This window comes from Pelophylax lessonae, assembly GCF_965119305.1.
Source record: "Pelophylax lessonae genome assembly, chromosome: 1".
In the NCBI taxonomy this organism is placed as follows: Eukaryota; Metazoa; Chordata; class Amphibia; order Anura; family Ranidae; genus Pelophylax; species Pelophylax lessonae.
This window is the reverse complement of record NC_138768.1, coordinates 770,802,516-771,344,635: the sequence shown is the minus strand read 5'-3', so window position 1 is coordinate 771,344,635 and position 542,120 is coordinate 770,802,516. Positions and strand designations below refer to the sequence as shown.

At 43.8% G+C, this 542,120-nt stretch overlaps 1 protein-coding gene across 2 annotated transcripts; it reads left to right on the top strand.

Moving 5' to 3' along the window:
* Positions 1 to 57,398: 57,398 nt before the first annotated feature.
* TBC1D19 (TBC1 domain family member 19) lies at positions 57,399 to 384,598 on the top strand. 2 transcript variants are annotated; one of them, XM_082267942.1, is made up of 21 exons: positions 57,399 to 57,584; positions 104,402 to 104,474; positions 110,819 to 110,864; positions 116,110 to 116,185; positions 123,106 to 123,180; positions 156,990 to 157,053; positions 157,844 to 157,890; positions 162,534 to 162,641; positions 164,365 to 164,437; positions 173,304 to 173,342; positions 202,940 to 203,052; positions 232,745 to 232,819; positions 240,445 to 240,507; positions 281,934 to 282,018; positions 291,182 to 291,226; positions 294,884 to 294,916; positions 298,473 to 298,582; positions 304,203 to 304,294; positions 306,704 to 306,819; positions 324,530 to 324,600; positions 384,101 to 384,598. In XM_082267942.1, the coding sequence occupies exons 1-21, from the start codon at positions 57,486 to 57,488 to the stop codon at positions 384,173 to 384,175; spliced, it is 1,578 nt and encodes a 525-aa protein (XP_082124068.1). In that variant the 5' UTR covers positions 57,399 to 57,485; the 3' UTR covers positions 384,176 to 384,598. The 2 variants fall into 2 exon arrangements, with proteins under 2 accessions (XP_082124068.1, XP_082124069.1); XM_082267943.1 differs by lacking the exons at positions 156,990 to 157,053; positions 157,844 to 157,890.
* Positions 384,599 to 542,120: the final 157,522 nt, after the last annotated feature.

Genomic DNA, 542,120 nt, shown 5'->3' with positions numbered 1-542,120 from the left:
CCCTAAATTTGGCGTGGCAATTATATCAGGCGTTCTTATGTGCATTTTGGCTGGCGTTTTCACAGGCGTTTTGACATGCATTTTTTGGGCAGGCATTGTTATATGAAATCACCTACAAAAGCCCCAAAAACAGACCACAAACACGTACATGTGAACGTAGCCCGTTTGGGGGCGTTTGAGGGGGATTTGTCCAGCTCAAGGATCAGCTCCCAAAACAGGCAAAAAATCCAATCCTATTCAGTTCAATGGCCCCTGTTCCCATGTGAGCATTTTGACGGCATGAGGAAAACACCCAACGCTCACTGAGAAATAGCACAATGATTAGGGAGTCTGCCTTCCTGCTGTAGGTTTGTAAGTTCGAATCCGGAAGGTGCCCTCTGTATGGGCAACACTTGGATATCTCCAATCCTCCAAATGTTGACATCATTAATTTTGTTCATGTTTGAAAAAGGCATGTGTATCAGCAAACTTTTAATCCAAAGACATGAACAAAATACAAAAGATGCCCCATAAAGTCAATATGTAGCAATATTGTGAGCTAAAGCTCTATTTGTTTGTTGGGCATACTTTGCTAATTAGCCAAGTATAAGGGATATATATATATATACCTTCAGTTAAATGTGTAGTAAAATGGTAACACTTGGCCATACCCATATGGAAGAAAAGGTAGTATTTGCAATATATTTCTAAAAACATTCTTTGGAAACACATAAAATATTGTCAAAATTGTGACATTTCCTTGATATGTGTGAAATGCTAATAATCTTTCTTTGAAATATGTTTTACATCTATTTTTTTTCTATCTGACGACCAATTCCCCAATGTAATATTTTGTGGGTTTTTTCAGAGAATGTGGAGGTTCTATATAAACACTGTAGATTTGACTGCTATGATTTCGGAGTTAGCAGGAAAGGTGTATGGAATGTGATGGTGTTTACTAAAGGATCCCTTGTTGGAAGTGTGCATGTTTTTCCAATTCCGCCGGTTTTTGCCATTTTCTATGGGCGAGACAGCGGATTTGCAAGCGGTATTCAAAAAAAAATTGACCCAAAATCGCGCTGGTGAAATTTTTTGAGCCAATTTGGCGTTGCGCATGCGCACATTCGCGAGTTCGCAGCTCGCGGCTGGAGGAGCTGTTTAACCTTTCCACACTTTCGCAGATATCTCTCTTTCTAAGTCAGTTTTTGAGATTTTTTAAACGCAAGTCATCTCCAAATTGACTTCCACACCTTCCACAGTGATTTGGGATTTTTGGGGGTACAGGGGAAAATTTGGCTAAACTTTAGTCGAGCTTTTAGCTGGCGTGGTTTTAAGTCGCGCTCTGACCATATTGCATCTTAATGAATCTCACACTAGGCGCTATTTTCCGCCCGCCGTTCTTTGAATGCCAATTTCAGACTTAAATAATCGCCGCTTCGCAAAATCACGCCGAAACGCCAATTCGCCGTACTATGAATCAGGCCCTATATGTCCTCAGTATTGTCGTCAAATTTGATACAGATAATTTTATAAGAAAAAGCAATTCCACATACATGAGTGTAGCTGGTAGTGACTGCATTGGGCTCCCCTGTCCTTATTGTAGTCACAGCGAGATCAAGTTCTGCGTGTAGCCTGGGGTGGTGATGACAAAAGAGGTTTTAATGAGATGGATCTTTGGATATTGTTGTGTCCAATATATATATGTATATATATATGGTGACCACTTACAGTTTTGTTGGCTGACGGGGGTTAAAAAACGCTTCCTCCAAGGGGGGGGGTTTTTGTGGTTTTTCTCCCTCTATTGGTGCCAGAGTCTTGGTCTGTTGTGATATAGTGTATAGTAGATGTATAGTAGAATATATAGTATAGTATGACATATTTGGAAGTCTGCCAAAGTAGCTGGTATCACTTGTAAATATTTCCATATATATAATAATATGGTGCAATGTGCTTGGAACAGTAAAACGATGTGACTTTGTTTGTGCCAAGGTTTTATTGGTAATATGTGGGGAGTTCCCTTTAAGACTTACATTTAGTAGATGGTCAGTTGTAGAAAAAATGGTCCATCCGGCTAGGCGCAGGTTACGTCTCTGCTCGAGAGAAGTGAAGACTGACCGTAGATCCCCGGCCTTTTAAAGCCCTCCGCACATGCGCAGTACTTCTGCATGTGGGACGGCTTTAGCTTCGAGCGTGATGAGGCATCAGTACGTGCTCCTGCGCTTGTCGGATGCGCGCGCAGGTTGCTACGGCTCGTAGTAAAGGACGCTTTCTGGCCGCCAGCACGAAAGGAGGAGCCCACCTTTCCCCGAAGGTGATTGGTGGATCCCATGCAGCCCCTACGTAGGTACGTAGGGGCTACCCGTGCTGGGTGTGACTATCGGGATCAAGGCAAGCTGATCTGCAGAACTGACAGCTATAGTTCATGTGTGTGGATTATCTTAGTACAGTCAATTAACATGTAAACACGGGATTGTGCTTGTGCCGTTACCAAGAGTAAAAGAACATATTAACAGAGCAAAAATTCATAAAGGTAAGAATAAATTGGTTATGCAATAAACAAGTAGTACGTGAATAAATGGGTAAATAGAGATTTTTTAAGCAAAAACATATTAGTCCCACTTCAGGGTATTAATGGATCGACAAGGAGCAGTCCCGATACCCGGGCACTCCAGGGTTATTGTGGGGCCATGCTCAGCAGGGTCGGACATGAGCAATCAGCACATATGGAATATTATCTTGGAGGGGTTGAGACCTCCTATATGTGGGAAGATGTTGGAATCCCACATAGGATTATTTCTAAACATAGAACGAGAATGTGGGGATAAGGGATGGATGGTAAATGGATCATCTGAGTCGATCATCATAAGACCTATAGAGTTTATCGGAGGTATGGGAATAGGAACATGTTATATAGAGATATGTTTTTATGCATGTCTGTACAGAAGTTTATTTTTATAGGGTGAAAGAAGGGTTGATGTTGATTTTTTAATCCGTCTTTTCCGATGCAAAGCCCTCCAAAAAAGGGCAAAAACTCTCGTTTTCATTAAGTCCAGGTGGTTTTGTGGCTTGGAGGCGTCTTATCCACCTCATTTCCATTTGTAACAGACGTTTGTTCCAATCCCCCCCTCTACATGGTATATGAATCCTTTCAAGGGCTGTAAATGTGACTTTTGGCATGATATTCTTATGGTGATGTGCTACGTGTCTGCCCAGAGGTACATAAAAATTGCACATCTGCATACTGTTAATATGCTGATTGACACGTTTGCCAAATTCCTGTTTGGTCTTACCTACGTAGTAGGATTACATTGGCATCTCATAAGGTAGACCACCCCTCTTGTACGACAGTTCACAAAATGCCAGGGTGTAAAAAGGTCTCCATTGGGGAGTATTAGGTTTATACATTTTTTAATAACATTACATTGCCCACAGTTACCGCAGGGGAATGTGCCCTTCTGCTTGCAGGGATCCCTTCTTGTTTCCTTATACTCACTATGAGTGAGCGACTGTTTTATGGATCCTGCTTTTCTGTATGTGATCTGAGGATTTTCCGGTATAAACGGTTTTATAGTAAAATTCTCCCTTAGGATTTGCCAATGTTTGGCTATGGTATCCCTTATTTTGGGGTGGTCATTCGTGAATCTCATAATAACCCTTGTCTGATTTTCTGGTTCATCTGTTGTCTGTTTCTTTTTCTTTTTGAACAGGATGTCATGTCTTTCTTGTTTCTTAACCCTGTTAAACGCTTTTCGTAGGGTTGTCTTAGTGTATCCCCTCTTCATAAGTCTAGCTGTCAGGGAATCAGCTTCCTTCTGAAAATCCTGTTCGGTGGTACAGTTTCTCCTTAACCTAAGGAATTGGCTGTATGGGATAGCACTTTTGAGTGAAGATGGATGGAAACTGGATGCATGTAATATGGAATTACCTGCTGTTTCCTTCCGGAATAAGGTCGTTTTAAGGAGTCCATCTTTGTCCTTGATGATCCACGTATCTAGGAAGGGTATTTTTTCTTTATCATAACTCATAGTGAAAAACATGTTATATGTATTCTTATGCATAGCTTGGAGACATTCTTTTATCATACTCTCTGTGCCTGTCCAGATAATAAAGATGTCATCAATAAATCTTTGCCAGACGATGATATTGTTTGCAAAGATGCTGTTTTCCTCTTACATAGAAACATAGAATGTGTCGGCAGATAAGAACCATTTGGCCCATCTAGTCTGCCCAATATATCTGAATTCTATGAATAGTCCCTGGCCCTATCTTATATGAAGGATAGCCTTATGCCTATCCCATGCATGCTTAAACTCCTTCACTGTATTTGCAGCTACCACTTCTGCAGGAAGGTTATTCCATGCATCCACTACTCTCTCAGTAAAGTAATACTTCCTCATATTACTTTTAAACCTTTGCCCCTCTAATTTAAAACGGTGTCCTCTTGTGGTAGTTTTTCTTCTTTTAAATATGCTCTCCTCCTTTACCGAGTTGATTCCCTTTATGTATTTAAAAGTTTCTATCATATCCCCTCTGTCTCTTCTTTCTTCCAAGCTATACATGTTAAGGTCCTTTAACCTTTCCTGGTAAGTTTTTTCCTGCAATCCATGTACTAGTTTAGTAGCTCTTCTCTGAACTCTCTCTAGAGTATCTATATCCTTCTGGAGATATGGCCTCCAGTACTGCGCACAATACTCCAAGTGAGGTCTCACCAGTGTTCTGTACAGCGGCATAAGCACTTCTCTCTTTCTACTGCTTATACCTCTCCCTATACATCCAAGCATTCTGCTGGCATTTCGTGCTGCTCTATTACATTGTCTTCCCACCTTTAAGTCTTCTGAAATAATTACTCCTAAATCCCTTTCCTCAGATACTGAGGTCAGGACTGTGTCAAATATTCTATATTCTGCCCTTGGGTTTTTACGTCCCAGGTGCATTATCTTGCACTTATCCACATTAAATTTCAGTTCTGACCATTCTTCTAGTTTTCCTAAATCCTTTTCCATTTGGCATTTCCCTCCAGGAACATCAACCCTGTTACATATCTTTGTGTCATCAGCAAAAAGACAAACCTTACCATCGAGGCCTTTTGCAATATCACTTATGAAGATATTAAACAAAATTGGTCCCAGTACAGATCCCTGAGGTACCCCACTGGTAACATGACCTTGTTCTGAATGTTCTCCATTGACTACAACCCTCTGTTGTCTGTCACTCAGCCACTGCCTAATCCACTGAACAATATGGGAGTCCATGCTCAATGATTGCAGTTCATTGATAAGTCTTCTATGTGGGACAGTGTCAAAAGCCTTACTAAAATCTAGATATGCAATGTCTACTGCACCTCCACCGTCTATTATTTTAGTCACCCAGTCAAAAAAAATTTATAAGATTTGTTTGACATGATCTCCCTGAAGTAAACCCATGTTGTTTTTCATCTTGCAATCCATGGCATGGCATCTTGCAAGCCATTGCAATCTTGGGCTAGAAATTCCTGTTCCCATGCTCCAAGGTATGTGTTCGCATAGGACGGGGCACAACTTGTGCCCATTGCGACACCACATATCTGCAAGTAATATGTGCCATTGAACACAAAAAAATTGTTGTTGAGAATGTAGTCCAACATCATAATGATAAAGGCATTAAATTTTTGATCATGTCCACTCTGTTCTTCAAGGGTTCGTCTGATGACTTCCATTCCTTTCTTATGCGGGATATTGTTATAGAGTGCTTCGACGTCAATGGTGACAAGAAATGCATCGTCTGGTATGGTGATACCCTCCAGGATTTGAAGGAGGTGTCCTGTATCTCTGGTATATGAAGGGAGTTTGGTTACATGCAGTCTTAAATATGCATCAATAACCTTGCTGGTATTTTCCGTTAAATTTCCATTCCCCGAAATGATGGGTCTGCCTGGGGGGTTGTCTTTATCCTTATGGATTTTGGGTAGAGCGTAGAAAGTCGGGGTTCTCGCATGTTTTGTCCTAACATACTGCCAGAGTGTGTCTGAGATCATCCCTTGGTTTCGTGCTCCATCTACTTTTTTGTAAAAGTCTTCTTTATACGTCTCTACCATGATTGGCTGCTGTTAAGCTGGTTTGGGGTGTTTCAGCAGTTGTTGTTATTTATTGTATTTTACTTTGAGAAGTAAGTTCCTCGCAAATAGATTAACATCTTTAATAATTTCAAACGTGTCAGTCCCCCTGTTGGGGCAGAAAGAAAGTCCTAGGGATAGTACTTCCCTTTCTGCTTTGGTTAGAATATGTGTTGACAAGTTGATAATTTATTATTTTTTCTTACCATTATTTGTGTATCAATTTTGTAAATTTATATACATATACCTCTATCTACCTGCCCGCAAAGTCCCACCCACTCTTGGTTTGAGGCACCAGAAAACCCCAATATACTTTATCAGGGACGGTGGCAACATCTACTTATCTTGTGTGCAAAAGAAAAAAACCCCTTCATTTATTTATGTATATTATTCATATATATGTATTTCATTGTTAATATTCCTTTACATAGGATTATAATATATCCGTACATCTTATTTTTACATAGGTCTAAGCATAAAAAATACTAACTAAGGTTTTATGATTCCACACACAGATAAGATTACCTTGGAATAGCGTCTTAGACTTTATCTTAAAGAAAGTCAACAGACTATTTATTTATTACCTTAGGTCAACGCAGCATGTCTGGGGTAAACCTGTTTAAGAATTTCCTGAACAGGTACTTTTTGTTAAAAGGAGGTTTGAACTTTTAACAACCTTTAACAAAATGGACGCCACCGCTTCATATTTCTATGTAGAACAATATATGACATTTCATTTCTTCTTAATAAATTTAACCTCCCCAAATAACCCTGACAATGTTATAAATAGCAAATATTTTGTTAATGACTGAAGACAATGAAGAGCTATAATATTTGTGGAATTATGAAGATGTGGTGCTCAGTATACCTAATGCTGCCCCAAAGTGGTTGTACTGAGTTTCACACTCTTTTTGCATTGATCGTGAAACTCTTGTACTAAAAGCCTTCAAATCAAAAAAAATGTCTGTTACATACCAGACATTGGGGTGAATTCACTAAAGATAACCACATGCGATAACACAGTCACATGACTCATTTGCATACATTTTTGCATGCAGTAAAAAAATGTTTGATTCACCGAAAAAAAAATTATGGAAAAAAAAACAAAAACTAAAGATTCTGCGGTATTAAATGCAAAAATTAAAAATTTGTCTGTAAATATCGCTAAAAAATATATGGTAAGTCATACGGGCATACTAAAGCTAATTTATATTGGTTTGCCCTCAGCACTCCTATCAAAGGAGTCTTTCTACAACAAAGCATTACAATTTTTCATACCTTGAGAGCTGAAATGAATCCTGCTATGGCAATTTTCAAGAGCTAAGATTTTATCACGGGTGCAATGTCAGGCTTCTCTGAATACTGTGCTCTTGTTCACATTGAATGTGGCTTTAAAATCGTGTGACTTCATCTGAACTCGCACAGTTTCAAAGCCGTATTTCAGTCCGACTTCAGGGGCGACTTGAAAGACATCTGTGCGGATTGAAGTCACCCCCAAAGTCACCAAAAGTAGTGCAGGAACTACTTTTAGAAATCAGTGTGGGGCCGCAAAGTTGGCACCACACCGATTGGGACAGTCCCATTGCCCCGCAATAGGCTGCCATTTGACATGTGATTTGACCTGTCAAATCAAGCCGATGTGAATGGGAGCTGTCAGTGTAGCTGTCTGCCCATACATCGTGCAGGTAGGCAGTTACTGAATGACAGGAAGCTCAATGGACTAGAGAGAGCTCATTAGTTCATTGACAAGCTGTCAGCAGCAAAGGATGATAGAACTTGTAGGCATTTATTCACAGAAGTCACACAGCCACGCTCTTTTCAAATTTTCAAATTGTGGCAAATGTGGAGAGAAGATCCCCAGTCAATTGTCACAGTGAGTGGGGGGGGGGGGGGTCAAGGAGAGGCTGCAGGAGTGGGAAAATGTTTCATGTCCCACCCTAAAAATGGGTGGAACATGTTAAATGTTCCTTAAGGTGAACTTATTCTTTAAGGTTATATTTTGTAGCCATTTGGGTTTCTTTCTAAAATATAAATTTGGGCATTGTGACCAGTAGACAAAACATCAATGTCAGTCTGCCTAATTAGGCATGACCTTGCAAAACTACTTAGCTAACCACTACCCACCAACAGGGATAGATCAATGAGGAGGCTCCAGAGTACAAACAAAAGGAAAAGAGAAAAAATTCAGACAACAGGAATGAAAATGAGAAAACTGCAAGACAATTTACATATATATTTAACATTATGCAATACAACTGTTCTCAGCGCCAAATGTCAAGTGCTGCTAAATTTCAATGCAGGCCTCCTGGTGTAATGAACAGTTCATACTGTATTTGCTAAGTGTTTTACTAATAAGAAAGTGCCTCTACAATAAAGTCCCGTCTGCTACATGATTACATTACACTTCACCCAACCCCCTATAACCAGCCCTGAACATTTAACTTCCCTCCAAGACTAAATGTAACCTTAAACCTATCTCTAGCACTTAAGGCTGACAACCATAGCACCTAACAAAACACTCGGCTTTGGCATGGAAGCCAGCTCTGCATGCCCCAAAGCTTGAGAAACGGCATCTTTCAGACTTTGCTCACTCTTAAAATCTGTCTTATAACTCCACTGAATAAACTGCTCTATTATCTTGCTTGACAATAGATTGACTGTATTGTAACGAATCTATAAGCAGAGAGCAATCTTGTTCACCCCAAAGTCTGCCCACACATCCCTAATACTTGTTGGCAACACCAATTGCAACCAGGCATACTTTTTCATATCGCCTAGATCTGCTCTTTGTTCTGCCCATTCTGGTCTGCACTGCAGTCTGGAAGTTAAAGTGATACTAAACACACATTGTTTAATTTATACTGTCCCATCTATTTCTGTATATGGATGATGGCACTGTAATTAGTTTAATAAAAAAAAAAAAAGAAAATCTAAGTACCATTTTTATAATGGATACACAGCTGTCACATAATCCAGATCTTTCCCAACTTGTCTGCAGGGAAACTTAAGCAGGAGGAGCTTCTAGTCCTCTGCTGCTGGTCTCATGTTAAAAAAGAAAAACAGCAAACGAATTACAGAGTAAAAATAAATAATTACTATCAATAAACTGTTTTAATTTGTCATACAAATATACTGTATATTTAAAATAAAATCTTTATTATTTTTTGTCAATAACATGGTGTGGGCGGATTTCTGCCAGTGTCACGCCCCTCCAGCCTGTGTCTTAAAATAACAGGAGGTGAAGCTTTCATCAATCAAGATGTTGAAGCTGGTTGGTGGGCATGGAGGAGAGAGAGAGTGGGCTGTCATTTACCACTGTGTATACACCCACATGTGTGACTATATAGTCACATGGGCTGCTCAGATTTGATAGGGAGGAAGTGCTCAGCATAGATACTCACTGAAAACTGAGCATGTGCAGAATTACAACAACAGCTGCAAAATCCCTAGCTGAATTAGGGACATGAACAGAAGGTGGAGATAGAGAGCAGCAGGATCAACCAGGTTTTTCTCAGAATACAGAAAATGACTCTTATAGGGACTGAGTGAGTATGAACAGCATGTAATACACCATTTATTGTTTTTTATGATGAGGGTACTTTCATTCTCCAACTAACTTTGGTAGACCAAAGTCAGAACCCAGTTGCATATCTGCTTAATGTTAACCAGATTCCAATGAAATGTTAAAAATACCGCTACTGTCCACTTATCAAATGCAGCACATGCCTGCATTCACACTATGTGGAAACTTACCGAAAGAACACCTATATCCTTGTTATTCTGCAAAATTAGGAAAGCAAATAGAGGACCCTATAGCCTCACTACTAAATTCTAAAATATGTGATACATGGATGGCCTTTTTTTTTTCATTCACGTACAAGAATATGCTGACTCCAAAAGGCCTAGACTAGGTCAGGTAATAGAAGTCAGCCACACTACTTGCTTATTCTAACCTAATGTTAGGTCGACTTCCATATTGATGGCACAGCCTACACCTCAGAAGAAACACTAGATCTTATGTTAGATCCCAAAATGACTCCTGTTTGTTTACAAACCTGTTGCACCCATTTCTTCCCCATTTCCTTCTAAATACTCTCCTTTAATCCTTTCCTCATTTTTCATCCCTCAAGCCATTTTCAACTCCCTGTTCTCACATAGGGTCACTCTCTCCCCATGTCCTCCTCCCATACACTTAAGTGTGCCAACTATCTCATTCCACTTCTGTGCTTTAGTTTTACAGGAAAAAAAGGAATAAACACATATTTACAAATATCAACAACTGAACCTTGAAGCAAGTCATCCGAAGTGCTTATTCATAAGTCCTTTTAATTAAGCACTCTGCCAAACACATCAAGGCCCCCATAATGTCTTTATATCTGTGCACTTAACCTAACTCCATTAACACTTATCCCCCTTCCCCCCTCCCCCTACAAACATTTGTCCTCCAAAGTGCCCACTATACATTTTCCCCTCACCCAACAATTCATTTTCCCTGAAAAAAAATCCTATTGGTCTTATATACTATATATTATAAATACATTCATCCACAAACACATATGTACAATAATTCTGCTAACCAATGAATGCATAATAACAAGTATAAATCTGAGTAAATACTAATATCAATTAATTGTTCTAGTTTTTCCAGTGGTGCCGAAGTTATGGTACATAAATCCATTTAATATCAAAAAATATCCCCTTAAAAGGAAACATATTTGAAAACAAGAAAATCTCTTAGATTTTAGAGTGCCCATTAAAGTCCATCAACTGATTGCAGAATTCCCGCATGTTACTCTATGATTAATGATGAGTGGAATAGCGTAATTCTCTGCACAAACTATGATAAATATCCAAGACAAAATGACCAACTTAACTGTTTCAGTATTTAATTCAAATTGACATGATTATCAAAAATCTATTCACAAAAATCTTCAGACTGCTTTCTAACCTTAGTAGTTAGATCAGGATAATGCCAATTAAATATGTATAAACTCTAATTATATTCATTTCAGTTTGTGTGTAGACAATATTTTCTTATCCCAGAGTTTGGATTTACATTTTTAAAGTTTAACTAAAGGCAAACTTTAGAAATAGTGTTGGTGCCATTCTCCATAATGCCTGTAAGTCAAGGGAACTCTCACCACATCCCTAGTACATATAAGGTAAAGAAAAAAAAAATGACTATGGTGACGTTGCCTGCTGGACTGCAACTACGTATGCTTTGACACTGCGACATGAGGCAGCAATTTGGATTGCCCTTATTGCTGGCCATATTATCAAACTACCACTGTCCGGCAATTTTTGGTCCAGCTTCTGCTACATTAGGAGGACATATTTAGCTGGATTAGTCCAGGAGTGTGAGCACTCCCTAGATGAACGCATACATCATGCCACTGTTTGTTGATTTACCTATCATGCCCTGGATTTTATAGTTGAACCTATTCGGAGGTCACCAGTTTCTATGGTCCCTGAGGAAGCCCACAAAATGGCGGCGAAACATGTCGGACCTGTGTGACCCTGCGACTATAGGATATGGTTCTTAAATCCATGTTTTTTTATCATATTACCCTGCATATTTGCATTGATGCTTTGCATCTTATTTGGATGAAAAATCCTATTGTGTCATTTATGTATCAATAAAATTACTGTATTTTACTATTTTTTGTTTTTTTGATATCATTATTTATCTTTTGCCAAGTGAACCTTACCTTGAAAGTCCCACTTTTGGTGTATCCTATGCATATATACAGACATTATGGGGCTAATATAGAGTCCGTTATATTGGGAACACCCGTTTTTTCTTTACCTTACAGGCAAACTTTGTTTTCGATTTGGATACATTTGTGGGGGGATTACAACCGTTGTCAGATTTTTATTGCAGTCTGTGTCTGTGTTAGGGAGATGAATTCTCTGTAACTGTCCTGATCCCCAATGTCACTGGGGATGAAAAATTACCCTTCAAAATGGACAGCCTATTGGCCTCTAGCAAAATCAACCTCATAGTGTTCATTGGTGTGTGCAGGCCTAGCTTCTGCACAGGCACCTTTTTTATTTTGCATATTTATTTATTCTCCTCACGTGTGTGTCGCCTTGCACTTACATATGTGTTCCTTTTCACTCGGATGGTAGGATGTTGGTCTTCAGGCCTACCCTAAAGTCTAGGAGGAGGATATGTGGCCATTAGGTTCCTTCCTCCCCATACCTTGGGGGGGATAATGGCAGGGGCTCTCTTCAGGAGAGGCCCCCACCTAGTACTTGTTGGCCAACTTCAGCAAATCATGAGGAGCAGGGTCCACTAGCCATTTGGCTAGATGGACCTGAACGTGCCTTACCCCGGGTTAGGAATCATGCGCCTCAAGGACTGAGAGAATGGTTCTTTCACTTCGGGGGGGAGGGGGGGGGGGAGCAATGCACACCCTAAGGGAAATATATTGTGTATGTTCACATGCAGTTTTTGATATTTCGTTTTTGTGCATTGTGTACTGTACCACCCCCTATTAATTGCATGTGTTTTTGGTAGGTGCTGCCAAAACATTGGCTGCCTCAAGTCTCTGTGGAATGACATTATCCCATAACTATACAGGCTGGATATTACTTTACCCAGTGCTGCTTGCGTACAGCAGAGCATGTCACTCTAACAGTCATAATGATATGCTCATTCAGAGGTCTTGCTGGAGCACTGGGCAGGAGACCTGGGAAACCTATCTATTGGGGAGGGGCTTTAAAAAGAAAATAACTTATGCATGTGTTCAGAGGCAGGGGTTATACCCTAAGATAAGGTTGCAGGCCCTTAAATATCCTCACACTTTCAGGCTAATGCTGTTATAAAGCATGGCAGGATCAAAAAAATCAATGACTGGCTTCAGAAACAGAGGAGATTTTACATGAAGGCAGTGGCCTCTCTAATTGCAAGAATTTTTTTTTTTTTTTTTTACTAGAGCTTGTGTACTGGTAACAAGCTTTTAGAACATTCTGTAATGCAGGATGTGCACAACAAATTACTGTTCAACACTTGTCTGCTTTTTGGTTGAAAGGCGTTATGCAACACTAATCACAGAATGTCCAATGCTGATGAATACATGTGGTGACAAAATAGAAGAATGCCGCTAGGACAGCATGCAGTAATATAGTTTCTATTAGAGCATATTTTTAAATATTAAGGTTTTAGGGGAGAAAGCACATACTGTTATCTATTGTTGAATGAATAATAGTAGTAATAGAACTTGATTACTGTAAATGAACAAAGTCCTTTTTACTAACAGAGATGTGCCAAAACATGGTGTGGACATCTGCTCATTACTTTGGCTTTTCCTTACAAAAAATTGGATAACAGTGGTACGTTTCATGTTGCATAAACTTTTACTGATTTGGTAAACTAATCATTTAATAGAACATTTGGGAAATAAGTTTAAATGTCTTTTGATGAGAAATGTTCTTTTCCAACACTTTAAAGCATTTAACAAAGCTTATTATGTAATTCATTCGATAAAATGGTAAATTGTACCAGCGGAGGAGCCTATAGCACAAATAAAATGTTATCTTTCATTTTCCTGTTTTCACTAGAAAATGAACATTGGTGAATATTTTGTGTCACCATTCGTTGACATATAGTAGAAAACTGGGCACAAAATAGAGACAGAAAAAAGTTAGACAGGCAAGCAAATAAGAGCGTGTCAATGTTAAAATAAAATAAGCCAATGAACAATTTTAAAACGAGCAGCCTAGAAGACTTCAGACCATATAGACAGTAGTGTTGGGCGAATGGTTCAACCTTGGCATGAGTTCGGGCCAAACGTTGGCTGTTCGCCCCTTCGGCGAACATCCGAATTGTCGAGGCGTTCAACCGTTTGTTCAGCCTGCCAAATGCCCCACAATGCACTGCGCCTTCACACAGTGCATTGGAAGCCCTGATTGGCTGAAGCAATGAAAGCTTTGCCCAGTCAGGGCACATAGCACTGTCAGAGCCATGATTTGACACTGTCATGTTGACTCTATTCCATCATGGCTCAATGCTCTTAGTCCTCCCCCACACTATAAAAATATTCTTCCCATAGCGGCCATTTGCAGTGTGATATTGACGTGGAGAGAGATAGAACAGGGCTCTGTTCAATGCTACTAGAGAGTTAGTGTGCTATAGTGGGCTATTGTGATTCAATTGTGAGTGTAAAGTATCAGTTTAGTGTGAACCGAGTGATAGTGAAGCGTGAGTATAGTACGATCATTCATTTTTACTTTAGTGTGACTTCAGTGTGAATCTAGTGATAGTGACTGTAGAGCAACTGTTAATTTTTACTTTAGTGTTGTTTTATTTTGTCAGGGCAGGCTTCCTGCAGTATATTTCAGTGCAATACTGCACATTTAACGCAGTTTATTGCAGTGTGTTACTGGACGTTTTATGCAGTATATGTCGGTGCATTGGTGCATGTTTACGCAATATACTTCAGTGCATTGGTGCACGTTTAACGCAGTATATTGCAGTGCGTTGGTGCACATTTACCACAGTATATTGCAGTGCATTGCTGCATGTTTAACGCAGTATATTTCAGTGCGTTGGTGCATGTTTAACACAGTATATTGCAGTGCATTCGTGCAGGTTTAACACAGTATATTTCAGTGCGTTAGTGCACGTTTAACGCAGTATATTTCAGTGCAGTATATTTCAATGCATTAGTGCACATTTACTGCAGTATATTGCAGTTCAGTAGTGCACATTTAACGCAGTATATTTCAGTGCGCTGGTGCACGTTTACCACAGTATATTGCAGTGAGTTAGTGCACATTTAACGTAGTATATTTCAGTATGTTGGTGCACGTTTAAAGCAGTATATTGCAGTGCATTAGTGCACGTTTAACGCAGTATATTTCAGTGCAGTATATTTCAGTGTATTAGTGCATGTTTACTGCAGTATCTTGCAGTGCATCAGTGCAGTTTTGCTGCAGTATATTGTAGTATATCAGTGGAGTGTGTCTGTGTAGTGAATACTCAAATTAAAATTTACCAAACACCTTTTTTCATTGATTAAAGTGCATCCTCATACACATTTACCTATCCTTCTTACATTTTGTTAATAAGCCCACCATCATGTCTGGGGGGCCAACAAGGAGAGGCAGACATTCCCATGACACTTTGAAGGGGCAAGCATCATCTGTGACCACAGGCAAAGGTGGACATGGTCAGTCCAACGCAGATGCCAGAATTCCTCTTTCTGCCTCCTTTTCCACAGCTACTTCTGCCATAGCCCCAGCATCAGGCATGGAGGAGTCAGCTGAGTTATTTGAACACAGCCTCAGCCACTTGCTTCTTGACAATGCACAGGCATTACTTGATTTATTAACTGTACCTCTATAGGGTTACAGTGTGAAGGCACTACCAACACCCAAAGCCCAATTTTTCTGCACATGTTAATTCTATACAAAGTCTGTGAAAGAGACACCAGAATTTATCTGAAAAATATCCAAACTTGTTTCAAGTACACTAAATTGTGGCCTCATCATACAGACTGGCTCCCCAAGCTGTTGTTTATAAAATAAAGAAAGCTTGCTTTTTTGGCTTAAAAATGTCATTGTTGCTGCAGAAGGTTCTATACACGGTGTAGATGTGCCAACTTACAGGTAGACTAAGGGGACCCCCAGGCACTATATTTAAAATATTTTTTTCATTTTTATTGTTATTTCTTATGTTTATGGTTTTACTTTAGGCATCAGTAAATCACAGCTCATTTAAAAAAGATGATTTTTACTAACTTTTTTTCATTGATATATGTCTCAAAGGGAAATACCTGGACCCCCATAATCATTGTATGCCCAATTACTTTCTTATAAGCTTTCAAAATGGGCACTTTTGATTTTACCAGTGTGGGTCCCATAGACTTCAATAGGGTTTGTTGTTCAGCCCTGAACTTTTGCAAAGTTCTGGTACAAACCAAACAGGGGTTCGTTCGGCCCATCTCTAATAGACAGCATGATTTTATATGTTTCCCCATTCAGCCAAAGAAAGGTAAGGAATTTAAGACATTGGCTTGAAGAGCAGTTGTCTAGAAGTCTAGTTGAGTGGTTGGCGGGATCCACCAGTTTGGTGTGTCCTTTTACATATCCATTCTCTCTTCTAATCCCAAACAATTCCTATCTAATCTAGGGAGAGTACATCTAAAATGGATGGCAGGAATGTCTTATTTCATTTAACTCCATATAAAGACAGAATCATGACTTTAGACAACTTTATTGGCACATAGAATAAAACGTGAATTGACAGGACCTTTGCTGACCCAGTACGACTCTCAATAGACAGACAGACAAGAACAAAAAATGAAAAGCTGTATTTACAATTTTTTTGTTCAGATCAGAGCAGTACACACAAGCCGGGTATGAGGTGGTTCAATAGAAACCGGCCGATGCTGCCTGACAATCAGCCTGTTTGTACTAGGCTTTAGGAAGCGTTATAATACCTATCAGTTTGTTTTTTGTCATCTGTGTCCCATTGGGGAGATTTCCTTTAATTTCCCTGGTTTCCACCAGGGTCACCAAAACTAAAAAAAACTGGTGACAACCGAAAAAGTTTTTCTTTCACTTCCCCTCTCCGTGATAATGGTGAAAACAGGACAAATAGAGAGGATAAACAGTAATAAAAACTGAGAGGGACAGTAATAAAAACCTTTGATAAAGACGCCATCACTAAAAAGCAGAGTCAATAACAAATACCACCGATTTCACACTACAAAGGATCCCTTTCTCAAGGTCTGTCTCTGTTTCTGCTGTCTGTCTCTGTCACCTTGGGAAAAGGGTCCTTCCTGGCCCCTGAAATGTCAGTGGTATTTGTTACTGACTCTGCCTTGTGTAAATGGCTTCTGCAATTTGACCTAATTTAAATGTGAGTTGTATTGACTGAGTCCTGGAGTCTTTATTGAATGGTTGTTGACTGTGTCATCGTGGGCCCTGTACTTCTGACTAAAGAAGAAAACATATGGATCTGATGCTGGATGGATTTATAACAAAGCAATTAAAAACCTGGCCGGTGTTCTAATCCCTCCCCACTCTATCCAAAAAAAGTTTTGGCTTTACTTTATTAGTGTAGAAGTATTGTGTTTTTCAGAAGACTGAAATTTTCACATAGGAATTTTCTATTCAACTTACTTCTGTCTAGCTACTGCAGGCGGCAGGAAAATATTTCCTGGGACCGAAAGGGCTATCAGTGTCACAATAAACACAATATGGCAGGAAAATTGCATGAGTTGGGGTGTGCAGAACATCCAAAAAATGCAAGTACCTGCCTTTCACAATGTAGTTGAATCACTATGAAGGCTATCTTGCACAATCCTTTCATCCTTAGGTAATTTATGGACAAGGTGCTTTCTCTTTCTGTAGCCCACTTTTGCCAGGGAACACTAAAAACAGCAGCAAACAAAGGAATTGGATAAAATCTTCCAAACTGGCCGACTTTCTTTTCAGAAAACCACCCTGGTTTAGCCACCGGACACGTGTTTGTAAGAATCCCTGGAATGTTGTAGACATTTTTTTGTGTGTGAAAGCAACTTTATAAACTACATTAAGAAGCTAAGGGAACCAATTACAGTTATAAAGAACAAGAAGAAAAATGTAGCCATAATGGTCAGTAAAAGCCCCATTCCTCCACACTCTATATAGTTAGTGTATATTACATAAGGACCAATGATCTTAAAGCGGAGTTCCACCCTGGATTTTTTTTTTTTTAATACCCCCGGGACAGTCAGGGCTAGTGCATTCCACAATGGCTAGCCTCTGATCTGTCCCGGGTTGCACTTACCTGTTAGGACAAATACTTACCTTGCAAACGTCTTGTCCAGCGCTGCCATCTCAGATGTGGGCAGCTTGAAGCCAGCGAGATCCTCTTCGGCATCTTCTTCCGCCTTCTTTGGTCCCACGATGCTCTGCGCCGGCCCCGACGTCACTTCCGGGTCGCGCGCGTCATCCCTCTACAGCTTCTGGGCATGCCCAGAAGCTGTTTAGAAGGGGATGACGCGCGCGACCCGGAACTGACGTCGGGGCCGGTGCAGGCGCAATGATTCCTGGGAGCTATGACGTCCAGCTCCCAGGAATCATTGCAGAGCCAGGAAGTGACGACGGGCCGCGGCCGAGGAAGGAGGAAGAAGGAAGTAAGGTAAGTATTTTTTCTTCGCTACGAGGTAAGTAAAAAAAAAAAAATATGCGATTATCCATTTCTTTTTCAGGTGACCCGGAGCGAGAAGATGGAGGTAAGTATAAAAATAGGGTGGAACTCCACTTTAATATACTGGATATGTTATTAATACATCATTCAATACATTAGGATTGTAGCAAAAGTGCAACAGCTTACAGGCACCTTGAAAAAAAATTTTCAATAGAGCTTGAAACTTTCCACAGAGTTATTGACAAATCACTCCATTTGGATCATTTGACTAATTGAAATGAATATCCTATAGTATGATTTAATTTACAGTAAAAATAAAAAATTATATCAATTGTTTCAGAAAATACTAATTGTACAGTAGACTTTTACACTATATATATATGACATAATACTTGTCAAATAACTTTATGCAATTTTTTTTTTTTTTAAATGCCATATTTATGCACACAGAGTAACATTTCTTGTGCATGATAAAAGCCAGGCTGTTACTATATTTGGCAATCCATTTAAAGCGGTTGTAACCCTAGCCAAAAAATGATCCTGTTCCTTTGACGATGGGTTCACACTGGTGCAATGCAGGAAAATCTGCAAATCCAGTGTGGGTTCCCTGAATTGCAGATGGTTCACACTGACATAAACGAACCGCTGCGGGTGTCATTGTAAAGTTAATGACACCCCCATGAGGTTGGGTTCACACTGGTGCAATGCAGGAAACCCCGCAAATCCTTAGTGGGTTCCCTGAATTGCAGATGGTTCACACTGACATCCACAAACCGCTGCTGGTGTCATTGTAAAGTTAATGACACCCCATGAGGCCGGGTTCACACTGGTGCAATGCAGAAAACCCTGCGAATCCTGTGTGGGTTCCCTGAATTGCAGAATTTGCTGCGGGTGTCATTGTAAAGTTAATGACACCCCCAGATCAGTTCGTAGATCGTAGTGCGAACTGTAAAATGGTACAAGAATCCGATTCCTGTGCAGACCAAAAAAAGGGTTCTGTACCATTTTGGTCCAAATGCGATGTTAATTCAGCCATACAAACTGTATAGTTGAATTTGCATCGCACAGACAGACAGCGCATGTGATCTGCACAGCAATGTGGTGTGAATCACATGCGATTTCTGTGTTTGCACCAGCGTGAACCCAGCCTAAAGCATGATAAACCGCATAGTGCTTCTGCAGTGTAATTTATCCCTCTCTGTGCTGTAAAATACCTGGTTGATCCTGCATTTTCCTGTGTCCCCCTAGGTGTGCTGACCAAAGTAATCATGGCTGCTAATCCATGATACCGTTGTCAGTTTACGTACCTCCATCATCCCACAGTCTCTTCCTCTCCCCATTCCCCTCTCCCCCTCCCTGCCTGTCAGCTCAGTAGTCTGTGTGAGCCATCTCCTCCCCGCTCGACCCCTCTTGCCGCTATTCTACTGTGGCTGTAAAGTCAATATACAGTGCAATGTCTGTGTTTCTTTAAAAATTATGCAGCTAAATACCTTATTTCACAGCTCCGCTGTGTGATCACGTGACCTACCGGCTGCCGTCAGAGGGAAATTTTGGTCTCTCCCTCTGTAGTCCTTAGATCAGGGAAAAAGAGTGGCAGGAGGTCACGTGACTGCTCAGCAGAGCTGTAAAAAAAGGTATTTAGCTGCATAATTTTTTTAAAAACACAGATGCTGTATCTTGCTATAACAGAGGGGATACCAGTAATTATGCTCAGTGACTTCACAACCACCTGAGATGCATGTTTTTTTTTAATGTGTATGGCTTATAATGTTCAGCTTTGTACTTTAACCAGCTGCAGACTTTGTGTGTACACTTTATTCAAGGATCTTGGGCATACCTCGTATTCCCATAGATTTCTCAACCCCTACTTCCACTTCATTTAGTTTAAATCTCCTCCCCGGCCCTCCTCTCATACCGCTATTCCCCTGCAATATCTAAACACAATGACTTGTATCCCCTCTGGTTAATAAAGACATAAACTACAGTGTGTGTGTTTTTTGAAAATGATAATGCTAAATATCTTCTCTCACATCAACACTGTGCAGTTACGTGATCTCCCTCTGCTGGCTGACGTCAGAGGAGAATCTCAGCTCCTCCCGCTGCTCTTCTTAGATCAGGGAAAGAGATCGGAGGGGGATCACATGACCGCACAACAGTAGTGTGAGAAAATATATTTTTCATTATCTTTTTAAAAAAACACACACACTGTATGTAGCACTGTCCCCATAGGGCTTGATGTGTGTTTCTGGGCCTCCCTCTGATTACCTGCAGACAGTCACTAGGGGATCACACATCCATCCTTACCCCAGTTGGTCATTATTCAATAAATAGTCCAGGGGATTTGGTTTTATATTCATTGTGGAACTTTGATGCGAGAAGGGAATAGTGGGATACTCCAACTGAACCATTCACAGTAGATGAGGACAACTCTCACCCGGACTGGTTATTTGTGGAAGCAGACACACTAATTTAACCATACTGCCACTTGTATGGAAGATATAAGTCTTCTTGCTCTCTTCAGCAGCAGATTTGATGCAACTATTTTATCTTCAGGACACTCTCTAGCATCCCCTTTACTGACACCTGTCCACTGACTCCTTGTAAGGTTCTGGCACTCTCAGTGCCTCCTATCACATTATTTCCGGGTGCTTTCCATCTACCTAGATAGATGAAGCACATATAGGTGTGTTTCCCTTTAAGACTGATGCTGTCATCACTGAGCGCCGGACTGGATGGCTATTTAGATCGCCGGCTCTCACTCACATGTGTTCGTTCAAACTGCTTTGTGCCTTGATGCTAACCTGTCTTGAAGCTCTCATGCTTGCAAGCATACCTCGCTGTCGGAACCACGCTGCGCTGATCCCTGTATCCCGCTACCGGATCATCCGCTCTTGCCGAACCTCTCCTCTGCTACATTGCTATTAGTGATAAGTACCCCACAGGGGAAACCTCTATAACCTTTATACTAAAGCTTACACTATCTAGCTCTGCATACTAAGGACTATTACTAAATCTGCATTATCTAAGATTGCTAGCTCTTGAGCCTGCTGCCACCTGTTCTTGCACTGGGTTGATCTCTCTTGTATGTCCACCTGCTACTCTGTCATCTGCTACCATACATGATTGCTAAACCTATCTGCATCCCATCTGCTACTATCTTACTTTCAAGAACATTTCCTTTCAAGTGTCTGTCATCTACCATCTCTACCCAACCTGTCTCTTCAGCCTATCATCACTGTGTTACTATATACATAAGTCACTCTAGGAAACATCTTATTGAGTGTGTGTATTTACTTGCTGAATTGAGATCCTCCACACATGATGAGTCATTGAGAGTTGGGAATGGTGTCTCAGCGTTTCTCTTACATGACTACTGAAGTGGAATATTTCTGCAGCTGAAAATCCACATCATACATAAAACGCAGGAGCGTTACAGATTGAACGAACCAGATCAAATGGATTCAGCAGAAATAACCACTCAGGTGACACAATTAAAACAGCAAGTAACTGCGTTAATACACGCACTTGCTGAATTAAAAGAAGACAATCAGGCTCTGTCGCAGCAGGTAATTAGACTGACACAACTTACCACTGCTCAGTCCCCTGAACCCAAAATAAATCCTCCTTTGGTATTTACAGGCGATCGCAAAAAATTTCGCGAATTTAAAAATGCATGTGAGTTACTTTTCTTGCTAAAACCCCGTACCTACCTTACTGATCACATTAAGGTTTGTACTATTATTTCTTACCTAACAGGCGATCCTCGGGCCTGGGCAGACTCTCTTTTTGAGAAAAGCGATCAGCTTCTCAACTCCTATGCCTTGTTTCTAGCAGAACTTACTAGCCTATATGATGATCCCAATAGGCAGAGTACTGCCGATTTTCAATTAAGATCCTTGAAACAAGGTGGGAGACCTGTGGAAGACTTTGTCGCAGAATTCAAGAGATGGACCCTTGATTCAGAATGGAATGATGCATCTCTGAAAACCCAATTTAGGCTTGGCCTATCAGAGGCCGTTAAAGACGAGCTCGCCCGAGCGGATCTGCCAAAAACCCTGGATGCATTGATACAACTCAGTATCACCATAGATAGAAGACTACGAGAAAGAAAGTCTGAAAAAATGGGAATGCCATTATCCAGTTCTTCTCGGATTTCGGCCTTTGACCCCACTCCTAAACCTGCTCCAGGTAACCGCATACCCCGGCTACCTAGGGAAAAAAGGAAACCAAATAAATATGGTGATCCTGCCTGGTCATGGTCCAAGCCTGCCTTAAACAGTCAGCCTTGTCACTCTGACACATCTCATTTGAACCCTGATCCTACAGAGATGGATGAGGAGCCTATGGAGATTGGTGCCGTACATACTAAGTTGTCCTTACAAAAAAAAAGAGATCACAGGAGAATCTGTGGCCTTTGTTTTTATTGTGGTGAAGGGGGACATTTCATTACATCCTGCCCAACCAGACCCCATAGGCCTAAGGCTCTCCCAATGGAGGCCAGGCGAATCCGAACGGTCTTCCCTGAAAAACAGCCTGGAAATTACCAAGGCTGTTGCCAGCCCTGTCCCCGTTCTATATCAGAAAAGGACACCCAGAAATTGGCAGATGTTGGTATAGATACTCCTATTTTTGCAAGCACATTTCTAGCTTCCAATGAAAACATTGAGATTCTTGCACCTGACTGCGTACGCGCTTCTAATGGCACGGTGGTATGTAGGAAGGATCTGAGGATGTTTGAAGAAGCATTGGTTGCTAGGACTACTAGGATTACTTCGGATGGTTATGCGTCCGATTCTAGTGAGGGGTTCATGTAGCAGACACCCTAACAACAAGTGATCCGATTCTCATATCGGCAACAAGTGATCCGATTTTCATATCGGCAACAAGTGATCCGATTCTCAGATCGGTTACCAACCTGATCCGATTCTCATATCAGCAACAAGTGATCCGATTCTCACAACGGTTACCAACCTGATCCGATTCTCATATCGGCAACAAGTGATCCGATTCTCACATCGGTTACCAACCTGATCCGATTTTCATATCGACAACATGTGATCCGATTCTCACATCGGTTACCAACCTGATCCGATTCTCATATCGGCAACAAGTGATCCGATTCTCATATCGGCAACAAGTGATCCGATTCTCACATCGGTTACCAACCTGATCCGATTCTCATATCGGCAACAAGTGATCCGATTCTCAGATCGGTTACCAACCTGTTTCGATTCTCATATCGGCAACAAGTGATCCAATTCTCACATCGGTTACCAACCTGATCCGATTCTCATATCGGCAACAAGTGATCCGATTCTCAGATCGGTTACCAACCTGATCCGATTCTCATATCGGCAACCATTTTTTTTTTTTTCTTCCCGATTTTCATATCGGCAACCAGTCTTATCCGATTCTCGCATCGGCAACCAGTCTCATCCGATTCTCGCATCGGCAACCAGTCTTATCCGATTCTCGTATCGGCAACCAGTCTTATCCGATTCTCGTATCGGCAACCAGTCTTATCCGATTCTCGTATCGGCAACCAGCCTTATCCGATTCTCGTATCGGCAACCAGTCTTATCCGATTCTCGTATCGGCAACCAGTATTATCCGATTCTCGTATCGGCAACCAGTGTTATCCGATTCTCGTATCGGCAACCAGTCTTTTCCGATTCTTATATCGACAACCAGCCTTAGAGGCCTTCCGGAGCCGGCCTTACGGGGGGGGGGGGGGTACTGTAAGGTTCTGGCACTCTCAGTGCCTCCTATCACATTATTTCCGGGTGCTTTCCATCTACCTAGATAGATGAAGCACATATAGGTGTGTTTCCCTTTAAGACTGATGCTGTCATCACTGAGCGCCGGACTGGATGGCTATTTAGATCGCCGGCTCTCACTCACATGTGTTCGTTCAAACTGCTTTGTGCCTTGATGCTAACCTGTCTTGAAGCTCTCATGCTTGCAAGCATACCTCGCTGTCGGAACCACGCTGCGCTGATCCCTGTATCCCGCTACCGGATCATCCGCTCTTGCCGAACCTCTCCTCTGCTACATTGCTATTAGTGATAAGTACCCCACAGGGGAAACCTCTATAACCTTTATACTAAAGCTTACACTATCTAGCTCTGCATACTAAGGACTATTACTACATCTGCATTATCTAAGATTGCTAGCTCTTGAGCCTGCTGCCACCTGTTCTTGCACTGGGTTGATCTCTCTTGTATGTCCACCTGCTACTCTGTCATCTGCTACCATACATGATTGCTAAACCTATCTGCATCCCATCTGCTACTATCTTACTTTCAAGAACATTTCCTTTCAAGTGTCTGTCATCTACCATCTCTACCCAACCTGTCTCTTCAGCCTATCATCACTGTGTTACTATATACATAAGTCACTCTAGGAAACATCTTATTGAGTGTGTGTATTTACTTGCTGAATTGAGATCCTCCACACATGATGAGTCATTGAGAGTTGGGAATGGTGTCTCAGCGTTTCTCTTACATGACTACTGAAGTGGAATATTTCTGCAGCTGAAAATCCACATCATACATAAAACGCAGGAGCGTTACACTCCTCTAGCTGAAGGGGTGGCCCTTTCAGGACAGGCCCCATCTCACAGATCTGTACTCACTGTAGGCAGATTCAGATCCTTTCCATTTTTGGGTTTAGATCTTCAGGCCCTCAGGTCGACCACCTGAGGCCACATGACAACTCCTACAATGGAGGGACAGCTGCCCCCTACCTCCAGGACCCCACTCTCCAGCTAAAAGAGCGCGAGCACATGTGCCCTTGGCTTTATACAGTAGTATCCCAGCATGCACCAAGGTACTTTCCTCTACAAATCACCGGGGCTGTAACAATGTAATAATGCCTGTGCCCTCACTTGTCAGATTTCTTCCCACTGTTCAATATGCCTCTCTATTGGACCAGTGTGAAACATTTCAGACAAGCTGAGCTGCATTTGAGCACCATGAGCAGACCCTACTCCCTGGTATTCAGAGAGCAATATAAATTTATTTGGCAGACATTGGCAGACCCATAATGGCTCTAGGGGTGGCCAGATGTAAGTGTATTTGCATCTGTTTACTTCAGGCAACCTTTGATTCCTTACATTCAGGTCCAGAAAAATTGAAAAGAATGCAGTTCTTTAATCCTTTTCTATTGTTTTTTCCAGACTTGAACCTTATATCTGAATAGTGCAGCACAACCCCAAATAAAAACAATAGTAAGTCCAATGTCCAAACCTGTGGATCCCACTGCCATGAGAGGGGACACACAGATGTATACAGGCATAAATGTACACATGTAAATGGTGGTTTTCTGCACTTGATCATAATCAGTCATTCCCAATTGTTCACACTGCAAAGCTGTCTTTAGGTGGCCCACAGAGTGTTGCAGAAAAATACAGGCATGCTGCATTTTTTTTATACCCAACCGGAGCTCACCTGAAGTCACCAACCATTTTCACAATGCATAGGATGTCACATTAATGTTTAAATATAGTTTTGTTATGGATGTAATTAATAAAAAAAATATAGAAAAACAAAGGTAAACAGTGCTTTGCATTGTACCAAGCAGGACAACACGCACCATCGCCGACACACAACTTACATTTACTGTTAAACTAAAAGGACTACAGTTAACGTGAAGGAGCCCTTGGTGTCCTTTGTGATCAATGTTTATTTTATTATTATATTTTTGGATACTAATGTAGCACTGTCCCTGTAGGGCTTGCTGTGTAATGACTTTGTGGGCCTCCTCTGATTACCTGCAAACAGTCACGGGTAGGGACAGTTCACTCATCCATCCTTACTCCCAATGGCTCGTTACTCAATAAACTGTCAAGGAGTTTTGGTTTTTGGCATTTATTGTGGAACTTGGATGGTAGAAGGGAATAGTGGAATACTCTAACTTGAACTATTTACAGTTGATAAGGACAACTCTCACTTGGCCTCACCAAGTTACTTGCGGAAACAGTCACACCATTTAATGCACGCTTTAACCAAACTGCCACGTGTATGGAAGGGGTTAAGTCTTCTTGCTCTCTTTCCAGCAACAGACTTGATGAACTACATTATCTTCAGGACACTTTCTAGCATTACCTTGACTGACACCCATCCACTGACTCTTCTAGGTGAAGGGATGGCCCTCTCAGGACAGGCACCATGACACAGATCTGTACTTACTGTATGCAGAATCAGATCCTTTCCAGTGTCTCCCTTCTAGTCAGCACTGCAGGACCTCCAGGTTCAGTTCCTATCTAACTCTCAGGCCCTCAAGTCGACTACCTGAGGCTGCATGGCAGCTTCTACAGAGGAGGGGCAGCTGCCCCCTCCCTCCGGGACCCCACTCTCCAGCTGAAAGACCCCGAGCACATGTGCCCTTGGCATTTTTACAGTATCCCAGCATGCACCGGGGGGACTTTCCTCTGCCAATCACCAGGGCTGTACTAAATGCCTGAGCACTCATTTGTCAGGTTTCCTACCACTGTCCAATATGCCTCCCTATTGGACCAGTGTGAAACACTTTAGACAAACTGAGATGCACCTGAGCACCATGAGCAAACCTCACTAGCAGATCCTTCTCTCTGGTAGGCAGAGAACAATATAGATTTAGCTGGCAATTTATCTGGTAGGCAGAAAGATCCAAAACTATACTATCTCTAGAGCACCTACCTAGGAGGGTGCTACGCTTAATATCTCAAATACCTAATACCTAAATTGATCACTGAGCCGGTCTCATCAGCCTCTGCACCAGAGTGGTTGTGTGCGCTGCAGCTCTCCATATCCAGACACTAGAGGGCCAGGTGAGATACATGGCCTCAGTGAGGATGGGAGACACTGGGGATGACCCGTGTGATGATCCCCCTGCGGGATCTGATCTGTGATCCCAAACCACCTCTTTACCTGAAGACTTTGGCTATGGCTCTAAAAACGGGAAATCGTGCCCTGCTTTCAGACCATGGCTTGCTGATTATTTAAAGAGGAGAAAAGCGGGTGAATCTGAAAGCTGGCTACTGGAAAAAGAAAGCCGTGCATGATAAAACATGGAGCAAGAAGCATCAGAGTATGAAATCAGAGGTTAACGTTTTGGTCACATCAGATGGGCAGCTCAGAAGGGAGTTTTGCTGCAGGTCTGCCATCTGCACCCCTGTCTTTCAGGAGGAGGAATGTAGTGCTGCTCATGTGGGAAGGTGGGTGTGCCCGCCTATAAGGAGGTTTGTTGTGGAGAAGATTTTGGTGATGGGTTTCAAGGCAGACGACATCTTTGCTCTGATCAGTCCGGTAGGCTCCTAGAAGTATGATCTCTCCTTTGTTCGCCCCGAGTCACTCGATTTGTTCTGGGAGAAGTATGAGCGTGTGTATAGGGGTCTACCAAAGTGGGAGGGACTCGTCCCAAAACTTGTCTCAACCTCTTGTGAAGAATGTCACCATCCTGGTAAGGAATAAATACATTCCTTCTGCTGACCTATCTGTCTGTCTAAAATGTGGGGAGTTTCTGACCACTCTGAAGAAGATTGTGGATGAGAGGGGCATATGGACAGGTGGGTGGTCAGTGCAGATGAGGATGCATGTATGTGAGAATGTGGGCCAGCATCTTCCCTCCTCAGCCTTCATTGGGAAGGATAGGATTGTTGTGTTTTACCCTGGGCAGCCAAGCTCTGTAATAAGTGCAGTTCTTGGGGTCATTTTGGAACCTCATATCCAGAGATGAAGTGCTCTCTGTGTCAGGGCCTGGGGGATCTGGCTAAGGATTGCAATAAGATCAAATGCAATCTTTGTGATATGTTTGGGCATGCATACAGCCAGTGCCCTGAGGCCTTGCATAACCAGTCTGCTTTGGTGGAAGAGTTTTTTTGCCTGGAAATGGAGGAAGCAGATGAGAGGGGGGCTGTTCCAGGGGTCCCCAATGTCTCTGCCCTTGTTGTCTCAGTGTAATCAGTGTCTGATGGTCCATCCAATGTTGTGTCATCTCCTTAGTTGGTGTCAGTGGATGTTGTGTCTGATCCTCCTGTGTCAGTCTCCCCAGAGGTAGTAGGGACTGTGGACCGGTGTGCAAGGTTGCACCGACCCCCCACTCCCTGGCGTCTGAGGGCTGGAGGGCGCGAGGCACCGGTGGATGGAGTGAATGATGGTGGGGGTGCTGGGGTAAAGGATGGGGGGACTGTTGTGGCGAGTGGAGTAAGTGGGGTGGATGATTTTGTGGGTGATGGTGGAATGGAAGGGGAGGGGGAAGGGGCCTTGCAGTCAGAGTTGTCTCATGAAGATATGGTGTGGTTGGAGGCAAAAAGAAAGTCTGGAAAGAGGAAGTGGGATGTGCCTGTACCTGAACCTGGGAGGTAGGAGGTGTCCAATACGTTTGAAGTGTTTTCTGAGGTAGAGGATGAGGGTTCATTGGGCGATGAGTGTGTTTTCCATGGAAGAGGAATCATAGAGAACATTAAAGTGTGTAGGGTCTGCGAGTAGTGATGGGGGTAAGCAGGCTAAGAAACGTGTACCTCAATCATCCTGATGGTGGTTCACACTCCTTTGAAAGTGGAGGTGAATAATGTTGCCAGCTTAAAATCAGTAAGTGCTCGTAACATGGCCTTATTTTTGCTCAGCAGGTTTGATGCTGATATTTTTTTTTTTTTGCAAGAGACCCCTTTGTCTAGTTTGGCCGATATTCATCTGGCAAAGAGGGGGTGGTGGCATGGGCCCTCCTTCTGGTCTCTTGTGGCTGAGCCTTACACTGGAGTTGCTGTACTTTTTTCTGGCATGGTAACCTGTCTGCGGATTATTGAGGTAGAAATGGGGAGATGCATGGTCTTAGACATCTCCATGGGGCGGCAGGACCTGCACCAGATGAACATCTATGGGCCCCAGACAAAAATGGGACAGGAAATGCCTCTTCATGAAGATTAAGCTTTTTCTTTTTACAGCCCAGCAAGTTGTCTTTGGTAGTGATTTCAACACTGTCACTAGGACTAAGGACAGGAAAGTTACAGGAGCCAGGCTGGACTGTGAGGGTTTTTTTTTTTTTAAACAAAATAGCTAGAGAGGCAGGTTTAGTTGATGTGCACATTCATTGCTGCCCAGACGACACTGGATTCACTTTTCAGCGAGGTAGTAGTCAGAGTAGAATAGAAAGTTTTTTTTAAAGGGGAACTCTGCCTTCCCTGCACCAGTGTGTCAGTCTGTGGAGTTTTCCGATTACTGTATTCTGTCTGTGACTCCGAATAGTCCCGATACACCACCTAGGAGGAGGGGTACGTGGAAGCTGAATTCGGCACTCCTGGACTCATGGACAATGAGAAGGTGAGTCAATCGTTTGAGGATTGTTTTCAGGCACAGGTATCGATCATGGATTTTTGCAGCAGTAAGTCAGAGTGGTGGGAACAAAGGATCGTTGGAATTCAAAGGCCATGGGAAGTAATAAAGCTTGATAAGTATGTCACCTACCAGTGTTTGCGGAGGAAGCCTGATAGGCTTGTCTCGAATAATGGAGTTTCAGAGAGGATCTCTGAAGTTAAACTGTTGCTCAAGGAGAGTCAATATGACAGGCATGCCTCTTTGGTTCTGGAAATGGATTTTGGGTAATATCACTCGCCCGAACCTTACCCAAATTGCAAACAAGGTAGAGCAGTTAAGTCAGTTGTAGGCCTGGTTGACAGTATGGGTTCCTTGACTAAGTCCAAGTCGGGGATCCTGGAAACCACCAGGTCATATTATGCTGACCTCCTGGGCAGGAGGGACCTTGATGGGGCAGGCATGTCAGGTTTTCTGGATTCTGTTCCAGGACTAGAAAATGGCAGTTCTCTGGTGAGTTTGACAGAGGACATCACTGCAAATGAGGTGGTTATGCCTATTGATAAGCTTGCCATTAAGAAGTCACCTGGGTGAGATGGATTGACAGCTGAGTTTTACAAGCATTTTAAGGTTTCTCTGGCCCCGTATTTGGTGGAGGTTTGTAATGGCTGTTTATGAGAGGGTTTACTCTCTCCCTCCATGCAACAATCTGCAGTGATTCTTCTGTCAAAGAGTAAAGATTATTCAAAAATTGAGAACTAGCGGCCCATTAGCTTTGTCAATGTTGATAAGAAGATACTGGCAAAAATAATTTTCTGCCGTTTATCGTCTGTAGTTGGCAATCTACTTTCTCGCCACCAGCACTGTTCGGTTTAGGGTAGAAGCACGTTTTCAGTGGTGTTAGCTATTCTGGGAGGCCCTGGAACAGTGCAGGGCTGCAGGCTGGGGAAAGTACCTGCTGGCATTGGATCAGGCAAAAGCTTTTGATCGGGTCAATCATGAGTACCTATGGCTGCTTCTTGACAAGTATGGCCTGGAGGGGGGCTTTTTCGATTGGCTAAAGACTTTGAACAGAGGGGCTGAAAACATAATGTTTGTGAATGGTTGGATTGGACAGCCCATTGAGGTTGGCTGGGTTGTGCATCAGGGGTGTCCTTTGAGTCCTCTGCTATACGCGTTCGCAATCTATCCTTTCATCGGGAGGTTTAAGAGCGGACCGTTGTGCGGAGTGCCTTTGGGCATTCCTGATGAGCCTCCTTTGAGGGTTGTGGCCCATGCTGATGAGGTATCTGTTTAATCTCTGGGACAGAGGAGATGGAGGTGGTCTCGGTGATGGAGCAGTATGCTGAGGCATCTGGCTCAAAAATCAAATCCGGATAAGAGTGATGTTTTCTGGATGGGAGCGGAAGGCGATAGCTTCGATCTTCCGGACACCTTCCCAGAGCCCAGGCAGGAAATTAACATTTTAGGCATCAAATTTGGTCCCCGCGATTACGATCTTTTAAATTGGGAAAGCAGGCTACAAGATGCCGATGCCAAGGTTGCCAGCTGGAAGGAATGTAAACTCTTACAGGGAAAGGATTGACCCTATTAAACTTACCTATTGCTGGTATTTCTGTATGTCCACTTTGTCTGTGCTTTGCCAGTGTCTCTCTATACAAATATTTACACCGGTTTCGTCCAGGTGTTATGGGGGAACAAACTGAACCCAATTAAGAGATCTGTAACCTACCTTCCCAGGCAGATGGGTGGCCTAGGTATGCTCAACCCTATGGTATAATGCTGGCAGAGGAACCGCCTGGGTGGGTTGGTGTTTTTCAGTCCTGGTTTAGGCCTTTTCTGTGAAGCTGGGAGAATAGTGAGCCTGAGGGTCTGACATGGTAGGCTCCCGACTTACGTTGCCCCTTTCCTGAAAATGCTTTGGCAGTGGTGAGTGACAGCGGAGGAAATTAAGTCTCTTCTTAGGAAGGCCCTGGAGAGAAGGGTTGTTGAATCTGCCTTTATCAAGCCACTGGCTTTGAGGGATTGCCCAGGCCCTGTTATGGAGGGAGGGTCTGCGTTTGATTATTCTGGAGAAAATCCCTTTGAAGTTTCGGTATTTGGCCTGGCTCTCGTTCCATGGCAGACGCTATGTGAAGGGCAACTTGAAGCATCGCTCTGTGGAAGCCGTGGTTATCCAAGAGTGGAGTGTGGCAGCGTGGAGGAGACGATGGACCATTTCTTGCTTCAGTGCCCCTTCAATATAGAAGTCTCTAAGCTGGTGGGTGGGGTTCTAGGATTCCCTTTCCTGTCCCGCTTGAGTTATGCAGAGTGGTCATACCGGTCTTTTGAGACACATCGGGATTTTGTTTTTGAGACACTTTTTCTAGTTAGCTTAGTAGTCCGTTACTTCATGTAAAATGCACGGTGTCAGGTTTCCACTTTGAAAAAAGTCCTTCCTGTCGAGGTGGTGGTGCACAACTGTCAAGGTCTTATCTTGCCCTCCTGTTGGCAGCCATCTTGGACATGTGCAGACTGCTGCCTCTTATAGACTTATTGCATCATCCCTTGCCTGCTGCCTGGGTGTCGTACAGTGATGATGCTGCACACCTGACTATATCTATCACCTGATGGGTTGCAGTCCTTGCCCTTGCGTTTGTGCTCCAAGGTGCATCTCTGCTATCAGTTTTCTGTTCTCCGTTTTCCTCCATGTATGACCTGGCTTGGCTGATGACTCTCCTGGCTCTCGACCCCGCATTGGCAGACAATCTTGCATCGGCAGATGACCCGGCATCAGTAGACTACCTGCTTCTGGACTCGACCCCGGATTGGAGGACTACCCGCTTCTGGGCTTGACCCCGGCTTGTTCCTGCTCTCACTTCCTCACTCTTGCTGTGCGATTATTGTTGTTTGCTCCAGTAAATGTATTTATTTTACCTGCATCCCCGTGTGGTCTGGTTTCCTGGCACCCTGACAACAACATTCTGGGTGAGGTTGAGAATATTCTGGGTCTTGAGAAGGACAGGTGGTGGCCAGGAGCCTGGACGAAGGCTTGGAGGAATGTCAGGTCCCCGTAGCTGCTGTCTGTCAGTCTCTGGGTGTGCAAGATCGAATTTTTGGAAAAAGGCTGCATGCATGGGATAAATGTGTAATCGCTTCTTAACCTGAGGGGGTGTTTAGGTGGAGGTTAGGGCTTTGTTGAGTTGAATCATGCTAACAATAATATGAAAATATGTCTTGGTTGGTATATTTAGTTTTCTTTATGTTTTTTTTTCTGCCAAAAAGCAATTTTCTGTTTCTATGCTGATGTAAGCTATTTTTGTTTATATATTTTTTATTTATTTTGTAAATATGTAAATATTTTATTGTGTTTGTAAGATTTTTAATAAACATAAATTTAAACTAAGTGCCGGTTCACATTTCTGCAATGCGGGAACGCTGCGAATATACAATGTGTTCCCGCATCGCATCCGTACCCCTGACAGTTCACACTGCCATATGTGATATGCTGGGGGTGTCAATTAAAAGTTAGCGACACCCCCAGATCAGATTGCATATCGCACAGAATCGGATCACACTAACCACCATGCGATCCGATTCTGCTGCGCACCAAAAAAAAGGTCCTGTGCGAGTTTGGGGCGATTGCGGCGCGAATTCAGCCATACAAACTGTATGGCTGAATTTGCACCGCACAGAAATCGCATGTAATTTTAGGAGCATTGCGCTCTGAATTACATGCGATCTCTGTGATCGCACAAATGTGAACCGGCACTAAATACTTGGTTGATCATGTAATTTTCTTCTACTTCTTTATCAGGAGTGGCAACACCATATCAGCCAATCCTCCTCCTTCAGCGCATGCTCCAGTTTTCTCATGAGAATCTACGCACACATCCTTGGCATCCCTTATTCCCTTAAACTTTGCACCACCCAGTTACCAGCAGGGAGGGGGGATGTGTTCCTCTAAATAAGACTCAGAGCTTTGTTATCTGCTGAAATTAATCTTTGCCCCACAGAGGCACAGCAGAGAGACGGTTACTGACAGTCACTGCTCTCTGCTCATGGAGCTCTGAGAAACAAGCAATCAGCGGTCTTTAAGAGCTCAGTTCTCAGTTTTAGAGATGGCAGGGCACAGATGCAGCATCGTATTGATGTTGCATCCACCTTAATGAGTATGATTTCCTAATAAAAAAAAAAAAACCACCCCTTATGCAATTTATGGCCAATTATTGTTAGGATCTGGTCACTGAAATAAACACTGAAGTGCTAAATGCAGCTAGCGTTTAGGCACGTTTTTGCCACGTTTGCTGTTTTTCTGTCAAAACATTCCTACCTTGAACATGATTCTTCTGTGTTCAGCAGAGGAGCGTTTTATTGCCTCTAAACTCTGTTGCTCCTAAACCCTGGTTAAAAACCTATGTGTGCATGGACACATTGGCTTCTATTGAATTAAGTTCAGGGGCTTTGGCAAAAAAAAAAAAAAAAATGCAAAAGCGCCTAAACTTCTGCTGGGATGTGTACCTGGCAATAAGGCTGGATTATGAATATTTATGTCCCCCTGGCCAACCGCTGAGGTGTGTGGTGCAGGCTGGGAGAGGATATAAATATTTGAGTGTGAACTTGTGAAGGTCTCCTCCCCCATCTGTTTGAAAACCTACTACAATTCAAGGACTCTCCTCCAAGTTGAAATGTCACCCACCTGACCACTGGGGTCCCTATTAGGGGTTGGGGGTACTACACGTAGTACTAATGGGTTAACGTACACTGAATGAGTTTACATACAGCTGAAGTTTAACCAGTTTATATTTTTGTCTTACCTGGTCCCACCCAGTCAACATGCTAATTTAATTTCTTTATAATTTTCATTTAGGTCTCTGTGCTTCTGTATGCAATGTAGGGCGGAGGTCAAGTCTGTCTAAAGGAGTGGGTGTTTCTCTTAGGCATACTGCATTTGCCTGGAGACTCCCCTAAATAATACCTATATGTGAAATGTGATGATGTGATATTTGTTCTGCAATAAAATTGCCCAGCAGCCTTGTCACCTTGTGGACAGCGTAGTCTTAGATGGACATAATATAGTTTGAAATCTACTTGAAATGTTTACCAGGGTCACTTATTTCCTTTTGATGCCTATGAGCATTAAAAAATGTGTCCGGATGGATAGCAAAGGGGTCATAATTTTCTCATTCTCCCCTATAAGTACTGTATTTTTCCTGAAAATAAGACCCACCCAGAAAATAAGACCTATCTCTGTTTTCTAGGATGGCTGCTATATAAGCCCTATCCTGAAAATAAGCCCTCGTTAAAATTCTTGTAAAATAATGTTATCCACGCTGTAAAGGGATCAGGAACGATCCGAGGCGGGTGCGGGGGGTGCACTGCGCCCAGGCGCCGCGTGAGGGGGGCGCATGCCGCACATAACTTTAATCTTCCGCAAGTCGCGGGAGTCTCACTGCAGCCGCTACGATTTTTTTTTTTTTTTGTAATTTCGGTACACAGCCAGAGTCAGGGCTCAAGTCCTGCAGGAGAAGCCAGAGAAGTTATGTTACCTCGTAGCTTTTGTGGGTGGTTTGATGTCCCACACGCTACGATCTCTGGCTGCTCTGTACGGCACCCAGCATCTGCCTCCCCCAGCCGCCTTTTACAGAGCGGCTCTGTCTGATCTGTATACAGAGGAGCTTGGGGGGAGGAGGAGATCGCTGTGCAGTGTGCATCTTCCGGACCGTGCGGATCTCAGGTCTGTGATCATTACATAGCAGAGACACAGTCACACACTATCTCTTGCAGGGGGGAGGGGGGGTCAGAGGGACTTGGAGAAGATAAAACTCAAGGAAGGAGAGTGAGGGAGACAAGCTAAAAGTTATTACTTGCAGGGAATGAGGTGTGTGTGTGTGTGTGTGTGTGTGTGTGTGTGGGGGGGGGGGGGTTCTAAGTTCTAACAGAATACTGTATGTCCTAGAGGGGCTTTGGAAGAAGGGATGACTTATGCTGGGGGAGGGGGGTTGGATATGAAATCAGTCCACCCCCATCCCCCCCACTCCCAGCACAAGTCATCTCTCCTTCCAAAGCCCCCCTAGGACATACAGTATCCTGTTGTTAACCCCCCCACCCAAAATCAATGAGATGCTGGCTGCTAAACAACTGATAGAGATGTAGGGCAATCGCCCAGGTGCCCACATTAGTGCCCCCCCCCTCCCAGGCAAGTCAGTGGAGCCAGGTAGGGTGCACTGATATAAAGGTCCCCCCATATATCAGGACCCACCCCTTCTTTAGTGCATTCACTCTGCTGAAGGTGGTCTCTGGTGATCAGAGTCCCCCCTATATCAGAGTTATCGGCATTCCCCTTTACATTAGTCTGCAGGATTCCCCTTATAGTGCAAGGGGGAACTCTGTGGATGCTGACGTGAAGAGGAACTCTGATGTAAAGGGCAACGCTGCGGACCTTAAATAAGTGAGAACTCTGATGCAGAGGTGAACGCTGTGGACTCTGATATAAGGTGGTCTCTGGTCACCAGAGCTCCCCCTCCCTTATATTAGAGTTCTCCTTTAGAGCATGATCTGCAGAATTCCCCGTCAGAGTTCAGTTGCACTGTAAGGGGAAATTCTGCAGACTCTGATGTAAGGAGGGACTCCGTGCTGGCTGGGTTACATTAATCGGACCTTCGTGCACTGCCACCACAGAGCCCACACCACAGAGCCAGCACTGCCACCACAGAGCCAGCACTGCCACCACAGAGCCCAGCACCACAGAGCCAGCACTGCCACCACAGAGCCCACACCACAGAGCCAGCACTGCCACCACAGAGCCAGCACTGCCACCACAGAGCCCACACCACAGAGCCAGCACTGCCACCACAGAGCCAGCACTGCCACCACAGAGCCCACACCACAGAGCCAGCACTGCCACTACAGAGCCCAGCGCCACAGAGCCCACAGAACACAGCACTGCCACTACAGAGCCCAGCGCCACAGAGCCCACAGAACACAGCACTGCCACTACAGAGCCCAGCGCCACAGAGCCCACAGAGCACAGCACTGCCACTACAGAGCCCAGGACCACAGAGCCAGCGCCATAGAGTCCAGCGCCACAGAGGCCGGCACCACAGAGGCCGGCACCACAGAGGCCACAGAGCCCGGCACCACAGAGGCCACAGAGCTCGGGAACCACAGAGCCAAGCACCACAGAGGCCACAGAGCCCAGCACCACAGAGACCACAGAGGCCGGCACCACAGAGACCAGCATACCACAGAGACCAGCATACCACAGAGACTGGTACCACAGCCCAGCACACCACAGAGACCGGCACACCACAGAGGAGCCAGGAATCAGGACCAGCAGCCAAGAATCAACGACCAGCAGCCAGCCCACAGGCCCCAGGACCAGCAGCCAAGAACCAGGGCCAGAAGCCAGCCCCAAGGCCCCAGCAGCCAGACCCCAGGAGGACCAGCAGCCAGACCCCAGGACCAGCAATCGGAAAACAGGACCAGCAGCTCAGCCCCAAAAACCAGGACCAGCAGCCGGGAATCAGGACCAGCAGCCGGGAATCAGGACCAGCAGCCAGGAATCAGGACCAGCAGCCAGGAATCAGGACCAGCAGCCAGACCTCAGGACCAGCAGCAAAGCCCCAGAAGCCAGGACCCAGTCCCAGAAGCCAGGACCCGGGACCAGCAGCCAGCCTTAGTACCCATTGTTTATTTTTCTATTGTTCTGTGACACTCTAATGTAGTTTCTCATGGGGGCTGGAGGGGACTCTTTATATCAGAGACTCTCCAATCGTTGTAGTCTCTAATGGGGCCTGGTGGGGGGTCTTTCTAACATAGACTTTAAAATGCACACAGAGATGACCTCTGCTTGAGAGACCCCCCCTCCAGGTCCTATGATACAACCCCATTGTAGTCTCTAATGGGTCCTGGTAGGGGGGGGGGGGTCTTTCTAACAGACAGTCTAACAGAGGCCCTCTCTGTGTTCCTTGGAGAGACCCCCCTCCAGGTCCCATTAGGAAAAGGGGAGGAGTTAGTAAGATGACCACGCCCACGTGGGGGCGCCATAAATATTTCTGCACCCAGGTGTCTGTTACCCTAGGATCGGCCCTGAAAGGGATTATATAATGTTCAGACTGTCTTTATGTAACATGATTGTAGAAAATACCTTATTTACAGTGCCACTGGGCCTTCTGACCCGCCGGAGCTCTCCTCCTCCTCCCGGCTGTCAACAGCCTCTCCTTCTGCAGAGCTCTGAGCAGGGCTGACATCAGCGGGGATCTCGGCATCTCCCTCGGCAGTGCTCGGAGCAGGAAAGAAGAGCTTTGGCGGGTCATGTGACCGCCTAGCAACGCTGTAAATAAGGTATTTTCCACAATGTTATTGTACATATAGACACACACTGGACATTATAAAATCCATTTACAAAGCAGATTAAATGATTTTACAAGGACTCTAACTAGGGTTTATTTTGGGGATTACAGAAATGCTGACTCCTGAGCTGACAGGGAGGGAGAAAGGGAGGGAAGACAGGGGACAAATAAGACATCCTCTGAAAAATGCCCTAATGCATTTTTTGTAGCCAAAATTAATATACTAGACCCGGGCTTATTTTCAGGGAAACATGGGTAATGAACCTGGAACTGCTCAGCTCTAAGCACTTTGAGGGTTCAAAGCTGTAAATCCCTGGTAAATAGCACATTAAGGGAAGGGAAGCATAGGGGTATCATTGATCTTGATGTCGCCATAATGAGTACCTCTCATCTGCATATTACTGTAGCTCATGGCAACTTCTACAGAGGAGTAGGCAGCCGCCCCCTCCCTCCAGGACTCCACTTTCCAGCTGAAAGACTCCAGCACATGTGCCCTTGGCATTTATACAGTAACCCAGCATGTACCGAGGCACTTTCCTCTTCCAATCACCAGGGCTGTACTAAATGCCTGTGCACTCATTTGTAAGGTTTCTTCCCACTGTCCAATATGCCTCCCTATTGGACCAGTGTGAAACACTTCAGACAAACTGAGCTGCACCTGAGCACAATGAGCAGGCATCACTAGCAGATCCTGCTCTCTGGTAGGCAGAGAGCAATATAGATTTACCTGGCAAGCCTTCTGATAGGAAGAAAAGATCCAAAACTATACTCTCTCTCTAGCACCTACCTAGGAGGAGTAGGTACATTACTATTATGCTGGGGGTTTCTCAGCCCCCCTTGTAATAGTGATAAAGTTAAGTAAATTCCAGTTTAAATGTGTTAAAAATATTAAAATATAATTAAAAAAAGGGGAAAAATTGAATCTCCCCCATTGCTCCACATGCACACACATAGGATGCATTTCAGTGTTTCGCGGCTGCATGCTAGATTGAGCTCTGATATATTTGGAATTTATTAAGACTCTGTTCAGATCTGTGCAACCTGTTTTCTGTGTGTAGGCAGCCTATTCATTTTAAAGAGCTGCCCTACCCGCAAAAATGCAGGGAAAGATGTCCCCTTCTAGCCTTTGGGTTGGGAACACGCACAATTTTGCATGGGATCCCAACCTGCAATAATATGAATCTAGTCAAACTCAACACATTCTCAGATTTTTATATTTAACATTAACACAAACTTTCACGATTATATGGTATGTATGTGCTATAATTAAAGTGCTATTATACCCAAAAACAAAATTGTAACATATTGCAGTTTGCCAAGTCTTAGTGGTTGCTGCATTAGTTTCCACTTTTTAGGCTTTTTCCTTTATTTTCAGTTGGTGACCTGGCCAATAAGTCTGTTATTCCTAAACATCCTGTTAAGCAGAACTAAATCCTCCTATCATTTAAAGCCAAGGAAGTTTCCATCCTAGCGCCTGTTTGATCTGCAGTTACCAGTGTGCTGCACAGGTGATCAGTTATAACACCAGCCATTTGATGGCTTGACAGTTGATAAGAAAATCAGCTGAGACAGTTATCATTCATGGCATGCTTTGATAGTAATTGTTTTGGGAAACAGTTAAATCAATGTGTTTAACCACTTCAATACTGGACAACTGAGGGGAGGCACAGCATGGTGTGGCAACAGTAAACACCAAGGGCTTGTTCACACCATACGAGCATGAAAACTGATGGGAAAACCGTACATATTTCATTTGCAGAGATATAAGTTTCTATCAGTTTCACATCAGTTTTCATGCTCATTTTAGTAAGTTTTTAAGCAAGTCGATATCAGTTTTCATGCACGTCAATTATGTGCCCTGTTCACTAGGGATGATCGAACTTTTGAAAAGTTCGATTCGACTAGAACACCCGAATTTCCAGAAAGTTTGGCCTAAAAAGTGCCTCCTACACACGCATCGATTATTGGCCAGGAATTTTCGGCCAACGTCCGATCGGCCGATTTTCGGCTAGTTAGTATGATGCTTCCGACAACTGACTCCGACTTTTCGGCCGAAAAAAATCTGGTGTGCAGGCTATAAAATTTTTGTTGGCCGTCAACACAACGCCCGATTTTCCGTCAGTCAGTACAGATTTCGGCAGACAAAAATCTGATGAGCAAGACTGGGCATGCTCAGAGAAGAAAAAACACACGGAAAGTAAACCAGCACATGACATCACTTCTGAAGTAGATTTTTGTTGGCCGTGAAAATTCGTGTGCAGTCTAGGCACATTCCAACCAACAAAACACCACTCTGGACAAAAGTCGGACGATCGGTTGGCCGATAATTGTTGCGTGTGTACGAGGCATTACAAGCCAAAAAATGGGCCGATCGGACGTTGGCCGAAAATTCCCGGCCAATAATCTATGCGTGTGTACAAGGCATTAGCCTCTTCCTCAGAGCCTCAATATATATATATATATATATTTATATATATATGTATATATATATATATATATATATATATATATATATATGCAGATTGGTTTATATAACGGTCACAATATCTGCAATCTCAAGATGGATTCGATGTATTCAGCATCCACTGGAGATCTCTAATCCCAGCAAGTATGTCATCTTATAATAGCCACATGAATCGAGTATATCATCCTGATAAGCTCAAGAAAAGAGAAGACTCAAGGACGTCTTATGAGACGAAACTCTGCCCCGGGTCTGCTACAAGTGTTGCTGTGACTTGGTTCTATTTTTTCTGGATACATGTAAGTGCTTCTACTTTAAATTAGATTCCCTTTACACGGGTACACACTATGTCGAGTCTTCTCTTTTCTTGAGCTTATGAGGATGATATACTCGATTCCTGTGGCTATTATAAGATGACATACTTGCTGGGATTAGAGATGTCCAGTGGATGCTGAATACATCAAATCCATCCCAAGATTGCAGATATTGTGACCGTTATATAAACCAAAAAGAGTATATGCTCATATTAGTACCCATCTGTCTGGTAAACCCCTCATCTATGGTTCATCTATGGGTGGAGGTGCACATAGCGATTAATGGGGAGAAGAATTTCCTGCACTCTTTCTGCACTTTGGGAGTTTCTTCCTTTTAAGCACAGAGACTGTTTCTATAAAATTGTTTACATAAAATATATGCACTGTTTATGTATTTATTGGTGTTGTTAATTTCAATTATTTATAACACTGGATTCATATGCACTTTTATTATTGCACTTTGTCACTTTAATATTATAGTTATAACACAGATTCAAATGCACTTTAATTGCTGCATTTGTCACTTTAAATACCATTGAAGCGCCACAATAATTGTTTGTTGTAAGCAGTGCTGTATTTTGGCCTAGGCCAACAAGGCCCAGGCCTAGGGCAGCACCTTGCAGGGGGGCAGCAAAAAAGCTGCACCACGCACGAGAAAAAAACAGCCCCCTCCCGCCTTCCCCAATAAAAAGGGTCCCTGCGGGCTTGCGCTACACACTTTTAGTATAGTGCCAGTCTTATTGGGTGAATTGGGCTGGAGGGCAGGGTCCAGGAGGCAAATCAGTCTGGCACCCCCTTAAAGCCATCACACTGCTACCTCCTGGTATGATATGATGGTATAATGATGGGCACTGCTTAAGCTGACCTTACGGGAACTGTTGAGGCTACACTGATGGGCACTGATAGACTATGGTTGTGGTCTGTGGTTTACAGATGACAGGGTGAGTCATAAACAGGAAGAGGTGTGGCCTTTACAGGAAGGGGTGGGTCATATTTAAATTAGGGGGTGCCCAAGTTTAGTCAGGCTTAGGGCAGCACAAAACCTAAATACACCACTGGTTGTAAGATCAACCAAAGTCAGGATCAGATATATACGGGAAGAACAATTCTCCCCTCTGTATTATTCACTGGGGTGTCTAAAAGCATATTGAGAAACATATATGTTAGATATTATTTGTTTATGTGTTCTCAGCAACTATATTCCAGTTATATTAAACCTTATATATTTATTTGGCAACAATAAATAATATATTATATTTAGTATAAAACAAGGGAGGATTGCTGTATATATGTATAACTCGTAAAAGCACAATTTGGTCACATGTACATAATACGTATTTTTCCACATACCAAAGGCAAGGGGGGTATATAATTAGGCTGGGCGGCTTTTATTTATTGATATAAAACTTTTATCCCAAAAGGAAAAATCTGTTTGCTGTAACTGATTATAAGTGTAAGCTTGAGTTAAGCCCCGTACACACGTACCGATCGTCGGCCGACAGATCGGCCGTCAAATGTTCGCGGCTGTCATGTTTGTTGTTTGTCTGTTGAAAAGAGCTCAAAACTTGCCGAGGACTTTTGTCTGCCGACAGAAAATGACGTCACTACGTTCCACGCACGTTCGCCGCTACAAAAGAGGAAGTGAGTGTTTGGCCGTGACCCTTCTGGGCATCTCGCGCTGATTTCGGTAGCATTTGTTTGGTTGACGACATTTCGCTATTTTCCGAGACATCATTCGAGAATTTATTATGGCGACCGTGAATTCGACCGTTGCTGTGGTTAGTGTTGGAGTTTTGGCTCTGAGACGACGTACGAGCAATAGGAAGAAGAAGCGGACCTCCTGGACGAAAAATTGGTTGCTTAACCGTGATCAATTTTCTCATATGTCCTTGCTGAGGGAGCTCCAGGAAAATAATCCTGATGACTTCAGGAATTATTTGAGGATGACGGATCCCATCTTTTACCGTCTTCTTGCCCTGGTGTCCCCCTATATTCTGAAGCAGGATACTTGTATGCGGCTTGCAATTACTCCTGAGCAAAGGTTAATTGCGACTTTGAGGTATCTTGCAACAGGGAGAAGCCTGCAGGATCTGAAGTTCACCACAGGCATCTCCCCCCAAGCACTTGGAGTCATCATCCCTGAGACCTGCTCTGCCATCATCAAGGTCTTGCAGAAGGACTATATCAAGGTATGTTTTATTTTTTACATTACATGTATTAGTCGTTTCACCCGAATTATGATGTTTTTGGATGTACAGCAATTGACACAGGCCATTATTTTTGAACTACCCTCTGTCCGCATGCACATAGTAGTAAAGATGTAGATTATCTTAACCATTTATAAAATTACCCACTAACCACCCCACCATTCTCTCCTATGTGTCCCTAAACGCATTGCCTGTTAACAGTATTTTGAATTGGGGTCATTTTATTACTTTCCCTCAAACAATTATTCCTTGTCCAATGTTTTATTACCTAGTTTATGATTTATCTTAAATACATCAGTCCATCCATTCCCACCTATGATTGTGTATGTTTATGTAATGATGTTAAAACCTTCACTGACCACAAGCCCTTATTGATGTATAAATGCATAGTTTTACTTACCCATCCCCCACCCACATGCTAAATCTCAAAGTCAGCATATACCAAAGCTCAAGCTCAGAGGTCTTCAAACTATGGCCCTCCAGTTGTTCAGGAACTACAATTTCCATCATGCCTAGTCATGTCTGTGAATGTCAGAGAATTACAAGGCCTCATGGGATGTGTAGTTCTGCAACAGCTGGAGGGCCGTAGTTTGTAAATTTCAACTCTAGCTGGTGAGTATAATGGGCCATACACACTATAAGATTGTCAGAACAATTTATCCTTCCGATTTACCAAAACCAAATAATATGAGGTCAAACAAACACTTTCAAATCCTATGCAATCTGGCAGGCACTTGCACTACATAGAAAAGGTAAATCTGCACGAAAAAGTCTTCAGAGAATCTTATAGTGTGTATGGCCCTTTACAATATAAGAACAATAGGAGGCTGAAAATAAATGTATGTAGATGTTACATCCCCAAATCCAAACGTTTGCCTTCCTGTTGTTTATATTTTTTAGAAGTTGCATAAGCATTTAACAGACAACTGTGTGTGTAATTAATAATGTGATGTGCTCAAGCACTAATTTTATTTATTTGTTTTGTTTTTCGCCCACAGTTCCCTTCAAACGCAGAGCAATGGCTGGAGATTGCTGCTCAATTTCTGGAGAAGTGGAATTTTCCCAATTGTGGGGGTGCTATTGATGGGAAGCACGTCCGCATTGTCCCCCCTCCGAATTCCGGCACATTTTATTATAATTATAAAGGATTTTTTAGTATAGTTATGCTAGCCATAGTTAATGCAAACTATGAGTTTATTTATTTGGATATTGGCAAAAATGGCCGCAATTCGGATGGGGGAGTTATTGAGCAGACGGAGTTCGCTCGTCGTCTTCATAACGGCACTCTGAACCTGCCATCCAGGGAGCAAACTGTTGAGGGTATGAGCTTTGTTTTTATCGCAGATGATGCTTTTGCGCTTGGGGAGCATCTCATGAAGCCCTACCCTCAGAGGAACCTCACCCCCGACCAAAGGATTTACAACTACCGGTTGTCCAGAGCTCGCAGAGTTGTGGAGAATGCCTTCGGGATAATGGCCAACCGGTTCCGGATATTCCTGACGTCCATACACCTGGCACTGTACAAAGTGGATAATGTGGTCTTGTGTTGCTGCATTTTGCACAACTTCTTACGCAGGAATGTACACAATTATGTTTTGCAGCAACTGGATACTGACCCTGCTATGCCAGGTACAAGTGGAGAGGCCCAACCTCCTGACCAAGTGGAGTCCATGACGTCAATGCAAGTTGGACGGTCAGGATTGGCATCACACAGGGCCCGTCAGATCCGCCAGGAATATCTGGACTATTTCGTGGGGAGAGGAGCTGTGTCCTGGCAGCAATCACTGTCACACAACCAATAAACTTCAAAAATAATTTCCAAACAAGATAAATGTCATCGATCTAAGATTTTTGAACACATTAAACAAAAATTGCAATGATTCTGTATTGTGGATTCTAATCATTTGGGCACATATGCCAAACATAATTTTTTGGGTTAATCATGTGTTATATATGTGTGACTTTGGAAGGGTTAATACATTCATCAGTGTGTTTCTTTACTGTAGTCTCTCACCAGCTGATCCAAAGTGATGATGGCCATGTGTTATTTTTGAGCCAGTGGTGTAAATACAAGGGCCTTCTGCACCCCACAAAATTTCCACAAACCCTGTCACATTGAGAACTAGGTCACACCCAAGGTTCATCTAATGTCACCTTACATTGGTGGTCATTGTCCAGAAGTTGCCCATACTATATATTTCATATAATACATTAGAGTATTAACAACATACCTACACCGGTTATGTTGTGTTCATTTCTGACATTGTTCTCAATGCCCACCAATGTTAGGATATGTCAGTGTTATGTGAAACTTGATCATTGTTCATCTCAAAGTGTTATATATATAGGTAATGGAAAGTGAACTAGAGCAACGAACAAGCAATACACTATAGATTACACTGATCTCCCTACACTGATTGCTACTGGCAATATCAATGCCATATTGAATCCTAGGACTGCTAGTACCTTGAGTGTTGAGTCACACTTATGCGATGCGGGAAGTCTGCGACTTTGCATCCTTCCTGCATCGCATAAGGTTGACCCGCCACTAACTTTTTCCACAGGATTGTATTACACAAGTGTGAAGCACTGTGTGATCCAATCCTGATACATCAGAAATAAAGGGTCATGTGCGACTTGTGTGCGTGTTCAGTGCGAATGTAGCCATACAAAGTGTATGTCTCAATTCGCACTGCACTCGCACAAAAGTCGCACATGATGCATTTATTCAGCTGCATCAGGATAGGATCGCACAGTCGTTCCCACTTGTATGATCCGATCCTGTATGAAATGTCAGATCGCACTGTGATATGCGTTAAAACTGTTGGGATCTTTAACATTTCATTGACACCTCCAGCAACTCGCATATGGCAGTGTCCAAAATGCTTTCATTAACATGTAAATATGTGAATAGGACAGCCATCATACATTTAGTGCTTCTTTACACAGCTTTAGACCTGGTCCCCCCAACGAAAGTCAAATAAAGAATTGAACACACATTGTTGAATGTAAAAATATTTTTGTAAGAAACATTCACAGGGTTAGGGTTAGGGTGTTTTAAAGTGTTTTTCCCAAACGTGGGTACACTCTTAACAACTGAGTGTCATCAACATATCATAAAATATTACAAAACATTTGTAATAAAAGGAACCAATAAAAACATTAAAAACGTTGTTAAAATTTTTTAAAATTTGGCAATCATGTCCACAAAATCGCGCATTTTGGATTGCAATGCCGTTGCTGTTTCCTTTATTTGCTCGAGGTCTGAGCAACATTGGAGAGCCTCACGGGTTAGTTTTGCTAAAGTGCAACTAGGTAAATCATGATCTGTAAAAAAATATACAACTGAGTCAATGTGAATCACCTACATGAGGTCATAATAGAGAAACATTTGGTGTCCAGGTTATATTAAATTACTCTCGAGTTAATACCTACCCTGTTCTTATGCTCTTTTGCCCTAGGCTCTTCTTCTTCCTCCTGTCCTCCTCTGATCCTGTTGCTGATGATTCTGCCGGTCTCCTGAGCTTACTATCTATTCATTAGGGGTGTGAACGCATGATGATGTCATTGTGAGGGCATGGTCGTAATGTATATATATTAAGCTGCAGAGACCAGAGACGGGCAGAATGCACGGCAACAGCATCAGATGAGGACAGGAGGAAGAAAAAGAGCATAGGGCAAAAGAGCAGACAACATAAGAGCAGAAGATTGGACAGCAGAAGAGTGGAGAGGCGAAGATCCAAAGAGCAGAGTGGAGAAGACCGGATGAAGATATTTAAGAACATTTCATAAACGTCTCCTGTCGTTATTCACATACACTTCCATTTATGTGGTTAATGTGTAGGGGTACTATGTACCCCATACCCATTCACATAGTGATTGGGGTCTGGGATCTGGGGGCCACCCTTTGTTAATGGTTGTTTCCAAAGTTCTAGGAACCCCCTGGCTGCATGACCCCCCAAAACCACCAGACAGGGTTGTGGGGATGAGGCCCTTGTCCTCCTCTACATGGAAGCAAGGTGCTTTTGGGTGTGCGGTGCACAGCCCCCCTGGCCCAAAGCAACAAAACCCCCCCATGTTGAGGGCATGTGTCCTGCTGTGGTCCAGGGGGTGTGCTTGCTCGTTCTCTTTCCTGGCCTGACAAGCTGCATGCTTGGATAAGGGTCTGGTATGGGTTTTGGGGGTAACCCACGCTGTCTTTTTGTTGTGGGCCTACCCTCAAACTCAATACCACACACAAAAGGCCTGGTTGTGAACTTGGGGGGGACACCCACGGTGGGTTATTCAATTTTTCTGTGTAGTTCCCCCTCAAAAATCTGCACAGCGCAAGTGGCCCCGCAAGTCAGAGCATCCTGATCCGACTTATGATGCGACTTCCATTCAAATAAAGAGGCTCCCATAGGGAACTAGTGTTGACAATTGGAGGCTAAAAATAACACTGATAAAAATCATTATGAAAAAACCTACGTGGGCACACAATTGGCTCTCCGACACTTGGTCCTGGATCCTCCACATTTTCTGATGTGGCTTCCACGCTGCTTGGCAAGTTGCCAGGAGATGTTGGTTCTGACCTGGCTGGGGATGCCACATCCTCGCATGACGCAACATCTGCAATGTAAATTTGTAAGGGAATACAAGAATATAAGGTTAAACAATCATTGCAAATACACATATTTCTATGATCCCACTACCCAAAAATCTGTGCCTACCAACGTTCTTGTTGCTCTGGTGTCTGGTCACTTGTTGGCTCCACCAGGATTATTTCCGGAATAATGTCTTCATCTACATAATACAAAAAAGTTGCCATATCATAAAAGTCACAAGAGGTACATTTGTTAGGACATGGTGCCCTGCTTGATAGCTCTTTTAGTAACAAATATGAAGACATGTACATGGTTATCTACGAAAAATATGGTACATTAATGTTTGACAGTGCATAGGAACCAATTACCTTTAGTAGAATCTGTGCCACCATCTGGGCCCATGTCCTCATCTTCTCTTGCAACTGCCGATGGAGCTGCCAAACCTCTCCTCCTCCTTTCCCATTGTTTGGCACAGAGTTTTCTTTTTTCTCCTATTTAAAGGTTTGAATAATAATCTGTGATTAATAGGAATGTTTGCAGAGAAGATTCGTGCAGGAAAGAACGTTCGTTGCAACACAATACATATATTTTTAACTATGGCTTCCTGACTTTTAATGTCATATACTAAAAAATCAACAATAGATCGATCAAATCACGACATGACAACTAAAATGAGTAATCTAACTTTTTACATAGACATTATAATCTAGACATGTTAATACAACATACACAAAATTATAAAAAACATATTGCATGTTTAAAAAAAAAAAAAAAAAAAATAAAACTTACTTTTTTTCAGAATCCGATGGATTTGGGAAAGCTGATCCTGCTCACGGTGTTTCAGGTCGGACCATCGTTTCCTAATCTGATCTTTCGATCGGTCCACACCAAATTTTTTGTTCAAACAGGCCACCACCTTATCCATGATGCCATCTTTCCTGGCATTGGGCTGCTCGTAATTTGCCAACTTCCCATCATAGTCCATTTTTTCTAAAATGGAGACCATCTCCACCATTTCCCCCTTGGTCATGGGTGTAGCCCTTGATTTTCTGGTGGCCCAACCACTTCGGCCCACACTAGTTGAACTCTCAGATCTTTCAGACATTATTCTTGATTAAAGATTGTTCCACTGCCTCAGGTGTGTGAGTGTCGCATGTAGGCCTGATCTTCAGCACGTACACACCCCTGCACAAGCCCGCCACTGGAGGAGGAGTTGACGCATGCGCTGTATTTAAAGGACGCTAGATATTTCGGCCGACGATTCGCTAGCGGACATATCGATGGTTGGAGCACGATCGAACGGCGAATCACGACTCTTCCCCACAAACAAAGGTATGACTATTTGATTAGAAAGTGTGTGTTTTGGGCCCTATACAGCTTTTCTTAGGAATATCTTTATTATGTCCCAAAATACATGCTATTTTAATATGTTTTGTGTTGTGTTGTGTCTTGCAGGCATATACTGTCCTGCAAAATGGTGGACAATTTCACCAGCCATAATTTCCTCATCAGCTTCATTGATGAATTCAGGCAACTGCCCTGTTTGTGGAAAGTAAAGTCTGCTGAATACAAAAACAAGCACCTAAAAAAACAGGCTATTGAACATTTAGTGGCCTTCTACAAGCCCGTCTGTCCTGCGGCAAATGCAGAGTATATCCGCAAAAAAATTAATAGCATTCGCAGTGCCTACAGGCGAGAGGTGAAAAAAATTGAGGAGGCCACAAGGTCAGGAGCAGCTGCCGAAGAGATACCTGTACCACGGCTGTGGTATTTTGACAACCTCAGGTTCCTGGCAGACACATTGGAATCGAGGCCATCAATTTCCACGCTGCCTTCGACTTCGGCAGAGGGCTCAGTGTCTGTTGATCCCAGCCAGGATGAAGATATTCTAGAGGGGAATTTGACTCAGGTATGGCATTTCACTATATATTGTCTGCTAAAAATGTAATCATGTAACAAAATTATAAGCTAAACCATAATTGACCCTTTATGTAAACTGGCATAGCAAGGGGTTGGCATGACAGGCAACCGCCAGGGGCGCAGGCCAAGGGGGGTGGGTCGCAAAAACATTGGCATTGTTTTAGTGATTTTTTTAACAATCCACTCAGCCTGCACAACCCAGAACCCCCAGTTTGCAGGTGGATTCGTGCAGGTGTAAAACATTGAGAGCTGCTTCATGCAGGTGTAAAACATTGAGAGCTGCTTCATGCAGGTGTAAAACATTGAGAGCGGCTGAGCCAAAAGACCAGGAGACTGAGACTGCCTCTCACTGCATCCCCAGCACACCTCCGGTCTTACAAACACTGCTGCATCCCCAGCACACCTCTGGTCCTAACAAACACTGCTGGAGCATCAGCATTCCTCCGGCTCAACCTTTTTTTAAACAAAACTAACAGCTCCTGCAAATTATCCATCCATCCTTGCTTCCATGTCTCTGGTCTCTCACTCTGGGTCAGCAAGGCAGGTGGCTTCCTTATTCCTGTTTCCCTGCACTGCTTCACCCTCAATGCCCTACATCAAGCCCTCTGCAAGTTCAGGCCCCTCTCTCTCTGCAATCTCTCACCCCTCACAATGATTGCCCACTAGAGAGCTCTACACTGGGCAAACAAGGGACAAATGAGAAACATTTAATGCCCTTTTAGATTTTTTGGGGGGGGGGGGTTACATTTTTACATTGATCTTGGGGGGGGGTTGTTGCCAAATACAGCTCCTCAACAAGGGCACTGGAGACCCTAGATACGCCACTGTATGTAAAGTCTGCTATTTGTTCACAATAATATAACAAACATGCATTTTTATATACACTATAACATTCTAATCAATTGTTCATTTCATCAACAGGGAAGTGTCACTGAGGAGGAGCCAGGTTGCAGCCACGAGCCTGGGGAGCCTGGGGAGCCCTTGGAACTCTTTCCAGCACCACCTCCTCCTGCCAAACGGAGGCAAAAGAGGAAGCACGTGGATGATATCACAGACGAATTCATACATGAGGCCACCATAGCCCTACGTAGGAAACCGGAGGCAAATGAGTCCTTCGGGAATATGACGGGCAAAATTTTAGGGCAGGTGGACCTCATGCAGTGTCACTATGCCCGAAAAATTATTCTGGATGTGCTGCAAAAGGCGGAAAAGGGCTTCCTTACAGAGCACAGCCACGCATGCGAGGAGCACCCATGCCCTCCACCTCCACCTCCACCTGCACCTCCACCTCCACAACACCCACCACCTCGCCAAATGCCACATGGCCAGTGGCAATATGGCCAGCATGATACCAACATGCCCTTATGGCAGCCTGATTATAGCTATCAGCAGTTATAATTTTTGTAACCCCCTTTTATTTATTTTACCCCTGTTTGTCATTTTCTAATTTAATTTAGTCCAAATGGACCTTTTTTATGTTTATTTTTTAAATACGGAGAGTATTAATATTTTCATTTGTTTTTTCTGAGATCCAAAAATAAAGAAAATTGGAAATAAAAAATGGCCTATCTGAATTTGTTAACATGTTTAATATTGTGCATAACCAGAAATATATGTTTTATACATTAATTCATAAAATAATAAAGGGTCATATCAATAGTTAGATCTTTGCTAAGAAAATACAAAAATAATGGTGAAGAGTTAAAATTATTTAATTATAAAATTTGATAGAACAGATAGAATAGACAAACATTATCTTCATCATAACAGAACACATGCCTTTTTATTAGAAAAGTATGGCATTATGAGCAGCATCTTCCTTCTTCTCACATTTATCAAGATGAGCATGTGCTCCGCATTTCACATATTTTTTGGACTGCCGCGAGCCGAAAGTTCTTTCTGGATAAAATGTTGAGTTTACTTGAGAAAATTCTTCCGGGACCTTATTTGGTTTGATCATGCGTGTTGGGATTTGTAGCTGTGTGTCGGCCGAATTCTGTACTGACTGGCGAACAATCGGCCGCTCTGGTGTCGGCATACTAAAATTTTAATGCTTGCATGACAGATTCTTGTCGGCAGAATGTGCGCTGACGGCTGTCGGAGGCATCATACTAACAAGCCTACAATCGGCAGATCGGTCGTCGGCCGACGCTTTTCGGCCGACGATCGGTACGTGTGTACGGGACTTTAAGCTTTAATTTGTTGTCAAGTACATCTAAAACTGCTAATGTATCTAACACTACCCTCTCCCCAGACTGACAATGCTGTCCAAAGGTGTCTCTGTTGCTCCTTCATCCAGAATGGAGACACACTACAGCTTAGTATACAGATGTGGATGGGGGAGGTAAGAGCACATGGTTGAGTCTCGCTTTTGAGACCAACCCTACAACTACCAATTAAAGAAGAACTGAACCCTCTTTTCCTTTACAGCCAAGGAAGCTGTTATCTTAGCCTCTGTTTGTCCTGCCCATATGATCAGTTATGACATCAGACCTTTGATGGCATAACAGTTCGCTTATGAGCTAACACAAGCACACTAGTACCTGTAACAGTTATTATTCACAGTATGCATTGAATGTAAATGTTTTTGGAAACAGTTAAAGCGGAACTAAACCTATCGCTTTAACCACTTTACCACCGGAGGATTTTGCTGTCTTACTTCTGGGCCACTTTTTGCAATTCGGCACTGTGCGCCTTTAACTGACAATTGAGCGGTCATGCAACGCCATACCCAAACGAAATTTACGTCCTTTCTTTTCCCACAAATAGGGCTTTCTTTTGGTGGAATTTGATCACCTGTGCGATTTTTACTTTTTGCGCTATAAACAAAAAAAAGCGACAATTTTGAAAAAAGAACAATATTTTTCACATTTTTTTATATGAAATTCCCCCCAAAAAAATGTAAAAATCAAATTTTTTTATCATTTTAGGCCAATTTGTTTTCTGCTACATATTTTTGGTAAAAAAAAATCGCAATAAGCGTATTTTGATTGGTTTGCGCAAATGTTATTGCGTTTACTAACTAAGGGAAAGATTTCTGTCATTTTTGGTGTTTTTTTTTTTAATAAGTAATGGCGGCGATCTGCGATTTTTTTTGGTAGCCTGCGACATTGCGGCGGACAGATCGGACCCCTGACTGACATTTTTGACACTTTTGGGGGTACCAGTGGCATTACTACAGTAATCAGTGCTATAAATATGCACTGTTACTGTAAAAATTACACTGGCAGGGAAGGGGTTAATTTTATTGGAGAGGGAGGGGTTAATGTATGCCTGGTGCTTACTGACATGTGTGGGGGGAGGTGACTGAGTGAAACAGGGACAGATCGCATGTTCAGCTATGCTGAATCCTGTAATCTGTCCCTGCCTGTCACTTAGGAGATCCGCCTGCTTTGTTTACACAAGCGGGCGGATTTCCAGACTCGATTCCCCGACGATCGGGGAAGAGCAGCGGCGATCACCGCTGCCCCTCCCTTGGCCCGATGGCCCGCACGCGCCGCCGAGAAGGGGGAGTGTCTGCCGACGTAAGTCTACGTCGTCAGACCTACAAGAGCCACTTTGCCGCAGTAGAGCTCTAGTGAGCAGCGGCAAAGTGGTTAATGGTTTCATAACAACATTTGCTTGTGCACTGAAGCAAACTGTCAAACCATCAAATGGCTGGTGTCATAACTGATCACATGTGCAGCACTATGGCAGTTGCAGATCAAACAGAAAATAGGATGGCAGCTTCCTTGGCTGAAGAGGATGGGTTTAGTTCCACTTCAATAGGCGTTGGGCTCTTTCACACTAGGAGTCCGTCAAACGGACTCCGTTTATCTCAGCGGGGGATCGATCCGCCGATCCCCTGCTGAGCAGGAGGATGACAGCTGTGTCTCTGCGCTCTGTGTGGAGACACAGCTGTCAGGTCCCCATGCATCTCTATGGGGGAATCGGATGGGAACGGACCGTCGGTCCGTTCTCATCCAATCCCATCCGCTGGACGGATGGAAAATAGGGTTTCCATCCGTCCAGATTTGACGGATCGGATCGGGTGTCAGTGTCTTCGCTGGCATCCGATGCCCCATAGAGAGGCATTGGGGGGGGACCGTTCAGATCCGCCAAAAAAACTGACAGGCGGATCTGAACGGTCCGCCTGTGTGAAAGGGGCCTTAGTTTTGTTTTAAAGTGGAACTTTATGGAAAAATTAAAAATGAGTGAACAGGCAGGATTTTAATGCAGAACAGACATGCTTTGACTCTTCTGCAATAACGTCACCTACCTGCCTGTCCACCCATGTACAAGGAGATTGCACGCGTAGCTCATTGTACAGGTTCGGAAATGTCGAACTGACTGCACTGCGCGATAGTGATATAATCTTAGCAAGTCCAATTAACGTTGCCGGCGATCAATACCTGAAAGCTGGCTGCTCAAAGATGTCAGTGTCCAATAGTGAGCTCTGAAATGTCACATCGCTGGACTGAAGGTGAACGTAGTTCGGCTTTAAAGCGGATTTCCACCCAAAAGTGGAACTTCCACTCTTTTGTTTCCTCCTCCCCCCCCCCTCCAGGGCACCTTTCAGGAGGGAGGGGGGAACGGGTACCTGTTTTTGACAGGTACCCTCCCCCACTTCCGGGATACGGCACCACGGCGAAGTCCCTCAGAAGCTCCCCCCCTCCTCCCTCCTCCGCCGCCGAGCCAGTAGGAATGCGGAGCACGCTTCGCGCATGCGCAGTAGGGACCCGCCAGTAAAGCTGCAAAGCTTTGCTGCCAGGTTCCCTTACCGGAAATGGCGGCGGCAGCACCCGACAGCCGATGGAAACATCGGCAGAGTTGTATAAAGTACTCGAAACCCATACTTGAGTAAAAGTACAAGTGCTCGATCAAAAAGTGACTTGAGTAGAAGTGGAAATGCTCGATCAAAAAGTGACTTGAGTAGAAGTAATAAAATATTCAACATTTTTTGTACTTAAGTATTGCAAGTATTTTTTTAAAAAATTTTGCTACTCAAGTACTGAAAGTAAAAGTACCAGTAGTTTTTGAAAAAAAAAATTGCTACCCAAGTACTGAAAGGAAAAGTACAAGTACTGTGTTATGTAGTTATTAAAGAAAGAAGTCAAAAGTTTGAACATCATATTGTTTTTTATTATTTCAAATGCAGCTTTTATTTATACATACAGTAGCTTTTATTTTCGTATGCGCTGATAATACACATGTTTTGAGCTTTGTGAAACCTGCCATCTACTGTTCTGGCAGTGGTAATTTTTATAATAGTAACGAGTGACTATGCAGCACAAAAAAAAAATATCAGAGTAGAAGTATTGAAATCATCGAAAAAATGTAGTGAAGTAAAAGTGGAAGTAGGAGAAAGAAATTCTACTCTAGGAAAGTACAGATACCGCCTTTCCGTACTTAAGTACAGTAGTGAAGTAGTTCTACTTAGTTACTATACATCTCTGAACATCGGCTGCGGTGCCGACATCGCTGAACTCCAGGACAGGTAAGTGTCCTAATATTAAAAGTCAGCAGCTACAATGTGTAGCTGCTGACTTTTAATTTTGGAGGGGGAGGCATTACACCGCTTTAAGTAGCAATGGCAGAAGACAGGAGTATACACCCTCCCCATCCCCGTTGCATTCAATTGAATGGGACTTGGGACTGCATCTCAGCTGACCTGTGGGTTTTTGGGGGCCAAAATAAACACTAAAGAGGTGATGTAGTACCTACTCACAGGGTGAATAACCTTTCAGAGGGCAATGCTTGTGCAAACAAGCCCTAAGACGGGAAGTGTGTTACGAATGAGGTAGAAAATGCCTAAAAAAAGAAAATGCAACTGTCACATTTAAATCCTTCCCGCATGGCCAAAAGCAAATTGAAGGCCGAGCCGCGCTCCAGTTATCCTGACTGGGTGCCATATGACGTCCTGTCAGGATGAGCTGATCATGTGCCTGCAGTGGCGCGATATGTCACCGGCTGCGTCCATGGTTGCTGCTGGTACCATACGATTGTTGTGACGTATCACAGCAGGTCACATGACAGTTGTAAACAATAGATGGCTTGCTTTCATGCCATCCGTTGAATACAACTGTGTTGCTAGTTGTGATTGGTCAGTGTGATTACATGGTACAGACAGGGCCAATCACAGCCCATCTGTACCATATGATTATCTCTGGCCAATCACAGCTAGTCAAAATGAAACAAACTGAATGAATCAGTTTAATTTAGTAAAATTCTTGCATATAGCAATGTAACGCTATACTATATGCAAATATAATGTGTGTAAAAAGAAAAAAATCCTGATCACTTCCCTAGCCACTTTAAGACCGCTCACAGTAATATTACTGCGGCAAAGTGGCTCGTTATCGCCTGACGACGTAGTACTACGTCGTCAGACACTCCCCCTTCTGGGCGGCGCTTGCGCGCCGCCGGAGGCTCGCTCCCGCTGTTTTCATTCACAGCGGGAGTAGGGCCAGGGGAGGAGCAGCGGCGATCGCCGCTGCTCTTACCCGATCGTCGGGGATCGAGTCTGGAGATCCGCCCGCTGTGTGTAAACACAGCGGGCGGATCTCCATAGTGACAGGGAGTGACAGATCGGACTGTTCAGCATAGCTGGACATCCGATCTGTCCATGACTCACTCAGTCACCTCCCCCCCTACACGTCAGTAAGCACCAGGCATACATTAACCCCTCCCTCTCCAATAAAATTAACCCCTTCCCTGCCAGTGTCATTTTTACAGTAACAGTGCATATATATAGCACTGATTACTGCAGTAATGTCACTGGTACCCCCAAAAGTGTCAAAAATGTCAGTCAAGGGTCCGATCTGTCCGCCGCAATGTCGCAGTCCCGCAAAAAAAAAATCGCAGATTGCCGCCATTACGCGTTAAAAAAAAAAAACACCAAAAATGACAGAAATCTTTCCCTTTGTTAGTAAACGCAATAACTTTTGCGCAAACCAATCAAAATACACTTATTGCGATTTTTTTTACCAAACATAGGTAGCAGAAAACAAATTGGCCAAAAATTTTTTAAAAAATTGGTTTTTACATCTTTTTTGGGGGGAATTTCATATAAAAAAATGTTAAAAATATTGTTATTTTTTCAAAATAAACGCTCTTTTTTTGTTTATAGCGCAAAAAGTAAAAATCGCACAGGTGATCAAATACCACCAAAAGAAAGCTCTGTTTGTGGGAAAAAAAGGACGTAAATTTCGTTTGGGTACGGCGTCGCACGACCGCGCAATTGTCAGTTGAAGTTGCACAGCGCCGAATCGCAAAAAGTGGCCTGGACGGAAGACAGCAAAATCCTCCGGTGGTAAAGTGGTTAAAGTAGTACAATGTTACTATGGTGACATTATTTTGCTCTGGTCACTGTGTGTTAAAAAACAATTGTGAAAAATTGAAAAAAAAAAATTAATATCAAAAGGCTTAAAAAAAAGATATGTATACTGATTTCTTCTTTACAGGGCTAGATAGGTTAGCGCTAAATTGTGAATGTTTATAGATGCAGGGATTTTGGTTTTAAAGTGGACTTTTTTTTAACTGTCACCAGTCAGTGTCCCTGATTACCGCCACACCCGTTACACAATGACGTTGTACTGGTGACAATATTTAAAAAAAATTTTATTTAGCAAAAAAAAAAAAACAAAAAAAACCCAGTGGTGATTAAACACCACCAAAAGAAAGCTCTAGTTGTGTGAACAAACTGCTTAAAATGTAGTTATGAGTACAGAGTTGCATGACTGCGCAATTGTCTTTCAAAGTGCAACAGAGCCGAAAGCTGAAAATTGGCCTGGGCAGGAAGGGGTTAAAAGTGCCCTGTATTGAAGTGGTTAAGGATGCAATATAATACATTTTTGTTTTTAATTCCACTGTATACTACTATCTACTGAACTGCTTAAAATGTATGTAGTTTACAGTTAGGACGCATTTGTCTGCTACTTATAATGCTACAATTGTGATTTTATCAGTACTCCTGGGATGTGATTTCCAGTGCTCATCTGTAAATCTTCCCCATGCAATAAGCAGCCAGCACAGGCAAACCAACGGACAAAAGGACTCCCGGAACTAAAAGACATTGGATATGTGCGCCGAGGAAGCTTATATGTGCAACGCAGACACTGGTTGCTAGGGAACCATTGGTCCTTTTCTCCGGCCTTTGCAGACAACAGGGAGCCGGTGGGACACCATGCTGGGAGAAGAAGAGGAGCTGTCAGTGAGCATCGCACATATCGTACAGAAACTAAAAGGCAGCACGCTGCATTGCCGGCTGGAGAAGGAGGCTCGGGTGAGTCACAGCGGAGGATGCATGAGGCCGAGAGACAATGCGGGTATCACACCTCCGGCTGTCAGTGTTGGCTTCAGCATGTCATGTCAGCCTGTGGCCGCTAGAGGCGCTCTATAGAAGTAGCGCTCTCATCTACAGTGAGCTGTCAGCGTTAACTGTTCCACTGCTGGACCAGTTGTCTTTCTTTTTTGCAGCTAAAATGAGCATTGTAGGACTTCAACGTCTACCCAAATCAATATATATTTCCTGAAAGTAGGGGACCTGGAGAATAAATTGATGGTAGTTGCAGTTTTTTTTTTTTTTTGTGTTGCATCATATTTGCGCAAATATCTGAAGAATCTATATATATATATATATATATATATATATATATATATATATATTTTTTTTTAAAGTGAGATTTAATTTTAGCACAAAAATGCAATATAATCACAAATTTCTGGTAAGTATTAATAAACAGCAAGTTAGGCCCCATTTACACTTGTGGCCTGGTGGGTGGTAAAAATAGGAGGTTGAGCTGTGGTTTTACCCCTCTGACTGCCGACCCTAATATGTTTCTAAAGGTGACATTTTTTCATTTTTTTAAATAATAAAAATTAACAAACATATCATACTTACCTCCTCTGTGTAATGGTTGTGCACAGAGCGCCCCCGATCCTCCGCTTCTCGGGTACGCCTCCGGTGCTCCTGGCTCCCCCTCTTCATAACATACCCATACAGGAAGCAGCCTTCTATGGGGCCACTCCTGCAGGCTTGCTCCTGAGCCCCGCTGCCTGCATCCATAGACAGACAGCGGGGTATGGCCCCTCCCCCTGATCCCTTGTCACAGTTTGATTGACAGCAGCGGGAGCCAATGGCTCTGCCCTGTGAGGAGGGAAGAGCAGCATTGGATCGCGATGGGGCTCAAGTATAAGAGGGCGGCTTTAGGGGGGAGCTGGATACATACAGCTTTGCTTTATGTCTGCGGCATTTTTAACTAAAGCCCCGTACACACGTACCGAATGTCGGCCGAACGATCGGCCGTCTTTTGTCCAGGGCTGTCCTGTCGGCTGAAAAGTGCTAAAGACTGCACACGAATTTTGTCGGCCAACAACAGCCGACTGCAGAAGTGATGTCATGTGATGGTTAACTTTCCGTGTGTTTTTTCTTTTCTGAGCATGCCCAGTCTTGCTAATCTGCTGTTTGTCGGCTGAATTCTGTACTGACTGGCGAACAATCGGCGGTTCTGGTGACGGCAACAAAAATTTTAAAGTCTGCACGACAGATTCTGTTCGGCCGAAAATGCGCTGTCGGCTGTTGGAAGCATCATACTAACAAGCCGACAATCGGCCGATCGTTCGGCGGCCGAATATTTACGGCCGACAATCGCTACGTGTGTACGGGGCTTAAGGATGCAGAGTTTGACCAGCAACACCGCCCATCAAACCCACCACCGCAACTGCGAACCAAATGCTTTTCTCACAGTAGAATTGCATTGCCCCCCCATTTAGGAGGCAACACTAGCATCACTTGGACACCTGTCATCCACTGCTATACTGTGTCATCCACTGCAGATCGTGTTTTAGAGGGCGCTAATTAGTACAGCTAATGTGAAAGAAGCCTACAGTAAATGTGCATGTGGTGGTTTAAAACCACATCAATGTTTTTGGATTTCAGGGGGAAAAAAGCAGGAAGGCAAAACCTGTCTATGGAAAGTTTATTTTTGCCTATTGAAACATTGCAGGACGGAGTAAATTTCCTTGAAAAATTTTAGGGCTGTGATATTAGGGAGATAATACTCATGTGGCCGGTGCTTTTCCAATCAGTTGCGCCAGATCAAACTGTATTTTAGGGCATGTCAGCCCACTTTTATGTAATAAAACGGAAAGCTCACATAGATTTCACACATCAATTGCCCACGCAGGGGGGGGGGGTTCTTCCACATCAATATGAACAGTCAAACAAAAATACCAAGGCACTTGGCTCCCTTGTTGGCAGCACCACTGCTCTTCTTACCAGGCCCTCTGACTGTGTTGTCCAGCTCTATCTGTTCACTTGGCTTTCTTAGAGCCGGTTCACACTGGGGCGACACGACTCTGTACTACTTCGGGGGCGACTTGTGCATTCCCATGCACCACGACTTCGGAGCGACTTGCATGGACTTCACATAATGGAAGTCTATGCAAGTCGCTCCGCGGTCGCCCCGAAGTAGTACAGGACCCTTTTTCTAAGTCGGAGCGACTTGTGTCACTCCTATTAGATCGGGTCCTGTAGCAGTCAATGGACTGCGAGGGAGCGAGACTTGTAAGGCTGACAAGTCCCCTGACAAGTCGCGCTAGTGTGGACCGGGTCTCAGCCTTTAGTCCCAGCGCCTTGCTTAACAGCCCACTCCTGGCTGGATAGGGGTTCTCCTGACCCCCTGATAGGAGCCCACTTAACTCCTGGAATGAGACCTCCTGGCTGGGGCACCTCTGACCCTTAAGTGAGCCTCCCTGTCTCTTAACTTCTGGTTGAGGGTCCTCTGACCCCCCTGGGTGAGACCATGTTCACATGTGGGCATAGCGGATCTCGGGCAGAATCACCGCGATTCTGCCCGCGATCCGGAAATCATTGCAAATCGTGGGACGCCTGTGCGATGCCCGTGATTTGCAATGGCACCCCAAACGCTGTGCGATGTTGCCGCGATTTCTGCCTGCCGAATCGCAGTAACATCGTGCAAACAGAATCGCGGGACGCATGGCGCCCAAATAAGGTACAAGAGCTTCTTTTGTGCATCATGCGTCCCGCGATTCTGTTTACGCGATGTTACCGCGATTCGGAAGGCGGAAATCGTGGCAACCTCGCACAGCGTTTGGGGTGCCATTGCAAATCACGGGCATCGCACAGGCGTCCCGCGATTTGCAATGATTTCCGGATTGCGGGCAGAATCGCAGTGATTCTGCTCGCGATCCGCTACGCCCACATGTGAACGGAGCCTAAACTGGGAGCCCTGAGCTATCCTCAGGTTGGAGTATATAACGACCCTGCACACCTGTGTACTCAGACAGGCTACAGGCACCTGGTAAAATTGAGATACTGAATTAAAGGCTCCGACTCAGAACTACAGAATCCATAGGAAATCAAAAATGCAGCTTTTTTCACTTACCGTAAATACAATAGTCTGCAACTTTACATTAACCCTCAATGCGAATCCTGTGCCATATTCTCCACAGTGATAGGGTCTCACGCTATAACAGAGCCATTTTACAGTTTTATGTGTACTTTACTACATCCCTAAAAAAAAAAAAAGTGAGATTTGTTTGGAAATTTTACCAAAGATGCAGCAGACAGGAATTTTTATCCACTTGCCGACCGCCCACCACAGATATACTGCGGCAGGCTGGCTTGGCTGTGCGAATCGCCGTACCTGTACGGCATTCCGCAGGAGCAATCCTGGGGGCGTGCGCACACCCCATTAGCCAGCAGGGAAGCTGATTCACGGGCCGGCGCCCGCGATTGCTGCCAGGCACCCACGATCACTCCCCGTGGAGAGCGAACAGCGGTCTGCTGTTGTAAGCAGACCGTTGTTCTCACAGGAGTCAGCACAGAGCGCCTGTGATCCTCCTATTTAGGATCACAGGTCTCTGTGTTTATTTCATCAAGCCCATCCCCTTCACAGTTAGAAGACACCCCCTAGGCATGCACTTAACCCTTTGATCGCCCCTGAGTTAACACCTTCCCTGCCAGTGTCATTATTACAGTAACAGTGCATATTTTTAGCACTGATTACTGTGGTAATGTCACTGGTACCCCCAAAAAATGTCAAAAGTGTCAGTTAGGGGTCTTATCCGTCCGCCGCAATGTCGCAGTCCCGCTAAAAATCGCTGATCGCCACCATTACTGGTAAAATAATTAAAATAAATAAAAATTATATAAATCTTTCCTCTAGTTTTGTAGACACGATAAATTTTATTGGGATTTTTTTATATGGATTGGGAATTATTGGGATTATTGGGAATTTCTTTTTACCAAAAATATGTAGCAGAATACAAATTGGCCTAAAATGATGAAAAAATTAGATTTTTACATTTTTTTTATTGGGAATGTTATATAGCAGAATGTGAAAAATATTGTTTTTTTTTTTCAGAATTGTCGCTCTTTTTTTTATTTATAGTGCAAAAAATTAAAATCGCAGAGGTGATCAAATACCACCAAAAGAAAACTCTATTTGTGGGAATAAAAAGGACATCAGTTTTATTTGGAGACAGTGTCGCATGACCGTGCAATTGTCCGTTAAATTAACACAGTGCCGAATCGCAAAAAAATGGCCTGGTCATTAAGGGGGTAAAACCTTTCCGGTCCAGAACTGGTTAATGCACCAAAACACAAAAGTGTAAAACTCCTCTGTAGATGGACAGAATCAGTATATGCCAAGTTAAAGCTTTGACCATGGATACATAGACCTCTGTAATAACTAGACCTCTATATGTTTTTATAAAGGAACATCTAAAGAGACGTTTCAGATGAAATAATTAGTATTCTTCACAAAACTTCACAGGCTGGGTACAGTGCTTGTTGAAAGAACTTATCCATCTTCTTAATTAACCACCTACGTTGAAAATTCACAATGATCTTTCTAGCCTCCTTACACCTTAATTATTAAAAATGCTTTCTAATTTATGCAAGATAAGGAAATACATTATTTTTCTTGGTCTACATAGTGAATCTTTTGGATTGCAATAACCTAGAGACTTGTATTAAAAAAAACAAAAAAACAAAAAAAAGCAACGTTTACGTGTTCAGCATTAGGATGTACAGTTTTATTGATGTTTCTGTAGTTTGAAAGCAGCCGTAGCATCCTGGAACATTTTGGATTTTCTAATCCATTTAAAGAAAACCTGTCAGCTGTTATACAGTGCAGTCCTGTTATACGGTGGGGTAAATAATTATTAGATCCCCTCAGGGCTGGGACAAGGGATGGGCAGGAGGGGAGGCTGCCCTGGGCACTGTGGTATCATGTGAGATGGGGGGGGGGGGGTGCAACAAGAAGTCTGTGGGGAGGATATTTGTGTTGGGGTCAGGGGGTAAGTATTGTTTTAGTTTGGGTAATTTTGGGGGGGGGGGGTAATAATAAGAGTGGTGATTTAGGGTGATTTAGGATTTCTGTTGGGATGGTGGGAAGAAGATTCATGCTAGGAGGGGTGATCTGGATGGGATTTGTGCTGGGAGGGGGAATTTGAAGTGGGGGGGGGGGGGGAGATGTGTACTAGGAGGGGAAATTTTAGCGGTATAGGATTTGTGCTACGAGTGAGTTATTTTTTTGGGGGGGGGGGTCATTTGGGGCATTGTATTTGAGGTGAAGTATTGAGCTGAGTGGGGGAATCTCCGCAGGGGGACAGATTTGTACTTGGGGAGGGGGAATGTATTCTTAGGGAGTAAGCTTGCAGATTAGTGCTCAGTGTTATTATGGGAGCGGGTTTGCGGACACGTAATGCTCATACATCTGCTGGGGGCGCAATTTTGCACGTTCACCCTGGGCTCTAGAGGACCTTATCCCACCACTGGATCCCCTGCAGATTTTGTAAGTTTGCCCACTTACATAGAAATGAAGGGTCTATAATTTTTTTTTTTTTTTTTTATCATAGGTGTATTTTAACCACTTTACAACCGGAGGATTTTGCTGTCTTCCGTCCAGACCACTTTTTGTGCTTCGGCACTGTGCGACTTTAACTGACAATTGTGCGGTCATGCAATGTGGTACCCAAACGAAATTTACATCCTTTTTTTCCCACAAACAGAGCTTTCTTTTGGTGGTATTTGATCACCTCTGCGCTTTTTATTTTTTGCGATATTAATAAAAAAAGAGCGAAAATTTTGCAAAAAAATGACATTTTCAACTTTGTCTTTTAAAAAATATCCAATATACTCAATTTATGTCATTTTTTTTGGCCAAAATATATTTAGCTACATGTCTTTGACAAAAAAAAATTCAATGAGCGTATTTTTATTGGTTTGCGCAAAAGTTATAGCGTCTACAAACTATGGTGTAAATACTGAAATTTTACGCAGCTTTAATTTCTGACTGCCTATCTCAATTCATGAAGTGCTAAAATGGCAGGGCAGTACAAGACCCCCCCAAATTACCACTTTTTGGAAAGTAGACATCCTAAGGAATGTTCTGAGAGGCATGTTGAGCTCATTGAATATTTAATTTTTTTGTCACAGGTGTTTGAAAAATGAATAAAAAAAAAACATTTTTTTTTTTTAACACAAAGTTGTCACTAAAAGATAAATTTCTCACACATGCCATGGGTATATGTGTAATTACACCCCAAAATATATTCTGCTGCTTCTCCTGAGTACAGGGATACCACATATGTGAGACTTTTTGGGAGCCTAGCTGTGTACGGGACCCCGAAAATCAATCTCCATCTTTAGGTTTTCTAATGGCGTAAATTGCTGATTTTACTCCTCACTACCCATCACAGTTTCGGAGGCCCTGAAATTTCAAGATAGCACAAAACCCCCCAAATGACCCCATTTTGCAAAGTAGACACCCCAAGCTATTTGCTGAGAGGCATGGTGAGTCCATGGAATATTTTATATTTTGCCACAAGTTTTGGGAAAATTACAATTTATTTATTTATTTTTTTTAACACAAAGTTGTCACTAAAAGATAAATTTCTCACACATGACATGGGTATATGTGGAATGACACCCCAAAATACATTCTGCCGCTTCTCCTCAGTATGGGGATACCCCATGTGTGAGACTTTTTGGGAGCCTAGCTGTGTACGGGACCCCGAAAATGAATCTCCATCTTTAGGTTTTCTAATGGCGTAAATTGTTGATTTCACTCCTGACTACCCATCACAGTTTCGGAGGCCCTGAAATTTCAACATAGCACAAAACCCCCCCAAATGACCCCATTTTGCAAAGTAGACACCCCAAGCTATTTGCTGAGAGGCATGGTGAGTCCATGGAATATTTTATATTTTGCCACAAGTTCCGGGAAATATATTATTATTATTTTTTTTTTTGTTTTTTTACACAAAGTTGTCACTAAATGATATATTGCTCACACATGCCATGGGTATATGTGAAATGACACCCCAAAATACATTCTGCTGCTTCTCCTGAGTACAGGGATACCACATGTGTGAGACTTTTTTGCAGTCTAGCCGAGTACAGGTCCTCGAAAGCCAACCCCCACTTTCAGGCTTTCCAAGGGCGTAAATTGTTGATTTCACTCCTGACTACCTATCACAGTTTCGGAGGCCATGAAATGCCAAGACAGCACAACCCCCCCTCCAAATGACCCCTTTTCGGAAAGTAGACACCCTAAGCTATTTGCAGAGAGGCATGTTGGGTGTTTTGCAGATCTCACTTTTTGTCACAAAGTTTTGGAAATTGAAAAAAGAGGAAAAAAAATGCATTTTCCTGTTTTTTCTTCATTTTCCAAAAAAAATGAGAGATGCAAAATACTCACCATGCCTCTCAGCAAATAGATTAGAGTGTCTACTTTGCAAAATGGGGTCATTTTGGGGGGTTTTGTGCCATCTTGGCGTTTCATGGCCTTCAAAAGTGTGATAGGTAGTAAGGAGTGAGATCAACAATTTACGCCCTTAGAAAGCCTGAAGGTGGGGAGTGGTTTTCCGGGTCCTGTACGCGGCTAGACTGCAAAAAAGTCTCACACATGGGGTATCCTTGTACTCAGGAGAAGCAGCAGAATGTATTTTGGGGTGTCATTTCACATATACCCATGGCATGTGTGAGCATTATATCATTTACTGACAACTTTGTGTAAAAAAAAAAAAAAAATAATAATTTTCCTGAAACTTGTGGCAAAATATAAAATATTCCATGGACTCATCATGCCTCTCATCTAATAGCTTGGAGTGTCTACTTTGCAAAATGGGGTCATTTGGGGGGGGTTTGTGCCATTTTGGCATTTCATGGCCTTCAAAAGTGTGATAGGTAGTAAGGAGTGAGATCAACAATTTACGCCCTTAGAAAGCCAGAAGGTGCGGATTGGTTTTCCGGGTCCTGTATGCGGCTAGACTGACAAAAAGTCTCACACATGGGGTATCCCTGTACTCCGGAGAAGCAGCAGAATGTATTTTGGGGTGTCATTTCACATATACCCATGGCATGCGTGAGCAATATATTATTTAGTGACAACTTTGTGTAAAAAAAAAAAAAAAACAAATTGTCATTTTCCTGAAACTTAGGGCAAAATATAAAATACTCCATGGACTCAATATGCCTCTCAGCAAATAGCTTTGGGTGTCTACTTTCCAAAAAGGGGTAATTTGGGGGGTGTTTGAACAGTCCTGGCATTTTATGCTCAATTTTAGCAACACATCACCCACTCTTCTAACCACTTGAAAACCAAGCCTTTTCTGTGAGTTTTTGTTTACATGAAAAAATATTTTTTTTTCACAAGAAAATTACTTTGAACCCCCAAACATTATATATTTTTTTAAAGCAGAGGCCCTACAGAACAAAATGGTGGATGTTGCAATTTTTTTTGTTACACGGTATTTGCGCACACATTTTCCAAACGCAATTTTTGCGTAAAAAAAACTCTTTTTTTATTTTTAATGCAGAAATACACTATATAATTCCAAATTGTTTGGTAAAATTTAAAAGATGATCTTATGCCGAGTTCATAGACACCTAACATGACATGCTTTAAAAATTGCGCACGCCCGTGCCGCGGCAACAAACTACGTACGGTTTTAAAAGCCTTTAAAAGTCTTTACAGGTTACCACTTTGGACTTACAGAGGAGGTCTACCACAACAATTACTGCCCTCGACCTGGCGTTCACGGCGATACCTCACATGCATGCTGAAATTGCGGTTTACATATGACACTAGACCAACGCTTGTGCGCGCATTTGCGCGCAAGCACGGGGGGACAGGGGGGCTTGATTTTTTTTTTTTGTTTTTTTTTTTTTTTTTAATTTGCTTTCTTATGTTATTTTGACACCTTTTCTTTCATTTTTTTTTCTTTAATCATTTTTATTGTTATCACGGTGAATTTAAATTTCCTCTATGATAGCAATCTGTAGTGACAGGTACTCTTTTTAAAAAAAATTGGGGTCTTTTATACTCTAGATCTTTCCTCTGACCTTAACGCATCTGACCATACCAAAATTGGTGTGATAAAATACTTTCCCAATTTCCCAATGGCGCTGTTTATTTCTGGCGAAACAGAAGTCATGAAATGCTCGTAGCCTCCGGCATCTTAGGCCATAGAGATGATTGGAGCCATTCTCATCTCCAATCAGCTCTATGGTTAGATAATTGAACCACCGGCTGCACTCTCGGGTTAACCGGTGGGACAGGAGAGCCCGAGAAAAACCGTGGAAGGCAGCGGAAGGCGGCAGGAGGGGGGGGGGAGTCCCCTCCCACTGCATGTAAAAGCAGTCTAGCGGCCAATTATCCGCTAGGATTGCTTTTACATGTAAGCCGACCGCTTGCTGTAAAAAACGATACCAAGATGATGCCTAAATCTGCAGGCATCATCCTGGTATAACCACTCAAAGTCCAGCAACGTACCAGTACATTGCTGGTCTTTGTTTGGCATATAGGTTTTTTTTTTCATGCAGCCTGTGGGCTGAACGAAAAAAAAGAGAACCTATCAGAAATCAGCACAGGAATAATGCGTAGTATTACTCATCATTAACCGCCCAAACAACCACCCACTGAATTTAATGATGGGTATACACGACACTATCCACGTATACCAAAATAGGATTTTAACTGCAGTGCTGAAATCAGAAAATCACCACAGCTGCTATCAGCAAAGGTATCCATGTATGCTGAGCGCAAACACTGTTTGTGTCAGAATATATGAAATCAATGCGTGGTAGCCGACGAGTACCTGCAAGAGAAACAGGTCACAAAAGAATGAAAAACAAACAAAGTACATTAAAAGTACATAGGAAGTGTAGAAGAACATAAAAAATGACTGAGACGACAACTATTTTTGGCTTTATGTATTTTTTTTTTTTCTTCAAACGTCGAGTTCCAGGTTCCAGGTTCGGGTCTCTCAAAATGACGATAGCCATCGAACATCTTTTGAGACCCTGTGTAAATGTGCCCTAAACTGTGCCGTGCTGTACCCTATGCTAATAATCCACTAGTGTGTGGTAGCGACGGAAACAGTCACCGTGGCAAAGACCAGGTCGGTCAGGACAGTCGGGACAATAATTCCGGGTGTCACGCCTAAATCCGCGCTTGCTGCAGACACGGCATCTTTTTTGGGGGTATCGTTTGGTAGGGGTACTCGGGAGGTATTGCGGAAAATGCCTCTCATGCAGCCGGCTCACTGCATCTGGTTGGGGAAGTTGGGCAGGAGCACCAGCTGAATACAGAAGGGCTCTGATTATCTCTTCTTGGAATTGAAAGAAGGATAATGTTCCAGCAGACGCTTTGTATAAGACAAAAGCGTTGTAAACAGCCAATTGAAATAGGTATACAGACACTTTTTTGTACCAGCGTCTGGCCTTACGGGCAATTAAGTACGGTCCCATCATCTGGTCGTTGAAGTCCACCCCTCCCATTTTACGGTTATAGTCGTGGACACAGAGGGGTTTCTCAACAACAACACCGGTGACCGTAGTAATTTGGACTGCCGTGTCTGGGTGAATGGAGGACAGCACGTAAACGTTTCGTTTGTCCCTCCACTTCACTGCAAGCAATTCCTCGCACCTCAAGCAGGCTCTCTCCCCCGAGCTCAGTGGGGCATTCACTAGCCGTTGGGGGAAGCCCCGGCGATTAGATCGCACGGTGCCACAAGCGCCAATTTGCAATTGATAGAGGTGTCTAAAAAGTGGCACGCTTGAATAGAAATTGTCCACGTACAAGTGGTACCCCTTTCCGAATAAGGGTGACACCAAGTCCCAAACTATCTTGCCGCTGCTCCCTATGTAGCCTGGGCAGTCGGGGGGCTCCACAGTGCTATCTTTTCCCTCATAGACACGGAAATTAACTGTATAGCCTGTGGCCCTGTCACAAAGCTTATACAACTTGACCCCGTATCTGGCACGCTTGCTGGGGAGGTACTGTTTGATAGCAAGGCGACCAGTAAACTTAATCAGGGACTCGTCAACGCAGACATCTTGTTGGGGGGTAAACAAGGCTGCGAACCGCTGATTGAAGTGGTCTATGAGGGGCCGAATTTTGTGGAGCCGATCATATTCAGGGTCTCCCCGAGGACGACAGAGTTCATTGTCGTTGAAATGCATGAACCGAAATATTTGTTGGTATCGAGCCCTGGACATAACAGCAGAGAACACGTACATTTGATGAATTGGGTCAGTGGACCAATATAACCGCAATTCATTCTTTCTTGTAATGCCCGTGTTGAAGGAAAGGCCCAGATAGGTTTTAAACTCCTGAATCGTAATAGGATTCCAGGCAAATGGTCTGGCAAGGGGTGAATTTGGGTTGGCGGCGATGAATTGTTGAGCGTACAAATTTGATTGGTCCACAATAGATCTGAAAAGATCTTCAGTGAAAAACAGCTCAAAAAAGTTTATGGGATTAAAACCAGCTGTTTCCACTTGGATTCCGAGTTGGGCGGTGAATGGGGGAAGTACTGGCGCTGTGGAATCTGTGGGCTGCCAATTAGGATATGCCAGCGCTTCAGGGAGGACACTATGGGCTCTACGGGCCTGTCTTCGGATACGCGGTGGCTGCGGGCCACTACTCGTGCTAGCCACCGCACCAGCTTCAACTGCACTCAGGTGACTCGCCACGTCACCAGGTGATACTGCAGTGCTGGTTGAAGGTCCAGGGTGTACTAGGCCGCTCGTGCTTGCCAGTTCACGAGAAGTGTGAGCGGCACTAGTACTGGCACTCTGCTGCATACCAGAAACCTCCAGTTCTTGCAAGTCAACAACTCCAGAATAGGGTCGGGTACGCCTGACCCTAGCAGGGACCCCTCTGTCGGAGCTATCTGTCAGGGAGCCGCTGCTGTCATCTGGTTCGTATACTGACCCTGATTCTGACAGTGAGGCTTCCCCATCGCTCTCACGTGCCGCGGTCAGCATTTCGTAGACCTCTTCACCACTGTACCAACGTTTTGTCATTTTAGTAACTAAATTTACCGGTACAGTAGTGCGACTACTAGGTAATAAAAGCACCTGGTTGTCGAGGACTATTTGGTCGCTACAAAGAAAAACTGCTAGTGCTAACAGAGATCAGGCCTGACTCTGCTAACGCAGCGGTTTTGTGTGATGTGTTTTTTGGAAGTGTCAGTAATCTATTGATTACTACACTTGCCTGGGTAAGGTGGGCTGGGCAGGGGGGCTAAACGCAGGTGCTAGCAGGAATCAGTGCTGATTGTGCAAACACTGCGTTTGGGGAACACTAAATTATGAGGACGCTAGTATAGTTCTGATCAGATCAGATATTGATCTGTTCAAACACTATACTAGTAACGGTGGTGTGTGTGTGTTAGTGTACTTGACTCTAACTGACGCTAAGTAACGGTGGTGTAGTGGGACCCTGACGCTAACTAGCTAGCCTAAGTTGTGTCACCCGTGACGCTAATACAGTGATCGGTAATCACTGTATATAGTGAACACTGTGACAGGGAAGTGAAGGGGTTAAACTGGGGGAGATCAAGGGGTTAAACCTTTATAGAGGATAGATGGCGGGTGGCCTAAACCTATTCGGGCCTAGCGCAAGCGCAAATTAGGGTCACCAGTGACACTAAATACAGTGATCAGTAGTTATCTGATATACTGTATATATTAGTGCACTGTTTTATATGGAGTGAAGGGGTTAACTGGGGAAGATCAAGCGGTTAAAAGTTTATTAGGGAATAGGTGGCGGGTGCCCTAACCCTATATGGGCTTAGCGCAAGCGCAAATTAGGGTCACTAGTGACACTAAATACAGTGATCAGTATTTACCTATATACTGTATTTAGTGCACAGAGTAATGGGTAGTGAAGGGGTTAACTGGGGCTGATCAAGGGGTAAAAACTTTATTAGGGGATAGGTGGCGGGTACCCTAACCCTATTTGGGCCTAACGCAGGCGCAAACTACGCTCACAAGTGACACTTATACAGTGATCAGTAAAATATCTGTATACCACTGTATATAGTGTTCACTGTGAGGGGTTTGGAGGTGATCAGGGGGTGATCAGAGGTGATGAAGGGGTTAAATGTGCCTATGTGAGGTGTGTCAGTGTAGTGTTGGTGGAAACTCACATTTTTGGTGTGTCTCTGTCTCTCTCCTGGAACCGAAAGGACTTCAGGAGGGACAGTGACATCACTTCCCCTGTCTGTGTTTACATTACACAGACAGGGGACAGATTGTCATTGGTGGGGACCGATCTACAGACACTGACCAAAAATCATTGGTCAGTATCTGATGATTGATCGGTTCCCTACCGAATGACATCGGGATCGGGACCCGCGGCGCGCGGGAGCGCGCTCTGGAGCCGTGATCGCGCATCACGTTAATACTACGTGGCTGAGCGGTATCGTGCCGCTCTGCCGCAGTAGTATTACCGCGCGCGGTCCTAAAGTGGTTAATTGATTGAGACAGAATATCAATCAAAAATCCAGAAAAAACACACGATACAAATGTTATAAATTGAGTTACAGTTCAGTGAGTAAAATTCGTTTTTGATCCCCTACCAACCAACAATAATTCTGGCCCTCCCAGACTGGCGACAGTATGTGCTCATGTGGTACACAGATTAGTCCTGTCAATTTTGAGAAGCTGCTCCTAATGACAACTCGTTATGTGTATAAAAGACAACTGTCCACAGGATCTTTCTTCCATTCAGCCCATGTTCACATCGGACCGATTTGACATGTCAAATGGGAGCCAATTGCTGGCAATGGCACAGTTCGAATCGGTGTGACACCACCACGATTCCCAAAAGTAGTTTCTGCACCACTTTTGGCAACTTCGGGGGTGATTTCCATAGACATCTGTGCAAGAACCCACACAGATGTCTGTAAAATTGCCCCCCCTGAAGTCAGACTAAAAATGCCTGATTTCAAACCAGTCTCCGTGTGAACCTACACTCAAAAGACGTCAGGGACAATATTGTAGACCTGCACAAGGATGGAGAAAATCAGCAAGAATAAGCCTGGTAAGAAGGAGACAACTGTTGGAGCGATTATTCGCAAATGGAAGAGTAGTTATGCAGGACTCGCAAACTACTAAACAACTAGCAGGTGCCAGCGGCTCTCAGGCCGAAGATCCGGAAAATCGCATGAGATGAAATAACGTTCGTACCAAAGGTCTCCCAGAAAAAACAGAAGGTCGTGACCCTACAGAATTTATCGAACGCTGGTTCCTTGGTATATTTGGCAAAGATGCCCTTACACCTCACTTCTCAGTGGAACGTGCTCATCGAACACCCACTAGACTGTTGCCACCGGGTAACCCACCTAGGCCCATGCTGGCTCGCTTACTCAACTATCGTGACAGAGAGACCATTCTACATATAGCCCGTGAGCGCAGAAATCTTCAATATAATGGTGCAAGGGTCTCCTTCTACCCAGACTTTTCGGCTGAGGTACAGAGGAGTAGGATGAAATTTACAGAAGTTTGTAAGCGCTTTCAATCCACTTATGCCATGATGTATCCAGCCAGACTCTACGTCACTGCAGGCGGACAAGCATATTTCTTCGAATCTGCAGCCTCGGCTTCTGACTGGATTGACACCTACAAAGCGAATTTGCGACAGCGACCTAATGGTGATTGAATGTTACCTACTTTCTGTTCTGATTTCTACAGAGAGCCTATGTTTACTACCGAGTATACTCTCTTCACTGTTCTGATTTGGAGGACCTCTGTGGGGTAAGCCAGGGAGAGGCAGTTCTACTTTCCTTGTTGGATCACATAGGAGTGTTGCTATGCTATTGTTATATTCCACTGAAAGCATTATTGCTCTGTGCTGTGATGCACAGATCTTACATGCAGGTTCACATGGACACTGTCAGGCAGCGGATTTGCCTGTTGCTCTCTGCCTGACCATGATCCCTGTCTGCTGCCCAGACCTTGAGTTTAGTGTGCGGGACAGTAGACCGCACTGGAGGGTACAGTTGCGCCAATATTGTTTGTTTTACTATAGTTATTTGATGATCCAAGATGGCTACTGGAGGAAACTGAACTGTGTCATGTACTGGCCGAACCTCACTACTACTGCACCTTATCTATTTCAATCTGCCTCACCACCTCTGGCAGGCCCCACCATGTCTTGTCTAAGTGGTCCACCCTGATCCTGGTCATTTACCATTTAGCCATGTGTGTCATGGCATCAAAACCTATGCTGTCCTGGAATGTGCGGGGCTTAGGGGACCCACTAAAGTGGGCAATGGTCTCCTCCAATCTCCGTAAATTCTATCTGGGCATTTACGGCCTTCAAGAGACACATCTTATCATGAACGATTTGTCTTGTTTACAATACGCATGGGTGGGATGGTCCAATCACTCCACTCACTCCTCCTATTCTAGGGGTGTGAGTGTTTTGATACAACGTTTCTTAAAATTCCTGGAAAGGAGATGTTCTAGTAGACCCGGAGGGGAGATCTGTCTTTTTGCATTGTCAACTGTATATGTACCGCTATGTAATAGCTGTGGTGTATGACCCCCCCCTTCCCTTCTGGAGCGAAGTCCTGCAGACTCTCTTGGCCTATTTGATAGATAAGCCTGACTCACCCTTACTATTAATGGAGAACTTTAATTGCTATCTCCACCCAAGGCTAAATAAACACCCACCACCCACCAGGGGGACTGGGGAGAGAGGCACAGTATTGTATAACTTTTTCCAGGAGGTGGGTTGGATTGACTTCTGGCGAGCCAGACACCCCGTTTTTCTAAATCCCACATGTCCCTGTCACAAATTGATCTAGGGTTTGGCTCCCCCTCACTTTTACCATAACTGTCAGACGACAGCGCGCTCCCGAGAGGGATATCAGACCAATCCCCCTTAGTTATGTGTCTAAATGTGGGCTCCCTTGCCTTGCTTCTGCCGGCTCCATGGAAACTCAATGCCTTGTGGATCAATTTGTTCCCTTCCCATGCGGTAGTACACCCCTCGATTACAGAATTTCTGGTGGCCCACCCAGGCCAGGAGGACTTACTGCACACATGAGATGCATTTAAAGCGTTTCTACGGGGTATATTTATTGGAGAAGTGAACGCCGTTAAACTGAACTCTCTGGGCTTGCTGGTGGAACTGGAGCAGCAGGTGCGTCGTTTGGAACAGTCATACATTGATGATCCCACAGATTCCAACAGAGGTGTCTGGTTGTCTGCACAGGATGCATTGGAATGTGTAGTGACATCCTCGGCAGATAGGAAACTGCATTTTATGAGGAGGGTGAACAAACAGGGAGACTACTGGCAAGGATAGCTAAATTGCAGACTCTGGGGGGATCCATTGGTGCCTTGTAAAAGGGAGGCGGGGGACTTGCTACTACTACTGATTCTATTATGACCAAATTAGTTTCCTTCTACCATACCCTTTATCAATCGAAACATATCTGCACATTTGAGGATATCCAGTCCTATCTGAGCAGCATTCAACTACCGACGTTAACAGCTTGAAATGAAGCATGCTTGACTTTCCAATTACACTGGAGGAGATGCAACTGACGGCTGCTGCATTTCCCAATTGCAAGGCACCGGGGGATGTTGGTCCGCCTATAGAGGTATATAAACAGTATAGAGAGAAAATATTTCCCAACCTGCTAAAGGTGTTTAATAAGGCTAGGGAATGTGGCACTTTACCATTTTCTATGACAAAAGCTAATATTCTGTTACTGAAACTGGGCAAGGATCTCACTGACCCAGGCTCTTAGAAGCCGATCTTGCTACTTCAAGGTGATATAAAAATCTTAGCTAAGGTACTTGCTATCCGGCTTAACAAGGCCATTGCCTCAATAATACACCCAAGTCAATCCGGTTTCATGCTTTTAGAAGTCCACGGCTGTTAACTTGAGGAGGTTATTTCTTAACATCCAGGTGAGGGCAGATAATATGGGCAACAGGGTTTTGCTGTCCTTAGTTACGGCCAAGGCCTTTGACAGTGTGAAGTGCCCTTCCTTTGGGCAGTCCTTGCAAAGCTTGGCTTTGGACCCATATTTACACCATGGGTTCAATTATTGTACAGTCACCCACTGGCAGCCATAAGAGAAGCAGGATGCAGTAAATGCCTTAGGGACAATGGGGACTTATTTCACTTAATCTGGAGATGTCCGAAATGTCATCCGCTGACATCCGCAATCCCATTGACATGCATTATGTCCGTATATCACCCGCAAACGGATGGGGCGATATACGGAACACCCGTGTGAAAGAGGCCAAAATCTTTTTCTGATTTAAAAAAACATTTACCTGTCAACACAAACATAGATTTTAGTACCTTTTTAAAAGGAAAACGGCAAAATAAAATTTGCTGTTATTATACAGGATTCATATAGCACCTATAGTTTGCACAGCGCTTTAAAACATGAGGGCAGACAACACAGTTACAATACAATTCAATACAGAAGGAATCTGAGGACTCTGCTCATTAGAGCTTACGATCGAAAAGGAAGGGATAACTGTGGGAGATGAGCTGATGGAGATGTTAGGTGGAGGCAGGATAGGCTTCTTTAAAGTGGTAGTAAATCACACCTTTTAAAAAAAAAAAAAAAACCTGCAAGACAATGGCATAATGTGCTAGCATGCATCGCATACTAGCACATTATTAAAAAATACTTTCTTAGAACGAAGCCCTCCAGCAGTGTGCTGTCACCACTGGCAGGGCTTCCATCTTCACCTGGTCTTTCTTCCGGGTTGGAGTGCTCCGCCTGTTTGACCATGCCGCAATAACATCACTCCTGCACATGCGTGTGGGAGTCATGGCCATGCTACGGAGCTCTGAACGGATGGCACGGGTATGTCGTCCCTTCAGAGCGTATGCCCGGTGACGCGAGCAGCTGCTTGCAGTGCGGTGGAGTTTTTTGAGGGAGTGGTCAACTGTATCAAAGGCAGCAGAGAGGTCCAAGTGTAGTATGTGGAGTATAGAATATTATCCATTGGTATTAGCTGTTAGTAAATCGTTTGTGAGTTTTAGGAAAGCAGTTTCTATGGAGAGTTTGATCTTGAAATCCAGACTTTGGATACGTTTATAATCTATATTTTTTTTTACCAAAATGTTAAAGTGGAACTTTAGTCAGAGAATGAAGTCCTGCTAGATCACTTCAGACTGGCCCCTTTTGCAGGTATAGTTATGTAAAATGTTGAACATAAGTGCCTATACTGTTTCACTATGCTCTGCACATGCTCAGTCAGTTGCTCTCTATTTTTTTACACTGTGCTAAAATTATAGAAGCCCATCTGCTGACAGTGTAAAGATTTACTGCTTCTCAGGGGCTCTGGGCTTCAGCAAAATAGCAGCCCCCAGCAAGAAGAGACAAGAAATGCTGGGGGGCATTTACAGCACACACTAATTTTAGTAGCATAATTATTAATGTGAAATGTATGCTCCTTGCTAAGAACATTATTTGTATCATGTTGTTAAGAGGGTAAAGTTCCAATTTAATGAAATCCTGGCTCTAGTTACAATGCTTATTAATAAATCACACTTATTTGGCCATGTCACAACACCCACTTTCCTATTTTGGGTTTCCATAGACCAAAATTTGGTGAACCTAGGGCTGGTGGACAGCGGCATCCTATGACAGCGTGACCTTTTTAATGTGTGGATGTTCAACCACATTCTGTCTCTGCTGGGTGGGGGAAGGTCTATTATCATGCATGTTTGTTTACCTTGGGTGCCAGAGGACCTTAACAAGGCCTATTTTACACTAGCAGTCAGGAGCCAAAAAAAACAGACCGTTAAACCATGTATTTAACGCCCTCCACAAGCTGTAAAGGCAGCCATACGGTGGTATACACCTTTTGTGGAGGTTGAGACTTTGGACAGTGATTGTATGTGGGGCTGAAAGGAGAGATCAGAGTACCGGATTATGCCTAGCACATTGGCATGCAGGGACGGGTTGATGGTTGTGCCATTTATCTTGACAGAGAAATCAGGGGAAGAGGTACGTGGAGGAGGAAATATTATGAGCTCAGTTTTGGATAGATAGTTTAACCACTTGCACACCACCCTATAGCAGATTGATGACTACAACGTGGTCGTCTAGTTCTGGGAGGTCGTTACATGACAGCTTCCCGTGATTGCGCCCGTGGGTGGTATGCTCTGTGTTCTCCGGACACTGCAGAACACAGATCGAGATAAAGAGCCAATCAGCGGCTCTTTACCATGTGATCAGCTGTGTCCAACCACAGCTGATCATGATGTCAACAGAAAGCTGGTTACCAGCGCTCTACATTGCTCCTTCTCGCACTGTCAGTGTGTGGAGGAGAGGAGAAAAGAGCCGATAATCGACTTCTGCAAAAGTACTACCAATTAGTACCCACCACTGCTTCCAATTAGTGCCCACCAGTGCCTCCTCATCAATTTCACCTAACAGTGTTGTCTACCAGTGCCTATCAGTGCCACATATCAGTGCAGGCTCATCAGTGCCTTTTCATCCATGCCCATCAGTGCAGCCTATGAGGGCCAAGCAGTGCCGCCTCTGTGTCCATCAGTGCAGCCTATCAGTGCCCATCAGGGCAGCCTCATTAGTGCACATCCGTGAAGGAAAGAAAATACCTGTTTGCAAAATTTTAAAACAAGCCATGAAAAAGTTTTTTTTTTTTTTAAATTGTCGGTCTTTAATTGTTTACTTAGCAAAAAATAAGAAACCCAGCGTTGAATAAATACCACCAAAAGAAAGCTCTATTTATGTGAAAAAAAATGGTAAAAGTTTCATATGGGTACAGTGTTGCATGACCGCGCAATTGTCCTTCAAAATGCGACAGCGCTGAAAATTGGTCCGTTCAGGAAGGGTAAGTAGAAAATCTGCCGAAAACTCTCGTCCGAGGTAAAATCGTACGATTTTCGCCTAGTGTGTACACAACTTTCAGCAGCCGATGCCGACATTTTCAACTAAATAAAAACGGAAGGACAAACACCAAAATTTTTATTGTCCGTCCCCAGACGACCGATTTTCGTTTAATGTGTATGCAGTACGTCCACGAAAAATCGGATACTAAAGACCACGCATGATCTGACGACCAAAGTTGCTGACGACCCGGAAGTCTAGGAACAAATGTCCCAAAAAAAAAATATAAAAATCAGACGAGAAATTTTGTGAACATTTATGCACTGTCAACTAAAAATGGTAATGAACGCTGATCAAGAGAGAGAAAAATCGGAGGATATTTCGTCCGATTTCGATCAAGTGTGTACAGGCCGTTAGCAAGTGGCTAAGGAAGTGGTGTGACATCCAGACTGATATACTGAACGATCTACTGATATGTAGACCAATTTTCAGCTTTCACTAATTAGTAAATTAGTGATACGTAAAGAGACTGATGGAGTAAGCATTTCCACTTGTCTTCAATACATCTTGGAATGTTTTTCTCTTAATTTTAATGCGTTTTTCTTTTTTTCTTTTTTTTTGTGAATACGAACACAAAATAATCATTACAAACACACAAAAGTTCTCGTCTAGGCAAAGGCGTGTTAAAATCTACGAGTGTGAATAGAACCTTAAACTGGGGAATCTGATGTAGCCCCCTGTGCTGGCAGTAATTGCTCTGCAGGCCAATCTACAATATAGTTCATTGTATGTTCTTGTTCTGCTACTGCAGTACAGAGTAATTGCGACAGTCAAATTGTTACATTTTGTAAACTATGCGTTATAAATAATGGATAAGAGTTACACTTTGACCATCTAAACTTGGCTAGAATGTGTCAGTTATTTCCAGCGGTATGTTTAGAAAGTCTAATAGCCCTCCATATAGGGATCAGCAATCCGTTCCTATGTACAGAGACGCAGACAAACTGGACGATAATGAATCTACATGTCTGTATGAATAACACATTTTTCTCAGTTTCCTCTTATCTGTGCAAATAGGTATTTGTAGATGCTGGAATATTTATACCACAAAAGGACAGGACTGAAGTAGAGGCCTCCTAGTTCCAGCAGTTCTTATCTTATTTCCGTGACAATATTTAGAAATTGTTGGGGAATGCTTTACACTATATAGGGAGATACCACAAGATTGTATACTTTTGCTAGTTTTTTTTTTTTTTTTTCGATGAACATATATTCAGGGATGGTGATAACCACCCAGTTTCTGATCAAATGTCAGTTTTAACTCTTTCCACGGCAGGCAACAGTTTAACCACTTAAGCCCCGGAGGATTTGGCTGCTAAACGACCAGAGGGCATTTTGCGATTCGGCACTGCGTGACTTTAACGGACAATTGCGCGGTCGTGCGACGCTGTACCGAAACGAATTTGGCGTCCTTTTTTTCCCACAAACAGAGCTTTCTTTTGGTGGTATTTGATCACCTGTGCGATTTTTTGATCACGCGCTATAAACAAAAAAAGAGCGTAAATTTTGCAAAAATAGCAATATTTTTCCCTTTTTTTTATATGAAATTCCCCCAAAAAAAAATGTAAAAATCAAAATTTTTTAATATTTTCGGCCAATTTGTTTTATGCTACCTATGTTTGGTAAAAAAAATCGCAAAAAGCGTATTTTGATTGGTTTGCGCAAAAGTTATTGCGTTTACTAACAAAGGGAAAGATTTTTGTCATTTTTGTTGTTTTTTTTTTTAACGCGTAATGGCGGCGATCTGCGATTTTTTTTTTGCGGTACTGCGACATTGCGGCGGACAGATCGGACCCTTGACTGACATTTTTGACACTTTTGGGGTTACCAGTGACATTTCTACAGTAATCAGTGCTATACATATGCACTGTTACTGTAAAAATGCACTGGTAGTGAAGGGGTTAACTTTATTTGAGAGGGAGGGGCTGTGTGTGTCCCTAGGGGCGTGATTCTAACTGTGATTGGCTGTGGCTTCAACTGTATGCAGAGTGATCAATGGATCTACATAGTAGATCCATGTGATCAGCTCTCATACAGAGAGGAGAATGACAGGCAGCTTGTTTACACAAGCTGCCTGACTATCTCCCTCTCCCCCGCCGATCACAGAGTGGCCGGCGGCGATCGGGTCCGCCGGTCACGCGCGCGGGGGGGTCCGTGACCACGCGGGAGCGGGAGCGCGCCTCCGGCGGCGCGCGCTCGCTCCCTAAACCCTCACAGGCGAGCGACGTAGACCTACGTCACTTTGCCTGTGAGGGGCTGACCGCCCACGTAGATAGTCGTGCGGCGGTCGGCAAGTGGTTAACACAGTTTCTAGGATCATTGCTGCTTAGCTAATGTGCCTAAGGCTACATTCACACCTGAGCGTAGCGTTTTCGCGCGTTTTTTTACCGCGATTTTTACCGCGATTTACAGGCGTTTTTACAGGCGTTTTTTGTGCAGGCAATTTTAGATTGAATAGAGACCAATGGAAAACGCCTGTAATCTGCCCAAAAAGAAGCTCATGTACTTTTTTGAGCGTTGGGCGTTTTGCTCACAGCGTCAAAACGCTCAGATGTGAACAGGGGCCATTGAAATGAATAGGATTTGTCTTGTTGGGCATTTTGAGAGCTGATCCTAGAGCAGAAAAGCTCCCCAAATACGCCCCAAAACGCCTACATGTGAACAGAGCCTAAATTCTGCTAAAAAACACAATGTATTACAAAATAAGTGTATCAAAATTAAATCTACCATGTGCAAAAAATAAGTCCAAATGACTACATAAAAGTCCATCATCCAATGTGAAGTTGATATACAGGTGCATCTCAAAAAAATTGAATTTGATCAAAAAGTTAATTTATTTCAGTAATTCAATTTAAAAAGTTAAACTCATATTATATACAGTGGGTACGGAAAGTATTCAGACCCCCTTAAATTTTTCACTCTTTGTTATATTGCAGCCATTTGCTAAAATCATTTAAGTTCATTCTTCTTCCTCATGAATGTACACATAGCACCCCATACTGACAGAAAAACACAGAATTGTTGACATTGTTGCAGATTTATTAAAAAAGAAAAACTGAAATATCACATGGTCCGAAGTATTCAGACCCTTTGCTCAGTATTTAGTAGAAGCCCCCTTTTGATCTAATACAGCCAAGAGTCTTTTTGGGAAAGATGCAACAAGTCTTTCACACCTGGATTTGGGGATCCTCTGCCATTTCTCCTTGCAGATCCTCTCCAGTTCTGTCAGGTTGGATGGTAAACGTTGGTGGACAGCCATTTTTAGGTCTCTCCAGAGATGCTCAATTGGGTTTAAGTCAGGGCTCTGGCTGGGCCATTCAAGAACAGTCACTGAGTTGTTGTGAAGCCACTCCTTCGTTATTTTAGCTGTGTGCTTAGGGTCATTGTCTTGTTGGAAGGTAAACCTTCGGCCCAGTCTGAGGTCCAGAGCACTCTGGAGAAGGTTTTTGTCCAGGATATCCCTGTACTTGGCCGCATTCATTATTCCCTCGATTGCAACCAGTCGTCCTGTCCCTGCAGCTGAAAAACACCCCCACAGCATGATGCTGCCACCACCATGCTTCACTGTTGGGACTGTATTGGACAGGTGATGAGCAGTGCCTGGTTTTCTCCACACATACCGCTTAGAATTAAGGCCAAAAAGTTCTATTTTGGTCTCATCAGACCAGAGAATCTTATTTCTCACCATCTTGGAGTCCTTCAGGTGTTTTTTAGCAAACTCCATGCGGGCTTTCATGTGTCTTACACTGAGGAGAGGCTTCCGTCGGGCCACTCTGCCATAAAGCCCCGACTGGTGGTAGACTGCAGTGATGGTTGACTTTCTACAACTTTCTCCCATCTCCTGACTGCATCTCTGGAGCTCAGCCACAGTGATCTTTGGGTTCTTCTTTACCTCTCTCACCAAGGCTCTTCTCCCCCGATAGCTCAGTTTGGCCAGACTGCCAGCTCTAGGAAGGGTTCTGGTCGTCCCAAACGTCTTCCATTTGAGGATTATGGAGGCCACTGTGCTCTTAGGAACCTTAAGTGCAGCAGAAATCTTTTTGTAACCTTGGCCAGATCTGTGCCTTGCCACAATTCTGTCTCTGAGCTCTTCAGGCAGTTCCTTTGACCTCATGATTCTCATTTGCTCTGACATGCATTGTGATCTGGAAGGTCTAAAGGCCCGTACACACGTACCGATCGTCGGCATACAAACGTCGGCGGGCGAAAGATCTGCCGATTGTACGCTTGTTAGTATGGTGCCTCCGACAGCTGTCAGCGCACATTCTGCCGACAAGAGTCTTTCTTGCAAGCATTAAAATTTTTGTATGCCGACACCAGAACGGACGATTGTTCGCCAGTCAGTACAGAATTCGGCCGACAGACCGCAGATTTGCAAGACTGGGCATGCTCAGAAAAGAAAAAACACAGGGAAAGTTAACCATTACATGACATCACTTCTGCAGTCGGCTGTAGTCGGCGGACAAAATTCTTGGGCAGTCTTTGCACTTTTCAACAGACACCGACATCCCGGGGAGAAAAGACGAACGTTTGTATGCCGACGATCGGTACGTGTGTACGGGGCTTTATATAGACAGGTGTGTGGCTTTCCTAATCAAGTCCAATCAGTATAATCAAACACAGCTGGACTCAAATGAAGGTGTAGAACCATCTCAAGAATGATCAGAAGAAATGGAAAGCACCTGAGTTAAATATATGAGTGTCACAGCAAAGGGTCTGAATACTTAGGACCATGTGATATTTCAGTTTTTCTTTTTTAATAAATCTGCAACAATGTCAACAATTCTGTGTTTTTCTGTCAGTATGGGGTGCTTTGTGTACATTCATGAGGAAGAAGAATGAACTTAAATGATTTAGGCAAATGGCTGCAATATAACAAAGAGTGAAAAATTTAAGGGGGTCTGAATACTTTCCGTACCCACTGTAGATGTGTTACACAAAGAGTGATATATTTCAAGCATTTCTTTCTTTTAATTTTGATGATTATGGCTTACATCTAGTGAAAACCCTAAATCCAGTATCTCAGAAAATTAGAATATTACATAAGACCAATAAAAAAAGGATTTTTAATACAGAAATGTTGACTTACTGAAAAGTATGTCCATGTACATTATAGTATGCCCTCAATACTTAGTCAGGGCTCCTTTTGCATTAATTACTGCATCAATGCGGTGGGTGTTAAGAAAGCCCAGGTTGCTTTGATAGTGGCTTTCAGCTCATCTGCATTATTGGGTCTGGTGTTCCTCATCTTCCTCTTGACCATACCCCACAGATTCTCTATGGGGTTTAGGTCAGACGAGTTTTCTGGCCAATCAAGCACAGTTATACCATGATCATTAAACCAGGTATTGGTAGTTTGGCAGTGTGGGCAGGTGCCAAATTCTGCTGGAAAGTGAAATCAGCATCTCCATAAAGCTGGTCAGCAGAGGGATGCATGAGGTGTTATAGAATATCCTGGTAGAGGGCTGTGCTGACATTGGACTTGATAAAACACAGTGGATGACATGGCTCCCCAAATCATCACTGACTGTGGAAACTTTACACTAAACATCATGCAACTTGGATTTTGTGCCTCTCCACTCCTTCCTCCAGACTCTGGGATCTTGATCTCCAAAGAAATGCAAAATTGACTTTTATCCAAAAAGAGGACCTTTTTCTCCTTCTGTCGTTGTCTCTGGTTCAGGAGTGGCTTGAGACAAGGAATGCAACAGTTGTAGCCAGTGGCGGCCCGTGCATAGGGGGCGCCAGGGCGCCGCCCCCCTTAAAAAAAAAAAGGAAAAAAAAAATGACAAAAAAAGAAGAACAATAAAGTTATAAAAAAAAAAAAATCGGTTCGCCGGCCTATGTGGGGGGTGGGGTTTACGACCCAGAAAGGCACCGATTGGCTGCCTTCTGGGGGCGTAACCTGGGTGCAGGAAAGAGCGATTGGCCACCCCCACCTTCGTGATATCCTGGCTGTGATTGGTCCAGTCTCCAGCCTGGACCAATCATCATCCAGGACATCCGATCGCTGAAGTCGCAATGGGGGCGGTGCCGGTGCGTGCATCAGTCACTCACCGTCACCACCGCTCACTTTCCCGCCTGTTCCCGCAGCAGAAGAGGACGAGGGAGAAGCCGCTCACCTTCCTGCCGCCGCAGAAGAGGATGAAGGATCGAGGAGGGGAGAAGCTGCCGCCGATAGCCGAGCCGCCACCAGGTAAGTGCATTGGGTTGAAGGGAGCACGCACGCTGGTCTCTGCATTGATTGGGGGACAATGCTGTGGGCACTCTGCAATCATTGGGAGACAATGCTGTGGCACTCTGCAATCATTGGGGTACAATGCTGTGGGCACTCTGCAATCATTGGGGTACAATGCTGTGGGCACTCTGCAATCATTGGGGTACAATGCTGTGGCACTCTGCAATCATTGGGGTACAATGCTGTGGGCACTCTGCAATCATTGGGGTACAATGCTGTGGGCACTCTGCAATCATTGGGGGACAATGCTGTGGCACTCTGCAATCATTGGGGGACAATGCTGTGGGCACTCTGCAGTGATTGGGGACAATGCTGTGGTGCTCTGTAGTGATTGTGGACAATGCTGTGGTGCTCTGCAGTGATTGGGGACAATGCTGTGGTGCTCTGCATTGAAAGGGGCTCGCGCGCTGAACTCTGCATTGATGGGGGCACGGAACAGTTGAATTGAAGGGGGCACGCACGCTGAACTCTGCATTGTGGGGGCACAGCACAGTGTTCATTGCATTGAAGGGGGCACAGAACAGTGTTTATTGCATTGAAGGGGGCACAGCACAGTGTTTATTGCATTGAAGGGGGCACAGCACATTGTTCTCTGCATTGAAGGGGGCACAGCACAGTTGCATTGAAGGGGGCATGCACGCTGAACTCTGCATTGTGGGGGCACAGCACAGTGTTAATTGCATTGAAGGGGTCACAGCACAGTGTTTATTGCATTGAAGGGGGCACAGCACATTGTTCATTGCATTGAAGGGGGCACAGCACAGTTGCATTGAAGGGGGCATGCACGCTGAACTCTGCATTGTGGGGGCACAGCACAGTGTTCATTGCATTGAAGGGGGAACAGTGTTTATTGCATTGAAGGGGGCACAGCACAGTGTTTTTTGCATTGAAGGGTGCACAGCACAGTGTTTTTTGCATTGAAGCGGGGAATAGCACAGTGTTCATGGCATTGAAGGGGGCACAGCACAATATTCATTGCATTGAAGGGGGCACGCACGCTGGTCTCTGCATTGAAAGGGGGCACGCACGCTGGTCTCTGCATTGAAAGGGGGCATGTACGCTGGTCTCTGCATTGAAAGGGGGCATGTACGCTGGTCTCTGCATTGAAAGGGGGCATGTACGCTGGTCACTGCATTGAAAGGGGGCATGTACGCTGGTCACTGCATTGAAAGGGGGCATATACCATCTCCTGTACCTTGACCTGTGCCATGCCTATACCATATCTGTGCCATGCCTATACCATCACCTGTGCCATGCCTGTACCATCACCTATGCCATGCCTATACCATCACCTGTGCCATGCCTGTACCATGACTTCAAAGTCACGCAATTTTTTACTGGGTTTTTTAACGCAAAGCAATACCTATTACATTTTTCTTTTTGCGCCCCCCCCCCAAAAATTTTGAGCACCGGCCGCCACTGGTTGTAGCTCATGTCTTGGATACGTCTGTGTGTGTGTGGTGGCTCTTGAAGCACTGACACCAGCCGTAGTCCACTCCTTGTCAATCTCCCCCAAATTCTTGAATTCTTTGCTTCATAATCCTCTCAAGGCTGTGGTATTCCCTGTTGCTTATGCACCTTTTTCTACCACACTTTGTCCTTCCACTCAACTTGCCATTAATATGCTTGGATACAGCACTCTGTGAACAGCCAGCTTCTTTAGCAATGACCTTTTGTGACTTACCCTCCTTGTAAATGGTGTCAATGACTGTCTTCTGGACAACTATCAAGTCAGCAATCTTCCCCATGATTGTGTAACCTACTGAACCAGACTGAGAGACCATTTAAAGGCTCAGGAAACCTAACCGGTATTTTGAGTTAATTAACTTATTAGAGTCAGACACCATGAGTTTACAATATTGAACTTTTTCACAATATTCTATTTTTCTGATATACTGAAAAATAGCTGTAAGCCATATTCATTAAAAATTCAAAGAAAAAAAATGCTTGAATTATATAATGAATCTAATGCCTCGTACACATGCAACGATTATCGGCCGACCGATCGGTCGTCTTTTGTCCAGTGTTGTTGTGTTGGTTGGAATGTGCTCTAGACTGCACACAAATTTTCTCGGCCAACAAAAATCAACTTCAGAAGTGATGTCATGTGATGGTTTATTTTCCGTGTGTTTTTTCTTCTCTGAGCATGCCCAGTCTTGCTCATCAGATTTTTGTCTGCCGAAATCTGTACTGACTGACGGAAAATCAGCCGTTCTGTTGACGGCCAACAAAAATTTTATAGCCTGCACACCAGATTTTGTTCGGCCGAAAAGTCGGAGTTGGTTGTCGATAGCATCATACTAACAAGCTGAAAATTCGGCCGATCGGACGTTGGCCGAAAATTCACGGCCAACTATCGATGCGTGTGTACGAGGCATAAGTAATATAGGAGTTTCACTTTTAGAATTGAATTACTGAAATAAACCACCTTTTTGATGATATTCTAATTTTCTGAGATGCACCTGTATATAACTTGCGATATATCTCCCTTTGATAGTAATAAAGTACATCTCTTCACACTTATAGACATCACACCCTATTCCTTCAGCTCAAGCTCATTAAAACTTGCTTAACAGAACCATTTGACACTTTACCTAAGGAAAGTCAACATGCGTTTTGTATATGGAGGATCCTCTGGGATAAAATGTAGGACTGCAGTCAACTACAATTCCATTATGGTATATCTACCTAATTATTTATGTGATTAAAAAAAAAAGTCCAGGATCGATATCTACAGAAATCAAGACGGGGGTAGATGGTGGCCTACCTGTAAAAAATGCTTTTTAGTGTAGTTACTATTTAAAATGACTTCTAGCTCTGAGAACAGACCCTGGCTCTACATTTTTGTGTTTATTTGTTCTGCCTTATATATAATATTACAGGAAACATTTATTCAGTATACTAAGATCATTTAGACTCCATTCACACTACCGCGACTTGTCAGGCGACTGGTCAGCCTGACAAGTCGCGGTCCATTGTGTGCTACAGGAACCATTCTAATAGGAGCGACTCAAGTCGCTCCGACTTAGAAAAAGGTTCCTGTACTACTTCGGAGTGACATCGGAGCGATTTGCATAGACATTCATTATATGAAGTCCGTGCAAGTTGCGGTGCACGCGACTTCACAGGTTGCCCGCAAAGTCGCGCCACGTTAGTGTGAACCGGCACTTAAAGCAGTACCCAGGCAGAAAAAAAAAAAAATGTGGGCATGTATTCATTTTACAATGTGACTAGTGTAAAAACAGAAATTGTCCTGCTATCAGCCTTTTGTAATCCCCTGTACAGCAGAGCTTAGACTAGGAGAGCGAGAAGCAGAGCAAGGAACAAATCATGTGTGATGCAGTAGATATGTGTTAACAAGGAAAATGCTGATAGGAGGTGAGAGCAAAGAGATGAGTTCATCAGTCTACCACTTTTTATTCAGTCCAGTCACTACTTAAAGCAGAACTAAAGTCTAAAAAGAAAAAACTAAAGGCAGGTTGGCAGATTATTGCAGAGAAGACATGCAAATGCCTCTTCTGCAGTAATTAAACCTACCTGCCTGCTTACAGTCTGTGTGCCGGGGTGCCTGTACTCTTGTGCATGCATGGAAATGACATTATCCAGCAGCAACCAATCAAGATGGCCGAAGACCAGCATGCAGAAGAAGCTGGGGAGAAAAAGCTGTCAGGACGTTGGAGCAGAGGTAAGTATTTTGGACTTTAGTTCCGCTTTAACTGCAACAGGAAAAAGTCTAGTCTGCTGCTGGCTGTGCCGTCTTACAGGGGTATGTAGATCTCAGGAATGAATGGACAGAAATCCAAAATCCAAATTGGATCTGTCCAGCTGAAATTTCCTGAAAAAGTATCTAGATACATTGACAGTGCAGGAGAATAGCACATTTATGATCTCTTACTTGTGGTATGATTCTAATTTGGCGCAAACACTAGTAGAAAAAGCTGTTCTTGGCAGTCGGCCGCAGATAAAGACCACTGTGCTCTCTGGAAAAGTACCAGGCCATTTGAAGCAAATGCCCCTCAGACACAGATGACCTTAAGAGACTGTAAAAATCAGTGATCTCTAGTGGTCTCATGTAACCTTACTTCAATCAATGACTGGAAGCAGGACCCCAGTCTCCAACAACTCCCATGGTTTGTAGTCTCTGACATCAGCAGCATGTCTGCGGTCTCTGACTTTTGTAACATACTCCCAATCTCCGGCAATCTCCTGTTGCATGTCTGCTGTTTGACAATCTCTTGTAGCATACCTGTAGTCTGCGATACCTTTCTGTAGCATTACCTCCTCTGAATATTCCAAGAAACCCTTGTACATTATATTTTATTCAAAATTTGAGCTGATCCCCAGCCATAACCCACATTTACCGCTTAACCTCCCTCTCCCCCTCTAGATCAAGTCCCAACCTTTCTTCTTTTTTTTTTTGTACTTTGTTCCTGTATCGAGAATCTGCTTTCATTACTTCCTGTGACATCATCACCAAGTTTGCATAATTCTTACAGGAAGGACAGTTTTCTAATGATATAGGCATACCTCCCATAACTGCTAAAGTGGGAGTAAACCCTTTTTTGGCACTTGTACCTATAATACGGCTTACCTGTAGGTACAGTCAATATCTCCTAAAGAGTTATTCACACTGCCTGCAGCTGGTGATGTCACCGGCGCATGCACTCTGCACTGTGCCACGGTTCATGACTCCCGTGCACATGCGCAGGAGCGATGTCATCGTGGTGTGGCCAATCAGATGGCCGGAGGAGGTAAACCTGAAAGGAAGACCAGGTGAAGATGGAAGCGCCTGTCAGTGGTGACAGTGTGGCGCAGGAGGGCTGCGTTCTAAGGCAAGTATTTTATAATGTGCTTGTTTGCAATGCATACTACCACATTTTGCCTTTACCCTGCAGGGTTTAAAAAAAAAATGGTGCAGTTTACTACCACTTTAATTGGAAGAAATCGCACTACCAGGTACAATCCAGTATCAGCTGCTAGCATGCCAACAGATGTATATCAGTAACTAAAATCGTGAAATATGTGCTGCTTCAAAAAAACAATATATTACAAAAATTTGTATCAAAACTACAGTAAATCCGCCATGTCCAAAAAAGAAGTCCAAATGACTACATACTGTAAAGTCTACCATCCAGTGCAAAGTTAAAGAGGAAGTAAACTTTCATCTGTAACTTTTGATAAGACTTACCTATAGATGCTGTAAATATCTCCTAAACATGCACCGTTTAGGAGATATTTACCTTACATGCAGCCAGTGACATCACTGGTGCATGCGCTCTGAAGGAACGGCTGCCCATGCATATCCTTCAGAGCCCTGTGCCCTATACGGAGGCTTCCGTGCGCATGCGCGGGAGTGATGTCATCAGGGCTCCGGCCAATCAGACTGCCGGAGGACGTGAACCCGAAAGGAAGAGGGGTGAACATGTCAGCCGTCTCAGTGATGAGCGGGCGCCGCTGGAAGGGCTTCATTCTAAGGTAAGTATTCCATAATTAGCTAGTATGTGATGCATAATAGCTCATTATGTCATTGTGTAACAGGTTTTTATTGTTATTTTTTATTTTTTTTTAGGAGGTTTGCAACCTCTTTATTAGATTTAACTTGTGATATATCTTCCCTTGATAGTAATAAAGTACAGCTCTTCACACTTCTCTTCCTGCCTGCCTCTAAACACCTCTGTTAACTTGTGTTCATGCACACATAGGGGTAGATTTACTAAAACTGGTGCATACAGAATCTGATACAGCTGTGCATAGTAACCAATCAGCTTCTAACTTCAGCTTGTTCAATTAGGCTTTGACAATAAAACCTGGAAGCTGATTGGTTACTATGCACAGCAGCACCAGATTCCGTGTGCACCAGTTTAGTAAATTTCCCCCTAAGGCCCCTTTCGCACATAGGAGTCCGTCGGCAGACTCCATTTTTCTCAGCGGGGGATCGATCCGCAAAACATCAGAGAAATGGATTTTACGGTAAGTCAAAAATCCCATTTTCACTTTTGTTCATTGACGCACACAGGTCCTGATCTTCTTAACCATTGGGACATTCCAAAGCTGTGTTAAACACGAGGGGTGGGAACAACGAAAAATAAATTCCCAAGGCTAAGCTATAGCCAACCAATATGGGGAGGCTTTTTGTCTTTTTCCTTTGGTTAACCCATTCATTGAGCTTAACTGGAGAGGATTGTATCCGTGCCTAACTATGATTCTGCGAATGCCCTATTGAGCTGATTCCATTGAGTGTGGATGTGTAGCATTCCGGTGTGTGGAGAGCGGAGTGGAATGTGGTGGGAGAGATTTCAACTACCTTCTGCCCTTCCCTACTAGGTGTATATACACCAAGGCCTCTGTTGAACCAATAAGCGTATGCTAAACCGGGTTCACTGGTTTCGGTAAGCCTCCTTGAAGTTGGTGGTGGTTGATTTATTCACAGTGTTATTCAGCATTCACTTGGATCACAAATTTAAGATTCACGTTTATACACTGGCTTGGACTTTTTAAATCATGGACTTTTTTATTCTTTCTTTTTTATACACGTACTTCAAAAATAGTGTCACGGTACATTCAAAATGTACAATTGCACTGTTTAGTTCACTTTATTATATGCACTATATTTTATGGCTTGTATAGTTACACTATATTTTTGTGGCAATACCAGTCGTTAATTTGAGATTTTTGCACATTTATTTTTCAAACACTAGTGTTATATTAGCGCCGCACATATTGCTTTCTTTTTTGTATACAGACTGTCCTCGCTGTGCTGGCTGCTCATTTATGATTTTTCTGTTAGGCCCCTTTCACACACTGAGTCCGTTAGATCCGATCCGCCGATCCCCCGCTGAGCAGGCAGATGACAGCTGTGTCTCTGCGCTGTGTGCCGAGACACAGCTGTCAGGTCCCGCTGTCCTCTATGGGGGAATCGGATGGGAACAGACTGTCTGTCCGTTCTCATCCGATCCCATCCGATCCGCTGGACGGATGGAAAATAGGGTTTCCATCCATCCAGCTTTGACGGATCGGAGGTCAGCGGACATGTCTCCAGTGACATCCGATGCCCGATAGAGATGCATGGGACATCCGTTCAGATCCGCCTGAAAAACTGACAGGTGGATCTAAACTGTCCGCCTGTGTGAAAGGGGCCTTAGGCCTCTTGCACACTGCAGCTTGTAAAAGCTCGATACAGTTGTTTTTTTTTTTTTTTACTGAGCTAAAATACAGCCCATTAATTGTAATGTGCCTATTCACACAGGCGCGTAAACAAGCGCCGTGCATTCTTCAGTAAAAACAAAATAGAAAAATCTGCATTTTTGGTCAGTAATTTACCCCTCATGCGCGCAAATGCGTGCGATTGCGTACAAATGTGCGCAGATGGGCATTTACAAAATGAGCAGAACAAGAACATGGGAATAAGTTGCTGCACATTTGCGCAAAAATTGCGGGCACGTGCGTGCAAATGCACGAACCCATGTGCGCGAAAATACACGCAAATACATAAATCAAAAAAAAAAAACAGATGAAAAAGTAGATGCTCAAACAGGAGTATTGTGTGCAAGAGGCCTTGGACCTTTAGCAGCATTTAGGGGCAAGGATAAAAAAAAAAAAAAAAAACCCTCTGACAGTGTGCCCAAGAACAGCAGAGTTTAGGCAGGAAAATGTCTAAACATTTTTCAACACTAAATTATTTATTCCGGCCAATGAAATGAATTAACGCCCAAGCACTTAATGCCTGTAAACGTACCTAAATGCTTGTAAAAGCGCTAGACACATTCATACCTCCCAACTTTCCCAACTTTAGTCTGAACTGAGCCTTAATAAAATATTTTGGCTGTAGATGGGCTTTAACCACTTTACCACCGGAGGATTTTGCTGTCTTAAGTCTGGGCCACTTTTTGCGATTCAGCACTGTGCGAATTTAACTGACAATTGCGCGGTCGTGCGACGCCGTACCCAAGCGAAATTTACGTCTTTTTTTTCCCCACAAACAGAGCTTTCTTTTGGTGGTATTTGATCACCTGTGCGATTTTTACTTTTTGCGCTATAAACAAAAAAATAGCATAAATTTTGAAAAAATAACAATATTTTTCACATTTTTTTTATATGAAATTCCCCCCCAAAAAATGTAAAAATTTTTGGCCAATTTGTTTTCTGCTACCTATGTTTGGTAAAAAAAAATCACAATAAGCGTATTTTGATTGGTTTGCGCAAAAGTTATTGTGTTTACTAAGGGGAAGATTTCTGCCATTTTTGGTGTTTTTTTTTTTTAACGAGTAATGGCGGCGATCTGCGATTTTTTTTTTTTTTTTTTTTTTTTTTTTTTTTTTTTTTTGCGGGACTGCGACATTGCGGCGGACAGATCAGACCCTTGACTGACATTTTTGACACTTTTGGGGGTACCAGTGACATTACTGCAGTAATCAGTGCTATATATATGCACTGTTACTGTAAAAAATGACACTGGCAGGGAAGGGGTTAATTGTATTGGAGAGGGAGGGGTTAATGTATGCCTGGTGCTTACTAACGTGTGTGGGGGGAGGTGACTGAGTGACACAGGGACAGATCGCATGTTCAGCTATGCTGAACCCTGCAATCTGACCCTGCCTGTCACTTAGGAGATCCGGCCGCTTGTGTTTACACAATCGGGCGGATCTCCACACCCGATTCCCCAACGATCGGGGAAGAGCAGCGGCGATCGACGCCGCTCCTCCCCTGGCCCGACTCCCGCTGTGACTGAAAACAGCGGGAGCGAGCCTCCGGCGGCGCGTGCGTGCCGCCGAAAGAGGGGAGTGCCTGGCGACGTAGGTCTACGTCGCCAGACGATAACGAACCACTTTGCCGCAGTAGAGCTCTAGTGAGCAGACGGCAAGTGGTTAAAGAGGAACTTCACTCCCCTTTTTTTTTTTTTTCAAAATTGTCTGTCTTTTTTTTTTTTTTTTTTTTTTTTTTTTTTATAGAGCAAAAAATAAAAAACGCAGAGGTGGTCAAATATTATCAAATAAAAGCTCTATTTGTGGGGGAAAATATGACATAAATTATATGTGGGTATAATGTCGCACGACTGCTCACTTGTCATTTAAAATAATGCAGTGCTGTATTGCAAAAAATTGCCTGGTCATGAAGGGGGTAAATCTTTCAGAGCTGAAGTTGTTAAAAAAAAGCAAAAAAAAAAACCCCATTTTTGAAATGATTGCTAGTGAATCAGTTGAGTGATGTTTTTTCGATCATGTTTTTTTTTGTTTAATTAATATAGAAAATAGTACTTGTACTGGTTGCTGTGACTCTATTTTATTTGGTTGTATTTGCATTCACCTAATGAATGTGTTTCCTTTTGAATGGATTCCAGACAACAAATGAAGCTTTGTTTCCATCACCTTGCGTGTACTAAACCATCCTAAAAATAACTATTAATGATCGCCCTCCTCATAATATCTCAGTCATTTCTTCTTCTAATTGGTAACAGCATAGTTAGCCAATTTCCATTTCATTACACTGTTTGTTTAATGATTCAACATTTCCTGAGCCTTTTGCACTTGCTGGCAGTGAAGGATGAAGTAATGTGTTGTGTCCATGGGAAGCATATGTGATAAAGAGGTGTCAAAACACATTTCAGGACACTACTTGTTAAGTATTGGGAGCAATATTTCTTTTGCCTTCATGTTAATTAGGCCCCCTTCACATGGGCGATCCGATCGGACCTGGCGGTCATCAGGTGTAAACACACATAAGTCAGTTTACATGTGACTGTCTATAGGGATGCATGGACCATCTGATCAGGCCCACCTGAAAAACTGACAGGCGGACCTGATTGGGTGACCCATGCATCCCTATAGACAGCCAAGTGTAAATGGACTTGTGTCCATTTACAGCTGCTTTCCGCCAAGCCCAATCCAGTCTGCTGAAAAAAAAAATGGAAGGGGATCTATTCTGTTTAGGCAAATCGAATCGCAGGTTAGTCATATGTAAACGGACAGACGGAGTACGTTTACTACCGGCCCCCCAAAGAGCAGAGCGGGCTACGTTTGTTCTGCAGAAACTGAACAGACACGGAAGCTTCTCTTCCACATTTTTGAGATGGGAACGAGGGACACCTATTAGCAAAGGTATGTAGGCAGAGAACACACCCCTGCCACGCCTCCTTAAAGGAGAATCCTCAAAAAATGATTTGTTAAACCCACAAGTGCTTTTTTTTTTTAACTACTTCTATTCCTTTATACTGGCTTTTGAAATGTACAAAAGCAACCATTTAGAAAATGGATGAAATGTTTAGTACTGGGAAATACTTTTTGAAAGATAAAAAGTGCATTTTACATGCAACTCTATAGATCAGACCAAAATGAGGGACAAATGAGAAGAAAAGAGGGACAGATTCAGGGACAGTTGAGAGCTATACACGAATACCTCATTTGAACTATGTGACCTACTCGAAATATTGTTAAACCCATCCGTATTCACACCCTTTTGAATATTAAAAACACTTGACAATCTGAATGAACGTGCATTTTAAAGTGCTTGTGCACCGTCATACACTTGTTCTGTAGAACACAACACATGAAAATGAGAGATAAAATGACGTGATGATGCATATCAAAGCACACATTAAAGCCCAACTTCGAGCAGCAGTAAAAACAGTGCCTCAGTCTTGATGGTCAGTGGGAGTAACAAAAGTACAAGAGAAGGAATAGTGCCTATTGTTGTCAATGGGAGGAATACTGACCCATTGTTGTCAATGGGAGGAATACTGACCCATTGTTGTCAATGGGAGGAATACTGACCCATTGTTGTCAATGGGAGGAATACTGACCCATTGTTGTCAATGGGAGGAATACTGACCCATTGTTGTCAATGGGAGGAATACTGACCCATTGTTGTCAATGGGAGGAATACTGACCCATTGTTGTCAATGGGAGGAACACTGACCCATTGTTGTCAGTGAAGGAATAGAGCCTTATCGTTGGTGTCATTGGAAGGAATAGTGCTCCATTATTGGTGCAGATTAGTGCCACATCTTAGTTGAAGGAATAGTGCACCATTTTTGGTGTTGGTGGAAGAAATTGTGCCCCATCGTTGGTGTTAGTAGGAGGAGTAGTACCCCACTGTTTGTGTTAGTGGAAATAATAGTGCCTCGTTGTTGTCAGTAAAAGGGTTAGTGCTTCAAATTAGTGGGAGGAATATTGCCCCAGGGACCAGATAAAAGAAGGCACCTGCCCCATAGGCTGCAGTTTGGAGACCACTGGTCTGGGGAAAAGGAACCCACAGGAATACTTACCTTAATCCTCACTTCCACAGACTTCCTTATGCTTAGAAGCAAAGAAAAAGGTACGTATTACTACAAATTCCTCTGATCCTAGACTAAACCAGCAATTCACCCTTGCAAAGCGGGGTGGGGGGAGGGGCTTCTCTGCAACAAAACTTTACTGGACATCAAAATACATAAAGCTTCTTACACATAAAAGTTACCATAAACATTAAACAAAATACCATGACTTAAACATACACTCCTATTCCCAATATTCCAAAATAACAAGTAATACTTTAGCTCTGGTAGTTGAATGTCAACAGCTTACACTGGATATCTGGAGGAACAGGACAATAAGAAATCCTGGCTGCATGCTTGGTCTTTCCACAGCTCCGAAAAACAGACTATTCCTCATGCTATGGACTCTATTTATAGTACTGTATACCAGAGACCACCCACAGGATGTAATCATTCCTCTTGACCACTTTCAGGTCATTTTGTGAGTGAGGTCATCAACACATGATTTTACTTCCCCCCCCACAACCACATGATCAATTGGATATGTGGCGGCCATCTTTAAATACACAAAAGCTCACTAAACCATCTGTGGGTGAGAAATATTATTAAACATGTGTAGGAAAATTTGTCACGAATCAGTTAAAAAAATAAAACACAACTGATACAGCACCAAAGATGCAGCATGGAGGAGTTTTGGTGCGCTTTTTAAATCCGCACCAAAACCGCAGTACCTCATAGAAGTCTATGGGAAAGCCCAGTTAACTCACACAAAAACTGCGGGTTAGCTGCTATTTAGCAAAAGCGCAGTGGGGCAGTGTGGAGCCGTCCTAACTGCTGGTTTATTTAGCATATAGATTTGATAATGTAATAGCTTATTTAGCTTCCATTCTTATTGCCATCATTTTGTTCTACTGGAATACAGATTCATTTAAAGCATACAGAAAACAGCAGTAACCTTCTGTGTGCTTAATTTTATTTGATTAGGTCTCTCACGCAAACACTGAAGGGGACAGCTAATTATGATTAATTATTCTTTTAAAATAAATTGAATTTTCTATGTGGAATCAGTTTTACCTTCTTTACTTCTACACAACTTACTTCTTAAAGGCCCACTGTGTTTTACATCATTTTCATAAACTAGTTTAAATTCTGAGGATTTATGCCATCTAAAGATGCATAAATTTGTGTGAAATCCGAGACCGTACATGAAAAAGATGTTATTCAATTTTTCTAATAAACAAGTTTTGCAGAGCATTTTATATCGCTACTAATCATATGTTTCAAACAATCAGGAATAAGAAAGTATGTAAATCTCAATTATAGTGATATAAAGGAAAATGTAACTGGAAGCAGGTATTTCAAGCAATGATCATGGTGTTCCTATCATCTCTGGTATGGGCATGATTTTGAATAGCTGAAAATAAGAAGCAGAATAGTCAAAGTTTATAAGAATGAAAATGGTTGTAAAAGATTTCTAGAAATGTGCTCTTTTCTCCACTGTTAGGCAGATAGTTTACAAATGGAAGAATTCAGAACCATTGCTGTTTTCCTTAGGTGTAGAGGTCCTACAAAGGCCAGTGCAATGGAATTTATACAGTATAGTCTACTAGTGGCCCACAAAGAACCTTTTGAATGACAGCGTATTGCTATGCAGGCAATTCCTGCACTTGAAAACACATGTTTTTATATTAGATCATAATTCCTATAGTAGGTTAGCACAGAAGAACCTATTAACTTGCCTACTGGGCACTTAAACCCATTTCCTGCCCAGGCCAAGGCCATTCTTTCAGCGCTGTCGCATTTTGAAGGACAATTGCGCAGTCATGCAACGCTGTACCCAAATGAAATTTGTTATTTGTATTATATAGAATTATTTTTCCAATAACTTTAATCTGAAAACTATTTGTTTAGGATTATGATTTGGAGAAATTAGATTATGTTTTAAGGATCTATTTATAAAGAAATCCAGATAATCTCTAGGGTCTCCTTCACACAGGCATTTACTGGCATATACTGGATTTCAGCAGTAAGAATCATCGGATTCTTACTTACATGCGAATAGCAGTCAGATGCATCCAAGCTCAGACATCCACCCCTAACCGTAAGGTAACCCTTTGGTGTTCGGCTACACTTGAACAGCGATGGCCGCTGTCAGCCTGTCATTACTTTATATAGGCAGAGCGTCCACTGTTATTCCCATACACCTGTCATTGCAGCTACAAGAATCCACTGAATCTTGCAGCTGGAATCCAGTGTATGCGGGTAAACACCCGTGTGAAGGAAGCCTATGAGTTTACAAATTTAGAACTGTATGTGTCACTAGATTATCAGAAAAGATAATCCCTGGAATTCATAAAGACTGGCGCAGGCAGATTTTGCGAAAATGTCTTTTATGCATTATAAAAATGGGGGGAAAATTCGCCAAATTTATGCAACCATCTAGAACTCGTACTTTTAGAATGCACGTTAGACACTTTTGCAAAATCTGTCTGAGCCAGTTTTCTCTCCATACACCAAAAGAGAGTTGGTCTTAATTAGCTCCACTTTTATGTTTCACATATTGAATGTGACGCAATGTAAAGGTGGCACATTTTATAACTATCTGAATTTGGTGCACGAGTGGCTCTCAGAACCAAAAGTGTTGCAAACCCTTCATGAATTTGGCGCTATTCATTACCAAGATTGGTTAACCTCAGAAAAGTGGCGCAGCAACTTCACTGAATTACCCCCCTAAAATATGTAACCAGTTGTGGCGCATGTTTTCCTTAACCGGCAGGTGGAGCTTTAGTCTCCTTTTTACATGTTTTCCAGAGGCTGTTTAGCAGTCTGTTGTATATTATTTATAGGATTTATTGCTTAAAGCGGTAGTATCCCGCTTTTTGACACTTTTACCTACAGGTAAGCCTATAATAAGGCTTACCTGTAGGTACAAATAATATCTCCTAAACCGGCATGGTTTAGGAGATATTTACAGTGCATGCAGCCGCTCTCGCGAGCGGCGCATGCGCTCTGAAGGTCCGGGGGGACCTTCAATTAACTTGCCGGGAGCTTGCCGGAAAATCACTCCCGCGCGCATGTGCGGGAGTGACGTCATCGCGGCTCCGGCCAATCATCGCGCCGGAGCCGTCTCTTCCGGCCAATCACCGCGCCGGAGCCGCCGAACCCGGAAGAGACGGCGAGGGATCATGGCAGCGCCCGCAGCGATGTCCGGGGGTCCGTGTCGGGGCTTCGTTCTAAGGTAAGTTACACATAATGGGCTAGTATGCATACCAGCCCATTATGCCTTTGTCTTGCAGGTTTTTTTTTTTTTTTTTTTACAAGGGTTTACAACCGCTTTAAAGTGATAGTAAACCCAAGACCCTGCATTCACTACAGTGCCTTGAAAAAGTATTCATACCCCTTTAAATGTTTCCACATTTTTTTCATGTTATACTAAACTAACACCCCTCACATTTTTGTAAATATTTTATTCTATCTTTTCATGTGACAACACTGAAGAAATGACACTTTGCTACAATGTAAAGTAGTGAGTGTACAGCTTGTATAACAGTGTAAATTTACTGTCCCCTCAAAATAACTCAACACACAGCCATTCATGTCTAAACCGCTGGCAACAAAAGTGAGTACACCCCTAAGTGAAAATGCCCAAATTGGGCCCAATTAGCAATTTTCCCTTCTGGGTGTCATGTGACTCGTTGTTACAAGGTTTCAGGTGTGTTAAATTTGGTGTTATCTCTCTCACTCTCTCATACTGGTAGCTGGAAGTTCAACATGGCAACTCATGTCAAAGAACTCCCTGAGGATCTGAAAAAAAGAATTGTTGCTCTACTTAAAGATGGCCTAGGCTATAAGAAGATTGCCAAGACCCCGAAACTGAGCTGCAGCATGGTGGCCAGGACCGTACAGCAGTTTAACACTACCGGTTACACTCAGAACAGGCCTCACCATGGTCCACCAATAAAAGTTTGAGTGCACGTGCTCAGCGTCCTATCCAGAGGTTGTCTTTGGGAAATAGATGTGTAAGTGCTGCCAGCATTGCTGCAGAGGTTGAAGGGGTGGGGGCTCAGCCTGTCAGTGCTCAGACCATACACTGCATCAAATTAGTCTGCATAGCCGTCGTCCCAGAAGGAAGCCTCTTTTAAAGATGAAGCACAAGAAAGCCCGCAAACCGTTTTCTGAAGACAAGCAGACTAAGGACACTGATTACTGGAATCATGTCCTGTGGTCTGATGAGACCTAGATAAACTTGTTTGGTTCAGATGGTGTCAAGCGTGTGTGGTGGCAACCAAGTGAGGAGTACAAAGACAAGTGTGTCTTGCCTACAGTCAAGCATGGTGGTGGGAGTGTCATGGTCTGGGGCTGCATGAATGCTGCCGGCAATGGGGGGCTACAGTTCATTGAGGGAACCATGAATGCCAACATGTAATGTGACATACTAAAGCAGAGTATGATCCCATACTTTCAGAGACTGGGCCGCAAAGCAGTATTCCAACATAACGACCCCAAACATGCCTCCAAGACCACCACTGCCTTGCTAAAGAAGCTGAGGGTAAAAGTGATGGCCTTGGCCAAGCATGTCTCCACACCTAAACCCTATTGAGCATCTGTGGGGCATCCTGAAACAGAAGTGTAATGGTTTGCGAACCTCAATCAGGCTCAAAATAGATTTCTGCTACTGGGTCTAATTAAATAGGTAATTAGAGTGCATGCACGAGGATATCACACTGACACACATTGTTCAGGTAAATGATACTTCCTGTTTATTCCTAATGTACAGCGAGTTAAATAGTTAGTAGGCGGTGTCATATCGTAATAAGCATAATATTAGCATAATACTGTTTATTTGCAGCTTTCTGATTAGTCATGTCCATTATAAGGTAGTCCCCTTCGAGTTTATGAATGTTATCTTCTCTTGAAGGCACCGTGCCAAGGCTCCATCTTTTTCTCACATTCCATTGTCGGTGGTGGGGGTATCTAGTAACGGACATTTTAAGTAAGGAAGACAGAAAAAAGATATGTACATGTACAGAAAAATAGACATAGAAAAATAGACATTTTGCTTAATTCACAAGTGTTCATCACATTCCTTCACAGAAGGTGGAGGAGCGTAAGGTCTTTAACATCCACCAGCTCCATGATGTCCTCAGGGAGGAGTGGAAGAGGACTCCAGTGGCAACCTGCGAAGCTCTGGTGAACTCCATGCCCAAGAGAGTTAGGGCAGTGCTGGAAAATAATGGTGGCCACACAAAATATTGACACTTTGGGCCCAATTTAGACATTTTAACTTAGGGATGTACTCCCTTTTGTTTCCAGCAGTTTAGTCATTAATGGCTGTACGTTGAGTTATTTTGAGGGGACAGCAAATTTACACTGTTATACAAGCTGTACACTCACTACTTTACATTGTAGCAAAGTGTAATTTCTTCAGTGTGGTCACATGAAAAGATATAATAAAATATTTACAAAAATGTGAGAAGTGTACTCTTTTTGGTGAGATACTGTAAATATCTGAAAAGTGTGGCGTGCATTTGTATTCAGCCCCCCTACTACTTTGTAGAACCACCTTTCGCTGCAATTACAGCTGCAAGACATTTTGGGGATGTCTCTACCAGCTTTGCACATCTGGAAAGTTAAATTTTTCCCATTAGAACTGTACGTGTCACTAGATTTCAGAAAAGATAATCCCTGGAATTCATAAAGATTGGCGCAGTCTCTACCAGTCTCTCTTTTGGGTATGTCTCTACCAGTTTTGCACATCTAGAAAGTAAAATGTTTGCCCATTCTTCTTTGCAAAATAGCTCAAGCTCTGTCAGATTGGATGGAGAACGTCTCTGAACATCAATATTGAAGTCTCGCCACAGATTCCTAATTGGATTTAGGTCTGGACTTTGAGTGGGCCATTCTAACACATGAATATGCTTTGCAGCTGATCTAATGATCTAAACAATTCCATTGTAGCGCTTTCTGTATGTTTAGGGTCATTCTCCTGCTGGAAGTTGAACCTCTGCCCCAGTCTCAAGTCTTTAGCAGACTCTTAACAGTTTTTTTTCTAAGATTGCCCTGTAGTTGGCTCCATCCATCTTCCTGTCAACTCTGACCAGCTTCACTGTCCCTGCTGAAGAAAAGTATCCCTACAACATGATGCTGCCACCACCATGTTTCACGGTGGGGTTGGTGTGTTCAGGGTGATGTGCAGTATTAGTTATCCGCCACACAAAGCATTTTGCTTTTAGGCCAAAAAGTTAAATTTTGGTCTTATCTGATCAGAGCACCTTCTTCCACGTGTTTGCTGTGTCCCCCACATGGCAAATTGGACTTCTTATGGCTTTCTTTCAACAATGGCTTTCTTCTTGCTATTCTTCCATAAAGGCCAGATTTGTGAAGTGCACGATTAATAGTTGTCCTGTGGACAGATTCTCCCACCTGAGCTGAGGATCTCTACAGCTCCTCCAGAGTTTACCATGGGCCTCTTGGCTGCTTCTCTGATTAATGCTCTCCTTGCTTGCCCGGCCTGTCAGTTTAGGTGGACGGCCATGTCTTGGTAGGTTTGCAGTTGTGCCATACTCTTTCCATTTTCGGAGGATGGATTAAACATTGCTCCGTAAGATGTTCAAGGCTTGGAATTTTTTTTTATAACCTAACCCTACTTTAAACTTCTCCACAACTTTATCCCTAACCTGTCTGTTGTGTTCCTTGGCCTTCATCATGCGGTTTGTTCACTAACTTTTTCTAACAAACCTCTGAAGGCTTCACAGAACAGCTGTATTGATACTGTGAATGAATTAAACACATGTAGACTCCATTTACTAATTAGGTGACTTCTGAAGGCAATTGGTTCCACTAGATTTTAGTTGGGGGTATCAGAGTAAAGGAGGCTGAATACAAATTAGGGGTGCACCGATCCGACTTTTCTAGTCCCGATACCGATACTTGGCTTTGTGTATCTGCCGATACCGATCCAGAACTACACACATACACAATATATACAGTGCCTTGCCAAAGTATTCGGCCCCCTTGAACTTTGCGACCTTTTGCCACATTTCAGGCTTCAAACCTAAAGATATAAAACTGTAATTTTTTGTGAAGAATCAACAACAAGTGGGACACAATCATGAAGTGGAATGAAATTAATTGGATATTTCAAACTTTTTTAACAAATAAAAAACTGAAAAATTGGGCGTGCAAAATTATTCAGCCCCTTTACTTTCAGTGCAGCAAACTCTCTCCAGAAGTTGAGTGAAGATCTCTGAATGATCCAATGTTGACCTAAATGACTAATGATGATAAATAGAATCCACCTGTGTGTAATCAAGTTTCCGTATAAATGCACCTGCACTGTGATAGTCTCAGGAGGTCCGTTTAAAGCGCAGAGAGCATCATGAAGAACAAGGAACACACCAGGCAGGTCCGAGATACTGTTGTGGAGAAGTTCAAAACAGCAGATGCTGCTGGGACTTGTATGCTGGAATCAGAACTGGAAAAGTATAACGTTTAGCTGAGATAAAACTACAAAGCCAGGGAACCAGGGGAAGGAGAGAGACTTTGCTGCTGTAAGTAAGTGTGTGGGAGAACTGTGTGGTGTCCGGATCGGGTTGAGCCAGAAAAGGTTTATTTGGAGAAAAAAGACTGCATACTGTGAGACACTGGCTGGAATGATTGTAGAACGTGTACATGTGTCACCTAAGTTACTTATTTACTTATCGTGAAGAATTTCAGGATGTGTCTGTTTTCTCGGATCCTAATAAGTTCTGGACAGACCACATTAGTTTTATGTTATAGAATTACTGAACAAAGAGCCTTTTCACAGAACTGTTCATATAGTGCCTTGTTAAATAAAAGTGCAGGACAAACCTGATGGAATTGTTCCTGGGTGTCCCTATCTCGTGCTTTACCACAACAGGGATGTTAAATTCAATTCTGGGCGCCAGGCAAGAAGTTTTCTTTTTACATTTAGCCCGTGGGCAAGCAGAAAGGTTTAGAGCTGACAGCTCTCTTTTAAAAAGCAACCCGAGCAGATAACTAGCCGATGGATCACATTTACAAGCAGGAGTAAGGGACATCCCCTACTGCCTTCCACCAGGACACTCAATTGACCAGCCGGCGCTTCTGCCGGGTGATTGTAGAGGTGGAACTGATCTGTCTGCCTCTATGATAAAAGCAACTGAAAGCGATGAGCATACATCACTTCCAGTTTCCTCAGCTCCATTTTTAAAAATGGAAAGCATTTCATCACATCGATCTTGGTGTGATCAAAGTCTTTTAAGGGCAGAGGAGGGCTCTGGGGTCTTATTAACCCCAGATCTCTCCATAAAGAGTACCTGTCACTGCCTTTTGCTGTAAAAATTGATATTTATATTCCTTGTAACAGCAATAAAAGTTTTTAAAAAAATTTAAAGCGACAGTGTAAAAAATTAAAGCACCCCTGTCCCCCCCGCAAACAGTGATAGTTTGCAAACAGCGATCGTCCCACACATGTGAGGTATCACTGCGAACGTCAGATCATGGGCAGTAATTCTAGTCCCATAACTTCTGTTTAAATCTACAGTGGTAACCTGTAAAGGCTTTTAAAGCGTTGCTTATGGATAGTAACCTTTACATCGTTTGTTGCCGGTGCACAGGCTTGTTTGGTATCTGTTTATTCAGCGTAATATTATCTTTTATATTTTACCAAAAAAAAAATGGGTTATGTGTTGTGTCCTTTTTTTGCATAAAAACTTAAAAAAAAAGGTCGTTTTTCCAAAAAAACTACATTTGAAAATCCGCTGCACAAATGCTGTGTGACATAAAACATTGCAATTCCAACTTATTCCCTAGGACCTCTGCTTTAAAAAAAATATATAGCATGTTTGGGGGTTTTAAGAACTTTTCTAGTAAAAAATAAAAAACATTAAATGTTTAAGTCACCATAAAGCCCCTTCTGTTTTTAAAAGCCCCAGACATTCCTAAAAGCACCTCTGCCTAATAAAAAACATCAACCCTTCATATTTTCCATCCTGGGAAAAAATATTATTATTTTTTTTTTTTTTTTTTTTAGGACAAGTAGATTGTCAGGAGTGACAAGTAGATTGTGACCCCAATTTAGTCCCTTGGACAAGTGGTTTTGTTAGAAAAAAATATCCATACCGCTGTACTACCAGTTCAGCCTTTCACCATTATAACAAAGAAACAAACACCTAAAACATAAGGTCAAAGATGTAACATACAAAAAATTACCTAAAACCATAATAGTTTCACTTTAACAAGTTTTTTAGTTGTTTGAGATAACTTTATAAGGTATATATCCAAGTAAACGTTTAGTATAACCTATGCTCATTCTATACTATTCCAAAGCATGTATACATTTGTTAACAAATTTGAAAGTGTTTCTTCAGTTTGTCATTTCTTTAATTTACAGAGATGTCTGCTCAGCCCAGATATTAAACTTGAAACCCTGAAAGAAGATATAAGAGATTTTTTGAAGTCCTCTGGTATGTTATCCTTTAATTTCTCTGTGTATAACATTGAAGACAGAATGTTTAGGTAGGTTGTAGATTCAAAGGGGATAACATTAATGCCAGGATGAGGCATTTTGCCCTTTCCTTTGAATGAATCAAAGATTAAGTAACCTTTATCAGTCTGCTATTTGGTTTTCATTTGCATTGTGAAATAGTATTGTTGCTGGAACCATGGTTGGTATCCTTTAAAACATGGCAAGTACAGAAAAATATCTAATGATCCTGCCAGAAATGCACTCAGCTCTAATGGTGGCAATGCACTATACGAAAAATTGGCCGAAATTCGGTCATTTGGACAGTTCGTTTGTTTTTCAGCCAGTTAATGGGCACAAATCGGTAATCATTTGTGACGTTTTTGAGCCAAAAAAAACAAAGGGCAAGTTTGGAAATTTTCTCCCGAATGAACGATAAATTGAAAGGTTAATGTGTTTCTCGTCCAAACTGTTTACACTCAGTATATGTGAAAAACGAACAAAAAACTGATTTGTTTATGTCCATTGAACGATTTATTGGTCATTACTAGATGGCACAATCGTCTGCTCTCACGGCCGAGTGTTCGTTTTTTGAAAATTAGTTCAAACGATTTTTCGTATAGTGTATGGCCAGCATTAAGGGCTCTTTCACATGGTCCGCCTCTGTAGGCGGATCCATGCTGCTCAACAGGGGATTGTAAACGCAGACCCCCGCTGAGTAGGAAGGTGACAGCTCCCTCTCCGCTCTGTGTGCGGAGAGGGAGGTGTCAGAGCCCCATGCATCTCTATGGGGGAATCAGATGAGAGCGGACTGCCTGTTCGCTCTCATCCGATGCGGATGGCAGCGGGTGTCAGCGGACATGTCTCCGCTGACATCCGCTGCCCCATAGGGATGCACTGAGGATCCGATCAGATTCGCCTAGAAAACTGACAGGCGGATTTGATCGGCGCGCTCTTGTGAAAGGACCCTAAATTGGTAGTAAACCGCTACAGTTAAAAAAAAAAACACCTGTAAGGCAATTGCAAAATGTGCTACCCTGTTTCCCTGAAAATAAGCTCTACCCTGAAAATAAGACCTAGCATGATTTTCAGGGATGGCTGCAAAATAAGCCCTACCCCAAAAATAAGCCCTAGTAAAATTCTTGATCTCAGCCCCTCCCTCTGCAGTATTCGGAGAGGGAAAGTAGAACTCCGGAGGGTCACAAAAGTGCCCAGTGGTGCGGTAAATAAGGTATTTTCCACAATAAAGTTACAAAAGGAGACACACTGCACATTACATAATCTTTTTTTCAAAATCGATTACATAATTTTACAATGACTTTATCCAAGGTTTATTTTTGGGCTTACAGAATGTCATAATGCTGACTCCTGAAATGACAGGGAGAGGGGGGGGAAAGAACTTTTTTTTAACATTTTAGTCTTTTATTCCAGGTTTTTTAGAACATAGAGAGGGCTAAATGACACAGCACAAGCACTCTGCTGTCTATCATGCTTTAAAGAATCATAATATTTATTTATTTATTTTAGGGTTACAATCCCTTTTAAGATCATCATTGTACATACCGTAAATAAATAAGACATACCCTGAAAATAAGCCCTAGTGTGTTTTTTGTAGCCAAAATTAATATAAGACCCGGTCTTATTTTTGGGGAAATACGGTAGTATGCATCGCATATTAGAACATTATAAAAGAAACTTGCCTTAGAACAAAGCCCTCCAGTGGCGCTCTGTCATCACTGACAGGGCTTCCATCTTGCCCTGGTCTTTCTTCTGGGTTCACGGGCTCTGACTGTATGAGTGGCCTGAGCTGCAATAACATCACTCCCTCGCATGCACATGGGAGCCCTTGGCTGTGGCACGAAGCTCTGAAGGTCTGGCACGGTATGCTGGACCTTCAGACCGCATGCGCCGGTGACCTCACTGGCTGAATCCAGGGTGAATATCTCCCAATCAGTGCACGTTTAGGAGATAATATTTTACCTACTGGTACGCCTTATTACCTGTTGGTAAAAATCACAAAGCTGACTTTGCTACCGCTTTAAAGTGGAGCTAAACCTATCAATTTAACGGTTTCCCTAAACTGTTACATTTAAGGCATGCAGTGAATGATAAGTGTCAAAGTTCCTTGTGCTGTCAGCCAGACTGTCAAGCCATCAAATGTCTGGTGTGATAATTGATCACATGTGCAGCACCATGGCAACTGCAGATCAAGCAGAGGCTAAAATGACAGCTTCCTTGGCTTTAAAGAATCGGAAGGTTTAGTTTTACTTTAACTTTTTACTGGGCTGACAACACATTGCCTGTGTTGCACTAAAAACCAAAACAGTGTTGTCAGCTCTGCCCATTTCTCCTTTACTTGATTACAGAACACCCCCATTTTCTCATCTCTATAACATAGGGAGATGTGTTCAGTAGCCAGCAGGAGAGAACTGGGCAGGGCTGGCACTGGGCATTTTGGTGCTGCAGAATCAGTGCTATCAGCTCCTGAACGGAAATTGAGAGCGCATTCGATTTCTGACAGAATTTACTGTTTTTTGTTTTTCTGTACTTGCAGTGGTTTAAATAAGAAAATTGCAGTAACGGGTGCATGTGCTGAAGAGATTTACTGCAGGTTTTGTTTTTTTTTCTTTTGCCAAAGACATAAACTTTACAGATGAACTCGAGTCAAACTGTTAAATATACAGTTTTATACAGAAATGCATTTAACGGTTTTACCTGCCGAAGAGTTTGTACAGATTTTAAACCATTCTTATAATTCAGATATCCTTGATAAGACAGCAAAGGCAAATCTGTGACCTCAGTTGTCTCCAATATAACTTGCAGTGCCGCTCTAAGCTGAGATAAAGATCTCCCTGACAGTTGCAGTGAAGGGAGCAGGCACCTATGCACCATTCAGGGTTGTAGAGGTATCACCAGAGAAGGAGCAGCGATCACTGATCCAATGCATGAATATATGAATGAGTGTGGTCTCAGCCAGTGCAGCTCCAAGCTCCGGCGTGCCGGGCGAAACCTGTCGGAGGGCGAGACTGGAGTGGCTCTGGCCAAGGTCACACTCATTTACATATTCATGCACTGGGCCGGTGAGCGGTGCTCCTTCCTTTCTCAATTGTCTCTGCTGCAGTTACTAAATACAGATTAAATACTAATTTGTCTCCAGACTGTGAAGGTGCAAAAGCAATGGCACTATCAGTGACTTGGTGGTCTATTTATAAACATTCACTTTGACAAATGTCACACACATTTCTGCATGCTCAATGAATTTTGACCATACTTTCTGTAAGATCACTTCTAATATTGCGAGCTCCATCTATCAATATCGTTTTCTGAACAATTTAATGAAAAAAAATACCACATTTTGGACACTAGATGGAGCTGATGATCATTGAAATGAATCTATTAGAGAAATTAAAAGGAAAGTATGGCCAATGTTTTTGGCCATTCTTCTCATGTGGTTCACAGGAGTGCAGCTTGCAGAATTGGACCGAACAGTAGGTAGGTAAGTATGTATGTTCGGTTTTTCAGATTCCCGCACTTCTTCAAGGCCACAATTCTTTAAGCATGCCCTAATTTGTGTGAGATATATATGCGAGTGCATCTCATAAAATTTGAATATCATCAAAAAGTTAATTTATTTCAGTAATTCAATTCAAAAAGTGAAACACTTATATTTTATATAGATGCCTTATACACACAGTGATATATTTCAAGCATTTCTTTCTTTTAATTTTGACGAATATGGCTTACAGCTAGTAAAAACCCAAAACTCTGTATCTCAAAAAGCTAGAATATTACATAAGACCAATCAAAAAAAAAAAAAAAAGGATTTTTACTATAGAAATGTTGGCTTACTGAAAGGTATGTCCATTTACAGTATAGTATGCCCCCAATACTTGGTCGGGGTTCCTTTTGCATGAATTACTGCATCAATGCAACGTGGCATGGAGGTGATCAGCCTGTGGCACTGCTGAGGTGTTATGAAAGCCCAGATTGCTTTGATAGTGGCCTTCAGCTCGTCTGCATTTTTGGGTCTGGTATCTCATCTTCCTCTTGACAATACCCCACAGATTCTCAATGGGGTTTAGATCAGGTTAGTTTGCTAGCCAATCAAGCACAGTGCACATGATCATTAAACCAGGTATTGGTACTTTTGGCAGTTTAGGCAGGTGCCAAGTCCAGCTGGAAAATTAAATCTCCATAAAGCTGGTCAGCAGAGGGAAGCTTGATGTGCTCTAGAATTCCCTGGTAGAGGGCTGCGCTGACTTTAGACTTGATAAAACACAGTGGACCAACACTCGCAGATGACATGGCTCCCCAAATCATCACGAACTGTGGAAACTTCACACTGGACCTCATGCAACTTGGATTCTGGGCCTCTCCAATCTTCCTCTAGACTGCGACCTTGATTTCCAAATTAAATGCAAAATTCCTGTCTGCAGCTCATCTCCCCTCTGTCCTTGCTCTCACAGGCTTCACTGAAAGTAGCAGGAGCCATTGGGTCCTGCTGCTGTCAGTGAAATCCTGTAAGGAGGGAATGGGTGGTGGGGGCCAAGCTGTGCTGAGTGTCTGTGGACACGCACAGCCCCGCTTGGGAGCACTCCCGCACATGTGCCCCCATAGCATACCACTTGCTATGAGAGCACACTAAGAAGAGGAGGAGAAGAAAGCACGACATGGGATCCCAGAAGAAGAGGTAAAGAGCCGCTTTGTGCAATATCATTGCACAGAGCAGATAAGTATAAATCTCTTTATTGTTTAATTTTTTTTAGTGACTGCAGGTACACAATCAAAAGAAATAAGGAATTTGCTGCAACACTTCACTTTTATTGATCCTTCATACAAAAAACCTCACATACAGTGCGGGGCACTGTAAAAGTTGACGAATTTCATGAGGTGACTAGCGCTTACTCATAACCTTATGAGGTTATGAGTAAGCGCTATTCACAGTGCGAAACACTGCCATGTTTACTGTACCCTGCATTGTCTGTGATGTCTTTTGCATTAAGGATCAATAAAGGTGAAGTGTTGCAGCAAATTTTGGATTTCTTTTGATTGCGTATCTGCAGACCTTCCCCTAAACCCTGGCTATGCTGTGGATGGGTGGCTAATGTGCTCACGTGGAGCGGCTTTCTCTTCAGTGCTTTTATTGTCTGTTGACATGGAGTCTACCTGATGGGAATTTTCAGTGTGTGTGGTCACTTTAAACCTTATTGTACTCTTTACTCAGTTTTAGAGTGTTGAAACTGCTTGAGGATGTATTAATGAGTAGTTAGCAGAGACTCTTTAGTGTTGAAGATGTGGATTTATTGTGAATTGCTACTGATTATACTAAGTATACTGCAGGCAATTTCACATGAGTACATTGAGGCAAGAAACCAAAGTAATCCAAAAATAGATGAATGAAAATTAAAAACAACATAAGTGTTATACACATGTTCTCACACAGACATTTTATGAAGGTTATTTAGTCAATGCTTCTAAATTGTTGATGATGTCTGATGTGCATTTACACTTTAGAAAACACAGAATATTGTAACAATGCGAAAAGTGCTTCACAGGTATAAATGGTATAACACAACTTACTTCAAAGCACGTAAGGAAAAATAATGTGTTTTTTCTTTTTTTCTTGTACAGCTGCAATACTAAATCAAAGAATAAAAATGAATAGCACGAAAGATTGTAAATAAATAAGCCAGAATATGAAAAAAACAAACAAAACCGAGGTATCAAGTCCCAAAATTAGCACAAAGATTAGGTCCATACATGATAACTTTAAGTATTGTTAATACAAAAAACAATTACATGAGTGGACGTCCAGGGACGCCCTTCTAGAACTAGGAAACAGCGTGAAATCGTACATTGAATATATAGCGTGGGCGGGAAGTGGTTGACATATAATGTTAAAAAAATGCTAAGAAAATAAGGGACTGACATTACTAACCTCCTTCTGACAATGCTAGTTATCTGGCTGTTTCTGGTTTCATTACTTTATGGAACTGATCCAGAACATGCATATATATGGGACAAATCTGAGTAAAATCACAATTCTTGGTCTGCATACTTTTTTAAGGACAGTGACTGAGAAAGTACTGAATCCATGGAGTCACTATTACAACTAGGGTAATAAATGAAGGCCTTAAATAAATAACTTGCTGCTAGAGAAGTTTTTCACATTTATGAATTGCACAAAAATGTGAAAGCCTCCTGCAAATAATAAATTTCAATGACTGTACTATTGTGCAAAAACAGCTTCTAAAATACTAAATACTCTTAAACAAAAAGTTGCATAGGTTATAATGGAGAGTATATTTGGTATAGCTAATGCCTTCTTTCATACATTTTTTTTAGGTTGGGAGAAAAAACTTCAAAATGCTGTTTACCGTGAACTTACTGTGTGAGTAAAGCTTGTTGGGAAACAATGTTAACTGATGTGCTGCAAGTGTTATATGTATATGATACACTGCTTAAAAAAATTAAAAGGAACACTTTAAAAACACATCAGATCTCCATGGGGAAAAATATCAAGCTGGATATCTATACTGATATGGACTGGGTAATGTGTTAGGAATGAAAGGATGCCACATCGTTTGATGGAAATGAAAATCATCAACCTACAGAGGGCTGAACTCAAAGACCTCACCAAAAATCAAAGTGAAAAAATGATGCAGCAGGCTAGTCCATTTTGCTAAAATTTTATTGTAGCAATTCAAAATGGTACTCAGTAGTTTGTATGACCCCCACGTGCTTGTATGCATGCCTGACAACTTCAGGGCATGCTCCTAATGAGATGACAGATGGTGTCCTGGGGTGTTTCCTCTAAGGTTTGGACCAGGAGATCACTGAGCTCCTAAACAGACTGAGGTGCAACCTGGCGGCGTCGGATGGATTGAAATATAATGTCCCAGAGGTTTTCTATTGGATTTAGGTCAGGCGAGCGTGGAGGCCATTCAATGGTATCAATTCCTTGGCTGCATACTCTCGCCACACTTATTTATGTGCCATCCTGGAGGAGTTGGAACGCCTGTGCAACCTCTATAGGGTCCTGGTAAAGCCTTATGCTATCATTAGTGACACTGACCCTAGCCAATGCAAAACTAGTGAAAAACAAATGAGTAGGGGATAAAAAAAAAAAATTCAGTGGCCTTGATTCCTATTTTAAGGGTTGTTTCATTATTGCCTATCTAGTGCAACTGTTGTTAATTTCATGAACACCAAAGCAGCTGAAACTGATTAACAACCCCCTCTGCTACTTAACTGACCAGATCAGTATTCCAGGAGTTTAATTGACTTGATGCTACTCTCTAATTAAAAAGCGTTCCTTTAATTTTTTGAGCAGTGTTTATGTATTACTCTATATGACAATTCTCTGGCGGGGGGTGGTGTTCACGGCTCTCTGTCTATGCACAACTGTGTTTGCAAAAAGGTACTCTCCAAAGGAATACCACAAATGCTACAGAGAGTCACATGGGTATCAATTATCAAGTTGATCTTGTAGCAAATGTTTATGTACCATTCAGGCACAAGATCAGTGAATGGTAAATTAAAATGGTCCTCTAGCAAAGTGAAAGAAAAGGCTGCTGCACACAAGATAGGTCACAAGCATCCCTGTTTATTGTAGAAATGGTCTACAGACATGGCAGTGGCACCTCCCGCCTTAGGACCACCCCTTTAGAGCTTTAAAATGTGATGCTTGTGATCTAGCTAGTGTGTGTGGCAGCCTTTTCTTTTACTTTCAGTTAGGACTCATTCACTTGTGCATCAATACCCTGTGTTTAAGTGGTGTTTAAGCAGTCTTCTAAAGCCTCCTAAACACCCTTCATTGCCTGCTTTTAATATTACAGTGTGCACCACACAGTGCAGTACACACAGGTGCTGTAGTATTGTGTTAAAAATGAAGCAATAAAAGAAACATAAGACAGAGGTCAGCACTAAAAAAAGAAAAAAATAAGCAGCTTGCAGTTGGTAAATATAAAGTACCCAAACAAACTGATCAGAAAAATAGTGTAGCATCTCCAAAACAGAATATTGCAAGCCACCACACATGAGCAACAGAACTAAAAACTGCATTCACCGACATTAAAGCTGCCAGAGGAAAAGCAGCAACATTTGCGTTTGTATCAACAGGATTCTTCACACATGGTCAACCAGCACCTTATTTACAATTAGGACACCCAGCAGTATTGAGGGCCACCAGTTCCAAGCATGGAACTGGGGCAGGAGCTACACGCTGACATCTTGCTGCCACATTCATGCTGTGGCGTATGGCGGTTGTTGGGGGGGGCGTCGGGGACACTATCAGTTGCCACTATAGCCTGCCACTGCCGTCACCAGATGCAGCTTGTCCTTGTAGCCTGCCACTGCAGCCATCAGATGCAGCTTGTCAACCCCAGCCATCAGATGCAGCTTGTCAGCCCCAGCCATCACATGCAGCTGGTCAGCCCCAGCCATCAGATCAGCAAGGAATCCAACAGTTCAAGTTCAGGAGCAGGAAAATGAAAACTGGCACATGCGCCATTAATACTGGGATCCCTGCTATGACAATCTGGAGGTGGACCCTACAGTGGTGATGTTGGCTAGCCGAGTCTGTACTCAGCTTCCGCTCACCTCCTTCAGCGCTACCCATGTAGCCTGGTCTCAAGCAGGCCACGGATCAGCACTGGCCCAAGGGTTGGGGTCCCCTGCTCTATGTGTATCCCTATTTGTAAATAAATCAAGCCCTTAATTTTATGTTCCAGTTGTCCTTCATAAAAATCAAGGTACCCTAAATCAGGCACATTCTACTTGACCTGTAAACCTCCCCTTCAGCTAAGATCTGAGTGCTTTTTTGTGTCTAAGCTGTGTTCTCAGTCAACATGATATGATGGCCTGATTATTACCTGCCCTCAGATTACAGGAGCTGTACATTTTAAAACTTTATTTTGCTTTCTCAAAAAGTGCTCACATTAGTTTCAGAGTGAATTGTTTGAAATCCATTTGGTTCACCATTCGAATTGTATTCCTGGCAACAGCTTGTTCGCAGGAGTGCAGTTTGCTCTGTACTCCTGTGACCCGTTTTCAGCCCGTCAGCTGACATCACAAAGCTGGTCCAGGCTCTAAAAAGAGCCTTACCATTTGGTCAGGATCCAGCCAGAAGCATGGGCTGGCAGAGAACTCAGCCTGTCATTGTGCCACTAATAGCCTGAGCCTGCTGCTCCCTCCCAGTTAACGCTGGAGGGGCAGAGCAGAGATCTGGTGACTGAGTCACCTGCTCTCTGAAGTCTGAAGACTGAGAGCTGAGCGATCAGTGGCATTTTTAATCCTGAACTTCTCTTTTAAGTTCATGAAAAAAATGTGTCCAAATTAGATCACCATACTGGTAACAGTCTAATGTGTAACACACTCAGCAGCGCTTAATCCTCCTATGACAATACAATGAAGGTTCATAATACAAAACTGTCTCTTTCACATCAAGAGGTGAAACGATGGTGTCCAATCTTTAAGCAAGGAAAAAAACTTTAAGGTTGAAATGCTCCTGGCTAAAAAAACACCCGTGTTCCTTAGCTTGAAATCAGCAGCCTTCACCACACCTTTTCGTGCTCCCTTTAGCAGTGGACACTCACCACATCTCACACTGATAACAGCCTGTATGCATCAGCTGCATGAGCCCTTGCCCCCGGATAGCAGTCGTCTGCAAACTTCCACACCTCCTTTGTCCTCCTGCTTCTAATCAGGGTCAGGTTCCAAGGCTCAGCTCACCAATCCCAATGAAAGCAAACAAGGAACAGAGGATAGTGTAATACTGATATGACTTTATTAAGCACAATCAATCCCCTTACTTCCCTTCACTCAATCTGCTTACATTTGGTAAAACTTGTACAGGCATATAAATAATAGGACCGCGTGTACCATTGCTCGCTGGCCGCAAGCTGACATTAATTAATTAATTGTGATTAATTGTGCTTAATAAAGTCATATAAGTATTACACTATCCTCTGTTCCTCCTTGTTTGCTTTCATTGGGATTGGTGAGCTGAGCCTTGGAACCTGACCCTGATTAGAAGCAGGAGGACAAAGGAGGTGTGGAAGTTTGCAGACGACCGCTATCCGGGGGCAAGGGCTCATGCAGCTGATGCATACAGGCTGTTATCAGTGTGAGATGTGATGAGTGTCCACTGCTAAGGGGAGCACGAAAAGGTGTGGTGAAGGCTGCTGATTTCAAGCTAAGGAACACGGGTGTTTTTTTAGCCAGGAGCATTTCAACCTTAAAGTTTTTTCCTTGCTTAAAGATTGGACACCATCGTTTCACCTCTTGATGTGAAAGAGACAGTTTTGTATTATGAACCTTCATTGTATTGTCATAGGAGGATTAAGCGCTGCTGATTGTGTTACACATTAGACTGTTACCAGTATGGTGATCTGATTTGGACACATTTTTTTCATGAAGTGATCTGTTTACAGTGGCTGCTATTGCATGTTTGCACATCATAATTTGAGTATACTATATTTTGACCATCTATTTATTCATTTATATATTTATATATAAGAGCGCCGGGCGGGTGCATGTAGTTTTTTCTTCAGACACCTTTTTTTAAAATATTCTCTTTTAAGTTACTTTCTCTTAAGTTACTTTACAGTCAGAGGAAAAGACAGTTCAGGGGAGTGAAGTGAAGTTAAGAAAAAAAAAAACAGTTGCTGAAGCAAGAACCTAATCTTCTTTTGTTTAATGCATGGATTGAACCAGGTCCTCCATGTGATGGCGAGGTCCTACAGGACCATAGTATAGCAGTGTCCTCCTAGAGCATCTGAGATAGACCAATCTGAAGGAAATTAAAGGAGATGTACAATACATCCAGCTCCTTAGTGAGTCACACTGAGCTATACTAGGAAAGCGCATCTGGCTGCAGTGCCTGCCACGTCTGAAGGTCTATGTATGTACCAACTCCAAGAAAAATGTCTTGTTGCTGTAAGAGATCAATTTCATTGTGTTGTTGAGTATTGCATAATGTTTGTATATTTTACTCCATCACACCACTGAAGAACTTGGGCATAACAGAGCGGGTGGCAGTAGCAAAGGAGGGAAACAAATGTATTGTGGAAACCAGAAAGTGGTGGCAGAGTGAAAAAGTGCAGATCCATTGCCTTTGTAGCCACACCTGAAGAGTATGAGTTTGATTCCCTTTCCTGTGAGTTCAACTAAGGTAAAGTAAAACTGGTGTGGCAACATGTTAGGAGTTGTATGGTATCAAAGATGAGCACTGGCTGCCTCTCTCACATGGACCCAGTCTCTGGGTGAGTGCATTCCAGGAGGACAGTTATATTTTCTGTCTGTTTTTATTCATATCTGTGACTTAAATGGGGAGATATTTCCGAATGTCTTAAATGTCCCTGTGATGCCCAAACAGGAAATGGTGGGTATGATTATCACTGGAACAGGAAGGCATGTACAGCAATAGACAGCAATACAATCTTTGTCAGAAGTTCTAAGCTTTCCTCACACAACTAAAATGTTCTGTTGAAGAGGTATCCCATCACATCCTGTCCTGACATCAAAGTTTATTGAATTGTGGCATGAACATATATTCGCTTAACTGTGTACTGAAAAGCTTTTTTTAACACAAAAGAATTGAGCCAATGTGAACCAGTGTTGTTTGTCTTTCGCAGACTTCCAGCTCCTTGCCACCCCGCAGCACCAGCTGAACACATTAAGGAACCTCTGGCCTACATGAGAAGGGCTCAGGTAGGTAGTAAACACCTGAATGCATAAATATGCATCCCTATCCATTTATATCAATCTGTTCCATTGTTAGTCATGCATATTGTGTCTCCTTAATGCGACCTTTAATGCAATGTCTGGGTGTTGCCAATCCTCTATAAATTGTTCCTTTTATTAGGTTTTGTTGAGCGTAAAAAAAAAATGGAGCCAACTTGTAATTATCTGCTAACTTGCACAGAAAACAATACTTGATTATCAGGTAGAAGGTACAATTTTCTGCTCAATATGGCTGTGTTAAAGGACTCTATTACCTCACTGAGTGACCCTGGAGCTTTTCTTTTTGTGCCAATATATAGCTTTATTTGATTGTTGCTGAGCAGACTTTATTTTAATTTCTTATCAGGATCTCAGTTTTTATTATGTTACTTACTGATAAAATAAATCACTGGTAAGAATAATTGGTATTTTAATAGTAGTAGTATTGATTTAAAGAGTTTAAAGAATGTATTATTGACATATTTTTTGCATTGCTAATCTAAAAAAAACATCTTCAGTGCATCCAGAAAGTATTCACATCACTTCACTTTGTTCACATTTTGTTATGTTACAGCCTTATTCCAAAATGGACTAAATTCATTATTTTCCTCAACATTTTACAAACAATACCCCATAATGACAACGGGAAAGAAGTTTGTTTTGAAATCTTTGCAAATGTATTAAAAATAAAAAAAAAATCATATGTACATAAGTCTTCACAGCCTTTGCTCAATACTTTATTGAAGCACCTTTGGCACCAATTACAGCCTCAAGTCTTTGCTACAAGCTTGGCTCGTCTATTTTTGGGCAGTTTCTACCATTCTTCTTTGCAAGACCTCTCAAGCCCCATCAGGTTGGATGGTGAGCTTCGTTTCACAGCATTTTCAGATCTCTTCAGAAATGTTCAAGTCTGGGCCACTCAAGGACATTCACAGAGTTGTCCGGTAGCCACTCCTTTGTTATCCTGCCTGTGTGCTTAGGGTCGTTGATCTGTGTGAAAATGAATCTTCACCCCAGTCTGAGCTCCAGAGCGCTCTGGAGCAGGTTTTCATCAAGAATGCCTCTGTACATTGTTGCATTTATCTTTCCCTTGATCCTAACTAGTCTCCCAGTTCCTGCAGCTGAAAAACTTCCCCACAGCATGATGCTGCCACCACCATGCTTCATTGTAGGGATAGTATTGGCTAGGTAATGAGCAGTGCCTAGTTTTCCTCCAGACATGACGCTTGCCATTCAGGCCAAAGAGTTCAATCCTTGTTTCATCAGACCATTGAATTTTGTTTCTCATGGTCTTCTCGGGAACGCTTTTTAGGGTTTTATTCAAACCTGTTAACTGTTCCCAGAAAAGAAGGGAAATTGCATCCAATTCTGGACCTCAAGGCCCTGAATCGCTTTGTATAGAGGTTTCGAATGGAGTCCATTCACACTGTAGTGGCATTCTACACCAAGGGGACTTTTTGGCCTCAATCGATAGCAATGACACATATCTGCACATCCCTATTTACGCTAGACACCAGCGATTTCTTCCCTTTCGTTGTAAAAGAGGAACTTTATCAATTTGTGGCTTTACCCTTTGGTCTCATCTCCGCCCCCAGGGTCTTAACCAACGTGTTGGCTCCGGTATTGACATTACTGTGACAGCGGGGGATTGCGGTACTAGGGTACCTGGATGATCTCCTCTTAAGGGCAGACTCCCACTCAGTTCTGGTGGGCGATCTGTCAATCACTATACGGACTCTGCAAGAGTTTGGTTGGACCATCAATTTCAGAAACTCTGCTCTGGTCCCAGCCTCCAAAATGGTTTAACTGGGACTGACTCTGGACTCAGCCTCTGCAAAGGTGTTTTTTTTTCCCGGAAAAGCTGCAAAAGTTGCAGAGGGCGAATCGGTTCCTGTTATCCAGCACTCTGTCCTCATTGCAGACTTGCATGCGAGTTCTAGGTCTGATGGTGTCTACCTTCGGGGCGGTTCCATTTGCTCAGTTCCATTTGCTCAGTTCCACATGAGACCTCTGCAAAGGGGTATTCTTGTCAAGTGGAACAAGAATTCAAAATCTTTGGACAATCTGATTCGGTTGAGTCAAAACGCAAGAAGTGCTCTTCTGTGGTGGCTCCATTCCTTGTCCCTGCATAAGGGCAAGCCCTTCCTTCCATTGTATTGGACCGTGGTATCCACGGATGCCAGCCTGTCTGGCTGGGGGGGGGGGGGGAGAGTACATGTAAAGCTGTGTGTCCAGGGGACCTGGACTCTAAAAGAGTCCAGATTTCCGATCAATATTCTGGAACTCAGCGATAAAGCTTTGCTTGAGTCAATGGAAAAATCATATGCAGGGTTGTCCAGTTTGGATTCAATCAGACAATGCCACGGCTGTGGTTTACGTCAATCATCAAGGGGGCACCAAGAGTGTCCTGCTGGCCCAAGAGGAGGCCAAGATCTTAATATGGGCAGAAAATTTTCTTTCCAGCCCTCTCCACCATGCATATACCCGGAGTGGAGAACTGGCAGGTGGATTACTTCAGTTGCATTAGGTGTTGGATCAGGGGGAATGGTCCCTGCACCCGGATGTGTTTCACCTGTTGTGTGTCCGGTGGGGGGCACCCGATGTAGACGTGTTAGTTTCTCGGCTCAATGAGAAGGTACAGAGGTTTGTAGCCAGGTCTTGGGATCCTCTGGCCGATACCACAGATGCACTTGTGGCTCATTGGGTTCAGTATCGGCTGATCTATGCATTTCCTCCTCTGAAACTTCTGCTGAGGCTTCTGCACTGAATAGAGGTGGAAGGGATTTCGGTCATTCTGGTGGCCCCAGACTGGCCTCGCCTGTCTTGTTATGCAGATCTGGTACTGTTGGTTGCCGATGCTCCTTGGAGAATTCCTCACAGGGAAGATCTGTTGTCTCAAGGGCCGATCTTCCATCCTGCTTTACAATCGCTGGCTTTAACGGCGTGGCCGTTGAAAGCCAGGTAGTGAAGGATAGGGGTCTTTCTGACTCAGTGATTCCTACACTGTTGAAGACTAGAAAATCTACCTCCCAGGAAGATTTATCATCGTACGTGGAAATCGTACATCTCATGGTGTGAATCGATTAAGGTGCATCCACGCTCCTTTTCAGATGCTAGGATATTGGCTTTCCTCCAAAGAGGGGTTGAGCAGCGGTTGGCCTTGGGTACTATTAAAGGGCAGGTGTCGGCTTTGGCGGGGTTTTTTTCAATGCCCTTTAGCTACGCATTCTTTGATTCGCACTTTTTTCCAAGGAGTTTGTCATGTGGCTCCTCCAATACGGTCCCCCTGATGACGACAAACGTGTGACCAAACCGGTCGGGTGATACAGACGTGACGTGACCACGACCCCAACAGCCGGCTACTATTGATACCAACAGCGTGGGAGATGTTCGTTCGCTCCCGGAGTTGATACCTGTAAAACCGCTACATGCCTTGAAAATACAACAAATATGTGAGTGTTTTATCTGTCTTTTATTTGAAATAAACGTCTTTTAAATGCGGAGTTACGCTATGTCCCTGCTATATGTCTTTTCCCTACCATGTGGATATCGCTTTCTAAGCCTGTAAGAAAACATCCTGTGGCCATTGCTGGTATTGCATACAAGCTGTGTTAGGTCTTCTCATTAGCTTGAGAGACCAAATCTTTTTGGTAAGCAGCCATTTGATTTCTTTGGGTGATTTGCACATCAGTGTTTTTCCCTTATCTTCACAAGGAGTTGTGTGAATACATCTCCTGGGACTTTGTGGCTGATTTCCCTGAAACTTCCTCTGTGCTTCAAATACATGGACTTTATTGGGATCTAACTGAGATTTAAAATATACTCTTGTCTCTACATTTCTTCTTTGTATTTTGCACTATATGTCTTATGACACACTGGATTATTGTTTTTTTATGCACTGTGTATTGATAATATATTAGGATCTACTGATTAATTTCAGGTTTTCACATAAACACTACGTCATTTATCATCACTATATTATAGCGCAGCACATTTTTTATTATATATATATATATATATATATATATATATATATATATATATATATATATATATATGTTTATATAGAGAACACATCTATCAGCCCCTCGTATATTTACTCAAGGGATAGAGACAGAAGAGAAGAGAGATAGGAATAATGGAGGGGGGGGGGATATTGAGAGGAGAGAGAGAGAGGAGGGGTAGAGACAGAGGAGGGGTGAAAGAGAGAGAGGGAAAAAAGGGAAGGGGTGTGAAAGAGAGGTATGATGAGAGAGAGAGGTGGGACATGGGTACTTACAGTGGTGGAGCACTTACTGTGGATTGCAGCACTCAGTCGGTGAGCTGCTGTCAGTATTGAGCAGTGCTGTGTGGCCCTAGGGGTTACACTGGGCCCCGAGGTTGTTCCCCAGCTCAGGCATAGCAGAGGCTTTCCCAAGCCATATAGAGAAAGAAAAAGACAGATGGGGGAAGCGGAGCTCAGACTGGGCTGACAGTGTGATCAGATCCAGCCTGGAGAGGAGGGGACATAAGCGGAGCTGTCCCCGGAAAAAGCATTGGACAGTGGACGGGCTTCCTCATCTTTACAGGACCCCTCACCTGTGGAGGAGCCCTGCGCTCCGAGTATGTACACTGTGCCCTCCATGTACACACCATCCACATCTTATGTCAGCCCGCTCCTCCACACCTTGACCCTTTCTCTACAAAGTAGGAGTGCGTAAAGTCTAGGACAGGAGCCTCTCATGGGGCCCCTGAGCAGTGCCCGGGTGCACGAATGGATATCTGTAAACTGGGTGCTATTCCCTATATATAACACTGATATCTGTATACTGAGTGGCAGATGTACAGATGTCAGGGTTATATATAGGGAACAGCACTCACTATATGCTATTCCCTATATATAATACTGATCTCTGTAAACTTAGTGCTAGTACCTATGACACTAATATCTGTACTACACTAAGTGCTACTCCCTATATATAACACTGATATCTGTACACTTAGCGGTACACTGTGTACAGATATAAGTGTGCACTCATTGTATATATAAATCAGGGTTATTAGCTATAGGGTAGAGAATAACACCTGGTGGATGGGCACTGGGCAGAAACACCCAGCCTGGCTGGTATAGATTAAAGCAGTGTGACATACTAAACTGCTGGCCTGGCAATCACACACTGACCTGCTGCTGTGCTTGAAACAGGTTGCTTGCTCCTAGACCAGTTCATTTTGCATTGCACTCTGCTGCCTCCAGCTCTCTAAGTTCAGCACCAGCTGTCCCCTGCGGTGGTGATGTGGACTGTGGTCAAGTCCCTCCATTGAATTAACCAGGGGAAGAGGTGGCCGGAGCGGCTTCCACTGCTATCATCCCCATGGCTCCACGATCGTTCTCTCACCAAGGCCAGTGCCTGAGTTCTCTCCCAGTGCTGCATCAACTGCTGGCAGAAGGAGCAGACTGAGCCTCTCATGGGGCTCCCTACTGACCCGTGCCTTCAGGCAGTGCCCTAGTGCCTGAATGATTAGTCCGCCCCTACTTTCTATAGGTAATGGGCAGTGAGTGAGCTTTGTCACTTCATGGTGGGAAGAATTGGCGAATTATTGGCTAAAAATAAAGGAAAAAAGGAAACTAATGCTACAATATATACAATGTTTGCTTTTGAATTTAGATATGCTTTAATGCACAATATTTTTCAGAGCTTTAATAACCTACTAAAGGGGAGCCCACCCCAAAGGGAAAGCATTGTTTGTTCACTCCCTCCCTGCTGACATATTTGGCACGTTTCGGGGGGGAGCGAATACCGTTTTTTGACAGGTAACCGTCCCCACTTCTGGGAGACCTCGCCATGGATCTCGCCGCAGGAAGTTCGGCCTCCCCCCGCTGCCAGGCCATTCAGAAAGCGCAGCGCGCTTGGCGCATGCTCAGTAGGGAACCGGCTGTGAAGCCAGTTAAATAATCAAGAGCTGCACCACTGTAACATGCACTGTAAATATTTTGGCAGTCTCAGGCCTCTGTTCCATGTTTAGCAAGGTATCAACGAGACCCCAAACATAAACTAAAACTTTATCTCTACAAGAATAATGAAATTAAATACTTGTTTGGTTTTGTTTTAGCCCAGACACTGCCTCAAGAGCAGAATGGTAAACAGTTCACAGTTGCTGAATTTAAAGGAGCTCTGTGGTCACAGCATACATATTTTTTTTTTAAAACCAGCATTGTAAGAACAATGCAAACAATAGTTATTTTTGACAATTCAATATAATCCTACTTGAAAACTCTCCTTTCATCTTGTGAGTTCTGCCTGTCTGATTAATCTTTTTCCTCAAATTCCTGAATTCTCTGCATTCCTCTATTTACTTTCAATTTCTAATGATTACATATCCCATGGTACCTTGCTGCCTGCAATCAGTGATTCCCGTATTGGCTCTGCCTCCCAAAACTCTTCCTCTCAGCACCTCTGTAGTTCAGAAGGCAGGCTCTGTTAAATGTTTGACAGCAATGCCTACTCAAATTTTACAGTGAATATGCGTCACAGAATTCAAGGTAATAAATGTGTGGAATTCTCCGCAAAGTAAGTTTACAAACTCCAAGATTGTTCAGAATAATAAAAGTAGGCTAGAAATAATTGAAATATTTGATATACAACGTGAAAATGAATGAATATATATATATATATATATATATTTATATATATATATATATATAATTTTACATTTTGACCATAGATATGCTTTAATTTGGTGAGCCTTTAAAAAAACACAAAGTCTCAAGTATCTTTTAGCTTCATCTTTAAATCTAACCTGCCATTTGCTGGTGTTCTAGCCTTTACAAGCATCCTGGTAGCACACAGCAAGACACCTGGTAAGAGTAAGGACCAACTAGAGCAAGAAGGTTTTTATCTGCAGATGTTCTGAACAGTTTATCGTTTCAGGCAAGCTGGGAGAAAAGAGTACTGAAAAGTTTGAACAGTATGTGCACAGAGCTCAATATGCCCCTTTCACGTAAGGTATGTTTCTTCATAAAGTTTTCTAACATGAAGTGTGTGTGAGTATATAGGTGTGTATGTGTGTGTGTGTAAATATGTATGTGTGTATGTATGTGTGTGTGTGTGTGTATATATGTGTGTGTGTGTGTATATATATATATATATATATATATATATATATATATATATCTATATATATATATATCTCAAAAAAATTAAAGGAACATTTTTAATCAGAGTATAGCATCAAGTCAATTAAACTCCTGGGATATTGATCTGCTCAGTTAAGTAGCAGAGGAGGTTGTTAATTAGTTTCAGCTACTTTGGTGTTAATGAAATTAACAGGGGCACTAGATGGGCAACAATTGGACAAACAGGTGAAGGCCACTGAAATTTTCCCTACTCATCATTTTTTTTTATTTATTTATTTTTTTTTTACTAGTTTTGCATAGGGTCAGTATTACTACTGGTAACACTAGGAAATACCTGAACCTTATAGAGGTTGCACAGGCATTCAAGCTCCTCCAGGATGGAACATCGATACGTGCCATTGCAAGAAGGTTTGCTGTGTCTCCCACCGCAGTCTCAAGAGCATGGAGGAGATTCCAAGAGACAGACAGTTACTCTAGGAGAACTGGAAGGGGCCGTAGAAGGTCCTTAACCCATCAGCAAGACTGGTATCTGCTCATTTGTGCAAGGAGGAACAGGATGAGCTCTGCCAGAGTCCTACAAAATGACCTCCAGCAGGCCACTGGTATGAATGTCTCTGACCAAACAATCAGAAACAGACTTTATGAGGGTGGCCTGGGGCCCAACATCCTCTAGTGGGCCCTGTGCTCAAAGCTCGGCACCATAAAGCTCAATTAGCATTTGCTATTAAAAACCAGAATTGTCTGCTCCATCACTGGCACCCTAGGCTTTTTAACGATGAGAGCAGGTTCACCCTGAGCACATGTGACAGATGTGAAAGGGCCTGGCGAAGCCATGGAGAACGTTATGCTGCCTGTAACATTGTTCAGCATGACCGGTTTGGTGGTGGGTCAGTGATAGTCTGGGGAGGCATATCCATGGAGGGATGCACAGACCTCTACAGGCTAGACAATGTCTCCCTGACTGCCATTACTTATCAGGATGAAATCTTTGGACCCATTGTCAGACCCTACGCTGGTGCAATAGGTCCTAGGTTCCTCCTGGTGCGCGACAATGCCCGGCCTCATGTGGCGAGAGTATGCAGCCAGTTCTTAGAGGATGAAGGAATTGATGCCATTAAATGGCCCCCACGCTCACCTGACCTAAATCCAATAGAACACCTCTGGGACATTATGTTTCGGTCCATCTGATGCCACCAGGTTGCACCTCAGTTTGTTCTGGAACTTGGTGATGCCCTGATCCAGATCTGGGAGGAAATACCCCAGGACACCATCTGCCGTCTCAGAAGGAGCATGCCCTGACATTGTCAGGCATGCATACAAGCACGTGGGGGCCATACAAAGTACTGAGTACCATTTTATATTGCTGTAATGAAATTTCAGCAAAATGGACTACTCTGTTGCATAATTTCTTCACTTTGATTTTTGGAGTGTCTTTGAATTCAGCCCTCTGTAGGTTGATAATTTTCATTTCCATTAAACGATTTGACATTTAGTTCAAAACACATTACCCAGTCCATATAAGTAGATTTTCTGAATTATATTTTGCCCATGGAAATCTGATGTGTTTTCAAAGTGTTCCTTTTATTTTTTTGAGCAGTGTACATATAGTTGGAAAAAAAATATTTTATGATCCCCTGCAGATTTTGTAAGTTTACACACTAACAAAGAAATTAAGGGTCTAAAATTTTTTATCATTGGTGTATTTTAAATGTTAGAGACAGAATATCAACCAAAAATACACGATACAGATGTTTTAAATTGAGTTGCAGTTCAGTGAGTAAAATAAGGTGCTATTTGGATGTTGCGATTATCTATGTGGCCAGGCTGTGAAAAAGTCTCACATGTGTGGTATTGCCATATTCAGGAGGAGTAGCAGAATGTGTTTTGGAGTGTAGTTGCAAGTATGGCAATGCCGTGTGTGGGAAATAACTTGTTAATATGACATTTTTGTGGGAGAAAAAAAAAATTCTCTTTCGTTCATTGACTGACACAGCGACATATCTTCATTAATCGAATGGGTTATGCTGCGCTTCCTAGGAGTAGGACACTAAGCGGAAAAGGGTTAACAAAGTTAACAGGACTTTTAACTATGCCCATGGGGCAGTCCCAGGTGGTATACTCCCACTTCCTGCTCTAGGATTCAGTTTTTTTTCTGCCTAGTCAGGAGTAAGGACCTGCTGGGATCTCTGGTCCTGGCATTTTTTGTCATTTTTTTTTAAACAAGATTTTTTTTCTCTTTTGTTATTTTTCTAGTCGGACTGGGCAACGCACTGGATATTCTAGATCCTGATGGTCACCCCAGCCCGACCAGCGAGCTCGTGCAGACCTCCGCTCCTTGCTAGGTCGGCCGCGACATTCTCCCACTGGAGGGACTGGTTTGCGAGTGGGACCCCTCGCACGGACGCACACAACCTGGTCGCGACTGGAGTTGCAGCGTTCTTTGGGCCAGCAGCACCCCTTGTTCCAAGATGAGGAGGTGACCTGCATGGAGTGAATCCCACAGAGTATCCAATGGTATGGTGAGTAAACCCCCCTTTTTTTCTCCCTCGGGAAGTTAGCGGCTGGTGGTCTTACAGTATGCTGCACTCCCCTACCTCTTTCATTACCCTCACTGGGGTTTTTTTTTTCCATCTTTTTCTAACTCCCTCCCCCCCCTCATCCTTCTCCCCTCGCATTCTCCCCCAGGGGTGCATCCGGGGGAGTTTTGTTTGGTGATGGGGTGCAGGGTTTCCTAAGGCTAGTCGCCGTGGTTTGTTTTGGGGGCCAGGAGTGCATACTGTATGGGGTGGGGGGGGGGGGGTCCCGGGTGGGTTGTTTGGATGTTTTTTGGCAGGCTTTTCTCCCGCCTGCAGGTGCCGCCATTTCTGGAATGTGCGGCCGCTCGGCAGGCCATTTTCTTGTAGGCCAGGGCTACTGCACATGCGCGGTGGGCATTTTCCCGAAATCCTGCATTGGCCGGAGCGTGGCCATTTTCTAGTAGCTGCATTTCGTTACAGACGGAGGCGGCCTCTGGTGGCAGCACGGACGCTCCTCAGTCAGAGCGGCGTTCTGCAAAAGAATTGGCACCTCTTCTCCTCGCTCCTCAGACGGCAGAGACGCAGGTGGTGGTGAGTCCTGGGGCGGTATCTCCCTGCCTGGTCAGGCCAGTAGCAGTGTTCTGGGACCTGTAGTCCCACGGGCATCAATATTGCTGGGGTTTTAATATTAATAAGGCTCTGTTGAAACTTTTCACTGTGTTCCCATTGCAGCACCAGGATGGAGCCGGATGAACATTTCTCACCACCAGACCCACTCTCAGAGGGAGGATCTTCTGGGTCCCACTCTGCTATGGAGGCCATGACGGCGGTCCTACAATCTTTAGTGTCAAAAGTGGGCATGGTTTTGTAAAAGAGACCTGCCAAAAAGCACCCGCTGTCCTCTCCTATTTCATCTGCCTCCTCAGAATCTGAGGCGGATGTGCCCATCATGGACGCAAGTCTCCCCACGGGGTCCGTGTCCACGAATCTGGAGTATTTTGACAGCGAGGATGATTCCTCTTCTTCCACCTCAGCACAGGAAAAAGCGCTGGTAGAGGCACTGATTGTGTCAGTGCTGGAAACTTTAAAAATGGAGGACGCAGTGGATGCTGCGTCGGCCACACCGGTGCAATTTGGCACCCGTAGACCTTCCAAAGTGACTAAAGTGTTTCCGTTCCCTGCCTATTTCAACGATATTGTCACTAGTCAATTGGGTTCCCCGAAATGTAGGCTGGGATACCTAAGTGTTTCGCTATGAGATATCCCTTTGAAGAGCCCCTGGTAAAGAAACTGACCGCACCACCGGTGGTGGACTCCCAGGTTCTAGATTGAATAAAGCCACATTATTGCCTGTGGAGGACTCTCTGTCCTTTTTAAGGATCCTGCAGATATGAAAGCTGAAGCTTTAGTACGCCATCTTTTCACAATGGTCAGCTCAGTTTTGAGACCGATGTTTGCCGTTACTTTGGTCTCCCAGACCCCTGACGGAGTGGGCGAAGCTTTTACGCCAAGATTTGAGGGAGGGTCTGTACCCCCAGGAAATGGCGGAGCTGGTGGAGCAAATAATTCAGGGATTGCAATTTATCTGCGATGCCTCCCTTGATGTAGCTCCGTTAGCCTGTAGGGCATCGGTGACGGCGGTGATTTTACGCCGCATGATCTGGTTGAACTGCAGGTCTGCAGACCAGGCTTCCCTTTGTGCCGAACCTTCCCTTTGTGGGTTACCGTCTGTTTGGAGCCTCCATGGAGGAGATCATTAAGGGTCCCACGGGAGGAAAGAGTACCTTGCTTCCTCAGGTTGCTAAGAATAAAGAGTTTCACCGCAAACGGGGTCTGGTCTTTTTGGCTCACAAGTGACCCTTTTGTCCTATGGGGTCACAGGACAAAGGATCTAAACCCTCTCAATCTTTCTTGGGAGTTCCAAGTGACTCAGGGGTGGTTAGTCCAAGCCGGGTTCCTCTGGCCTCACGGAGAACCCTCCTCTGCCTGAAGGGTCTGCCTCACTCGTTCTAGGGGTGGGGGGACGTCTTTGTTTCTTGCCGGATCCATGGTTCTTGTTCATCCAAGACAAATTAGTTCTTCAGTTGGTTCGGTCCGGTTACAAGATCAAGTTTCGGTCCTTGCTCCCACCAAGGGTCTTCCCCTCCAATTTGGGTCTCCCCACGGATCGAATTCAAGGTCTTTTTGGAGCAGTTCAGGACTTATCACAAAGGGTGCTAGTTCCTGTTCTGGAGTCGGAACGCTTTCAGGGGTTTTATTCCAACCTCTTCACGGTCCCCAGGAAGGAAGGAAGGGAAGGTTTGGCCTATCCTGGATTTCAAGGCCCTGAACTATTTTGTGCGGGTTCGAAAATTCAGAAATGAATCCGATCGATCAGTCGTGGCTTCTCTCCATCTGGGGGACTTTATAGCTTCCGTCTTTATCAAGGACACTTACCTTCATATTGCGATCTACATTGGACATCAACATTGTCTTCGTTTTGCCATAGGCGAGAAGCGCTATCAGTTCGTGACGTTACCCTTTGGTCTCGCCTCTGCTCTTCGGATGTTCATGAAAGTGTTGGCCCTGGTGTTAGCCTTACTCAGGCAATGGGGGATTTCTGTTCTGGGATACCTGGACAACCTTCTTCTGAGGGTGGATTCCTCGTCGGTCCCAAAGGAGGAACTGGACATCACGGTGAGAACTCTGCAGGAGCTCGGCTGGATTCAGAATTTTCAAAAGTCAGCCTTGACTCTGTCCAACAAGTTGGACTTTCTGGGGCTGACTCTGGATTCAGCGTCAGCCCGGGTGTTTCTCCCAGAACCAAAACTCTTGAAGTTGCAGAAGGCAATTAGTCTCCTGTTATCCAGTCGTCAGTCGTCTCTGAGGACCTGCATGTAGGTGCTGGGTTTGTTGGTCTCTACTGAGGCCGTTCAATTTGCTCAGTTCCATGCCAGACTTCTGCAAAAAGAGAGTCTAGCCAAATTGGACAAGCATCCACAGTCTCTGAACAATTTGATCCTGTTGAGTCGGGTGGCAAGGGGGTCTCTTCTTTGGTGGCTCCGCTCCCCAGCACTTCGACAAGGAAAATTATTCCTCCCACTGTTCTGGACAGTGGTGACTACGGACGCCAGTCTGTCCGGATGGGGGGATGCCAGTCTGTTGGAATTGGGGGTGGGGGGTCCTGGGCACGGATTCAGCCCAGGGGTTTTGGTCCTCGGAGGAGTCCAGTTTGCCGATCAAACTCCTGGAAATTGGAGCTATCAGACTTTGCCTACTCCGGTGGACGGATCGTCTGTTGGGAATTGTTCTTGATGTGTTTGTTCCCACCCCTCATGCTGATACTGCTTTGGGACATCCCATTTGACTAATAAAGATATGTTGCTGTGTCCATCAATGAATGAAAGAGAAAACTGGATTTTTCGCCTTACCGTAAAATCTTTTTCTCTGTTGTTCATTGACGGACACAGCACTCACCCCTCTGTGGAATTGGGTTATCTATTCTTTTGACACAACTTGTTAAGAAACTGAATCCTAGAGCAGGAAGTGGGCATATACCACCTGGGACTGCCCCGTGGGCATAGTTAAAAGTTCTGTTCACTTTGTTAATCCTTTTCTGCCTAGTGTCCTACTCCTAGGGAGCGCAACATAACCCATTCGACTAATGAAGATATGTCGCTGTGTCCGTCAATGAACATCAGAGAAAAGAATTTTACGGTAAGACAAAAATCAAGTTTTTCTTTTTCTTAAATTTCCAAAGAATTGTGGGAACAAAGTAAAACTTCAAAAAACTCGCCATGCCTTTTCTTAAATACCCAGGACTGTCTACTTTTCAAAAATGGGTAATTTGGGGGGTAATTGTACTGTCATGTCAGGGCCTCAAGAAGCCTCAAGAAATGAGATAGGCCGTCAGTACATCAGGTGTGATACATTTTTAATGATTGGTACCTGATATAGATGATATTTGAATGTAAAAGATTATAGCTTCTAGACTCAATAACTTTCACACAGATCAAATAATATACCCTAATTTGGGTTATTTTTTACCAAAGAAATGTAGCAGTATAAATATTGGTAAATATTTTTGAGGAGAAATGACTTATTTGCAAAATTTTATAACAGAAACAAAGAAAGGCATTGTTTTTCTAAATTTTTGGTATTTTTTCATTTGTAGCGCAAAAATAAAAACCCCAGTGGTGATTAAATACCACCAAAAGAAAGCTCTATTTGTGTGAAAAAAATGATAAAAATTGAATTTGGGTACAGTGTTGCATGACCACGTAATTGGCATGCAAATTGTAAGAGCGCTGAAAGCTGAAAATTGGCCTGGAAAAGAAGGGGGTCAAAGGGTCTATTATTGAGGTGGTTAATAAACTAAATGAAATGAAACTAATTCCGAAACAAATCACAAAACAAAATTGGTAACATAATGAATCTGCCCGCAGTGAAAAACAAATTTTTATGTTCTGCACATGTCTATCGGTTTTTTAATTAACTATAGGGCTCTAATGAGGAAAATTGCAGGGTCTGCAAATGGAAATGCATCTCACCAAAAATGCAATTTTTGTTGCAGGGGATGCCTGATGCCTGATATCTGACTTAAATCTTAGTGTAGACTTCTGGGAAAATCAGTGAGCCAATCACACAAGCAGGAAATGTTTCTGGGGTGTAGTCAGTACACATTCTGTATACAGAACCCCTCCAGGTAGCCATATTGAATTGCATTTTACAGAAAATTACAGAGCTGCAGATTGAAAAGGAAAGGTTATTTTTAATACCATTCAATTACAATATGTCTTTAATCGTAATTGTATATGCTATATTATTATTTTTTAATTAGCTTTTTTTTTCCCCCCCCATGAAAGTGGTTACCCCTTAACCACTTAAGGACCGTCCCATGTACATTTACTGCAGCAGGGTGGCCCTTAAGCGCAAAATCATGTACCTGTACGTGATTCCCATTGTTGGTTCTGATTGGTCACAGGGGGAGCCAATCAGTGGGTCTAACCACATGGCTGCCGGGACCCACCGATCATTTGCAGGAGAGACAGAACGGCGGTCTTCCTATGTAAATAAGGCAGACCACTGTTTTGTCATAGAGGGAGAGAGAGATCTTGTGTTCCTTCTAATCAGGAACACAGATGTCTCTCTTCTTCCAGTCAGTACATCCCCCACACAGTAAGAAAGGGAACACAGTTAACCCTTTGATTGCCCCTGATATGTACCTCTTCCCTGTCAGTGTCATTTATACAGTGACAGTGCAGTTTTTTATTTTTTTAGCACTGATCACTGTATTGGTGTCACTGGTCCTCAAAAAGTGATTTGTCAGATTTGTCCGCCACAATGTTGCACTCCTGCTAAAAATCGCTGATCACCGCCATTACTAGTAAAAAAATTTTAAAAAAATGTTCAAAAACCTATCCCATAGTTTGTAGACACTATAACTTTCATGCCAACCAATCTATATAAGCTTTTTGGGATTTTTTTTTTTTTTTTTTTTACCAAAAAATATATAGCAGAATAAAAACTGGCCTGAATTGAGTAAGAAATTGGATTTTTTTCCATTTTTTATTGGAGATGTTTTATAGCAGAAAGTAAAAAAAAAATGTTTTTTTTTTTTCAAATTGTCAGTTTTTTTTTTTTGTTTATAGCGCAAAAAAAAAAAAAAAAACCGCAGGAGGTGATCAAATACCACCAAAAGAAAGCTCTATTTGTGGGAAAAAGGACATCAATTTTGTTTGGGTCCAGCGTCGCACGACAGCGCAATTGTCAGTTAAAGCAACATGTTTTAGGGTGCCAGACAGGCCCCAGGGGTTCAGAGTACTTGTAATCGGGGTTTGGAGGTTCTTCTTTCCCAAAACTTTTCGAACCCCTGAAATTCCAGGTCCCTGATAGTGCTCCACCCTGGAGCACTTCACCTTGCATAGAGGAGAACCCCTAAGTACTCAGCTACGTCTGTAAAACTGTCCCCTTTAAAGGGACCACAACTCAAATACTGGGGAACCTGCTTTCCAGGAAATATTGCCGGTGTTCTGTACAATATATATTATGATTTATGTCTGTTCTGTTGTAACAGAAATTATCTAATGTGACATGCCATTCAAACATGATGCACAAGTGCTTATCACCCACTCCCTGTCCTCTACGGGAATGGCATATTTCATTACTTTGATATCATACACTGCCCTGAGGTATTTGTCACCCTTGTGCCCTCTATATATATATATATATATATATATATATATATATATATATATATATATCTGAACAAGCAGGAGACAGAAATACATTTCAGTAGAGCTGTAAAAATGTAATTGCAGCTTTCTGAACAAAAATGTAATATTGTTAGACAGACTTTTGAAATTGTTAACGTATTTTATAGCTGTGTCTATTACAGTTTCGTTCATTTATGCTTGTACAGACATTTGAAGTATATGTTGTGTTGAATTAAAAATATCAACTTTTTTTCCTTCCTGGATTTTTTTCCCTCGGATATCCATTATTTCGCAGGTAGTCACTGGGCAATATAGGATTTATATAAAGGATAGGTGACTTTTGCTGTTAAAAAAAAAAAAAAATTGTGAAAAAGCACTAGTTTGTTTATTTTTCTATGAGTGTAAGGCACTGCTCCCCACTTTCCACCTGCATTTTAAGTAGAAGTTACCTTCCGTCACTGACTTTTACTGATAGGTAAGCCTATAATGGGGCTTTTCCACTGCATGGAACTGAACGGTTCGGCTCGCTTTTGTGCTTTTCCACTGCTGGTACTGCATGGTATGGTGTAGGAACGGTTCGGTACGGTACGGTACGGCGGCGCTTTTCCACTGCATGGAACGAACGGTACGGCTCTCAAAAACAGTACCACCTCGATTGTGGTTCCAAGAGGTACCATACCGGTACCATATCCCACAATCCCACAATGCAGCTGACTGTTTGTCCCTACTACCCACTGATTGGTCAGAGAATCGTTGTTAACCCACCCACTTACTTTAGTACTACTTTAGTGGAAAAGCAAACCATACCAAACCCTACCGAACTGTTCCAACACCGTACCATGCGGTACCAGCAGTGGAAAACCAAACTGAGCCAAGCAGGGCCGAGTAGTGCCGAGCCAGTACTTGCAGTGGAAAAGTGCCATAATAAGGCTTACCTATAGGTAGTGTAAATATCTCATTAATGTGCACCGTTTTGGAGATATTTACTGTACATGCAGCCAGTGACTTTACTGGCGCATGCGCTCTGAAGTAACGGCCACCTGTGCCTTTCCTTTAGAGCCCTGTGCTGTAAACGGCAGCTCCCACGCACACACACGGGAGTAACATCATTGCAGCTCCTGCCAATCACAGAGCTGGAGTGGGCAAACCCAGAAGCAGGAGAGGTGAAGATGGAAGTGGCTTCCAGCTCTGACATCTAGGCGTGGGAGGGCTTCCTTTTAAAGCAAATTTAACATAATGTGCTAGTATGTGATTCATACTAGCACATTATGGCTTTACCTTGCAAAGAAAAAAAAACAAAAAAAAAAAACTTCCAGCGGGTTAACAAACGCGTTAAATCATAGAAATGCCTATTCATCGTATTATCACATTTTTTACATAAACTGAGCATTCATGGTCAATAAGTCATTCAAGGCATTACAAAGAGTAAAGAGGATGTATAGTATGTGATTCATACTAGCACATTATAGCTTTACCTTGCAAAGTTAAAAAAAAACAAAACAAAAAGAAAACTCCATTGGTTTATAACTGCTTTAAGGCTCGGGTCACACTATTGCGATGCGGGAAGGCTGCGAATTCGCAGCCTTTTCCCGCATCGCACACGCACCCCCGGCAGTTCACACTGCCATATGCGATCCGCTGGGGGTGTCAATGTAATCTTAATGACACCCCCAGTTTGATCGCATATCGCAGTGCGATCGTGCAGTTCGCACAGGATGGGATCGCACAAGTGTGAACCGCTGTGCGATCCGATCCTGATGCGGCTGCAAAAATGCCTCCTGTGCGTGTTTGCACCGGGTGCGATGCGAATTTAGCCATACAAACTGTATGGCTAAACTCGCACCGCACAGCTGATCGCATGTAATGTCGGAGCAGTGCGCTCCGACATTACATGCGAACCCGGCACTCGCATCAGTGTGAACCGGGTCTAAATCAAAGAAATTCCTATTCATCTTATTATCACATTTTTTACATAAACTGAGCATTCATGATCAATAAGTCATTCAAGGCATTACAAAGAGTAAAGCTTAAGTGCAGTTTAGAGGAAGCTATAGCACTTAGCACTATTTTATTTTACTGTAGGCTAATTACAGAGGAGTTTTAAAGGGGAGCTCCACCCAAAAGGGGAAGCTCCACTTGTTCGCACCCTCCCTCTTTCCACTGGCACATTTGGCACTTTTTGGGTGGGAACAGGTACCTGGTTTTGACAGGTACCCGCTCCCACTTCCAGGTAAGATCGGCGCTCTACGACATTTCATACCTCTCCTACCCCCCCCCCCCCCCCCGCTGCCTTCTGGGACACACAGAGGCCTCAGAAGATGGCGGGACCATTCAGAAAGTGCAGGGCGACTCGCACATGCGCAGTAGAAAACAGGCTGTGAAGCTGCAAGGCTTCCTGTTTCCCTCACTACAGATGCTGGCACCTGGATCCAATTAATGAATCAGCTAGGGGTACCGATATCACGGGATTCCTGGACAGGTAAGTGTTCTTCTATTAAAAGTCAGCAGCTACAGTATTTGTATCTTCTGACTTTTAATGGTTACTACAGGTTTACTGCATGTTGCACATTTCTGTTTGTTTTAATAAATAAGCCTGTATGGCCTATCATTCCTCTTCTGTAGTGAGCAAAATGTGCCATTGGGCCTAGTGGATATTTTAACCACTTAAGGACCAGAATGTTTTACCTCCCTAATGACCAGGCCATTTTTTTGCAATTTGGGACTGCGCAAAATTAACTGGTGATTGCCCAGTAATGTAATGCTGTATCCAAACGAAATGCATGTCCTTATTTTCCCCACAAATAGAGCTTTCTTTTGGTTGTATTTGATCACCACTGGGATTTTTATTTTTTGCGGCATAAATGAAAAAATAATGAAAATTTTGAGAATTATATTTTTTACTTTTTCTTATAGAAAATATCCAATAAGCTCAATTTTTGTCATACATTTAGGTCAAATGTATTTAACTACATGTCTTTGATGGAAAAAATCTCAATAAGTGCATATTTATTGGTTTGCCCAAAAGTTATAGCATCTCCTAACTATGATATATATACTGGAATTTACTCAGCTTTTACTTTCTGACTGCCTATCTCATGTCTTGAAGTGCTAAAATGGCAGGACAGTAACCCCCCCCCCCCAATTACCCCTTTTTGGAAAGTAGAAACCCCAAGGAATTTGCTGAGAGGCATGTTGAACCCACTGAATATTTAATTTTTCTGTCACAAGTGTTTGAAAAATGACAGAAAAAAATATATATTTTTTTTTTACACAAAGTTGTAATTGAAATGATATATTGCTCACACATGCCATGAGTATATGTGCAATTGCATCCCAAAATACATTCTTCTGCTGCAGGAGCAGCAGAATCAATTTTGGGGTGTAATTTCACATATACCCATGATAACTTTGTGTAAGGAAAAAAAAAAGTTGTAATTTTTCCCAAAACTTGTGGCAAAATATACAATATTCCATGAACTCAACATGCCTGGGGTGTCTACTTTCCAGAAAGGGGTCATTTGGGGCGTGTTTGAACAATCCTGGCATTTTATGCTCAATATTAGAAGCTTATGCCACACATCAATCACTCTTCTAACCACTTGAAGACCAAGCCTTTTCTAACACTTTTTGTTTTATTAAAAAAATTACTTTTAACCCTCTAAACATTATATATATATATATATATATATATATATATATATATATATATATATATATAATTTTATTAAAGCAGAGGCCCTGCAGAATAAAATGGTGGAAATTGCAATTTTTTTTGTAACACTGTATTTGCGCAGAGATTTTCCAAACACAATTTTCTCGGAAAAAACACTTTTTTGAAATGTAATGCACAAAAACGCAATATATTGACCAATTTTGGTAAAGTATAAAAGATGATCTTATGCTGAGTACATAGATACCAAACATGACATGCTTTAAAATTGAACTAGTTACATTTTTAAAAGCCTTTACAGGTTACCACTTTAGATTAACAGAGGAGGTCTGCTATGAGAATTACTGCCCTCGATCTGACGTTCTTACATGCATGGTGCAATTGCTGTTTACATACGACACAAGACTGATGCTTGCGTTTGCCTTTACGTGCAAACACGGGAGGAAATGGGTACTTAATTATTTTTTTTTAATTAATATTTATTTTTATTTTTCTACACCTTCACTTTAAATTTTTTTTTTTTATTACTTTTATTGTTCTCACAGGGAATGTAAATATCCGCTATGATAGCAATATTTAGTGACGGGTACTATTTTTTTTAAAAAAGTGGGGTCTAAGAAACTCTAGATCTCTCCTCTGCCCTTAAAGCATCTGACCACACCAAGATTGGTGTGATAAGATGCTTTTCCAGTTTCAAAATGGCGCTGTTTATATCCAGGTGAAACTGAAGTGATAAAATGCACGTAGCTTCTGGTATCCTAGGCCATAGAGATGATTGGAGCCATTCCGGTCTCAGATCAGCTCTATGGTCAGATGAAAGGACCACTGGCTGCATTCTCGAGTTACCCGGTGGAGCAGGAGAGCCCGAGAGAATCATGGAGCGCATCGGGGATGGGGGGGGACGGAAAGGGACTCCCCCCCCCCCCCCCTCACAGCTGAAAAAAAACCGATACAGAGATGATGCCTAAACCTGAAGGCATCATCCCAGTATGACCACTCAAAATCTAGCGACGTACCAGTACTTTGCTGGTCCTTTTTTGTCTATACATTGTAAGGTTCTTTTTTTTTTCATGCAGCCAGTGGGCCGCATGAAAAAAAAAAACATAACAGATTCCTCCATTCAAATCGATTGATGTGGATGAAGAAATCTGTGCCAGAAAGTGTGTTCACCAGTAATTACCCACTTCTAATGATGGGCATACATGCAATGTTCTTTTTTTTTTTTTTTCATTCAGCCCACAGGGTTAAACGAAAAAAAAAAGAACATAACAGATTCCTTCATTCACATCAATCGATGTGGATGAAGAAATCTCTGCCAAGAAAAGTGTAAAAAAATATATGGCGAAGCATTGGGGAGATCCACCCTCTGTGTTCACCCCATCCCCTATGCCAGGCATCACTAAATGGCGGACCGCGGTCCGGATCCGGACCGAGCTAATGTCTCATCTGGACCCCTGCAGTCCTACCCTTTAGAGTCGTTCTGCCAGCGGCCATTCTCACAGAGCTAACAGCTGGAGGCAGGACCGTTATAGACAGAGGGCGGGGGCTACCCAAGTTAACAAGCAGAGGATTAGTTGTGAGGATACAGGGCGGTCATCGCACAAAAATGCGATTCGGACCTCTGCTGGAATAATATTTTACTGACTGGACCTTTGTGAATTTTAATTCAACACCCCTGCCCTATGCTTTGCCATATATATGCTCTTCTTTTAAGTTTTGGGTTTGAGGCAATAAATTGATTGGCATATAAATTGCTTTGGTCCACAATAGATCTGTAGAGATCTTCCGTGAAAAATGGCTCATAAAAACCAAGGGGAGGAAAACCGGCTGTTATCACCAGAATTCCAGGTTGGCCAGTGAATGAGGGAAGTACGGGCACTGCAGAAGTGGTGCGCTTGCAAATCCTGATTGGGAGCCCATCAGGAAGGACACTATGGGCTCTATGGGCCTGTCTTTGAATTCTTGTTGACAGCGGGACACTACTTGTGCTAGCCACCGCACCAGCTTGAACTGCACTTATGGGACTCACTATGTCATCAATTGTTAGTGCAGTGCTGGTTTGCCTACGACCAGGATGTTATAGGCCACTGGTGCTCGCCAGTTCACCAGGAGGTTGAGCAGCACTAGTACTGACACTGCTGCACACAAGAACCTTGTAATTGTTGCACCTCAGCAACCTGGGAACGAGTTCGAGTACGCCTGACCTTAGCAGGGACCACTACTCCATCATCAGAGCTATCTGTCAGGGTGCCGCTGCTCTCTACAGGTTTAAATACTGAGCCTGATTCTGACAGTGAGGCTTCCCCATCACTTTCATCTGTCATGCTCAGCATCCTGTAGCCTCTTCACTAGTGTACCTCCGTTTGGACATTTTGGGCAATAAATTTATAGGTACCCAATGAGACACACAGGTAAAAAAGCACCTGGTTGTCAAGAACCGCTACCAAAAAAATGTAACTGTTAGTGCTAGCAGAGATCAGGCCTGACTCTGCTAATGCTGCGGTTTTGTGTGCTGTGTATAGGAAGTGACAGTGATCTGCTGATACTGCACTTCTTGGGGGGGGGGGGGGGCTAAACACAGGTGCTGGCAGGTGTTGGGACTGATCCTGCTAACGCTGCGTTTTGGGAACACTATACTAAACTATTGGGACGCTAGTATAGAGCTGATCAAAGATATTGATCCGTTCAGACACTATACTAGTAATGGAGGTGTTTAGTGTGTGTATGCATGTCACTGGCAATCAAAGGGTTAACATTGTATTACTGAATATGCAGTGGGCAATCTGACACTATCTTGAATTGACGCTAACTAATGCCAACGCTAACTGACATTTAATGACAGTATAACAGACACTATGGGGGTGATGGTGCGCCTCAAGGGTGAGCAAACAATTCGATTAAATTAAATTAACTTAAAGTGCTGACAGGTGTTGGTATCGCAATTATTTTAAACTTGATTTACCTCTGTTGAGTGATCAGGTGAATTGTATAATTTTTTAAAAATACAGTTGTGCTTCAATACATAAATATCATTAAAAAACGGAGTCACGTGATCCCGTGACGTAACGCGTAGGAGGTACCCAATAGACCGGAAGTGACGTATCGGACGGGACGGAGTCCCCATAGCACTGTTTACACAGTTTCATGCTGGAAACAAGAACTTAAATTGTAAGTGTATTACTTTATTCTCAATAAAAAGAGTGTTTAATACTGCTCCATGATGGCCCTATCTATTTAATGAGCCCCTGAGGTGGAGTTATCTAAGAAGGAGCCCGCATTACAAAGAGCCGTATGCAAGGAGCCCCAGACATAAATCAGTGACCGGGAACACATACAGGATCCCCTAGGAAGGGCCCAGGAGCCATAAGACACCACGCTGGATAAAAGGCATATAACACAGGCGTTTGACCCTCTTATTGGAGGTGAGAATTTAGAGCACCTAGAAGTGGCACGAGGTGGAGGAAATAAGTCACACCATTTACTTTCACCAATGCACCTTTGAATCGTTTTTATTTGGATTGAAGACATACCTCTATATTGGACATTTTTTTTGTAGATTTAAATAATCACACACTTGTCAGCATTTTTGCATTTTCGTTTATTTTAAGGAGTTACATGACTGGAAGCACTGAGCACTTTAGATATAAATTTTGTCACGTTTTTTAATGATATTTATGTATTGAAGCACAACTGTATTTTTAAAAAATTATACAATTCACCTGATCACTCAACAGAGGTAAATCAAGTTTAAAGTAATTGCCATACCAACACCTGTCAGCACTTTAAGTTAATTTAATTTAATCTAATTGTTTGCTCACCCTTGAGGCGCACCATCACCCCCATTTAATCACTATTTGTACTGTTTTATAGTATCAGTAATTGTGGTGCAGCATTAAGGAGGAAATAAAAATCCAGGATAGCGCAGGAACTATATATATATATATATATATATATATATATATATATATATATATATATATATATATATATATACACATATAACAGACACTATACTAGTAATGGAGGTGTTTAGTGTGTGTGTATGTATGTCACTGGCAATCAAAGGGTTAAAATTTTATTACTGAATATGCAATCTGACACTATCCTGAATTGACGCTAACTATTGCCAACGCTAACTGACATCACCCGTGACACTAATACAGTGATCAGAAAAAAGATCTGTACACTGTAATAATGACACTGTGACGGGCAGGGAGGGGGTTAACTGGGAGTCATCAGGGGGAAAATCTTTATTAGGGAATATACTGTATGACGGGTACCATAAATCTATCTGGGACTGAAGCTAACTACTGCTAACTGCTGCTCACACTAACTGGCATTACCAGTGACACTAATACAGTGATCAGTAAAATATCTGTACGCTGTATATAGTGATACTGTAACAGGCAGTAAAAGAGTTACCTGGGGCATGATCAGGGTGGAAAATATGTGCCTATGTGTACTGGTGTCAGTGTAGTGCTTGTGTATTCACAGTAGATGCTCTCTCCTCGCTCTCTGGAACCGAAAAGGGCTCCAGGAGGGAAGATGTTATCATTTCCCGTGCCTGTGTTTACATTACACAGGCACAGGACGTTCTGTGATTCGCCAGAACCGATCAGCAGGTCCTGGCCATAAATCATTGGCCTTGACCTTTAGAGAGATTAATCCGATCACCGCCGCGTCTGCAGGTACACGTGCCCCCTACCCGCAGGTGCGAGCAAAGTACAGGTACGTCAATTCGTGGAGCCGAGCCACCTTGCCGCAGTAAATCTGTGGTCTGCAAGTGGTTAACCATCTGGGCAGCATAGTTCCTAAGTGGTTAGCGCTCTTACTTTGCAGCCCTGGGGTTCTGGGTTCTATATGGGGAGTTTGTATGTACAGTAAGTGCTAATATGTGATTATGTGGATTTTTGCTGGGTGCTTTCGTTTTCGCACACCATCTGGAAACATGTTGTTAGGTTAAATTGTTTCAACGTCCTGTATGTGTATAAGCATGTGTCTATATAACTGCAATAGAAATGTGAGACTGTAAGTTTCCTCGTGATTGGGTACTGATGTCAGTTGTTATGCACTTGGTGGCCACTTTATTACGTGAACCAATCTAGACGCCCACTGACAGCTGATGAGTCATCAGTTAAGGACGCGTCGATCGGCTTCCCGGTACTCTCCTTAACAACCAGCTATTTTTCACACAGAATTTGAATCCGTTGATAATTTTTCGACGATCCGAAATTGGAATCCTTACAACAATTTGGAATTTGTTAGAAAATAATAAACAAAACAAAATTAAACGAAACTAAACAAATCAATGAAATTTAAATTAGTAACATAACTATTCTATTGTATCCAAAATGAAACAAAACACATTTTTCCGTTCTGCACATGTCTAGTGAGTGGAACAGTAACAAAAGTAGTTGTAAACTAGTGTGAAGAGTGGCTTAGGCGGATCAGTCATTGCAACCAGAGCTCTCAGGGAAAAAAGATTGATGGACTGTAGAGTAAGGTCAATATTACTGTGCGGTTGGCCATCTAGAAAAAAAATTATCAATAAATTCTTCAAATAACCAACTCCTTCCCAATCCTATTCTGACACTTCACTCCTACATGTAAAAATCTACTTTTCTCTTACGTCCTCCGACAGTCGCCGCCTCTTCATATTCGTCACATATGGGGGTATTAGACTTTGCTCCGAAGGAGTAGCTAGGCAACAGAATATGTTAACATTAAAGCTTTTAACATATCCCACCCTCAAGGGGTGGTCCCCTCAGTCAATACCCTCCTACTTCCTGCAACCATATCTCAGTTTCAATGTCTAGCTTGTCAGGAGTGGCTGGCTCTCTCTGTGCTGGGGCTTTGTGCCCCAGACTCTTTCTTCTTTTTTGATTTTTTTGTTTGAGTTTTCTCTCTACCTTTACTTAGCTGTTCTTTTTGTCAGCATTAGTTAGTTCTTCTGATGAAGAGGATCATGCGGGCTGGGTCTCGGGCTGATCCCCCTGGTCGCAGGTCGTGGGTCAGTGGCTTCCCAGCCTGCCATCGAGCGTTCAGCCAGGTAACGCTCCTGGCACAGTGAACCACCCATCCCTGTTCTGTGCAGGGATGATTGGTGAGGTGGCTACCTCACTGGACGCTGTGCGGTTTCTTAACCCCCATTCTGTGCGTCTTGTATGCGACTCTCCCTGCCTCATGTGCAGCGGCTTGTTCGCCTGTGCGGGTCCCCCACGCCATTGTGAGGTAAGTGTATCTATGTGGGGACCTGTCTGTCTGGGGGGGTGTCAGTCTGGGACTGTGTAACCTGCCTCTGTTCTCACTGTTTGTCTCCCTATCACTCGGCTGCATGCTGTGGGCTGCAAGGGGGGGGGGGGGGAGCTGTGTGACACTGTGTGTGTCAGCCTTGTCAGTGTGAGAAGCTGTGTGCTGTGGGGCATGTTTTGTGGCATGTTTGGGCACTATACAGCGATCACTGCGGCGATCTACCATGTTTTTTTATATATGGATAACATGTGTGCATTACTGTACTGTGGAGCGGCGGTTTCGGCGCCAAACGGCGCCATTTTGCCTACACTCGCTCCGGCCGCATGTTCTACATGCATGGCGGCCATTTTCTTGTAGCCTCCCATAGGCTTTAATAGAGCGCCCTGGCCGCATCACTTCCTCTTCTCCCGGATACACCGATCGAGGCAGCAGCAGCGGCGAGGGTCTCCTCAGGTTATATCCTTCTTATCCATTGCCTGTGTCAGTTTTATTGTCCCTGTGGGGGTCTCATTGTGCTTGTGTGTGGTGCGGTGGGCTGCGCTCGCTGCGCTTGTTAAAGGGGCAGTTATCCCTTTATTATCCGGCATTTGATATTGGGGCAATGGATTCTCAGGAGGGCAAATTTCCTACCGCCTTGGTGGAAAGCCAAGGGACCGCTGTTTCCCCCCCAGGGGGGGATTTAGCCACTATTGTGGCTGGCCTTGCTGCTCAGGTGCAGATGCTGGTGGCTGCTCAATCTACTAAGAGACCCAGAGTTTCTCTTTCCTCTGATTCTGAGGGTGAAGGTGATGGGGCTGTTATGGCGGGGGCCTCCTTATCGGGGTCCCGCTCCTCCCTGGATCTAGTGGGGTCCGAGGTGGAGGCTGAAGTTGAAGGGGTTGATAATTCTCCCCCTGGCTCGCCTGAAGAGCTTGCAATCATGGATGAATTGATTGCTTCCATAAAACAAACGCTGCGTTTGCAGGATGAAGTGTGTCCCCCCGCTGCCTTGGCGGCTTATGGGACGCAGAGAAAACGCAGGACGCCGCAGGTTTTTCCCTGCAATGATGATTTTCAGCGCGCTGTTAAGGAACAATGGCGCAATCTACGCAAACCTTTTGCTGTACCAAGTAGGTTCAAGCTGCGTTATCCTTTCTCGCCTTCCACTGATGAAAGGTGGTGTGTGCCACCCCCTGTGGATCACGCAATTGCGGTTTTAAACAAATCCACTGCGATTCCTGCAGAGGATTCCCCAGTGTTCCGTGATGCCACGGATAGGAGATTGGAGTCTCTTGCCCGTCATACTTATTCTGTTACGGGTTCTATGCTTAAGGCTCTGTTTTCCTCTCTCATGGCGGCCCAGGCTGTCGCAAGTTGGACGCAGATGCTTAGGCGCGTCCTAGTGGCCGATTCGGCCTCGCCGGCGACCCTGGATATGGTGGATCAAATCCACCAGGGTGTCATGTATCTGTGTGATGCGGACTTGGACTTAGTCCCGTTGGCTGCACGTGTGCACAGCGTGGCGGTGTTGTCTCGCCGCCTGGTTTGGTTGAAATGTTGGTCGGTGGACCAATCTTCACGTAAGACCTTAGCCAATCTGCCTTATGATGGGTCTCGCCTTTTTGGGGAGTCCTTGGATGTGTTGATTAAGGGGATCACCGGAGGTAAGAGCACTCTCTTGCCCCATTTCCCCAAGGCTAAGGGGGCTTCTGGGAAGAAGCATGCTAATTTTCGGCCCCCTCAAGGGGTCCTTTCGTGCCTTTCGGTCGCACTACAAGGGCAAACCGTTCAAAGGTCAAGGCTCTCAGAAGAAGCCCTGGTCTGGGAAACAGAAGTCCGGTCAATCCGGATCCGCAGCCCATAACAGTGCGGCCTGAAGGGGCGCCCTCACCCAGTTTTGGGGTGGGGGGACGCTTGCTCGGTTTTCTTCAACCCTGGTTGGCCCGCGTGCGGGACAGATGGGTTCAGGAGATCGTTCGATCTGGTTACAAGATCGAGTTTCTCTCTCGGCCGGAGAGCAGATTTTTTCCCTCAAATCTTCAACTGTCTCCAGAGCGTTTACAGGACCTGCACCTGGCAGTGCGGGACCTGAGGGCTCAGGGAGTGGTGGTTCCGGTGCCTCATCGGGACAGATTTCGGGGGTTTTATTCCAATCTGTTCACCGTGCCCAGGAAGGAGGGCAAGGTTCGTTCAATTCTGGACTTGAAGGCTCTGAACCGCTCTGTGCGGGTTCGCAAGTTCCGCATGGAATCCCTGCGGTCGGTGGTGGCTGCCCTGGTTCCGGGGGAATTCATGGCCTCCATCGATTTGAAGGATGCGTATCTTCACATCCCCATTTTCGAGGGTCACCAGAGGTACCTTCGATTCGCCATTGCGGAGGATCACTACCAGTTCGTGGCGTTGCCTTTTGGTCTCGCCTCGGCTCCGCGGGTCTTCACCAAGGTGCTTGCACCGGTTCTGGCATTATTGAGGGCCCAGGGCATTTCTGTCCTGGGGTATCTGGACGACATTCTGGTTCGGTCTGCGACCAGCCAGGGTCTGGAGAAGGACCTGTCTGTCACGATGCAAACTCTGCAGGAGTTTGGTTGGACGATAAATTTTCCAAAGTCGACACTGAGTCCGTCGGTTCGTCTTCCCTACCTGGGAATGATCCTGGACTCGGTGCAGGCGAAGGTCTTCCTGCCGGAAGACAAACTCAGAACTCTTCAGGAGGAAGTCAGGTCCCTCAGGGACGTTCCGCACTCGTCTCTGCGGACGTGCATGAGATGTCTGGGATTGATGGTCTCGGCCTTCGAGTCGATTCCCTTCGCCCAGTTTCACACGCGGGGTCTCCAAGCGGAGATCCTGTCCATGTGGGACGGGCGACCTCAATCTCTGGATCTTCAAATCTCGTTGAGTCATCGCACCAGAAGGGACCTTCTGTGGTGGCTCCAGTCCCCGATGGTGTCCGGGGGCAAGTCGTTTCGTCCTATCTCGTGGACGGTAATCACCACGGATGCCAGCCTGTCGGGCTGGGGTGGTGTTCTGGGCGTTCTGTCCGCCCAGGGAACTTGGTCGGAGGGGGAGTCCTCCCTTCCGATCAACATTCTGGAATTGCGTGCGATAAATCTCTGTCTTCATCGCTGGACGGACCGGCTGCAGGGCTGCCCGGTTCGGGTGCAGACAGACAATGCCACGGCGGTGGCCTACATCAACCACCAAGGGGGCACCAGGAGTGCCCGAGCGGCTCGAGAAGTGGCCGACATTCTGTCTTGGGCCGAGACTCATGTCCCGGCGATAACGGCGGTGCACATTCCGGGGTTGGAGAACTGGCAGGCGGACTATCTGAGTCGCCAGACCCTGGATCAGGGGGAATGGTCTCTCCACCCGGCTGTCTTCCAGATGTGCGCGAAGTGGGGTCTTCCAGATGTGGACCTGTTCGCGTCTCGTCTCAACAACAAGGTGAGAAGGTTCGTGGCAAGGACGCGCGACCCTCGGGCAGACGCGTCGGACACGTTAGTGGCCCCGTGGCATCAGTACAAGCTGATGTACGCATTTCCACCGATTCAGTTGCTGTCCAGGTTCCTTCGCAGGTTACACTCGGAACGCAGCACGGTGATTCTTGTGGCACCGGACTGGCCTCGCCGGTCCTGGTACGCAGACCTCGTGAATCTGGCGGTCGACGCCCCGTGGTGTCTGCCTCTTCGAGACGATCTCCTGTCTCAAGGGCCGATATCCCATCCTGCTTTACAGTCGCTGGCTTGACGGCCTGGCTGTTGAGACCGAGGTCCTGAAGGAGAAGGGTCTTTCCCCAGAGGTCGTTCATACCTTGATCAACGCGAGGAAGTCTTCCTCGGGGAAGGTTTATTACCGTACTTGGAAGGCCTATTTTGCCTGGTGTGAGTCCAGGGGGTTTTCACCCCGCACGTACTCGGTTTCCCGAGTGCTATCCTTCCTTCAAACAGGTGTCAATCAGCGTTTAGCGCTGGCTACGATAAAGGGTCAGGTGTCTGCGCTGGCCGTTCTGTTTCAACGTCCCGTGGCTTCCAACTCCTTGGTTGGCACTTTTGTTCAGGGAGTGCGGCATCTGGTTCCTCCTAGGAGGGATCCTCTGCCCCCTTGGGACTTGAATCTCGTTCTATCTGTGTTACAACGTGCTCCTTTTGAACAGATCAGGGAGATCTCGTTGTCTATGTTGTCCAAAAAGGTCGCCTTTTTGGTTGTGATCACTTCGGCTCGCAGAGTTTCGGAGCTGGCGGCTTTGTCCTGCAGGTCTCCGTATCTGGTTGTTCATTTGGATAAGGTGGTCTTACAACCTAATCCTTCTTTTCTTCCGAAGCGAGTTTCGGAATTCCATCTTAATGAAGATATTGTCTTGCCTTCGCTGTGCGCGAAGCCTAAACATCCAAAGGAGGTGAGGCTACAATCTTTGGATGTTGTTCGGGCGATAAGGGTTTACCTTAAATCGACTGAGTCTTTTCGAAAGACGGACTCCTTGTTTGTTCTTCCAGAGGGTCCTCGGAAGGGCATGGCGGCGTCGGCCTCTACCATCGCCAAATGGATCAGGCAGACCATTGAACAGGCGTATGCCTTGCAGGGGAAGGTTCCCCCTGTGCCTGTGAAGGCGCACTCTACTAGATCTCGGAGTACGTCTTGGGCCTGTCGTCATGGGGCTTCTGTAGCCCAGGTGTGTAAGGCGGCGACCTGGTCGACCGTGCACACTTTCACAAAATTCTACAAAGTAGATGTTCAGGCATCGGTGGATGCTTCCTTTGGCCGCAAGGTTCTTAGTGCGGCAATTCCCTAGGGTCCCTTGTTGGGGACCTCTGGCTGTTGGGATAAGTTTTTTTATCCCCTGGTTATTTGTCTTTTCCTGGGTTGTTGCTCCTGTTGAGCAATTGTTTTTCCTGTAGCCCAGCTGGTTTCCTTCCTTTGGTAAGGTTCCTTTCTTTGATGCGGAGACTGCGTTGCCTTTCGGCACGGATGCGTTTCCCACCCCTCATGTTTGCACTGCTTTGGGACGTCCCCATATGTGATGAATATGAAGAGGCGGCGACTGTCGGAGGACGTAAGAGAAAACTGAATTTTTGTAAAATCTTACCTGTAAAATTCCTTTCTCTGAGTCCTCCGACAGTCGCCGCCCCCGCCCCTCTTTTGGGGTTTGGTTGTATACTCTACTGCTATTCCACTGAAACTGAGATATGGTTGCAGGAAGTAGGAGGGTATTGACTGAGGGGACCACCCCTTGAGGGTGGGATATGTTAAAAGCTTTAATGTTAACATATTCTGTTGCCTAGCTACTCCTTCGGAGCAAAGTCTAATACCCCCATATGTGACGAATATGAAGAGGCGGTGACTGTCGGAGGACTCAGAGAAAGGAATTTTACAGGTAAGATTTTACAAAAATTCTGTTTTTTTTTGCTAAAACCCCCGAACATTATATATTTTTTTAGCAGAGACCCTATAGAATAAAATCGTGGGTGTTGCAATTTTTTATGTCACACGTTATTTGTGCAACGGTTTTTCAAACGCATTTTTTTTGGGAAAAAAACACTTTCTTTAATTTAAAAAAAAACCCATAAAGTTAGCCAATTTTTTTTGTATAATGTAAAAGATGATATTACACCAAGTAAATAGATACCGAACATGTCACGCTTTCAAATTGCGGCCGTCCATGGAATGGCGGAAAATTACGGTGCCTACAATTCTCCATAGGCAGTACTTTAAACACCTGGTCTGGTGCTAAAATGATTGCTCTCGCTCTGATGTTCGCGACAATACCTCACGTGTGGTGCGATCACCGTTTACATGTATGTGCCAGAGTAAGGAATGCGTTTGCATTTGCGTGTAAGCACAGTGAGGCGGGGACACTTTCATTTTTTATTTATTTTTTTTTTATTTATTTTATACAAAAAAAATGTTTTACACTTTTTTTTTTTTTTTTTGCACTAACTTTATTGCTATCACAAGGGATGAACAACATCCCTTGTGATAGCATGGGCTGTGACAGGTCCTCTTTATGGAGAGATTTGGGGTTTGTTAGACCCCAGATCTCTCCTCTGGCCTCCCATGCAGCTGATCAGACACAGATAGGTCTGATCAGCTTCTTTCCTGGCCGCTGGTGGCCAGGTTAACAAAGGGGGGGGGGGGGGCAGGAAGTGACAAACTACTCATCGCTCCCGGTTTCCAGGGTTACAGAGAGAGGGGAATGACGTCCGTTCCTCTCTCTCTGTACAGGGCAGCCATTGCCGCTGGCCACATCGCTCCTATGCACCGCAATAGGACCGAAGAGCCGGAGAGCGGCGGTGGCGGGAGGGAGGGTGGGACCTCCTGCCGCCACCCGCAGAAGTGATCGAGTGGCTAATTAACCACTCAGATCACTTCTGCATTAAAGAGAATAGCCGGCTGAAAAGAATGGTAGTGGGACGATGCCTGTAGGTGCAGACATCATCCCGGTATAACCACTGAAACCCAAGGACGTACAGGAAAATCCTTTTGTGGAAAGTGGTTAACGGTTGGGGGGTTGACAATTTTTATTACTTTTATTGTGGCCTGGGTTAGGAAACAAACCTCCCAATTCCCTGCTACTTAATCTACTTCCACGTATTTACAATTAAAAAAAAAAAAAAAAAAACAGGCTGAGTCACTATTTACTTAGGAGTCAATTTACCAACAGTTACATAACAGCCAAAAAAATGCGGTAAAATAATGCTTGCAGTAAATCGGTTTTGGAAGTGCAGTTCACTAAGAATTTTGCATTAAATACTGAATGTGATAATTGTTTGATTTAGCAGTAATTACCGCATTATTAATTACAGTAATTTATTACATTAAACTGGTTGCTAAGGAGCAGGCCGGAAAGCCAGCCACCGAGTCCTTAACAACGGTCATCCCACAGGAGTCATCTCCTCAGCTTTCAGCGGGTTCCCCACTGACAGCTGAGTGTAAAAAAAACATGTCGGCAATTAAACAGTATGAAAAAAACAGCATGGGTCCCCCCCCCCATGCATGCCATCTATTGCATGTACAGAACATGCTGCAGCAAAAATAACATTTTTAAAGAAAAAAAAAATGAATTACATTCCATTAAAATTTAAATTGCCGGCAATACAATAGCATTCCGGACAATAGAAAAATGTAAAAAAAAAAAAAAGTTGAGTCCCCCCAATCCATACCAGGAACCCCATGCCAAAAGTAAAAAGAAAAACAGTGTTGGGCCCCCCCCAAAATCCATACCATGTGGGGGTCTGCAAGCAGGTGGCTTATCAAGATCTGGAAGCTCCCTGTAACAAGGGGCCCCCAGATCCCGCCCACCCATGCAAATGAGGATGGGGTAAATTATACCCCTACCCAGTCACCAAAAAAATTGTCAAAAAGTAATAAAAACACAGAGACAGTTTTTGAAAATTCAGTGTCCTCCAATGTAAATCCATTCGTCAATCACGCTGCCCCCCACACTCAAAGAAAGGAAAAAAAAAACCGCTCCTGCCGTTAATTAAGGTTGACCGCCTACTGCAGGCTCTGCAGTTTGACAGTTCTCTTATAGGTAAGGGTGTGACATCACCAACCCAGCATGCATCGGTTCGGGACGTCACAAGGGGGCGGTGTCACCAGATGAGGAAGCCATGTGGCCCTGCCCTTACCTATAAATGAACTGCCAAATGGTGGAGCCTGCAGTAGGAGGTCAGCCTGCATGGACGGTGGAAGTTTTTTTTTTTTGTTCTTACTTTTTCGAGTGCGGCGGACAGCATTATTGACAATGGATATACAGGGGGTGAATAGGTAGGGGTATCCATACTCATTCACATTGGGGAGAGCCCCTCCTCCCCAAAGGACCCACCCCACATGTTGAGGGCATGTGGCCTGGTATAGTTGGGGAAGGGGGGAGGGGGGTGGTTGGCACTCGCTCTTCCCCTCCCTTTTCCTGACCTGCCGGGCTGCATGCTCGGATAAGGGTCTGTAATTTCAGAATGCGATTTTTGTTCTGTACATGCTACAGATAGTTTGCATTGGGGGGGGGGGGGGGGGTCAAGCTGTTTTTTTTTTTTGTTTGTTTTTTTTCATACTTTTTAATTGCCAGCATGTTTTATTTACATTCCACTGTCAGCAGATGGGTCATCCGTTGTTAAGGACACAGCGGCCGACTTCCTGTCCCACTTCTTAGCAACCAATTGGAGCTTTTTAAATGATATATACCGTTACATTTTTCATTCTTGCAGTAAATAACGCATAATTGTTTTTTTTTTTTTTTCTCTGAATTGAACTTTATTTACTGCATTCGATAAGTTATGCAAATAAACGTTAGTGAGTTGACCCCAATGTCCATTCTCACATGGTGCATCATAACCTCCTTTCCAGTAGCCCAGGCAGTCTACCTGGTATTGTTGCCTCCCCTTTCATGATGCTGCTTGAACACTTCTGTACCCTGTGAGGACCCAATCTGATGTAGTGGCTGATCAGCTAAATTGTAGTGTGAGGAGGGAAGTAGCCTGGAGAACAATTTTAAGCAGTTATGGTCTTCTGTCACCTTGAACAGCTGGCAATTCTATTCTGACATCTCTCAGTAAGAAGTTCTTTTAACCCACAGAATTGAAAATCACTTTTTCCCCAACAAACTAGATACTGTCGTGAAAAACTATCCCTGGAAGTCAGCAGTTTGAGATGTTGTAACTAGTGTTGAGCGAACACGGACTGTATTATTCGTGTTCGTACCGAATAATTGGATTTTTTGTACCCGAACACGGACACGGACACTTTACTGTATGTTCGGGTAAAAATCCGTGTTCGGTCGTTTTATTTCCGGGTTTTGCATGCTTTGGCGCTCTTTTCATGGCGGGCTTTCAACAGCCAATCAACAATCGTTTAACTGGTGTGCCTTAAGCCATCCCAGCCATGCCTGCAAATGTCTCAGTAGCTGTGATTGGCCGTCTGAAGCATGTGACCAAGTCTTTATAAGTTCGAGGCAGCCGCAGCGGCGTCATTATGCTGCTTAGATTCAGGGACAGAGCACACATCAACGTGCTGGCTGCTGATTAGGGAAAGATAGGCAGGAAAAAACCATTTGTGTCCGGATAGAATTGAGGGACAGGTCGGAGTGTTTAGGCAGGGCGAGTTGTAGGCATTTTAGGGATAGAGTCTGCTGAATTATATAGGGTCAGTGTCTTCTACAAACTACAATCGATATTGCTGTGTGGGGGGTGGGGTCTGCACTCAATCCTGATCTACGATCTCTTCTCAATCCTGTTAGGGACAGAGTCTGCTGAATTTTAGGGAAACTGTGTTCTACAAACTACAATCGATATTGCTGTGTGGTGTGGGATTGGAGATAGGCAGGTGTCAGTGATCCACATCCATTTTTCTGTGTGTGAGCTGCAGTGAACACAATCTTTTTGGGCTGCAGTGAACACAATCTTTTTGGGCTGCAGTGAACACAATCTTTTTGGGCTGCAGTGAACACAATCTTTTTGGGCTGCAGTGAACACAATCTTTTTGGGCTGCAGTGAACACAATCTTTTTGGGGTGCAGTGAACAAAATCTTTTTGGGGTGCAGTGAACACAATCCTTTTTGGTGTGCAGTGAACACAATCTTTGTGGGGTGCAGTGAACAAAATCCTTTGTGGGGTGCAGTGAACACAATCTTTTTGGGGTGCAGTGAACAAAATCCTTTTTGGGGTGCAGTGAACAACATCCTTTTTGGGGTGCAGTGAACACAATCTTTTTGGGGTGCAGTGAACAAAATCCTTTGTGGGGTGCAGTGAACACAATCTTTTTGGGGTGCAGTGAACACAATCTTTTTGGGGTGGAGTGAACAACATCCTTTTTGGGGTGCAGTGAACAAAATCCTTTTTGGGGTGCAGTGAACAAAATCATTTTTGGGGTGCAGTGAACACAATCTTTTTGGGGTGCAGTGAACACAATCTTTGTGGGGTGCAGTGAACACAATCTTTTTGGGGTGGAGTGAACAACATCCTTTTTGGGGTGCAGTGAACAACATCCTTTTTGGGGTGCAGTGAACACAATCTTTTTGGGGTGCAGTGAACACAATCTTTGTGGGGTACAGTGAACAGAATCTTTGTGGGGTGCAGTGAACACAATCTTTGGGGGGTACAGTGAACACAATCTTTGTGAGGTGCAGTGAACACAATCTTTGTGGGGTGCAGTGAACACAATCATTGTGGGGTGCAGTGAACTCAATCTTTGTGGGGTACAGTGAACACAATCTCATACTGAAGGTTTGAGGGTGCTGCCTGTTCCATACTCCCCCTACTCCTCATCTAGCCTTTTAGGGGTACAAACAATAGTAATTGGGGCCTAGTGTGGTTGTGTACGTGTGATATACATACACTTTTTTGGGATCATATTTTCTATTCCGCTATTTAATCAAAAACCTTTGGGGATCAGTTAAATTGGGGGATAGTCTGTGTTGGTACGTGTGAGAGAGATCCACCTTTCCAAGTTGTTGGGGTTCATCTCATACTTCTGAAGGTTTGAGGGTGCTGCCTGTTCCATACTCCCCCTACTCCTAGCCTTTTAGGGGTACAAACAATAGTAATTGGGGCCTAGTGTGGTTGTGTACGTGTGATATACATACACTTTTTTGGGATCATATTTTCTATTCCGCTATTTAATCAAAAACCTTTGGGGATCAGTTAAATTGGGGGATAGTCTGTGTTGGTACGTGTGAGAGAGATCCACCTTTCCAAGTTGTTGAGGTTCATCTCATACTTCTGAAGGTTTGAGGGTGCTGCCTGTTCCATACTCCCCCTACTCCTAGCCTTTTAGGGGTACAAACAATAGTAATTGGGGCCTAGTGTGGTTGTGTACGTGTGATATACATACACTTTTTTGGGATCATATTTTCTATTCCGCTATTTAATCAAAAACCTTTGGGGATCAGTTAAATTGGGGGATAGTCTGTGTTGGTACGTGTGAGAGAGATCCACCTTTCCAAGTTGTTGGGGTTCATCTCATACTTCTGAAGGTTTGAGGGTGCTGCCTGTTCCATACCCCCCCTACTCCTCATCTAGCCTTTTAGGGGTACAAACAATAGTAATTGGGGCCTAGTGTGGTTGTGTACGTGTGATATTCATACACTTTTTTTGGATCATATTTTCTATTCCGCTATTTAATCAAAAACCTTTGGGGATCAGTTAAATTGGGGGATAGTCTGTGTTGGTACGTGTGAGAGAGATCCACCTTTCCAAGTTGTTGGGGTTCATCTCATACTTCTGAAGGTTTGAGGGTGCTGCCTGTTCCATACCCCCCCTACTCCTCATCTAGCCTTTTAGGGGTACAAACAATAGTAATTGGGGCCTAGTGTGGTTGTGTACGTGTGATATACATACACTTTTTTTGGATCATATTTTCTATTCCGCTATTTAATCAAAAACCTTTGGGGATCAGTTAAATTGGGGGATAGTCTGTGTTGGTACGTGTGAGAGAGATCCACCTTTCCAAGTTGTTGGGGTTCATCTCATACTTCTGAAGGTTTGAGGGTGCTGCCTGTTCCATACTCCCCCTACTCCTAGCCTTTTAGGGGTACAAACAATAGTAATTGGGGCCTAGTGTGGTTGTGTACGTGTGATATACATACACTTTTTTTGGATCATATTTTCTATTCCGCTATTTAATCAAAAACCTTTGGGGATCAGTTAAATTGGGGGATAGTCTGTGTTGGTACGTGTGAGAGAGATCCACCTTTCCAAGTTGTTGGGGTTCATCTCATACTTCTGAAGGTTTGAGGGTGCTGCCTGTTCCATACCCCCCCTACTCCTCATCTAGCCTTTTAGGGGTACAAACAATAGTAATTGGGGCCTAGTGTGGTTGTGTACGTGTGATATACATACACTTTTTTTGGATCATATTTTCTATTCCGCTATTTAATCAAAAACCTTTGGGGATCAGTTAAATTGGGGGATAGTCTGTGTTGGTACGTGTGAGAGAGATCCACCTTTCCAAGTTGTTGGGGTTCATCTCATACTTCTGAAGGTTTGAGGGTGCTGCCTGTTCCATACTCCCCCTACTCCTCATCTAGCCTTTTAGGGGTACAAACAATAGTAATTGGGGCCCAGTGTGGTTGTGTACGTGTGATATACATACACTTTTTTTGGATCATATTTTCTATTCCGCTATTTAATTTAACTGGGCCTCCATGCGAGACCTGTGTGCCTTGTTGCGCTGTTTTGAGTACTCCACCAACATGGCCAGTGGCAATGACGCCGTTCTCAGCTTAACTATCCCACTTCTATGCCTCCTTGAAAAAACAATTCGGGCGATGATGGAAGAGGATGTGGCACAGGATGAGGAGGAGGAGGAGGATGAAGAGGTAACATTTCCAAGGCTTTCAGGGCAGTCATTCGCAAGGGGCTCCGAGGGTGGGTTCCTGCACACGCAAACGCCAGGGACGCAATTGTCCAGCAGGGGCACAGTTCTGGAGGATGAGGAGGATGAGGAGGAGGAGGAGCTGGAGGAGGAGATGGAACCATGTTCACAGCAGGGTGGCACCCAGGCCAGCTCATGGCCATCACTGGTGCGTGGCTGGGGGGATACAGAGGACACGGACGATACACCTCCCACAGAGGACAGCCTTTCGTTGCCTCTGGGCAGCCTGGCACACATGAGCGATTACATGCTGCAGTGTCTCCACAACGACCGCCGAGTTGCCCACATTCTAACTTGTGCTGATTACTGGGTGGCCACGCTGCTGGATCCCCGTTACAAGGACAACGTACCGTCCTTAATTCACTCACTGGAGCGCGATCGCAAGATGCGCGAGTACAAGCGCACGCTGGTAGACGCCATGCTGCTGGCATTCCCATCTGACAGCGGGGCCACAGTGGAAGCACAAGGCAGAGGAGGAGGAGGAGGAGGTCGCCAACGCAACCAGGGCACCGCCAGCACCTCAGAAGGCAGGGTTAGCATGGCCGAAATGTGGAAAAGCTTTGTCAGCACGCCACAACAAACAGCAGCACCAGCAGCTCAGATGGAACGTCTTAGCAGGAGGCAGCATTTTACCAACATGGTGGAGCAGTATGTGTGCACACGCCTACATGTAGTGAATGACGGGTCTGCCCCCTTCAACTTCTGGGTCTCCAAATTGGACACATGGCCTGAGCTTGCCCTTTACGCCTTGGAGGTGCTGGCGTGCCCTGCAGCCAGTGTATTATCTGAACGGGTATTTAGCACGGCTGGGGGCGTTATAACAGACAAGCGCAGCCGCCTGTCCAGAGACAATGTGGACAAGCTCACGTTCATTAAAATGAACCAGGCATGGATCCCACGGGACTTTTCCGTACCTTATGCAGAATAGCAATGGATACCGACCTTACCCACCCATTGTTCCATTTTTGCTCTTTCTCACTCTTTTGGGGTGTACCCTCATTTAAAATTTGTGAAAAGAAGCAGTGTTGGCTACCTCGTCCTCCTCCTCAGGGCCAGATTAATGTAGGGGCTATTGGAGCTGCAGCTCCAGGCCCCTACCTTTTATATAGGCCCCGGGTTGGCCATATTCACTGTTACCGCTCTTCTGTCACTTGTAAACACAGAAGTCTGGCTTCTATGCTCGCTTCCCCAGGCAGCACCCTCAGAACCTCCCCACACAGCGTGAAGGCCGGACAAGGAGGGACAGTTGGCGATGCATGGATGTGTTTATGGGCTTCAGAGACAGCATCCCATGTTGAATTAGGCATGCATGGCTGCACCCTTCCTCCTCTGGGTGCATGGCAAGGCACGGCCCTAAGGCCCTTCAAAATCCTCAGCACCAAGCCCATGATGCTGTTAATCCGGCCCTGGTCCTCCTCCACCGCCGCTTCCACCTACACCGCCCATAGGTGTGCGCAGCCTATTGCATTAAGGTGTGCACCCCAAAGTTGAAATACACATGCATGTGTTTGCCAGCAGGGAGAGTAATGTATCGGGGCCATGTACCTGTAGGCAAGGAGAAATAGAGCAGAGCAGGTCCCAGGGAGATCTTTCCCATCTCCTCACTGGCAATGCTATGTGCCCTAGGTGATTAGGGTGTGCCCAGGCACACCCAGCACACCCTGTGCGCACGCCTATGTCACCGCCACATCCACCACCACCTCAACCTCCCTCCTACTCCATATGGGCCTCGTCCTTCAGAGATGAAGAAGAACATTGTTTTATTTTTCTGTTTTTTTTTGTTGTTTTAAGTTATTTCCCTATCCACATTTGTTTGCAGAGCACTTGCCATGCTCTTAATTACGTTTTGCTGCCATTTGCAGCACTCTAGCCCTTTCCTTTGGTGTTTTAGAGCCATTTTAGTGCCTTAAAGTTCGGGTCCCCATTGACTTCAATGGGGTTCGGTGTCCGGGAAAAGTTCGGTAAAAGTCCGGGACACGGACCCGGACTTTTTTTTAAAGTTCGGCCGAACCCGTCGAACACGGACATCTAGGTGTCCGCTCAACCCTAGTTGTAACCACCAAGTCTGGCACGGATAATTTCCATGGTCAAAGTTGCCTTGGTTACACATCTTACTCATTCTATTGTCCAGTAGAACAGTAACTGAACCTCTTTACTATGTCTGCAATCTTTTTATATTGAGTTTGTCATGAATTTGTTGTTTACCTATTTATGGGATGAGTAGATGTCCTTAATATTGTGGTCAGTGTGTGTATGCATACTATAAAATGTAAACTATATGAATGACTAAACCGTAGGTTCTTGCACAACATGGTTGTATGTAGACAGACAGGTCTCTTACCACATAACCCATTAGAGGTGCATGCCTCTAGATACATCGCTATTGTCCTCACAAGGACAAAATGTCACATGTAATGTGAGGCATTGCAATTCCACAGTCCTCCAATACTAGCATATACTACTGCAGTTAATCCTACTTGGTCAGGTTGTTGCAGTTCCCCGCTGAATCTTTCACATCGTTTTACAAGCCATGAATTTCCATTTATAGAATTCATTATCTTCTATCCATGTTTTGACAACAATCTGTCTGAGAGGTACAAATAATGACTGTGGAAAGACCTCTGTCTTTATCTCTATTGCGTGTAAGCATCTAGTACATTTTTACATCTCTTTCCTGGGAGACATATTAATGGCTTGCGTTTTTCAGAGGCCAGCTGAAGAGCAAAAAGAGTTACTCAGTAAATGGAATGAAATGGGAACGGATGAACCAGGTAAAGGTCTATTTTATATTTGCCTCTAATGCATCCTCTGTTTAAAGTGGCCCTAATGTTGATGTAGGGGGTTTTGTGACTATGGTTGGGACATTAATTGTCGTCTATAATGGGACCAGGTTTGATATCAGTGGTAATATATGCCTAGTGAAAGAAGACAAAACAAAGTTAATTTAGTCAAAGCTGAAGTCCAGCTAGTGAAGTTTCCACCCCTAAAAAATAACCTCCAAACACTTCTAGCTAATTGCTCCAGAAAAAAAAGTAAACCTAATCTAAGTGCCCCAAATACTCTCTGAAGTTTATGATTAAGTGATAGGAAGAGTCCCGAGTTTTCTCTCACACAGCAAAGTGACGGGGTCCTCCTTCAGATGTCTACGTTGCTGCCTAGAGACATAAACACTTCTCATTTTCTCTATATCAGTAGAGTGTTAACAGGTCCTGCAGACTGCATTGGTGGCTTGATCTCATCATGACTGGGGCAGTGTCAAGGCAGGTTGGAGGTGGGCCTGTACTGTGGGCCTGGATCAGCAGTCTCCACTAGCAGAAGAGGCAAATAACTTCGGATTGCTTTTGGAGGGTCATGTCATACACATAATGTACTAAGAAAGTTAGACATTGTAGTGCATTTATCTCAGTTGATAAGGAAGTTTGTATGTACAGTAGATTACATAGAACTCAAGTCTTGAATGAGCTTATAAAATTAGCTTATTAGCATTTACTTTTGCATCATCAATCTAATTCCGTTAAGTTTAGTTGATGTTTGTTTTTTTTTTTGTTTTTTTTTTTCCAGACTTAAATCTTTTTAGACCTGTGTATGCACCTAAGGACTTTCTTGAGGTATGTAAAAACTATAGGAAAAAAGTAAAGTGTGAGCATTACCTGGAGGATTAGATATTTGGGAAAATACCTCTCAAAGGTCTACCAATATAATGTCCTTCGAGAACTGCCTTCTGCTGCTGGTAACTTCTAACTTCCAGAATGGCAAAAATATAAACTCCCCTATATAACCCAACATATTTTTGTGAATGTTTGGAGTTATTGCTGTGTTCTACATATTGGGTTCCTGCCCAAAATTGCAAAGACTCTGGATCTGAATCTGTCACCTGATTGGAAATATACTCAATCAAAATTTACCTAAAATGCCTGAGAAGTTCTATTTCACATGCCTGTTTTTCCTATCACTAAAAATGAACACAAATGTCACCTTTATCTGTCTGTATTCAACTACTGCACTTTAAAGTTCTGTATGTACAAGATCTAAAAGGAAAGATATCCTTGTTTATCCTATTATTAATATTATTATTATTATTATTACTATTATTATTATTATTACTATTATTTATGTTTACCCTATAGTATATTCAATACATTTTTTTGAAAGAAACAATCTGAATATTAAGGCTCGGTTCACTCTACTGCGACCTGAAAGTTGCCCGACTTACAGTGCGACCTTGCCAGGTGACTTCCTGGCAATTTGCTGGTGACTTGATGTGATTTAAGTACTACTTTGATGCAACTTTGTTTTGTGCAGGTATGCAGAGATAACAGCATACAGGAAGATGCCATGCACTGCCTGGGTAATCCTCCTGTAAGGTTGGATCCAAATCACATCAATATCAATGAAGATCCAACTTGGAGGTGACTTTCAATATAGTTTATGGGCACAAGTCGGATAGAAGTTGCCTTGAAGTAGTACAGGAACCTTTTCTAAAGTTAAAGCAACTTCAGTAGTGCTAATTAAGACCACTTTCATTCATTAACATGAGATTTCACATGTCATGCGAATTAAGTCTTATACAACTTAATTTGATGACCAGGCAGTATTTATGTATATTAGGCTACATACTCTTTACTCTTCTAATTGGAAGCCATCTTCGTTGATGGGACGGTAGACAATATCATCTGAGGAAGAAATGCGGCTTAAAAGGGGCCTTATTATTTAATGTGTGAATTTTCTCCCTGTGAGAATTTCGTTATTCATGCATTTTTTACCATGCCGCAGTTTTACGTCGGTACTTTGACGTGAAATACCGGGGTTATGGCAGCAGAAAGCTGGCATAACCCTGGTAATTTTTTTAAACAGCAGGTCGTCCGCCTTAACATAAGGGTGGTCCCAGCAGCGGATTCACCGTGGGATCACCGTTATGGGCAGCGGGAGAGGTGCCTCCCCTCCTTCCCGCTACTTCCTGGTCGTTTTCCCCGCTTACAAGACTCGTCGGTAAAATTAAAATGATCCGGTCCGCTGTCCTCTCATGGCAGGCAGTCGAGTGAGGGCAAGATGGCCCTCACTCGACTCTATGGCCTTGGAGGACCAGAGCGACATCATACATCGCTTCCTAGCAACGGTTTTAAAAAGCCCATTGTTTTCCATCATGAAAAACATTTTTTTTCTTTTTCTTTTTTAGTGTAGATGTGAGATCTGAGGTCTTTTTGACCCCCAAATCTCCCATTAAAGAGGTCCTGTCATGCTTATTTCTATTACAAGGGATGTTTTTTTTTAAAAGGACAGTGTAAAAATAAAAAATAAAGATAAAAAAAATAGGAAAAAAAATAATTAAAGCACTCTGTCCCCATTAGCTCGCGCGCAGAAGCGAACGCATATGTCGCGCCCACATATGTAAACAGTGTTCAAACCACACATGTGAGGTATCGCCGTGATCATTAGAGCGAGGGCAATAATTTCTAGATCTCCTCTGTAACTCTAAACTGGTAACCTGTAGAAATTTTTAAAGTGTCGCCTATGGGGATTTTTAAGTACCAATGTTTGTCGCCATTCCACGAGCATGAGCAATTTTGAAGCATGACATGTTGGGTATCTATTTACTCGGCCTTAACATTATCTTTCACAGTATAGAAAAAAATTAGGCTAACTTTACTGTTTTATTATTTTTTAATTCAGAAAAGTGTATTTTTTCCCAAAAAATTGCATTTGTAAGACGCTGCGCAAATACGGTGTGATAAAAAAATATTGCAACAATCTCCATTTTATTCTCCAGGGTCTCTGCTAAAACAAAATCTATCATGTTTGGGGGTTTTAAGTAATTTTCTAGCAAAAAAAAAAAAATGATTTAAACTTGTAAGCAACAAGTGTCAGAAAAAGGCCCGGTCCAGAAGTGGTTAAATAATGATGTAATAAAAATTACTGTTGGTATGATTTTAAAATGTGTTAATCCTTGATCACTGGGTACCGAGAAAGTCCAGAGATTTTTTCTTAAGTAATTATAATAGAAGGGCTGAAACTATGCTTCGGGCTCTCTTCAGTGCTGGCCACATAACGAAATGCTTGGTTACGTTATCTCAACCACTTGAAGACCAGGCATATTCTGACACTTCTCTTCTACATGTAAAAAACAGTATTTCTTTTTGCTAGAAAACTACTTAAAACCCCAAACATTATATATTTTTTAAGCAGAGGCCCTAGCAAAGAAAATGGTGGGTTTTGCTAATTTTTTGTTGCATAGTATTTGCACATTTGTTTTTTGAAAAAATAGGCTTTAATGGATTTTAATGCACAAAAACACAATAAATACCCCAATCTTTTAGTAAATTATAAAAGATGATGTTACACCAAGTAAATGGATACCAAACATGTCATGCTTTAAAATTGCGCATGTCCGCGGAACGCCATCAAACTATGTACATTTTTTTTTATCCATAGGCAACGCTTTGAAAGCCTTTACAGGTTACAATTTTAGATTTATATAGGAAGGCTGGTGCTAGAATTTTTGCTCTCGATCAAACATCAAACAATCCTGGCAATACCCGATTACGTACCAATGCGTACCGACCCATGCGTTGACCTTTACGCGCAAACACAGTGGGGCCAGGGCGCTTTAAAAATGTTTTTTATTATTTATTTTATTTGAATTTTTTTTACACGGTCTCATTTTTTATTTTTTATTTTTTGCTATCACAAGGAATGTAAATGTCCCTTTTGATAGCAACAAAGCATGATAGATCCTCTTTACTTCGACATCTGGGGTCTATCAAACCCTAGATCTCTCACCTGCCCTTAAAAGCATCTATTTAAAGTGGTTGTAAACCCACTTTTTTGACATTTACCTATAGGTAAGGCTTACCTATAGGTGCTATAAATATCTCCTAAACATGCACCGTTTAGGAGATATTTACAGTGCATGCAGCCGATGATGTCATCGGCGCATGCGCTCTGAAGGAACGGCCACCCGCGCCGTTACTTCAGAGCCCAGTGCTATGAACGGCGGCTCCCGCGCGCATGCACTGTAGTGATGTAATCACGCCTCCGGCCAATCAGATGGCCGGAGGATGCGAACAAGGAAGCAGGGGGCCGGACATGTCGGCCGCCCTGTCGCTGAGCGGGCGGCACTGCGGGGGCTTTGTTTTTAGGTAAGTATTTCACAATGAGCTATGCGATGCATACTAGCTCATTATGCTTTTGTCTTTACAGGTTTTTTTTCTCCTTTTTTTTCTCCTTTTTTTTTTTTCTTTTTTTTAGGGTTTACTTCCTCTTTAAATCAAGATTGGTTTGAACATATGCTTTCCCAATCCAAACCTACCACAATCTGCCTGGAAAAGCAATCCAGTGGCTATTTAGCCACTAGGATAGCTTTTACAAAAAAAAAAAAAGAGCATCACCAGCTCTAAAAAAGATATACTGCAGCCATGGACCCAGTATAATCACTCACATAACCACGGGTACGTCGTTTGGTGGCAAGGGGCTAAGTTATTTCCTGTCTATATGCACTTGATCTAGCATTAGCTGCACATTATTGCTTTAAAATGACAAAGTCTGAGCACATCTGCTTGGGGTGTCTACCAAGGATGCGTGTGGCAGGGTGGCAACACAGGAGCACAATTGGGAGATAGTTGTAATCCCATAACAGTGCCTGAACTTAAGGACCTTCATTGCAGGATTTCCAGATATTTTTTTATAAAAAGATTTAAAAGAAATAAAAGCAACTTTTGAAACTACATCAGCATGTTAAAGCTTATGTGAGATCGAAGTCATTTATTTTAACATTTGAGTATAGGTATACTTTAATTTATATGTCATGGTCATGGTCTTTACCTCGGTAGTCTGTAATATTAAAAAGACAATTTCTTCTGTGGTGCAGATGGTGAGCATGTCTCTGAAAAGGGCCCCTTCCAACTTATACTTACCATGCTTGCATACCCTCTCCTCTCTCTGCAGCAGGCACTGAAATCAGCGCAGTCAGTGGTGACATCACTCCCTCAGTCATGTGACAATGCTCAGGCCTAGCGATAAGCAGACAAAGGGTCATTTGCTCCCCCATGCCAAGAAGCAACAGGTATACCAGCTGTGACAGGAGAGGAAGTGGTGACAGGAAGGTGGCAGGCAAGGGAGAGTGTCTTTTAAGGCTTCTGTATTTTTATGTTGGTTTTCAGTAATTCCTCATAATATATTTTACATTGGAATGTTCTTCTTCCATAATATAATTGATAATAATTGAGAATGAATTTTTTTTACATTTCCCTTGTAGGTGCTTATTAATCTTCGTAATCCTAACTATGATACTGACCAGACAAGTTTTAGGGCTCAACTGGGACTGATTCAGGTCCCATTAAAAATGAAAGACATCCCAGAACTGGTAAGTCATAGTGAAAATAAGTCTCCCTTTTGCTTTACGTAAAAAGTAGTCCCTAATACAGTTCAGTTACAGAACAAAGCTACAACACGCATAAAGTGTCAGTGTATATATCAGAGGTGGGGGACTTGAGTCACATGACTAGACTTAAGTCAGACTTAAGTCACCAGTTTGAGGACTTGAGACTTGCTTTTTGACTAAAATTAATAAAAGACTCGACTTGACTTTGACTTGGTATTCATGACTTGAGACTTGACTTTGACTTGAGACATATGGCTGGAAATGACTTTACTTTTTTAAGTTATTAAATATTTCCATTTTCTCAAGACGTGTTAAAGCAAAATGAATGTGCCTGTTATGTTTCTGACACCACAGTCACTTAAAACACCTCAGTGTGTTCTGATTTTTAGGACACTGGCTGTTTAACAATGGAAGTACTTAACATGTTTTTAGTGACTGTGGTGTTGAAACATGACCGGACGAAGGATTTTGAGCTGTTTGCGCATTCAAAGTGTTTCTTTAATATGCCAAGAAAAAAGCACTGAGCAGTTTTGTTAATGTTGAAAATAAAACAAAACCTTTCCCGACCACTGACTTTTAACTGATTTAATGGTGAAAATTGGGGTAGATCAGTATTTTGACTTATTTTGACTTGATTTGCGACTTAACTGAGATAAATGACTTGACTTGACTTCTAGCAGGGACTCGACTTGACTTGCTTGCTTTTTGCCACAGTAACTTGGGACTTGCTTGAGACTTGAAGGTTAAGACTTGAGACTTGCTTGTGACTTGCACATGTGTGACTTACTCCCATGTCTGATATATGTATATATATTATACTGTGTATATACAGTCACCTGCCACTTTCTTAGGTACACCTGTTGAATTGCTTGGTAACACAGATTGCTAAACAGCCAATCACATGGCAGCAACTCAATGCATTTAGGCATCTAGACATGGTGAATACGACTTGCTGAAGTTCAAACTGAGCATCAGAATGGGAAAGAAATTCGATTAAAGTGACTTTGAACGTGGCATGGCTGTTGGTGCCAGACGGGCTGGTCTGAGTATTTCAAAAACTGCTGAACTACTGGGATTTTCACGCACAACCATTTCCTAGGGATTTTACATAGAATGGTTTGAAAAAGAGAGAGTATCCAGTGAGCGGCAGTTGTGTGAACAAAAAATGCCTAGTTGATGTCAGAGGTCAGAGGAGAATGGACAGACTAGTATGAGATGATAGAAAGGCAACAGTAACTTAACTCAAATAACCACTCGTTACACCCAAGGTATGCAGAATGCCATCTCTGATTACACAACACATTGAAGCTTGAAGTAGATGGGCTACAGCAGTAGAAGACCATACCGGGTTCCACTTCTGTCAGCTAAGAACAGGAAACTGAGGCTACAATTCGCACAGGCACACAAAATATATTGCCTGGTCTGATGAGTCTGATTTCAGAGGCAGCATTCAGATGGTAGGGTCAGAATTTGGCGTAAACATGAAAGCATGGATCCATCCTGCCTTGTATCAATGGCTCACGCTGATGGTGGTGGTGTAATGGTGTGGGTGATATTTTCTGTAGCAACTGCGTGATGCTATCATGTCAATATTAATGTGTATAAATACCAGGGACAAAAAAAACAATAAATTATTGTGTTAGATGAATTACAAGACTGTATATTTCCCAGGTAAAATGTTATGTTTTTTCTCTTTTACATTTAGAGAGAATTCTTTGGGGAACTTAATTTAAACACAGGTCAGCTAGGAGTGGATGACTCTACTCCGGTCCCACCAGGTAGGTCCCTTGCCTCTGATTTTCAATAATAAACCTCTCAGAACTTTTCAAATTGTCACATTGTGTCAAATTGTCTTCTCGCTTTCATGAGCCATCAAAGTTTATCAGCCACCTCCATTAAATTCAATAGTAATGCTCCCTTAAATTCACCTTTTAACATTTACAGCTTGTCAGTGAAGTATTTATAAAGTGTTAACAGGGTGCTGGGGATGGGGCAGTGGAGGTTCCCGCAGGGGCATACCTAGAGCATTTGGAACCCGGGGCGGATCCTATATCTGGCACCCCACCACCCAAGACGGGAAGGCGACGCACCGCACATTGACGTGTCGTCAAGTGACGTCACGTGTAGCGCCTCCGCACCCTGCGGCCCGGAACCCGGCTCCTCCTTCTCTGCAAAAACAGCGCCGACTGACCTGAGGCACCAGACAGAAATACATGTAACTGCCAGTGGCACACTTACTATGTGCTACTTCTAGTGGCATCGTTAGGGTTGGTGTCACTCCCCCCCCCCCCCCAATAAAATTATTTTCCTGTTTTCTAAATGTGCGCCAAAGATGCAGTATGCGGGACTTTTGGTGCGCTTTCAGAAAATGCAGAAAAAAAAAACACAGTTTAAAAGAAATCTATAGGACTGCAGCTATAACTGCGGGTAAAATGTAGGAAGACCCCCTTTACATTACACAGCCTCCGTACCTCTGGACCCCTTTACATTACACAGCCCCCGTACCTCTGGACCCCTTTACATTACACAGCCCCCGTACTTCTGAACCACTTTACATTACGCAGCCCCTGTACCTCCGGACCCCTTTACATTACACAGTCCCTGTACCTCTGGACCCCTTTACATTACACAGCCCCCGTACCTCTGGACCCCTTTACATTACACAGCCCCGTACTTCTGGACACCTTTACATTACACAGCCCTCATACCTCTGGACCCCTTTACAATTCACATGCGTTGCACCTTTGGACTCCTTTAAAATTTACAGTTGCTGCACCTCTGGACCCCTTTACATTGCACAGCCCCCCCACACCTCAGGACCCCTTTACATTACACAGCCCACCCAAACCTCAGGGCCCCTTTACATTACACAGCCCCCCACACCTCTGGACGCCTTTACATTACACGGCCCCCCCCCCCCCACACACACATCTGGACTCCTTTACATTACACAGCTCCCCCCCCCCACACCTCTGAACCCTCTTACATTACACACAGCTCCCCCATGGGCCCCTGTACATTACACAGATCCTTTCCCCCCATAAACCCCTTTACATTACACAGCTTCCCTCACACCTCTGAACCCTTTTACATTACACAGCTCCCTCCCATGGACCCCTTTACAGAGCCCTCCTATTTGCCCCTTTACATTATCCAGCCCCCCCATGGACCCCTTTACATTATACAGCCCCCCAATGGAACTCTTTACATTACACAGCCCCCCTATGGAACCCTTTACATTAGACTTAGTGGCAGATTTGTCCGCCGCAATGTTGCAGTCCCGTTAAAAATCGCTGATCGCCGCTATTACTGATAAAAGTGAATTTTAGTGGGGACCGTGCTCCAATACTTATGTAAATAAATTAGTGCGTGATAAAATATCAATTGCTAACTCTATGTGACTCCATTCATTAGTAATCAAATAAATACAATAAAAATTCATATGTCCAATATATAAGAAAATTACATCAGTACAATAAATATTATAAAAATATCATTGTATATAAAGATGCATAATCAATAAACCAATAAATATTTGAGTGATAGTGTAAGTCCACAGTGATTATAAATATAGTATTGCAAGATTGTCCAATTTGTTGCAAAGTGCTCTTTGTGCTTTGATTAAAGTGATAAATAAGTGGCAGCAAGATCACATTCACTTGGTGAGAAATTCAGTGGGATTCTGTTTTCCTTCCACCCCTACCACATACACAGCCCACTTACCAGATGACCCCTTGGGGTCAGGCGACAGTAAGATCTCCCGCTAGGGTATGCAGCTGTGATTCCCTTGGTAGAGAGCGCGGTTTCAGGGGTAAGGTAACCTTTTAGGGTCTCTTCTGGGGTTCGCTTGTGGGTCTCCCGCTAGGGTATCCCGCTGTGGTTCCCTCAGTGGAGATCATGATGTTAGAATGCAAAAAAGCCTTTAGGGATCTTCTCTAGGGTTCACTCATTCGTGAGTAGGTGTTTACATTCCCAGCATATGTAAATTAGAGGTAGGGAGGCTTATGGTGTAGTATTTTAGTACATGTTCAAAAAAGTAGTAACTTACATTAAAAGTTGTATACAGCCGGCTGGAGAATCGGAACGCCGTTCTGCATTCCAAGTGCGTGCCACCGACCGGATGTGATGTGCTGGCGTTATCGGGGGAACTGACGCATTTCGTCAGTGTGCGTTTGATGTCATCAGGAGTCCCGTGCACTAATAAAAACAACAAAAAAAAATAAAAAGTCCATAAATCTTTCCCCTAGTTTGTAGACACAATAACTTTTGTGCAAACTAATTATTATACACTTATTGGAATTTTTTTTACCAAAAATATGTAGCAAAATACAAATTGGCCTAAACTGATAAAAAAAATTAGATTTTTTACATTTTTTATTGGATGTTATATAGCAGAATGTGAAAAATATATATATTTTTTTTTCAGAATTGTTGCTTTTTTTTGTTTATAGCGCAAAAAATTTAAATTGCACAGGTGATCAAATACCACCAAAAGAAAGCTCTATTTGTGGGGGAAAAAAGGACATCAATTTTATTTAGGTACAGCGTCGCACGACTGCCCAATTGTCAGTAAAAGTTACGCAATGCCAAATCACAAAAAATGGTCTGGTCATTAAGGGGTAAATCTTTCCGGTCCAGAAGTGGTTAAACTACTCTAAATCACCAACATAAAACAGACTATTAACCTTCCTAGCGGTATTCCCGAGCGTGACTCGGGGTTAGATTTTAGAGCCAAAAGCGGTAACCCCGAGCCACACTCGGGGTACCGCTAGGAAGATCGCTGGATCCTGGAAGAGGTTTTACTTACCTTTTCTCCGGGATCCAGCGAAGAATGCGGGCGGTATGCGGCGGCAGAGCTCTCTCCCGACCCTCTGCGAGCCCCGGCTTCCGTCTCCGGCGACGTGACGACATACTTTTTATGTAAATATATGTGTATATATATATATATATATATATATATATATATATATATACGTAATTCTTGTGAATGAGCAGCCCAAACCAACTGTATACATTTTATATATATATATATATATATATATATATATATATATGTGTGTGTGTGTGTATATATATATATATATATATATATATATATATATATATATATATATATATATATATATATATATATATATATATATAATAAATGTATACAGTTGGTTTGGGCTGCTCATTCACAAGAATTACATGGAAAATAATGGTACCGCTTTCAGCACCTAAAATCCAAAAGAATCATACCGCCAGGGAGGTTAACCTGCATTGAATGTAGAGAGGAGGTGGGCATATGATGACGCCCCCCCCCCCCCCCCGTGATGACACCCCACCACCACCCACCCTGTGATGACGCCCCACCATCACCACCCACCCTGTGATGAGGCCTCCCCACCATCACCACCCATCCTGTGATGACGCCCCCCCCACCACCACCCACCCTGTGATGATGCCACCACCACCACCCACCCTGTGATGATGCCCCCCCACCACCACCACCCACCCTTTGACGACGCCTCCCCCACCACCACCACCCACCCACCCTGTGATGATGCCACCACCACCCTGTCACGATGCCCCCCACCACCACTCACCCTGTGACGACGCCCCCACCACCACCACCCACCCTGTGGTGACATCCCCCCCCCCCGTGATGAGGGCAATCAGATCTTCTCTCAGATCCCTCAGTCGGGACTCGGCGGGGAGGGAGAAGTCGGCACGGGCAGTGATTACCTTTTTAGCAGAAGAAGCTGACCCATTACACAACAATCCAATTACCTGCAGTGCAGAGCATTCCACTGGACCAAAGAGGAGGAGGTGGGTGGAGCTAATTTCTTGGTGCTGAGGAGGAAGTTAAATCCTCCTCCGCTGTGAATGCTAGGGCCTCTGCCTGTCTGTGTGCTTGACATCACTGGTTGCTAGACACCAGGCGGCTAGCAACTAATTTGGGAATCACAGGCAGTATAGCTCATAGGGCAGCTGGCTGCTGTGTGTGTTTGTTTCATTCTGGGACACTGCTTTGTCCCAGAATGAAGGTGCCTTGGACAGACAAGGGGCACCAGCTGTTGGTACGCCACTGGGTTCCTGTATCCCAGAATGCACTGGGAGATAATATAGAACTAGGACAGAGTAGCTCCAGACAGTTTCTGTTTGTACAGGAATTTGCAGGCAAAAGCATCAAGCCTGCCAGAAATACTGACAGAGCCAGGAAGGATCAGAGCCATTGGGCATTATTTCCTATGGCAAAGCTTTTTGTGTCAGAAAAGTGAAGGTGCCAGCAAGAGCCAGTGCCAGCAATACTAATGCCAGCCTGTATTTTTCTGCTGGACCATCTTTTCCATGATATTCTTGAGCTGCACAAAGCCAAGTTTTAAAGAAATCAAAGTATACAAATCTATTTTGCAGAGAATTCACAAAAATGCTGGCTATCACACCACCATCTAAACATGCCTCAAAGCAGATCATTTTTTCTACAAAGCTTCCCCTTTAAGCACTTCCCAGTAAAAAAACGACACTTCCATGGGCATTTAACAAGCATCCTTGATACTTCTTCAGTGCTTCAGAAACATAAGAAAAACACACAAAAAAACACGTCATAAATGCTATAAATGCTATAAGCATTGCTTCGTTCTTCATAATCCATACATGTGTCAATGAGTCCAAAGAGCAATATGCATACAAGCCAGGCATTGGCCGGTATTCTGTCAGGTCGGGTATTTGGGGAAGTGCTAGTCGTGTCAGGATATCTGTTGACCCAAAAAAATGCTCCTTTTTTTTTTATTCCTTTCTAAACATAATCAGAATTTACCTCCTATCTTTTTCCATTCAATAAATATTATTGCTTCAGCTTGAATAATGAAATGATCATAGCATGTACTGCATATATATGGATTGGTGTGGTTATTATGGTAGTACTGATTTTAGGTGGGCCTTGCTTTGAGTAAGCATATGCAGTTGCCTCCAGTTTATATATGTTTATGCAGCATTGGTTTCTGGTGTGTTGTCTCTGTCTCTCATCTATAGCTGAAATTATGCTGATCCTTACAAGAGTTTCAAAACAGTGCTTTCTGCAGAACCTTGTGTATTAAAAGTATATTTCCATCACAGTACAATTTTTCTTTTAGTTTTGGATGATGTGAGTTTTCTTTTTTATACATGTAGTGTGTGACGAAAGGGTAGAATCCCTGTTGAGTTTACTGCAACTACTAGTACAGGGCTCAACTAGAGAGACTTTTCCTCACACTCTGCCCTGGTTGATATATGCATAAAAAACTGGCAGAGTAAGGGTTAAGGGTGTGGGACAGAGGCGCTGACATCATCTGCTGGGGGGGGGGGGGTGCCTTGCACATGCTCTGTGCACTTTTTTCCTGCTATCCATCCTGGAGGAAGCAACATTTGCTACTTTTCCTGCTCAAGCACCACACGGATGTCTGGTCTCTGGTTTGTTTTCACTGCGTCACCTACAGCCACTGCAACTCCCATGAGCACCAGCTGCTGGAGTTTGTGAATACCTGAGGCCTTGCCACACTTTGAACTACATGCATTGGTGCTGTGGGGATGCAATGTGTCTTTGCGAAGACACACAGAGGACAGTCCTACTGCCATAGGTGAGCCTATACTTCTCTAGTGGTTCTAGAGATGTTTACTCTGTATCCCCAGAAGGAACTGATGCCTGCAATCTGTAACCTGTGACCCCTAATATGATAGGGTTTTTATTATCTTCCAAGGCCTCCCCCATGTCCATAGGGACCTCTCTCTGTCCATTATGGGCTGCCCAGGTGTTTGAGCTCAGCTACAGGATCATTCTACCTGCAGAGGCTCTGAGTGTTCCTCACTGACATTCCCTGCAGAGTCTGTCTCTGAGTTGAGCATTCTACTCTTGACCATCTTTTCTTCCCTGGAATAAAGGCATTGACATCTGGCTGTTCTCATCCAGTGGTCCTCATTCCAAAGAGAAAGGTTTGCACACCAGCGTGAACCTCATTTCCTGCTTGGCAGACAGAAGTAAACGCTGGAGGGCTTGGTGCCCTCTGGTTTGTCAACAGGCAGAACACACTGTTTTCATGCTGAATGTGTACCCTCTGTTGGGGGCAGAGTATGTCTGGAGGCCCTCATTGGACCTAATCATTTAAAGATGAGTTCTTCTTCTGTGGCTTTTCCTCACAGCCCGTTTCTCGAGAGCCCTTCATCAGTGCGACTCCTAATCAGATGAATAGTCTTATCAGTATATATAAGTTCCTGTCTCTCGCTCCATAATATTGTATACTTCGCTAGATCAGAGCTGTCCGGGAATTCCAGGAACCACGTTCTGTGCTTAAAGAACAGGACCTGCTTCCCCACAGACACCTCCAGATGTATAGTTTTACTATCTTCTGGTGTTCTCTTCATCAGTTTAGGGTTGCCATATCGTTTCTAATACTTTGTAGGGGTGCCACTTCTGCACCCTACCTCCTTTTTCAGTCAGGTTGACTTCAGGTTTTGTACCCTTGAGTTCTCTACCAGTCTCGGGGGCGTCTTTGCTATCCTGTTGGGATAATACCTAGTGCAATGCTCCCAACTGTCCCTGATTTGGATCAAAGTCCCTCTGTCCCTCTTTCCTCCTCAATTGTCCCTAATTTTGGTCTAATCTATATAGCTGTATATAAATTGCACTTTTTATCTTTCAAAATGTTTTCCCATTCATTTTCCCAACCTTTCATCCAATTTCTAAATCTCTGCATTTGTAGATTTCAAATGCCAATATAAATGAATAGTAATGGTAAAAAAAAACACTTGTGGGTTAAATCATGCTTTTTTTTTTTGTATAAATCTCCTTTAAGGGGACGTGGCAGAGGGGGTGTGTCATATGCCTACATGTATTTGTTAATAGATGACCCTCTTTCCATCTTAAACAGTGGGGAGGTATGCGTAGTGTTTCTTTCTCACATTCCTGAATATGTTTCTAGCAACATGTAGTTGCCAGGCCAGGCATCCTGATTCCCGTTATGGAAACTTCCTTTCCTGAATTCTAAGAATTGGCAGTGTAAGGCCTGGGCCTTCACATGTAGACTGGATGGCCTTCCATTGTGTGTCTGTTTTTGTCTGAGGTTCCTTCTGGGAAGCTACTGGGACTCTCCCCACTGTTTTTTGTGTTGGCCGCATCATGTTTTTCTGTTTCTTTTTTATCAGGTATTTATGCTGTTCCACCTATTTTTGGTTTCATAACCTCTTGCTGGCCAGGAGTTCTGTTGGGTGGAGTCATTCCTCTTGGTTCATCATCTGTGGTCTTCCTTCAGTCACTGGCAGTTTCCCTGTCCTGCAGGGGGTTTCTTCACATCTGGCTCAGATTGGGTATTGGCCCTTAAGTGCCGGTTCACATTTGTGCGATTGCGGCGATCGCATGTAATTCGGAGCGCACTGCTCCTAAATTACATGCGCTCTCATGTGCGGTGTGAATTTCAGCCGTACACTTTGTATGGCTGAATTCGCACCACATCCGCAATAAACACGCACATGAGGCTTTTTTCCATCCGCAACAGAATCAAATCGCATGGTGGTTCACACTAGTGCGATCCGATTCTGTCCGAACTTGCAGATCGCACTGCGATATGCGAACGCAACTGGGGGTGTCATTAACTTTTAATTGACACCCCCTGCGTATCGCATATGGCAGTGTGAACTGCCAGAGGTGCGGATGTGATGCAGGATCAAGCTGCATATTCACAGCGTTCCCGCATCGCACAAATGTGAACCGGGACTTAGGCAGTTCTGAGTTGCAGTTTACAGTTACATTTTATGGATCTGTTGTGGCTGTTGAACACCCCTCAGCTGGACTGTTGTTGGGCATCCCAATGGCTTCTGAATTTCTGTGTCCCTCAATAAATGGGAAACAGGAAAAGAAAGTCTTAAAATCCATTAAGGGGCACAGGTCCCAATCCATGTGTTTTTTTTTTTTTTTCTTGCCCTTGGTACTGCTTTGTACAAAACTAGTTAGGCATGCTAGTTAGAAGAAAGGTTAAATGGGGGGCTAATCATTTTTATTTTTGCCGGTGTACCAACCTCCTGTAGGCTGCGGTATAACCCAACTGTTCCTGAATTCCCATGTCCCTCAATGATCTTCGAAAAAAAGATTTTATGCTAAGTACAAAAATGTTTTTGTTTTTTTTAATGCAAGCAGTGTAAATATTTAAATATGACTTCTCACCCTCTTGTAAGGGTCTGCTGCTTCTCCTTTCACTGTCCACTCACACAGCGGGGGAGGGACATGACCTGTGAATGTTACTTAACTACAGTACAGAAAAATCTTGCTCTGGCAGGCAGGATTGTGCTGTGTGGAAGAGCTGTGAACGTTTTTGGACTGGGTGACTAGAAATACAAATCCTATGACAGATAAGAGCTATCCCATTTTTATACTTTCTGTATTTAGCTGTTTGTCTGAAGTTCAGCTTTAAAATGTAATTACCAGAGTGAAAATATTTTGCTGACCCAAAGCTCCTTAGGGCTTCCTTTTATGATATCTATTAAGCCAAGAGGATTCCCTTTGTACCAATATATCAGAAAAATTCAAAAGTGAAGTTGGTGACATGTTGGTTTAATTCTTGATTACAGTTGAGGTATATAATGTAATGAGAGACCCAAATGTAATTAACTTTTTATTGCTTTGATTTTCAGAATTGTTTGAAAATGAACACTTGCGCATTGGAAAGAAAAGTAAGTAATGCTCACTGCATTGTTCTTTGTCTTGTAGAATTGTCTCCTGGATATTTTGTTAATTTGTTTGCAAACTTTTATATATAAATTGCTGCTTATAACAGCTGGAATAAGAAACCAGCAAATGAAATGAAAGTAATCTAGCACACTACTGACAATTGAAAGATCCGCAGAGAGCCATCAACATATTTTCTCTTTTGGAGTTAATGCATATGTCCTGGTGTGTCATTTATTTTACTGTCTGCAAAGTTTTCAGTTAAGGCTTTAATTGCTATTCTTATTACCAGTCATAATATGTCTTCATGTATTTATGGAATATTGTCACATCTATGACAGTTTGACCTTTTTAACACAACGTGTCATCTATTGTGACAACTCCTTTATGACCGCTGTAGGTGGGGAGGGAGACTGCACATTTTTACTGTGTTTTTTAATTATGATTCTCAATAATGAAGCACAATTAAAGCCTAGAATATTGAAAGTCCATTGACTGACCAAATAAATGTCTCAACCTATATGATCCAGTTTGTCAAGGGCAAATACTAAGCCACTGAACAAGGCCAAGTTTTCAGCTTTGTCTTTTCTGATCTACAGACTTGATAATTGTTAATGACTTAGACAGTATTAACACTAGTGGGTCAGTACAATAGTCAGTCAATTTGCATATTCAGGAGAAGGTAAGAATTGGTAACACCCATATTAACCACTTTAAGACTGGAAGGATTTGCCCCATTAATGACCAGGCCCTATTTTGCGATTCGGCACTGCATTATTTTAACGGACAATTGCGCGGTCGTGCAACGATGTACCCAAATAAAATTGATGTCCTTTTTTCCCACAAATAGAGCTTTCTTTTGGTGGTATTTAATCACCCGTGTGATTTTTATTTTTTGCGCTATAAACAAAAAAATGCGACAATTTTGAAAAAAAAAACAATATTTTTCACATTCTGCTATATGACATTCTCAAAAAAAAAAAAAAAATTTAAAAGTCAAATTCTTTTTAGCATTGTAAAAAAAATCTAATTAAGCATATTTTGATTGGTTTGCGCACAAGTTATCGTGTCTACTAACTACGGGAAAGATTTATGTCATTTTTATTGTTTTGTTTTTTTTTGTTTTTTTTTTACTAGTAATGGAGGAGATCTGCGATTTTTTTCGCAGGACTGCGACATTGCAGCGGACAGATCCAACCCCTAACTGACATTTTTGACACTTTTGGGGGTACCAGTGACATTACTACAGTAATCAGTGCTAAAAATATGCACTGTTACTGTAATAATGACACTGGCAAGGAAGGGGTTAACCCTGTGGGTGATCAAGGGGTTAAATGTAAGCCTAGGGGAGTGATCCTAACTGTGGGGGGCGTGGTTTCTGAAATGACCATAGAGACATGTGATCCTATATAGAAGGATCACATGGGCTCTATGGTCATTGCAGGGAGAAGAACAGTCGGCTGTGTTTACAACAGCCGACCGTCCTTCTCCCTCATCGGGGAGCGATCGCAAGTGTCAGGTGGCAATCGGAGCCACCTGACCCGTGCTTGCCCCCTAGCTTCCCGCGTGCCACCGACGTAAACCTACGTCGGTATGCGCAGGAGAGCCACCCTGCCACAGTAAAAAGGCCGTGGGTGGTCGGGAAGCCGTTAAAATCATAACTGGTTCCTTTTAAATTGTATTAAAATTCTTAAATGGGTTCAGACACTATTTGGCTTTGCCTTGCTTCCAAGATACTTCTGTAATCATCTGCACATCAGCATCCAGACTAGGAGAGAAAGCTATGGAAGGTGTGCTACACATATACAAAAGATAATTGTACCTGCGTCCTATAATATCAAATACGAAACAGAGCATTGGATTGAGGCCCTTAGGACTTTCATGGTACGGTATGAACTACACAGTATTTATATTTAAAATTACAAATATGTATTACAACATTTCAGATTAAAAACACACCCATAAAGGTGGATAAAAACATCAAAGAAACAAAGCAAACCTATTAGTGATCAAAAAGAAAAAAGTATCAAGTTTCTAGCAGAATCTAGCTTCCTCTACCATAGATTGGGTGATAGATGAGGTATCTACAAAGGCAACACAGTTTACTGTGCACCCACAGTAAACCGTACTGGCTGGGCGGTGGGTGGGCCATGGAGGCGGAGCCGCCAACATTCAACAGGGCCTCAATCATTATAGTTCCAGTCTGACAATCTACATGTTTCGTGGGTATCCGCTTCTTCAGGAGTTGTATCCATGAGGAATATGATCTATAAAGAAATATACAGAAAGCAATAATATGCAAAAAAAAATGATAAAGGCATATTAAAATCTATACATGTGCTAGATTAGCACATATATACACCATGAATAGGTTGCTGAAAAGCAGCTATAAATACAGAGGTGACTGCAAAGAAAAGATAGAAAAAATATACCCTGAAAAAATTCCTAAATCATGACAAAAAGCCATGTGGATACGGCACAGCCATATTCGGCAAAAGGCCCAAATCAACCGCATATGCAACTACGAATCCAAATGGCAGTCTTCCTGGCGAGTGCGGGAATCGGGTGCACAATAAATGACGATTGGATACTGGTAAAATTAGAAGGTGCATAGTATTTTATTAAAGGGAAACTCAGAAGGAGTCTACAAGGTCAGGGGGACAGTTAACATACCACCCCCTCAAGCATTTGCACTACCATATCACCAGATTATACACACCTAAAAGGAAAAGACAATGGGCAAACACTGGATGGCCATGCAGCAGTGGAAAATAGGCCAAAAAACAGGAAACTGGTTCTCAAATGCGATATATAGGTAAGTAATTGAACCTAGTAAAGGAATAAAATCAGCGCACTACAATACATAAATGTAGTGAAAGCAGCTGAATACTCAGGGCCAAAATATCAAATCCCAGAATAATACCTTGAAAAAACACCGTGCAGCACCAAGTAAATTAAAATCAGATGAAATGACATTTCCTGAAAAGGCAATCAATTAACATTTTCTCAAAGAAGTACACATCAAATAAAGTCCCAAAGTGATGAGGGGTGTTCATGCAGACATCAAGACATTCAAGATGTGCTCTAGTGTGCTAATCCTTCACCAGCCACTAACTCTTCACCTCCAGCTAAGACCCCTGGGTTAACAGTCGAGTCACAACAAGCATTTCCTGAAAGGGGATGTTGGTGTGCTTCTGACATGGATGCTCCCAGACTCGGTACCTGAGCTTCTCAGTAGGTCACCGGGAATGTTGGGGGTATGAAAGGATAAAATAGCTGCACATAGTGTGTACCATTATATACAGCTTTGATTGCAGAGAAAAGTATTACAATTACCAGAGCCGGCACTAGATACAGCGTGGTACAGGGAAACACCTCCGAATTAGATGGCTGCGGGTGATGTCACAATCTCCTCCTACCTCTGTAATTGAACCTAAAAGATTTTCTATAGAACGACTTAGTCATAAAGGCGTGAACTTCAGACCATAATGCATATTAGCAAACCGATTTCTAGATGGCATAAAGAGAAGGAGGTCTCACCTTGTAATGGTTTGTTGTAATTCATAAAGAATGGTGTAGAGTGGAAAAATATTGATCCACAAAGATCGCATGTATAATATAGCGGACCAAATTACAGTGAGTGGGGAGTCTAATCCATAGGATAAAAAAGAGTCATACAGTATTTATCTTAAAATGTACATTATTTTACAAAAGTGAGTACACCCCTCACATTTTTGGTAATATTTTATATCTTTTTATGTGACAACACTGAAGAAATTACACTTTGCTACAATGTAAAGTAGTGAGTGTACAGCTTGTATAACAGTGTAAATTTGCTGTCCCCTCAAAATAACTCAACACACAGACATTCATGTTTAAACCGCTGGCAACAACAGTGAGTACACCCCTAAGTGAAAATGTCCAAATTGAGCCCAAAGTGTCAATATTTTGTGTGGTCACCTTTATTTTCCAGCACTGCCTTAACTTCCTTGGGCATGGAGTTCACCAGAGCTTCATGGGTTGCCACTGGAGTCCTCTTCCATTCCTCCATAATGACATCACGGATCTGGTGGATGTTAGAGACCTTGCGCTCCTCCACCTTCTGTTTGAGGATGCCCCACAGATGCTCAATAGGGTTTAGGTCTGGAGACATGCTTGCCCAGTCCATCACCTTTATCCTCGGCTTCTTTAGCAAGGTGGTGTTCGTCTTGGAGGAGTGTTTGGGGTCGTGATCCAGCTCGGTTTAGGTGGAGGCATGTCCAATAAATGATCTTGCGGTATGCGGCAGTGCTGTGGCCAGATGTAAGGAATGTGACTGAAGTCTGGTCTCTGCTGGCTCTGTACACTGGCACTGCACAGACAAGTAACAACCAGCAGCAGGACAGCTGGGCTCAGGATTCAGGCGGCCGCAGCAGCACCTTCTGTCCTTGGCTGGCTGTCACTTGTCTTTACTCTTGAGTGAATGTGAATCCTCTTTACTCTGTTTAATGTTGGCGGCTCCACCTCCATGGTCCACCCACCGCCCAGCCAGTACTGTTTACTGTGGGAGCACAGTAAACTGTGTTGCCTTTTTAGGTACTTGTGCCGATCCTGCAGTGTCAGTCAATATCTCAGTCACACAAATTCTATGAGTGAGATATTGGAGACAGGATTTAGAGTGAACAGCACAAGCCCCCAGGGTGCTGAAGACTCCTTGTAGAATGACCAATCCCTGCTGTGCCCACGCTAGCAGCCCCACTGATGTGCAAATACACAGCATGATGCTAGATAGGTGTGTGTGCAGTTTCAGCAGGTGAAAAATTCACTTGGAGGACATTGGAGACTCCAAAATCGGTGAGTTCACTGTCTAAACACCCCCCTCAACTTGACAAATGCATATGTCTCTCTGCTGCTCTGAGTCTCCTACTGTAAAAGAATGCTACTCCTCTGAAAAACAATCCACACATGGATTGCTTTTCAGAGGTAATTGACAGGTGGTGAGGAGGCAATATGTCACCCCCTCACCACCTGTTTTAACCCTCTAAATACTGCATTGCCCCACCACAACCATGTGCATTGTACGTGGTTGTGGAACAGTAGCACCAAAGACCCTTTTATTTCATTTGGCTGCGTTTGGGGAGTAGTAGTGCCCACCAAATGCAACTGGTGATATAATTCTTGCCTCAGTCACGAAGCAAAGCATCATGGCTCCAGCATGTGTACACCCCCAGCTGCTTCACAGCATGATTTCAAAGCCGCAGATCAGTACAATTTGCACCGCCGATTTCATTGCAGCATGCAATTTCAAAGAATTCTATGTAAGTCGCAAAGAAATTGGAAAAAAAAGTAGTGCAGTAACCTTTTTCATAATCACTGCAACGTGAGTCGCACTGATATGAACGGTTCCATTGCCGGCAACGCAATTTGGACTTGTCAAATTGCATGACAAATCACACCGGTGTAAACATGGGCTAAGGGTTTATTCACCCCAGCGGCTGCGTTACAATCTGCTGTACTTTTTCCTTTTTTAAACAAACTGTATTGAAATGTCACACTGACATTTCATAAGTTCAATTGGCCGCAGTGTTGTAAACGCAATGGTGTAAACTGGACATACCAGAGACAAGGCATTTTGCCTTGTCATGCGATGGGACTGTGCTCGAATAGCCACCCAACACAGTGCTGGTGTTAATATATCCTAGTCACCCTGCCACCCAAATTGCCACCTACCCTTGGGAGTGCATGGCACACCCCTCAGCCCTGCACTCTATACGTAGAGAACCTCTCAACCCTGCACTGTGTACTTAGCGCACCTCTCATCCCTGCATTGTGTACTTAGCGCACCTCTCACCCCTGCATTGTGTACTTAGCGCACCTCTCAACCCTGCACTGTGTACTTAGCGCACCTCTCAACCCTGCACTGTGTACTTAGCGCACCTCTCAACCCTGCACTTGGTACGTAGCGCACCTCTCAACCCTGCACTGTGTACATAGCACACCTCTCAACCCTGCACTGTGTATGTAGCTCCCCTCTCAACCCTGCGCTCTGTATGTAGCTTCCCTCTCAACCCTGCGCTCTGTATGTAGCGCACCTCTCAATCCTGCACTCGGTGCATAGCGCACCTCTCAACCCTGCACTCTGTACGTGGGGCGCATAGTTACTTATCCACTTGTGGACCGGAAAGTTTTACCCCTTTAATGACCAGGTCATTTTCTCTATCGTTCATTGACAGACGCAGCTTCATATCCTCTTGACCATTGGGTTATATTCCTCCCTTCAGGAATAGGACACTGGGCAGGAAAAAGCTTTCACCATGCCTTTGGGGCTGTCCCTGCAGGCATAACCCCACACACTCTGCTACAGCCCTCAGTTTTTTTTCTACCTAGTTTAGGAGTAGGACCTAGTTCCCTGCTGGGACTTTGGTCTTAGCTGTTATTTTTTGGGAACCTTTTTTTGTCATTATTTAAGTAGAGTTGCTAGAGAACTACAAGCAACAGCCGGCTGGGTTTCGGACTGGATATTCTAGATCCTTACGTTTTCTCAGCCTGGCCAGCGAGTGTGAGCAGGTTATAGTCCACTAGGCCTCGCAACGACAGAGCCCTGATGGACGGGTATAAGCCCGCGAGTGGACTGTCTCGCTGGGACACAAACAACCTGGAACGTCCTGAGTAGCAGTGTACCCCTTGGCTGCCAGCACCCCCACCTCGGGTGGGAGGTAGTCTGTTTGGAGTGGCGACTACCTGATTCCGTGGTATGGTAAGTGGCCCCCTAATTCTCTGGTGGTCTCGGGGTGGACATGGGCCCCCTCCATGGAATAGTCGGACCCTCGGGGTATCCCTCGGTTCCCCTGGCCTCTCGGGTATACCAGCCCCCCCCTCCCATAACAGGTTCCTACCTTTTGGGGGGCGGAAATATTGCGGGGTGCTGCGGCAGTTCTGCATGGGGGAGGGCATTTTTTCTGGTGCGGTTCCCTCCTGGGGACCATCTGATGCCTTTGTCTGCTGACTCCCTCGGGGGTCCTGGAGACCGCATGGTGCACCGTGGGGGCCACCATTTTGCTGTAGACTTGCCCTGCATTAATGACAGAATCCCTCATTGTAATTTATTGGCAGCCATTTTCTAAATCTTGCCCATAGGAATGCATGGGGCAGCCATTTTCTTGTGGTCCACAGTGTTGGACAGCATAGGCAGGCATCAGACACTCTAGGCATGACCTAGGTGCTTTCACTTCCTGTGTCAGATCTTTCTTTCTGCTGTACAGATTATTCCTGCAAGCCTCCTGATCAGTGTGGTAAAGTTTTTTTTGGAGTCTCTAGTGGGTTTCCTCACACACACTACTAACAGACTGTTTTAGGCTGGGACTTACTGTACCGCCAGTGCAGCGGTGCAATCGTGTATTTGGGACTTTCTTAAAGTGAGACTACATCTTTTTAAATTTAGTGTAAATGGAGTCCCAGGACAAACTTTCACCTACAGACCCCCTCAGTGCTTCTGCGGAACCTTCTGGGTCACAGCCTCTTTCAGCTTTTACAGCAGTTTTGGAACGCCTGGTGTTAAAAGTGGATTTAGTGTTAAAAAGTAACGCTAGCTGTAAGCGCCCTTTGCCTTCGCCTCTCTCTGTTGTATCTTCAGATTCAGAGGCAGATGTGGCCACCGCAGACGCACCCCACCCTGGTGACTGTGTGTCTTCGCATTCTGATGTAGAAGAGGACATATCCTCTTCAGCCGCTGTTCAGGAAAGCGCAGCTTATAGTTTCAGTGCGAGAAACTTTAAAAATGGCAGGTGAGTCTACAGTGTCAGAAACGCAGGTGTCTTTTGGCACCTGCAAATCCCAGAAAAAAGTGTTCACCTGTCCGGAACTTTTTGACAATATTGTCAATGAACAGCGGGGGCACATCAAGCACATGTTAGTGGTGTCCAAGCGTTTTAAACGCCGTTATCCCTTTGCGGATAAGGTCTCCACTCGGTGGACCGTGCCACCAAAGGTGGATCATCCAGTTTCCAGACTGAATAAGTCTACTGTGGTCCTGGTGAAAGAATCCCTGGACTTTACAGACCCTGTTCATAGACAAATTGAGTGTCTGTCCCGCCATTTACATGTGATAGTGGGCTCAATATTGAAACCAATTTTTGTGACCACCCTGGTGTCATAGATCGTCACTGAATGGGTGAAGTTACTAAAAGGTGTCCTGGAAATGGAACAGCTCTTCCCGGGGCTGATTGAGCTCTTAGATCAAATGGCTTAAGCCCCTCTGTATATATGTGATGCGTCGCTGGATGCGGCTCCACTGGTAGCCAGAGTGTCCACAGTGGGGATTGCTATTAGACACATGGTGTGGCTAAAAAGCTGGTCTGTGGACCAGGTTTCCAAAAAGGCTCTTTCTGACCTTCCCTTTACAGGGGACAGGTTGTTTGGATCCTCCCTGGATGAGTTGATCAAAGGCCTTACGGGTGGGAAGAGTACTCTTCTCCATCAATCCTCTAAGGCCTTGCAAGGCACTACGTGCTAGACGGGGGCCTTCTTTTACTGCTCATAGGCAGCTTTTTCGTACCTCTGGGTTGCAAGAAAAAGGAAAGCTATTCAGGTCTTCTGGGAGTTCCAAGAAGACCTGGTCAGGTAAACTGAAGACCGGCCAATCCGGATCTGCAGACAAATCCTTGTCTGCATGAAGGGGAGTCCTCACCTGATTCTGGGATGGGGGGACATCTTCGCTTCTTTCCGGAACCATGGACTTGTTTCAGGACAAATGGGTTCACAAACTGATCCGATCAGGGTACAAGATCAAATTTGGGTCTCGACCGTCGGACAGATTCTTCACGTCCAATCTGCGCCTATCTCCAGACCGTTTAAGGGATCTCTAAGAGGCGGTACAAGATCTGCTGTCACAAAGGGTGATTGTGCCGGTTCCCTCTCAGGAACGTTTTCAAGGGTTTTATTCAGACCTGTTTACTGTGCCCAGGAAGGAAGGAAGGCAAAGTGTGTCCAATCCTGTGCTTCAAGGCTTTGAACCGCTTTGTGCAGGTACAGAGGTTTCGAATGGAGTCTATTCGCACGGTAGTGGCGTCCCTACATCAGCAAGACTTTTTGGCCTCCATAGATATCAAGGATGCATATCTACACATCCCTATCTTCGCTATAGGAGAGGAGCATTATCAATTTGCGGCGTTACCCATTGGTTTCGCCTCCGCCCCCAGGGTCTACCAAGGTGCTGGCTCCAGGGTTGGCAATACTACGCCAACGGGGGATTTCGGTACTGGGTTACCTGGACGACCTCCTATTGATGGCGGATTCTCACTCAGCTCTGTTGGGCGAATTGACTATCACTGTCCGAACACTGCAAGAGTTTGGTTGGAACATCAGTTTCAAAAAATCTGCCATGATACCTTCAATGAGACTGGATTATCTAGGCCTGACTCTGGACTTGCTTTGGCAAGGGTCTTCCTTCCCCCAGGCAAATTGTAAAAATTGCAGGGGGCAATCCGGTTGTTGTTAGCAAACAATCTGTCCTCTCTAAGGACTTGCATGTGGGCCTTGGGTCTGATGGTATCAACCTTGAAGGCAGTTCTGTTTGCTCAGTTCCACACGAAACCCTTACAAAAGGAGATTCTCGTAAAATTGAACAAGGATCCAAAATCCTTGAATACTTTGATTTGTTTGAGTCGCAAAACAAAGTCTGCTCTTCTGTGGTGGCTTCACTCGTCAGCACTAGGGATGATCGAACGGTTCGGGTCGACCATCGGCTGTTCGAGGTTCGGCCGAATTTAGAACTTTTTGCCCAAAAATTTCCGAATTCGGCAACCAGAACCGACCAAAATGCAATGGTTCAGGTAATGGGCTTTAAAAGCCCGTGATTGGACCAGAACCATCAGTAAAAGCCTAATGAGGGGGCAGGAGAATGCTAGGAATGTGATTGGAGTGACTAGGGGGTCCATAGTCCAATCATTAGTGAATACGCCCCCCAGTATATAAGATAGCCCCCGCCAAATTCCTAGCATTCTTATACGGGACATGAAAGAGAGTGGAATGCTGTTCTGTTACTTCTGTTACAATGTGTTACAAAGTGTCATTTAGCAATTTTTAGTGTGAGGAAAGGGATATCTAGTGTAGTTAGGGTGCTATTTTTCACTATACTTAGCTTTAATTTATTCAGTTTCTGTAGGGAAAGTGTTAAGTGTAAGGGGACCGTAGTGTAGTGTAGGGTTAACTGACTCTGACTGCTATGGCAGGGTGACAAAACCCTTCCATAGCAGGGTGACCGCTATAGAGAAAAGATTGTTTCTCTTGTGTCACTTCAGAGCAGGGATATGGCTCCGCTCCCGTCAGCATTCTTTATGCTGCAGGGGTTGCTAGTGCTTTTTTGAGGACATGTTTGGAGTCAGGCATGACATCTGAACATGTCTATAGGGGTATATATACACACACATGTCTGTATATATACACCTGCACGTATATAGGTGTTAAAGGAGCAGAACACTATACTTTTGCTAATGACATTTGCACTAATATGGCTAGGCTCCCAACACACCTATATATGTGTAAGTGTAATATACATATCAGTGTGTTTGTATATATATATATATATATATATATATATACCCCTATACAGAAGTTCAGATGTTTTGCCTGCCTCCAAAGAACCCAAAAAAATGCCTGCAAGAACAAACCTGGGCATTTTTTTTTCACGCTGGCATTTGTTTGGGCATTTTTTTGGGTTCTTTGGAGGCAGGCAAAACATCTGAACTTCTGTATAGGGGTATATATATATATATATATATATATACAGGGGTATATATATATACACACACACTGATATGTATTGTACACTTACACATATATAGGTGTGTTAGGAGCCTAGCCATATTGGTGCAAATTATTTCATTAGCAAAAGTATAGTGTTGTGCTACTTTCACACCTATATATGTGTAGGTGTGTATATATACCCCTATACAGAAGTTCAGATGTCATGCCTGCCTCCAAAGAACCCAAAAAATGCCTGCAAGAACATACCTGGGCATTTTTTTTTTGGTGCTGGCATTTTTTTGGGGTTGAAATAATTTGCACTAATATGGCTACGCTCCCAACACACCTATATATGTGTAAGTGTAATATACATATAAGTGTGTGTGTGTGTGTGTATATATATATATATATATATATATATATATATATATACCCCTATACAGAAGTTCAGATGTTTTGCCTGCCTCCAAAGAACGCAAAAGAAAATGCCTGCAAGAACAAACCTGGGCATTTTTTTTTGGCGCTGGTATTTATTTGGGTTCTTTGGAGGCAGGCAAAACATCTGAACTTCTGTATAGGGGTATATATATATACACACACTTATATGTATATTACACTTACACATATATAGGTGTGTTGGGAGCGTAGCCATATTAGTGCCAATTATTTCATTCGCAAAAGTATAGTGTTCTGCTCCTTTCACACCTATATATGTGTATGGGTATATATACATATAAGTGTGTGTTTTTTATACCCCTATACAGAATTTCAGATGTTTTGCCTGCCTCCAAAGAATCCAAAAAAAAAAAAAATTCCCAGGTTTGGTCTTGCAGGCGTTTTTTTGGGCATTTTTTTTGGGTTCTTTGGAGGCAGGCATGACATCTGAACTTCTGTATAGGGGTATATATACACACCTACACATATATAGGTGTGAAAGTAGCACAACACTATACTTTTGCTAATGAAATAATTTGCACTAATATGGCTAGGCTCCTAACACACCTATATACAGTGGGTACGGAAAGTATTCAGACCCCCTTACATTTTTCACTCTTTGTTATATTGCAGCCATTTGCTAAAATCATTTAAGTTCATTCTTCTTCCTCATGAATGTACATATAGCACCCCATACTGACAGAAAAACACAGAATTGTTGACATTGTTGCAGATTTATTAAAAAAGAAAAACTGAAATATCACATGGTCCTAAGTATTCAGACCCTTTGCTGTGACACTCATATATTTAACTCAGGTGCTTTCCATTTATTCTGATCATCCTTGAGATGGTTCTACTCCTTCATTTGAGTCCAGCTGTGTTTGATTATACTGATTGGACTTGATTAGGAAAGCCACACACCTGTCTATATAAGACCTTCCAGATCACAATGCATGTCAGAGCAAATGAGAATCATGAGGTCAAAGGAACTGCCTGAAGAGCTCAGAGACAGAATTGTGGCAAGGCACAGATCTGGCCAAGGTTACAAAAATATTTCTGCTGCACTTAAGGTTCCTAAGAGCACAGTGGCCTCCATAATCCTCAAATGGAAGACGTTTGGGACGACCAGAACCCTTCCTAGAGCTGGCCGTCCGGCCAAACTGACCTATCGGGGGAGAAGAGCCTTGGTGAGAGAGGTAAAGAAGAACCCAAAGATCACTGTGGCTGAGCTCCAGAGATGCAGTCAGGAGATGGGAGAAAGTTGTAGAAAGACAACCATCACTGCAGCCCTCCACCAGTCGGGGCTTTATGGCAGAGTGGCCCGACGGAAGCCTCTCCTCAGTGTAAGACACATGAAAGCCCGCATGGAGTTTGCTAAAAAACACCTGAAGGACTCCAAGATGGTGAGAAATAAGATTCTCTGGTCTGATGAGACCAAAATAGAACTTTTTGGCCTTAATTCTAAGCGGTATGTGTGGAGAAAACCAGGCACTGCTCATCACCTGTCCAATACAGTCCCAGCAGTGAAGCATGGTGGTGACAGCATCATGCTGTGGGGGTGTTTTTCAGCTGCAGGGACAGGACGACTGGTTGCAATCGAGGGTAAGATGAATGCGGCCAAGTACAGGGATATCCTGGACAAAAACCTTCTCCAGAGTGCTCAGGACCTCAGACTGGGCCGAAGGTTTACCTTCCAACAAGACAATGACCCTAAGCACACAGCTAAAATAACGAAGGAGTGGCTTCACAACAACTCCGTGACTGTTCTTGAATGGCCCAGCCAGAGCCCTGACTTAAACCCAATTGAGCATCTCTGGAGAGACCTAAAAATGGCTGTCCACCAACGTTTACCATCCAACCTGACAGAACTGGAGAGGATCTGCAAGGAGGAATGGCAGAGGATCCCCAAATCCAGGTGTGAAAGACTTGTTGCATCTTTCCCAAAAAGACTCCTGGCTGTATTAGATCAAAAGGGGGCTTCTACTAAATACTGAGCAAAGGGTCTGAACACTTAGGACCATGTGATATTTCAGTTTTTCTTTTTTAATAAATCTGCAACAATGTCAACAATTCTGTGTTTTTCTGTCAGTATGGGGTGCTATGTGTACATTCAAGAGGAAGAAGAATGAACTTAAATGATTTTAGCAAATGGCTGCAATATAACAAAGAGTGAAAAATTTAAGGGGGTCTGAATACTTTCCGTACCCACTGTATGTGTAAGTGTAAAATACATATCAGTGTGTGTGTGTGTGTGTATATATATATATATATATATATATACCCCTATACAGAAGTTCAGATGTTTTGCCTGCCTCCAAAGAACCCCAAAAAAATGCCAGCGCCAAAAAATATGCCCAGGTTTGTTCTTGCAGGCATTTTTTTGGGTTCTTTGGAGGCAGGCAAAACATCTGAACTTCTGTATAGGGGTATATATATATACACACACACTGATATGTATTTTACATTTACACATATATAGGTGTGTTAGGAGCCTAGCCATATTAGTTCAAATTATTTCATTAGCAAAAGTATAGTGTTCTGCTCCTTTAACACCTATATATGTGCAGGTGTATACATGGGTGTATGCATGTATATATACCCCTATAGACATGTTCAGATGTCATGCCTGACTCCAAACATGTCCTCAAAAAAGCACTATCAACGCCTGCAGCAAAAAAAAAAGGCTGACGGGAGCGGAGCCATATTAGTGCTCTGAAAGTGACAAAATACAAACGATCTCTTTTTTTCTGGTTCTGGACATGCTACAGAGCTGAAACTTCACAGGTACCCCAGATACTAAATCCAAAGTCAAAATCAAAAAATCTCTATCAAAAATGACAATTTTTAAGAACTTTTTTTTGTGTGATTAATAGTCCCTGGGGCATGACCCAGAACCCTAGGCACTTTTTAGGGGCATTTATTGGGTTTTAGGGCTTTAAAATGGTGTTTTTTGATTACCGAAGTTCGGGTCCCATTGATTTCAATGGGGTTCTGAAATCCGGGCCGAACTTTCGGGTAGTTCGGATGTTCTGGCCGAACCAAACTTTTCAAAAGTTCGATCATTCCTAGTCAGCACTTCATCAAGGCAAGTCCTTCCTGCCTTTGTATTGGACGGTGGTAACCACGGACGCCAGCCTGTCAGGCTGGGGTGGAGTGCTGGGGAAACTCTGCGCCCAGGGATTCTGGACAGTGGAAGAGTCCAAACTGCGATAAACATCTTGGAGCGCAGAGCGATAAAGCTTTGCCTGAGTCATTGGACGGCTGGTCTGTAAGGTTGCCCGGTCAAGATTCAATCGGACAATGCCACGGCCATGGCATACATCAATCATCAAGGAGTCAAGTGGGCACCAAAGGTGTCTTGGCAGCCCGGGAGGTGGCCGAGATTCTGGATTGGGCGGAGAAGTTCTTTCTGCTGTGCACATCCCAGGGGTGGATAACTGGCAGGTGGATTACCTGAGTCATCAGGTGTTGGATAAGGGGGAGTGGTCCCTGCACCCGGAGGTGTTTCACCTGTGTTTCCGGTGGGGGACACCCGATGTCGACCTGTTTGTTTCTAGACTCAAGAAGAAGGTTCAGAGGTTTGTGGCCAGATCAAGGGATCCTCTGGCCAATGCCACAGATGCACTGGTGGCTCCTTGATGTCAGAATCGGCTAGTCTATGCGTTCCCTCCCCTAAAACTCCTGCTGAAGCTGCTGCGCAGAATAGAGGTGGAAGGGATTCTGGTCATTCTAGTAGCCTCAGACTGGTCTTGCCGGTCTTGGTACGCAGACCTGGTAAGGTTGGTCCCGATGCTCCTTGGAGATTTCCTCTCAGGGAAGATCTGCTGTCTCAAGGGCCGATCTTCCATCCTGCTTTACAGTCGCTGGCTTTAACAGCATAGCTATTGAAAGCCAGGCATTGAAGGATAGAGGTCTTTCTGACTCTGATTCCTACACTGTTGAAGGCCAGGAAGTCTACTTCCAGAGATCTATCATTGTACGTGGAAATCGTACATTTCCTGGTGTGAAGCATTGAAAGTGCACCCTCGCTTGTTTTGCTAGGGTTTTGACTTTTCTTCAAAAAGGGGTTGAACAGTGTTTGGCTTTGGGCACCATCAAAGGCCAAGTGTCGGCTTTGGCTGTGTTTTTCCAACGTCCTTTAGCTACGCATGCCTTGATTCGCACTTTTAATCAGGGGGTGTGTCATATGGCGCCTCCGAGGCGATCCCTGTTACCTCCATGGGATCTGAATTTGGTGTTATCGGTTCTTCAAAAACCACCTTTTGAGAACATTCCCGAGGCAGCTTACATCGCAGATCCAGCTATGCATTTTTACACAAGGAAGGATATGCTGATCTAATTTCAAAAAGCACAAGCCTACATAAAAGGCATAACTCAGGTCAGCAAACCCCAGAGATTCCCCTGCTTACATTATCTCAGAAGCTTTTTGGTGGCTATCACTTCTGCCCGCAGGGTGTCTGAATTGGTGGCGTTGTCTTGCCGTTCACCTTATCTGGTGGTCCACAGAGATAAAGTGGTACTTCAACCTAATCAGTGGTTTCTGATTACCATTTGAATGAAGACATTGTGCTGCCTTTACTCTGTCCTAAGCCCAAGCATCCCAAGAAAATTGCTTTGCATTCTTTGGATGTTTTTTGGACAATTAGAGTTTACCTGGCGGCTACTGAATGTTTCAGGAAATCAGACTCTTTTCGTCCTTACCGAAGAACCTCGAAAAGGATTGGCTGCGTCTGCTCCGACCATATCCAGATGGATCAGGCAGACGATGGTACAGGCTTATTTACTGAAGGGTCAGTTTCCTCCTTTCCCAGTGAAGGCGCATTCTACTAGAACGCTGAGTGCCTCTTGGGCTTTTTTCGCCATCAGGTGTCAGTGATGCAAGGTGGCAACTTGGTCGTCAGTGCACACGTTTACAAAATTATACAAGGTAGATGTTTTGGCATCTTCGAATGCCTCTTTTTGCTGCAAGGTTTTGCAGGCTGCTTTTTAAAAGAGAACTTTTTTCTCTTTGAGGGTGTATGTTTTTTCTAGGCTCCAGTTGTTCCTGGTTGATCTCCTTGTTACCTGGTTGGCTATGTTTAGCCTTTTGGTAATTACGTTCTTCTATGCATTGTTTTTCTCACCCCTCAGGCAAATACTGCTTTGGGGCATCCCAATGGTCAAGAAGATATGAAGCACCCACCCCTCTTAATTATGTGTGGAATGGGGTTGTTGTCTTCTAAACACTGCTTGCAACTAAACTGAGGGCTGTAGCAGAGTGTGTGGGGTTATGCCTGCAGGGACAGCCCCATAGGCATGATGGAAGCTTTTTCCTATTCCTAGTGTCCTATTACTAAAGGGAGGGGCATAACCCAATGGTCAAGAGGATATGAAGCTGCGTCTGTCAATGAACTTCAGAGAAAAGGATTTTACGGTAAGTAAAAAATCCAGTTTTTTTGTGATACGCCACTGCGTTATTTTAACAGACAATTGCGTGGTCATGCGACACTGTACCCAAATACAATTTTTTCCCAACAAATAGAGCTTTCTTTTAATGGTATTTGATCACCTCTGCAATTTTTTTTTTTTTTGCACATTAAAAAAAAAGCAACAATTTTGACAACAAAAAACAATATTTTTTACTTTTCTGCTATAAAACACAACCAATAAAAAAATGTAAAAAATCAAATTTCTTCATTAATTTAGGTCAATATTTATTCTACTACATATTTTTGGTGAAAAAAATCCCAATAAGCATATACATTGATTGGTTTGCACAAAAATGATCGAGTCTACAAACAATGCAATATTTTTATAAAACTTTTTTTTTTTTAATAGTAATGGTGGCGATCAGCGATTTTTAGCGGGACTGTGACAGGGGTGAACAAAAGGTTAGGTGTGTCCCTAGGGGGTGCTTACTAACTGTGGGGGGGGGGGGTTGCAATGTTTGGAGGAAGTCAAAGATCCGGGTTCCTGCTTAGCAGAAACACAAGATCTCTATTTCTCTGTCGCTCATTGACAGACGAAGTCCTCCTTGATTAATATCAACTCGGGTTATACTGCCCTCTACAGGAGTAGGACTAGACAGGAAAGAAAACGTTCTGGCCACACCCTAGGGGCAGTCCCAGAGGGTATATCCTCTCACCTCCTGCTACAGCAAATCAGTTTTTTTCTGTCTAGTTAGGAGTAAGGACCTAGATTCCTTGCTAGGATCTTCGGTCCTGGCAGGATTTTTTTAGAAATACTTTTTTTCGACAGCTTTTTTTCTCCAGTGTTCCTGTGAGATCTTCAAGCAAGTACGCTGAAACTGGGCGACGGGCTGGATGTTGAGATCCAGTGGTCACCCCAGTTCAGCCTACGAGCGCGTGCAGGCCATAGCTCCGCGCTGGGTCGGCCGCGACATAGTCCCACTGGACGGGGACTGCCCCTGCGAGTTAAATGTCTCGCCTGGACGCCAATGACCAACAGAGTCACGGCGTCCGTATTGGTCGACAGCCCCCCCACCCCGGTGGAGAGGAGTTCTGTCAGGAGTTGGCGCCCGCCTGGTTCCGGTATGGTGAGTAGAATGTTCCCCCTCTCCCCCTGTCGGGTTTTTTGGTGGACGCGGGCCCCTCTCTGGGATGGTCGGACACTCAGTTTCTGGGTCTCCCCTCTATCCTATAACAGGTCACAGATCCACCAATTTGAGTGTGATTTTTGTGAATAGAAACCAGGAGGCTTGGTTTGGGAGCTGACTATCTAAAGTCACTATATGACTGTAAAGGTGACTGAAGTCAGTGGCAGACTACTAAAAGGCATTACTATTGAGGTATAGAGGTATCTTACCTGTCTAGTGTGTACACAGGCCGATGCCTATGCCTGAGTTACTGCAGCCACAGATCGCCATCCCTCCAGAAAGCCGGTCACTTCCACAGGCCGCACAGCCTCCCGCAGGCCGAGGACACCTCCCGCAGGCCGAGGCACTTCCGCAGGCCGCACAGGCCGAATGCGCACATCCCGCAGGCCGCTGCTAACTTGCAAGCCGCCGCTATCCTACACAGGCCGCCGCCATTTTCCTGCAGATCGCACGAGGCGTAGACTCGTGTCTCCAGCATGGGGGCGGCCATGTTTGAGGTGACCAAACACCTCGTGGAGTAATTGGGAGGCGCCGGAAGGCATGTAAAGGGGCGGAGCTGCCTCCTTGGCCCAGGGAAAGCAAGCCAAAGACTTCCTGTCTGTAACAGACAGTGCTGGAAGCAGGTTGATAAGAAACTTCTGTGCATCAGGTGAGCCTTGGGGTCTCTCTCTCTCTCTCTCTTTCTGAGGGGTCCAAGCAGGTAGACTGAGGGGCGCTACTGCGCTGGGGGACTAAGTTAAAAAAAAAAAAAAAAAAAAAAAGTTTTTTTCTTGCAATTAATTTTTTTGTGTTTGCTGGCAAGTGTCTTGTTACATGAACCCTGCCACACATGTATCCCCACCTGATCCCCTCAGGGTGGCCGCAGGACCCTCCAGTACCCCACTTGTGATGATGCATTATCAGCAGTTTTGGAGTCTTTGGTATCCCGGGTGGAGGTAGCCTGTCAGGGACGGGGGTCAAGAAGAGCGACCCCCGCCTACCCCTATGTCATCTGATACCTCAGATACGGATTCTGAGCTGGTCATTGCAGTCCCTTTTCTGGGGTTGTTGTCTCAGGTACGGTCTCCTCAGACAGTAAGGAGGACGCTTCTGCCTCCGCCATAGCACAAGAAGCGTTGGTGGAAGCACTAGTTGTCTGTCCGGGAAACCTTAAATCTTGAGGTTACACCGGCAGAGGTAGCTGAGACTCATATTCCTTTTTTGGTACTAGCAAGCCTACCAAAATGGTGAAGGGTTTCCCTTGCCCAAATAGGGTCGTCCGTAAATGAGCCTTGCTATTTCCAAACGCATGGCTAGGCACTATCATTTTGAGGAATCCCTCATTACAAAGATGGACGGTACCACCAATAGTGGACTCACCGATTTCCAGACTAAATAAAGCCACTGTTATCCCGTTGGATTGACAAAATGGGCCCCACCCATCTCTAGGGTGGGGGGACGTCTTCACCGGTTTCCGGATCCAGGGCTTTCCAGAATCCCGGATAAAGGGGTTCGCAAGGTCATATGGTCGGGATACAAGATCGAGTTTCAATCACTTCCACCGGTGCGATTCTTCCCTTCCAATAGTCGACATCCCCGGGTCGCTTAAAAGCTTTGCGGGGGACAGCTTGATACAACAAGCAGTGGTAGTTCCCATTCCTTGGAGGAGTTCTAGTCGAACTTGTTCACAATGCCCAGGAAAAAGGGCTAGGTGCGTCCAATTCTGGTCTTGGAAGAGATGGAGTCCATCCATACAGTGGTGGCCTCCCTGCATCAGGGGGATTTCCTGGCGTCCATAGACATTTAGGATGCCTATCCTTATATCCCCATCTTCGCAGGACATCAGCGTTTTCGTTGCTTTTCCCAAAGATCATCCCTGGTTCCCACCAGGAGACTGAACTTTCTGGGCCTAATTTTGGATACATCCTTGGCAAGAGTGTTTCTCCATGCGGAGAAACTCCAGAAGATTCAGTCAATGATTCGGATGTTGCTGTCCGTCAACTGGCTGGGATTGATGGTCGCCTCCTTAGAGGCAGTACCGTTTGCCCAGTCTCATACCCGAATTCTCCAACGAGGAGATTCTTCTCATATGGAATCGGAATCCGGATTCCCTGGACAATCGGATCCGATTTGAGTGAGCGGACCAGGGAGGCTCTGGTCTGGTGGCTTTGGTCTCCGATGCTCAGCCAGGGGAAGTCATTTTTTCTGATAAATTCCAGGTTACCGATAAATGTGTTGGAACTGAGAGCGATCAGACTTTGTCTGATTTACTGGACCGAGTAGCTCCAGGGCAGCCCAGTTCGGATCCAATCGGACTATGCCACGGTCATGACTTAGGTCGATCACCAAGGGGCACCAAGAGTGCCCTGGCGGCCATAGAAGTGGCCAACATTCTTATTGGGGGAACAGTTGTTCCAGTTCTCTCCGCGATATTTATCACGGGGGTGCACAGGCAGATTATTTCAGCCGTCAGATTCTGGATCAAGAGGAATAGTCTCTTCATCCAGAGGTATTTCACCAGCTGTCCCTTCATTGGGGCACCCCGGATATGGATCTGTTGGTAGGTTGGCTCAACAGGGCTCGCACCCGCGATCCTCTAGCGGACGCAGCAGACGCGCTTAACGGCCTGTAAAGGCAGTATCAGCTACTATATGTCTTCCCCCCCCCTCTCAAATTGCTGCTGAGATTTCTCCGCAGGATAGAGGTGGAGGGAACTCCAGTTATCCTGGAAATTCCGAGCTGGCCTCGTCAAGCTGGGTACGCCGACTTGGACAGGCTAGTCGCGGACGCTCCTTGGAGACTTCCTCTCAGGGAGGATCTGCGGTCTCAAGGACCGATCTTCCATCGTGCTTTACAGTCGCTGGTTTTAATGGCCTGGCTATTGAGACCCAGGTACTGAAGGACAGAGGGTTGTCAGCTTCAGTTATTCCTACTCTAATTAAAGCAAGGAAAGCGACTTCCAGCAAAGTCTATTATCGCACATGGAAGACTTATATCGCGTGGTGTGAATCTTTGGAATTTCCCCCACGTACCTATTCGGTGACCCGAATCTTGGCTTTTCTGCAAAAGGGGGTTGAGCAGAAACTATCCTTGAGCACTATCAAGGGTCAGGTTTCAGCATTAACAATCTTCTTTCAGAAGCCTTGGGCTACTCATTCCTTGGTGTCCAGGGGGTGCGGCACTTGGCTCCGCCAGTGCGCGCGCCCTTACCGTCCTGGGATCTTAATTTGGTGTTTGTCGGTTCTTCAGAAACCTCCCTTTGAAAATATCAGGGAGATTCCCTTGCTTACATTATCCCAGAAGGTGGCCTTCTTGGTGGCTATCACTTCTGCACGCAGGGTGTCAGAACTGGCTGCATTATCATGCCATTCCCCATATCTAGTGGTTCATAGGGATAAGGTAGTTCTTCACCCGAAGCCATCCTTTCTTCCTAAGGTGGTTTCAGATTTTCATCTGAATGAAGATATTGTGCTACCTTCCTTGTGTCCTAAGCCCAATCATCCTCAGGAATATGCGTTGCATTCCTTGGATGTGGTTCGGGCAATCAGGGTATACCTGAAGACTACGGAATCGTTCCGTAAGACGGATTCACTTTATGTGATCACGGATGGCCCCAGAAAGGGGTTGCCTGCATCTGCCGCGACTATCTCCAAATGGATTAGACAGACGGTGGTACAGGCTTATTCTATTAAGGGTCGGAATCCTCCGTTCCCTGTTAAGGCGCACTCCACTCGAGCGCTCAGTACTTCCTGGGCCTACCGCCATCAGGCGTCAGTGGTCCAGGTGTGCAAGGCGGCTACCTGGTCGTCGGTTCATACCTTTACAAAATTTTATAAAGTTGATGTGATGGCATCGGCGGATGCCTCATTTGGCTGCAAGGTTTTGCAGGCCGCAATTTGAGGAGACCGGTGGTCTACCTCGAGGGTTTTTTTCCGTTGGAATTTCAGTTGAGTCTCATCGTGTGATTGATGAGCCTTTAAAACTTCTAGTTGGCACCGGTTGGGCCTTCTAGATTGGATTTTGATTTCCATTTTCCCACCCCTCATTTGTGGCACTGCTTTGGGACGTCCCGAGTTGATATTAATCAAGGAGGACTACGTCTGTCAATGAGCGACAGAGAAAAATGGATTTTTGTAAAATCTTACCATAAAATCCTTTTCTCTTAAGCTCATTGACAGACGTAGTACCCGCCCCTCTGTTTTTGAGTTGGGTTGGGTTAAATTCTCTGAACACTGCTTTGTGACATAACTGATTTGCTGTAGCAGGAAGTGAGAGGATATACCCTCTGGGACTGCCCCTAGGGTGTGGCCAGAACCTTTTCTTTCCTGTCTAGTCCTACTCCTGTAGAGGGCAGTATAACCCGAGTTGATATTAATCAAGGAGGACTACGTCTGTCAATGAGCTTAAGAGAAAAGGATTTTACGGTAAGATTTTACAAAAATCCATTTTTTCTCCCCTTACAGAATGGCGATCTGCCTTGTCTACATAGGCAGATTGCCGTTCTGCCTCTCCCAGGGTAGATCACGGGTGGCCGGTGGACATCGGGTCTGCTGGACCCCTTGATAGACATCCCCGCTAGCCAATCATGGTGCGATGGGGCCTGCGGCAGCGCGATGGCGCCATCTGGAAGCTATTGAATGAAACAACATATAGGTACATCGTTTTGTGCAATAGCGCCACTTTGCCGCAGTAAATACATAGCTGCTGGTCAGCAAGTGGTTAACAAGGCAGTAATTATGTGTACAGTGTCTATAGTAGCCAATCATATGTTATTCTTATTTTATTTATCACAGTCCAAACAATGAAATATGCTTTATGTTAAAGTTGTTGTTAATATTTATTTTTGTAACATGATTCTGCATAAAACATTTAACAGGGTCATTTAATGAGATAATTTATGAGGGTGTGTTTAGGGGTGAGGCAGGATATGGATTGGGTGGGACAACTGGTGGCGAGTAACTCTTAAGGCCTGGCTAGTAGCTTAGGACTTGAAATTTTGAGACCTGAGCTAGCCATACACTGAACAAAATATTTCTCTTTCCCAACCTCCAATATATAGATTAGCATATGCTGGGGCAACCCCTTGAATTTGGAGGTAAACCTGGTTCATAAAAATGAAATGATTTTTGAAAATCCACAATGAAACCATTTAGAGGCCAGGTAATCTGATCCTGTTCCTTCAGTGTGGCATACTGGAGTACGAAGCCTCTTTATCCACAGCTGCGAGCAGGGTACCCAGGGGAACATGTGTCCCCTCCACATGTCTGAGAAGATCGGAGGTGTCACGGATATATGAAGGGAGTCCCACCACATGAGGCATGAGGTGGGAGTCCACGAATCTACTTGCCCGTTCAGTGAGTGACTCATTACCTGAAATAATGGGTCTTCACGGAGGGTTAACCAGGTCCTTATGTATCTTAGGTAGTGCATAAAAGGTGGCTAGATGTGGGAATTTGATGATTAGATAGTGGTTTTGTAAATCAGTTCATCAAGATAGGCCTTAGTACATAATGAACAAAGTTCATTAGGCAACCATGGGAATTTGTTTTTCACTAATGGGACAATACCACTGTCGCTTTTCCAGGATATTGAGGCACATTGTCCGATATTGAGGGTGGGATATAATGACAATGTTCCCACCCTTAACGGATGACTTAATGACAATGTTCTCATGGGCTTGGAGCGATTTAAGGGCTGTCTGTTCTGAAGTAAATTTTTGTAGGAAAAGGTTGCCATTATTGTGACTTTAAATCTCTCACCATTTGTTGAAGAAAGGCCCAAATACGTGGGCAAGTCAATAAATCTGGGAAGTGACGGGACTTAAGTTTGAAACAAGTGCTCCTGTTAGAAGTGCTAGATGTAGGGGTGATGTTCAAGGCAATCTCAGCTGTGGGGACACCCATGTCCACAGAACCCTTCTCATATAGGAGCATTAAATCCCTCAATGCTCTAAACTCATTCATTATATAGTGTTTGATTTGCTCAGTAAGATCCTTCTCTAGCTTTTTTTTAAATGCGTTCTTGATCAAAAATAAATTTATAAGTTAGGTTACATGCAAAGAGATAAAGGTCTTTAATGGTTTCCGAAATATTAATGGCTTAAGTTGAGCAAAACCCTAATCCCAGACGCATCACAGATAGCTGCGCTGGACTGAGTGTAATAGGCGTTAATGGTAAACTCGGATTGATCTGTGGATTCTGTGGAGTAGGTGTGCGAAGAACGTACGCACTCAGATTGCCTTGTTTTTTTGGCCTCCTGTAGTGCAACTGCTTGGTCTAAAAAATCACCAGTGTTAACGATTGGCTTAGTTGACCCACCAGTATTGAGAGTACCTTTAGAGAGGATGTTTTGTAAAACTGGAGAGGAGAGAAAGCTAATCAGGCTTTTTACTTTGCACAGGGCTTTAAATCTAACAAATTGAGTCTTTTAATTGAATAAGAGTGCACAGATGACCTCATGAGAGAGCTGCTGGTCTCTCATAATTAAGTCATAGACTTGATCAAACTGCATTGCTTTGACTGCAGTGGTGAAAAGTAAAAGGACCTTTCTCTTTCGTTTATTGATGGACACAGCACCTGTCAGTCTTGACCATTGGGTTATACTGCCCCCTACAGGAGTAGGACACTAGGCAGAAAAAACTTCTGGCTACACCCATGGGCAGTCCCAGGAGGTATACTCCCTCTCCCTGCTGTAGTCACTCAGTTTTTTTCTGCCTTGTCAGAAGTAAGGACCTAGTTCCTTGCTGGGATCTTTGGTCCTGGCAAATTTTTTGAGATAGAAATTTTTTTCCTTCTGGATTTTTCCTGTGGATCTACTATCAACTGCTGGACTGGGCGACGGGCTAAATAATCTAGATCCAGTGGTCATCTCAGTCTGGCCAGTGAGTGCGCTCAGGCCTCAGCTCCGTGCTAGGTCGGCCACGACATAGCCCCACTGGACGGGGGCTGGCCCTGGAAGTTAAACGTCTCACGGAGTCGCATATGACCTGGCCTCGTCCTGAGTCGCAGTGTTCCTCCTGGCCAACAGCCCCTCATTTCGCTGGAGAGGAGGATCTATCTGGAGGGGTGCCCACCTTGTTCCTGGTATGGTGAGTAGCTGTCCCCCCTCTACACCTGGAGGGTTTTGGGGTGGACGTGGGCCCCTCCTTAGTACGGTCCGACCCCCGCGTTTCCCTCCTTCCCGCAGGCACCCCTCCCTTGTCATCCTGGCCCCCTCCCCCATTAGGGCGGTAATGATGATGGTAGCTGTGGGGTGTTGCGCTGCTGACAGCTGGACGATCGATTGTGCAGGGGGGGGGTTTGTACCTGGTATGGGCCCCCCATCATGCCTGGATCTGTCCTGAGGCCTGCCCCCCCATTCAGGGTCTCTGTATGCCTCGTGGTGCCGCGTGGGCCGCCGTTTTGTTGTAGCCTGTGTGTTTCTATGCATGGCGGCCATGTTTGTGTAGTCTGGCGGCCGTTTTTCTTGTGGTTTACCATTGCAAATAGTGACGGCCATGACATTGAAGCCCTGTGGGCGGCGATTTTTGTGGTGGGAGTCCCTCCTTTTCCCCTGGTGCTGACTCCTGGATCATTTACTGTAGCTTCCTGATCGCCGCACGTGTAGTGCAGAATTTCTTGGTTCATACAGGTGTCTGTGTCGGAGGGTGGTGAGCCTAGTGCGGTCCTCTCCCTCTCTGCTGAGGATCGCTCTATACCTTGTGCTTGGCGACCGCAGGGTGCTGCCAGCGCGGTGGGGGTTGTCTCTTAGCAGTGTGTTACACTTTTTTGTGGGGTCCCCGTGGTGACCCATGGAGTCCTTGGAGCACGTTTCACCACTTGATCCCCTCTCTAATGCTGCGGGGCCCTCTGGATCCCAACCACCCATCCATCCATGCACTCACGGCGGTCCTTGTGTCCCGGGTGGAGAAGGCTTGCGGGCGACGGGCTAGCAAAAAAGCGCCCCCTGCCTTTCCTTGCCTCATTTGTCTCAACAGATCCTGAATCTGATTCGGCAGCCGCGTACGTGGGTCACCCTATTGGGTCTGCGACCACGCGCCTGGAATCCTCTGATAGTGAGGATTATTCCTCCATGTCTGTGACCGTGCATGAAAAGGCGCTGGTAGATGCACTGATTGTATCTGTGTGTGAGACCCTGAAGATTGAGGATGCGGCTGAAGCTGCGACGGAGGCGCAGGTACCCTTATGGCACTCGCAAGCCATCCAGAGCGGCAAAGGTATTTCCTTTCCCCGCCTATTTTGGGAGAATTGTCACGAAAGGGTGGGGATGACCAAAGCGTCCCTGTGGGGTTCCTAAGCACTTTACTAGGCATTAACCCTATGAGAAGTGGACCCTCCGGTTTCCAGATTAAACAAGGCAACCATGATTCCGGTGGAAGAATTCCCAGCCTTTAAGGATCCGGCTGACCATAAAGCGGAGGCTGTGACCCGCATTATGTACACATTCGAGGATTCGGCAATGAGGCCGGCATTTACCATTGTTCTAGCATCGCAAACTCTGACCAAGTGGGCTAAGCTCCTACGCAGTGACCTGGAGGGTGAACAACTCCCTCCTGCCTTTGCTGAGCTAGCGGACCAGCTGGTCCAGGAGTTGCAGTTTATCTGTGATGCCTCCTTGGATGTGGCTCCCCCGATGGCTTGCCTCTCTGTTTTGGCGGTGGTCCTTCAATGTATCTTTTGGCTTAAATGCTGGTTTGCGGACCAGACTTCAAAAAAGGCCTTGACTGATCTTCCCTTTCAAGGAGATCATCTGTTTGGAGCTAAAAGCATTAAAGTTCTCACAGGGGAGAAGAGTACCGTGGAGTTCCCTGGTGCAAGACAAGTTGGTCTACGAAGTAATTCGGTCCAGCTACAAGATCGAGTTTCACTCTTGTCCTTCCGGCATGGATTTTTCCTTCCAGCCAGCGTATGTCTCCAGACCGTTTACAGGGTCCGTTTGGGGCAGTACAAGGCCTGTTCCTTCAAGGAGTGATTGTCTCAGGTTCCGACTTCGGAACGTTTTTGGGTTTTTACTCAAACCTGTAAATAGTCCCCAAGAAGGAAGGCAAAGCTCATCTGATCCTGGACCCCAAGACGCTCAACTGCTTTGTGCGGGTACAGAAGTTCCGATAGAGTCTCTCTCTGCTCTGGTGGAGAACCTGGAGTTCACAATACAAACTCTATGGGAGTTTGGCTGGACTCTGAATTTTCAGAAGTCTGCCCTGGTTTTGTCCACAAAGCTGGACTATTTGGGCCTGACTCTGGACTCAGCCATAGCCAGAGTGTTCCTGCCTCTGGAAAAATTCCAGAAATTGCAGGCTGCATTTTGTCTCCTGCTGTCCAACAAATGGTCGACCCTCCGGACTTGCATGCGGGTTCTGGGTCTGATGGTGTCTACCTTCAAGGCATTTCCATTTGCACAGTTCCATACGAGGTGTCTGCAAAGGGAGATTCTGGCCAAATGGGAAAAGACTCTGCAGTCTCTGGAAAATCAGATCTGGCTGAGTCGGGGAACAAGGGAGTCCCTGATATGGTGGCGCTTCGGCTGGGAAAATAATTCCTCCCCTTGTATTGGACAGTGGTCACCATGGATGCCAGCCTGTCCGGCTGGGGAGGCGTTCTAGGCAAGTATTCTGCTCAGGGGATCTGGACGCTGGAAGCGCTCAGACTACCGTTCACTGTTCTGCAACTCCAAGCGATCAGACTTTGTCTGGATCATTGGACGGAGGAAAATTGGCAGGCGGATTACCTCAGTTGGCAGGCTTTGGACCACAGGGAGTGGTCCCTTCATCCTGAGGTGTTTCATCAGCTGTGTCTCCGGTGGGGTACGCACGAGGTGGAACTGTTGGCGTCTCGGCTCAACAGAAAGGTGCAGGGGTTTGTGGCTGAGTCAAGGGATCCACTAGCGGATGCTACAGGTGCGCTGGTGACCCCATGGGGTCAGTATCATCTGATCTACGCCTTACCTCCTCTCAAGCTTCTGCCCAGTCTCCTACGCAGGATTGAGGCTGGTCGCTGACGTTCCTTGGAAGATTGCTCTCTCAGAGGTTCTGCTATCCCAAGGACCGATCTTCCATCCTGCTTTACAGTTGCTGGCTTTGACCGTTTGGCTGTTGAACGCCAGGTGCTAAAGGATAGAGGTTTGTCTGAGTCGTGATTGCTACATTGTTAAAAGCTAGGAAATCTTCTTCTAGGAAGATCTACCACTGTACGTGGAAGACGTACATTGCATAATGTGAGTCCCTTGGGGTTCATCCTCGCTCCTTCTGTGTGGCTCGAATCTTATCCTTCCTTCAATGAGGGGTTGAACAGAAATTGGCCTTAAGTTCTATCAAGGGCCAAGTATCGGCTTTGGCGGTCTTTTTCCAATGACCTTTGGCCTCACATTACCTGGTGCGTACTTTCCTTCAGGGTGTCCGACATTTGTTTTTTCCGTTGCCGCCTTGGGATCCTAATTTGGTGCCTTCAGCTCTACAGAAGCCTCCCTTTGAAAATATTCAGGAGATTCCCCTGCTTACGCTGTCTTAGAAGGTGGCTTTTTTGGTAGCTATTACCTCTGCGCGCAGGGTGTCGGAACTGGCGGCGTTATCCTGTCGCTCATCTTATATGGTGATTCACAAGGATAAAGTGTTGTTTCGCCCCTGTCCGTCATTCCTTCCTAAGGTGGTCTCTGACTTTCATTTGAATGAAGACATTGCATTGCCTTTCCTGTGTCCCAGGCCTAAAAACTTCCAAAGGAAATTGCCTTGCATGTCTTGAATGTGGTCCGGGCAATTAGGATGTACCTGGCAGCTACGGAGTGTTTCAGGAAGTCAGACTCTCCATTTGTGCTCACGGATGGACCTCGCAAAGGGTTGTCCACTTCCTCTGCGACCATTTCCAGATGGATCAGACAGATGGTGGATCGGGCCTATTCCGCCAGGGTTCAGGTTCCTTCTTTCCCTGTCAACGCGCACTCTACTAGGGTGCTTAGTGCCTCCTGGGCCTTCCTTTATCAAGCATCAATGACGCAGGTTTGCAAGACAGCCACCTGGTTATCGGTGCACACATTTACAAAGCTTTATAAACTGGATATTTTGTCATCTGCGTATGCCTTCTTTGGCCGCAAGGTTTTGCGGGCTGCTGTTTAAGAGGACCTGATCCTCTTTGAGAGTGTATTGTTTTCTTTAGGTGGGCTCCAGTTGTTTTCGGTTTAGCCCCTGTTGCCTGGTTGGCTAATGTTTAGCCTTGGGAATATTTTTGTTTCCCACCCCTCATGTTTTACACTGCTTTGGGACGTCCCAATTTTCAAGAATGACAGGAGCTGTGTCCGTCAATGAACGAAAGAGAAAATGGGATTTTTGACTTACCGTAAAATCCATTTTTCTGATGTTCATTGACGGACACAGCACCCATCCCTCTGTGGAGTTATAATTCTCCTGACACTGTTTGTAACAAAACTGACTGACTATAGCAGGGAGAAGGAGTATACCCCCTGGGACTGCCCACTGGTGTAGCCAGAAGTTTTTTTCCGCCTAGTTTCCTACTCCTGTAACCCAATAGTCAAGAATGACAAGAGCTGTGTCCGTCAAAGAACATCAGAGAAATGTATTTTACGGTAAATCAAAAATCCTATTTTTATAGTGTCTGGCAGAAAGGTTTCAGTTAGAAAACTGGCTGAACAAAATCACACATTTTTGACAGGTAAGACATATATTAATTTCCACTGTGTGTTAAGCTTACATTTAATTTATAAATGTATTGCTAGAACTTGGGAAAGCAGTGTGTGTATTTATTGCACATCACATACGGGACTGATGTTAGATCTGTTATCCTAAAACGTATAATCTAGGCCATGAAAAAAGAAAAGGGTCACAATAAACGATTACTTTGTTTTGTTTCCCTCAATTCTAGTCCTAGAAGAAAATGACAGTGCTGCAGCTCAGCAGTATGTGCGCCAAGGATGCCCAACAGCCCTCCGTGGTGAATTATGGTCACTCATCCTCAATGTCTCAGACCAAACAGAGGTAAGATAGAAAGCATCCAGTCTGTGACAGGCATGGATAAAATTGAAAGGGGCTTCATCTGCAAAGATTGATTTTGGGGGTGTTCCCTGTTGTTCTCTGCAATATAAATCCACACCATGGCCCATTCATAAATGCAGTAGAGAGAACTTTGACAGGTCGCGTGACTGGATCCCCCCCCCCCCCCATACTTTCTTTTTTCCATAAAATGTTTATTGTAGTCACTTCCCAAGTAATAGCTTATAGAAGAACGTATTTAGGATATATGTCCATCAGTACAAGTACAAATGGGGAAAGGGGAGGAAGGGGGCCAGGTAGGAGAAGGAGGGAGAAAGGGGAGCAAGGGAGAAGAGAGGGGAGTAGAGGAGGGGGGAAAAAGCCCATCAGGTGAGCGAGGACCTTTACACTGGTTCTTCCTCCCCCACCCTGTCCTCAAAAACACTCCCAACCATTCCCTAAGCTATGCCCAGTAGTAAATTTAGGCATTCCATCTTGCCAGCATACCATAACACTATCTCACCCACAATTTTTTTTCCTATTCTGGACAATACAACAGGCCTCCTCCAAATGTTTCCTGGAAATCTTGTGAGAAAGAGCACAGGTCCAGTTGAACAAAAGACTGCTCTATGCCTACCAGGTCCTTCAGGAAACTGTGAATCCACATGTCAACCACTCTAATCAGTTGAACTTTTCCAATAGTATCTCTTTTAGAACTGGTTATCCAATCCCTCCTTTAGACTTGAGTCGGATAAGCTGGTACCAACTGATCTGCGGTGCTGCTCTGCTCCAGAGGAACTTCGTACACATTGTTTTATAAGAAGAGTTGAATACCTTGGGCAAATAGATCATGATGGTCTGTAATTTGTATATCTGTAGTAGGACCATTTTTTTTTTTAAATAAAAGCTTTTACTCAATATCATAAGTCATATAAAACACAGAAAGAGTTTAAGCATTCACGGCACAAAGACATAGTTTTTACATATCATGACGTCTAGTCATTGGTGCATCAAATATTCCACAATACACGTGTAGAAGAGCCTACAGCAGACAGGTTGCTAAAGGTGTTTAGCGGTAGGTGGACTTTGCAGGCTAGAAGAGCAGGAAGGGAAATGGGAAGAATAAGGATGAAATAGGGGGGAGGGAGGGGGATCATTGAAGGATCAAATGGACAGAGGATAGAGCCGCTGCAACACCAGAAGTGGGGAGTAACCAGTAGTCTCAAACAGTTTCCCATACTTCAGCCACATAGATAAAGACACAGATCAACGTAATAAATCCATAGGGGAGGAGATGCTTGTTCCAACGGGGGAGCATCACAGTGTTCGGTGCCTTGCTTCTACCCAATTTTTTCAAAATTCTTAGAGCAATTTCGGGCATAATAAGTAGGTTTATACAGAGGTAGGGCTATTTTAAATATAGGTCCCCATAGAGAAATGGTAGGAGGGTCCTGTAGTTCAATTTAGACAGAATTGCCTTTCTAGCATAGAATGCTGCATAAAATATAAAGAGCTTCTTGTGGGTAGTGGTGGCTGTCATGTCGCAAATGCTGAGCAGGAGAACCAGGGGATCCACTATGATGGTAAGACCCCCTACTACATTACTATGCATCACTACCTCACACCAAAACTGTTCAATGTAAGTGCAGGACCAGACCATATGCAGGAATATCCTGGTCTTCCACCGGCACTTAGGACAGCAGGCGTCTAGCATTGGATAAACAACAGAAAGACATTTCTGGGTGAAGAAATGCTGGTTGCACAAATCTGTCTGTGCCAGAAATTACAACGGGAAGAATTTGCTGAGTTGAGATGTCTCTCTGCCTAGAGTAAAATAGTTGGGTTACTTTACTGGACTCAGTGTTCATGATTCTAAGATACAGCGAAGAAAGGATCCTGTCAGCATTATGAGAGGTCAGGAATGACTGAAGAAGGGAACTGAGCCTCGATCACAAGTCTCAGCTGGAGGAACCGATAGAACATTTAGGTGGGAAGGTGGAAAGTATCCTTGAGGCTAATAAATGGGAGGAGATGTCCTTCTAGCATAATGTGTTGCAGAGTCTCGACTTCAAATCGTGCCCAGACACTAGAGTCCGGTATGGATCGCAGATGAGGCAACATAGGATTTTCCCACAGCAGAGTATGAGATTTTTGGCTCTCCAACAGTGGAAAGTAGTCCGTATTGGTGTTCTAACATTTAAATTAAAACAGGGGCCTCTGAACACAAAGTTACTCAATTCAAAATATGAGACCAATAGTGCAGCTTCCAGATTTATCGCTGACTGCCCAATAATATTTTCAGAAACAGAGGAGGGCCAGCCCGCTCAAAAAGAGAGGTAGTTGCAATAAATATCTAGCCACCTTCAAGGTAGAGCCTGCCCAAAAAAAGAAATGATGACCTGGTACAATTTATTAAAAAATTAATTAGGGATGGGGACTAGTGTTTGCTCAATAATATAAACACATTTTAAAAGGAATTTCATTTTAAGGGGGTTAATCTTATCTACCAGGGTCAATGGCAGCATCTTCCAAATGGTGCATTTGTGTATTAATTGCTGAAGAACTGGGTATAGATGGTCAGGTAAATAGCAGGAGAGATCACAATGAACTGGAATTCCAAGATATTTAAAAGGGGAAGCCCGAATCAGAGAAGTAGATTCTGTCGAGAGGGATGCTGTCTGAGACAAGAAAACAGCACATATTTACCCCAGTCAATATAAATACCTGAGAAACCGCTGAATACATCAATAACCTCAAGAGCTGCCGTTAGAGGAGTAGATGCATCTCTCAAACATAATAACGTGTCAACTGCGTAAAGGGATATCTTCGCCACCAAATGTCCCACTGAGGACCATCGTTTTTAGTATGGATGCCCTCCCAAACCATGAAAAGGTTGGTTTGTTCAAATATTGGAGGTCATACTAAAGCCTATGCAATTCAAGAAGGAACTTTATAGTGTATTATTGAGAAGGTTCTGCCGGTAACTGTATTTCCAATTAGGTGATAGCGTCCAATTTCCAAAAGAAAGTAACATTTTCCTGGCACTTATCAGCCTCTTCCGGGGAGAGGGACACATTAAGTGCCAAAGATTTAGTGTAGTTTATTTTAAAGTAATCATAAAGCCTTAAAATCCCCCCCCCCCCCTCGCTGAATGCCCCATATGAAGCCGCTTCCTGTGGTGGCACTCTTGCGAAGCCTAATGCGCTAGTGACCCTACGCAAGGAGGTACCATCAAAGGACTAGCCTCTGGGGCTAGTTCTAATAGGGGAAGTGCTTCAACGGTGATGCCAACAATGGGAGTAGTTCTGGCTTGAGTTGGTCTTACATTGGTATGTAAAAGGTCAGGCTGTTATCCACCCATCTTGTCAAGGCTCAGTTAATGGAATCCGTAGAGAAGGAATATTGGGACTCGTCTGTCTGATCAGCTGGAAATAAAGTCAGTCAGTAAAATACACCTTCGCTTCTGGAAGCACTAGGAGAGGATCCTGGATTGCGGGCTAGAATCTCTTTGGAGAAGATGGGGCAGATCTGTGGTGCCTCTATCATTGTCACTGTGGTCTCGGTGAGGAGGGTGGGAACTCCTCACTTCAGGGCTCAGGTCAAAAGAATGTGCTGTACCAGTCCAGCAGTTCTATGATAGTAAGACCCAGAGTTTTTCAAAAGGACTGGAGATCATCTGGCATGCGCAGATGGGCAGTATGGGCTGAGGTTATGGCCGTCAGACAAAATTAAAAACTAACTAACGATAGGGTATGTCCACTTCTTGGAAAACCAAAAGTAGAGGGGGAGCTCTCTCCTGTGCTGCAGCATTATATTAGACAAGTCCTAGAAGATTTTAATCCCAGCGTCATTGTGCTCTGTATGATCTTGCTCTCTAGCTTTTCTCATGATCTCATCTTTCAAGGGGAAACTGACAAGACAACAGATAATGTCTAAAGGGAATCCATATCCCTTCCCCTAGGACACAAGGCCCTGTGATACCGTTCCATATCTATGGGGGATTCGGGCAGGCTGGCCAACAGATCATTCAGTATCCATATGCAGAATGCATCTAATCCTGAGATTGTGCTCCTGTCATCTGTGTTCTCTAAGTCTTCAATGTTCTTATGCAGCTCTATAATGTAATGTGCATGAAATTTGGATACAGCTTTGGGTAATGGCTGCTGCTTGATGTGTTGCAATTAAATTTATAACATTTGTATCATGTATTTTTACTGGATTTTTAGTTAATATTCTGTCTATAGCATTTAAAATACATCTATGATAACAATTATAGACCCTTAATTTCTTTGTAAGTGGGAAAACTTACAAAATCTGCAGGGGATCAAATAATAATTTTCCCCACTGTAAGTTCACCTTTTACAAAAAATGAAAGGTGAGCTAACACCCTACACACTTGGTCAAACTGGAAACATGTCAACACATGGCCAATCAGAATCGCTCCCACTCACCCCAGAAGCTCTAAGGAAAGAAGGGGAAGAACAATGGGGCTTACAAATCCCTGGACCGCTGCAGAGGCTGGTTAGGCAGTGACATCTATTAACCCATGAAGGGAAGTGCAGCAGGGGTTGGGAAGGGTGCAGGGTGTTTTTCCCTTTTTCATTTTTTGTGTAAAGGTAAACTTAACCACTTCCATACTGGGCCAATTTTGGCACTCCGCTCCTACATGTAAAAATCATAATTTTTTTGCACCTAGAACCCCCAAACATTATATATGTTTTTTAACAGAGACCCTAGGGAATAAAATGGCGGTCATTGCAACTTTTTATGTCACACGGTATTTGCACAGCAATTTTTTTATTTTTACACTTTCCCTTAAAAACATTTTTTTCTAAACTTTTATTCCTATTACAAGGAATGTAAACATTCCTTGTAAAAGGAATAGTGCATGACGGGTCCTCTTTATGAAGAGATCTGGGTTCAATAAGACCCCAGATGTCTCCTCCAGGCTGGAAAGCCTGGGATGGGATAAAAAAAAAAAAAAAAAAACAATCTCGGCTTCCCAACTGAGATCATGGCAGTATTTACAACTGTCAGGCCAGATGTAACGTCATAACGTCGCGCCCGGGCCTCAGAGAGTCATAGAGACTGCTGGGAACCATCTGGTCCTCGGTATTCTCTATGGTGTATTTTTTCTCTGGCTCGCTGATCGCACGGGCAAGCCGGTAGAAGCACCGCCCCCCTTCCAATGCTTATAAGAGCAATCAAGCGTATGAACAGATGCTATGATTGCTTTTATGGTGAAGGGAATCGCCGGATGAAAAAATGATATCTGAATGATGCCTGCAGCTGTAGGCATCATTCAGATATCCCCACTCGAATCCCAGGATGTCATATGACATACTATGGTATGGAAGTGGTTAAACTTGGCTTACAGTGGTTTTCTGGTAAGAGATTATTGTAAATTAATGTAAAGCAGATTTAGGGTAATTATGGGTTTGGCATATAAAACAGGAGTTGTTGAAAAAAATTACAATTCAAGTTTTTTTCTTGTCGGTTGTAATATATCAGGCAGTTCTTTTGAATTAAATCAAACCTATATAGTTGTAGTGAAATACTAAGCCAGCTGTTCCTACTTTTTTTTAAGAGAATGTATTTAATTATACATAATAAAGAGAGTAGACTGATCTAAACTGTTTTATATTTTTTGGGTAATCTTGTGTTCACATTGTTTTTATGTATGGAATTATTCTGTATGTGTACAAAGGGCACTCATATTTCATCCTTCTATTCAAAAGTTCTGCTTCTCACGTTAGCCCTGGTACTACAAAATGTTGCACTTTATTGCTTCTTTTTACAATGCAAGTCTATGGGGTTATATTACTAAAACTGAAGCGTGCAAAATCTGGTGCAGCTCTGCATAGAAACCAATCAACTTCCAGGTTTTTGTTCAATGTTTCCTTAACCGCTTGCCGACCGCCGCACGACTATATACTGCGGCGGTCAGCCCTTCACAGGCAGAGTGACGTATCGGTACGTCACTAGCCTGGGAGGGTCTGGGGAGCGAGCGCGCGCCGCCGGTCACGGACCCCCCCGCGCGTGTGACCGGCGGACCCGATGTCCGCCGGCCACTCTGCGATCGGCGGGGGAGAGGGAGAAAGTCAGGCAGCTTGTGTAAACAAGCTGCCTGTCATTCTCCTCGGTGTAAAGACACTGATCACACAGATCTACTATGTAGATCCGTTGATCAGTGTCCTTACAGCTCAAGCCACAGCCAATCACAGTAGAAAGTACGCCCCTAGGGACACACACAGCCCCTCCCTCCCAAATAAAGTTAACCCCTTCACTACCAGTGTATTTTTACAGTAACAGTGCATATGTATAGCACTGATTACTGTAGAAATGTCACTGGTAACCCCAAAAGTGTCAAAAATGTCACTTAAGGGTCCGATCTGTCCGCCCCAATGTCGCAGTACCGCAAAAAAAATTGCAGATCGCCGCCATTATGCGTTAAAAAAAAAACAACAAAAATGACAAAAATCTTTCCCTTTGTTAGTAAACGCGATAACTTTTACGCAAACCAATCAAAATACGCTTTTTGCGTTTTTTTTTTACCAAACATAGGTAGCATAAAACAAATTGGCCGAAAATGTTAAAAAATTTAGATTTTTACATTTTTTGGGGGGGGGGAATTTCATATAAAAAAAATGTGAAAAATATTGCTATTTTTGCAAAATTGACGCTCTTTTTTTGTTTATAGCGCATGATCAAAAAATCGCACAGGTGATCAAATACCACCAAAAGAAAGCTCTGTTTGTGGGAAAAAAAGGACGCCAAATTCGTTTAGGTACAGCGTCGCACGACCGCGCAATTGTCCGTTAAAGTCACGCAGTGCCGAATCGCAAAATACCCCCTGGTCGTTTAGCAGCCAAATCCTCCGGGGCTTAAGTGGTTAAAGTATATGGAAGCCTTAACAATTAACTTTTTTATTTGCTCGGCTAAATTTACCATTATGATCTATCTGTACATAAAATGCAAAAAAAAAATATGTGTTGACCCTTACAGAAAGCCAGTGCTGTCCTATGCAATCTGCAGTGTTATCTCAAGTGTTATTTTCCCTGCTTAATTCTCTCTGTGAACTACAAAGCACCTGAAATACAAAAAAACTATCAGCGCAAACCCAATATATGTGATAAAATAACTCAACCTCAATTCACTGTGCATAAATCAGGTGTGTGAAAGTATATAAGTGGTATCCGGCAGCATACACCAATCGTGTTTCACAAATCACAATAAACTATAAATCCTACCAAAATGTGATGCGCCAGAAATATAATAAAAAAGTGATGACTTTAAATACAATAAATCATATCCAGTTCATAAGGCACATAGCAATGTGTGTGCTTCCAATAAAGTGATATGAAGAGTGTCCCCGTATCCAATTGAAGAAAATCCAGTGATGAAAACAAGTTGTAAACACCAATTAGTGAATCCCTCCACCAGGTGAATTAGCCTCTCACCTTCCTAAAGGACCCAAACGGGCCAGCAATCACATGTATCATGGATCAGACTTCCAGGAAAGAGCCACACTGTATTGCACCTCGAGGGATCCCGGGACATATAAAAAACAGATGAAGAAATCTAGTGCTCTCTGCTTACTAATAAGGGTGTGCTTTATTAGAGAAAGGCAGATCAACTCACATTTGTTGGGCACTCAGCCGTGCCTGCTGTATAAGCGATGTCAGCGATCTGTTACCAGAGAGAGACTCTGCGTCGGCCACGCACGCTCCGTCCCCCTATACGCGTTACGTCGAGCGTAATGCTCCTTTGACTTCCTCGGTAGGGGTCTACCGAGGAAGTCAAAGGAGCATTACGCTCGACGTAACGCGTATAGGGGGACGGAGCGTGCGTGGCCGACGCAGAGTCTCTCTCTGGTAACAGATCGCTGACATCGCTTATACAGCAGGCACGGCTGAGTGCCCAACAAATGTGAGTTGATCTGCCTTTCTCTAATAAAGCACACCCTTATTAGTAAGCAGAGAGCACTAGATTTCTTCATCTGTTTTTTATATGTCCCGGGATCCCTCGAGGTGCAATACAGTGTGGCTCTTTCCTGGAAGTCTGATCCATGATACATGTGATTGCTGGCCCGTTTGGGTCCTTTAGGAAGGTGAGAGGCTAATTCACCTGGTGGAGGGATTCACTAATTGGTGTTTACAACTTGTTTTCATCACTGGATTTTCTTCAATTGGATACGGGGACACTCTTCATATCACTTTATTGGAAGCACACACATTGCTATGTGCCTTATGAACTGTATATGATTTATTGTATTTAAAGTCATCACTTTTTTATTATATTTCTGGCGCATCACATTTTGGTAGGAACTACAAAGCACCATCCCCATTTTATGGAGATGAGGAAAGTGTTAGTGGTTCTGTAGTCCCAACACACTTCCTCTTAAAGGAAGACAACACTACCCTGATATAGCTACAGTACAGTGCGTGAGCATTGTCACCTTGGGACAGGAGGGGCATTACGGTTAGAATCACCAGATAAAAATAAACTGAAAAAGCATGGAGAATGAAATGTAATGCAGCCACCACATATAAGGACTAATATACTTCTATATTTGTGTTTTTGTCTTTGATTAACAGTAATACACTTTTAAGTACCAGGATTTGACCGTGTATCAATCCCTTGTAATCACCTATTGAGTAACTAAGAGGCTGGCAGAGTTGCTGCAAAGAGCGAAGTAGTGAACATATCAGTCTCTCCTACTGTCCTTTCACTGGTAATCACTCTCTGTTATCTGGTAGATGACCAGGCTGTATTTCTAATCTACAGTAGAGAAATGTCAGGTCTTAGCTGTCTGGCAGGGATGTATACATTTTAGGTCTAAATGGACAGAAATACAAATCTGCAGGTAAAACCGCTCCCACTGCAAAAACAAAAACACATGTGTTCACCGAAAATACACTATATATTCTCTTTTAAATGTAGATATTTAGAGACTATGCACAGGAGGTTGCCACTTTTGCTGGTGGAACAGCTCCTGTGATAAATGCAGAAAGACTGGCATGAACATATTTCTGCGTTTTAGTGTCTGCCATCGAATTGATATCCCATGGCTTCTACCCAAAGTTGGGAAAGTGGCTAAGCTGTATGAGCGATTTCCCTAAATGTTTCATTTTGCATATTATTATTATTAAGAGCGGTGGGGACAATGCAAGGGCATATGACATTTCTTTTGGTTCATCCCATACTTTGAGAACATGTCTGCCTGCGCTGGTGATGCACAGCAGGACATCACTGACTCATTAATTACTTCACCAGCAGACTAGTACAGAATGCCCAGTAGCTTGTAATGCCAATATGTTATCTTCAGAATGTCTCTTAGGGCTAATTTAATAATCAGCTGGAACCATTTGCTTAACTCCGGCAACTTTTATTGTCATGCTGTTCCAACATTAATTGATTCTCAAAAGGATAACGAGTGGTAATGCAGAGGAAAGAATGATTATACCACAGTTATTAATCTTTGGCTGTCTCATCACTCACAACCTTGTAAAATGCCTGTCCTGAACTTCCCATTGTAGGCCTGGACTTGTATTGTCTGTAATCAGCAGTATGTTTCTTTAAAACCTGGTTAAAATAACAACTTAGAGTAAGTTTAAAGTGTGTACACAGATTTAGTTATTGTAGGGTTTTCCTGATCATCAAGACTATTTTTTTGTGAATTTTTCATATTTGCTTTACAAGTGTTTGGATTATTGCTCTACTGGCTCTCTGCATGGCAATGCAATCAGCAACTTTGCTGAACATAATATGCAATAAGGCTTCATTCAGATGGGCGCACACAGTGTACACCTGTGTGAAGGGCCACGTTTGCCCACACAGGATGCACAAGTTTGACATGCATATGCGTGCAGCCAGTTCCATTCATACCTACTTTGACATAGTAGCTGCACTAACACAGCTGCTGCCTCAGTTTTGACATCGGTGTGGGTGCGTGTCCCGAAAACCACACTGTCTGCATTCAGGAACACGCATCTGCATCCACACAGATGCCAAATTGGGAACAGCGGCTGTGTCCAAACATACATGAATAGGACTGCCTGCACACGCATGCACGAAAACCCCTGTGCATCCCATGTGGGCAAACGCAGCCCTTTGCCTGGATGTGCACATAAGTACGCCAATGCAAAAGAGGCCTAAAAGGCAGTTACAGCCACAAGGAGAGTGCATTGTTCCCAGTCATGCTGAACATACTGTAGATTACCGTGAACCAATAAAAACAACTACTGCACTCTATTTTGAGTATTATGTATAATAATTGGGTTGTTTCTATATCCTGGACAGGTCAGGGTTATTTTCTTTTTAGTTGAAAAATTTCTCTGAAGATGAGCCCATTCCTTTCCTCTGTGAAGCATAGGTAAGGACAACATTCCGCTTGAGGGTGAACAGATACAACTAGGGCAACTATCTGGGAGAGTTATAACATACATGGTTGGATAAATTAGCAATTATTTTTATGATCAATTCCTCCCAATACCAGTAATCGATCTAAAGTTGACACTCAATTTTATCAATATGCCACACAAACGAGGAAGTGAATTTTGATTAATAGTTAAGATATGATTATAACTTAGTAATAAGCCATAATCTGATCGATCAAAATACACTATATTGTCAAAAGTATTGGACACCTGCCTTTACACGCACATAAACTTTAAAGGCATCCCAGTCTCAGTCCATCAGGTTCAGTATTGAGTTGGCCCACCCTTTGCAGCTTTAATGGTTTCAACTTTTCTGGGAAGGCTGCCCACAAGGTTTAGGAGTGTGTCTATGAGAATGTTTGACCATTCTTCCAGAAGCGCATTTGTGAGGTCAGGCACTGATGTTGGATGTGAAGGCCTGGCTCGTCTCCACTCTAATTCATCCCAAAGGTGTTCTATCGGGTTGAGGTCAGGACTCTGTGCAGGCCAGTCAAGTTCCTCTATTCCAAACTTGTTCATGCACCTTGCATTGTGCAGTGATCCAACTCACTTGGTGGAGAGGGGATTATGGTGTGGGGTTGTTTTTCAGGGCTTGGACTTGGCCCCTTAGTTTCAGTGAAGGGAACTCTTAAGACATCTGCATACCAAGACATTTTGCAAAATTTCATGCCCCCAACTTTGTGGGAACAGTTTGGGGATGGCTCTTCTGTTCCAACATGACTGCGCACCACTGCACAAAGCAAGATCCATAATGACATGGATGAGTGAGTTTGGGGTGGAGAAATACTTTTGACAATATAGTGTATGATCATATTCATGAACAAAGTATCCCAGTGCTGTCATTCAATGCAAACTGATTCATAATTTCTACCCTCGCCAATCGACTCACTTGACTGAATTCAGTCAAAATGGAGTTTAATTCGATCAAAAATGAAGTTATGGCTATCCCATTGTTTGCAGATTCAGTCATTTTGAATAAATCACACATTGATCGGTAAAAAAACAAAACAAAGCGTGAGTGGCCACTGTTAGAGTTCAGGAAGTGTAGACAGAGGCACAAATGACCGTGTGGAAAATGACCTATCCAGGGTATTTTTGATGAACTGGCACTTTAATTCCTAAAATTGTGACATGTCTCCAACAGGGTATTCACATAGTGGTGTGTGGGGGATCAGGGATTTGGTGTGCAACTAAAGTATATTTTTGTATGGTATTCTTTATTATTCATTGGCTTATTTGAGAGAAGCTGATGTATTGAAAACCATTTGAAATACACTGCTTAAAAATGATTCCTTTATCTTTTTGATCAGAGTACAGCACCAAGTCATACAGTCAGGTCCATAAATATTGGGACATCGACACAATTCTAATCTTTTTGGCTCTATACAGCACCACAATGGATTGGAAATGAAACAAACAAGATGTGCTTTAACTGCAGACTTTCAGCTTTAATTTGAGGGTATTTACATCCAAATCAGGTGAAAGGTTTAGGAATTACAAAAGTTTGTATATGTGCCTCCCACTTTTTAAGGGACCATAAGTAATGGGACAATTGGCTGCTCAGCTGTTCTATGGCCAGGTGTGTGTTATTCCCTCATTATCCCATTTACAAGGAGCAGATAAAAGGTCCAGAGTTCATTTCAAGTGTGCTATTTGCATTTGGAATCTGTTGCTGTCAACTCTCAATATGAGATCCAAAGAGCTGTCACTATCAGTGAAGCAAGCCATCATTAGGCTGAAAAAACAAAACAAACCCATCAGAGAGATAGCAAAAACATTAGGTGTGGCCAAATCAACTGTTTGGAACATCCTTAAAAAAAAAGAACGCACCGGTGAGCTCAGCAACACCAAAAGACCCGGAAGACCACGGAAAACAACTGTGGTGGCTGACCGAAGAATTCTTTCCCTGGTGAAGAAAACACCCTTCATAACAGTTGGCCAGATCAAGAACACTCTCCAGGAGGTAGGTGTATGTGTGTCAAGTCAACAATCAAGAGAAGACTTCACCAGAGTGAATGCAGAGGGTTCACCACAAGATGTAAACCATTGGTGAGCCTCAAAAACAGGAAGGCCAGATTAGAGTTTGCCAAACAACATCTAAAAAAGCCTTCACAGTTCTGGAACAACATCCTATGGACAGATGAGACCAAGATCAACTTGTACCAGAGTGATGGGAAGAGAAGAGTATGGAGAAGGAAAGGAACTGCTCATGATCCAAAGCATACCACCTCATCAGTGAAGCATGGTGGTGGTAGTGTCATGGCGTGGGCATGTATGGCTGCCAATGGAACTGGTTCTCTTGTATTTATTGATGATGTGACTGCTGACAAAAGCAGCAGGATGAATTCTGAAGTGTTTCCAGAAATATTATCTGCTCATGTTCAGCCAAATGCTTCAGAACTCATTGGACGGCGCTTCACAGTGCAGATGGACAATGACCCGAAGCATACTGCGAAAGCAACCAAAGGGTTTTTTAAGGGAAAGAAGTGGAATGTTATGAAGTGGCCAAGTCAATCACCTGACCTGAATCCGATTGAGCATGCATTTCACTTGCTGAAGGCAAAATACCCCAAGAACAAACAGTAACTGAAGACAGTTGCAGTAGAGGCCTGGCAGAGCATCACCAGGGAAGAAACCCAGCGTCTGGTGATGTCTATGCGTTCCAGACTTCAGGCTGTATTTGACTGCAAAGAATTTGCAACCAAGTATTAAAAAGTGAAAGTTTGATTTATGATTGTAATTCTGTCACATTACTTTTGGTCCCTTTAAAAAGTGGGAGGCACATATACAAACTATTGTAATTCCTTCACCATTCACCTGATTTGGATGTAAATATCCTCAAATTAAAGCTGAAAGTCTGCAGTTAAAGAACATCTTATTTCATTTCAAATCCATTGTGGTGGTGTATAGAGCCAAAAAGATTAGAATTGCGTCGATGTCCCGATATTTATGGACCTGACTGTATAAACTCCTGGGATATTGATGTGGTCAGTTAGGTAGCAGAGAGGGTTGTTAATCAGTATCAGCTGCTTTGGTGTCAATGAAATTAACAGGTGCACTAGACGGGCAACAATGAGAAAACTCCAAAAACTGGAATGGTTTTGCACATGGAGGCCACTGAAACGTTTTCTCCTTACTCATTTTTTTTTTACTGTTTTTCACTAGTTTTGCATTTGGCTAGGGTCGGTGTCACTACTGAAAGCATGAGGTGATACCTGGACCCTATCGAGGTTGAACAGGCAGTCCAACTCCTCCAGGATGGCACATCAATACGTGCCATTGCCAAAAGGTTTGCTGTGTCTCCCAGCACAGTCTCAAGAGCATGGAGCAGATTCCAGGAGACAGGCAGTTACTTTTGGAGTGCTGGACAGGGCTGTTGAAGGTCCCTAACTCATCAGCAGAATTGGTATCTGTCTCTTTGTGCATGAAGGAACAGGATGAGAACTATCATAGTCCTACAAAATTACCCCCAGCAGGCTACTGGTGTGAATGTCTCTGACCAAACAATCAGAAACAGACTTCATGAGGGTGGCCTGAGGACCTGACATCCTCTAGTGGACCCTGTGCTCACTGTGTGGCACCATGGAGCTCGATCGGCATTTGCCATTGAACACCAGAATTTGCAGGTCCAATACTGGTGCCCTGTGCTTTTCACAGATGAGAGCAGGTTCACCCTGAGCACATGTGACAGACGTGAAATGGCCCCCATGCTCACCTGATCAAAATCAAATAGAAAACCTTTGGGACATTATCTTTTGTTCCATCTGACGCCGCCAGGTTGCACCTCAGTCTGTTCAGGAGCTCAGTGATGCCCTGGCCGAGATCTGGGAGGAAATACCCCAGGACGCCATCCATCATCTCATTAGGACCATGCCCCAAAGTTGTTAGGCATGCATACAGGCACGCGGGGGCCATACAAACTACAAAGTACCATTTTGAGTTGCTGCAATGAAATTTCAGCAAAATGGACTAGACTGCTGCATAATTTTTGAACTTTGATTTTTGGGGATGTCTTTAATTCAGCTCTCTGTAGGTTGATCATTTTCATTTCCATCAAACAATGTGGCATCCTTTTAATCCTAACACATTACCCAGTCCATACCAGTATAGATATCCAGTATGATATTTTTCCCCATTGAGATCTGATGTGTTTTCAAAGTATTCTCTTAATTGTTTTGAGCACTGTATATTGTTGTGGATGAAAATTGATTGAAGATTGAAAAGATTGAAAAATGTTCTTTTTCTTAGTTATTCAAAAGTATTTCATGTCTTAAGTGGCACCTCAGCATATCTAATTTTCAGTTTGACATGGTCTTGCACAGCAAATAAATATAGTCAAATGGAGGCAAAGTAATATACCTTTTTGTCTGCTTGTCATAGGCAGCTGATCTACGGGAGGAGGAGATTTTCTATTACATTTTCCCTAGCACTAATACATTTGTGTATATGAAGAAAAGGTAATGAAACAAGTGCTTGTACTGTGATCTGCTGTATTAGGTAAAGTGCAGTGGCGCTGACAATATACACGCAGTCTGTTGAATTTATAAAGAGTGTCATAGATGCTCTTTAGAATTCAGTTGGAGTGCAGCTTAAAAATGGCGGTGCTTGCGCCTGATTTATGTACCTGTAACAGACAGCTACACGGATCTGTCAATGCCTTCACTGATGGACCCTCCTTCCTCAGTGCACTCCCTCCCCCTGCCATTGCACCTGTCAAACTGACAGGCACATTAGTGAGAAATTTTAAACTAGAGGTGGGCAGAGCAGAGGGAACTGAAAGACTATACTTTTGATTGAGAGCAGATGACCGTGGATGGATCTATAACTTTGGGATCTATAACTTTGGAATCTACTTACTGCAACCTTGGTTGCTAGGATGTGGAGGGCCTAGAATGATGTCATGTAAAATAAATTCAAACATATAAAGTAATGAACACACAGTACACCCCCTCCTCCTGTATGCAAACTTTGAGTTGGTCTTAATTACCGCCGCTCAGAAGTAATTCTTTCAAGATCTGTTCCAGCCATAGTGAAAGATTCTTAAAGTGGCGGTAGTAAGAAAAACTTGAGTCTGGCCCACATGTCAGTACTTTTACAAAAACTGGCACAAGGCTTTCATTAAGTAGGGGCAGGCCATGATGAAAGGGCCATACTGCCTGAAAAGGGACATTAGTAAGTGTTGCATTGATTTAGTAAAGTGACTGGTCGTACATTGGCTCTCCATTTACTAAAATAATGCAGGTATATTTTTTTTGCCCATTCTGGTGCATTGGCAGCTCATTCAAAGTAAACTGTCTTCCTTGCACAATGCACATCAATGTCTAAAATGGCACCTGTGGTAACACAGTGCAGCAGAAATGAGTGTAAAGGGGCCCCATGTCTTGGAGGCTGGCACCTTGTATGTAATCTGTTCTGTTGTCAAGTGATATAGATATAGCAATGTTTAAAGATCTGAACTTTATGCCTTAAGGCCTGCCTCGCACCTGGTGGCAGGTGGCAGTTTGCATATTCCTGGTGCATTTTGCGTTTTTTTCAATAGACTTTTTTGATCCATTGAAGTTTAAAGAACCAAAAACCAGAAAAATGTCCCTGGCCCATTAAAATGCAAAATGTGAACGTGACCATGTTAAATGGACTGTGGTGCATTTCTGCAAAGCTGAAAACGCACTAAAAATGCATCGGTGTGAACCAAGCCTTAAGAAGAACTTAAGTCCTGTTTTCAAAAAATGGGAGCAGGCAATCGTCTGCTCACAGTCTTCTTTGGAATTTACACTTAGCTGCACGGGTGCAGCTCATTTTACATTCCTGCATAGCTCCTGTGTGTCGGGATAACTGCAATTTTGCGCATGCACAGGATTGACATGATCCCGTGCCGGACCATAAAGATGGCTGCAGCTGGGCACCCGGAAGAAGCCAGGTAGAGGATGTTGGCGAGGGACATTGGACTGTTGAAGGATAGGTAAGCATTGTGAAATTTAGCTCTCTTGTACAGAAAGCCAAAATCCCTGAGAATGCCACTTGGTGCCGACATCTTGGATGTCATTTCCACAGTCCCAACAGATTAGATGCTGACACTCCGGTGACACTTTATAAGCTTCTCATTCCCTTCTTCCCTGAGAGCTACATAAAAGGTTCTGTAGGGAGGTGAGGGGAGGGGTGGAGGAGCTGAGCCAGTACAGACAGTAATTAGACAGTACTAGAGGTGAAGAGGGCTAAGGCATGCAAGGAAGGAGGGGGCTGTGCTAGGGAAGCAACTCTTCTTCCAGTAGTCAGATATTCTAGCAAGTTCAAAGGCACATTGCAAGTGAATAAAAAATAAATTATAGTGTGGAAAAACACTTCATGTAAGCAATTATAATGCTTGATTTTTCTGCGCTTTTATCTACAATTTTTTAAATTGACGACAAGGTCTCTCAAGAGTAAACCTTTTAGTTTCCCAAAGTGGCTAACCTGATTGCAAAAATACACTGCAAACACCTAGAGAAAATTGTCCCTTAACGTTTCACCAACGCAAACATTAAACCCTACGTTTACAATTAAAGTAGAACTATAGGCATTTTGGATAGCATAAGGGAGGAATTTAACCCCTGTAAGGTTTATTTTTGCCCTCTTTGTCACAATGGGGAGATTTGCCTTCACTTCCAGTCCCATAGCCAAAACAGGAAGTGAGAGGAAATCTCTGCAAATTAGGGGAATCTCTTGGTCACCAGAAGTATTGTGCCCGTTGAAAGATTCCCTCTTTATTACTTTTCTGGGGACAACATAAAATATGGGATTTTCTTTTACTTTTTACTTTCACTTTCAATGATAATCGTAAGTAGAACAAATTGAGATGATGAATCTCCCTAACGGAGATAGAGACAAAAGTAAAAGGAATTTTACTTACCCTATTCTTCACTCCTCCCCGCAGCTAGACCAGCACGCGCAGCACCTGCACCCCACGGTCACCACCTGTCTAGGGTCCTGAGGTCATCAAGGCCAGAGCAGGGAACATAGCCCTGCACTGGATGTGAGGAGGCCAAAGGACAGTTCACCACTGGAGCATGGGGGAGCGCCACCTGCTAAAGGAACAGAGGTTCAGGTAAATAAAAAGGTTTCTTCACTTCCCTAGACAAAATTAGCTATTAACCCTTGCAGTGTAGGCATAGCTCCACAACAAGGGATCATTTTTTCTCTAGCGCTCATTGACAGACGTAGTCCTCGGTGATACACCACCTTCGGGTTATGTTGCCTCCACAGGAGCAGGACTAGACAGGAAATTAAAAAGCTCTGGCCACACCCCAGGGGCAGTCCCAGAGGGTATATCCTCTCTCTCTCTGCCTCAGCAAATCAGTTATTTTCTGTCTAGTTAGGAGTAAGGACCTAGATACCTTGCTGGGATCTTAGGTCCTGGCAAGAATTTTTTCTTAAAGGATTTTTTTAGACAGCTTTTTTTCTCCAGTGTTCCTGTGAGATCTTCAAGCAAGAAAGCTGAACTGGGCGACGGGCTGGATGTTGAGATCCGGTGGTCACCCCAGTTCAGCCTACGAGCGCGTGCAGGCCATAGCTCCGCGCTGGGTCGGCCGCGACAAAGTCCCATTAAAGGACTGTCCACGCGAGTTAAACGTCTCGCTGAAACGCCAAAGACCATGAGTCACGGCGTCCGTATCGGTCGACAGCCCTCCCGCCCCGGTGGAGAGGGGTACTGTCAGGAGTTGGTGCCCGCCTGGTTCCGGTATGGTGAGTAGTATGTTCCCCCTTTCCCCCTGACGGGTTTTGTGGTGAACGCGGGCCCCTCTCTGTATGGTAAGATAGAGTCCCTTTCTATCCTACAACATGACACAGATCCTCCTACTTTGAGTGTGATTTTATGTGTGCAAAAAGCCAGGAGGCTTGGTTTGGGAGCTAACAATCTAATTGTATACATTATTTAAAGATGTAATCTGTGGCATTCTGGGAATCTTACGGTGATAAGAATAAGCTACCTACCAGTCAGAAGCCACGGACATGTAGACTGCCTTCCTAATCAGATCTCCAGTTATTAGCAGGCCTCCCGAACGGCCATGCGGTCCGCCAGGGCCGGTACCGCCAACCACGCCATATCCCCATGCAGAGAGAGTGTTGTGTGCCCTGCAGCACACCGCTATTCAGTACGGGCCGCCGCCATTTTTTTTGCTGGATCGCACGAGCCGCCATTTTGGCGTAGCCTCGTGTCTCCAGCATGGGGGCGGCCATGTTTGAGGTGATCCAAACACCTCGTGGAGCTTGGGGGAGGCGCCGGAAGGCGTACAGAGGGGCGGAGCCGCCTCCTTTTTTCCTGGGCAGCCAGCCAAAAGACTTCCTGTTTGTCAAGACAGCGCTGTAACCTGTTGCAGTTAAACTCTGAGCATCAAGTGGTGAGCCTGGGGGTCTATCTCTCTCTCTCTCTCGATCGATAGGGATCCCTAGCAGGTAACACTAAGGGGCTTTTTGTGGCGCTGGGGGTCGAAAAAAAAAAAAAAAAAAGTTTTATTTTTGAATTATATTATCCAGGAAGTAACTGGAATTATCATGGACCCTGCCACACATATTCCCCCACCTGTTTCCCTCGAGGGGGCCACGGGACCCGCCGGTGCACAGAGTATAGAGTCATTTACAGCAATTTTGGAGTCTATGGTGGCTCGCGTGGAGGCGGCCTGTCAGGGTCGGGGGTCAAGGAAGCGACCCCCGCCTACCCCTATACCATCTGACACCTCTGACTCAGATTCAGAGGTGGTCACGGCAATTGCAGGTTCCTCTGCAAGGGCTGTTATCCCAGGTAAAGCCCCCTCAGACAGTGAGGAGGACGCTTCTTCTCCTGCTATTATTCAGGAAGAAGCATTGGTGGACGCACTAGTTGTGGCAGTGCAGGAAACCTTAAAACTTGAGGCTTTACCGGCAGAGGCAACTGAAACAGAGATTCCTTTTGGTACTAATAAGCCCATCAAGACGATGAAGGCTTTTCCTGTACCTAAATGTTTCGGTAATCAGATTAAAGGAGAATGGGAGCATTCTAAACGTACCTTTACTATTTCCAAGCGTATTGCTAGACGCTATCCGTTTGAGGAATCCATCATTAAGAAATGGACGGTACCACCAGTCGTGGATCCGCCTATTTCCAGGCTGAATAAAGCCACGGTTATTCCAGTGGAGGACACTTCGTCCTTTAAGGATCCGGTGGATCGAAAGATGGAAGCAGAGTCCCGCACCATCTTCTCTCTGATAGGGTCAGCTTTTAGACCAGTAATTGTTATTGGTCTAGTTTCCCAGACACTTACGGAATGGGCGAAAATGGTACGCCAAGAACTTAGGGGAAAAGATATTCCCCAGGAGACATCTGATTTGATGGAACAGATTATACAAGGGCTACAGTTTATCTGTGACGCAGCCTTGGACACTACTCCCTTATTAGGGCATGCATCTAAGACAGCGGTGATCCTCAGACGTGTGCTGTGGTTAAAATGCTGGTCAGCTGACCTAGGTTCCAAAAAGACCTTGACAAATCTCCCCTTTCAGGGGAATCGTCTATTTGGGGCCAACCTAGATGAAATCATTAAGGATGCCACTGGGGGCAAGAGCACTTTTTTGCCACAGGCTGCTAAAGCTAAGGGACCTCGCAACAAGCGAGGACCTTTCTTTACCGCCCATAAAGGGCGCCCGGCTGGTACTAGCGGGAAAGGCAAGACTCCTCCAGGAGGGTTCAAGAAGGGGACCAACCCAGCCAAACCCGAAGCAAAGGAGTACACAGCCTGAAGGTGCGCCCCCACCCGGTTTCAGGGTGGGGGGACGTTTTCACCGGTATTCAGGACATTAGATCGAGCATCAACCACTACTACCGGTGCGATTCTTCCCTTCCAACATTTAAGTACTACAGGAAGCGGTAGTTACCGTTCCCTGAATAGATCTTTTCCTTTACCTTTTCCCAAGATTAGTCCCGATACCTCACAGGAATCGGATCTGGTTGACCAGATAGGCCAAGTAGCCTCTAGTCGGGTGACTTCGGTCCCTGAGGTTCAACCAGAAAAGATCACCTTTCCTGATAACTATCAGGTATCTGATAAATGTGTGGGAACAGAAAACTACCAGACTTTCTCGGATGGTCGGGGCCAGATACCTCTAGGGACGCCTGGTTCAGATTCTATCAGCGCCAGTGGTCCTAGAAATTCTAGGCTGGCCTCCTCAAGCCGGCCTGGCCGACTTGGACATGTTAGTCGTACACGTTCCGTGGGAACTTCGTCTCAGGGAGTGTCTGTGGTCTCAAGGACCAATTTACCATCATGCTTTACAGTCGCTGGGTTTAATGGCCTGGCCATTGAGACCCAAGTACTGAAGGACAAAGGTTTGTCAGCTTCAGTCATTCCTACCCTTATTAAAGCAAGGAAAGCGACTTCCAGCAAGGTCTATTATCACACATGGAAAACTTATATTGCGTGGTGCGAATCTTTAGGATTTCCTCCACGTACCTATTCGGTGACTCGAATATTGGCCTTTTTGCAACAAGGGGTTGAGCAGAAGCTAGCCTTGAGCACCATCAAGGGTCAAGTTTCAGCATTAGCAATCTTCTTTCAGAAGCCTTTAGCTACCAAATCCTTGGTGCGGAATTTCATCCAGGGGGTGCGGCACCTGGCTCCTCCAGTCCGCGCGCCCTTACCGCCTTGGGATCTTAATTTGGTTTTGTCGGTTCTACAGAAACCTCCCTTTGAAAACATCAGGGAGATTCCCTTGCTTACTTTATCCCAGAAGGTGGCCTTCTTGGTGGCTATTACTTCTGCTCGCAGGGTGTCAGAACTGGCTGCATTATCATGCCAGTCACCATACTTGGTGATTCATATGGATAAGGTAGTACTCCATCCTAAGCCATCCTTTCTTCCTAAGGTGGTTTCAGATTTTCATCTGAATGAAGATATTGTACTACCTTCCTTGTGTCCTCAGCCCAAGCATCATCGGGAACATGCGTTGCATTCCTTAGATGTGGTTCGGGCAATCAGGGTATACCTGAAAGCTACGGAATCATTCCGTAAGACGGATTCACTTTTTGTGATCACGGATGGCCCCAGAAAGGGTTTGCCTGCATCTGCCGCGACCATTGCCAAATGGATTAGACAAACGGTGGTACAGGCTTATTCTATTAAGGGTCAGAGTCCTCCGTTCCCTGTTAGGGCGCACTCCACTCGAGCGCTCAGTACTTCCTGGGCCTTTCGCCATCAGGCGTCAGTGGTCCAGGTATGTAAGGCGGCCACCTGGTCGTCGGTACATACCTTTACAAAGTTCTATAAAATTGATGTGACGGCATCGGCGGATGCCTCATTTGGCCGCAAGGTTTTGCAGGCCGCAATTTGAGGAGACCGGTGGTCTACCTCGAGGGTTTTTTCTGTTTGAAAAAAAAAAAAAAAAAAAAAATTTTTCTCTTTTTTTGTTGAGTCTCATCATTAAGGATGAGCATTGTAAACTTCTAGTTGGCACCGGTTGGGCCTTCTAGATTGGGATTTGATTTCCATTTTCCCACCCCTCAGTTGTGATACTGCTCTGGGACGTCCCGAAGGTGGTGTATCACCGAGGACTACGTCTGTAAATGAGCGCTAGAGAAAAATGGATTTTTGTAAAATCTTACCGTAAAATCCTTTTCTCTTAGCTCATTGACAGACGTAGTCCCCGCCCCTCTGTTTTTTGAGTTGGGTTAAAATCTCTAAAGACTGCTTTTTCACATAACTGATTTGCTGAGGCAGAGAGAGAGAGGATATACCCTCTGGGACTGCCCCTGGGGTGTGGCCAGAGCTTTTTAATTTCCTGTCTAGTCCTGCTCCTGTGGAGGCAACATAACCCGAAGGTGGTGTATCACCGAGGACTACGTCTGTCAATGAGCTAAGAGAAAAGGATTTTACGGTAAGATTTTACAAAAATCCATTTTTAGTTGCACGGAATTAGGCTTTAGCCTTATCCCAACAATTTAACCCTGTCCCTCATTCTTAACTTTAACCATTTCTTTAAAGTGGCTGTGAAGGCTGAAGTTTTTTTTACTTTAATGCATTCTCTGTATTAAGGTAGAAAACCTTTTATTGTCTGCCTACCCCAAGTCCCCCAAATACTTATTTGAACCTGATCTCAATCCAGCATTGTGCTTGAGACTCAGCAAGAGCAGCAGGAGCTTATCACTGCTACTGGTATTAATCAAATCCAGTGATGAGGGAGCAGAGCCGAGCAGCACTGCTTGTGTCACTGGACACAGAGCATCTTGGGATGAAACCCACACGTGTGCCACCATAGAAATGGCACACAGAGAAGAAGAGGAGCACATCAGGGAACGCCAGAAGAGTAGAATCGAGGCTGCTCTGTGCAAAACCTCTGTGCACAGAGCAGGTAAGCATGGCATGTTTGCAATAAAAAAAAAAGATCCTTTACAATGTTTTTTCATACCACACTATTTATCTACGGTCAATGGACTGTACTTCCAGTTAACAAAAAAAATTCTGCACATCTAATTGTCACTAATGTGCTTTTTCCTCGGGCAAAAGAAAATTACTGCCAGTGTTAATATGGTATGTAAAAAATGTCAGATGGAGTAGCATCTGTTGTGGCATAGCTTTTGTAACTTTATAATTACTTTTAAATCACTTTAAATACATTTTAACTTTTACAATCACTCTAATTCTTAAACGGAACCCCTAACCCTCGTGCCAGTTCGTGCAAACTCGGAAATCTTGGTGCATGAAAATAATGATTTGGGCTAGTCAAGTTGGCCTTGAATTCGCCTTGGTTGTCTATGTATTCCAGCTCCTTCTGGTGATTCCAAGATGTTGTCATGCTGACTTAGAGATATGATACCATTAGCATATTGTGGATCTGCCCTGGGCTCTGGGGCATTTTTCCAGTTGAATGTGCCTGGCCCAGTTTCAGCTGGGGAGCCTTGATTTTCCGGAAGTACACACAATGCCTGCTGGACTCCTCAGCCTATTTTTCTAGAGTAAGCCCTCAAATCTTGTGAAGAAACTTCATGGCCCTATCTCTTTATTGAGTATGGATATTCTGCAAAAGGGAAATTTAACAGTACACATGCAGCACACAGGTTTAGGAAATCAAAAAACCTGTATTCATCTTTGCATCACTTTCTTCCATATGTGATGGTAATACTAAGAAATACTTGCAGAGCACGTAGGCAATTTATTTGAATTTGCTTCTGCTTGTAGATTTTATGAGGATGAGAAAGGTAAATGCTCAGCTCTGAGACGTCTCCCTTTAGCAGTACAATTGCTATAAAGGTTAATTCTGTGTTACAAGAACAAAATCACCAAAATGTAAGCAAAAGCATATCAAATAGGAGAGCTTTCCACAAGCTTGCTCATTATAGCTAGCTTTATGTCAGTCCGAAGAAATTAAATGTAGAATTTGGAATACTGGATAAGGAATTGTTGAAAATTGTATAATGCATATTATTGCAATGAAAGTCTACTTTTTGCACATATTCTTTGGCACGGTGAGCATGCTGTCTTGATCGATTTTGTGATGTACCCCCCATAATCCTCCATCCCGAAACAAATATTTTCCTGCTGGAGCTCTGGAAAAAATCACTGCACAGAGGTTATCTGTGAACAGATTCAGTTATGGTTAGTCAGGTGTTCTATTTCATTTAGGATTACTGTTCCAGTTCAGTGTTCAGTGTAAGTGATAACTGGGGGGGAGCATCAGGGGGGTATCCTTTGTTTTTATATTTTGAGGTATAAGTTGTACCTCTTTCTCATTTCAGAAAGTTGGGAGGTATGACCATTATTGATAATAATGCAAAACACAGCTAAAAACAAAATGCCCTGCAAGGTTGAGTTTACTTTGCAAATGCCTTATTCATGCCTGTTTAACTTTCAACTATTCTATGTTTGATATTATATGCTAAGGCGAACTGTTAGGAGTGACAGCACATGAACAATACTGTATATGGCTCAGACTTTGATAATGTAACACATACATACTCTTTCTTCTAGAAAGTTAAAATGACTTGTTTTAGAAATCCTAATAAGAGGCCCTACATAGTATGCAGGTGTTCCATACATGCTGAACTCCTCTGCAGTGAAGGGAAAATCTTTCTGAAGAATCTTTTTTGCTTTTTTTTTGTAATATATAAAGTGACACTAAACTCGCTTAAAAAAAAAAAATCAGGGGGCGGAGCTAGCCAGAGACAGCGATGGACACCTGATTGCGGAGCTCCGGTACCAGCGGGAACATAGCAGCTCGTATTGGACCAACAAGACTCCAGTCTCACACCCTGTAGCGGTATTCTAGCTTTTAGACACCCGTGGAGCACCAGGGGACCATGACCACGTGTAAAATGGAGGGCGGCTGCTCTCAGAAGCTGATAGCATTCTTCAACCAAGGGCCTAGGCAAGATGGTGCTGGATCATCCTCTACCCCGGCCCCTTGCTCCACACAGCAATCTAATCAACGGGGTACAACCCAAAAAAGAAGCAGCCCACCCGATAGCCTGCAATCTTCCCCAGCCACATCAGCATCTGGGAGCCCAGAAAAATCAAGATTCCAGATGGATGCCTTGGATTCTGGACATGAGGTGAGTGCTCCTCATGACTCAGGGGATGACACTAGGGAGCTGCCAGACTCTGTTGATCTTTTCCTTATGAATAATCAGCCAGTCATGGACACTGTCATTAAAGATATGTTGGTTTCCCTGAGGAGCTCTCTTCAATCTGATTTGATACCATGTGTCCACAAGTTCAGTACAGAATTACAGTCAGTTTACTCTAGGGTAGATCACATAGAGACCAAGATGGGGGAAAATGCATCAACAATTAACGATCTGATAGATGCTGAACAGAGCCAAGATGAAGACATGGTTTAAATCAAGGCTAAACTAGCAGCCATAGAAGACCGGTCCAGAAGAAACAATGTGAAGATCAGGGGGATCCCTGAATCCGTCCAGCGGCATGAGCTTCATAGATATGTTGCTCAGGTATTCAATACAGTGATGCCTGATCTATCTGCCTTAGATTTAACGGTGGATAGAATTAATTGTCCACCCAAACCTTCCTATCTCTCTGTCAACATACCTAGAGATGTCATATTGAGACTACACTAATACCACGTCAAAAAATGACTAATGACTGTGACAAGAAATGGGGATCAGCTCCCTGCTCCTTACTCCAACCTTCAGTTCAACGCTGATTTGTCCCAATATACACTCAAAAGTGCAGAAATCTGATTACTATCCTAAAAGTGTTCAGAAATCATAGGAGCAGCTACAAATAAGGGTTTTCCGACAAAACTTATTGTGACCAAAAACTGAGCCGAACACGTAGTAGATTCAGTTGATAAAGGTGTGGCTCTTTTGACATCATGGGAAATTGTTCCTGAGTCCCAGATGCACTCCTGACAAGCTGGAAGCCCCACTAGAGTTGACCCTGGATGTCGCACAGTGACAGCCAAGTACACACGTTCACATATATAACCTGTTAATGGGTAACGTTCCTCTACTCAAGTTCTGCATAGGAGGATTTCCTCTGATCCAAACTTGTTTTTCTTTTTCCCCTCTTCACCTCTGAGTGGCGATGTGCCACACCCAACCTATATCCCTCATTGTTTGGCTACTTGCTGATGTTAACCAACATTACTGTTCCTTTAAACTTCCTCGTTTTCATAGTCAGAAGTTTCCTTCTCTCTCTCCGTACACCTAAGAGTAGTGGAGGGGTGTCCTTCCAGAGACCGGATACTCATACGCGTGCTTACTACATGCCTCTATGGTTTGCCAATCCAATCAAAGTAAGTGACGATAATGTACCATATACCACTAATCTCTATCCACTTCTTCTGTAATGGCAGTGAATTTTCTCACCATTAACTCTAAAGGTCTCAACCATCATGCATTCTCTGCATGCAAAAAACACACTTTAGCAACCGCGCACCTCCTAAATGCACTCACCCTAAGTTTCCCTTTATATACAATATAAACAGCAAATGTGGATACAAAAAAGAAGGGAGTGTTGGTGGCAAAAAGAGACTCAGTAGCTTTCAGGCTCCTCAAAGTGATCGCGGATCCTCAAGGTCGCTATATAATTCTAGTTTGCGACATCAACTCCACCACTTACAGTGTGGCGAATATTTATGCCCCCAATACCAAAAAGATCAGCTTCTTTCACAAGATCATGAAAAAAATCCACACAATACAACAGGGAATGCTATTGCTATGTGGGGACTTCAACGTGACTACTGATCCATCCCTCGACTCCACTTCCAAGTCCAAAAGACCTCCACTGTCATTACAGTCTGTGTTGAAAACATACGAATTATATGATGCTTGGAGGTGTCTTAATGCCAATGAGCGGGACTATTCGTTCTTCTCTAACAGCCATAGATCGTATGGCAGAATTGATCTATTCCTTCTAGACAAGTGGTTGCTATTTAAAACCAAATCCTCTGTAATCAATAACACCACTTGGTCGGATCATGCCTCAGTAAAGTTAGTAGCAGGGGAATTGCCCTCAAATAGCCCCACTTACATATGGTGTTCTAACCCCTTGCTTTTCCAGGATGGTCCTACCAAGTCTAGCATCAAACAACAATTTCTAGAATTTTTTGATTATAACCATATGTCGGTCGCTAATCCATTTGTTGTTTGGACTGCCCACAAGGCATTCATGACAGATATTCTCATACAACATGGGGGCGAGGATTAAGAGGATGAGACAGCAGCATGTCCAGGCTCTAACATCCAAAATGAATACCCTTGAAAACCAAAATATAACACAACCATCACCATTTTTGACAGAGCAACTGACAAAAAACTGCAACAATCTCAGATTACTTCTCTTGGAGGACTTTGAAAAAGCCTTAAGGAGACTCAAGATGTCCTATTATGCAAGTGGCAACAGGGTAGGGAAGTTACTAGCTAATTGACTTAAAGGACATAGATACAAAACTCAAATGCCATATATATATATATATATATATATATATATATATATATATATATATATATATATATATATATTCCATCCAAAAACCAAACTAAGCAATTGCGGATGCTTTTAGCCATTGTGGAATAAGGGAATTTTAGCCATTACTATGGTTCATTGTACAACCTTAAAAATGATCCCAATATACTACAACCCACACCAGCTAATATCGAGGCTTTTCTAAAATAAATTAAACTCCCCAAACTCTCAGAAGAACATCTCAACAATCCTAATTCCCCTACAACTGAATCTGAGGTTCACCGTATTGTCAACTCATTACCTAATAACAAATCACCTGGCCCAGATGGCTTTACAGCAGAGTACTACAAAACCTTTCAGGCTATCCTAACTCAATCCAAATTTAGATAATACTTGTGCTATAAATTCCCAATGTATCCTATCTAACACCTTCTCTGCGTCCAGTGCCAGGAGCATAGAAGGCGTTTTGTGTTTGTGCGTCTGCATGCTGGTGGAGAGGAACCTTTCCTATACTCACTGGGGACGTTATTCACGTGTGAAATTATATATGGACTTCACAATTGTTATGTATTTTCTATAATTTAAATGAAGATGTATTTATTTATTTGTCTATTCACTATTGTTTATTCACTATGGTGATATGTATTTTATGATGTTAGAGCGCGGGTTCCTTTTCATGGTATAAGTGTTTTTTACACTTTACAACACGCAGCTCTTTATTGTAGTGTATTTGTCTTGGTTATTGATTTGCGTGGGTTTAGAACCTATTGGATTCCTATATTTTCTTTTACATTGTAATGTTGCCATACAGTTTCAAGTGATTCTGAGTGATTCGTTACGGTGCGCTGCAATAGAATGCAGTATGTCACAGCACACTGCAGTGCAGCCTTAGGCTGCGTTGCAGTGTGAATGGGACACATAGGAAAGAATTGTTTCCTGTGTGTCCCTGCAGTGGTAGACGTTTTACTGTGCAGTAAAACATGGGTCAACACACAAAGTTTGAATTCAGCCTGAAAGAAGTACTAGGTATTTGCTGCTAGGGATGGAGATTAACAACAAGCCTGTCACTTTATCCTGTATGGAAACTGTTATTTCAGTTTCGGTTAGATGGTGGGGGGATTCAAGAATAGGTTCACCTTTGGAACATGTTACATCAAAACTTTGGGTGTAACATATTCTAGCTTCTGCTCCCCCCTGTGATAACGGACAGGGTTCTTCTCCCTCGCAGTGGCTATCACTTTTCAAATCAGCATGGCTGTGGGGGGCTCCACCCACAAAGTTATGTCATTCATTTACAGGGATCTGTGAATGAAGACACTACAAGTCCTGTCTTCCACCATGGCAGACAGGCTTATAGTGTATTTCTCAATGGAATACAGCATGCTGATCAGCCATCCATTCACTCTTCCTTCAGCTTTGCAACTAAAAGCCCGTACAGAAGTACGTCCATGAGCCTGACATTTCACCCGCGACTAACTGACTGGGGTGCAATGCTTTGCAAACCTCTGTAGGAAATAATAAATGCACATTTTCTTTTTTGGTGATATGTGCATTTATTATGTTTACCAAAAGGTGCACTTAACCTTTTATGCCACCCGACAGTTTCTGTTTTCTCTCATGGACTCTACTACTGGAGAGCTCTTTTGAGTTCAGTTTTGGGTCTGCACATCTACTTCGCCCATGATAAGAAGGTCTTACTCACCCTGTTGGATTTTTACATATTATTATAGAGGGTGCAACAGGATAAGCTGAAAAACAACCAAACTCCCAGGTGGATGGTGACAGAGTTTTGAAACTATGGCACAGAGATTACATTGGGCTTCCAAGACCTACAGAAAGCCTAAAGATGACTAAGGCCATTAGATTCCACCTATAACTAAAATATCACGTTGGGAGACTAGACCCTTTCATTCTCATTATATAAACTGTAAATTCTGGAGACATTTATGTCTCTGCATTTACCCATCTTGATCATGACAATTTTACCTATCACCCTTTGCCACAGTAGTTTTTCCACCATAACACAGCTGGTTTAGAATTACTTTTTTGCTCTTCAGCTGCTATAGTTTTATATTCTTTTTTTTTTCAGGTTATATTTCATGCTGTTTTCTTTCATAGGGGCTTTCTGTCAGTTTTAGTACTTTGTGTTTTAACAAGTGTTCAATGACATCCTCCTCCACACGCTTCTCAGTAGTTCTTTACGGCACCCTCAGTTTACAGTTATATAAACTTCTACAGCAGAGTGCACTTTTCCATCTGATGCTCTATATCATTTTTTGCTGCCAATATATCTTTCTAAAACTCTCCTTTTTTGTGACTCCATTTTTTCAGGACATCTTGTACTATGAGCAGCTTAAATCAAATGTAATTCAGCATGACCTTTTATCCGACAGCCTGATTTACAAGGTTAGTAATCTGACTTTATTGCTTTCTGTCAAAAGTCAGGAAAGATTTGTATTCTATCAAATTCATGTGAATTAATATATTTTACTCAGGCATGAAGGTGCTGTCATAAACACACTTGACACAGGAAGGCACTTTATCGCCATTTCATCATGTTATTCATAAGAAATGTGTTTAGAAGTATATTTGCATTCTATTTTTCATTGGATTGCATTCAGCAATGTGCAAACTCAAATGCCCTGTCATTAATTTTGGCATAACACCATATATGGGGGAGTACACAGGGGACTGGGGGTGCTAAATGTAATATAGCTGTTCTGTGGCCTTGCATTTTGTATCTTTGATTCATGACCGGTATCCCAGAATAGATCCAAGATGAGTATAGAGCCTAAGATATCTAAGTGTAAGTGTGTTCCCTTTGGTCACTTGAATTTTTATCATGGAATTATAATTTCATGATGTGTGATTAAAAGTTATGAATTTCAAACTGTTGCAGTCTACCTTGGACTTTGTTGCATGGTACCAACTACGATTTAGTACTATGTTTTAAGCAGTTCCATGGGTCATAAACGGAAGTGTGCTGTCTTATGTATGACACACAACCGGTATCAGATTTGTTACCCAGAATGCTTTGTGTCCAGCGTGTGTTTAAGAATTTCTGTAATCTGGAGAAGTGCAAATAAAATTTTAGCCACTTCAGATATCACAGCTGTGTACCCTTTATAGAAAAGAGCAAATTTGACACTTCTGCTATAGGTCTAATGATTCAGCAATAACTTAGATATTACTAAAGATAACAAATAGGACATATGCCACTTTTTCATAGCAGTATTTTTTTTTTTTTTAATGCAATCCTAAAAACGTACTACCTTTCCATATGGAAGAAAAATATATTTCCAATATATTTAGGTAAAAGATTTTAGAAATATTTTGAATATGGCCAAAATTGTAGCATTTCAAATATATTTCCAATATATTTGGGAAAAATAAATGTAACCGCTTGCCAACTGCTCACAGTATATTTACTGCGGCAGTCAGCCCCTCACAGGCAGAGTGACGTAGGTCTACGTCGCTTGCCTGTGAGGCTCTGGGGAGCGAGCGCGCTCCCGCGCGGTCACGGACCCCCCCGCGCGGTCACGGACCCCCCCGCGCGTGTGACCAGCGGACCCGATGATCACATGGATCTAGTATGTAGATCCGTTGATCAGTGTCCTTACAGCTCAAGCCACAACCAATCACAGTAGAAAGCACGCCCCTAGGGACACACACAGCCCCTCCCTCCCAAATAAAGTTAACCCCTTCACTACCAGTGTATTTTTACAGTAACAGTGCATATGTATAGCACTGATTACTGTAGAAATGTCACTGGTAACCCCAAAAGTGTCAAAAATGTCAGTCAAGGGTCCGATCTGTCCAGCCCAATGTCGCAGTACCGCAAAAAAAATCGCAGATCGCCGCCATTACACGTTAAAAAAAAAAAAAAAACAACAAAAATGACAAAAATCTTTCCCTTTGTTAGTAAACGCGATAACTTTTGCGCAAACCAATCAAAATACGCTTTTTGTGATTTTTTTTTTTTTACCAAACCTAGGTAGCATAAAACAAATTGGCTGAAAATGTTAAACAATTTTGATTTTTACATTTTTTTTTGGGGAATTTCATATAAAAAAATGTGAAAAATATTGTTATTTTTGCAAAATGTACGCTCTTTTTTTGTTTATAGCGCAAAAAGTAAAAATCGCACGGGTGATCAAATACCACCAAAAGAAAGCTCTGTTTGTGGGAAAAAAAGGACGTCAAATTCGTTTAGGTACAGCGTCGCACAACCGCGCAATTGTCCGTTAAAGTCACGTAGTGCCGAATCGCAAAATACCCCCTGGTCGTTTAGCAGGAAAATCATCCGGGGCTTAAGTGGTTAACCACTTGCCGACCGACGCACGCCGATCTACGTCGGCGGTCAGCCCCTCACAGGCAAAGTGACGTAGGGCTACGTCACTAGCTTGTGAGGCTCTAGGGAGCGAGCGCGCGCCACCGGAGGCGCGCTCCCGCTCCCGCGTGGTCACGGACCCCCCCGCGCGTGTGACTGGCGGACCCGATGTCCGCCGGCCACTCTGCGATCGGCGGGGGAGAGGGAGAAAGTCAGGCAGCTTGTGTAAACAAGCTGCCTGTCATTCTCCCCTCTGTATGAGAGCTGATCATATGGATCTACTATGTAGATCCGTTGATCACTCTGCATACAGCTGAAGCCACAGCCAATCACAGTAAGAATCACGCCCCTAGGGACACACACAGCCCCTCCCTCTCAAATAAAGTTAACCCCTTCACTACCAGTGTATTTTTACAGTAACAGTGCATATATATAGCACTGATTACTGTAGAAATGTCACTGGTAACCCCAAAAGTGTCAAAAATGTCAGTCAAGGGTCCGATCTGTCCGTCGCAATGTCGCAGTACCGCAAAAAAAATCGCAGATCGCCGCCATTACGCGTTAAAAAAAAAAACAACAAAAATGACAGAAATCTTTCCCTTAGTCAGTAAACGCAATAACTTTTGCGCAAACCAATCAAAATACGCTTTTTGCGATTTTTTTTACCAAACATAGGTAGCATAAAACAAATTGGCCAAAAATGTTAAAAAATTTTGATTTTTACTTTTTTTTTGGGGGGGGAATTTCATATAAAAAAAAGGGAAAAATATTGCTATTTTTGCAAAATTGACGCTCTTTTTTCGTTTATAGCGCGTGATCAAAAAATCGCACAGGTGATCAAATACCGCCAAAAGAAAGCTCTGTTTGTGGGAAAAAAAGGACGCCAAATTCGTTTAGGTACAGCGTTGCACGACCGCGCAATTGTCCGTTAAAGTCACGCAGTGCCGAATCGCAAAATACCCCCTGGTCGTTTAGCAGCCAAATCCTCCGGGGCTTAAGTGGTTAAAAATGTTTTTTTAAAATATATTTAAAATATATTTTTCTTCCATGTGGGTTAAAGTACCTGAATTTGCCCCTTAGACCAGTGGTTCTCAAATCCGGTCCTCGGGACCCACCAACAGGCCAGGTTTGCAAGATAACTAAATTACATCACAGGTGATCTCATTTGCTTCTCAGTGATTGCAGTATTCTAGTCTGCATCCCCCAAGGTAATACTTAAAATCTGGCCTGTTAGTGGGTCCCGAGGACCGGATTTGAGAACCACTGCCTTAGACGATTACAACTGTTTCACCAGTGTTATTCTTTAAATTTCCCCCTCTGCACAGAATCTACATCTTAAGCTTACCTGTCCTTACTACTATAAGATCTGTGCTTTGCTACCTGCTGAGAACTACACAGCTGCTGCTTCATACTGTAAGTCTCCCAAAAAGTCCACACTTCTTCCCTACTGCAATCTTCATTCATTCTTATAAAAAGGTGTCTACCGTTGAGATGTATAAGCATGGCCTTTCCCTAGAAATAAATAGAATTTGGACTTGCAAGGAGAAGAGTCCAGCCAAGAGAGCAACTCTTAGGCAGTGTCTGGAGCCAGAGAAGATTACAAGAGAGTCACCCACTTCACTGGAAGGTCCAGTCACCGGGAAGGAGGGGGTTTTAAAAATAATAAGTGGGTTAGGGAAGAATGAGTTTGTGGCTCACGTGGCTTTCTGTTTAACAATAGTAGTTGGTGTGAGAGGGAAATCGTGTGGCATTGTTGGGCCCATTCCTTTAGGATCTTGGGCACTGTGAATGGGTTAAAGTGATTGTAAAGTCTTGTCTTTTTTTTTTTTTTCTAGTAAAATCCTTCTCTTTTCAGGTCCCTGGCTGGAGCTCCTGGCCTCTCCCTCCTGTTTAGTGCCCCCACAGCAAACAGCTTGCTATGGGGGGGGGGACCTAAGCTGAGCTGTGGCTCCGTGTATCCATTTAGACATGGCGCTGCCATTCTGCCCCACCCCCTCTCTCTCCTGATTTGGCTAACTGAGTTTGAGTGACAGCAGCGGGAGCCAATGGCACCTCTGTTGTGTCTCTACCAATCAGTAGCGAGAGTCCCAGACGGCTGAGGCAATTGTGGACATCACTGATTAGAGAGGGAGCTGAGGGGGGGCTGCTGCACACTGAAGACTTTTTATCTTAGTGCATAGATGCATTAAGATAAAAAACCTTCTGACTTTACAACCCCTTTAAATCATGCATTAGTTGGGGCTTAGTGTCACCCATTTGAAAAGCCCTAAAAAGCTTCAGAACTGAGAACAGAAGGGCTGTGCCTATCTCCCCTATCTTACATTTCTCCTTTGTGTTATGTCTTTTTCTCCAGTGCACTTTCATTTCCTTTTTTCTTGTTCTATTCAGATTTATACAGTAACTGTGCTTATTTATTCTGCCATGCTTCTTCTCTAACTCTAAACTTTATGGTTGTAATTGCCAGGGTATTCAAGACAACAGTTTGAATACATTACAGTTAGGAATAAAAGTTGTCTTCTTAGCCCTGAAGCACAACATGTTATTTCTTTCAAGATGCCACTTATGAATGTAAAGCATATGGTAATTGAGTCTGGGCCTCCATAGGCAAGAGAAGTGGCTAGATGAGCTAAGTCTTAAAAGTAATGGCACTGAACGTCATTCTATGATGCATACTAAATACACTTCAGCTTATGTATCTGTCATTGCTGTATTTTAATGTTCATACAAATAAGCATTTAACGTTCATCCTTATGTTTCAAAGCTAAATGTTTTTCAATGGAGAGGGTGAGTGTGATGTAATCATCACTTACTCGCTTGTCCATGCCCATCCAATCTGTTAGTGTAAAGGCAATTTACAGCTTATATTGCAAACTACCAGAAGTACCATCATGCACTATATATACTGTTAAATAGTTAAATTCACCAATGTTTGCTGTGTTTTAGGGTAACACATTTAGGGAGAGATTTACTAAAAGTGGAGTGTGCAAAATCGTGTGCAGCTCTAGATAGAAACCAATCAGCTTACAGGTTTTATTGTCAATGCCTAATTGAATGAGCTGAAGTTAGAAACTGATTGGCTACTACAGTGCCTTCCGAAAATATTCGGCCCCCTTGAACTTTGCAACCTTTTGCCACATTACAGGCTTCAAACATAAAGATATAAAACTGAGATACTGTTGTGGAGAAGTTTAAAGCCAGATTTGGATACAAAAAAATTTCCCAAGCTTTAAACATCCCAAGGAGCACTGTGCAAGCGATAATATTGAAATGGAAGGAGTATCAGACCACTGCAAATCTACGAAGACCTGGCCGTCCCTCTAAACTTTCAGCTCATACAAGGAGAAGACTGATCAGAGATGTAGCCAAGAGGCCCATGATCACTCTGGATGAACTGCAGAGATCTACAGCTGAGGTGGGAGACAACCGTTTCACCAGTGTTATTCTTTAAATTTCCCCCTCTGCACAGAACCTACATCTTAAACTTACCTGTCCTTACTACTATAAGATCTGTGCTTTGCTACCTGCTGAGAACTACACAGCTGCTGCTTCACACTGTAAGTCTCCCAAAAAGTCCACACTTCTTCCCTACTGCAATCTTCATTCATTCCTATAAAAAGTTGTCTACCGTTGAAATGAATAAGCATGGCCTTTCCCTAGAAATAAATAGAATTTGGACTTGCAAGGAGAAGAGTCCAGCCAAGAGAGCAACTCTTAGGCAGTGTCTGGAGCCAGAGAAGATTACAAGAGAGCCACCCACTTCACTGGAAGGTCCAGTCACCAGGAAGGAGGGGGTTTTAAAAATAAGTGGGTTAGGGAAGAATAAGTTTGTGGCTCATGTGGCTTTCTGTTTAACAATAGTAGTTGGTGTGAGAGGGCACTACATAGGAGAAGACTGATCAGAGATGCAGCCAAGAGGCCCATGATCACTCTGGATGAACTGCAGAGATCTACAGCTGAGGTGGGAGACTCTGTCCATAGGACAACAATCAGTCGTATACTGCACAAATCTGGCCTTTATGGAAGAGTGGCAAGAAGAAAGCCATTTTTTAAAGATATCCATAAAAAGTGTTGTTTAAAGTTTGCCACAAGCCACCTGGGAGACACACCAAACATGTGGAAGAAAGTGCTCTGGTCAGATGAAACCAAAATCAAACTTTTTGGCACCAATGCAAAACGTTATGTTTGGCGTAAAAGCAACACATCTCATCACCCTGAACACACCATCCCCACTGTCAAACATGGTGGTGGCAGCATCATGGTTTGGGCCTGCTTTTCTTTAGCAGGGACAGGGAAGATGGTTAAAATTGATGGGAAGATGGATGGAGCCAAATACAGGACCATTCTGGAAGAAAACCCGATGGAGTCTGCAAAAGACCTGAGACTGGGATGGAGATTTGTCTTCCAACAAGACAATGATCCAAAACATAAAGCAAAATCTACAATGGAATGGTTCACAAATAAACATATCCAGGTGTTAGAATGGCCAAGTCAAAGTCCAGACCTGAATCCATTCGAGAATCTGTGGAAAGAATTGAAAACTGTTGTTCACAAACGCTCTCCATCCAACCTCATTGAGCTCGAGCTGTTTTGCAAGGAGGAATGGGCAAAAATTTCAGTCTCTCGATGTGCAAAACTGATAGAGACATACCCCAAGCGACTTACAGCTGTAATCGCAGCAAAAGGTGGCGCTACAAAGTATTAACTCAATAATTTTGCACGCCCAATTTTTCAGTTTTTTATTTGTTAACAAAGTTTGAAATATCCAATAAATTTCGGTCCACTTCATGACTGTGTCCCACTTGTTGCTTCTTCACAAAAAATTACAGTTTTATATCTTTATGTTTGAAGCCTGAAATGTGGCAAAAGGTCGAAAAGTTCAAGGGGGCCGAATACTTTCGAAAGGCACTGTATGTACAGCTTCACCAGATTCTGAGTGCTCCAGTTATAGTAAATCTCCCCCTTAGGCTCCATTCACGCCTGAGCGTATCGTTTTCAGGCATTTTTTAGGGCTTTTTCAGGGTTTTTTTCTGGCTTTTTTCAGGCGTTTTTTGCAGGTATTTGGAGGCAGGCATTGACATCCAACAAAAACGCTTGTAATCTGCCAAAAAAGAAGCTCATGTACTTTTTTGAGCTTCAGATGGCAAAACACTCATTTGTGAACAGGGGCCATTGAAATAAACGGGATTTTGCTTGTTGGGTGTTTTGAGACTTCAGAGATGAGCGTTTTACGAGCTGAAATACGCTTAGGTGTGAACAGGGCCTTAGGGTCCATGCAAACTGGCTTAAAAAACGCTGCTTCTAGAGGAGTTTAGCATTTTGCCTACAAAAGCAGCTCAATGTTATCCTTTGTGTCCATGGACATTAGGACGTTTAGAGGCATAAAAAAACAAAAAAAACCTTCTGTCTTGCATTTTTGAGAGCATTTTTTTAGCAGAGAAAAACGCTAAATGCTCCTAAGTGACTGTACAAAAACACTCTATATGAAAAAAAAATTTAAGCAAAAGAATTGGTGTTTTTTTAAACCTAGTGTACCTTAATTGTAATACGAGACTGATATTCCAGTAGCTAAATCTAGTGGTATTAGAATCTATTGAAATATGATTGCGGTGCTTTACGTTCAATTTTTTCACACATATATAAATCTATATTGCAATAATAACATATTACTCTGACATCTTGTTTTTCTTGACCTTTTTAATAGGATGTAAAACTGACAGCTAGCAATGATGATTATTATTTTGTATTTGAAGATTATCTTTATCAGGTAGGTCATAGTATTTGCATTTCATTTAGTTGAAAAACATGTGTTTAACTTCACTCTACTCCCCATTAATGCCTCTGTATGCTTACTATATGACATTTTGTGGACTACAACATGCAGATGAAATAAAAAGTGTAAAATATGCTTGTCTTGCTCTGCATGAAATTTAAGGTACTGACACAGGATGTGCTCCTCGCTATTTACCATGCCAACTTTGACCGCTGCTGGCGTTTCCAGCAGGACAGGGGCACTCACCTTCATATCTACTGGAGCCGTCCTGCACTCAGACCTTTTTGGAAATCAGTAAAATCCCTCTAGGCTGCCTTTTTGAGGTGCTCATTCCATTTACTTTCAATTTTTTGCTGTTGGGCTTATTTTCTATGAACCTAGCTAAACCCTTCAAAACACTGCTACGCCATGTGCTTATGGCTGCCAGATGCCTTGTATCGCCTAATTGGATAAAGCCTACCCCCCCCCCCCTTCAGATGCTAGAATTAAATGTATTGTATTATATTTTTTTTATATATGGGATACTTTGCATTAAGATGTTTAGGCTACTACAATGTTGTCATAGTACTGAGCCTATCATTGATATTTTAAATGTTGGCACACTGCTCATTATTAGTTGTCAATATTTGTTTTATATATTTTGAAAAAATATTGGTAGAGATGAAGTAAAAAGCACCACATCCCTATAATTAATGGTAACTACAATGAAGGGGGCAAGAATGGGACTTTAAAGGTGCAAATGATGGAGAAAAATCTGAATTCTCAAAAAATTGTACATTTTATTAAACATAGAAAGTGAGGACAAGACAATACATCAATATTAAAATTGGTAAAATCAAGAAAAGGCACTCGAAAATATCAACTCTACATGTTTCGCCATCTTCATAATATCTTCTTCAGGAGTTTTCATAGATATTTCTCAAGAGTGAACATTTCTAAGTGACAAAAAGAAAAACATAAAGAACACAGCAAGTGTATGTACATAGGGCATATCACAATGGTCCTAAATTGAGTGCCCAATTGGTTTGCATATTTGGAGAATATTGATACAAAGAAATGTACCTTAAAATGACGTGAACCTTTTCTTATGCCGGAGGTGGAGGCAACAACATTTGTTTTATATAGTTTATATTATTGTCCCCTGCCAAGGCACCTTTCTGCTGCTTCTCTCTTGTTTTATTGCTGCCCTCCAGATTGTTTCATGTTCTTTTATGGTGTGCTAAGTTTGTAAACTGATTATCTTAAGCACAGTGCATGGATCTTTTTGGGTTTTCTTTATATAACTGAAAAAAATCAATAAAAATTGTTATTGAAAAAAAAAAAAGATATAAGTAACTGTAAAATAATGTAGATTATCATTGGGGTAAAGGGTAATGTGACTTGTTGGAGGTTTTTGTAAAAACCTCAAGTGTCCTCGACTGTTACCAAAAATGTGCTGGGATTTTTTCTGATGACCTCTCCTATTGCAAATGTAGAAACATTACAATAATTTCAAGGAGAAATCACTTGAAATAAATGAACCACCTATAGCAACTTCTTTAAACATTCTAACACAGCTATGTTTTTTTATGATGAACATTATTTTTTTGCCATGGCCAGAAGTTAAACTGCCTTTGCGCTCTGCACTACTGTAGCGGGGCCAAAAAGACAATAACAGCCAAGTTGGCATAGTTACATTGGAGTCCTGGTGATCAGAATGAGGATGGGTCCTCTTTTATATTACTTATCTGTACAGAGATTAGTAACTGGTTATTAGCTGTGGCATGAGATATAGTCAGTGCTGGTGGCATCAGTCTGGTTTATTATGGTACACCTGGAATAAATGAGCATGGGGGATTTAAAAGCACTTGGAAGAAGAACTTCAGTTAAGTGGTTTGTAAGTTCCTAATGAAGATGGATATTGTATTTTCTTAGCAAGAGACCATGCAGATTTAAGAAAGGAGCTGTAAACAGCATGAAAGAGTTTGTTTTCAAAGTGGCAATTTACTGTTTACATCTGTCACTGATCAAAAATTATTGATGTTATCAAATGTTGACCTATATACTGATAGTTGTAAGGGCGACAAGATTTTTCCAAATGAAATCCAGGGACACCCAATAGACCACACCCACTTTAAATCCCACCTACAGAACCATGCCTACAAGTGTAGCCGCACCTTTAAAATGACGCCCACATTGGTAGCCACACCCAATAATGCGTGCCCACATTTTTAAAGGGTCCTCAAACTATCAGTGACAAACTTTTCAAAGAAGCTGCAAACGCTGAATTTGTAAAGACAAATAAGACTACAAGTAGGAGGCCCTGACACATGCAAGCATAGTCAGTAGGGATGGCTAAAAGTACCAATTAACTAAAGAATAATAATAATAATACAAAAAAAAAAGATCATAATGGGTCTCATAAATTGTTTATTCCCAAACTAACAGCACAGAATACATAGTAATAGTGCTTAATCCCTTTGCACCTAAGGGTAAAACCAATCTTAATGCCTAAGCACAGTTTTTCAACTTTGACATGTGTTAGTAAAACTGTACATATCATCACAACTGCTTTGTGCATCCAGGGGAATTATACCTTGTTGTTTTTCAGGACAAATTAGGCTTTCATGTGGTGGTAAATGGTAATGGATATCTCCTGATTTTTTTTTTTTTTTTTTAATCAAAGGAAAACTGGCCCATAACCGTTAAAAGAAAATCTTTTTTTTTTTAAATTTAGCTGTATATTTCTGATAACTTTCCACCAAAGAGCAACCCAAAATAAATTCCCCTGCTTCTGGCGATCACAGCCATACCACATATGTTTGTTAGTTGTTGATTGTACCCGTAGTACAGCCCAGAAACAATAGTGTGCATTTTGCTTTTTTGTATCCTACCTAAAACACACTGGCACTATTACAAATTTACAAATTAAAAATAAATAATTAAATAAATACTGCCCCTAACCTTTGACCCAACCACTAACCCTGGCACTGACCTAGATCAAACCTCATCTACCTGATCGAAGTATTTTTTTTATTTTATTTTTTACATGCACTTTTTTTTTTTTTTTCTCTCTGCAAGGAAAGAGAGAGATGCAATGTATCTCTCTCCACCATCCACAGAGAGAGAAAACATGGTTGCAGGCTTCACAGTACCTGATTACTGTGGCCGCCAATCAGGTGTTCTGGGTCCCAATTGTTAGTACGGGCACAAAGGGAGATAAGCAAATATGCGGCCCCATGGAAAAAAGCCCAGTCTAGTGGGGCCCCATATTTGTGCGAGGTCAGCGTTAAGGGGTTAATGACATTGGTTGTATGTTTGGAGTTGTCCTGCTGCAGAATGTATTTGGGGCCAATCACACACTTCCCTTATGGTATGGCATGATGGATAAGTATCTTCCTGTAATTCTCAGCATTGAGGACACCATTGATCCTGACCAATTATCCAACTCCATTTACAGAGATCCAGCCCCAAACTTGCAAGGAACCTCCACCTTGCTTCACTGCTGCCTGCAGACACTCAATATTGTACCACTGTCCAGCCCTTTGGCGAACAAACTGCCTCCTGTCACAGCCAAATGTTGACTCATCAGTCCAGAGCCCCTGCTTAAATTTTTCTGAACCCCAGTTCCTATGTTTTTGTGCATAGTTGAGTCACTTAACCTTGTTTCCACGTCAGTGGTATGGCATTTTTGACACAATTCTTCAATGAAGACCACTTGTGGACAGACTTCTCCGGACAGTAGATGGGTGTACCCGGATCCCACTGGATTTTCGCCAGTTCTATGCTAATGTCACTGCTGGACATCTTCCATTGTCGAAGGGAAATAAGCATGATGTATCTTTCATCTGCTGCATTACGTTTCCTTGGTCCACTGCGTGCAGGGTCCTCAATGTTGCCTGTTTCTTGTGCTTCTTCAAAAGAGCTTAAACGGCATATCTTAAAACCCCAGTCTTCTTTCATATTTTTGCCTGAGAGAACTACCTGGTGTCTTGTTCCTGTGCGCAGTCTTGCCATGGTGTATGACCTCTGACATGAAACTGTCTTCCACAACCTCACCTTAGTAGCTGTTTGGCTGTTCCTCACCCACTTTGAAGCCTCCTATACAGCTGTTTCTGTTTCAGGTAATGACTGGGTTTCAACCTACATATGAAATTGATGGTCATTAGCACCTGCTTGGTATAACTAATTCTATAAAATCCCTGATTTTGTGCAAGTGTACAAAGTGTACACATGTACGAATTGATGCTGGATTCAAGCCATAGGGTAGTCACACCATATTGTTTTGATTTAAAATTTTTGTCTTGTTTTTCGCTCACTTTGCATTTTATAAATTGGTGACAAAGTATATATATATTTTTGAAAGCATTCTTACTTAACAGCATTTCTTCACACCTGCACAGTACTGTAATTCCCCATTACCAAACAACGTAGAAGCACATACTCAGCCAGACCAGGCAGTGCTAAATAAACAGAACTGGTTTACTGAAGTTGACAACTTCACAGTTGTGTAACAGGTGTTGTACAGTTCAGTAATACACTTGTCATTTATGTGATGACTGTTACAAGGTTCCTTCTTCATTAAATAATTAAACATAAACAATAATCAAAACAATTACGCTAAACTGAAATGTTCAAATGATGGTTCCTCTGGAATGGAACCTCAACACAATAGATTAAGCAATATAAATTAATTGTCCCGAGCTGCTAGCCAAAAAATCCTATTGGTACCGGATAATAAGCACATAAATGAAACAAAATAGCAGCGCTCAGATAATAGTCCAAAGTTCTCCAGTGAAGCAGGACATAAAATATGAAAGAGGGGAAGATGGATCCACCACCATGAAAGAGACACACGCTGACTCTTACCGAATCCAGATGACTGCTGGGATTAGCAGCAGTCTCACACGCTTGTGCAATCACACAGTCTTTTAGTCCAGAATCCTCAAGTTCATAGAGAGGGACTCCACCAATATCTGCAATTCCACAGGGGCCGTACTGCGGGGTACAGAGACTGGAGGTGTCAGGGGGCACACCTGAGACTCCTTACCACCAGATGAGTGAGGAGTCTTGGGTGCGCCTCCAGACACCTCCGGTCTCTGTACCCCGCAGTACGGCCCCTGTGGAATTGCAGATATTGGTGGAGTCCCTCTCTATGAACTTGAGGATTCTGGACTAAAAGATTGTGTGATTGCGCAAGCGTGTGAGACTGCTGCTAATCCCAGCAGTCATCTGGATTAGGTAAGAGTCAGTGGTGGATCCATCTTCTTCTCTTTCACATTTTATTTCCTGCTTCACTGGAGAACTTTGAACTATTATTTGAGCGCTGCTATTTTGTTTGATTTTAATAATTAAACCGCTTTAATAGTAGTATAAACTGTGGGTTCAGCTGTGGCAGTGGTACACATAATTTGAGCTATGACACTTTCCACATGAATGGCTATTCAGTTATTCCTTATTCTTTACCCATTCCTTACACATACTTGGGTACCCTGAGTTCGGACAGATTCTCTTCACTCCATAGTGACTAAATCATTACATGTTTGGACTTCCTCCCGCCTCCCATGGCAAGAGCCCCTGGAAACTACTTGCTCTCCTCTATATACCCTCTAACAGGAAGCGACACAACCTCAGGCTGACGCATTATAGTCCACAGTTAGCCCCACCGTTACTGGAAATTAACCTTTCAAATGCAATATCACATATCATATCATGCACATGGAAATGTTAAAATATTTTGATTAAGGCATATAGATATATATATATATATATATATATATATATATATATATATATAGATATATATATATATAGATATATGTGTGTGTGTATATATATATATATATATATATATATATATATATATATATATATATATAATGAACTGTAATGTTATCAAGTGATGTCCTGGCACCATTGTACACAATGTATGCAGTGCAGCAAAGACCAATAATCTCACAAATGAAAGATATTTTTACTTTGGTGTGCACATTCTAAACCTTTTTAAAGGAAACCTCCAAAGGTTCCAAGTAAAAGTTTTGGACACAAGAAAGGCCGTCAGCAAAAAAACTCATCTACTTTTTCTGAAAAAGCTTATCCACAACAGGTGCTTGCCCATCTAACTGGCAGTAATTTTCTATTGCCTGAGAAAAAAAGCAGATCAGTGACAATTTAGATGTACAGAATTTTCTTTGTTAACTGGGTGTACAGTCCATAGACAGTAAAATGTGGTTATGACAATTAGTGTGATATGCAAAAACACCCATTTAAAGTCATTGTAAAGGACTTTTGAAAAACAGACATGTTTTTCTTACCTGCTGTGTGCAATGGTTTTGCACAGAACAGCCCGATCCTATTCTTCTGGGGTCATACATCATCGCTTTTGGTTACTCCCCCCTGCCAAGTACCCCCCTAGCGAGCCGCTTACTAAAGCCCTGTACACACGATCAGATTATCGAAAGATCTGTCGTCCGTTTTTTGTGGCATGTGTCGGATTGTTTTGTATGTGTTCTTTCGTCTCTGAGCATGCCTAGTCTTGCTCTTAAGATTTTTTCTTAGTTGAAATCTGTACTAATGAGACGAAAATCGGACGTTGTTTTGATGGACGACAAAAATTATATAGCCTGCACATCACGATTTTGTCAGCCGAAAAGTCGGAGTCGGCTGTCGAAAGCACCATACTAACAATCCGAAAATCGGCAGATCGGTCGTCGGATGAAATTTCCCTTCAGATTTTCTTATCGTGTGTACGGGCCTTAAGGCTGCACTTGTGTGGTCTCGATCCCGAGCTGCGCTGTGTGTGTCTATTGACACACCCAGTGAGGCTCGGCCCCCAACTCCTCTCCCTCCTAACTGGATTTGATTGACAGCATTGGTGGTCAGTGGCAGGCTGTATTAACTTTCCAACATTGGTGATCAGAAGCAGGCTGTAATAACTGCCCTCAACATTTATGGTCAGTGGCAGGCTTTAATAACCCCCCCCCTTCAACATTGGGGGTTAGTTGCAGGCTGTAGTAACCTCCCATAAATGATAACCAGTTGCAGGCTGTAATAATTCTCCCAACGACAACATTGGTGGTCATTGGCTAGTGGCATGTCGTAATACCACCAACAACATGGCAGGCTGTAATTACGCCCAATGCCCAAACAACACTGATGGTCAGTGGGTAGTAGCAGTCTGATATGAACCTCCAACAACATGGCAAGCTGTAATAACCCTCCAACAAACATTTCTGGTCTGTGGCAGGATGTAACCCCAACACATTAACATTTTTGGCTAGACAATGGCTACTGGCAGGCTGTAACTTTCCCCCTTCACACATTCTGAAGGGAACAGTATGCCAATGCTGCTACTGAAGGTTGGAACTTGAGCCAAGCAGGAAGGGACACCATACAAGGCTGATTCCCAAGGCAGGGACTGCTCGAAGGATATTGTACAGACGGGACACTTTACTCGATTCGAGGAATGTACCCAGAATCCGGGAATGTCATGTCAGCCTATAATATAGTTCATATGCTGTGTCAGACTTTACTCATTGCACAACTGCATCATCCTGCCCAGAGGCATAGTCTGAGTGAAAATGAATATGAAGGGGTTGTGTATTAGAACTCGGCAACTCTTGAACTAATGAAACAGTTAGGAAAGCCACAGTGCAATTAGCTGTCTAAATTACAAGAAAAGCAAACTGTTTTTATGAACGCTTTATCATAAACTCCCATGGCTAGACTCGCAGTATGAATTTAATAACAGGATTCAGGGGGAGGATTAAGGGGACATCTGCCATATTCACCTTATGTAACAAAGCAATATTGGATGCTGCGAAGAAGGGAACTAATTTAAATAAAATTACACGTCTTTTTAAAAAATTTCTGCTGCTTAAGCCAAATTGCATTTTTTAGTTTCTTAATGATGTATTTGATTGCAATGTCAAAATAAATGTCATGGAAGAAAATGACAGTCTCTCCTTCCCTTTCTGTCTGATTAAATACAAATTTGTCACACTCATTGGGATCTGTTAGAGTAGAGAGAGGGCAAGGCCTCCCCACACTAGTCTTATTATAAAGGATTAGTCGTTGCTGCGTAGGTTTCAATATTCATGCTAACATTTGTCCTCTGGAGAAGAGAAAACAAGGTCATTTATCGTTTACCATGTCTAGATAAATGATGCAGAGTTTTCAAAGTCGTTTTGAAATGTTACAGAAGCATTAAAGTGGAAGTGAAGTCTTTTTTTTTTAACTTGTACCTACAGGTAAGCCTATAATTAGGTACTGTGAATATCTCCTAACCTTGCACTGTTTAGGAGATATTCACTCTGCATGCAGCCGTTGATGTCTCCGGCTCATGCGCTCTGAAGGGATGGCATGCGTGGAAGTGACATCATCAGTCAGATGGCCAGAGCACATGAACCTGGAAGGATAACCTGGTGAAGATGGAAGCCCTGTCAGTGTTGACAGCACGCCACTAGAGGGCTTCGTGTTCTCAGGTAAGCATTTCATAATGTGCTAGTATAGGATGCATATTAGCACAATATGCCTTTGTCTTGCAGGGTTTTTTTTGTTTGTTTTTTTAAAAAAGGCAGTGGTTTACTACCGCTTTAAAGGTTTACTCTATTTCAAGTTGAATATTATTCCGTAAGACACTAAAACTGTCTGCTCAGTTCTTCTATTTTTGCTTCTGGCATTACAGTATTGCATGGGCCCACCAAACCCTCTTTTATCAGTAGTATGGTGATGTGAAAACCACTGCATGTGATGCTCGAGAAATATTTCTAAATACAACCACTGCAGACTCCTTGCAGACACTTAGGGCCCTTCCACACAAGGCGGAATCTGTCCAAGTGGATCCGCCTGCTCAGCGGGGGATCTCTCTGCTAATCCCTGCTGAGCAGGTGGATGACAGATCTGTGTCAGCTCTGCTATGCAGAGCAAACACGGACACAGCTCACTGCTCTCTATAGGGAGGTCATCCGTTTGTCATCCAATTCACCGGACAGATGGCGAATATATAAGAGAGAAGAGAGGGGGGGGGGGAGGCGCCACTAAGTGCAGTATTAAATAGGATGCATTTATTGCAAAAGATTAAAAACACTTACAAGAGTGTAAAGGGTAATAGGCATGTCTAGAGATAAAATGTCTGTCTCCTACTGCTGCATTCTGGAGGACTGGATCACTCCAACATCACTGTGGAATGTAGAACCACCGTCCTGTTTTTAGCGAACCGGATTGTATTAGAAGCCAGCGGGTGACATCCACCGCCCCATAGAGAACAATGGGTGATCTGATCCGGTCTGCCTGAAAAACGAACAGGCGGACCTAATATGTCTGCTGGTGTGAAAGGGGCCTTAGAGTTTGCACAGCTCCTGTAAATGCCTTTGCTCATGGCAGTAATAAGCAGCTTAAAAAACGCGCCTAAAGCCGTGATTCGCAAATGCGACTAGCCATTCATGCATTCTGTTGGCCAGAATATTAATGTATTCTGGCAAGAGGTTTGAATGAATGCTCAGGTTTGAACGAATGAAGCGTTAAGGCACACTTAGATGTGTCAAGTGTTTTTTTTTTTCTTCCCAAAAACTTCCTCCTCTCCTGAATGTGCAAGTGATGTTTTTTTTTTTTTTTTCAGCCTCTAAATGCTGCTCTATGTGTGTATGGCCACATAGGCTAACATAGCGGTGCATTTAGAGGCTAAATAAAACCCTCCAAACACCTATAAAAGCTGTGTTTTTTATGCATTCATTGTGTATGAGCTCTTAACCTAAGTTTACACCTATGTGCTTTTTTTTGCCTTTTCTGTTTTTCAGAAAGGCACTTCAGTCCATTTAACATGGTTTCTTATGGTACATGTTCAGCCCGAGGAGTTTTTGGAAAGGGCTGGGGACTTTTTTTCCTGCAGCAGATTGTGTTTTGTCTGTAATAGACTTCAATGGAGTCGCACCAGAAACGCAGGTGTTGTTGCATTTCTCATGCATTTTGTAATGCTTTTTGTGTTTTTTTTTTCCCTTTAAAAACACTGTATATAGTTGTTTGCTAAAGAAAGCCAGCCGCCACTTCCTTAACAACCAGAGAGTCATCAGCTGTCAGCTGAATGTAAAAAAAATAATTGCTACAAATTTGTGAAAAAAACTGTATGGGGTCCCAAATCCATACCAGGCTTTGGTGTCTGGTGTGGATTTGGAGGGGAACCCCATGCCAAAATAAAAAATGGTGTGGGCTCACCCCCTCATTCCATACCAGACCCTCATCTCAGCATGCAGGTCAGCAGGTCAGAAAAGCAAGAGAACGATTGAGCGCCCCCCCCTCCTGAACCATACAAGGTGGCATGCCCTCAACATAGAGGGGTGCTTTGGGGCAGGGGGGCCCTGCCCCCCCTGCTCCAATGCACCGTGTCCCCATGTTGATGAGGACAAGGGCCTCTCCCCCACAACCCTGGGCTGAGGTTGTGAGGGTCTTTGGGCAAAAGGCCTCTTTAGTCCTCTTTAACAAGGGGACCCCCAGATCCCAGCCCCCCCTCCCCATTTGAATGAGCTACCCATTCACAAAAAAGTGTAAAAGTGAATAAAGACAGGGGCCAGTTTTTGACAATTCCTTTATTAAAAATGAAAAACGGTGTCCCCCTATGCATAGTCAATCATGCTGCCACCACCATGAGCACCACCGGACCCGAAAAACAGAAAAAAAAAAAAGCTCTGCTCGCCATGAACGCTCCCATGGATTGCCTGCCCCGCATTGTGACATTTCCTTATATTGCTATGGTGAGGGGCCACCCAGCGATGTCACCTGGTGGAACCGCCCCCTGTGACATCATCGACTGGTGGATGCTGGGCCTCCCAAGGTTTTTTTTTTTTTTCACAATTTTTTATTTTTAGTTTTTTTATGGGCAATTCTTTTTACTAAATGGTTAAGACCATTCTGTATAGTACTAAGCTCCATGGTGGACTAGGACTTACTGTTATTCACAGGTGCTACCAAGCAGCTCAACATCTGCAAGTGGTGCACTAGCAGTCCCAAAGGGGCTTTTCCTCTTTTGGGTCGCACTGGAGGCCCACCTGTGTGACCCTATTTCAATACATATTCTACTGTATTTGAACTCCAAGGAATAGTCTGATCTCTAGCCCAGTTACGAAACACTCTTAACCACTTTACCTCCATAAGATTTACCCCCCTTTATGGCCAGGCAGTTTTTTGCTTTACGGAACTGTGTTCTTTAACTGACGATTGCGATGTTGTACATAAATTAAATGTATATCATTTTTTTCCCACAAATAGAGCTTTCTTTTAATACTATTTGATCAGCACTGGGTTTTTATTTTTTGCGCTATGAACAAAAAAAGACCAACAATTTTTAAAGAAAAACAATATTTTTTACTTTCTGCTATAAAACATATCTAATAAAAAAAAATGTAAAAATCAATTTTAATACATTTAGGCCAATATGTATTCTGCTACATATTTTTGGTAAAAAAAAAAATCCCAATAAGCGTATATTGATTGGTTTGCGCAAATGTTTTTTCATCTACAAACTATGGTATATACTACGATTTTTTTCATGCTAGTAATAGCGGCGATCCGCTTTTTGTAGCGGGACTGTGATGCTTTACAGGGGAAAAAAACAGCACATCCCTGCTGACAGGACAGAGCCTCTGTATTGTTTATGTAGTCAGAGCTCTGTCCTTTCTTGCTCCTCGCCGATCAGCGGGTGTCGGCGGTTGACCATTGGCCGGCACCCACTGATCGGCTTTTTTTTTTTTATTAATCACAGCACAAGCAGCAGTCCCCCTACCCAGAGGAGCAGAATCACGTGTATATACTTGATTCTGCGCAGCCTGACCACACTGTAGCAGTAAAGCTACAGTGCACAGTCAGCAAGTGGTTAAAGATGTGGGACAACGTGAAAAAATTTGGCACAAACTGATCTCACACCATACTCCATTACTTTCTATGCTGGGCATTCCTGTTTTTAAACCTGTTTTCTCTTCCTCCTCTTTGTTTCATACATGGCTTGGACATGGCTTATATATATCCACTTAATGTATTTCTTAAACCACGCAGGTGTCTTCCCATTTTAGACTCTTCGGGCTAAATACAACCTTGAAGCAAGAGATATTTTTCAATATCTTAGAATAAAGCATTATTTACAATCCCGAACCGTACCATCCCTGATCTTTCCTCACACACAGCTTTTGAGATTGCTTTCTTACGCAGACCTGGCAGTCCTGACCAAACCTGTTCACCGTTCTCAACCTCAAAGGAAATCTAAAGCCTTAAATGTCTTCACTTGAGGGAGACATTCTAGTCGCTAGGGACATCAAGCATGCTTACATACCTGTCCCCATCTTTCCATCACCAACACTACCCGTACTTTGCTGTGGGCACAATGTTACCAGTTTGTTACCATGCTTGCCTTTGGTCTGTGTCTGCACTCCAGTGTGAGCATTACAATGATGCCAGGGCACACCCATTTTGGGATTCATAAATAAACTCCTGTTGAGGGTAAACAACCTGTCCGACAATGTGATATGGACTGTTCAACCCTTTGAAAGGTTTGGTTGTATCTCGAACCTTCAGAAATCTGTGCTGGAGCTGACTTCCCACTAGGAGTATTCTGAATACAGCTTAGTCAGGAGTTTTCTTTTTTTATCATAAGAAAAACTTTAAACCCTCTGCTCCCAGAATCCGACTCTTTAGTCCAGGAGCCACCCAGCTCTGCAATTCTGCATAAGCAGCCTTACCTCAATGGTAGCTTCATTCAAGGCAGTGCCATTTGCCCAATTCCTCTCCAGACATTTACAACTCAACATTTTGGTAATATGAAGACTGGGTTATCGCTGATCTGGCAGCTCAGAAATCCAGCCCTGGAAACTCAGGGATATACTTTTTATCAGATTTTTTTTTTGAAAGGGGAATCCCATCTTCCATTCAACACTCTGGACTTTCAAGCTATTCAATTGTCTCCTCAACACTGAACTTTTTGATTAAAACAACATTCAGTCAGCGGTGGCATACATCAACCATTTGGTAGGAACCAGAAGACTTGCTGTGTCAAGAGAAGCAGGAAAACTTTTTTTTTGGGCAGGATTTCATGTTCATGCTTGTCAGCTGTTCATATTTAAGCAGTTGAAAAATCGGCAAGCAGATTTTCCTCATCTGCAAATGCCCAGACCTGGAAAAATAATCTGTTCAAGAGTGTTTCAGGGCTCCTGTTGCAGGTGGGGAGGCCTGATGTGGATCTCCTGGCCTTAGGAATCAACAGCAAACAGAAAAAAGGGTAGGCAGAAGAGTCAGTATATCAAGAACCACATCTTTCTGTTGGTACCCTGGAGAAGACACACGCTCTAACCTAAAAAGATGGACCCGATATGGGCTGGAACTGAATACTAAATTAACCAATAATCTGTGTATTATTTGTTCAACAAAAATATTTTCATCATAGTTTTCGTCAGCTGCATGTTTTGGTCTCTTTCACACGGACATTCCGTATGTCCGTAAATCACCCCATCCATTTGCGGGTGATATTCGGACATAATGCATGTCTATAGGATTGCGGATGTCAACCGCTGACATCCGATTTTGTGTCCTTTCAGTTCTGTTCTGTTTTTTGGAATGGAACAGAACCCTATTTTTCCTCCGTTAAAAAAATAGAACTGATGCAAAATCGGATGTCAGCGGTGTCATCCGCTGACATCCACAATCCCGATAGACATACATTATGTCCGTATATCATCCGCAAACGGATGGGATGATATGCGGACATAGGGAGCGGATGACACAAGTGTCATCCGTGTCTGTGAAAAAAAAAAAAGTGCCGCAGCGGAGATAAAAAAACTGAGCGGCCGTGTGAAAGAGCCCTTCCTGTGATGAAAATAAAATGTGACAAAAGTCAGTTGACGAAAACCATGACGAAAATCAATTCCAATTTTTGTCAACAAACAGAAATGGAATGAAAATGTGAGGGAGGGATGTTTACCTACCTGAATTTTTGCTTCCCTCGGAGCTCTGCCTTTATGTTAAAGCCCCAGCCCCCTTACTCTATCCTCAAGCTGGATTAACTGAGAGACGCATGCTCCCATCAATACTTTCCTTTTCCTATGCAGTTCCACACATTACACTATCTCTTTGGTGCTCTCTGCTGGTCTTTTCTAAATCCGCAACACAATTCCCAGGCTATGATAATTGCACATTAAAGTTTAAACATGTATTGCGCTATTGCACTACCACATAAGAATAAGTAAGGGGCATCTACTAAGCTGCTGAAAGAAAAAAAAATTAAGAAAATGGCTTTTCTCATTTTTTTTTCCTTGATGTAATGATGGTAATACACTGCCTGGCCAAAAAAAAAAGTCGCCAAATAAAAAAAAAAGGTCACACACATTGGACCGCCTTTAGCTTTTGAATAGGGCACGAATTTGCTGTGGCATTGTTTCGATAAGCTTTTGCAATGTCACAAAATTTATTTCCGTCCCAGGGTTGCATTAATTTTTCACCAAGATCTTGTATTGATGATGGGAGAGTCAGACCACTGCGCAAAACCTTCTCCAGCGCATCCAAAAGATTCTCAATGGGGTTAAGTTCTGGATTCTGTGGTGGCCAATCCATGTATGAAAATGATGTCTCATGCTCCCTAAACCACTTATTCACAATTTGATCAGATGAGTCCTGGCATTGTCATCTTGGAATATGCCATTGCCCTCAGGGAAAAAAAAATCCCTTGATGGAATAACCTGGTCATTCAGTATATTCAGGTAGTCAGCTGACATCATTCTTTGGGCACATGCAATAACTATCCAATATGATAGTTACTGCATGTTTAAATTAATTAGTTGCTTAGTTAATTCCAGGTGGCGACTTTTATTTTTGGGCAGGCAGTGTATATTCAAGTAATATGTGCAATGGCATTACAGCCAGTAGAGTTTACAGTTTATATATATATATATATATATATATATATATATTTATTTTAAAGTTGCACTTCTGTTTGTCAAAAAGCAATATTTTGACTTTTTTTTTTTTTTTTATAAAGACGTTCTATATAATAACGGCTAAATCTGTGTCTGTAGTGCATGTTAAAACCTTACTACCATAAATAATACCAGAAGTATATAATGAGTTTGGCAAATCTAGAGAAATGCTTAAATAATGCATTACAATTTAACTAAACACATTCGATTTTAGTCAAGTAAAATGTACTGGAGTTTTTAGTCGACTAAAATATAACTAAAACAATTCAGATGACTAAAATACAACTAAAATGGCCTAAAACGAAATCGAAATTTGATGTCAATATTAACACCGTGTCCCTGCTCACCCCTTGGGTTTTCGCCTGAATTGTATTTCTTGTGAAGGAAAGCTTGACTCCAAACGTATACTTCCTAAAGTCCTCCTGAAGAAGTGGGTATATCCTATGAAGCAACATGTAAAGGCAAATGAGGCATAATGAGATGCATATAAGGACCCCATGTACTGTATATATTGTGATAATTATATTAAGTTTAAAATTGGTAACTTAACAGGGGTCCAATGCCAAAAAATAAGAGATCTACATTTGTACTATTGATTTTGTCTTGACATGCTTTTAATTGATAAATCTCTATTTGAATACATATTGTAAAATAATTATTAGTCTTTTCATCCTTCAGCACCTTCAAAGTCCACAGTGTCTATTAGTTACTATTGTGCAACAAACTGAGCAAGCTTCCAGGTGCAGAAACCCTCTAGAGCAGGGTTTCTTAACTGGGGTTCCGCGAAGAAGTCCTCAGGGGTTCCTTTGCAATTTACCCAATAATATCAGGCAGGTGACAGGTAGATTGGGTCCCCCACTTGGCCAACACCTAACTATCATGAAATACTCCCACCCAGTTTACCTAATGCCACCGCCTTCCAAGTCTATACAGCCCCCCAGGGATATAGCCTTCCTCTCCCTCCTGCGTTGCCCCATGTAATGTGCCCTGCCTACCCCACATGTAATGTGCTCTGCTGCCTTCATGTAATGCACCCTCCTGACCCCCTCTACTCTGCTCTCCTGACCTCCTGTACACTGCCCTGCTGATCCCTTTGCAATGCCCTGCTGCCCTCTTGTGCTCAGCCCTGCTGCCATCCTGTGCTCAGCCCTACTGCCCCCTGTACACTGTTTATATCAAGCTTGACCCAGAATTGAGCATCTGTGCAAAAAAAAAAAAAAAAGCAAGCACAAGTTTCACATTAACCACTTAAGGAGCAGAAGGTTTTATCCCTTTAATGACCAGGGCGTTTTTTGCAATTGGGCACTGCATGACTTTAACTGGTAATTGCGCAGTCATGCAATGCTGTACCCAAACACAATTTATGTCCTTTTTTCCCACAAATAGAGCTTTCTTTTGGTGGTATTTGATCACCACTGGGAAAGTAGACACCCCAAGCTTTTTGCTCAGAGGCATTTTGAGTATTTTGCAGATCTCGCTTTTTGTTACAAAGTTTTGAAAATTGAAAAAAATAAAAATAAATACATTTTTGTTTACTTTCTTGATTTTCCAAAACAAATGAGAGCTGCAAAATGCTCACTACGCCTCTTAGCAAATACCTAGGAGTGTCTACTTTCTGAAAAGGGGTAGTTCGTGGGGGTTTTGTTCTAGTTTGACATTTCAGGGCCTCCGAAACTGTGATAGGTAGTGAGGAAGTAAAATGAGCAATTTACACCCTTCGAAAATCTGAAGACGGTGATTGTTTTTCAGAGTCAAACACGTGTGGTATCCCTGTACTCAGGAGAAGCAGCAGAATGTATTTTGGGGTGTAATTCCACATATACCCATGGCATATGTGAGCAGTATTGCATTTAAAGCGTTTATTACCCAAAAAAAAAAAAAAAAAAAACCATCATGTTTTCTTAAAGCATGTAATACAGCACAGTGCTTGTGCTGTCATTTGACCCCCCCGTTTAACCTAAAAAACCTGGCTGATCCTGCCAGTTTCTTCCCTCCCTCCTGTAAACTGAGCATGGTGTATCATGGCTGCTGAGCCCTGACATCATGGTTAGTTTACGAGCCTCTGTCATCCACAGCCCTGCTCTCTGACTGCTCGGCTCTCTCTCTCCTCTCTTGCCCTCCTCCCTGGCTGATGTCAGTGGCACTGCTCGGGCCTGCCCACTGGAGCTGTCAGCCGGGCAGAGATGACAGCCGAGGGATGAACTGATCACTGGGAGATGCTCTGATATAGGTACAGATCTGCACAGGAGCACTTGTTATATTACAGAGTGGATTAGATTATTTTATAGTAGTGACTTAACAACCACTTTAAGTGACAACTTTGTGTTAAAACAAAATGTAATTTTCCCAAAACATGTGGCAAAATAGAGTCAACATATCTCTCAGCAAATAGCTTGGGGTGTCTACTTTTCAAAAAGGGGTCTTTGGGGGAGGTGGGGGAGGCTGTTTGAACTGTCCTGGCATTTTATGCCCAATATTAGAAGCTTATGCCACACATCACCCACTCTTCTAACCACATGAAGACCAAGCCTTTTCTGACACTTTTTGTTTACATGAAATTTTTTTTTATTTTTTTACTAGAAAATTAATTTGAACCCCCAAACATTATATATAGAGGCCCTACAGAATAAAATGCTGGGTGTTGAAGTTTTTTTTATGTCACACAGTATTTGCGCAGAGATTCCCTGAATGCAATTTTTATGGAAAAAAAACATTTTTTTTTTAAATTTAATTCACAAATAACACTATATATTGCCCAGATGTTTGGTAAAATATAAAAGATGATCTTATGCCAAGTACATAGATACAAACTACGTACATTTTTAAAAGCCTTTACAGATTACCACTTTAGATTTACAGAGGAGGTCTACTGCTAGAATTACTGCCCTCGATCTGACGTTTGCGGCGATACCTCACATGGATGGTGCAATTGTTTTTTACATATGACACGAGACTTGTGTTCGCCTTTGTGCGCAAACACTGGGGGATAGGGGTGCTTTATTTTATTTTTTTATTATTATTTATTTATTTAGATTTTTTATTTTATTTTGACACCTTCCCTTTTTTTTTTCATTTTTATTGTTATCACAGGGAATGTAAATATCCCCTATGATAGAAATAAATAGTGACAGGGTTTTTTTTTTTTTTTTTTTTAAATTGGGGTTAATTGGGGTCTATTGTCCTGCAAGCATCTGACCACACCAAGATTGGTGTGAAAAGATGTTTTCCCAATTTCCCAAAGGTGCTGTTTATATCCGGTGAAACCGAAATCATCAAATGCTCCTAGAATTGCTATTAAATGAGAGCCAACCACCGGCTGTAAAAAACTATACCAAGATGATGCCTAAACCTGCAGGCATCATCCCGGTATGACCATTCTAAGTCCAGCGACGTACCAGTATTTTGCTGTCCATGTTGGCCATATGTTTTAGGGTTCTTTTTCAGCTCTGTGGGCTGAAGGAAAAAAGAAAACCTAACCGATTCCTCCATTCACATTGATCGATGAGGATGAAGAAATCTCTGCCAGAAAGTGTGTGGTATGCCCACCATTAGACCTCCCAGCATACACCCACTTCTAATGATGGGCATACATGCAATGTTCTTTTTTTCATTCAGCTCATGGGCTGAACAAAAAAAGAGAACCTAACAGATTCCTTCATTCACATCAATCGATGTGGAGGAAGAAATCTCTGCCAAGAAAAATGTTAAAAAATATATATATAAATATATATACTTCGCCTTATATGCTCTTTTTTTTTTTTAACTGCGGTGGTGAAATCACCTCCTACAGCACTGCATTCACTGATTTATGTATACGCTGAGAGCAAATGTTGTTGCTGTCAGGATAAACAAATCAGTGCTGCAGCTGATGGCGTACCTGCAAAGCAAACAATGGTTAACAATAAAATACAGCAACAATAAAAAGATTACAATATAATAATAATAATAAATAAACATTCCAGGCTAGGGTCTCTCAAAATGCGATGGCCATCTAACATCTTTTGAGACCCTGTGTGAAGTTGTGCCCTAGACTGTGCCGTGCTGTACCCTATGCTAATACTCCACTAATGTTCGGTAGCAACGGAAACCGTACCCGATGCAAAGACCAGGTTGGCCAGGACAGGAGGGACAAAAATAGCAGGTTTCACGCCTATATCCGCATTTTCTACAGACCCGACATCTTCTTTAGGGTGCTCTTTGAGTAGAGGTACCAGGGAGGACATCTGGAAAATGCCTCTCATGCAGCTAGCTCACTGCATCTGGATTGTGAATTTGGGCCACAGCATCTTCTGGAAACAGAAGGGCTGATCTCTTCCTGGAATTTTTAGGAATGATCTATTTCTTCCTGATGCTTTGTATAGCACATAAGTGTTCAGCAGAGCCAATTAGAATAGCTATATACTTTTTTGTACCAACGCCTGGCCTTACGGGCAATTAAGTATGGCGCCATCATCTGGTCGTTGAAGTCCACCCCTCCCATGTTAAGGTTGTAGTCGTGGACACAGAGGGGCTTATCAACAACACCAGTCGCCGTTGTAATTTGGACAGTTGTATCTGCGTGAATAGAAGACAAAACGAAAACATTCCGCGTGTCCCTCCACTTCACTGCAAGCAATTTAACCGCTTGCCGACCGCCGCAAGTAGATTTGCTGCGGCGGTCAGCCCCTGCCAGGCAGAGTGACGTTAATTAACGTCACTAGCCTGGGAGGGTCTGGTGAGCTACCGCGCGCCCGCGTACCCCCCCGCGCGTGTGACCAGCAGACCCGATGTCCACCGGCCACTCGGCGATCGTCGGGGGAGAGGGAGAATGTCAGGCAGCTTGTGTAAACAAGCTGTCTGTCATTCTCCTCGCTGTAAAGACACTGATCACACGGATCTAGTATGTAGATCCGTTGATCAGTGTCCTTACAGCTAGAGCCACAGCCAATCACAGTAAGAATCACGCCCCTAGGGACACACACAGCCCCTCCCTCCCAAATAAAGTTAACCCCTTCACTGCCAGTGTATTTTTACAGTAACAGTGCATATGTATAGCACTGATTACTGTAGAAATGTCACTGGTAACCCCAAAAGTGTCAAAAATGTCAGTCAAGGGTCCGATCTGTCCGCCGCAATGTCGCAGTACCGCAAAAAAAATCGCAGATCGCCGCCATTACGCGTTAAAAAAAAAAACAACAAAAATGACAAAAATCTTTCCCTTTGTTAGTAAACGCGATAACTTTTGCGCAAACCAATCAAAATACGCTTTTTGCGAGTTTTTTTTTTACCAAACATAGGTAGGATAAAACAAATTGGCCAAAAATGTTAAAAAATTTTGATTTTTACATTTTTTTGGGGGGGAGTTTCATATAAAAAAATGTGAAAAATATTGCTATTTTTGCAAAATTGTCGCTCTTTTTTTGTTTATAGCGCGTGATCAAAAAATCGTACAGGTGATCAAATACCACCAAAAGAAAGCTCTGTTTGTGGGAAAAAAAGGACGTCAAATTCGTTTAGGTACAGCGTCGCACGACCGCGCAATTGTCCGTTAAAGTCACGCAGTGCCGAATCGCAAAATACCCCCTGGTCTTTTAGCAGGAAAATCCTCCGGGGTTTAAGTGGTTAATACACTTCAAGCAGGCTCCCCCCCCCCCCGTCTAAGTCGGGAGCCTACAAGCCGTTGGGGGAAGCCCCGGCGATTAGGTCGCACAGTGCCACATGCGCCAATTCCAGAATCAAAAAGGTGACCAAAAAGTGGCACGCTTGTGTAATAATTGTCCATCTATAAATGGTAACCCTTTCCAAATAAGGATGACACCAAGTCCCAAACAATCTTGCCGCTGCTCCCTATGTAGTCTGGGCAGTCGTGGGGCTCCACACTGCTCTCTTTTCCCTCGTAAATCTGGAAACTACATGTATAGCCTGTTGCCCTGTCACAGAGCTTATACATCTTGACCCCATATCTGGCACGCTTGCTGGGGAAAACTGTTTGAAAACAAGGCGGTCAAAAGATGTAATCAGGTACTAATCAATGCAGACAGCTTGTTGGGGCATATACAAGACCTCAAATTTTTAGTTTAATTGATTTACAAAGTCACCCTGAGGAAGACCGAATTCACTGTCATTGAAATGCATGAACCACAAGATTTGCTCGTATCTAGTCCTTGCCATGGCAGCAGAGCACTTATGGGACTTGCCATGTCACCAAGTGTTACTGCAGTGCTGGTTTTTCTAGGATCAGGATGTACTAGGCCGTTGGTTGCCAGTTCACCAGAAGGTTGAGCGACACTAGTACCGACACTCTGCTGCATACGAGAACCATGTGATTGTTGCACCTCAGCAACCTGGGAACGGGGTAGGGTACGCCTGACCTTAGCAGGGACCACTACTCCATCATCGGAGCTATCTCCTCAGGGTGCCACTGCTCTCTACAGGTTTGAATACTGAGCCTGATTCTGACAGTGAGGCTTCCCCATCACTCTCATCTATTATGCTTCGCATCGTGTAGGCCTCTTCACTAGTGTACCTCTGTTTGGACATTTTGGCCAATAAGTGTATAGGTACCTAGTGTGGTAAAAAAGCACCTGGTTGTCAAGGACTGTTTGAACCGCTACCAAAAAATGTACCTGCTAGAGCTAGCGGAGATCAAGCCTGAATCTGCTAGTGAAAAGACAATTAGCCTCTCATAGCGGGGCTACCTTCAGCACTTGCCCAAAGATAAATAGCATAGATACTCAATACAGCATAATAAAATTCATAAATATATATAAAGTGCAAATGTGCATAAATAAACCGTTATAAAGGTGCTCCGTGTCTATGAAAATAAATTTGAATATGAATAAATATGTACAAATAAATTATACTGGATAGACAAGAATAATATTGAGTGATGAGAACTACCAATAAATAGTCCAAAAAACAAGCTTAATGAAAAATCTTAATGCAAAATGAAAAAAGACAGGTCTGTGCAAATTTAAAGTGCAGTTGCTAAAGGTGATCTTCCCCGCCAGCCATGTAGACTTCACCGACATAGATAGTCCAAAAGTGGTTATCAATGGGCCACTCACCAAATGTTGTTGGTCTTGACTGCTGTATAGCAACAAGACCATGCAGTGCTTGTGTGGTCAACTCGACCAGGAATAGTGCCTGTTTGTCCAATGTAGGCACTCTGACCAGGGACTACAAACTCTCCACCTCTCCTCGTTCCCAACTCAGGTGAAGAAAAAGAAGGAAAAAAGACTCCGGATAGTGTAGTAGATTAAAAAGTTTTTTATTTCTCATCCATGGGTTCAAACATTCCGCAATGGCAGTACAAATATAAAATCCTTAAAAATAGCCGTTGAAAGAGCCGTATATTGTGATGGTCACAAGCCAGAGATAGAGTGGACGGCGGTATAGCAGTATACTTTCGGTTTGCGTTCCACTCTCCCCACGTGACGTCACTACGTGTGTTCCAGCTGACGTGTTTCGAGAGCACACTGACGTCTTAAGAAATCTATACCACCGTCCACTCCATCTCCGGCTCGTGACAGTCACAATATACTGCTCTTTTAACAGCTATTTTTAACAATTTTATATTTGTACTGCCATTGCAGAATGTTTGAACCCATGGATGGGAAATAAAACTTTTTAATCTTCCCAGGGAGGTTCCAAGCAACCTTGGTCTGGTAAGCCTAGAGCTGACTTCTCCGGATCTGCAGACAAGACCCCTTCAGCATGAAGGTCTGCCCTCACCCATTATTGGGGTGGGGGCACATCTTTGCTGGTTTCCAGCCCTGTGGACCTCCTTCATGAGCGTCAAGGGGATCCACAAAATGTTTCTTTTGAGGGTACCAAAGAGGGAGCAAAGTTTTTCCATTTCGGCCCTGAGCCTCCTTGTGCGGATATAATTCCTTTAAAGGTTCAATGAAATCTGAACTACCTAAGGTCCCCCGTATCCCTGTCCAGGGAATTTAATTACCTAGGTCTGATTTTAATTCTGACCAGGGTTGTCCTTCCTCTGGACAAACTTCAGGAACCGCAGGCCATGATTCACTGGCTGCTGTCACACAGACAGTTCTCTCTCCCAACTTGCATACAAGTTCTGGTGGTATCCACCTTCAAGACAGTTCTGTCTGCACAGAGCTGCATGCAGCTCCTTTAGCAGGTTTGGCTCTTCAGGAGGTTACCGAGGTTTGTGGCCAGGTCATGGGTTCCTCTGGCAGACAGCGCATGCATCCTAGGGGTACAGTAAGGCCAGTATCATCCTCGGCTCAAGCTTCTTCCGCGGTTCCTGCAAGGAATCAAGAGCGAGGGTCTTCCAATCATTCTGGTGGCTGTAAACATCCCTTGGGGGCTACCTCTCAAAGAGGACCAGTTACCCCAAGGGCTGATCTACCATCCTGCATTACAGTCGCTGGTTTTATTGGCTTAGCTATTGAAAGCCAGGTGCTGAGGGATAAAGGTTGGTCTGGATCAGTGATCCCTACTATGGTGAAGGCAAGGAAATAGACTTCTAGCAAGATATAGCATCGTACGTGGAAAGTGTACATTTCTTGGTTTGAGACGATTGGCGCTCATTCTCACTTGTTTTCTGTGGCTCAGATCTTGGCTTTTCTTAAACGGGGGGCGTTGAGCAGAAGTTGGCCTTGAGTAAAATCAAGGGCCAGGTGTCTGCTTTGGCAATCATCTTTCAGTGACCCATAGCCACGCACTCTTTTTAGTTGGTACCTTAATTCAGGGGGTTTGACTCCACCTGTATTTTCTCTTTTTCCGCTATGGGATTTAAACTTAGTGCTCTTGGTTCTCCAGAAATCTCCATTTGAAAAAAATCCGGGGAATTTCCCTTGCCTACGTTGTCCCAGAAGGTGGCATTCTTGGTGGCTATTACCTCGGCCGGCAGGGTTTCGGAGTTGGTGGCACTATCCTGTCGTACTTCCTATTTAGTGGTTCATAGGAATAAATTGGTTCTTTGTCCATGTCCGTCATTTCTGCCCAAAGTTGTCTCTGATTTCCATTTAAATGAGGACATTGGGTTGCCTTACTTGTGTCCCAAGCCGGCTCATCCCAAGGAATTTGCTCTGAACACCTTGGATGAGGTTTGAGCGATTCGGGTGTATCTGCCAGCCACAGAGTCCTTTCGGAGGTCAGACTCGCTTTTTTTGGTTACAGAAGGACCAAGAAAAGGGCTGGCCGCTTCTTCGGCTGCCATCTCCAGATGGATTAGACAGACGGTGACTCAGGCCTATTCTATTAAAGGTCCGGTTCCTCCTTTCCCTGTCATGGCGCATTCTACTCAGGCACTGAGTACTTCTTGGGTCTCCCATCATCAAGCGTCAGTTTCTCAAAGTTTGCAAGGCAGCCACTTGATCGTTGATGCATATTTTCACCAAATTTTACAATGTAGATACTTTAATATCTGCAAATTCTTCTTTTGGCCGCAAGGTTATGCAGGCTGCTGTTTAATAGGGGCTGTTCCCTCTTGAGGGGTGTTTTTCTTTAAATTTTTATTTTTCAGATGGGTCTCCTGTGACCTGGTTAAGGCTCCTGTGATTTTTCCCACCCCTCATTTTCCTTTTGGCACTGCATTTGGACGTCCCACTACTTCGATTTATGGAGCAATGTGTCCATCCATGAGCGAAAGAGAAAATAGGATTTTTTACTCACCGTAAAATCTTTTTCTCTGAGTTCATCGACATATACAGCACCCACCCCTCTAAGGTGTTTTAAAACTTCTAATATTGCTTGCTACTAAACTGAATACCGAGAGCAGAGAGGGGGTTATATACCAGTGAGGATGGCCCATGGGCGTAGCTAAGTGTTTTTTGTTCTGCCTACTCATGTAGGAGGCAATATATCCCAGTAGTTATGTTTTATGGAGCGCTGTGTCTGTCGAACTCGGAGAAATGGATTTTATGGTTAGTAAAAAATCCCATTATTCCATGTTACCCTTGTGCTGATTTTGTACTGACCTTACTAACTTCTGCAGAGAGAGTGATGACACCAAAATGGAGTGTGTGACTAATTTAGTCTCTCTCCATCACCTGCTAGGAGTATCTACAGTTCATAGACTAACATTATGTATATCATAGTGGTTGATCTTTGACAATATACATAGTCACCTTCTTCTAGGTAAAGCAGTCATAAAGCACAAAAATATAATGGTAAGACAGTGGCCATTTCATCTATTTTTCTGTTTGTCAGGAGTTTTTCTTTAACTCAAATATCTTTACTATATCCCATTTATTCCTAAAAGCATCATATTCTTTAAACCATCTGTTTACATACTAGATACTTTTTGGTTACTTAAAGGGTAACTATAGTTTTAAACAACTTAATTAAAACTTAACTGAGCCTCTCCTCATGCTTACTGTTTCCCCTTTAATTTACCTTAGACTAGCAGCTGAACAGTGCTCCACTTCTCTTCCTAGCTGGCGGGTCTATGTGTTAGCGTATACCTGGATTTTTTTCCATAGAGCCCAATGCATAGTACACACAACGAGATTATAGGATGAGTGGTCCTCCATTTTTTTTTCTGCATGCTTATCTCATATCAAAAATGAAGGCTGAGGTTACTAAAGTTACAAAAATTATTTTACGACCGAACAAAAAATGGAAAGTGATGTAATGCTTTATAGTGTATTTGTATTGTATTTTTGGATGAAAATTGTACTGATTAAACTAAAATCGTACGATCTGGTATCATACAAAATGTTTGTGCGTGTCCCATCAGATAATATTGGATGAACTGTCGTCATCAGCTCTCAAAAGCTGTGTACTAACAATCAGATTATTGTACGATTGCTTTGAAAGCAGTATTTTGTGGACGATTTTGTAATCGTGTGTACGGTCCATAATCAGTAGGCTACTAGCAAGCCTCCACTATCTTCTCCTGCTCTGCCTCCTCTATCCCCTGCCAATAATGAGCTCCTGCTGTGCCCTCTCTCCCTTGATTGCAATAGTCTTGAATTATGAAATACAAGCTTGCCCAGTATTCAGCTTTACAATTTTTTGTATATATATATATATATATATATATATATATATATGTGTGTGTGTGTATGTATATATGTATGTATATATATATATGTATATATATATATATATATATATATATATATATATATATATATGTATATATATATATATATATATATATATATATATATATATATTTTTTTTTTTTTTTTTTTTCTTGCAAATTTATCTTTGAAAATAGTCCTGGTGGCAATGACAATGCAGAACGCCATAACTGCTGAGTAGACCTGCAAGTCTCTTTGTACAGCTTTGTTTGTCAGCACAATGTGTTCTAAGTGTTTATGACTTGCTGTTGGCAAATTTGATCTTGCAGGAAATCGGAGCTCTTGTAATAGTACACAGCTGCTGTAATAGTGCATTTCAGAAACCTTCCAGCAATGTGTGGCAGTATAATTCAGCTATTCAAACTTTGCTCTGAATTTCCTGTATTCCTAAGTATTCTGTAATGGTTAAAGAGATTAAAAGGCCACCATCATCCAGATTTTGAAACCATCTAAAATATATCATGCAGTTTGCATAGCACAAACATTTTGCATACCCACATGCCCACATTTGCATGCCCATTTTATTGAAGTTTGTATGGAGCTGCCACTAACAACACTAAAGCATACACCTTTAAGAACTGCAGCCTTGTAGCCATAGGCTTACACCATAGTTTAAAACCTTTTTTTTACAGTAATTTCTATAGGGGTATTATCTTATCTCTCATAATGGGGCTAACATAACCAGCCTCATAAATAAAATAAAAAAAAAAAAACTACTTAAAATTGTAGATTGATCTTAATATATTTTTTAATTTTCTACATTTGTTTTTTGCATAAATATATATATATACTTTAAACATATATTATGTAGAATACGGTAACACACTATAATTCTAACTTCTTCATTCACTATACCTACTACCTCTATTTTAGGGAAGAGTTTAACCACTTCTGGGCTGCTCACTGTGTAGATGTATGGCTACAGGAAGGCCAGGCTAGGCTGGATCACGTACATGTATGTAATCCAGTATGTCCGGGAAGGGGCGTGCACATTCACTACAGCATAAGCCAATCAGCGGGTCCTGGCCAGTGATTTATGGGCAGAACCCACTGATTGGCTACAAAAATGACAGAATAGAACTCTGTGTTCGTAAACAACACAGAGCTCTCTACAGACAGCAGCAATGTAAAAAAAATCTCTCCCTGCAAAGCCGGGAGTAAATACTGGCACATTGCTTAGTAAAAACAGCACACAGTGCACTCAGTTAACATTTTTAGACACCTAGTTAATCCTTTGATTGCCCCTAAATGCTAGAGCCCTTCCCAACCATTGTCATCAGTACAGTGACAGTGTATATCATTGCACTGATCACTGTATTAGTGTCACTGGTGATTTCAGTGTTAGTTAGTCAGTTTTCACAAAGTGTCAGTTAGTGTCCTTTTTGCTGCTGTCACAATACCACTATAAGTCACTGATCACTGCCAATCCTAGTATTAAAAAATAAATAAATAGAAATTCCAGTATATATCCAATAGTTTGTAGACTCTATAACTTTCGTGCAAACCAATTCATATTCACCTAATGTTATTAATATTATGCAGGATTTATTTAGTGCCAACAGTTTGTGCAGCGTTTACAACTTGAGCGATTTCTTTTTTTTTTTTTTTAACCCAATACGTAGCAAAATAAATGTTGGCCTAAATTTATGAAAAAATTTGATTTAATTTTCTAATTTGGTTATGTTTTATAGCAGAAAGTAAAAAGTGAAAAACATTGTTTTTTTTTTTTTTTTAAGTTTTCATTTTTTTTTTGTTTATATAATAAAAATCAAAAAGCCCAGTGGTGATCAAATACCACTAAAAGAAAGCTCTACTTGTGTGGAAAAAAAAATTATATAAGTTTCATTTGGGTACAGTGTTGTAGGACCGTTCAATTGCCAGTTAAAGTAGCAAAAAAAATGGGCTGGTCATGTAGGGGGTAAAATCTTCTGGAGCTTAACCATTTTTTACGACCCCCTGCTCCTGCGCAAACCGTCATAGGTATACGTGGGTCGCGTGCAGGGAGCTAGGGGGTGAGCCCGCGCTGCCGCCAGCGCGCTCCCGCCCCGCTCCTCAGCGGGGAAGCCGATGCATGGGGCAGGCGGCTCCGATTGACTGACACCCGCGATCGTTTCCCGCTGAGAGAGAAGGACGGGCAGCTGTTGTAAATACAGCTGACCGTTCTTCTCCCTGGAATGATCATAGAGCCCCTGTGATCCTTCTGTATATGATCGCAGGTCTCTATGGTCATTTCACAAGCCACGCCCCCCCACCCACAGTTATAATCACTCCCCTAGGCTCACATTTAACCCCTTGATCACCCACAATATTAACCCCTTCCCTGCCAGTGTCATTATTACAGTAGCAGTGCATATTTTTAGCACTGATTATTGTAGTAATGTCATATGATCATATCCCCCTGATGAAGACAAGTTGTTCCCTGTGTCATCACAAGTAGGGGAGGGGCAAGGACGGATGGAGCACTACACTCATTCAGTGAGGCTGTCAGCTGCTGGCAAGCAGGCTAAAAGGTGTCTTCTCACCACACCACCACAATTGATTCCTTGAGGGGAGACTGTATATAAGCGGTTATAGATCGGTGCACTGAAGCACCTTTTAAATGCGAGTGATACTTATTTCTCTTGATAAATTGATTCGTTTAGAAGGATGTCCGCACTATCTTGAAATTCTTTTTTCATATGGTACACGTTTGATGATTTATGCAAGAGCTGCTGTATGGGAGAGGATCCTGACCTGGGAGTACCAAGCAGACCACATTATGCGCTGACTATAGCTTAATCGCATAGTCACACACTATAAGGTGAGCGCCCACTCACAAGGGGGTGCACAGTTTTCTGTGATACTCTACCACTGCGTCACCTTGGAAGCACCAATCACTTTGTGTTTTTTTTCAACACTATCTAACACTATTGGCACTTTCTCGAAGAAAAGTATTCAAGTATACACTAATCCAACAGGAACTTTTTGCACATTATGAACCCTGTACAATCTTTATCCTAGAGACTCTTATTTTGCACATTATGGATTTTGCAATTTTATATTAATTATATATTTTTTAGCACCGTTTGCACTTTTTAGAGGTCCGTCACCATACCAACACTGGTTTGGTCGGATTCACAATATTTGGATATCTCTACACTTGTGTGTTTTTTCACATTGGGCACTTTATTTATTTATTTATTGATATTTATGCAATGGATCTGTTTTTTTATATTTGATTATTATTATATGTATATACGTGTATTAGAGGTTATATATGTATGAATTGCTCAAGATCACATATTTAGTGTATATCATATATTTTTGCGCAACATTTTTGGTATGCAAAAAGGAATATATAAAACATAATAGAGAAAAGAGGGTATGAACCATATATCAATATGTGGGAAAAACTAACCATTATTTATAAATGCATTCACATCCCACTTTATATTAAGCCTGAAAGGTCTAAAACATTTAAACCAGTATATCCATTTAGTTTCCAACCTAGAGATTTCCCTTCTAACATAGCTCCCCCTCCAATGAGGATTGAACATATCAATTGCCATAAAGGACGTACCCATTGGGTTCCTATTTGTTACATTGATCATAATGTTTGGATAAACTGTGTTTGGGAAAGCCCTTCCGGATGTTCGCGATATGTTTTTTTCATCCTAACTTGAAAGGTTTGTATCGTGCGGCCATCATAATGTAAGCCACATGGACAAGTAACTAAATAGACTACTTTTTGGAAGTACAAGTCAAAAACGACTGAATATCATATGATTTAAAAATGACATTTGAACAATTTTTCAGGCAGTTAAGTTCACAAACTTCACACCTTCTACAATGGTAAAAATCTTTAATTTGACAGAAAAAAGTGTGTTTCTTAGGGGGTTTGACTATATTTGCAGCAATTTGTAAACTAAGAGGGGGTACTTCTCTAAATGTAACTAATGGAACCTCCGGCAATAAAGGGCCTAGAACCCTATCATTTTTTAGGACACCCCAGTGCCTAGAAAAAAGATTTTTTCTATCGTTCATCAATAGACGCAGTTCCTTATCTTCATGACTCATAGGGTTATGCTCCTTCTAGGAATAGGCACTAGGCAGGAAAAAAACGTAACCACGCTATCATCAAACAGTTTGTTCTGCCTAGTGTTAGGAATAGGACCTAGCTCCCTGCTGGGACTTCCGTCTTAGCTGTAACAGGGAAAGTTCGTGTTTTTTTATTTTCTAACTAGTTAATTCCTGAGGACCAAGATCCAGAGGAACTACAAGCAACAGCCGGCTGCTGTTTTGCACTGGATAATCTAGATCCTTAAAGCGGAGTTCCACCCAAAAGTGGAACTTCCGCTTTAGGTAGTGCTAACATTTGGCATGTCATTTTTGGGGGGGAGGAGCGGGTACCTAGTTTTGACAGGTACCCGCTCCCACTTCCGCTCGGAGCGCCGCGGCGCCCTGAGCGGAAGTTTTCCTCTCCCCCTCCCTCCCTGCCAATCACGACGCGTAGCGCAACTCGTGCATACGCAGTGCGCACCTGGCTGTGAAGCCGAAAACTGTCACAGCCGGGTGCCCACACCAGTGATGCCGGCGCTGGAGAGCAGAGAGGGAGAAGAGCGAGGCTTCGGGCGGCCGCATCGCTGGACCGTTGAACAGGTGTGTTAGGCTGGAACTCCCAGTCTGGCCAACGAGCATGAGCAGGTTAAAGTCCAAAACTAGGCCTCGCCACGACAGTGCCCCGATGGATGGGGATGAGCCTGCGAGTGGACAGTCTTGCTGGGACACATCGACCTGGAACGCCCTGAGTCCCAGCTTCTCCTTGGCTGACAGCACCCCCATCCCGGGTGGGAGTTGATCTGTTTCGGAGTGGCGCCCTCCTGGTACCGTGGTATGGTGAGTAAAATTTCCCCCCAAACACCCTTGGCGGTCGCGGGGCGGGCCCCTCCCTGGAATGGTTGGACCTTAGGGGCTCCCTCAGTTCCCTGGCACCCCAAAGTACTAATCTGGTGTACCCCGTATCCCTTGGCATTCCCCTACCCCTAGCAGATTTTACCTTGGGGGGGGGGGGTAACGAGCCCTGGTGTTCATGTGTGATACGTCCTGGACGTCGGCAGTGGGGATTGCTATTAGGGGCATGGTATGGCTAAAATGCTGGTCAGCTGACCAGGCTTCTAAGAAGGCTGACTAACCTTCCTTTTACAGGGGAGAGGCTGTTTGGATCCTCCCTGGACGAGTTCATCAAACGTATCACGGGGGGTGAGAGCACTTATCTGCCCCAATCCTCTAAGGGCAAGACGCCGCGTACTAGGCAAGGGGCCTTCCTTTACTGCTCACAAACGTCTTTTTCGTGCCTCCGGGTCACAAGAAGAAGGTCAACCGCTTAGGTCTTCTGGGGGTTCCAAGAAGCCATGGTCGGGGAAATCTAAGTCCGGCCAATCTGAAATTGCAGACAAGTCCTCGGCTGCATGAAGGGGCGCCTTCACCCGAGTCTGGGGTGTGGAACGTCTGATTCTTTCAGGAACGCTGGACCGCCTTGATTCAAGACAAATGGGTTCACGAACTGATCCGATTAGGATACAAGATCGAATTCGGGTTTTGTCCATCAGACAGGTTCTTCCCAGCCAATCTTCAATTATCCCCAGTCCGTTTAAGGGACTTGTGAGAGGCAGTACACGACTTGCTGTCGCAAGGACTGATTGTGCAGGTTCCCACTCAGGAACGTGTTCAGGGGTTTTATTCAAATCTATTCACCATGCCCAGAAAAGAAGGCAAGGTTCGGCCCATCCTGGATCTCAAGGCCCTGAACCGCGGGTACAGAGGTTTCGGATGGGGTATATCCACACAGTAGTAGCGTCTTTGCATCAGGGAGATTTCTTAGCCTGCATAGATATCAAGGACGCATATCTACACATCCCTATCTACGCTGGACACCAGCAGTATCTTTGTTTTGCTGTAGCAGAGGAGCATTATCAATTTGTGGCGTTACCCTTTGGTTTTGCCTCCACTCCCCAGAGTGTTTACCAAGGTACTAGCACCGGTATTAGCACTGCTGCGCTGGCATGGGAATTACGGTACTGGGGTACCTAGACGATCTCCTGTTGAGAGCGGACTCTCATTCAGCCTTGTTGGGGGATCTGACGATCACGGTCAGAACTCTGCAGGAGTTTGGTTGGAACATCAATTTCAAGAAATCCGCGCTGACTCCGGTTCTGAGACTAGATTATCTGGGCTTGACTCTGGATTCCGTCTTGGCAAGGGTTTTTCTTCCCCCCAGACAAGCTGCAAAAGTTGCAGGGGGCGATTCAGTTGTTGTTGGATAACAATCTGTCCTCTCTACGAGTTTGCATGCAAGCCTTGGGTCTGATGGTATCGAATTTAGAGGCGGGTCCGTTTGCTCAGTTCTATACAAGGCCTTTGCAAAGGGAGATGCTTGTCAAATGGAACAAGGATCCAAAGTCCTTGGATTCTGTGATTCAGTTAAGCCAAAACACAAAATCTGCTCTGTTGTGGTGGTTTCAGTCTCCAGCACTGTGCCAGGGCAAGTCCTTCCTTCTGATGTTTTGGACGGTGGTAACCACGGATGCCAGCCTGTTGAGCTGGGGCGGGGTGCTGGGGAAGCTCTGTGCCCAGGGTATCTGGACGATGGAAGAGTCAAAACTTCTCATAAATGTTTTGGAGCTCAGAGCGATAAAGCTTTGTCTGAGTCATTGGACGACTCGTCTGCAAGCTTGTCCAGTTCGAATTCAATCAGACTACGCCACGGCTGTGGCTTACATCAATCACCAGGGGGGTACCAAGAGTGTCTTGGTGGCCAAAGAGGTGGCCGAGATTCTGGCTTGGGCAGAAAGCTTTGTTCCAGCCCTCTCTGCTGTACACATTCCAGGTGTGGAAAACTGGCAGGCGGATTACCTGAGGAGTCAGGTGTTGGATCAAGGGGAGTTGTCTCTACACCCAGAGGTGTTCCGCCTCCTGTGTGTTCGGTAGGGGACTCCCGAGGTTGATCTGTTTGCCTCGCGCCTCAACAAGAAGGTGCAGAGATTCGTAGCCAGGTCTCAAGATCCTCTGGCTGACGCCACAGATGCACTGGTGGCTCCTTGGGGTCGGTTTCAGCTGATTTATGCATTTCCCCCATTGAAACTCCTGCCGAGGCTTCTGCTCAGGATAGAGGTGGAAAGCATTCCGGTGATTCTGGTGGCTCCAGACTGGCCTCGCCGGTCTTGGTACGCAGACCTGATAAGGCTGGTTGCCGATACTCCTTGGAGACTTCCTCTCAGGGAAGATTTTCTGTCTCAAGGTCTGATCTTTTATCCTGCTTTATGGTCACTGGCTTTAATGGCATGGCTGTTAAAAGCCAGGTGTTGAGAGATGGGGGTCTTTCTGACTGTGTGATTCCTACACTCTTGAAGATTAGGAAGTCAACTTCCAGGAAGATCTACCATTGTATGGGGAAATTGTGCATTTCATGGTGTGAATCGCTGAAGGGGCACCCTTGCTTGTTTTCGATCGCTAGGGTTTTGGCCTTTTTGCAGGAAGGGTTTGGGTACAGTACTATCCTGTCCTAATCCGGTCTTTTATCCAGGGATTGTGCCATAGGGCTCCTCCGTGGGATCTAAATCTGGTGTTATCCACCCAAATCAAATCCAATTAATTCTAGATGCCACACTGTTCTGCCTAACACATAAATACTTTCTGTTCAAAGACAACCACTACTTCCAAACCCACAGCACGGCCATGGGGACGAATTTTGCTCCCACTTATGCTAATCTGACCATGGGCCTTTTGAAGACACAATACATATGGGCTAACAACCACATCATGTCTAGCATCATCTTTTATGGTCGCTACATCGATGGTGTTATAATTATATGGGACGGAGACACTAATCATATAGATAACTTTGTCTCCCGCTGCAACAACAATAGGAACATGGACCTAGCCTTTACTTTTGTACATGACAACACACACCTAGCATTCCTGGACCTTGATTTATACCACGATAATGACCAAATCCACACCAAAAACTACAGTAAACCTACTGTAGGTAATTCCTTTTTACACTACAACAGCTGTCACCACCCTCGTTGACTGAATAACATTCTGAAAAGCCAGTTTTGCCACCTCAGACACAACTGTACTAAATAAGCTGATTGCCAAACCCAGAGCAAAGCCCTCAAACAAAAATTTCTGCAAAAAGGATGCCCACCCCTGCTTATTGAAAAAGCATATGCTACATACATAAATCCTGACACCCCAACCAACAGAAATGACAACACATCTTGCGCTATCCGGTTCATCACCCAGTTCCACAACAAATATAAAAATATTGAACATAATGCAAAAGCACTGGTCTATACTCCTGCAGGACCCTCATCTGAAAGACAGCATACCAACTGATCCCACATTTTCGTACAGAAAAGCCCCTAATATCAAAGGGAAAATAGCACCCAGCAAACTCAAAACCACCAAATACACATCCCACATCACCAAGTTATTTTCCATCATTGGGATGTATCAGTGCCAGAAACCTTTTTGCCTCACTTGTAGATTTGTCCACCATGGACAAAAAGAATTCATAGTGAAAGGGAAGGTACACAAAATCCAAGAGTTCTACACCTGCTCCACAGAATATGTAGTCTATTGTTTGTCTTGCCCATGTGGCCCCCATTACGTAGGGTGAACTATACGCACCCTACGCAAGCGTTTTGGGGAGCACCGTCGGTTTATCGAGGTGGCAGATATGACCACAGGGTCCCCTGACATTTTGCGGAATGCCACCAGAATTCCATCAACATCCTAAAAGTGTGGGTCATTGAATCCATCCCTGCCAGTTTCCCCGAAGCAGAGAAATTCCAGTGTCTATACCCTAGATGTGCTCTAATCGTGGGGGGGGGGATCAATGAAGATTTTGAAATAAATACTATATTATAGAACTGTTACACTACACTTTATGACATTATGCATAAACTAAACCCTTTACTAATATCACCTCTGCCTCTCACAGGAAACACCGTTTCATCTGCCATCCAGATAATCATGATAGACGAGGTAGAATTCACACAGTTGCCAGTGGCATTGAATACATCCAACCATGTCTACCATTACACACAATCGGACTCCCAAATGTTCCTACTGTAGTCCTAACAGAACAAGTCTTTTTGTATCGACAGTATTAACATTTTCAACTTCTTACTATTTATTACCCTGTAGAGCATAAAACATGCTTCTGGGACATGCCATCACTATTATCTCAATTTATGGACCCCTTTTTTCCATTATGACCTTCACATGGACCTCAAGAGCATAGCACACACCATCCTCAGCCATTACTGACTCTAACCTATCACTCTTGACAGGGCCCTTTAAGAAAATGATTCTCTCTGAACTTTGTCTATCATTCTATAATTCACTTATTTCCGACCTCAGGTCATTGTATCATTCACGTTCCTTTGTTAATATTATTTGTATTCCATTTTATGTTGTTATTAATAATTTTTTTCCTTAATTTTTTTTTCTTAATAATTTTTTTACCATTCAATCTGCATGACACGATCTACGTGTGTATGACCACAACAGGCTGCACTCCTGGCATGTCCCAGCAACACAATCTCCACTCCACAGTCAATAAATTGCTGGGCATTTACTTCTCTCCTTTCTCCTCCCACTCACCCCTTATAGGTTCACCTAGTGAATATGGGTGTAGGTCTGATAAAGGAGCTGCGCATGCTCTGAAACACGTTGCCGCCCACTGCCCTCATCTGACACCACATCGACCACGTGTGTTCCAGCGTGGTTCTTGAACCCAGACTGCCTCATCGCCTTCTTGCTACTCCACATCTTTTGAGAATCTGACAGCTGCTGGACAGCTCTTTCCCGCAGATAAGTCGAAGGACAAGCGACTTGCGTGAGGACCTTTCTATGATATAAGCAAAAAAATAAACCAAAGTGCAGCGCTAAAATTGACAATGTGCATATAATAAGGTATGATATGATATATAAAAGTCCATAAAGTCCACAGCAAAATATGAGGTCTCCAGTGCAGGAAAGGTAAGTGATAAACACCACTAAAGCAGTGACTCCTTCACCAAAGGGTATTAAAGCCTCTCACCTCAGCATTCGACCACTAGGGGTCACTAAGCCATATGTAATCACTGCAGACAGCAATCTTCTTAAGAGATCTCAGGTCAAGGCACACTTATTGCAGACATATCATCCAAAAAAATAAAATAGAGAAGATCTAATGCTCTCTGTCAATTGACATTTATTGTTAAAAGCATAAAAATACCACTTGCAGACATGGCACTGACACAGTGCTCATTGCAGGCATGTTAAGCAGTCAGAACATCGGGCGGCCGCGGGTGACGTCAGACTCCTCCCCCCCCCGTACGCGTTACGTCAATAGGCATGACTTCATCAGCGGGGTAAGGAGACGTATCGTACCCGTTCTCTAAATAAGCTGTCTCATAGCAACCATGATCCTCTAAGTGTTTTTAACCCCTTGTGCTCTATAATAAACCTTTTAATATTGCACTTAGAGGCACCTTTCTCTCTTTGCCATTTATTATGCACAATTGCCCTTTAATATACCCTTTGCAGACAGGTTTTTGGTTTATAATATAAAGATTGATTTTCAGGGATTCCTCTGCAACTTTTGCTACTTGGATGAACGGAGCTCTTTATAGTAGAAGCAGATGTATGGCATATGTAAGCCATGTATAGTAAAATAGAGGTGGATGAATTATATAGAAGTCACTCACAGGGTTAGTGATCCATAAAATAAAATTGCCGTTGACTAGATGATTTATCACTTCTCGTAATCTTGATTTTTTTTTTATATGAGATGTTGGCAAACACTTTAATCAAAGTGGAGGACCCTGTGTGGTGTGCACATTAAAACCACAGCTTCCAGCAATACTGCCTGTTTATTTTCACTGTAGGGATAACATCACCCCTAACAACAATACTGTTGGATTTTTGATTTTTTCTATGGTAAAACGGCTTTGTCAAATGTGTTATTACTGTCAAAATACAAAAGTATGTTGTGGCTGTTCAAGTATGTAGCATTTTAAGAACAGAATGAGTACTATGATCTCTCATTAACTGTTTGAAATCATAGATACACAGATGAAATGCAAGTAAGCTCTATCACCTGCCAAAGTGTTTGTTTTTCTATCTGTTCAGTTCTGAGATTTCCACAGCCCTGTCACATATCACAGCCAGACAGATGACACTACCTTTAGTTAACCACTTGACCTCTGGAAGATTTACCCCTTTTCATGACCAGGCCCACAAATACAGTAGATCCTGCTTTTGGTGATATTCAATCACCACTGGGTTTTTAATTTTGCTCTATAAACAAAACAAGACAAACAATTTTGTAAACAAAATAATATTTTTTACTTTCTACTATAAAACCTATCCAATCAAAACATTTTAAAAATCAAATTTGTTTAAATATTTAGGCCAATATGTACTCTGCTACATATTTTTTGGAAACAAAATCCCAATAAGCGTATATTGATTGGTTTGCGCAAAAGTTATAGCATCTATAGACTATGTTATATACAGTATACTGGAATCTTTATTCATTTTTTTAGTAATGGCAGCAATCTATGACTTATAGTGGGACTGTGATATCGCTGTGGACAATCTGACACTTTTGACACTTTGTGGAAACCATTGACACCAATACAGTGCTAAAAATATGCTCTGCCACTGTGATAATGACATTGGCTTGGACAGGGTTAAACATCTAGGGTGATCGAAGAGTTAAATGTGTGCCTAACCAGTGTTTGTGTGTACTGCGAGGTGTTGTTACTAAGGGATGTGGTGGATTTTATTTCATGCTTTGCAGGGAAACAAAATCTACCACATCTCTGCTGATAGGACAGAGCTCTGCCATGTTTACATAGGCAGAGCTCTGTTCTGTGTCTCTCCTCGATGATCAGTGGGTGCAAGTGATCATCCATTGGCTGGCACTCGCTGATCGGCTTCTGCTGTGACTAATCACAGAAAAAGTGGCGCACCCCTTATGTGGAAGTGCAGAATCACATATATATAAGTGACTCTGCACAGAACGGCTGCCCTGTAGCAGTAAACCTGCTAAAGAGCGGTCGTGAACTGGTTAAAGAGCATGGTAGGGATACAGTGGTGTCCTCAACCCACCCCAGTCTGTTGACTCAACAATAAGGGATCAGCAGAAGACCAATGAGGTTACCTGTCTGATTTTCTGTGCTTTCTCTGAGTATTTATGATTTGTCTGCACACTTGCACACAACATAACTGATTGGCTTCCTGCCCTGCCCCTCCTTCTCCCAGTTTGAGTGCTTCTGTACAGGTGATTGCAAGACGCTAATACCAAGTCACATTCAGATACTTACACTAGTTGCATTTACAAAATACATTTTATTTCTGTGGTAATTATTATCTAGCTGGAATAATATGTTTCTTTTATATCCGTTCAGCTTTAATTTTAGCAGCACATTGTCAGCTTTCACATTAGGCAAAAGAATGGAAAATTACAATTGGAAGTTCCCTTGGAGGGGATTACTGGTTAGGAAGTTGGATTTGTATAAATACTGCTCCCCAATATACTATATTCATTTTAAATATACTTTAAAAATCTCTTCATATTATTAAATATTTCCCAAATTCCCAATGAACATTATTAGAGGCTCTTTCACATAAACCAGTGTATGGAAATGATCTAATTTAGGTTTATTGGTCCTTTGACCATCTTTGCCATGTCCAGAACAATCACTGATTATTCTTGGTTTAATGTTTTCAAACAAAATAACACTGCACACATAGCAAATGTATTTTCCCCAGAGCAATATTAAAATGTAAAGTACTCTTATTTTAGACTGATTAAATAGGATCAGATTAAAAGTAATTGGATTGCACTGAGTTTACCCCAATTGTGTGTTGATGTCATTGTGCAATGCATTCTGAAGAAAGTAAAATGATGGTTTAGCCATCTGTATATTTCACCATATGAAAACCTAGCACTAGCTGTTTAATCTTAGAGTTTTTCTTTTGTTTACTAATGGAAGCATTCATGTAATGGAAATAATTGCTCCAAAGCAACAAGTCAGAAATCCGTGTCTTTTTATAGACCAAAGCTATGGAAAATGTACTTCAATTGACTTTATTCCAGAGCCTGCACTTTAATTACTGCAGATGAAATGACACTAAGCTTGAGGTCAAATAGAGCAATCCCAGTATGGCCCAAGACTAATTTATCAGTAAATACCTGTGAGCTAGGAGCTTGTCTCTCTAATGACTGCATAATGGTGTTTTTCTAAATTTCCTGGCAGTGGCTGATCTGATTAAAGGGACACTCAGTAATGTCTATTGACTTTTTGTGCCTGGCACAGAGAAATGATTGTTCTTCACATTTAGGGTGCCCATTGATGGGCACGTTTCCCCAACTTGTCAGTGTTTGAATGAGTTGCATATACCAGTATATTTGTCTGAGGCTACCAGTAATATACTACTTTGGCCTGGCAGGAGCCACTACAACCAAATGCTCTTTTATGATTAAAAAACATATTTCTGCAGCCTTAAGAAAATGTACCATGCAAAGTGTGCCTCGATGACGCTGATATTGGTGGGTAAGGGAAAGGTATGGATTTCAAAAGAACATGGTTTATTTTACCGAACCTTTTCACAACCTAAGCAACAGGTTCCTTTGCAGTTCATTTGGTCACATGACATCTCAGAGTAGCAAATAAGTTTGTGCCTGAAGATAACTAATACCCAGCATGAGCTATTGACTTCGAGTCCCACTCTGAATAATGTCTGAATGGTGAAGTATATCTACTAAGGGCCATCAGCCCAACATATCCTATGAGGATTGGGCCAGAGGGTAAATGCTCCCCTGCCCGTAGTCATCCACTGAGTGTACTTCATAGAAGAATACAAAAAATGCATAACATCACCAGCACACAGCATGACAACGAAGGATCCATAGATGGAAGACCAAAACATTTTGTAATGTTTTCTAGATCTTTGATTCATACATGTATAGCAGTTTTTAAAAATTAGTTTGGAAGGCAGGGAGACAGTGCAACCACTCTATTGAAGTAAGTTCCAACAAGTTTTAATTACAAAGAAAAGTACAAAATTAATACTCACAAAAGCATAAAAAAAAACGTGTCAATGGCCGATGGATGGTAATGTCCACCTGCAGTCCAGAGTCACAGAACCCCTTACGAGGGACCTTCCTCAGCTCAGGACTGAGGAAGAGGTAGGTCCCTCAAAACGCATCCTGTGAACTTAAATGGCCTGCACAGAGTCCTGACCTCAACCGGATAGAACACTTTTGAGAAGAATTAGAGCAGAGACTGTGAGCCAGACTTTCTCGTCCAACATCAGTGCCTGACCTCACAAATGGGCTTCAGGAAGAATGGTCAAACATTCCCATTAACACACTCCTAAACCTTGTGGACAGCCTTCCCAGAAGAGTTGAAAGGGGTGGGCCTACGGACCAAGACTGGGATGCCATTAAAGTTCATGTGCATGTAAAGGCAGGCGTTCCAATACTTTTGACAATATAGTGTAAATACTGTATGTGTGTTTTTTTATACTTTTGTGAGTATTTATTTTGAACTTTCTAATTAAACCTTGTTGGAACTTACTACACCAGAGTGGTCGCTCTGTCTCCCTCCCTTCCCCTCTCTTTGTTTTACACATGGAATCCCACCTTTTTTTTAACAGCAGCACCCCCTAGGTCGTCAGTTCCTTTTGTCTAGTTATAAGGGCTACCCGCTCATAAATCCCCCCCCCCCCCCCTCTACAATTTTGATCTGTATTATTGTCTTTGTTAATTCTATAGGTTATTTTTTAACTTTATCATTTATAATAGTGATCGACCAATATCGGTTTTTCGTTGCCGATACCGATATTTTGGCCATTGCATATCGGTATTGGCCGATATTTTCATATATTTAATTTTTTTTTTTTCTTGACAGATACTCTTGTGGAGGGATCTGGGGGTCTAAAAGACCCCAAACCCCTCCTCTGCACTTAAAAGCATTCAAAACGCCAAGTTTGGCTGTTTTGAATGCTGTCATTTTTTTTAATCTGGCGCCAGTACCCGGAAGTGATGTCATGACATTGCTTATATCTTTAATTTGTACATATGTGAGTGGCATATTCAATAACATTTGTAAATGGAATTATGCTATGTGACATAATTTTACCCTTTCATGAGCAATATTTGGAATATCCCCAATATCGAATAGTTCTGGGGCCGATACAGATATATTGGCAAAAGTCAATATCGGCCCTTGATATATCGGCTTTGCCGATAATCGGTGGATCCCTAATTTATACTTCCCATGAGTGGTTAAGAGCTGATAGCCTAGTGTCATTCCTGACATTGGGGAAATAACATTTTTTTATTTTTAGGTTTAAAAATTAGTTTGCCTTTCATAATATAACTATTTCTGTTACGCATTTATTTCTACAGGTGTTGCTCTGCTTTTCCAGGGACACTTCTGTGCTTGAACACTTTGCGTACAACAGTGCAGCACCACCAAAATCATACATTCGAGGTGCGGTTCTGCATGTCTTATATACCTATTTTCTTTCCTAATGTAAGAGTAGCAATTCTAGACTTTTTTTCTGTATTATGCCAGTATTACTAACAGCCTAATAATTATAACTGTTGAGTGTTCTTCAGGTTGGTTTATTCATGCATTTGGTACCCTCTCCATGGTATGTTTCCTTAACATAGATACATAGGAGACTGGGTTGTATTTTTAAAGGACAACACCACCTAGATTTTTTTTTTCTGCTTTTGGTGGGGGCAAAATATTTTTATTCCATTTTGGATAGAGTAGAGAAGGACTTATCATGTTTCCTGCTATCTAGCGCTCCATTAGAGAGATTTTCCTTCTCTGTCTCCTAGTAACATATTTTCCCTGCAACTCTTGTCACCAGTTGTAGACAAGTGAGGGAAATCTTTCTAACAGAGCCCCCGATAGCAGAAAAACCTTACAGGGCTTCCAATCATCCTCTCCTTATTCAAAGCTAAAAAAAGAAATGTTTTGGCTAGACATTTCTTTATCTGACAGACAGTGTTTATATGCATCAATGTCTATGACTAAAAATATTGAAGCCAGCCAACCCAAACAGTACAATGTTACTTTTTCCATGCTGTAATATACACTGTATATGCTACATGTTGGAGTTTACACAGGGTCAATAATATCTCCCCCTCCATCATATGGTTGGCTGCTCAGGCCTGAGCACTGCTTCATGGGAGGAGATCACTTACCCCGTTATACCCAGATGTGTCAGGTCATTTTCAGAGGGTGTGACTAAGACAGTGCTGCAATTCTGAAAAGGTGGGTATAAGTGAGTCAGGGTTGGGATAGCTCTAAATCAGGGGTCTCCAAACTTTCTAAGCAATGTGCCAGTTTATTGTCATTCAAGCTTTGGGGGGGGGGGGGGGGGGGGACTGTTGCCAGTGGAAGGAGAAAATGCCCCAGCGTCAGTGGAAGGAAAAAATGTACATAGAGTCTATTGTTATTAGGTGGAGAAATAGTGGCACATCATTGGTACTAGTGGGAGGAATATTATCCTTTTTTTTTTTTTATTAGTGGAAGGAATAGTGCCCAATCGTTCATCTTGGTGGGAGTAAAAGTGCTCCATCACTTGTGTCAGTGAAAGGAATAATGCTCCATTGTTGGTGTCAGTGGGAGGAATAATACCCCACTGTTAGTGTCAGTGGAAAGAATAGTGCCCCATCATTGTCAGTGGAAAAATATGCACAATCTCTTTTTTTTTTAATTAAATCTTTTATTAATTTTTTCAACATACACATATAATCTCATAAAATCCACAAAAACAAAATACATATTACATTAATTCCCCCAGAGCCCCCAGTCGTAAACATTCCGTGAAGTGAGATAGGGCAAGAACTATATATTTGCAATCATCATTAATAGTAAAAAATGTGAAAAAAGTGAAAAAAAAAGGGGGGGGGAAGAAAAAAAAGTGCAACACACATTTCCCGTGTCTTATAATCAACATATCACTCGAAAAAACATTACAACTATTAGTGAAAGGGAAAAAAAAAAAACCAAGGGAGATACACCACATCCAGTGTTTTTCAGAAGGGGTCTAAATGGGGGAGGGGGGAAAGGGAAAAAAAATGCACAATCTTTTAAATCAGTGAGAGGAATTATGCCCCATCATTGGTGACAGTGGAAGGAATTGTGACCCATCATTTGTGTAAGTAAAAGGAATAATGCTTCATTGTTGGTGTCAGTGGAAGGAATAATGCTCCATTGTTGGTGCTAGTGGGGGGAATACTACCCCACTGGTGTTATCAGTGGAAAGAATAGTGCCCCATTACTGTTGTCAGGGGAAAAAATGCACAATCTTTTAAATCAGTGAGAGAAATTACGCCCCATTCTTGGTGACAGTGGAAGAAATTGTGCCCCATCATTTGTGTAAGTGGAAGGAATAATGCTTCATTTTACATACAGATGTTTCAATTGTCCATATAAAATATATAAATATTGAATATAACAATGTCCACATTAGCAGTGTTGCAAAAAACATTGCTCCTCCACTCACGCTGGGTGTTTTTATAACATGATCTATGTCAGAATTGTTAGAAAGTTCATAAAGTTTCCAGATGGTGCAAACCACAGTGTGCGATCCTTTAATATCATCCAGTGATTACACACGGACTCCCGTCCCCACACCTCGTGACGACTCCCCCTCAAGATAAAGCACTTACCAGAAATCAAAAGGTGAAAAAGATGAAAAAGCCTTTATAAACCACAGGTCAAGCCTAGCTTCCAGCTGATCCACCTTGCCTCTCCGATCTCCACAGAGCAGGGACATCCCCGGACAGCAACGGATCGCTCACCTCAACTCCTCTCCTCTCCAATTGAGCATTTAAATAAAATACAAAAGGCTGATAGCATAATTCAGTTTATTGAACACTCGCTTACATCATATAAACAATCACAAGCATAGTAACAGATGTAACCAAATGGTTAATAGAAGTGTGGATCTCACCGCCGCTGAACCCAGCCATCACTTGGCTCCGTCTGTTCACCGCTTGTGGGGATCCAGGGAGGCACGTAACCATCAGTTGTCTAGGTAGCCACGTGATCACTCACTGACCCGTTTCGTCATCCGACTTCATCTGAGGGCGTGGTCACGCGGTACGACTACTGATATTTATCATGCTGCGAATCACGGCTGTTAACCCCCTCTGCATAGATCAACGGGGTCCCTACTTCTCAGCCACAGCTGATCCCCCTGTGTTCCGATCCTATGCCTAGCAGCATTCCATCACGACAATACACTTGTCTTAAAGAGGGGTATTATTTCGTACACCCCCTTATCTTTTATTCAGCTATCATTTCGACTACTACAAAAAAAAAATGTTGATTTTGGAGAAAAAGATAGCGGACCTGCAGGTTCTTTTAGATCCAATTAAAGACTTACAACAGGTGCTGATATTTAATACTGAGATTAAGAAAATTTTTGAAAAGGTGGAGAAGGACACTCAAAAAAAAGAAACCCAAAAAAATTCTCAGAGATATGAGTGATTTCAAGCAGAACACCATTTATCTGTGGCAAATTAATTCAGCAATATCCGCTACAAATTTAGGAAGTTTACAGACTTCCTCTTCTGTTCCACAGGTGCCCAATACTGCTCCGGCGGTATGGAAAGGGGACATATACCCTAGTGTTAGACCCCTGGCTTGGGTACAGAATAATAGGGGTAGGGGATTGAACCAAGGGAAAATGAGGAATAACCATAGGGGTTTTCCTCGTCAAGGCCAAACAAATATAGGTGGTTATCATCATACACCTAAGAAAGATAAAAAAAATAGACAGGAAGTAAATGAGGGGATGAATCTTCATCCAGTAGCTGTTACCAATCGTTTTCAACCACTATATGATTATGCAGAGAAGAACAATGCAAGAACCCCACATCCTTTTTTAGGGAGAGGGGACATCAGAGAAGCAGGGGCGGCAGACCTTGGAGGGGGTGGGATTGTGGCCCCCGGTACCCTCCAGGGGAGCCACTGTGGAGGAACCCATCTTATTGGGAGAGATCTCCACCTCCAGCCAATTCCAGAATAGAAGGAGGCAGAGAGGCTGCAGGCCTGGATATAGAATCCAACAGAAAAAGGAGGGAGACAGATTGACAGGTATTTACAATCTAACCAAGGTGGAATTAACTGATAAGGAGATTATTATTCTTAATACAGGGTTGAAATGTGCGGCCAAAAAAACCTATTAATAAGTTTAATACTTATATTGATGTGCATAAGTATATGAGGAAAATAAACTTGAAGAGATATTTCCTTGCTAACAGAACTAACACACAGAATCGCTTTAAAGCTGTAACTATAGGAGTAGACAGTGATCTTAAAAACAGTCATTATTCAATCCGCCGCTTCTAACCAGCATGTAGAAGTGTTTAAGCAATTGGTGTTATGAGATTTAGAGCATATAGTCCCCAAAAGGAACATTAACCCTAGGTATATTGAAGAGGGTATAGAGTCCCTAGAAAAAAGAAAGGATATAATCATACGACCTGAATGACGGATGACGAAGCGCGTTAGTGCGTGATCACGTGGTTACCTAGACAACCAATGGTTACGTGCCTCCGGGAATCCCCGCGAGCGGTGTACAGACTTTCTGGAGCCAAGTGATGGCTGGGTTCAGCGGCGGTGAGATCAGCACTTCTATTAACCATATGGTTACATCTGTTACTATGCTTGTTACTGTTTATTTAATGTAAGTGGATATGCTGGGGGTTTGGAGTTTGGGTTTTAGAGTGTTCAATAAACTGGATTATGCTATAAGCCTTTTGTATTTTATTTAAATGCTCAATTGGAGAGGAGAGGAGTTTAGGTGAGAGATCTGGTGCTGTCTGGATAGAGATAGGAGAGGCAAGGGGGATCAGCTGGAAGCTAGGCTTGACCTGTGGTTTATAAAGGTTTTTTCCCCTTTTGATTTCTGGTAAGTGCTTTATCTTGAGGGGGAGTCCTCATGAAGTGTGGTGAGGGGAGTCCGTGTGTAATCACTGGATAATATTAAAGGATCGCACACTGTGGTTTGCACCATCTGGGAACTTTATGAACTTTCTAACAACTCTGACATAGATCATGTTAAAAAAAACACTCAGCCTGAGTGGAGGAACAATATTTTTTGCAGTGCTGCTAATGTGGACATTGTTATATTCAATATTTATACATTTTATATGGACAATTGAAACATCTGTATATGATTATTTAGTATTATAGCAGCAGCTCTTTTACTATCGTATCTGGTTGCACAATGGTACCATAAGCGCTGGGTGAGAGAGACCACTTATAATTTTGAGCCAGTCGCTTTTTGTGTATATAATAATGCTTCATTGTTGGTGTAAGTGTAAGTAATACTGCTTCACTGCTAGTGTCAGTGAAAGGAATGGTGCCTCTTCATTGGTGTCAGTGAGAGGAATAGTTCCTCATATCAGTGGGAGGAACAGCATCCAAAGGTACACATCCAGCCCATGGGCCACAGTTTGGAAACCACTGCGCTAACTGGTCAACGTGACAGAATTTCTTTAAAGCTAAAGTTTGCCATAAAAAATATCTATATATAGCTTTAGTGAGCTAACTTACCTGTAGTGAAGTATGTCTCTCGTTGTGCAGGCAGCTTAATCCTTTGGGTCCTACTGTGCAGGAATGTCCTTGGGTCCTTCTGTGTAGGAATGTCCTGTCCTTTTCCCATACCTCCCTAAATGTTGAGATGGGAATGAGGGCCACCTATTGGCAAAAGTATGTATGCATTGGATACACCCCCTGCCATGCCTCAATTAGTTATACCCACAAGTGTTTTTTTTTTTTTTTTTTTTTTTTGTACCACTGCTATTCCTTTTTTTGTACCACTGCTATTCCTTTATACAGGCTTTTGAATTTTATAAATGCAACAATTTAGAAATTGAATGAAAAGTTTAGCACTGGAAAACACTTTTTGAAAGATAAAAAGTGCATTTTATATACAACTATATAGATCAGACCAAAATGAGGGACAACTGAGGATGAAAGAGGGACTTTGTTCCAAATCAGGGACAGTCCCTCGAAATCAGGGACAGTTGGGAGGTATAAATTTAAATATATTGATCCTGCGAGCTACTGCCTATGAAATTAAGTGAATATAAGCTGCTAGCATTGTTCACAATCCCACTCATGTGCTAACTAAATCAATACACAATAAATGTGTGAATACTGAATGACTGTATAGGCAGAATATAACAATATTAAAATATTAAAAAGTGCATACATGTAAAAATATTAAAAAGTGCATACATGTAAAAATATTAAAAAGTGCATACATGTAGTGAAATATTGTCCAACATAGACATGCAATCATCATATAACAACGAAAGAGTCCATGCAAATGACTGCTTGCAAAGAATTATAAAGCAAGAAAATTAAGAAAAATAGAGTGCTTGATCTGCCATGCAATTCCTTCTCCATACAAAACACCAATAGTGTGCCACCTCGATATGATCCCCCCCAGCAGGAATATTCTCACCTGGGGTAATGTGATCACTGCAATTGAGCTTGATCCAAACCAGCTTTTTAGCCCACTATTGGCTATATCCAACTTCTCCAACCTCCTTCTAGGCTCCTATTATTATGGATTGTAGTATCCCGATGTAATGAATGAAAGGTAAAAAAGTGAATAGTGCTTATACCCTTTTGCATTTATTAAAAAAATTTCACAGGGTACTCACTCTTTACAGGTGCTTGCAGTGCACCAAACCAACAGAAGCGTTCACAATCCGAAGATACATCGTTTTTGGGAAAATCAGTGTAAACAGCCGCCTCACAGATAAACCTAGCCTCCAGCTTCACATTGGTTCCTAGGTGTCGTCACTGTCCTGGCCACTCCCCTACATGTATCGACATAGGGTCACTTGTCTTTCTCAGGGGGAATTCTAATTTCAAGACACATGACCCTGTATCTCAATTAAGAAGGGGGCGGAACCTCATCAGGAACTTTTTTTCACAGCAGCCTCACAGAAGACCCATCGGTATTACCTCCGCAGCACTGGAAGTTCAACCAGAGGTTGCTAGGGGTTCCTTGAGTATTGAGCAATGTCTGCCTCTCAGATGAGTTCCCACTGACACCATTGATCTTTTTAGCAATCTGTAGGAGGGTAATTCTTCCCAATGACCACAAGTGTAAGGTGCATTCTTCCCACTGACCATCACACTAATGTATCATGACTTGTAGATATAGTCATTTTTAGTAGGGGTTCCCCGAGTCTGAAAAGTTTTTTCAAGGTTGTAAAGGTTGAGAAAGGTTGCTATAGAGAATATTTATGTTTTTTTTTTTTCCTAAACTTCAGCTTCAATGTAAAAAAAGAAATAGATAAAACTTATGTCTACCTGAGATTTCTGTGAGTTACTGTCTTAGGGCTTGCAGATGAATTTGGGTAAGGGTGATTCCAGCTTGCATTTTTTTAGAAATAGGAGCAATTAAAGACAGATGCTTGGACACAGTAGCTATAACTGAAAATATGAAGAGCACACTGTGAATCTGTTTTGCAAGACATTGTTAGAAAAATGAATAATTTAAGTCCTACAAAGCTTCTGATACTCTTAGAAACCATAAATGTCATTGAAAACTCATTCATGTAAACTGCTTTGCATTTTTTATTTACCATTCCTCAAATGTGTTCTCTTTACTAATGAATGCCCATTAAAATATATTACCTAAATGAGGCTGATGTGATTTGCTAATAAACGGAACTATCTTAATATACAGTGCATCCAGAAAGTATTCACAGCGCTTCACTTTTACCACATTTTATGTTGCCTTTTTTCCAAAATGGATTAAATGTATTATTTTTCTCAAAATTCTACAAACAATACCCCATAATGACACCCCCAAAAAAAATCACATGTTCATAAGTATTCACGACCTTTTCCATGACGCTCAAAATTGAGCTCAGGTGCATCCTGTTTAAACTGAGCATCCTTGAGATGTTTCTACAACTTGACTGGAGTCCACATGTGGTAAATTCAGGTGATTGGGCATGATTTGGAAAGGCACACTCCTGTCTATACAAGGTCCCACTAGTAACAGTGCATGTCAGAGCACAAAGCAAGCCATGAAGTCCAAGGAATTGATTGTGGACCTCCGAATTGAATCCAGGCACAGATCTGGGGAAGGGAACAGAATAATTTCTGCAGCATTGAAGGTCTCAATGAGCACAGTGGCTCCCAACATCTGTTAATGGAAGAAGTTTGGAACCACCAGGGCTCTTCCTATAGAGGGCCGCCCTGAGAGATTGGAGCAGAAGGGCATTAGTCGTGGGGGTGACCAGGAACCTGATAGTCACTCTTGCAGAGCTCCAGCATTTCTCTGTGGAGAAAAGAGAACCTTCCAGAAGAACAGCCATCTCTGCAGCACTCCAACAATCAGGCCTGCATGGAAGAGTGGCCAGATGGAAGCCACTCTTCAGGAAAAGGCACGTGACAGCCTGCCCGGAGTTTTCCAAAAGGCACCTGAAGGACTCTCAGACCATGAGAAACAAAATTCTCTGGTCTGATGAAACAAAGATTGAACTCTTTGGCCTGAATGACAAGTGTCATGTCTAGAGGAAACCAGGCACCGCTCATCACCTGGCTAATAGCATCCCTACAGTGAAGCATGGTAGTGACAGCATCATGTTGTATGGATTTTTTAGCGGCAGGAACTGGGAGACTAGTCAGGATTGAGGGAAAGATGAATGCAGCAATGTACAGAAAGATCCTTGATGAAAACCTGCTTGAGAGCGTGCTGGACCCCAGACTGGAGCGAAGGTTCATCTTCCAACAGGACAACAACCCTAAGCACACAGCCAAGATAACAAAGGACTGACTATGGGACAACTCTGTGAATGTCCTTGAGTGGCCCAGCCAGAGCCCAGACTTAAGCCCGATTGAACATCTTTGGAGCGATCTGAAAATGCACTCCATCCAACCTGATGGAGCTTGACAGGTCCTGCAAAGTAGAATTGGAAAAACTGCCCAAAAATAGGTGTGCCAAGCTTGTAGCATCATACTCCAAATGACTTGAGCTGTAATTGGTGCCAAAGGTGGTTCAACAAAGTATTGAGCAAAGGCTGTGAATACTTGGGATTTTTTTTTTTTTGTTTTTATTTTTAATACATTTGCAAAGATTTAAAGATTGGAAAAAGGCTGTAACCTAAAATGTGGAAAAAGTGAAGTGCTGTAAATATTTTCCGGATGCACTGTATATGTACTTTTTTGTTTAGGAACCATCATCATTAGAATTATCTTGGTATGCAGTCATATGGAACTCATACCGTATTATACAGTCATGTGGGTCATACACCAAAATGACAATTCTGTTTGGCATATAGTGACTTAAAGGAACATATCAATATACTGTAGTCATTATTTTATATTATCGTTTTATATTATTTGATACGGTAATTTATGCAAACCATTCTATTTAATAGACAGGAGCGAATAAACATTTCACTTCTGTTTTATGTATAGATTGACGCTTTTCATGGTAAACACCTGACGAATGGCTGTCATCTTTTCTATTTGTTTCTGTTTGTTGGGCCTGTTTTATTAAGTACGACTAATTAAATTGCCAGTAAGATCATTTCAATGTCTATATTGATTCAGCATCTGGAAAAAGTAACGTTCAATCTTTTATTTGTAGGCAAGCTTGGCTTAGAAGAGTTTGCTGTTGTCTATCCACCGAATGGTAAGCTGTGCTTTGTCATCCTCTAGTGGTAGATAAGGAAATTACACAAATATCATAGCTGATCGGTGCCATCTGTTTAAAGAAGAGTTGCAGGGAAAAAGATAAATTTGCAGCTAAAATACATACTATATATGTTTACCTGCCAAAGGATTTGTAATTTTGGTCAGCCATTTTTGTGATACAGACATCTCTGCCAGTCAGGTCGCCCTGCTCACTAGAAAGAAAAGAGAAGAGAGGTGACATTAAAACCATTGGTGAACCAGGAAGATGAATTGTTTACCAGTAGGTATGCATGTTACCTTCCTGGCTGTGCAGTGTGGAAAATGTTTTGTTAATCACAAGGCTGGCTGTACAGAATTACAAAACATTTGGTAGGTAAAACCGTAAAAGTATTTTAAGGGAGATGTCATTCCTTGTGTGGCCTGTTCTCTCAGTTTGGCACCTGTTATGCACCTCTGTTCCAAAAATACACATGCAAAATATACATTACCTGCCAAAGGATTTGTAATGCAAAAACATGTAAAATACACTCCCCCTGGGAGAAGCAGTGATGAAAAAGGATCTGGGGGTGCCGGTAGATCAGACTTAGCAATAGTATGCAATGCCAAGCTGATGCTAACAAAGCTAGCAGAACACTCTCATGCAGTAAAAAGGGCATGCATTCAAAGGATGAATAATTTATTTATCCCTTTACTGGTTTGGCATCATCTTAAATATGCCGTTTTATTTTGGACATCATTCCTCAGGAAAGACTGTTAAATGAGAAAGAGCTCAGGTACAGACAAAAAAAAAAAAAAATAATAATTAGAAAGTATGGAGAACCTCAGCTATGAGGATCGGTTAAATAGATTCCAGTTATTCTCTCTGAAGAACTGGCACCTAAAGTATTACTAAACCCACAAAAGTAAAATCAGTCTGTATATGCAGTAAAGCATGCTGGTTATACTCACTGTGGAACCTTAGGGGTTAATTCTATGCATTGTTTTAAAAGGCTATTTGATCCTGTCTTCTTTGATCCTTCCCTTCTCCCCTTCTTTTACTTTCCCTAATCCATCATCTCCTGATAGTACAGAGCCTTGAAGGGACTTGCTCAGTTTGGTGTCAGCACTGCCCAGACAGAGAGTCAGGGGTCATGCAGCCTTATAGGACAGTCAGAGGAGAATGAAAACTCCTCCTACAAGCTTTCACCAGTGCTTGGCCAGACACTGATAGAAGTCACAAGATATATACTACTGATGATAAAAGGTATTTAGCAGTTTATATTTACTAAAATAAATACATTTCCATGTTCTGTGTCCTGTGGGAGACCCAATATAGTAAATGCAGGGTCCTGGGAGTTAGTAACACTTTATGCAGGGATATGATTGCAATCAAGTAACTGTAATAAACTGTTTACTCCAAGATCCCTGAAGAGGACACGCGTCCACGATTTGAGGTTAGAAGGAAGGAGGTTTAACCTTAGATTGCTGAAAGAGTTCTTTACTGTTAGAGCAGTTAAAATGTAGAACTACCTCCTCCAGGAAGTGGCACTAGATGAGAGTGTAGACAATTAAAAAAAGAATGTAGATGTCTTCTTTAGGAAGCAGAATATAGAGGGTGAGAGCTGGTGATAGGTAGCAGATACAAAGCTGCCTGGAGTGAGCACACTTTTAGGCACAGATACCAGTCCAGTGATGTAGTGACAAACAGTGCTGGGTTTTTGGTGCTATTTACAGGTGCTATACAGTGTTCCACAAAACAAACTGGGGAAAAACTCCAAAACAAAATCCTAGCAGTGTCCAGGCACCAACTACACAAATCCACATCCTAACTACCAGGCTGATTAAGGCTAATGCTTTTCTGTCTCTGCATACAATTTTGCAACTTCCATGAACCGTGCAACTCTCACAGACATGATGTGTCTGTTCCCCAGGCTCTAGAACACTGTATCTGAGTTCCTGGCATTAGAATCAGAAGTCTCTAAAAGTGTATGAGAGATGTGTAAATTTCAAACAGGACTTTTTCAGGCTCCCTTTGAGACACTCTACTGCAAGGGCTATGGGAATTGTTGGAGAATAAAAATCACACACACATAGGTTGAACTGGATGAACCAATGTCTTTTTTTAACCTTATAAACCACGTGTCAAACACAAGGCCCTGGGGGCGAATCTGGCCCTCCAGGCCATTTCATGTGGCCCTCTCACCTCTCCTGCAACTGCGGCATCCCCTTCATCTCCGCCCCCACCTTGTCTCAGCAGTTGGCAGCAGAAAGGACAGAACTCCTCCTACAGATTCTACAGTTTTGTTTGCAGCCACAGAATCTCCTTGAATTCTCCTCCCCTGATCTTAGTATTCAGCAGACTCAGGCAGTTGACTCCCGCCCTCCTCCAGACCTGAACTTTTTGCTTCCCAGCTCCTAACCCCAGCTTCTACCAGGCAGCAGGTAAGTGGGTTGCACTGTGATGTAAGGGATGTTTGGAGACTCTTGAGATCTGATGTAAGGAGGGGGGGTGTGCTCTAGACATCTCGTCTTTCAGACACATCCGGCCCTTTGAGTGCAACCATAATGCTGATGTGGCCCGCAATGAAATGTAGTTGGACGCCCCTGTTATGCAATTATGTAACCTGTGACCATGCTCCCCTGAGGTTTTTTTAGTGTTTATACTCCACGAAATTGAGTTGTGGAGGGAGAGTTTCTGGCCTAAAGAGAGAGTGCTCCTGTTTTTTTAATGCCATTGAACAGAAACTTTCCAGTAAACAGTTTTTACGTTTGGTAAACCATAAAGATGACCTCTGAAGATAATGTGGGTAGCTGCAAGTGGATGGGGTTAATAATGGCTAAAAAATGATTGACAGTGCAGAGTCAGTCAAGGTCTAAAAAGAGGCAACAAGGAGAAAAGTGCTTCAGATCTGGCTGCTGAAGGGAATAGTTGTCTGCCTCAATACAATTGCACCCGAAATAAAGCTCTATTGCTACAGAGCGGAGCTTCGCCTTAACAATGTCACTGATTTATTTTCTATGTTCCTTAGACATGTATAAAGCTTGCAAACAACGCTATGAAACACTTTATCTTTAGTTTCTTTCCATTTTATGCAGCAGCCTTTGATGCGAGAACTGAAAGTGGAGGCTAAACACATTGTAACAAAGCAAGGAGAGAAAGTTTCAGAATCCCATAATCCTCTAAAGGATCAAGAAAAATGAATAAAAGTTTTACGGTTTCAGCAAAGCACACATTTTGGAACAAGTTTTGTCCTTTTTTTTTTGGAAAGAGGGATTTGTAAATTCCATCCTTTGTAGTGAGAAATCAATAGCATATCTCTTTTAGCATCAAGACTCACTTTACAATTCTATCACATGATGCTGCTTGCAATGATGACTTTTGTGATCATTACTAAGGGCAGGGTTATCAACAATTTTACATAGAAGCAAAAAGCACAGCATCCTGTTCTAATATAAGGACAATATGGGTTCTATTTTTTGTTACTTCTGATTATAATTCAACTCCAATAGCTGTTTTACACAAAACCAGTTTTGCAAGATAGTGTAAAGCAACACCTTTTATCGTTACTTTGAAAATCTCTTACAAAACTAAGGAACCTTTGATATGATCTAATATAGAATGGCAAGTCGTTTCTATGTTTAAGTATTAATGCATTCTATATCTTATGTTTTATAGGGGTAATTCCATTTCATGGCTTTTCAATGTACGGTAAGTGTGCTGTAAACTAACAGAAGCTTTAACAAGGTGTGACTGCTGTAAATCTGGCCACCATGTGCTTTGAATCAGCACACTTGTCCTGGCGTGGTCATACACAAGACAGGATTGAGTTGCTCAGGGATAAAGTAGAAACTGAATAATAATGTACATTAGGCAAATTACATCAACTAACCTCTCTGCCCTGGTTGCAGACTTTTTGCAGAAAGGCAGTAATATATTAAGTGTAATATAATGATCGGGGTTCACTAAAGAGTGTCTGAACTCTGAAAGCTGTGCTAAAAATAAAGGCATAGGCCTAGTTGCTAGTATTGCCTGTGGTCTCCCTGCATCTGATTTTTCTTCATTATTAAACTACCATTCCCTATTTAGAACTTTGTTTCTGCGTGGAGGCAGCCACCCTGGTGAAGGCAGGACTTTGCTTCCTGCCCCTCTCATGACTGGTGGTCTGATGACTAATGGTGTGTGACCTGTTTTGGGGTAGGTGGGTGTCATATGAGATGACCCTCTCCTTTCAGAAATTAGACTCAATGTTGTAGCAGTATCTGGGCTAACAGGGTATTCTGAGCCTCTGGGAACTGGGAGTTTAAGACAGTGTCTTTAAGTTTGTGAACCTTTGGTGCCTCCACCCAGAAGGGGCTTATAAAAGGTTTCCCATCTAGGAACACCTTGTCCCAAAGGGGCCATCACACGAACACTTTCTGTATGCAAAGAAGTGCAGGTCCAGACTTGAATGCAATTTATCTTTTTAACAATGGACTTCATAGGAGGGCAACAAAATGTGGAATACCCCAAAACTCTGTGGTCAGGCTCGTCAGACTAGAAGTCACTTTTATAGTATTATCAAAGAGAAGAAAAGGCGCCACTCACCAACCCAGTGCAATTAGATGAATGTGGCCTTAGCAAGTGCTGCTCCAGCCACACCCGCCTGACATGTTTCACCCCGCTCACTGGGGCTTGGTCACAGAGGACCTCTCTGTTACAACCAGGCAGTTACACTTTGACAGCAAGACTTAATGAATTACCACAGCGCTGAACCGCGCTGTGGTAGTCCATTGAGAACTACAAGCCGACAGCCGCAAAGGCTGTTGGACCTTGTAGTTTTCCCATTCACAGAATACTGTTTTTGCAGATTGTGACAGCTAGCGGGGGAGAAATCCCCCGCCAGCTGTCAGAACGGGGGGTCGGGGGAACAGGGTCTGGTGCATGTGTAACATATTACATGTTACACCCTGAATAAGAGTGTAACATGTTACAAATGGTGAACCCATCCTTTAAAGTCCCCATATGTTTCTTGCTACATTTTGGTTTGTTGGACAGAATTTGTTTGCTTTGTTCTTAAAGCGGAGTTCCACCCTATTTTTTCACTTTACACCGTCAGTTAGATTAAAAAAACCTGAAAAAGAATTGGATAATTATAATTTTTTTTGTTTCACTTACCTTATTTTTAATGAAAATTAACTTACCTTCCTTCCTCCTCCTCCTCCCTATGCGGCCGCCGACGTCACTTCCTCCTTTGCATTGACTCCTGGGAGATGAGCGTCATCAATCCCAGGAGTCAATGCGCCTTCACCGGTGTCCCTCGTCACTTCCGGTGCAGGCGCGTCATTCCCTGCTAAATTAATTAGAACAGCTTCTGGGCATGCGCAGAACCAGCTGTGGGATGACGCGCCTGCCCCGTAAGTGACGAGCATGGCATTCTGGGACTCCGAAATCCAGGAAGAGGGACGCTATGGCTTCAGCTGCCCACACCCCAGATGGCAGCGCTGGACAAGAAATTTTCAAGGTAAGTTTTCCTTCTTACAGGTACACTAAGCAGGGGACAGTTCAGAGGCTATCATTGCTTAAATGCACTAGCCCTGACTGTCTTAGGGGTATTTTTATCCCAAAAATAAATTTTGGGAAGAACTCCGCTTTAAATACACCATGTACACACAAAAAAATAAATCCAAGGATGCGCTACAGTCTCTGGTGTGATCACATACAGTTGAGGACAACAGGTGATATTATGGGTGTTCTTACATAATGAAATATAGTAAGAAATGTATAAAAGTTGGTATTCTGGTCGATATAGACACTTACTGTAGTTTAGGTATCAGTGATGACTTTATTTGGGCTACTTTTTTTTCCCAGTGTTAGTGTGGTGTGTTTTAGGCATGTTTTATTATAAAACCTCATTGAAGGTATGTTTTGCTGGAAACTGCACCAAAAATATATCAAGCATGTTTTTTTTTGTAACACACAGCTCTTGAACACATACTGTAAGTCTGAATGTACAGTAGCTTTAAAATTACATTTTTGATGACTGCTCACATTTACAAAAAGCTAACCAACACAAAACATTTCACAAAAGAGCTGGATGTCTAATCTTAGTAAAATATTAAATGTCAGTACATGACGAGAAGCTGCACATGTCAGAAAGTTTTATAAACACAGCAAGTAGATTTTTACAGAAGGAAGTTGCTGCAGGTAAATGTGACATTTTCATGACAGAGCCAGTATGGAATTTAAATTATTGCTCTTTCCTGTCCAGAAAAGAGCATACATAAAGCTTTGGGACCATGGCTGTTTATGTAAGGCGGAACATTCATCCTGTGCAGCTCCTGGGTGTCAATTATCTGAGCACAGACACTGTATGTACATCTATAAATCACAGCCTAGTAAAGAAAGTGACATATTTAAATAGAAACCTGTCGTCTTTCCTGTCATTATGTGACATAAGTGTAGCTGGGAGTCTTTTATAAACAAGGCTAGACTAGACCTTTAAAAATCACAAGAGGCACAGCTAATATGAAATATTTTTTATGACTTTTCAGTATATATATGAAACCACAAACAAAACTGTGTTTGCGATATGAGTGTAAAGTCAGAGATTTTAGTACATTACTTATGACTGAAATAATTTATGACATTCTCATGAGATACAGTTGCATTTGGTAAACATCCACAGATGAGTACCTGTTGGTTTAGAAATTCATCTAAATGACTATGGCACTACCTTATAGGTGGCTATCAGGATTGCTTACCATGCACAAAATGGCAGATGTGTCTACACATCTCAGAATCTAACTTGAATTCTTTTTTAAAAAGTAAAAGATTCCCCATACCCAAAGGCATCAGCAGTGCTGGGACAAGGTCATCCAGTACCCAGGGTAAAAATGGCAACCCGCTACTGTAGGGGCAGTAATCTCTGTACTGGTCCAGGCTAAAATGACTTTAGCAGCCTACTGACTGCACTGTAAAAGACTTCACCTATGCCCCCCCCAGTAAAATCCTGCGCCCAGGGGTCCTGTTTCCTCTGACCCCCCTGTCCCGGCCCTGGGCATCAGGTATTTGCACCCGCTGTGAAGGAGCAGCTTGGAAAGTGCGGTAATCGCTATGGATAAATGGGTTGGGGATGGACTACTCAGGCACTCTCTCACTTTTCACAAAATGAACATGTAAGGACAGAACTTTGGAATCAGCCATTGCTTACTTGGTTTGTTTAATAATGTACAAGAACTGAGCTATTCTCCGTATTCTCATGTATTTCTAACTTCTGTGTTTTCAGTTGCCCCTTTATGTTTCTTGTATCCGGAGCCGGCCAGACTATATCAAGTGTTTCGAGAGATGTATGTGCGCTTCTTCTTCCGTCTCCACTCCATCTCTTCCCACATATCTGTGAGTTTCTATCATCATGTTATGTTGAGTACTAGGACACCAAGCAGTGTGTGAAACCTTAGGGTGGATAATAAGTAAAGATAGGATTATTTTGTTATAGAGCAACTAGCAGAGGGTAGAACAGCCTTTCTCAATCTTTTTAATACAGGGGAACCCTTGAAATAAATTTCCGGTATCATGGAACCCCTGGTAAAAATTACTCTATCTGCAATTCATGATACATTAGTGTGATCATCCTTACATTTGTGGTCATTGGGAAGAAATACGACCTTACAGATAGCTAAAAAGATCAGTGGTGTCAAAGGGAAATTTTCTGGGAGGCATAAATTGCTCATTGTTCAAGGAAATCCTAGCAACCTCTGGCGGAACCCCAGGGTTCCATGGAACTCTGGTTGGGAAACCGTGGCGATTTAAAGCCCAATGCTTCCTAATTTCCCCTTTTGCCCGACAGAGGTCTGTAAAGTCCCAGATGCTTATATAAATATGGCTGACTTGAGAGAAAGGCAGACTCTGAGGCTTCAGAGGCTGTGAAGTTATTGGCAGTGGAGCTAAATGTAAGCAGCAGCACAGCATCAGAATAGCACCAGGCTGACTTTCACTGAAGTCAGCCTCACTTGAATACAAGAAGCCAAGACTTTATATACTCTGTCTGAAGGGACATTAGCAAGGAACAAGCTGTGCCCACACCACAGCAGTTATAGACGTCCAGCCAACTATCAACAAGTGTAGCAGGAATGACAGCAGCAATTGAATTAATTATAGCAAACAGTAATAAAAGTCTATCCTTATGAAATAAAAAAAAAATACTATTAAAAACTGATATTTCAGTTCTAGCTATGCTCTAGTGTAACCCACCAGCCTTGTTTATGTCTCAGAAATCTATCGGCACTATAACACATATTAATGAATTCTTCTTATATTTTATATTGGAGAATTCAGCAGGAAAAGCAGGACTTACCAACAGGGAAAGCAGACGTTACTAGGGAAGGCTGGTGAGAAATTTACCAGCATTGATCTTTAACTAAAATATACTTTGTCAATGGGCCGACCCCCTAATAAGGGTCGGGTATTACATTTTATATGCCCTTTTAATATACTAGATTGTTCTGATTCTAAACTATTAGACTGTTTGTCAAAAGAAGCATTTAGGTCCATTTCCCACTACATTCTGCTTTAACGCAACATGTTTTGTTGCGTTAGGGCAGTCCAATCAGTTTGACTAGGCTGGCAGCACAACGCAACACACAAAAAATACTGAATACATTTTTGCCAATGCAACATAACACAAATCTTGTTCCTTGTGTTTTGCTTTATGATGGTGATGCACATCATATCATGTGATAAAATGCATGTTTCTCTATCGTCCATTGACAAATGCAGCCTCCATCTTCATTAGCCATTGGGTTATGCTGCCCCCTGCAGGAGTAGTTCTAGGCAGGAAAAAATTCATTCTCCACGCCCACGGGGCTGTCCCCATAGGCATAACCCACATACCCTCTGCTCCAGCAAACCAGTTTGTTTCTGCCTAGAGAAGGAGTAGGACCTAGGTTTCCTGCTGGGACTTCGGTCTCCGTTTTTAATTCTTTTCAGAATATTTGCTTTTTTTTTTCTTTACTCACCTTGCTAGCTTGTGTTCAGGGGGATCCTCCTGGTGATCTACAAGCAATGCCGACTGGGGTTTCGCACTGGATAATCTAGATCCTTAAGGTCTCCCCAGCTCGGCCTATAAGCATGAGCAGGTTATAGTCCCGCACTAGGCCTCACTACGACGGTGCCCCTTTCCGGATGGAGACGAGCCTGCGAGTGGATGTCTCACTGAGACACAACGACCTGGAATGCCCTGAGTGGCAGCGCACCCCTTGGCTAGTAGCACCCCCACTCCGGGTGCAAGGTGGTCTGCCCAGAGCAGAGCCCACCCGGTCGATGGTATGGTGAGTAAATGTGGCCCCCTTGCCCCTTGGGGGTCTTGGGGGAATGTGGGCCTTCTCCTGGGGATAATATGACCGGGGCTTTTTAAAAGATCCCCCTGGCCTGTCAGGTACCCGACCCTGTGCCCGGTTTCCCTCTCCCGTTCCCACAGGGGCGATATAGCTGGGGCGCCTTTTGGGGGTCCCTGACCGCATTCCACGCCGTGGGCGCCGCCATCTTTAGTGTGGGCAATGTATGATTTCTTTTCCCCATTGACTTGTATGGGGCAGCCATTTTCCCTGTGCTTCCTATTGTTTTGCATTGGCATCCATTTTGTGTAGTCCTCTGGAGCTACACAGGCAGCGTGACCTTTCACGTCCAGGCTGATGTCACATCCTGTGATTTCTTCTTCCTGCTGCACAGTCCAATTCAGGAGGTTTCCTCTGGAGGTGGTACAGTTCTGGGGTGTTTGTGGGCATATCCCTGCACACTCTGCTGTTGGTGTGGCCGATGAGATTGGCGGTGGGAACGCGATCAGCGTTTTAAAGTGACAGTACTCCTTTTTTCTGTTACATTGAAAATGGAGTCCCAGGCTGTAATTTAACCCTCATACCCGCTCAGTGCGACACCCCGGACATTCCGGATTGCAGTCGCTGACCGTGATTTCAGCAGCTCTGGAAAGCCTGGCATCAAAATTTGATTTTGTAATGAAAAAGGTTACTAGCCGAAAACGGCCTTCTCCATCATTGGTGGGGTTCTCTGATTAAGAGGCGGATATGGTCGCCACGGACGCCCCCCTACCTGAGGGATTGCTGTCCTCGCAATCGGATGGTGAAGAGGACCTGTCTTCTTCAACTGCAGGGTGGGAATGCTCTTTGGTTGAAGCCCTGATTGTTTCAGTTAGGGAAACTTTAAAATTGACATATTAGCCCACGCCAGCAGGGACACGGAGGGCTTTTGGCCCCCAAAAATCAGGCAAGGTTTTCCCCTGTCCCGAGACCTTTCATGATATTGTGAATGACCAATGGCGGCTCATCAAGCACTAGTAGTGCCTAAGCGCTTGAAACGCCGCTATCCCTTTGCTGAGATGGTATCCAACTGTTGGACTGTGCCGTCTAAGGTGGACAACCCTGTTTCTAGTTTGAACAAATCTACTATAGTGCCTGTGGAAGATTCCCTGGTTTTTATGGATCTGGTGGACAGGCGGGTGGAATCCCTTTCCCGCCATCTTTACGTGTTAGCGGGTTCTATTCTGAAGCCGGTTTTTGTGTCTGTTTTAGTATCACAGACGGTTACGGAATGGATTACAGTTCTGAAAGGGAACTTGAACCCTGACATAGTTCCCCCGGAGCTGATGGAATTTATGGACCAGATGCCCCAGGCCCTGGTGTTTTTATGTGATGCATACTTGGATGCGGCTTCCCTGGTGGCCAGAGTTTCAGCTGTGGGGATTGCCCTTCGGCACATGGTTTGGCAGAAGAGCTGGTCGACTGACCAGGCTTCCAAGAAGGCCCTGACAGATCTTCCTTTTCTGGGAAGAGCGTTGGTTTGGCGACTCACTGGATGAGTTGATCAAAGGTCTGATTGATGGGAAGAGAACTCTTCTTCCTCAATCCTCTAAGCCACCCCGTACTAAGCGGGGGCCTTCCTTTACCACTCAGGCATGCCTCTGGGGCGCAAGAAAAAGGTAAGCCATTCAAAGCTTCTGGAGGAACTAAGAAGCACTGAGGCAAGCCCAAGGCCAGTCAACCCGGTTCCGCAGGTAAGTCCTCTTTACGGTCGCTGGCTTTAACGGCTTGGCTGTTGAATGCCAGGTGTTGAGAGTTAGAGGTCTTTGTGACTCTGATTCCTACGCTGTTGAAGGCTAGGAAGGCGACTTCTCGGAAGATATATCATCGAACGTGGAAATCATACATTACGTGGTGTGAATCGCTGCAGCTGCACCCTCGATATTTTTCTATAGCTAGGGTTTTGACCTTTTTACAGAAAGGGGTTGAGCAGCGGTTGGCTTTGGGCACTATCAAGGGCCAAGTGTCGGCCTTGGCTATTTACTTCCAAAGTCCGTTGGATTGCCCTGATTCACACTTTTGCTCAGGGGGTGCGTCATCTGGCTTCTCTGAGGAGATCCCCGTTGCCTCTCTGGGATCTCAATCTAGTTTTGTCTGTCCTTCAAAAGCCTCCTTTTGAGAACAGGAGGGAGATTTCTCTGCTTTCTTTGTCACAGAAGGTTGCCTTTTTGGTGGCTATTACTTCTGCTCGCAGACTGTCTGAGTTGGCGGCGCTGTACTGTTGTTCGCCTTATTTGGTGGTCCACAGAGATAAAGTGGTACTCTGACCCAATCCGTCTTTCCTCCCTTAGGTGGTGTCAGATTTTCATCTTAATGAAGACATTGTGTTACCTTCCTTATGTCCTAAGCATCGTTAGCAATTTGCCTTGCACTCTTTGAATGTGGTTTGGGCGATAAGGGTTTATCTGACGGTAACTGGGTCTTTCCTAAAATCAGACTCTCTTTGTCCTTACTGATGGACCTTGGAAAGGTTTGGCTGCGTCTGCTGCGACCATATCCAGATGGATCATGCAGAAGCTTGTTCAGGCTTATGAACTCAAGGGTCAGGTTCCTCCTTTCCCCGTGAAGGCACATTCTACTAGAGCGCTGAGTGCCTCTTGGGCTTTTCGCCATCAGGCCTCTGTAGTGCAAGTTTGTAAGGCGGCAACTTGGTCGTCTTTGCACACTTTTACAAAGTTCTACAAGGTAGATTTGTTGCCATCTTCAGATGACTCTTGGCTGCAAGGTTTTTCAGGCTGCTGTTTCATAAGAGAATGTTTTCTTTCTCTTAGGGGTTTTTTTTCACCTGGATGAGCTCTTATTATTTTGGTTGAGCTTCATGTTCCCAGTTGGCTACGTTTAGCCTTTGGAATTTACGTTACTCTCTGGTTGCTTTCTTCCCATCCCTCATGCCTACACTGCTTTGGGACATCCCAATGGCTAATGAAGATGGAGGCTGCGTCTGTCAATGGACGATAGAGAAAACTGGATTTTTGTAAGAACTTACCGTAAAATCAGTTTCTCTGAAGTCCATTGACAGACGCAGCACCCGTCCCTCTGATACGGGGATGGTTTTTGTGTCTCTTCTTCAATGCTTACAACTAAACTGGTTTGCTGAATCAGAGGGTGTGTGGGTTATAGCTATGGGGACAGCCCCATGAGCGTGGAGAATTAATGTTTTCCTGCCTAGAGCTACTCCTGCAGGGGGCAGCATAACACAATGGCTAATGAAGATGAAGGCTGTATCTGTCAATGGACTTCAGAGAAACTGATTTTACGGTAAGTTCTTACAAAAATCCAGTTTTTACTGCATGTTACCACAATGCTCCAGTGTGAATGGACGCTTATTGCAAATTAGACTTAGATGGAAATTGTCAGTATATATATTCGTGGCTATTCTGTTTTGAATACTACTGTTAATAGGGTTGGTTATGGACTTTATATTTCTTTTTGTCTTCTTTTTTTACCTTGTGTTACTGAGGGAATAAGTTTTTGTTATATAACACTAATAATTATAGCTTGAGAGGAGCAGAGAAGTATTTTCCTTTTTATTTTAGCATGTAGTTAGGTAAAAAGAATCATTAGGCACTTTGTGTAGTTTGTGTTTTTCCATCCTACGTATGTTCTACAGTACAAAGATAACTTTATTCCTGTATGTTTTGTAGGGAATAATGTCACTGTGTCTACAGTTTGAGAGCCTTCTTCAGACACATCTCCCACAGCTATTCTATCATCTCAGAGAGATCGGCGCACAACCGTAGGTTTTTTGGGGGTTTTTTTGGTAGGGGAGGGGGTGCCTATTTGCAATGTGTTATCACCTAAGGCAGTCAATGTATTATAATGTGAAAAGCTAACAAACTAAGGCCTCCTTCACATAGGGGGCAGTAAAACCCAAGACCTAATATACAGCCAAGGGGGCTGTACAGTAAGTCCCCTGCTTTTGAATGGGTTCCATTCTGGGAGCTTGTTTGTAAGTCCAACTTGCTCATAAGTCCAACAAAGATCAGTGCTTGCAGACAAACGAGTGCGAGCACTGATCAGTGTGTTCTGGTGGGGGGAGTCCCCCTGTCAGAACACAAAAGCACAGCTGGGGAGATCACTGCACCAACATTGCTTGTGTTGGTACGGCGATCTGTCAGTTTTTTTCATTCAGCCAGCTGGGTTTGAACGAAAAAAGAAACTGTGCAAACACAAACACTTTGAAAGTTCGCAACTCGAAGGTTCATATGTAGGGGACTTACTGTACAAATGTTGTGACCACAAAGCAGAGCATCGTATTCGTGGCAAATTTATTTTGGCTTGTCAAGATTACATGCAGTACAGCTTATCAGTCTTGCCCATTCAAGTGAGAGGAGTCATGCTGCAACCACATGGCAAACATTTGCAGCATGTTAATTTCATTAACAATTGCTAAAGCATAAGAATCAAACAAAAAACAGGCATTTAGGAAGGCATGATCCCCTCCTGAACATCTAGATGCCGCTGCCTAGCTACCCTCTGAAAAGTGATCAACTGCAGATCGCTTGTCAGTGTCTGCCGCAGTGTGACCTTAGCCAGTTCTTACTTTGGCTTAATCACTAAGAGTATTAACTCTTACTAGTTTAAGAGGAATACAAATCAGAGTGTCTTCAGTGCACAAAGGGTGTTTCTCAGGTATGCAAGATGTTTAGCAATTGGTGATTATTTTTTGGGATAATAAGCACCATCGTTTAATGGTCCAATATCATTAACTCATAAGCTAAATTCAAGGCCTCCGGGACTATAAAAAAAATTGAATAAATGAACCCATTAAATTGGAAAATTGTGCAGGAAAGTCTAGGCAGCACAGTGGCTAAGTAGTTAGCACTTGCTCCTAACAGCACTAGGGTCATCGGTTTGAATCCCAACCATGGCACTACCTGCCTGGAGTTTGCATGTTCTCCCTGTGCCTGCGTGGGTTTCCTCTGGGTACTCTGGTTTCCTCCCACACTCCAAAGACATGCTGGTAGGCTAATTGGCTCCTGTCTAAATTGTCCCTAATATATGTATGTCTGACTGTAAGTTAAAGACCTTTGATTGTAAGCTCCTTGAGGGCAGGGACCGATGTGAGTTTACAATTTATATATATATATGTAAAGACCTGTGAGAATTGAGGGTGCTATATAAGTACCTGTAATAAATAAATAAATAGGGTGGGTACATTTCAGGACTAGGAGCACGGCAAAGCTGCAAGCAACATATGCTATTTATGCTATTTAGCAGGTTGAATTTTTTTAGCTGCAAAAATGTCTTAAATTCTTCTTTATGTAGCAATTGATGCACAAGGATACAGGTTTAAAAGCTTTTACTTAATGCCCAACTCCAGGGAAACTGAAAATTCCCCCTTGCAGTGGGGCTGTGCTCTCGCCAGGTTTAACTTGCGCAATCCTCCTCTCCTCTGTGCTGCTCGACTGGTCCCCAAACCTAAGCAATGTCCTCTCCCCTATGCTCCAGCAGTTTAGGCTCTTGAATTCATCAACCCTAAATTGCACATTATAACACAGAGGGACCGTCCACCATCAGAGCATAAAGGGAGCGTTGCCTGCCAGGGGAGTGGAGGATCGGGTAAGTAAGGCTCGGTTCAAAGACAAAGGTGTAGTGTAAAAAAATGACAGTAGGCAGTTTTTTGGGATTTTGGGATTCTCCATTATTTTTTAAATTTTGGCGTCTGGTTCCTCTCAAAATCCTTACCAGACCCAAGGGCCTGGTATTAATTGAGGGGGCGGGGGGGGGGGGGAAACCCCACACAGTTTTTTTTTTTTTTTTTGCCATTATTGCTGACAATACTTGTTTTTACATTCAGCTGTCAGCAGGGAAGCCCGCTGAAAGCTAATGACCCATCAGTTGTTAAGGACGGCTGGTTTCCCAGCACACTCCTTAACAACCAGCTATACATAAAAGGAAAAACGCATCAAAAATGTGTGTACAAAACCGCAAAAAGTACTGCAAAATGGAGTGTAGAAAGCATCAATCACAACCTGCATAGATGTGAACCGAGCCTAAAAGTGCTTTTACACTTCCCTAGAACAAAAGAGCAGCCATTCTGCATGGGAGAATTTTCCAGTTTTTCGGGAGATTACCCAGAGTTTAATTGCTGTGTTTCTTGAAGCTCTTAGCAGACTTCTTTTTTATTTATTTACCATTTTAGTTTACGCATCTCGTTCAAGTGGATGGTTCGAGCATTTTCTGGCTATCTGGCTACCGATCAGCTGCTGTTATTGTGGGACAGAATTCTTGGCTATAATTCCTTGGAAATTCTTGCCGGTAGGATTATCTGATTTACATTATTTACTATTTGTATTATTAATGTTTGTTAACTAAATCCATAGCAAGCCACATATTGCTCTGTTGTTAACATAAATATTATGTAAACAGGGAGAGTTTGACTCCAGGTTCAGCAAATCTCTTGTGCTTTGTCTAAATAAATGAAGCATTAAGAAGGAGACAAGTAATTGTAGTCTGTAGAAAATATGATGAAGTGTGTGATGGGAAGCATGGAGGGTCAGCAGTCTTTGGGCGCCTGTGTCCTGTTTTTAGTTTTAACACTGGACTGTGAGCGAGTTTCTGAGTCTGTTCCCCCCACAGGCTGTAGCCTACACAATCCACAGTTAATGGTCAATTAAAATATAGTGTATATTTTTTCAAACTGTGAATTTAGCAGCATAACTAGAGTCTCATTGTAAGGGGATCTGTCACAATGGCTTTACCTGCTATGGCTAAGGTTTCCATCCAGTTTGGGAAGTTGGAGCTTCCTGAATTCCTAAAGTTTTGCTAATTCTGGAACATGCCATGTGGGATGCTACAAAGATCTAATTATTATTATTATCAGGGCTTTTTTTCTCAGAGAATAGGTGCAGGAACTCCCTCTTTTGGACTTACCCCTTGTCTCCGCCCCTACCTACCTCCGTGAACCGTTCCTTGGTTCCACCCACTACCCACCTCCCAGTACCATCCCTTTTAGAAAATAAAGAACAAAGTAACATTTGTGGTACTAAGTAATTTGTATGGAATTTGTTAATGATAACAAAAAAGCAGTAAAATAGATCCCATGCAGCCAACAACAATATATCCCCCAGCAACAATAGATCCAGCCAGAAACAATGGGCCCTCGGCAGCAACAACAGATCTCCCAGCAGCCAGCATCAATAGACTGCTGCCTAAACAGTAGATCCCTCCCAGCAACAACTGACCCCTCAGCAACATAAGACCCACCCCAGCAACAATAGACCCCCCTGCAAAACGAGATCTCTTCCAGAGAAAATAGATCCCCCAGCAGCCACATTAGATATTCCCAGCAGCAATAAATCCTCCTGCAGGAATAGATCCCCCTCAGGCAACAATAGGTTCCTCAGCAGCCAGCATCAATAGACAGTGTAGCACAACCCAGCACCCCTTGCCATTAAATACATTCAGGGCTGGAGGTGCCGGAACTGCGTTCCCCTGCGTTCCCGCTGAAAAAAAGCCCTGATTATTATACAGGATTTATATAGCGCCAACAGTTTGGGCAGCGCTTTACAATGTGAGGGAAGACAATACAGTTACAATACAGTTGAAAACAGGAGGAACTAGAGGGCCCTGCTCGTTAGAGCTTACAATCTAGAATCTGTTTCACTACTAGAACCAGCAAACAGCACAGAAGCAGGAATCTCATATGTGACTCGTGACAGCTATCATGACAGCTTCCCTTTATACTAAAGTGCAATTCAAATTTTCCTAACATATGTGAGGCGCCATTTAATTAAAAATAGTATAGTATCAGTCTGCTTTATTAATGTTTGGAAAGGGTCCTTGCATATCTCATTCACGTATAAGTTTGCAAATTGGCAGCGTGAGTCCTGCGTGAGATGTCAGCTAGAGGACACGTATGAATGATCACTCCAGATAGTAGCTGGTGTCTGCTAGATGGCATTTTATCAGCAGGCTGCCTTCTCTGTGTGTACTACAAACCTTGCGTGTTTCAGAAGCCACTTTCTCCCTTCCATTTCCTCCATTACCCTAGCTGTTTACTCATGTAGTCTACATTCCACTGATCCAGACAATAGTCTGTTTTGTTGTATCTATGGTTAGAATATCTAAAACAATGTGTTTTTACCAACTTTACCTAGGGCACATAAAAGTATAGAACAATAACACTCATGATATGATCTCTTATGTAATCTGTCAGGCCATAAATTAAATAAGTACATGTAGACCCTATTCACACTTGCGAATGGGGCCTTAGCTGTTTTGCAGGAGACCCAGCGGGGATCCCATTAATTAGCTGGGAAGGAAGCATTAAAAACAATGGGAGGCAGGCAGCTCCCTAAATTAATTCCAGGTGCTCACATGTAATCTCCCATGGAGCGATTACCTGCGAATGATCGGCCCTGGACACAGACAGTCTGGGTCCAGGGCTGATCACTGATCAGGTAACCTTTGCTTAAGTGATTACATGCGAGCGACCACGATTAGCTGTGGGATCTGTCTGCCTCCCCATGCTTTCAGTGGGGCTTCTGCCTGCAGCTAATCACAAGGAATTTTTCTGTAGAAAAAAGTGGCAACCACCCCAACGTTTAACTAGCCTTTGTAGCAAGGTGCACATGGAAGAGCATTGTGAATCACAAACAGAGGATTTCCCAGCACACTTACCAGCCAGCCTGCAAAACAACCAAACTGACCCTGTCTAACAGTTTACGTTAAAAACAGAGGATTGTGTTTGCACACATTTGTAAATATATGCGTAATCCGCAGTGCCTATGCCAAGGGACTTCTGATGATCAGTGTCTCCCACCACCATTCAAGGCTGCGCTCACCACCAGGTTAGGTCCGTATTTCCCAGGTAATAACCATACTTTCCCCACCCTGGGGTGTACAAAAAAGAGTTCACTTTACTCCTCCTCCACCTCCATTCAGATTTTTGGGGTCCACTGGTCACTTCTTGAAATATCTGGCCCTTTAGGACCATGGTACCACCACTGCAGGTAAGCTCATACAAGACAAAGGAACCTCATGGTTTAGTAAGGTAAAACCACAGATATTTATTTAAAGCCATTGCACTTACATCAGAATATCGAATAAACAGCTTTGGCAAATATCGCGGCGGGGCTCACTGGAGCGGGGCTGGAGGTGAGCGCAACCTTGAATGGTGGTGGGAGACGCTGACCACGTTTATTGTGGCACGTGGAGTGGATTATTATATGAGCTGGGACACTGTATATGCAAAAAGGACATTAGAAAAGTTTTTTTTTTTGTTTTTGTATGTTTGGCACTAAAGATACATGACCTTATACAGTATCTCACAAATGTAAGTACACCCCTCACATTTTTGTAAATATTTTATTATATCTTTTCATTTGACAACACTGAAGAAATAACACTTTGCTACAATGTAAAGTAGTAAGTGTACATCTTATTTAACAGTGTAAATTTGCTGTTCCCTCAAAACAACTCAACACGCAGCCATTAACCACTTCCATACAGAGCAGTTTGACACCCTTCCTGCCCAGACCAATTTTCAGCTTTCAGCACTCTCACACTTTGAATGACAATTGCTCAGTCATGCTACACTATAACCAAACAAATTTTTTATCATTTTTTTCACACAAATAGAGCTTTCTTTTGGTGGTATTTGATCACAACTGGGGTTTTTTTTTTTCGTGATATATGCAAAAAAAGAGCAAAAATTTTGAAAAAAAAACACTTTTTTTTAGTTTCAATTATAAAATTTTGCAAAAAATTAATTTTTCTTCATACATTTGGGCCAAAATGTATACTGCTACATGTCTCTGGTAAAATTAACCCAAATTAGTGTATATTATTTAGTCTGTGTGAAAGTTATTGAGTCTAGAAGCTATGGTACCAATTACTGAAAATTGATCACACCAGAAGTACTGACTGCCTATCTCCTTTCTTGAGGCCCTGAAATGTCAGGACAGTACAAATACCGCCCAAATGGCCCCTTTTTGTAAAGTAGACAGTCCAAGGTATTTAGTAAGAGGCATGGTGGGTATTTTGAAGTTGTAATTTTTTCCCACAATTCTTGGGAAAATGAAGAAAAAAAAATTTTTTTCTTTTTTTTCCCACAAAGTTGTCAATTTATAAGCTATTTCTAACACATAGCATGTACACAGCAAAAATTACACCCAAAAATACATTCTGCTACTCCTTCCGAGTATGGCGATACCACATGTGTGAGACTTTTACACAGCCTGATCACAAAAAGATACTCCACGTCCAAGAAGCACCTTCAGGCGTTCTAGGAGCATAAATACACATAAAACTTTCTTACTACCTATCACACTTTTCAAGGCCCTAGAGCACCAATACAATGGAAAAGTCCACAAAATGACCCCATTTTGGAAAGAAAACACTCCAACGTATATTCTATGAGGCATTATGGGTCCTTTGAACGTGTCATTTTTTTCCACAGGTTTTTGGAAAATGTGGGAAAAAAATGAAAACTTTTTTTTTTTTACACAAAGTTGTCAATTTATAGGATATTCCTAACACATAGCATGTACACAGCAAAAATGACACCCCAAAATTCATTCTGCCACTCCTCCTGAGTATGGCAATACCACATGTGTGAGACTTTTTCACAGCCTAGCCATATAGAGGGGCCTAACATCCAAGGAGCATCATCATGCATCCTAGCCACTTGCCTAGGCCTATTTTTGACATTTGGTATTTACAAGCTAAAATCAGTTGTTTTGCTAGAAAACTGCTTAGAACCCCCAAACATTATATATTTTTTTTTAGCAGTGACCCTAGAGATTAAAATGGAGATTATTGCAATATTTTTTATCACACCGTATTTGCGCAGCGGTCTTCCAAACGCAATTTTTTTGGAAAAAATTCACTTTTTTTAATTAAAAAATAAGAAACCAGTAAAGTTAGCCCAATTTTTTTCCATAATGTGAAAGATAATGTTACGCCGAGTAAATAGATACCCAACATGTCATGTTTCAAAATTGCGCACGCTCACGGAATGGCGACAAACTTTGGTACTTAAAAATCCCCATAGGCGACAATTTAAAAATTTCTACAGGTTGCCATCCTTGAGTTACAGAGGAGGTCTAGGGCTCAAATTATTTCCCTTGCTCTAACGATCACGGTGATACCTCACATGTGTGGTTTGAACACCGTTTACATATGTGGGCGGGGTTTCCGTATGCGTCGCTTCTGCGCGCGAGCTAACGGGGACAGGGTGCTTTAATTTTTTTTTTTTTTTTTTTTTACTATTTATTTTATTTATTATTTTTTATTTTTACACCGTTTAACAAAAAAAAAAAAAAAGGATCATTTTTATTTCTATTACAAGAAATGTAAACATTACTTGTAATAGAAAAAGGCACGACAGGACCTCTTTTTTGTGAGATCTGGGGTCAAAAAGTCCTCAGATCTCACAAGTACACTAAAAGATAGAAAGAAAAAAAAAAAAAAAATTATTATATAAAATGAAAAAAAAAAAAAGGACCTTTAAACCGGTTGCTAGGCAACAACATTTTCCGTAGCCCCGGTCCTCCAAGACCATAGAGTCAAGTGAGGGCAAGCTTGCCCTCACTCGACATCCTGTCTGTGAGGATCCGGGACTGGATCGTTTTCCCCGCTGCCGGCGGGTCCGGTAAGCGGGGAAAAGGACCGGACGCGGCGGGAGGGGGGGGGGGGCACCTCTTCCGCCATCCCAGAAGGGTGATCCCAGGGCGAATCCGCTGCTGGGACCACCCTTATCGGAAAGCCAACCGTCCACCGTTTAAAAAAATACCAGGGTTATGGCAGCTATCTGCTGCCATAACACCGGTATTTAGGTTTAAACGGAGGACGTATATAAACCTTTTTGGACTTAGACATGGTGGCTGTATGAAGGGCGACAGGTACTCGGGTACTTTGCTGGGCAGGTGACAGGTACTCTGGTACTGATGAGCAGGTGGCAGGTACTCGGGTACTCCGATAGGCAGGTGACAGGTACTCGGGTACTCTGATGGGCAGGTGACAGGCAGGTGATAGGTACTGATGAGTAGTACTGATACTGATAGGTGATAGGTGATACTGTACTGAGGGGTACTGATGATCAGTACTGATACGTGATAGGTACTGATGAGTACTGATGAGTAGTGATGGGTACTGATGAGCAGGCGGCAAGTACTCGGGTACTTCAGGCGTCAGGTACTCTGATGAGCAGGTGGAAGGTACTCGGGTACTCTGATGGGTAGGTGACAGGTACTCAGGTACTCTGATGACGGGTACTTCGTTGACAGGTACTCAAAGTACCTGAGTATCCGTCATCAGAGTACCCGAGTACCTGTCATCAGAGTACCCGAGTACCCGTCATCAGAGTACCCGAGTACCCGTCATCAGAGTACCCGAGTACCTGTCATCAGAGTACCCGAGTACCCGTCATCAGAGTACCCGAGTACCCGTCATCAGAGTACCCGAGTACCCGTCATCAGAGTACCCGAGTACCCGTCATCAGAGTACCCGAGTACCCGTCATCAGAGTACCCGAGTACCTGTCATCAGAGTACCCGAGTACCCGTCATCAGAGTACACGAGTACCCGTCATCAGAGTACCCGAGTACCCGTCATCAGAGTACCCGAGTACCCGTCATCAGAGTACCCGAGTACCCGTCATCAGAGTACCCGAGTACCTGTCATCAGAGTACCCGAGTACCTGTCATCAGAGTACCTGATGGGCTGGTGACAGGTACTCGGGTACTTTGATGGGCTAGTGACAGGTGCTCTTTATTGGGGGGGGGGGGCAATCAGTGTGTTTGGGGTGCACTGTACTTGGTAACTAGCTGTTACCACACTCTCTTCCTCACACAGGATCAGTATGTGAGGAGGAGAACACGGTGACAGCTAGTTACCGTGTTCTCTGTTGACATTTGTGACCGGCTGTGATTGGACACAGTCGGTCACGTGGTAAAGAGCCAATTTCATTGGCTCTTTACCTAGATCGGGGATCGACTCTGTCCGAGGGACGAGCCTCGTCCCCGATCGCTGCTCTGCGCGCCCCCGGGGGCGCGCATTGCAGAGAGAACGAGCGGCTCGTGCTGGAGCCGCTCATGTGATCGGCTGTGATTGACACAGCCGATCACGTGGTAAACAGCCAATTTCTATTGGCTGTTTACCTTGATCAGGGATGGGCTATGTCCAAGGGACGAGCCTCACCCCCGATCGCCGCGCTGCGCGCCCCCGGGGGCGCGCAGTAGCAGCTAGAGCGGGCGGAGGTCATATGACGCCCGCCCGGATCCGTACAACCACCATGCCGACGTCATATTACTATGACTCGGTATGGAAGTGGTTAATGCCTAAACCGCTGGCAACAAAAGTGAGTACACCCCTAAGTTAAAATGTCCAAATTGGGCCAAAAGTGTCAACATTTTGTGTGGCCACCATTATTTTCCAGCACTGCCTTAACCCTCTTGGGCATGGAGTTCAACAGAGCTTCACAGGTTGCCACTGGAGTCCTCTTCCACTCGATCCCTTCCTGGAGGCTGGGGGGGTACCCACGAGGGTCCTCAGTAGCTCTGCAGGCCACACAAGGCCACCATTTTCTTGTAGCCCATGTGTTCTGCATGAATCATGGCCATCTTGGTACAGCTGGTGCTATTTTGCGGTGGTTTTCTGATAGGAATCACTGAATGGGAGTTCCTAGAGGTGTTTTTCTGGGTGGAGCCCCTCCCTATACCCTGGTGCTGATCTTTAGATCTTTCTTTCTGGGTCGCGATCGCTGATGACAGGTGCTGTGCAGACGTTCTGGGCCTTCTGGTGCATATTTAGTGTAGCGTGGTAAGTCTGGGGGGGGTCTCTCTCTCTGCTGGGGGTCTCAAGTGCGCTCTGCCTGACCTCTTGGGAGCACTGTAACATGGTGGGACATTTTTAAAAAAAAATTTGTTTTTTTTTCAACTCTTTGCTGACTGGTTCCCCTGGTGCAATATGGACCCTGCAGTACATGTGTCCCAACCTAACCCTCTCAATGAGAACGCAGGGCCCTCCAGATCCCAGCTGTCAATAGATGCACTTTTGGCGGTCCTGGAATCGTTTGTGTCCTGGGTGGAGGTGGCCTTTAAAGGACAAGGTGCTAAAAAAATGCCCTCTGCCTACCCCTGCCTGATGTCTCAGATTCTGAGTTTGACTCAGCCACCGCAGACGTGGGTCTCCCTGCCAGGTCTCTGCTACCTCGCACCCTGTCACCTCTGACAGTGAGGATGATATTTCTACCTCCACAACGGCGCAAGAAAAGGCGCTGGTGGACGCACTGGTTGTATCTGTGCTTGAGACCCTAAATATGGCAGACACAGCTACGACTGCGACTGAGGCGCAGGTTACGTTTGGCACTCACAAGCCATCCAGAGCAGCAAAGGTTTTTCCCTTTCCCGCGTTTTTTGACAACATGCTCAAAAAGGAATTGGTGCCTAACACCTATGGTGGACCCTCCGGTCTCAAGACTGAATAAAGCTACCATGATCCCAGTGGAGAATTCCCCGTAATTTAAGGATCCAGTGGAAAGAAAGGCGGAGTCTGTGGCCCACAATATGTACTCCCTGGCGGGGTCTGCACTCAGATCGGTGTTTACGGTTGCCCTGGTCTCACAAACATTGACTGAATGGCTTAAGTTACTATGCTGTGACCTGGAGGGGAAACATTTTCCTCCTGCCTTTGTGGATCTGTTGGACCAGCTGGTGCAGGGGCTGCAATTTGTTTGCTGTGCCGCGCTGGATACTGCTCCCATATTGGGCTGACTGTCGGTTTCGGCAGTGGTCCTCCTGCGTATACTTTGGCTAAAATGCTGGTCAGCAGATCAGACTTCAAAGAAGGCCTTGACTGATCTACCTCTTTAAAGTGGAGTTCCACCCTATTTTTATACTTACCTCCATCTTCTCGCTCCGGGTCACCTGAAAAAGAAATGGATAATCGCATATTTTTTTTTTTTTTACTTACCTCGTAGCGAAGAAAATATACTTACCTTACTTCCTTCTTCCTCCTTCCTCGGCCGCGGCCCGTCGTCACTTCCTGGCTCTGCAATGATTCCTGGGAGCTGAACGTCATAGCTCCCAGGAATCATTGCGCCTGCACCGGCCCCGACATCAGTTCCGGGTCGCGCGCGTCATCCCCTTCTAAACAGCTTCTGGGTATGCCCAGAAGCTGTAGAGGGATGACGCGCGCGACCCGGAAGTGACGTCGGGGCCGGCGCAGAGCATCGTGGGACCAAAGAAGGCGGAAGAAGACGCCGAAGGGGATCTCGCTGGCTTCAAGCTGCCCACATCTGCGATGGCAGCGCTGGACAAGACGTTTGCAAGGTAAGTATTTGTCCTAACAGGTAAGTGCAACCCGGGACAGATCAGAGGCTAGCCATTGTGGAATGCACTAGCCCTGACTGTCCCGGGGGTATTAAAAAAAAAAAAAAAAAAATCCAGGGTGGAACTCCGCTTTAAGGAGATCGCCTGTTTGGGGCTACCCTGGATGACATTCTCAAAGGTCTCACAGGGGGTAAGAGTACCTTTCTCCAGGCTAATAAGGGTAAGGATCCTCGTCGCAGACGGGGTCCCTTGTTTTCAGCACTCAAGAAGTTTTTTCGTCCCTCGGGGTTAGTCGATAAGGCAAAGCCCTTCAAAACTCCCTCGGGTGGTTCCAAGTGCCCCTTGTCTGGCAAACAAAAATCTAGTTTTTCCAGACCTGAGGACAAGGCCATTTTGGCCTGAAGGCACGCCCTCACCCATATCTGTGGTAGTGGGATGTCTTTGCCAGTTCCCGATCCTGTGGCTCTCCTGGGTACAAGACAAATGGGTTCAAGAGGTCATACAGTCCGGTTAGAAGATCAAGTTTCAATCCGTCCCGCCAGTAAGGTTGTTTCCTTCCAATGTGCGACTGTCTCCGGATCGCTTACAGGCTCTCTTTGGGGCAGTACAGGACCTGGTACAACAGGGAGTAATAGTTCGGGTTCCGTGTGCGGAACATTTTAGGGGCTTTTATTCAAACCTGTTTACTGTCCTCAGGAAGGAAGGCAAGGTGCGTCCAATCCTGGACCTGAAGGTACTGAATTGCTTTGTGCGAGTTCAAAAATTCAAGAGGGAATCAGTTCACACAGTGGTGGCCTCCCTACAGCAAGGGGATTTCCTGGCCTCCATAGACATCAAAGATGCCTACCTTCACATCCCGATATGTGCAGGACACCAATGGTTTCACCGTTTTGCTGTGGGAGAGGATCGCTATCAGTTTGTGGCATTTCCCTTTGGTCTCTCCTCTGCTCCTCGGGTCTTCACAAAGGTGCTGGCTTCAGTCCTGGCGCTGTTGCAACAGCGGGGGATATTGGTCCTGGGTTACCTGGACAATCTGCTTCTACGTGCGGAGTCTTCCATGGTGCTGAAACCAAATTTGGCAATCACCATGAGAACTCTGGAGGAGTTCGGGTGGAATGTGAGCCTTCAGAAGTCGTCCATGGGCCCTTCTATGAGACTAAACTATCTGGACCTGACTTTGGACTCAACCTGAGCCAGGGTATTTCTTCCTCTGGAAAAACTCCAAAAACTCCAGACTGCGATTCAGCTGTTGCTGTCCAGCAAGTGGTCGTCCCTTCGGACCTGTATGAGAGTTCTGGGACTGATGGTGTCATCCTTTAAGGCAGTCCCCTTCACGACCAAGTATCCTGGACAATTAGATCCAGCTGAGCCAGGTGACCAGGGAGTCCCTGATATGGTGGCTTCAGTCCCCGATGCTCAAGCAAGGGAACTCCTTCTTCCCTGCATATTGGAAAATTGTCATCAAGGATGCCAGTCTGTCCGTGTGGGGAGGGGTTCTTCGGCAGGTTGTCTGCTCAAGGAGACTGGTCCCTGGAAGAATCCAGGTTACTGATCAATGTTCTGGAGCTGAGAGTGATCAGGCTTTGCCTAGTCCACTGGACCGAGCACCTGCAAGGTTGTCCAGTGCCCATTCAATCAGACAATGTCAATCACCGGGTGGGGCACCAAAAGTGTCCTTGTGGCCTTGGAAGTTGCAGGCATCCTTCGATGGGTGGAATGCTTTGTTTCAGCTCTCTTCGCTGTTCACATTCCAGGAGTGGAAAATTGGCAAGCGGATTACGGTGAATTAGCCTGAAACGGTGAGGAAGGCCTCTTACGCCTCTGACTCAGGGCCCTGATAGTGCAGACAGGAGGCGCCAGAGTATAGAGTAGCACGAGTGCCTGGTGGAAGCTGGAAGCAGGCCGGTGTCTACGGACAGGAATAGCCAGGTAGATCCAGTGGATAAGCAGGTGTGCAGGCAGCAGATGCTGGAGGCAGGAGTCAGGATAGCAGGGTGGGCTGACAGAACCGTCCCTGGCAGGTGATCGAATCTGGAGAAGACAGGAGCGTAGTGAGACAAGCCGGGTCAGAAGCCAAGGTATTCCAGCAGTTGTGCCTTTGTTGGGGCACTCCAGATGTGGATCTGTTGGAGTCTCTGATCAACAGGAAAGTGCAGAGGTTTGTGGCCCGCTCCTGGGACCCTCTGGCAGACACACTGGTGGCCCCATGGGGTCAGTATCAGCTGGTGTATGCCTTTTCTCCTCTCAAGTTGCTGCCAAGACTTCTTGGCAGGATTGAGGAAGACGGGATTTCGGTCATTCTTGTGGCTCTGGACTGGCCTCGCCGAGCTTGGTACACCGACCTGGTCAAGTTAGTCGCAGGCGCTCCTTGGAGACTTCCTCTCAGGGAGGATTTCCTGTCTCAGGGGCCAATCTTCCATCCTGCTTTATGGTCGCTGGCTTTGATGGCTTGGCTGTTGAAAGCCAGGTGCAGAAGGACAGCGGTTGTTTGCTTCAGTAAATCCTACTCTGCTTAAAGCGAGGAAAGCGACTTCTAGGAAGATCTATCATCGTACGTGGAAGTCGTATATTGCGAGTCTCTTGGGGCTCCTCCTCGCTTTTACTCAGTGGCCCGGATCTTGGCTTTCCTTCAACGGGGAGTTGATCAAAAGGTGGACTTGAGTACTATCAAAGGTCAGGTTTCGGCCTCGGCAATCTTCTTCCAAAGGCCATTATCCACCCAGTCCCTGGTGCGTAACTTCATCCAGGAAATGCGACACTTGGTACCTCCGTTGCGACCTCCGTTGCCACCTTGGGACCTTAATTTGGTGTTGTCGGTTCTCCAGAAACCTCCTTTTGAAAGTATTTGGGAGATTCCCCTGCTTACCTCATCCCAGAACATGGCCTTCTTGGTGGCTATTACTTCTGCGTGCAGGGTGTCGGAACCGGCGGCTTTGTCCCGTTGTTCACCCTATATGGTGGTTCACAGGGATAAAGTGGTACTTCGTCCGGATCCGTTCTTCCTTCTGAAGGTGGTTTCCAGTGTTCACTTAACTTCTTCAGATCCGCGCTATAGCCGAAGTACGGCTACAGCGCGGACTCGAATTTCCGGGAGGCCATCTTTAAACGGCCTCCCAGAGACAGGCTCCCCGCGCGCTCCCGCGAGCGCGCATCTGGGAAAATCTGTGTCGGCCGTGTCCCTTGGACACAGCCAATCACAGATTGTGGTAAATGGCCAATCACAGCGCCCATTTACCACGTGATCGGCCCATGCAATGAGAGATGATCTCATATGTAAACATATGAGATCATCTCTCATTGCCAGCTCTCCTTCCTCACACAGAGACTGCAGTGTGAGGAAGGAGCAGAGCCGATCAGCCGTTCGGGGACACAGAGGAATGTAATCAGGGCACTGATCACCAGTGCCCTGATTACACAAGGTAAATAAAATACACTAAGTGCCCACCATCAGTGCCCACAGTGCCCGCCATCAGTGCCCACAATCATTGCCCATAGTGCTGCCAGTCAGTGCCCATCAGTGCCTGCTCATCTAGGCACTGATGAGCACTGACTGGCAGCACTATGGGCACTGAATGTGGGCACTGATGGTGCTGCCCATCAGTGCTCATCGGTCCCGCCCATCAGTGCCACCTGTCAGTGTCCATCAGTGTCCAGCAGTGCTGCCTCTCAGTGCTGCCTCTCAGTGCCCAGCAGTGCCACCTCTCAGTGCTCAGCAGTGCCACCTATCAGTGCTCATCAGTGCCGCCTATCAGTGCTCATCAGTGCCGCTTATCAGTGCTCATCCGTGCGGCATATTAGTGCCACCTCATCAGTGCCCATAAGTGCCACCTCATCAGTGCCCATCAGTGCAGCCTATCAGTGCCCGTCAGTGCCGCCTCATCAGCGCACATCAGTGAAGGAGAAAAATGTATTTATTTTCAAAATTTACTCGCAGAAAATAAGAAAAACTTTTTTTTTTCAAAATTTTCTGTCTTTTTTCTTTTTTTTTTTGTAAGAAATAAAAAACCCAGAGATGATTAAATACCACCAAAAGAAAGCTCTATTTGTGTGGAAAAAATGATAAAAATGTCATATGGGTACAGTGTAGCATGACCGCGCAATTGTCATTCAAAGTTGGAGAGCACCGAAAGCTGAAAATTGGCCTGGATAGGAAGGGGGTGAAAGTGCCCTGTAGGCAAGTGGTTAAATGAGGACATCGTGTTACCCTCTTTGTGTCCTAAGCCAAAACACCCTAAGGAATTTGCATTCGGGCAATCAGGGTGTACTTGGCGACTACTGAGTCTTTTCAGAAGTGGGATTCGCTCTTTGTACTCATGGATGGGCCAAAAAAAGGGCTGCCTGCGTCTGCTGTGACTATTTCCAGATGGATCAGACAGACAGTGGTGCAGGCTTATTTAATTAAGGGTCAGGTTCCTCCTTTCCCTGTTAAGGCGCATTCTACTCGGGTGCTTACTGCTTCCTGGGCTTTTCGCCATCAGGCATCTGTGCTTCAGGTTTGCAAGGTGGCTACCTGGTCGTCTGTTCATACCTTCACAAAATTTTATAAGGTGTGTTGGCATCTGCAGATGCCTCTTTTGGCCGCAAAGTTTTGCAGGCTGCTGTTTGTGTGGGTTTCCTAATCTCCCTTGAGGGTGTTACAGTTTTTTCAGGTGGGTCTCATTTTGTTGTTCTGATGAGTCCTTTGTTGCCTGGTTGGCTATGGTTTAGTCTTGGCGACTTATTTTTCTGCTGTTCCCACCCCTCATTTTATGGCACTGCTTTGGGACGTCCCTAATGATATGAAGATCAGAAGACTGTGTCCTTCAATGAACGATAGAGAAAATTGGATTTTTTTCTTACCGTAAAATCCTTTTCTCTGAAGTTCATTGATGGACGCAGCACCCGCCCCTCTATTTTGAGTTGGGTTGGTATTATTTTCTCTGACACTGCTTTGATACAAAACTGACATGCTATAGAAGGGAGAGAGAGGGTATACCCCCTGGGACTGCCCATAGGCGTAGCCATAACTTTTTTCAACCTAGTGTCCTACTCCTGTAGGGGGCAGCATAACCCTACTGATATGAATATCAGAAGACTGCATCCGTCAATGAACTTCAGAGAAAAGGGTTTTACAGTAAGACAAAAATCTAATTTTATAATATGTACATATAACATATAATGTCACACTATGTTTTACCTTTTTATTTCCTTTCCTTTCAGAATAGTAACATTAGGAGGATAATAATGATAGTACATTGTGAATATTAATATGCTATTTGAATAAACGGGTATTATAAAATTTGGTAATACTGTTAGAAAGTATTGGGCTATGTAGCTGCCACAGAGGGTTGTTACTAAGAAGTTTTCCAAAGATTTGATATATTTTTACTGAGCATTGTGTAATTTTTCAATTAGATATTAAAAATATTTTAACAAGTGTTTATATAAAAAAATTGAAAAAAAATATGTCCCCTAATCCTTTTTCAATATCTCAGGCTCTGGTTCTCAAATGATGGAAAAATAGTTTCTGTGATGAACAAATCTTTGGTCATATAGCATAAAAGTGTATGTAAACCCTAACCGTTAATTACTCTTACTTGCTCCCTTTCTGCCCAAACCACTGAAAGTGTTTTGATATATCTGTTCGATAAATGCATAATATACCTGTTGATCCTACCCAAAATCTTGTTGCCTTATAACTTCCTGTGCCCTCTGCCTGCTTGATCACCACTTTCCATGTTGACCTTGAGCTAAGGTATACTGGTATGAAAAGGAGAGGTGTGTCCTAACACGCTCTCTGTCCTAGTGTGACATCACTACTCCCACATAGATACAATACAGTGGGTGAGTGTTGTCACCCTAGGACAAGAAGTGTTTTATTGGCAGGATCACGAGGTAAAATAAAGAGAAAAAAGATCACCAAAAAACAAATGCAGGCACACATCTAAGTTGCAGGCTTTGTAAACTGCAAAATATAACATTTTTGCTCTTCAGTTTAACCACTTCCTTACTGGGCACTTATACCCCCCTTTCTGACCAGGCCAATTCTCAGCTTTCAGCGCTGTCGCACTTTGAATGACACTTGCACGATCATGCAACACTGTACCCAAACAAGCCTCATTATTTTTTTTACACAAATAGAGCTTTCTTTTGGTAGTATTTGATCACCACTGGGTTTTTTTTTTGCTAAAATGTTTATAGTTTCCTATAAAATTTTGCAAACTGGTAATTTTTCTTCTTCACTGATGTGCGCTGATGAGGCGGCACTGATAGGCTGCACTGATAGGGGGAACTGATGGGCACTAATAGCTGGCACTGATTTACACAGACAGCAGGACTCTGCCCCACCCCCCCCCAACAAGCTCTCGCTCTCAATGGCTCCTGCTGCTATTAATCTGTCCAATGATACCTCCTCCGAGCTCTGTAGAGACGGGTTCCCTTTCTGCTACCCCGTAAGGAATTATAACTGCCGTTCCGAGTGTTGAGTGCAGGGGGGGGGGGGGGGTGGCCGGAGAGCATCAGCAATCTAGGTAATGCTTGTTAGCATTGAAATGTTTTGTTTCCCTTCTTTGTCAAGAAGGTCTTGTTTTCTGTTGGTTCGTTGTATTTGTATGTTTATTTGAAATCTCAATTAAAATATCTTTAAAAAAAATCTGTCCAATGAGGAGAGAGAGACAGTGGCTGGAGTGGATCGGGCTCAGGTAAGAAAAAAAAGGGGGGGGGGGCTGCAGCACACAGAAGGTGTTTCACCTTAATGCATAGAATACATTAACCGGTTGCCGACTGCGCACAGTATATTTACTGCGGCAGTCACCCCCGGCCAGGCAGAGTGTCATAGGTCTACGTCGCTCGCCTGTCACTGCTATTAGAGCCAATAGCGGGCAAGTGCTCGCCCGCTGAGGTGCGCGCCCGCCTCGGCTCGTTCAGGGAGGAGTGCGGGCGTGTGACCGGCGGATCCGATGTCCGCCGGTCACTCGCCGATCGTCGGTACAGCGGGAGAAAGGCAGAGCGGCTTATGTAAACAAGCCGCCTGTCATTCTCCCCTGTGTAAAAATGGAGATCAGACGGTTCTACTATGTAGAACCGTTGATCTTTGTTTTTACACCAATAGCATTGTCCCACTACAGTTAGAATCACGCCCCTAGGACACACTTAACCCCTCCCTGTCCAATACAGTTAACCCCTTCCCTGCCAGTGTCATTTTTGCAGTAACAGTGCATATATATAGCACTGATTACTGCAGTAATGTCACTGATACCCCCAAAAGTGTCAAAAATGTCAGTCAAGGGTCCGATCTGTCCGCCGCAATGTCGCAGTACCGCAAAAAAAATCGCAGATCGCCGCCATTACTCGTTAAAAAAAAAAAACACCAAAAATGACAAAAATCTTTCCCTATGTTAGTAAACGCGATAACTTTTGCGCAAACCAATCAAAATATGCTTTGTGCGATTTTTTTTACCAAACATATGTAGCATAAAACAATTTGGCCGAAAATGTTAAAAAATTTTGATTTTTACATTTTTTGGGGGGGAATTTCATATAAAAAAAGTGAAAAATATTGTTATTTTTGCAAAAATTACGCTTTTTTTTTTGTTTATAGCACATGATCAAAAAATCGCACAGGTGATCAAATACCACCAAAAGAAAGCTCTGTTTGTGGGAAAAAAAGGACGTGAAATTCGTTTAGGTACAGCGTCGCACGACCGCGCAATTGTCCGTTAAAGTCACGCAGTAAAAAATCGCAAAAAACCCCCTGGTCAGGAAGGGGGTAAAATCTTCCGGGGCTTAAGTGGTTAAGGTGTTAAACCTTGAGGCTTTACAACCACTTTAAATTCACTTTAATCCTATGCTTGTTAGATTATGTTCACACATCTGTGCGGGCCGTGTGGCTCGCATTTGCTCAGGCTTTTTGAATGGGCTGCCTTGCCCCGTGAAACTCAGGTAAGAAGTCTCTGCACTACTTTGGAAATTGTAACCCACACATAATCTGCAAGTACGGTTCCCAGTACGGGTATGATTTTCAGTGCGGCCAGCATGCCATTAGGATTATTGGCACCCACCTGCGATTCCCATGTTTCACTGTGCAGGTGATTGTAGCTGCGGGAATTTGTGCAGGTCCCACAGTGGCACTATCCGCACAAGTTTGAACCTAGCCTTAAAGAGCATTCCTTCAAACACTAAAGATTCTTTATTGAGTGAGTTATAGTGTCACACCAGGTTATTGCTAATAGTGGTGGTATTTAACAGTAGAAGAGACAACCTCACCCTCTGGTTTTCCTCCGTAATGGAATGAGTGGTCAGGATTGTCACTCTAGCATTCCCCTTGAATTAGTAATTTGACTAAATGGCAGCAGCTGAGAGGATGAAGTAGCACTTTCGCTGCCAGCTGATCTGTTGTGAGCACCAACTATGGTAAGTATGTCATTTATTCCTTATCTTGGTATTACACATAGTTTTACTATTGAACTACAACTCCCTCTTTTCCTTACAGAGTCCTCAGTCAGCCTGTGACATTTGAGACCCGTAATTCTACAACTGCTGTGAGCCATCACTATGCTCTATTTACTCAGATGCACAGGATGTTCATTCTGCTGGCTGAGGACATCTGTAGTATTGTATGGATACATGTATTTCACAGCTCAGAGCAGAAATGATGAATTATTTCTAATGATAATTAGTAGGTCAGCAGTTGAAATGTTCCACATTCTCTTGCAGTGCTGGCAGCTGCTGTGTTTGCTTTCCGAGCAATGAACCTGATGGAAGTGACATCACTGGCTGCTGCTGAAGTAAGGATAAGTTACACTCTTTAGAGATGGAAATAGTTTCTGACACATTGCCAAGTGCAGTAATTCGAGATCACCGTGTTCCTCTAAAGTAATGCATGCCACCCTGCCTCGATTTTAAGTCTGGCTACAAACTCAAATGAAGTTCTAATAAAATGCAATCGTTTACACCTGTTGACAAGTGGTATAGAATGCATAGCACCAGGATATTTTCCTCCGCTCTTTAGCTTACATGCCATTTAATTAATACTGTCTGCACTGATGAGGTCAAGTGCCTTGAGTTCACCATGAATATGTCCAGACCAAGAAGATTTTACAGATGGCATTACTGAAATTGCACGGTTTATGGTGGTGCTCATTAAAGCTAGCTTCAGAAAGCTAAAGGAGGATTTTAATCACTCTGCTATGAACACAACTGTAACACTCACTTGGTCTCTTTCTGTTGCTTGTATTAAGGCAGTGTGTGCAATAGAAGTTCATTGGGCTAACTACTTAAAATCAACAAAAGCAAAAATGACATGCAGTCTGTCAATAGCATTTACAGAATGGTTTTTGTTTTTCCCTTTGTAATATTTCTATTATCTTCCGAACCTGTCATTCGATTTGTTATTTTTACACTTCCTGTAATAGTGTGACAATGCTCTTACATCTTCAAAAAAATCACCCACAAGAGGGGGAGGCCATTGCAATTGTCATTTTTTTTTATCGGAGTTCACATTTTATAGAAACCGTTTTTCCTTAACCGCTTCCATACCCATACCGGGCCAATTCTGGTAATCCTCTCCAACATAAAAAAAAATCAATCTTTTTGCTAGAAAATTATTTAGAACCCCAAACATTTTATATATATATATATATATATATATATATATATATATATGTGTGTGTGTGTATATATATATATATATAGTAGCAGAGACCCTAGAGAATAAAATGGCGGTCGTCGCAATTTTTTATGTCACATGGTATTTGCGCAGCAATTTTTCAAAAAAGAACACTAAAGTTAGCCCAACTTTTTTTGTAAAATGTGAAAGATGATGTTACGCCAAGTAAATAGATACCTAGCATGTCATGCTTTACAATTGCGAACACTCGTGGAATGGCACCAAACTTCGGTACTTAAAGTTAGGCTACGCTTTAAAAATGTTTACAGGCTACCAGTTTAGAGTTACAGAGTAACTTGTACTAGAATTATTGCTCATACCTCACAGGTGGGGTTTTAACGTCTTTTACATATGTGGGCGCAACCTACGTATGCGGTCGCTTCTGCATGCTAGCACGAGGGGACAGGGGCACTTTAAAATAAAATGTTATTGTTTATTGTTGTTCATTTTTTTATTTTTACTCTTTCCCTTTAATTTTTTTTTTTTAGGTCACTCTTTTTCCTATTACAAATAATGTAAAAAAACATTTTTATAGGAATCGGGCATGACGGGTCCTCTTTACGGAGAGATCTTGGGGTCTTTAAGTCCCCAGATCTCTCCTCTAGCCTGGAAAGTCTGAGATTAAAAAAAAAAAAAAAAAAAACAATCTCAGCTTCCCAGCAAATAAAACAGCAGTTTACATCTACCAACGCCAGAACTGACATTATGACATCGCTCCTGGCCTCTGAAGGTCATAGAGATGGCTTGGGACCATCTGGTCCTTGGTCAGCTGTATGGTAAATGGCTGCTGCCGGCCAATTCATTCTTTGGCTTGCCAATCGCATTGGCGAGTTGGTAGGAGCACCAGAGGGCAACAGGTGCAGGCATCTTTCAGATATCTCCACTCAAAGTCCAGGATGTCATATGACGTCCTACGGCATGGAAGTGGTTAAATATTCATTAAGGGACGCAGGTGGCAAGTATTCTGAGACTCTGGGTTATGCTGCTTCCTTAAAGTGATTGTAAATGAGGAGACAATTAGAGACACCCATCACTCTGATAGAGCTAACAGCAGTCATAGAAGGGCTCCCAAAGGGGAAAAGCCCGGCTCCTGACGTATTCACCAATACATATTACAGAAAGTTTCACTCACTACTGTCTAGCCTCGATGTGTGCATACTTTAATGAGCTGGCGTCTGGTACTGGGATACTCAAGGAGGGGCTACTCACCAATGTTACACTTATCCCTAAAGAAGGGAAGGACCACACCACCCCTAGCAGTTATAGACCGATTTTACTATTAAATACCGATATAAAAATACTAGGTCCTGGCCAATCGCCTCAAATCTGTTCTACCAACAGTGATCCATCCTGACCAAACCAGTTTTATTGCCTGCAGAGAAGCCTGGGATAATTCCAGTTGTGCGATTCAGTTAATACACTAGGCACAGTCATAGACTGACCACCCTCTCCGTCTCCTCCTTTCCACAGATGCTGAAAAGGCATTCAACAGGGTTGACTGGCTAACTCTTTAAATGGTGCTGACAAATGTAGGCCTTGGCCCTAACATATAGCGTTATATAGCATCGCTATATAACTCTCCGGAAACTCCAGTGAAAGTAAACGGTACCCTTTCTAGATGGGGAGCGTCAGTGCATGGCCATTTTCAGATCTCTCCAGAGATGTTTATTCAGGTTCAAGTCTGGGCTCTGGCTGGACCACTCAAGAACATTCACAGAGTTGTCCCGTAGCCACTCCTTTGTTATCTTGGCAGTGTGCTTAGGATCATTGTCCTGTTGGAAGATGAACCTGGAGATGAGTCTGAGGTCCAGAGCGCTCTGGAGCAGGTTTTCATCAAGGATGTCTCATTACATGGCTGCATTCATTTTCCCTCTATCCGGACTAGTCTCCCAATTCTTGCCGCTGAAAAACATTCCCACAGTATGATGTTGCCACCACCATCCTTCACTTTCGGGATGGTATTAGCCAGGTAATGAGTGGCACCTGGTTTCCTCCAGACATGTCGCTTGTCTAGTTAATTCTTTGTTTCATCAGACCAGAGAATTTTGTTTCTCATGGTCTCAGAGTCCTTCGAGTGCCTTCTGGCAAACTCCAGGCGGGCTGTCATGTGCCTTTTACAGAGGAGTGGCTTCCGTCTGGCCACTCTACCATACAGGCCTGATTGGTGGAGTGCTGAAGAGATAGTTGCTTTTCTGGAAGGTTCTCCTCTCTCCACAGAGAAACACTGGAGTGACCATTGGGTTCTTGTTCACCTCCCTGACTAAGGCCCTTCTCCCCCGTTCGCTCAGTTTGGCTGGGCGGCCCGCTGTAGGAAGAGTCCTGGGGGTTTCAAACTTCTTTAATTAAGGGATGATGGAGGCCACTGTGCTCATTGGGACCTTCAATGCTACAGATCTGTGCCTCAATACAATCCTGTCTCGGAGGTCTACAGACAATTCCTTGGACTTCTTTGCTTGGTTTGTGCTCTGACATGCACTGTTAACTGTGGGACCTTATATATAGGTGTGTGCCTTTCCAAATTATGTCCAATCAACTGAATTTACCACAGGTGGACTCCAATCAATCAAGTTGTAGAAACATCTCAAGAATGAACAGTGGAACCAGGATGCACCTGAGGTCTATTTTGGGTGTCATTGCAAAGGCTGTGAATACTTATGTACATGTGATTTTTGTGTTTTTTTAATTTGTGATAAATTTGCAAAGATTTCAAACAAGTGTCTTTCACGTTGTCATTACGGGGTGTTGTTTGTAAAATGTTGAGGATAAAAATTATTTTAATCAATTTTGGGATAAGGCTGTAACATTTAAAAATGTGGAAGAAGTGAAGGACTGTGAATACTTTCCAGATGCACTGTACAAGTTCATAGTATAGGAGGCACCTATCATGAAGTGCTTGGGTAACACATGCTTTAAGTGTCGGGTGCAAGGATATGCCTAGAGATCATGGTTGTTAATGGAATATTTCATTCTCCAACAACTGGGGCTTCATACCTGTGGCCCTACTGTATTTATTAGATGGCCTGATAGATGTTATTTGTCTAATATCCAGAATGGGTCTCCTATCTTTATATATGCAGAGAGACCTTTGGCTCAAATGTTGGTCTGCAGAGCACTAGTGCAAGAAATGGTTACTGCACATGCCCTTTAATGGGGAATATATCTTTGGAGCATCCCTAGATAACTTTATCATGGACATACCTGGGGGAAAAGCACCCTTTTGCCCCAGCGAAAGAAAGCTAGTCTGGGAAGCCTTCTACTTCAGAAACTAAAAATAGTTCCTTTGCTTTTTCTCAGATTTTTCTCAGGCCTCCAAGGCCAAGCCCGCAATTTAGTTCTGCCATAAGTCTTGGCAATCCTAATCCTCACAACCTGCGAAAAAAAAACACAATCAGGGTATGCCCTTTCTCATAGTGGGGGATGTTTGTTGGCTTTTGCAGTGACTTGGATTTAGAGCATGGTATCCAGGGGCTACAAGTTAGAATTTCAATCTCTACCTAATCACAGTGCGGCGCCGGCAGCGTGCACACACCCTACCCGGACGTCCCAGATCATGTACTAGGTATGTGATCCGGTGAAGGAGAGCTGCTCTGCTACCGTATAACTAAGTTATGTGGTCAGCAAGCGCTTAAACAACATCTGGGCCTTGGTCGAGTTCCTCCCACTAATGCCACGGGCGTCACATATCTCTTCTGAGTATATCTTTCCTCGCTCTCTCCCCTTTTATTTTCCTTCTCTTTCTATCTAGCGTCCTCTTCTCTTGTCTCTCCACCTACCCCCCCCACCCCCTCGTCCCCCCCCCCTCCCAGGTGCTCCCCTGTTTCCCCCCAAACCGCAGTCCCGACCACGCTTATGGGCCAGAACACTTAACTCCACCGACCCCTCCAGTGGATTTCTTCGGAACTCCCTGCCCCAGGACGACCTACACACCATTAATGGTTGCCCCCTGTGCCCGGACACAGCGTGTTCCCCTCTGGGGGTGTCCGGACATGTGGAGGGAGCCACCACTGCCCTTGAAGGTGCCTTGGTCGTGGCACACCCAACAGAGGTGGAGGTTGCAATTGATTCATGTTTGTGTTCTCACCATGGTCCTGCACCAAGGGAAGGGGGAACAAGATTGTCCTCACCTCCTTGAACGGTTTACAATGTCTATCGTACGTTGATCTTGTACTTTCCTATACTTCCCGGTATGATTGAGTCATGGCTTGTTCACCCACCCTATTTTCTGTGCATGATACTGCTGTTCATCCTGTTTTTTTTTTTTTTTTTCTCTTTTCAATGATCTTTGTATTGCTTTGTATTGCTTGAAAGTGCTGTTCACTTCTTATATCATTCCATTTTGTCACAATAAAATGTTTTGAAAAAAAAAAAACAACATCTGGGAACTGAGGAGACCAGTTTCTGTGGATTTGGGAGAGGAATTTTGTCCCATTCTTGCCTGAGCATATGCTGCTCTAAAACCTTGATATATATTTCAGGATTGATGGCGCCTTTTGCAGAATTGAAAACTGCCCATTCCATGGGCATTAATGCACCCCCATACCATTAGAGATGCAAGCTTTTGAACTGAGCACTGATAACAAGCCAGACAATTCCTCTTTAGTCCAGAGGACAAACCCCCCGCCAAGCCACATCATTTATTCAGAGTCCTCTGTGAACAGGAAACTACAAGGCCTTTGAAGCTGTCAGCTTGTAGTTTCAGTGAACTACCATGGCGCTGTTAAGCTCTCTGGTAGACCATTCATTCTTCATGTCAGTGTGTATCTCGTATGAGGTAAGCTCACTGGTAGACCATTCATTCTTCATGACAGTGTGTATCTCATATGAGGTACGAGCAGACAGACACACTGAGAAGTCTGCAGGGGCGCTGCATGGCACCAACGATGCTTTCCAGGCTCCCAGTTACCTGCTGCAAAAAGATGTGCAAATATTTTTTTTTTAAAGGCGAATTTATCTTTTTTTAAAAGCGAATTTATCATGATCCCCTGATGACATCAGCCCGTACTGATGAAACGTACGTCGGGAGCGTGAGACCGTAACCACTTCCGGGTTGGAGGAGCGCTGGCGTCAAGCAGTGCTCATCGTCCCGCTATTGCGATACCTGATTTTACAAGCGATTTTGTCATGGAATTGTAGTAAGTGCAATATTTTATTAAAAAATGTTAAACCTACTGCACCATGAGAGTCTCTTTTGCTTTATACATGTCCGTATTGAGATCCTGGTCTTTGTCTGAGAGCTCGCCATAGGATTATGGAAATTGGAGCTGAGGATTGTTTATAGATTGGATCCAAATGTCTATGTGACCCCCTATAATCAAGGGGTCATATACTTCTGGTAAGAAGTACCTTGCTTGAACACTGGGTGGAAGTGTGGAGGTGGAGGTTTTCAACACCACTATCAAGTCTTTGCTTTTATCTTATTTATTATTGTCAACGCTTCATGGACTTTAATGATTCATTGTTGCTGTTTATGGACTTTACACTTTGATATTAAGCTAATATTGAGACTTTTTAATCCTGTTTTTTCCACATCACTATTTAATATATATATTTGTATTTGCACAAGCACTTTGATGTATGACACATGTTGAGCGCAATATCCTATCCTTTTAAAAATTATCTTTTAACTTGCATTTTTGGATAGCACAGCAAACTGTGTTCACAGACAGTGATTTTTGAAAAACTTTCTGAGCCTATGCAGTGATGTCTATCATAGAATCATCCCTGTTTTTAATGCAGTGACGTCTGAGGGACCAAGGATCATGGGCATCCATTATTGTGTTTCTGCCCTGTCCCTTACACAGAGATATTTCTTCAGATTCTTGGAATATTATCTATTGTTAATGAGGATATATTTAAAGTCTTTGCAATTTTATGCTGTGGAACATTATTCTGAAATTGTTTGAAATCATTTAGCTGCAACTTTTCACAGATTAGTGAACCTATGGCCCATCTTCACTTCTGAGACACTGACTCGATGTCCTTTTAATACACAATCATGTTATTGATCTCTTGACAACTAATGTAATTAGCTGCAAAATGTTTTTCTAGCTCTTCATTGTTAGTACCAATTTAGATTTGTTTTTGTTGCCATCAATTTAAATATTACTTTTTTTTTTTCAAATGGTACATTTTCTCAGTTTAAAAATGTGGTATGTTTTCCATTTTCTATTTTGGATAAAATATGGGTTTATGAGATATGCAAGTCATTGCATTCTGTTTTTATGTAGATTTTACAGTGTCTCATCTTTTTTGTATTTGGAGTTGTACAAGGTCGGTCATTACTTCCCTCCATCCTGCATTTCTTAGCCTCCATGGACATCAAAGATGCCTACCTTCATATTCTTATTTTCCCTTATCGTCTTTCAGGACAGGCACTTCTGAGAGAACCTGGCTCCTCCCTTCTTAGGAAACACCGCCCCAATTTATTGGATTTAAGCCTCCCTCCAGCTGGCTGCCTCAGTTCTGGTGTTTCCTCCAGCGGGGAGACACCGTCCAAGAGGAGACTTAGCTGAAGCCAGGAGGCTGAAGTTAGAGGGAGTCAGGTACTCTCAGAAGGCGGCCAAGAAAGACAGCACCGGGGGGGACCCGCTTACCTGTCGGCCGCAGAAAAATTTTTATCACCACAGCCTCGCTCAGCGGAGTTTCTTGGCTGGGGGGCCCGCTCACCACGCTCGGGGAGAGCGTCCGCCATGGTGCATTCCGCCCCCCGCTTGCGGCGGTGTGGAGCAGCCGGGCCGGATGACGGGGGACGTCACTTCCGGTAGGGGCGGGCACTTCCGGCGGCAAACCGCGACTTCCGGTTCCGGGTCGCGGCGGTGAGCGCGCCAGATATGAAAGGCTGGTGCGTCCTGCAAGCTGAGGGACAGCTGCCAGGTTAAGAAGAGCCACTCCAGGAAGCATGTCGGAGGCACATACCTCAGTTACCGCTCCGGGAGATAACAGCACCAGCCACCATAAGGTAAGGAGGCCTGGGGTGGTTCTCCCTTACTTCTCCCACTAGCTCCATTTTCTGTTCCCTTAGAGTTAAGGGGAGTAGGGAGGCTGAGGGTCACACTGTGGGATCTTCTTGGTGATGGTCGTCCCTAGCAACACCCTCTGGTGGGGCAAGCTGTGCAGGCTGGGGAGCATTAGGTAGTGGATTTTAAACTATGCCTTTTATATTTGAAATTACAGAAAGCCTCAGAGAAAAAGCCAGCCCATGTTTCCAAGAAGAGATGCCCTTCCTGCAAAGAGAATATGGGGGAAACTTGGACTAAACCCTTATGCAAAGAATGTCTGGAGAGTTTAGTGAAGGAACACACGGAAAGTCAAAACGCAGATTTAGCCACCTCTGTCAAGGAGCTTGCTAGCACTTTCCAATCCTTTAAGGAATTGTTTGCTAACACCCAGCTTCCACAGAGTTCCCCCCAGTCGGCACGGCAGGAAAATGCTCCAACACCGCAGTTACTACCCTCTACAAGTGGGGAGGCACCTGCGGGTTCTGTACATCAAGGCGAAGAGTGCGATAGCACACCCCCCAATTCCCCAGGGGAATCTGAGGCAGAGGGGTCGGATGGGGAATCCAAAAGAACCTCTAGATACAAGCTGTCTCTGGAAGAGGTGGAAGGCCTGATAGCGGCTATCCACACCACTCTAGGAATCCAGGAAGAGAAGAAAACATTATCTTTGCATGATCAAATGTACGCGAGTCTGGGCAAACCAAAGAAAAAGGTTTTTCCAGTACACGAAGTCCTAGTAGACACTATAAAGAGCGAGTGGCAGGATCCAGAAAGGAAACCCTTCTTTTCAGGAGCTCTGAAAAGAAGATTTCCTTTTTCTGAGGATGATTCGGCGGTCTGGAACAAATCACCTAAACTGGACGCAGCCTTTTCGCGAGTCTCCAGGCATACGGACTTGGCTTTCGAGGATATGGGGTCACTCCCTGATCCCATGGATAAGCGAGCAGACTCCCTCCTGAAGAAAGCCTGGGACTCAGCTCTAGGAAATCTTAAGCCTGCCATGGCAATTACGGTAGTAGCCAGAAACATGGAGTATTGGCTAACTCAGATAAAGGCACATATTGAGGCTGAGACTGGTAAGGAGACCATATTATCCTCATTTTCCATGTTACTACGGGGAGTAGCATACATAGCGGATGCCTCTGCGGAGTCGGTGCGCATGACGGCCAGGTCATCGGCCTTAACCAATTCGGCTAGGAGAGCCCTCTGGTTAAAAACTTGGCAAGGAGACGGGGGCTCTAAAGCCAAATTGTGTGGGATCCCATTTACAGGGGACCGCTTATTTGGTCCAGGATTAGAAACAGTCCTGGATCACACGGCAGACCGAAAGAAATCCTTCCCAATTAAACAGGGGAAAAAGACGGGATTCAATAGAAAGTCCTATCCCCAGAAAAATTTTTCGGCTCCAAAGAAATCTGAAGGACAGAAAAGATCCTGGAGTCAAAGAGGGAAGGGCCGCGGGGGGGCTATTTTTCGCCCTCCTGAACAGCCCAAGAAGTCTCAATGACAACCTCACCACTGTGGGAGGAAGACTGGGGACCTTTCTCCCTCGGTGGGAAGAGATCACCTCCAGCCCCTTTATCCTGCAGATAATAAGACAGGGTTATCAGCTGGAGTTCTCAAGCCCCCCTCCTGCCAGAATGTTAATCACCCATCTGCCAAAATGCGAACAGAAGTCCAGGGCCATACTCTCCTCTCTCAAGGAACTAAAAATACAAAACGTCATTCGGAGAGTTTCAGCAAGGGAAGTGGGAGAAGGTTTTTACTCCCACATCTTTGTGGTGATAAAGCCCTCAGGCAGTTACAGGTTAATCTTAAACTTAAAACCCCTGAATTGTTCAATCAGATACAGGAAGTTCAGGATGGACTCTATCTATTCGATAAGAACCATCCTTCCCCCACAGTGCTATATGGTCTCGATAGATCTCAAGGATGCATACCTGCACATTCCCATTGCAGAGAAAAGCCAAAAGTTCCTGAGATTAGCCGTAAAAACAGGGGAGGACATTCAGCACTGGCAATTTCAGGCCCTCCCTTTTGGCCTCTCCTCGTCCCCCCGAATATTCACGAAGGTAATGGCAGAGACCTTGGCATTTATGCGACTACAGGGTTTGTCGGTAATCGCATACCTAGACGACCTGCTGTTCTTCGCCCACTCCCAAGAACAATTGTCCAGGGATCTCCGGGATGCAACACGGATTCTGGAAGACCTGGGTTGGCTACTAAATTTAGAAAAATCCTCCTTAGTACCAACACAAAGGATATTGTTCTTGGGGTACGAGATAGACTCCAGGGTCCAAAAAATCTTCTTACCCCCGGACAAAAAGCAGAAAATAAACAAGGCAGTAGGACAGTTGCAAGCAAACCAAGCGATCTCAGTCAGACAATCCATGTCTATACTGGGGTTACTAACAGCAGCCATCCCAGCAGTTCAGTGGGCAGGCCTGCACTTTCGTCCCCTGCAACTATTCATCCTGGAAGCTTGGGACCGCAGCCAGGATTCCCTGGATACCTTCATACAGATCCCAACCGCAGTGAAAAGATCTCTGTGGTGGTGGAGAAAAGCCGAAAATCTATCACAAGGCCTCTGTTGGGTTCAGATAGCCTCCACCATCATCACCACAGATGCAAGCGGCATAGGCTGGGGGGCCCATCTGGGATCCAAACTAGCCCAGGGGACCTGGGGACTGGAGGAAGCAAAACAATCCTCCAATTGGAGGGAATTGAGGGCGGTAGAGTTAGCCCTCAGAGCCTTCCAGGAGGACTTGCAGGGACACCGAATTCAGGTACGGTCAGACAATGCCACAGTGGTAGCATATCTAAACCGACAGGGGGGAACCAGAAGCAATCTCCTATGGGGTCTGGCAAAGAAGATCTTGCAATGGGCCGAGGTCCAAGTTCTCTCTCTTTCGGCAGTTCATCTCAAGGGAGAGTTAAATCAACTAGCCGACTTTCTCAGCAGAAAGACGGTAAGAGAAGGAGACTGGACGTTAAATCAGGAGGTGTTCAATGGAATTACCCAGAGATGGGGAATGCCAAACATCGACCTGTTTGCCTCACGGCAGAACACAAAGACACCTCAATATTTTTCCCTGAGCAGATGGGACGGAGCTCTAGGGGTGGATGCTCTAGCTCAACCCTGGGTGTTCCCCAAATCCTATGCCTTCCCCCCACCAGTGCTAATACCAGCGGTCTTGAGGAAGTTTCAGGAGGAAAGTACGACGCTAATACTTATAGCACCACATTGGCCGAGGAGACCGTGGTTCTCGACCCTAAATCGCTTAGCGGTAGAGCCCCCCTGGTTGCTACCAGTGAGAGAAGATCTCCTCTCCCAGGGCCCAGTACTCTGTCCTCAGACACAACATTGGAACCTTGCAGCTTGGCTACTGAAGAAGAACTGTTAAAGAGCAAGGGTTTCTCGGGCCAACTGGTGCAGACTCTGCTAGGAAGCAGGAAGAAAGTGACACAGAGCATCTACCTAAAAACTTGGAAGTTTTTTAGAAACTGGTGCAAAGCAAGCTCTTTAGACGTAGGAAGTACAGTATCAGTACTCGAGTTCCTACAAGAGGGGGCTAACAAAGGGTTAGCCATCAGCACCCTAAAAGGCCAAATTTCAGCCATTAGCGTATTCCTCGAAATACCTTTAGCAAAAGATCCCTGGGTGATCCGTTTTTTCAAAGCCCTGAATAGGCAAAGACCAACAGGAAATCTCCCATTTCCAATGTGGGATTTGTCTTTAGTTTTGCAGGCTCTCATTAAAGAGCCATTTGAGCCATTGGAGTCTTGTTCGGTGAGAAATTTAACCCTCAAGACAGTTTTTTTAGTGGCAATCACGACCGCCAGGCGGGTTAGTGAGCTAGAGGCCCTTTCGGTTAAAGCACCTTTTTTACAAATTTTTGCAGATCGGGTTATCTTTAAAACCGATCCAGCGTTTCTACCCAAGGTAGTCTCAAGGTTCCATAGAGACCAGGAGATAGTGCTACCGACATTTTGTTCAGAGCCTGTGAGGGAACAGGAAATTCGTTTTCATAGTTTAGATGTCAGAAGATGCATTCTGCAATACCTAAACATCACGAAGGAGTTCAGGAAGTCAGACTCTTTTTTTGTTTAATTTAATAGTTCAAAGAAGGGTACTAAAGCGTCCAGGCGTTCAATAGCCAGATGGCTTAGATTAATCATCAGCGATGCTTATAGGCTTTCCGGTAAGGAGGTCCCTATGGGTATTAAGGCGCACTCTACAAGAGCAATGGCGGCCTCTCAGGCGGAAAGAGCTGGTGCTACCCCGGAGCAGATCTGTCGGGCAGCAACTTGGTCCAGCTACACAACTTTTTCCAAACACTATAGACTGGACCTGCTATCCGCTAAAGATCAGGCTTTTGGGCGAAAAGTCCTGCAAGCGGTAGTCCCACCCTGAAAGTAAGTACTCTCTTATCCTCTCAGAAGTGCCTGTCCTGAAAGACGATAAGGGAAAATTAAAGTTACTTACTGGTAACGTCTTTTCCAGTAGTCTTTCAGGACAGCACTAATACCCACCCGAAGAAGGTCTGAATATAAGATGATCAGAGGATGGAGGTTAGTATGATATATCTTTGTGTCTCCCCAGTGGCCGGAGGTACTCGTAAAGAACTGAGGCAGCCAGCTGGAGGGAGGCTTAAATCCAATAAATTGGGGCGGTGTTTCCTAAGAAGGGAGGAGCCAGGTTCTCTCAGAAGTGCCTGTCCTGAAAGACTACTGGAAAAGACGTTACCAGTAAGTAACTTTCATTTTCCCGGGTATTAGCGCTTTCTGAATCTTGCTGTGGGCACACAATACAAACTGGACTGTCCACTGCACCTCAGGTATTCAGGAAGGTGCCGGCCCCTGTGCTTGCTTTGCTTCTCTCACAGAGAATCTCATTTTTTGAATACTTGGATTACTATCCAGTTCCGGCTTTATCTGTCAAACAGACTGTTCAAATTCTGCAGAGGTTTGGGTGAATCTTGAACCACGCAAAGTCTCTGCTGGATAAAACTCATCAGTGTCTAGGGCTTCTCATGGATACTGCCCAGTCCAGGGTATTGCTTCTATGAGGAAAACAAAACTCTCGTCTCCCACTGTCAAATATTTCACATTCTGCTCCAGTTGAGATCAGGCTCCACACTTCACAGTCACATTTCTGGTGTTGGCTCAAGTCATCTCCATTGACGCAATCTATTGTATCCGCAACATAAATGCTGCTTGATAGGATGCAAAATAATCTTTTATTAAAAAGACAACAGGAACAAATTCTATTCTACTATGTTTCACGCTAGGCACAGCGCTTTCTCAAAGTATTCTTTTGTATCTCGGAGTGCACCATACCTGTTGTTGAGTCTCTGCTCCCATGTTCTGGTTCTTCAGTCCAACAGCCAACCAACCTTCTGCTTCTGCATGAGGGTTCTGAGCTTGGTAGTGCCCTTCTTCAAAGCAGTTGCATTTGCCTAAATACATTTCCACTTCCATAGACTGTTGCAACTCAGCATTTTGGCTGCATAGGGCAGGAGAGCTTTTTCCCTGCATTCACCTCATGCTGAGAACCAGATTGCCTTTAGCCTGGTGGCTCTTGAGTCCAACATAGAGCCAAGGACATGCTTCCTGTCACTGAACTGGAAGGTTTTCACAATAGCTGCCACCCTGATGGGCTGGGAAGAAGTCCTGGACACCTTGCTGGTGCAGCGGCTTATTGAAAGATTTAAACAAAGTTGCCGGCTGTCTTTTGCTTGGTAATGTATCCTTTGGTGTTTGGAGAGATCACCGCAGCCTGTGCACCTGATGCATGTTTCCATTTACCTGATGTCTCCACTGTTCTTAGCGATGTGGTTTTTGTCTGATGGTGCAGTGGCTTATATCAACTATCAGAAGAAACTAAGCTTCTTGCGACTCGAATAGAATACATCTGGATTTTGACTTAGGCAGAACTTCACAGTCGTGCCCTATCCACCGTGCACATTGCATGCAGGGAACATTTTCTTAGTCGTCAACGTCTGAACTTCGCATCCGGACAGGTTTCAAAACCTCTGTTGCAGGTAATCATTGCCAGACCACAACCTCCATCCTTCCAGATTCAACAAACAAACCACCATGGTTTGTCTTCAGGACCAGAAATCCTCTAGCCTTTTCAGCAGATGCTCTAGTGATGCTCTGGGATCAGTTCAGCCTATTCCTCCCCTCCTCTGCAACTTCTTCTTTGCCTACTTCACAGTATCTAGATGGAGGGCATTCCAGTGATTCTCATTGCATTGAACTGGCTCAGGGCAGATGTGGTACTCTAACCTCATCCAACTCCTGGCAAACTCTGCATTGGCCCTTCAAGCTTACCCAGATCTTTTTTCTCTTTATCTCAAGGACCACTTTACTATCCTGCTTCTCATTCACTACTTTTATTGGCCTAGCTGTTGCAATACAGGTCCTAAATGATAGGTATCTATTTCATCCTGCCACCCCTACATTTCTCAAAGCTAGAAAAACTACTTCAAGCAAGTTCTACCATTGTGCCTGAAAAGCATGGTGGTGTGAGGCAAGGAAGTACCATCCCAGATAGTTATCAGTGGGACAAATCCTGTCTTCTTTTCAGACTGAACTGGAGCAACACCTGGTTTTGAGAACCAGTAAGGGTCAAAATTCAGTCCTGGTGATTCACATCCAAAGGTTGCTTGCCTCCCACTCCTTAGTGAAGGCTTTTGTTCAGGATGTTGTTCACATTGCTCCCCTTGTATGTTTCCCAGTGTCTCTCCATGGGATCCTTGTTTCTCGCTGTTCTTCAAGAGCACTCTTCAGACCTATCAGGGATATTATTTTGTCCACTCTAACTCAGAGTGGCCTTCCTTGTTTGCATCACTTCGGCTTGCATGTTTCTAAACTGTCAGCTTTAATCTTTATGAAAGAGCCTTTCACAAGGACAAAGCTTTGCTGAGGCCAAAAGTCTCTTTTGTCCCTAAGGTGCTTTCTTCTTTTCACCTTAATCTGGACATTCTTCTCCCATCTCTGTCCTGCTCCTAAACATCCCAATAAGTGTTATTCCCCTGCCCGAATATAGTATGCACTGTTTGTCAGCTATAGCTGCTTGCTTTAGGCTTACTGGCCTTCTTTTTATCCTTTTTAAGGGTCCCTGTAAGAGACAAACTGCCTCCTGTTCCACTATTTGTAGGTGGATTTGGCAAATCATATTTTAAGTCTATCTGCGCTCAGATAAGCCTTCTCCTTTTTTTTCCCTTCAAAGTGCACTCACTTAGATCAGTTGGTGCTTTATTGGCTTTTCAACATCAGGCATCTGTTTCACAGATTTACAAGATTTCCACCTGGCCTTCTGCTCATATGTTAGCTAAGTTTTACCAGGTGGATGCTCAGGTCTCTTCTGATGTCAGTTTTGGTAGTAAGGTTTTCAAGTAGCTCTGTGAGCACTGTTGAGCCTACTACACTGAACAAAATTATAAATGCAACACTTTTGTTTTTGCCCCCATTTTCCAGTATGGGCAGGTGTATGTTATGGACAACGAACACAGGTGCATTTTACTGATGGAATTTTGAGTGCACAGAGATGAGACGAGATCCTGAGGCCCATTGTTGTGCCATTCATTCACGACCATTATCGCATGTTGCAGCATGATAATGCACAGCCCCATGTTGCAGGGATCTGTACACAATTCCTGGAAGCTGAAAACATCCCAAGTTCTTGCATGACTTGCATACTCATCTGACATGTCACCCATTGAGCATGTTTGAGATGCTCTGGATTGGCGTATACAACAGCGTGTTCCAGGTCCTGCCAATATCCAGCAACTTTACACAGCCATTGAAGAGGAGTGGACCAACATTCCACAGGCCACAGTCAATAACCTGATAAACTCTATGCGAAAGTGATGTGTTGCACTGCGTGAGGTAAATGGTGGTCACACCAGATACTGACTGGTGTTTGAGTCACAGGGGTTCCTCTATGACAGGCATCACTAAATGACGGACCGCGGTCCGCGTCCGGCCCGAGCTGCTGCTCTATCAGGACCGCACAATCACGCCATTTAGCTGCTGCTTTTCTTCCTTGCCTCTGCCGCTGTCATTACCAGAGCAGGGCGGATGGCCAGAGATGGGACCGGGGGCGAGACCGGCATTGAACGGAGAGAGGCAGCTGCCTGAATTTACTTTTCACGTTTGAGGTGATTGGCTGCTGGGAGGCGGTAGGTGATTGACTGGGAGTCACACAGCCTCTCTCCATGCTGTGCTGCTCTGCTTTCGGTTCAAGATTGTCCCGCCTCCTGCTTTCCGCTCTGTGTAAGGTAGGAGAGTGAAGGGAGGACAGGGCTGTGAAATTGTGAAGGATGGGGAGCAGGGGTCATGTACAAGGGGTTAATGTGGTGTGTGGGGATTCATGTAAAGGGGGGCAGTGCTGTGGGGGGGGGTAAAGGGGGCAGTGCTGTGGGGGGGAGGTGAAGGGTGCAGTGCTGTGGGGATGATATGTTAAGAGGGTAGTGGTGTGTGTGTGTGTGGGGGGGGGTGATGTAAAGGGGGACAGTGCTGTGGGGTGGGGGGTGTGAAAGAAGCAGTGCTGTGGGGGGGAGGTGAAGAGGGCAGTGCTGTTGGGGGGATGTGAGAGGCACAGTGCTGTTGGGGGGATTGGAGAGGGATGTGTGCAAACCTGGTGGCCAACTACAAAAAAAGTCTGACCTCTGTGATTGCCAACAAGGGTTTTGCCACCAAGTACTAAGTCATGTTTTGCGAAGGGGTCAAATACTTATTTCACTCATTAAAATGCAGATCAATTTATAGCTTTTTTAAATGCGTTTTTCACTTATGTCCTCCGACAAACGGATTACCTAGACCCAAGAGGGGGTTATATACCAAGCTGAGGATGGCCCATGGGTGTAGCCAGATGTTTTTTGTTCTGCCTAGTCCTACTCCTGGAGGAGGCAATATAACCCAGCAGTTATGATTTACCATTCGTTGATGAACAAAAGAGAAAAAGTATTTGATCCCCTGCTGATTTTGTATGTTTGCCCACTGACTAAGAATGATCAGTCTAATTTTAATAGTAGGTTTATTTTAACAGTGAGAGACAGATCAACAACAAAAAAATCCAGAAAAACTGAATTTCTCTATCGCTCATTGACAGACGTAGTCTTCTTGATTCTCAAGAGCTGGGTTATGTTGTCTCCGCAGGAGTAGGACTAGGCAGAAAGACAAAACGTTCTGGCTCCACCCTAGGGGCAGTCCCTGAGGGTATATCCTCCCTCTCTCTGCTACAGGGAATCAGTTTTTTTCTGTCTAGTCAGGAGTAAGGACCTAAGTTCCTTGCTGGGATCTTTTGGTCCTGGCAAGACTTTTTTTCTTTAAGAAAAAGACATTTTTTAGGTAGTTTTCTCCAGTGTTTTTTTCCTGTGAGATCTTCAAGCAAAAATGCCGGACTGGGCGACACTTGTGGTCACCCCAGCCGGCCTACGAGCGCGCGCAGACCATGGCATTGCGCTTGGTCGGCCGCGACATATTCAAGTAAGTATGCGGGGCCGGGCGACGGGCTGGATGTTGAGATCCAGTGGTCACCCCGGTTTCTGCCTACGAGCGCGTGCAGACCAGAGCTCCGCGATGGGTCGGCCGCGACGGAGTCCCAGTGAAGGGACTGACTTTGCGAGTTAAAAGTCTCGCTTGGACGCCAGGTACCAGAGAGTCGAGGCGTCCACAAACCCCCACCCCGGTGGAGAGGGTATTGTGAAGAGAGGGTGCCTGTCGGTTCGGTATGGTGAGTAAACGTTCCCTTTTTTCCTCGTTATGAGGCAGTATGTATTATGGGCCCCTCCATATATGGTCAGTATATATCTGATACTTACAAGTCCCCCTTGTAATACAACATGTGTTTGTGGGAAGTGGACTTGGTTTAAGAGCTAACACTCTACCCAGCAGACTGTAACATTACAGCAGACATAGGAGGTATAATCCTACCTTATGTGTAGTGTATCTTCTGTAGATCCATATATCGCCTCTTAGCAGAGATGCAGGTGGATGTGCTGGGAAAACGATTTCGGCGGTCCGCCGCCATTTTGCCGTAGACCGAATGCATGTATGTCCTCAGGTCACGCCGGCCGCCATGTTTTTGGAGTCTTATGTCTCTTCTATGGGGGCGGCCATGTTTTGTGAGCCCAGCTACCTCGTGGAGAGCTGGGAACGCCGGAAGGCGTACACAGGGGGCGGAGCCACGCCTTCTACCCGGGAAAAAGCAAACAGCTCCTTCCAGTCTGTAAAGACAGACGCTGACTGCAGTTGGTTTGAAACTTCACTGCATCGGTTGGTGAGCCTTGGGGGTCCCTCTCTCTCTCTGTGGGATCGAGAAGCAGGTACTCTGAGGGGCGCTATTGCGCTAGGGGGAGACACATAAAAAAAAAAAAAAAAAAAAGAGGTATTTTTTATTTAAAAAAAAAAAAAAAAAAGTTTTTTTGTGTTTTCTGGCAAAGGTGTCCTGAATTAACATGGACCCTGCCACTCATGTATCTCCTCCGGATCCCCTCGAGGGGTCTGCGGGATCCTCCAGCACCCCACTGACGATTAAATCATTGTCCGCTATTATGGAAGCTTGTGTCCCGGGTGGAAGTGGCTTGTCAGGGACAGGGCGCAAGTAAGCGACCCCCGCCTAACCCCTTATTATCTGAAACCTCGGATTCAGACTCTGAGCCTATTTCTGCAGTTGCAGGTACTTCATCTGGTATTGGTGTCTCGTGTACTGTCTTTTCAGACAGTGAGGAGGATGTTTCGGCATCAGCCATAGCCAGAGAGGAAGCGTTGGTAAACGCACTCATGGTATCTGTTCAAGAGACCTTAAGGTTACAGGGTATTCCGTCAGAAATAGCTGAAACTGAGATCCCTTTTGGGTCTAAAAACGCATCTAGTGGCGAAGGTTTTTCCATTGCCCAAATGTTTTGGCAATCCAATCAAAGAAGAATGGAGTCTGCCAAAACGCATTTCTACTATTTCTAAACGCATTAACAGGCGTTATCCGTTTGAGGAAACCCTCATTAAGAAATGGACAGAACCACCTGTGGTGGATTCACCAATTGCTAGATTGAATAAAGCCACGGTTATTCCTTTAGAAGACGCTCCGTCTTTTAAAGATCCAGTGGATCGCAAGATAGAAGCTATGTCTCGCACCATGTTTGCCTTGATTGGATCAGCTTTCAGACCTATATTAGCTATTGGTCTGTTTTCGCAGGCTGTAACTGAATGGACCTAGTGGTTACGCCGGGACTTAGAAGAGGTCCCTCAGGCGGTATCAGATTTGTTGGAACAAATGATACAGGGGTTACAGTTTGTGTGTGATGCGGCGTTAGACGCCACTCCATTATTGGCGCGAGCATCAGTCTCAGCAGTGGTTCTCAGGCGTACACTGTGGCTAAAAGGTTGGTTAGCCGACCAAGGTTCCAAAAAAGCATTGGCTAATATCCCCTTTTTAGGAGAGCGTCTATTTGGAGCCAACTTAGATGAGATCATTAAGGATCTCACGGGTGGAAAGAGCACCTTTTTACCGCAAAATTTTAAAGGTAGAGGAACTCGTCAAAGACGAGGGCCTTCTTTTTCTGCTCACAAGAGGTTTTTTCGTCCCGCGGGTGAAAAAACTAAGTCCTCCAAAGCTCCTGCAGGAGGCGCCAGGGGTCGTTGGTCGGGCAAGCAAAAGCCCGCCCCCTCCAGACCTGAAGATAAACCGTCCAAAGCCTGAAGGTGCGCCCCCACCCATAACTGGGGTGGGGGGACGTCTTCGCCGGGTCCCGGATCCATGGCTTTCCAGAATCCCGGACAAATGGGTCTGCGAAGTCATAAGGTCAGGGTACAAGATCGAGTTTCGATCTCTCCCACCAGCGCGATTCTTCCCTTCCAATATCCGACTATCCTCAGATCGTTTAGAAGATCTGCGGAGAGCAGTCACAGATTTACTACAACAAGGAGTGGTAGTCCACGTTCCTTGGACAGAACGGTTTCAAGGGTTTTATTCAAACCTATTTACAATAAGAGGGCAAAGTGCGTCCAATTCTGGACTTAAGGGTACTCAATTCTTTTGTCTTCATAAGAAGATTCAGAATGGAGTCCATTCGCACAGTAGCAGCCTTTCTGCATCCAGGGGATGTCCTAGCGTCCATAGACATCTAGGACGCATATCTTCACATTCCCATTTTCGCAGGACATCAGCGGTTTCTACGTTTTTCCGTAGAAGAGAACCACTATCAGTTTGTGGCGTTACCTTTCGGTCTCGCCACGGCTCAGCGGGTCTTCACGAAGGTGTTGGCCCCAATGTTGGCACTTCTGCGCCAAAGAGGCATATCGATTCTAGGTTACCTAGACGATCTTCTGCTTCATGCAGAGTCTCCTCAGACCTTGCTACAAGACGTAGAAATTACTATGATTTCTTTACAGGAATTCGGGTGGCTGGTGAACCAGCAAAAGTCATTTCTGGTTCCCACCCAGAGGCTCGAATATCTGGGTCTAATTCTAGACACAGTCAGGACAAGAGTTTTTCTTCCGGTAGGGAAACTCCGAAAGATTCAATCAGCAGTCCACCAACAGCTGGTCTTCCCTTCGGACTTGCATGAGGGGTCTGGGGTTGATGGTGGCTTCCTTCGAAGCAGTCCCATTTGCCCAGTCCCATACCCGAATTCTTCAGCAAGAGATTCTTCTCAGATGGAATCGGAATCCGGAATCCCTGGACAATCAGATCCGATTGAGCAAACAGACCAGAGAGTCTCTGGTCTGGTGGCTTCGGTCTCCGATGCTCAGCCAGGGAAAGTCATTTCTGCCAATATATTGGACGACAGTGACCACGGATGCCAGTCTATCCGGATGGGGAGGAATTCTCGGTCAGTTATCTGTCCAGGGACTTTGGTCCCCGGAAGAATCCAGGTTACCGATAATGTATTGGAACTGAGAGCGATCAGACTTTGTCTGATTCACTGGACCGAGCAGCTCCAGGGCAGCCCGGTTCGGATCCAGTCGGACAACGCCACGGCTGTGGCTTATGTCAATCACCAGGGGGGCACCAAGAGTGTCCGAGCGGCCAAAGAAGTGGCTTGCATTCTTCGCTGGGCGGAACGATTTGTTCCAGCAATCTCTGCGGTGTTCATTCCGGGGGTGGAAAATTGGCAGGCAGATTATCTCAGCCGTCAGACTCTGGATCAGGGGGAATGGTCCCTCCATCCAGACGTTTTCCACCAGTTGTGCCTACGATGGGGCACCCCGGATATGGATCTGTTGGCATCTCGATTCAACAGGAAAGTTCAGAGATTCGTGGCTCGCTCCCGCGATCCTCTAGCAGAAACCGCAGACGCACTGATCGCCCCGTGGGGGCAATACCAGCTAATGTATGCCTTCCCTCCTCTTGGGTTACTGCCAAGACTTCTTCGCAGGATAGAGGAGGAAGGAATTCCAGTAATCCTGGCAGCTCCGGATTGGCCTCGTCGAGCTTGTTACGCCGACTTGGTCAGACTGATGGCGGACGTCCCGTGGAGACTTCCTCTCAGGAAGGATCTACTGTCTCAGGGACCGATCTTCCATCCTGCTTTACGATCGCTGTTTTTTAACGGCCTGGTTACTGAGACCCAGGTGCTGAAGGACAAGGGATTGTCAGCTTCAGTTATTCCTACTCTAGTTAAAACAAGGAAAGCGACTTCCAGAAAGATTATCATCGTACATGGAAGTCTTATATTGTGTGATGTGAATCCCTTGGGTTCCATCTACATCTTTATTCGGTAGTCCGAATATTGGCTTTCTGCAACAGGGAGTTGAGCAGAAGCTGGCCTTGAGTGTTATCAGGGGTCTGGTTTCAGCATTTGCTATCTTCTTTCAGAAGCTTTTGTCTACTCATTCCTTGGTGCGGAATTTCATCCAGGGGGTGCGACACCTGGCTCTGCCAGTGCACGCGCCGTTACCATCCTGGGATCTTAATTTGGTGCTGTCGGTTCTTCAGACACCTCCCTTTGAAAATATCAGGGAGATTCCCTTGCTTACTTTATCCCAGAAGGTGGTCTTCTTGGTGGCTATCACTTCTGCACGCAGGGTGTCAGAACTGGCTGCATTATCCTGTTGTTCCCCAGATCTGGTGGTTCATAGGGATAAGGTTGTTCTTCATCCGAATCCATCCTTCCTTCTAAGGTGGTTTCAAAGTTTCATTGATTAAGGACAGTGTATTGTCCTTCCTATGTCCTTAGCCCAATCATCCTCGAGAATTTGCATGGCATTCCTTGGATGTAGTTCGGGCGATCAGGATATACTTGAATACTACGGATTCAATTTGTAAGACGGATTCACTGTTTGTGATCACGGATGGCCCTAAGAAGGGGTTGCCTGTTCTGCTGCGACCATCTTTAGATGGATCAGACAGACGGTGGTATAGGCTTATTTATCTAAGGGTCGGGATCCCCCGTTCCCTGTTAAGGCGCATTCTACTCGGGCGCTTAGAGTTTCCTGGACCTTCCGCCATCAGGCGTCAGTGGTTCAGGTTTTCAAGGCGACTGTTTAGTAGTCGGTTCATACCTTTACAATATTGTATAAGGTTTATGTGATGGCATCGTCAGATGCCTCTTCTGGCTGCAAGGTTCCTGCAGGCCACTGTTTGAGGAGACTGTTGGTCTACCTCGAGGATTTGTGGGGTAGGTCTCATCTGTTTACTCGATGAGTCCTTTGATACTTCTGGTTGGCTCCGGTTGGGCCTTCTAGATTGGATTTTGATTCTGTCAATCCCACCCCTCATTTTGTGGCACTGCTTCTGGATGTCCCAGCTCTTGAGAATCAAGAAGACTACGTCTGTCAATGAGCGATAGAGAAAAATGGATTTTTGTAAGATCTTACCGTAAAATCCTTTTCTCTTAAGCTCATTGACAGACGTAGTACCCGCCCCTCTATCATTGAGTTGGGTTGGGTTAAATTCTCTGTACTGCTTTAAAACAGAACTGATTCCCTGTAGCAGAGAGAGGGAGGATATACCCTCAGGGACTGCCCCTAGGGTGGAGCCAGAACGTTTTGTCTTTCTGCCTAGTCCTACTCCTGCGGAGACAACATAACCCAGCTCTTGAGAATCAAGAAGACTACGTCTGTCAATGAGCTTAAGAGAAAAGGATTTTACGGTAAGATCTTACAAAAATCCATTTTTTTGTAAAATCTTACCTGTAAAATTCCTTTCTCTGAGTCCTCCGACAGTCGCCGCCTCATCTAAGTCATCACTATTGGGTATTGTCATCTGCTCCGCAGGAGTAGCTAGGCATATAGACTTAGTTAAAAACAAAAGGCATTTGCATGTATACACCCCTGGGGGCTGTCCCATCTGGCCAATACCCCCCTGCAGTGTCCACTCCCAACTCAGTTTTAATTTGCCTAGCATCAGGAGTAGTTAGGCTTTCCCTGTGCTGGGGCTTCGGTCTCAGCCTATCTTCCTTTTTATTTGATTTTATTGAAAAATGTCAGTTTCTCTTACGTCCTCCGACAGTCGCCGCCCCTTCCCAATTCGTCACCAATGGGTATTGACCTTTGCTCCGTAGGAGTAGCTAGGCAACAAGAATTGTTAATACAAAGCTTTTAACATAGACACACCCCTAGGGGCTGTCCCCTCAGTCAATACCTCCCTGCACCAGCATTCCCAACTCAGTTTGTCTTTGCCTAGCTTAGGAGTAGCTGGCTATCATGTGCTGGGGCTCAGTCTCAGCCTTCTACCCTTTCTTTAATTTTATTTCAAGTATTTTTCTCTTTTCCTTGCTAGCTGTTATTTTGTCAGCCTTAGTTTAGGGATCTTCTGATGAAGAATCATCATGCGGAGCTGGGTCTCGGACTGGCCGCCCTGCATCCCAGGGCTGACAGCCAGATGGATCCCCAGCCTGCCATCGAGCGTTCAGCTTAGGTTTTACCCTGGCACATTGAACGACCCATCCCTGTTCGCTGCAGGGGTGCTGCCTGTGAGGTGGCTACCTCACTGGACGCCGTGACTGCGGTCCACAAGCGTCCTGGCTGCGGCACTCCCTGTCTGCCCTGATAGCAGTTTGTCGCTGGAGACGGCTCCCCACGCCATCGGGTACGGTAAGCACCTTCTGTGTGGGGACCTTCTGTATAGGTGTCAGTCTGTGGCTGTGTATACCCTCCATGTCTGTGTAACTGCGGGCTCCCTGTCAGATCCCTGTGTGGCTGCATGCCTGTGGGCTGCGAGGGGGGGCCTTCCTGCTCTGCTGTTTTATTATGCTCTGGGTGCAGTTTGAGTGCAGACATGTGTGTGTGCGGTAATCGCTGCGGCGATCCGCCATTTTATTTGACTGTATACTGTGACCGGCCCTGTCTCTATGCAGCGCTGTGTTTTGGCGCCATTCGCCGCCATTTTGGCGGGCGATACTGTCCATGCACATGGCGGCGCCATTTTATTGTAGCCTTTTTCCTCTGCCGAGCGGCCATTTTGCTGGAGCCTTCCATAGGCTATATCTATCAGTCAGCATTGCATCACTTCCTCTTTCCCCGGGAACAGCGATCGGTGGCAGCAGTCTGGTGTGCTCTCTCCAGGTTTTTTTTTTTTTTTTTGTAAGAAATTTTATTAAACAAATGTACGATACATGGAAAAAGCTGGGACATTACTGACCAACACATTTTACACTTTACAGGGTCAGAAGCCGAGCACAAGATAGAGACTCGTAACTGACCTAGGTGATATAGCAGCCTGATAGAAAAATTCCCAAGGTCAAAAAAACAAACACACTAGAACCCTAGTCTCTCCAGGTTTTTACCTGTCTGTCCTGTCATTCCTTGCTCAGTGTTTGTCTATCCCTGCGGGGTCAGTGCATAAAGCAGTGTGCGGTGGGCTGCGCTCGCCGTGGTTTTAAAGGGCCAGTACCTTTATTGCTTTTCTGTACTGGGGCATGGATTCTCAGGATAGCAAGTTTCCCCCCGCCCTGGTGGGGGACCAGGGGGCTGCTGCCACTGTAGTGGCTTCCTTGGTGTCTCAGGTGCAGATGCTGCTGGCTGAACGATCCGCAAAAAGGGCCAGGTTATCCATTTCCTCTGATTCAGAGGGCGATATGGCTGCTGGGGCTGGCGTGCCCTTCTCAGGGTCCCGCTCATTTTTGGACCTTGGGGGGTCTGAGGGAGAGCCTGAGGTGCAGGGGGTAGCGGAATTCCTCGTCCAGGCCCTCTCAGGGGTCCTTTCGTGCCTTTCGGTCGCAGTCCAAGGGCAAGCCCTTCAAAGGCCAAGGCTCCCAGAAGAAGCCGTGGGCAGGGAAGCAGAAGTCCGGCCAGTCCGGTTCGACTTCCCATACCACTTCCGCCTGAAGGGGCGCCCTCACCCGTTTCTGGGGTGGGGGGACGTCTGCGCGGTTTCCTGTTGAAAGCCAGGTCCTGAAGGATAGGGGTCTCTCCTCTGAGGTCATTCCCACTTTGATCAAGGCCAGAAAAGCCTCTTCGGGTAAAATTTACTACCGTACTTGGAAAGCATACCTTGCCTGGTGTGAGTCCAGGGGGTATTCCCCTCGCTCATACTCGGTGTCGAGAGTGTTGGCTTTCCTCCAAACTGGAGTGGACCAGCGTTTGGCGCTGGCCACAATTAAGGGTCAGATTTCTGCGCTGGCAGTTCTCTTTCAACGCCCTGTGGCGTCTAATTCATTGGTTAGCACCTTTGTTCAGGGGGTGCGACACCTGGCCCCTCCTAGGAGGGACCCTCTACCCCCATGGGACTTAAACTTGGTTCTGTCCGTGTTGCAACAGTCTCCCTTTGAAAAGATCAGGGAGATCTCGTTGTCTCTGTTGTCCAAGAAGGTTGCCTTTTTGGTGGCGATCACTTCGGCTCGCAGGGTGTCGGAGCTGGCAGCTTTGTCCTGCAATTCTCCCTACCTGGTGGTCCACAACGATAAGGTGGTCCTGCGGCCTAACCCATCTTTCCTTCCGAAAAGGATTTCGGAATTTCACCTGAATGAGGACATTGTCTTGCCTTCGCTCTGCGTGAAGCCTAAGCATCCGAAGGAGGTTGCCTTACATTCCTTGGATGTTGTCCGGGCGATCTGAGTTTACCTGTTGTCCACTGAATCTTTTCGCAAGTCAGATTCTCTCTTTGTCCTTCCTGAGGGACCTCGGAAGGGCATGGCGGCGTCGGCTGCGACTATCGCCAAATGGATCAGACAGATCATTGAACAAGCCTATGCCTTGAAGGGGAAGGTTCCTCCTTTTCCCGTGAAGGCGCACTCTACCAGGTCTTTGAGTACGTCTTGGGCTTTCCGGCATCAAGCTTCTGTGGCCCAGGTGTGTAAGGCGGCGACTTGGTCGTCCGTTCACACCTTCTCAAAATTCTATAAGGTGGATGTTCAGGCATCGGCTGATGCCTCCTTTGGCCGTAAAGTTCTCAGTGCGGCAGTCTCCTAGGGACCCTTGTTTTCATGGGCCCTTGGTTGTTGGGGTGTTTTACCCCTGGGTTACTTGTTTTTCCTGGGTTGTTGCTCCTGTTGAGCACGTTTTCCTGTTGCCCAGTTGGTTCTCTTACTATGGTAAGGTTCCTTTCTCTGATGTGGGTACTGCGTTGCCTTTTTCTGCGGTTGCGTCTCCCACCGCTCATGTCTACACTGCTTTGGGACGTCCCATTGGTGACGAATTGGGAAGGGGCGGCGACTGTCGGAGGACGTAAGAGAAAACGGAATTTTTGTAAAATCTTACCGTAAAATTCCTTTCTCTGAGTCCTCCAACAGTCGCCGCCCCCCGCCCCTCTTTTGGGGTTTTTGTGCACTCTTACTGCTATGCTACCAAACTGAGTTGGTAATGCTGGTGCAGGGAGGTATTGACTGAGGGGACAGCCCCTAGGGGTGTGTCTATGTTAAAAACTTTGTATTAACAATTCTTGTTGCCTAGCTACTCCTACGGAGCAAAGGTCAATACCCATTGGTGACGAATTGGGAAGGGGCGGCGACTGTCGGAGGACTCAGAGAAAGGAATTTTACGGTAAGATTTTACAAAAATTCAGTTTTTTTCTGTCTTTACTAGCTGTTTATTTGATCAGCTTTAGTTTTTAGTCGACTCTTCGGACGAAGATGATCATGCAGTGCTGGGATTCGGACTGGCCGCCCTGGGTCTCCAGGGCACAGAGGGTCAGATGGACCCTCAGCCCGCCATCGAGCGTTCAGCTATGGTTCGCCCTGGCACTATGAACGACCCATCCCTGTTCGCTGCAGGGATGCAGCTGTGAGGTGGCTACCTCACCGGACACATCTGCGGCTCAGCAGTGCAATGTCCCTAGCAAACGGCACTCCCTGTCAGATGAGGACAGCGGCTTTCCGTTCTGTGAGGCTCCCCACCCCATCGGGTACAGGTAAGGGCTTCTGTGTGGGGCCTCTGTGTGGGGTGGCAGTCCTGGTTGCTGTGTGTTCCCCATGTCTGTGCCTTGTGTGACCCCCTGCTGCGATCCCTGCGGGGTTCGCTTGTACATGCGCTGCGGCGCTGTGTGTGTGTTTGCGGGGTCCCCTTCCCTGGGTCACTTAGGTGTTTCGGGGTGCAGACTGTGTATGGACCCAGGCGGGGTAATACCGCGCGGTCCGCCATTTTTTACACACTGGGCAAGCATGTGAGCTTCTCTATGGGCGAATCTACATGCTGCTTTGGCGCCAATCGCCGCCATTTTTGCGGTGACCGATCGGTCAGTCCGACCGCATGTCGGCGGCCATTTTGGTGGAGCCTCCCATACATTTCTATGGGGCAGCCATTTTCCCTGGGACATGCAGCAGAATAGTTCAGCCTACTTTCACAGCACTTCCTCTTTCCTCTGAAGCAGGACAGCGGTGGCAACACTCTGCGGGGGCTCTGCAGGTTATTGCTCTCAATATATCTCTGTACTGTCGCTTCTGGCTCAGTTTTGTCTCCTTCCTTTTTGGGGGTCTTTTTTCTATTCTATAGCTGGAGCGGTGGGCTGCGCACTCGCAGCGCTTTTAAGGGGACAGCACCTGATTCTTGCACTGTCCTGATTTTTCTCACCTGAGCATGGATTCTCAGGATAGCAAATTTCCACCAGCCCTGGTGGGGGCCCCCAGTTCTCCGGTGCCCCCTCTGAGACCTGATTTGGCCGCGGTAGTGGCGACTTTGGTGTCAAATATGGAAATGCTGATGGCTGAACGTGCTGCTTGTAAGAGGCCCAGGTTGTCCCTCTCCTCTGATTCAGATGGTGATATGGCTGCTGCTGCTGTGAGCGTGCCCTTTTCGGGGTCCCACTCATCCGTGGACCTGCAGGGGTCTGAGGGGGAGGCGGAGGTAGAGGGGGTTGATACCTCCTCCCCGGGGTCGCCCGAGGAACGGGCGACCATGGATGAATTAATTATTTCTGTAAAGGACACTTTACATTTGGAGGATGAGCCCAGCCCTCCGGGCGTTGTGTCTTCCTTTGGGACACACAGGACCCGCAAGTCGGCACAGGTATTTCCCTGTCCCGCTGAGTTTCATTACACTGTTAATGAAGTGTGGCGCACGTTAAAGCGTCCGTTCGTGGTGCCTAGTCGGTTCAAATTGCTTTATCCCTTTGCACCGGCTACGGAATCGCGCTGGTGTGTACCGCCGCAGGTTGATCACACCGTCGCGGTGCTGAATAAGGCTACCTTGGTTCCTACGGAGGATTCCCCGGTTTTCCGGGATCCTACGGACCGGCGTTTGGAGTCCTTGGCCCGCCATTCCTATACGGTGGTGGGCTCTCTGCTCAAACCGATTTTTGCGTCCGTATTAGTGGCGCAGGCGGTTGCTGACTGGTCTAAGGTGCTTTAGGAGCAGCCTTGTGACTGATGGTGTTCCACCTGCCCGGCTGGATATGGTGGATCAGATCTACCAGGGAATCATGTATCTGTGTGATGCGGCCTTGAATGAGGCCCCGCTAGTAGCACGCCTCTCTAGTGTCGCGGTGCTCAATCGCCGCCTGATATGGCTGAAGAGTTGGTCGGCTGACCTGTCCTCGCGGAAAACGGTGGCGGACTTTCCCTATGCTGGCTCTCGCCTTTTTGGCGAGGGGTTGGATACCCTGGTAAAAAGCATCACGGGGGGGCAAGAGTACTATGCTACCCCAGAACCCGAAGCACAAGCCCTTCCGGAGCAAGAGGAGTTCTGCGCCTAGATCCAGTCAGGGTTCCTTTCGTGCCTTTCGGAACCAGTCCAAGGGCAAGCCCTTCAAGTCCCAGGGCGGACAGAAGAAGCCCTGGGCGGGTAAGCAGAAGTCAGGCAATACCGCTACGTCGGGTCAGTCCACTTCTGCCTGAAGGCGCGCCCTCACCCGTCTCTGAGGTGGGGGGATGTTTGTGCGGTTTCCTTCAACCTTGGCTGCTCCAGATTTCGGACAGGTGGGTTCAGGAAATCGTTCGGTCGGGATACAAGATCGAGTTTCTTTCCCGGCCAGTGGACAGATTCTTCCCCTCGAATCTTCATTTGCCTCCGGGGCGTCTGCAGGACTTGCACCGTGTGGTCCAGGACCTCCTTGCTCAGGGGGTGATCATCCCGGTGCCTCACCGGGACAGGTTTCGGGGTTTTTATTCCAATCCGTTCACTGTGCCCAGAAAGGAGGGCAAGGTGCGTCCTATCCTGGACCTGGAAGCTCTGAACCGCTTTGTGCGAGTTCGAAAATTCCGTATGGAGTCTCTCCAATCGGTGGTGGCTTCTCTGAGCCCGGGAGAGTTCCTGGCTTCAATAGACATCAAGGATGCGTACCTGCATGTCCCCATCTTCGAGGGTCATCAGCGGTACCTTCGGTTTGCAGTCGCAGGAGACCATTATCAGTTTGTGGCGTTACCTTTCGGTCTCGCTTCGGCTCCCAGGGTCTTTACCAAGGTTCTAGCGCCGGTTCTGGGCCTACTGAGGGCTCAGGGCATTGCGATCCTGGGGTATCTGGACGACCTCCTCGTCAGATCGAGTGTCAGTCAGGATCTGGTGCGCGATCTGTCCATCACGGTCCGGACGCTTCAGGAGTTCGGATGGACCATCAACGTTCAGAAGTCATCATTGTGCCCTTCGTTTCGCCTTCCCTACCTGGGAATGATTCTGGACTCTGCTTAGGCGAAGGTGTTCCTGCCGGAGGACAAGCTCCGAGCATTGCGGGACGAGATCGGGTCCCTCAGGGACATTCCAGTATCGTCACTCAGGACCTGTATGCAGGTCCTGGGGTTGATGGTGTCGACCTTCGAGGCGATACCCTTTGCTCAGTTCCACACGCGGGCTCTCCAAGCGGAGGTCCTGGCCAACTGGGATGGACAGGCTCAGTCCCTAGATCGGCATGTCTCTTTGAGTCGTCAGACGAGATTGGCTCTTCTGCGATGGCTCCAGTCCCCGTCGGTAACGGGGGGCAAGTCGTTCCGTCCGTTGGTTTGGACGGTGATCACCACGGATGCCAGCCTGTTGGGCTGGGGTGGGGTCCTGGGCACCCTGTCTGCCCAGGGCACTTGGTCGGAGGAGGAGTCCTCCCTTCCGATCAATGTCCTGGAATTTCGAGCGATCAAGCTCTGCCTTCTACAGTGGTCGGACCGTCTAAGGGGTCGTCCTGTCCGGGTACAGACGGACAATGCTACCGCGGTGGCTTACATCAACCACCAAGGGGGCACCAGGAGTGCTCGGGCAGCCCGGGAGGTGTCCGACATTCTGACTTGGGCCGAGATTCATGTCCCGGAAATCTCAGAAGTTCACATTCCGGGTGTGGAAAATTGGCAGGCGGACTACCTGAGTCGCCAGGCCCTGGACCAGGGGGAATGGTCCTTACACCCGGAGGTCTTCCAAATGCTGTGTGCGAAGTGGGGATCCCCGGACGTGGATCTGTTTGTGTCTCGGCTAAATCGAAAGGTGGGAAGGTTCGTGGCAAGAACGCGCGATCCGTTGGCGGACGCCTCTGATGCGTTGGTGGCCCCTTGGCATCAATATCGTCTGATGTATGCCTTTCCTCCGATTCAGTTGCTGTCCAGGTTCCTCCGCAGGCTAGCCTCGGAGCCACACCTGGGGATTCTGATAGCGCCGGACTGGCCTCGCCGGTCCTGGTACGCCGACGTTGTTCACCTGGCAGTGGCGCCTCCATGGCGGCTTCCCATGCGGGAAGATCTTCTGTCTCAAGGACCGATCTTCCATCCTGCTTTACGGTCGCTGTCTTTAACGGCCTGGCTGCTTAAACCCAGGTCCTGAAGGACAAGGGTCTCTCTCCTGAGGTTATCCCTACGCTGATCAAGGCTAGGAAATCCTCTTCTGGTAAGATCTATTACCGCACTTGGAAGGCTTATTTCGCCTGGTGTGAGTCCAGGGGGTTTTCCCCTCGCTCGTAATCGGTGTCTAGAGTGTTGGCTTTCCTCCAGTCTGGAGTGGATCAGCGATTGGCGCTGGCCACAATCAAGGGTCAGGTGTCTGCCCTGGCAATTCTTTTCCAACGCCCGGTGGCGTCTAATTCTTTGGTCCGCACCTTCATTCAAGGTGTGCGACACGTGGTTTCTCCCAGGAAGGAGCCTTTACCTCCATGGGACTTGAACTTGGTTCTGTCCGTGCTACAGCGTGCTCCCTTTGAAAATATCAGGGAGGTCTCTTTACCTCTGCTGTCAAGGAAGGTCGCCTTTTTGGTGGCGATCACTTCGGCTCGCAGGGTGTCGGAGCTGGCGGCGTTGTCTTGCCGCTCCCCTTACTTGGTAATCCATAAGGATAAGGTGGTGTTGAGCACACTTCCGTCTTTTCTTCCCAAGGTGGTCACTGAATTTCACCTAAATGAGGAAATTGTTCTGCCTTCGCTTTGCACAAAGCCTAAGCATCCGAAGGAGATTGCCTTGCATTCTTTGGATGTTGTTCGGGCGATCAGGGTTTACCTGTCGTCTACTGAATCCTTTCGTAAAACGGATTCCCTGTTTGTTCTTCCTGAGGGATCTCGGAAGGGCATGGCTGCGTCCGCAGCAACTATTGCCAAATGGATCAGACAAACCATTGAACAGGCTTATGCTTTGAAGGAACGGGTGCCACCCTTCCCTGTTAAGGCGCACTCTACTAGATCTGTGAGTACGTCCTGGGCTTGTTGGCACAGGGCCTCGCTGGCCCAGGTGTGCAAGGCTGCGACCTGGTCGTCGGTGCACACTTTCTCAAAATTCTACAAAGTAGACGTTCAGGCATCAGCTGATGCTTCCTTTGGCCGCAAAGTTCTCAGTGCGGCAGTGCCATGAAGGACCCTTGTTTTTTTGTGGGTCCCTGGCTGTTGGTGTTTGCTGTTCTGGGCGGTTGCTCCTGTTGAGCATTGTTCATTTTTCTGTTGCCCAGTGGGTTCCCTTACAGTGTTTGTAAGGTTCCTTCTTCTGATATGGGTACGGCGTTGCCTCTTCTACGGTTGCGTATCCCACCCCTCATATCTATACTGCTTTGGGACATCCCAATAGTGATGACTTAGAGGAGGCGGCGACTGTCGGAGGACGTAAGAGAAAACGGAATTTTTGTAAAATCTTACCTGTAAAATTCCTTTCTCTGAGTCCTACGACAGTCGCCGCCCCCGCCCCCTCTTTGGGGTTCTTGTTCTTACTGCTATGCTACCAAACTGAGTTGGGAGTGGACACTGCAGGGGGGTATTGACCAGATGGGACAGCCCCCAGGGGTGTATACATGCAAATGCCTTTTGTTTTTAACTGAGTCTATATGCCTAGCTACTCCTGCGGAGCAGATGACAATACCCAATAGTGATGACTTAGAGGAGGAGGCGACTGTCGGAGGACTCAGAGAAAGGAATTTTACAGGTAAGATTTTACAAAAATTCAGTTTTTCTGGATTTTTTGTTGTTGATCTGTCTCTCACTGTTAAAATAAACCTACTTTTAAAATTAGACTGATCATTCTTAGTCAGTGGGCAAACATACAAAATCAGCAGGGGATCAAATACTTTTTCTCTTTTGTTCATCAATGAATGGTAAATCATAACTGCTGGGTTATATTGCCTCCTCCAGGAGTAGGACTAGGCAGAACAAAAAACATCTGGCTACACCCATGGGCCATCCTCAGCTTGGTATATAACCCCCTCTCGGGTCTAGGTAATCCGTTTTAATCTGTCTAGTCAGGAGTAAGAACTTAGGCTCCCGGCTGGGATCTCTTGTCCTAGCAAATTTTTTTTCCTTCCTTACATCTTTTTTGTTTCTTCTCTTGGGAGATCTACAATCAACTTCCGAGCTGGGCGACTGGCTGGATAATCTAGATCCAGTGGTCCCCCCAGCCCAGCCAGCGAGCGCGTGCAGGCCGCAGCTATGCAGAGGCTGGCCCGGGAGTTAAACTTCTCGCAGGTTCGCTGGGCTTGGGTTTGAGTCCCAGCGGTCCCTTGACCGACAGCTCCCCTACTTCGGTGGCGTGGGTTCTGTCTGGAGTGTTACCTGCACCATGGAAGGGTAAGTACAGTTCCCCCTCTTCCCTTTTGGTGTTTTTTTTGGGGTGGACGCGGGTAACCCCCAGGGACGGTCGGAACTGCCTGCAGGTTCCTTCCTCCCATGCTTAAAAAATCCCTCAGAGAGCCGGGCTTCCCCCACCCCTTCCCCCCCCCCCGTCTGGACCTGGAGTCTGGTGGGGGTCTAAGGGCAAAGAATGCAGTGGAGACCCCTGGGGTCTCCCCCACTATCCCCACTCTGTAAGAGTCCTATGATAGTGTGTGTCTTGCCCTGGTAGTCTGGAGGGGTCCCAGTGTAGGAGACCCCTAGGTGCATGCCCTACTGTTTTCAGTGTGGATATGGTGCAGGAGGATACCGGTGCAGAGTGCGTGGCAGAGTCTCCCCTAACGCGTGTCCTACCTTTAGGGGGGGTCCTGTCATGTACCTGGTGAAAAAAGCCTGATACGACGAGGAAGGCCTCTCTTACACCTCTGACTCGGGGCCCCTGATAGAGCAGACAGGTAGCACAAAAATGCAGAGTGGCACGAGTGCCTATCGTTCTTGATAGCAGCTGCACTTGTTGGACTGTCAGGATCAAGCAGGGGAAGACCGTCAGTCGACCGCAGTGGAGCAGGAGTGCCGCATGGACACCACTGAGCAGGAGACAGGAGCAGGCTGAGACCGTCAGTATTTTGCAGTGGAGCAGGAGTGCTGTATGGACACCACTGAGCAGCAGACAGGAGCAGGCTGAGACTGTCAGTAGTTCGCAGTGGAGGAGGAATGCCGGATGAACACCAGTGGCACAAAGGCAGGGTCTAGCAGCAGGCAGTCCAGCAGCAGAGGAGACAGGAGCAGAGTCAGACAAACCGGGTCATACACAGGCAGACTGATCAGGTGCAGATGCGTAGGCAGAAGCAGGGTCAAAGGCAAGCTGGGACCAATACAGGCAGAGTTCAGAAGAAGTCAAGACAAGCCGGGTCGGTAACAGTAGTCAGATGCAGATTTACAGGTAGCAGGTATGCACGGGAATGCTTTAGACAAGACAGCACTGAAGCACAGCACAGGCTCAGTTTAAATAGCCCCCTTGGCCCCAATACGAGCAATAGATGCGCGCACGTAAGCAATAGACATTTCCACATGCGCACGAATATTCGCATACCTGCATGCACGAGCACTTGCACAATTCCTATTAGCATGAACAGGAATACGAATTAGCCTGTGCACAGGAAGCTATCTAGAAGAGCCATTCTGTCTGCTGGAATGTCCTTCCTGACAGGTCTCCTTGCAGAGGTCGCAGGATAGATCCTGGCAGCATGCTTCAGCGTTTGTAGCTGATGGTGGCCATTTTCCCTTGTCTGGCTGGTCTCAGGTTGGTGGCCATGTTTGTGTAGTCCAATAATGTCACGGGGGCCATTTCCCCTTAGTCTAGCTGGTCACCGGTTGGCGGCCATGTTTGTGTAGCTCAATGATGTCACAGGGGCCATTTTCCCTTAGTCTGGCTGGTCTCCAGCTGGCGGTCATGATTGTGTAGCCAATGTCACAGGGGCCATTTTTCCTTAGTCCAGGAGATGCTGAAGATGACCGAAGCCTCGTGGGGATGCCGAAGCTCTTCCTTTTCTTCCTCAGTTTCCTCTTCCTGTGCCTGGGACATATGAACAGGGATGGCGTCCATGGTAATGCTGGGTCTGAATTGGTAGGGGGAGTCCTTGGGGGTCCCTGTTATCTCTCTCTCTGCTAATAGGTACCCTGTGCCTTGGGGGGGATCTTTTAGTGGTACCAAAAGATTGTTTTTGTACTGCAAGCTCTTCCTTTCGTTATGGAGCTTCAGGGTCTCCCATGGAGGTGGCAGGTCCCTCAGAACCCCAGCTTCCCATGGTTGCACTGACGGTGGTCCTGCAGTCCTTAATGTCCCAGGTGGAAGTGGCGTGTGGGCAAAGGCCCAGGAGGAAACATCCCCCGCCTTTCTCTGCTCAGTCTGTCTCATCTGATTCTGAGCCTGATGCCGCCGTGGACGCGGCCCATCCAGAGGGGCTTATTATCACACCCCCAAATCCATCAGAAATTTAGGAAGATTCTTCCATGGTCGCAGCAGCGAATGAAAAAGCACTGATAGATGCACTTATCACTGCAGTGTGTGAGAATAAAAATGGAGGATGCGGCTGATGTAGCCACGGACTTGACTGTGTCGTTTGGTACGCATAAGTCACCTCGCACTCCAAAGGTGTTTATGTGCCTTATTTTGACAGGTTTTTCTGTAAGGAAAAGGAACAACCAAAGTTATCGTTTGTGGTCCCTGAACGTTTTGCTGTATGTTCCCCATTTGAGGAGTCACTTTTAAAAAAGTGGACCAGTCCACCAGTGGTGGACCCTCCTGTTTCCAGCTTGAACAAAGTTACCATGACCCCATTAGAGGAATCCCCGTACTTTAAGGACCCAACTGACAGGAAAGCGGACGCTGTGGCACGCAGCATGTTTACTATGGCTGGTTCGACATTGCGGCCAGTCTTTGCCTCAGCCCTAGTATCTTAGACCCTAACTAAATTGTCCAAACTTTTGCGCCAGGGCCTGGGGGGTGAGCAGTTCCCCGCTGCTTATGTTGATTTAGCGGACCAGTTGGTCCATGGGCTGCAGTTTATTTGTGATTTAGCTTTGGATACAGCTCCTGTGCTGTCCAAACGTTCTGTTTCAGCGGTGGTGATTAGGTGTGTGTTGTGGCTTAAGAATTCGTCCGCAGACCAAGCCTCTAAGAAAGCTCTCATCGATCTGCCCTTTCAAGGCGATCGCTTGTTTGGGGCTACCCTGGATGACATCATTAAGGGTATCACGGGGGTAAAAAATACCTTCCTGCCATAGTAGAGGAAAGGGAAGGAGCCTCATCGCAGACCAGGACCCTCCTTTTCGGCACATAGAAAATTATTTTGTGCTTCTGGGACAGAGAATAATGGAAATTTCTGGACAAGATATAAAACTGTATTTTTTGTGAAGAATCAACAAGTGGGACACAATCATGAAGTGGAACGAAATGTATTGGATATTTCAAACTTTGTTAACAAATAAAGAACTGAAAAATTGGGCGTGCAAAATTATTCAGCCCCTTTTACTTTCAGTGCAGCAAACTCTCTCCAGAAGTTCAGTGAGGATCTCTGAATGATCCAATGTTGACCTAAATGACTAATGATGATAAATAGAATCCACCTGTGTGTAATCAAGTCTCCGTATAAATGCACCTGCACTGTGATAGTCTCAGAGGTTCGTTTAAAGCGCAGAGAGCATCACGAAGAACAAGGAACACACCAGGCGGGTCCGAGATACTGTTGTGGAGAAGTTTAAAGCCGGATTTGGATACAAAAAGATTTCCCAAGCTTTAAACATCCCAGGGAACACTGTGCAAGCGATAATATTGAAATGGAAGGAGTATCGGACAACTGCAAATCTACGAAGACCTGGCCGTCCCGCTAAACTTTCAGTTCATACAAGGAGAAGACTGATCAGAGACGCAGCCAAGAGGCCCATGATCACTCTGGATGAACTGCAGAGATCTACAGCTGAGGTGGGAGACTCTGTCCATAGGACAACAATCAGTCGCATACTGCACAAATCTGGCCTTTATGGAAGAGTGGCAAGAAGAAAGCCATTTCTTAAAGATATCCATAAAAGGTGTCGTTTAAAGTTTGCCACAAGCCACCTGGGAGACACACCAAACATGTGGAAGAAGGTGCTCTGGTCAGATGAAACCAAAATCAAACTTTTTGGCAACAATACAAAATGTTATGTTTGGTGTAAAAGCAACACAGCTCATCACCCTGAACACACCATCACCACTGTCAAACATGGTGGTGGCAGCATCATGGTTTGGGCCTGCTTTTCTTCAGCAGGGACAGGGAAGATGGTTAAAATTGATGGGAAGATGGATGGAGCCAAATACAGGACCATTCTGGAAGAAAACCTGATGGAGTCTCCAAAAGACCTGAGAGTGGGACGGAGATTTGTCTTCCAACAAGACAATGATCCAAAACATAAAGCAAAATCTACAATGGAATGGTTCACAAATAAACATATCCAGGTGTTAGAATGGCCAAGTCAAAGTCCAGACCTGAATCCAATCGAGAATCTGTGGAAAGAACTGAAAACTGCTGGTCTCAAATGCTCTCCATCCAACCTCACTGAGCTTGAGCAGTTTTGCAAGGAGGAATGGGCAAAAATTTCAGTCTCTCGATGTGCAAAACTGATAGAGACATACCCCAAGCGACTTACAGCTGTAATCGCAGCAAAAGGTGGCGCTACAAAGTATTAACTTAAGGCGGCTGAATAATTTTGCACGCCCAATTTTTCAGTTTTTTATTTGTTAAAAAAGTTTGAAATATCCAATAAATTCCGTTCCACTTCATGATTGTGTCCCACTTGTTGATTCTTCACAATAAATTACAGTTTTATATCTTTGTTTGAAGCCTGAAATGTGGCAAAAGGTCGCAAAGTTCAAGGGGGCCGAATACTTTCGCAAGGCACTGTAACATCCTGCTTTACAGCCGCTGGTTTTAATGGCTTAGATATTGAAAGCCAGGTATTGAGGGATAGAGGGCTGTTTGGATCAGTGATCCCTACTATGGTGAAGGTGAGAAAGTTGTCTTCCAGCAAGATATGCCATCGTACGTGGAAAACCTACATTTCTTGGTGTAAATTGATTGGCGCTCATCCTCGACCCTTTTCTGTGACTTGGATCTTACCCTTTCTTCAACAGGGTGTTGATCAGAAGTTGGCCTTGAGTACCATCAACAGCCTGGTGTCTGCCCTGGCATTCTGCATTCAGCGATCTCTAGCCACGCACTCTTTAGTTTGCACCTTCATTCAGGGGGTTTGACGTTTGGTTCCACCTCTACGATCTCTTTTGCCATCATGGGATTTAAATTTAGCACTTTCGGTTCTCCAGAAACCTCCATTTGAGAATATTCTGGAGATTCCCTTGCCTACGTTATGCCAGAAGGTGACATTCTTGGTGGCTATTACCTCGGACCGCAGGGTATCGGAATTGGTGGCATTATCCTGTCGCAGTCCCTATTTAGTGGTCCATAGGGATAAAGTGGTTCTTCTTTCCTGTCCATCAATCCTGCCCAAAGTTATCTCTGACTTCCATTTGAATGAGGACATCATGTTGCCTTCCTTGTGTCCCAAGCTGGCTCATTCCAAGGAATTTGCTTTGCATACCTTGGATGTGGTTTGTGCGATTCGGGTGTATCTGGCAGCTACCGAGTCCTTTCAGAGGTCAGACTCGCTTTTTGTGGTTACGGACGGACCAAGAAAAGGGCTGGCTGCTTCTTTGGCTACCATCTTCAGATGGATCAGACAGACGGTGACTCAGGCCTATTCCATTAAAAGTTCAGGTTCCACCTTTTACCTGTCACGGCGCATTCTACTCGGACGCTGAGTGCTTCTTGGGCCTTCCATCATCAGGCATCAATATCGCAAGTTTGCAAAGCGGCCACTTGGTCGTCGGTGTATACCTTCACACAATTCTATAAGGTAGTTACTTTGGCATCTGCGGATGCTTCTTTTGGCCACAAAGTTTTGCAGGCTGCTGTTTAAGAGGGGCTGTTCCCTCTTGAGGGGTGTTTTTCTTTAAACTTTTATTTTTCAGACAGGGCTCCAGTGACCCGGTTAAGGCTCCTGTGTCCTGGTTAAGGGCTCTTTTATTTAGCCTTGAGTTATTTTCCCCACCCCTCATTTTCTTTTTTGGCACTGCTTTTGGATGTCCCAGTAGTTACGATTTATGGAGTGTCCATCGATGAACGAAAGGGAAAATGGGATTTTTGTACTTACTGTAAAATCCATTTCGCTGAGTTCATCGACGGACACAGCACCCACCCCTCTATGGAGTTCTGATACTTCTAATACTGCTTGCTACTAAACTGATTACCTAGAGCAGAGAGGGGGGTTATATACCAAGCTGAGGGCAGCCCATGGGTGTAGCCAGGTGTTTTTTGTTCTGCCTAGTCCTACTCCTGGAGGAGGCAATATAACCCAGTAGTTATGATTTATGGAGCACTGCGTCCGTCGATGAACTCAGAGAAAGAATTTTTCCCTCACTGTACATGCGTATGATGTATTCTCTGAACATTAAATCTCTGCATTCAGAAAACACATCATACACCTGCATGTGTGTATGGCCAGCTATACGTGCCACCTGCGGCTCCTCAGTTGTGGAAAGCACCGGGATTTTTATGTTTTGGTGTATTTGCGCAGCACGCTCTGTGTACATGAGCCCTAAATCAGTAGATCTTCCATTTACACAGATGTAAAACTATTTAAATTATCACTTGTGTGTGTCTGTTTTTTTTTTTTTTTTTCTTGCTGTTATTTAGGTGTTTCTAGAAATCTTAAACAGCTATTTTTTCCTTAAAAGACTATGTTAATCTAATAAGGCATCCATTGATGAGTCACATTGCTAGACTGGAGAATTAGCTCTTGGATGAACATTGCTTACGATGTAGGCAAAGGATTCATAATATGCTTGTATTTTTAGCCCCAAGTTGAAATTTTAAACCTCTTAAACACTCATGATACCATCTGTATCTGATGCACGTCTAAAGGCCAGCATGAGACTTCCTTCTGAGGGTGAAATAGCCTGCTTTGAAATACCTGTGTGTTACGGAGTCCATTACAAAACAGGACATTTACAGGAATACAAGAGCATCATGGGAAAACCATGAAGAAGTCAGGTGTGTCAGCCACATGGAACGCAGTGACCAAGGCTGTCAACAAGATTTTGTTTTTTTTTGTTTTTTTTTATTTCATACACATCACGATAACAACGTTAGACTGCCCATAATGATTAATGATTTCATATTTCTTTAATTTAATACAATGATGCTATAAAAGTAAAAATTTAAAAAATGGTATTAGGTGGGGGGGGCATGGCGACTGCCCAGCGTAATGGCTGCTTAGGCTGGGAGCTATTCACCATCGCCGGGGAAATCGCATCTAAACAAAGCCTTGGATGCTAGCCATTATCAGCATCTGGTGCCCATCACTGCATGGAACATCTAGCCATGCCTCGTCGGAAGTGCTACAGCCCCTTAAGTTGTCAGGTTTCTTTCTGACAGTGACCCACAGACTACAACAAAATGGCGGCGGTTCCTGCTATTTGCGATCCGCTGCTGGACCTCTAGTGGTGGCCTCGGTGCCATCTTCCCATAGCCCAAACTCACAGACAGATGCAGTTCCAGCATCAGGGGCCTCCACACCTTTATTTAACAGCCCTGTGAAGAAAACATGCATGGGGAGACTGAGGCTGTACCATACCCTCCTCCGCCACCTCCTCCTATAGATCCAGTAGCAACATTCCCTACCACAGGCCAGCCAGTGTCAGATACCATGCTTAAAGACTTAAATGCTATTGTCGCTAAAAGCATCCGTACAAGCTGACATACTACCCTGCAATTATCAGCATAAGGCAGAGATCCAATAGCTGGGAGACTGGGTAGATTATGTAGAAAACTCTCTAAGTGAGTTTACTGAAAATTATAAAACTCTCGTAGACTTTCACACACCTCAATCAGAGGATATATCCTGGATTAAAGCAAAACTAGTGGAGGATAGATCCCACAGAAATAATTTGAAAATCAGGGGTATCCTGGAATCGGTCCAGCCTGCACAACTACCCCACTTTGTAGGTGATCTATTTCTTTCTGTTTTACCAAATCTCACTTCTGCGGATCTCACAATCAACAGGATACATTGAGTCCCTAAACCCTCTTTCCTCCATGATGAGATACCTGGAGATGTGATCCTCAGAATCCCATTTGTCGGGAAGGACATTCCTATACACAGAATGGCTCTTCTAGACAGCTTCCTGTGCATAGGCTACGCCCATTGCTCAAGTGCGTGCACCTGTTGCTTGTATTGTCATCAAGGGGGCTATTTAAACAGAGCCTGTGCTGTGCTTCAGTGCTGTCTTGTCTACAGCGTTCCTGTGTATCCCTGCTACCTGTAAACCTGCATCTGATTACTGTTATCGACCCGGCTTGGCTTGGCTTCTCCTGAACTCTGCCTGCATTGACCCCAGCTTGTCTTTGACCACGCTTCTGCCTGTACATCTGCACCTGATCAATCTGCTAGTGTATGACCCGGTTTGCCTGACCCTGTTCCTGCCTACTACCCTGCTGGACTGCCTGCTGCTAGTCTCTGCCTACTTTCCACTGGTGCCCATCCACTGGCATTCCTGCTCCGCTGCAACCTGTTGACGGACTCGGCCTGCTCCTGTCTCCTGCTCGGTGGTGTCCACCCGGCATTTCTGCTCTGCTGCAACCTACTGACAGACTCAGCCTGCTCCTATCTCATGCTCATTGGTGTCTATATGGCATTCCTGCTCCGCTGCTGTCCACTGACTGTCTTCCCCTGCTTGATCCTGACAGTTCGTCCAGCTAAGCTACTATCAAGACCAATAGGCACTCGTGCCACTCTGCACTCCTGTGCTACCTGTCTGCTCTATCAGGGGCCCAGAGTCAGAGGTGTAAGAGAGGCCTTCCTCATTGTATCAGGCTCTTCTACCAGGTACGTGACACCATTTCTACCAGGTCAAAGAACAGCTACTGGAAGCCTTCCAACATCCATCACAGCTCACGGAGAATGCCTCAGGTCTCCGCTTATTGCCGGATCTCTCCCAATATACTCTACAGCAACGCAAGAACCTCCTATCAGTTACGAAGGCCCTGCGCAACCGCAACGTGCCTTACAAATGGAAATACCCGGCAACACTGGAAGTCCCCCATCAGATTTCCACAAAAAGACTCATCTCTGGAAGAAGGCCTAGCCAAGCTAGACCAGTGGGACATCATCCATGAAACACATTCAGATCATCTGCAACCTCAGCGACCCCCCCACCCAGAGTCATTCCTGATTGGCAACAAGTGCACCATAATTATTCCACTTGAGCTAGCTTCTAAGGCTCTCCATCTCTATGAGAACACACAGTGCTTCATAAGCCCCCGGTGATCGCTGAAATATTTAACAACGTACTCCAATACCCCGTGAGGTTCTGAAGCTTATGCTGCCTCTTTTCCTCACTGCACAAGAGCACCTTTTGTAGTTAATTCTGCCTTGGATATCTCATCTACGAGTATCAAGCCCCGCCCAGATTTGAGTACCCTTCTACACTTGTCTGCGTTATACGATGTTTGGCAATGTCGACATGGTAACAAAAGAGACTATACTTTCTTCTCTAATAGATATTTAACCTACTCACATATACTTATTCCTTGTTGACAAGTGGCTGTTACAGCAAATATCCTCTTCCTCAATTTACAATATCATATGGTCTGACCATGCAGCCATTCAATTGTGGTTGAGGAAAAGGATGCTGGCCCTAGGGTATTTATGTGGCATTGCAATAGTGCAGTAATTCTAAATCCTGATACTTCTAGAACACTCTCTAAGCTCCTGAGGCAGTTTTTCAGTATAAATGAAACCCCTGACATAGACATGTGTTCTCTCTCTGGAATGCCCATAAGGCATACATGCGGGGGATCATTATAAATTTAAGTGCCAGAGCTAAATGTTCATTTGACAAAAAGCTCAATGAGTTACTCGATTCTATCCACGACCTTGCAGTTCAAAAAAGGCTCTCCACTACCGAATCCATCTCGGCTAGACTAACTCAATTGTGCTACAAACTCCGCTCCCTATTATGTTCTCAACATGACAATTACATGAGACGCCTTAAGCTACATTATTACGAAAATGACAACAGTGAGGGCACACTCCTACCAAATAGGCTAAAAGTCTGAAGCTCCAAATGTAGAATTCCTTATATATCTTTCATCCCTCCACCAAACAATGACTTACAAACCCCCAAAGCATTGCTGATGCTTTCTCAGACTACTACAGTGCCTTATACAATTTAAATTAAGATGTCTCCACCGCCTAACCTACTGCAGATTTGATTGGCCAGTATCTTAACAAACTCAAGCTTCCATCTTTATCTCCCGCGGAACTTGAGTCTCTAAATTCCCCCTTCACTGATGACGAAATTCAAAGCACTATCAAATCCCTACCGCTAGGGAAATCCCCTGGCCCAGATTGATTCAATAACTAGTACTGTACTATAGGGGTTTTGCTGACATTCTCTAACCTCATTTAGCAAATGTTTTTACTGCAGCAGCCTCTAGAGCATCGTTCCCAGAATAAATGCTCACAGCAAACATAGTTACTTCCCCAAAATCAGGTAAGACCCCTCGGCTAATTTCAGACCCATTCCTTTACTTAATACAGATGTCAAAGTTTATGCCAAACTTTTAGCGAGAAATCTACATGAGATTCTCCCAACCTTAATCCAACCGGACCAAATTAAGGGAAGACGAGCTTCTGATGTCACAAGGCGACTCTTGAACACAGTTAGCTTTGCTGAGCGGACAAGAACGCTCTCCCTGCTTCTCTCCATAGACGCGAAGAAGGCGTTTGACTTTGTCCTTTGGGGATACATGCACCAAGTCTTAAGAAAATTCAGATTTTCTGGTACAATACTATCTGCCATTATTGCCTTTATATTCTAATCCATCTACGAGAGTCTTCTTTTCAAGTTTCCTCTCCAAGCCATTTCGGATAACGAATGGAACCCGTCAGGGATGTCCACTGTCCCTTTTAATTTTCAATCTAGTTATAGAACCATTAGCTGAAGCAATACACACCCACCCTGGAATATCTGGATTCCGCTTCCATAAGCGACCACACGTTATTAACCAATTTGCGGGTGACATTATCTTAATGCGGTCCATTCTTGTCATATATCTCTCATTATAAGGTAGTTTGCTCAAAATCCCTAATTTCTCTTTCGTTCACTGATGGACACAGCTCCGTGTCTTCTAGACCAATGGGTATTATGCTGCTCTCTCTTCAGGAGTAGGACTAGGTGGAAACAATTTTGGGTACGTCCCTGAGGCAGTCCCAGAGGGTATACCATCACTTCCTGCTAAAGGATTTCAGTTTTTTTTCTGCCTAGTCAGGAGTAAGGATCTGGCTCTCTGCTGGGACCTGGGGTCCTGGCATTCTTTCCTTTTTATATGGAATTTTGTTTTACCTTTTCTTTATTATTTTTGTTCCTGTGTGAACTACAATCAACAGCCAGACTGGGCGACGCACTGCATGACCCAACTATTAGCTCCGTGCTAGGTTGGCCACGACATAGCTCCACTGGATGGGGGCTGGCCGGTGAGTGAAACACCTTGCAAGGTCGCATAGCCCTGGTCATGACAGTCATGATCAGAGTCGCAGCGTACCTCGGGCTGCAGCACCCCCATTCCAAGATGGTGCAGTGGACCTCTGGGAGTAGCGCCCGCCTGGTGCCATGGTGTGGTATGTAATGTCCCCCCTCCTTTCTTTCAGAATTGCTGGGGTGGTTGTGGACACTCGGTGGGGATGGTAGGCCCCCTGCTGTGTCCTCCCTCCCTCTCACGTTTTTTCTCCCATCTCCACAGGGAGGTTCCCCCTGCGTAGGTTGCCCTCACCTGCCCCCTGTCTCCACCCTTAGGCCCCTTTCAGGGGCACGGGTGCATTTAGGTAGGAGGGCTTGTCTGGTGTTGGGCCAAGGAGTGGTGGGTGGGTGCCGCTGTCAGCCCCCCCTTTTGGCCCGTACCTTGGTGCTGCAGGGGGTCCCTGGGGGGAACCCCTTCTGGTGGATGCCTCTTCCCTGGGGTCCAGTGGGGTCCCCTGCAGTGCCACCATTTTGCTGTGGATTCTGCATTCCCGGCCTCGGCAGCCATGTTTGTGTAGTCCAGCGACTATGTTTTGGGTTTCCCATAGAGAATAACGGCGGCCCTTTTCTTGTAGTCTGAGTGCGTTGATGTGCTGCGGGGGCCTCTAATGTTAGTGTCATCGCTTCCTCTCCCATTGCAGTGTGGCAGGCTGTTTGGTGCTCCCCAGCTCTGAGGTGGTGAATCTCTGGGGGTATACGATCCTTCTTCTGCTATACAGCACCATGGGTGCGCTTATTCTTGCGGTGCTCCAGCGGGGGGTTCGCCTTTTGTAGGAAAAATTGTTTTTTTGTTCTGCACAGCGTGGCTCCGATTAACTCCTTGTTGGCAATTGAGCCTCTGGAGCCTGTATCACCCCCTGACCCACTCCTGGAAGCTGCGGCACTCAGTCTGCCCTGGCGGCCATGACGGCAACCCTGCAGTCACTTGTATCCAAGGTAGATATTGCTCTGCAAAGGAGGCCTAGCAAGAAGCCCCCCCCTTCACCTGTGTCCTCTGCCTCCTCAGAGTCTGAGGTGGATCAGACGAGAGTCAGCCCACTGGGTCTTCATCCACGCACGCTGAGTGCTCGAACAGTGGAGACGAGTCATCCTCCTCCACAGCTGCGCATGAAAAAACGCTGGTGGAGGCCTTAATTGTGTCAGTGCGGGAAACTTTAAAGTTGGAGGACTCAGCTAATGCCTAAGCGCTGCGCTAGGGGACATCCCTTTGAGGAGTCTCTCCTGTAGAAACGTATGGTTCTACTGTCGGTGGACCCTCAGGTTTCCAGGTTAAATAATGCTATGCTTTTGGAGGATTCTCCATCCTTTAAGGATCCTGTAGACAAGAGAGCTGAGGCTCTGGTCCGGTATCTTTTCACCGTGGCTGGTTCAATGTTGAGGCTGGTGTTTGCTATCACCTTGGTATCCCAGACCTTAACAAAATGAGCAAAAGTTTTACGCCAGGATCTGGAAGGGAGTCCACACCCTCCTGAGCTGGCAGAGTTAGCGGATCAGTTGATCAAGGGGTTACAGTACATTTGTGATGCGTCTTTGGATGCAGCCCCCTTGGCCGTCAGGGTATCTGTGACGGTGGTGATTCTTCACCGCATGATATGGTTGAAGTACTGGTCGGCCGACAAGGCTTCTAAAAAGGTGCTGACTGATCTACCTTTTGTAGGTGACCGTTTGCTCGGTGCCTCTATGGAAGAGATCATTAAGAGCCTTACAGGAGGTAAGAGTACATTACTTCTGCAGGTTGCTAATGGCAAGGAACCTCGTCATAAACGTGGTCCTTTCTTCGTGGCTCACAAGCAGCCCTTTTGTCCGTCTGGATCGCAGGAAAAGAGTTTGAGATCCAGCCGTAACTTTGCGGGAGGCTCCAAGAGATCCTGGAATGGTAAGTCAAAAGCGGGCACTTCTGGTTCCGCAGACAAGCCTTCCCCAGCCTGAAGGAGCGCCCTCACCCGCATCTGGGGTGGGGGGTTGTCTTCGCCTTTTTCCTGATCCGTGGACCTTACTCATTCAGGACAGATGGGTCCACGAGTTGATTCGGTTCGGTTACAAGATCGAGTTTCGGTCCTTGCCTCGTACAAGGTTCTTTCCTTCCAACTTGCGCCTGTCTCACAATCGGCTACAGGGCCTCTACGGGGCAGTGCAGGACCTGTTAGCACAAGGAGTCATTGTGCCGGTTCCAGAGTTGGAACGTTTTCAAAGTTTTTATTCAAATCTGTATACATTTCCCAGGAAGGAAGGCAAGGTTCGTCTGATCTTGGATCTCAAGGCTATGAACCACTTTGTGCGGGTTCAGAAATTTTGGATGGAGTCCATCTGCACGGTAGTAGCTTTCCTTCATCAAGGGGATCTTCTGGCTTCTATCTATCTCAAGAACGCTTACCTTCATATTCCAATATATGTCGGGCATCAGTGTTTTCTTCGTTTTGCCGTGGGCGTCAGTGTTTTATTTGTTTTGCCGTGGGCGAGGAATACTATCAATTAGTGTCATTACCTTTTGGTCTTGCCTCAGCTCCTCGGGTGTTCACAAAGGTTTTGGCCCCAGTTCTGGCCTTGCTATTGAAGAAAGGGAGTGTGGTATTGGGTTACCTGGACAATCTGCTTCTGCGTGAAGATTCTTCCTCGGCTCTAGAAATCTACTTGGACATTACTGTGCGAACTCTACAGGAGTTCGGATAGACACTAAATTTTCAGAAATATATAAAATAGGTCTGCTTGGCAGTGTGGAGACTGGAATTGTATTTTGGAGGGCAGAATTGTATTGGTTGAAATCTTTCTGAGACCTAGTTTTATGCCATAGGCACTCAAGAGCACGGCTATGCTTTTTCAGACTTCTAGTGTTATCTCTTTGCCAAGGTTGAAGGGGTCGGGGCCTGATTCGATGTGTAGTGAGGCGGGCCAGTTGTGTCCAGGGAGGTTAAAAGTGAAGCGTTGTAGACAGAAGTGGTTAGGTTGGTGCAGGACAGGTGTGCGATTTTGTCATAGAGGTGGTTGAGATGGCATAGGTTTCTGCGGGTAACTGTAAGGCAGTTGGACGGAGAGGAGGTGGAGGAGAGGGAGAGAGTGAAACTAATAAGGTAGTGATCAGAGAGAGGGAAAGGATAGTTTGAAAGGTTGTACGGAGTGCATAGGTGGGAGAAAACAAGGTCAAGGATATTGCCTTCAGAGTGAGTAGAAACGTGTATCCATTGCTTCAGGTCAAAGTTGGAGGTTAGACTGAGAAGTTTGGAAGTGGCAGGAGTGTTAGTATTAATAGGGATGTTGAAGTCGCCAAGAATGATTGTGGGGATTTCAGAAGAGAGAAAGTCGCTCTACTCCTAGGAAGGTTTATCATCGAGTTTGGAAGGCGTACATTACTTGGTGTGAGTCTCGGGGGGTTTCTCCCCGTTCCTTTTCTGTGTCTCGCCTGTTGGAGTTTCTACAACTGGGTGAAGGTCAACGTTTGGCTCTGGGCACCATTAAGGGCCAGATTTCCGCTATGGCTATATTCTTCCAAAGGCCGTTGGTGGCAAAGTCCTTGGTTCACACTTCCGCTTCTTGAGGGTGTCATTTTTTCCTGGTGGTGAGCTCCAGTTGTTCCTGGTTGAGCTCCTGCTGTTACCTGGTTGGCTATGTTTAGCCTTGTTGGAAATTATACATATTACTGTGTTTTTCCCACGTTGACACTGATTTGGGACATCCAAATGGTCTAGAAGACATGGAGCTGTGTCCGTCAGTGAACAACAGAGAAAACTGGATTTTTGTCTTACTGTAAAATTATTTTCTCTGAGGTTCACTGACGGACACAGCACCCGCCCCTCTGATGGGTTTAGTTCTTCTGACACTGCTTGTTACAAACTGAAGTCCTATAGCAGGAATTGATGGTATACCCTCTGGGACTGCCTCAGGGGCGTACCCAGAATTGTTTCAGCCTAGTCCTAATCCTGAAGAGAGAGCAGCATAATACCCAATGGTCTAGAAGACATGAAGCTTTTTGAAAGAAAAGGATTTTACAGTAAGACAAAAATCCAGTTTTTAGATTGGGGCTGCCCTCCGAGACCTGCTCCATACTAGTGTCATCTCTCCTAAATTCTTGGGCAGATAAAAGAATAACTTACATTGGCATAACCCTGACCTACTCATGGGCTCTACTAGGTGAAGCAAACTATAAACCCTTAATCACCAAGCTTACTGCCGAACCTCAACAATATTGGGGTTGTGAACTATCTTGGATTGGGAGATTGGGTGCATTTAAAATGATGATTCTACCACAAGTCCTTTTACGTGTTTAGAAACCTTCCCATACCAGTCCATTCTTTCTATATGAGATCCTTATCCAGAGGCATAACTAGAACCTTCAGGGCCCCGGTGCAAGAAACCATGAAGGGCCCCCTGGCGCCCTTTACTCTAGTTGCGGGGCCCTTTATTACGGTGAGGGAAGGAAGAATTCTGAAGGGGGGGCAGCACAGAAGGGGGGGGGACCAGGGGAGCACACAGGGGCCCAGAGACACCAGAGACAGCAGAACACAAGTATATTGGATAGGAGAAGTGGCGGGGGGCAGCGTACAGATGAACCAATCTCCTCCATTTTCCTCCTGCAGCTACAGAAGGAAAAAGGAGGACAGTGATTTCTCTACATGCTGCCCCCGCCGCTCCTCCTATTCAGGTGTACAGGGGAGCCACATGGGCCCCCTTGAGCATGGGGCCTGGTTGCGATTGCAACCCCTGCAACCCCTGTAGTTACGCCCCTGTCCTTATCTTCATTGGCTAAAAAATATATATATTGCTACAAAAGAGCCCGCTGTTCGCATGCCCATCTTGTTAAACAGATGGAGTTGGCCTCGTGGATTTTCCAGACTATTGGGTTGCCACACAAATGTCCCAATTAAAACAATGATTTCCTCCCTCTCCAGACAACTTATGAGTAGACATTGAGTTTTATATATTACGTACTTCAGACCTCAAAACAATCCTCCTGGCGGACATGTGGAAATACATTGACACATATCCCTTTCCTTCTACAATTAGATCAGCACTTTTGGCTTGGAACACTTTCACCCGACATAAAACTGAAGCCCCACAAAATTCTGCAGTCCCGATCCCCCTATATACCTTGGACTCTCTTATCCCTCACCTCTCCACAAAAAAATGGCAGGAGGCAGGCATCCGATGGGTGGAGGACCTCTATCAAGGGTCTCACATCAAACCCATGGATGACCTAGTTAAAATGTTCCATATCTCCCCTAAGGACGCTTTTACTTATATTCATGTGTCCACATTTATGCAAGCTAATCCCAAGCCTTCACTAAACATACATTCTTCAGCCTGGAAATTCTTTACATGTCCCAATCCCAAAACTAAAGGTACCTCAATGTTCTATTCCATTCTCTAGAATAAAGGGACTTTCTCCAAGACCCCCTCCTATGGCTAAGTAGTGGGAATCCAACCTCTGTCACATTTTTTCTTTGATGACCAGTGAAAAATGGCTATTCCTTATTCCCAAAGGATTACCCACTGCGTCAACCACTGGTAAATGTCTCAAAAGGTCTTATCCCACTGGTACCTAACTCCGTACTGATTAGCAAAATTCTCTCCAGAGAATTCCTCTCTCTGCTGGAGAGGCTGTGGAAACACAGGTACCCTATCACACATATTTTGGGATTGTAAAGGCTTAACCTGTTATTGGAATAAAGTCTTCCAATTTATATCTAAAACCACTGGGATTCTCACCAAACCTGACCCGGCGTTGGCCTTACTGTACCTAAACATCGAAAACTTCCCTATTCAATTCCATGACATTGCAGTAATCATTGTCCACCAAGATGCACATTACCAAACTCTGGAGGTCTACTTAAGCACCCAATGTGTCAGAGTTAGTTGCTCATATAAACCTAACTTATAAATTTGAAAAAGGCATAGCTCTTTGAACAGGTTCTTTGCACATAAAATAATAATAAAGTGAAGTCAGCGCCTTAAAATAACTCAACTAGCAGCTTGCAAACAGTGTGAATATACAAACACTGAAAAACATGTGTAAATATATAGGTTGCAGCGCTAAAACATGAAAAACAGTGGAACATATATATGTGCATATATAGGTGTATAGTGGTTCTTCACCCAAAAGCAGAAATGCGCACTCACCAGACCCTATTGCTGTCTTGTTAGGACAGCTATTGCGTTTAAAGTATGACGTCAGGTCTTGAGCCAAAACAAATCAGGAAGGAGGATATATACCGGAGGTAATTTCTTCAAATACTCCAAACCAGCAGGAAATTAGATCAGTAGGCATAAAGGAGAGAAAAATCTATCCATAGTGTAGTATTTATTGGAATAAAATCTGACAAGCAACTTAAAATCAAGGAAAAAACATTCAATGGTCCAAGGTTTAAAATATCACTTGCATAAAACGCCACCAGACCCACGATAGAACTGGTGGATAGGACCTCTGGCATGTAATAACTGCTCTACGGCCGTTTCGCGTGAAGACGCTTCCTATCCTCCTTCCTGATTTGTTTTGGCTCAAGACCTGACGTAATACTTTAAACGCAATAGCTGTCCTAACAAGACAGCAATAGGGTCTGGTGAGTGCGCATTTCTGCTTTTGGGTGAAGAACTACTGGTGGAGGATTGATTATGTCACATTGGCACTGAATATTATAGTGGAGTTATTTTCACGTTTTTTATGGACTGAGTTCAATTTACTTTTTTGCACCTATATATTCACATATATATGTTCCACTGTTTTTCATGTTTTAGCGCTGCAACCTATATATTTTTCCACAGGTTCTTTGCACAAATTCAGTAGGATACGGAGTGCATGGAGCTCAATGATATCCCATACCATTGTTTGATATACCTTCCAGGTTGATATACGTGTAGGCCGATCATTATTGTTCCCTCATACGTATCATTAATGCTGTGCTCTAATATAAGCATTGATCGACTGGTTTATTGTTACCCTTGTTGCTCTGTGTCCTTTACTATATGTATAACATGCAATAATATCCAATAAAAATGTATTGTTTAAAAAAAAAAAATGGTTGTAAGGTATATCAGTTATCATGAGTTATAGTAAGTATAACCAGACAGGTTGGTGTCACAGTGTAGAGTGCTGCATAACACAGAGTGCTATCTGATGTTGAGAGGCAATTAAAATATATTCAAGTATATCTAAAGCCAAAACATTTATTTTGTTTTAGACTGAGGGAAGGGTTAAAACCCCAATTAGTTTTGTTTGTTGCCATCTTTGTCCTCTTAGTGACATTCCCCTTTACCTCCTGTCCTTAAAAGAATGCCAAGAAAGAAAGTCAGTCTCTCCTGGATGGTTGTCACTTGAGCAGGTGCCCCTTTTGAAAGATTTCTATTCCTGTTTCAGTGTTCAGTGACCATTAGTGTTGAGCGAACACGGACTGTATTATTCGTGTTCGTACCGAATAATTGGATTTTTTTTACCCGAACACGGACACTTTACTGTATGTTCGGGTAAAAATCTGTGTTCGGTCGTTTTATTTCCGGGTTTTGCATGCTTTGGCGCTCTTTTCATGGCGGGCTTTCAACAGCCAATCAACAATCGTTTAACTGGTGTGCCTTAAGCCATCCCAGCCATGCCTGCAAATGTCTTAGTAGCTGTGATTGGCCGTCTGAAGCATGTGACCAAGTCTTTATAAGTTCGAGGCAGCCGCCGCAGCAGCGTCATTCTGCTGCTTAGCTAAGGGACAGAGCACACATCAATGTGCTGGCTGCTGATTAGGGAAAGATAGGCAGGAAAAAACCATTTGTGTCCGGATAGAATTGAGGGACAGGTCGGAGTGTTTAGGCAGGGCGAGTTGTAGGCATTTTAGGGATAGAGTCTGCTGAATTATAGGGTCAGTGTCTTCTACAAACTACAATCGATATTGCTGTGTGGGGGGTGGGGTGAATCTGCACTCAATCCTGATCTACGATCTCTTCTCAATCCTGTTAGGGACAGAGTCTGCTGAATTTTAGGGAAACTGTGTTCTACAAACTACAATCGATATTGCTGTGTGGTGTGGGATTGGAGATAGGCAGGTGTCAGTGATCCACATCCATTTTTCTGTGTGTGAGCTGCAGTGAACACAATCTTTTTGGGCTGCAGTGAACACAATCTTTTTGGGCTGCAGTGAACACAATCTTTTTGGGCTGCAGTGAACACAATCTTTTTGGGCTGCAGTGAACACAATCTTTTTGGGGTGCAGTGAACAAAATCTTTTTGGGGTGCAGTGAACACAATCCTTTTTGGTGTGCAGTGAACACAATCTTTGTGGGGTGCAGTGAACAAAATCCTTTGTGGGGTGCAGTGAACACAATCTTTTTGGGGTGCAGTGAACAAAATCCTTTTTGGGGTGCAGTGAACAACATCCTTTTTGGGGTGCAGTGAACACAATCTTTTTGGGGTGCAGTGAACACAATCTTTTTGGGGTGGAGTGAACAACATCCTTTTTGGGGTGCAGTGAACAAAATCCTTTTTGGGGTGCAGTGAACAAAATCATTTTTGGGGTGCAGTGAACACAATCTTTTTGGGGTGCAGTGAACACAATCTTTGTGGGGTGCAGTGAACACAATCTTTTTGGGGTGGAGTGAACAACATCCTTTTTGGGGTGCAGTGAACAACATCCTTTTTGGGGTGCAGTGAACACAATCTTTTTGGGGTGCAGTGAACACAATCTTTGTGGGGTACAGTGAACAGAATCTTTGTGGGGTGCAGTGAACACAATCTTTGGGGGGTACAGTGAACACAATCTTTTTGGGGTGCAGTGAACACAATCTTTGTGGGGTGCAGTGAACACAATCTTTTTGGGGTGGAGTGAACAAAATCATTTTTGGGGTGCAGTGAACAACATCCTTTTTGGGGTGCAGTGATCAAAATCCTTTTTGGGGTGCAGTGAACACAATCTTTTTGGGGTGCAGTGAACAAAATCCTTTGTGGGGTGCAGTGAACAGAATCTTTGTGGGGTGCAGTGAACACAATCTTTGGGGGGGTACAGTGAACACAATCTTTTTGGGGTGCAGTGAACACAATCTTTGTGGGGTACAGTGAACAGAATCTTTGTGGGGTGCAGTGAACACAATCTTTGGGGGGTACAGTGAACACAATCTTTTTGGGGTGCAGTGAACACAATCTTTGGGGGGTACAGTGAACACAATCTTTTTGGGGTGCAGTGAACACAATCTTTGTGGGGTGCAGTGAACACAATCTTTGGGGGGGTACAGTGAACACAATCTTTTTGGGGTGCAGTGAACAACATCCTTTTAGGGTGCAGTGAACACAATCTTTGTGGGGTGCAGTGAACAACATCCTTTTAGGGTGCAGTGAACACAATCTTTGTGGGGTACAGTGAACAGAATCTTTGTGGGGTGCAGTGAACACAATCTTTGGGGGGTACAGTGAACACAATCTTTGTGAGGTGCAGTGAACACAATCTTTGTGGGGTGCAGTGAACACAATCATTGTGGGGTGCAGTGAACTCAATCTTTGTGGGGTACAGTGAACACAATCTCATACTTCTGAAGATTTGAGGGTGCTGCCTGTTCCATACTCCCCCTACTCCTCATCTAGCCTTTTAGGGGTACAAACAATAGTAATTGGGGCCTAGTGTGGTTGTGTACGTGTGATATACATACACTTTTTTTGGATCATATTTTCTATTCCGCTATTTAATCAAAAACCTTTGGGGATCAGTTAAATTGGGGGATAGTCTGTGTTGGTACGTGTGAGAGAGATCCACCTTTCCAAGTTGTTGGGGTTCATCTCATACTTCTGAAGGTTTGAGGGTGCTGCCTGTTCCATACCCCCCCTACTCCTAGCCTTTTAGGGGTACAAACAATAGTAATTGGGGCCTAGTGTGGTTGTGTACGTGTGATATACATACACTTTTTTTGGATCATATTTTCTATTCCGCTATTTAATCAAAAACCTTTGGGGATCAGTTAAATTGGGGGATAGTCTGTGTTGGTACGTGTGAGAGAGATCCACCTTTCCAAGTTGTTGGGGTTCATCTCATACTTCTGAAGGTTTGAGGGTGCTGCCTGTTCCATACCCCCCCTACTCCTCATCTAGCCTTTTAGGGGTACAAACAATAGTAATTGGGGCCTAGTGTGGTTGTGTACGTGTGATATACATACACTTTTTTTGGATCATATTTTCTATTCCGCTATTTAATCAAAAACCTTTGGGGATCAGTTAAATTGGGGGATAGTCTGTGTTGGTACGTGTGAGAGAGATCCACCTTTCCAAGTTGTTGGGGTTCATCTCATACTTCTGAAGGTTTGAGGGTGCTGCCTGTTCCATACTCCCCCTACTCCTCATCTAGCCTTTTAGGGGTACAAACAATAGTAATTGGGGCCCAGTGTGGTTGTGTACGTGTGATATACATACACTTTTTTTGGATCATATTTTCTATTCCGCTATTTAATCAAAAACCTTTGGGGATCAGTTAAATTGGGGGATAGTCTGTGTTGGTACGTGTGAGAGAGATCCACCTTTCCAAGTTGTTGGGGTTCATCTCATACTTCTGAAGGTTTGAGGGTGCTGCCTGTTCCATACCCCCCCTACTCCTCATCTAGCCTTTTAGGGGTACAAACAATAGTAATTGGGGCCTAGTGTGGTTGTGTACGTGTGATATACATACACTTTTTTTGGATCATATTTTCTATTCCGCTATTTAATCAAAAACCTTTGGGGATCAGTTAAATTGGGGGATAGTCTGTGTTGGTACGTGTGAGAGAGATCCACCTTTCCAAGTTTTTGGGGTTCATCTCATACTTCTGAAGATTTGAGGGTGCTGCCTGTTCCATACCCCCCCTACTCCTCATCTAGCCTTTTAGGGGTACAAACAATAGTAATTGGGGCCTAGTGTGGTTGTGTACGTGTGATATACATACACTTTTTTTGGATCATATTTTCTATTCCGCTATTTAATCAAAAACCTTTGGGGATCAGTTAAATTGGGGGATAGTCTGTGTTGGTACGTGTGAGAGAGATCCACCTTTCCAAGTTGTTGGGGTTCATCTCATACTTCTGAAGGTTTGAGGGTGCTGCCTGTTCCATACCCCCCCTACTCCTCATCTAGCCTTTTAGGGGTACAAACAATAGTAATTGGGGCCTAGTGTGGTTGTGTACGTGTGATATACATACACTTTTTTTGGATCATATTTTCTATTCCGCTATTTAATCAAAAACCTTTGGGGATCAGTTAAATTGGGGGATAGTCTGTGTTGGTACGTGTGAGAGAGATCCACCTTTCCAAGTTGTTGGGGTTCATCTCATACTTCTGAAGGTTTGAGGGTGCTGCCTGTTCCATACCCCCCCTACTCCTCATCTAGCCTTTTAGGGGTACAAACAATAGTAATTGGGGCCTAGTGTGGTTGTGTACGTGTGATATACATACACTTTTTTTGGATCATATTTTCTATTCCGCTATTTAATCAAAAACCTTTGGGGATCAGTTAAATTGGGGGATAGTCTGTGTTGGTACGTGTGAGAGAGATCCACCTTTCCAAGTTTTTGGGGTTCATCTCATACTTCTGAAGATTTGAGGGTGCTGCATGTTCCATACTCCTCTTCCTCATCCTCCCTTTAGGGTAGGAAAAAATTTAATCGGGCCTAGTCTGTGTTTGTACGTGTGAGATACACAGTTTTTTATCCTATTCCGCTATTCAATACACACCCTTTTGGTGTAAAAAACATTAAATTGCGGCATAGTTTGCATATTTGACATTTGCATATATTGTGCCTTGTTGCGCTGTTTTGGGTACTCCACCAACATGGCCAGTGGCAATGACGCCATTCTCAGCTTAACTATCCCACTTCTATGCCTCCTTGAAAAAACAATTTGGGCGATGATGGAAGAGGATGTGGCACAGGATGAGGAGGAGGAGGAGGAGGATGAAGAGGTAACATTTCAAAGGCTTTCAGGGCAGTCATTCGCAAGGGGCTCCGAGGGTGGGTTCCTGCACACACAAACGCCAGGGACACAATTGTCCAGCAGGGGCACAGTTCTGGAGGATGAGGAGGATGAGGAGGAGGAGGAGCTGGAGGAGGAGATGGAACCATGTTCACAGCAGGGTGGCACCCAGGCCAGCTCATGGCCATCACTGGTGCGTGGCTGGGGGGATACAGAGGACACGGACGATACACCTCCCACAGAGGACAGCCTTTCGTCGCCTCTGGGCAGCCTGGCACACATGAGCGATTACATGCTGCAGTGTCTCCACAACGACCGCCGAGTTGCCCACATTCTAACTTGTGCTGATTACTGGGTGGCCACGCTGCTGGATCCCCGTTACAAGGACAACGTACCGTCCTTAATTCACTCACTGGAGCGCGATCGCAAGATGCGCGAGTACAAGCGCACGCTGGTAGACGCCATGCTGCTGGCATTCCCATCTGACAGCGGGGCCACAGTGGAAGCACAAGGCAGAGGAGGAGGAGGAGGAGGTCGCCAACGCAACCAGGGCACCGCCAGCACCTCAGAAGGCAGGGTTAGCATGGCCGAAATGTGGAAAAGCTTTGTCAGCATGCCACAACAAACAGCAGCACCAGCAGCTCAGATGGAACGTCTTAGCAGGAGGCAGCATTTTACCAACATGGTGGAGCAGTATGTGTGCACACGCCTACATGTAGTGAATGACGGGTCTGCCCCCTTCAACTTCTGGGTCTCCAAATTGGGCACATGGCCTGAGCTTGCCCTTTACGCCTTGGAGGTGCTGGCGTGCCCTGCAGCCAGTGTATTATCTGAACGGGTATTTAGCACGGCTGGGGGCGTTATAACAGACAAGCGCAGCCGCCTGTCCAGAGACAATGTGGACAAGCTCACGTTCATTAAAATGAACCAGGCATGGATCCCACGGGACTTTTCCGTACCTTATGCAGAATAGCAATGGATACCGACCTTACCCACCCATTGTTCCATTTTTGCTCTTTCTCACTCTTTTGGGGTGTACCCTCATTTAAAATTTTTGAAAAGAAGCAGTGTTGGCTACCTCGTCCTCCTCCTCAGGGCCAGATTAATGTAGGGGCTATTGGAGCTGCAGCTCCAGGCCCCTACCTTTTATATAGGCCCCGGGTTGGCCATATTCACTGTTACCGCTCTTCTGTCACTTGTAAACACAGAAGTCTGGCTTCTATGCTCGCTTCCCCAGGCAGCACCCTCAGAACCTCCCCACACAGCGTGAAGGCCGGACAAGGAGGGACAGTTGGCGATGCATGGATGTGTTTATGGGCTTCAGAGACAGCATCCCATGTTGAATTAGGCATGCATGGCTGCACCCTTCCTCCTCTGGGTGCATGGCAAGGCACGGCCCTTAAGGCCCTTCAAAATCCTCAGCACCAAGCCCATGATGCTGTTAATCCGGCCCTGGTCCTCCTCCACCGCCGCTTCCACCTACACCGCCCATAGGTGTGCGCAGCCTATTGCATTAAGGTGTGCACCCCAAAGTTGAAATACACATGCATGTGTTTGCCAGCAGGGAGAGTAATGTATCGGGGCCATGTACCTGTAGGCAAGGAGAAATAGAGCAGAGCAGGTCCCAGGGAGATCTTTCCCATCTCCTCACTGGCAATGCTATGTGCCCTAGGTGATTAGGGTGTGCCCAGGCACACCCAGCACACCCTGTGCGCACGCCTATGTCACCGCCACATCCACCACCACCTCAACCTCCCTCCTACTCCATATGGGCCTCGTCCTTCAGAGATGAAGAAGAACATTGTTTTATTTTTCTGTTTTTTTTTGTTGTTTTAAGTTATTTCCCTATCCACATTTGTTTGCAGAGCACTTGCCATGCTCTTAATTACGTTTTGCTGCCATTTGCAGCACTCTAGCCCTTTCCTTTGGTGTTTTAGAGCCATTTTAGTGCCTTAAAGTTCGGGTCCCCATTGACTTCAATGGGGTTCGGTGTCCGGGAAAAGTTCGGTAAAAGTCCGGGACACGGACCCAGACTTTTTTTTAAAGTTCGGCCGAACCCGTCGAACACGGACATCTAGGTGTCCGCTCAACCCTAGTGACCATTGTAAAACTTTATCCCTTTTTTTTTCTCAGTGTGATGATGGTCATGAGGATGAATATGTTGAATCTCTCCAGCAGGGACACAAACCACAATAAAAATCAAATGGGGGTTTTAACACTTCCATTCACTATTTGTACTCTAAGAAAAGTACAAATTAAAGCGGTAGTAAACTGCATCACATATTAGCACATTATGAGAGACTTACCTCAAAACGAAGCCCTCCAGCACCATGCTGTCGCCGCAGAGAGGACTTACAACTTCCCCTGGTCTTTCTCCTGGGTTCACAGCCTCATGGCTACATGAGTGGCTGGGGAAACGATGAGGTCAATGCTGGACCTTCAGAGCGCATGTGCTGGTGACATCACCGGCTGCATGCACTCTGAATATCTCCTAAGTGGTGCAAGTTTAGGAGATATTCACAGTACCTACGGGTAAACCTTACTATAGGCTTACCTCTAGGTACAAGTGGTAGAACAGAGTTTACTAAAACTTTAAGGCTTTGGCTTTAGGTTCACTAAAATGTAACCCTGTCACAGACCTGAGCTATTAAAAAGAGCACATGATAGCATATGAGCATTTGAAATGCATATAAATAATGCAGGAAAAGGCTATTTGTTTTTTTCCCAAATAATTCAGCATTGGTATAACCTATTTCAGGATCTATAGAGTACAAGCAGTTAAGTCCTCATACGCCCTGGACATATAACCCCTGTGCATGACATCCCAACGTTTTTGTGTAAGCAGAAGGCAGAGGTGCACGCTGCCTGTAAAAGACTATAAGAGGCTGAAAGCTTGTGCGGCTGGTTGGTACTAGGGGTGGAGTGGTACTAATGTTTAGGGCAGTATGCACTCAAGGGCAAATGGCCAGAGTACAAACAGTCTGCGTCCACTATGCATCCAGATCATTGGTCCCTGGGTGCATACTGCCCTAAACATTAGTACCACTTGATGTACCGTCCAGCCCCAACAGCTCTCAGCTCTGACATCAATAATGACAATATAATCTGGGTTAAAAAAGCTTTTGTTCTAAACATTTTATCTATCATTGAACATTTTTTCTTTTCTTTCCCTTTAGGCTGTACTTGCTGACATTTCAACGCTGAAAGTTATGCCTCTTCTTCAAATTTTCCTGTTTGCCACCGTCACATGATCTCTCCCACAGTCTGCATTATCGGAATTTACATATTTTTCTTGGAATCAAGTCATAAGCTATGCAGTTATTTACAGTTTACCACAATAGGGTTTCTATCATAGTGTGTTTAAAAAACACAAGATTATTCAGTAAAATGATGAAAAAGGCAATGATGGCTTGCCCATACCTATAGTACCCAATGATATTCATGTTTACAGCAGATGAGTGATATGTAGATTCTGATTGGTAGCAATAGGCTACTGCACTGTACTGATTTTGAACACACATAGTTTGAAAAAAATATGTAACAATTATGTCATTAATAGTATAATTTGCATCTAATCATGGACCATGTGGCAAGCTTTACACACATTTATGTTCCATGTAAATGAAGCTTGCCAAGAACCATATCAAACAATAAATACAATTTTGTTAAAATGTTGATAGATGTGTTTTCTATAATTACAATGAATAATACACATATAAAAACCGCTTAAAACAAACCTTTTGTGTAATAAATATGTAAGATTCCATTTCTAACCTTCTAAAAGTCCTAATTCCTGACTATTATACTAATCCTGACGTAGCCTTCAACTATCCAAAATAAGGGAACAAGAGAGTAGGAAGTGATGAAGGGGATGATAAGGGACTATATCGTAGAGTTTGCTAAAGACAACAACATCATCAGCAGTAATCAGCACGGGTTTACAAATGGGCGTTCTTGTCAAACCAATCTATTAACATTTTACGAGGAGGTGAGCTGTGAGCTAGATAGGGGGAGACCAGTGGATGTGGTGTACTTGGATTTCGCTAAGGCGTTTGATACAGTTCCCCACAAGCGCTTAATTTATAAAATAAGATCTGCAGGTATCGACAGCAGGGTTTGCTCTTGGATACGGAATTGGCTTAAAGGGCGTGTCCAAAGAGTGGTAATAAACAGCGCATACTCAGACTGGTCTGAGGTAGTAAGCGGGGTGCCCCAGGGCTCAGTCCTGGGACCAACCTTGTTCAATTTATTCATAAACAACATTGAGGTCGGGATCAGTAGTTCGATATCAGTTTTTGCAGATGACACAAAATTGGCCAGAGCAATAACTGCACAGCATGAAGCAGATATCCTACAGAATGACCTGGACAAAATTACAGAGTGGGCAACGACATGGCAAATGAGGTTTAACGTGGAGAAGTGTAAGGTTTTGCACTTGGGGACTAAAAACATAAAAGCACAATACACGTTAGGAGGGGAACCCTTGGGGGAATCAAAAATGGAGAAGGATCTGGGAGTCTTGGTTGATGATAGATTAGGCAACAGCATGCAATGTCAAGCGGCAGCTGCCAAAGCCAGCAGAATATTGGCATGCATAAAGAAAGGGATGTATTCCAGAGATAAGACTATAATCCTTCCACTTTATAAAACTCTGGTCCGACCGCATCTGGAGTATTCTGTCCAGTTCTGGTCGCCAGTCCTCAGGAGGGATGTGTTGGAGCTGGAGAGAGTCCAGAGAAGGGCAACTAAACTAATTAGGGGATTGGAGGACCTTGACTATGAAGAGCGTCTACAATCGCTCGATTTATTCTCCCTGGAGAAGAGACGTCTGAGGGGGGACATGATAGCAATTTATAAATATCTTAATGGGGATCCCAGCTTAGAAAAAAAGCTGTTCATTCGAAGGGATTGCATGAGGACTCGAGGGCATACAATGCGATTAGAGGAGAAGCGTTTTAACCTCAGGCAACGTGGGGGGTTCTTTACTGTTAGGGCTACAAGATTGTGGAATTCTCTACCACAAGAGGTGGTTTCTGCGGGTAGTATGGTGGCTTTCAAAAGACTCTTAGACTTACATCTCAAGGATCAGAACATTCAGGGGTATGTGAGATGATTACAGCCACACACACCTACACAGGTTGAACTGGATGGACTATTGTCTTTATTCAACCTCACCTACTATGTAACTATGTAACTATGTCAGAGTGGAAGCAAACCTTATGTTAGGCACACATTAGGGAATGTAGGGGAATGGAATGTCCATATACCTACTTCTGCAACAGTGATGATTACAAAAAATATGTACATATCTACCCCAAATGCAACATAAAAACAAAGCAAATAAATTATTTCAATCAATATGAACAAACACCATGCTCTTCACTCTTCTTATTGTTAAATCAAAGTGCAATCCCACCACCTGGTGAAATGCCTGCTCACCTCACAATAAATATTCAAGACTTTTCACTATCTTTCTTGTTGACAATGGGTGGATCTCCTTCTCTCCTCCTGGGATAGATCACTCCTCACCACTGACTGTCAGGGCTTTACACTCTCTTTGCTGGCTGCTTTCATTAAAACTCTCTTCTCCTTTCACCTCCTGGGATCGATCATTCCTTATCACCGTTTTTTTACTACATGAAACAAAAAGGCATCTCCATAGTGCTCTCCATTTAAAATCTTTATTAAAATGCCCTCTTTTAAAATTACACAAACAAGACAAACAATAAAAATCAGCGAATTTCACTGTGTCAGAAAAACTCACCACTTGGCCAGGTTAGCAGTGGCTCTTTGACATTACAGCCTGGGCTCCTCCCACCTATACGCGTGTCGCCATGTAATTGGCTTCTTCAGTACGATGGGAAAGCCCTCTAGCCCAAGCCCTTATATTAATGTGTGTTACAATGGAAACCTTCCAAGCTTCTCCTCGTCCGTCCAAAGTCTATGAGTTCACCCACTTCCTGTGGACAACAGAACAACCAATTTAAACAATATCCTAGTCTCCTGTCCCTCTCTGCACTCCCACTACTAACAACCATCTAACAACCATCTACTTACAAAACATTTATTGCAGATCTTGGATAATATTACCATAAATCAGTGATGGCGAACTACCTTTTTTGAGCCCGAGTGCCCAAACTGCAAAACAAAACCAAATTAATTATTTCAAAGTCCCAACACTGCAATTAGTGAGAGAGAGATCGAGGTGAGAGAGGGAGGGTAAGAGAGAAAGAGGGGGGGGGGTGTGGGAGACAGAGAGTGAGAGCGGGGGTGTGACAGAGTTAGAGGGGGTGTAAGAGAGAGGGGTGTGAGCGAGAGAGGGGGGCATGTGTGAGAGAGAGCAGGGTTGAGAGAGAGAGAAGGGTGTGAGAGAGAGCGGGGAATGGAAGAGAGAGTGAGAGGGGGGGGTGGGAGAGAGAGGGGGTGTTAGAGGAAGAGAGAGGTAGGAGGGTGATAGAGAGGTGGGCTTAAGACAGAGGGGGGGGCTTGAGAGAGAGGGGGAGCTGAGAGGAGAGTGAGGGGGGAAATGAGAGAGATACCTCCAGCTCTGTCCCTATCTGCAGTCCCTGCTCTGCCCCCCTGTTCCAGTCTTTGTCTGCAGGTAGTCTGTGCATGATCGCGCCCAGTACTTCCCATGCCAGTCTCAGTTCTTGATTGGGGGGTGCTCTCTGCTCTGTTCCTTCCAGTTCCCCAGGCCTCACTGTTGAAGTTGAGGAGGTTTGAGGAGTCCAGGCTCTGGAAGGCACCAGGGATACTGCAACTATTGCTCGCCTCTTCGGGGGTCAAGGAGGTGGTGTATCTCCTCTCTCCCTCCTGGGCTCTCAGACCTGTTAACCTTCCCCATGGAGGCTGCGGGGCCACCCACTCACTCACTCACTCACTGTGTGCAGATTAATTCCTGCACCGCTGTTTGCTGTCATTACCACCGAACCTGGACTCTCCATGGACTCTCTTCCGTGCCCACAGAGATGGCTCTGCGTGCCAGCTGTGACACACGTGGCATGGATTCGCCATCACTGCCATAAATGATGCTCCATACTATTTGTTAACAGCTGACGTCAGCTCCTTATACACTTTTATTGAACATGCTGTTGCCATGCGGTCAGTTAAATGGGCATTGGAGAGTTCCACGTTAGAGAGGAAACATTGGAAATATCTGTTGGACTGCGTGGCATTCGGACTCCAGCACAGTTACTTTTGGTATGACAACAGATATTTCCTGCAGACCACCAGAATGGCCGTGGGAGCCCGCTTTGCTTATAGTGTAGCTAATTTATTTTTGGCACATTGGGATTCAGAGGTGGTATTTGCCAAAAAACCTAATGAGTTATCATGCTATAAAAGATTTATAGATGATTTGGGGGGGGGAAATGAGTCCAGTCTCCTCTCCTTAATGGACAGACTAAATTTGAATATTAGAAAAAAATTATATTGGCATAGAAGCATGATAGACAGAGTATGTTTTTTTTGGACCTGGAAATCTTCTTAGGAGAAAGGATATATATACGAGGAATTATTGTAAACCTACTGATAGAAATGGAAATCTAGCAATGGACAATTGTCACCACAAACCTTGGCTTTTAAACATCCCTAAGGGACAGTTTGTACGTTTAAGGCACAACTGTACTGCAGAGGATAGTTTTTTTAACAAAACAGGGTTGCTTTTTATTGTGAAACAAAGAATAGTACAGAGAAAACAATGGTGTTACAGATGTACATATCATGGAAACAGGAGTCATTCAGACAGTAATCAAACTTATCGGACCATGAAACAAACACCATTCAGTCAATTCAAGAGTCAAGGTTATAATACATCACAGCAACCATCCAGCCATGGTTGCCAGATTTTCTCGTACTTCTGGGGGGCAATTCCTGTTAATATAAGTAAATTTATACATTGGCAAGGCCCCGTTAATAATAGCCTCCCACAATGTCGCTGTGGGGGGGGGGGGGGCCCATTTCAGTATGATTTCCCTCTTAGCATAATACAGCAAAAAGGAGAGCAGGGGAGGGCGGGGTTGTCGACATCCAGTGACAGGGGACGCACATCTTGGCTGCTTTGATGAGAGGTAGTGTAAGTGATTTCCTGTAAGCTGATTGTGGAAGGGGGGTATGATGTAGAAAGTATTGTGCAGGAGAATATTCCGGAGTATAGGTGGTGATTTTAGAGATAGTCATGGACATTTCTCCAAAAGGGTTGAATAAGGTAACAGTCCCACCAGATGTGTAATAATGTGCCTTTCTTGCATCATGCATTTCATGCATTTCTAATCAATTAAAGCATAAACATCATGCATTAAACATCTTTCATTAAACATCATCATGCATTAAACATCATGCATTTCTAATCAATTAAAGCCTAACTCTGGGCACAACAACACAAAATACATTTGCAGTGGGACCCCCCACAGTAAGAGTTAAATGCTCATTTTGTTTAGGGGTGCCTGAATAAGGAGAAATAGAGTAAATTATTCAGCATGGTTCCTCCAGTGTTGCAACTGGTCCCCCACAGTTAACAGCCCTGCATTGTACATGATGACAGTGGTGGACCAACTTGACCCCATGGAAGGAGAGGATGGAGAGCGCATGAGCTGACTGTTTGGGGGTAAGTTGAGTGTTACAGCCTTTTCATCCCCCCCCCCCCCCCCCCTAGACGTAAAGCTGGTCTTCACCCTGTTTGTAAAAATAAGCTTGTTTACATTGTCAGGCACATCAATGTAAACTTCAGATTTAAATCTTTTTTTTTCTATTTTTAAAATTTCTCTTCCCTTTTAATGTATTATCTCAGCTTCCAGCTGAGATCTCCTAGGTCAGTGATGGCCAACTTTGGCACCCCATATGTTCTGGAACTACATTTCCCATGATGCTCAACTACAGTGCAGAGTGCAAAACATCTGGGGTGCCAAGCTTCACCATCACTGGCCTAGGTGATTGACATCATCTTCTATTCTGTTAGACTCCTGGGACATTGCCGCCCGCTATCCCAGGAATCTTCTGGCAGCCTCACTGCTATGCGATGGCATTGCTGCACTGAATCCTTAAAAGTGAGTGGACACTGGCTTCAGGTGTCCGCTGCCACATAGGGGATAGGAGGCACAATTTTATTTAAAAAAAATAAACTAATTAAACAAAAGTCTCCCTAAGCAAATCAGGGGTGTATTTTGTGAAAATAATGTTAGGATATTGTAGCTCCTCTTTAACAAGCATTTAACTCTTGCAGTGTGCAGGGTAGATTTTTTTCAAATTCCTGCAGTTCGGCTTTACAGCTGACCTAACTAGTATGGGTCCAATTTTACTCTGTGTAACTAGCATTTTTAGGAACCTACCTACTTCTTTTATGACAAGTTTCTGTTAATGAGCATTTAGCTTTATTGACCAGTAGTGGGGTGGAAAATAGTGCACCATATGTCTCTGGGCAAAAGGGTATATGAAACTACCTATGTGAAACAGAACGATGCCCAAACTGAGCCCTGCTTACGTCGCCATGCTAAAGAAATGTCTAAGTGGTCAGTATACAGCCATGGCCAAAAGTTTTGAGAATGACACAAATATTATTTTTACAAGGTCTTCTGATTTAATTTTTATGATGGCAATTTGTATATACTCCAGAATGTTCTAAACAGTGATCAGATGAATTGCAACTAATTGCAAAGTCCCTCATTGCCATGAAAATCAACGTAATCTCATAAAAACTATTTCCACCGCATTTGTGAAGAAAGCTTCAACGTGCCCAAAAAAGTCCAGCAAGTGCCAGGACGGTCTTCTACAGTTGATTCAGCTGCTGGATCGAGGCACCCCCAGTGCAGAGCTTGCTCAGGAATGGCAGCAGGCAGGTGTGAGTGGATCTGCACACACAGTGAGGCAAAGACTTTTGGAGAATGGCCTGGTGTCAAGAAGGGGAGCAAGGAAGACGCTTCTCTCCAGGAAAAACATCAGGGACAGACTGATATTCTGAAAAAGGCACAGGGATTAGACTGCTGAAGACTGGGGTAAAGTCATTTTCTCTGATGAATCCCCTTTCAGATTGTTTGGGGCATTTGGGAAAAACCTTGTCCGGAGAAGAAGAGGTGAGCACTACCATCAGTCCTGTGTCATGCCAACAGTAAAGCATTCTGAGACCATTCATATGTGGGGTTGCTTCTCAGCCAAGAGTGTGGGCTCACTCACAATTTTGCCTAAGAACACAGCCATGTATAAAGAATGGTACAAAAATATCCTCCGAGAGCAACCTCTCCCAGCCATCCAAGAACAGTTTAGTGATGAACAATGCCTTTTCCAGCATGATGGAGCAGCTTGCCATAAGGCAAAAGTTATAACTAAGTGGGGAACAAAACATCACAATTTTGGGTACATGGCCAGAATACTCCCCAGACCTTAATCCCATTGAGAACTTGTGGTCAATCCTCAAGAGGCAGGTGAAAAAAAAAAAACCCCACAAATTCTGACAAGCTCTAAGCATTGATTATGCAAGAATGGGCTGCCATCAGTCAGGATGTGGCCCAGAAGTTGATCGATAACATGCCAGGGCAAATTGCAGAGGTCTTAAGAAGGGACAACACTGAAAATATTGGCTCTTTTCAAAAACTTTATGTAATTGTCAGTAAAAGCCTTTGACCCTTATGAAATGCTTGTAATTATACTTCAGTATATCATAGTAACATTTGACAAAATGATCTAAAAAACACTGCAGCAGACTTTGTGAAAATTACCATTTGTGTCATTCTCAAAACTTTTTTCCACGGCTGTACATAGAGGTTGAGTGCTGAGGGTATGACAGCAGGCATTATGTGCAGGAGAGAGTGCAGAGTATGACAGCATGTAGTATGTACAGAAGAGGATTGTGGATTGTATGACGGGAAGCAATATGTGTAGGAGAGAATTGTGGAAGGTATTATAGCAGGTAATTATTACAACATTATGTGCAGGAGAAAAAGAGGGATACCTATTACTAAAAGTATGTAGCATAGGACACACCCCCTGCCACGCCCTCCCTAAGGAAGAATTATATAAAAAAAAAATTGGTTAAACCCACAAGTGCTTTATTTACCACTACTGTTCCTTGATATTGGCTTTTGGAATTCAAAATTGTAGCAATTTAGAAATTGGGTGAATGGTTTAGCACTGGGAAACACTTTTTGATAAATAAAAAGTGCATTTTATATACAACTATATAGATGAGACCAAAATGAGGGACAGATGTGGAGGAAAGTGGGACAGAGGAACTTTGTTCCAAATGAAGGACAGTCCCTCGAAATCAGGGACAGTTGGGAGCTATGGTTAATCTTTTGAATCACAAATGGTGGTTACTGATTTTTCCATGATTAGCAACAATATCACTAAAACTATGGTCATAGCCATGTAGAATTACAGGTTTTTAAAAAAAAAAAAAAAAAATCTGATCACTTTTATTGCTGTCACAAGCAATGTAAACATCCATTGTGACACTCTAAAAGACCCTAGACCCCTCCACTACACTTTCATGAATGCAAAACGCCAAAAACTGCATTTTTGCATACAGTCGTTTTTTAAATCTGCCGCCTTTTGCAGCAGAGTAACCCAGACGTGACGTCATGGACGCCGCCTCCGGTTACGTCATTGGAGACCCGATCGAAGCCGCTTCTGGCTTAGATCGGGACTCCATTCAGCTGGCGGACACGCCGGCTGGGTGCTCGGGTCTCCCGGTGGGACGGGAGGCCCGGGCAAAGTCACGGAAGGCGGTGGGAGGGGGGGGGGTCGTCCCCTCCCGCTCACCCGGGTAACGATCGAGCGGCTCCCGAGCCGCATCGGTCATTACCACCGGAAAGCTGGCCGCCGGCTCTAAACCACAGTACCGGGATGGTGCCTCTAGCTAGAGGCATTACCCCGGTATAACACCGCAAAGTTTGCCGACGTAGCCCTACGTCACTTTGCAGTAAGTGGTTAAAGTGATGTTAAAGTTTTTTTTTTTTTCTTCAAAAAAATAAACATGTTATACTTACCTGCTCTGTGCAATGGTTTTACACAGAGCAGCCCCGATCCTCCTCTTCTCCTCGGGGTACTCGCTGGCACTTCTGCCAATTGCCCCCCCCCCAGCAAGCCATGGCTCAACCCAACCACCTCTCCTCACTGGCTCACTGACTTTGACAGCAGCGGGAGCCAATGGTGCCCACTGCTGTGTCTCAGCCAATCAGGAGGGAGAGTCCCGGGCAGTCGAGGTTCTCATGCAAAATTTCTGGATCAAGATTTGGCTCAGGTAAGTATTAGGGGGGCTGAGGGGGGATGCTGCACACTGAAGATTTTTTATCTTAATACATACAATGCATTGAGACAAAAAACCTTCTGCCTTTAGAACCACTTTAAAATCAGTGTCCAGGAAACAGGCATGGTACATTATTCTGGTACAGCAAAGGTGGCAGGAATTATGTCCATAGTGCTGCTGACTGTGAAGGTGGTTGGGATGATACTGAAACTTAAAGTGATTGTAAAGTCTCCTGCTTTTTGTTTTAACCACTTAACGACTGCCCACTGCAGATTTACTGCGGCAGGCAGCTGCAACTGGGCAAACCGAGGTAGTACTACGTCGCTCGCTCAGGAGACTCTAGGGGGCGAGCGCGTGCCTCCAGTGGTGCGCTCCCGCCACCGCTCGTCAGCCGGGGAGCCAGTGCGTGTGACTGCCGGCCACTCGCGATCTCCCATAGCTGAGAGAGAAGGACAGACGACTGATGTAAACGCAGCCGTCTGTCATTCTCCCTGAAGTTATCACAGGGGCTATGTGTTCCTGCCATATAGGATCGCATGTCTCTGTGATGACTTCACAAGCCACACCCCCTGACAGTTAGAATCACGCCCCTAGGGACACATTTAACCCCTTGATCACCCATACTGTTAACCCCTTCCCTGCCAGTGTCATTTTTACAGTAACAGTGCATATTTTTAGCACTGATTACTGTAGTAATGTCACTGGCCCCCCCAAAAGTGGCAAAAATGTCAGTTAGGGGTCCGATCTGTCTGTCGCAATGTTGCAGTCCCGCAAAAAATCGCAGATCACCGCCATTACTAGTAAAAAAAAAAACAATAAAAATGACATAAATCTTTCCCGTAGTTAGTAAACACAATAACTTTTGCGCAAACCAATCAAAATACGCTTATTGCAATATTTTTTTTTTTTTACCAAAAATATGTAGCAGAAAACAACTTGGCCTAAAATGTTAAAAAATTTTGATCTTTACATTTTTTTTTTTTTTTGAGAATTTCATATAAAAGAATGTGAAAAATATTGCTATTTTTTCAAAATTGTCGCTATTTTTTTGTTTATAGCGCAAAAAATAAAAATCGCATAGGTGATCAAATACCACCAAAATTCTATTTTTGGGAAAAAAAGGACATCAATTTTATTTGGGTACTGCGTCGCACGACCGCGCAATTGTCTATTAAAGTCATGCAGTGCCGAATCCCAAAATAGGGCCTGGTCATTGAGCAGCCAAATCCTGCGGTCTTAAAGTGGTTAAATAACAAACATGTTATACTTACCTCCTGTGTACAGTGGTTTTGCACACTGTACCTCTTCTCAGGTCCCTCTTTGGTGCTCCTGTATCCTCCCTCCTGTTGAGTGTCCCCACAGCAAGCAGCTTGCTATGGGGGCACCCGAGTCGATCTTCAGCTCCGTGTGTCCATTCACACATTGGGCTGCCATTCTGCCCCGTCCCCTCTCCTGATTGGCTGACTGACTTTGACAGCAGCAGGAACCAATGGCACCCCTGCTGTGTCTCAGCCTATCACGAGGGAGAGTCTCAGACGGCTGAGAGACTCGTGGAAATCGCTGGAAAGAGATGGGCTCCGGTAAGAGGGGGCTGAGGGGGCTGCTACACACAGAAGGCGTTTTATCTTAATACATAGAATGCTTTAAGATAAAAAAACCTTCTGCCTTTACAACTCCTTTAAACAGAAGAAGTGTGAAATTGGGGACAAAGGTTTAAAATAACAAATGTTGAAAAGGAGATGCCAAAATTTAACAAGGTTTCTAGCAGGCAGTGTTAATTTTGACATCAAATTTCGATTTAGTTTTAATCATAGTCTTATAAATAAAATTACATTTTATTTTTAGTTGTATTTTAGTCATCTACATTGCTTTAGTCGTATTTTAGTCGACTAAAATCTCCAGTATCATGAACAAACAAAAATATTGCTTTTTGACAAACAGGAGTGCAACTTTAAAACCTAAAAAACAAAATACTGTAAACTCTATTGGCTGTAATGCCATTGCACTTATTACCTGAATATAGAAACGTTAAGCGCCCATTCACACTGGCGCGACACGACTTGCTGGGGCGACCTGTGAAGTCGCGGTGCACGCTGTGCACCGCGACCTCTGCGCCACTTGCACGGACTTCATATCATTGAAGTCAATGCAAGTCGCCTCCAGGTCGCCCCAAAGTAGTACAGGACCCTTTTTCTAAGTCGGAGCGACTTGTGTCGCTCCTATTAGAACGGGTCCTGTACTATTCAATGGCGAGCGACCCACCCCCTGACAAGTCGCACTAGTGTGAATGGGGTCTAACAGCTCTCTGTAATAATGAAAAAACAAGTATCAAGTAACATCATTATAAATGAAAACCAAGTTTCATAAACAAACAAGAATATTCCTTTTTGACTACTGTTAATTTTGACGTTACATTTTGATTTCATTTTATTGTTTTTCATTTTCCATCACTGAAAACATGCAGCTGATAAAAACTTTGATGAAAATCAACAAAATGAACCCTGCTAGCAGGAACTATGTAATGGACTCCAAAAACAGTGGAGGTAGTTCTAGGAAGTGGGAAGATGAGGCAGGGCTTTGTCACCGTAGATTGTTGCAGGAAATGATTCCCATTGGACCAAAGTTAGTGGAGATGAGACTGATATTTGTCATAGTGCATTGAATATATGTAATCGATTATCACAAATACACTAGAGACTGGGTGCTGAGGGATTAGCGCACATGCGCTGGGCAAGGAGTGGTTTTTATACATGTGCTAGAGCAGGTCATTGAGGGGTTAAGGCATGCACTAAATGTTTCTCACTTAGCGCTTGATGCACATGCTTCGAAAGCATATCACATACACCAGAGACAGGTCACTAAGGGGTAAATGCTTATAAGCTGGGCAACTGAAGGGTTATATCAATAGTATGTGAAGTATTTAAGGGAATGGTAAGAGACTCTATACAGAAAATTTGTCTGGAATAAAGATATCATAAGTGACAACCAGCATTTATGAAATAACTTTCTTGTACGACCAACATATTCTTATTCTAAAAGGAAGTACGGGAGAAATTAGATGGTGGAAGTCCAGTTTACGCAGTTTATCTAGCTTTTACTAAGGCATTTGATACTGTACCTCAGAAACGTATAAAATATAACGTAAGGTCTGTTGGAGTTGATGAAACCATATGTACATGGATAAAAAAACTGGTTACATGATTGGGTCCAGAGAATAATGATAAAGGATTCATTCTTTAAATGGTCTAAAACTGTCAGTGGTGTTCCCCAAGGGACTATTTCAGGGCCAATGCTTCAATTTGTTAATTAATGATATAGAGGTTGGAATCAAGAGCTCAATTTCAGTGTTTTCTGATGATACCTAAGTATGCAAGGAAATAACTCCAGCACAGGATGTCGCATTCTTACAGGAGGACCTTGACAAAATAGGAGGTTGGGCAGCTACAAGGCAGATGAGGTTCAATATTAGGAAGTGTAACATTATGTACTTGGGTGCCAAAAATACACATGTAAATGACAAATTAGGGGTGATTCCACTGGAAGAATCCATGACGGAGGTTTTGGGGTGCTTGTAGATCAAAGACATGTGATGCAAAGCTACAGCTAACAAAGTTGGCAAAATATGGACATGCAGTAAAAAAGTCATACATTCAAGAGATAAAACAATAATTCCACCCCATATACAAAACACTGGTTTGACCTCATCTTAAAGCGGAGTTCCGGGCACAAAATCGATATTTTTTTTTTTGTGCCCCTCCGCTAGTTAGACATCACCTGAAAAGGAATTGGATAGTTAGGTTTTTTTTTTTTTTGTTTACTCACCTTGTAATTGAAAATCGTAAATACTCACCTCAGAGTACTTCCTCCCTCAGCGCCGCGGCTCACCCGTCACTTCCTGTCTCGCGATGATTCCTGGGAGCTGAACGTCATCGCTCCCAGGAATCAATGCGACGGCACCGGCCCCGCTCGTCACTTCCGGGCGACGCCGCATTCCCCTGCTAAACAGCTTCTGGGCATGCCCAGAAGCTGTGGAGGAATGCGGCGCTGCACCGGAAGTGACGAGAGGGGCCGGTGCAGGCGCATTCTGGGACAAGAAGACGCGGAAGAAGACACAGAAGAGGACCGCGCCGGCTTCAGCTGCCCACAAGAGAGATGGAAACGCTGTGTAAGAAATTTTATAAGTCAGTATTTCTTCTAAAAGGTAAGTGCGAACCGGGACAGATCAGAGGCTAGCCATTGTGGAATGTACTAGCCCTGACTGTCCCGGGGGTATGTTTATTGAAAAATGACTTCTGTGCCCGGAACTCCGCTTTAAATACGCAGTTCAGTTATAGTCATCAATCTTCAGCAAAGCTTTGTTGAATTACAAATTATCAAAGGGCAACAAAATGAATAAGGAGGATGGAGGACCTCAGCTAAGAGAATTGTTTATTCTTTAATCTGGGGAAGAGGTGCTTAAAGCAGAATTTCACCCAGAAGGGGAAGTTCTGCTTTTGGATACTTTTATTTATTTTATTTGATGGGGGGGAGCGGTTATCTAGTTTTGACAGGTACCCGCTCTCACATTTTCCCAGATAGCCTAGGTGACCCGAGAGGAATTTCAACTTCCCCTTTCAGCCCTCATCCTTCTGGGACATGTCACTGGTCCCAGAAACCTGTGGGACCATTCACAAAGTGCAGAATTGCTTGCGCATGTGAAGTGGGAAACTGGCTGCATAGACATATGGAGCCACAGCAGGATTCCCTTAGTAAACATGCCTGGGATCTGAAGACTGGGAAAGAACCAGCCTGGGTGAGGACTGCGTTGGATCCCTGGACAGGTAAGGGTGCTTTTTTAAAAGTCAGCAGCTACAGTAATTTTTGAGGTGTAGAGGTGACTTTAGTAACTGTAATAAACTGTTTACTCTAAGGTCCCTTAAGGACACATGGCTGTGATTTGAGGTTAGATGAAGGGAGGTTAAATCTTGGAACGTGGAAAGGGTCCATTCTGAAGATCAGGAAAAATGTGTAACTCCATCTCCCAAGAAGTTAGATGTCTTCCTCAGGAAGCAAAATATACAGGGCTTTAAGGGTTGTTAGAAAATGATAGCCACACACATAAGATGAACTGTACGGACCAGTTTCCTTTTTTCAACCTTATAAATTATGTAACTAAGGAACTATGTCTTTGTGCCCTCCGTGATATTCATAATCTATGCCAGGAGATTTACATTGTTTTTCTAAGTATTCCTTATCTTAATATATCCACAAAGGTCATACCAGAGGTTATTAAAAGATAGAATTTCAAACACAGGGTATTAGATTTGCATTTCTCTGAAGGGACATTGTGAAATTAAGGTGGCCAAACAACAGTAAAGACAACATCAAAGGGATTTCTAAGTTTATGCTCAAACTCTCAAGTAACGCAAAGTATAAGCTAGATGACCAGTTAATGCCTATAAAAGTGCTGTGCCAGAAATACTTAATCAATATATAAACAGGTGTTATTGATGGTGTAATAAATATCAGAAGAGCCTAAAATAAAGTCCATAAGTGTCCAAATAAAGGTGAAAAGAAAAGACTACCAACAAGGTAGTAAAAAAACAAAAGGTGGTAAGAAAATCGTAAAAATTTCTTCATCTCGCGCCTCGACTACTGCAATTCCCTTCTCATTGGCTTACCTTTACACAGGCTATCCCCCCTCCAATCCATCATGAATGCGGCCGCCAGACTCCTCTACCTCACCAATCGCTCAGTGTCCGCTGCTCCTCTCTGTCAAGCCCTCCACTGGCTTCCGCTCACCCAACGAATTAAATTCAAAATACTTACAACATCTTACAAAGCAATCCACAGCCTAGCCCCCAGCTACATCACCAGCCTCATCTCAAAATACCAACCTAATCGCTCTCTTCGTTCCTCTCAAAACCTCCTGCTCTCTAGCTCACTCATCATCTCCTCCCATGCTTGCCTCCAGGACTTTTCCAGAGCCTCTCCAATCCTATGGAACTCCTTACCCTTATCTGTCCGATTATCCCCCACTCTATTAGCTTTTAGGCGATCTCTGAAAACCCTCCTTTTCAGAGAAGCCTATCCTACCAACCCCTAACAAATGTACCTCCTTTTTCTCCATCAACCCATCCCCCACGGTTATTGCCTTTTGTTTCACTTGACCCTCCCTTCTAGATTGTAAGCTCTAACGAGCAGGGCCCTCTAGTTCCTCCTGTTTTGAACTGTATTGTAACTGTATTGTCTTCCTTCACATTGTAAAGCGCTGCGCAAACTGTTGCCGCTATATAAATCCTGTATAATAATAACAAACACCGCTGTGCATATATCCCACCACCGGCTAGATTGGTCTCTCACCTCAGCCACAGACCCATAAAGGGTCAAAGATCGCATATATCAGCTGTAGCAGCCTGGGGTTTATCCTCTCCTAGCTCTCTCGGACAGCCCAACATAGATCACTCAGGTGGGGGTGGATGAACTCCAATCAAACTCAGAAATCTGTGTATATAAGGTGAGATGCCCAGTTAACTTACAGTTTATGTAATTCTCAATGTTTTTAAGGTTTGGACATAGTGGAAATATTTTTATAACCCCCTCTCAGTACAGCCCTGGCCAAAACTTTTTTGAAAATGACACACATATTATTTCTCACAAAGTCTGCTGCTTTAGTGTTTTTAGATCTTTTTGTCAGATGTTACTATGGTATACTGAAATATAATAACAAACATTTTAGAAGTGGCAAAGGCTTTTATTGACAATTATATTAAGTTTATGCAGAGAGTCAATATGTTGGACCGTCTAAATAGATTTCATAATGTTCAATCCTAAAATGTATTGGAGTTGATGTAATTTGTGCAATCTTTGTTTATGTATCTCTCTATGAGTAGTTTTGAACTTTGTATATTGAATAAAAGATGTTTTTATAACATTAACCACTTACCTACAGTGCACTTTCACCCCCTTCCTGCCCAGACCGATTTTCAGCTTTCAGCGCTCTCACACTTTGAATGACAATTACTCAGTCATGCAACACTGTACCCATAAAAAAATTGTGTCCTTTTTTTCACACAAATAGAGCTTTCTTGTGATGGTATTTAATCACTACTGGGTTTTTTATTTTTTGTGCTATAAATAAAAAAAAGACTGAAAATATTTTGAAAAAACGCATTTTTCTTTGTTTCTGTCTTAACATTTTGCAAATTAGTCATTTTTCTTCACAAATTTTGGCCAAAATTTATACTGCTACTTATCTTTGGTAAAAACCCAAATAAGTGTATATTATTTGGTCTTTGTGAAAGTTATAGAGTCCACAAGTTATGGCGCTAATCATTGAAAATGTATCACACTTGATCACACCTGAATTACTGAAGGCCTATCTCATTTCTTGAGACACTAAAAAGTCAGGAAAGTACAAATACCCCCCAAATGACCCCTAGTAGACATTCCAAGGTATTTAATAAGGGGCATGGCAAGTTTTTTGAAGTTGGAATTTTTTCCCACAATTCTTTGCAAAATGAAGATTTGTTTTTTTTTTTTTACAAATTGACGTATTAACAGGTTATTTCTCTCACACAGCATATTTATACTTGCAACTACACCCCAAAACACATTCTACTACTCCTCCTGAGTATGGCGTTACCACATGTGTGAGACTTTTTCACAGCCTATCCACATACAGAGGCCTAACATCCAAATAGCACCGTCCGGCATTCTAGGAGCATAAATTACACATATAATTTCCTGACAACCTATCGCACTTTTGAAGTCCCTGGAGCACCAGGACAATGGAAACCCCCATAAAATTACCCCATTTTGCAAAGCAAACAGCCCAACGTATAATTTTTGAGGCATAATGAGTCTTTTGAATATGTCATTTTTTTTCCACAAGTTTTTGGAAAATGTGGAAAGAAAATGAAAACACATTTTTTTTTACACAAAGCTTTCCATTTATGCAATATTTCTAACACATAGCATGTACATAGCAAAAAGTATGGCGATACCACATGTGTAACACTTTTACACAGCCTAGCCACATACAGAGGCCCAACATCCAAGTAGAACTTTACACAAAGTTGTCCATTTATCCACTTTAAGACTGGGCCTATTTTTGACACTTGGTGTTTACAAGCTAAAATCATTTTTTTGCTAGAAAACTACTTAGAACCCCCAAACATTATATATTTTTTTTTAGACGAGACCCTAGAGAATAAAATGGAGATCGTTCCAATATTTTTTATCACACCATATTTGAGCAGCAGTCTTCCAAATGCAATTGTTTTGAAAAAAATAACTTTTTTGAATTAAAAAATAAGAAAGCAGTAAATTTAGCCCAATTTTGTGAAAGATAATGTTACGCCAAGTAATTAGATACCCAACATGTCATGCTTCAAAATTGCGCACGCTCACAGAATGGCGCCAAACATTGGTACTTAAAAATCCCCATAGGCAACAATTTAAAAATTTCTACAGGTTACCAGCTTAGAGTTACAGAGGAGGTCTAGGGCTCAAATTATTTCTCTCGCTCTAACGTGACTATACCTCACATGTATGGTTTGAACACCGTTTACATATGTGGGCGGGACTTGCGTATGCGTTCGCTTCTGCGCGCGAGCTAACGGGGACAGGGCGCTTTAATTTTTTTTTTCCTATTTATTTTATTTATTATTTTTTTATTTTTACACAGTTTAAAAAAAAAATGTTTTGATCATTTTTATTCCTATTACAAGGAATGTAAACATCCCTTGTAATAGAAATAGGCATGACAGGTCCTCTTTATTGTGAGATCTGGGGTCAAAAAGACCTCACACCTCACAACTACACTAAAAAAGAAAAAAAAAATTGTTGAAAAAAAAAAAAAAAGCGGCCCTTTAAACCGGTTGCTAGGCAACGACTTTTGACGTAGCTCCGGTCCTCCAAGACCATAGAGTCGAGTGAGGGCCATCTTGCCCTTACTCGACTTCCTGTCTCTGAGGATCCGGGACCGGATAGTTTTCCCCGCTGCCGGTTGACTGCGGATGATCACTGATGGGTGGCAGGTGACTGATAGGTGGCAGGTGACAGTCACTGATGGGGTGACAGATGACGATGACTGATGGGTTGACAGGTGACGATGACTGATGGGGTGACAGGTGACGATGACTGATGGGGTGACAGATGACGATGACTGATGTGGTGACAGGTGACGATGACTGATGGGGTGACAGGTGACGATGACTGATGGGGTGACAGGTGACTGATGGGGTGACAGGTGACGATCACTGATGGGGTGACAGGTGACGATGATTGATGGGGTGACAGATAATGATCACTGATGGGGTGACAAGTGACAATGATTGATGGGGTGACAAGTGACGATCACTGATGGGGTGACAAGTGACGATGACTGATGGGGTGACAGGTGATGGTGATTGATGGGGTGACAGGTGACGGGCGATGGTCACTGATGGGTGACAGGTGACAGGCGATGGTGCACGGCGGTACTGATGGCAGTCTCTGGTTACAGGTGCACTTTAGGCTACGTTCACATGTGAGCGTAGCGATCGTGGGCAGAATCACCACGCTTCTGCCCGTGATCCGGAAATCATTGCAAATCGCGGGACGCCTGTGCGTTGCCCGTGATTTGCAATAGCACCCCAAACGCTGTGCGATGTTGCCGCGATTTCCGCCTGCCAAATCAAGGTAACATCATGCAAACAACGCATGACGCCCCAAAGAAGCTCTTGTACCTTTTTTGGGCCTTCATGCGTTGTTTGTGCGATGTTACCGCGATTCGGCAGGCGGAAATCGCTGCAACATCGCTGAGCATTTGGGGTGCTATTGCAAATCACGGGCAATGCACAGGCGTCCCGCGATTTGCAATGATTTCCGGATCGCGGGCAGAATCGCAGTGATTCTGCTCGCGATCGCTACGCTCACATGTGAACGTAGCCTTATGGGTGGCAATTTCTGGGCACTGATGAGGTGACTGTTGGGTGACAGGTGCAATTGGGGGGGGGGGGGGTGAGGACTGTGTGGGGACCTTTATTTTTGTGCTTTTACATTGTGACAGGTGTACAGAGCAGTAACTCACTGTTTCTGGCTCTGCTCTCCTCACACTGGATACTGTGTGAGGGGAGAAGAGCTAGTAACAGTGAGTTACTGCTCTGTGTTTACATTTTGTGATCGGCTGTGAATGGATTCACAGCCGATCACATAGTAAAAAGCCACTGTCAGTGACTGTTTACTACTGCCGGTGACTAGCTGTGTTCCTAGGGAACACAGCACCACCGACATGACCGCGCTGCGCGATCCCGATCGTGCATGCGCGGTCTTCTTCCGGGCTTTCCCATTGTGATCGGCTGTGTGATTGGAACACAGCCGATCACGTGGGAAACAGCCATGCCCATTGGCTGTTTCTCCCCTGCTGGTGACGGGCTGTGTCCCGGGGACACGCCGCCACCGACAGTGCAGGGCAGCGCGCACACGATCGTGCGCCTGCCCTGCCTGAATGGGCCGACGTCATATGACCTCCGCCCTGAACAATGGCCGCACTGTCCCGCCGTCATTTGATGGTGGGCGGGCGGCAAGTGGTTAAATTCAACAACTGTTGTAGTGCTCATCTATTGTGACGGCTCCACATCCTCAAAAGTCCTACCGCATTGAAAAGGATATGGGAACGTTTTTTGCTTCCCCATCGTTTCTTTGATTTTATTGTGCAGTCAATATTTGCAGTGTGGACCCTTCTTTTTCAAGGCCTCTACAATTAGCCTGGGATGCTTTCCATCAACTTCTGGGCCACATCCTGAGTGATGGCAGCCCATTTTTGCATAACCAGTGCTTGGAGTCTGTCAGAATATGGGTGGGGTTTTTTGTTCACCCGCCTCTTGAGGATTGACCACAAGTTCTCAATGGAATTGAGGTCTGGGGAGTTTCCTGGCCATGGACCCAAAATTATGATGTTTTGTTCCCCAAGCCACTTAAATATAACTTTTGCCTTATGGCAGTAGCTCCATAATGCTGGAAAAGGTGTTGTTCATCACCAAACTGTTCTTGGATGGTTGGGAGAAGTTGCTGTCGGAGAATGTTTTTGTACCATTCTTTATCCATGGCTGTGTTTTTAGGCAAAGTTGTGAAGTTGAAGTTCTTGATGATCCAATAAATGGTTGATTTAGGTGCAGTCTTAGGAGCAGCAATATCCTTGCCTGTCAATTACTTTTTGTGCAAAGCAATGGTGACTGCACATGTTTCCTTGAAGGTAACCATGACTAACAGAGGAAGAACAGTGATTTCAAGCACTACCCTCCTTTTAAAGCTTCCAGTCTGTTATTCTAACTCAGTCAGCATTACAGAGTGATTTCCAGCCTTGTCTTTGTCAACACTGACACCTATGTTAACTACTTGCCGACCGCCCACAGTATATTTACTGCCACAGTCAGCCCAGGAGCCTGTAGGGGGCGAGCGCGCGCCGCCGGAGGCGTGCTCCCACCCCCGCTCGTTCACGGCCATCCCCGTGCGAGTGACCGCTGGCTCCAATGTCTGCCGGCCACTCGCAATCTCCCGCTGGAAAGGGAGAAAGGCAGACTGCTGATGTAAACAAAGCCGTCATCATTCTCCCTGGTGTAACTGCAGAGATCATACGATCCTGCTATGTAGGATTGTATGTCTCTCTCTGGTTACATCACAAGCCACGCCCCATTGACAGAATCACACCCCTAGGGACACACTTAACCCCTTGATCACTAATAAAGTTAACCCCTTCCCTGCCAGTGTCATTTTTACAGTAACAGTGCATATGTATGGCACTGATTACTGTAGTAATGTCACTGGTACCCCAAAAAGTGTCAAAAATGTTAGTTAGGGGTCAGATCTGTCGCCCGCAATGTCGCAGTCCCGCAAAAAAAATCGCGCACGCACTCGCCCCCTACAGGCTTCTGGGCGAGCGACGTAGTACTACGTCGCTTTGCCCAGGAGGGGCTGACTGCCGCAGTAAATGTACTTGTGGCGGTCGGCGAGCGGTTAAAGTCACGCAGTGCCGAATCGCAAAATAGGACCTGGTCTTTGAGCAGCCAAATCCTCCGGGGCTTAAGTGGTTAATGAGAGAATCACTGACATGTCACCTGACCCTTTTGTGGCAGGTCTGAAATGCAGTGGAATTGTTTTTTTGGGATTAAGGAACTTTGCAATTAATTGCATCACTGATCACTCCTCATAACATTCTGGAGTAAATGCAAATTGCCATCATAAAAACTAAGGCAGCAGACTTTGTGAAAACTAATATTTGTGTCATTCTCAAAACTTTTGGCCAGGGCTATATTTTATTCATTCTCTCTTTTTTTTTTTTGTTTTTTTTTCCGTAGTGAGAACTATCTATAAATTTGAGTTGTCAATTGAACAGGAATAGAGAAGAAATCTTTCAATGGGCACACTTTATCCATTGCCAACAGTCCAGGAGGGCATTTCCCTCACTTTGGAGAGCTATTTTTCTTACTTCCTAGTATCTACAGGAAGGAAGGAAAAATAAATCTCCACAATAGGACACATATATGGCAAAACAGTGACAGAGGTTCTAACCAATCCCTATTCCATGCAGAATGGAAAAACATTTTGGTTTTAGATAGCTTAAGAGCCGGTTCACACTACTCCGACTTGGGACGTGACTTGTGTGCCCTCAAGTCGCCCCAAGTCTCTTGTCATTACAAATTCAATGTAAATGAATGAGAGCCGTCTTAATATGCACTACTGAAGTCGCTCCGACTTCAGAAAAGGTTCCTGTACTACTTCAAGGCGACCTCTATCCGACTTGTGCACATAGACTTCAATGGGAGTCGCCTCTAAGTCGGATCCTTATCTATTTTCAAACGACTGTGATCAGACTTTCCAGGAAGAAGAAAAAGATTAGCCAGGCATTCCCCACGGACAAAGTCGCCTATCATTTAAGTCTCTTACAAGTCTCTGCTAAAAAGTCGCTCCTTCATGGGGTGACTTTCTGGTCATGGTAGTGTGAACCGGCTATAACAGTATTGTTATACATTCTGTTGAGGAGACAGCTACAATGTTCCCATATTGATGGCACTGCAAGATAGATCTGAAAATAGACTTTGTATATGATATTTTAGTATTTGTTGTCCAGGGAGCTAAAGTGGATGTTCACATTGGATGGCTCATGGAATAATTGGGCACATGCATGTTATTTCCATACCTGTAATACACTCCACAACCACTCTCTCACTGCCAACAGAGCTCTTTACTGGCACTTAATACTTCTAGCATAGAATTACAGCAACATGGTTAACGCTATTATAACTAGAGATCAGTTTAAACTTGTTTAGTATTCCGATACAGAGGCTCCAAGTTTGTCTCGGATCCACTTCTCAAAGGATAGAGAAATTATGTCTGTAAACTGTTAATCCCTGTGCGGTTGTGCCACTTCACATGCACTGAATAATATGCTTCTCAGGAAAACACAGCCATTGCACTCCTCCATTCCACTAAAAGATCCACCCCAGGGATGTTCAGGTAACAACAGCAAGGTCTGCATAACTAGTAGTCGTGATGCTGAAGATATTTATAATACACCCAAATGGCTTAATTGGTTCAAATGATTGTGAAATTCTACAGCATTGATACCTATAAGGGTAACCCTGTCATCGTAATCCAAGCAACATGGTGTAATCAAGACCGATTTTAATTATCCCCCCCAAAAATTGGAAGTGTAAAATGTGAAACCACGCAGTTCATATTATCAAATTCCAATCACCATGGTGCCATGGTGTCTGGAACAGGTGGTAAATTATGAGTTACAGAACAGTAGGTAAGTCTTTGCAATTAAGTCCAGGATAGCTGTAAAAACTAGGAAGATTTTCTCATCCTTACCCACTCTATTAAAAAAGAAAGTATTAGCTGGACAAGCACTTTAACACCATGCACTGATGGGTGTAATCTCAAAAAGTCTCGCACAATGAAATGCCATTATTAGAAGTAAGATGATATGATGGTGCTCCCATAGTACCATTATCATTTAGGAGGATCAGAATACTTAATTATGCTGCAATCAGTGGAATAGAGCTCCTTGGGTGTATCCTCAGTCAAATTATATACATATTGTGACAAGTTGGGCAATTTGTAACTCATTGGTAGTGCCAACAGTGAGTTTACAGAGGTATGTTTTAGGGTTTTTCTCTGCCCACTTTTATTTAAAAGTAACACAAAAGTTTGCATAGAAGTTTTTCCATGCAGAAGGTTCTCACCATCAATGCAACAAAACATAGAATTCAGCCTCCCCGGCGCTCTTTGCATCTTCACTGCTCAGGCCTCATGCCTTGGTCCTGCAGATCATCAAACACACAGTCCACGTGCTGATGCATAAAACGCTGTACCTTTCTCAGCTTGACTGTTTCTAATGAACTTCCCAGCTGCTACATTCTCACAGGCTTTAGTGTGCCTGTTTCCTGCAAAAACTGCAATCCCCTAAGAACCTCAATGAGCCACTCCTGCCCCCTCTCCAGTCCAAAACTCCAGTGAGCAAAGTGACAGTCACTGGCTTTTTGCTCACTGAAGACAGAACTGAGCGATCAGCGGTGTTTGCTCGGTTTTGTACGAGTATGATTTTTGTTTTTTTTTTTTGTTTTTTTAATCCCAAACTTCTTTTTTAATGCAGAGAATGCAATAAGGTAAAAAAACCTTAAGACTTTAGCGCCACTTGTATCCTACAGCTGTATCATTGTCACTCTTTACACATGACTTCCGTGTCCGTATTTTTGCAGACGTGACTTACTTCTACAACTATGAAATCAATAATCTCTATACAAGACTTACTTCTACTGCGATGACATCATTACTCTTTACACATGCCTTACTTCTTTAACACTGACATCATTACTCTTCATATATGACTCACTTCTACAGTTGTAACTTCATTACACTCCTAACATGACTAAGGGCCTGTTCACACTAGAATGCCATGCCAAAACCTGCATTCTGTGCTGAACCACATTCAAATCACACCGCCCTTGCAATCTGCAGTGGGTGTCAGTACAAAGTTAATGACACCCCAAACGCAGGTCGCAAATGCAGTGCGATTGCCTTTACTGGATTGCATGGTAAAAATGTACCATGCAATCCAGTTACACTGCAGTTCAAAAAGTATTGCATACACTACTTTTGGTGCGCTGTGGTGCAATTTCAGCCCATTCAAAATGAATGGGCTGAAATCGCACTGCGCAGAACTGAATGTGAATCGCACAGGAACACGCAGCGCTATCCTGTTCGTTTCACATGCAGTTCCTTGTGTGAATGGACCCTTAAGCTGGCTATACACTAGTAGAATTTCATGCAAAATTGGTGCGGTCAGCTCGACATTCAAGTTTGACTGCAGTAACGAAAAAATTTGAAGGAAAAGCAAACAAAAATTTGAAGCATTTTAAAATTAAATTCCCCAAGCTGTCATAATTACTAAGAATTTCCTTTTACATTTTCGTACGAAAGTTCTTAAGAAGGTTAGTTCAAAACACTTCTAGTGTATGGCCAGTTTTATTCCTACAACTGTGACATCAGTATCATTATCTCTTTGCAAAAAAAGTAACTCTAAAGCTGCCCATTAGGGATGATCGAACTTTTCAAAAGTTCGGTTCGACCAGAACACCAGAACTTCCAGAAAGTTCGGCCCGGATTTCAGAACCCCCTTGAAATCAATGGGACCCGAACTTCGGTAATCAAAAAACCCAATTTTGAAGCCCTAAAACCCAATAAATGCCCCTAAAAAATGCCTAGGGTTCTGGGTCATGCCCCAGAGACTATAAATCACAAAAAAAAAAAGTTCTTAAAAATTGTCATTTTTGATAGAGAGCCAATTATTGAAAAAAAAATGAGATTTTTTTATTTTGATTTCGATTTAGTGTCTGGGGGGTCTAAAAGGTGTACCTGTGAAGTTTCAGCTCTGTAGCATGTCCAGAACCAGAAAAAAAAGATTGTTTCTATTAGGTCATATTTCTTATAGAACAGGGATATGGCTCCGCTATTTTCACACCTTGCCGATTTTGTAGCAAGCGTTTTTTTGGGCATTTTTTGGGGGTTATTGGAGGCAGGCATAACATCAGAACTTCTGTGTAGGGGTATATATACACACACACATATATGTATATATACACATACACATATATAGGTGTGAAAGTAGCAGAACACTATACTTGCGCTAATGAAATAATTAACACCCATATGGCTTCTCTCCTTTCACACCTATATATGTGTATGTGTATATATATACATATAACTGTGTGTGTATATATACCCTATACAGAAGTTCAGATGTTTTGCCTGCCTCCAAAGACCCACAAAAAATGCCCAAAAAAAAAACGCCTTCAATAACACATCTGGGCATTTTTATTTTGCACAGGCGTTTTTTTGGGCATTTTTTGTGGGTCTTTGGAGGCAGGCAAAACATCTGAACTTCTGTATAGGGGTATATATACACACACACTTATATGTATTTATACACATACAAATATATAGGTGTGATAGGAGCGGAGCCATATGCCTGTTAATTATTTCATTTTCAAGCATAGTGTTCTGCTATTTTCACACCTATATATGTGTAGGTGTATATATACATACATGTGTGTGTATATATACCCCTATACACAGGTTCAGATGTTTTGCCTGCCTCCAAAGACCCCCAAAAAATGCCCAAAAAAATGCCTGCGCCAAAAAAAAAAAACGCCCAGGTGTGTTATTGCAGGCGTTTTTTTTTTGGGCATTTTTTGGGGTCTTTGGAGTCATGCATGACATCTGAACTTGTGTATAGGGGTATATATATACACACACACTAATATGTATTATACACATACACACATATAGGTGTGATAGGAGCGGAGCCATATGCCTGTTAATTATTTCATTAGCGCAAGCATAGTGTTCTGCTCTTTTCACACCTATATATGTGTAGGTGTATATATACATACATATGTGTATATATACCCCCATACACAAGTTCAGTTGTTTTGCCTGCCTCCAAAGACCCCAAAAAAATGCCCAAAAAAACCCCTGCAGCAAAAAGCAGGCTGACCGGCGAGAAGCCATATCGCTGCTCTGTAAGTCACATAAGAGAAACAATCTTTTCTCTATAGCGGTCACCCTGAAATGGAAGCAGGATAAGAGTTGGCGCATCACACATACCTATATAGCATCAAGGGGTATGCAGTTCATGTATAGTCATTAGTCTGGTGTAGTTTATGGCTGAAATAGATTACACTCAGGGCCAGCTCAGCTGCAGAGAGAAGTCAGCTCTGAAAGTGAAAATAAAAACAAAAAGCAGAGCGCCTCTAAGGCTCGGGTCACACTATTGCGATGCGGGAAGGCTGCGAATTCGCAGCCTTTTCCCGCATCGCACACGCACCCCCGGCAGTTCACACTGCCATATGCGATCCGCTGGGGGTGTCAATGTAATCTTAACGACACCCCCAGTTTGATCGCATATCGCAGTGCGATCGTGCAGTTCGCACAGGATGGGATCGCACAAGTGTGAACCGCTGTGCGATCCGATCCTGATGCGGCTGCAAAAATGCCTCCTGTGCGTGTTTGCACCGGGTGCGATGCGAATTTAGCCATACAAACTGTATGGCTAAACTCGCACCGCACAGCTGATCGCATGTAATGTCGGAGCAGTGCGCTCCGACATTACATGCGAACCCGGCACTCGCATCAGTGTGAACCGGGTCTAAGTGTTATCAGTTTAATTAAACGGGTAATGCAGGTACAGGAAAACTGCTCACATTTAAAACAGATTAAAATAGCTCATCTGTTAGGTGGTCTGCAGGAACTCAGGGGTCCACGTCTGGATGTTAGTAGCTCCAAGAGGTGGTGCAGGGGATGGTGAAGGAGGGAGATGTCTGGAGAGCCAAGAGACCAGATAGTAGGATGGTCAGCAGCTTCAGGAAGGTGTTCTATTCCTCAGGGAGACACCTGGTGAGCCGAGACACTGTTAGGTAGGATGGCTGTTGGCTTCAGAAGGGCGTCCTGCTCCTCAGTACATCCGGCGCCAGCAGATAGGGGAGCCCAGCGTGACAGATCCAGCAGCCAAACGCACAACGCGTTTTCCTGTACCTGCATTACCCGTTTAATTAAACTGATAACACTTAGAGGCTCTCTGCTTTTTGTTTTTATTTTTACCCTGAAATGGAAGGGTTTGGTCACCCTGCCATAGCAGTCAGTGTCAGTTCACCCTACACTACACTACGGTCACCCTGGCACTTAACACTTTCCCTACAGAAACTAGATTTTTGAAGCTAACTATAGTGGAAAATAGCACCCTAACTACACTAGATATCCCTTTCCACACACTAATAATTGCTAAATGACACTTTTGAAGCAGAAGTAACAGAACTGCTTCCACTCTCTTCCATGTCCCTGTATTAAAATGCTAGGAATTTGGCGGGGCTATCTTATATACTGGGGGGCGTATTTACTAATGATTGGCCTCTGGACCCCCTAGTCACTCCAATCACATTCCTAGCATTCTCCTGCCCCCTCAATTGGCTTTTTCTAATGGTTCTGGTCCAATCATGGGCTTTTAAAGCCCATTTCCTGGCCCATTGCATTTTGGTCGGTTCTGGTTGCCGAATTTCGAACTTTTTCAGCAAAAAGTTCTAAATTCGGCCGAACCTCGAACAGTCAATGTTCGGGTCGAACCGATGGTCGACCCGAACCGTTCGATCATCCCTACTGCCCATAGACATTAGATGACAGATCATTTTTTTTTTACCTCTAGTAAGAAGGTGTCTGCAACTTACCTCTTCCACCATACTACACTGTGTGTGCATATGTGTTAAGGGCCGACATGCAAGCACAGATGCTTGAAGATAGTTGGATCATGCCAGGAAATCCGCCCTCAAATGTCTGTGGCCAGCTTTACACTACTAATCTCAATATGAGGAATGGTCGCTATGAGGTTATATATTTAAAGTGTCACTAAACTCTGATCTAAAAACAGAAAAATTCCATTCAACTATTGTATGTATTCTTAAAGTTGGCTAGAGAACCGATCAAAGCTGGTCTCGGAATGATTAACCTGAAAGTGACGTCATAACGTCACTTCCGTGTACTGGAGCCTTTAAGGCACCAGATTTAAAAAAAAAAAAAGTTAGTATTCAAAACAGTCAAACTTGGCGTTTTGAATGCTTTTAAGTGCAAAGGAGGAATTTGGGATTTCCATATCCCTTCAAAAAAATACCTGACACGTGACTATTATTGTCACAAGGGATGTTAAATTCCTTGTGAGTCATGACAACAATAAAAGTGATAAAAAAAAAAAAAAAAAAGCCAAAAGGGACACTTTAAAAAAATAAATAAATAAGAAAATAAATAGGAAAAAAATTGAAATCGTCCCATTCCTCCGTGCTCGCGTGCAGAAGCGAACACTTATGTAAATCTCGCCCCCAAATGTAAAAAGTGTTCAAACCACACATGTGAGGTATTGCCACGATCATTAGAGTGACTAGACCTCCTCTGTAACTCTAAGGCCTCTTGCACACATTACTCCTGTTTAAGCATCTCGCAACTTGAAAAAGCTCAGTACAGCTTTTTTTTTTTCTGAGCTAAAATACAGCCTTTCCAGACGTTTTTTTTTCGTGTGTATTTGCGTGTATTCACGCATATTCATGTGTATTCGTGCATATTTGCATGCATTGAATTTGGAAAAACGCCAAGTTTGGCTGTTTTGAATGCTGTAATTTTTTTGAATTTGGCGCTGAGTACCCGGAAGTGATGTCATGACATCACTTCCGGGTTTTTACATGGAGACCCGATCAGAGCCGAATGCTGCTTTGATCGGGTCTTCTCTTTGGCGGCCGTGCAGGCTGGTTGCCCGGGTCTTCCGGTGGGATGGGAGACCCGGGTGAGCCGCGGAAAGCGGTGGGAGGGGGGACGTCCCCTCCCGCTCCTTGTAATGACAGCTGAGCGGCTTCTCAGCTGCATCGGTTGTCATTACAAGACAGCCGCTCATCGGCTATGGACGCCGGTACCGGGGTGATGCCTCTAGCTGCAGCCATCACCCCAGGACATGCACTTTCCGAAATATCGGCAATATTGGTAACCTCCAGAGCCGATTCCGATATATCGGAGAAAGTGCATACCGGCCCCCGATATATCGGCTTTGCTGATAATCAGTTGATCCCTAATATATTTATATTTAATGTTTGAGGGTTCTAAGTAATTTTCTAGCAAAAAATACTGATTTTAACTTTTAAGTGTCAGAAAAAGGCCTAGTCCTTAAGTGGTTAAATCTATTTTTCTGTGCACACTGTCAGACGGTGTTTGCATATGTTGAAGAATTATCTCCTCTTTCTGTGTGTATGTGTCATAGTTCAAGAAGGGATCTGTATTCAAAAACAAAAAAAGGAAAGCCAAAAACAATGCACACCGGCCTGGCATCACCTGTGTGTAATTAGCAAAGGACATTCTGTAGGAAGATGTACAAAATGCTCTCATGTCAAACAACTCCATGTGCTGGACGAGCATTAAAAAAGAGATCATTTATTGTCCCGATGTGTTGCCCTCAGGCATAACCCTTTATCTACACATACACAGAGCACACAGGATGAGCGGGCAGGATACAGGAGGTGCCCCGTCTATTTAGACGCCTGAGGCTGGGGCATTCCTGAATCGTCATGTCCTGGAGTAACAGCCAGGATAAAGCAGCATGTGGGCTTGTGTGAAGACTGGAAGAAATGTTACTCATAGAAACCATATTCCTGTTTTATATTTCTAGTGAAAGAAAGATGAGACCTCATAGGCCTCTATGGGCATGAGCAACTACATTATCCTTCAAGGGATTTCTTCTATTCCAATTTTTATGCCACAGCCTCATATAGTTAGGAATCATTTTAGGCAAACTTAACTTTTTTCTTTTTAGGATACAATACATGTCTGTGTTTTACAGGAAACCCCCAAGCAAGATAACAAATTGTATACTCTATTACTAAACTCTAGTGACAATTTACAAAAAATAGCATGGCCTTACTGGCAGAGCTTTGTTCTTAGCAAATGTGTTTTAGTGTTTTGCTTGCTTTGGAACTTCAGTAATGCACCATTAATTTCAATGAATTGGAAACAAAATCCGGTAGAAGGAGATCCTGGTCACATGTAATTTGACTGGTTTCTCCTACAGCCAGAGAGTTTCTTGGCACTGTTATTAATATTATTATTATAATACAGTATGTATATTGCGCCATCAGTTAGCACAGCACTTTACAACATGAGGGTAGTTACAATACAATTCAGTACAGGAGGAATCAGGGGGTCCTGCTCATCAAGCTTACAATCTAGGAGGGAGGGTCAAGTGATACAAAAGGTTATGCCAAGAACACATCATAGGAATGGATAGGCTCTATGCCACAGCCTGGAATGAATGATCTAAAAAACAAAGATCACAATGTTAAGTAAACTGTGTGGCATCTATCTGAGAGCAGAAAACTCCATGTTTCTTGTTTCCCCCTGCCTCTTTGGAGAACCATTTGATGGGGCAAATGGAACAGCTCCATTCCCTATAATTGGGACACTTCCTGGTGCAGCACCCTCTAGCGTTGTTTGAGTGCTAGAGTAGGATGTTTTTGTGTTAGCGTAGGTAAATATTTAGGTTTGGCTGGTCGGGGGAGTGACTCAGGTAGGCTGGATGACTCAGCAGCAGCTTTTCTGGCAACTCCACCCTGTTTGCTGGAAACTTGGAGAAGGCTCCAGAAGCAGTTAAGAGGAGTCTAAGAGGAGCTAGCTGGAGTATTCTAAGTGCTCTGACCAATCCCAAACAGAAGGACTTGGCAAGGGGCAGGCCCCCTCAAATACTCAGGGTCAGCCCAGCAGGGGCAGTGTGAGTTCGGGTGGGATATGGAGATGGAGTGTTAGACTGTTGAAGGCCTTTGAGAGTAGCCCCCTTGTCTGGGGGGTGGCAGTGAACTCAGGAGCAAAGAAAGGACAGCAGGAGGACACTGCTGGGCAAATCTCCAAGGAGGAAGACAGCCAGGAGGGCTGGTGAGTGTTGACGTCAGAAGACTGAGAGGCATGCCTGAAGGGACTGGGTGCAAGGAGTCTGGGAGGACTGAGTAACCAGAAGGGCTAGTGAAAGGGGCAGCTGCGGCCAGGCAAGCTGGCAGTGCCTGAAGAGGTGGTACTGGGATCAGTAACCACAGAAAAGGACATCTAGCACCAAACACCTCTATTTTTGCTGCACTAATAAAGGGAACCACAGTCCCTGCCTGCACAGGGCACTCACAAGGATATAACTGAGTGTGTATTTGATCAAACAATCAGCGCTAGCTGGTACTGGGAGTTGTAGTTCTACTAGCAAGTCTGTGCTGAAGGTAGAAGAGGAGAAGTGTGTGTGTATATACCGGATGTATATAGGTTGTGTCCCTGAAGAACCCTTACCCCATCCAAGTTTAATCCCCCTAAATAAAAAAATAAAAAAGCTTGTCTCACATGTAAATGGCAAATTGTGCCTGGCTGTGCAGGGTGGGAGATATCCATATTCACCGCGGCTTCTACGGGAGTAGCGCTATACTGGTATTACTTGGACACTTTTAAGTTTATCAAGAAGCAAGGGCTGGAAGGAGTTAATGTGATGGTAATATACTGTGCCAACCTCAATATATTTCACAATATGATAATAGCGGCTGGCACAAATCCTGAATAACAGATACAAAAATAGAAAACAATAGGTGCAGCGCTCAAATAAAGAAAGCACCTCATCCACCACAGAGAGAGTATGTCCATTGAGGACTGGTCCACAGTCTGTTAAGAGACTATGACCTTATGGACTTTAAAATGGAAAAGAACGTCTGACAAGGTTTCCCCTTTCCCCATTCTGCCTTATGTGTCTTTGTCCTTCAAAAAAGCTTTGGGCCTGTGAACCCTTGTTCTTGTTTTAAACAGTGTCTGCATCACGGGCTGTGGAAACTTCACACTGGACCTCATGCAACTTGGATTCTATGCCTCTCCACTCCTTCCCCCAGACTCTGGGACTTTGATTTCCACAAAATTGCAAAAATGCAAAAAATGCTAAATTTTCCACAGTCAGTGATGATTTGTCATCTGCTGGTGATGGTCCACCATATTTTATTAAGTCCAAAGTCAGTGCAGCCCTCTACCAGGAAACTATAGAGCATTTCATGCTTCCCTCTGCTGACCAGCGTTATGGAGATGCTGATTTCATTTTCCAGGAGGACTTGGCCCCTGCCCACACTGCCAAAAGTACCACTACCTGGTTTAATGATCATGCTATCACTGTGCTTGATTGGCTAGCAAACTAGCCTGTACTGAAGCCCATAGAGAATTTGTGGGGTGTTGTCAAGAGAAAGTTGAGAGACACCTGACCCAACAATGCAGCTGAAAGCCGCTATCAAAGAAACCTGGGCTTCGATAACACCTCGGCATTGCCACAGGCTGATCGCTTCCATGCCACACCACATTGATGTATTAATTCATGCAAAAGGAGCCCTGGCCAAGTATGGAGTGCATACTGTACTGTACATGGACAAACATTTCTGTATTAAAAATCCTTTTTTTTATTGGTCTTATGTAATATTCTAATTTTCTGAGATTCTGAATATTGGCTTTTCACTAGCTGTAAGCCATAATCATCAAAATTAAAAGAAAAACATGCTTGAAATATATCACTCTGTGTGTAACATATCTATATAAAATATAAGATTATGACTTTTTGAATTTAATTACTGAAATAATTAACTTTTTAAAGCTATTCTAATTTTATGAGATGCACCTGTAAATACTTATTGGTCTCTGTATTTTACTTTTGAATGCATTGTTGGGGAGCAAATGTCCCAAAAAGCTGGCATGCTTTTTGTGTGTATTTTTGGACATCAGTCTTTGTCAATGCTCTCCAAACTGTGGCCCAGGGGACTGGATGTGGCCCTTTATCAGGCCCTTGGAACACTATTTCTCCCACTGATACAATGCACTATTGATTCTACACCAACAATGGGGCATAACTCCTGTCACTGATACCAACAAAAGGGCACTATTCCTATCACTGACACCAACAATGGGGCACTATTCTTCCTACTGACACCAATGATGGGACACTATTCCTTCAACTGACACCAAATGCAACAATATCAACAATGGGACAAAATTCCTCTCGCTAATAGCATTGTTGGGGGAATTCTTTCCTCCCATAGATCCCAAGAGATTTTCTATGCCCACTGGCCACAATTTGGCCCCTCAAAGTCTGAAGAACAGTAAACTGGCCCTTTGTTCAGAAAGTTTGGAGACCTCTGCTCTATGTGATGCACAGTGGTCACACCCTGAACTTTTTTTTCATCAGAGAAGCCCTTTTAGGTACTCACCCCCATCCTCCGGGGTACTTTTGTCCCCCTCCCACCATCCCTCTTTTAGACAATACAGAATAAAGTATCATTTTATGGTAATATAAATGTTTTATAGATTTTTAATAATAAATAGAAATGTAGCAAAATGTACAAAATATAGAAGGTATACAGTACTTTCTTAAGTGCTTTAAGCAGCCATTAAGTGCATTTTGTGCATTAGACCAAATGTTAATTCATTTTGTACTGATGTGTGATTACAACTTTCATCATGCACTGTTCCACATTATACAGTTGGAACTTCTAAAAACTTAGAACAGAATAAAAAGCCATTCAATCTAAACAGTATTGCTGCAGATGCCTGGATAGATAGCATAGGAATAGCAAAAATTAAGTGTAGTTTAGGTTTTATGCATATTCTAGCTGTAGTACATAGACTACATTCAAGTACTTTTTCCAATCTGATACACTTATTATAGAAAGCCAAGACTAAGCAGTATTTTCAAAGAAAATACTTTGAAAGTATTGTGCTATAGCTTTTTTGGATAGTAAATTTCTGATAGTAGTTGGCAAACACAAGGAAACGCTAAATGGGGGAGGTCACTGTAGAACAGCCAAAACCTTCTGAATGTCCATATAGAACCCCTCAGCAAAAATTATGTAGACCAAGAAGGCAACCTGAGACAGGTGGAATTCACATTTCTCAAGCTTTCAGAAAAGTCCAGTCTCGTTTAACCGTTGCAGCACCCGTCTGACATCCAGGTAGTGTGATTCAATGGAGTCCGAGTAAATCAAGATGTCGTCCAAATAGACTACCATGCATTGCTGCAACATATCACGAAAGACATCATTGAAGAACTCCTGGAAGACAGCGGGCGCATTGCACAAGCCAAAGGGCATTGCTAAATATTCGTAATGATCGGTTCTAGTATTAAATGCGGTATTCCACTCATCACCCTCCTTGATCCTTACAAGGTCATACACGGCCCTTAGGTCAAGCTTGGTAAAGACCGTTGCTCCCTTGAGGCGGTTGAACAATTCAGTAATCAACGGAATCGGGTATGCATTTTTGAGTAAAGTCTGTTTGTGATAATTGTTTGGCTACACTATATTTTTAATATGCTAGTTGTGATAATTTTATGCCAAGTCAAATTGTCCATAGTTGTATTTTATGTTCCTAAAGTAACAGAATGACTTTCAATCTTAAAAAGACAAAAAGGTGCTAATGTAGCATTTTTTTAAATTTTTCTGAAAATTTCAGTTTTTTCCCCAAAAAAACGGAAAAAAAAAACGGGGTTTTTTTTCCAAGCTTCAAAATTTCTGGAAATTTTACATCTCTAAGTCTATATTGTTCTCTTCCTACCAGAGAGCAGGATCTGCTGGTGAGGTCTGCACATGGTGCTCAGGTGCAGCTCAGTTTGTCTAAAGTGTTTCACACTGGTCCAATAGGGAGGCATATTGGACAGTTGGAGGAAACCTGAAAAATTAGTGCACAGGCATTTAGTACAGCCCTGGTGATTGGCAGAGGAAAGTGCATTGGTGCACGCTGGGATACTGTATAAATTTCAGGGGCACATGTGCTCGGGCCTTTCAGCTGGAGAGCAGGGTCCCGGAGGGAGGGGGCGACTGCCCCTCCTCTGCAGAAGTTGCCATACGGCCTCAGGTGGTCGACCTAGGGGCCTAAGAGTTAGAGAGCAACTGAACCCGGAGGTCCTGCTGAGCTGACTGGAAGGGAGATACTGGAAAGGATCTGATTCTGCATACAGTGAATATACTGTAGATCTGTGTCATGGGGCCTGTCCTGAGAGGGCCATCCCCAGTCAGGGGAATGCTAGAGAGTGTCCTGAAGATAATGTAGTTGCATCAAGTCTGCTGCTGGAGAGAACAAGAAGACTTAACCCCTTCCTTACAAGTGGCAGTATGGTTAAAGCAGTGTGACTGCTTCCGCAAGTAACCTGGTGAGGCCAAGTGAGAGTTGTCCTTATCAACTGTAAATAGTTCAAGTTGGAGTATCCCACTTTTCCCTTCTCCCATCCAAGTTCCACAATAAATACCAAAAACCAAAACCCCTGGACTGTTAATTGAGTAACAAGCCATTTGGAGTAAGTATGGAAGTGTGAACTGTCCCCTAGTGACTGTTTGCAAGTAATCAGAGAAGACCCAAAAAGTCATCACACAGCAAGCCCTACGGGGACAGTGCTACAGGTGTAATTCGGGGGCTATTTGTACTGTCTTGGCAGTTAGTGCCTCAAGAAATGAAATATGCGTTAAGTACATCAGGTGAGATCAATTTTCAATGATTGGTACTATAGCTTGTAGACTCTACAACTTTCACACAGACTAAAAAATATACACAGAAATGTAGCAGTATAAATGTTGGTCAAAATTTATGAAAAAAAAATTAATTATTTGCAAAATTGTATGTAGCACCACCCCCGCAGGAGCTGCTGATTATATTATTGGGTCTACACCCTGCCTAACAACCCAATCAAATTGGCTCGATCCCTCCTCAGGCACAACTGACCCAGAATAGGACTGGACTATCAAATAGATACACAGGTTGGAATACAATACTTCACTATGCAACAATACCTTGTTACCTTCTTGAATAGTAGTCCTTCTGGGTGACACAATGGAACAACGCACAAGATTGTAATTAACCAAACTTGTTTACTATGTATCAAATTGAATAGGGGAGATACAATACAATACAATACAAGTCCATAAAAGGTTATTTAAAACAGCTTTAAAAAGGTAAAAGAATACCCCCACACTCCTCCTGCATTAAGGCTAGACACAGTACCAGGTAGGTGGGCCTATCTGAGTCCCTCCCCCAGAGTTCTCTTCTTTCTTGTTGATCTTCGCTAGCAAGGTTATTGAATAGAGCTCATTTGTAATCCAGATTAGGAATAAAGATCAAGAGAGAAAAAACAACGAGCTGTTAGTTGTCACCGCAGGGTGTCTGCGTAACTGAGCAATAACTTCTGCGAGAGAGATAAGCCTCTGGCGACTCCTTTACAGACCTTATTGTTTGTCTATGAGTCTCCTGAGAGAGTATGGTGATAAACCCCGGGGTTTTATCACCTCCTGCTGCGCTACCGCTATCTGTAGATAAAACTGTCTCTTCAGCAGATAAAGTCAGTTATTGGGCATGTGCCCTCTCACCAACAGAAGTTTCTCCTTCGCGCGCTTCCACTGCGGTCTCAGTCCTTTGGCTATATGCCAGCCGCGCGGGGTCCTTCTGGCGGATGACTTCCGGTCTCGGCAAACAGCAGTATGACCTCCGGGAATGTGCCTCGTGCTTGAGATGGGACGGTTCCACGTCGTCCCTCCAGGCTAAAAGGCTCTGGCCCAATATCCAGTGTCAGTCCTTCTCTCTTGCTCGCTGGTTCCTCAGAGTCCAGCGCAGAAAGGCCCCCCCCTTTCGCGCGCTTCTCTCTTCCTTTAAATAACCTCCCCCATAGTGCCGTGCGGTGCAGCCGTGCACCCTGGATCTTGCAAAGCAGCCTGGGAAATGTAGTTTCTTCATCTTGTGAAAAGGAAGTCACAGCCTGGGAAATTCCATGCAGCTACCACTAGAGGGAGCCTAGTTCCTGGATCTTGCAAAGCAGCCTGGGAGATGTAGTTTCTTCATCTTGTGAAAAGGAAGTCACAGCCCAGGAAATTCCATGCAGCTACCACTAGAGGGAGCCTAGTTCCTTCCCACATATCAAACAGTGTCTTTAGGCATGTTTAACCCCGCTACACACTCCCCCCACTTGAGAAACTTTGGTCCCCAAAGAGGTCAACAGTATGTACCCTAGTGCATAGGTTGGCATTATACAACAAAAACATTAACATTTTGCTGAAATAAGTCAATCTGAATACATCCAATTTTGTATTCTAATAGCAGTGCAACAGTAAAACGATAAAGTGCAATTAATAAGCAAATAAGTGATTTCTACAGTGTTAATATAGTGCTGCTTTAAAAAGCACATGTGCCTTTGCAATTTCTTAAACACTTACATCTTAAAGTTTGTGTTGAAAAAAACATCAAAAGGTGAGAAAGAGAAAAAACATAGTGAGGTCAGAGCAACAAAATGTGCGCAAACATTAACTCACAAAGTAAACCAAATTGTGAACATCAAAAACTGTGCTTATATATAATGGCCAAACCCAATATCCTTATGTACAAACTTAAATGCAAACGTTTTCTACTTCAATACTTTGTTCTCATGATCTCTCACAGACCCCCCAAAACTTGGGTGGCTTGTACAGTTGTGCCTGGGGGTGAGCTAGGGTTGTCCCCCACCAAATCTACAGTGGAGGAACTAGGCTGGTCAGGAGATCTTTTGGAAGTAAAAACAGCTTCTTCCGAACATTCACCCAATTGATCATAGGTCAGTCTCTTAGGTGGGTGAATGACTCTCCTTTCCCTCTGTTCCCGTGGAGGCATGCTCTCAGAGGTACTAGGATCAGGCACTTCTGAGGATTCTTCCATGTCCCCCTCCTCATGTTCCAACACAGAGGCACCTGATGGTTCAAGAGAGGTCAGTTCTTCTTCAGAGAAGGGTGCAACCTCCTCCTCAGGATCTTCATCCTCAGCTGCTTCTTCTGGAAGCATATGAAAGGGTATGAATTCAGGGGCTTCTGCCCGAAGGGCTCCTCTATCAGCCAAGTCAGACGAAGACAGGGAGGCAGGTGTGGGTTCTGGCAACTGAGATGACCACAACCAGTCAGGTACCTCCTCTTCATCTTCCAAATCTTCAGATGGAGAACTTCCCTCTCCCTCATCTGGGAGCGTCGTCTGAGATCTGGTAACTGGTCTGGACCGGCGAGAAGTCGAAGGGGCCTCTGACAAGTCTTCCACAGGGGGCATACGAACCGCTTCAGAGAGAGGCAGCAAATGGTTCCGATGCCAAGCCTTCAATGGACCCACACTTCCTTCAGGCCGAATTTGGTACACAGGAAGGTTTGGCAGTTGCTTGCAGATAACATAAGGTTGGGACTTCCAGCGGTCTGCCAACTTGTGTTTTCCCGGGACACCCAAGTTTCTCAACAAAACCCTGTCCCCTGGTTGCAGGTCATGGATCCGAACTTTTAGGTCGAAATTTTTTTTATTCCGCAGTCCACGTTGATCAGATGTGGCCTGAGCCTTGTCATAGGCCGCTTTCAGACTCTTCCGCAGTCGGTCCACATATCCTCTATGCGATGCTGAAGAGGTATGATCAGGCGAAATGCCAAAGGCCAAATCCACTGGCAACCGAGCCTCCCTTCCAAACATCAGCCGATAAGGGGAATATCCAGTAGCATCACTGACAGTGCTGTTGTAGGCATGCACAATGGCAGCTACATGCTTGCCCCAATGCTGTTTCTTCTCTGAGCTCAAAGTCCCCAACATATCCAAAAGAGTCCTGTTAAATCGTTCAGGCTGGGCATCCCCCTGTGGATGGTAGGGAGTGGTTCTAGTCTTTTGAATGCCTAACATATCTAACAGTCTCTTGATCAGTCTGCTTTCAAAGTCCCTTCCCTGATCAGAATGGAGGCGTTGTGGTAACCCATAATGTACAAAGAACTTCTCTACAAGAACTTTGGCTACCGTTGAGGCCTTCTGATCCCTTGTTGGGAATGCTTGAGCATATCTGGTAAAATGGTCTGTTACCACAAGGACATTCCCCTGGCCACTCAGATCAGGCTCTAAGCAAAGGAAATCAATGCACACCAGCTCCATGGGTCCCTGACTTTGTAGATGGCCCATTGGGGCTGCTTGACGTGGCAGAGTCTTCCTCTGTATACACCGGACACAAGAATGACAGTATCCTTCAACTTCGGCCCTCATACAAGGCCAGTAGAACCTGTCCCTGACAAGCTGAAAGGTTCTTTCGGGCCCCAGATGGCCATGATTATCATGAAGAGCGGCCAGAACTCCCTCTCTGTATTTAGCTGGTAAGAACAGTTGCCACTTCTCCTCCAGATCTTCAGATGGACCTCTCCGGTAGGCCACTCCTTCTCTGATCTGTAACCGGGTCCACTCTCTATGCAACAGACGGGCCCCCTGAGGGGAGTCAGTTAGAAGCAACTCAGGGCTCTGGATCTCCAGGGCTTCCAAGAGAAGTTTTCCCAAAGGGTCTTCCAACTGCTCCTTCCGCAAGTCCCTTTTGGACAGCCGGGGCAAACCCTCCCCTTCAACTTGGGTCACCTGGCAGTAGCATTTGGGTACTCCGATAGCCGAAACCCCAATCTCTTCTGCTCTTGACCCTCCTCGGGATCGAAATTCAGTTCCCTGATATAGGGCACGCACCCCTTCTGGAGCCAAATGAGTCCATTCTTCCGCAGGTTCCTGTGGAACATGCAACCTTCTGGATAGGGCATCTGCATCCCTATTTCCGATTCCTGGCCGATACTTCAGGCTAAAATTGAAGCTAGAGAGGGCAGCCAACCATCGATGTCCTGTTGCATCCAGCTTGGCCGTAGTCAACAGATAGGTGAGGGGATTATTATCTGTCTTGACAATGAATTCAGCTCCGTACAGGTAGTCTTTCAATTTGTCAACCACTGCCCACTTCAAGGCCAAGAATTCAAGTTTGTGAGTAGGATAATTCCTTTCAGCAGGCAGTAGGCTTCTGCTCACATAGGCAACAGGTCGCAGATGACCCTCATGCTCCTGATAAAGTACCCCCCCCAGCCCATCTCGGCTGGCATCAACATGCAGTTCATATGGTTTTGTGGGGTCCGCATAGGCCAACACAGGGGCAGTGGTTAGGGTTTCCTTCAGCTGGACAAAGGCCCCTTCGCATTCCGGGGTCCACTGATCCTGGATGGATTCCTTAGCCTTCCGGGGGCCTATGGTGGACTTCGCCGGCTTTACCAACTCAGGGACATCATCTTCTTCATTCTTCAGGAGCTCATTTAGGGGTCGGGCAATCTGGGCGAACCCCTCCACAAACCTCCTGTAATAGGAGCAAAAGCCCAAGAATGACCGGAGTTCGGTCACATTTGTGGGTCTCGGCCAGGAAGCAACAGCATCCAGCTTGTCCGGGTCAGTGGCCACCCCTTCTTCAGACACGATATGGCCCAGGTAATGGACCGAGGACTGATAGAATTGGCACTTCTCAGGAGAAAGTTTCAGACCTTCTTCATGTAGCCTCTTCAAGACCTTTTCCAACCTCTCCTCATGTTCTTCTAAAGTTCTGCCAAACACGATAACATCATCCAAGTATACCAGTACCTCTATCAAATTCATATCTCCAACGGTCCTCTCCATCAGCCTTTGGAAGGTAGCAGGGGCCCCGGACAACCCCTGAGGCATGCGATTGAACTCAAAGAACCCCACAGGGGTGATGAAGGCTGTTTTCTCCCGATCTTCAGGGTGCATGGGGATCTGATAATACCCACTCTTTAAGTCCATCACACTGAACCACTTCGCCCCTGACAGACTCTGTAGGGCATCTTCGATTCGAGGAGTGGTATACTGGTCTGGGATGGTTCTTCTGTTCAGCGTTCGGTAGTCGATACAAAGCCTCAAAGATCCATTTTTCTTCCGGACTACCACTATCGGGGAAGCATACGGGCTCCTGGATTCTCGGATAATCCCGATCTTTTTGAGCTCTGCCAGCTGTTGACGTAGATCTTCTAAGTCACCTAAGGGGACTCGCCGGACTCTCTCCCTGAAAGGCTTGTCCTCACTCAGGCGGATCTTATGAGTGGCGCTCCTGGCACATCCCACGTCAAACTCGTCCTTAGAGAATATTTCCCTACATCGAGCAAGTTGTGCCTTGGCCCTCTTCACCCATTCCGGCGGGAGGGCAGCGTTTCCAGAGCAAAGCTCCTCTATAACCGCTTCACCCTGTTCCTTTTCTTTGAAATCAATGGGGGCAACTGGGGTAGCCGGGTTGACTTGGCCCAGGAGGACTCTGGCCGGTACCTTCACTGGTGTAATAGAGGTGTTTCTGACACTCACTAAAACCCTTCCACGGTTTTCCTGTAACACCTTCAAAGGGATCACCTCAGGGATCACTTCTATCCCTCTCTGTCTCTCCTTTTGACCTGATTCAAAGATAATGAAGGGACCCGGCTGTTGCCATGTGAGTTTAACAGAAGCCTTAAAACAGGCCACCTCTCCTGGCTGTAAGACCTTTTCTGCTCTATCCAGCTTCCAGAGTCGTCCAACTCCTTCTGCGGGGGTCTCTCGCTCCAACACTAATCGTTGGTAGGCCTGCCGTAGCATGGGATGGATCCTTGGCGCCTGAGCATCTTGTCCCTGGACCAGTTGTATCAGAAGGCGCCTTACCAGGTCAGTGTTTGTTCCTACGATGAGAGAGCTTTTGTTGGCCCCTGGTGGACGAGGACAGACCACCGCTAAGGTGTCGAAGGTTTCCGCTTCACCAGCCACTGATGGATCAAAGGTCAACTTGATTGGCAGATACCCGTCATAGGGAAAACTTTGGGTCCCAATACCCCATATCTCCAGATCTTCCAACTTCTGCAAAGGTAGATGGGTAAGATATTTATCATAGAAGTCTCTATACAAAAGAGTCACCTGGGCCCCTGTGTCAAGGAGGGCTCTTGTGTAAATTCCTTCCACCTGAACCGAGACCACTGGGGAGGGCCCGACCAAGTTAGTTGGGAATTCTCTTGATGTAACCTTGTTATCTGATTCAGTTCTCTGTACCCTGGCCCTCTTCTCCTTTTTCTTCCTTGATCTAGGCCCCCGCCGAATCCGGTGTGCATTGACTTTCCTTCCCTCAGTAACCCGGAGTCTAGAACTGGGGGTGTTATATTTGGGTCTGACCCCCTGACTCAGTTTCCCTGATCCTGCACCACTTCTGGAGTCCCTTAAGACTGGCGGACACCCGGTTGACTCCTTCACCGGTGTCCTCTGAAGTTTCCCGCTGGCTCGCGAGGTTTCGCGGCAGCATTTCCTGAGCTGGGACATACCCTTCTAACATGCCCAACTCCCCCGCAGTTGAAACAAGTTAACAATCTTGCAGGCCGTGGCTCTGGATCTGTGCTGAGACTAACAGGTTCATCTGGCCTCTCCGATATACTCCCCTTGGGTAGAGTGGATACCTGACCAGTCAGGATGGACACCATTTCTATCAACTGAGACACTTGGGTCTTTAGGAGTTCAACTTGAGAGTCACCCTCTTCCACACTTATCACTCCAACCCGGGCAGTTGAGTCAAACTGCCGACTTTTCTTCTTGTTGTCCAACATGACCTCTTCCTCTCTGACCATTCGAATCAGATCGGGGTATTCTAGAATGCCGCCATCTCGACGAGTTCGTAACAGTATTGCAATGGGATCTAAAGGTTGAGCCCCTTTCAGAACCTGTCGTGCACGAGTCTCATCTATTTTCCGGGGGTCTATTCCTTTCTTTAACAGAATCTGGTGGATAATCCTATCCAGACGTTTAATGAATTCGGACAACTTCTCCCCCTCTTCTTGATAACAGTGGTCCAACTGGTAGAGAAGTTCAGCCGCGTTCTCCGTCCGACCAAACACATCTTGCAGAATGTCCAAATAATCCTGTGCAGTGCAGTTCTTCTTGCTAAGCTTTAGATTACGTACAGCCTCTAATGCAGGTCCCCTTAAACTCTCTGTGATCCTCTGCTTCTTGTGCTGTTCTGGTACCTCCCATTCCTCCAAAGCCTGAGTGGCGGTATCTAGCCACTCTTCGAACCCATCTTCTGCTGAAGGCACAGGCTGTTTCCCAGAGAATGTCCGGAGCTTCCTATATCCAGTCATCAGATAGCTCGAGGAGTCCCTGCTACATTTTGCCACAATCTCCCCAAGAACAGCACACAGTTCTGAGCTAAAAGTCGACAAAGGTGATGACTCAGGATGCCCTTCTTGGACACCTTTTTCTTGGCTGGATACCCCAGGGGTGGTGGATGAGGGACCCGCAGTAGGAACTCCTGGATGTATCAGGAAAAGTTCTGTTTGGTCAATAGTTTTTACACTGTTTCCATTGAAATAATCAGGGACCCCTTTCCTCCACTCACACAGTGCATACGTGTGTGGGGCAGTGGTGTCAGTTTTTATGTCAATCACCCAGAATTTCCTGTCTGTGGATAGTGCCCTTAAAACAGGGAGGAGCTTTTCTTCAGTCCAGGCTTCTCCCTTGATTTCAACCACCAGGCCATTTTCCACTATGACATTCTCTTCCTTGCACCACTCAGCAGCAGCGACAGGATCCATTTCTGCGTGGGAGGGGATTCTATGGCTGAGAGGGTTGTATTGCAGGACTGTAGAAATCCCGGACGAGCCCCCACGTGTAGCACCACCCCCGCCGGAGCTGCTGATTATATTATTGGGTCTACACCCTGCCTAACAACCCAATCAAATTGGCTCGATCCCTCCTCAGGCACAACTGACCCAGAATAGGACTGGACTATCAAATAGATACACAGGTTGGAATACAATACTTCACTATGCAACAATACCTTGTTACCTTCTTGAATAGTAGTCCTTCTGGGTGACACAATGGAACAACGCACAAGATTGTAATTAACCAAACTTGTTTACTATGTATCAAATTGAATAGGGGAGATACAATACAATACAATACAAGTCCATAAAAGGTTATTTAAAACAGCTTTAAAAAGGTAAAAGAATACCCCCACACTCCTCCTGCATTAAGGCTAGACACAGTACCAGGTAGGTGGGCCTATCTGAGTCCCTCCCCCAGAGTTCTCTTCTTTCTTGTTGATCTTCGCTAGCAAGGTTATTGAATAGAGCTCATTTGTAATCCAGATTAGGAATAAAGATCAAGAGAGAAAAAACAACGAGCTGTTAGTTGTCACCGCAGGGTGTCTGCGTAACTGAGCAATAACTTCTGCGAGAGAGATAAGCCTCTGGCGACTCCTTTACAGACCTTATTGTTTGTCTATGAGTCTCCTGAGAGAGTATGGTGATAAACCCCGGGGTTTTATCACCTCCTGCTGCGCTACCGCTATCTGTAGATAAAACTGTCTCTTCAGCAGATAAAGTCAGTTATTGGGCATGTGCCCTCTCACCAACAGAAGTTTCTCCTTCGCGCGCTTCCACTGCGGTCTCAGTCCTTTGGCTATATGCCAGCCGCGCGGGGTCCTTCTGGCGGATGACTTCCGGTCTCGGCAAACAGCAGTATGACCTCCGGGAATGTGCCTCGTGCTTGAGATGGGACGGTTCCACGTCGTCCCTCCAGGCTAAAAGGCTCTGGCCCAATATCCAGTGTCAGTCCTTCTCTCTTGCTCGCTGGTTCCTCAGAGTCCAGCGCAGAAAGGCCCCCCCCTTTCGCGCGCTTCTCTCTTCCTTTAAATAACCTCCCCCATAGTGCCGTGCGGTGCAGCCGTGCACCCTGGATCTTGCAAAGCAGCCTGGGAAATGTAGTTTCTTCATCTTGTGAAAAGGAAGTCACAGCCTGGGAAATTCCATGCAGCTACCACTAGAGGGAGCCTAGTTCCTGGATCTTGCAAAGCAGCCTGGGAGATGTAGTTTCTTCATCTTGTGAAAAGGAAGTCACAGCCCAGGAAATTCCATGCAGCTACCACTAGAGGGAGCCTAGTTCCTTCCCACATATCAAACAGTGTCTTTAGGCATGTTTAACCCCGCTACATGTATAAGAGAAACAAACAAAAACTTTTTTTTTTTTTTAAACTTATCAGTCTTTTTAATTTGTAGCATAAAAAAAAAACCCAGTGACGATTAAATACCACCTAAAGAAAGCTCTATATATGTGGGAAAAAAGAATACAACAGTAATTGTCATTCAAAGTGCGACAGCAAGGAAAGCTAAAAATTGGCCTGGGCAGGAAGGGTGTGAAAGTGCCCAGTATTGAGGTGGTTAATGAAAAATTGATTACAATACCATTAAAGAGGAACTTCGCTCTGGGTTGCCCTTAATTCAGATATTTACTCACCCAGCGGATCTAGTGTTTCCTGCTGCCGTGCCCTTCCATGCTCTCTTCCTGGTTTAGGCAGCTGCTTCCTGATGATGTGCCACCAGGCCTGTCCTTCTGCTCTTTTCATTAACCACTTGCCGACCGCGGCCGGACTATATACGGTGGCGGTCAGCCCCTCACAGGCAAAGTGACGTACCGGTACGTCACTTGCCTGTAAACCAATAGGGGGCGAGCGCGCGCCGCCGGAGGCACGCTCCCGCCCCCGCTCATTCCCTAAGCAGCCCGCGCGTGTGACCGGCAGACCCGATGTCCGCCGGTCATTTGCGATCGTCGGATACACTGGGAGAAATGCAGGCGGCTAATGTAAACACAGCCGCCTGTCATTCTCCCCTGTGTAACAGCACAGATCATACGGTCCTGCCATGTAGGACCGTTGATCTCTGCTGTTACACACACAGCCACATCCAATCACAGTTAGAAGCACGCCCCTAGGGACACACTTAACCCCTCCCTCTCCAATAAAGTTAACCCCTTCCCTCCCATTGTCATTTTTACAGTAACAGTGCATATGTATAGCACTGATTACTGTAGTAATGTCACTGGTACCCCCAAAAGTGTCAAAAATGTCAGTCAAGGGTCCGATCTGTCTGCCATAATGTCGCAGTCCCGCAAAAAAAAAATCGCAGATCGCCGCCATTACTAGTTAAAAAAAACAATAAAAATAACAAAAATCTTTCCCTTAATTATTAAACGCAATAACTTTTGCGCAAACCAATCAAAATACGCTTTTTGTGATTTTTTTTACCGAACATATGTAGCAGAAAACAAATTGGACTAAAATGTTAAAAAATTTTGATTTTTACATTTTTTGGGGGGGAATTTCATATAAAAAAATGTGAAAAATATTGTTATTTTTGCAAAATTGTCGCAATTTTTTGTTTATAGCGCATGATCAAAAAATCACACAGGTGATCAAATACCACCAAAAGAAAGCTCTGTTTGTGGGAAAAAAAGGACATCAATTTCATTTGGGTACAGCGTTGCACGACCGCGCAATTGTCCGTTAAAATCACGCAGTGCCGAATCGCAAAATAGGCCCTGGTCAGGAAGAGGGTAAAATCTTCCGGGGCTTAAGTGGTTAATGGGAGCCAATGTCTCCTGGTAAATGTGACATGGATACCACAGGAGGCACCAGGAGAACAGAACATTATTCTGGCCTAGGCCAATGGAGAAGGAGGGTGGGCTGGAACATGAACAATATAAAAAATAAAAAAAATAAATAGAGTGGGTTATCTGAATTGACAAAGTAGCAGAAATGGAAGAACTGATACATATTGCAAAGGAAATCACAGACAAATATAACAAGATATGGGCCTGCTGGGTCCATTTTCGTATTACAAATGCGTATATCAAAACAAGACATCCAACATAAACTGCCCACAATCTGCTTGACAAACTACAACATATCTAATCTTAATAATTGACAAACTACTCTGAGTTATACATATCTAATCTTAAAAATTGCTTTCCCACTGAAATACCCCTGATAATGCCCCCACATATATATGGACCCGCTCAGCACCATATAATTCAACTGAGATCAACAACATTAACTCCCAGAACCCCCCAACCCCTCCTTTTTTTTTTGGTTTTGACTCTCTCTCCTCTGCCACCATCTCTCTCTCTCTCTTCCTGCCCTTCCAGCGATGATACTCTCTTATAGAAGCAATGACCGGTACAGCAAATTTTTGCCGCAATCTCCCATATGGGTCACATAAGCATCCGAGTACTCACTAATCCGAGATTCATATGCTCCCCTACACTAATATCACTGAATGTCCAAAGTGTGGACATAGAGACTTGTAATTAAACAGAAAGAGGAAAATTACAACCCACACATTACTAAAGTAAGGTTTCAAGGTGTCCAAATCCTTCATGCTCTACTCCAAACCACACGAGGATAGCAAAGCTAATTTGCTTTATTTGATGGCTTAAAGAAATGCTTTCATTAATACAGTTATCAGTTGTTGTCTTCTGTTTCGAATCCTTTATGTGGCAACATAAATAAAGGTACAAAGAAGTTGAATGTCTACTAGTTGTGGAATGGGCCATCACAAATTCTTTGTTTGAATACATTTGGCACTTTTCCACTGCAAGTACTGGCTCGGCTCTACTCGGCCCTGCTTGGCCCGGTTTGCTTTTCCACTGCTGGTACCGCATGGTACGGTGTTGGAACGGTTCGGTACGGTACGGTATGGTTTGCTTTTCCACTAAAGTAGTACTAAAGTTAAGTGGGTGGGATAACAACAGGGTGGGTGCGATTCTCTGACCAATCAGTGGCTAGTAGTGACTGCATGCAAAGGATTGTGGGATATGGTACCGGGTATGGTACCTCTTGGAACCACAATTGAGTAGGTACTGTTTTTGAGAGCCGCACTGTTCGGTTCCATGCAGTGGAAAAGCGCCGCCGTACCATACCGTACCGAACCGTTCCTACACCATACCATGCGGTACCAGCAGTGGAAAAGCACAAAAGCGAGCCGAACCGCTCGGTTCCATGCAGTGGAAAAGCGCCAATTGTTTGCACCATTACCTTTGTACATGTTCATAAAAACCTAATACAATTTGTTTGGAAAAATAAATAAATAAATAAATAAACATACAGAAAAAAGGAGGACTTCATGTAGTGGAGGGAATAAGTAAGGATGGTTAGAGAGGCGGAAAATGCAATTTTTGAGGTAAATTCTGGATATATGTGAATTATTTTTTAAAGAATAGGGATATTGTTAAGTGTCACTCTAAGAATTTGTCCCTGAAAATATTAATTCCCCAAAACATTGCTTTAGTAAGCTAATCATATATGTTAGAAGGGGCTGTCCAACATGAGTGCGGCATTGGATCCGAGTGGCCTGACACCAACCTTGGAAAGGGTGAAATCTGAATCATGTGAAGGACAGTGGTTGTAAAAAGACAAAAAACAGATTCACTCCATGTACAACTGCATTGACTATCCTATCTGAATGGATCTGTTTCAGTTTGAAAGCCAGCAGCATCTATTTTTTGCCTGATTGTTAGCAGATTCACTCTAAAATCTAGTCTTGTCATTGATTTGCTAACTATATATTAAAATGTATAATTTCGCCAGTTTAGGCAAGTTCTCAGATCCACCTAGATTTATGGTACTTTATGGTATATTTTATTGATTATTTAGTATGTATTGTGTATACACTGCTCAAAATAATTAACATAACACTTTGAAAACACATCAGATCTCCATGGGGAAAAGTATCATGCTGGATATCTATACTGATATGGACTGGATAATGTGGTAGGAACGAAAGGATGCCACATCCTTTGATGGAAATGAAAGTTATCAACCTACAGAGGGCTGAATTCTAAGACATCCTGAAAAGTAAAGTGAAAAAATGATGCTGCAGGCTAGTCCATTTTGCTGAAATTTCATTGCAGCAACTCAAAATGGTACTCAGTAGTTTGTATGAGTGATCGACCGATATAATTTTTTTTATTGCCGATACCGATATTTTGGTCATCGCATATCGGTATCGGGCGATATCTTCCGATATTTTTGGACATTTAAAAAATGTTTTATTTATTTACAGGTACTCTTTCGGAGGGATCTGGGGCTCTAATAGTCCCCCAAACCCCTCCTCTGCACTTAAAAACATTCAAAATGCCAAGTTTGGCTGTTTTGAATGCTGTCATTTTTTTAAATTTGGCGCCGAGTACCCGGAAGTGATGTCATGACATCACTTCCGGGTTTTTACATGGAGACCCAATCAGAGCCAAATGTGGCTTTGATCGGGTCTTCGGCAGCTGTGCAGGTAGGATGCCTGGGTCCCCCGGTGGGACGGGAGACCCGGGCGAGCCGCGGAAGGTGGCAGGAGGGGGGGACATCCCCTCCCGCTCCTTGTAATGACAGCCGAGTGGCTTCTCAGCCGCATCAGTTGTCATTACAAGACAGCCGACCGACGGCTATGTATGCCGGTACCGGGGTGATGCCTCTAGCTGCAGGCATCACTCCAGTACAGCACTTTCCCGAAATATCGGCAATATAGGTAACCTCAGGGGCCGATTCCGAAATATTGGGGAAAGTACAGATCGGCCCTCGATATATCGGCTTTGCCAGTAATCGGTTGATCCCTAGTTTGTATGGCCCCCACGTGCTTGTATGCATGCCTGAGATTGTTGGGGCATGCTCCTAATGAGACGATGGAGGGTGTCTTGGTGTATTTCCTCCCAGATGTGGACCAAGGCATCACTGAGCTCCTGAACAGACTGAGGTGCAACCTGACGGCGTCAGAAGGGCCGAAACATAATGTCCCAGAGGTGTTCTATTAGATTTAGGTCAGGCGAGCATTGGGGCCATTCAATGGTATCAATTCCTTCATCCTCCAGAAACTTGTTGCATACTCTCGCCACATGAGGCCGGGTATTGTTGTGCACCAGGAGGAACCCAGGACCCTTTGCACCAGTGTAGGGCCTGACAATGGGCCCAAGGGTTTCATCCCGATGCCTAATGGCAGTCAGGGTGCCATTGTCTAGAGGTCTGTGTATCCCTCCATGAATATGCCTCCCCAGACCATCCCTGACCCACCTCCAAGCTGGTCATGCTGAACAATGTTACAGGCAGCATAACATTCTCTACCTCTTCTCCAGACCCTTTCACGTCACATGTGCTCAGGGTGAACCTGCTCTCATCTGTCAAAAGCACAGGGCACCAGTGGCGGACCTGCCAATTCTGGTGTTTAATGGCAAAGGCCAATCGTGCTCCACAGTGCCGGGCAGTGAGCACAGGGCACACTAGGAGACGTTGGGCACTCAGGTTACCTTCATTAAGTCTGTTTCTGATTGTTTGTCAGAGATATTCACAACAATAACTTACTAGAGGTAATTTGTTCAAGCTCTGGCAGTGCTCATCCTGTTCCTTCTTGCACAAAGGAGCAGATACCGGTCCTGCTGATAGGTTAAGGACCTTCTACGGCCCTGTCCAGCTCTCCTAGAGTAACTGCCTCTCTCCTGGAATCTCCTCCATGCTCTTGAGACTGTGCTGGGAGACACAGCAAACCTTCTGGCAATGGCACGTATTGATGTGCCATCCTGGAGGAGTTGTACTGTCTGTGCAACCTCTATAGAGTCCAGGTATGCCATCAGTAGTGACGTGACACTGACCCTAGCCAAATGTAAAACTAGTGAAAAACAATCAGAAAAGATGAGTAGGGATGGAAATGTCAATGGCCTCCATCTGTAAAACCATTCCTGTTTTGGAGGTCTTCTCATTGTTGTCCATCTAGTGCACATGTTAATTTCATTAACACAAAGCAGCTGAAACTGATTAACAACCCCCTCTGATACTTAACTGACCAGATCAATATCCCAGTAGTTTAACTGACTTAATGCTATACTCTGATTAAAAAGTGTTCCTTTAATTTTTTTGAGCAGTGTATCATTCCACTTCTACAGCTGTATGAGTCAGAGTCATCTGATTTCTTAGATAAGAGTTCAGTAACAATGTGTTCCTGGAAATCTTTTTAATATGCAGTACAGTCTGTGACACTTTCATTAACAGGCGTAACTTTATGTCATTACCTTTTTGTTTCAAATAAATATAATTTGTATTATGTGCAATGGTGTTAGATTAAAAAATGGGGGGAAATACCGTGCTTCAAGGGATATCTATAGGATGTTCATATATCTCAGTGGTAATATAGTGGTAATATATAGTGTAGAATAGAGTTGAGCGGACACCTGGATGTCCGTGTTCGGCGGGTTCGGCCAAACTTGAAAAAAAAAGTCCGGGTCCGTGTCCCGGACTTTTTCCGAACTTTACCCGGACACCGAACCCCATTGAAGTCAATGGGGACACGAACTTTCAGGCACTAAAATGGCTCTAAAACACCAATGGAAAGGGCTAGAGTGCTGCAAATGGCAGCAAAATGTAGTTAAGTGCATGGCAAGTGATCTTAAAAAAAATTCCCCTTTAAATTAATTTTTTTAATAGCAGATTAGAACAGCAATCTGTAGTGAAATATAGCTGAACGCTGCACACAACAGACTGATAAAAATAGATTTTTTTCTCCCTCCTCCTCCTCAGTGGGCTCAAGTGAAGGCAAAAAGATTGTTCACTGCACCACCCCCCACACAGCAAAATCGATGTAGAACACTGACCCTGCCTAATCTCCAGCCTCGCCCTAATATGCTCGATAAGATCGTTCACTGCACAACCCCCCACACAGCAAAATCGATGTAGAACACTGACCCTGCCTAATCTCCAGCCTCGCCCTAAAATGCTCTAATAACTCTCCCTGCCTGCACTCCGACCTGTCCCTGCATTCTTTTCGGACACAATTTTTCACAGAATCACTGTCTGTCCCTAATCAGCAGCCAGCACGTATGATGTGTGCTCTGTCCCTAAACAACAGCAGAATGACGCAGCGCGCTGGGGCTCTCGAACTTATAAAAACATGGTCACATGCTTCAGATGGCCAATCACAGCTACTAATACATTAGTAGGCATGGCTGGGATGGCTTAAGGCACACCAGTTAAACGCTTGTTGATTGGCTGTTGAAAGCCCGCCATTAAAAGCACGCCATTACATACAAAACAGGAAATAAAATGACCGAACACGGATTTTAAACCCAAACATACAGTAAAGTTTTCGGGTCCGTGTTCGGGTAACAAAAATCCAATTATTCGGTACGAACACGAATAATACAGTCCGTGTTCGCTCAACACTAGTGTAGAAGAATAAAATTATATTAAATAGCGTATTGTGCAATAGATCATAAATAATGTAGATATTCCATATGTTGTATCAAAATAATAAAACAAATATGATGATGAAAAAAATTAATATTCCTAAATATATAGTCACCGTATGTATGTATGTATGTATAAATCACCGTGTATGAGTAAAAAGCATTAAACAATATACCAAATAATAAATAATGGATTAAATAATGGAGGTGCTTATGGTGGTACTATATACAAGTAATAAAAATTATGAATGTGCCAATAAAGTGCTCTGTGACAATAAATATAATAAAATTTGCGCCAATAAAGTGCTCTGTGACAATAAATATATTAAAATATGCTCAATAAATTAACAGTAAATCAAGGTGATTTAGATGTATCTATAAAGTGCTCTGTGTAAATCGGTATATAATATAGATGTTATATCAATACATACGCCAGTAGCATAGAGTGCAAACAAGCTAAAAATTAAATAAAATAAAAAATATCCAACAAGTGCTATAGTGTCCCAAATATTGCTTAAACAGTGACCGCCGATCTTCCTTTTCTATATGTCACATTGATACTTTCTTCCACCTCTACACCGTGTGATTCAGATGTGCTCTTCGGTGCTCCTCACCTATAGGTGGGCTATATGCTCACCTTAATACCTCAGGTATTGCGCCTTTAGACCTGTTAAAGATCTGATCTCTCCTCCTCTCCTTTTCTAGGTATACAGGATGGGGTATAGGATCTTGTCCCTCCTCCTCTCTTTCTCAGTAAAGGGGATGGTGGTGTGCTCCTCCTTATCTGGATCCCGCTGGGGTTCACTTGGTCAGACTTTGGATCTCAAAAATAAGGGGCCAATATAGTGTAGTATTTTCCAATTCGCATTTATTAAGAGAAAATATATCCACTCACATTTAAAATTGCCGCTCTCAGCCGCTATGCCGCGGGACTTCCGTGTCCCGTAACGTCACTTCCGGTGCTATGCCCTAATCGTTACGTCACGATCGCTCACGTGACTTCTTCAGGGGATCTATATTATTTATGATCTATTGCACAATACGCTATTTAACCACTTAAGCCCCGGAAGATTTTACCCCCTTCCTGACCAGGGGGTTTTTTGCGATTTTTTACTGCGTGACTTTAACGGACAATTGCGCGGTCGTGCGACGCTGTACCTAAACGAATTTCACGTCCTTTTTTTCCCACAAACAGAGCTTTCTTTTGGTGGTATTTGATCACCTGTGCGATTTTTTGATCATGCGCTATAAACAAAAAAAGAGCGTAATTTTTGCAAAAATAACAATATTTTTCACTTTTTTTATATGAAATTCCACCAAGAAAAAATGTAAAAATCAAAATTTTTTAAAATTTTCGGCCAAATTGTTTTACGCTACATATGTTTGGTAAAAAAAATCGCAAAAAGCGTATTTTGATTGGTTTGCGCAAAAGTTATCGCGTTTACTGACAAAGGGAAAGATTTTTGTCATTTTTGGTGGTTTTTTTTTAACGAGTAATGGCGGCGATCTGCGATTTTTTTGCTGTACTGCGACATTGCGGCGGACAGATCAGACCCTTGACTGACATTTTTGACACTTTTGGGGGTACCAGTGACATTACTGCAGTAATCAGTGCTATACATATGCACTGTTACTGTAAAAATGACACTGGCAGGGAAGGGGTTAACTGTATTGGACAGGGAGGGGTTAAGTGTGTCCTAGGGGCGTGATTCTTACTGTAGTGGGACAGGTCTCCTAGTGTAAAAACAAAGATCAACGGTTCTGATCTTCATTTTTACACAGGGGAGAATGACAGGCGGCTTGTTTACATAAGCCGCTCTGTCTTTCTCCCGCTGTACCGGCGATCGTAGTGTGACCGGCGGACATCGGGTCCGCCGGTCACACGCCCGCACTCCTCTGTAAACTAGCCGAGGCAGGCGCGCGCCTCAGCGGGCGTGCACTCGCCCGCTATTGGCTCTAAAAGGAGTGATCTACGTCACTCTGCCTGGCCGGGGCTGACTGCCGCAGTTAATATACTGTGAGCAGTCGGCAACCGGTTAATATAATTTTATTATTCTACACTATATATTACCACTGAGATATATGTACTTCCCCCCAATTTTTATGCCTTTTAACTGTGTGGTTAACAGTAACAAGTACAAGCGGCATTAAGGGTATTCACACCTAGGTCTCTCAGGACAGCGCGAGATTCACACCCACACACATACAATGGTGTTAGATTGTTGGCTTTTTCATGCCTTCCAATTCTAATGCTTGAATGAGCTTGTTCAAAAAAAAGCAAATGTGTAATAGACCAGACAAATTTTGATCAGTGTATAGCCAGCTCAAAGTGTGTTTCCATTTTTTCAGCCCCAGACAAAAAAAAAAAAGATAAAAAAATTGCAGCTTACCTTCTTTAGATGTTCTGTTTTGGACCATCCAGCATAAAAAAAATGCTTCATAGTTCTCTTTATTTGAGGGGGGTGGGCAGCTGTGTTTGCCATAATTACTCCTGTCTGTACTTTGCAGGCAGATCTTCATTATCAGTTGTAATGAGAGGTGTGCATCCCAAAGCTCACACACATATGAATGTATGCATATATACTGTATATAGGGCAGTAGGGCAATGGACAGTGTAGGCAGAGCAGTGGACGATGTCAGTAGGGCAGAGGTTGGTGTCAGTAGTTTATTTTTTATTGTTTTTTTTTATTATTGTTTTTTAGATTTTTATTAGGAGCCCCATTGGCTTTGGTTAAATATCATGGGTTAAACGGACCCCTGATATCTCACTTTTGATACATAGAAAGGGACTGAGGACAGAGTTTCCCCAGTCCCTTTCTCTGCAGCCAAACAGCAGGGGAAATCTGCCAAGCACAAGGGTGTGCCCAGGCACAGACTTTTGACAGGTTAACTCTCTGACATTATAAAAAAAAAAAAAATTTGCGGTCAGACATGATACCTTGTCCTGTGAAATATCTAAAAGGTAGGAAAAAAAAAAAAAACAGGCATGCTGTCTGAATGGGAACACATAACAAACATACTGTATAGTGGGGGTTTCTCAACATTGACTGCAAAAATATAAATATGCTTTAAGGCTTTAAACATCAATGAAAGATCAGTGCTCACCCTTCGGGAACCCTCTGCTCCCAGTTATCACCTCCTTTCTCTTTTCTGAATGTACGCACAGTCCAACAGTCTGCATTTTGCTCTCAACACTTCACAGAAACTGCTCTCCTAAAACTTACAAACGATCTGCTAATGGATAAAACCAATTGACACTATTCTGTACAACTACTCCTGGACCTCTCTGCTGCCTTTGATACAGTGGACCATCCCCTCCCCCAAGGTTCTATTCGTGGGCCTCTCCTATTCTCAATCTACACCTCCTCCCTGGGTCAGCTGATAGCTTCCCATGGCTTCCAAAACCATTTCTACGCTGATGACACCCAAATCTATTACTCTACTCCACATGAAGGCACGGAGATAACGTTCTAGATTTTGATTGACACACTGTTTGCCCATTGGTCTGGAGATGAAAGGCAGATGAAAAATCCAATTTAATCCTGAAGGAGTTGGCCAAGGCTATCCAAAACTGAGCTGTAAATTGAACTCCCCTGTCAGAGACAATATGTGAAGGCATCCCATGGAGACAAAAGATTTCCTTGATGGAAGTCAAGGCAAGACGGGTAGCTGTAAGTAGGCCTGGGAGAGGAATTAAGTGACATATTTTGGAGAACCGATCCACCACTACCTAGATGACCGCAGAACCTGCTGAGGGGGGCAGAGATAAAATCCATGGAAATACAATGCCAAGCTATATCGGGAACTGGTAAGGGTAGAAGCAGCCCAGCTGGGGCAGACGTGGAAGACTTGGGTGGTACACAAATCATGCAAGCTTGAACTTACTCTGTGGCATCCTTACTAAGGGAGGGCCACCAGTAGTAATGCTTAAGGAGGTCAAAGGTACGATGTATACCAGGATGTCCAGAGAACTTGGAGTCATGTGCCCACGCAAGGAGTTTTGGACGAAGTGTGGGAACCACAAATGTTTTACCTGGAGGAGGCTGTGTGGAAAGGAGCTGAGTAGTGGCTAGAATTCGGTGTGAAGGGATGATGGAGCCAGGATCTAGGTGATTCTCAGAATCTTTGACATTGAATGACCTGGACAAGGCATCGGCATGAACATTTTTGGCACCAGGACGAAAGGTAATGTTGAAGTTGATACAGGCGAATAAGAGCACCCAGCGAGCTTGTCGTGGGTTCAAGTGTTTTGCAGATTGTAAATATTGCAAATGTTTATGATCAGTATAGATGGTGATGCAATGTGGGGGGGAGGGGGGAGCCCTCTACTAGATGTTGCCATTCTTGAAGAGCTTGTTAAATAGCCAGTAGCTCACAGTCCCCAATGGTATAGTTCTTTTCTGCATCCGAAAACTTCTTGAAAAAGAATGCGCAAGGCTTAGACTTGCCCTTCTGAGCTTGCAGTAGGACAGCACCGACTCCTACTGAGGCATCAACCTCCATAGAAAAGGGTTTTGTAATGTCCGAACGTAGGATTATTGGGGCGGAGAGAGGACAGCTGCTTTGAGTTGGTGGAAAGCATCAGGGGACCAGGACCTGGCATTGACACCCTTACAGGTAAAAGATGTAATAGAAACCACCACAGTGGAATAGTTACAAATGAATTGGCGATAATAATTGGTGAAGCCCAAAAAGCGCTGGGTGGCTTTAGGACCAGAGGGCAGAGGCCACTCAAAGATGGCCCGAAGTTTGGATGGATCCATGAGAAGGCCCTAATATATGAATATGTAGGCCCAGGAATGGAACTTGTGTTTTTTCAAATAGATAATTCTCCAACTTAGCATAGAAACAATTGTCCTGGAGTCGCTGCAGCACACCTTTCACATGGAGACGATGGGTGTGCAAGTCTGGAGAGAAAATAAGAATATCATCCAGATATACAATAACACAGACATATAAAAGGTCATGAAAGATCTCATTAACAAAGTTTTGGAAGACAGCTAGGGCATCACCAGAAAGAAGGGAGATATATGCCACTTTGGTGCGATTTGCTGGAAAATGGTGGCTGGAAAGTTCAAAGTGGATGGAACACTGATTAATGAAGCCACGACAAGCCTTAGGCAGAAAAATTAGGTGGTGGTGGCAGACGAAGGCAGGGATTGCCAGGTGTTGCAGGTAACACGGGAGCCGATGAGGCAGTAGCAGGGACTGAAGAAGTTGAGGTTACAGAGGCTTGCAGACGATCCAGGCGGGAGTTAAGATCCTATAGAAACAGCATTATTCGCTCTTGATTTGCATGCTAGGAGTTAAGTCTCTGAGCTAGGTGTTGCATTTGACCTTCGGCCGGGGTCGGACTCTCCGATGAGCTCATGGCTTGAGCAAACTGTTACAGTACTAGTGGTGTGAGCCCACAGGCGAACAGGTGACATGGGATCCCCCAGGGCAGGGAATCTAGGGGCCAGCCGATGTTATGCCAGGGACCCCCTCACGGGAGTTTGGACTTAGCTGCGTGCTGACCCCAGGTTACGACCCCCAGGTTTACACTGCTCGCGAGGAGAGTACACAAAGACATAGTGCAGGGACGGACGGATAACAAGCCAAGGTCAGGCAGCAGACAAACTAAATCAGGAGAACTAGCCGAGTCGGAAAATAGAAGAGAGCAGTCCCACGAGAAGTCAGGTTAGGAATGATTGCACAGAAGCTGCTCAGGAACAAGTGTTGCTCAAGCAACCAGAAACTGGTCTGAGTGGGATTTAAATAGGGAGGCTGGACAGGAAGTTGCAGGAAGGAAGGTATGTTAACCATCAGGTGAAGCAGGTGACACCAATAGCTGCTAAGTCAGTGCAGCAAGAGCAAAGCACAAGCTTGTGGAACTACAGGTGCCAGCAGACCTACAGTAGCAAAAAGTAAAAAAAAGTATGCAGACAGTAAGACACAGATCATGTCCACAGCTGATCTGTGACACGCCCCTTCTTAACCAATGACACCACAAAGCTCCACGTTCACTCCCTGGTCATCTCTCACTTTGACTACTGCAACTCCCTCCTCACTGGCTTACCTTTAAATAGGCTATACCCTCTACAGTCTATCCTGAATGCTGCTGTCAGACCCATCCACCTTACCCACTGTTCAGTGTCTGCTACTCGACTCTGTCATTCCCTCCATTGGCTTCCGCTCACTCAAGGAATTAAATTAAAAATACTAACAACAACTTACAAAGCCATCTACAACTAGGCCCCCAGCTACATCACTAACCTAGTATCCTAATATCAACCTAATCGTTCTTTTTGTTCCTCCCAAAACCTCCTACTCTCTAGCTCCCTCGTCACCTCCTCCCATTCTCGCCTTCAGTACTTTTCCCGAGCCTCTCCCTTCCTATGGAATTCCCTATCCCAATCTGTCTGACTGTCTCCCACTCTGTCTGCTTTTAGACAATCCTTAAAAACCATTCTCTTCAGAGAAGCCTATCCTGCCCCCACCTTATAACTGTACTTTATTTTCTCCATCAGCTCATCCCCCACAGTTACTACCTTTTGTATCACTTGACCCTACATTTTAGATTGTAAGCTCTAAGGAGCAGGGCCCTCTGATTCCCCCTGTATTTAATTATATTGTGTTTGTACTGTCTGCCCTCACGTTGTAAAGCACTGCGCAAACTGTTGGTGCTATATAAATTCTGTATAACATTAATATGATGATAATAGGACAATCTTCAGGCACCAAATATATTGGCAGTGAAATGCACATAACTTTACAAGATATTTGTGTGCGCTAAACCTTTCTTGAATATGTTAACACATGTAGACTTCTGCTTTGCAGTTTAGTGAATCCGGCCAAATGTGTAAATAAGTTTATATGAGTATTTTTTTTCTACTGATGACGGGAATACACATGGGTGGCTGATAATTATACAAGGAAATGTTGCTTTTTAATCTCAGCCACCTCTCCAGACCTGAATGCAGCTCAGCAATTATAAGCCAGATCCCATGAATCTACCTGTATTTGGATTGTGGGAGGATACATACAGAGCCACCTAAACACAGTCAGAACACAGTTTATGCTGCTCTAATGGCAACCTAGTGCTCTAAGACCATAGTGCTAACTAGTAATTTTACATTATCTATGAGTCTAGCAATATGTGTAAGCTTTGATTATTGACTTTATTATGAGGTAAACTGAGGTATATTATAAGAAACATATAGGATAGAATTGTCTGTACAGTATTATGTTACCTGTTTACTTCATGACAGTGGCTGGAAACAAAGCTGCAATTACATTGTACTTCTGTTTATCAGCCGACATCTCTAAGAAAAATGGGTTTTCAAGGAGAAGTCGGATTTATGAGAGGTAATCAATATTGCTCTCGTCCTGAGCTCCGGCAGTGATAAATCTTCTGAGGGGGAGACATGAGCAGAATATGTCCACTATCAGGAAACACTGATCAGATTTATTGCTGTGCAACGTGTGCACAGTCCTCCCTCCTCCTGCTTCTCATTACTTTCACCATATTCTACCTAAAATGGCTGAACATTTCCTCCACCATATTCTACTTAAAATGTCTACACATTACTTCCACTACAATCTGCATAAAATGGCGGTCCATTCCTTTCTCCACATTCTGCTCAAAATGGCTGCTCGCTCATTTCACTATTTTCTACCTAATATGCTTTCCATGTAATCTGCATAAAATGGCAGTTCATTCCTTCCTCTATATTCTACATAAAATGGCTGCACATTTCTTCAACCATGTAGCGGGTGGTCACCCCAGAGATAGTGGTATACAGGAAAGGAGACGGCACAACCGTTTTGCTAACAGAGCTTTCAGCCAATGACTCGACACAACACTGTCATGTTCTTCCATTTTTTTACAATTCATGTAAAAAATATAGGTATAATCCTCAACCTGCGTGTAGCACTGCCCCCTTGAGGACTTCTGGAATGTGCACCTTGGGATTCCCCTGGGTTACCATTAGAAACTGCAGCATGCACAATTTTAACTCTTCTCTTCCTGGCTCAGTCAATAAACAGTCTAGGGGTTGTAGTTGTTTTTGTGTTTTTTATTTTAAATAGGGATAGGAGAAGGGAAGAGTGGGATACTCCAGAAGTGAACTATTCACAAAAGATGAGGACTCCTGTCTGTAGATGCAGCCAGGCTGCAGATTCACCTTGCAACTAGATGAGTTCTAGGATTAAGTCACTCAGTAGATGACTTGACTGAGAAACTATCTTCAGGGTACTCGCCCAGCACCCCCTTTCACTCCACCAGCTGACACCCGTCCTCTGACTATACTACTCAGGGGTGGCCCCCTCTCAGGTCAGGCCCTTAGACACGATCCCCTGTACTCACGATCAGGGCCGGACTGGGAATAAAAACCAGCCCTGGAAATAATTTCATACCAGCCCCATAGCATTTTTATACCAGCCCAACAGCATAGCATAATTTTCTTGATCATAAAAGGGAAAACCATGCATTTTAAAGCACATGTGAAGTGTGTATTATATGTAGATAAGACAGATATGAAATCACATAGGGTTTTATATATATTATACACACACACATACATACAAGCAAATTCCAGTTAAAAGTGGAATCAAGAACAGTCCACTTATTGCTATGGTGATATATTACCAGAATAAAAAATAATCAAAGTTTGCCTTTACATGTGAGTCCGCAGAGTTCCCCCTTGCACTGTAATGGGGAATGCTGCAGACTCTGATGTAAAGGGGAACCCCAGGAACTCTGGAAATGTCACCATATACCACCTTACGCAGAAAGAAGGGGGGGGTTACTGATATGAGGGGGGCCTTTATATCAGTGCCCCCTTACATTACTGTATTCATTTCCCCCTTACGTCACTGACCCCTACTCAGACTGGTCTGGCGGAAGTGTCACTGACCTCCTCTCAGGGGGGACCGTGCAGGGCTCAGTCAGTTGGCTCCAGCTTCTTGGCTCTGGGTTTATCCTATAGTCTTCTCTACACAGTCCACAGACATTTGACTTCTCCCGTGACCCCCATCCCGGTGGCACTCCCACTCCCGACTCCCCCTCAGAGACTGCAGACATGATAAAAGACAAGAGATGGTCAGAGGCTGTGCGGACATGGTACAGGAGATGTCAGAGGTTGCAGACATGGTACAGGAGATGTCAGAGGTTGCAGACATGGTACAGGAGATGTCATATGATGTGCAGACATGGTACAGGAGATGTCAGAGGCTGTGCGGACATGCTACAGGAGATGTCAAGGGCTGTGCAGACATGGTACAGGAGATGTCAGGGGCTGTGCAGACATGGTACAGGAGATGTCGGAGGCTGTGCGGACATGGTACAGGAGATGTCATATGATGTGCAGACATGATACAGGAGATGTCAGGGGCTGTTCGGACATGGTACAGGAGATGTCAGGCGCTGTGCGGACATGGTACAGGAGATGTCAGAGACTGTGCGGACATGGTACAGGACATGTCAAGCGGCTGTGCGGACATGGTGCAAGAGATGTCAGAGGCTGTGGGGACATGGTACAGGACATGTCAGAGGCTGTGCGGACATGGTACAGGACATGTCAGAGGCTGTGCGGACATGGTACAGGACATGTCAGAGGCTGTGCGGACATGGTACAGAACATGTCAGAGGCGGTGCGGACATGGTACAGGACATGTCAGAGGCGGTGAGGACATGGTACAGGACATGTCAGAGGCTGTGCGGACATGGTACAGGACATGTCAGAGGCTGTGCGGACATGGTACAGGACATGTCAGAGGCTGTGCGGACATGGTACAGGACATGTCAGAGGCTGTGCGGACATGGTACAGGAGATGTCAGGGGCTGTGCAGACATGGTACAGGAGATGTCGAAGGCTGTGCGGACATGGTACAGGAGATGTCAGAGGCTGTGCGGACATGGTACAGGACATGTCAGAGGCTGTGCGGACATGGTACAGGACATGTCAGAGGCTGTGCGGACATGGTACAGGAGATGTCATATGATGTGGGGACATGGTACAGGAGATGTCGGAGGCTGTGCGGACATGGTACAGGGGATGTCAGAGGCTGTGCTGACATGGTACAGGAGATGTCAATGGCTGTGCGGACATGGTACAGGAGATGTCAGAGGCTGTGGGGACATGGTACAGGACATGTCAGAGGCTGTGCGGACATGGTACAGGACATGTCAGGGGCTGTGTGGACATGGTACAGGAGATGTCAGGGGCTGTGCGGACATGGTACAGGACATGTCAGAGGCTGTGCGGACATGGTACAGGACATGTCAAAGGCTGTGCGGACATGGTACAGGACATGTCAGAGGCTGTGCGGACATGGTACAGGACATGTCAGAGGCTGTGCGGACATGGTACAGGACATGTCAGAGGCTGTGCGGACATGGTACAGGACATGTCAGAGGCTGTGGTGGTGGTGAGGGGGGTGGGATCGGTGGCAGTGGTGGTGGTGAGGGGGGTGGGATCGGTGGCAGTGGTGGTGGTGAGGGGGGTGGGATCGGTGGCGGCGGTGAGATCGGAGGCAGTGGGTGGCGGCGGTGGTGGTGATGAGGGGAGTGGGATCGGTGGTGGTGGTGAGGGGGGTGGGATCGGTGGTGGTGGTGAGGGGGGTGGGATCGGTGGCGGTGGTGAGATCGGAGGCAGTGGGTGGCGGCGGTGGTGGTGAGGGGGGTGGGAATCGGTGGCAGTGGGTGGCGGCGGTGGTGGTGAGGGGGGTGGGAATCGGGGGTGGCGGTGGTGATGAGGGGGGTGGAAATCGGTGGCGGCAGTGGTGGTGAGGGGGGTGGGAATCGGTGGTGGTGGTGGTGGTGGTGAGGAGTGTGGGAATCAGTGGCGGCGGTGGTGGTGAGGGGGGTGGGAATCGGTGGCGGCGGCAGTGGTGGTGAGGGGGGTGGAAATCGGTGGCAGTGGTGATGGTGAGGGGGGTGGGAATCGGTGGCAGTGGTGGTGATGAGGGGGGTGGGAATCGGTGGCAGTGGTGGTGGTGGAAATCGGTGGCAGTGGTGAGGGGAGATTAGTGGCAGTGGTGATGGTCGGGTGCCATCCTCCCCATCGCCACTGCTTCCCCCCATCCTATCAGGGATAAGATCTGTGGGGGTGGTGAGATCAGCAGGGGGCAGTGGTGGTGGTCTGGTGGAGGTCAGAGGATGGGATGGATCAATAATTGCACTGCTGATTTTTAATACTAACTTGGTCAGTCGGACTCGATTCCCTGGGTGCGATCATGCTGCTGGGCTGGCCGGCGTCTGAGTAGTGGGACTCTCGGCGCCGTCACTGTGACCGTCCGTCTTGCTGACAGTCACAAGATCCACCGCCGCCGGCGCCGCACAGCCGCTCCCACGAGATCTGACGTCATGCCGCATATAGCGGCTGACGTAGGAAAGACTTCACCAGGGCTGCAGCGGCCATCACAGCGCGGCCGCGGCGCGGTCCCAATAGCGGCCGCGTCTTAAAGCGGCCACAATCTTAAAGCGGCCCCAGGGCCGGCGGCCCACCGGGAAATTTCCCGGTATCCCGATAGGCCAGTCCGGCCCTGCTCACGATACTGTTTTTCCAGGGTCTCCAGTGTCTCAACCCCTCCAGTCAGTTCTCCTGGACCTCTGGGTTTAGCTCCTTCTTTCTGGTCCACAGGCTGACTGCCTGTGACCACGTGCCACTGCTAAAAAGGAGGAGGCAGCTGCTACCCTCTCTCCGGGACTCTGCTCACCAGCCAAAGACCCCACAGCACATGTGCTCTTGGCTTTTATACCCCACCCCAGAATGCACCGAGACATCCAGTCTATGCCAGTCACTGAGGCTGTATCAAAACCTGTGCACCCATTGACCTGGTTTCCTCCATTGTACAACATGGCTCCCTATTGGACCAGTGTGAAACACTCCCTAGACCAGATGAATCACACACTGAGCACCAGGAGCATACCTAACTCACAGATCCTGCTCTCTGTTAAGCAGAAAGCAATATATAATTTGCCTGCTGCTCCTCTGGTAGGCAGACAGAGCCAAAAACTGTACTCTCTCTCTCTCTCTCTAGCACCTACCTAGGAGGGTCCTACATTAAGGTGACCAGATTTTTAAAATGAAATCAGGGGACATATTTTTATTTTTTTATTGGCAAATGGCACAGGACTGCATAATACACAGTGCGTTGGGCACAGGACTGCATAATACACAAAGCGTTGGGCACAGGACTGCATAATACACAAAGCGTTGGGCACAGGACTACATAATACACAGAGCGCTGGGTACAGGACCACATAATACACAGAGCACTGGGCACAGGACTGCATATTACAAAGAGTGCTGGGCACAGGACTGCATAATACACAGTGCGCTGGGCACAGGACTGCATAATACACAAAGCGTTGGGCACAGGACTGCATAATACACAAAGTGTTGGGCACAGGACTACATAATACACAGAGCGCTGGGTACAGGACCACATAATACACAGAGCACTGGGCACAGGACTGCATATTACACAGAGCGCTGGGCACAGGACTGCATAATACACAGAGCACTGGGTTCATAACTACATAATACACAGAACGCTGGGCACAGGACTGCATAATACACAGAGTGCTGGGCACAGGACTACATAATACACAGAGCACTTGGCACAGGACTGCATAATACACAGAGCGCTGGGCATAGACTACATAATACACAGAGAGCTGGGCACAGGACTGCATAATATACAGGAGGGTGTTAGGCATGGAGTACAGGGTTCAGAGGTTTGCTATGTATAGAGGACACTTCTGCCCCACACCCATAGCTCCCCTCTGTGCCCATCTCTCATAGATTACCTCTGAAGCCACCTCTTAGCCCTTCCACAGCTAAACTCTCCATCTCTCCATGCAGCTGAATCAGCTCTGACCCCTGCTCCCCCACTGCCCTCACCTGTGTACAAACAGACCCCCCCCCCCCGTCTACTCACCTCCCGGTCTCAGCCCTCCACACAGTAAGTTTTTGGCTCTGACTCTCCTCCACTGAACAGCAGCAGGAGCGGCAGTGAGATCGTCCAGCAGGGGGCGTCTGCATCTGAGCCACCAGGCTGTTTCTCAGCCAGCATGGGATGCCCTGTCTACATTAATCTGGCCCTGTATCCGGGGACAAAACCAGGGACAGACTTGGCCCGGGAACAGTGTGTTCAATCTGGGGACTGTCCCCAGAAACCGGGGACGTCTGGTCACCCTATGCTACCTGCGCAAACTTGACAAATTGATATGGTGTGCAAATACTGTGACTAATCGATAAATATTTGATATGTGAATATTGTGAATAAACAAATGTGGTTGGAATTAGATTTAAATATTTTGTGTAAAAGTATATAAAATCTCCAGAGCTGGCTGTTGCAAGGCTAATTTTAGCCTATGGATAGTAAAGCAAATTTTAGTAACTGCGCTCTCTGGATAATCACAACTCAAATAAAATACAAAGCAAAGCAATAAAGTGCATAAATAGGTGTAGTGTCTTTACAATATCTTCTCAAAGATTCCCATTTCCCACACCAATATGTGAATGTTCCGTGTATTCTTTCACCAACATTTAGGCACACATCCCACTCACCAGACGTATATGACCCCTATTACAGGTAGTCACAAATAACATTTCAATGTAGGGGTGCCACTCTCAATGGTCCTCTAAACCAATTTAAGGAGCCGACCCGGGATGCCACCAACACTTCTATACCCTCATAAACCCAGACCAAGTCTCACACAGGAAAGCAGAAATAAAAAGGTGCCTCTCATAGTGCAGTATGAAATGTTTATTAAAATACACGCATAAAAGTTGCACTTACAGCATTAACGATCAGATACAGCTTGTTTAAAAGCAGGGAAGCTAGTTTGCATTCCACCTACGTTCCACAATGGCGGAAGTGATGTGTCATGCAGATCCCATTTAATGCGTTTCACCAGTAGCACCTGACCTCATCAGAGGACCCCTAATAATATATTAATAGTAATACTAAATATAAAATATTATTATACGTTCCCCTAAGGGGCAGACCACAGAATAATCTTATCCTGAAAAACAGGCTAATTCTAGTAACAGGTCCCTCCAATGTTGACCTGGACTCTAACCTGCTGCTATCTGTCTTACCACCTCGACTCTATACAGTTTGTGTTATATATAGAAAGAATGCCCACTAAAATCTCACAGGAACTCCCATTTCAATATATGTCAGCGGCTTATCTAAGATGGCACCTAGAGCACATGACAGAGGATCCCTAAGTTGAATGTTGGGCTTTCCCTGTGCCTGTTGTAAACATCATGTGACTATTTTGTTCACTACCGGACATCAATGGGGAAGCAATTTCTTGATCACTGGATTTTGCTGCCTCATTCTCCTGAATCCCCAACCCAGTGGAGTGGACAGTGCTCCCTGGACACAACAGAAAAGCTCCCAGCTGCCTGCCTCCATCCATATTCTACATAAAATGGCTGCTCATTCCTTCCACTATATTTTGCATAAAATGCTGTATGAAAAGGAAAAATATGTTTTCCTTATAAAAGCCTGCATCATGATAATCCACAAACTACAGCAGATATTTACACATTTATTTGGATCATGGGAGCCAATGGTTCTCATATACAGTATGTATTTAATCTATTTGCATTTGCCATTCTGAGGAGGAGGAGGCATCATAACTGTTACTTTTGGGTGTATCTTTTGTTGACTGAATGGGAAAGAAAGCAATTTGCAAAGGTCATGCAGATAAATTATTTGATTATCCACAAATGTGTATCAAAAGGTAAGTTTATTTAGTGTGTTTTTAATTGTTTTATAGGGGTTATGCATACTTCGCTGGTAATGACAAGGTGTGTTACACCATAGCCTGTATATATTATCATTTATAACATCATGAACAGGTGATGCCTCAGGAGGCACTCATTGAGGAGGCCCCACCATTGTTGGAGTGACCACATAGACACTTCAGTCTCAGCGTTGTTTAATAATGTGGAGCCTGTGAAAACCACAGACTCAGCATTACTGAGCTCCTCTGCCTGACCTCTGTGCCTCACACAGGAGGCACAGCAACTGAGGCACCTCAGCAATGCTGAGCCTGTTAAAAGTGCACGCTCAGCATCACTGACCACAGTGCTGCCAAATATATTTGCTTTTAGAGAAGGACTCTTGACTATGGTAGTTCAGATCCCATCTGTTTAACTACATTACCTGGATCAGTACCCAACACCACCCCCCTTTACCTTTAAATGACAACACTAACTCAGCATTGGGATTAAATGGCCGGTTCGGCCTTTTATTAAACAAAACCATAAATTACAGAAAAATATAAAACAGTCAAACCTATCCAGATTAAAGAATGGTTTCAGATCCTTGACAATACCATCTCCCACAACCTTGGAGTCTGTGGTGCCATTAAGTTAGGTTCTGTCCCCAGCCGCCAAAACATCGCAGTGAGGACTATCCTAACTGACCACAGACCCCTTCAACCTTACACTACCCGGTCGGTCTAGACTGAACCAGACCAACCATAGGACTCTATACCTGAGATGGGTCCCACCATTTTATCGTTCAACACCATGTTTTGGACCCTCGTCAAAGACCCCAACTGCCAACGTCCAATCTCCTTAGCAGAGCGACAGAAAACTGCATCACTAGGGCGGGTGGGAGGGATGTTTCTCTTATGATCTCCAGTCTACAAGTGAAGCCCCTTCACTCCTCCCCTCAAAGTACTCTTTCTCTCCTGCTCCTCCCCATCACCTTGTCTGCTCTTCCAATAAGGTAAGAGTCCTGACCTCTCATATCCCAACAGCTAATTTAACCCCCTACTGCCTGGTTTTCCTTTCACCCTTTCATGTATGCCTTATGCTTATCATTTTCTTCAAGCTCTGGGCATGTCTTTATGTGTAATCTAATTTTTTTACATTTGGAAAATGTTCATATCAAGCGAAAAATAGGAAAACGATAAACTGCAAATATACACATGCTACCATCATCATAGCAAAAGAGATACTAAGGTAATAATGGTATATACAGTAGTAAATACAGCAAACAGAATCCCTTTTGAAGGAGTAAAGAGAGTACACCAAGCAATCTCACCCACCCACATGAGTAGATACTAAGGCAATATCAGTATACAGGAATATCTTGAAAATGGATTGCATAAACAACATTACACTAAGTGTACAAAGAACACCCAAAAGTAATAAGGGTGCCACAAGATCAGTATCAACAACTATACAGTCATTACTGTTCAGTGAATATGTGACCGTCAAATGGTAGCAACATAGCTATGATATAAAGATCCAGAGGGTAACCACTGAACAAATAAAATATATGGAAAAGTGAAGAAATGTTAGATAGTGGAGCAGAGTGGGGAAGGGGGAAGGAAAAGAAAGAAAAAAAGGGCGGGGGGGAGGGAATAAAGGGCCAGAACGCGCCATGGTATATCGAGCCCGGGTCGTCCAGTAGAGACTTGCAGGTAATAGATCAAGGAAATCATAGATAACAGGCAAACTTTTGGGAGTGTCGATAGTGATTCCAAACTGACCATGTGAGACTGAAATCATCAGTTTTATCTCTTTCCTAGGAGATCAAACTTTCCATGCGGCAAATTGAATCCTTTTTACAGGCTCATACAGTAAAGGATCGTGCAGTCATTTTACGCCAAGCCCTGGCTATCACAGTACGCGCCGAGGTCAAAAAGTGTCAGAGAAGACTCTTCTTGTTCTGTTTATTGGACCCGTTTTTTATAGAATCTTTAACAAAGAACTTGTATGAAGTTTCACTTTCAATCAACCAGTCATGTGCAGATGAATCATGTAAACAGGAAAATGTATTTTACATGATTGAATAAGTGAATATTTACACAATTTGTGTGAACATTCTCAGCCTCGCTGTCAGGTTTCACTACTTTGAATGGTTCATTATCTTAGCTCCTTATTGGGAGAAGACAAGCTCATCTGGGAGTTTGAAGCAGGAGTCAGGGGTGTGGTGGCTCTGGGTGGTATGTGACTAAAGGAAGTTGACTGATGAGGGAGATTGTCGTGGGCTGGATGGGCTGAAAGCTGTGAAGGAGCGTGAACAGGAAAAGGTGATTTTGGCAGTGGTGAAGAATAGGGCTGGAAGTAATAGGACTGATGGTTATACGGGTAAACATTGTGCTGGGCGAAGGGGCTACGGGCCCTGTGTGTGGATTGGGATGTGAAGGTCTGGGTGGGGCATCTGACAGATAGGAAATAAGGAGTTGAATCATACAATGGGTCATGAATACAGTTCTGTCTTTGGATACTTTTTTAAGAGTGAACCAAGACTGCAAAATGGTACATTAAACTCCGATTTGACTGCATCTGCTCCATAATATGATGGAGCCCAGAGCAACTGTTCCTTTCTGCCACTATGGGATACTTGGCTTAAGGGAGAACAAGCAGCCAGTGTTCTGGGTCTCTGTGATGGCTGTGATGTTGAAGGACCAACCACTTCGGTCTCTGCTTGCTGCATCGCTTAAATTGTTGTCGCACAATTGGTTCTATTAAACACCACAGGGTTTAATGGACCCAGCTGGCTGTTTTCATTTGTTGCTTAATCAGAGTCTACTTGTGATAGGTCTTGTTCCTCGTCTTCAGAGTTGCTTTCTGTTCTATAAAATAAATGTGTATCATACATAAAACATTACAGGCCCCTTGTAAAATTATATACCTAATATACCTATATACCTATATATATATATATATACCTATATACCTAATAAACCTATGGGTAAAACTTCAACTAGTGTCGTACAAAGTTCAGTTGTTGGAGATATTAATATGGCACTCTCCTGCTGGCTGTAGAACCATTCATCTGTTCTTTTTTTTGTGTTGAAGTGCTTTTCTATAATTGACTTTCACACTAGACCAACGTGTCTTTAGCATTTAAATTTTGCTTGGACAAAGCAACAATCTGCTATACTGTTCAATCAACATGCAGAACCTTGTGGAAAAAATCAGCAGAAAGTGGTGCCATTTCTCACGCAAACAAGATGGAGAGAGACTTTTTCTGGCATAAACATACTCAATTCCATAGCTCGCCTCAAGACTGGCATCTCCAGCATGTGGACAACGGGGGTACCCATCACAGTCTGCCTCCACTCTGCATTGAAATTTGTTTTTAAAAATCAGCCGCAGTCCAGTTAGTATTTTTAATAAACAGTATGTTGAATGCATACAGTAATGTCTCTAACCTAAAACCAGTGGTTCTTGACTCCAGTGAAGTGGTGAAACACATCAACAAAAGCTGGTTTGGTGTTGGAGACATTACTGTATGCAGTCAACGCACTGACTACTTAGGATCAATTGCCAGGAAATATACCAGGATGAGGATGTCACAGTGTAATGGCAGTAAGTACTTAAGCTACAACTCTCTCTTTGTTCTTACTGGCTGTGGTAGATGAGAATTGTTGTTCTTCCTATATTGATATAGGATCTTACAGAAGCAGCTGCAATTCCATCTTCAACTATCCAAATCTTAGTGTTTAAAGTACAGTAAAACCTTGGTTTGAGAGTAACTTGGTTTGAGAGCGCTTTGCAAGACAAGCAAATTTTTAAAATCAATTTTGACTTGATATACAAGCGATGTCTTGATATACAAGTAGCGTCATGTATAAAAAAGAAGAGAGGAGCCTCTAAAGTGTAGCAATATTGTTATATTTAATGAAGGTTCAATATTTAGCAACTCACATGGTTGATGATTAAAACAGGCACATCTAAGTATGCAGGGATCTGGGGTAAAGCTGTCCATATAGACCATCCTCTGCACAGCCACCTTCATCATCCCTTCCCCGCTGCACTCCACGAGTGATTTAAAGCCTCACTTTCAGATCGCTCTACTGCAGGCTATTCTTCCCGGTCACAATTGCAGGCTGACAGTGGTGAGAGCCGGTGGTTCAGAAGATGGTCTATGTGGACAGCTTTACCCCGGATGCCTGCTTACTTACGTGTGCCTATTTTTATCATCAACCATGTGAGTTGCTAAATGTTGAACCTTCATTAAATGTAAACATATTGCTACACTTAGAGGCGCCTCTCATCTCTTATATTCTGTAGCTCTGCTAGATTTTGCTTCTAATCCCCTTGGGAAGGCTGCATATTGTGGATGGACATTTTATGGTTACACAACCTATCACATTGCTATAATCTTTGTATATAGACTATAAACTGAAGGACTTGTGGAACAAATCATCTGAGTTTCCATTATTTCTTATGGGGAAATTTGCTTTGATATAAGAGTGCTTTGGATTACAAGCATGTTTCCGGAACGAATTATGCTCGCAATCCAAGTGTCACGAACCTGGTCCTGAAGCCGAAATGCTGAGAGGGCTCTCCTTGCGGCTAGGTGCTCGGTGTCCCTATAGGTGGAAACAGGGATCACGAAGCCCAAAGAAGCAGGGATTGCCGGCTGTGCCACGGATGAGAGATGCAGGTGTGGAGATCTCTCCGCAGGTGGATACCAGATGAGGTGAGCAGTAGGACCCAGTGGAGCTGATGATGGTGCAGACTGCACACAGCAGGAAACAGATTGTAGTGGCTCCAGTAAGCTGTATATGGCAAATAGGTATTGCAGGCTGGAGCAACAGGTAAGTACTGCAGGTGGGTACAGCAGGCTGGGTACTGCAGGTAGGCACCAGGGTGAATCACAGCAGACAGGGTGAAGCAGGAAAACGTAGTCAGAGATGGATGCCAAGGTCAGTAAGCCAGTAGTCAGCAGACAGAAGAGCAGGGACGTAGTCAGGCAAGCCGAAGTCATACACAGGACAAGAGACAAGAGCAGATCTGTGGGCTATCCGAGGTCAGAGCTGGGGGAATGACAAGAGGTATCCAAAGGCAGGCCGCGTCTGTAACAGATGATCAGAAGCATAAGCACACACACAGGAACAGGAAGCTGAAGATCAGTCAGCAATGTCCATGTGCTGCAGTCCCTCTTTTAAAGGCCAGAGGGCGCCAAGATCTGACAAGCATTGTGTGAGCCAGCACACACACGTCTTTGCCGTAGTGAACGTGCGTTCGCAATACGCGTGCGTGCATTTGTGCGAGTGCGGCCATATTGGAGATTGGCCACCATGCCAGGCCTACGGCAACTCTCCTCTGGCTAGTCTCCTGACACCAAGGTTTTATTATATTAGCAAATGAAATATTCCTGCTAAAGACCATGGCCTGGAACAACAGAAGTGCCATACCCATATTTGTGTGTGGGTGGCAAGGCCTTTGCTTTGGAAACATTTAATAGAGCCATATACACAGAGAGGCCTGGCCCACCAAAAGCATGAATTCAGATATAGATGTTGCTGTGTCATACAAATGGAGGGTACTAAACTTTACTATACCTGAAAATGTAATCAACCTACAGGAAGCTGCTTTCATTCTTCATAATTGTGTAAGGGATAAAGATGTTTTGAAGATACTCTCCATCACAACCTTGAAGAAGCTTAGTGGGCACCTGTTAGAGGACCAATATGAGCACTACCTATTACAGTACTTTTTGTCATTAGCAGGCCAAGTTCCCCTGGCAGGAACAGTTTGCTTAGTTTGTTCTACTGCGGTTTTCTTCTTGTACTTATATATCTGTGCGAAAATAAAATAGCTGCTATACTTTGTACTTTCTGTGCTGAAATAAAATAACTGTTGCTTCAGGATATTTTCTCTTTTCAGTAATGGTGATTACATGGTTCTGTATCATTCATAGGATGTTACGTAACAGAAAGCAGTGTATTTAAACAAAAAATAGGATTTACGTGCTAGACATATACTCTATGAAATGGAGAAGAGGAATAGGTAGGGTTATTTTACTAAAGGCAAATAGACTGTGCAATTTGCAAGTGCAGTTGCACTCATTTTCCTTAGTAAATGTAAATTTGACTAAGCTACACTTTGTAAAGAATGCTCAATTAGGTGCAAGGGAAATTTAAAAAAAACAGCATTTTTGTTTGCACATGACTGGATGATGGAAATCAGCAGAGCTTTTCCACATTTACTAAGCTCTGGGGAAAACCAGTGCAACTGCACTTGCAAAGTGCACAGTCTACAGTATTTGCCTTTAGTTCCGCCTCTGGCTTGGGCTCAAGTAGCAGCTGCTGGGGATCCCCACAATAATGACTCAATTAGGTGCAAGGAAAATTTAAAAAAAACTGCATTTTTTTTTTCAAATGATTGAATAATGGAAATCAGTAGAGATTTTCCACATTTACTAAGCTCTGGGGAAAATGAGTGCAACTGCACTTGCAAAGTGCACAGTCTATTTGCCTTTAGTTCTGCCTCTGGCTCGGGCTCAGGGAGCAGCTGCTTTGGGCCCCACAACAATGACTGAGCACAGGGCAGCTGCCCCTTTTGCCAGGACCATCTTTAACACGAGGCAAAAGAGGCAGCTGCCCCGGGCCCATTTATTGTTGTGGGACCCAAAGCAGCTGCCCCTTGTGCCTGTGCCAGAGGCGAAACTACCAGCAGGGAATTAAGAGGGGCTCAGCCGATGGTGGGTGGTGAGCCTTGTGCAGCACAATCCCGGATACCACAGGGAATAGACTGCAGAGGAGTGGGCAGGCATCACAGCATGCTGCATCAATCCCTCTGCCTTTCTAACCATGCCCACCCTGCAGCATCACTGCCTACACTGGCCGCTCTCGCCATAGACATGGCCTCATACTTGGGATTCTCTTTCCCTGGGGAAGCTGCACAACATAGTGAGGTGATGTCACAGATGGACTGTCACTGGTCCCTGGTATGTGGAGGCTGTGAGGACAAGAGTGCTGCACCTGTCGACTAGGGAGCAAGATGGGTCGGGGGAGGGGAAGGAAAAGGATTTACTGCAGGCTCTAGGAAGAAAGCGAAATATTCATAAGTGATTTGTATTCCTTATGTGCATATACGGTACTCATGGGTGTGGGTGTTCTGTCAGGCCATGTCTCCTCACCCTGCAAACTCCAGGTTTGGTGGGGGCAGGGTGTGCTCTTTACTAAAAGGGTCAGTAGAATTTACCAAAAATCTGCCTCGTAGATGAAAACAAACTGTGCTCCTATGAACAATATTGAATTATGTAGCCTGTCCCAAAAACTCACATAACTGAGTTCTATAGCTTGCCCTGATTGCTGTGAAGCACTAGCCATTATTGCTCGCCTCCGCCATCACACAATGTCCACTCCCTCAGATTTAAACCCTGCACATGCAATTTCTCCGCCATTGCCATGTTGATGAGCTCAGCATCATGGCAACAGGGTAGATGGTGCATAGCACTTGTGTGGCAGTTGAATCCGAGAGCTAGTGGTGGGCATCAGAGGCTGGGGCACCACAGCAACATTTCTCTTGGATTCAGACATTGCGGGTGTGCGGTGCACTATCTACCCTGTTGTAATGGCATTGAGCTAGGCACTGTGGACAGAATTTATTAATGGTGTTTAAATCAGAAAGACTGCGCACTTGTAATGGCAGAGGTGGCATCAGTATTTGGTGCTCCAGAAGCCTGCCCCAAAAACTTCAACAGCTAGGGTTCCCCATCCTGTTGCTAGGGTGCTCCAGCCATTGCTGCCCTCCTCTAGCATTGTAAGAGTGTGCTCTCTCAGATTCAAACACTGCACATTCTCTCCCCTGTTTCCATGGTGCTGAGCTCAGAGCTGTGGTAACTGGGTAGCTGGTGCATTGATGTCCTAAAAGCAGAAAGGGGGGGGGGCAACAAAATGTTTGCCCAGGGTCAAATCAATATTAAAAATGGCTCTGGCTAGGGCAACCATGCAGCTCCACCATAGAAACAAATCCTGTGAGTGTTGTCGCCCTAACACATAAAATTGGCTATTTGCAGGTGTAGTCTGAAGAACAAAGGCTGATGCAGCTGATAAGCTGGTATACATTTTTTATCACATTTACTTTGTAGATTTTTGTCTAAAGACAACCAAGGCACACAGCAACTAATTTGAATTGGCTATATGGAAACACTTGGTGCCGTAGGCAGAACTCAAAAAAGGGGTTAAAATACCTAAATAAATTAATTAAGTAATTTAAATTACTAAATAAATAAACTGACACTACATTGCATTGATGAAAACGGCCATGGCCTTTTATTAAAATTATTTTAATATTTTTTGTGGGAATGACAACATAACATAGTATAGCTTGGCCATAGAGCCCAAACTAACCACTTTACTAAAACATATATATATATATATAAATACTATAGTCCAGCCCAAAAGCTCAGACTACACCAAAAAAAATTGAAAACATCCCACACAAATGAAGACCGTGACAAACAGATACAGGGCAGGCGGGAGGGACGAATCTTCTTACTTCTGTATGCTGCTCCTGCTGACTGGATTTCAACCGTTATCTCCCTTCCTTATATAGGGAAATTTCCCATCCTTAGGTGACTTATTCATACAATATGGACCAATCCCAGGTATGAAATTATATTAACCAATTAAATACTAGGCTTATTAACCAATTGACATTGAATTATATAATAACCAATTAAATTGTGCATATTACAACCAATAGCATCTTCTCTATATATATATATATATATATATATATATATATATATATATATATATATATATATATATATATATTCACATCCCCATGAATGAATGTCAGGTACATTTTGACCTGCCCTTCATTTTTATTCTTCAGTTTCAATCTGTTTATTGTTTCTTGAATAAAATAAAATTGCAAACAACTGTCCAAACATTTGTTTATATCAGAGGTCAATGGACAGTGGGGGGATCTTAACGGGGCACTAAATACCAGTAGGGCATTCGGTGCAGGAAGATTGTCCAGTACGGGTATAAACATCCGCACTGCATCCTGGGAACCTGCAACTCTCTTGTCCCCATCCTGCACTCAGTGGAGCAGCTCAGGAGATTTACATGCATGCAGGTAAAAAAACCTTCAGCCTTTAGAACCACTTTAAGTTTTTAAAGATTTTAGGAGACGCAGAGAGACCAGCTTTGAACCAGTTGTGATTGATGGGGTGGAGGTTGAGAGAGAGAGAGAGAGAGAGAGAGAGTTCAGGAGCTCTGCTTCCTGGAAACAATAATTAGGGAGGATCGGGTCTCGAAAGGGGAGGAGCACACTGACGGCAACAGGGACAGAATATCAGAAAGAATGGGGAGCGAAACCGGTCGTCGGGAATCAGGAAAACGAGTAGTGCGTCGCCAGCCTTGCAAAACCCGCCGCACCGGAAAATCCTTTGTGATGTCTTCCCAGCCGAGGAGACGGAACCAAAAAGATAAGGCGGACATGGAAGAAGCGACTGTGGAACCCGAAGAACCCCTTAAATAAAGCAAGGCGTCTATCATAATGTGAGGTAAGGAGAAACTCACCTCGGGAAACGGACACCCATTCATCCCAGATCCGGAGATACGACGACCACGTCCGAGGCGAAAGGGATGCCTGTAGAAGGTCTAGCAAGCGTCGGAAACGAGGTTCCACAAAAAGAGGGGGCAGGGCAGACCCTCCAGGGACGCAGAAGGAGCCAGGGAGCGGAAGCGATCGAGCTGAAAGCGAGAGAGCGCATCAGCGATATCGTTAGCCATCCCAGGAACATGCTTAGCTCTAAACCATACATTAAACTGCAAACATCTTAGAATCAGAAAACGCAGTAAGGAAACGACAAGAGGAGATCTAGCAGACTGGCGGTTGACCACCTGCACCACACTCATATTATCTGACCAAAAAATTACCTGGCGATTACGCAACTTCTCACCCCACAGCTCGATGGCAACGATAATAGGAAAAAGCTCCAGCAAGGTAAGGTTGCGCAATAAATCCAGTTGGGCCCATGAGGCCGGCCAACGCGCAGAAGACCATTCCCCTTGGAAAAAGGCCCCGAAGCCACAGGAGCCTGCTGCATCCGTGTAAAACTCCAGCTGCGAGTTCGGGACCTCCTCCATCAGCCAACAGGAATGACCGTTATACGTCTGGAGAAACGAGAGCCAAACCTCCAAGTCATCCCGCATGGGCCTGGTAATACGAACATGGTGGTGGGGGGCAGACACACCTTTCATGGCCCATGACAAGCGCCTACAAAAGGCCCTCCCCATGGGGAAAACCCGGCAGGCAAAGACAAGATGGCCCAATAGGGACTGCAAGTGCTTCAACCGGATCTTTTTGGCCCCTTTGGCCAAAGAGATCAGGGAGCGCAGCTTATCCAGTTTGTCGCCCGGCAAGCGAAAGACCATGGCCACCGTGTCAATTTCGATGCCCAGGAAAGACAACACCATCACAGGGCCCTCCGTTTTGTCAGCCGACAGCGGAATAGAAAACTGCTCGCATGTAGACTGAAAAATAGAAAGGAGCCGCTGGCACTGTCCACTGCCGGCCGGACCAACAAAAAGGAAATCGTCCAAATAATGCAACAGGGAATGCAGACCAGCCGACTGGGCGACCACCCATTCGAGGAAGCTACTGAATAACTCAAAGTAGTAACAGGAAATCGCACAGCCCATGGGGAGGCACATATTGAAAAAGTAGCTGTCTCGAAAGTAGCAGCCCAGCAGGTGGAAGCACTCCGGGTGAACAGGAAGAAGGCGGAAGGCGGACTCAACATCCGCTTTGGCCAACAAGGCTGACGGTCCAGCAGACCTCACCAAACAAAGTGCCTTGTCGAAAGAGGCATACTGTACCCTGGATTCCTCTTTATCAATGCCGTCGTTGACCGAGGAGCCCGCAGGATGGGAAAGGTGGTGGATAAGACGGAATTTGCCCGCCTCCCTCTTGGGAACCACACCCAGCGGAGAAACGCGCAGATTGTGAAACGGGGAAAATCAAACGGGCCCGCCATCCGTCCCAATTCCAGCTCCTTGCGGAGCTTCTCGGCCAGGACAGACTCGAACTGTAAAGCCGATTTCAAGTTCGATGCCATGGTAGGCTCGTCCGAAAATGTAAAGGGAATCCAGAAACCATGGACCAGCCCATCACGCAATATCAAAGCCTCCCTAAGCAGAGGGTAACGGACGGTCTAACCAGGGAAGCATCTCTGACACGTTCACCGGAGTCCTCCGGTTTAGAAACGTCAGGCCTGGCCCCGGGTTTTGCAAGCGGTTGCTTGGTCTTCCTAAAGCACCGGACGGCGGGGTGAGCACCTCCGCAGAACGAGCATTCATGTTTAAAGCGGCACGCGGTGTACCACTTGCAATGGCTTTCATTGAAAAGCCAGCAGACACCTTTCTTTGGGGCAGCCGACGCTCCGTAGGAAGCGCCGGCCGGGGATTGAAAGGACGACGGCCTGTGGGGACACATAAGCAGCAACCACAGGCTCCCATCCTGACAATCAAAACGAAACTCTTTCCGTGCCGCCATCTTTTGGCGAAACTGAGTATCGTAATGGAACCAACACTGGCCCCCATAAACCTTGTAGGCACCCCAAATCTGGTCCAGGTAACAGAACAGGGAAGGACCTAACTCTGGAAAACGTTCGCAAAGCACCCCGGCGTAAGCACAGAAACCCTGCAGCCAGTTCCCAAAGGTGCGGGGAAGCTGTTTGGGTTTGTCACCTTGTACCACAACGTCGACCCGCCGAGATTTATCCACTGTTTCCCGGTCAGGAGGAACCAGCGCTAGAAAATCTACGAATTCGCGACGCCAAATCTTATCCCGCACCTCACCGGGGAGGTGAACACCGGTCGACGAAACCGCCCACAATGGTCCACTCGAAAAAACACCCGGACCAGTAGGTGGAGCGGACACGCCCATGCGAGACAAAAGCGATTTGACCGCCGCGAAAATGCGTTCGTCTGGCGGGCCCGATACAGCAGCATCGCCGGACTTACCCCAAACCACCCCACAATCATACTCACTGAGCTGCGGAGGAGGTGCCAGGGCGGGCTGCCCATCACGAGATCCAAATGGCCTGGGTGTCCCATCGGAGGGTGGGGCCGTCAGACGCCCATGACATCCATCATCCATCGGAACCTGACGCTGTAGGGAAAGATCCAGAGGCGAAGGTCCAGCTGGCGGCCCCGGCAGGCCCAGGCGGCGATGAGCTGCAGAGGAGCAGGAGCATTCAGAGTCCGAAGCAGTGGGACCCGGGGCAGGTGCAGCAGGAACCACTGCGCGGGAAGGGTCAGCAGACATGCGGTCATCCCCCGCCCTGCCGGGCGCAGGAGGAGGGTAGACTGGCAGCGCCAGCCCAGCAGGATCATGGGTGGCATGGGACGCTCCCGCCCGGCCGGGCGCAGGGAGATGCGGATGGGCTGTCGCAACAAAGCGACTCGCAGTTGCATGCGACTCCCTTACCTCACCCACCCTGCCGGGCGCAGGGAGAGGTACAGGAGCACTGGTCACTCTGGAACATCCAGATGCATGGTCAGCAGGCGCATCTCCCGCCCTGAAGGGCGCAGGGAGATCAGATGGTATAGACAAATGTGGCAGGAGCACTGTAGAGGGCATAGTATTTAAATCTCCCGCCCTGCAGGGCGCAGGGAGATGTGAGGAGGTGCCATTCCCCGACCAGCCAGCAGGTGGTGCTGTCCGGTCAGCCGAGGAACGCTCCACACAAGCAGAGCAGGTAGAAGAAGCTGGATGCAGCCCGGGGACAGACGATCCCAAGCCAGGCACTTGAGGGGGAGAATGTGCGGCGACCAGAGGGACAGCACCCGCCCAGCAGGGCGCAGGGAGCAGCGCAGAAGAAGGAAGTGGCACAGAGGGAAGCGGAGACAATGGAGGAGGCGGCGCAGACCCGACAGCTGCAGGTACTGGGTCCAGCAGGGGGGGGGACCTAGGCCTTCTGGAGCGGGCAGTGCGAGCAGGAACAGCCCCAGACTGAGGAGGGATTCGCCGGGAAGAACCACGCCGGGTGGATGAGCGGGTGGATGGGAAGCAGTGCCAGCCCCAGCGGAGCCAGTGGCAACGGGATGCAGAGAGGAGCCCCCCTCCCCGCGACGAGACCGCGGAGGACTGGGGCTCAAACGGGATGGGGGGCGGGAGCGCCTCCGGGCACCAGAGGCCGTACGCCTCCCCTCGGGGGACACAGGTGGAGGGGCAGTGAGAGGGGGAGACAGTGCAGGGGAAAGGAGGGAAGCCAGCCACTCAGCCTGACCCTGATCCACCAGCTCCCGGACCCTGGATAGCAGGAATGCAGTGTCCATGCTGCAGCTCTTCACCGAGATTCTTCTCAAAAGGACCAGAATTCCTTGGGAAGGTCCTCTTAACTGAGCTCAGGCCCATCCCCATACCCAAGGCTCCGTCCAATCCATTTGATCCATGTATCTTCCTGCTTGGTCCCAACTTCTGGCCATGCCCCCATCAGTCAAGGCTCTCTTTCCCTACAGGGGTCAAGAGGCCTTCATTGTTTACAGGACTACCTTCTGGTAGGAGGTTTAGAAGTATTCCCTATCATACTGTAAGGCTGCAAAATAGCTTCTTCCCGAGTTTAGTATGACCTTTGAATACTAGAGGTGTTTTAGGTTAATTTAATATTCGGGTGTATTTATTACATTATGTCAGTTTTTTTTATATAGATATACAGTACATATATGTGAAGTATGGGATGTCCTTTTGGAGGGGGCTATATCTGTGTTTCATTTTAATAATTTGTTTTTTTAATTGTATAATGATAATATATTTTCTGAAATCTGAGTAAAATATAGAGATTTTGCCTCGCTGTGTGTCTCAGTGACACCCGGACACGAAATAAGGGGTATGAGGGATCACAAGAACAGGAAGACACAGTCAATGATAAAAGCCTGACCAAGGTTTTAACCGTTTCCACTGTCCTAAAATGTGTCCCTGTTTCCACTAGAGAAAAATCTCCCCTCTGGGAGAAATAAACTGCAATAAAAACCATATTGGGCATCCCTTCCATTCTATCTACAAAAAAAAAAAAAAGATTTTGGCTGGAGTCAGCCTTTAAAAACGGTTCATGGTAAGAAAGACTTGCAATTGTGATCCATTAAAAGGAGATGTCTAATGGCTTCAAACGAGCTGAATGTCTCTGTTTAGATAAAAGAAAGTCCCACTTGTACCACTATAGCAGTCTGTAATTTGTATGCCAGTAAACCTGGTGACCTCTCCATAGAGCAGCGCTGTTATGTACAGCAAAGCTGGTCATCCAATACTCTGCATATGATGTGACTCAGCAGTATGTACCTCTTCCTACACTGAAAGAGACATTAGAAGACATTAGGCCTCAAGTGTCGGACTGATGAACAGTCTGTGTTACACTGCCACGAACCCCTTAAAAAAAAGTTGTTTGTTACACTTTTTTCAGTTAAAGAGGAAGTAAAGTCCCAAAAAAAAAAAACAGAGAAAAAAAAAGCCCTGTAAAAAGAAAGGCATAATGAGCTAGTATGCATCGCATACTAGTTCATTATGAAGTACTTACCTTAAAACAAAGCCCCCGCCGTGCCGCCCGCTCAGCGACAGGACGGCCGACATGTCCTTCCGTCCTACTTCCGGGTTCGCGTCCTCCGGCCATCTGATTGGCCGGAGGTGCGTTTACATCACTCCCGCGCGTTCACGGCACGGGTGGCCGTTCCTTCAGAGCGCATGCGCCGATGACGTCATCAGCAGTATGCACTCTAAATATCTCCTAAACGGTGCAAGTTTGGGAGATATTTATAGCACCTATAGGTAAGCCTTAATATAGGCTTACCTATAGGTAAAAGTTTGTGAGGTGGGTTTACAACCTCTTTAAGGCACCCTTTAATATTCTGCACAATCTTGAAGCACCTTTGTTCTAAAATTTAATCGTTTTACATAACGCAGCAGCATCCAGACACAAAGAACACCCAACATTAGAGGTGATTCATTCTTACAAAACAAATACACCTTTTCACACTGGTACTACTGACTAGTATTCCAGTGTTTCTCTTCTCCCTCAGCTTCTCTCTTACTCAGCTAACATCACCCCAGTGCTGAGAGCAGCAGGGGAAGGGCAAACAAGCATGTCCTCAGGCACCTGATGGTCACCTTATCAAACTATGATGTCATCAGCTGGCAGCTAGCCTGCACTGTGCCCAAGGTTTCAATACTACACAATAAAAACCTGTGGCTTTGTGTAACAACAAGGCAGGCCTAAACCACCCGCTGGTTTGTTGGTAATTTGTTTCGCCATTTTGCAAAGGCACCCATGAAGAGCCCAGATGGAACCCTGGTTGAAGGAAGTTGACATAATGCAACACAAGAAATTCATGTTGCCTCTTGATAGGTATCGCCTTGCCTGGAATGTGGCAATTCTCCTGGGGAACAGAGTTTCTTTATCTATGAAATTGTACACTTCCCCACAAACAGTTTATGATAATTTGGGGCATTTTAAGGCCTTTTTCCAAGGCACATATGAAGAACCCAATGACTTGCGTAGCAATATCTTTTTAAACAAAAACTTTGCTGAGCTCACCCATTGAAAGTGCTAGTGGTCTGGCTGGTATGTTGATCCCAAGGCTTCAATCATCCATGACTCACTGATTTAAGGACCGTACACACTTGACAAAAATCGGACGAAATATCCTCCGATTTTTCTCTGTCCTTTCATCGTTCATTACCGTTTTTAGTGGACAGTGCATAAATGTTCACAAAATTTCTCGTCCGATTTTTCTTTTTTTTGGCACATTTGTTCCTAGACTTCCGGGTTGTCAGCAACTTCAGATCATGCGCGGTCTTTCGTATCCGATTTTTCACGGACGTACTGCATACACATTAAACGAAAATCGGTCGTCTGGGGACGGACGAAAAAAATTTTGGTGTTTGTCCCTCCGTTTTTCGTTGAAAATGTCGGCATTGGCTGCTGAAAGTTGTGTACACACTAGGCGAAAATCGGACGATTTCACATCGGGCGGGAATTTTCGGCAGATTTTCTACTAGTGTGTACCCTGCTTTAGAATGGAGTTTTAGGCCTTGTTCACATGAGGTTTACTGCAGCGTACCCCTGTTTGCGGCCACCTTTACCCGTACGTGGTTGCACAGGTGTTCTGTGTAGCCCTGTGCAGGCAGTCCAATTGATGTCAAATGGAACAAAGTTGCTGCTCCCAATGTGACATCCGCGTGAGTGATGGTGAGTGTCCCCCAACTTACACTGTCCACATTTGGGGCCTTGCACCAGCACTGGTGTGGATGTAAAATTGGGAACAGCCACTGTGTTCGTGTACCTGCTGTGTCCCAATTGACATCAATACGACTGCCTGCATGGGGATGTACAGAACACCTGTGTGGACCAGTGTGAAGGAGGCCTTAGCTGATTTCACTGGCCGCATATGTCTTCTGGGTCTGTGGACCTAGTGGTGAAGCCTCTTGAACCAATATAACTAAAACAACAGTAGAATGTAAGAAATATTTACATTATCACAGGGTGCTACTGTGGATGCAAGTAATGGTACTAAAGTGCCACATCCAAATTTATAGAATAGAATAGAACGATAGAACCATGGACTTTATAGGCACCAACACAACTAAAGGTTAAAAAATTACAAAATGTATTTCACATCTTAACCACTTAAGCCCCGGAAGATTTTACCCCCTTCCTGACCAGGGGGTATTTTGCGATTCGGCACTGCGTGACTTTAACGGACAATTGCGCGGTCGTGCGACGCTGTATCTAAATGAATTTGGCGTCCTTTTTTTCCCACAAACAGAGCTTTCTTTTGGTGGTATTTGATAACCTGTGCGATTTTTTGATCACGCGCTATAAACAAAAAAAGAGCGTAAATTTTGCAAAAATAGCAATATTTTTCACATTTTTTTATATGAAATTCCCCCCCAAAAAAATGAAAAAACCAAAATTTTTTAACATTTTCGGCCAATTTGTTTTATGCTACCTATGTTTGGTAAAAAAAAAAATCGCAAAAAGCGTATTTTGATTGGTTTGCGCAAAAGTTATTGCGTTTACTAACAAAGGGAAAGATTTTTGTCATTTTTGTTGTTTTTTTTAACGCGTAATGGCGGCGATCTGCGATTTTTTTTGCGGTACTGCGACATTGCGGCGGACAGATCGGACCCTTGACTGACATTTTTGCCACTTTTGGGGTTACCAGTGACATTTCTACAGTAATCAGTGCTATACATATGCACTGTTACTGTAAAAATACACTGGCAGTGAAGGGGTTAACTTTTTTTGAAAGGGAGGGGCTATGTGTGTCCCTAGGGGCGTGCTTTCTACTGTGATTGGCTGTGGCTTCAGATGTATGAAGAGTGATCAACGGTTCTACATAGTAGAACCGTATGATCATCCTTCATACACAGGGGAGGATGACAGGCAGCTTGTTTACACAAGCCGCCTGACTTTCTCCCTCTCCCCCGCCGATCACAGAGTGACCGGCGGACATCGGGTCCGCCGGTCACACGCGCGGGGGGGTCCGTGACCACGCGGGAGCGCGCCTCCGGCGGCGCGCGCTCGCTCCCTAGACCCTCACAAGCTAGTGACGTAGCCCTACGTCACTTTGCCTGTGAGGGGCTGACCGCCAACGTAGATAGTCGTGCGGCGGTCGGCAAGTGGTTAAAGAAAAATAACAATCATAAAATCACATCTGTAACACATATACACTGCTCAAAAAATTAAAGGGACACTTTGAAAACACATCAGATCTCAAAAAGGAAAAATCTCATGCTGGATATCTATACGGATATGAACTGGGTAATGTGTTAGAAATGAAAGGATGCCACATCGTTTGATGGAAATGAAAATGATCAACCTACAGAGGGCTGAATTCAAAGACACCCTGAAAATCAAAGTGAAAAAATGATGCAGCAGGCTAATCCATTTTGCTGAAATTTTATTGCACTCAAAATGGTACTCAGTTGTTTCTATGGTCTCCACGAGCTTGTATGCATGCCTGACAACGTTGGGGCATGCTCCTAATGAGACGATGGATGGTGTCCTGGGGTATTTTCTCCCAAATCTGCACCAGGGCATCGCTGAGCTCCTGAACAGACTGAGGTGCAACCTGTGGTGCATCAAATGGACCGAAACAAAATATAAAGAGGTGTTCTATTGGATTTAGGTAAGGCAACGAGGTATCAATTACTTCATCCTCCAGGAACTGGCTGCATACTCTCACCACATGAGGCTGGCCATTGTTGTGCATCAGGAGGAACCCACCATTGCACCAGCGTAGATCTGACAATGGGTCCAAGGATTTCATCCCAAAACCTAATGGCAGTCAGGGTGCCATTGTCTAGCCTGTAGAGGTCTGTGCACCCTCCATGGATATGCCTCTCCAGACCATCACTGGCCAACCACCAAACCAGTCATGCTGAACGATGTTACAGGCAGCATAACCTTCTCCACGGCTTCCCTAGACCCTTTCATGTCTCTCACATGTGCTCATGGTGAACCTGCTCTATGCAGTTTCTTTATCTTAGAATCTTTACCTATTTTCCAGTTTAGACTGGTGCCCCGACCTCTGCCCCATTTTTCCTGTTTCAGGGTGGCTTCTTTCTCTTGCGGCCCTTGAACCCACCCCAGCATATGTGCGGGGACTGTGTTTATTTTATTATGCTAAATGTGGTAAAGCGCATCTATTGTCAAAATGTAAAATCCTATATTCAGTTACACATTGTATTTTCATTATTTCTAGCCTACTCCTATCATTCTAAACAATCTTGACATTTCTAAGCTTACTTTGTGAAGAAGTCCACACATTTATTGCCTTGAATTCTGTGACACGTATTCACAATGCCTGTGAATAGGCAGTGCTGTGTAGCACATTTCACAGAGCCGGTGTTCCTTTAGAATCGGCGAACTGTCAGATTAGGTAATGGAAGTGACGTTCCATCACCTGATGACATACTGCGCATGCGTAGCAGGTTTGTTAATCTGACAGAATACCTGCAGTCAGAAGGCAGCAGTGGACATCTTACTACACCCAGCTACGTCTTGAATTTCACAGTCATTTTACCAATAAACTGAGCAAATATAATGCAATATAGTATATTGACATCCGTGATGCTGTTTTGAATTTTACATTTTGAAAGAAGCTGGACGCCAGCAGTAGGAAGGAGGCGGAGGCCATATTGGTACACCCTGCACTGGTCAGCGGTAAACTTTTAGGCTTTAAAATGTAACATGAAAACAGCTTGACAGATCACAATATACTATATTAATTTATATACACTCGCTTTATTCGTTAACCAAGTAAAATTATTTTTTTGGTGCTCTTTTTTTGTTAATAGCGCAAAAAATAAAAATCGCAGAGGTGATGAAATACCTCCAAAAGAAAGATCTATTATTGGAAAAAAAGGACATCAATTTTACGACTGCGCATTTGTCAGTTAAAGTAACCCAGTGCCGTATCACATAAAATGGCCTGGTCATTAGGGGGTAAAACCTTCCGGTCCTTAAGTGCTTAAATGATCTTGAGATTCAAGACGTAGCTGGCATCATATAACAGCAGGTGTTTTGTCAGATGAGCAGTAAGTATTCAGGTGACGGACCTAATCTGACGGGTCGCCAATTCTGACGGAACACTTGCCTTCTAAACTTCAGAGGATCTGAGAGGAGAAATCACTGCTTGCAAGCAGCATGGTACCACGGGATATGTAGTTCTTAATAAATGAAACTAAACAGAAGCTGCAAGGCTAACAGGAAATCCAGGAAGTTGTGGAAAGAGATGGCCAGCAGACCACTGTGAAAGGAGATTTGTTCAATTAAGCTTAAAATGGATTGTCAAAAATAACTATTGTTTGGATACCTCCCAACTTTTTGAAAAGGGAAGAAGGGACACCGATTAGAAAAAGTATGTAGGCATAGGACACACCCCTTGACACTCCCCCTTAAAGGAGAATTATACAAAAAATGATTGGTTAAACCCGCAAGTGCTTTTTTTTTTTTTTTTTTTTTACCACTACTTTTCTTTTATACTGGATTTTGAAACTTACAAATGCAGCAATTTAGAAACTGAATGAAAAGTTTTGCACTGGAAAACACTTTTTGGAAGATAAAAAGTGCATTTTATATACAACTATATAGATCAGACCAAAATGAGGGACAAATGGGGAGGAAAGAGAGACAAAAGGACTTTGTTCCAAATCAGGGACAGTCCCTCGAAATCGGGGACAGTTGGGAGTTATGTTGTTTGTATTGTTATGAAAATGCTGAATGCACTAAGGTACTGAAATTTTAGTTTACATTCTGCACTCTACTGTTTTAAAGTCATTAAAAAATCAAATTCAGAATTAAAATAAATAAATAAATAAATATATATATATATATATATATATATATATATATATACCGTATATGTGTGTATATATATATATATATATATATATATATATATATATATATATATATATACCGTATATGTGTGTATATATATATATATATATATATATATATATATATATATATATATATATATATATATATATGTATATATAGTGTATATATATATATATACGCATATATATACTGTATGGATGTATATATACTATATGTGTGTATATATATATATATATATATATATATATATATTCTATATTTTATTGTTCCCCTTCTTCATGGGAATATTTTTTAAACCCAGCATGGATGGTTGTGCAGTGGCCAGCAGGTGGCAGCAGTTTGTCACCATCTGCTGCCAGGAATGCAGGGGGCTGCAGCAGAAACTTATAGCTTGGGTCGATCAGAGATTCTGCTAGATTTATAGCGGTAGCAGATGTTACATCAATTTATGCACATAAATAGGATTGTGACTCAGTAAATCTGGGTTTTAATGCAGGGATAGTAAATGTGCATAATTATTATGAAAATGTAATATACAACACGAGCATGAATTTTAAATCCATGTAGTGGCTCCAGAATAAACTCCGTAATGCAGTAGTTGTACAAATGTTATATCATTGAACTATTACTCCAGTGTTATGGAAGAGCAACTTTGCTTAAAGTAAAAGTGTACCTAAGACAAAACTGTTTATTGTAGTTTTGGATAGATTGTGGAACAGTTTCGACCATCTCTCGGCATTAAATTTGCTGTCTGTGTCTCTCTCTTTATTTTTCCTAGTCAGGTTGATCACTTGGACAGAACGTGATGGGAAAACCAAAATTTTAGAGTTGCCACAGAAACAGGAATAGAGCCGAAATCTTCCTCCTGTTCCGCAGACCGCTCCAGGACAGGAAATGAAGGGAAATCTCTCCTGCAGCATACAGGCAGAAAAAGAAAATTGCAGATTTACTTTCAGGGCTCGTTCACACTAGCGGTTGGGGAGCAGTAAAACCCGGCAGTTGACCTGCTGTTTTACTGGCCCCCAACTGCTACCCCCTATGGCTGCAGAGGCAGCAGCTGGAGATGTACACATGACATGGTCACGATACTGTACCTAATTATACTGATACTGGTTATATCCCCTGTCACTTGCAACCCATTTAGGTAAATTAAATGAAAAGTGTGGACTTCAAGGGGTTAAAACAGCCAAGGACGAGATACAACGCATTCTCACTGCCTTTCAAATGCTCTCTGAAGAGCGATCCGAACTTGGATTGATCTCCAGAGAGCAAAACTAGTGTGAACAAGCACTAAGGGCCTAGTTTGCCTTCAGATCCATTCACATATTTTTGAGACACTTAGGGATGAGCCTGAGTTCAGCCCAAACCCATGGTTGGTACAAGCACGGAAAGAAAATGCTAATGCCAGTTAAATCAGCTGCGACCAGGCAGTTTGACCCAATATGGCCACATGAGGCCAATGTCATTGACTCACCATGGTCATGTGGCCATATTAGGTCCATGGTGTCATGAGAATCCCCTCCCCTTTGTTTACATAGAGCTGTGGGGAATGCCCCAGCAGCAGCTGATTAAGCAGGTACTTACAGCACGTTTCATTAGACTGAACACAAGCTCATCCCTACTTGATCATTCACACATTCCCCCTGTAGTTGACCTGCTGACCTGCATCTGACCTCCTTCTGACCTGCTTCTGACCTGCTTTTGCATTTACATTGACTTGTTTGGGCAGAGAGCCAGCTCTAAATGAAAGTGTTACTAAACCCAGGACCCTGTATTCACTATATCTGGTCTCCTACAGTACACAGAACATGGAAATACAATTATTTTAGTAAATACCTTTTACCTTTTCTCAACAGCAGTATATATCAGTCATGCGGCTCTGTATTATCAGGAGATGAATTAGGGACAGTGGAAGAAGGGGAGAATTAAAGAAAACAGGATCAAACAGCCTTTTTAAACAATGCGCAGAATTAACCCCTTAGGTTCCACAGTGAGTACAACAAGTATGCTTTACTGCATATACAGACTGACTTTACCATTGTGGATTTAGTAACACTTGAAGTAAAACCCTATCAACACTGGCTCTTAGCCACTTCAATACAGGGCACTTTCACCCCCTTCCTGCCCAGGCCAATTTTCCCCTTTTAGCGCTGTTGCATTTTGAATGACAATTGCGCGGTCATGCAACACTGTACCTACACCAAATTTTTGTCATTTTCCCCCCACAAATAGAGCTTTCTTTTGGTGGTATTTGATCACCTCTGGGTTTTTTCCCTTTTTGCTAAACAAATAAAAAAAGACCGAAAAGTTTGAAAAAAAAAAGTTTTTTTGTTTATGTTATACAATTTTGTAAATAAATAAGTTTTTTCCTGCACTGACGAGCACTGATGAGACTGCACTGACAGGCACTGATGAGGAGGCACTGATGGGGTGGCACTGATGGGGTGGCACTGATGGGGTGGCACTGATAGGGTGGCACTGATAGGCGGCACTGATTGGCGGCACTAATAGGCACTGATATGTGGCACTGATAGGTAGCACTGATATGCAGCATTGGTGGGCACTGATAGGCGGCACTTCTGGGCACTGAAAGGCGGCATTGATGGGCACTGATAGGTGGCACTGATGGGCACTGATAGGTGGCACTGATGGGCACTAATGGGCACTGATAGGCGGCACTGGTGGGCACTGATAGGCGGCACTGATCGGCACTGACGGGCGGCACTGATGGGCACTAATGGGCACTGATAGGCGGCACTGGTAGGCAATAATGGGCACTGGTGGGCAACACTGATAGATGGCAATGATGGGCACTGGTGGGCAGCACTGATAGGGAGGGCACTGGCGGGCAGCACTGATGGGGGGGCAATGGGGGGCTCTGAGCCCTGATTGCCATCCCTGGTGGCCATAGTGGGCATCCCTGGGGTCATAGGTGGGCATCCTTGGGGTCATGAGTGGGCATCCCTGGTGGTTCTAGTGGCACCCCCCCCCAAGGGTCTGCACTGGTAATCAATGATCTGATTACCAGTGCCGAATCCCCCCCCCCCCCCCCGTCAGGGGAGACGCCTATCGGCGCTCCTTTACTCGTGCCTATCAGGCACGAACTAAGGAAAGCCAATCAACGGTTCTTCCTGTTTACTATGTGACCAGCCGTGATTGGACACGGCTGGTCACATGGTAAAGAGCCTACGTCAGTAGGCTCTTTACCGAGATCGGAGATGCAGGGAGTCAGACTGACACCTCGCATCACCGATCGCAGCTCTGGGGGGCGCGCAGAGCTGTATTATCTGCTGCCGTCATATGTCGTCCGGTCAGGATAATACAACCACAATCCCGCCGTCAATTTGCTTTAGGGCGGGCGGGATGTGGTTAGAGTTGTACTTTGCATTGATGGAACAGATACTACAGTGCATCTGGAAAGTATTCACAGCGCTTCACTTTTTCCACATTTTGATATGTTACAGTTACAGCCTTATTCCAAAATGTATTAAATTAATTATTTTTCTGAAAATTCTACAAACAATACTCCATAATGACAACGTGAAAGAAGTTTGTTGGAAATCTTTGCAAATTTATTAAAAATAAAAAAGGAAAAAAATCACATGTACATAAGTATTCACAGCCTTTGCTATGACACTCAAAATTGAATTCAGGTGCATCCTGGTTCCACTAATCATTCTTGAGATGTTTCAACAACTTGATTGGAGTCCACCTGTGGTAAATTTAGTTGATTGGACATGATTTAGAAAGGCACACGCTTGTCTATATAAGGTCTCACAGTAACAGTGCATGTCAGAGCAGAAACCAAGTCATGAACTCCAAGGAATTGCCTGTAGACCTCCAAGAGAGGATTGTATCATGGCACAGATCTGGGGAAGGGTACAGAAAAATTTCTGCAGCATTGAAGGTCCCATTGAGCACAGTGGCTTCCATCTTCCGTAAATGGAAGAAGTTTGGAACCACCAGGACTCTTCCTAGAGTGAGCAGTTCTTAGTCAGGGAATGACCAAGAACCCGATGGTCACTCTGACAGAGCTCCAGCGTTTCTGTGTGGAGAGAGGAGAAACTTCCAGAAGAACAATCATCTCTGCAGTACTCTACCAATCAGGCCTGTATGGTAGAGTGGCCAGAAAGAAACCACTCCTCAGTAAAAGGCACATACGTAACAGCCTGCCTGGAGTTTGCCGAAAGGCACCTGAAGGATTCCCAGACCATGAGAAACAAATATCTCTGGTCTGATGAAACAAAGATTGAACTTTTTGGCCTGAATGGCAAGCGTCATGTCTGGAGCAAACCAGGTACCGCTCATCACCTGCCCAATACTATCCCTACAGTGAAGCATGGTGGTGGCAGCATAATGCTGTGGAGATGTTTTTCAGCGGCAGGAACTGAGAGACTAGTCAGGAGCGAGGGAAAGATTAATGCAACAATCTACAGAGACATCCTTGATGAAAACCTGCTCCTGCTTTGGGCCTCAGACTGGGGCAAAGGTTCGTCTTCCAACAGGACAACGACCCTAAGCACACGCCTACATAACAAAAGAGTGGCTACGGGACAAGTCTGTGAATGTCCTTGAGTGGCCCAGCCAGAGCCTGGACTTGAACCCGAATGAACATCGGCTGTGCACCGACACTACCCATCCAACCTGATAGAGCTTGAGTGAGCCTGCAAAGAAGGATGGGAGAAACTGCCCAAAAATAAGCTTGTAGCATCATACTCACAGCGACTTGAGGCTGTAATTGGTGCCAAAGGTGCGTCAACAAAGTATTTAATACATTTGCAAAGATTTCAAACAAACTTCTTTCATGCTGTCATTATGGGGTATTGTTTGTAAAATTTTGAGGAAAATAATAAATTGAATCCATTTTTGAATAAGGCTGTGACATAACAAAATGTGGGAAAAGTGATGTGCTGTGAATACTTTCCGGACACACTGTATGTAGTCTAGTTTCTGACATCTGTTAAAGAAATTATGAATGTTTCATAATTAATATATGTTTTATAATAATTTATGCTTATAATGTATATACATATGCTTACATAAGTAGTGTTTAAAATTGCAAGTCAATCACCATATATCTGCTAACAATGGGCTTTCTTTACTGCATGATGTAGCCATATCCTGCTCACATGTTTTGTAAGAAGCAGGAAATGGTTCATATAACTATGAATAGAATTAAACAGTATGCTATATGAATAAACTACTGTTCACATTAAGCATGTGAAACCCCTTCAGGAAGTGATATAATAAAGCTTGCATGTAGGCCTGATCAATCACTGTCCTGGGGGAAGGGTTAAGACAGGATGTTATAACTGTATATAAATGAGCGAGCTGGTCTAAGAAGGCAGACAAGTGTCAGATATTAAGCCAACTAGGCTAGCTACTGTGTATGGTGCCCTATACCACAGGTCACAGGCGGTTAGAACCGGTGGGTGAATATCTGACAATCTCCTGTACTTGTCTCCTCGTATACGAGAAATAAATCTTTCCTTGTAATCAGCTTGTGGTCTAAAGGTGATTCCCCTGACAAAATCCTAGAAATGTTTTTGCCTTTTCCATTCTCTTAACTATATCAGACTTAGTGGTGTCAAACATTTTGAGGCGCTGACCCACAAGTATGCAGAAAATCAACTTTTCCACCAGGTCAGTGACACAGAAAGTACTGAAGTTTCATTTTCAGAAGGAAAGGTTGGGTATGGCAGTCTATAAGGTTTCCTTTTAAGCTGAACTAGAGAAGAACCTCTTGCATCATGGGAGCAAAGCTTTAATTTTCAAATTCAGTTTGAAAGAAGTATGACATTCTGAACACAGGTTGGTAGCTTCTTTGCGAGACCAAGATCCAAAATCTTCAGATGAAGTCCAGTCTGCTAGGCAGAATACCCATACAGAATGACCACTGTTACCAAGACAGAAAGTGACGGGACACATAATGTTATGATTGTTCACGGGAACCAGAAATGAGGGGAAATCTTCCAACAGTAACACCTGTTATAGTGACAACTGTCTCAGATTTCCTCTTGCTTCCTGCAGTGTCTCTAAAACAGACAGACAGTGTAAAAAACTCAACAAGAATTGAATTCTTCTCTGCTCTATCCAAAACAAAAAAATATTTTCACTCTGGATAGACTTTAATTAGATTCTATGCTTTGGATTGCCGTGAGATGTAAAAAGCACGCTGACAAAGACATAATCCAATACACCTGATCAGTATAAAGCGTACACCAGCTTCAGGGTTGTTGACACACAGCTGAACTGAAGGAAAAAATAAACATCCTGATTCCATCTATGTGTAGCACTACTCCCATGGGAGCTGCTGTGTGCGGGTTCCCCTGGGTTACCATTAGTAACAGTAGCTCATTCTGACATATTTCCAAGTGTTTTTACCTCAGATAAGGACCAGTCCAGTTTCTTTGGTTTTTGTGTTTTTATTGGTAACTTGGATAGGAGAAGGGATGAGTGGCATACTCCAACAACTGAACTATGCACAAAAAGGCAGGGACTGTACATGAAATTCTGACTGACGCTGGTTAACGCTGACTGACGCTGGTTAACGCTGATTGAGCTAGTTACGGATAGGCCGCTTACTGTATTTCACCTTTGACTTTGAAAGAGTCCTATTAGCTTCCTAAGGCACTCCTTTCCTGAAGTAGCTGACTTTAACAGTAGACTGCACTGCTCAGCAACTTCAGGGCCCTTCCTGGTGTCCCCTTTAACCCCTAATCTTCAGGGCTTTTCAACTTGGCACCTCTTTACTGTAACACTTCTGGCTAGCTGGCTCCTTGATCCCCTTGACCTCTCTGGAGTGGTCCCCTCTCTTAGGCAGACCCCTGGGCAGATGCTTGAGTACTCACGATACTGTTTTTCCAGAAGTATTCTGGCCAGCAGCTCCACTTGGTCAGCACACTGGATCCCCAAACACTCCCAATTGGAATCCAGAGTGCTGGGAAAAGGAAATATAACACCTAAATGGAATATATGTTCAATTGCGATCTCTATTGGTTACCATAGTAATAGATTAACACTACATGGCTACAAATGTTGCAACATTATCCACCCGACTCCACCCCTAAAGAAGTCACGTATGCAGTGACGCAACGCGTTGGGAGGAGTCAGCTAACGTCACTTTCATATCAGGGCCGAGACTAGAAGTCTACATGTGAGACTCTATACCAGCCTTTTTCAACCAGGGTGCCCAGGTACTCTGGGGAGCCTTTAGATTTCTTTAGGGGTACCTTGGCCTAAAAATTGCCCAAAATAATATACAGGCCAGCAGGTGGATGAAGCCTGGCTTTTAGATACACAGAGCCACATGTTTTCATTGTGCACCATTACAACCTTCAAGCCGCCAGCATACTAACAAACAATGAAGTCATCGGTTGATAAGGAGGACGTCGGGCGCCTGCATACCATCCTTGTTTGTTCCTCCCCTGCTCCTCCATCAGCACTGGGGTCACATTAGCTGAGTGAGGCAGAGAAACTGAGAGAGAAAAGAAACATTGGAATACTAGTCAGTACCAGTGTGCAAAGGTGTGTTTGCTTTAGAACAGGGGACTCCAAACTGTGGCCCGTGGCCCAGATATGGCCCTTTGCTTGCCTTTTTCCTGCCTTTGGGGCACTATTACTTCCACTGACAGGAGGAATTAGTCCTTCCACTGGCACCAAAGATGCAGCACTAGTCCTCCATCTGACACCAGTGATGGGGCACTATTCCTCCAACATCAATGATGTAATTATTTTGCTTCCACTGACCACCGAACCTATGGCATTGTTTACTCCCACCAATGCCAGAGCATTTTCAACTCCTGCTGGCCAAAGTTCTGGCCCCTCTAATATTTGAAGAGCAGTAAACTGGCCCTTTGTTTTGAAAGTTTAGAAACCCCTGCTTCAGAAGAATAAATCATCTCTAATGTTGGGTGTCCTACATGTGTGGATGTTGCTGCATTAAATATTTTATATAATATCAAAATTTTAGTTTAATTTTTTATTTTTTTAGAATGGGGTGCCGTGAGATTGTGCAGCATTTTAAAGGGTACTGCGCTGGAAAAAGGTTAAGAAACACTGATCTATACTCTGGGTTTTTTTTTAATTGAAATGTGAGTGTATTACTGTTGTTTCTAATAAGTGTTGGTACAGCTTTACACTATGGGAAGGTTCTTTCTATTTATATGATCACCACTGTGGGATACATGGTGGAGAGGAGTGAGAGTGAGGTATATGGTGAACGCACAAGAGATCCAGATACCTAGGAGGAAACCTAATATCAAGCATTATTGACCTATATAAGAGTATGGGTCTATATTGGAGGTGAGCTGCCACTTTAGCACAAGGATGGAGCACGGTGTGGTGGATACACAAAGTTTTGAAAACGTATGATTTAAGGAGTTTACCTATGTTGGCCATTTTATACTAAGAACGTTTGAAAAATGTGGTCATGGACTCTTAAAAATAATATTGTATGAAGTTACACTGATAGAATTGTGTAAATATTTTTCACATTGCACATGGCTTTGGTACTTTTACAGCACTAGAATAGTGGCATCAACCCCCAGTAGGGTTGATAACTGTTAATTTTGGCAGCAAATTTCAATTTAGTTTTAGTCTTAGTCTTAGGACTAAAATGGCATTTTAGTTTTAGTCCCATTTTAGTCTTCTGCAAGTGTTTTAGTTTTAGTCGTATTTAGTCGACTAAAACTCCATTACATTTTAGTCGACTAAAACATCTTACATTTTAGTCGACTAAAACGTCCTACATTTTAGTCGACTAAAACTCATTTTAGTCATCTAAATGGTCATGGTCAGGTCAGAGAGGAGGCCTGTAATGCTGCTGCCTGCAGTCAGTGCTCAGAGTGCTGGATGGGGGTCTCAGGTCTGACTCTGAACTGAAGTTGTTGAACAGGATGGGCCGGGCGGGCCTCAGCGGCCCATATGCACGCACACAGTCCTGAATGGATGGCGGAATCGGATGCCAGTGGTGACTGGTAAGTGGTCTGAGGGGACTCAGGGAGGCAGTAATAGCTGGCCTGGCTGTTAACTCACAGTGGGTGCTCTGCTCTGGATGTGGTGGTGGCCGGGTGCCAGTGCCGTGTGATGAGTCGGGCCTGGCGCGTCTGGCTGTAGTGCTGCAGCTGCAGTGCTCTGGTGAGGTCAGGTGACTGGTCTGGAGTCGACTCTCTTGTAGTAGTCCACTCCTCACGTCGGACGTCACGGGGCACGCTACGCCAGACGCCACACAGGCGGAGCTCTGTGAAAACCGGAAGTTGGGTAAACGTCCCTGCCTCACATTCTCGTTTAGTTATAGTTCGTTAAAGAAAACGGATTTGACTTTCGTCATAGTTGTCGTCATTTGACGAAAATGTGCTATACTTTGCGTCTCATTTTCGTCAGTTGAAAAATGCCGGTGACGAAAACGTTTTTGTTGACGAAATTAACACTGCTGTAAACTCCATTGGCTGTAATGTCATTGCACATACTACCTGAATATATTACCAACATTAAATATTAGGGAAAAATATAAGAAAAGCCTTTTTCTTAATTGTTTAGTTTTCAGCAGCTTAGTAGATGCTCCTTACTTATGCGTATGCGGTGGTGCAATACATGTTTAAACTTTAATGTGCTATTATTACATGCTCTGGATGGAATTGTGTTGCCGATATAGAAATGGCCAGCAGAGGAGTGTTAATTTTGATGATGTCAATTTTTTATTTAGTTTTAGTTATAGTCTTATGACTAAAATGCCATTTTAGTTTTGGTCGTATTTTAGTCTTAAGACTAAAATGCCATTTTAGTCATATTTTAGTCATCTGAATTGTTTTAGTTTTAGTCGTATTTTAGTCGACTAAAATTGTGTTAATTTAGTCGACGAAAACGTTTTAGTCGACGAAATTAACACTGGTTGATAATAGGAAAATTGCACATATTTTAAGGAGCATGTTTGTTGTTTATTCACTTTATATACACTGCCTGGCCACAAAAAAAGTTACCACCAAAAAAAAAAGGTCACACACAATATTTTGTTGGCTTTGATTACGGCACGCTTTCGCTGTGGCATTGTTTCTATAAGCTTCTGCAATGTCACAAAATTTTGTATTGATTATGGGAGAGTCGGAACCACTGCGCAAAGCCTTCTCCAGCACATTCCAAAGATTTTTTGGTCAGTCAGAGTATTTATAAATTCATGGTACATTAATTTATAAGTGGTAGTAAAACCTTTTTTTTTATATATATAAACCTACAGGTACGCCTATAATAAGGCTTACCTGTAGGTACAGTAAATACAGTTAGGTCCATATATATTTGGGCACAGACACAATTTTCATACTTTTGGCCCTGTATGCCACCAGAATAAAATGAAAACAAAACAATCAAAATTAATTTGACGTGCAGACTTTCAGCTTTAATTCAAGGGGTTGAACATACTGTAAATATCAAGTACAAATTTTAGGAACTGCAACCATTTTTATACCATGCCCCCATTTTCAGTGGCTCAAATATAATTGGACAAATGAATATAATCATAAATAAAATGTTAATTTTTAATATGTTGTGAATCCTTTACTGGCAATGACTGCCTGAAGTCTGGAACCCATGGACATTACCAAAGACTGGGTTTCCTCCTTTCTAATGCTTTGCCAGGCTCTAACTGCAGCTGTCTTCAGGTGTTCTTTGTTTGTGGGTCTTTCTGCCTTTAGTTTTGCCTTCAGCAAGTGAAATGCATGCTCAACTGGGTTGAGATCAGTCTGTACCTGGAGGTGCCCAAAGCTTGTAATGCAGAATGGAGGACATCTATGCTCCAAGAAGGCAGTGAAGTAATGGATCCTTGCCGGCAGTGGATGCGGCTATAAGAGAGGAGTCAGGTGCTGGCAGGGATCAGAATGCGTTAATGGAGCCATGTGGATGATGGCAGTGGCAGGCGCTCGGGCCTCCTCTCCACCTGGGGAATTTAGCTGAGGGGCGGGGCCACACATCCCTGCTGCAGGGAACAGCCAGAGAGATCGGTGGATGCTGCAGAGGCAGAGTGCATAGAGCGGACGGCGGAGTCATCATGTCTGAGCTAGCCAGCCACCCACCGACCACCCTGACCTGTTTTGTGTGCAGTGCAGCATTAGGTCAGACAGTGTATAATATATTATTGTCACTGGCAGGAACTGTGTTGTTCAAAGTAGAAGTCTTGGCTGCAAACAGATGTAAATGCATGTCCAATGCTTTCAGGACTTCAACTTTTTTACAGACACTTAGGTTTACACTGGTGCGATGGAAGACATCACATGTGATTCGCACCACACTGCTATGCAAATCACATGCAATGTCTTTGCGATGCAAATTCAGCCATACAGATTGTATGGCTGAATTCGCATCACATTCGGACCAAAGTCGCACAGGACCCTTTTTTTGGCTGCACCAGAATCAGAACGCATGGGTGTTCACACCCATGCGATCCCATTCCTGTCTGAATTGACAGTTCGCACTGCGATATTAAAACTGAACTGGGGATGCCATTAACTTTGTATTGCCACTCCTAGCGGTTCACATATGGCAGCGTGAACGGCCCGCGAGTCGGGTGCAATGCGGGAACCCACAGTGGATTTACAAGGTTGCTGAGTTACCACATCACACCAATGTGAACTGACCCTTGGAAAGGAAACAATAACTCCTCCTGCAAATCCTCTGCGGGTTCCCGCATCGCATCCGACTTGCAGCCAGCTCACACTGCCATATGCAAACTGCTTGGAGTGTCAATACAAAGCTAATGACACCCCCAGTTCAGTTTGAATATCCCAGTGCAAGCTGTCAATTCAGACAGGAATCGGATTGCATAGGTGTGAACACCCATTTTTTTTACCAGACATATGTAGCAGAAAACAAATTGGCCTAAAATGTTAAAAAATTTTGATTTTTACATTTTTTGGGGGGGAATTTCATATAACAAAATGTGAAAAATATTGTTATTTTTTCAAAATTGTCGCTCTTTTTTTGTTTATAGCGCAAAAAGTAAAAATCGCACAGGTGATCAAATACCACCAAAAGAAAGCTCTGTTTTTTTTTTGTATTGGCAGCCATCAGCATTTTTTAGCGGGACTGCGACATTGCGGCGGACAGATCGAGCCCCTAACTGACATTTTTGACACTTTTTGAGAACCAGTGACCTTACTACAGTGATCAGTGCTAAATAATATGCACTGTTACCGTATAAATGACACTGGCAGGGAAGGGGTTAATACTGGGTTTAAATGTATGCCTAATATGCTTACTGACTGTATGGAGGGAGGTTCTGTGACTGATACAGAGAGATTGAATTCTCATCTTAGCTGAAATTTCTGATCTCTCCCTGCCTGTCTGACAGAAGATCCGCCTGCTTTGTTTACATAAGCAGGTGGGTCTTCTGTCAGTTTACCTGACAATCGCAGGAGGCCGGCGGCAAATGCCACCGCTCCTCCCCCGGTCCGCCTCCCGCTGTATCTAAAATCTCAATGTGCACGAAATCTCATAGTACTACGTGTTTTTGCGCAGCTGAGCCGCCCTGCCACAGTAATACTACGGTGGGCGGTCGGCAAGAGGTTAAAGGTAAAGAAGAGATTTGGGGTCTTTTTGACCCCAGATCTCTCCATAAAGATGACCTGTATCCTTATTTCTATTACAAGGGATGTTTACAAAGGGACACTGTAAAAATTAAAAGACTAGAATTCTCCACTTCTTTTACTATAAATAAAAATACTGTAAATACTATAAGTAAAAAAAATAAAAAGTAAAAATGAATAGGAATATAAGTTTAAGGCGTCCTCATCCCTCTGTGCTCTTATGCAGAAGAAAACGCATACATAAGTCGTGCTCACATATGTAAACAGTGTTCTCACCACACATGTGAGGTATCACCACAAATGTTAGAGCGAGAGCAATAATTCTAGCAACAGATCCCTCTGTAACTCTAAACTGGTAACCTGTAAAGGTATTTAAAACATTGCCTATGGAGATTTTTAAGTACCGTAGTTTGTCGCCATCCATGAGCATGCACAATTTTTTAGTGTGACATGTTAGGTATCTATTTACTCAAAGTAACATTATATTTTACATTTTACAAACAAATTGGGGCATATATTGTGTTTTTGTTTAATAATTAAAATTTATTTTTTCTCAAACAAAATTGCATTTGAAAAAACACTGTACAAATACCATAGTGACTTAAAAAGTTTGCAACGATCACCATTTTTTATTCACTGGGGGCTCTGCTAAAAAAATGTATAATGCTTGAGGGTTCTAAAATATTTTTCTAGCAAAAAATACTGATGCAAACAAAAAGTGCCAGAAAAAGCTTGGTTGGCAAATGGTTAAAGCATGTTTGTAGTTAATTTTTTTTCACAACTGTCCATGACTAGGGTTACTTGTTCCTTATTTTATCATCAGGTATAAAAAAATTGGCAATGTCTGGAACTTATGTAGCACTGCCCCCTTGAGGGCTGCTAAATTTCTCACCTTTTCGGGTCCCTCTGGGTTACCGGTAGCAACTGAAGGCAGAATCTTAACACTTTACTTTCCAGCTCAGTCAATGAACAGCCTGGGGGTTGTTGTTTATGTTGTTATCTTTTATATGGGGATGGGAGAAGGGATATGTGGGATACTCCAGAACCTTAACTATTCACACAATACTGAGGACTTCTATCTGAGGATGCAGCAAGGTCGCAGTTTCATCTTGCCACTAGATGAATCTGAGGTAAAGTTCCTGAATAAACACTTGCTTAGCACTTGTCTTCAGGGTACTCGCCTAGCACCCCCTTTCACTCCACCAGCTGACACCGTCCTCTGACTACTCTACTCCGGAGTGGCCCCCTTCCTGGTCAGGCCCGTAAGACGTGATCCCCTGTACTCATGATACTGCTTTCCAGGTTCTCCAGTGTCTCAACCTCTCCTAGTCAGCTCTTCTGGACCTCTGGGTTCAGCTCCTCACTTCTGGCTCACCAGGCCAACTGCCTGTGACCATACACCAACCACTGCAGAAGAAGAGACAGCCGCCACCCTCCTTCCGGGACTCTGCTTACCAGCCATAGACCCCGAGCACATGTGCTCCTGGCTTTTATACCACATCCCACAATGCACCGAGACAGCAGTCTGTGCCAATCACTGGGGCTGTATCAAAGCCTGTGTACTCATTGGTCAGGTTTCCTCCACTGTCCAATGTACCTCCCCATTGGACCAGTGGGGGCACTCCCCCAGACCACATGAATCACACACAGAGCACATTGAGACCTAACTCACAGATCCTGCTCTCTGTTAAGCAGAAAGCAATATAGAATTTACTTGCTGCTCCTCTGATAGGCAGACAGAGCCAAAAACTATACTCACTCTCTAGCACCTACCTAGGAGGGTGCTACACTTATAAAAGTGGTGCTATGAAAAGAAAATTCAGTATGCAAAGATGACAAAATAAGGCATCTACTAGCAAAATTGATTCATTCTTTGGTTAAAAAAAAAAAAAAACAGATGATGTTCCTCATGAAGATGCTCCTGTTAAGATCAGAGTCAAATGTTGAAATTGATCTACCGACTGGAGAAAATATACGGGAACCTCTGCCTGCCAAAATGCCATCTGGAGTGGAAAAATCACCATTAAAAGAAGACTACTTTCGCTTTCCCCAAGACTTACATAAAGCAGGAATTACCTTTGAAATGTTTTGGAACTTCCATCCTAACCAACCCACAGAAAATTTACCATTTAATGGTAATGTTGTTTATTACCAAAAAGGCATTCAAGGGTCCAGCGTTCAAAGAAAATGGGTCACTCTTAAAAAGAAAATAAACAGTGTGCATTGTTCCATCTGCTCATATTATGGGCAGGAAAAGTATAAGCAGACTCAGTTAATACAAGGTTGCAACGACTGGAGACACATCACAACAAGATTAATGGAACATGAAAACTCTCAATGCCATAAACTTGCAAGTGATGCTTACTTTGTTAATATGAGTGGCAAATCTATTAAGCGCAAATTGTTAAGTAGTCAGATGTCTCTAAGAAATCAGCAAGTACTACAACATTGTGCTGTTGTAAGCCACATAACTGATATTGTTTTTTTCATTGGTGTTCAAGCACTGCCATTCAGAAGCAGTTATTTAGAGTCTGTGGCAGGTGTGTTTGATGAGGACCATCTTGAAAATCGAGGTAATTTTTTTGAGATTGTGAAATTTCTTGCTGACTACAGTCCAGTCTTAAAAAAGCACCTAACTAATGTTGTAAAGAAAGCAAAGAGCTGTGATCCAGAGAAAAATGGAAGAGGGAAGTTTGTAACTTTCCTAAGTAAATCTACTATAACAAAGTTATTTGTGATTATTGGTAACATGATAAAGGAGGAAATAGTAAAAGGAGTGGAGAATTGTGGACTATTTTCAACTGAAATGGACTCCACATACAATGTGTCAATGCATGATCAGTGTGGTATTGTTATGATAAATTGGCTCAAAAGGGGAGATAGGTGTATTTGTAAAGGTACCACTTCCCAGTATCAAAATCCAAAAAAAGCAAGGAAGGATATGGGGCAAGGTCGGGACTTTCAGGGTACCGTCATTGACCAATAATAATAGTTTGCTAGACGACACTAGTGGGATAATTTTGTATAAAAACATTTATTTTATTAAACAAAATTGACAAAAAAAGACAAGAGAAGCAAATTCACATACAACAAGCATTAAGGACAGTTAATAGTCCAAGTAAAAAAGCAGATCAATAAAGTTGAGGCCTCATACATTTGTTGAATTGTGATTTAAACCATAGAGAATCACCAGAAAACCAGAATAACCTAGTAAATTCCAGAATACTTCCTCAGGTAAATTACTACCCACTACCCTACATGTTTTGCGGGGTATTCCGCTTCTTCAGGGGTGTAGGGGTACACAATAATGTTCAGAGGGACAACTGCAGGATAATTGAGACAAAAATTAATATACAGAAGTTTACAACAGTTTTATTTCAACATTTACAGTCAGGTCCATAAATATTGGGACATCGACACAATTCTAATCTTTTTGGCTCTATACACCACCACAATGGATTTGAAATGAAACAAACAAGATGTGCTTTAACTGCAGACTTTCAGCTTTAATTTGAGGGTATTTACATCCAAAGCAGGTGAACGGTGTAGGAATTACAACAGTTTGTATATGTGCCTCCCACTTTTTAAGGGACCAAAAGTAATGGGACAATTGGCTGCTCAGCTGTTCCATGGCCAGGTGTGTTATTCCCTCATTATCCCATTTACAAGGAGCAGATAAAAGGTCCAGAGTTCATTTCAAGTGTGCTATTTGCATTTGCAATCTGTTGCTGTCAACTCTCAATATGAGATCCAAAGAGCTGTCACTATCAGTGAAGCAAGCCATCAATAGGCTGGAAAAACAAAACAAACCCATCAGAGAGATAGCAAAAACATTAGGTGTGGCCAAATCAACTGTTTGGAACATCCTTAAAAAGAAAGAAGGCATCGATGAGCTCAGCAACACCAAAAGACCCAGAAGACCACAGAAAACAACTGTGGTAGATGACCAAAGAATTCTTTCCCTGGTGAAGAAAACATCCTTCACAACAGTTGGCCAGATCAAGAACACTCTCCAGGAGGTAGGTGTATGTGTGTCAAAGTCAACAATCAAGAGAAGACTTCCCCAGTGTGAATAAGGAGGATTCATCACAAGATGTAAACCATTGGTGAGCCTCAAAAACAGGAAGGCCAGATTAGAATTTGCCAAACAACATCTAAAAAAGCCTTCACAGTTCTGGAACAACATCCTATGGACAGATGAGACCAAGATCAACTTGTACCAGAGTGATGGAAAGAGAAGAGCATGGAGAAGTAAAGGAACTGCTCATGATGCAAACCATACCACCTCATCAGTGAAGCATGGTGGTGGTAGTGTCATGGCATGGGCATGTATGGCTGCCAATGGAACTGGTTCTCTTGTATTTATTGATGATTTGACTGCTGACAAAAGCAGCAGGATGCATTCTGAAGTGTTTCGGGCAATATTATCTGCTCATATTCAGCCAAATGCTTCAGAACTCATTGGACGGTGCTTCACAGTGCAGATGGACAATGACCAGAAGCATACTGCGAAAGCAACCAAAGAGTTTTTTAAGGGAAAGAAGTGGAATGTTATGCAATGGCCAAGTCAATCACCTGACCTGAATCCGATTGAGCATGCATTTCACTTGCTGAAGACAAAACTGAAGGGAAAATGCCCCAAGAACAAGCAGGAACTGAAGACAGTTGCAGTAGAGGCCTGGCAGAGCATCACCAGGGATGAAACCCAGCATCTGGTGATGCATTCCAGACTTCAGGCTGTAACTTGACTGCAAAGGATTTGCAACCAAGTATTGAAAAGCGAAAGTTTTATTTATGATTGTTAATCTGTCCCATTACTTTTGGTCCCTTAATAAGTCTGAGGCACATATACAAACTGTTGTAATTCCTAAACCGTTCACCTGATTTGGATGTAAATACCCTCAAATTAAAGCTGAGGGTCTGCAGTTAAAGCACATCTTGTTTGTTTCATTTCAAATCCATTGTGGTGGTGTATAGAGCCAAAAAGATTAGAATTGTGTCGATGTCCCAATATTTATGGACCTGACTGTATATAGAATTTGTAGCCACTATAAGTACATTCAAAAAGTGAGTGAAGAGGAATCTTTTCATTTGATTTATATCTATTAATTTTTGTCTCAATTATCCTGCAGTTGTCCATCTGAACATTATTGTGTACCTCTACACCCCTGAAGAAGCGGAATACCCCGCGAAACATGTAGGGTAGTGGGTAGTAACTTACCTGAGGAAGTATTCTGGAATTTACCAGGTTATTCTGGTTTTCTGGTGATTCCCTATGGGTTAAAAACACAATTCAACAAATGTATGAGGTCTCAACTTTATTGATCTGCTTTTTTTATTTGGACTATTAACTGTCCTTAATGCTTGAATAAAACCAAATTAATGCAGCGCTAGCAACAAATTACTACAAAAAATTACAAATTATTTAAATTGAAACCAATCTATATCATGTGAATACAATATGTAATAATAAAATATATTAATCACATTAAGGTGCATAAATTTCTATAGAAATATTTTAAAGTGCATATTTAAACTAGAATATAAACATTCAAAATGTGAGATTTAAAGTGCAAAAATGGTGGGATAAAGTCCTTATTGATGATCCAAAAAGGTGCCAAAGTGCCAAGTAAATAAAGGTGCTTGTGAGGTGAAGGTGCCCTCTTGGTTCCCCACTCACCGGAATTAGATAGTATAAAAGCCCTTGGTTTTATTGCACATTTGCCCAGGATCAGGTATGGAATTCCTCCGATGTGTCCTCCGTATGGAAATCGTTCCCGATAACACCTGGAACACAGGAGAGTGTACAGCAGGAGCCTTAATGCTTGTTGTATGTGAATTTGCTTCTCCTGTCTTTTTTTGTCAATTTTGTTTAATAAAATAAATGTTTTTATACAAAATATATCCCACTAGTGTCGTCTAGCAAACTATTATTATTGGTCAATGACGGTACCCTGAAAGTCCCGACCTTGCCCCATATCCTTCCTTGCTTTTTTTTTGAGTGTGGTATTGTTGTTCGGTATGCTGATGGTGATAAAGTTAAGGAAAGATTATTACATCTTGTTACTATTGAAGATTCCAGCAGTAAAAACCTACATGCCTTACTCACTGAATCACTGTCTGCTTTAGGACTTAATCTAGATGTAGCACCCTCCTAGTTAGGTGCTAGTGAGAGAGTATAGTTTTTGCCTCTGTCTGCCTATCAGAGGAGCAGCAGGCAAATATATATTGCTTTCTGCCTACCAGAGAGCAGGATCTGTGAGTTAGGTCTACTCATAGTGCTCATTGTGTGATTCATCTGCTCTAGGGAGTGTTTCACACTGGTCCAATGGGGAGCCATATTGGACAGTGGAGAAAATCTAACCAATGGGTACACAGGCTTTGATACAGCCCCAGTGATTGGCACAGACTAATTGTCTCAGTGCATTGTGGGGTGTGGTATAAAAGCCAGGAGCACATGTGCTGTGGGGGGTTGTGGCTGCCTCCTCCAAAGTAGCAGTGGCACACGGTTACAGGCAGTTGGCCTGGGGACCAGAAGGAAGGAGCTGAACCCAGAGGTCCATGAGCACTGGCTGGAGGGGTAGAAGCACTGGAGACCCTCGAAAAACAGTTTAGTGAGTACAGGGGATCGTATCTAGGGGCCTGACCTGAGGGGGGCTACCATGGTTTAGGATAGTCAGAGGATGGGTGTCAGCAGGTGGAGTGAAAGGGGGTACTAGGTGTGTATTCTGAAGATAATTGATCCTAACAAGCCATCTACAATAGAGACTTAATTCTTGAATTCATCTAAGTGGCAAGGTGAATCTGCAGCCTGGCTGCATCCTCAGACAGGAGTCCTCATCTACCGTGAATAGTTCAAGTTGGAGTATCCTACTCTTCTCCCATCCCTAATTCAAATAAACCACAAAAAACAACTACATCCCCTAGACTGTTCATTGACTGAGCCAGAGAGTAAAGAGTTAAATTGTGCATGCTGCAGTTGCTAACAGTAACCCAGGGGGATCCCAAGGTGAACAATCCAGCAGTCCTCAAGGGGGCAGTGCTACATAGAAAAGTGCAAAGGTGATTCTTTTGATAGAGCAGCTAATATGAGTGGAACTTACTCAGGCTTGCGAGCGTTAATGAAGGAAGTTCGCCCTACACACATTTACACATGGTGTTACGCACATGTACTTACTTGGTTATTGGCGATGCAAGTACAGTGTGTGTTCCAGCTAATTAGTCTATTTGGGCTCCTTAGCAACCTAGCAACATTTTTTACAGATTCCTACAAAAGGATGAAACTCTGGGAAGACCAGATGAAAAAAAAGAAAAAAACTGGCAGCTCTAAATTTCAAAAGCTGGAACATGTTGGCAGAACAAGGTGGTCAAGCAGAGCTAAAGCACTTTGAAAGTTATTTGGAAGCTTTGATAATCATTCCAAAGAGTTATGCTCTGATCTAATAATTATCTTTAAAAAAGTAAGTGAATCCCCTGATTTTCAAACCTCTGTTTGTCACGAAGCTCTGAAATTAATGGAGAATCTCTGTAAATTTGAAACCATCCTGGTAGCTTTTACCTTTGTTTGCATTTTTTACATCACTACCCCTGTATCAGATTATCTCCAAGCAACAGGCCTTGATTTTATCCAAGCATGAAGAATGGTGGATGATGCTGTTAAGCGTTTGAATAAAATATGTGTAGCTCCCTCCTAGATAGGAGCTAGGAAGGAAAGTGGTTTGCTCTGCCTGCTTAACAGGGGAGTAGCAGGCAAAATATAGCCTGCTCCATCTGCTTAACAGGGGAGCCTGAACAATAGTTTTGCCTGTTGCATGTGTTCATGTGTGATTCATCTGGCCTGGGGGAGTGTCTCCACTGTATCCAATAGGGGAGCCTGTTGGACAGTGGAGGAAACCCAGCCAGTGACACGCAGGCTTTGTAACTATCCCAGTGGGTTGGCACAAACAGTAGTGCATCCTGGGATATGTTATAAAAGCCAAGTGCACATGTGACAGGGTGTCTTTGGGCGGGAAGCCAGGTCCCAGGAGGAGGGTGACAGCTGTCTCTCCTCCTGTCTGTATGGAAGGTGGTCACAGGCTGTCGGCCTAGTGAGCCAGAGTGTGGTGCTGAGTCAGGAGGTCCAGTGGATGCTGACAAGTGGAGTTGGAGGCAGAGCAACCTTGGGAAAAACAGTGTCTGTGAGTACCAGGAAGCTTGCCAGGGGTCTGCCCAGGAAGGCGACCACTCCAGTGGAGAGTCAGTGGACAGGGGGTAGCACGCACAGCAAGTGAGAAAGGGGGTGCCAAGTTAGGACCCTGAAGAGAAACTAATACAGGATCATATTCTTTATCTTCACTTCAGTGACAAGGTGAAGCAGCGGCCTTGCCGCACACTATAGCTAGTTGTCCTCAAGATTTGTGCATAGTTCATAGTTGGAGTATTCCACTCATCCCTTCTCCCATCCCAGTTCCAAATAAAACACAAAAAAACAAATCCCCTGGACTGTTCATTGTCTGAGCCAAGCATCTAAAGTAATAGGTTGCTACGGGTAACCCAGGGGAATCCAGAAATGCAATTCTCAGCAGTCCTCTAGGGGGCAGTGTTCTATATGCAGAGACTTTTCTGGAGTTTTGCAATTTTATAAATGAGAAATTGGCAAGTGAAAACATCTGTTTGAGAAAGAGTTTTACTGAAAAAAAATCCACAAGAACTGCAGAAGGTACTGATAATAAGAAACATTTTGAAATTTCTTGTTACAATGTTATCCTCGACACTGTTACAGAGAGTGTGAAGTCAAGATTTTCCACTCATGGAGAACTTTATAAGCAAATTTTTTGCTTGGATCCAAATAGGTTTGAAGAAATACTGGCCTCTTCAGAAAAAATTTAGTTGAATGTTATATCCGAAGCAACACCAGAAATTGAACTAGTTGCTCTACCTGAGGAACTAATCTCTTTTGCCTCCAACTACAAAAATATCCATAAATGCCTGTTGAATGACAGTGATGATGAAGAGAGTGAAGAAATGGATTTAGATTTGGAAGAGCAACACACCAGTTCTACTCTGAGCCATCCACTTCTACAGCTGCTGTAAAGAAGGACTTCTGCAAGAACTGTGTGTGCTGTGCTTTCAAACTTCTCTACTAGTACCGACTGTGTTCAATGGCCTTTGAGAATCTCTTATTGGCATATAAATATCCAATTACACTGAGCACTACACAGTGTACATGTGAAAGATGCTTTTCTAAGTTCAAAATCTTAAAGTCAAGAATAAGATCATCATTGTCACAATAAAACCTGGAGGCATTGATGCTCATTGCAGTAGAAAAGCAAGTTGCCCTAAACATAAAGAGTGACAAAGATAAAATCATTGACAGATTTGCCAAGACATTACCTGAACTTAGCTCATTTCTGCTTTTGTAAGATGCTGGTCAGAGCTTTTTATTTTTTTGTATAGTTTTGATTAAACTGTTGCACCTGTTAGATTGTGTTAATTTATGAAAACCTTAATTTTGGAAATGGAAATGTACAACTGTTGCACTTTCTTTAATGTAAGTTTATTTTTCTTTATTTTCTATAATTAACGTGTTTTTTTAACATAGTGTCAAGAAATTCTGTGACAAATGCATGTAATGTGGGCAGTGCAATATATAGGTGGGGCTTTGTGTGGGCGTGGCTTGAGTGTGGACAGGGACACATGGGTGAGGACACAGGGGCCCTATGATCTTCTACTGTCCGGGGGGCCCCATGAGTTGTCAGTCCGCCCTTGACTCGGCCATTGCAGAATATACTAATTTCCTTCAAAAGCTCCTGTGTTGCTTTTGCAGTGTGTTTTGGATCATTCTCCATCTGTACTGTGAAGCATCATCCAATCAACTTTGCTGCATTTGGCTGAATCTGGGCTGACAGTATATCTCTAAACACTGCAGAATTCATCCAGCTGCTTCTGTCTTCTGTAACATCATTATTAAGCACCAATGAACCAGTGCCACTGGAAGCCATGTATGCCCATGCCATCACATTGCTTCCACCATGTTTTACAGATGACATTGTGTGCTTTGGATCATGAGCTGTTCCAAGCCTTCACACTTTTTTCTTCCCGTCATTCTAGTACAGATTAATCTTAGTTTCATCCCTCCAAAGAATGCTTTTCCAGAACTGGTGTGGCTTTTTTTAGATGTTTTTTGGCAAAGTCTAATCTTTCAGGCTTATGAATGGTTTGCACATTGTGAAGTCTTCTCTTGATTGTAGACTTTGACAATGATATGCCCACCTGGAGAGTGTCCTTCACTTGTCTGTATGTTGTGAATGGGTTTTTCTTTACCATAGAGAGGAGAGAGGATCCTGCGATCATTCACCACTGTTGTCTTCCATGGACGTCCTGGCCTTTTTATGTTGCTGAGCTCACCAGTAACTCACCTCTTTCCTCAGAATGTACCAAACTGTTGATTTGGCCACTCCTAGTGTTGCTGCTATCTCTCTGATGGATTTGTTTAGTTTTTGAATCTTTACAATGGCCTGTTTCACTTGCATGGACAGTTCTCTTGAACGCATGATGTAGGTTCACAGCAAATGATTCCAAATGCAAACACCACACTTAGAATCAACTCCAGACCTTTTACCTGCTTGCTTGATTGATGAAGAAATAACGAAGAAGTAGCCAACACCAGGCCATGAAACAGCTTTTGATTCAATTGTACAATTACTTTTGGTCCCTTGAAAAAGGGGAATGGCTATTCTTAAGAGATGTAATTCCTAAACCCTTCCTCTGATTTGGATGTACATACCCTCAAATTAAACCTGAGAGTGTTCAAAATATATATGGACCAAACTGTTACTTCTAAACGTGCATCATTTAGGAGATATTTACTTTCATAGCACCAATAATGTCACCGGCGCATGCGCACTGCATTCTCAATGGACTACGTGCCGTCCATATAGAAAGCCATGGCACGACCGCGACTTGCATGCAAGTGACATCATCACGGTTCGGCCAATCAAATGGCGGCTGCCAGAATGAAGACTGAGTGAAGATGGAAGCGCCTACAGCAGTGACAGATCGCTTCGTTTTCAGGTAAGTCTTTCATAATGTGCTAGTATGTGATGCATACTAGTACATTATGATATTCATTTGCAGAGAAAATATATATATTTTTTGTTAGTTTTACTACCATTTTAATAAGTAATACTTGTGGAGCACTTCTATTTACACTGTATATATATATATATATATATATATATATATATATATATATATATATTATTAGTTCAGTATATTATTTAACTAGTAGTAGGACATAGGATTCTTCATTGTGATATATATATAATATTTAAGCAAGCGCCACATTACAACATTGATCTCTTATGGAACACCTGTGCATTTTGTGCAGGCAAAGAGGGCCACACAGGTGTATGTCAATGTAAATTAGGCCATAAAAACCAGAGATTATTGCAGCTTTGTATTCATTAATACATTATCACATGTATTTTGTTTTTTAATGAAAGCAATATAAGTACCTAAATTACAGTGGGTATCCCCTTCTTGCTGTCCCTGTACAGCAGAGCTCAGACAGGGGGAGGGAGAAGCAGCAAAAGAGCTTATCATGTGCACTGCAGTACAATGAGAATATTGAGAGGAAGAGAGCGAAGTCAGAGAGAGATGATCTCATGCGTCTGCTGATTTTCTTTCATTGTTCAGTCACAGGGTTGAGGTGAGGACAAGACCTGTAAGTGAAAATTAAACTCTAGCGGGGAAAGATCAGGTCTCCCTCCAATCCTAGTGTATGTACTGTGTTGGTAAAACTAGCTTTCTGGTGCACATTTAACCACTTGCTGCTAGAACGACCAGCTAGTTCTGGGAGACCATCAGATGATGGGGCGGCGCATTCTGTGATCACAGTGTCCAGAGGACACTGCTGATTATAGATTGAGATAAAGAGCCAATCAGTGGCTCTTTACTGATAATCAGGGCAATTCTTTCTTTTTCGATAGGAATGGTTATTATCCATGAAAGAAGTGTGCGGTGTGTTCCATCAATAACCTTAAAAATAGAAAATATACCCATTTCTCTTCAAATGTCACCAATGCCTCATATGATATTAAATGTTTCGCCACCTGCTCTACTAAAAATGTAGTGTACTTGATCACTTGCCCTTGTGGCCTCCATTATGTTGGACGCACCATTAGGGAGTTTAGAGTTAGGATGAACGAACATATTAATAATATCTGCAAAGGCTTTCCAAAGCATAACCTCTCAAAATATTACGACCGACACCATGGAAGAGACCCATCCGGAACATTCTTCATGGTTATCGATCAGTTTAAACCCAATTGGAGGGGTAGTCATTTGTGTAGGGGTATTTCACAGTTAGAAACAAAGTGGATATACCAGTTGAAGTGTTTCAGGCCATCAGGTTTGAATGTGGACCTAGATGTCAACTCTTTTATCAATAACAGTTAATTTGTATGTTTTATGTTTTGTATATTTTATTTTATTTGTGTAACCACTTTTACAGGTTATTATGTTATACGGTAATATTTTAAATATATTACGTGACTCACTTCTGGCTTGTTACTGTCGGTGAGGATGGGCTTAGATATGGATTGAATTCTGGTTGCTCTTATTATCCATATGGTTTTTTAATATTTGCAATATTTACTTATTTGGGCAGTGTCTAAATATGATCCATCACAATTAACGGTAATATTATGGTTTGAAGCCATATATTTTTTAAATGGGGGAAGCCGATTAGAGATCTCCTACTTTGATCCATGCATATGATTTTTATAATAAATCATATTGCCGTATTAGTGGGTTCCCCTTTTTTGCTTTTGTTTTGTGGCTGTAGGGAATTGTGGTAGATTGGCACAGGCCCCTTTGATATTTTACATTTTTTTATATTAATTCCTCATGTTTTAATTATAAGTATTTCCTTTTATGTATTTTGGTATACGCTTCCGGTTCTATGGTTCCGGCTTGCTTTCCACCTATTGTGCGATGTGATCCAGGGAGCAGGGTTCCGGTTTTTAGTCTGAGTGAATGAGCCGGCGTATTGGTTGTTGCCTCTCCTGCTTCCGGAGCAGTCTGCATAGAATTGACGTTTTTTGTAGTAGGCCACTCCCCCCTGATGACGCATGCTACTGCGAAACATGTAGGTGGAGTTTGCCCGCAATCTGACGTCACAAGCCGAAAGGAGTCCGCCGCTGTATAGCGGCTTATGATCGGATGTTTGTCATTTGTTATCTACACTCTTTTATCATATATATGGTGAGTGTAACTCTTTAATAAATATTCAACCTTTTTGAAACCTACTGCACCATTGGTCCTCTTTTATCTCTCTTTTTTTGGGTATCATTAACCCCATGAGAGCCGACAGGGATTAGTATGCATCTTTTCCTGGATAATTCAAGACCCAGCAGAGTGCTCTTCAGTATGGTCTATCTTAGGATCTCAAGGCATTTTTGATCACTGTGAGAGCAGTGATCAATGTGATCTGGTAAGAGGTCAATTGTTCTGTGTGGTGGAGGTGCAGGCTGTTTTCTGTCTTTATCCACTGTTGTTCCATCTTCACACATCGAGGTGTCTATGATTGTGGACTCATCACATACTGTGGACTTATGATTTTATTAGCGCTGCATTTATATTATGTCAGAATTATTGGGGGAGATTAAATTAAAAAAAAAATGAAATATGTCATATTCTGTTTTATATAGAAATTTTGAGCAGTGGCGTCCATGTTGTAGAAGGTCACTGAAAGTTTAAACCTCCTTTTAGGAAAAGTGTCTATTCAGGAGATGTTTAAAAGGTTTACACAGACATGCTGTTAAATAAATAGATAACCTGTTGACTTTCTTTAGATAAAGTCTAGCTGACGCTATACCAAGGTAATCTTATCTGTGTGTGGGACCATAAAACACAAGTCAGTATTTTCTGTGTTTAGACCCATTTAAAAATAAGATTTACAGATACATTATAATCCTATGTAACAGAATATTAACAATGAAATATATATATGAATAACATACATAGATATGTAGGAAAACGTTATATATTATAGTGGTTTCATTCTTGCTAAATCCTAGCTTTAACTGATAATGATGACTTATCTCTGTATGTCAAGAAAGACTTCATGTTAAACCTTTGTAAGTTGTAGAAATTAGTCATAAAACTTTTCTGACCTTGCCAAAGTCTAGAGGGTCTGGGATTGTAAGCTCTTTGTCAATATAAGGTTCAAAGTTTATTTGTAGGTAAATAATGCTATTATACTTAATCTAAAGAGTCATAAAATACTGCCATCTCTGGTGACTGACTGCTACTAATTGAAGTCTTAGGTTAAAAAGTAATTTCCAATATATATAGATATATATATATATATATATATATATATATTAATAATATATTATGGTGTTACCAGATTTAATCCTTTCTTAGATACATGATGGATATTATTAGATGGACATGTGTATTATGAGAGTATGGACAAGTTTATATGATGATTACTCTTAAATATAAAGAAATCATCATTTAATTTTAATATACTGGCTAGAGGTGTTGACCAATGACATCACCAGGTAATGAATAAGTTAGCCCAACCAATGGGGATAATGTTCCTCCCTCTGGGTTTAACTTATGGTAATTTTAATAGTCCTTTGTTCAATACCATATAAAAAGGAGAACCCAGATGTAACACATTACTGATTATCTAATGTAACACATTATCTGATTATTATTTACTATCATTTATTTTCTTCCTTATATGTTTTATATTGCATATTTAAGGGTAAAAGATTACAATCCCAGCTGTATAAACCATGGTAGATTTTTCTCTAAAAAGCTGATTTTTGTTTTTATACATTTTTATTAATATCAGATTTAGCGCATATTGGCGTATTAGTCTCACGTTTTGCATGGCCTATTCTCGCTCCATCTGCAGTGGAATGACTGTCGGCTGCGCAATTTGCGGTCTGTGGTCTTATTATATAGTACAATTATCTATGGTTTATGCTACTACATCTGGGAAAAACTTAATCTTGCTTTATTTTTACTTTCATTATTGAGCTACACATCACTGTTACGCTGAGCGCTCTGGGCCCCCTGCTGGCCTCGGAGCGCTCACAGCGCATGCCCCCAGGCAGCACCCCTGCGTCTCGGCGTGTGCGTCCCCGCTCTCTAGGGCGCGCACGCGCCGGGACTCTTAGATTCAAAGGGCCAGTGCACCAGTGATTGGTGCCTGGCCCAAAGTGGTTAAGGGTTAAGGTTTGTGAGAGGCAGTGCTGACTTAATTAGGCTTCACCTGTGCACTGCCCATAAATACCTTCTCCTCCCACAGCTTCCTGCCGGATCTTTGTGCCTTGTGCCTCTGAGAAAGCGTTCCGTACTGTGTTAGTTTGCCTTGCCTGTTGCCGAACCCGTTGCTACCGACTACTCGCCTTTGAACCTTTGCCGCCTGCCCTGACCTCTGCTACGTCCGACTACGCTCTTGCCTACTCCCTGTGTACCATGCCATATCAGCTGCCAGAGAGGTCGAGTTGTTACTAGGGGACACGACCTGGTAGTTACCGCCGCAGCAAATCCATCCCGCTTTGCGGCGGGCTCTGGTGAAGACCTGTAACTGCATAGAACCGGTCCTCTAGTACAACCCGCGCCATCGCCTCTCTGGTCCATAGGATCCACTACCAGTCCTGCCGGTTCATGACAATCACATTGCATTTATTGTTTGAAGTTTGTATTTTATGTAAGGTTATCTTTTTGTGTCATCTCAAGTCTGATCATTTATTGTGAATACATGTCTTGTGAATAAATATTCTTATATATTCCATACTGTAGACTGTTTTCACTAAGATTGGTATATGCTTTTAAAAAGAAATTAATCGATAAAAAGAATTCGCTACATATTGATTTGTGGAAATAAGTTGAGATTCTCCTACCTCACAGATCTTTGCTTATTTACATAAATAGAGACACTGTTATATTCGGAGCAGTATAAATATTCTGACAATTATTTTATTCTGTTGTCATTTATTTGATTAATGCTGGCAGCTATAATGTAGATTTGGAAGCGTGGTTCTTTCTTTATGTTTTACTGATTATCAGTGCCCTGATTATAAGTGCAGTCCCAACAGTGCTGCCAATTAGTGCCCACCAGTGCTGCCAATCAGTGCCCACCAGTGCTGCTAAAAAGTGCCCACTAGTGATGCCAATCATTGCCCACCAGTGCTGCCAACAAGTGCCCATCAATACTGCCAACAAGTGGCCTTCAGTGCTGCCAATCAGTGCCCATCAGTGTCACCTATCAATGCCGCCTAGCAATGCCGCCTATCAGTGCCCATCAGTGCCACCTATCAATGCCCATCAGTGCCACCTATCAGTGCCTCCTCATCAGTGTCCACCAGTGCCGTCTCATCAGTGCCCATAAATGCCCATCAGTGCAGCCTATTAGTGCTCATCAGTAAAACCTCATCAGTGAAGCAGAAAAATTACCTGTTTGCAAAATTTTATAACTATGACAAAGTTGTATTTTTTTTCAAAATGTTAGGTCTTTATTTGTTTATTTAGGAAAAAAATAAAAACCCAGTGGTGATAAAGTACCACCAAAAGAAAGCTCTATTTGTGTGCAAAAAAATGATAAAAATGTAATATGAGTACAGTGCTGCATGACTGCGCAATTGTCATTCAAAGTGTAACAGCGCTGAATACTGAAAAGTGGCCCGGGCAGGAAGGGGCTGAAAGTACCCAGTAGGCAAGTGGTTAAAAATAATTTTACACTTCAATAAAAATGACATAGTTGCATTCAGACACATAAGTAATTATCTGACAGGCTATACTGCATTGGCTGTACAAGGAAATCCACTTCACTACTGTATATATGTGCTGGGGTGCCATGTAGAATAAATGGCAATGCATGGTGTGACGGACCCCCATAGTCCAGAAGAGTATGTCCACCGTATATGCTTCCCTTGCCTGGTTCCAGTGCAATCCAAGATCCCTTAGCCCATCCAGTCCCCTTTCGAGACATCAGATATTGTAGCCACGATATACAAGTCTAGCCGAGAAAAGCTTGTATAAGGTCTGGAACGGTTATTGAACAAACTCACACACAATATATACCACACAGGAGGACATCCCCCTCCTGATCAGATTACCCGACCACGTCAGGTGCCTAATTACATGATCCTATGCAGATGAAATTATATACAGAAATATAATTAACCTGAGCTATTTACCTCGCCGTCTGGACAGAAACAACAGGTGAGTTTATTAACAAATAACAATGGGACAGACATGCTTAACAGAAAACACATTCCACCTTAATACACAGACAATAGCAAAAGACCACCAGTAACAGACTGTTCGTCTCTTACATTAAAGAACATGGAACAGAGGCACAGGGACCAGCTCTTTCAATAAACATGTTCAGAATCAAACAGGCATGGAATAGTCTTTAGGGCAAATACAAGAAAACAGTTCGTCAAAAATGTAATACAAAAAAAAAAAAAGAAATATAGCAATAACAAATAACAGGGTGAATGTGTGTGGGCAGAAGAGGTCCCTGCAGCCAGTACCTGTTACACATGGCAACATTGCAGTATATGTGTTAACGCACACTGTGTAACGTAGTTGCAAGCACTTTAGGTACTTAGGTAAAGCAGCAATTATTGTGGCCGTGGTAAAGTTTCATGAGTAGAGTTGAGCGGACACCTGGATGTCCGTTTTCGGCGGGTTCGGCCGAACTTGAAAAAAAAGTCCGGGTCCGTGACCCAGACTTTTTATGAACTTTACCTGGAAAGGGAAGATGAGGAAGAGGAGTAGGAGGAGTTCGGAACAGGAGGCAAAACTGAAGCGCCCTGCAATCCTCGGCGGTGGAAGGAGATGCACCAAACAAATTTAAAAGGTGTATCTCACACGTACTGATACAGACAATGCCACAATTTAATTTTTTTCACCCCAAAAGGGTGTATATTGAATAGCTGAATAGAAAAAAGGATATAAAACAGTGTATCTCACACGTATAAACACAGACAAGGCCTCAATTACAATTTTTGTACCCTAAAGGAAGAATGAGGAAGAGGAGTAGGAGGAGTTCAGAACAGGAGGCAAATTGAAGCGCCCTGCAATCCTCGGCGGTGGAAGATGCGAAAAACAAATTTAAAAGGTGTATTTCACACGTACCGATACAGACTATGCCGCAATTTAATTCTTTTCACCCCAAAAGGGTGTATATTGAATAGCGGAATAGAAAAAAGGATATAAAACGGTGTATCTCACACGCACAAACACAGACTAGGCCCCGATTACAATTTTTTGTACCCTAAAGGGAGGATGAGGAAGAGGAGTAGGAGGAGTTCGGAACAGGAGGCAAACTGAAGCGCCCTGCAATCCTCGGCGGTGGAAGATGCGCCAAACTAATTTAAAAGGTGTATCTCACACGTACCGATACAGACTATGCCGCAATTTAATTTTTTTCACCCCAAAAGGGTGTATATTGAATAGCGGAATAGAAAAAAGGATATAAAACGGTGTATCTCACACGTACAAACACAGACTAGGCCCCGATTACAATATTTTATACCCTAAAGGCAGAATGAGGATTAGGAAGAGGAGTAGGAGGAGTTCGGAACAGGAGGCAAACTCAAGCGCCCTGCAATCCTCGGCGGTGGAAGATGTGCCAAACAAATTTAAAAGGTGTATCTCACACGTACCGATACAGACTATGCCGCAATTTAATTTTTTTCACCCCAAAAGGATGTATATTGAATAGCGGAATAGAAAAAAGTATATAAAAAGGTGTATCTCCCATGTACCGATACAGACTATGCCGCAATTTAATTTTTTTTACCCCAAAAGGGTGTATATTGAATAGCGGAATAGAAAAAAGTATATAAAACGGTGTATCTCACACGTACAAACACAGACTAGGCCCCGATTACAATTTTCTGTGTCCTAAAGGCAGGATGAGGAAGAGGAGTAGGAGGAGTTCAGAACAGGAGGCAAACTGAAGCGCCCTGCAATCCTCGGCGGTGGAAGGAGATGCGCCAAACAAATTTAAAAGGTGTATCTCACACGTACCGATACAGGCTATGCCGCAATTTTATTTTTTTCACCCCAAAAGGTTGTATATTGAATAGCGGAATAGAAAAAAGGATATAAAACGGTGTATCTCACACGTACAAACACAGACTATGCCCCGATTACAATTTTTTGTACCCTAAAGACAGGATGAGGATGAGGAAGAGGAGTAGGAGGAGTTCGGAACAGGAGGCAAACTGAAGCGCCCTGCAATCCTTGTCGATGGAAGGAGATGCGCCAAACAAATTTAAAAGGTGTATCTCACACGTACCGATACAGACTATGCCGCAATTTAATTTTTTTCACCCCAAAAGGGTGTATATTGAATAGCGGAATAGAAAAAAGTATATAAAAAGGTGTATCTCACACGTACCGATAAAGACTATGCCGCAATTTAATTTTTTTCACCCCAAAAGGGTGTATATTGAATAGCGGAATAGAAAAAAGGAAATAAAACGGTGTATCTCACACGTACAAACACAGACTAGGCCCCGATTACAATATTTTGTACCCTAAAGGCAGAATGAGGATTAGGAAGAGGAGTAGGAGGAGTTCGGAACAGGAGGCAAACTCAAGCGCCCTGCAATCCTCGGCGGTGGAAGATGTGCCAAACAAATTTAAAAGGTGTATCTCACACGTACCGATACAGACTATGCCGCAATTTAATTTTTTCACCCCAAAAGGGTGTATATTGAATAGCGGAATAGAAAAAAGGATATAAAACGGTGTATCTCACATGTACAAACACAGACTAGGCCCGATTACAATTTTTTGTACCCTAAAGGCAGGATGAGGATGAAGAAGAGGAGTAGGAGGAGTTCGGAACAGGAGGCAAACTGAAGCGCCTTGCTATCCTCGGTGGTGGAAGGAGATGCACCAAACAAATTTAAAAGATGTATCTCACACGTACCGATACAGACTATGCCGCAATTTAATTTTTTTCACGCCAAAAGGGTGTATATTGAATAGCGGAATAGAAAAAAGGATATAAAACGGTGTATCTCACACGTACAAACCCAGACTAGGCCCCGATTACAATATTTTGTACCCTAAAGAGAGGATGAGGAAGAGGAGTAGGAGGAGTTCGGAACAGGAGGCAAACTGAAGTGCCCTGCAATCCTCGGCGGTGGAAGATGCGCCACACAAATTTAAAAGGTGTATCTCACATGTACCGATACAGACTATGCCGCAATTTAATTTTTTTCACTCCAAAAGGGTGTATATTGAATAGCGGAATAGTAAAAAGCATATAAAACGGTGTATCTCACACGTACAAACACAGACTAGGCCCCGATTACAATTTTTTGTACCCTAAAGGCAGGATGAGGATGAGGAAGAGGAGTAGGAGGAGTTCGGAACAGGAGGAAAACTGAAGTGCCCTGCAATCCTCGGCGGTGGAAGGAGATGCGCCAAACAAATTTAAAAGGTGTATCTCACACGTACCGATACAGACTATGCCGCAATTTAATTTTTTTCACCCCAAAAGGGTGTATATTGAATAGCGAAATTGGAAAAAAGGATATAAAACGGTGTATCTCACACGTACAAACACAGACTAGGCCCCGATTACAATTTTTTGTACCCTAAAGGCAGGATGAGGATGAGGAAGAGGAGTAGGAGGAGTTCGGAACTTGAGGCAAACTGAAGCGCTCTGCAATCCTCGGCGGTGGAAGGAGATGCGCCAATCAAATCTAAAAGGTGTATCTCACACGTACCGATACAGACTATGCCGCAATTTAATTTTTTTCACCCCAAAAGGATGTATATTGAATAGCGGAATAGAAAAAAGTATATAAAAAGGTGTATCTCCCATGTACCGATACAGACTATGCCGCAATTTAATTTTTTTTACCCCAAAAGGGTGTATATTGAATAGCGGAATAGAAAAAAGTATATAAAACGGTGTATCTCACACGTACAAACACAGACTAGGCCCCGATTACAATTTTCTGTGTCCTAAAGGCAGGATGAGGAAGAGGAGTAGGAGGAGTTCAGAACAGGAGGCAAACTGAAGCGCCCTGCAATCCTCGGCGGTGGAAGGAGATGCGCCAAACAAATTTAAAAGGTGTATCTCACACGTACCGATACAGGCTATGCCGCAATTTTATTTTTTTCACCCCAAAAGGTTGTATATTGAATAGCGGAATAGAAAAAAGGATATAAAACGGTGTATCTCACACGTACAAACACAGACTATGCCCCGATTACAATTTTTTGTACCCTAAAGACAGGATGAGGATGAGGAAGAGGAGTAGGAGGAGTTCGGAACAGGAGGCAAACTGAAGCGCCCTGCAATCCTTGTCGATGGAAGGAGATGCGCCAAACAAATTTAAAAGGTGTATCTCACACGTACTGATACAGACAATGCCACAATTTAATTTTTTTCACCCCAAAAGGGTGTATATTGAATAGCTGAATAGAAAAAAGGATATAAAACAGTGTATCTCACACGTATAAACACAGACAAGGCCTCAATTACAATTTTTGTACCCTAAAGGAAGAATGAGGAAGAGGAGTAGGAGGAGTTCAGAACAGGAGGCAAATTGAAGCGCCCTGCAATCCTCGGCGGTGGAAGATGCGAAAAACAAATTTAAAAGGTGTATTTCACACGTACCGATACAGACTATGCCGCAATTTAATTCTTTTCACCCCAAAAGGGTGTATATTGAATAGCGGAATAGAAAAAAGGATATAAAACGGTGTATCTCACACGCACAAACACAGACTAGGCCCCGATTACAATTTTTTGTACCCTAAAGGGAGGATGAGGAAGAGGAGTAGGAGGAGTTCGGAACAGGAGGCAAACTGAAGCGCCCTGCAATCCTCGGCGGTGGAAGATGCGCCAAACTAATTTAAAAGGTGTATCTCACACGTACCGATACAGACTATGCCGCAATTTAATTTTTTTCACCCCAAAAGGGTGTATATTGAATAGCGGAATAGAAAAAAGGATATAAAACGGTGTATCTCACACGTACAAACACAGACTAGGCCCCGATTACAATATTTTATACCCTAAAGGCAGAATGAGGATTAGGAAGAGGAGTAGGAGGAGTTCGGAACAGGAGGCAAACTCAAGCGCCCTGCAATCCTCGGCGGTGGAAGATGTGCCAAACAAATTTAAAAGGTGTATCTCACACATACCGATACAGACTATGCCGCAATTTAATTTTTTTCACCCCAAAAGGATGTATATTGAATAGCGGAATAGAAAAAAGTATATAAAAAGGTGTATCTCCCATGTACCGATACAGACTATGCCGCAATTTAATTTTTTTTACCCCAAAAGGGTGTATATTGAATAGCGGAATAGAAAAAAGTATATAAAACGGTGTATCTCACACGTACAAACACAGACTAGGCCCCGATTACAATTTTCTGTGTCCTAAAGGCAGGATGAGGAAGAGGAGTAGGAGGAGTTCAGAACAGGAGGCAAACTGAAGCGCCCTGCAATCCTCGGCGGTGGAAGGAGATGCGCCAAACAAATTTAAAAGGTGTATCTCACACGTACCGATACAGGCTATGCCGCAATTTTATTTTTTTCACCCCAAAAGGTTGTATATTGAATAGCGGAATAGAAAAAAGGATATAAAACGGTGTATCTCACACGTACAAACACAGACTATGCCCCGATTACAATTTTTTGTACCCTAAAGACAGGATGAGGATGAGGAAGAGGAGTAGGAGGAGTTCGGAACAGGAGGCAAACTGAAGCGCCCTGCAATCCTTGTCGATGGAAGGAGATGCGCCAAACAAATTTAAAAGGTGTATCTCACACGTACCGATACAGACTATGCCGCAATTTAATTTTTTTCACCCCAAAAGGGTGTATATTGAATAGCGGAATAGAAAAAAGTATATAAAAAGGTGTATCTCACACGTACCGATAAAGACTATGCCGCAATTTAATTTTTTTCACCCCAAAAGGGTGTATATTGAATAGCGGAATAGAAAAAAGGATATAAAACGGTGTATCTCACACGTACAAACACAGACTAGGCCCCGATTACAATATTTTGTACCCTAAAGGCAGAATGAGGATTAGGAAGAGGAGTAGGAGGAGTTCGGAACAGGAGGCAAACTCAAGCGCCCTGCAATCCTCGGCGGTGGAAGATGTGCCAAACAAATTTAAAAGGTGTATCTCACACGTACCGATACAGACTATGCCGCAATTTAATTTTTTCACCCCAAAAGGGTGTATATTGAATAGCGGAATAGAAAAAAGGATATAAAACGGTGTATCTCACATGTACAAACACAGACTAGGCCCGATTACAATTTTTTGTACCCTAAAGGCAGGATGAGGATGAAGAAGAGGAGTAGGAGGAGTTCGGAACAGGAGGCAAACTGAAGCGCCTTGCTATCCTCGGTGGTGGAAGGAGATGCACCAAACAAATTTAAAAGATGTATCTCACACGTACCGATACAGACTATGCCGCAATTTAATTTTTTTCACGCCAAAAGGGTGTATATTGAATAGCGGAATAGAAAAAAGGATATAAAACGGTGTATCTCACACGTACAAACCCAGACTAGGCCCCGATTACAATATTTTGTACCCTAAAGAGAGGATGAGGAAGAGGAGTAGGAGGAGTTCGGAACAGGAGGCAAACTGAAGTGCCCTGCAATCCTCGGCGGTGGAAGATGCGCCACACAAATTTAAAAGGTGTATCTCACATGTACCGATACAGACTATGCCGCAATTTAATTTTTTTCACTCCAAAAGGGTGTATATTGAATAGCGGAATAGTAAAAAGCATATAAAACGGTGTATCTCACACGTACAAACACAGACTAGGCCCCGATTACAATTTTTTGTACCCTAAAGGCAGGATGAGGATGAGGAAGAGGAGTAGGAGGAGTTCGGAACAGGAGGAAAACTGAAGTGCCCTGCAATCCTCGGCGGTGGAAGGAGATGCGCCAAACAAATTTAAAAGGTGTATCTCACACGTACCGATACAGACTATGCCGCAATTTAATTTTTTTCACCCCAAAAGGGTGTATATTGAATAGCGAAATTGGAAAAAAGGATATAAAACGGTGTATCTCACACGTACAAACACAGACTAGGCCCCGATTACAATTTTTTGTACCCTAAAGGCAGGATGAGGATGAGGAAGAGGAGTAGGAGGAGTTCGGAACTTGAGGCAAACTGAAGCGCTCTGCAATCCTCGGCGGTGGAAGGAGATGCGCCAATCAAATCTAAAAGGTGTATCTCACACGTACCGATACAGACTATGCCGCAATTTAATTTTTTTCACCCCAAAAGGATGTATATTGAATAGCGGAATAGAAAAAAGTATATAAAAAGGTGTATCTCCCATGTACCGATACAGACTATGCCGCAATTTAATTTTTTTTACCCCAAAAGGGTGTATATTGAATAGCGGAATAGAAAAAAGTATATAAAACGGTGTATCTCACACGTACAAACACAGACTAGGCCCCGATTACAATTTTCTGTGTCCTAAAGGCAGGATGAGGAAGAGGAGTAGGAGGAGTTCAGAACAGGAGGCAAACTGAAGCGCCCTGCAATCCTCGGCGGTGGAAGGAGATGCGCCAAACAAATTTAAAAGGTGTATCTCACACGTACCGATACAGGCTATGCCGCAATTTTATTTTTTTCACCCCAAAAGGTTGTATATTGAATAGCGGAATAGAAAAAAGGATATAAAACGGTGTATCTCACACGTACAAACACAGACTATGCCCCGATTACAATTTTTTGTACCCTAAAGACAGGATGAGGATGAGGAAGAGGAGTAGGAGGAGTTCGGAACAGGAGGCAAACTGAAGCGCCCTGCAATCCTTGTCGATGGAAGGAGATGCGCCAAACAAATTTAAAAGGTGTATCTCACACGTACCGATACAGACTATGCCGCAATTTAATTTTTTTCACCCCAAAAGGGTGTATATTGAATAGCGGAATAGAAAAAAGTATATAAAAAGGTGTATCTCACACGTACCAATAAAGACTATGCCGCAATTTAAGTTTTTTTTACCCCAAAAGGGTGTATTTTGAATAGCGGAATATAAAAAAGTATATAAAAAGGTGTATCTCACACGTACCGATACAGACTATGCCGCAATTTAATTTTTTTCACCCCAAAAGGGTGTATATTGAATAGTGGAATAGAAAAAAGTATATAAAATTGGTGATTTTTCAATACCACATGTGAACACAGCAGTGTCTTATGTTTTATGTCACGGTCAGCAGCAGGCTATGAAGGGGGGAAAAAAAAATTCCCCTTTAAATTTGTAATTTTTAAATAGCAGATTAGAACAGCACTCTGTAGTAAAATATAGCTGAAGGCTGCACACAACAGACTGATAAAAAAAAATTTTCTCCCTCCTCCTCCTCCTCCTCAGTGGGCTCAAGTGAGGGCAAAAAGATTGTTCACTGCACCACCCCCCACACAGCAAAATCAATGTAGATCGCTAACGGACGATTGTTCTGTGCTGTGTCTCCTAATCTCTCCCTGCCTACTCTCTCCAGCCTGTCCCTAAAATGCTTTTCTATCTTTCCCTGCCTACACTCCGACCTGTCCCTGCATTCTTTTCGGGCACAATGTTTTTTTCCCTGTCTGTCCCTAATCAGCAGCAGCCAGCACCGTTGTGTGTGCTCTCTCCCTACACTAGAACAGACTGACGCACAGCGCGCTGTGTCTCTAGCTTATAAAGACGTGGGTCACATGCTTCAGCTGGCCAATCACAGCCATGCCATTAGTAGGCATGGCTGTGATGGCTTCTATGGCACACCAGTTAAACGCTTGTTGATTGGCTGTTGAAAGCCCGCCATTAAAACCGCGCCATTACATACAAAACAGGAAATAAAATTACCGAACACGGATTTTAAACCCGAACATACAGTAAAGTTTTCGGGTCCGTGTCCGGGTAACAAAAATCCAATTAATCCGGTACAGACCCGAATAATACAGTCCGTGTTCGCTCAACACTATTCATGAGTACAATGTGACAATCCGAAGCAGGTAGTAATTGAAGCTGAATTCCACTGATGATGTATTTTGCATATTTACATTGGGTTAGCTTGGCCTAATGTAAGTATGGGAAAAGGTGCAGCCTCAAGAACACGGCACTTAGCCTGGGAAGTCTCTGCAAACCTCCATATATGATCAATACAAAAAAAGGAGAAAGGCTGGTGCCATAAAAGTCGGCTTAACAGTCAAAACAACAGTCCAAAAAGCCAATGCTTTTCGGCCATCAGGCCTTAAAGCAGAACTTTACCCATAACAACTTGCTTCTTGCTGGAGGCTGCCATTTGGCTGAAGCCCAAAGTCCCCAAACAGCAGTAAATCATAAAGTGGAACTAAACTCATTGATTAAACGGTTTAAAAAAACAGTTACATTCCTGGAATTGCTAACTGTCTCATTTGCTTGTGTCCTTAATCAAACTGTCAAACCATCAAATGGCTGGTGCCATAACTGGTGACATGTACAGCCTCATCGCAGTTGCAGATCAAACAGAAGCAGCTTCTTTAGATTTAAAGGATAGGAGGGTTTAATTCTGCATTAAGGCTGTCAGCAGATCGGCCTCTACAAACCCAACAGTGCCTAAAAATGCCTAAGATGGAAGAGCAACTTAGCATGTGCAGAGCAGGGTGAAACAGTGTAATACTGGATTTTAAACAGTATAGACACTTATTTTTAATGTGTTATATACAGTAGCTATACCTGCAAAATGAGCAGGCCTGAAGTGACCTAGCAGGACTTAATTTTCTGACTAAAGTTCCGCTTTAATTATGGCTAACAAATAAGTGACACAAAGGAGCCTAAATAGTGTAAACTTAATCACATGGTCAACCTCAAGGGTCACATGACCCAAGAAAAGAATTGGCGGCAAATATCAAAACATACAAAAAATACAAAAAAAAAAGCAATAAACGCATAAAATTGTACATAAAGGTATATAAAAAAAAATGTATCACAAAAATAAAAAAGGAACAGCAGCAAATATACTGAAAAAGTATAATGAAAAAGTATATACCTCCAGATTGCCCTAGTGTCATGAACTGTCAATATTATTTGTATTACGCAATGACTTATTCAATTATTTGTGTTTACTATCCATATATATTTATTTGTTTTTCACATCATTGAACACTTGATATATTACCATCTTCTGTATTGGAGTTGGCTATATATAGCCAATATATTTTTGGTTATATTTAAATTTCTCTTTTTTATGTGATAGATAGTCAGCCTGGCTTTTACTTTTTAATTAGTTTGTCTTTATGTGATACCACAAGACACATTTATTATTTATCTATTTAATATTGAATTTATGCGCTTGTTTTAGGTTTGTTCATTATTTTTGTTATATTTGTGTTCTAGACCCTTTGGCAGGCATTTATTTGTTTATTTCACATTGATACCTATGGATTCATTTACATAAGTATGCATTTGTGATACCTGATTGGAAGCTGTAATTTGCTGTAGTAGCCTGAGCTACTACATTTGTGAGGTTAGCACACTGCACTGCACACCATAACCCCCCCCCCCCTCCACCAAATGATTTGGACCAGTGCACTATGCAAGGTCCATAAAGACATGGGTGAGCGAGTTTGGGGTGAAGGAACTTGACTGGCCTGCCCACAGTCCTGACCTCAACCCAATAGAAGACTTTTGGAATGAATTAGAGCAGGGACTGTTAGCCAGGCCTTCTTGTCCATCATCAGTGCCTGACCTCACAAATGCGCTTCTGGAAGAATGGTCAAACATTCCCATAGACACACTCCTAAACCTTGTGGACAGCCTTCCCAGAAGAGTTGAAGCTGTTATAACTGCAAAGGGTGGGCCAACTCATGATTAACCCTATGGACCAAGACTGGGATGCTAATAAAGTTCATGTGCGTGTAAGGCAGGCGTCCCAATACTTTTGACAATATAGTGTATATGTTCTCTGAATGGCAGCTAGCAACAATGTGGTTACCATAAAGAAAGGAAGCCACTCAGCATGGCTTCTACAGTGAATTACAGCTTCTACAGATGCCAATCGGGTATGAAATATGCATACTTACATTGGGTCAAGGTGGCCCAAAGTAAGTATTCAGAATACATCATCACTGGAGTTCAGCTATCAAATACTTAATAAGGTAGCTAGTGGGGTTCGTAAACTGGGTTTTCTGATTAAAGATTGTGAAATTTCCTTGCAGCAATAGATAACTCTGAAGGCCTCAGATAAGAATGATTACACCACACCTCCTTCTTCCGAAACCACCACACTGATTACATGTGGCAGATGAAAACAAACTGATAGGCATTTCATCACACGGACCTATCAGGGAAGCATCTTACATCCCAGAGGCATGGACAGAGGTATATTGTGCCTAATGGTGTATGCTAGGAAATAGTCAACGCGGGCCAAGTGATGGAAGTCTATGTAATGCTTCCTGCAATAGAGCAGTGAGGATAGTATTAATCAGCAGGCCTCCTTATATAGAACTACAACATCCATCATCTTGTTGACTCTGGGACCATAAAATCTGCACACCACTAATGAGCATGAAAAGTAAATTGCAGTCTGGTGGATATAAGAACCAAAAGGTCCTCGGTGTATGGGTATTGTTTTCCTGTATTTGATGTGTGTTTGAAAAAGCATGTCAACTGTAGATCAACAGATTCACGTTTACTTCAATTGTGTAGACTGGATGTGAGTTTTGAGGCTGCGTTTAAATAACTTTTTGTTGTGTTCTCATTAGGTTGGACTCATTAGGTCCCATTGAGATACATTTGCATTTCTGAGAAAACTGGTCTTGAGTGCATTTTGCTTTTGAACACGTTTGAGTAGCACTGTTTTTTAGTGCAAAGAGTTTTGACAACATCTACCTTTACGGTGGTTAGATCATTGCCACAATGGCCAATTCACCCCAAAAACTGACATTCTGGCTTTGGGTTAAGACCTGTAAGTGGAGTCTCTTTCCATGCTGAGGTTGAGAAGCCACGCAAACCAACCCGGTTTTATCAAGGTGTATGACTTCAGCTAGCGCTGCTACACTCTCTGATGGTTTTGTTCCGCCCACCAGGGCTTGGTCACAGAGGTGGGGAAGATGAGCAGGACAAGAACTTACGTATGTATTATTGGAAAAGAAGTAGAAACAGGTGTATATGATGAATGTTAGCAGATCAAGGGTCCTTTCACATGGTGCGGACCGTTTTTTGATCCGCTCCGGCACTTTTTTTTTTTACGGACATGGGTGACACTTGTGTCATCCGGTCCGTATGTCCGTTTATCATCCCATCTGTTTGCGGATGATAAACGGAGATAATGCATGTCAATGGGATTGCGGATGTCAGCAGATGATACCGCTGACTTCCTCTTTTGCGTCCGTTCCGTTTTTTTAAACGGAAGAAAAATAGGGTTCTCTTCCATTCCAAAAAACGGAACTGATAGGAAAGGACGCAAATCGGATATCAGCGGATGGTCATTCGCTGACATCCGCAATCCCATTGACATACATTATGTCCGTTTTTCATCCGCAAAAAAATGGGATGAAAAACAGACATACAGACCGGCCGTGTGAAAGGATCCCAACTGTGTGAAAGTGAAGAGTAATTGAAAGGGAAGTGAAGAAAACAAGATAAAGAAATAAAAAGAAAACTAAGAAAAATGATACATTTATAAAAGAAACAAAAAAATTAACAATGAAAAGTAAAAACAGAAGAATAAGGAAATAAAAAAGAAATGAAAGAAAAAAAAAATTTATATATATTTATATATAAAATAATGAATACAAAATGAACAAAAATAAATTTAGACATAAGGTGAAGAAAAATATTTAAAAAAAATGAAAAAAAGGTAAAAAAAAAAGTATTTTATTTCAAAGTAGAAGTGAGAAAAATAAAAAAGAAAACAACTACACATAGTGCTACAACTCCCCTTCACTCATATTTATAGACGTCTGACCTCCTGCCCCTACCCAAGGGATGTGTCTGGGAGGCCCCCTGTCAAAAAAAGACTACCGCTCAAATTAGCTTCAGTACATACCCCATTTGCTACGGAAGCCTATTTAAAGTAGGCTTAACCCTGTTTTTAGCGGTGACCTACCCACCCTGCCCACTCCTACCACCACCACCTTTTCCTTTACCTTAACCCTTTATCCTTTTGCCCCTTACCTTGTTCAAGATTTAACCCTATACAGACACCAAATACCTAGAAAGACACTGTATTCGATTCCCACTTTTCCCCTTAGTGACATCTCATAAAACCTCATAGTGTCACATCGAATATTTGCCACGCAAATGCAGAATATTTATAGAATGGAATTAATCAGCATCAATATTTCTCTTTTCTTAAGTTTTTCATTAACACAGAAATGAGGCTCAAGTTTTATGTTCGTTTCCATATTTGATAACCTCCTTTATCCATGCTAGAACCCTTTCTATCTCATTCCAATGGCTACATTTGAAAATGCAGACCACTAATTGTATGAGACGTTTCCACATACAAAAGGTGCATAAAGGTGCTAATATGTATCTTTCACTGTAGATCTGTATCCATGGTATGCCGTTAACCATGTATTATTCCTTTATTACAATAAAATCTTTGTTGAAAAAAAAAAGAAAAAAAATCATGATTGGAATAAAGAGATGAAAATAATGATAAGATAATGGAGAATAGTGTAATGATATTAGGAATATAAAACAACAAACTAACTAAATGAAGATGGAAAATATGAAAAAAAAGAGTATGGATGTGAAAAAAAATAAAAATTGAAATAATAAAAATAAAAATAATATTGTGCATGTAATGTGCTTGGGTTCCCCTCTCATGCCAAGGTTGAGACGCCACTCAAACCAATATTTTGAGAATAGTTTAATGATATAAAAAATATATAACAAAAAACTAAATGAAGACGAAAAATATGAAAAAAAACAAGTATGGATGTGAGAAAAAAATAAATAAATAAATAAGAATAATATTGTGCATGTAATGCATTGCAGTGAAAAGGGTATCGTTTGGAAAATATCTACCTTTAGGTCCGGTTCACACTGATGCGATGCGGGAAGGCTGCGAACTCGCAGCCTGTTCCCGCATCGCACACGCACCCCCGGCAGTTCACACTGCCATATGCGATACGCTGGGGGTGTCAATGTAATCTTAACGACACCCCCAGTTTGATCGCATATCGCAGTGCGATCGTGCAGCTCGCACAGGATCGGATCGCACAAGTGTGAACTGCTGTGCGATCCGATCCTGATGCGGCTAGAAAAAAGGGTCCTGTGCGTGTTTGGTGCGGCTGCGGTGCGAATTTAGCCATACAAACTGTGTGGCTAAACTCGCACCGCACAGCCGATCGCATGTAATGTCGGAGCAGTGCGCTCCGACATTACATGCGAACCCCGCACACGCACAAGTGTGAACCGGGGCTTAAGGTGGCTAGATCATTGCCACAATGGCCAATTCACCCCAAAAACTGACATTACGGCATTGGGTTAGGACTTGTGAGTGAAATCTTCTTCCAGTTTTCCAAACTCCAATGGTCTGTACCATGGTTTGTACCTCTTCCCCCTCACATAGGGTTTTGGTTTGTACCTCTTCCCCCTCACATAGGGTTTTGGTTCGTACCTCTTCCTCCTCACATAAGGCCATAGTAAAGGTTTAATGATCTCACAGAAGGATTTCTCATTTCTCTTTTAGGCCCCTTTCACATCTACGGTCCATTTTTCATCCATCTGTTGACGGATGAAAAACGGACATCAATACATCTCTATGTAAAAACGGATGACAACGAATAACCATCCGTTAACATCCGTTTTCATCCTCTTCCGTCAATGTCCGTTTTTTGGAACGGATGAATGCCCTATTTTTCATCTGTCAAAAAAACGGATCAGACAAAAAATGGATGTAAACAGACAAACGGTCCATTTTTCATCCATTTTTGCATTGGCAGTGGATGTAAAAAAAACGAATGAAAAATGGATGACAAAACGGATGAAAAATGGATGAAAAACAGATGAAAAATGGATGAAAAATGGACGAAAAACGGATGAAAACGGACGAATAACGGATGAAAAACTGATGAAAAATGGATGAAAAATGTATGAAAAACTGATACATTTTGACGTGACTGAACTGATGAACTGAACGGACCGTATGTGTGAAAGTGGCCTTATTCTACATTTTAGAGAATCCATTAGAAAGAAACAAGGTAATTTCGGTTTTATAACAGCTGCAGCAGTTGGTCAGCTCTGAGAATTCTGACTCTGATCAGGTGAGATATAATAGACATCTGCATGTCAAGTCTCATCTCTTTTCAATGATCTGGCCTTGCCATTAATCATATATATAACAGGAGAGGTGCTAAGTTATTATTAACATTTACACACACATACAGTGGAGAATGAGATGCATGGCGGGTCAAGGTACCTGCCATGCATGTATGGGGCCGTGGCATGATAAAAAAAAAAAAAAAAAAATTAGTATTCAAACAAATAGGAGTTTTAAATAAAGGGTCAAGATTGGTCAATAAGGTGACAAGCTAATTGGCTAAGATACACAGTTCAAGGATTGGACAGTTTTCAAACCTTGAGATAAAATTTTGCCTATATAAACTACTGCAGCAACTGTCAAAAAATCAGTTGCCGGGAGCGGAGCAAGAGAATTCGTTGGAGTGATGGAGTCCCTTCTGCGTGACTTACTTGAGAGAGCTAGAGGTGCCAACGGTGAAGAATGGGTGAGAAAATGCCTATCGATTCCGGTGGACGCCTCGGTTCCTGTTGATCCTCCGCCATCGTTGTCTCGGGATTGTGGCGTGTTTCCTGTTCCGGTTGACCCTGGGAGTGACGCCGCTTCCGCTCGTCCGGCCTCGCGAATGGCATCGTCCGCCTCCGGTGACCCGTGTGACGTATCCGGTGATCGTCATTCTCGGGCGACGGCTTCCTCCGGGTATCCGGATAGAAGATCGCTGCGGAGTGTGAAGAGGCCCGGAAGATTTGGTCCGGCTTCGGTGTCCGCGGTGTCTGCTAAGAAGAAGCCGAAGGTTAATAAAGGTACTTGTGGTACCCATTTGTTGCATGCCCCTCGGGGTAAAAATGTCATTTCTTTGCAGGATGTCCGTTCTTCTGTTGTGGACCAGCCGACCGGTATGGCTGTGCCCGGTTCAATGGAGTCGACGGCATCCTCGGCCTCTGTGTGTTCTGCTGCGGTTTCTTCTGGACAAGTTATTCAACTGCCGTCAACTGTCAGTACTGCGGTCATTGGTGACGCAGTTGTTGCAGGTGAGCGCCCTGCTAATGTTATGTTGGCTGAAATTCTTAATGTGATGTCCTCATTATGTGCAAAGTTTAATGATAATGTTTCAGTACCTACAGTTATGGGAAACTCTACGGTAAGTCAATGTGTTGTAGAACCAAATGTTACTACATCTGTGCGCAATGTCTGGAGTGATAGTGTGCTTTATGATGACGCTACTTCTCCTCTGAGTGTTGCTGATAATATGCATACTGCTAGGGAATCTAGAGAAAAGTATTATTTGATCCCCTGCATGTTTTGTAGGTTTGCCTACTTACAAAGAAATGAAGGGTCAATAATTTCTATCATAGATGTTTTTTAAATTATAGAGACAGAATATCAACCAAAAATCCAGAAAAAAACACGATACAAATGTTATAAACTGAGTTGCAGTTCATTGAGTAATATAAGTATTTGATTCCTAAGCAAAACATGACTTAGTAGCTGGTGCAGAAACCCTTGTTAGCAAGCACAGACATAAGACGTTTCTTGTAGTTGGTTACCAGGTTTGCACACACCTCAAGAGGAGGTGTCCACTCTTCTTTACAGATCTTCGCTAAATCTTTAAGTTTTCTTGGCTGTCGCTTGGCAACTCGAAGTTTCAGCTCCCTCCATACATTTTCTATAGGATTAAGGTCTGGAGACTAGGTCACTCCCTAACTTTAATGTGCTTCTTCAGCCACTCCTTTGTTGCCTTGGCGGTATGTTTTAGGTCATTGTCCTGTTGTAAAACCCATCTACAACCCATCTTTAGTGTTCTGGTTGAGGGAATAAGATTTTCATCCAAGATTTTACAATACATGGCCCCGTCCATTGGCTTCTCAATGTGGCAAAGTCGGTCTGCACCTTTTAGCAGAGAAACAGCCCCAACGCATAATGTTTCCACCTCTGTGTTTGACTGTAGGGATGGTGTTCTTAGAGTCATAGTCAGCATTTATCTTCCTCCAAATAAGGCAAATTTAGTTAATGCCAAAGAGCTCAATTTTGGTCTCATCTGACTACAGCATTTTTTGTTTTAAAGGGTCATTCTATTAAAAATTGTATACTTATGTTTATAGGTGAAGCCTGGTGAGTAGCCCCTGTGTTTTTAGTGTGGATACTCCAACAGTAAGATCTACCTTCTTTAGTTTCCAACTAAGTCCCTGTCCAGCCTAAAGTTTTGGTGTTCAGAATTCCAGAGAGACCTATGAAACAAGTGGTGTGAAGGTGGCGGGTATCAGATCCCTGCCCTTCTCACTAACTCGTGACCAAGGACCAGGCAATCTCACACCCTGCCGTCACTTGCGTAACAATGCCACTCTCAGCTGCACCCGGCACATAGATTTTCCAGCTTGCGGGACCACAATCTAGATGCCAGCAGGCTGAGAGCGATTGTCACTGGGCTAACTAAAGCAATTAACCCTTTCACTGCCACCACCGCTACGTTGGGAGCCCAGCGGATGCTCGTAATTTTAGATATACCAATTATGACTTTAGAATAATCGTCTGTAACACGCACTGTCACCCCAGACAGGAATGTTCAGAGGATTTATTCTATACAGTAGCACTCTTCAAGAGACAGGTTCGTTGTTAGTTTGCATTAAGAGCTTAGGGACAAGATTAACACTTTTCAAAATAAGGTTTAATAATAAAAAGGTTAAAATTGGTGCAGATAAAATATTTACAGAAAAAAGTGTTTCAAAGAAATAGCGACATAATTCAGAAATTTTGAAAATTAAGATAGAATTGAGAAATGAAAATACTTGCATTCAACGTCCTGAGTAGTATCAGAGTTTCAGAAGCTGAGCATGTGTGATTGGTTCTCCAACTTGATAGATGTTTCTTCTTTGATGTTACATGAGAACTCCCAACCCCATTGGTCTCTCTCTTTGTCTCTGAGACCGCAGGGGGTGTTAACAGAGTTCCCTGACCAATAAACACAGTGGCCATGGGCAGCCCTAAGGTTTAGACAACATCAAGGAACCTCCTGTATAGACAGATTTATAACATAATTCATATCTTCCAATATCTACCAGTTGCCTTCTTGAAACTGGTATATTCTTGTGCAGTATTGAATTTTATATTCATAGACACCAAACACAGGTTATCTCATAATAACCTCTGACCCGTAAGGCATCTGACAGCTAGCTTGTCTGACATAAGAGCTAACGTGGTCATGTATGATCTCGTTCCGTTCAGTATTTTATTTTGCGTTTAACTATACACTTTCTAGAGACATATCTTGTTTGTGTTTACAGTTATGAATTTATGTGTAAATGTGTTCACTTAAGAGAGCTCTTGAATGGCTCTGTTTTATGACCCATTAGCCATTATCTTCCTTTGCTCGGTTATGGCTTTACAACCTGGCCTGTCTTGTCCTACACATCTGCCAGGCGTCCTGTCTGCTGAGATAAGGTTCTTTGAAGGGCCGTTTCTTTGAAGGGCCGTTTCTTTGAAGGGCCGTTTCTTTGAAGCCTCTGCATTCCTAAGTTAATTAATGGAGTGTCTTTGTAAACTCTCATGGCAGAGCTCTGAACAACATGGCTGCCGAACAAAATGGTTGCTTGACAGCTTTTAGGATATCCAGTGTAGGATATCATTACAGGTGGTTTCATTTTTCTTCATCAAGTTAGGGTACACAGACCCTTGAAAAAAGAAGTGTGGGATTCTAAAAAACAAATATACATACTCACCTCCATGCTGCATATCATCAGGGAGAAGTGTATTTGGCTGAAAATGTATTCTGCAGCAGGACATCGACCGAAAACATACAGCCAATGTCATTAAAGTGTTACTGAAGGTTAACTTTTTAAAATTAAATAAACATGTTATACTTACCTGCTCTGTGGTATGGTATTGCACAGAGCGGCCCCCATACTCCTCTTCTTGAGTCCCCCATTTGCAATATTGGCTCCTCCTCTTCTTCATGTGTCCCCATAGCAAGCCGTTTGCTATGGGGGCACACAGTGCCTGCTCACTCCCAAGCTGTGTGTCTATGGAGCCACGCTTAGCCCCGCCCCCTTTCCCTCTCACTGCATTTGATTGACAGCAGCAGGGGTCAATGCAGGGCCGGCCCTACCATGGGTCCCGGTGGGACCATGGGACCCAGGCTGGCACTTAGAGAGGGGCGGCCCCCGGCTGCCTCTTCTCTTCTACGGCTATCGCTAAAAAAAAAAAAGGTCTGCGACCGGCCTGACATGCACACTGTGCATGCGCCGCCGCTCGGGAAAACCCGTAAACCTTCGTCTATTTCCGGAAATAGCCGAACATGTGCGCGCTTTCTCCAGCGGCGGCGGCAGCGCATGCGCGGACACATGTTGGTGCCAGGCGCGCCATTTTGAAATCCTAAGGTGCCTTTAGAAACAGGTAAGTGAGACTGCTCCACAGCCACACTACCTGCCTTTATGCGGGGCTGCAGGCATACTACAGAAGATGCAGTGCTGCGGGCATACATGCCCACAGCACTGCATCTCCTGTAGTATACCCACAGCCCCGCATTCTCTTGCACCATGCCTGCAGGCCTGCATTCTCCTCTACCATGCCCGCAGATCCGCATTCTCCTCTACCATGCCCGCAGCACTGCATTCTCTAGCACCATGCCCGCAACCCCGCATTCTCCTGCACCATGCCCACAGCCCTGCATTCTCATGCACCATGCCTGCAGCCCCGCATTCTCCTGCACCATGCCTGCAGCCCCGCATTCTCATGCACCATGCCCGCAGCCCCGTATTCTCCTGTACAATGCCCGCAGCCCCGCATTCTCCTGTACCATGCCTGCAGCCCCGCATTCTCATGTACCATGCCCGCAGCCCTGCATTCTCCTGTACTATGCCGGCAGCCCCGCATTCTCCTGTACCATACCCACAGCCCCACATTCTCCTGTACCATGCCCGCAGCCCCGCATTCTCCTGTACCATGCCCGCAGCCTGGCATTCTCCTGTACCATGCCCGCAGCCCGGCATTTTCCTGTACCATGCCCGAAACCCCGCATTATCCTGTACCATGCCCGCAGCCCTGCATTCTCCTGTACCATGCCTGCAGCCCCGCATTCTCCTGTACCATGCCTGCAGCCCCGCATTCTCATGTACCATGCCCGCAGCCCTGCATTCTCCTGTACTATGCCGGCAGCCCCGCATTCTCCTGTACCATACCCACAGCCCCACATTCTCCTGTACCATGCCCGCAGCCCCGCATTCTCCTGTACCATGCCCGCAGCCTGGCATTCTCCTGTACCATGCCCGCAGCCCGGCATTTTCCTGTACCATGCCCGAAACCCCGCATTATCCTGTACCATGCCCGCAGCCCTGCATTCTCCTGTACCATGCCTGCAGCCCTGCATTCTCCTGTACCATGCCTACAGCCTTGCATTCTCCTGTGCCATGCCTACAGCCTTGCATTCTTCTGTATTATGCCCGCAGCACTGCATTCTCCTGTACCATGCCTGCAGCACTGCATTCTCCTGTACCATGCCTGCAGCTCTGCAGGGCACTGTGGCACTATAGACAGTAAAAAGCCTGGTGCACTCATCTGCCCAGTGTCTACTGCTCTGTCCTGCTCCTGCACACACTCACACCCCTCTGACTGCTTTCATAGTCCTAGAGAATGTGGGGGCCTCTTGGAGGGCGTGAATTTTTTTTTTTTTTTTGGGAGGGGGCAGCATTTTATTCTCGGACCCAGGCAGCACAATGTCTTGGGCCAGCCCTGGGTCAATGGCTCCTCCTGTTATTCAAGTCTCTGTGTGAAGAGTAAGAGGGGGGGGGGGGGTGCAGCCATGCACAGTGCTGGGTATCTTCTCCTCCCTCTTTTCCTTCTCACAGAGAATGGGGAGGGGGGGGGACAGAGAAATATAAAACCTTTTTTACCTTAATGCAAGGAATGCATTAGGGTAAAAATAATGTTTTTAGCTTTAGTATCACTTTAACCACTTAAGGACTGCCCGCCAGATTTACTGCGGCAGGCAACCCCTCCTGCGTGAACCAATGTAGCCCTATGTCAGTTGCGCTCCTGATGCTGTCAGTTAGGGGTCCGATCTGTCCGCCGCAATGTCTCAGTCCCGCTAAAAATCGCAGAGAGCCGCCAATACTAGTAAAAAAAAAAAACAATAAAAATGACATAAATCGACTCGATAACTTTTGTGCAAACCAATCAAAATACCTTTATTGCGATTTTTTCCCCCAAAAAATATGTAGCAGAAAACAAATTGGCCTAAAAGGATGAAAAAATTTTACTTTTTAATTTTTTTTGGGGGGGGGGGGGATGTGATATAGCAGAATGTAAAAAATATTGTTTTTTTTTTTTTCAGAATTGTCGCTTTTTTTTTTTTGTTTATAGCAAAAAACATAAAAATCGCACAGGTGATCAAATACCAGCAAAAGAAAGCTCTGTTTGTGGGGAAAAAAAAGGACTTTAATTTTATTTGGGTACATCGTGGCACGACCACGCAATTTTCAGTTAAAGTAATGCAGTCCCGAATCGAAAAATGGCCTGGTCATTAAGGGGCAAATCCTTTCAGTCCAGAAGTGGTTAAGAACAATCGTCAGTGTAAAAATAAACATGGAGTCCTGGAGGTGATGGTTTGGTCCCCACAGAACCCTGATCTCAACATCATCGAGTCTGTCTGGGATTGCATGAAGAGACAGAAGGAATTAAGGCAGCCTACATCCACAGAAGATCTGTGGTTAGTTCTCCAAGGGGTTTGGAACAACCAACCTGCCCAGTTCCTGCAAAAATAGTGTGCAAGTGTATCTGGAAGGACTGATGCTGTTTCAAAGGCAATGGGTCACACCAAATATCGAATTGGATTTATTTTCTGTTCATTTACTTTCCATTTTGTTAACTGATAAAAATAAACTTTTAATACTTCTATTTTTGAAAGTATTCTTCATTTACAGCATTTTTTACACCTGTCAAAAACATTTGCACAGTATTGTATATGAGAAATATTACATTTTTGTATTTGGATTTAATTCAGCTTTAAGCCCTCCTACTGTAATTACATTGACCCCCACAGTTCAGTCTACACTATATTGTCAAGGGTATTAGGACGCCTGCCTTTATACGCACATGAACTTTAATGGCATCCCAATCTTAGTCCGTAGGGTTCAATATTGAGTTGGCCCACCCTTTATATAACAGCTTCAACTCTTCTGGGAAGGCTGTCCACAATGTTTAGGAGTGTCTATGGGAATGTTTAACCATTCTTCCAGAAGCGCATTTGTGAGGTCAGGTACTGATGTTGGATGATGTTGGATGAGAAAACCTGGCTCACAGTCTTCACTCTAAATCATCCCAAAGGTGTTCTATCGGGTTGAGGTCAGGACTCTGTGCAGGCCAGTCAAGTTCCTCCACCCCAAACACTCATTCATGTCTTTATGGAGCTGGCTTTGTGCACTGGTCCAAATCCCCCTGGTGGAGGGGGGATTATGGTGTGAGGTTGTTTTTCAGGGGTTGGGCTTGGCAGTAAAGGAAACTCTTAAGGCGTCAGCATACCAAGACATTTTGGACAATTTCATGCTCCCAACTTTGTAGGTACAGTTTGGGGATGACCGTTTCCTGCTCCAACATGACTGCGCACCAGTGCACAAAGCAAGGTCCATAAAGACATGGATGAGCGAGTTTGGGGTGGCGGAACTTGACTGGCTTGCACAGTCCTGACCTCAACCCGCTAGAACACCATTGGGATGAATTAAAGAGGAGACCGGGAGCCAGGCCTTCTCATCCAACATTCGTGCCTGACCTCACAAATGTGCTACTGGAAGAATTGTCAAACATTCCCATAGACACACTCCTAAACCTTGTGGACGGCCTTCCCAGAAGAGTTGAGGCTGATATAGCTGCAAAGGGTGGGCCAACTCAATATTGAACCCTGGACTGGGATGCCAATAAAGTTCATATGCGTGTAAAGACAGGCATCCCAATACTTTTGATAATATAGTGAATATTCATTTTATAAAAGTATCATATTTATATATCCAAATTGCCTTTGGGCATGATGGATTTTTAAACATCAGAACTACAGGAAATTGTCCATGGAAATAAAAATGTTGGCAGCCATGCTCATGTCATTTGCTTAGACAAGGAATTCCCCTATCTACTGTAGATTCCAGCCCAATCCTTATGAAATGTAGCAATAAGTACACTAATGATTTCACGAGAGCAGTGGGACTACTGTGTACATTGGGCAAGATTCTTCCTGTGCTCTTATTTAGAACACAGACAGGAAACATTGCTTTAATCTCACTTCTGCTAAGAAAGGAAATGTTTTGCTGCATCTGATTCAAGGCCCCGCTTCACCTACAGCCTGCTGAATAGCTCAGTGGAAAGTATTAGGATGGTAATATTCATATACATGGCTCAATATATTAGTGAGGTGTGTGTGAAAACGCCCAGACTTTTTCACTTTTCCTGATCTGAATTATTAAGAAATAGAAATGAATACATTTGTGCACTAAATATCCTATTGGCATTATAACACATGCAACCAAAGTTCCTATGCGATATGAAGGTTATTGTGAGCTCACTCACTGTCTGTGTACCCATATACAGTATCTGCTATCCCTCTCAGCATCAATATACTCATTGACTCTTAGTTCACACCTGGGCTTTTTTTGCAGAAAAACACTACAGTTCATTTAACATGGTTTCCTATGGATCTAGTTCACATCTGGGCGTTTCGAGCCAGTGTGTTTTTTGGAAAGGCTCAGGGACTTTTGATTGCCTTTTGCATGTAATAGACTTCAATGGACCCGCACTAAAAACCCAAGTGTTACGTATTTTATCCCTTTATTTTGGCTATTAGGAAAGTATGACAGTTCTGTTCATGGAGTGCGACTTTGATGCACCTTTGATGCGACTTTACACTCTGTGGCACTCAAGTAGCATCAAAATAGTGCAGGCAACTTTATGTGTCCAAAGTCACATGTTAAAGTGTTACTAAATCCACAACAGTAAAATCAGTCTGTATATGCAGTAAAGCATGCTTGTTATACTCACTGTGGAACCTAAGGGGTTAATCCTGCACATTTTGTAAAAAGGCTGTTTGATCCTGTCCTATTTGATCCTCCCCTTCTTCCACAGTCCCCAATCCATCTCTTGGTAGTACAGAGCCTTGGAGGCACTCTGCACATGCTCAGTTTGTTTTAAATTGCTAGAGATTTTTTTTTTTTTGGGGCGGGGGGGGGGGTGCATTTGATCAGCAAAGGGCCAATCAGCACTGCCCAGACAGAAGGTCAGGGTCCTGCAGCTTCAAAGGACAGTTAGTGAAGAATGAAAACTCTTCCTACAAGCTTTAACCAGTGCTTGGATAGACACTAATAGCAGTCACAAGACTGCTATATACTGCTGATGAGAAAAGGTATTTAGCAGTTTATATTTACTAAAATTATTGCATTTCCATGTTCTGTGTACTGTGGGAAACCAGATATAGTGACTGCAGGGTGCTGGGTTTAGTAACACTTTAAGGTTAGGGTTAAGGGTTATGGTTAAGGTTAAGAGCTAGGGTTAGGGCTAAATGTTACCTGTAATGCTAATGATTACCACTAACGCTAACTCTAATGATTACCCCTAACTCTGATCCTAACATTGAACGCTTAACCCTAACTTTGATGCTACTTGAGTGCCTGGGAGTCGCATCAAAGTTGCACTCCATGAACAGAACTATCATAAAAAAACAAGCAAACGCAAATTATATCAAAAACATGAAAAAAACGTCTGTTAAAAAATGCAAACGGCACCGCAAAAATGCGCCGGAAAAACCTATCAACCGCAATTGCATGGATGTGAACCTAGTCTTAGAGTACTTGTCAACCCAAATTGCATTCTTAGTAAAGGTAATACTTCTACTGTATATACTCAATTGCAACCCGTATGCACACACAGTTCTGATTGTTTGATTGGGTCACACATCTCTTTGTTCATTTTGAGTTTTTTTAAGGCATGTGTGTTCTATAGAACAGATTTAAACCCCTTCCCACCCAGCTCTGGCATCCCTTTTACTGGGCTTTTAGGCCTGAGGGGCAGGAAGGTCTGCCTGATCATGTGTTCACAGTGATTGGCTGTCACAGTGGTCACATGTTTGGGAGCTGATGCCTAATTATTACTAGCGATTGGAAGCTGCCAGCTCTGTCTCTGTGATAAGAGCACACACTCAGCACAGACACCTCTGCGGCCCATGGATCTAAATGTGTAACATGTGGGCGGTAATGCCCACTCTATTTTCTGCCGCATGAGGTTAAGCAAAATGCACAGGATGTCAGGATCACAGGAAGTGTCTGGCAATGTAGCTGATTCATTATAGTGATACTAAACACATACTGTTTATTTACATTGTCCCTTCTATTTCTGTATACGAATGACTGTTATATATTTTAATAAAAGAAAAATCTAAGTAAACCTTTTCCTTATTGATATACAGCTGTCACATGACCCAGCTCTTTCCCAGCCTGTCTGCAGGGAAGTATAAGCTTCCCTGCAGTATAAGCAGGAGAAGAAAAACATAGAAAACAAACAAACAGCCCATGGAATACAGAGTAAAAATGTATTATTAATATCAATAAACTGTTATAAATTGTCATACAAATATATATCTGAAATCAAATCTTTAAAATGTTTTGACAATAACATGGTGGGGGCGGATTTCTGCCCATCACAGGCAGTATCACGCCCCTCCAGTCTGTGTCTTAGAATAAGAGGGAGGTGAAGCCTCCATCAATCTACATATAACATTGGGCTTAGCTGGTTAATGGACATGAAGGAAGAGGGAGAGAGTGGGCTGTCATTTACCACTGTGTATACACCCACATGTGTGACTCTATAGTCACACGGGCTGCTTAGATATGATAGGGAGGAAATGCTCAGGGTTGGAATGGGATGGAAGGGATGGAAACTCACTGAAAACTGAGCATGTGCAGAATTGCCACCACAGAATTGCCACCACAGCTGCAAATTCCCTAGCTGAATTGGGGATGCGAACAGAAGGCAGTAAGAGAGAACAGCAGGATCGACTAATTTTTTTGCATAATACAGAAAAAAAATCTATTGGTGACTGAGTATGAACAGCATGTAATTCAGCATTTATTGATAGTTTTTTACGATTTGGGAATAGTGACACGTTAAAATTGGAGAATAGAAAATGAGCACAAATGTGCCAATAGCAATCAGTTAACTGCTTGCCGACCGCTGCACGACGATTTACGTCGGCAGTCAGCCCCTCACAGGCAAAGCAACGTAGGGCTACGCCGCGCCGCTAGCCTGTGAGGCTCTAGGGAGCGAGCGCACGCCGCCGGAGGCGCGCTCCCGCGCGGTCACGTACCTCCCCGCGCGTGTGCCGCGATCGTCCGTTAATTTGGTGTTATCGCTCTCACTCTCTCATTCTGGTTACTGGAAGTTCAACATGGCACCTCATGGCAAAGAACTCTCTGAGGATCTGAAAAAAAATAATTGTTACTCTACATAAAGATGGCCTAGGCTATAAGAAGATTGCCAAGACCCTGAAACTGAGCATCAGCATGGGGGCCAAGACCGTACAGCGGTTAACCAAGACAGTTTCCACTCAGAACAGGCCTCCCCATGGTCAACCAAAGAAGTTGAGTGCATGTGGTCAGCATCATATCCAGAGGTTGTCTTTGGGAAATAGATGTATGAGTGATGCCAGCATTGCTGCAAAGGTTGAAGGGGAGGGGGTTCAGCCTGTCAGTGCTCACACCATACGTCACACACTGCATCATATTGGTCTGCATAGCTCTCATCCCAGAAGGAAGCCTGTTCTAAAGATGATGCACAAGAAAGCCTGCAAACAGTTTGCTGAAGACAAGCAGACTAAGGATATGGATTACTGGAACCATGTCCTGTGGTTTGATGAGACCAAGATAAACCTATTTGGTTCAGATGGTGTCAAGCATGTGTGGCGGCAACCAGGTGAGGAGTACAAAGACAAGTGTGTCTTGCCTACAATCAAGCATGGGGGTGGGAGTGTCATGGTCTGGGGCTGCATGAGTGCTTCCGGCACTGGCAAGCTACAGTTTATTGGGGGAACTATGAATGCCAACATGTACTGTGACATACTGAAGCAGAGCGTGGTCCCTTCCCTTCAGAGACTGGGCTGCAGGGCAGTATTCCAACATGATAACGACCCCAAACACATCTCCAGGATGACCAATGCCTTGCTAAAGAAGCTGAGGGTAAAGGTTATGGACTGGCCAAGCATGTCTCCAGACCTAAACCCTATTGAGCATCTGTGGGGCACCCTCAAACAGAAGGTGGAGGAGCGCAAGGTCTCTAACATCTACCAGCTCCATGATGTTATCATGGAGAAGTGGAAGAGGACTCCAGTGGCAACCTGTGAAGCTCTGGTGAACTCCATGCCCAGGATGATTAAGGCAGTGCTGGAAAATAATGGTGGTCACACAAAATTTGGATACTTTGGCCCCTTTTTGGACATTTTAACATAGGGGTGTACTCACGTTTGCTGCCAGCAGTTTAGGCATTAATGGCTGTGTGTTGAGTTATCTTGAGGGGACAGCATCTTAATGTGCATTCTTACTATGCCCTAAACGAAACTCCGTCCTCTTTTCTTGCACATCTATTTCAAGTGATTGAAGCTCATAAATTGGGAACCCTTTTAATATCTGGAGATTTAAACCAAGTCCTTTATCCATACTTGGATAAATTCCCCACCTCCATTGTCTCTATTCCAGGGAGACATTCATTTCAACAACTACTCCAGCAATACTCCTTGATAGATTCCTGGCGAGAGACAAACCCCACAAAACGCCAATACACCTTTTACTCTCATCATCAAAAATCTTTTTCCCAAATTGATCATATACTAATCACAATAAGCATGACTCCTGAGCTTATTTCTTCATCGATCCTCCCATTTCCATGGACTTATCCTAGTGCTGTATGCACTACGCTAACATCCTTGATCCCTAAAGCTCATGATCATACATGGTGTATGACTGATACTATTTTAACCCATCCTACTCACTTGGTTGATTTAGAAATAGCTCTCAAAGACTACTTAACTATTAACTCAACCACTGACGTTTCCCCATTGACACTCACAAAATGGTGCTCCGAGGGGCTTGTATCCACCAAGCCTCTTATCTTAAAAAAGAAAGACGTCAGTTACAACAAAAACTGGAGGAAAAATTAAATTCTTCTCATGCACTTTTCCAATCGAACCCTATCCCCGCAACTAGATTACAACTTGATAAAGCACGGCTTTATCTTGATCTATTTCTATCTGACTCTGCTGATAAAATATTAAGTAAATCTAGACACACGTTCTACCTTATAGCTAATAAACCTGATACACTTCTAGCCCGTACCCTTAAAAACCTAAATCGCCCTCCTAAACCGATTAGATTGAAATTATCCCGAGACACATATTCTAGTAACACTGTAAAGAATCTCCATGCTTTCCAGAAAAACCATGCCTCCCTATATAAAATGGAAGGCCCTTTAGACCAGACTGCGGCAGATTCCTTCTTTTCCCAAATAATACTACCAGTTATACCTTCGACTTATCGGGATAATCTTGAAAACCCCATTACCACTAATGAAATCTTATTGGCTATTAAAGCTCTGAAGCTGAATAAATGTTCAGGTCCTGATGGTTTTTCGGCCACATACTACAAGAAATTTGCACATATTTTGGCTCCATTATTGACTAATGCATTTAACGCTCTTCTTAATGGACATTCTTTTCAACCTGAAACTTTGACGGCAATATTTTCAGTGATTTCTAAACCTCATTCTGATGACTCATCTTGGTCCAACTATAGACCTATTTCATTGCTCAATCTTGAAATCAAGATGCGGAAAAAAATGCGAAAGATTTAGCAACCCAACTAAATACAGTTATAGGCTCTTTAATTCAAGTTGATATCAAGTTGGTTTTATACTATTACGCCAAGCGGGAGATAACATGCGTAGGGCCAATTTATTGCTACATGCTGCTAAATCACAAAAAATTCCCTGCTTTCTGTCCCTAAATATTAAGGTTTACTTTTTTTTATAAAAACTTAACAAAAATTCTGATTGGTTGCTAATGGCAGCAATGCTTTTTTGCTTATTTTCTTTTATCCAGTTTTAATGAATATTACTTCTACAGCATTCATAGTGTAGAATGAAGGAAGGACTTTATACTAAAAAGCACAACTGTCTATAAACTGTATTTGCCAAATCTTATACTTTAGTTGTGTAACAATTACTGGAAGCGCAGATTTGGATATCAGTAAATTTCTTCTTCCTATCATACTTCAGTGTGAGGCCATGTGCACGTAATTCTAAAGCTTGGCTTGCTCGCTCACTGGTTCCCTGGATCACAGCACTTACACCTTCTCTGTCCCTCTCTACTGAGGGCCATCTTTTCACTTGTTATTGTCTAAATGCTGTACATCTCAATTTCTCATACATATGCCCCAAGAAGTATTCTCTGAGAGGTCCAAAGGATGTTGGAGCGGTAAACCACTTAAATATTTCTTATCATGGATGAGCTTAACCACTTGACCTCCAGAAGATTTAACACGCTTCCTGACCAGGCTATTTTTGCGTTACGGAACCGCGTTACTTTAACTGACAATTGCGTAGTAATGGCGGTGATCAGCAACTGCGATATTGCGGCGGACATTTGGACACTAATGGACACTCTGTGGGAGCCAGTGACACTAATACAGTGGTCAGTGCTAAAAATATGCACGGTTACTGTACTAATGGCTAGGAAGGGGTTAAAGAAATAGAGTGATTAAAGGGTTAAATGTGTGCCTAGCCAGTGTTTTGGTGTACTGTGTGTGGTGCTTTTACTAAGGGAAGCAATGGATGACAGGACAGGGCTCTGCCTTGTTTACATGAGCAGGGCTCAGTCCAGTGTGATTTCCCAACAATCAGTGGATTTTGGTGGTAATCCATTGGCAGACACCAGCTGATCGACATCTGCTGTGTTTAATCACAGCACAACTGGGTCACCCCCTACCCGGAACTGCCAGATCACGTACCTAGTATATGATCTGGCACAACAAAGCCACCTTGCCGCCGTATTTGTATGTTGTAAGGTTGGCAATCAGTTATCCTCGGCCTCGGAGGTAACAGCTGTGAGGAGAGTGATAGACTTCCACAGCCAAGCACAGGAGAGCAGCTCAGAGGCGGGAAAACCTGAGGTAACAGCTGTAAGAACTCTGAGACAAGCTTTATGAATTCAGCACTTTGAACAGATGTAGAGAAAAGAAGACTGCAGATAAACAGCTATCTGCCCTGGTGAGTCCATCTATGAGGGTTTAAACTGAACTACTTTGGAAAGTATCCCTGGAGTGTGAGCTGGTCTGAGGATAGGAGACAACATCTATGCAGTTGATCGTTGTGCCCTGGGGTCAATTATCATTGGAGCTGGTGTGGATCTCTGTCATGGGAATCTACACATTCTGGTAAGCTGCCACACTATTGGGTGATCCGTGGAGGCTTCTCTGATATTCAACCAGCACACTGTGAATGGGACTTTCTTTCTGAGGGGTTCATTTTTATGAACGTTTTATGGATTTTTTATAATATATTTTAGATGGTGTTCATTTCATTATGGGATCATATGTGTATATTATCCAACAGTCACTGCATACAGCTTGACTAACCTTTTGTTTGGTTTTATATATTGAGCGCTGCACACCTTGTCAGTATTTTTAGTGTTTAGTTGGGATTCAACAACTTTATGTGCTGGCTGCTAATATGTGCTAAAACCATTTATATATTTTTAGATATTGATTAAGCGCAGTGATTTATTGTTTTTTTATATCTATATAGCCTGCCACTTACCCTCCCCCAAAACATAAGGAATGCATCTCCACAGTCATTAACAAACAGGGGGATAGTAAGCTGATTCTATCAGCGTTAAGCCAGAGTACTATTAACCTCCCTGGCGGTCTGATTATGTCAGAATTTTTGTGCTAAAAGCGGTACACTGTTTTGCATGGAAATATGTTGTTTTATATTTTAGGCCTGTAATTCTTGGGAATAAACAAGAGTCTAGTAGACATCCCGGGTATGATAAAGTTTGAAACACAAAATTATAAATTATAATATAATAATAATAAATTTCATCAAATTCTTCATTGTTTTCAAAGTGGAGATATTTCATTATGAGGGAAAATCTGTACTCTGACATGACCATGCCAAAGAACGGAGTGGCAAGTAATGTATTGGTTGTCCAATACCACTTCTGCAGGAGTTTCCCCACCACTCCCTGAAGAATTATTAGGCCCAGAAATTTCGAGGTGTCATCTTTGGTCACTGGTTCCCACTTTCTGCATCTTGCAAACTTCCGATGCGTAGCCATTTGTTGCTCTTTGTACCGGTTTGTCTCGGTAACAATTTTTTCAATAACCTCATCGTTCAGAAATAATTGTAAGTATGCCAAGAGGTTGTCATGGTCAATATCAACTTTCATACCAGATGCTCCAGTAAATGGGAATCTTGGGGACGCTGCCTGATCCGTACCGCAGTCAATAGAGCACCAAGTTCGCACATCGCTGAGCTTAGTCGGAGAATCGTCGCTATCGTCACTTTTAGTACCTGATGACAAATTTTCCCACAAATCGCTATCGCTCAGTTCTTCAAATAACTCTGGTTCACTGTCGCTGTTTTCTAGTTCGTCCAAAAGCATTTTTTGAGCTAAAAGAACGCTTTTTGGACGCCATAGACATTCTCAATTTTTCCAGGCACAAAGTAACGCAAAAAGTACAGGCAGGGCACTGGAAAAGCCACTAGGGAAAACCTGTGGTAAAATGGCATGATACAACATTGTAATCCTAACAGAATACACTGTAACATGTCATTTGTTCTATTTTATTTTTTTTTAAATCTCCTGCTGGTTCCATCCCCCTGCATCGTGGCGCTCATAGGGGGGGAACCTGAAGGCAGGTAACGGTAACGGCCAAGCACACAGCAGGAGGACAGCAGGAGGATGGCTGGAGGACGGCGGGGGAGGACAGTGGGGGATCGCAGTGGAAGGTAAATTTGATTGTGGGGTAATCCTGAGTGTGGCTCGGGGTTACCGCTTTTCTAACTGTATATTAACCCCGAACCACAGAATACCGCAAGGGAGGTTAAAGGATCAGTTCACCTAGAACAACATGCTACATGTTACACCTATATTCAGGGTGGAACCTCTGCCCGCACCCGCTGTTACAAGATAAAAATAGCATGGATGTGCAAATGCCCCCCTTTCCCCAGGCCAAGTCCGTGCCTGCTTTCATTCTGAATCCCTTATCTTTTTCTATTGTATTAGTGTCTCTCTTTTGTAATATCCTTGTCCGTAAATATATTTCCTATATTTTAAAATCGTTAAGCCTTATCTCTAGATGCTTTAAAATATAACTATAGAATCCCTGGTTCTTTGAAGAAGGACTACTATATTGTAATTTATATGAAATACCCCTGTCTGGCATGACAGTGTTCATTAAAGACATTTCTTCAAATTCAGAACTGTTGACGTTTTGTTAATACAAATGATTCATGTTTACGATAAACCACAAAATGACAGCTGTTTTGGTGTGTAACGGGTTAGCTGTGTAGGTAACTGGGACCAATGTTTAACATGAGGTCCCTCAAACTGGAAAATCTTTGTTCAAGGTAAAGCGAAGAGTATCGTTGTCATTTGTATGTTTACCCTGCATTTATCACAGCATGTGTCTCCTTCTGTGCGCTATGGTTTGACCCACTGGCTGTTAAATCAGTATGACATGGATTACTAGAACTACAGTTATGCCATTGGCTTCAAACCAGTTTATAAGCTATGTAGTATGACCACATATAATTCATTTTCTAATGATTTTGTGCTTGGTAAATATGTCCGACCAGCCTTTTTCAACAGTTTTTTTGTGTAGTATTACATCTTTGGGCATCTTACAAGCTAGCTGCTGGCATTGTAACGACTGATGATGTCATAGGTTGATAAGGAGGATGTCAGGCGTCTAAACACATCCTTGTTTGCCCCTCCTCTGCCCTTTCTGTCAGCACTGGGGTCGTGTTAGCTGAATGAAGAAAAGAAACTGAGGGAAAAAAGAAGTGCTGGAATACACCTTTGTAAAAGTAAATCACCTCTAATGCTGGGTGTCCTACATGTGTGGATGCTACTGCATTATATAAAACTATTTGTTTCGATTTTTACATTTTAGAATGGGGCACCTCGAGATTGTGCAAAATTTTAAAGGGTGCCGTGACTGAAAAAATTTTGAGAAACACTGTTAGATAATAACATATATATGAAAATGAATACAGAGATAATTCACTAGGGTAAAGCATACTGTAAACACCTCCTAGCTTTCATTTTCAGTATTATTATAATAAAGATTTTTTAAAGCACCAACAGTTTGTGTATTGCTTTACAACATGAGGGCAGACAGTACTGTTACAATACAATTCAACTCAGTGGGAATCAGAGAGCCCTGCTCATTAGAACTAAACAATCCAGGAGAGAATTTCATGAAAACCTCCAGGAAGGAGGAGCTTGAGAAAAAAATCCAATTCCAAGAGTAACTGTTTTATCTGAGGTTGCAAACCGGGCGAGTGTTGTGAATAAGGCTACTAAAAAGAGAAGTCATATTCTTGTTGGTGGTTCAATTGTAAGAGGTGTTTCTGTAGGAAATCATGTGAAAGTTTCAAAGCAAGTTTGGTGTTTGCCTGGGGCTACTGTTAGGAGAGATGAAAGGCGCGTTTTAGAAATTGTCAAAAAGCTAGTGAGTGCAATGTTGATGTTGTTGTGCATCTTACCTGTGCATAATGGACAAGAGAAAGTACTTCATATACCAGAGTTCAATGTTTGGTTAAAGGATTGGTGCATAGCTGAAGGTTTTGGTTATGTTAGTCATGATGATACTATCAGGTAGTCTGACATTGAGCTGTACAGAAGAGATGGTCTGCATCCCTCACACAAGGGAACTGAGCTTCTTAGTATGCAATTTAGAAATTTATTGGACATGCATTTAAACTGAAAATGGGGACAGAGACGTAATTGATGAGGAGCATTTTTGTCCCCAGCAGGTTGAAACAAATGTGAGGGTTTGTGCTGCTAAGGACTGGGCTGATCGGGTGGTCACTTCAGTTGAAGTTTCTGGTGGTAAAAAAAAAAAGCCATGGATAGCAGTGTTTGTCATGTCATGTGCACTAATGCTCGTAGTTTAGGCAACAAGCCCTGTGCGCTGACAGTTCTAGGTCTATGGACAACTAGGACCTTGTTGCAATTACAGAGATGTGGTTCAAGGATTCAAATGACTGAGAAAAAATAATACCAGGGTACACACTATATAGGAACGACACAGTAGGGAAGAGGGGAGGTGGAGTTGCCATATATGTCAAAAATAGCATAACGCTAACATTAATTTAAAAAGCAAATGAAATACTGGAAACCCTCTGGGTCTGCCTTCCATCCAGAGGGGGATCTTCACTTAGAATTGGTGTAGTATACAGAAGACATAACTCAAATGGCAATAAAGAGAGAGGTTTTTATTATGATTGACTTCAAAATGTCTGACATTAACTGGAATTCTCAAACTTCTATTACAAGCAGGAGCAGGGATGTAATGGAAGCACTGAATGGGGTTTCTCTAAAACAATCAGTAAAAATCCCAACCCGGGGTGACCGTATTCTAGACCTAGTACTGACAAATAGGGATCGACTGTCTGATGTTGAAGTGGGAAAGAATTTAGGTTCTAGTGATCACCAATGTCTTTGGTTTGATATTAAAACAGGAACTGAAAAATCATATACAAAAACAAAAGTTTTAGATTTCAAAAGAACAGATTTTGCTAAAAGGGGGAAATTTCTAAAAAATGAATTGAAAGGTTGGAGTAAAATGACAGGAGTAAGTAATCAGTGGGCGCTATTAAAGCCTACCATCCTGGAGGCAACTAGATTATATGTCAGGCAAGTTACTAAGAATAAACGGAAGAAAAAAACAATATGGTTCACTAAAAAATTAGGATAGTAAAGGGAAAAACAACAGCATATAGAAGATTCAAGGAAACAGGAGTTGTATCTGGCAGGGAAGAGTATAATATTAAACAAAAGGAGGCCAAACGCATTATCAGTGCTGCCAAAGCACAGAAAGAGGAGGAAATTGCTAAATCTATTAGGAAAGGAGATAAAACATTTTTTAGGTACATTAGTAACATAATTAAATAATACAATGGTATCCCTAAAATGAAAACTGGACACAATACATATGTTGAGGGAGACCTGGATGTAGCAAACCATTTAAACAATTACTTCTGCTCAGTCTTATAAGAAATAAATTGCACTAACAATAACAAGTTGGGGAATCATATTGGCTCGAGTAATGACTGTTCATTTTTAGGATTTCTAGATACAGAGGTAGCAGAGGAACTGGCTCAGTTTAAGCTTAACAAAGCAATGGGCCCTGATGGTATTTAGTCCAGAGTTCTAAGAGAACCTCGAGATATAGTTGTTGGACCATTAACAGATCTTTTTTTTTTCAAAAATCTTTATTTATCAGAAATACAATATATGCAGAAAAATAAACAATAAGTAAAACAGGCACTAGCAATTGATAATCATCCAGGTATCCATTTATCTGAATTTGGTGATTCTCTTTATAAATTGCAAAAGGTCCGATTGACCATCCTACATGGGGGGCACCAAGACATATGAGCTGCCTAACTGGTACTATAACAGATGAAGTATCACAGCAATGATTAGCCTATTACTTCAATATATCACAGAATACACTCCGCCACTTTTCAAATGCCAAAAATGGCAAATATTAACAGGGATAACCCATCGGCTGGAAAGGTTCATTGTAAAAGAACTGAAGGGGGGTGGGGAAAGAGAGGTAAGAGAGGGGGAACAAGGACAGCACACTAGCACAAAACCTCTTATAACATAAACAGTCAACTATGGTCAAGGATTGCGTAACTATAGGCTGGGAGCTCTGTGGAGTCCCACTTGTGTAATGAATCCACGTAGCCCATATACTGTAGAACTTGTCATGTCTACCTTTGCATGTCGCCAACCATTCCTCTGCAGCCATGATATTGTTCACTAAACGTATCCATTCCTGCCAGCTTCCGGTTTGAGTTGATTTCCAGTGTATTGGAATCAATCTTCTAGCCGCATTCAATAGGTTCGGCAGAACCAATTGAGAGGGATGGAGGGGACATGCAGCAGAAGCTCCAATGGGGAGTCAGGTACCTCAATGTCTAGTATCGCTTTAATTTGGTTTCTAATATCTTGACAGTAGGGTCACAACTTGGGGCACTCCCACCAAACGTGTAGGAATGTGCCTCATTGCCCGCAATCTCTCCAGTAAGCATCAGAAAGGGTTGGATATATTCTGGAAAGTTTGGAGGGAACCCTATACCAGCGAGTTAGTATTTTGAATCCATTTTTTTGCATTTTCATATCAACAGAGCTAGTATGTGTAAGGCGATATAAATGGTCAAGTTGTATTTTGGTAAATTCATGTTGCAGGTCTCTCTCCCTTTACCTTATGTATAAAGGTTTTCCCTTGGGTTCCATGGACTGCAGCATCTCATATAACACAGATATGGAATGCGAAATCATAGAAGTGGACATACAGAATTTCTCAAAAGGAGTGGCCTGATGTAGACTACCAATAAAGTGTCGGAGCTGTCTGTAACGCCATTCATCCATAGAAAACTGGCCAAATTGGTCCCTGAGACTGTCTAAGAACAACAACCCCTGGTATTGAACAAACCTGCCACACCTCATCTCCCTGTCAATTGCCCAGTTGCGGAAAAAGGAGAGGTGTTCCTCCGAAGTAAACCAAGGGAAGCCGCCCAAAGGGGCGAGAGGGGAGACCAGTGGGGCGAGTCGTCCTGAATCATTCAAAACATCCCACATCTTCAAGGCATGGATAGTTACAGGGGAAGTAAATTCAAACATCCCCGGCACTCTCTGGGCAACCAAGGTGTATGAGTCAAATTTTGACCTGCCAAGAAGTTTTCCAAGGGGACCCACACTTTAATTGACACACTATGGTGCCAGTCCAATATCCTCTGTAAACTGATCACCTCATAATACTTGCGAATAGCAGGCACACCCATGTCCCCCATCCTCTTGAAACATTGTGGGGTGCGGAGAGAGCCAAGCGTGGGCTTTGTCCATACCAGATATATTTCGGAATTAGGCTTTTTAGGCTCGAGAAGAAGGACCTGGGTAAAGGAATGGGCACCATTTGCAGGTAAAAAGAATACGGGGTAACACATTCATCCTTAAAACACTGCTCGGTTCCATTTTTGCAGATCCGTTCTGATAATGGAAATCATCAGGACATAATTATATGTGGATAACTGGGAACAGTGTGGTGGGAGGTGGATGTCCAGATATTTCAAGGATGTATTGCACCATGTGAATGAGAATGAGGCTTGCAGCCACGTACACAAATCCGAAGAGGCAGTCAGGGGTAGGATCTCCGATTTGCTGTAATTTATTTTGAAATTTGAAAGCAAATTGAAATCTCATAGTTCTGCCATAATATTGCAAAGGGAGATCAACAGATCTGAGACAACAGAACATCATCCGCATAGGCAGATAGTTTATGTTCTACATGTCCCACGCACAGTCCCTTAACATTGGGATTTATATGTATTTTATTAAGCAGAGGTTTGAGGTTAGGTGCAAATATGAGGGGAGAGAGTTGGCACCCCTGTCTCTTTCCATTACAAATAGGGAACAGGTCAGAGAGTACCCCATTCATCCTAACCCAGGCCTCAGGGGAATTATAGAGCGATGCTTTCCAGGTAAGCATGTTAGGGCCAAGGCCTAGTTTACTCAGTACAACCCTAAGGTGCATCCAGTCCACCCTGTCAAAAGCTTTTTCAGCATCTGTGGAGAGCAGGAGACAGGGTGGAAGGTTGGTCCAATGAATCAACTGGATAGCATGGTTAGAATTATCCCTGAGTTCTCGTCCCAAGATAAACCCCGTAGGATAGGTTTGAGGCGGTTGGCCAGGATCTTCGCTAATATTTTAATATCGTTATTCAGATGCGAGATCGGTCTATAGTTACTAGGAGCAGTGTGGTCTTTCCCGTCTTTGGGAATGACCGAAATATGAGAGGGTAGGCCCTCTCAAGGTACTATAGTCCCCTGGGCCAAAGCGTTAAAATAGGCACACATGGGGTTAGCCAGAAGTGAATGGAATGTACAGTAGTAGACATTTGTGACGCCATCAGGCCCTGAGGTTTCCCTTTTGGGAAGTCCTTAGTAATCGCCACTAATTCTGTCAAGGTAATTGGTGTGTGCTAACCTGGTCGGGGAGCTGAGGGGAGTCAGCCTCTTCCAGGTACTGCTGAATGTGTTCAGTCTTCTGGTCAGTTGTTAAGTCTGGGAGTGCACTGGGGAGATGGTAAAGTTGGGCATAGTAGTCTCGAAAAGTTGCCGCTGTATTTGAAGAGTGAACGACCGGAGAGCCTGTCACCGGGTGGACTTTATGAACATGTCCTGATGTTCGCTGTTGCCTAAGAGCTCTAGCAAGCAACTTCCCACATTTATTCCCATATTCATAGAATTTGTGGGAAAAATGGCGTAATTGAGCTTGAATCTGAGAGTCCAACAAATTGGCTACTTCCAGACGTAAGGACTGGTGTTCTGCAGCCAATTCTGGGGTAGTGTTTTGTGTCTAAGCTCCGCAGATCTGATTTTTGGCAGTAAAGTTTTCAGTTCCCCTTTGCGTGATCTTTTAAGTTTGGAGCCCTGGGAAGTGAGTTCATCCCTAACCATCGCCTTATGACCTTCCCAAATGGAGGCAAATCCGAAATCATCTGTGGAATTTTCCTTAAAATATAAAGATATTGAATCTGATACCATCCTTAGTGCCACTGCGTCTTCTAAAATGTTCTCATTCAGTCGCCAAGTCCACGCCGCCCTGTCAGAGAACAATGGATGTAAGGAAATGGAAACAGGGGCATGGACACACCAGAGGAAGACTCCAAGAAATATTGATCCATCAGCAGTAGGTCTATTTGGATGTAAAGAGCATGAGTGGCTGAGTAGTAGCTGAAATCCTTGTCAGTAGGATGGAGTACTCTCCAGCAGTCAATCAGGTGATAGGAGTGTAGGGACTTCCTGAAATGTTTGAAGAAAGCGAAGGAATGTGTGGAATTTCCCGAAAACGTGTCTAGTTGAGGATCAGGACTTACGTTGAAGTCGCCCACCAAAATCAACTGGCCTTCTTAAAAAGTAGATAGTGTCTCTAAGATGGAGTTCAAAAAGAAAATCTGCTGTGTATTCAGCGCGTACACGGCTGCAAGCGTACAGTAAATCTACATTCTTAAATGGTCCCTTTTAAAAAAAAAACAAATCTGTCGTTGGGGTCGGCTATATGTTCTTTCATAACAAAAGGGCATTGTATATGTTTGGCTATAGCCACACCTAGGGCGTGGGGATTTACTAAGAAACCATTGGTTATAGAGGTGATGGGATAGTCGAGGGACCGAGTCAGTGTGAAAATGGGTCTCCTGTAATAAAAGGATATGTGCCCCCAGGCGCCTCGTCTCAAGCCACAACTTACTGTGTTTACAAGGTGATCTCAAACCGCGGACATTGTACGATACAACCTTCAGTGAAGCCATGGTGGGGGAGAGTGTGGAAGACCATGTTGACCACCAACAGGAGCTGAGAGAGACCTGCAACAGACTGATCAATAGGGCTTAAGGTGCTGAGAAAACAGAAAACATATATAAAAACCAGGAAAACAAAAAAAAACATCGAACATATAGGAAAAACAAAGCCCGAAGAAAGTATCTGAGTATCCAATCTCCTCTAATCGGTGGCCTCTGTCCAGCCCTCTGGCTAAAAGAAGAATGGGGGTCACGATCAGGATGAGGTCTCAATTAGGGGACGTAACTCCAAGGAGTTGGATTAATGGGGGTAGGTGATGTGGCACCTAGTGCGGGCTCAGCAGAAGACCCGCTGTTGAGCAAGTGCAAGTCTACAACTTCAGTGTGTAGAACATATTACCACAGCAGTACACAAGGGGTATAAGTCCTCAAAGATCACTTATGGGAGTTCTAGATAGTTCCTCTGGGCCCTCACTCAATAGGTGAGGAATGTGTAGGTTGTGATGCCCTATAAGAGGAGTCCCTTCTGTTTCTTTTTTCGGTTCCTGCATTGACCAAGATGCCATGGCTGAGCATGAGATGGAAGCGGGATCTCAGAGGAGGACCTCCAATCTGGAATGTCCATTGCAGGCAGGTTAAGGTATTTCAGAAACTAGGACAGATCATCCTTACTCCGTAAGATGAATTGCTGGCACTCTTTGGTTACTGACAGGTGAAAAGGGAACCCTCACTTGTATACCAGTTTGGCATTCTGTAAGGCTTCAAGCAGCGGTTTGAGGGCTCTGCATTGCATCAGAGTGCGTCAGGACAGTTTCGCACCATCAAAGTCCACATGAAGGACACCCCTGACAGGGAGAGTACAGTATTTGTGGAATTTGCAAATTATATCTCTCGGTTTATCAGGGTCCTCTGAGGGCAGCCGAAGTGCTCTGTGAACGAGATCAATTTCGATATGATCAGGAGCCTCACGGCCCATTCATTCGTTTTAACCACTTACGGGCCGCCCGCCGCAGTTTTACGTCGCTACTTTGATATTAAATACCGGGGTTATGGCAGCAGATAGCTGCCATAACCCCAGTATTTTTTTACAGGGAGGGCCTCTTTCACATAAAAGAGGTCCCAGTGGCAGATTTGCCGCGGGATCACTTTTATGGGCGGTGGGGAAGTCCACCACCCCCCCCCCCGCCACTTTCCGGTCATTGTCCCCGCCTACTGAAGCTGTCGGTAGCAGGGAAAAAGATTCAGTCCTTTCCCCTCCTAGGCAGAGGTTGAGTGAGGGCAAGCTGACCCCAACTCGACTCTATGGACGTGGAGGACAGGAGCGACGTCATGCGTCACTTTCTCCCAACAGCCTTAAAGGGCCCATTTTTTTTGCTTTTTACTGTAGATGTGAGATCTGAGGTCTTTTGGACCCCAGATCTAACATTAAAGAGGACCTTTCACATTATGGAAAAAAATTGGGCTAA

Coding starts and splice junctions, on each gene's coding strand:
- TBC1D19 (XM_082267942.1), top strand. CDS start 57,486: ATGCTGGGAGAAGAAGAGGAGCTGTCAGTGAGCATCGCACATATCGTA. Junction 232,820..240,444: donor CCGACAGCCTGATTTACAAG/GTTAGTAATCTG, acceptor CCTTTTTAATAG/GATGTAAAACTGACAGCTAG. Junction 291,227..294,883: donor TGTTGTCTATCCACCGAATG/GTAAGCTGTGCT, acceptor TATGTTTTATAG/GGGTAATTCCATTTCATGGC.